Here is a 487587-nt window from a genome sequence, read left to right on the forward strand (position 1 = left end):
TATTGTTTCTATGAAATCATTGCCAAGACCAATGTCATGAAGCTTTTCTGCTATTCTTCCATTTTTTTCTAGTAGTTTTGCAGTTTCAAGGCTTACGTTTATATCTTTCATCCATTTTCAGTAGATTTTTGTGTATGGAGTAAGAGTCCAATTTCATTCTTTTGCATGTGAACACCCAGTTTTTAAAACAACATTCATGGAATAGACTATTCTTTCTCCACTGTGTGTTCTTGGCACCCTTATTGAAAACCAGTTTACTGTATATGTGGGTTTATTTGGGGGCTCTCTTTTCTGTCCCATTGGTCTATATGTTTGTCTTTATGCCAGTACCATACTGTTGTGATGATAATACCTTTGTAATATATTTTGAAATCAAGAAGTCTGATGCCTCCAGCTTTATTTTTCCTCAAAATTGATTTGGCTGTTTGTGGTCTTTTGTGGTTCCATGTGAATTATAAATCTTTTTTTCTAATTTTGTAAAGAATGCTGTTGGGATTTTAACAGGAACTTCACTGAATCTGTAGATCACTTTGCATAGTATGAACATTTTAACAATATTGTCTTCTGAGCCATAAACACAGGATGTCTTTTGTTTTGTTTATGTTTTCCTTAATGTCTTTAATTAGTGTTTTGTAGTTTTCAGTATACAAATCTTTCAGTTCCTTAGTTGAATTTATTCATTAATATTTTATTCTTTTTGGTGCTTTATATATGAGATTGTTTTCCTAATTTCCTTTTCAGATAGTTTGTTGTTAGTGTATTAAAGTGCATCTGATTTTTCTATGTTGATTTCGTATCGGGCAACTTTACTTAATTAGGTTATTGGTTCTAATCATTTTTGTTTATGGGGTCTTGGGGTTTTCGCTCCTTCTCTTTCTCTATGTATATAAAATATTATGTAGTCTGCAAGCAGGGACAATTTTACTTCTTTCTTTCCAATTTGGATGCCTTTTATTTCTTTTTCTTGTCTGATTGCTCTGGCTAGGACTTCAAGGACTATGTTGAAAAGAAGTAGGCCAAGTGCAGTGGCTCGTGCCTGTAATCCCAGCACTTTGGGAGGCTGCAGTGAGCTGATCACTAGCGGTCAGGAGTTCAAGACCAGCCTGGCCAACAAGGTGAAACCCTGTCTCTACTAAAAATACTAAAATTAGCCAGGCATGGCAGTGCTACTTGGGGATCTGAGGCAGGAGAATTGCTCGACTCTGGGAGGCAGAGGTTGCAGTGAGCCAAGATTGTGCCATTGCATTCCAGCCTGGGCAACAGAGCGAGACTCCATCTCAATAAAAAAATAAAAAATAATAATAAATTTAAAAAATAGAAAAAAGAAAAGAACTAGGCCAACTGCAGTGGCTCATGCCTAAAATCCCAGCACTTTGGGAGGCTGAGGAGGGCAGATGGCTTGAGCCCAGAAGTTCAAGACCAGCCTGGGAAACCTGGTGAAACCTTGCCTCTACAAAAAATACAAAAATTAGCTGGATGTGGTGGCATGCACCTGTAGTCCCAGCTACTCAGGAGGCTGTGGTGGGAAAACTGCTTGAGCCTGGGAGGTGGAGGTTACAGTGAGCCATGATTGTGCCACTGCACTCCAGCCTGAGTGACAGAGTGATACCCTGTCTCAAAAAAAAGAAAAAAAAGAAACAGAAAAAGAAAGAAAAGAAGTGATAAGAACAGGCATCCTTGTTTTGCTCTCGATCTTAGAGGAAAAGATCTTAGCTTTCACCATTGAGATAATCTTAGCTGTGGGCTTTTAATTCATGGCCTTCATTATGTTCAGACACTTTCCTTCTATTCCTAGTTTGTTAAGAGTTTTGATCATGAAAGAGTGCTTAATTTTGTCAAATGATCTTTGTGCATCTATTGAGATACTCATGGAATTTTTATCCTTTACTCTGTTCATGTGGTATATCACTGTATTAGTCCATTTTCACTCATGCTTCTGATAAAGACATACCCGAGACTGGGCAATTTACAAAAGAAAGAGGTTTAATGGACTCACAGTTCTACGTGGCTGGGGAGGCCTCACATTATGGCGGAAGGCAAAAGACACATCTCACATAGCGGCAGACAAGAGAACAAGAGCCGAGCGAAAGGGGTTTCCCCTTATAAAACCATCAGATCTCATGAGACTTATTCACTACCATGACAACAGTATGGGGGAAACCACCCCCATGATTCAGTTATTTGTCACTGGGTGTTCTCACAACATGAGGGAATTATGGGAGCTACAATTCAAGATGAGATTTGGGTGGGGACATAGCCAACCATATCAATCACATTAATTTATTTTTGTGTGTTAAACCATCCTTTCATCCCAGGCATAAATCCCACTTGGTCATGGCATATGATACCTTGAATGTACTGTTGGAGCTGGTTTGCTATTTTGTTGAAAATTTTTGCATTTCTGTTTATCAAGGATATTGGCCTGTACTTTCCCTGTATTGTCTTGTCTGGCTTTAGTATTGGGCTTTGTTTTATGGCCTCATGAAACAAGTTTTAAAGTGTTTCCTCTTATTCAATTTTTTGTAAGAATTTAAGAAGGATTGCCCTTAATGCTTCCTTAAATATTTGGTATTTAAATATTTGGTATCAGTTAAGCCATCTGTTCTCTCTCTGTCTGTCTCTCTCTATCTCTCTCTCACCATATATATATGTATATATACACACACACTTATATAGATATGTATAAGAATATATATGTATAAGAATATATATAAATAAATTAATGTGATTGATATGGTTGGCTATGTCCCTACCCAAATCTCATCTTGAATTGTAGCTCCCACAATTCCCTCATGTTGTGAGAACACCCAGTGACACACACACACACACATATATATATATATATGAGTATATATATATGAGTATATATATATTCTTTAAATATTTGGTATCAGTTAAGTCATCTGTTCCTGGTTGGGGGAGGTTTTTGATTATTGATTCAATTTTCATACTAGTTATATATCTGTTCAGATTTTCTGCGTCTTTTTATGTCTTCTAGTCTTTCTCTGTCTTTCTATATCTTCTAGTTTTAGTAGGTTATATGTTTCCGTAAATTTATCTGTTTCCTCTAGGTTATTCAGTTTGTTGGTACATAATTGTTCATAGTAGTCTCTTACGATCCTTTTTATTTCTGTGGTATCAATTGTAATGTCTACTCTTTCATTTCTGATTTACTTGAGTCTCCTCTCCTTTTTTCTTAATTGGTCTAGCTAAGGGTTTGTCAATTTTGTTTATCTTTTCAAAAACCAACTCAGCGGTTTTGTAGATTTTTTGGTTTTTGTTTTTCCAATTTTCAATTCCGGCCAGGCACGGTGGGTCACAGCTGTAATCCCAACACTTTGGGAGGGCGAGGCAGGCAGATCACCTGAGGTCAGGAGTTCGAGACCAGTCTGGCCAACATGGTGAAACCCCATCTCTGCCAAAAATACAAAAATTAGCCAGGCGTGGTAATGCATGGCTGTAATCCCAGCTACTTGGGAGGCTGAGGCAGGAGAATTGCTTGAACCTGGGTGCTGGATGTTGTAGTGAGTGAGATAGCACCATTGCACTCCAGCCTGGGTGACAGAGCAAGGCTCTGTCTCAAAAAAAAAAAAAATTCAATTATATTTAATTCTGCCCTAATCTTTGCTGTGTTCTTCTTTCTGCTAACTTTGGGCTTGGTTTATTCATTTTCTAACTCCCTGAGTTGTAAAAATTGGTCTTTTATTTGACATCTTTATTTGAGATCTTTCTTCTTTTTAATGTAGGCATTTACCACAATAAACTTTGCTCTTAGTATTGCTTTCACTGTATCCCATAAGTTTTGGTATGTTGTGTTTTCATTTTCACTTATCTTAAGGTATTTTCTAATTTCCTTTTGGATTTCTTCTTTGACCCTGTGGTTATTTAAGAGTATATTGTTTAATTTCCACATATTAGTAAATTTTTCAGTTTTCCTCCTGTTACTGATTTCTAGTTTCATACTATTGTGGTCACAAAAGATATTTTATATCTCAGTCTTCCTAAGTTTGTGAAGACATTTTTTGTAACCTAATGTGATCTTTCCTGGAGGAAATTCCTTGTGCACTTGAGAAGAATGTACATTCTGTTGCTGTTGGATGGAATGTTCTATACAGGTCTGTTAGGCCCCTTTGGTCTATAACGTTGTTCAAGTTCTCTGTTTCCTTAATGATCTTCTATCTGGATGTCCTATCCATTACTGTAAATAAAGTATTAAGGTCTCCTACTATTATTAATATGTTGTCTATCTCTCCTTTCAGTTCTGTCAATATTTGCTTTACATATTTAGGTATTCTGATGTTGGGTGTACATGTATTTATTTATTTACTTATTTATTTATTTATTTGTTTTGAGACAGAGTCTCGCTCCGTCACCCAGGCTGGAGTGCAGTGGCGCGATCTCGGCTCACTGCAAGCTCCGCCTCCCGGGTTCATGCCATTCTCCTGCCTCAGCCCCCCATGTAGCTGGGACTACAGGCACCTGCCACCATGCCCGGCTATATTTTTAAAAATATTTTTAGTAGAGACGGGGTTTCACCATGTTAGCCAGGATGGTCTCGATCTCCTGACTTTGTGATCCACCGGCCTCGGCCTCCCAAAGTGCTGGGATTATAGGCGTAAGCCACCGCGCCCAGCTGGGGGTACATGTATTTATATTATTTATATCTTGCTGGTGGACCGATCCTTTTATCATTATATAATGTCCTTCTTTGTCTCTTGTGACAGAATTTGATTTAGCCTATTTTGTCTAAGTATAGCCACCTGCTCTCTATTTGTTACAATTTACGTGGAATATCTTTTTCTGTCCCTTCACTTTACTTTCTGCTTATATGTATCCTGAAATCCAAAGTGAGTTCCTTGTAGATAGCATAGAGTTGGGTATTTTTTTTTTAAATCCATTCAGCCACTTTATGTCTTTTGATTGGAAAGTTATTCCATTGACATTTAAAGTAGTCATTGACAGGGAAAGATTTACTATTGTCATTTGGTTAATTGTTTCCTGTTAGTCTTGTAGTTTTTTTTTGTCTGTCTTTTCCTCTCTTGCTGTCATCCTTTTGTATTTTGTTGATTTTTTGTATCGATATGCTTTCATTCCTTTCTCTTTTTCTCTTGTGTTACTTTTATAGATATGTTTTTGGGGATTAACTTGGGATTTGCATAAAATATCTTATAGTTATAACAGTCTAATTTAAGCTGACAACAACTTAAGTTGAATTGCACACAAAAACTTTAACTTCTCCTCCCTGCTACCCTCAATACCTTGTGTTACTGTTGTCTGCATTTCCTTTAGAATTTTATTTTATTTTTAAAGACATGCTCTCACTCTGTTGCCCAGGCTGGAGTGCAGTGGCAAGATCATCGCTCACTGCAGCCTCTAACTTCTGGGCTCAGTGATCCTCTTGCCTCAGCCTGCTGAGTAGCAAGGACTACAGGCATGAGCCACCATGTCTCACTAATTTTTTAAAAAATTTATTTATTTGAGGGGCTGGGTCTTGCTATGTTGTCCAGGCTGGTCTCGTTCTCCTAGGCTCAAACAATCCTTCTGCCTTGGCCTCCCAAAGTGCTGGGGTTATAGATGTGACCCACAATGTCCAGCCTCCTTTAGAATTTTGGAATTGACTTGTCAACTTCTATAAAAACTGCTGCTGAGATTTTAATTGAGATTGCTTTGAATCTATAGGTCAAATTCGGGAGAATTAATGTCTTTTCAATATTGACTTTTGATCCATGAGTGTGGTATATCTCTCCACTTATTTTTTTCTTTATCTTACAACATTCTGTAATTTGCAGATTTATTCTTATGCATTTTATATTTTTGATGCTATTGTAAGTAATATTTTCATTTATTTCCATTTCCAATTGTCTTTTCTTTTTCTTTTTCTTTTTTTTTTTTGAGATGGAGTCTCGCTCTGTCACCCAGTCTAGAGTGCAGTGGCATGATCTCAGCTCACTGCAAGCTCCGCCTCCCGGGTTCATGCCATTCTCCTGCTTCAGCCTCCCGAGTAGCTGGGACAACAGGCGCCCACCACCACGCCTGGCTAATTTTTTGTATTTTTAGTAGAGACAGGGTTTCTCCATGTTAGCCAGGATGGTCTGGATCTCCTGACCTCATGATCTGCCTGCCTTGGCCTCCCAAAGTGCTAGGATTACAGGCATGAGCCACTATGCCCAGTCTACATTTCTGATTTTCAATGCTAGTGTATAGAAGTATAATTTTTATGTACTAATCTCACATCCTGCAATCTTCATTGCTTATTTTATACATATTAAGATGATCATATTGTTTTTCTTTTGTCTGTTGTTATGGTCAGTAACATTGATTGAATTTGAATGTTAAATATACCCTGCATTCATAATAATAGACAATAATTATCATTTCTCAATGGTAGATGTCTGAAGTGTGTTTTTTCAGAACATTAGCTCTGTGACATGTTAATGGATATTATGCAAACAGAGCAAATAAAATTAGTTTGGCAAATAGTAGGTTAATTATGTTTCTTTTTTTTTTTTTTTTTTTTTTTTTTTTGAGACAGTCTAGCTCTGTCACCCAGGCTGGAGTGCAATAGCACAATCTCGACTCACTGCAACCTCCACCTCCCGGGTTCAAGCAATTCTCCTGCCTCAGCCTCCTGAGTAGCTGGGATTACAGGTGCGCACCACTATGCCCAGCTAATTTTTATATTTGTAGTAGAGATGCGGTTTCACCATGTTGGTCAGGCTGGTCTCAAACTCCTGACCTTGAGATCCGCCAGCCTCAGCCTCCCAAAGTGCTGGGATTATAGGCATGAGCCACCACGCCCAGCCCAGAATGAACATTTCTATCACTGCAAAACGTTTTTTTGGGCACCATTTGTCCAGAGCACAGGAAATAAAACCCACAACCTTTCAATAATTAAAAAATAATTCAAGGTTGTTTTGTAAACCCAATACCCACACTGCTTTTCAGAGGGTATTTTAGCAAGTCAGTTTCTAGCTTCATGTAAAACCCAGGTGCTAAAGCTAGTTTCAGAAAAACAATAAAAAGCCCAAGCACTATGTTTATAGAACATTGAACCAAGTTGACTGTGAGACGACTTTAAATTATCCCATAATCTGACAACTAAGTGTCATTAAAGGTACCCATCCATATCTTTGTTGCTAATGTCTACAATTTGAACCCCCATCGATTTACTTAAGAAACATTTTCCAAATTCTGTGGTTCCTTAATGTGCCTGACATATAGAAGATACTTAAATACATGTTGGTTGAATGAAGAGCTTCTTTGGGAAACTATCTTAACTCTTACATCCAGATATCCCTTGAATTTAACTCTGTGAGATGAATCCACATATCACAAACCGGTTTCACAGATGTAATATGCAAGAATTTAGGTAACTGAAAATTTTGTTTATTAAAGAGAATAAATAAAAAATCTAAGGTACATGGTTATTTAAAAATTTGAGGCTGGGCACGGTGGCTCATGCCTGTAATCCCAGCACTTTGGGAGGCCGAGGTGGGCGGATCACCTGAAGTCAGGAATTTGAGACCAGCCTGGCCAACGCGGTGAAACCCTGCCTCTACTTAAAACACAAAAAATTAGCTGGGTGTGGTGGTACCCACCTGTAATCCCAGCTACTCAGGAGGCTGAGGCAGGAGAATCTCTTGAGCCCGGGAGGCAGATGTTGCAGCGAGCCAAGATCGTGCCACTGCACTCCAGTCTGGGGGACAAGAGCGAGACTTCATCTCAAAAAAAAAAAATCGATTAAGCTTTATCAAACCCTAGTATTTCGGTTTGATTAAAGTATACCATATTTTTTTCTTATGGCATTCAGTAAATAGTTACCAGAAATTTTGATCTCTATAGTAACTAATTTGCAAAATAATCATCAAAAAAATCATTTAAAAATATTTTACAATTCGAGTTTCATTATTCATGACTGCAACCACAAATTCAATTCCACACACCTATTATGCTAAGTATGTATTGTCTTTCTTTTTTATTTGAGATGGAATTTCACTCTTGTTGCCCAGGCTGGAGTGCAGTGGCGCAATCTCGGCTCACTGCAACCCCCACCTCCCAGGTTCAAATGATTCTCCTGCCTCAGCCTCCCAAGTAGCTGGGATTACAGCTGTTTGCTACTATGCCTGGCTAATTTTTGTATTTTTAGTAGAGATGGGGTTTCACCATGTTGGCCAGGCTGGTCTTGAACTCCTGACCTCAGGTGATCCACCCGCCTCGGCCTCCCAAAGTGCTGGGATTACAGGCATGAGCCACTGTGCCCAGGCTATTTTTTAATAGTTTATTTCTTTTAACCTTTACTTAAGATTCAGAGGTACACGTGGAAAGTCTGTTATGCAGATATACTCGTGTCATGGGGATTTGATATACAGATTATTTTATCACCCAGTAATAAACATAGTACCCAATAAGTATTCTTCCTGATTCTTTCTCTCCTCCCACCCTCTCCCCTGAAGTAGCCCCCAGTATCTGTTGTTTCCCTCTTTGTGTTCATAGTTCTTATCATTTAACTCCCTCTTGTAAGTGAGAACATGTGGTAATTGGTTTTCTGTTCCCATGTTAGTTTGCTAAGGATAATGGCCTTCAGCTCCATCTATGTTGCTGCAAAGGACATGTTCTTATTCTTTTTCATGGCTGCATAGTATTCCACAGTATATATGTATCACTTTTTTTTAATCCAGTCTATTGTTGACAGCCATTTCAGTTGAATCAATGTCTTTGCTATTGTGAATAGTGCTGCAATGAGCGTACATGTGCACGTGTCTTTATGGCAGAACGATTTATATTCCTTTGGGTATATACCCAACAATGGAATTGCTAGGTTGAATGTTAGCTTTGTTTTCAGTTATTTGAGGTATTGCCACACTGCTTTCCACAATGGTTGAACTAATTTGCATTCCCACTAGCAGTGTATAAGCATTCTTTTACCTCCCACCTTGTCAGCATCAGTTATGGTTTCACTTTTTAATAAAAGCAATTTTGGAGTGAGATGGTATCTCATTGTGGTTTTGATTTACATTTCTCTAATGATTAGTGATGTCGAGCCTTTTTTTATACGCTTGTTGGTAGCATATATGTCTTCTTTTGAAAAGTGTCATGTCTTTTGCCCACTTTTTAATGGGGCTGTTTGTTTTTTTCTTGTAAATTTGTTTGTGTTCCTTACAGATGCTGGATATCTGACCTTTGTCAGGTGCATAGTTTGCAAATATTTTCTCCTCTTCTGTAGGTTGCCTATTTTTTATTGAGATGGTTTCTTTGTCATTTATTGTTTTCCAAATATAAAAGCAAATATAAACACAAGGGATACTTATGCTATATATGAATATAGAAATGGTAACATTTTGCCTTTACGTAGCGTCTATCGACCACATTACAGGTTTAGAAGTCTTTAGAAGACCAATATCATTGCCTGTTTCTTCGGATTTCCATAAACCTCAGACATTTTTGCCATTCAGGTTCCAAACCAGTTTCTTATTGTTTTGAACTTCCCAACTCAGACCAGCTCCTAAAGTCTAAAGTGTTATGTGAAACCTTGCAGGAAGGGCATGCTGAAAACTTATAAAATGTGTTCTGCCGTATGTTGCTTCCCACTAAACTGCAGTGAGAAATGATGGGAGACACCTCTATGAAGGAATTCTCTGAAGATCCTGGTCAGTGTCCATTTTGAGAGAAGCAGGGCATCTGAAAGGAGGAGCACTGTGGATGTTCAGAAAGCTTGGATATATCTTCTCTGGAGTTGAAAGGCATGGATAGGTATTTGACTTTTACAGGCGAGTTCTAATGATGTCTGATTGAGTTGAGCTTCTGCATTGGTCTCACTGGGAGCTGCAGACCGGAGCTGTTCCTGTTTGGCCATCTTGGCCCCTCCTCTCATGCTCATCTCTTATTTTTCACTAAAGAGCTAATTCTTTTCTTTTCTTTCTTTTTCTTGTTCTTTTCTTTCTTTTTTTCTTTTTTCTTTTCTTTTTTTTTTTTTTGAGATGGGGTCTTGTTCTGTTGTCCAGGCTTGAGTAGTGCAGTGATGCAATCATAGCTCACTGCAGCCTCAACCTCCTGGGCTCAAGTGATCCTCCCACCTCAGCCTCCCAAGTAGCTAGGACAGGCGCAGGCCACCATGCTTGACTAATTTTTTTATTTTTCATTTTGTAGAGATGGAGTCTCACCGTGTTGCCCAGGCTATTCTCTAGATCCTAGGCTCAAGCAATTCTCCTGCCTTGGCCTCCCAAAGTGCTGGAATTACAGATATGAGCCACCATGCCTGGTCTCTTTTGATTTTTTTGGTAAAGATTTTATTGATATATAATGTACACACAGAAAAGTGTACAAATCATAAGTCAATAGCTTGATTTTTAAAAAATAAATTGAACACATCTATATTATAACCATGAAGATCAGTCACACAGCCCTCCAGAGGCTTCCTTTAATTTTCCTCTTTGTCATTACTTTAAAGGTCATCATTATTCTGACATAGCACCATAGATTAATTTCATCTGCTTTCATATATCATATAATAGAATCTGTGTAGTCTTTTATATCACTAACTAGACTGGAAATTATTTAAGACAGAGTCTGTGTCATATTTGTTGTTATATCTCAAAGTTTTGACTACAGTCTTGTTTAGGGTGAGAATTAGATATTTATTGAGTCAAATTGCCTACGATGTGGCATAGCAAGTTATGAGAAGGAAAGAATCAGGCTGGGTGTGGTGGTTCATGACTGTAAGCCCAGCATTTTTGGAGGCCCAGGCCCGGGGATTGCTTGAGCCCAGGAGTTCAAGACCAGCCTGGGCAACATGGCGAAACTCACATCTACAAAAAATACAACAATTAGCCAGCTGTGGTGCCGCGGGCCGGTAGTCCCAGCTACTTGGGAGGCTGAGGCAGTAGGATTGCTTGCACCCAGGAGGTGGAGGATGCAGTGAACTGAGAGCACGCCACTGCTTTCCAGCCTGGGTGACAGAGAGGGACGCTGTCTCAAAAAAAGGGAAGAATTAATATAGAGTAATAGCCAAATGAAGGCAGCAGTGAGGATTAAGCCAAACCATAAGCAGGGAAGGCCTCTCAGGTAAGAAAAACGGCACTGTTGACAATAGTGAACAAAGGACAGAAATGGATTGGCTCTTATTTCTTTCAAACATGCTGTTTGTTGAGCTCCTTCCATGTGCCAGTGCTTACCTAAGTGATTTCACTTGATCCCAATATAGCAACACTGAAAGTAGGGAATATTATTTCTCTCATTTTGAAGAAACTAAGGTTTAGAGAGGTTAAATAACTGGCTGTGGCTGGGCGCGGTGGCTCACGCCTGTAATTCCAGCTCCAAGGTAGGTGGATCACTTGAGCCCATGAGTTCAAGATTAGTCTGGACATATGGGGGAGAACTCGTTTCCACACACACATGTGCACACACACAAAATTAGCAGAGTGTGGTGGCTCTCCTATGTAGTGTCAGCTACTAGGGAAGTTGAGGTATGAGGATAACTTGAACCCAGGAGGTTGAGACTGCAGTGAGCTGTGAAGGTGCCACTGCACTTCAGCCTGGGTGACAGAGTTAGACACTGTCTCAAAGCAAAAAAACAACCAAAAAAAAGAAAAAGAAAGAAAGAAAAAGCAGGAAAGAAACAGAAAGAGAGAAAGAGAGAAAAGAAAGGAAAGAAAGGAAAGAAAAGAAAGAAAGAAAGAAAGAGAGAGAGAGAGAGAGAGAGAGAAAGAAAGAAAGAAAGAAAGAAAGAAAGAAAGAAAGAAAGAAAGAAAGAAAGAAGAAAGAAAGACAGAAAACGAAACTGGCCTTCTCAATGTTCTTGGGAATAAATGCAGAATTACTGACTGCTTGAGACTAGTAGTCTACTCTCTTGTATGTGTGCACATTTCTGCTTCTACCAATTAAATTCAAATTCTCCATAAGTCATTGTGTTTATTATTTTTGTTGTTGTTATTGTTATGAACAAATTAAAGGAATGAAGGATGGCTACTCCATAGGCAGAGCAGCCAATTGTGTTTATTCTTAAAACTGTTTATGCCCCTTGTACTTGTTATTATAATTAGTTCATTTAATTAAAGAGATGAAAATGCATGCAAACTTATAAAAAATAGCTTGAACTGCTTTAGAAAAACTCAGAAAAGGGCCAGGCACAGTGGCTCACGCCTGTAATCTCAGCACTTTGGGAGGCCAAGGCAGGCGGATCACTTGGGGTCAGGAGTTCGAGACCAGCCTGGCCAACATCTTGAAACCCCGACTTTACTAAAAATACAAAAATTAGCCAGGCGTGGTGGCAGGTGCCTGTAATCCGGGGCAGACACAGAGTGGGGACTGGAAATCATAAGGGACAAAGGAAAGGAGAAATCTGTCATTTGAAAGGAAAAAAGAATAAAGAACAGAAAGAAAACTCCTGAAATTCCAAGTTTTTAGGTTTAAAGAGACAATGTGACATGCACAGCTGTAAGAAAAGCTGCTTCATGTCCCACATTTCTGGTCACACACAGTTGCCGGTTCAGTCCTGCTGACTGTTTCTCTTTGTCTCACTTTTCTTTGCTAACGCTTTTCTTTGTAACATGCTGCAGTGAACAACTGGTAGAGTGACCTCCGTCCCGGTACCAAACAGGTGACTAAAACAAGCCTAGAGAACCAAATTATTGTCTTTGGACTAAAACACTCATTTAGTTCATTGAGGCTTCTGACTTCCTTTTGGATCACTATCTTGAGATGCCCACATGTGGCCTCCAAAGCTCTTTCTTGAATAAGCTTATTTTTCAAAAGTGATATATGCTATATGTTCAAGTGTTTAATAACAGTTCTTTTTCTTGGCTGCAAGCTAGGGGATGAATAGAAGTGCAGCATAGGAAAATACGATAAAGAACACACTTAGTTGCATCTCTTGAGGAATTGAAGTTGCTTTAAAACATGTGCTAAGAATTCCTTGCCTGATCTTTGGGAGGAGTAGTTTGAAAGTTTCAGTGTTGTTGTCACCATTTTTCAGATATGGAAAGGAAGCAGACTAATTAAGCAAGCCTGGCATGTGATGTAAAAATGTATCAGGGTCCAAGGAAATGTTTTTAACCATTCCTGACCCTTCAACTTTTTCATGAAGTTCTCACTTAAAGTTCATAGTTATTATCTTTGCCGCATCCCACTGTATTAGGCTAAGAATTACAGCACCTAAGCCTCCCCAAGAATATAAAAGCCATCTAAGGTCCAGCTGCATCAGTTATTATTTTGATTAAAAGAGGCAGAAATACATTTCAAATTGGCTTAAGCAAAAAGAAGAAATTATTGGTTCATATAACTAAAGCCAAGGAATATATCTAGCTTCAGGCATGGCTGGATCAAGATGCTTATATGATAATGCATGGAATCTGCCTTTTTCTCCAAGTCACAAATCTGCTTTCCTTTATGTTGGCCTCATTTTCTGATGTGGTGGCAAGATGATTATTAGCAGCCCCAGGTTTGGTAATACTAGTAGAAAGAGATTCAATTTCTTTGTAATCCTTTTGGCAATTTTAGGCAAGGCTCTCATTGGCCTGACTTAGGTCCTATGCCCATTCTCAAACCAGCCACAGTGTCAAGGGCTTGAAATATGTTTAACTGGCCCTCATGGGAGCCAAAGATGGATCCAACCTCACTCAAACCACAAAGACAGTTTGAACAGTTGCAAAGTTGCCCAAAAGACAGTCATTACTGATACCAAAATGGTAATGGATGTTTGTAGTAGGCACTGTTGGCCGCCTATCTAAAATCTACTTTCCTCCTCTTCCTTGCTAACTGAACCCTGACTATGTTTAATTATCTACTCTCCTCCATGTGGCTATGGGCTTAGATAAGGGATAAGAGAGGAGAATGGCAGCCAGGTACAAAGTGTCAGAGCCTAAGTAGGATGTCAGGGGGCATCCTGTTCACAGGACAACACTGACAGCATGTCGCAGCTCAAGTGTATTGAGCGCAGAGGGCATCCATGCAAAGAAGGGGCTCGTGATGGCCTGTGAGAGGATGATTACCTTCAGAGCAATGCTCAAAGACCTAATACATTACAAACCAGGCACGATGGCTCACCCCTGTAATCCCAGTACTTTGGGAGGCTGAGGCGGGTGATCACTTGAGGTCAGGAGTTCAAGACCTGCCTGGACAACATGGTGAAAACCTGTGTCTACTAAAAATACAAAAATTAGCCAGGCATAGTGGTGAGCACCTGTAATTTCAGCTACTCAGGAGGTTGAGGCAGGAGAATCACCTGAACCCGGGAGGTGGAGGTTTCAGTGAGCTGAGAACATACCACTGCACTTCAGCCTGGTGACACAGCAAGCCTCCGTCTCAAAAAAAAAAAAAAAAGGAATATATCACAAATAACAGGATCCAAGTTTATTATTGCTGAAGAGAGCTATAGATATGGAAAAGGAGAAAACTAGTGAACCCTATGGTGTTGATTGGAATTGAAAGCGTTGTGAATTCATGGTTTTCCACTTACATAGAAATATAGAGAAATAAATATAGATATAAATATGAGTGTGTGTGTGCATATACATACATACATGCATACATATGCACATATGCTATCTGGATCTGTTCACAGAAAGGTTCTAGGAACAGTAATACCTCATGGTAATGAGCACACCTACTGTTCAATGGTTGTCTTCTAAGTGCCATTCTCTATCAAATGGAACTGGTGTTCTTTATCAATGGCTGATTCCAGGTCTGGGCAAAGAAAATACAAGATGAGCCTAGAATAACATGTAGTGTCAGAAACTAAGGAAGTGCTCTTGGATAAGGGCATCTTGAAGGGACACATGAACCAACTTTAAGGGGCCCCAAATGGCTAATCTGGAACGATTTGAGCAACAAAATATATAATCTTAGGAATGATTTACAACTCATTGAATAAAGTAAGAATTTGAGTTCAAACTATTATAAATAAACAAATGAGGAAGAAGCAAAAGTTCTCCCTTACAACATAATTTTAACTAATAAATGTAGAAGGAATGGTAAAAATAGAAAATGACCATTTGGCAAACACTGCAGTAATAATTGTTTCAGGCAAGACTCATCAACAGATGCTAAAATTAGAGGACAAAAGTATAGTAAGCCATTTGCCTATCTCTCCACAAATCAGTTACTCCAAGAAAGACACAACAGCACTCCTGCAGTTTTTCAGCCCAAAATACATAACTTCAATCTAATCATGAGAAAATTCACACAAACCCAAATTAAGAGATATCTACAAAATAATTGAGCAAGACTCTTAAGAAATGTCAAGGTCAGGAAAATCAAAGACCGATAAATGGTTCCAGGCTAAAGGAAACTCTAGTCTGGTAGTCTGGATCTTGGACCAGAGAAAATTAATTGGTGGGACAATTGGTGACATTTGAATAAGATCCATAGATTATTTGGACTATATTAGGTTAAGAATAATCTATTAAAATTAACTTTACCTGTTTTTTTAAAAACCTTTAAACAAGGTTACTAGAAAATTTTAAATTACAGTAGTCCCCCTTATCCAAGGGAATACATTCCAAGACCCACAGTGACTGCCCGAAACCACACGTAGTACCAAACCTGAGTGCCATCAAACGGAACGTGTTTCTGTTCCTGTCCTCCACCCATAAATTTAATGAATTTTATATCTTAACTAAGCTCTTGTCATACACTGTGGCTGTAACTTTTGCAGTTTGAGATGTGACAGCAAAACTAGCACAAATTTATTTTTCCTTCTTCACAATTCATGGATAAAAGATTCATTCTAACTGCAGATCTTAGCAACTTCAGCATATGAATTTTTTTTCTTTTTTTCTTTTTTTATTATGAGACAGAGTCTCATGCTGTTGCCCAGCCTGGAGTGCAGTGGCATGATCTCGGCTCACTTGCAACCTCCACCTCCTGAGTTCAAGTGATCCTCCTGCTCAGCCTCCCAAGTAGCTGAGATTACAGGCGCCTGCCACCACGCCTGGTTAATATTTGTATTTTTATTAGAGATGGGGTTTCCTATGTTGGCCAGGCTGGTCTCAAACTCCTGACCTCAAGTGATCTGCCCACCTTGGCCTCCCAAAGTGCTGGGATTACAGGCATGAGCCACTGCACTGGCTGATTTCTTTTCTTTTCTTTTCTTTATTTATTTTTGAGATGGAGTTTCACTCTTGTTGCCCAGGCTGGAATGCAATGGCACAATCTTGGCTCACTGCAACCTCCACCTCTCGGGTTCCAGCAATTGTCCTGCCTCAGCCTCCTGAGTAGCTGGGATTACAGGTGCTCGCCACCATGCCCGGCTAATTTTTGTATTTTTAATAGAGAAGGTGTTTTACCATGTTGGCCAGGCTGGTCTCGAACTCCTGACCTCAGGTAATCCACACGCCCCAGCCTCCCAAATTGCTGGGATTACAGGTGCTCGCCACCACGCCTGGCTAATTTTTGTATTTTTAGTAGAGAAGGGGTTTTACCATGTTGGCCAGGCTGGTCTTCAACTCCTGACCTCAGGTGATCCACACACCTCAGCCTCCCAAATTGCTGGGATTACAGGTATGAGCCACCCTGTGCAGCCAATTTTTTTTCTTAAGTAAAGAACTTTCACCTTTTCACTGAAAGGAAGCCCTTTGTGAATTCTCTTGGGCTTTTCTGAGTTACCAGGATCACTTCTCTTGAGCTTTAGGGCCACTATTAAGTAAATTAAAGGTTTCTTGAACACAAGCACTGGATACCAGGACTGCCAACATCACAACCAAGATGACTACCAAGTGACTAACAGTCTGGGAGTGTGGACAGCTTGGAGACACTGGACAAAGGGATAATTCATATTCTGGGTAGGACAGAGCAGGACAGCATGAGATTTCATCGCTACTCCGAACAGTGCACAACTTAAAGTTTATGAATTGTTTCTGAAATTTACCATTTAATATTTTCAGACCACAGTTACCTGTGGGTAACTGAAATCACAGAAACCGTGGATAAGGGGGACCACTGTGCATATGTGACTTGCATTTCTATTGGACAGCATAAATCTAGATCTTTAATGTCTTTCTAGGACTCTGGGTCATTCAGTCTGAACAGCCTCCTAGTTAACCTACTAACTGCAATTGCCTAGAATACACTGTGCAGGGGGTGGGGTGGGGGGGTTTGCGGGGATGGGCTTTACAGTGAGGGAGTCCTGAGCAAGATCAACAGGCTGGTATTTGTCAGAGGAATGAATCTCAGTAGCCCTTGAAGTAATATATACTTTTTGTAAATGGTGATGCTTGTTGTTCATCTAGAAGGAGGATAAAATATCAGTGGGACTGATAGAGATGCCACACTCCACAATTGTAGCCAGAGGGCCAGGACTTCTCCTCACTCATCTGATCCATTTGCCCCAGACGGTACTACCATAGCGGGGGAAGGAGACTTGAAGAATTAAAGAGTTTCTGTTGCCGGCTGCGGTGGCTCACACCTCTAATCCTAGCACTTTGGGAGGCCGAGGTGGGCACATTGCCTGAGCTCAGGAGTTTGAGACCAGCCTGGCCAACATGGTGAAACCCCTTCTCTACTAAAAATACAAAAATTAGCAGGGCATGGTGGCGCATGCCTGTAATCCCAGCTACTAGGGAGGCTGAGGCAGGAGATTTGCTTGAACCCGGGAGGCAGAGGTTGCAGTGAGCTGAGAGCACACCACTGAACTCCAGCCTGGGCGACAGAGTGAGACTCCATCTCAAAAAAAAAAAAAAAAAAAAAAAAAAAAAAAAAAAAAAAAAAAATTCTGCAGCAGGGCCTCAGAAGCATAAGTTCCTCAGAGATGGTAGGGGCAGCGTGTGGTTCAGGCTGTTTTCTCCAGAAAAGGAAAACATTGCTAGCTTACTTCAAATAATGTGCCAGCACTCACTAAAACATTTATTTTTGTGCCTTTGGAGAATACACTCTCCGTGATATGTCCGAAAGCCAAATTGTTGTGATCGTCAAGAGAAATGAAAGCTTTCTAGATTTTATCATTTTGAAAGGTGAAGCACATCTGTTAGAATCAACATTTTTTTTAGGATGTTAGTCTCACCACTTGGTTTCAGAAACATGTCTCTCTTTTCTTTGACTTTATTTATTAGAGTTTTAATGTCAGTTTGTTGAACAAAGGTTCTGGTGATGCCTGTGTTATGCTATGGAATTCTTATAGGAAGAGAGAGTTTTGGAGGCAAAATAATAATAATAATAATAACACTGGTCCAGCTGCTTAGCTGCCAACACTTCCAGAAAATTTCTTTGTGCTATATTTATGTAAACTTTGTATTCAGAATTAAAGGAACAACTAAAGTGTACTCCTTGTATTGCTAATTATGTCCTACATTATAGGCATTCATACAGATCAATTAAATGGTATGTACTACAATACGATTGCAGTATTTCTGTATAATATTGCACAACATAATAAAAAGTAAGAACCCCAAAGTTGGAATATTTGTGAAAGACCTCAGTTTGCCAGAGATCTTTCTCCCTCTCCCTCTCTTTTCCCTTCCTTCCCTCCCTCCCCTTCCTCCCTCCCTCTCTCTTTCTTTTTCTTTCCCTTTCTTTCTTTTTTCTTTCTTTCTTTCTTTCTTTCTTTCTTTCTTTCTTTCTTTCTTTCTTTCTTTCTTTCTTTCTTTCTTTCTCCCTTTCTCCCTTTTTTTCTTTCCCCTTCTTCCCTCTACTTTCTTTTTTGGAGACAGGATCTCACTCTTGCTCTGTTGCTCAGGATGGGGTGTGCAGTGATACGATCGTAGCTCACTGCGAGCTTGAATTCCTGGGCTCAAGCAATCCTCTCGCCTCAGTTTCTCAACGTGCTGGGATTATAGCCGTGAGCCACTACACCTGGCTGCAAATTTTTTGTGTTCAGCAGTAACAGTGATTCAACACACCAGGGCATTAAGAGTTAAACCAAGGTTCAACTTTCCTTTCTTGAGTTTCTCAATTGGTGTAGGGATACAGAATGTGGGTGGAAAGAGCTGATAAACTCAGCCATGCATAAAGACCAGACCAATAAATTACAAAAGAAAATGGGGGTCCAGGTTTAGAAAATGCCAGCCTAGATTTAGAAAAGATTTGGCAATTCTTTTGCTGTGTACATCATTAACCCTGGGGAATTCCAATTTTATTATCAAAAAGTATTCATGAATGCTCTTTGAGTTTATGGTCCTATTCAAATTTACTCCAACACCTAATGGCGCTTTGAATCGTGTGTTTCAAGTGTTTGATGAGCTTAATTTAAACAAACAATCAGTGGGAGTAGTGGCTCACACCTGTAATCTCAGCAATTTGGGAGGCCAAAGCAGACGGATCACTTGCGGTCAGGAGTTCGAGACCAGCCTGGCCAACATTGTGAAACCCCATCTCTACTAAAAAAAAAAAAAACAAAAAATTAGCCTGTAGTTCCAGCTATTTGGGAGGCTGAGGCAGGATAATCGCTTGAACCCAGGAGGTGGAGGTTGCAGTGAGTCAAGATTGTGCCACTGCACTCCACCTTGGGTGACAGAGGGAGACTCCATCTCAAAAAACAAAACAAAAAACAAACAATCAATCACAAACTAGAGAGTTTCTCTGGTTACAGTCTCCAGATATGTTATCTTCGTTGTGTTTCTGTGTATCTGAATATCATGATTGAGATAGATGACCCTGTGCTCAATATGATCATTTAATCTGGTCATTTGATGAAAGGCTTTGGGCTGTTTTAAAATATTTTGCCATGGGCCACACATATCAAACTTCTTACACCTGGAACTCTTCCGGATAGAGGAAAAATCCATTCACGATTTTCATTTGGAAATTTTCAGAAATCAAACTATAGGGATTTTTAACTAATGATGACCAGCTAAAGGTGTAGTCTTGGAATCCATTAGACATTTAAGTACTTTTCTACTTTCACCTGAATCCAGACCATGCATTCCTGTTGGTCAAAAACCTGAGCAAAAATGCCCCAGGGAAATTGCTCCCATTTTGTCCTGAGAGGAAAAACTATTCATTTCATAAGGTCACTGCCACTTCAAAAGAAAAGCTGTGTGTGATCTTTTTCCTATCGAAATCTTTGAGAGCCTCCCATCTGCTTATTCATCCTGCTCCTGCCTTCCTGTCCTTTCGTCCTTGGCGCGGTGGGCACAGAATTCCCTAGACCTATGCCTGCCAGACCACCCTAGGATCCTGGAGTGAGTCGCTGGCTGGGTTCAACAGTAAGCTCTCAGTGAAGCAAAGTCACAGGGCAAGGGCTCCTCAGACAATTTGTAGGACCCAGGGCCATTGTCTAAATATAATCTCATTTTGGCCCAAAAACTATGGGGTAGATTGGTATCTTTTTTGTGTGCTTTTCTGTAAGATCTGTATCTTCTGACAAAATCCAAAGAGAAAATTTTGCCTTATGGGATTTCTTTTCTGTTTTGTTTGCTGGGAGATGTGCCAGACTGAAGTCCTCTCTTCCAGAGTGGACTCAGTGCAGGCAGCAGCAAGCTGACCTTTCCCACCCTTTTCATTCACACAGTTCTAAGGAGAGAACCTACTTTTGTTCTTGGTGCCTATTCAACGCTTAGCCTCTCTGCTGAGCCTGCCAATTAGTGTTCGTAATTGTGGCCAGGGTTTAAGGTCTGGACCCAGGAACACAACTGAGAAGATGGATTCATTTCAGGAACTAGACTACTAAGAAGGCATCTGCTAGAACATGGAGGAAGCAATTTGCAAGACTAAATACTCAGGGGGTTAGAGCTTCACGGTTGGAAGCTATCGAAGCCTTTTCATGTTACATGCATCAACTCATTCGATTTGCCCCAAATCTTACTTGCAACAACTGAAATAGCATAACAAAGTTAGAATTTGTTTATAAGTTTTCAACTAATTGATAGGTTTATCTTAAGATATTAAAAAATACTCGCAGACAGTTAAAATTATATATTGAATCAGGGTAAAAACTTTGAGAAACTCAAGGTCCATTTCATTTGTTCTCATCCTACTACTGGAATGGGTTTAGTAAATAGCTATAAATCAATCCTCTTTTAAAGAGGGAGACTGGAAGGCCCAGAGGGTTAAGGGAGCAGTAGGATCACTAGGACTAGAATGCTATTGGGTATCACATGCTCAGGCTGGAGGGAGGGAGGCGGAGTGACTGTATGCCTGACCTTTAGCACCAGCCTTGTCTGCATTCAAGTCTCAGCTGGCTGACCTTAGACAACCTGCTTAACTTCGCTATGCCTCAATCCCCCCAACCCCAACCGACAATATGGGAATAATAGTAGTTTCTAACTTACAGATTTGCTATGAGGGCTAGATGAGCTCATCTATTTCAAGTTCCTAGAACAATATCTGATCGGTACTATGTAAGTGTTTATTAAACATAAAATACAACGGGATGGCAAATATCTTATGTTTTGCTCCTTATCTGCTCACATGATCTTTTAAAAGTGTTTCTCAGAAACTAATTTGCACAACATTCCTGGGATGTTGGGTAACTACAGTAGACCCAGGGTTGGGTCTGGCTGCTTGTCAGACAGTGCTGAGGTGGTGTTATGACTTGTAAAGCCCATTGCATAGTTCTCTGTGCCCACCACCAGAACTTATTGCGCACCATAATTACAACATGTTTTTCATTTGTCGGTGTTAATGAGTATCTTATTGCATGCTTTGATCAGTGTTTTCGCTTCTAGAGATGGATTAGTATTTTTGAAATTTTAATTCAAAAGGAAAAGAAGCCCTTTGTCTATTCAGCACATATATTATGTAGATGTGACAATTATAGAGCTATAAAGAGGCACGCATACATGTTTAATGTGCAAATTACATGTAAGAAGTAGCTCAAAGGCAACACACAGTGGTCCAAACCTCCAGTCTCAAACCTCATAACAGAAACCAATGAAATATCTATGTCAGGAAAGCACAGGCAACACATTTACATATGCATATTCTGCCATGAACAGGCAATTTACATACATATTCATGCACACACCTATTCATATATCTAGATAAAAACATATGAAACTTACTCCTACTTCATTTGTACTATACAATAACAAATAGTTCTTCAAATGAAACATGATGGGAAGAAAACTGTGAATTACTAGGTCATAGTGAAGGGTCTCATCAGACTCTGGATCATCTCCCTAAATTTAAAGCTGTGTTTACCCTTATCGTTCTACCTCGCTTATGTAGATGTGGTTTTATTTGGTAATTACAATGGTATTTTTGAAACAGTATAAAAAAAGATTCAGAGATAGGTGAGCGTACTTATGGCATGCCTAATTCAGGATGTCTGGCATGCCGCCACAGGCCAACAGCCCTCCTGGCAATGACAGGCATGAATGTTGGGAATTTCAGAGTGCCGTATGCTTCTTCCCTAACATCCCTGGGCAGAGAGATGTCCTAGGACTCAATAGAGAAAAACATATATTTACCTCTCCTCATGTTTTCCATGAAGGGATGAGTAGAAGAGGATCGCTTTCAGCCTCCTTCCACTCCTCACTTAACTCTACCCCATGAGAGAAATGACTTGTCTGATTGGGTGAATTTTGAAGGACATGTTTGGCCAGGCTTGGCTCACCTCTTCTGGGATCTTTTGAGGAGCCAGCCTGGACACATGACTCTGTCATTCCAGTTTGTTCTCCAAGAGGTGATAACCTTAGCAGGAAGTTTTCTGCAGTAGGAAGTTCAATTTCTGGGGAAAAAGCCAGAAGGTTGTTTATAATCTCTTTCAGCCACAAATCTAAAACTATGGGTGTAAATTAGTAATGAAGTTAACTTCTCAATCCTCATCTTCTTATCTCTGTGCCTTCATTTTTACATGATTCAAACTCGGCAATCTTAGTTTAGACCCCTAAAATGCCCAGCATCACAGAATGATGAGTTAGGATCAACAAAATTGCACATTTGCTGCCTCTCAGGGCCCCAATAATTCTCACTCATTGCACCTCTTTAAAGAGATCTTGAGTTAAGCAGTGAAGTATATATAGAGTCAAGAGAGGAATCCCCAGGAAACAGAGGCTGCTTGTTCAAGCTGGGGAACTGAAAGATAAATCTGAATGTGTCTTTGAGTGATGCCACCAAATTCCCTTTGACCTGGAGGAATTGAATAAAATACAGATAAAATTATTCTAAGATTTTTGAGGAAACTAAACTACACTTTTGGGAATCAAATAAAACATCTGTAACACTGATACAGAAGGAAGACTCCTCCAAGTAAATCACAGGACTGTCACACCTCAAGGAGAAGCAGTAAGACTGACATCATTCAAATAGCAAGGTCAGACCTCAGCAATAATATCAAGGTCATATTCTGAGATAACAGAAGAAGCGGTTGCTAAATAAAGTTAACAGATGGCAGAAAACAGCATTAACATTTGAAGCAGAAAAACTTGGAACATATTCTGGAAACCAGCCAAAGGATGGGAGAGAACTTGAAAAGCTACTTCTATTAGCATTAGAAGTCTTAGTCATATCCTTGCCTTTTCCCTTCAGCTGAGGTGGCCTGAGGGAAAACAGTTATAGGTCTAGACTGTGTGGTAGCTATTGGCTAAAAATGGTCTCTATCTTAGTCTTTTTACTGAGGTTGTAACAGAATATCACAGGCTGGGTAATTTATAAACAATAGAGGTTTATTTGGCTCACAGTTCCAGAGGCTGGGAAGTCTAAGAGCATGGTACCAGCATCTGGCAAGGGTCATCCCAGGGCAAAAGACAAAAGGCAGAAGTGTGAGCACTAGCAAGAGCAGAGATTGACCCCAACTTACCCTTATATCAGGAGCCCACTCCCCTCAATAATGAACCCACCTTTGCAATAATGACATTAATCCATTCATAGGGCAGAGCCTTCATGATATAATCACCTCTTAAAGGTTCCACCTTTCAACACAGCTGCACTGGGGATTAAATTTCTAACACATAGACTTGGGGGGCCATATTCAAACCATAGCAGTTTCCTAATGAACCATGCCTCCCAGTATTCATTCCCCTTTGTAGTCCATTCTCTTAAAATCCATTAGTTATCACAGGATCAACAGAATGCAGTGAAAGTGATTGTGCATGGTTCCAATGCAGGGTCAGAAGAAGCCTTGCAGTTTTCACCTTGGTCTCTTGGAATGTTCATTCCAGGGAAAGACAGCTACTATATATGGACTCTCACTACCCTGAAATTTCCATGCTGTAAGGAAACCCAAGCTAGCCACATGGAGAGGCCACATGGAGAGATATGCCCAGGCTGCCCCCAGCTATTCAAGCCATCTCAGACCAGGTACAAGACATGAGTGAAGAACCTCTCTTGTACTGCCAATTGTGTTCCTGGATGACTCCAGCCTCAGACAACATCTAATAAGAACTGCATAACAGACTCCAAGTTAGAATTGCCCAGCTGAACCCCTAAAATCCACAAAATTGAAGATACAAGAATAAAGTATTTTTTAAGTCATTGACTGTTTAGGTAGTTATCTATAGTGGCAAATAATTAGAACAGGCTTCATCACATAGGATATGAAATTGTTTATAATAATATCCCAGAATTTCTATAGCCAGGTGTCTTAGTCTGTTTGGGCTGCTATAACAAAAGACCACAGACTAGATAGCTTATAAACAATAGAAATTTACTTCTCAGAGTTCTGGAGGTTTGGAAAGCCCAGATCAGAGTGCCAACATGGACGGGTTCTGGTGAGGATTCACCTTCTCATAGATGGCACATTCTCCCTGTGTCCTCACATACTGGAAGGGACTAGCTGGTTCTCTGTAGTCTCTTTTATAAGGGCCCTAACCCAATCATGAAGGCTGTGCTTTCACAATGTAATCACCTCCCAGAGTTCCCTACCTCCTAATACCATCACTTTGGGGGCTGGGATGTCAACGAATGAATTTTGGGGGAACACCAACATTCAGACCATAGCACTAGGTCTATGGAACACCTAGGAAGATTCCAAATGGGATTGCAGTAAAGTGGTATCAATATTTTACCCAATGGGGGATCCATTTTCAGCTTAGATTTCAATCATGAACTTACTTTTCCCTGCAGAAGGAACAAAAACAAACTCCAGTTCCATCAGCAATATAAACAGAATGAAAATGCTGTTGGCCAGAAAACACAGGGCCCTCATTATTGATAGGCAAACGGAGGTAATTACTGAGAAGGTAAGTGATTTGTGAGAGATATTTTAGGAAAACCTGGAAATTGAAACAAACAGAAATTGAAAAAAAAAAAAAACCCTGCAAAAAGTAGTAAGAGTCTGATATACCTTAGCACAGACCACACTGCGATAGAAAGCAAGCAAAAGAGAGATGCAGGCAGAACGTTGAGTTCAAGAGCTTAGCCTTTGCAATTACAGATCTGGGTTTGAATCTTGTCACTGCCACTTACTAAGCTTGGCTCTTGATATTCAAAATTTTGTTTTTGAATTAAAAACAATCCACAAAACAACACTTCTTTTTCTCTGATTCTCTTTCATGCAACTAAAAAATGCTTTGGCTTTTAGACTATTGTTTCTATTATGTATTTATAATAACTTCTTAAAAGCTGAAAACCAGGAATTCCACTAATTGCTGTGTCACCTCAATCTAGAGAAGAGTCCATATAGACATAGGGTGTTCTTTTTTTTTTTTTTTTAGACAGGTTCTTATTCTGTTGCCCAGGCTAGGGTACAGTGGCGTGATCATGGCTCACTACAGCCTCAATCTCCTGGGCTCAAGTGATCTTCCCCCCACCTCAGCCTCCCAAGTAGCTGGGACTACAGGTATGAGTCACCACATCCTACTAATTTTTTTTTTTTTCCAGTAGAGACAAAGTCTCACTATGGTGCCCAGGCTGGTTTCAGACTCCTGGCCTCAAGCGATCCTCCCACCTTGTCCTCCCAAAATGCTGGGATTACAGGCCTGAGCCACTGCACTCAGCCTTATAGAGTGTTCTTGATACTATTAATACTTGGATGATACGGAAAGAGCAGGGGTAAATGAGATTTTCCAAATACATGATTTAATATTAAAATATTTTTCTCTAATTGAAAAGAATGAACTGATGTAAGTTGGAACTGTCCTAGAAAATCCAATTGTGTAGTTGCCATAGGTTGCATTGTATATATGTAAATATTGAGGGAATTTACTATTTGGGAAAGATCACCAGTAGCCAGAGAAAGCTATGTGATTAGGCACCTAGTTAGGTATCCTGTGCCAATGGACAGATGGGCCTTTGTGCTTTCTTTAAATTTCATAAGCAATGTGTCTGCATGCGTTATCCAATTAATGTCAAATCAATGGTTCTTAAATATAGTGCTCGAAAGAATCAGCCTGAGAACTTGTCTAAAAAGGTATCTTGGGCCAGGTGCAGTGGCTCAGGCCTGTAATCCCAGCACTTTGGGAGGCCAAGGCGGGCAGATCACAAGGTCAGGAGTTTGAGACCAGCCTGGCCAACATAGTGAAACACTGTCTCTTCTAAAAATACAAAAAAAATTGGCCAGGTGCAGTGGCTTACACCTGTAATCCCAGAGCTTTGGGAGTCCGAGGCGGGCGGATCACCTGAGGGCAGGAGTTTGAGACCAGCCTGACCAACATGGAGAAATCCTGTCTGTACTGAAAATACAAAACCTTAAGCAGGGCATGGTGGCGCATGCCTGTAATCCCAGCTACTCGGGAGGCTGAGGCAGGAGAATTGCTTGAACCCGGGAGGCAGAGGTTGCGGTGAGCTGAGATCGCGCCATTGCACTCCAGTCTGGGCAACAAGAGCAAAACTCTGTCTCAAAACAAAACAAAACAAACAAAACAGACAAAGGAAAAAAAAACAAAAACAAAAAACTTAGCTGGGTGTGGTGGCAGTTGCCTGTAATCCCAGCTACTCCGGAGGCTGAGGCAGGAGAATCACTTGAAACTGAGAGGCAGAGGTTGCAGTGGAGATGGCACCACTGCACTCCAGTCCAGGCGACAGCGCGAGACTCCGTCTCAAAAAAAAGTGTGTCTTGGCCGTGCACGGTGGCTCACGCTTGTAATCCCAGCACTTTGGGAGGCCGAGGTGGGTGGATCGCTTGAGTCCAGGAGTTTGAGACCAGCCTGGACAACATAATGAAACCCCCTCTCTACAAAAATTTAAAAATTAGCCAAGCATGGGGGCATGTGCCTGTAGTCCCAGCTACTCCAGGGGCTGAGGCAGGAGAATCACTTGAGCCCGGGAGGTCCAGGCTGCAGTGAGCCAAGATCACAACACTGCACTCCAACCTGGGTGACAGCGTGAGACCCTGTCTCAAAAAAAAAAAAGCATCCAGACTCCTGAACTGTATCTGTAAAAATTGATTGATTAAGTCAGAAATAGGACCGGACTCACCTAGCAATTTTAATAGGCACCCAGATTATAACAATTCAGGTGGTCCATAGACCACACCTTGAGAAGCATTAATGTCAGATCAGGGAAGGAAAGTGTCCCTTCACTCAATTGCCTTGTTCCTTACCCAAGGATCCCCTAACTCAGCATCATCTATCACCACCCACACATGGATAGCAATGACTCTATGGGTTGCCAGGGTTCACTTAGAGAGCCTACCTGCTGTGGAAGGTGGGTGCTCACCCACAATCTCCCATGCATAATCAGCATCTCAACACCACCTGTGCTTTAAGGATTTGCTTGGCATTTTGGCCATCTGGACACAAATACACACAGCAGGTAGTGATAGGACTGCCAACTAAACTGCCTATACAGCAGCCAGCTTTTGTTCAGCAATTGGCTAGATTTTTGCCTTGACAATGAGTTCTCGTATTTAGAGATCTGATTTTTTTTCCTTGCAGGAAAATATTATTTATCAATTCCCTCTTTAAAAATTAGCTATATGTGAAATATTCTTGTTGCTACTAAGATACACTGAAAATTACACTGGCTCCATTTGAATAGAAAGCCTAATAGGAAGATTATATTTGTCTTCATCAACAAAAGCAAGACAGCTGGCCGGGTGTGGTGGCTCACGCCTATAATCCAAGCACTCTGGGAGGCCGAGGCGGGCAGATCACTTGAGGTCGGGAATTTGAGACCAGCATGGACAACATGGTGAAACTGTGTCTCTACTAAAAATATAAAAATTAGCTGGGCATGGTGGCACATGCCTGTAGTGCCAGCTACTCAGAAGGCCGAGGCATGAGAATCGCTTGAACCCTGCAGTGAGCTGAGATTGTACCACTGCACTCCAAAAAAAAAAAAAAAAAAAAAAAAAGACAGCCAAGCCAATTAATTTCTAGGCGCATGTTTAAAAAATTTTTGTTGTTGTTGCCATTGTTGTTATTGCTGTTGGCGTTTTTTAAAGAGTCAAAATTCACTAGAACTCTCCCATTTCTGAACATGCATTAAAACATGTTAAATACAGATGTTTCTCCTCATTTACAACACCAATAATTCCAAAGATATTCAAAGGGCTTTTTATTATCTTCTAAAGGTGAGACATTTACAAACATTCATCTAGGTAGAACAGACAATGAGGGCTGAAGTATGTTATGCTGACTCAAATTGGTTGTAATAATTGGAACCAGGAGAGATTGTACGTAAAATATGGAACTGGAACACAATAGAAAATCTTACTGAGCTTTGTCAAAATACAATAGTGCTTATTTCAAAGTGCCATGCTGGGAGAGGAATTATTTACTATCATGAGTTACAAGTAATGAGGTGAAACAAAATGCGAAAATGTAGGGAGGCTATCTGACTTCCTAGTAGTGAGACTTATTTAATAGTAAGGTATCTTCTGCCAGGGAAAAGAAATCCATATTAAATGAAGCATTGAAAACCAGCCTGGACAATGCACTAGAAACTGTACACTGAAATATCCCCCAAACAATGGGGAAATGAAAGGACTAACCAAACTTCATACACCCTCAGTACTCGAGGGCCCCATTTTACTCCTTTTCAGCACTCACCCCATTTCAGAATTCTAGGACTGAATGTTCCTAAGGAGATCATTTCTTCATATATATAGCTCAGCACGAGAAACTGTTACATCCAGCAAAAGTTAATTATAAAATTGCTCCAGTCCATAGTGAAGGCAGAGGTGATAGAAAACATTGGGGCAGACTGTGATGAATCTCCAGGCTTGGCCAGTTAGACTCCACCTCATTTCTCTCTGCCTTCATCCCTCAGCTTTCTGTAGCTTGGTCCACAATTTGCTTAGGCCTTGTCTCAGTTCTTAAGCAAATTAAAAAAAAAAAAATCCTGCCCCCCTCTACTTCTTCCCTGCCCCCAGTCTGTTAGGACTTAATATTATTAAGTTCATTACCAGCCTGGGTTCTAGAGACTCAATTACTACTGTTGCAGCTCTGGGTTCCTTGCCCAGCATCTGAGATCTCTATTTCTTATGACCATAAGTACAACCATGATTGTGCATGCCTTATGCCCAAGTCCCCAGCAATGACTACCTTTGCTGACATCTCCTACTGTCATCACCCATGGCCCTACAGCTTTGTACTCATGGGCTAAGATGCTAAAAACAGAACCCTTCCCCCAATGTCTCCCAGGTCTCTTCTTAAAAGAGAATGTACTATTTCTTTGCAAGAACACCACCTTATTCAAGAGTGAGGGTCTACTAGGGTACATTTATGAATATCTAGGTCCAAGTTTGTCCAAATGGGCAAGATCTTAGTGGTCCTTGGTATTAGATTTACTTGCCCAATTTCCTCAATCCAAGCTTTTCAGATCTGGGTTCTATATTGTCTTACTGACCAACAAATCTACTTTCTCTTTCTAATTCCATCTTATGTCTGTGTTCTACATTCTCCTGGCCACTGAAGAAATAAGGGCGCTACAAAGTTCTTAAGGTGCTATCAAGATCTCCGGAACACTTCGCTCAAGATCTTTTATACCATCAGATCCTACCTTGGCTCCAGTCTTACAGGACTCTGCTCATTCCTAACTCTGACTCATTCCTTTCTCTATTCTCCTTTTAATTTGTTGCATCCTTCTCATTTGGATGCCCAGAACCCACCTGTCTTTCACTGGCACCTAACCTCTCCTAGCTGTGTAGAGCACAACTGCCAAAGTAGCATATAGTTTACAGCACAGAAATTTCCAAACAAGGAGTATTCAGTATGTCACATGCAAACTGGAGAGTTAGATAGGAAGAAAGCATTCCCCAAATAAACACAATAAATTTAGGCCTAAAATGTCTGGTATGAACCTGAGCTAATATAATTAAACTTGTCCAAAATGTAGGTGCTCAAGAAGAAAAAATGCAAATGACAATTTACTAAAGTGGTGAAATCAAACAGAATGCCAATGTACAGGACTGGTGGGGTGAGAGGAAATGAGTGCTTTCATAAATGATTAATGGAAATGTAAAGCAGTACACATTTGGGAGAAAGTAATTTGGCAATCTCTTTTGAAATTTAAAAGGTACATATCTTTGACCTAACAATCCCACTTTAACAAATACTTATCAAGTTAAAAACCAGAAAAACCATATTGAGCGAGGAGATTAGTCCAGACCCTCATGGAGCAAGTTTTCATGAAGGAGATAGAAAAATGAATCAAATCACCAAAGAGATTGATGTTACTAAACTACAACTGTGATGTATTTTATGAAGGAAAACGCATAATACATGCACATGAGGGGACTGATCAAGTCTTCAGAGTCAGGAAACAATTCCCTGTGGAAGTAAGATCAAAGAATGAGTAGGAATAAGCAGAGCAAAAGGGAAAAGTGTAGGAGTAAAGTGGGTGAAAAGGAGGGGAAACATACATTCCAGACAGAAAGAACAGCATATAGAAGCATTTCCTCGATCTCACCACATCCACCTATTACACAGGTCCAGCAAGCCAAGCTTATTCCCATATGAGAGTCTTTGCATTTTCTGTTCCCTTTGTCTGAATGCTCTTCCCCATCATCTCTGCATGGCTAGCTACTTTTTCATAAGGTATTATAAGAAATTATAAGAAACCGGCAGGGTGCGGTGGATCAAGCCTGTAATCCTAGCACTTTGGGAGGCCGAGGTGGGCGGATCACGAGGTCAGGAGTTCGAGACCATCCTGGCCAACATAGTGAAACCCTGTCTCTACTAAAAATACAAAAAAATTAGCAGGGCGTGGTGGCGGGCGCCTGTAGTCCCAGGTACTCGGGAGGCTGAGGCAGGAGAATGGCGTGAACCCGGGAGGTGGAGCTTGCAGTGAGCCGAGATGGTGCCACTGCACTCCAGCCTGGGGGACAGAGCCAGACTCTGTCTCAAAAAAAAAAAGAAATTATAAGAAATCCCACCTCTGCCAACTTAATAAGGAGGAGCCAGTTAATCATTTTCCCTTTTTTTTTTTTTTTTTGAGACATAGTCTCTCTCTGTCACCCAGGTTTGAGGGCGGTGGCGCGATCTCGGCTCACTGCAAGCTCCGCCTCCCGGGTTCACACCATTCTCCTGCCTCAGCCTCCCGAGTAGCTGGGATTACAGGTGCCTGCCACCATGCCTGGCTAATTTTTTGTAGAGACAGGGTTTCACCATGTTAGCCAGGATGGTCTCGATCTCCTGACCTCGTGATCCGCCAGCATCGGCCTCCCAAAGTCCTGGGATTACTGGCGTGAGCCACCGCGCCCGGCCAATCATTTTCTCTTATATCAGCTTCAATATATTCTCAGCATAGTAATTTACAGTGATCAGTATCTGATACTTGTCTTGCATATTTATTTTTGTGTTTGTCTTTCGTATGTCTTCTCCTGCTCCACTAGAATGAAAGCACCATTCAGAACAGAAGCCTTGCCTCATTTTCATTGATATTACTTGAACCTTGAAGTAAACAATGATGTTCTGCAGATGGAGGGAGCGTGGGAGGACATTGGAGGAATTGAAAGAAAGCTGGTGTGGCTGAAAAGCCGAAAGTAAGGTGGGAAAGTCAATCTGGTTGTAGATGGAAACTCTATTAGAGTAGATAAGAATGAGTGACAGAGCTCAATTAGGGAGATATTACAATGGTGAGTGATGGTAACAGCATGACTTAGTTGGGTAGCAGTGTAGATGGGGAAAGTGGATGGACCAAAGAAATATTTAGGGGTGCCGGGCGTGGTGGCTCACGCCTGTAATCCCAGCACTTTGGGAGGCCGAGGTGGGCGGATCAGGAGGTCAGGAGATCAAGACCATCCTGGCTAACAGGGTGAAACCCTGTCTCTACTAAAAATACAAAAAAAAAAAATTAGCCGGGCATGGTGGCAGGCGCCTGTAGTCCCAGCTACTCGGGAGGATGAGGCAGGAGAATGGCATGAACCTGGGAGGTGGAGCTTGCAGTGAGCCGAGATCATGTCACTGCACTCAAGCCTGGGCAACAGAGCAAGACTCCATCTCAAAAAAAAAAAAAAAGAAAAGAAAAAAAAAAGAAACATTTAGGGAGTAAAACTATGCTGGGTGATTAATTTTATAAGGGTATTTATTTCTGCTTGTACAACTGTTTGAATGGCAGTACCACTCACTAAGATAGAAATACTGGGGAGGACTGGGTTTGATGGAATTATGAGTTTAGTTTTAGATATAATGAGTTTGTGGCAGGAGGATTTATGGGTCAGGGGTCATAAAGAGAGGTATGGAGTAGAAAAATGAATCAAAACTAATTTTAAAAGTTAACAGATGTGTTTCACTCTTTATGGTTGTGGAATCCAGAGTCTTGGTGTATGTATTAGTCTGTTCTCATGCTGCTAATAAAGACATACCTGAGACTGGGTAATTTATAAAGAAAAAGAGGTTTTATGGACTCACATTTCCACATGGCTAAGAAGGCCTCACAATCATGGCAGAAGGTGAAGGAGAAGCAAAGGCACATCTTCCATGGCGGTGGGCAAGACAGCATGTGTAGGAGAACTGCCCTTCATAAAACCATCAGATCTCGTGAGACTTATTCACTAGCATGAGAACAACATGGGAAAAACTCACCCCCACAATTCAATTACCTCCCATGAGGTCCCTCTCATGGCACATGCAGATTATGGGAGCTACAATTCAAGATGAGATTTGGGTAGGGACACAACCAAAGCATATCAGTCTAGGATGAAGATATAAATATATGTGCCATTCTAGTTTACGTGGTAACTGAAGCCTCAGGCATTGATGAGGTTGTCTAGAGTTAGAATATAATATGCAAAGAGAAGAATGCTGAGGCAAAACTGGAGGAAGTTGCATTGTGGAAGAGGTGGGAGCAAAGTAGACTGAGAAGAAGCAGCAAAAATGGTATGAGGAAAAGCAGAGGATTCCAAGGAACAGAGAGGATGGTCAAGTATGTGTTAAAGATAAGAAATGTCCCATTGGCTTTAACATGCTGATCATGGTGACCTTAGCAAGAACTTGTCTCTGGAGGAATCTGTCTTATATAAATGTTACCACGAACACATAAAGCCACATAATGCTCCCTCAAACAGTGTTGTCAGTAGTGTGAAAGAAAAAAAAATTTAAAAGGCCGGGTGTGGTGGCTCACAACTGTAATCCCAGCATTTTGGGGGGCTGAGGCAGAAGGATTGCTTAAGCCCAGGAGTTCCAGACCAGCTGGGCAATGTGGTGAAACCCCATCTCTTTAAAAAATACAAAATTAGCTGCGCATGGTAGTGCATGCCTGTAGTCCCAGCTACTAAGGAGGCTGAGGTGGGAGAATCGCTTGAGCCTGGGAAGTTGAGGCTGCAGTGAGCTGTGATTGTGCCACTGCACTCCAGCTTGGGTGACAGAGCAAGACCGTGTCCAAAAAAAAAAGAAAAAGGAAAAAGAAAAAATAAATCTACCTAAAACGATTTAAATATCAATGGAGGATGCCTGCATAAATTGCAATACAGCCACATAGTGGGATGCAATGCAGTCATTGAAAGTGAGGAAATCTATGTATGATGATATAGAAAGATGTTCAGATGTATAAGGGGGAAAAGCATGTCACAGATCAGTATGGATAGCCTGATCCATTTTTGTAAAAACTGTATATATAGATTGATTAGCTGTGTAAATGGAGAAAATGGAAAAGAATTTGTATGCACCAAATTTTTTAACAGTGGGTTCTTCTTGAGAATACTGCTAAATGATGAGAGGAGGACAGAGAGGGGTGAAACCTAAATGGTGAGATTATAGACACTAAATTTCTTTGTGCCTCAAATTAAGAAACAAAGACCGGTCATGAGCTAAATGTCCCTTTTATTTTGTGGAGCAAAAACAGTGTATAAGAACCTAGCCCAATGTAATAGCTGAATGAATAAAATAACTGCTTTCAGAAAGATGTCAGGCAAATGGATAATGTCACAACAGGCCAAGAAAGTTCAACTGGCACATTCACTAATTGGAATTCTTTTGATATACAAAATAATTATTTTATGATTTTAAGTCAAATGCTAGACCTACTCAAAGTGGTATAGCCTTCCTTAATAAATACTTTTACATCTAGTTTGAATTCCCACATTTTATACATAGTTAACAGGGATTTATGCTCACTGAGCACTTCTTGGATTAATAGTTTTGTTTTAATTGTTTAATTGATGAATGAGTTCTATTTTAAAGCAAGCATTGTTGAAAAATAGTCCAGGATTCACGGGCCTATTAATTTTTCTTTACTTTGGCAGATTTGTGGTGTGTGTATCTGTATGTTTTGGGGAAGATGAATATACATACAAATATATACTATATATTGACATTTTGTATATACATATATAAAAATAATATTTACTCTTCTCTGTCGGGGACTGTAGTATGTCAACATCATGTGCAAACTGAGACTGTTTTTAAAAAATCTTTATACACATATATCTACATAGTTATATATGGAATTATAAATTGATTAGTATATATATTATCACACCGAATTCTCAACATTTGCTTACTCATACAAAAATAGAATCACCTCATCTATTTTAATATTTTTAGCCACTAAAGTTCTTACCATTTTCTAAATATGTTATCAAATACACACTACAAAATTTTAGGAGATATGACATACAAGATATCTTAAGAAGTATTTTTTTTTTTTTTTGTTACCCAGGCTGGAGTGCAATGGCACGATCTTGGCTCACTGCAACCTCCGCTTCTCAGGTTCAAGTGATTCTCCTGCCTCAGCCTCCTGAGTAGCTGGGATTACAGGTGCCTGGCACCACAACTGGCTAATTTTTGTATATTTAGTAGGGAGACGGGGTTTCACCATATTGGCCAAGCTGGTCTCGAACTCCTGACCTCAGGTGATCTGCCCACCTCGGCCTCCCAAAGTGCTGGGATGCAGGCATGAGCCACCATGCCTGGCCTAAGAAGTTTCTTTTAACACTTAATCACCTTACATTTAATTTTAATAGATAGCAATAAGTCACTAATTGTATATTGTTGTTTGCCATTTTAATTAATTTGATTCAAAAAATCAGGACAAAGCTTGGCTCAATGGTGCACTCCTGTAGCCCCTGTTACTTGGGAGGCTAAGATGGGAGGATGAGTTGAGCACAGGTATTTAAGACCAGCCTGGGTAACAAAGCAAGAACCCACCTCAAAAAAAAAAAAAAAAAAAAAAAAAAAACCTGCACCAGACTGAGTGAATTACAGAATATTCTTAAAGTTATAGGAAGGCATTTAACATATGTAAAAAATATGTTTTCCATAATAAGTTGTTTTTAGTCTCATACGTGGATCAAGTTTATAAAATGTATAAAACAACCTTGATCAAAGTCTGCTAAATTTGCATACTTTGTAATTTAAGAGTGACTTATTAACTTGAGTCTCTTTCCATAGGTAAATTAAAGCATCTACAACCTGAAACAAATGAATGTAAGAAAGAACTTTAAGGGCAAAGAAATTTAAGAATATTTTTCCTTATTTATGTATAATTCATTAAGATTCCATCTTTCTCTGGCATATGACACTCATACTTTAGAAATAAATTATATTTATAATCCTAAAACACATAAAAAACACACAGGGTAATTGGATTTTTAAAAAGACACAAAAGGAAATCTTGATTTCTAATAAGAATCATCTTGAATGTACAAATATACTTGTTTTATTAAGTGTTCTTACACTGTAGCTCTTGCACACCAAACTACTAATTCAAGTACAAAATTTGAAAGACACTTTTGTGAAACTGTAGAATGTTTGGGAACTCAATACTAAAGCCTCATTTTAAACTAGGAACTCAATACTAAAGCCTCATTTTAAACACAAGCATTGCGTTTATCTATGTGAGTTGCTGGGCGGAGGTACTTAAACACTGTTTTGGTCGGTCATTCTGCTTATAGACGGTGTCTATTTAACCATCTCAAAGGCCTTGGATGCTACTTTATTTTTAAATATTTCAGTTATGTTGATTTCACAACCTTCCTTGTGACCCATTCCAGTATTTAAAAATTCCTTTTTTTTTTTTTTTTTTTAGAAAGGCTTTCTCTAGGGTAACCCAGGAAGAAACAGTAAAAAGGGACTAAAAGACTTTGAAATATTCATTCCTCTGTTTGAAAAGACAGATATTCTCTTAAGGAATTTCACTGTCCTAAGTCAATTAAAAGAGTGGTGGCTTAAATATGAAGATCAAAATCTTATAGGACTGCACCTCGGGGATAGCACTTTCCTTTGTGAATGCAGACTTATGTTCACAGTTGCTCCCAAGCTGGGCAAACACCCCAAAGAGCTCTCCTGGACAGAATCCCAAGGAAAGGTTTCTTCAAATTTTCACTGTGTCTCCTTGGCCAGGCTCAAGCCCTCCCCTCTCAGAGACTCTTCCTGCCTCTTTCTGTCTCCCCTAGCCTCATTACGTCATCACTATAAGAACAAGCAAGGGAAAACAATCTGAAACGGTAAAGTATTATAGAACTATATTGTCTTTTTTATTACCATCCACAGATATGCCCCCAAACTTTCACCTTTTTTCTTTTTCTTTTTTTTCTTGAGACGGAGTCTCTCTCTGCCACCCAGGCTGGAGTGCAGTGGCATGATCTCGACTCATTGCAACCTCCATCTCCCAGGTTCAAGCAATTCTCCTGTCTAGCATCATGAGTAGCTGGAAGTACAGGTGCCCACCACCATGCCCAGGTAATTTTTGTATGTTTTGTAGAGACAGGGTTTCACCATGTTGGCCAGGCTGGTCTTGAACTCCTGGGCTCAAGTGATCCACCCACCTGGGCCTCCCAAAGTGCTGGTATTACAGGCGTGAGCCACCTGGCCCAGCCTCACCTGATATTTCTTAATGCAGATTCTTATTCAGTAGCTCTGGTGTGGGTGGAGCGGGGGTGTGGGGGAGTGCCTGAGGTCCCGCGTTTCTAACAAACATGTCATGATGAAGCTGGTCCTCAGACCACACTTACAGCAGCAAGTTCTTAAGACATCTAACTCATATGTGTTTTACTTAAGATATTAGTACTTCACTTTTGAAACAAACCCAGTGCGAAAATTCAACTTTGCAAAACAGATCAAATAAGAAATAATTTACGTTTCTTGATGATTCTTTGCTTTATAAGAGATATCAGGATGACATTTCTGCAGTTATTGAGATACTCTAGTATACTTAAGATGATTCAGTATTTCAAAATTACATTAGTACATGGCTTCTCACAAGCACAAATACCATATAAAGCTCTGTATGCTAGCAATTTACTATGCACTTAAGTGATCTTGGATTCTATTTAATACGTAGATGATCATTCCGTTTCTGCCTATCCGAGCTAAAGTCTTAATTGAACTCAATTCAAAGAACTAATTTAACTGTTTTTCCCCACTGAGTGAAAGAGTCGCAGCTGCAGCACTTTGTGTAAGTAAAAAGCACGCATTTATGATTGGACTGAAAGAATTAACACTAGACTGGGCATGGTGGCTCATGTCTGTAATCCCAACACTTTGGTAGGCCACGGCGAGCATATCGCTTGAGCTCTGGAGTTTGAAACCAGCCTGGGAAACATGGCGAAACCCTGTCTCTACTAAAAATAGAGAAATTAGCTGGGGATGGTGGCATGCACCTGTAATCCCAGCTACTCAAGAAGCTGAGGCACAAGAATCGTTTGAACCCAGGAATAGGAGGTTGCAGTGAGCTGAGATCACACCACTGCACTCCAGCATGAGCAATGAAGCAAGACTCTGTCTCAAATAATAATAATAATAATAATTTTTAAAAAGAAAAAAGAATTTACACTACCCAGAGCAGCGAATTGTACTATACTAGAAATAATGGAGTCTATTATTTTAGAAAAGTAGAAAGGTCTTAGTGACTCATAAAGGCAATCCTCTTTGTCGGTTTGCAAAATTTCTCTTTATCATTTTTAAGCCTGCATCTACTCCAAGTCAGAATTTACTCAGAGTTATTTAAAAGAAATTGTTCTAAAGTAGCGAATCACATGAAGCCAAAATCTTTAGACTGATGAAGACAATAGGAAAGAGAACACTGAATATGTGTGTGTGCATATATGTGTGTTAATGTGACGACTGGTTTTGGCCAACCACTGTAGTTCTTGCAAATGTACATTGAGCCAATGAACCTAAGAATGGGAGCAGTACACAGATAATTTAAGACGGATAAGCAAAGAAACTGGAATAGAATCACAGATGTCTTAGATATTCAGCAGCAGGAATTGGCATGAAGCTTTATCTGAAAATTATATCAACGTTTAGAGTGATTTTGCAATAGGGCTGCTGGACACAACAACAAAAATAATGTGGAAAAAACAGTTTTTATTATATTATTACATATTGAAGAAGAGAAATGATCCCCACCATTGCAATTCAAAGAAGAAAAATATTTACATCTTTGTTACTCTAACTGATCTGAATAGCCTGGCACTTTTAGCCCTACTTTTCTTCCCAGTAAGTAATTGATCAGTTGGAAAGATTTTGTAAAACATGGTCTTTTCTCTTTCTGATGTTAATGGTTCCTTAAGTGACTGAATGTGACATTGACTATAAAGACTTTTGTCAGACTTTAGTTTTATACTTATATGGTTACAGGAACACAGCAAGGATTAGGAGATACTCTATATACTTTCTCAATTTATTGAGTAGTAAAACTAGAAACAAAGACATAAGTGAAGTCAGAGATTAGACGACAGTGTAGTGGTCTTGACTGAATCCAGCTCAGGAAGATGGTTAACTGCTTCCAAAAGTACTTATAAGCATTCTGGCCATAAACTATATTTGAGCGATATTTGACTAGATATTAAAAACAGTTTGATGTACACACAAGTTCACAGCAGTACTATTCACAATAGCAAAAAGTGGAAATAGCCAGATGTCTTATCAATAGAAGAATGGATAAACAGATTGTAATATAGACATATCATGGAATATTATTTAGCCATAAAAACGAAGAAAGTTACTGAAACATGCTACAATATGGATGACTCTCAAAACATTGTGTTAAGTGAAAGAAGAAAGACAAAAAAGGTCACATATCATATGGATCCATATACATGAAATATCCATAACAGGTAAACCCACAGAGACAGAAAGCATATTTGTGGTTAGCAAGGGGCAAAGAGAGGGGAGAATGGGAATTGATGGCTTAGCAAGTATGGGATTTCCTTTTAGAGTGGTGAAAATGTTTTGGAACCAGATAGAGGTGGTGTTAGCCAGTTAGCCAAACATGACGGCATACGGCTGTAGTCCCAGCTATTCAGGAGGCTGAGGATAGAGGATCATTTGAGCCCAGGAGGCAAAGGTTGCAGTGAGCCAAGATCACGCCACTGCACTCCCGCCTGGGTAATCGAGTGAGACTCCATCGCAAGAAAAAATAAAATATCAGCTGGGTGCAGTGGCTCATGCCTGTAATCTCGGAACTTTGGGAGGCCGAGGCGGGGAGATCACAAGGTCAGCAATTCAAGACCAGCCTGGCCAATATGGTGAAACTCTGTCTCTACTAAAAATACAAAGATTAGCCAGGCATGGTGTCAGTCACCTGTAATCCCAACTACTCGGGAGGCTGAGGCAGGAGAATCGCTTTAACCCTGGAGGTGGAGGTTGCAGTGAGCCGAGATTGCACCACTACACTCCAGCCTGGGTGACAGAGTAAGACTCCATCTAAAAAAAAAAAAATTTAAAATATTAAAAACTAAAAACAGATAGAGGTGGGTATGTACAACATTGTGAATGTACAAAACACACTGAATTGTTTACTTCAAAATGGTAATTTTATGTATATGAATTTTACCTCAATAAAAATAACAGTTTGAGAATGAACAACAGTTAAGTGCAGTTAACACCCAATGCCTAGTTAGCATAGTGCCAGGAGGACAGTCGGTGTTCAACAAACATTTGTTGAATAATGAGTTAATTACAGAGGCCTCTTGCTACATAGTCTCTGTTCAGAAGCATCTTTCAGATTTTTGGACTATTTCCCCCCTCTTCTAGAAACAGTGGAACTAGAAAGCAGTATTAAAATCACTGAATTTAGAAAGGGAAGACATGTTAGATAATAAGTAGTCTAACCTCATGATTCTGTGGCTGAGAAAGCTGAGGCCCACAGATGCAACCAAGCTTAATTGGAAAACACAGCCAGTCAGTCTCATCAGTAGACTAAAATCTGAGGCTCCGGATTTCCAGCACTCTTTTTACTATTCCTCACTGCTTCAGCCATGACCCAGGGTCCCTGGAAAGGAAAGAGCCTGGTGGAGGAGGAAAGAGTTGGCCAGACAACAGCCGTAATGAAGTTAGTTTATTCTTGTGAATCAGGACTTAGGCCATATTTGGGTGTGGAGGGAACACAGCTGTATTAAGAGGAGGAAAAACAAAGTGGGTGGTAAATAAAGTATCAAAAGTATAAAATGCAAATATCCCAACTGTGGATGCAATTCTGTTCCCAAGAGACAAATATCTAGAATCATATCTCTTTTTCATTAAGGAGGTTATTTAGCTTGAAAGAAGAAAGATGAAGGTAGGTCCCATTTAAAGCCAAGGCAAATAAGTACATGTACCCCTTGTATAAATTTATTAAAATTATTTTAAATTTTATAGAATTTTAAGATAAAGGTCTATTTCAGAAGAAATTTGGCTGACAGTAGTGCTTATAGTCTCAAATTCTGTAGTAATACAGTTTGCTTGAAAGTGAGTTGTTTTTTGATCTCTCACAAAGATACTACTTTAAAATTTCCATTTTTAAAAAATCCATCATAAGAAGGCTTTTCCTATAAGATATCTCAGTGGTAAGAGATCATTAAAAGAAATACTGAGGACTTCTTCTCTTTTTTTAATGCAAAAAAATTGTGAACTGAACTTTTGAATTGCCTGTGTATGTGTGTGTGCGCGCGTGTGTGTTTTAAAGTTCAGTGCTGATGGAAATGTGCCAAGGACTGTAATACTAAGAACTGGATGACGGCCGAGTGCCTTTGGTTTTGGAGAAGGCAAGTAGGAGCCAGAGAATGCTCTCAGTATTGGTGGGAGGTTATTTGAAGTTGAGGGGGGTCAGCATATTCGATGCCCAGGAGCAGAAAGAAACAATGGTTCTCTGATAATTAGGATAGTAATCCCAGCAGGGGAGCCCATCATCTTTGTTTCTGGCAGACAGAAGTGTCTCCCGGCTATGGCTTAATCTTTCAAGGACTTTAACTTTGAGAAATCATGATATCTTTGTTAGTATGCTCCAAGCAGACCCTGCATGCTTACTTAGCAAACTCTTTCTTCCATAAACAGACATTATAGAAGGTGAAATTCCAGGATATGATCATTGTTCAAGGCATCTTGTAAATCACAGCAGCCAAAGCACTGCAAAATCACTAAGAATGTACACTTCTCATCAGTATACTTATGTCTGTTTAAATCTCTTTTTTTGTCCTTTCTCTCTTCATATCTTTCTTTTTTTGTTATTTACTCATTTATTTAATTTGAGACAGGATCTCACCCTATTGCCTAGGCTGGAATGCAGTAGTGTGATCACGGTCACTGCAGCCTCCAGCTCAAGTAATCCTCCCACCTCAGCTTTCCAAGTAGCTGGGACTACAGGTACATGCCGCCATGCCTGGCTAATTAAAAAAAAAAAAAAAAATTTACAGACAAAGTCTCACTATGTTTCCCAGGCTGGTCTCAAACTCCTGGGCTCAAGTGATGCTCCCACCTTGGCCTCCCAAAGTGCTGGAATTACAGGCATGAACTACTGTACGCAGCCTTTCTCTTTTTATATACTGTCCATTGATTCTGTTTTCTATTTCCTCAAACCCTTTTATCTTCTCCATTGTCACTATTAGAACACTTTTGTGACCTAATCCTTCAAATGTATATACAATATTTCTTATCCTGGCACTTTCGAAAGTCTCACCTTTGGAATTCTTCTTTTTTTTTTTTTTTTTAATCCCCTACATGCTCATAGGACAGATTTGGCCTTTTCCTAGACCTAATGCCTATGGTGCTTTTTTCTTTATTTCTTTTATTTACAGTGCTGTTGCAGTGACCTTTATTGACCTGGCCCTCTCTTTTTCATCGAGAAAAATTCAACAGCTTTTACTATTAAAAATTCTTTTGACAGTGACTATAAAACTCAAATTTTAATGATTTACATATATTCCTAATCTAGTGGTATTACTTGAATTAATCTATTTTTAGCATTTAGTTTACTTCTTGGTTCTGCAAGTTTCACTCTTGTGCAGAGCCTGACTCCTTGATTGCGCAGGTAGAAGTCACCTAAGTCTTTGGACATAATAAAATATACATTGATGTCGTTTAGCAACTACTCATATCTAGGCTTTGCTCATTCCAGAATTTCCTTGGCACTTCAGCTCTTGGCCTGAAGTTTCTAGTGGGATCAACTAAGTTCTCTATTGTAGATGCTTTTCTGACTCACAATAAACAAAACGTTGCGTGGAAAGATGCCATGACGGCAGAAAGAAATGTTAGCAGGGAATGCTGGAAAAGCAGCCTCTTACAGACACGCTCAGGAAACAATGAACAATAAGATGACAAACTTCACAGGCTCACTCAACTATTTTGAGAGGCTGCTGGGCTCTGCATATGCTTTATGTTGAGGCCTCAATTTGTGGGGAGGCTCTTGATATGCTCAGGAAAACACTTGGGCTCTTTTTCAGCCACTAAACTTTTAGATATGAGTATTCCAATGAAGAAGAAGAAGAATACTTTGGATTCGCCAAAATCCTTTTCAACAAGAGACCAAATTACTCATTATAGGCAAGGACAATTTGCAAAGAGGAAAACTAAAAAGCCTAGAGAAGTAAATCGAGTTGACAAAAGCAAGTCAAACTGAAATCAAGATCAAACTGAAATTTAGGTCTACTTATTTCAGAGAGTTGACAATTATTTGGTGAATGTATGCAGTCTAGACTATCAGTAAAATGTCCCATTTCCCTCAGATCATCCTAGCTAATGATTGAGGCCTCCAACTATATGCATAAAATTAACTGGCTAGACACAGATTCAGAACAAATGAAAATAACCAAGCTGTGTTATGTGTCAACTTGACTGGGTTAAGTGATATCCAGATAGCTGATAAAACATTATTCTGTGGCCAGGCATGGTGGCTCCTGCCTGTAATCCCAGCACTTTGGGAGGCCAAGGCAGGCGGATCATCTAAGGTCAGGAGTTTGAGACCAGCCTGGCCAACATGGCGAAAACTCATCTCTACTAAATATACCAAAAAAATTAGTCGGGCGTGGTGGCATGCGCCTGTAATCCCAGCTGAGGCTGGGAGGCTCAGGCCTGTAATCGGGAGGCTGAGGCAAAAGAATCGCTTGAACCTGGGAGGCAGAGGTTGCAGTGAGCTGAGATCACACCACTGCACTCCAGTCTGGGTGATAGAGACTCTGTCTCAAAAAAACAACATTATTATTTATTTCTAGATGGGTCTGTGAGGGTGTTTCCAGAATTTGAATCTATAGACTGAATAAGGAAGATCTACGTTTCCCGGTGTGGTGAGGTATTATCCAAACCACCTAGGGCCAAGTGGAACACAACGGTGGAGGAAGGACACATTTGCTCTCTCTTCTTTTTTTTTTTTTTTTTTTTCTGAGACGGAGTCTTTCTCTGTCCCCCAGGCTGGAGTGCAGTGGTGCGATCTCAGCTCACCGCAACCTCCACCTCCTGGGTTCACGCCATTCTCCTGCCTCAGCCTCCCGAGTAGCTGGGACTACAGGCGCCCGCCAACACACCTGGCTAATTTTTTGTATTTTTAGTAGAAATGGGGTTTCACCGTGTTAGCCAGGATGGTCTCGATCTCCTGACCTCGTGATCCACCCGCCTCGGCCTCCCAAAGTGCTGGGATTACAGGCTTGAGCCACCGCGCCCGGCCTGCTCTCCCTTCTTGAGCTGGGACATCCATCGTCTCTCGGAGCTCCTGGTTCTCATTTAAACTCAGATGGTATTACACCACTGGCTTTCCTGGTTCTCCAGCTTGCACATGGCAGATTGTGGGGCTTCTCTGCCTCCATAATTGCATGAGCCAATTCCCCAAATAAATCTCCTCTAATACAGGTTAAGCATCCCTAATCTGAAAATCCTAAATCCTAAATGTTCCAAAATCTGAGTTTTTTGAGTGTTCACATGACACTACAAGTGGAAAATTCACACCTGACCTCATGTGAAAAGTCACAGTCAAAACACAGTCAAAATATTACACAAAATTATTTAAAATATTGTAGAAAATTACATTTAGGTGATGTGTATAAGGTCTTTATGAAACATAAATGAATTTTATGTTTAGACTTGGGTTTCATCCCCAAGATATCACATTATGTATATGTAAATGTTCCAAAATCAGAAAAAATCTGAGACACTTGTGTTCCCAAGCATTTCAAGTAAGGGATATTCAACCTCTATATCTACCTTTCAATCTATATATATCCTGTTGGTTCTGTTTCTTTGGAAAACACTGATTAATACACAAGTCAATGTTTACTCTCTGCCATATAGGGAAAAAAGAATGCAACATACTTCACAGATATTTTACTATTAAGATTACTATTCCAGCCTGGGCAACATGGTGAAACCCCATCTGTACTAAAAAAACAAAAAATTAGCCAGGGATAGTGGCACCCCCTTGTACTCCCAGCTACTCAGAAGGCTGAGGTGGGAGGATAACTTAAGCCCAGGAGGCAGAGGTTGCAGTGAGCCAAGACTGCGCCATTGTATTCCAGCCTGGGTGACAAAGTGATGCCCTGTCAAAAAAAAAAAAAAAAAATGTATTAAGAAGATTTTATAAAAACAGAATTACATTAAAAAGATATAGGCCGGGCACGGTGGCTTACGCCTGTAATCCCAGCACTTTGGGAGGCCAAGGCGGGCAGATCACGAGGTTAGGAGATCGAGACCATCCTGGCTAACACGGTGAAACCCTGTCTCTACTAAAAATACAAAAAGTTAGCCGGGCATGGTGGTGGGCGCCTGTAGTCCCAGCTACTTGGGAGGCTGAGGCAGGAGAATGGCATGAATCCGGGAGGCGGAGCTTGCAGTGAGACGAGATTGCACCACTGCACTCCAGCCTGGGCAACAGAGCAAGACTCTGACTAAAAATAAAAACAAAAAAAATAAAAATAAAAATAAAAAGATATAAAACTTTAGAAAGCATAACAGCCTATTTATATTTTTAAACTAAATATATCACAGTGGTTGTCTAATCTTTAATATATACAGTCTGCCCTCCATGTCTCTGGGTTCTGAATGTGTGAATTCAACCAACTGTGGATGGAAATTTTTATTTTAATTGCATCTGTGCTGACCATGTACAGACTTTATTTCTTGTCATTATTTCCTAAACAACATAGTATAACAACCATTTACATGGTGTTTACATTGAATTAGGTATTATAAGTAACCTAGAGATGATTTAAAGTATATGAGAGGATGTGCATGGGTTATTCCAAATACTACACCATTTTACATAAGGGACTTGAGTATCAGCAGATTTTGGTATCTGTGGGAGGTCCTGGAACCCATTCCCCATGAATACCGAAGGATGACTGTAATTTTATGCAGAATATCACACATATTGTTGAAGCCAGGGGAATCCTATGTGTTTTTAGTACTTATTTAATTTTTAAGTTGAATATTCTCCCAACTACAATGCCAGCAAATGTATAATGAAAATGACGTTAGATGGATTACTCTAAGAGGCTAATAGTGGAAAAAATGAAAACTTAAGATAATAATAACATTTACAAAGAAGAATGAGATATTTATGTCATTATGTAAATGTATAACATAAAATAATCTTTCTTTAATTAACATAAATTGCAGACTGTTTGAACAAATTAGTAATTCAGTGTAAATGAGCTGGCTGCATAACTGGTTACTTGGCATTCAGTTACTTTGCACATGTTTAATTCCATTTTATTTCTGGTTGCAAATAAAATGCATGAAGTTATATATTTTTAAACAAATCTTTTGGGAAACAATTGACTTCTCAGAAATTATAATGAAAAGGTGAAATAGCCATAAATGAAAAGTAGAATGCTAAATAAGTGCCAGTTATTCAAGATTTTGATTACCTAAAATGAGTTCGTGTCTTCTGAAATATGTATTTTTCAGTAAATTTCTCTTGCTTAATCATATGTCTAGTTATTAGATAAACCTAATCTCCCTATTCTTGACCCATGATTAACTAAAGAAGTATTTGCTATTTTATTATGTTTTTAGTGGTTACCATAATTATTATAACAGGCATTTGTGATTTAACAAAATCTGATGTTTATTAATATGTTTACCCTTTTTCCAGAAAGTGTTAGAACCTTTGAACACTTTAACAATATTTATCTTTCTCCTAATATACTATTGTTCTGTATTTTTCCATAAAGACTGAATGTCATTATTATTACTGTTTCTGCAGGAAATACTCATTTAGATTTATCCAAATGTTTTAATTTTACTGCTTTCACTCCAATTGGGATCATTCTTTTTCTACCTACAGAATATTCTGGGACAGGCACAGTGGCTCATGCCTTTGGTAATTCCAGCAGTTTGGGAGGCAAGGCAGGAGAATCACTTGGGGCCAGGGGTCTGAGACCAGCCTGGGCAACATAGTAAGATTCTGTCTCTACAAAAAACTTAAAAATCAGTCAGGCTCAGTGGTGAGTGCCTGTAGTCCCAGCTGCAAAGGAAGCTGAGGCAGGAGGATTACTTGAGCCGAGGAGCTGGAAGCTGCAGTGAGCTATGATCACACAACTGCACTCCAGCCTGGAAGACACAGTGAGATCCTCTCTTAAAACAACAACAACAACAAAAAACCTCTGTGGTATTCCCTTTAATGTAGATGTGCAAGTTACTAATTCTCCCAGTTTTTATTTGTCTGAAAATGTCTTTATTTCCCCTTCATTATTGAAGAATACTTTGACTGCATACAGATTTCTACTTGGTCATTATTATTTTTTTAACTGCCTTCATTACCATTGTCTTCAGGCTACTGTTTCTGTTGGGAGGTTAGTTGTTGGCTCTTAGTGTAATTATTGCTCCTTTGAAGGTAATCTATTTTCCCCCTCTAGCTGCTTCTCCTCATCCCACTTGATTTTTAATATTTTCTACTTATATGTTTATAAATTTTACTGTGATGGGCCTGAGGGTAGATTTTTTTTAGTTTATTCTGTTTAGAGCTTTTAGAGATTCTTGAATTTTTAACTTATTTTTCATCAGTTTTGGGACAATTCTCAGCTATTATCTATTCAGATACTAACCCTCAGTCTCTCTCCTCTTCTTCTGGGACTTCATCTATACCTATGTTATCCTTTATCACTCTTAACCATTTGCCCTATATTTTCCATCCTTTTGTCTTTTTGTGCTTCATTCTCAATAGTTTCTTTTCCATAATATGTCTAATCTAAGTTTTAATCTTAATTATTCACTTTTCATTTGTAGGATTATATTTGGTAAGATTTTCAAGTCTTTTATTTTCTATAGCTCCCAAAGCTACCAATCGTGTCTTTTTACCTTCTTGAGCATGGTAAACATACTTATTCTAAAGTCCACTTCTGGCACGGCATTGTGGCTCATGACTGTAATCCCAGCACTTTGGGAGGCCAAGGCAGGCGGATCACTTGAGGCCAGGAGTTAGAGATCAGCCTGGCCAACATGGCAAAACCCCATCTCTACTAAAAATATGAAAATTAGCCAGGCATGGTGGTGCACACCTGTAATCCCAGTTATTTGGGAAGCTGAGGCACAAGAATCACTTGAGCCTGGGAGGTGGACGTTGTAGTAAACCAAGCAAGACTCTGTCTCAAAAAATAAAAAATTAAAAATGTCTATTTCTAATAACTCTAATGAACCTTGAGAGTCTGTTTTTGTTGTTTATTGTTTCTGCTGGTTCTCAATTGTATTGTCATGTCTCCTTGGGTACCTGGTTATCTTTTATTGTATACTGGACATTGTATCTGAAAATGTTTATAAAAATAATTTGATGGCTAGGATGATACCACCATACTGTGGCTGGGAGCGGTGGCTCAGGCCTGTAATCCCAGCACTTTGGGAGGCTGAGGCAGGCGGATCACTTGAGGTCAGGAGTTGGAGACCAGCCTGGCCAACACGGCGAAACCCCAGCTCTACCAAAAATACAAAAATTAGCTGGGCATGGTGGCATGCGAGTAATCCCAGCTACTTGGGAAGCTGAGGCAGGAGAATCACTTGAACCCAGGGGCTGGAGGTTGCAGTGAGCCAAGATTGCATCACTGCACTCCAGCCCGGGCAACAGAACACGACTCCGTCTCAAAAAAAAAAAAAAAAAATCACCTTACTACATAGTGTATTTATTTACCTTCAGGCAAGCTGTGAGACACTAGCAATTATGAATAAACAATCACACTGTGCACATTGGGACTATGTAAACCTAGTTCCTGTGAGAACGAATCTATTTCCTGTTCACCAGTGTTTCCATGGCTCAGCCCGTTGGGGTTCATAGGTTTACCATAGCTACTCTGCTACTTGCAGGTCTTAGACTTCAACTTTTACTATCGTAACTCCATGAGGTTATTGAAAGTACTGATCAGACTATTGGCTTCTCTTCTCTAATTAGCAAATATCTCTGGGGGAAAAGTCACTGTAAAAAGAGACAAGCTGGCCGGGTGCGGTGGCTCAAGCCTGTAATCCCAGCACTTTGGGAGGCCAATGCGGGCAGATCACGAGGTGAGGAGATCGAGACCATCCTGGCTAACACGTCTCTACTAAAAATCCAAAACATTAGCCGGGCATGGTGGCAGGCGCCTGTAGTCCCAGCTACTTGGGAGGCTGAGGCAGGAGAATGGCGTGAACCCGGGAAGTGAGCTTGCAGTGAGCCGAGAACGCGCCACTGCACTCCAGGCTGGGCGACACAGCAAGACTTCGTCTCAAAAAAAAAAAAAGAGACAAGCTTACCTTTCTGGATTTTCCACTTCTCTCAAATATTGCCCTAAAAGTCTTATTTTATTTGATCTTTGATGTCTTCAAGCAAAATTTTTAAAGTCTGGTTTGGTTTGGGCATTTGTCCAGCCTTTCAGGTTGTCCTCAGAAGAGCTGGTCCAAATTACTTGGTTCCTAATTACTGGATGTAGAAGTTGATCTGGTAGTTAGGCATTTTAGATGTTGTCAGCTAAAGATAAATACAGAAGTTTTGGAGATTGCTAACCATCACCGTATCCTCAATCTAATACTTTTTTCTGGAAACTCCCAATTATTCAGGAATGTAAGCCAACTGAGGGTCAATCAGGGACTTTGATTCTGCTCTAGAATGAATAAATTGGAAGTAGAATGTCAGTTCTCATGATCACTGTGAAATTGGGTATTCTGCAGTGTCTCTATATGTTTGATAGGCATCCTTTAGGCTGAAATTGGCCTCTAGCAATGGATAGACTCTACCTAGGTGTTTGGCTTATAAAATTAAAGCCTAAATTGATTCTTGATTTGCACATTGTAATTATACCACAATCAGTGGAAGGAAGTTTCTCTTTAAAGAAATATTCAAGTTAATATATGACAAAGGAATGATAAACCTAATATATCACCATTTACATCCATCATGAACTAACAGAAGAAGCCTAGCCAAAAAATATAGAACCTCAATCTGATCAAACCTCCAATACAGCTACTATTTTACAGGAAATAAGAATGACACTGTTCAAGTTAACAATCTTAGAGAAAACTCTTTGTTTTCTGAAAAAGTATACATTTAATCACAGAGAAGTGTTCTTAGCCTTGCTTGTGTCCTATACCTATCACTTGGACCAAACTATCATATGTGCATCCCTACATCCAGTCCTGGTGGTGGCAAAATGATTGGCAGCTACACCAGAATTTGGTGGAAAATGAAGGAGCAGTTCCTTAAAGGAAATAAGGAAGAAAACATCAGATATGTACCACCAACAATATGATGGAGACACACACCTTGTTACATATACTTTATTACATGATGAAAGAGGGAAAAGGAAGAATTATCTGGGATAGTTGCTTAGCAATTTGATAAAAAAATTCATTACTTTTGACAAAACATTAAAATGAATTCTGGGGATCAGAGTTAATGGTGAAAATAATTGGCCAGGCATGGTGGCTCATACCTGTAATCCTAGCACTTTGGGAGGCTGAGGGGAGAATCAATTGAGCCCAGGAATTTGAGGCTGCCATGAGCTAGGATTGTGTTACTGCTCTCCAGCCTGCATGACAGAGTGAGACCCTGTCTCTTTAAAATAAAAAAGGTGGAAATAATTAAATCATAGTAATCTAAAAGAAAATATATCTGAATATTTTTCTGAATTCTCAGTAGGAAATTCAGAGAAAACCACAAAACATTAAACAGGTTCTTTTCTTCTAAATTCTTCACCTAACAGATTTAAAAGCAATTATATAGTTGTGCCCATATACATACGTAAAATGCATAAATACATATTTAATTGTATGTATATATGTAAAGTGTATGTATAAAATATGTCATTGGGCCTATACATATAAATTATAATATACTTTCCAATATCCCTTATAAATATAGAGAAAAAAATCTTCAGTAGAAACTAGAAAACTGTATTTAGCAGCATATAAAAAGGATTATATACCACGGCCAAGTGGAATTTATCCCAGGAATACAAGGTTGGTTCAACATATGAAAATTAGTCAATGTAATATACCATATAAATAGAATAAAGAGGAAAAAAATTATCATCTCAATAAATACAGAAATAATATTTATCAAATTCAACACCATGATTTAAAAAAAAAACAACCTAATAAACTGGGAATAGAAGAAAACCTTTTTTTTTTTTTTTTTGAGATGGGGTCTCACTGTGTCACCCAAGCTGGAGTGCAGTGGCACAATCATAACTCACTGCAGCCTTGACTGCTTGGGCTCAAGCAATCCTCCTGCCTCAGCCTCCTGAGTAGCTGGGACCATAGGCACATGCCACCATGCCCGGCTAACTTTTGTATTATTTGTAGAGACAAGGTCCACTTTGTTGCCCAGGTTGGTCTCAAACTCCTGGGCTCAAGCAATCTTTTTACCTTGGCCTCCCAAAGTGCTAGGATTACAAGCGTGAGCCACTGCACCAAGCCAGAGGGAACTTCCTTAACCTCACAAAGGGCATCAGTGAAAAATCCACAGCTGGCTGGGGGCAATGGCTCATGCCTGTAATCCCAGCACTTTAGGAGGTGGAGGCAGGTGGATCACATGAGGTCAGGAGTTCAAGACCATCCTGGACAACACGGCAAAACCCTGTCTCTACAAAAAATACAAAAAAATTAGCCAGATGTGGTGGCCCCCACCCTGTAATCCCAGCTACTTGGGAGCCTGAGGCATAAGAATAGCTTGAAACTGGGAGGCAGAGGTTGCAGTGAGCCAAGATGGTGCCACTGCACTCCAACCTGGGCCACAGAGCAAGACTCTGCCTCAAAAAAAAAAAAAAAAGAAAAGAAATATCCACAGCTAGTATTGTATTTAATGGTAAAAGACTAGATGATTTTACCATAAGATTAGCAACAAGGCAGGATATCCACTCTTGCCACTTTTATTCAACATTGTACTAGAGATTCTAGTCGGGGCAGACTGGAAAAGAAGTAAAACTAAATCTATTCTCAGATAACAAGATATTGTATATAGAAAGTCCTAAAAATTTCACTAAAAAACTATTGGACCTAATAAATGAGTTCAGCAAGTTTGCACGATGTAAGATCAATATACAAAAATCAACTGTATTTCTTTTAACTTGCAGTAAGCAATCTGAAAATGAAATTAAGAAAACAATCCCATCATAATAGCATTGAAAATAATAACATACGTAGGAATGAATTTAATGAAAGAAGTGAAAAACTTAAATTCTGAAACCTACAAAACTGTTGAAATTAATTTAAAAAGATTTAAGTAAGTGGAAAGACAACCCATATTCATGGATCAGGAGATTTAATATTGTTAAGATGGTGCTATGGTTTGGATGTGGCAATCCTGATAAAACTCAAGTTTAAATTTGATTTCCAGTGTGGCAGTAGAGACGAGGTCTCCACTTGGCAGGCAAGACCTAGTAGAGGTGTTTGGGTCACAGGGGAAGATCCCTCATGAATAGATTAATGCCCTCCCATAAGAATGATTGAATTCTCACTCTCCCAGGAATGGAATGGTTCCTAGGAGAGCAGGTTGTTAAAAAGAGTCTGGCTTCCTCCATTTATCTCTTGCTTCGTCTCTTACCACGTGATCTCTTTGCACATACCTATGCCCCTTCTGTTTTCTGCCATGAGTTGAAGCAGCATGAGGCCCTCACCAGATGCAGTTGCCAAATCTTGAACTTTTCACCCACCAGAATCATAAGCCAAATAAACCTCTTTTCAAGTTACCCAGCATTCAGTGATAGCAACACTAAACAGGACTAAGAAAAATGGCAATAATCTCCAAACCGATCTACAGATTTAATGCAATTACTCTCAGCATCCAAGCTGGCATCTTTGTAGAAATTAACAAACTGACCCTAAAATTTATATGGAAACTCAAGGGACCCAGAATAGCTGGAACAATCTTTTAAGAAGAACAAAGTTGGGGGACTTCCCAATTTCAAAACTTACTACAAAGCAACAGTAATCAAGACAGCATGCGGCCAGGCATGGTAGCTCACGCCTATAACCCTAACAATTTGGGAGACTGAGGGGGGTGGATCACTTGAGGTCAGGAGTTTGTGACCAGCCTGGCCAACATGGTGAAACCCCCTCTCTACCAAAAAATACAAAAATTAGGTGGTCATGGTGGTGTGCACCCGTAGTCCTAGCTATTCAGGAGGCTGAGGTGGGAGAATTGCTTGAACCCAGGAGATGGAGGTTGCAGTCAGCTGAGATTACACCACTGCACTCCAGCCTGGGTGACACAGTAAGACCCTATCTCCAAAAAAAAAAAGTGTGATGCTGGCATAAGGACAGACATAGAGATCAATGGAATAGAACTGAGAATTTACTCTAAACCCTCACATTTACAGTTATTAGCTGCCTGCAAGGATCCCAAAACAATTTAATGGAGAAAAATAGTCTTTTCAACAAACAACAATGGGACAACTGTATAGCCACAGGCAAAAGAATTATTTTGGACTCCTACCTCATACTATACAAAACTTAACTAAAAATGGATCAAACACCTAAACATTAATGTTAAAATTATAAAATGTAAGAGCTAAAATCTTCTCTTTTTTTGAGACAGAGTTTTGCTCTTGTTGCCCAGGCTGGAGTGCAATGGCACGATCTCCGCTCACCACAACCTCCGCCTCCTGGGTTCAAGCAATTCTTCTGCCTCAGCCTCCCGAGTAGCTGGGATTACAGGCATGCACCACCACACCCAGCTAATTTTGTATTTTTAGTAGAGATGGCATTTCACCATGTTGGTCAGGCTGGTCTTGAACTCCCGACCTCAGGTGATCCGACCACCTCGGCCTCCCAAAGTGCTGGGGTTATAGGCATGAGCCACTAGGCCAGGCCTAAGAGCTAAAATCTTCTAATCTTAGAGGAGAAGATAGGAGTAAATCTTCATGACCTTGGATTCTGCAACATTTTCTTAGATACGACACTAAAGGCATGAGCAAGAAAAATAACAAAAATAGATAAATTGAGCTTCGTCAAAATTAAATACATTGGTGTGTCAAAGGATACTGTCAAGAAAGTGAGCCAAGGGCAGTGATTCATACCTCTAATCCTAGCACTTTTGGAGACCATGGCAGGAGGATCGTTTGGGCCCAGGAGTTCAAGACCAGCCCAGGCAGCATAGTGAGATCCCAGCTCTAAAAAAAAAAAATTAATTGGGCTTGGTGGTGTGTGCCTGTAATCCCAGCTGCTTGGGAGGCTAAGGTGGGAGGATCACTTGAGCCCAGGAGATCAAGGCTGCAGTCAGCTGTGATTGTGCCACTGAACTCCAGCCTGGGTGACAGTAAGACCCTGTCTCAAAAAAAAGTGCAAAGACAACTCACGGAATGGGAGAAAATACTAGGAATTCATACATTGGACAAGGGCTTGTATCTAGAATATATAAAGTACTCCCACAATTAAATAATAAAAAGATAAGTAATCCAATTTAAAAATGGACAAAGGATCTTAAGACAATTCTCCAAAGAGGATATACAAACGACCAATAAACACTTGAAAAAATGTTCGACATCATTAGTTGGCAAAACCACAATGACATACCACTTCATACTCACTAGAATGATTACCATCAAAACGACAGATAAATACAAGTTTTGGTGAGGATGTAGGGAAATCAGAACCCTCATACACTGCTGGTGAGAATATGATTGTTCTGTTACTTTGAAAAACAGCCTGGTTCAAAAGCTACCATGGAGCAGTTCCACTCCTAGGTATACAATGAATGGAAATAAAAACATATGTCCACACAAAAACTTGTACCTGAATGTTTATAGCAGCAATTTTCATAATGGCCAAAAGGTAGAAACAACCCAAATGTCCAACAACTAATGAATGAATAAACAAAACATGATGTATCCACACAATGCAATATTATTTGGCCATAAAAAAGAATACTGATACACATGACAACATAGATGAACCTTGAAAATATTATGCTGGCTGGGCACAGTGGCTCAGGCCTGTAATTCCAGCACTCTGGGAAGCCCGAGGGGGATGATTGTTTGAGGCCTAGAGTTTGAGACCAGCGCCTGGGCAACATAGCAAGACTCCTCTTCAAAAAAATATTAAAAATTAGCCAGGCATGGCGGCATGAGCCTGTAGTCCCAGCTACTCAGGAGGCTGAGGCAGGAGCATCACTTGCACCTGGGAGGTTGAGGCTGCAGTAAGTATGATTGTGCCACTGCACTCCAGCCTGGGTAACAGAGCAACACCTTGTCTTAAAAAAAAGAGAGAGAGAGAGAGAGAGAAAGAAAACATTATGTCAAGTGAAAGAAGCCAGTCACAAAAGACCACATATTATATGATTCCATTTATATGAAATATCCAGAATAGGCAAATCTATAGAGATAGAGAGTAGATTAGTAGTTATCTATTGTGGGAGCAAGGAGTGGGAAGATTGAGGGGTAAAAGCTAAAGGGTACAGGGTCTTCTTAGGGTGATAAAAATGTTCAAAAGTTGATTGTGGTGATAGTTGGATATATCTGTGATATATCCAGCTGTATGCTGTAGGTTTAAAAACCATTTAATTGTATACTTTAAGTAGGTAGATTGTATGTGATTATATCTTAATAAAGATTTACCAAAAGCACTTAAATGTTAAAAAGTGAGCCCTTTTTGTAAAAATGTCAGATCAATAACATTAGTGCAGAAAGTGATAATGGCAAATGTAATCTTGAAAGTCTAAATAAAGCAAAATCTGGGGAGAAGGTGAAGGAGTCTGAACTTACTTGGGGATGCACTTAAGGAAAGGGGAATACATGTAATTTCAGTTAAAAAAGAAAAGCTTTAACTTACTTTATTGCCTTAATACTTAGTGATAGAAAATGAGTTGGTGATTTTGCTACTTACTTACAAGTTAGTTTAGCTGAACGTATCATGAGAACCTGAATCCAGAAAATAAGATATTCCCAGAAGTTTGGAAAAATATTATGTGTCTCTGATAACTAGGGTCAGAATCAGCCTGTGGTAGGTATGGACATTGAGAGATATTCCCCTGTTAAGGCATTCGGACTTTGTTCCAAGCTAGCTATGAAGCTAGCATGAAATAATGAAACTTATGTTTTCAATATTATGACTTGCTGTGGATAGGTCAAATTGTAAGCTTTGTATTTTGTTTTGAATGCAATATAAAAATGGATGTGAACCCTTTTTTGAAAATGACAGATGGTTTAACTTTGATTCATCGGTGTATATTATGAAATAAATATGGAACCCCAGGATTACTTTTGATGATATACGATCCCGGTCTGATTCTTAATATCCAGCTGTGTGCTGTAGGCTTGATATTTTAAAATAAAATTGCAAAATGAAAACCAACTCACTTACTATTTGCAGAAAACTGGTATATATGCAAGAAAGCAACTTGCTTTGAGAGTCAGAACAAAAGACCAGGGTGTACAGGGACTTAGAGTCTATAATCAGGATACCTTGCTCTATCAGGAATAATCTCTTCTGAGCAACCTGACCTAAGGTTCTGTTTCAAAGTCTTAATGTATCATCATGTGCACATGCCACTACAATTATGATGTAACATCAGGAAGAGGTTTCTCCATAGAAGAGAGTTTGGCTAATGAAGACTAGGGATTGTTCTCATTGAGAAAACTGGTGTGCTACATGACTAAACACAAAATATTATCCAAAAGTTTGCAAAACAATAATGCCTGGAGATTCCAGCATCCTCCCCCAAGAAGAAGTCATATCCTGGCAACCTACCTCTATTTTCCCAAATAAAATTAACACTTAAATGTCTTTTAACTTATTTCATCTGTAATATTTTCATAGTGATTATTAGAAGAGACAATACAATGCATCACCTGACCATAGGACTCAACAGTAGGGCTAAGCAAATGGTGAAGCTTGTGCTCTGCTGTGCTTCCCACACTTGCTTCTTGATTCTCTTTCCCCTGTTTTACTACCCACACCTCCTTTACCTCGATTCCATTTCAGACTTTACGCTGCCACACTTTGTTTGGGAAGAGAATTGCTTAATAAGCGAATTCAAATTAAGATGCCAGAGACCTGAAGTTGTCCCTCTATGAAACTTTGTTTTATTTATTTGTTTATTTATTTATTTATTATTTATTTATTTATTTATTTTGAGATGGAGTCTCCCTCTGTCACCCAGGCTGGAGTACAGTGGCGCGATCTCAGCTCACTGCAACCTCCGCCTCCCGGGTTCAAGCGATTCTCCTGCCTCAGCCTCCCCGGTAGCTGGGATTACAGGCACCCGCCACCATGCTCAGCTAGTTTTTTTGTATTCTTAGTAGAAATGGGTTTCACCATGTTGGCCAGGCTGGTCTCAAACACCTGACCTCAAGTTATCTGCCCTCCTTGGCTTCCTAAAGTGCTGGGATTCACGTGGTCAGGTTAGTCTCCTAAAACTCCAGTTGAAATTTGATTTCCAATGTGGTTAGTCTCCCAGTGTATTAGAAAAAATTATAAATAAGCAATAAACCTAACTTTATTAGGTGCTTATTGTTAATATAGCTGTAAGTGCTTAAATAAGAAAATGATATCAACATAGAAATAAGTGCGGTGCAAAGATATGGCTGAAAAGTAGAAAGAAAACAGGCCGGGCACCCTGGCTCGTGTCCTGTAATTCCAGCACTTTGGGAAGCCAAGGCAGGCGGATCACCTGAGGTCAGGAGTTCGAGACTAGACCGGCCAATGTGCTAAAACCCCGTCTCTACTAAAAATACAAAAATTAGCCGGGCGTGGTGGCACATGCCTGTAATCCCAGCTACCTGGGAGGCTGAGGCAGGAGAGTCACTTGAAGCCGGGAGATGGAGGCTTCAGTGCGTCGAGATGGTGCCACTGCACTCCAGCCTGGGCAACAGAGCCAGGCTCTGTGTGGAAAAAAAAAAAAAAAAAAAAAGTAGAAAGAAAAGTCATCATGGTGCATTGGCCACATTTTTTCCATTTAGCAATCAAGAACAGCTATAAACAGGGAAGGCAGCAAGAATCATTCTATGAAGTGAATTTCTTCCCACCTATATATGAGGAAGGGAATCAAAGACAATGTTGAATTTTTAACGAAAATCAAAGCAGTTGCATCACAAGGAATGAATGTGGGGAGGAAATATATTTGGTTAGTGATTTTGTTTTTTGATCTGGTTTGTGAAATGGTTTCATAATGCTTTTATTTTAAACGTCCATGATGATATCCGAAAGATTAAACACTTTTCATAGGTTTATGGGCCATTTCTGTTTCGGTTTGGTGAAATTTTTGGTCATTTCTTTTGACCATCTTTCTATTGGAGTGTTTGTATTTTTCTTATTAAAATCACAGGAATTCAGCCAGCCACGGTGCCTCACGTCTGTAATCCCAGCACTTTGGAACGCCAAGGTGGGCAGGTCACTGAGGTCAGGAGTTTGAGACCAGCCTGGCCAACATGGTGAAACCCCCTCTCTACTAAAAATACAAAAAATGGCCTGTAATTCCAGCTACTTGGGAGGCTGAGGCAGGAGAATCGCTTGAAGCGGGAGGCAGAGGCTGCAGTGAGCCAAGATTGTGCCACTGCACTACAGCCTGGGAGACAGAACAAAACTCTGTCTCAAAAATAAAAATTAAAAATAAATAAATAAATTTTAAAAATCACAAAAATTCTCTACACATTTTGGACTAATCCTTTATTGGTTATCCATGCTGCAATTATCTTCTCCCAGTTTATGGTTTGTCTTTTCACTCTCTTCATGGTGTCCTTTGAGGAATAAAAGTTCTAAACTTAAATGTAGTTGATTCACCATTTTCCCCTTATTTTTTACACTTCTCTGTTTTAAGAAATCTTTCCCCATTATGATGTTATAAAGATAACCAATTTTGCCTTCTGAAAACTCAATTGTATTGTTATTCCATTAGGTCTCTAATCTGTCTTTCTTGTGTGTATGGTATGAAGGGGTGCAATTTCTTTTTTTTTTCCGTATGTTTATCCATTTGTTGCAAGACCACTCTTTCCTTGTTCATTTGCAAGATAATCTCATTCACGTATCAAATATCCGTATTTGCAAGAGTCTATTTCTGGACTCTCAATTCTGCCCCTTAGTCTTTTTTTCCTGTCACTGTACAAACACCACATAATTTTTTTTTTTTTTTTTTGAGACCAAGTCTCACTTTGTTGCCCAAGCTGGAGTGCAGTGGCATGATCTCGGCTCACTGCAACCTCCGCCTCCCAAGTTCAAGTGATTCTCCTGTCTCAGCCTCCTGAGCAGCTGGGATTACAGGTGCCCACCAGCACCCCTGGCTAATTTTTGTATTTTAACTAAAGACAGGGTTTCATCATGTTGTCCAGGCTGGTCTAGAACTCCTGATCTCAGGTGATCTGCCCGCCTCAGACTCCCAAAATGCTGGGATTACAGGCACGAGCCACCACGCCCAGCCAACACCACACCATTTTAATTGCTACGACTTTATAAAATAATTTTATAACTGGTAGGTTAAGTATGCTCCTCCTTATTTATTTTCTTTAAGAGGGTGTTGGTTATTACTGGCCTTTGCTCTTCCATATAAAGTTTAGGATTAGTATGTTCAAATTTAACAAAGTAAATACCCTGGGATATTGATTGGAATTATATAAAACCTATAGAGCAATTTGGGGAGAAATGGCATCTTTACAATATTGAGTCTTTCAACCATGAACATGGCATCTCTCCATTACTTTAGTTGTTTTTTTGTTTGTTTGTTTGTTTGTTTTTAACCAGGCTCACGGCTTCAAGGTCTTTTAAAAATGTCTTTAAATTAAATTGTATTATTTAATTTCATTTTTACATATGTATTTACTTATTTATTTATTTATTTTTAAGAGATGGGGTCTTGCTCTGTAGCACTTTGGGAGGCTGAGGTGGGAGGATCTCTTTGAGCCTAGGAGTTCAAGACCAGCCTGGCCAACATGGTGGGGTCCTTTCTCTAAAAAAGGTTTTTTAAAATTAGCTAGGCATGGTGGTGTGTGCCTGTAGTCCCAGCTACATGGTAGGACAAAGTGGGAAGATCATTTGAGGCCACAGTGTGCTGTGTTCTCACCACTGCATTCAGACTGGGTGACAGGGTGAGAGCCTGTCTTAAAAAAAAAAAAAGATTTTATAACTCTCTTCTTATATTTATTCCTAAGTATTTAATATCTTTAATGCTGTTATAAATATTATTTTACATTTTTTTATTTTTGAAGCATTTGTTGATGGTTTACAAAAATGCAATATATACATTTTTTTTTCAACTAACACTTTGCTCATGGAAACAATGAATAAATATTGATGTGGCTAGCAACCTTGCTTAATTTTTAAAGGTAATTCCAATAAGTAATCCATAGATTACTTTGGGTTTTTTATGTGGACAATCATATCACCTGCAAAATAGTGGGCTTTCTGTTTCTTCCTTTTAATCTCGATTCCTTTTCTTTCTGCCTTTCTGCTTTGCCTAGGACGGCCAGTACATTGCTGAATAGCAATAACTACTGTGGCTAACCTTGTCATTTTCCTGATCTAGAAGGTGTACTTTCATTGTTTCACAAATAACATTTGATGTCTTATTTTATATATAACCCTTGTCAAATTTAGAAAGTTCTCTTCTCTTCCTAGTTTTCTAAGAGTTTTATCATAAATGTTATTAGCAAATACATTTTCTGCATTTATGAAGATAATCATATATCTCCATTAAGTTGTTAAAAATATAAATTAAATATTATATTTCGTTAAACCCAATTTTGTAAGGAGACATCCACTGTCTCTCTTTTTTTCTTTTTTAACCAAGTTCCCAAGAGCTAAAAAAGGATACGTCCTCTTTTTTAGCTGGACTTAATTTGCTAATAGTTTGTTTAGGGTTTTTGCATTTCAATTCATGAATGATATTGCCTTATAAATTTCCCTTTTTATACTGTCCTCTTACGCTTTTCTTTCCTTCTTTTTTTTTTTTTTTTTTTGAGACGGAGTCTTGCTCTATCACCCAGGCTGGAGTGCAATGCAATGGCAAGATCTCAGCTCACTGCACCCTCCACCTCCTGGGCTCAAGCGATTCTCCTGCCTCAGCCTCCCAAGTAGCTGGGATTACAGGTGTCCACCAACATGCCAGGCTAATTTTTGTACTTTTAGTAGAGACGGGGTTTTACCATGTTGGCCAGGCTGGTTTTGAACTTCTGACCTCAGGTGATCTGCCTGCCTCGGCCTTCCAAAGTGCTGGGATTACAAGTGTGAGCCACCGCGCCCTGCCTTTCTGAGATTTCTGTCTCACTCTCTGGAAGTCTTTGATACCCCAGGTTCTGTCCCCTGATTGCTCATGCCAGAAGACGGTTGACTTTCTGTCAGTCTTGGCTGCTTTGTCTGCAGTCTAGGCTTGAAGCCATACCGCAAGAAAACAGGAAATTCACCCCATGCTGGTCACATCTTCCAAGTTTTAATTTCCCTCCAAAATGTGCTGCCTTTTGTTCACTCTTCAGAACTCTCAGGTAGTTAGTTGGTTTTTATGTTTTTATCTGAGGGAGTTTCAGTCTGTTAGGAGCTTATGCCACTATGCTAAAAGAGGAACTTTTCCATGTCTTCAGTTTCAATTTCATATTTAAGAAGCAATGTTAGCTGAATAGATGCTTAAAATTTATTGACAGTTGACATAAATAAAGTATGCCCTGGCACGCCATTACACGTTTATTGGTGAGACAGTGAAAGAGCTTTCTCCCATTATTATAGCCATGCCGTAGCCGGACTAACCTACTCGCAGCCGTTTTAGGGTTGTTCCTAAAGGCAAGAAGGGCTGTGAATAAGCTGGGGATGATTCTGTCATAAGCCTTTTGGATGTCCCTTATAGCATAGTCCCCTGTAAATCGCTGATTTTCAGCATGAAGAACTAGCCCCTTTGAGACTGTTCAGAACCTCTTGCTTTTTCACGGTCACCAATCACTAATGGATTTACAATGTTGTGGCAACAATTTCCCAGAGCAGACGTCACTTTAATAGTGCTTTCTAGATGGCAGAGGTCATTTACCTCAGAGACACTTCAAAAGTGTTCATTACTGTATCAAAGAAAAAAAAAAAAAAAGGATGGAAGGTGAATTGCCTGAAGGCTGTACAAATCACTATGGTTAATGTATGGTGGGATAACCGAGGTCCCTAGGAGTCCTAATAGCATGTTAGAAGGCGACTAATGATAGATCGTATAGGATGTTGGACATATACTTATATGCCAACTCGTCGTAAACATTATGTTTTTCATTGTTCCCATGTTTACTAACAAAGTAATCTCAATAAAATTTGGCAAGTTTGAAAATGTTCTAAGATCCTTACATTGGCCTGTAATTCTGGTAATAATAGTTATAGGTAGGAGATGGTGAGAGAAGACTATGCCCTTTAGATCTCAAATCTTCTTGTTGTGTTGTTTGAAATAGGTATCTCAAGTCATGTTTAAGTATATTTTATAACAATGTGTTATATATAGTTTTGATGCCACAAAAGAAATAGCAGTCGAATATAAAATTTTCTTTTTAATTCTCAGCAAGGCAAGGTACTTCTATAGAAGAGTGCACCCTTACAGATGGAGCAATGGTGAGCACACACTTGGACAAGGGAGGGGAAGGGGTTCTTATCCCTGACGCACGTGGGCCCTGCTGCTGTGTTGTTCCCCTATTGGCTAGGGTTAGACTGCACAGGGTAAACTAATTCTGAGTGGCTAATTTAAAGAGCATGACAGGGTGAGTGCTTTGGCGGGAGTCAAGGCAGAGCAGGTAGCAGGTAATCAGAATGAGTTAGGGTGGAGCAGGTGATCGGAATGAATTAGGGTGGAGCAGGTGATTGAAAAAGGTTGCTTTACGAGGAAGTTAAGTTTAAAAGTAGAAGGCAAAGAAGTGAACATACTGACATATTAATTCTTTGAAAAGAAATTTAGAATTCATATCTAACAACTGTTTCTCAAAATGTGGCCCAATTATTTTAATGCATTAAAATCTCCTGTGGTGTTGCTAAAAATGCACATTCCTAACCTTACCTCAGCCCTGCAATATCAAGACCCCAAATAGAAGGGGTAGAAGGGATGGGACCTTTCTACTTGAGTTTTGTCACGTTCTTCTAGGTGAGTCTCACCCACATGAAGGAAAATAATTAGATTCTCAGAAAGATTTCTTCAGTATCAAGATCATACAAGAAAGAAATGTCAAGCCATGAAAAAGACACAGCCAATCTCAGAAGGCTGTACATACTGCATGATTCCAATTATATGATATTCTGGAAAAGGTTAAACTGTAGAGGCAGCAAAAAGATCAGTGGTTGTTGGCTGGGTGCAGTGGCTCATGCCTGTAATCCCAGCACTTTGGGAGGCTGAGGCGGGCAGATCATGAGGTCAGGAGATCGAGACCATCCTGGCTAACACGGTGAAACTCCGTCTCTACTAAAAAGACAAAAAATTAGCTGGGCATGGTGGCAGGCGCCTGTAGTCCCAGCTACTTGGGAGGCTGAGGCAGGAGAATGGCATGAACCCGGGAGGCGGAGCTTGCAGTGAGCCGAGATCACGCCACTGCACTCCAGCCTGGGCGACAGAGTGAGACTCCGTCTCAAAAAAAAAAAAAAAGATCAGTGGTTGTCAGGGGTTGGTGGAGGAAGGGATGAATCGGTGGAATACGGAAGATTTTTACAGCCATGAAAACATTTTATATGATACTACACAGAGTACACTACATGGTGGATCCATGTCATTATACATTTGTCCAAACCCACAGTGTGCAACACCAAGAGTGCACCGTAATGTCAACTATGGACTTTGGATTATAATGATGTGTTCATGTAAGTTCATCAATTGTAAAAAATGTATCACTCTGGTGGGAGATTTTGATAGCTGGGAGTTTGTGTGTGTGATGGCAGGAGGTATATGGGAAATCTCTGATCTTCTGTTCAATTTTGCCATGAACCTAAAACTAGTCTAAAAAATGTCTTTTAAAAAAATCATGGTAAAATGATTTAGTAAGTTCTGAAGGTTGTTTTCTTTTTATTTAATACATTTACTATATACCTCCAAAGTTCAGAACATTATGCTAGGTGCTGAGGAAATAAAAAGATGACTAATATGGAGGTTTCTGTACTCAAAGTGATTCTGTTCTGCTAAGGAAAGAGTAGAGTGCCCAGAATGGCTTGATTAAGAAAAAAAAAATAAAGTACTCAAGGTTCTAACTGCAGTTATGACTTGCAATGAATTTAAAACCCCCACCTCATATCTAATGAGTTTCTCAAGAGATCTAGATTCCAAAAATGTTAATGAGTGACCACATTATAGATCCATCTCAGAGATAGCTATAAAAACTGAGACCAAAAAAAGGAATTCTGAAAGATATTTTAAAACAGAATTTTCATTTCTTAGTTGGGTTCCTAGAAGCGGAGCTTAGACAGGAGTTCATGTGCAATTGATTTACTGAGAGAGTGCTTTCATGAGACACTGTAAGGGAGTGAGGGAAGGGGAAGAAGCGAGTCAAAGGTGTGGTTTCAGGAGATGTCTAGGCTCAGCTTCAGCCTGCATGGGTACAGGGAGCGCCGGAGCATGGAGCAAGTAGAGCACTTCACACAGAGGTTTTCCTGCCTGGAGGCAAGAGGGCTGGGCTAGTATACACTCGCACAGTGACTCATTGGCCATGGGCCACCACCAGCCGCCTTCCAGGCTTTCTAATCATATCCTGTCAGCCAAGGGCAACGCCCCTCACCCCCTCAAAGGGTGCAGCTGTGAGTCAGGAGCAGCCAGTACTCACAGTGGCTGGAGTTGGGTGCACCGCCCAGTAAGGGGATCAGGGAGGACACTGAAGGCATCTGTCACATAAAGAAATGAACTGTCACATAAAGTTCAATGAAAAGGTTCTTAATTGCCTTTCCAGTTTTAACTGTTCTTACTCCTTTTTATCAGCTGTTTTCATAATTTTAGTCTCAGGAATTATCTTCATTTCTAAGAATTATTGAGGCCCCCAAACAGCTTTCTTTTATGTAGATTTCATCTGTTGATATTTACCATAATTGAAATTAAAACTGAGAAACACTGAAAAGATTGATTCATTTAAAAATCAGTGGTGTCTGAAATGATTCATCCTCTATGCTGGACACTCTTCTGTCCAGGCTCTGCAGTCAGGCCGTGTGGCTTCAAATCTTAGTTTCATCCCTTACTTGCTATCTTCCATTAGCATCTTTGTGCTTTAGTATCTTCATCTTTAAAATGCACTTTGTAAAAGTTAACTATTAGATTGTTGAGAAGATAACGAGATAATCCACACCAAGTGCCTGAGACATAGTAAGCACGTCACAAATTTTAGCAAATACTAGCTAATATTTTCATTCCCTCACTATACCCTTCATTAAGACCTCAATTACCTTGTGTCTACAGAGTTCCATCAGTTTCCTGCCTGGCTTCTCCAGTTTCTCACCATGTCTCCCTCCATCAAAACATAGTAAACAGACTCATACGCATACTTTTTCAAATGATTCCACACATATATACATATATACTAGAGTTTTTGTCCTAAAAAATTTTTTTCATCATATTATCTCTCTGCTCAAAGTCATTATTTCCATGATTTAAAACAAAAAATCCCTATTTTAGCTTGCAATTCAAGTGGTTTCAGAGCTTGGCTCTTCCTAGTCTTTCCAGTTGTGACTGTTGTTATTCCTTTGTATCAACTGTTCTCATAATTTTGCTCTCAGAACTTCTCTGTTTGTAAGAATTACTGAGGCCCCCAAAGGGCTTTCTTTTATGTTGATTATATCTATTGATATTTACCATATTTGAAATTAAAACTGAGAAACATTGAAAAGATTGATTCATTTAAAAATAAACATGTTACATATTATCATGAACACCATAGGTTTTATTAAAAAATAAAGATGTTTTCTAAATTAAACAAATTTCATGAAAAAAGCATCACTTTCACATTTGCAAATCTCTTTAATATCTGGCTTAATAAAATACAGCTGCATTCTCATATCTGCTTCTGCATTCAATATGTTACAAATATGTTGTTTTGGTTCAAGTATATGAAGAAAATCTGGCCTCTCACAGATAAGTAGTTGGAAGAGGGAGAGAAGTAGTTTAAATCTTTATGGTTAGCTATAGATATTTTTCTGATACAACACTAATATTCAAAAAATGGTAGTTTCTCAAAGGTTAGCTGCAATGCGGAATCTGTAACTGTATCAATGGTCTTTCCATGCTCTGTTATATTAAAATCCATTTGGCTATTTTGCATTCTGTAAGGATACTTGTGCATGACTTTGATCTTACAGACTCCCTGACGGGTCTCAGGCATCCCAGGGTTCCTCAGACTGCATTTCAAGAACCACTGCTCTATACGAACTCTCTGTATTTCTTGTTCTAAAATGTACCTGGGATTTTGTTTTTATTCAGGTATGGTGAGGTCAACAGGTCAGGCAGGAGACAATTGTTGCTGAAAAAGGTAATTTGTTATTCACAGCTCTCAAGAGAAGGGGGCACTCCATTCCATGCAGAGCCACATGGGGAAGCCACCAGGGTCAGTTAGGCAGCAGAAGATGCAAGGAGGAGGCATGGGCAAAAGCCTTTATTGTGGTTTTCATGTGAAGGAATGCACAAGGCAGGATAAGGAGCTGGGCAGGCTTAGGATTGGATAGCTTGAATAATTTTGGCGGGCTCTGGACTATAGGGGTGGTCTCTAGTTGTCCAGTACCTGGCCCTAGGGTGGCTGAGGTCAGGAGGACACTGCAGGAGTCCGATGGAAGGAGGAGCTGGGGGTGTGGTTGGTTTGTATATCAAAGGCATTCTCAAAGCCAAGTTGTTTGCTATCTCTAGGAATTCGCTATCCCTGAGAGGGGCAGTCCCTCCCTGAATCCACAAAACCCCAATATGTCAAAACCTCACAAAATATAGAAAATGAAAGACATGATTAATACACCTCTCATGTTCATTTAATTACTTTCCCATAATATATCAGATATATATTTTTTTCACTTTTTAAAAAATTATACTTTAAGTTCTGGGATACATGTGCAGAATGTGCAGGTTTGATATATAGGTATACACATCCCATGGTGGTTTGCTGCACCCATCAACCCGTCATCTACATTAGGTATTTCTCCTAATGCTATCCCTTCCCTAGACCCCCACCCCACAACATGCCCCAGTGTGTTATTTTACCCTCCCTGTGTCCATGTATTCTCATTGTTCAACTCCCGCTTATGAGTAAGAACATGCAGTGTTTGGTTTTCTGTTCCTGTGTTAGTTTGCTGAAAATGATGGTCTCCAGCTTCATCCAGGTCCCTGCAAAGGACATGAACTCATCCTTTTTCGTGGCTGCATAGTATTTCATGGTGTATGTGTGCCACATTTTCTTTATCCAGTCTATGATTGATGGGCATTTGGATTGGTTCCAAGTCTTTGCTATTGTGAACAGTGCTGCAATAAACATACGTGTGCATGTGTCTTTATAGAATGACTTATAATCCTTTGGGTATATACCCAGTAATGGGATTGCTGGGTCAAATGCTTTTTGTGGTTCTAGGTCCTTGAGGAATTGCCATACTGTCTCCCACAATGGTTGAACTAATTTACACTCCCACCAACAGTGTAAAAGCATTCCTATTTCTCCACATCCTCTCCAACATCTGTTGTTTCCTGACTTTTTAATGATGGACATTCTAACTGGCATGAGATGGTATCTCACTGTGGTTTTGTTTGCATTTCTCTAATGACCAGTGATGATGAGTTTTTTATGATTCATATGTTTGTTGGCTGCATAAATGTCTTCTTTTGAGAAGTATCTGTTCATATCCTTTGCCCACTTTTTGATGGGGTTGTTGGTTTTTTTCTTGTAAATTTGTTTAAGTTCTTTGTAGATTCTGGATATTAGCCCTTTGTCAGATGAATAGATTGCAAAAATTTTCTCTCATTCAGTAGGTTGCCTGTTCACTCTGATGACAGTTTCTTTTGCTGTGCAAAAGCTCCTTAGTTTAATTAGATCCCATTTGTCAATTTCGGTTTTTGTTGCTATTGCTTTTGGTGTTTCAATCATGAAATCTTTGCCCATGTCTATGTCCTGAATGGTATTGTCTAGGTTTTCTTCTAGGATTTTTATGTTTTTAGGTCTTATATTTAAGTCTTTAATCCATCTTGAGTTAAGTTTTGTATAAAGTGTAAGGAAGGGGTCCAGTTTCAGTTTTCTGCATATGGCTAGCCAGTTTTCCCAACACCATTTATTAAATAGGGAATCCTTTCCCCATTGCTTGTTTTTGTAAGGTTTGTTTAAGATCAGATGGTTGTAGATGTGTGGCATTATTTCTGAGGCCTCTGTTCTGTTCCATTGGTTCATATATGTTTTGGTACCAGTACCATGCTGTTTTGGTTTCTGCAGCCTTGTAGTAGAGTTTGAAGTCAGGTAGCGTGATGCCTCCAGCTTTGGTCTTTTTGCTTAGGATTCTCTTGGCTATATGGGTTCTTTTTTGGTTCCATATGAAATTTAAAGTAGTTTTTTCTAATTCTGTGAAGAAATTCAGTGGTAGCTTGATGAGGATAGCACTGAATCTATAAATTACTTTGGGCAGTATGGCCATTTTCACAATATTGATTCTTCTTATCCATGAGCATGGAATGTTTTTCCATTTGTTTGTGTCCTCTCTTATTTCCTTGAGCAGTGGTTTGTAGTTCTCCTTGAAAAGATCCTTCATATCCCTTGCAAGTTATATTCCTAGGTATTTTATTCTCTTTTTAGCAATTATGAATCGGAGTTCACTCATGATTTGGCTCTGTTTGTCGATTACTGGTGATAGGAATGCTTGTGATTTTTGCACATTGATTTTGTATCCTGAGACTTTGCTGAAGTTGCTTATCAGCTTAAGGAGTTTTTGGGCTGAGATGATGGGGTTTTCTAAATGTACAATCATGTCATCTGCAAACAGAGACAATTTGACTTCCTCTCTTCCTATTTGAATACCCTTTATTTCTTTCTCTCACCCGAATGCCCTGGCCAGAACTTCCAATACTATGTTGAATAGAAGCAGTGAGAGAGGGCATCCTTGTCTTGTGCCGGTTTTCAAAGGGAACGCTTCTAGCTTTTGCTCATTCAGTATGATATTGGCTGTGGGTTTGTCATAAATAGCTCTTATTATTTTGAGATACGTTCCATCAATACCTAGTTTATAGAGAGTTTTTAGCATGAAGTGCTGTTGAATTTTGTCGAAGGCCTTTTCTGCATCTATTGAGATAATCATGTGGTTTTTGTCATTGATTCTGTTTATATGATGGATTATGCTTATTGATTTGCATATGTTGAACCAACCTTGCATCCCAGAGATGAAGTTGACTTGATCGTGGTGGATAAGATTTTTGATGTGCTGCTGGATTCGGTTTACCAGTATTTTATTGAGGATTTTTGCATTGATGTTCATCAGGGATATTGGCCTGAAATTTTCTTTTTTTTGTTGTGTCTCTGACAGGTTTTGGTATCAGGATAATGCTGGCCTCATAAAATGAGTTAGGGAGGAGTCACTCTTTTGCTATTGTTTGGAACAGTTTCAGAAGGAATAGTACCAGCTCCTTCCTCTTTGTACCTCTGGTAGAATTTGGCTGTGAATCCGTCTGGTCCTGGGCTTTTTTTGGCTGGTAGGCTATTAATTACTGCCTCAATTCCAGAACTTGTTATTGATCTATTCATGGATTCGACTTCTTCCTGGTTTAGTCTTGGGAGGGTGTATGTGTCCAGGAATTTATCCATTTCTTCTAGATTTTCTAGTTTATTTGGATAGAGGTGTTTATAGTATTCTCTGATGGTTGTTTGTATTTCTGTGGGATCAGTGGTGATATCCCCTTTATCATTTTTTATTGTGTCTATTTGATTCTTCTCTCTTTTCTTCTTTATTATTCTGGCTAGTGGTCTATCTATTTTGTTAATCTTTTCAAAAACCCAGCTCCTGGATTCATTGATTTTTTGAAGGTTTTTTTTTTTTTTTTTTTTTTTTGTCTCTATCTCCTTCAGTTCTGCTCTGATCTTAGTTATTTCTTGTCTTCTGCTAGCTTTTGAATTTGTTTGCTCTTGCTTCTCTATTTCTTTTAATTATGATGTTAGGGTGTCAATTTTAGAACTTTTCCACTTTCTCCTGTGGGCATTTAGTGCTATAAATTTCCCTCTAAACACTGCTTTAGCTTTGTCCTCGAGATTCTGGTATGTTGTGTCTTTGTTCTCATTGGTTTCAAAAACTTGTTTCTGCTTTAATTTCTTTAGTTACCCAGTAGACATTCAGGAGCAGGTTGTTCAGTTTCCATGTAGTTGTGAGGTTTTGAGTGAGTTTCTTAATCTTGAGTTCTAATTTGATTGCGCTGTGGTCTGAGAGACTGTTATGATTTCAGTTCTTCTGCATTTGCTGAGGAGTGTTTTCCTTCCAATTGTGTGGTCAATTTTAGAATAAGTGCAGTGTGGTGCTGAGAAGAATGTATATTCTGTTGATTTGGGGTGGAGAGTTCTGTAGATGTCTATTAGGTCTGCTTGGTCCAGAGCTGAGTTCAATTTCTGAATATCTTTGTTAACTTTCTATCTCAGTCTGTCTAATATTGACAGTGGGTGTTAAAGTCTCCCACTATTATTGTGTGGCAGTCTAAGTCTCTTTGTAGGTCTCCAATAACTCACTTTATGAATCTGGGTGCTCCTGTATTGGGTGCATATATATTTAGGATAGTTAGCTCTTCTTGTTGCGTTGATCCCTTTACCATTATATAATTCCCTTCTTTGTCTTTTTTGATCTTTGTTGGTTTAAGGTCTGTTTTATCAGAGACTAGGATTGCAACCTCTGCTTTTTTTTACTTTCCATTTGCTTGGTAAATATTCCTCCATCCTTTATTTTGAGCCTATGTGTGTCTTTGCACATGAGATGGGTCTCCTGAATACAGCATACCAGTTGGTCTTGACTCTATCTAGTTTGCCAGTCCATGTCTTTTAACTGGGGCATGAAGCCCATTTACATTTAAGGTTAATATTGTTATGTATGAATTTGATCCTGTCATTATGATGCTAGCTGGTTATTTTGCCCGTTAGTTGATGCAGTTTCTTCATAGTTTTGATGGTCTTTACAATTTGGTATGTTTTTGTAGTGGCTGGTACCAGTTTTTCCTTTCCATATTTAGTGCTTCCATCAGAGCTCTTGTAAGGTTGGCCTGGTGGTGACAAAATCTCTCAGCATTTGCTTGTAAAGGATTTTATTTCTCCTTCGCTTATGAAGCTTAGTCTGGCTGGATATGAAATTCTGGGTTGAAAATTCTTTTCTTTAAGAATGTTGAGGCTGAGCGTGGTGGCTCACACCTGTAATCCCAGCACTTTGGGAGGCTGAGGCAGGTGGATCATGAAGTCAGGAGCTAGAGACCAGCCTAGCAAATATGGTGAAACCCCGTCTCTACTAAAAATAGAAAAATTAGCCAGGCAGGGTGTTGTGTGCCTGTAGTCCCAGCTACTCGGGAGGCTGAGGCAGAAGAATCACTTGAACCCAGAAGGTGGAGGTTCAGTGAGCTGAGATCACGCCACTGCACTACAGCCTGGGTGACATGGTGAGGCTCTGCCTCAAAAAAAAAAAAAAAAAAAGAAGGTTGAATATTGGCCCCCACTCTCTTCTGGCTTGTAGGGTTTCTGCTAAGAGATCCACTGTTAGTTTGACAGGCTTCCCTTTGTGGGTAACCCGACCTTTCTCTCTGGCTGCCCTTCACATTTTTTCCTCCATTTCAACCTTGGCAAATCTGACGATTGTGTGTCTTGGGGGTTGCTCTTCTCGAGGAGTATCTTTGTGGTGTTCTCTGTATTTCCTGAATTTGAATGTTGGCCTGTCTTGCTAGGTTGGGGAAGTTCTCCTGGATAATATCCTGAACAGTGTTTTCCAACTTGGTTCCATTCTTCCCATCACCTAGGTTAGGTCTTTTCACATAGTCCCATATTTCTTGGAGGCTTTGTTCATTCCTTTTCATTCTTTTTTTTCTAATCTTGTCTTCATGCTTTATTTCATTAAGTTGATCTTATACCAGATATATTTCAAACCCCTTCCTTTTATTAACTCTGTTAATCTCCATATTTGTTTTACCTCTTTGAACTCTTCTCATTCATCAAAGACTGAACTCAAAGCTCCTCTCTACTTTGAAGCCTTCCCTGACTAATAATTTGGTATTTAACTAATCATACAAGGTTTTGCAACATCACTTGAATTATTGTTCGGTGTTATTTCCCTTTCCATTGGTGTAAACCCTGTCTCTCCAACTATAGTGTCCATTTCTTAAGATCAGCAACCTCATTTTATACTGTTTGATGCTATTCTTATCTTCCAGAGTGTCTGTCTTTACTCTCTGCAGGTGTATAAACCTGCAGCATCCCTCTGGAAAAAGCCTCTAGTTTCTTCCCCTGTCTTGTCTCATACTAGTTTGCCAGCCTGCTCTTTGTCTCCTTGCTCTTGACTTGTTGACCAGTCTTCTTTCTGTATTCTTTCCCTCTGGACTAGACAGATGCCTACTTTTGCTTCTTTGGTGCTGCCCTTGCCTCTACTTCTCAGCAAGAGTCTGCACTTGTTCCTCACATCACATTTGCTACTGGCTCCTGCACATCTCTGAGATCTTTCCTCAACTTTCCTTTGAGTTGTGGGAAGGGTAAAACAGACACAAGGCTCTGATTATTGTAGACCTTGTATACATGTCTGTAAAATTATAGCTTCAAAGTCCTTTGAGTCATATTGTTTCCAGTGATTTGAAATCATTTATACTTGATTGTGTTGCTTAAAAAATCAGGCCGGGCACACACCTGTAATCCCAGGACTTTGGCAGACCAAGGCAGGAGGATCACTTGAGCCTAGGAGTTCCAAAACCAGCCTGAGCAACATAGTGAGAACCTATCTCCACAAAAAAAAAAAAAAAAAAAAGTTTAAAATTAATTGACCAGCCATGGTGGCACATGCCAACTAGTCCCAGATACACAGGAAGCTGAGGCGGGAGGACTGCTTGAGCCCACGAGGTTGAGGCTGCAGTGACCCACGATCGTGTCACTGCACTCTAGTCCTGGTGACAGAGCAAGAGCCTGTCTCAAAAAAAAAAAAAAAGTTAAATGCTCTAAAGAGCCTCTTCTGTGTTCCCCTCTCTTTGCATGTCTTAAGAACATTAAGATAATTTGTGAAAAATATCTAAACACTTTGTTTTCATTGTCTTGCATGTCATGCAAATCTTTGCATAAAAAAACCTGAAAAGCCATCTCAATGTTGTTTGATTTGGCTAAATGAGTGGTATTGGAGAGATTATTATGAAACAGATATTAACACCTCATGTCGTCATAACTAAAAAGTGTCAACTACAGATTATGTTGGAGTACTTTAAAACTATCCTTTTCTTAGCTCTGGCCCAATATCACAGCCTGATTTGTACTATAGTTAGATTAGATGTAGTCAAAAGGCTTTTTAAAAAGGCATTTGGGAACTAGCTAAAGCAGAGATATATTTTTCATTTGTCTTGTTTGTTTGTTTTGTTCCGTTTTGTTTTCAAGACAGAGTCTTGCTCTGACACCCAGGCTGGAGTGCAGTGGCATGATCTTGGCTCACTACAACCTCCTGGGTTCAAGCGATTCTTACGCTTCAGCCAACCCAGTAGCTGGGACTTTTAACAGGTGCATACCATCCCACCTGGCTAATTTTTATATTTTTAGTAGAGATGGGTTTTCACCATGTTGGCTAGGCTGGTCTCGAACTCCTGGCCTCAAATGATCCTCCCAAAGTGCTGGGATTACAGGCGTTAGCCATTGTGCAGGGCCCATTTTTCTTTTTTTTAAGCCTCCAGATCCCTTTATGAATACAAAAATCATGAACGTTTTATTTTCTAACTGAAGTCAGAACAGGGAATACACGTGTTGAGTATTTGTGTGGTAGTCATTCATTTATTACACTTAGGGTTTCATTTTGCCATTTCTCTAACCAGGGATAGGCCTGGATTCTACTAAGGTGCTAATGAATTTACAAAGCAATGGTTGTTCTCATTTTGAGTAAGTGGAATAAGGAAGATGGAATATGGAATCTTATGACTGAAGGTTAGTCCTAATGTAGTAATTTTGTTGTGTATTAAGATTCGCAAACAGGATATTTAGGTGAATACAGCAATGTACTTAATTCCATGTGACATCTGCTTTCAGCATCTAAGGTTTGGCTCTACCACAGACCATGGAGATGCTTTGTTGAAAAACACTGTCCTCTATTTTTTCCTAGCAACTCATTACGTATATATCATCTATACATTGATCTTAATATTCTTTGAAATTAGCTGGATGCAGTGGCTCACACCTGTAATCCCAACACTTTGGGAGGTCAAGACAGGAGGACTGCTGGAGCCCAGGAGTTTCAGACCAGCCTGGACAACATAGTGAGATGTTGTCTCTACCAAAAAATTTAAAAATTGTCTATTTAGTATATAAGACATTTTAAAAGAAGCTTTAGGCCAGGCGCGGTGGCTCACGCCTGTAATCCCAGCACTTTGGGAGGCCGAGGTGGGCAGATCATGAGGTCAGGAGTTCGAGACCAGCCTGGCTGACATGGTGAAACTCTGTCTCTACTAAAAATACAAAAATTAGCCAGACGTGATGACATGTGCCTGTAATTCCAGCTACTCCAAAGGCTGAGGCAGGAGAATCGCTTGAACTTGGGAGGTGGAGGTTGCAGTGAGCTGAGACAGCGCCACTGCACTCCAGCCTGGGCGACAGAGCAAGACTCCATCTCAAAAAAAAAAAAGAGGTAAATGTTAGGATAACTAAAATTTACTACTCTATAGCATATATTGCCTTAAAGTGATGTTTTAAATTTCAACTTATGTTGTGCAATTTGGATTATATCTGTCTTTAGTGCACCACCCAGATAACTGCTTTTCTCTGCACATGTGCAGAAGTTAAGTTCTTGTCATAGAAGACATAATAAACATTTGCTGAATGACCAGCACACATGAAATTAAGTGGAAATAAATACCTACCTTTACATTAAACTATAAAGGAGATAATTTATTATATTATGATCATAAAGATTCAGTGAATATTAATTTTTAAGATAGCACATCCTGGTTTATTGACATTCACTGGCAAAATGAATTATTCAACATTTGAATTTTTACTAAACACTGAATGTAGAATATTTAGCAATTTGGCACATAATTGGCATATTATAATGGCATATTACTGACATGACCTTATAAGGCAATGCTTTTATTTTTGGCCATATTAGGATCCTGAAATTTGTTTCAATGTTTGCCTCTGTTTTGTACTTCTAGGCTGTTCAGTCGATTCTGGGAGTGAAGCAGTGTTGCCACCTACTGTGCAGAGTGCGGTAATGATGATGACAAAGGAAAATGAACGGAGAGTAATAATAGAGTTTTAAATAAATTATGAAGTAAAAATTAAGCGGATCCATCCATACAAGTTACAGTACTCTTGAACTGAATTGCCAGTAAAAACAGTTACTGAATAGAATGAACCAGGTCCGCTAGGAGTCCTGTGAAGCCAGGCCTTTGGAGCTGTGGGAATTTTTTTTTTTTTTAATAGATGGGGTCTTACTGTGTAGCCCAGGCCAGGCTCAAACTCTTGGGCTCAGTGATCCTCCCCTGTAGCTGAGACTACAAGAATGCACCACCATTCCTGGCTAAGGATCTATGGGCTTTTAAGATAGCCTTCCTTGAAGTTTTTGATTTAGGGGTTTTTTTTTTTTTTTTTGAGACAGGGTCTCGCTGTATGGCCCATGCTGGAGTGCAGTTGCGTGATCACAGTTCACTGCAGACTTGACCTCCTGCAGGCGATCCTCCCATCTCAGCCTCCCGAATAGCTAGGACCACAGGTATAGGTTACCATGCCTAGCTGAAGGTTTTTGGGTTTTTTAAAACACACACATGTGTACACACAATTTCCTGAATTTGTACATTTTACCCTTCAACTCTTTTCACCTAATCAATCAATTTTATTATCATTTCTGCTTATGTTTTGCTTTCCCATATTACCTTTTTCATAAGCTGATTTCCAAAATGACTTTTTTCTAGATGGTCTATACATAGCTTCTCTCTCTCTCTTTTTTTTCTTTCTAAAGATTCAAACTCCAATTTGTAACAATTTAGTTTGGGATAACAGTTCTCAATTACAATCAGAAGTATTCCCAACATCAAATTTGTTGGACTAACTACCCTCAACTAGGCACTAAAATATAATTTCCAGTGGGTACAAAGCAAAATACTATTACTCCACACTTGGCCTCCACATGGAATTCCCCCTTATTCCTATGTATTCTCTTCCATTAACTACTTTTATAAATCATTTTCTCCTCACCTGAATATGAGTCATTGAGGGCAGTGATTATGTTATTTTCATGCCTCCCCTCTCATCAACCCTTGTCCCCACTGCTAGTATTTTGGACATGGTAGGTACCCAATATTTACTAAATAAAGTGTGAAAAGTGTAATGCCTCTGAAAAAAATGATTTTATTGATCATGCAGCAGTGAGAGAGATAAAGTAACACAATGTAGGAAATAAAAAGGTAATAAATGTTATTAGATAACTGATCAGGTGCTCTTTGTTCCTTTCAGCCAACTTCTAGAGAATGGTAGTGGGAATTGGAAGGCAAGAGGAATGGATCAGAGAAGTAAAGGACAGGTAATCACTCAAACATTGGGTTATTCAGTGTGTTTTAGTCAGGTTAGGCTGCTATAACAAAGTACCACAGACTGGGTGTCTTATAAATAACAGCAATTTATTTCTCAGTTCTGGAGGCTGGAAGTCACAGATTGCTGTGCCAGCCTGGTCAAATTCTAGAGAGGACACTCTTTTGGTTGCAAACTGCTGACTTCTCATTGTGTCCTAATATGAAGTAAAGAGAGCAAGAGAGGTTTCTGGCCTCTTCTTATAAGGGCACTAATTCTATTCATGAGGATTCCACTCTCATGACCTAATTACCTCCCCCAAATCCCGCTTTCAAATACTATCTTATTGGGAATTGGATTTCAACATATGAGTGTTGGGGAGATACAAATTAGTGTTTAAGTATTCTAAGTAATGGGCTAATTGGTCTTGAAAGGGAGGACGCAGAATTAAAAGCCACAAAGATCCTGATACTGTGCTCTTGGGAAGTTCCAACAATCACACAAGATAGGTTAGAAGAATATTAAGTGCTAACCAGTGCAATGTTGACCCATGTTCAGCAAAAGTTTCAGAAACATGAAAAACATGTAGATTGGGATCAACTGAGGAATACTTCTGGAGAAGATGGGCTGTTGAATGGATTCTTAAATTTCCAGATGTGAAAAATGAAAAGAGATAAAAGATGAAGATAGGTGAAAGAAGTAAGCATGCATTTTCGGAAAGTGAAATATCATAAAGCATAATAACAGAGATGGAAGACACTCCTATTTCTCCCTGAACTGATTTTCAAGTACAGTGTAGAGCACTCTATTACACTAGCTACTAGGCAGCCACATGTGGGTATTTGCATTTAAAATGAAATAAAATTAAAAATTCAGTTCCTCAGTTGCACTAGTTACATTTCAAGAGATCAACAGTCACATGTGCCTATTGGTATTTGTATTGAGCAATGCAAATATAAAACATATCCGGCCGGGCACGGTGGCTCATGCCTGTAATCCCAGCACTTTGGGAGGCCGAGGTGGGTGGATCCCAAGGCCAAGAGATTGAGACCATCCTGGCCAACCTGGTGAAAGCCCATCTCTACTAAAAATACAAAAAATTAGCTGGGCATGGTGGCACACACCTGTAGTGCTAGCTACTCGGGAGGCTGAGACAGGAGAAATGCTTGAATCTGGGAGGAGGAGGTTGCAGTGAACTGAGATCGCACCACTGCACTCCAGCCTGGCAACAGAGCAAGACTCTTTCTCAAAAAAAAAAAAAAAAAAAAAAAAGAAAAGAACAAAAAACACATCTATCATCGCAAAAAAGTTCTACTGTACTATAGTGAGTGCTATTGAGTATTTACTATACAAAAAGCTCTCATAATCCCATTTCATTTTCACAGCAACCTTATAAAGTATATAGTAGTCAGGTGTGGTGGCTCATGCCTGTAATCCCAGCACTTTGGGAGGTTAAGGTGGGCAGATTGCTTGAGCCCAGGAATGTAAGACCAGCTGGACGACATAGTGAGACCCCATCTCTACAAAAAATACAAAAATTAGCCAGGCATGGTGGCATGTGCCTGTAGTCCCAGCTACTTGGAGGTCTGAGGTGGGGGGATCACTTAAGCCCTGGAGGTCAAAGCTGCAGTGAGCTGAGATCACACCACTGCACTCCAGCCTGGGTGACAGAATAAGACTGTCTCAAAATATAAATAAATAAATAAAGTATTTTTAAATTTAATATATTTTATTTATATTAAATGTTTTATATTTTGAGACTGTCTCCAAATGCAAAATAAATAAATAAATAATAAAGTATATAGTTAAAGGGCCAGGCGTGGTGGCTCACGCCTGTAATCCCAGTACTTTAGAAGGCCAAGGCAGGTGGATCAACTGAGGTCAGGAGTTCAAGACCAGCCTGGCCAACATGGTGAAACCCTGTCTCTACTAAAAATACAAAAAGGTAGCTGGGCGTGGTGGCGGGCGCCTGTAATCCCAACTACTCAGGAGGCTAAGGCAGGAGAATTGCTTGAACCCGGGAGGCAGAAGTTGCAGTGAGCTGAGATCGCGCCATTGCACTCCAGCCTAGGTGACGAGTGAAACTCTGTCAGAAGAAAAGAAAAGAAAGAAAACTGAAGTCCCTAAAACTTAAGTATTTGTTCAAAGTTACATAGTCAGTAGCACAGCTGTGATTTGAAATTTTATGTGACTCCAAAAACTGATGCTTTAAGCTATAGAAAATAAGCCTGTTAGATAGGGAAAAATTAGTCATTTACCAGAGACAGTGACACCCCAGCTTGACCTTTTTATGGCAGGCAAAATCCAGTAGACTCTCAAGGAAGAGAACAAAATCACAAAAGTGGTATTTCAGGATATTAAGTAGACTGTTGTGTGCAGGGGTAGGCTAGCCCACATGATTTCTTTCGATGACTAGAAAAAAAGCCTCCCTCTCTAGGAAGGATGCAGCCTTATGGGTATTTAACTTGGTTAACAGAGCACGAAGTAAACTCCAGCCTCTTCTCACCCCCAACTTTGGGCACTCTCTTTCAAAAGGAAGAAATTGGAAGGCATGGAGGAAATGGAAGCCTGTGCTATAATGGAGGCAATGCCAAAAGAAAGAGAAAAAATAGCAAAAACAAAATTTGAAAAAAGAAATCTAAAAAATTAAAAATTTAATTTAAAAAATTAAAAAAATGGAAAAATCAGAGCAAAGTCAGAGTTTATTCCAAGGTTTCCAGTATGCTGGTCTAACACACTGTGGCACTTATAATAGAAAAGTGATAGAAAGGGCTGGGTGTGGTAGTGCATGCCTGCAGTCCTAGCACTTTGGGAGGCCAAGGGGGGCAGATCACTTGAGTCTAGGAGCTCAAGACCAGCCTGGCCAACATGGTGAAGCCCTGTCTTTACTAGAAATAGAAAAATTAGCTGGGCGTGATGGCACATGCCAGTAGTCCCAGCTACTTGGGAGGCTGAGGCAGGAGGATCACTTGAGCCAGGGAGGCAGAGGTTGCAGTGAACCAAGATCATGCCACTGCACTCCAGCCTGGGCAACAGAGCAAGACTCCATCTCAAAGAAAAACAAAAAACAAATTAAACCACACACACAAAAATTAGCTGGGCATGGTGGTGCATGCCTGTAGTGCCAGCTACTCAGGAGGCTGAGGTAGGAGGATCTCTTGAACTCGGGAGGTTGAGATTGTGGCGAGCTGAGATTGTGCCACACTGCACTCCAGCCTGGGTGACAGAGTGAGATCCTGTCTTAAAAAAAAAAAAAAGAGAGAGAAAGAGATAGAAGAAAGGGAGCTGATTTCTGGGTTCTAATCAGGCATGGAAGCTTAGAAGTCACCACTCCTATCCACACAAGGAAAACAACTGAACAAAGTAAAAATCAACTCTTTTTAGATCCATCAGAGAGTATAAGATACAATAACTCTTTCTGAGTTTCTCTTCAAAGGGTTTAGCCTGTTAACTTTCTTATCCTTTGTTCTCAAACTCAACTTTCTTGTTCTTCCTTGCCCCTAGTTACCGTAAACAGCCTATCCACTTCCCGTCAGCTCTAATCAATAGCTCACATCTGTTCCCTTGTTACCTGTACCAATTGTTCCCCCAAAACTGCACATCCCACACGATCCACCTCTGTACCTCACACCCCCCTCCCCTTCTATATTCAGGAAAATATGTACAAGTAGCCAATCGGGTCAGCTCAGATTGTGCAGTCTGACCCCAGCCCATGGAGGAGTGACACAGAGATAGGGACTGCATTAAGGATAAAAACCCCCTGGTCTTCTTTGTTCTCTGTGCTCTTGTGATCTTGATTGACCCAAGTGGCACCCTTCTGCAGAAGTAAATTGCCTTGCTGAGAGAATTAAACTTTTGCCTGAGTGCTGGTTTTACTTCACGGCACCAAGCATTTATTCCTGGAGTATTTTATACCCAACAGAGAGCTAAGGTCACAGGGCAAACTACTGCCCTCAAAATTGGAGAGACAGACAGATAGATACAGAGGATCACAACTTATTGGAGGAAACCCACGAGCAGAAACATCCTTGGGGACCAGTGGCTGGGGTAGGAAAACCTGAACTGCCATTGACAAATTGCTGGAGGCTCAGTGTGGACAAGTCTGAGAGTTAAAAACTCCAGGGGGGCCTAGTTATTGGAGGGTCCCCACACTTTTGTGAGTTTTACCTCCAGGAATTCAATCTGGTTCACAGTAAGAGAAATCACTGTGTGTTTCTGGAAGGGGGAGAGGAAAAGAAATTATTCTGAATTATCCCACAGAATTATGTTCTTAAAGAACATCCTCAAGAGAAACTATTTGACCCCAGCCTAAACAATTAGGGTTTTACCAGAGCCTAACTAGCCGGTGGAAGGGAAATTCTCAACTCCAGCTTCCCCTAAGCCTTCTTGTCTCACTGAAACTGGAGACTGAGGATGGGGAGGTAGGTAGGGGGAGAGGGACAGAAAGCACCTGTGTTTTTGTTGTGGTAATGGTGGTTGTTTTGTTTTAGATACGGTCTCACTGTGTCGCTCAGGCTGGAGTGTAGGTGGTGCGATCATGGCTCTAGTGAGATCACTACAGCCCTCATCTCCATGGCCCAAGCGGTCATCACACCTCAGCTTCCCAAGTAGCTAGGACTGCAGGTGTGCACCACCATACCCAGCTTTTTTTTTTAATTTATTGTAGAGACAGGGTCTTGCTGTGTTGCCCAGGCTGGTCTTGAACTCTTGAGCTCAAGTGATCCTCCCACCTCAGTCTCCCAAAATGCTGAGATTACAGGCATGAGTCACCACACATGGCCAGAAAGCACTTGTGAAGTTCATAGCAGAGGCACAGGCTCACTAAAGAATTGAGACCTACTCTCAGACCTTATTTAAGTCTCAAGAACCCAAAGACAACAGAGGAGACAAAAACAAGGAAATCAGCCTTTGACACTTAATGCTATAGCAAGCAGTAAACACAGCCTAATCCCTAGCCAGATAAACATAAAACCTCATACTAAAGGCCTGTTTACTTCAGTTCCTTTTACCCAGTAAATGTTGTCCAGTTTTCACAAAAAGGCAACACTTAACGAAAGACAAAAAACACTGTTTGAAAAGACAGAGCAAACATCAGAATCAGAATCAGGTATAGCAAGAATGTTATTAGAATATGTATAATAGAATTATCATACAAGGAATTTAAATTAACTATGATTGATATGTTAAGGGCTGTTATGGAAAAAAATCAACATTATGCAAGAACAGATGGGTAGTGTAAGCAGAATGATAGAAACTCTAAGAAAGAATCAAAAGGAAATGCTAGAGATAAAAAACACTAACAGAAAGGAAGAATGTCTTTGATGGGCTCCATCAATAAACTTCAGAGACAAAGAATCTGAGCTTGAAAAAATGTCAATAGAAACTTCTAAAACTGAAAAAAAAAAAAAACTTCTAAAACTGAAATGCACAGAGAAAAAAAGAAAAAATCAGATATCCAAAAATGGCAGGAGAATTACAAAAGATGTAACATATACATAACAGAAATACCAGACGGAGAAGAAAAGAAGAAAATTTGAAGCAATAATGACTGAGAATTTCCCCAAATTAACGAAGGATACAAAACCACAGATCCAGGAAGCTCAGAGTACACTAAGCAGTATAAATACCAAAAAATCTGCACCTAACCATAATCATGTTCAATCTGTAGAAAATTGAAGAAGAAAATCTTGAAAAAAGCAAAAAGGAGGAAAAAAAACCACATTTTGCCTACAGAGGAGTAAGGATAAGAATTACATTAGACTTCTCTTTAGAAATTGTGCAAGCAAGAGGAGAGAAAAGTGAAATATTTAAGGTATTGAAAGAAAAAAAAACCACTCACCTAGAATTCTGTATCCAGTGAAATTATCCTTCAACAGTGAGGGAGAAAGACTTTCTCAGGCAAACAAAATTTGAGGGAATTTGTCACCAGTAGACTTGTCTTGCAAGGAATTTTAGAAGTCCTTGAGAGAGAAAGAATATGATGCAGGTCTGAAACTTGGATCAACATTTTAAAAATGAAGAGCATTAGAGAAGGAATCAATAAAGGTAAACAGCCTGGGCAACATATTGAGACCCTGTCTCTATAAAAAAAAAAAAAAAATGAGCTAGGGTTGATGGTGCATACCTGTAGTCCCAACTACTTTGGAGGTTGAGGCAGGAAGACTGCTTGAGCTCAGGAGTTTCAGGCTGCAATGAGGTATAATTGTGCCACTGCACTCCAGCCCAGGTGACAGAGAGAGAGAACTTGTCTCCAAAAAAAAAAAAAAAAAAAAAGATAAATAAAGGTGAATAAAATATTTTATTTTTAATTTTCTTTTCTTTTTTTTTTTTTTTTTTGCTTCTTTTTGAGACAGGGTCTCCCTCTGTCATCCAGGCTGGGGTGCAGTGACATGATCACGGCTCACTGCAGCCTTGACCGCCCTAGCTCAAGCAATCCTTCTGCCTCATCCTCCAAAGTAGCTGATGCTACAGATGCACGCCACCAAGCTTCTAGATTTTTTTTTTTTTTTTTGTAAACTGGTTTTCAAATTCTTTGCATACCACAATTTTTAGACTGCCACTGAAATATTTTTTAATTGCCCAATTACTTCCTAAGATGAAGCAACAGTGAACAATTTTTGTATCCTCTTGTTTCTAACACAGGGTCTGCTCCCAGTAACTATTAAAAATGTTGTTAATTACAAAAGATTAAAAAAAACTTTGTTAATTAGAAGAACTCACTGAGGAACTGACTGAGTATATACATAGAAAAAAAATACCTATAGATCCTTGAGTATACTTGCCTTTAAAGAGGAGGAATTAAAAGAGTCTTTTTAAAACATGAATGTGGCTGGGAGCAGTGGTTCATGCCTGTAATCCCCAGCACTTTCAGATGCCGAGGTGGATAGATCACTTTGTGGTCAGTAGTTTGAGACCAGCCTGGACAACATGGTGAAACTCCATCTCTACTAAATATAGAAAAATTAGACAGGCATGGTGGCCCGCGCCTGTAGTCCCAGTTACATGGGAAGCTGAGGCAGGAGAATTGCTTGAACTTGGGAGGCAGAGGGTGCAGTGAGCCGAGATTGTGCCACTGCACTCCAGCCTGGGTGACAGAGCAAGAACTTGTCTAAATAATAATAACAATAATAAATAAAAATGAATGCTTTCCAAAGGCAAATCCTCAGCTTTCTGCTCTTTATAAAAAATTATCTTTTTTTTTTTTTTTGCGACAGGGTCTCATTCTTTCACCCAGGCTGCAGTGCAGTGGCACAATCATAGCTCACTGTAACCTTGAAATCCTGGGCTCAGGTGATCTTCCCACCTCTGTTGGGAACAGGCCCCCCAAAATCCAGCCATAAACTGGCCCCAAAACTGGCCATAAACAAAATCTCTGCAGCACTGTGACGTGTTCATGATGGCCAAAATGCCCATGCTGGAAGGTTGTGGGTTTACCAGAATGAGGGCAACAACTGGCCCACCCAGGGTGGAAAACCACGTAATGGCATTCTTAAGCCACAAACAATAGCATGAGCGATCTGTGCCTTAAGTACATGCTCCTGCTGCAGTTAACTAGCCCAACCTATTCCTTTAATTTGGCCCATCCCTTCGTTTCCCATAAGGGATACTTTTAGTTAATTTAATATCTATAGAAACAATGCTAATGACTGGCTTGCTGTTAATAAATACATGGGTGAATCTCTGTTTGGGGCTCTCAGCTCTGAAGTATGTGAGACCCCTGATTTCCCACTTTACACCTCTATATTTCTATGTGTGTGTCTTTAATTCCTCTAGCGCCACGGGGTTAGGGTCTCCCTGACCGAGCTGGTCTCAGCAAGTGGCGTCCATCGTTGGGGCTCAAATCCAGGTCAAAGGGTCACCAGAGTGACGGTTGGAGAACATGGAACTCGCTGGAGGACACCCGAGTACTCTTAAAGCAATCCCCGTGGTGAGTAAGAAGGGGAGCGCGGAAGTGTCAGGATAACAATGGGACAAGTGTGGGGTCTGGTTCGTTCCACTTTGGAACTTTTTCACACTGATGATGAGGAGGAAAGAGAGTATAACGAAGTAACAGAAGAGGTTACAGAGCAGGTTTCTTTGCCAGCTAAAGCTAAAGCAGCAAAGCAGGGAGAGGTTCATCCCCACCCTTCTGCACCCCCTCCCTATTATTTTGAAGAAAATGACCCTCCAGATCTTTCTTTTCTGGAAGACACTGGGCGAAAAGTAGTTGCCCCAGTGACTGTTCAAAAAGCGCCTTGAGCGACTGCTCTCAGTTCTATTCAGGCAGGAATTCAGCAAGCTACACAAGAAATTGATTTAGAGGCTTGGCAGTTCCCTGTTAGAATACACCCCCCAGATCAACAGGGAAATATTATAGCTACATTTGAGCCTTTTCCTTTTAAATTACTCAAAAAATTTAAACAAGCTATTCATACTAAAAAAGGATACAGAAATAATCAGCAAGTCAGGCTGCCAGATAGGGGATTCCAGAATGGCTCAGGCCATTCCCTCACCCCTGTACAATGTCTGTCCCGTCACAGCCGGTAGTGCCGCAGTAGATTTATGCGGCACGAAAGCTGTGAGCCTTCTGCCTGGGGAATCCCCTCAAAAGGTCCCAACAGGAGTCTGTGGATCCTTGCCAACGGGGACAATAGGATTACTTTTAGGAAGGTCTAGTTTAAGTTTAAAAGGGGTACAAAATCATACAGGAGTCATTGATTCAGATTACAATGGGGAAATTCAAATTGTTATATTTACTTCTGTTCCCTGGAAAGCAGAGCCAGGAGAGCGCATAGCACAGCTCCTGATGGTGCCATATGTGGGAATGGGGAAAAGTGAAATTAAACGAACAGGAGGATTTGGAAGCACAAATAAACAAGGCAAAGCAGCTTATTGGGTAAATCAAATTACTGATAAACATCCTACCTGTGAAATAACTATTCAGGGAAATAAATTTAAAGGTTTGGTAGATACAGGAGTGGACATTTCAATCATTTCTCTACAGCACTGGCCATCTGTTTGGCCAATTCAACCCGCTCAATTTAACATAGTTGGAGTTGGTAAAGCCCCTGAAGTATATCAAAGTAGCTATATTTTACATTGTGAAGGGCCTGATGGACAACCTGGGACTATTCAACCAATTATAACTTCTGCACCTATAAATTTATGGGGAAGAGATTTATTACAACAATGGGGAGCACAAGTTCTAATTCCAGAACAATTATATAGCCCTCGAAGTCAACATATGATGCATGAAATGGGGTATGTCCCTGGTATGAGACTAGAAAAAAAAATTTGCAAGCTTTGCAAGAACTGCTTCAAGCAGCAAGTCAAAGTTCCTGCCAAAGATGAGGATACCATTTTTGATGGTGGCCATTGTTAAGCCTCCAGAACCTATATCTTTAAAATGGTTAACAGATAAGCCAGTTTGGATAGAACAACGGCCGCTAAGTAAAGAGAAACTGGAGGCTTTAGAGAAATTAGCTACTAAACAATTAGAAAATGGGCACATACCTCCAACATTTTCCCCTTGTAATTCTCCAGTTTTTGTAATTAAGAAAAAATCAGGTAAATGGAGAATGTTAACTGACTTAAGGGCCATCAATTCAGTTATACAACCTAAGGGAGCATTATAGCCAGGACTGCCTTCTCCCGCTATAATTCTAAAAAATTGGCCTTTAATAGTCATAGATTTAAAAGACTATTTCTTTACTATCCCTTTAGCTGAGCAAGACTGTGAACGGTTTGCATTTACAATTCCTGCAGTAAATAACCTGCGGCCTGCTAAGTGTTTTCATTGTTTCACAGATGGGTCTAGCAATGGTAAAGCTTCTAATTCTGGATCAAAAGGTAAAGTTTTCCAGACGCCCTATACTTCAGCTCAAAAAGCGGAGCTTGTAGCTGTAATTGAGGTATGGACTGCTTTTAATATGCCTATTAATGTGATTTCTGATTCTTCATACGTGGTTCATTCCACACAATTAATTAAAAATGCTCAGTTACTATTTCATACAGATAAACAACTAATGACAAAAACAAAAAAGGGGGAGAAATAGGGATTATGGGACAGCCCCTACACAATTGAATCTAGCATTATTAACTTTAAATGTTTTGAGCCTGCCCAAAGAAGGCCAGATGTTAGCAGCTGAACAGCATCTACAGAAACCAGATGCAAAGACAGAAGCAAACAACTGATTTGGTGGAGAGATCCGGTAACAAAAAGTTGGGAGATAGGTAAAATAATAACTTGGGGTAGAGGTTATGCTTGTATTTCTCCAGGTCAAAATCAACAACCGATTTGGATACCATCAAGACACCTGAAACCTTATCATGAGCCAGATGCCAAGCAAGAGATTCGGGGAGGATCCCGAGGACCCCCCGGTTTCAGCCATGTTGAGACTGACGCTGAGGAGGACCCCAACTGTCACGAGCAACACCCGTCGAACACAGCCACCCACCTGGGGACAGATCAAGAAGCTGTCACAGACGGCAGAAGAAAACCTGAGGAAAGCAGGACAACCAATCACAACGAGTAATTTAATGGTAGCTATGATAGCAGTGATCACCACTGCCATAAGTATTCCTTCAACAAGGACTGCCGAGACCAGCTCAGTCCGGGAGAGCCTAACCTAGCGGCACTAGAGGAATTAAAGACACACACACAGAAATATACAGGTGTGAAGTGGGAAATCAGGGGTCTCACAGCCTTCAGAGCTGAGAGCCCCGAACAGAGATTTCCCCACATATCTATTAACAGCAAACCAGTCATTAGCATTTTCTATACATATTAAATTAACTAAAAGTATCCCTTATGGGAAACGAAGGGATGGGCCGAATTAAAGGAATAGGTTGGGCTACTTAACTGCAGCAGGAGCATGTCCTTAAGGCACAGATCACTCATGCTGTTTGTGGCTTAAGAATGCCTTTAAGCGGTTTTCCGCTTCCTTGCCCTCATTTGGGTAAACCCACAACCTTCCAGCGTGGGCATTATGGCCATAATGAACATGTCACAGTGCTGCACAGATTTTGTTTATGGCCAGTATTGGCCATTCTCCTGAGGCAGGAGGCGGAGCTTGCAGTGAGCCCAAATTGCGCCACTGCACTCCAGCCTGGGTGACAGAGTGAGACTCCATCTCAAAAAAAAATTTTTTTACTATTCTGCTACTCAATATCCTTAAATAACTATTGAGTACCTTAATCAAAATAAAAAATTCCCAGCTTGCCCTTTAAAATTCTTCTCAATCTGTTTCCTCTTACACCTAGTTAGCCTTGTTTTCCATTCCAACACTAAGGCTTAGACAAAAAGTCTTTATCTGTCCAAAAAATCTGTTTTGTTTTTTTTTTGAGACAGAGTCTTGCTCTGTTGCCCAGGCTGGAGTGCAGTTGCATGATCTTGGCTCACTGTAACCTCTGCTTCCTGGGCTCAAGTGATTCTCGTGCCTCAGCCTCCCAAGAAGTTGGCATTACATGCCTGGTTAATTTTTGTATTTTTAGTAGAGGTGGGTTTTCGCCATGTTAGTCAGGCTGGTCTTGAACTCCTGGCCTCAAGCAGTCTGCCCGCCTCAGCCTCCCAAAGTGCTGGGATTACATGCGTGAGCCACCGTGCCCGGCCTCCCAATTTATCTTGAACATCCTAGGTTCAACGTTCTACGAAAAACAGCCCCTTCTGCACGATTCCTTCTCATTTGTGCCCCTAGCTTTATAAAATGCAACCACGTTTCTGAATGTGTATAAGCTCTCTCTTTATAGCATCAGGTCTTTATACTAGAGTTTGTAAAATGGTTTTGATTAATCCATTATTTAAAATGTTGGAGTAATTCTCAACATTTAAAAATCATTGAAAAATTGCAAACTCTAGTAGGACCCACATTTCAACAAATGGCTGCAATTTACCAGTAGTTGACATCTTTAGATATGCACTGTTCAGTTAGAAAGTTACAGCTTCATTCGAAAAGTATTGAGCATCTATTACTTGGGACACTGTTTTAGACGCTGGGGATATAGTAGTGACCAAAACTCATCAGGGAGTTTATAATCTAATAAGGAGGAGAGAGACGGCAACATAATCATTACTACAGTTTTCCAAGAGGAACAGAGAATATGTGGGTGGGAAGGGTGCTTGGGCTTTTGCATTCATTTAAATACCTGGCCGGATCCTATGGGAATTTGGGTTTATGACTCGTACTACTATCCGAATCGTCACACACCATCATGTACGTTATGCACTGCCCCTATAAAACTCCCAGCAAGTCTAAGGCAGGGAAGTGTGCCTCCTTTGCCTTTGGATTCCGGGGGCGCAGCAGTGTTTTTATGGAGGGGACACGATGGAAAGCGAAAAGTTAGGCGTAGTTACTTCGACCACCGCTGTCCCGGGTGGTTATTCCGACTGGGTTTGGATTGGGCGCGGGGGAGGGTGCAACACAGTTAAGTGTCGGAGAGCACTCAGGTCTTTCGCAGAACCTCAAAGCCACCTCCGCGCCGGCGGCTCCGTTTCTAGGGAAACAGGACTGTAACGTGTACGCATCGTGGGTCCTCGTTCTCTAGCTACGAGTTCTGCCGCTCTGGAACGAACTAAATTCGTGACAAGAACTTGGCCCTAAGAGCCCGTCGTCCAACGCGAAAAACCACGGGTAACCGCGCCCCCTGCCGCGCTGCCGCTGGCACTGCAGCTTCCGGGGTCATCCAGTTCCAGGGGGACTACTTCCGGCTCCGAAGGTCCCCGGCTTCGTGGCTCGCCGGGGTCCTAGCGCTGGAAAGGTGGCCGTAGCGGCCGCCTGACCCCTACAAAAGTCTGGGACTGGGGCAGCCACAAAGGCCTTGGGAGGACGCCAATGGTCGGAGGGATCTCGCCCCGGGAGAAAAGTTGGGACAGGAGCGCGGGATCGAAGGGTGGACTCCGAGCCGGCCTGTCAGGCAGGAGCCGGGCAGGTGCGGTGGCGGAAGTGCGGGGACGGAGGCCGAAGCGGAGCGGTCTGGGGAGTCGCGGCCGCGGGTCACCCGGCGGGGAGCAGTTGCCCAGTGTTAGCTAGACAGCAGCGACTAGGGCTCGGGCGCTGGCGAGATGCCTTTGTTCACCGCCAACCCCTTCGAGCAAGACGTGGGTGAGTGCTGTGCCCAGTCCTGGACTGCTGTGTGCCTGGCCCTGGAGTGCTGTTTGTCCGGCTAGAAAGTGGGCGGTAGCGACTCCAGGGACTAGGAAGCCAAGCGAAGGGAGGGGAGGGGCGGTGCCGCCCGCTTCTTCGACGTTGGGATTTTTCTGGGGGCAACCTCGGCGCGTCGCTAGCGGTCTGGGGAGTGCTTCCTGCCGCCTGAGTTTGGGGACCCTCAAGGGCCGTTCTCCTTGCCAAGCGTAAGATTTGGGAAGAGCCTAGGGCTCGCTGGAGACTGGACTGATTAAGTAATTGTGGAGTTGGTGATTCAAAACTTGCTGCTCGTTCGACAGCTGGTTATCTCCGTCTCTGCCCCATCGTTTTCTGAAGATGATGCAGCAGTGGAGACCCTGCTGTCTAGAGAAGCCCAACACTAGACACTTGACACCTACACAACCGCATTGAATAGAAAGAACTTACTTCCCCATTATTTTTATTACTCATGCATTCAATCCCTGATAGGGTAGCTTTAAGATTTATTACAATTGTAAAGGTGTTGCCCTTCGTCCCCGGATTGCAGAGATTGCGCGGGTGCTAGGAGATGTTCTGTTTTAGAGTATGAAAAGGAAATCTCGAGTCTCAAAACACTGCAGAACAACAAGTATTTTACTTGTTGCAGTCATAAAGCGCTGGACTCTCAGTGACTATAGAATGATAAAAACATGGATAAGATATATACGAAATTATTTTGGAAATTTGAGTAACACCAAAACAAACTGAGAAATATATGTATGTATTCTCGAGAGTCTGGGTCTCACTATGTTGCCCAGGTACGACAAGAATTCCTCCCACCTCAGCCTCCACCTTTGTTTCCCCTTCCCGAGTAGCTGGGACTACAGGTTTGTTTTTTGTTTCTTTTTGTAGCAGTAGTTAACAGAACCTTAGGTAAATTTTTAGAACTTGGAAATGGGGTTGGGGCGGGGGGACTCAGAAGAATACTGCACATCTTAGCAGTAATTCCCCTGTTTCATAGTTAACATTTGGTTATTAGGAGACTGTAGAAAGTGCCCTATTCTGGTACATTGTGTAATCCCCTAAGCCATTTAAAAAAACATGTTTGAGTCAAATAATATATGTAAATAGTACAAATATGTATGTTCCTTAATTCATTAAACTTTTTTTTTGGTGGATGAATACAGGTGACTGGCATAAATCTGGGAAACATCACTCTAAGGCTCAGTGTTTCCTTTTGGAACACCTCATTGCAGTATTTCTTCTTTGGTTTGAATCATACAACCTTTGTGCAACCTGTACTTTTAAAAAATTGCTATTATGAACACTTTGATTCTGTTCTAATGAAATAAAACAGAAGGCGCAAAATAGAATTAGACAAATGATTTTAAAACTTAAAAACCGTGAACTCTTTTCTTCAATATAAATCTTTCTTGGAAGTTCATTGTTTTCTGATGGAAAAATTCTCTGGTCCAAGTAGGCAGAGCTGCTCTGCCTTTTCTGTTCTAAACCTTTCCCTGCCTGGCTCCCGAGGCCCCAGCATGGTTTAGTGGATCACAGTTTAGTCCCACAGTTGTAAAGGAGGCACTGCTGTTGAGATTTAAAAAAAAAAAAAAAAAAAAAAAAACCGTGTCTATAGATTATTTTATGGCCAGTGCCATAAGCCAGAACTTCAAGTAGTTACATATTAAGCATGACTGAATTCAGTACCCCAAAGGCATTTTAAGGGTGAAAGAATGAATTTGAGGCCCTCCTGTTAACTTCTAGACAAGAGAATGGAATTAGAAAAAGTAGAATGAAATACTAAGGAGCTCAAATTGGACTTGCACGTATATCATAGAAGAAAAATGATATATTACGTTTTTCATATCTTAAAACTTTTCATTTCAAATCGTTAATACAAAGCAAGGGCCAGGCTTAGCAGCTCACGCCTGTAATCCCAGCACTTTGGGAGGCCGAGGCGGGCGGATCACCTGAGGTCAGGAGTTTGAGACCAGCCTGACCAACATGGTGAAACCCTGTTTCTACCAAAATACAAGAAATTGGCCAGGCATGGTGGCACATGCCTGTAGTCCCTGCCACTTGGGAGGCTGAGGCAGGAGAATCGCTTGAACCTGGGAGGCGGAGGTTGCAGTGAGCCGACATTTCGCCACTGCACTCCAGCCTGGTGACAGAGCAAGACTCCCTCTCAAAAAAAAAAAAAAAAAAAAAAATATATACACACACACACACACACACACACACACACACACACACACAGAGCAAGTCGTTATTTGACTTGAGATGTCAACAGGAGTTACTTTACATTGTCATTGTCTTTTTCACTTGTTCTCCTTGATTCAGTCAGATTTTTGTTCCTTTTTTTTTTGGTCATTCCTTTGTTCACTCTTCATTCAGCAGACATACACTGAATAATTACTGTGTGTCAAGCCTTGTGTTAATCTGTGGACACAAAATGAATAAATAGACTGTGAGTTCCTGCCTTCAAGGAACTCTCAATCTAATGGAGGAAACATACAGACCTAAGAATTGTAATTTAGTACAATAAGTATAGTGCTAGGAATATACAAGAAGCTTTACATCATCTTTTTTTAAAACAGTCATAGTCCCTGAAGAAAAGACAAGGACCTTCAGATAGGAGCTTTCTCTGTAAAGGTGTTGACACTATCCTCTCCTTCCCACCTTTTCTTTTTTCTTTTTCTTTTTCTTTTTTTTTTCTGAGACGAGTCTGTCTCTCAGGCTGCAATGCAGTGGCGTGATCTTGGCTCACTGCAACCCCGCCTCCCGGGTTCAAGCGTTTCTCCTGCCTCAGCCTCCCGAGTAGCTGGGACTACAGGTGCGTACCACCACACCTGGCTAATTTTTTGTATTTTTAATAGAGATGGGGGTTTCAACATGTTGGCCAGGCTGGTCTTGAACTCCTGCCCTCAAGTGATCTGCCCGCCTTGGCCTCCCAAAGTGTTGAGATTACAGGCGTGAGCCACTGTGCCCAGCCTCCTTCCCCCCTTCTCTGATAGCACTTTTCCCAACAGGAAGTAACCATCTTTTGCTAGTGTATGATATGGTCATTTTATGATTAAAGGCCTTTAAAGATTAATCTCTTTTGGTAGGTAAAGAGTCTTGTTGGAGGGTGAGCAGTCTTTTTGACAGTCATATGAGAAAAGGATGGGTAAAGGTGTCTTAGGAAGGTACTCATGAATTGATAATGATATGTGACTTATCAAATGGAAGCAGGCCAAAGGCTAGGAAGTAGGGAACTCTGGCAAATTCGTATGTTTTCTTGGCATCAGAACTTACAAGCCCTGAAGGATATGCTAGATTTGGTAGTATTAGATCTCTTTAAACGTTTTACCTAGATTCATTTTTTTGTTTTGTTTAGTAAGATTTCTTTGATGTATTCTGAGGGGAAAAAAGAAAATATCCTTATGTCCCACCTCTTCTCCCCAACTGGGCCTCAGGTGTTAGAGGGGTACAGGGACCTTGAGGTGGAGCCTGGTTGGAGTAGCCATTCTCGTAGAATTCCAAGGGGAAAGTGAAACATGGAGGACGGGGCCACAGTGGTTAGTGTTAACAGAGAAGATGTCATTTCCTTATTCATTGATTTCCAAGTCGTGACTTGTCTATTCTAAACCTTAACTCCGGTTCTTATTTGCGTATCTTTTTTCCCTTTACTCAAGCCAGGCAATCTTTCTTGCCAGTTTTCTGCCCCTGTGCTATTTACCGTTCATTGCTAAATGTTTGCTCTTTTCAACCTTGGTATTTCCTTTAAAGATACGCTTGTGTCCCACAAAGCTGAGCTCAAATTCTACCTCTACAAAACTCTGTGGACACAGCGGTTTGAATTGTTAGCTTTTGAGAGAATACATTTCCAAGTGACATTTTAATGTGTGTATTGCTGTGTTTTTGCCTTTGCTGTGTTAGAAGTTGACCAGGAAATAGCTTGGGACTTTCTCCAGTGAAATGCAGTCATGCAGTCCTTTTCTCCAGTGAAATTTTATAAGAAATCCCAATATAAAAATAGATACTGATAGCATAAGAATAATACAAATTCATAACATACACACAAATTTATAACATTTACTTAACTAGGCCACTCTTTGTACAATAAGTTAAAATCTTTGTAAAAAAGTAAAATTTAAAAAAAAAGTTTTTTGGTTTTGAATAAGACTAGTAGATTTAACAGCCAATTTTTTCTAATATATTTTGTAGCTTTTTAAACTATGAAATATTTTCAGCATAAAATACAAAATATGAACTCCCATTCCTGCCAGGCAATTATGTCAAGTGCTAATATTTTGATATACTTGATTCTTTTTTTTAAGAAAGGAACATTCAAGATGTAGTGAAATACTTTAGTATTTTTAGCAGCTACCTGATCCCATTCTTCCTCCTTTCTCAGAGTTGAACACTCTACAAATAGATAGAAATTATCTTTAATAGTATATATACCATACTTACAAATATACCATATATTGTTTGGATGTATTTAAACTTCTTAAAAATAGTGTCTTTTTGTCATTCCGCAACTTTTGTCATTCAGCATTTCTTTTTTTTTTTTGAGACGGAGTCTTGCTCTGTCGCCCAGGCTGGAGTGCAGTGGTGTGATCTCAGCGCACTGCAAGCTCTGCTTCCCAGGTTCAAACAATTCTTGTGCCTCAGTCTCCCGAGTAGCTGGGGTTACAGGTGTGCACCACCATGCCCGGCTAGTTTTGCATTTTTTAGAAGAGATGGGATTTCGCCATGTTGGCCAGGCCGGTCTCGAACTCCTGACCTCAGGTGATCTGCCTGCCTTGGCCTCCCAAAGTGCTGGGATTACAGGCGTGAGCCACCCTGCCTGGCCCACTCAGCATTTCTTCGTGAGAATTATTCATGTTGATGTTTGTAGCTCTAGTTTTGTAGATGTTTGTAGCTCTAATTTTAATGGCTGTGTGATACTATACTACTATATGAATATGCGTTATCTGTTGTCCTATGGACGAACATGACTTTGTTTTCAATTTCTTGCACCTACAGACAGCTCTGTATTGAAAGCTTTTATCTATGTTTTCTTGTGTTTATGGATGCAAGATTCTTTTTTTTTTTTTTTTTTTTTTGAGACAGAGTCTTGCCCTGTCACCCAGGCTGGAGTGCAATGGCGCGATCTCAGCTCACTGCACCTTCCATCTCCCAGGTTCAAATGATTTTCCTGCCTCAGCCTCCCCAGTAGCTGGGATTACAGATGCCTGCTACCATGCCCAGGTAATTTTTTTTTGTATTTTTAGTAGAGACAGGGTTTCACATGTTGGCCAGGCTGGTCTCGAACTCCTGACCTCGTGATCCGCCCGCCTTGGCCTCCCAAAGTGCTGGGATTACAGATATGAGCCACTGTGCCTGGTGGAGTGCAAAATTCTTAAAGGTTGTCGCCTTGAAGGGGAATTCTTCGGTAGAAGTGTGGCTCTTGGCCTGGTGTGGTGGCTCATGCCTGTAATCCCAGCACTTTGGGAGGCTGAGGTGGGCAGATCTCCTGAGGTCAGGAGTTTGAGACCAGCCTGGCCAACATGATGAAATCTGTCTCTACTGAAAATACAACAATTAGCTGAGTGTGGTGGTGAATGCCTGTCATCTCAGCTACTCGGGAGGCTGAGGTAGAAGAATCACTTGAACCTGGAAGGCGGAGATTGTGCCACTGCACTCCAGCCAGGGCAACAGAGTGAGACTCCATCTCAAAAAAAAAAAAAAGTGTAGCTCTTGCAAAGTTGCCCTTCCAAGTGTTTGTTGATTTCCCTCCTGTCAGCAGTGAAATTCCAGTTGTTCCACATCCTCACTAATGCTGAACATTGTCAGATTTTCTAATTTATGCCTATCTAATGAATATGAAGTAAGACATTGTTTTCATTTCATTTTCAGTTTCTACTTCATTGCCAGTGAAGATGAGCATTTTTTCATATGTTTCTTCATCATTCTGTTTTCTTTTTCTATAAATTGCCTGCTCATTACTTTTATGATTCTGTTGGGTTACTTTTTAAAAATTAATGGCAGGATGCAGTGGCTCACACCTGTAATCCAAACACTTGGTGGATTGCTTGATCTCAGGAGTTCGAGATTAGTCAGGGCAACATGATGAAACCCGATCTCTACAAAAAATACAAAAATTAGCTGAGCATGGTGGCCCGTACCTGTAGTCCGAGCTACTTGGAAGATTGAGATGGGAGGATGGCTTGAGCTAGGGAGGTTGAGGCTACAGTGAGCCATGATTGTGCCACTGCACTCCAGCCTGGGTGACAGAGCCAGATCCTGTCTCCCAAACAAAACAAAACAAAACAAAAAAACGAAACCAAAAACCAACACCAAAAAATAAAACAAAATTGATTTTTAGAGTTCCAGATACATTTCTTACTAATCTTTAGTTGAGTGTGTATGTTACAAATCTGTATTCTAGTTCTTTTTGTTTCTGGTGTCTTTTATTGTAAAGAAAATGTGGGTTTTCACTTAGTGATATTTGTCATTCTCCCTTTATTTTTCTTAAGAAAGGCTTCAGGGCTGAGTGTGGTGGCTCACACCTGTAGTAAAGAAAAGAAACCCTTCTCCACCCTGAGGTTATACAGATATTTTCATATTTTCTTCTGCAAGTTTTACTAAACTTTTGATTTTCACATTTAGGTCTTTGATCCACCAGGAATTAATTTTTGTATAAGGTCTGCGGAGGAATTGAATTGGATAACCAGTTGACAATAGACAATAATCAATTGTCTAATCACTATGGATTGAATTTGTCTGTTCTTTCCCCACTGTTTTATAATTGTCTTAGCTATTTTGGGCATTTCAAATGGATTATATGACATTGGTTAAAATCATTATACAAGGGAATTTCTTGTAGGTTTTTAGGATGTAAGAGAAAAGACATTATAATTTTATTTTTGTTTCACATCAGCTGATATTGATAGTTTAAAATATATTTTTATCCTTAACAACATTTAATGATAAGCTTATGTATAATTTGTAAGTAAGTCAAGAAGAGAATGATTTTCTGCCAGTGAATATACAACGTAATACTATAGCAGTGTAGTTAGGTGGATGTGTCTCTAGCATGCCTTTTGTTTAAATAAAGGACCTCAGAGGTGTTGCGTGTAATAGGCTTTGTGGCTGGGCACGGTGGCTCACGCCTATAATCCCAGCACTTTGGGAGGCTGAGGTGGGCAGATCACAAAGTCAGGAGTTCAAGACCAGCCTGGTGAAACCCCATCTCTACTAAAAATACAAAAATTAGCCAGACATGGTGGTGCATGCCTGTAATCCCAGCTACTCGGGCAGCTGAGGCAGGAGAATCACTTGAACCCAGGAAGCGGAGGTTGCAGTGAGCCGAGATCGTGCCACTGCACTCCAGCCTGGATGACAGAGCAAGACTCCATCTCAAAAGAAAAAAAAAATAGGCCTTGTATATAAGTATGTAGGGTAGGATATCAAACTCTGGTTACTTGACAAGTGATGGTTCTAACCATCTATTACCCAGGTATCAAAATGAAACTTAAGGATATATAATTTCTTTATCTCTTGTTATTTTTTTCCTCCTTGGTTGTCTTTTGTCCTTTAATCTGACCACTTTTCTTCTCCCCCTTCCTTGCTTTTTCATTTTGTCTAAGTTAAAAAGTTTTTATTTTATTTTTTCTTCTTTTTTGAGGTACAGCCTCACTCAGTCGCCCAGGCTGAAGTGCAGTGGTGCAATCTCAGCTCACTGCAGCCTCTGTCTCCTGGGTTCAAGCAATTCTCCTATCTCAGCCTCCTGAGTAGCTGGAATTACAGGCGCCCACCACCATGCCTGGCTAATTTTTTTTTTTTTTTTTTTTTTTTGTATTTTTTCTAGAAATGAGGTTTCACCATGTTGTCCAGGTTGGTCTCGGACTCCTGACCTCAAGTGATTCACCTGCCTCGGCCTCCCAAAGTGCTGGGATTATAAGAGTGAGCTACCATGCCCAGCCTAAGTTACAAAGTTTTTAAAAGTGTTTTTGCTTACAGTCTTTTTCTTGTTATAAAAATATCAGCTAATTGGCAATATTTGTCCAACACCATGGGTGAGAAGGATATTAGTTCCTGAGGCATTTTGGTATTGTTGGAACATTCTTTTCCCTCATCCTTTGTTTTTTAGGATTAAGTTTCACATTGACTTATTGGCATCTGCTGTCTTTTTTGGTGTAATAAGTGTTGCTCCCAGCTTTTAGACTTCCTTTAGCGTTATTTTCTTAATGGGTCTGTGGCTGCTATGCTTAAAGGACAAGCACCTCTCTGTCCCTGTAGAACCTTGTGTAACATTTGCAGTTCTTCACCACGGAGACCTGTTATGGCGATCTCTGTTCCATTCAGGGAGGCCTTTCTTTAGTTGCCTCCAGTTAAGGAATGTTGAAAATGAAGTGTCTTGTGAAGTAGTTCCAGTTCTTACTGACTTTTAATGCAAGCTCAGAACCGTGTTTAATCTCGTATTTAAAAAAAGCATGAAGGGAAATGGTGAAGGATTTAAAAATTTTTATTATGTACAGTCTCCCTCATATTTAGTATAATTTTTAAATGATAGCATTTGGATGAAAAATCTGTTATTCAGTGAAATTGTTATTGTATCTGAAAACTCGCAAACTATTTTCTTGGTCGGTAAACATACCCTTAGTAAGCACTTGCTTATTTTCATTTGCAATATGAGAATTGTAGTGACTCAGAATTTTACTTCTCATTTGTACTAAAAGTTTTTTTTATTCTTATCTGGAGCAGCAGCTTTTACTTTCATTTGTCATGGGATGAATTATCTTAACCTTCTCTTCTAAAAAAAGATCTGCTTAAAGAAATCTAGCATGTGCAGTGTTTTGGTTTGTCCCCAGCAGTACTAAGTCCTTGAGGTGGAGGGTTGAAGGGGAAGAACTTTTTTTTTTCAAACATTAATACCTTATTAGGTTCTGTTAAGTTACCTGATAATGAATAAACCTTTATATTTAATGTAGAGATTGAACCTAAGAAGGTCATTGTGGCAGATATCTGGGAATGGCCATTGTCCCCTGAAAATTATTGACATTCTGAAGTGGCCATCTGCTTATAGGTGTTAAGAATAGGCTGTGTATATATGCATGTAGGGTAGGATATCAAACTCTGGTTACTTGATAACTGTCAGTTCTAACCATCTATCACCCAGATATCAAAATAAAACTTAAGGATATATCATTTCTTTATCTCTTGTTATTTTTTTCTCCTTGGTTGTTTTTTGTCTGTGAATCTGACCACTTCTCTTCTTCCCCTACCTTGATTTTTCATTTTGTCATATTATTCCAATTTTATGTCAGAAATTTGTCAGTACATGATGATGTAGTTTTAAAATTTTTAGCCATTCTAGTGGGTATCTCATTGTGGGCTTTGTCGTTGTTGTTGTTGTTTTTGAGACAGAGTCTTGCTCTGTCCCCCAGGCTGGAATGCAGTAGCGTGATCTGGGCTCACTGCACCCTCCACCTCCCGGGTTCAATCTGGGACTACAGATGTGCACCACCATGCCTGGCTAGTTTTTGTATTTTCAGTAGACACAGGGTTTCGCTGTCTTGGCCAGGCTGGTCTCCAACTCCTGGCCTTATGTGATCCACCTGCCTTGACCTCCCGAAGTGCTGGAGTTACAGGCGTGAGCCACCGTGCCCGGCCTTCATTGTAGTTTTAATATGCATTTACTTGATAACTCTTGGTGTTGGGCACCTTTAAATATATTTATTTGCTAAATGAATATTCTCTTTTTCAAAGTACTACTTGTTTAAATATTTTGTCCATTTTTCTTTTCACTTAATTTTCACAACTCCTCTTTTAAGCACGGCAGCTGTTTTAATCTCCATTTGACAAATGAGAACATGGATTTGGGTTTGAGTCAGAATGGAAGTGAACTACTCCAAAGCTTATAAGCTAGTAAGAAAGCTTCAGAGATGGATGTAGGCAAGGCAGGTCCTCGTTGTTTAATTGGTGATGTATATCCCACCCCTGAAGCCTGACAGTACTCCACAGGTGCATACAGAGTGTGCATAATGGTTTTCTCAGTCTGCAGAGGTAATGTAATCATCTGTCTGGCCTGTTTGCTTTTGATTCTCTATCTGTAACTTTTTGGCATGTTAGTGGCTACCTTGGAGACTCTTTTTTTTTTTTGAGACAGAGTCTTGTTCTGTTGCCCTGGTTGGAGTGCAGTGGTGCTATCTCGGATCACTGCAACCTCTGCCTCCCAGGTTCAAGTAATTCTCCTGCCACAGCCTCCTGAGGAGTTGGGACTACAGGCGCATGCCACCATGCCCAGATAATTTTTTGTATTTTTTTTTTTAATAGAGGCGGGGTTTCACTGTGTTAGCCAGGCTCGTCTTGATCTCCTGACCTCGTGATCTGCCCGCCTCGGCCTCCCAAAGTGCTGGGATTACAGGCATGAGCCACCGCACCTGGCCGACTCATTTTTCCTTTATCCCAGCCACTAGAAAATGTCTGGCACATTATGCTTCCTAATTACAATGGAAATTGTAACATGTATGCTTCTTCCCTGTCTCCTGAGTAAGGGTGTGTGTAAATGAGTGTGCTCATTTTGTGGAGTTAGGGGGACATAGTTCTCACCTAACGGGATTACAGAGGGTATTTTGGAAATATCAGCCAAGAAGAAAGTGAACTTGTAGGAAAATAAAATCTGGCCCTAGGACTTTTGCCTTTTTAATAGATGGTTTAAAATATTAAAAGACAGTAAAAGGTAATTTTTATGTGTTTTTCCCCCTTCTTTTCGTCCTGGCTCCCCTTATGCTCAATTCTCTCAACTCCTCCTAGTCGCCCCAAAACTATTGGTGGCGACATGAGAAATGAATAGAATGGCAATGACTGATCTGTATTCCATCAGAGGAAGCAGCTCTTAAGTATATCGTATTATTATATGGTTTAGTAAATGGAATTAATCAGCTGGGCACAGTGGCTCACGCTTTTAATCCCAGCAGTTTGGGAGGCCGAGGTGGGCAGATCACCTGAGGTCGGGAATTTGAGACCAGCCTGACCAACGTGGAAAAACCCCATCCCTACTGAAAATACAAAATTAGCTCGGCATGGTGGTGCATGCCTGTAATCCCAGCTACTCGAGAGGCTGAGGCAGGAGAGTCGCTTGAACTCAGGAGGCAGAGGTTTGCATTGAGCCAAGATCGTGCCATTGCACTCCAGCCTGGGCAACAAGAGTGAAACTGCATCTCAAAAAAAAAAAAAAGAAAAAGAAAGTTAATCCTGGCATTCTGCCTGTTTCTTTGCTTACAAACGAGAGTTGAATTTGCATGTTTCCTATTCAGTGTGTTTAAGATATGTATTATCAGGGGAACCCACCCCCAATATTTCAACATAGGTTCTATTTTCCCTAAGTGTTGGCCAGTCTGAGAAATAAAGAGAAAGAGTACAAAGAGAAGAATTTTACAGCTGGGCTGCCAGGTCATTACGGGCCGTAGGTCCGTAATGCCCCACCTGAGCCACAAAATCAGCAAGTTTTTATTAAGGATTTCAAAAGGGGAGGGGGTGTACGAACAGGGAGTAGGTCACAAAGATCACATGCTTCTGAGGCCAATAAAGATCCCAAGGCAAAGGGCAGAATTAGAATTACTGATGAGGGTCTGTGTTCAGCTGTGCACATATTGTCTTGATAAACATCTTAACAGAAAACAGGGTTCAGGAGCAGAGAACTGGTCTGATCAAAATTTACCAGGCTGGAGTTTCCCAATCCTAGTAAGCCTGAGGGTACTGCAGGAGACCAGGGCATATTTCAGTCCTTATCTCAACTGCATAAGACAGACACTCCCAGAGCGGCCATTTATAGACCTCCCCGCAGGAATGCAATTCTTTTCCTAGGATCTTAATATTTAATATTCCTTGCTAGAAGAAGATTTTAGCAATATCTCTCCTACTTGCACGTCTGTTTATAGACTCTCTGCAAGAAGAAAAATATGGCTCTTTTTGCCCGACCCCGCAGGCAGTCAGACCTTATGGTTATCTTCCCTTGTTCCCTAAAATCGCTGTTATTCTGTTCTTTTTTAAGGTACATCGATTTCATATTGTTCAAACACACGTTTTACAATCAGATTTCATATTATTCAAACACATGTTTACAGTCAATTTGTACAGTTAACGCAATCATCACAGGGTCCTGAGTTGACATACATTCTCAGCTTATGAAGATAACAGGATTAAGAGATTAAAGACAGGCATAAGAAATTGTAAGAGTATTATTTGGGAACTGATAAATGTCCATGAAATCTTCACAATTTATGTTCAGAGATTGCAGTAAAGACAGGCATAAGAAATGATAAAAGTATTAATTTTGGGAACTGATAAATGTCCATGAAATCTTCACAATTTATGTTCCTCTGCCGCAGCTCCAGCCAGTCCCTCCATTCGTTCTGGGTCCCTGACTTCCTGCAACAATGTGTATACATAGGGAAACAGAAAAACTATGTTAATTTGGCAATTTTGAACAAAAATTGCTCTTAAGAGGCAGTTTAATATAGTGATTTGAACCTGGAGCACACACCCTGAGCCAGATGGCACAAATAGAAATCTCTACTTTGTGCTCGCTTTGGCAGCACATATACTAAAATTGGAACGATACAGAGAAGATTAGCATGGCCCCTGCGCAAGGATGACACGCAAATTCGTGAAGCGTTCCATATTTTTATCTAGAACTAGAAATACCATTTGACCCAGCCATCCCATTACTGGGTATATACCCAAAGGACTATAAATCATGGTGCTATAAAGACACATGCACACATGTTTATTGCGGCACTATTCACAATAGCAAAGAATTGGAACCAACCCAAATGTCCAACGATAGACTGGATTAAGAAAATGTGGCACATATACACCATGGAATACTATGCAGCCATAAAAAACGATGAGTTCATGTCCTTTGTAGGGACATGGATGAAACTGGAAAACATCATTCTCAGTAAACTATCGCAAGGACAAAAAACCAAACACCGCATGTTCTCACTCATAGGTGGGAATTGAACAATGAGAACTCATGGACAAGGTAAGGGGAACATCATACTCCGGGGACTGTTATGGGGTGGGGGGAGGGGGAGGGACAGCATTAGGAGATATACCTAATGCTAAATGACGAGTTAATGGGTGCCACAAAACAACATGGCACATGGATACATACGTAACAAACCTGCACATTGTGCACATGTACCCTAAAACCTAAAGTATAATAATAAAAAAAAAAGGAAAAAAAAGAAATCTCTATTTTATTACTTACTAGCTGTATAACCTTGTGCTAGTTATTTAATAATTTTCTGGACCAGGCGCAGTGGCTCATGCCTGTAATTCCAGTACTTTGGGAGGCTGAGGCGGGCAGATCACCTGAGGTCAGGAGGAGTTCAAAACCAGCCTGACCAACATGGCGAAACCTTGTCTCTACTAAAAATACAAAAATTACCCAGGCATGGTGGCATGCGCCTATATCCCAGTTACTTGGGAGGCTGAGGCGGGAGAATCGCTTGAACCCGGGAGGCATAGGTTGCAGTGAGCTGAGATCACACCACTATACTCCAACCTGGGTGACAGAGTGAGACTGTATCTCAAATTATAATAATAATAATAATTTTCTGTATCTGCCATATAAATGGCTTCCCCATTTATATATTTTTTATTTTTATTTATTTATTTTACATGCAAGGTTGTAAAATAACCCAGCCCAGGCTGGAGTACAGTGGCACAATCATAGCTCACTGTAACCTCAAACTCCTGGGCTCATGCACTCTCCTGCCTCAGCCTTCTGAGTAGCTAGAACTACAGGTGCGCATCACCATACCAGACTACTTTTTCAATTTTTTTTTTTTTTTTTTTTGAGGTGAGGGATCTCACTATGTTGCCCAGGCTGGTCTTGAACTCCTGGACTCTCAAGTGATCCTCCTGCCTTGGCCTCCCAGAGTGCTGGGATTACAGCTGTGAGCCACCAGGCCCAGTCCCCACTTATGGGGATCCTTCATTTGATTGAGGAGCAAGTGATTTAGCATATGTAAAATGCTCAGGAGTTATTGCTTAATTGCTATTATTGTTTTTAATTAAATTGCTATCTGTCATTCAGTACTCAGAGCTGTAAGTAGGTTTTCATTTTAGAAGGCATGCAGAATGGGCTGGGCACGGTGGTTCACACCTGTAATCCCAGCACTTTGGGAGGCCAAGATGGGTGGATCACCTGAGATCAGGAGTTCTACCCCAGCCTGGCCAACATGGTGAAACCCCATCTCTACTAAGAATACAGAATTAGCTGGGTGTGGTGGCACATGCCTGTAATCCCAGCAACTCCAGAGGCTGAGGCAGGAGAGTCGTTTGAACCCAGGAGGCAGAGGTTGCAGTGAGCCGAGATCGTGCCACTTCACTCCAGCCTGGGCAGCAAGAGTGAAACTCTGTCTCAAAAAAAAAAAAGAAAAAAAATGGTATGCAGAATGTATTTTTAAGAACTATGTGTATTGCTGCTTTCCCCAGAGTAAAGATTTGCCTCAATAAACATTAACCCAAATAGAACATTAAATGGGGTGGAAAATTAAGTGAGAAAATTTATGTTAAACCTAAGTTTAACTATAAAATGCTAAATAGAGTCATTGTCATTTAAGGGAGAGAAGGAGTAGAATTATTTACAGTCTATCAGATTGAGTTATTGGGCATTTAAATTTTTTTTTTTTTTTTTTTTGAGACAGAGTCTTGCTCTGTCGCCCAGGCTGGAGTGCAGTGGCGCAATCTCGGCTCACTGCAAGCTCCGCCTCCCGGGTTCACGCCATTCTTCTGCCTCAGCCTCTCCGAGTAGCTGGGACTACAGGCGCCTGCCACCACGCCCGGCTAATTTTTTGTATTTTTAGTAGAGACGAGGTTTCACCGTGGCTCGATCTCCTGACCTCGTGATCCGCCTGCCTTGGCCTCCCAAAGTGCTGGGATTACGAGCGTGAGCCACTGCTCCCGGCCCATTTAAATATTTTAATCTAAATTTCACTACACAAGAATTGTGCAGTCTGGAAACCTAGTAAGTATGTATAATGATTTTAATAGTCTAAACATATACAATTTATTCATAGACTAGAAAAAAATGGCTTTTCTACATTTTTGAAGAATTCAGTTTTTTAATGAATTAGTCCAAAGAAAGAATGTTTCTATCTTTAGTAAAAGCTATCATTGTGGTTTCCTGCAATTATGAAAATTAATTCTACTCATTTACTTGTTTTTCATTTTCTAGTTTTTTCTTTTTTCTTTTCTTTTCTTGTTTTGTTTTAGAGACAAGTGTTTCACCCTGTCACCCAGGGTGTGGGTGGAGTATAGTGGCTTGATCATAGCTTACTGCAGCTTTAAACTCCTGGGCACAAGGAATCCTCCCACCCCAGCCTCTCAAGTAGTAGAGACTACAGGTGTGCACCACCATGCCCAGCTTCTTGTTTCTGCTTTAAAAAAAAAAATTATATATATGTGTGTTTATATATATATATATATATATATATATTTTTTTTTTTTTTTTTTGGCTAGCTTTTCTTGGTTCTTATGCTGCAATTTTAAGGTATAGAAACAATTGAGGTTTTTTTTCCCTCCTATTAATAGATAAAAGGCAATTTTTTTTCCTAAGATTGCTATGGTCAGAATGTGTCCCCCAAAATTTGTGTGTTGGAGACAGTCCCCAATGCAACAGTGTTGGGGGATGGGGCCTTTTGGGAAGTATTTAGGTCATGAGAGTACCTCCTTCGTGAATGGATTAATGCTGCAATAAAAAGGGCTTACAGGGGTGGGTTCACTCTCCCTTGTCCTTCTACCTTCTGCCATGTGAGGACACAGTAAGAAGGCGCTGACCAGATGCCAGTGCTTTGATCTTCGACTTTCCAGCCTCCAGAACTGTGAGAAATAAATTTCTGTTCTTTAAGAACTACCCAGTTTCAGGTATTCTGTTAAATAGCAGTGTAAAACAGACTAAGACAAAGTTCTAAATTGCTTTAGTCATGTCCAAAGGTATTAATATGTAACATCTTAATCATAATACATTTTTATGTTGCCTTCTGTTATACTCTAAATTACCCACATGTCCTGATTGTTAAGTTTCCACGTGATCGGGTATTAACAATTATTATTATTATTTTTTTGAGATTGAGTCTCGCTCTGTCGCCCCGGTTGGAGTGTAGTGATGTAATCGTGGCTCACTGCAACCTCCGCTTCCCAGGTTCAAGTGATTCTGCTGCCTCAGCCTCCTGAGTAGCTGGGACTACAGGTGCCCACCACCACACCCGGCTAATGTTTTGTATTTTTAGTAGAAACGGGGCTTCACCATGTTGGCCAGGATGGTCGCGGATCTCTTGACCTCGTGATCCACCCCCTTTGGCTTCCCAAAGTGCTGGGATTACAGGTATAAGCCACCACGCCCAGCCCATTTAATGACTTTTCTAATTGAGATATTGTACTTTTCAGTTCAGACATTCCATTTTTATAGTTTTCATTTCTCTGCTGAGCATTCACCAATCTTTGCATTCTTGAAAATATGATAATGTCTCTAAAGTTCTTTCTTGCTAAATCTAACATTTGAGTTATGCTAATATCTGTTTTTATTGACTAATCTTGATTTTGGGACACTTGTTTGCTTATTTAGTAATCTTTTATATTATGGTGGACATTGTGATTATTCTTTGTAGGGAGGCTGAATTACGTTGTCTTCCTCTAAATGGTGTTGAGTTTTGTTCTGTCAGGTTGTAATATTATTAGGGGGATCTTTTAGGTTTTGACAGGCTTGGTTTTATTCTTTGTGAGGGAGGCCTATTTTGGTTTTGAACTAAATTCTAGAGGGCTTTTCCACCTAAGGTGTGCCCTTTTTGGATTTTCAACTAAATGCATGAAGTGTTCTCTTGCTTTGTTTGGGCAGTGTTAATGAGCCTGCTTGGGCTGCCATAACAATACCATAGACTAGGTAGCTTATGCAACAGAAATTTATTTTCTCACAGTTCTGGGGCCTGCAAGTCCAAGATCAAAGTGCCAGCAGAGGTGCTGTCTGGTGAGAGCTCACCCCTTGGGTTATATACAGCCCCCTTACTGCTGTGCCCTTGTATGGCTTTTCCTTGCTGTGTGTACACAAAGAGAGTGCTAGCTCTCTGGTGTATCTTCTTAAAAGGACACTAATCCTATTGGACCAGGGTCCCATCCTTTTGGCCTCGTTTAACAATAATTACTTCCTTAGAGGCCCCATCTGCAAATACAGCCACACTGGGGATTACGGCTTCAACATAAGAATTTTGGGAGGAACACAAACATTCCATGCATAATAGGGAGGATGACTCCCAGTGCTGCTTGACCTTTCAGCCCCATAGCAGGTAATCTCTGCTAGACCGCATAGAGACTCATCTCAAGTGTGTTTGTGTAGCCCAGCCTTTGACCAAGGGCCTCTGGTTAATCACTGCGCTTAGAAACCTGGTCTCCGTCTCTCAGCTGCTCTTCTTGGGCTAGTCCTTCTCTACTTGGGCTAGTCCTCCTTGTGCTGGACAGGGAAGTATTCCAAGGCAGAAAGCTGAGGCCATCGTGAGGCTCACTACATATTTCCCTTCCCTCAAAGATCTGGGACCTGCTCTGCCTGCTATTCATTCCCTGAAAACAGTTGCCTCATTGATTTTGGCCTGTTTTATAATTGTTTTTGATAGGATAGATATTCTGTCATGTTTGGAAGCAGAAGACTACTCATGAATTTTTATTTGCAAACATAATAGGAGGAGCTTTAAAGCTTTCTTACAAGCATTCTTATTTTATGTAGTTAAGTTTTTTATTACTGATAGAGCCTATTTTATTAAAAGTTTTATGGGTAGAGATAGATTCTTTTTAAAGCTGTACTTTGAACATAATGACTGTAAGGGGGGGAGCCTTTTTGTTCCTTGTAGGTAGATATTGATGGAATTATTCTTTATCATATTGTTAGAATCTTTCTAAGCTATTTCACATTGTATTTGAGGCTCTTTTTATACAGTAATCAAAGCCTGGTGATGAATTGTTATGACTTACACCCACCAAATGCTGGCGATTTAGCATTTAGGCCCCAGGAGGGCTCTTTTAACTTTCTACCTCTCTATGCGTTTGACACAGAATAATGTGATATAGGGCCCCAACATTGGGCAAAGTGACATGCTATAAAAGAATGGTTTCTTAATTATAATATTTAAAATTTTCCAGGGGTTTAAAGTACTGCTAAGTGCGTAATTTAAATGTTATTTAGCTCCCTTGAAAAACGAAGTCCTTTTTGGCAGGCCATTATGAAGTCTTCAGATTCTATATTTTTTAAAAAGAGTAATTGTGAGTCCTATATTTGTAGAGACTAAACTATGCTTGATAGAGTATTCAAATCAGGAATTTTCCATTTTCTATGGAAATTAAATAATAGTCTAATTAGATATTTTAAAAATTGTTGGGAGGCTTTAGAAGGCATCAGATAGGCTTCATATTTAATGTATTACATGACCAGAATTGGAAAAATATCATGAAAAGTTGAGTTCTAGCTGGACTAGGTAGGTTATTAGATGGTCTAAAATCAGATTCACCTGATTATGTGTGTGTGTTTGTACTCATACATATCCATACTCATAAAATTTGATAATTGATGATACTGGCTTCTCAGATCAGTGAGGAAAGGATAGATTCTTAAATAGTAGAACTGACAAAAAATTCGTAAAAATATTTTTCTGTTCCTTCCTCACACCATGTGTGAGGTTCCAGATATACCAAATGGAGTTCTAAATACACTAAAGATTTACATGTGAAAGGGGAATAATATACAGAAAAGAATGTGGGTGGATATTTAATCTTCAGGTAATTCAAACAGTATGCTAAATGACACTATAAAAAGAAAAAATGGTAGATTCTGTTATAGCAAAAACTGCATCATAGACAAATAGGAAAGATTAGCATGAAGCTGTAATCTATATTATTTGCTTTTCAGACTCAGTATATAAAGTTAGTTACCTATCTAAGAAGCTTTTGAAGCATTGCCTTCCCCGCTTACCTTGTCTCCTTGTTGAGACTCCCAAACGTAGAGTTACTTCTCTTCAGTAAACAAGAGGAGAACTAGAACTTCATAAGCTCACTAGTCCTGTTACCTTTTGTTGCCATGTGGTGTTGCTATTGAAGTTTGATCTTATGTAGCCAGTTGAATATTTGTCTGCTCAGCAGCAAAGCTTTGGTTGGTCCAGAACTTTGCACACATCAGCCAAACCATGTCCACAGATGGGCATCAGAGTTAAAGCCCTTTTAGTTCGTGTACTCAAAAGCTCTGCTGTTGTTTCCCACCTTACACATTGTACCAGGCTAATGGGATGTGGAGGAACAACCAACATCATTTCATTCACTCATGAAACAAATATTTATGGAGCACCTACTTCGTGCCCTACATACTGTTTATGTACTAAGAATAATAATAGTGAACAAAACAAACAAAAATTCGTGCCATGTTGGTTACATTCATTCTGGGGGTGGAATGTGGTGAAAGGTTGTGGCAAAGACAGATGCTAAACAAAAAAATGCTATGAAACATCTTTAGAAAGGACTATGCACAAAATCCTGCCTTCCTAATTTATATTTAGTCTATGTGAGTCACCAATACGAAAGATACCAGTAAGTATAACAAAGAAGACAGATTGAGTACCTAATGGATTTACAACCAGTTTGCTGATAACTTCTCTCTAGCTTGTTTTGGGACTTTGTGGCCACTCTGTATATAATGGTACATTATGCAGCTACTAAAAATACTGGTATAGACGTATATTTCTGCATGTGGACAGATGTTTATGAGTAGAAATGCATGTTAAGAACTGATACATTTAGTATGATCGCAGTGTTAGTGGGGAATATTTTTTCTCTACCCCGTGGTTTCATTTGTGAGAAGGGAGTTCCATTAGTGTCACCGTGAGCCTGCCGTTTGTTTTGTTTTGTTTTGTAGAGACAGGGACTCACTCTGTTGTCCACGTTGGAGTGCAGTGGTACGATCTTGTCTCACTGCAACCTCGACCTCCCAGACTCAAGCCATCCTCCTATCTCAGCCTCCCAAGTAGCTGGGACTACAGGCACGTGCCATCATGCCCAGCTAACTTTTTTGTGTTTTTTGTAGAGACAGGGTTTTACCATGTTGCCCAGGCTGGTCTTGAACTCCTGACTCAACTGATCTGCCCACCTTGTCCTCTCAAGTGCTGGGATGATAGGTGTGTGCCACCTCACCTGGTTTGCCCTTGCTTTTTTATTTACTTCGTCTCTGGTGTGATGACACCTGATTGGTAAGTTTGAGATTAACTGGTCTTACATATGCCCTTCTTTGTAGGACTGGCTAGTCTTTCCACCACCACTGAGTGATTTTTCATTTGCTTCTCCATGGAATAAGTCATGCAGAGGCTTACCCCTGCAGGGAGAGGCCTTCCCCTCTCCAGTGCTAAGGCATGCCCACTTCTGGGGTTCACTATTAACAAATTCATTTGGCTAGTATATCTAAAGCTTCTGTTAATAACGAAAGTGTTATTTTATTCTCTTTTGTTTCTCATCTTGTTCATAGCTTAACCAAGGAAGGAGTTGTCTGTTTTTGGGTGCTGCCTTTGTACACCTTATACTATTTTATTTAATTTTGCATTAACTTTTATTATTTTTGCGTGTGTGTGTGTGTATGTATATATAATGTCTGGAAGGATATGCATCATAGTTTTAAAAAGGATTGGAAAAAAGATTGGTAGAATTAGGAGGTTTTTCCTTGTCTTTACTTCTGAATTCATGGAATTTATTAGATATGTAATTCAGAAATAGTTAAGCCTTTTAAGCCTCTAAAACAGTATAGTCTGCTCTGACTTTCCAAAGCAATAGTTTTTTTGGCACAAGGGAAGAAGGTGAAAACCTGAGTAGGTATGTTTTGCCTGCGTAGCATTTGGTGCCTGGATCTAGAACTTTCAGTAGGCAAAAATGTATTACTTTTCTAAAACCCCTGGTTTGTCATTTCATCACATGTCAAAACAATTGCTTTCATCCATAAGTAGTAGGCAATTTGCATGGCTTTTTAAAGCGAGTTCCAGTATTTAACTGAGGTTAACTGCATTGATGTGTTTTTCTTTACTCACGAAGTATAGTTGTTTGCTAAGCCTGTTCATTTTTTGGCTTCTTTTGATTATTCCTTGCTATTAAAAAAAAAAAAGAAATTACTCTGGATTCCTACCATCTTTCTTGACGATCACTGTGATATTACTTGTCGTGTGTGTGTGTGTGTGTATATACTCATATATATATGTTTTGCCAGATTATTCTATATTTGAAATTATAAGGTATATATAATAAAGAGGAAAAGGCATAAAATGATACAATGTTTCTAAAGTGGTACTTTTTATATCTCCACCTCTCCTTACTAGCAGAAAAAATTGTATTCCTTGATATTGAAATTTTTGTAAAAGTTAGTAAAGTAAAAATGCTCTGTAACTCAATCATTATATTCTGATCATGCTTTTTAACAATTTACCTTTAATTAATTTATTTTATTTCTCACAATGCAGGTTAATTACTTGTCAGTTTTTACTTTGATCATGTAATATTTCAGACCACAAAAAAGATATTGAAAATATTTTCTAGATACATACTATACAACTTAATAAACCTTTATAAATACAATGAAGCCTGTGTCTTCTTTTGAACTCCCCTCAAATTTGATGTTTATTATTCTCCTGCATGCTAATATTTTTACTACCTGTGTATATATCCCTAAAGAATATAGTGTATTTTTTGGATGTTGTGAAACTTCAGGTGAAACATTCACATATTGCTGGTGGGAATGTACCATAGTATAGTTCCTTTGGGAAACTGCCCATTCCTAAAAAAATTAAACTTAGAGTTACTATATGACACAGCATTTCTACTCCTAGATATATACCAAAGGAAAATGAAGACATAGTGTCCACACAGAGACTTGTACATGAATGTTCATCATATCAGTGCATTATTTATATTAGCCAAAAAGTTTTTTTTTTTTTTTTTTTTTTTGAGACGGGGTCTCACTCTGTTGCCCAGGCTGGAGTGCAGTGGCGCGATCTTGGCTCACTGCAAGCTCCGCCTCCTGGATTCACGCCATTCTCCTGCCTCAGCCTTCCGAGTAGCTGGGACTACAGGCGCCTGCCACCACGCCCGGCTAATTTTTTGTATTTTTAGTAGTAACGGGGTTTCACCGTGTTAGCCAGGATGGTCTCACTCTCCTAACCTCGTGATCCGCCCGCCTCGGCCTCCCAAAGTGCTGGATTACAGGCGTGAGCCACCTCTCCTGGCCCAAAAACATTTTTAAAAATCCAAATGTTGACTGGGCATGGTGGCTCAAACATGTAATCTCAGCACTTTGGGAGGCTGAGGCGGGCAGATCACGTGAGCCCAGCAGTTTGAGACCAACCTGGGCAACGTGGCAAAACCCCATCTCCACAAAAAATACAAAACTTAGTTGGGCGTGATGGTGCATACCTGTAGTCCTAGCTACGCGGGAAGCCAAGGTGGGAGGATCACATGAGCCCCGGGAGATCAAGGCTGCAGTGAGTCGTGATCACACCACTGCACACTAGCCTGGGCAACAGAGTGAGACCCTGTCTCAGTAAGCCAACCAACCAAGCAACCAACCAGCCAACCCAGATGTTCATGAACTGGTGAATGGATAAATGTGGTATATCTATACAATGGAATATTATTTAGCCATAAGAAGAAATGAAGTACTGATACATGCTACAACGTGGATGACCCGTGCAAACATTATGCCGAATAACAGAAGCCAGTCAGAAAAGAACATATATTATATGGTTCTATTTATATGAAAAATCCGGAATAGGTAAATCTTAGGAGACAGAAAGTAGACAAGTGGTTGCCTAGGGCTGGGAATATGTGGGGAGAATGAACAGTGACTGCCAGTGGGTATGGATTTCTTTTGGAAGTGATTAAATGTTCTCAAATTAGATACTGGTGTTAGTTGTACAACTCTATGAATATAGTCAAAACATTGAATTGTACATTTTAAATGTGTAAATTGTATTGATACATGAATTATAGCAATAAAGCTGTCTTAAAAAACTCATGTAGCTGGGTGCGGTGGCTCACGCCTGTAATCAATCCCAGCACTTTGGGAGGACGAGGTGGGCAGATCACAAGGTCAGGAGTTTGAGACCAGCCTGACCAATATGGTGAAACCCTGTCTCTACTACAAATACAAAAATTAGCCGAGTGTGGTGCCGGGCGCCTGTAGTCCCAGCTACTCAGGTGGCTGAGGCAGGAGAATCGCTTGAACCTGGGAGGTGGAGGTTGCAGTGAGCTGAGATTGTGCCACTGCCCTCCAGCCAGCCTGGGCAACAGAGCAAGACTCTGTCGGAAAAAAAAAAAAAAAAAACCTCATGTAAATATTATAAATTCTTCTGCTGTTAGCTTTTTTGACTCAGTGTTATAAGCCCAAGCAAATCATATTTTGAGATTCATAAATTTTTGTTCATTTAATTTGGTATTCGTCATTTCATATTCCATTGTATGAATTTACTATATTAATCAATTTTCCTTTTTGCTATTGAAAACAGTGCTTCAGGCTGGGTGCAGTGGCCTGTAATCCCAACATTTGGGAGCCAAGGAGGAGGATTCCTTGAGCCCAGGAGTTCAAGACCAGCCTGGGCAACACAGTGAGACCCCTTCTCTATTAAAAAAATTTACAAAATCAGTGCTTTATTGGACAGTTTAGTGCATATTTACTTGTATGATATACTTTCTAATTTTTTTAAGACATAGAGTCTCACCCTGTCATCCAGGCTGGAGTGCAGTAGCGTGATAATAGCTCACTGCAGCCTTGAGGTCATAGGCTCAAGCAGTCCTCCCACTTCAGCCTCCCAAGTAGCTAAGATTACAGGCATTTGCCACCATGCCTGGCTAATTTTTAAAATTTATTTTTCATAGAGACAGGGTCTATCTATATTGCCCAGGCTGGTCTTGAACTCCCGGCCTCAAACAGTCCTCCTGCCTTGGCCTCCCATGCCTGGGATTACAGACATGAGCCACCATGACCAGCCCTGATGATACATTTTTAAAATTTTCTTCCAAATTAGAATTTGATGGGATTATTGATACTTAGTAATTTGTTTATTTAGAAGGCATTTTATTGCTTTACCTCAATATATTTAGTTCATTTAATTATACAATTAAAAATTGAAGTTAGTAGAAGTACTTTTGTCTTCTGAAGGTCATCCGTAATATCTTCGGCAATAGAAAAGGTAGGATTTCTTAACTGTTGGGCCTTTACTGGTATTTTAGTGTTATATGAGATGTGTCCTCATTGTTGTATATGCCAATATATTTTATAGATAAAGCCACGAATGAGTACAACACTACAGAAGATTGGAGTCTTATTATGGACATATGTGACAAAGTTGGAAGTACTCCTAATGGGTAAGATGTCCAGTCATGCTCAGTGAATGTCTAGGAACTTGATAACCAGTGTCTCTTTTTGTGATGTAACTTTGAGAGGAAAATTAGACTTTATCACAGTTGACCCTTGAACAACAAAGATTTAAACTGCGAGGGTCCACTTATACATAGGTTTTCTTCCACCTCTGCCACCTCTAAGACAGCAAGACCAACCCCTCTACCTCCAACTCATGTTTTACTTAACAACATTTTTTTTTCTCTAGCTTACCTTATCGTAAGAATACAGTATATTATGTATATACAAAATATATGTCCATCTACTGTTTACGGTATTGGTGAGGCTTCTGGTCAAGAGTAGGCTGTTAGTTGGCTGGGCGCAGTGGCTCACACCTGTAATCCCAGCACTTTGAGAGGCCAAGGCGAGCAGATCACTTGAGGTCAGGAGTTCGAAACCAGCCTGGCCAACATGGTGAAACCCCGTCTCTACTAAAAATATAAAACTTAGCTGGAAATAATGGTGTGTGCCTGTAATCCCAGCTACTTGAGAGGCTGAGACAGGAAAATCGCTTGAACCCAGGAGGCGTAGCTTGCAGTGAGCCGAGATGGCACCACTGCACTCCAGCTTGGGTGGCAGAGCTAGACTCTGTCTCAAAAAAAAAAAAAAAAAAAGTAGGCTATTAATAGTTAAGTTTTTGGGGAATCAAAAGTTATACACAGATTTTCGGCTGCCTGGGGTGTTGGTGCCCCTAAATTTCATGTAGTTAAAGGGTCAGTTTCATGTAGTTAAAGGGTCAGTTGTTTTACTTTTGGGACATAAAAAAGCCTGAATGCTGGATTTATGGGATTAACTTAAATGAAAAAGAGTTCAACTGTAAATCTGCTATAGTAACACACATAATTAAAGCCTTGACACAATAGGATGCATGATAACAATGTATAGGTGAGTTATTTAAGGAATTCCTCTGGGACTTCTATATGTATAGGAACTTTTAAATAATGAAGTAGATAACACAGTAGATAATATAACAAAAGTCTTCAAATAATATACATATAAATATAATAGATTAACAAAATGAAAAAAGTGAATATAAAAAAGTGCTTTTGGGGAGATGTGGCAATTAGCTGAACTATATGTTAAGAAATTTAGAAGAGTGATGAAAGCATTTGTTTTAATATTAAAGCTTTTCATAGTACATTCACATGTTTGTACTTGAACCTCTTAAAATTATATATCATGTTAGATTTTTTTCAAGATAAGATTTTGCTGTTTGAAAGCTAGATCTGTCTTGAAGAAATGGAAAGATCTGGTATACGTCTCTTGTGTTGACAGACCTTTTGTGAAATGGTTTGTCTCTTGATTTTGGAATGTATAACATTTGCAACGTGCTTTTTTTTTTTAAAGTTCTATGAGCCTGTAAACAAAATATTGTGTAAATTATTTTATAGATTTATTCCTTTAACGTGAAATTTCCAGGATTTTAGTTTAGTTTATTTTTATTTTATACTTACTTTATTTTATTTGGAGACACGGTCTCGCTCTGTCATCCAGGCTGGAGTATAGTGGCATGACACAGCTCACAGCAGCTTCCTGGGCTCAAGCAATCCTCTTGCCTCAGCCTCCTGAGTAGCTAGGAGTACAGACACACGCCACCATGCCCAGCTAATTTTTAAGTTTTTTATAGAGATGAGATCTTACTTTGTTGTCCAGGCTGGTCTCAAATTCATGGGCTCAAGTGATCCTCCCGCCTTGGCTTCCCAAAGTGTTGGAATTACAGGCATGAGCCATTAAATATGAAATTATTTGGTAATAGAGTAATACCTTAATGTTTGAATTAAATTTATCAATAAATACTTAACTGTCTGTCTCTCTCTCTCTCTTTTTTTTTAGAGCGAAAGATTGCCTAAAAGCCATAATGAAAAGGGTAAATCATAAGGTTCCACATGTTGCTCTGCAGGCACTAACTGTGAGTACAAGTCGTGTTATTATTTGATGCAAATTTTAAATGTGTTTTTAATTACAGTAAGTTAATATTTCAATATTTGTATATTTTTATTTCAATTAATAGCTTCTTGGGGCTTGTGTGGCAAACTGTGGAAAGATATTTCAGTTAGAAGTATGTTCCCGTGATTTTGCAACAGAAGTACGTGCTGTGATTAAAAATAAGGTAAATTTTAAAAACAGAAGAACTTTTAAGTCATTAAAAAATATGTAGATTGTGTGTCATTATAATTATGTGGCTTTACTAAAGTATTATAAATGAAGTCATTTTTAGATACATTGAAATGAAATAAACTGTTCTGAAATTTGATTTTTTAATTTGTAGCACCAAAAACTATTTTCCCCAAAGTATATATACTGTAAATAATAGCAAATCCTTTTTGAGGGCTAGTAAGTAGTCATTACTTTAAGCATTTTACATATACTGTCTTGCTGAATGCTCTTAACTACCCTTGGAGCATTAGATTCTTAGAAGTTAGATTCCCTTATCATTCTTATTTTATAAATGCAAAAACTGAGACTTAGAAGTGACTTGTCCAAGGTCATGTAGCTAGTAAGTGGAATAGCCAAGATTTACATCCAGGTTTCTCTGGCTCCATTCTCCGAAACATGGAGGAAATAATCTCTGAATATAAAAGATTTGTGGTCATTATAGTAAGACTTAGGAATTGGTATTAAAAACAGTCATTTTGTATGAAACAACTGTATCACAACATGTAAATAGGCATCTATCAATTACTCAACTAAGCTAGAAATTTCAGGACTTTTGTTGATGTTCATATAATTAAAGAGAATTTTGATGGTAATTCTCCTTGTTAAATAATGTAAGTACTTATTTTAACCGTAGATTTTTGTTTATTTTCCTTTTCCTTAAAAGGCACATCCTAAAGTATGTGAAAAACTGAAATCTTTAATGGTGGAGTGGTCAGAAGAATTTCAGAAGGACCCTCAGTTTAGTCTAATATCTGCAACTATTAAATCTATGAAAGAAGAAGGAATTACTTTTCCTCCAGCAGGTTCTCAGGTGAGAGATTCATTCAGATCCATGGTTGACCCTATAATATTTTGAAGGTATGTATGTTATGTAAAGACTAGGCAAGGTATGTCTAGATTATCATTTTCCACCTTTACTTCCCAAATGACTCTCTAGCATAGTGCCTTCCTTACATTTAGTAGACATTCTAGTTTTTATGTGTATTTCTTCCACATATCAGAACCTTGAGGAGTTAATCAGACATAGTGTATTTAATGTTCGTCTAAGTCTACAGTCATGCAAAAGGCATAGGTGTATGACATAGCCCTTATATTCAAGAAATTTGTAGCAAGTTTGAATGATAGCTTTATACATGTGAAAAATAACTAATTTAGATTATAAGTGACAAATACAGGATGAGGGGAATAGACTGTATACTGTCTATCTTAATACCAAAGAGAGAAAGAGGTGACTACAGATTGGAATGGTGAAGAAGGTAAAGAGGTAGAATTTTGGGACTTGAATGTATTAATATTTTGTTAGAGAGAAGTGAAGAAGTCATATCAGGAGGTAAGTGAAATGAACAAATTCATGGAATTGAGAGGCTCAAGACTTGTTTGTTGAAGAGTGAATATGCCTAGAGTGAATACTTTACATACAAGATGGATGGAAATGTAAGACTAGAAATTTATTTGCTAGGAGAGGGAATAGCTTTAGTAGAACTGGGGTATGGAGGCAGGGATGTTGACTCATGGAGTGGGCTGGTTTTTTTTAGGTCTGGGGAGAAAAATACTATTCCTTGGGTTTTGCTCTCAGTACCTTATTCCTTCCCATTAATATTAGGATATGGGCTAGGGAAAGAGACTATGAGAAGTGCTATATTTTCTTTTATTTTAGATCATAGATTAAAGAGAAAAAAAGATTTTTTTTTTTTTTTTTTGAGACGGAGTTTTGCTCTTGTTGCCCAGGCTGGAGTGCAATGGCGCAACCTCGGCTCGCTGCAATCTCCGTCTCCTAGGTTCGAGCAATTCTCCTGTCTCAGCCTCTAGAGTAGCTGGGACTGCAGGTGCCTACCACCATGCCCGGCTAATTTTTTGTATTTTTAGTAGAGACGGGGTTTCACCATGTTGGCCAGGCTGGTCTCAAACTTCTGACCTCAGGTGATCCACCTGCCTTGACCTCCCAAAGTGCTGGCATTACAGGCGTGAGCCACTACGCCAGCTGAAAAAAGATTCTGACCAGACCTAAGAGTACAAGGTAGAGTTTTGAGACGAATCTTATAAGTAATAAAAAGGAAACATTTTCCTGTTCTGTCCTTTCTGCATGTTTTTCTGAAAAATCTGTGTAAAGAACCGGTTGATGGATCAGAGTCCTGGATACCTGTCTTACATGCTGTTTATTAAATTCAAGCATGACCTTCCTTACTTCTCTGCTATGCCTGGCAGACCACTGCCACCCAGCCACAATAACTAGTAAAAGGACTTCACATGTATTCCTAGAACTGCACCTCTTGTCTCTGTCCCCACTCCTCTCTCTTCAGTGATGATCATCACTTCTTGCTGGCACTCCTCGTGTAGCTATACTCCTATAGCAGTAGAGCTCCTCTCACTAAGAGACCTTGGACAATTGAGATCAGGAATACAATCAGAGAAGAGTCTTTTTTAAATTCTATTAATATTTAAGTACTTTCTGTATGCCAAGTTCTGTGTTACATTTATGCAAAATCTAAGCCAGTTTGAGCCCTGTGTGAGTTTATAAAGTTTTTTCGAAAAATCTGATGTTTTATTTTAGTATTTGAAAACAATTACTTAAAATTATTATAAAGAACTTCACTTTTAGACCAGTGATGGTGGCTCATGCCTGTAATGTTAGCACTTTGGTAGGCTGAGACAGGAGAATCACTTGAGGCTAAGAGTTGCAGATCAGCCCAGGAAACATAGTGAGACCCTGTCTCTACAAAAAATAAAAATTAGCTGGGTGTGGATGCATACACCTGTAGTTCCGGCTTCCCAGGAGGATGAGGCGAGAGGATCACTTGAGCCCAGGAGTTGGAGGTTACAGTGAGTTATGACTGTGCCATGCACTCCAACCTGGCTGACAGAGTGAGACCCTGTCTCAAAAAAGAACTTCACTTTTAAATGAAACTCAGTTATATCAGTATTTTTTAAAATTTACCATCCGCAAGTAATTACAGAGCTTGTGTTTTGTTTGAAAAGATAGTTGTGTTCATTTTACTCATACATTTACAGACTGTCTCAGCTGCTGCCAAGAATGGTACGTCATCGAACAAAAACAAAGAGGAAGAAGACATAGCTAAAGGTAAATGATCAACCACGTGTAATTTAGTGTTGCTTAAAATATCTTTGCCAGGGCTGGGCGCGGTGGCTCACACCTGTAATCCCAGCACTTTGGGAGGCCGAGGTGGGCAGATCACAAGGTCAAGAGATCGAGACCAGCCTGACCAACAAGGTGAAACCCCATCTCTACTAAAAATACAAAAATTAGCTGGGTGTGGTGGCGGGCGCCTGTAGTCCCAACTACTCGGGAGGCTGAGGCAGGAGAATCGCTTGAACCCAGGAGGCGGAGGTTGCAGTGAGCCGAGAAGGCACCACTATGCTCCAGCCTGGCAATAGAGTGAGACTCCATCTCAAAAAATACATACATGTATTTGCCAGAACATTTTTTTGAAATAAAAATGATAATAAAACTAGTATACTTTTATTTCTACCTCAAATCTAAAAACTAGTAGCATCCAAAAAGTAAGGAAAATAAATGACATGCTATCAAATGAATTTAATTCATTAGCTTTTTTCAATAGTATGTATTTGATGTGCTACCTTTGGAGAGATTACATTTCACCTTTTTTTAATGCCAAAGTTATGAGTCAAGCACAGAAATATGTTCATGGCTTATCCTATATGGAAAGCTACCCATATTATAATGTCACAATCTGTTTGCTATAAAAATAATTGCTGCTGTATATGACAGACCGTGATAATAAAGAATGAGCAAAAACTTTATTTTAAAAATGTCATGGTTCCCTGCCCTGCCCCGCCCTCCCGAAAGTTAACTGTAGCATGTAATTAGACAAATAAAATGCTTGATTTATTCTTATTAAATTTTACATTGTCATCTAATGTTTATTTTATCAAGATTAATTCCAGTTTCTTTGCATTTTAATTTTTGAAACTAGCTATCGAATTATCTCTGCAAGAACAGAAACAGCAACACACAGAAACAAAATCCTTATATCCATCTTCAGAAATTCAGTTAAATAATAAGGTTGCACGGAAAGTGAGAGCTTTATATGATTTTGAAGCTGTTGAGGACAATGAACTCACCTTTAAACATGGTGAAATAATTATTGTTTTGGATGACAGGTATGTTTTAAATCTTTATGGGAAGTTTTAAAGTGTAATGCCCTTAATTTAGAATCCAAAGTATTGAGTTCTTTGATTTTTAGTGTATTTAAATCATAATAGAACCTTTTCATACCTTGTTTTCTCTAAAATAAAAGTTAGGCAGATAATGTGAGCCTCTTCTCCTTATATTTGATAATTTATGTTTGTTATATTTGATAATTTATATCTTGGATGAAAGACATATTAAATAATATTGTTGATGACCACAATTGGGAAACATGTAAATACTCAGTTACTTGAATATGTTTATGTTGGCAGTTGTGTGTACTGAAATTACTGGCAGAAAAACTTTAGGAAGAAATATAGCGATATACCCTTGATCAGAGCACCAAAAGCTATACTTGGCTCCTCCCCAATTCTTAATCTACTACTATACTCTCCTCAGAATTTCTCTACCATTTAAAGCTGTCATAAAAAATAGATCAATCTCTGTAGAGCTTAATACTGTTCTGTACTTTTAAAAGAAATTCACGAAATTTAGCAAGAGTGAGAAGTAAGCTTGTTGCTGTGAACAGAGATTGCAGATGTATTTGGTATCCATTATAAATAACTTAGTTATTTATAACACACTAGTCTAATGTATTTCTAGTATATATATATATTTCCTTTTTTTTTTTGGAGACGGAGTCTCGCTCTGTCGCCCAGGCTGGAGTGCAGTGGCGCAATGTCGGCTCACTGCAAGCTCCGCCTCCCGGGTTCACGCCATTCTCCTGCCTCAGCCTCTCCAAGTAGCTAGGACTACAGGCGCCCGCCACCACGCCCGGCTAATTTTTTGTATTTTTAGTAGAGACGGAGTTTCACCGTGGTCTCGATCTCCTGACCTCGTGATCCGCCCGCCTCGGCCTCCTGAAGTGCTGGGATTACAAGCGTGAGCCACCGTGCCCGGCCTCTAGTATATTTTTAAATAAAGGGTAGATAAGTAATGGTTTTACTTTACTGTGGTAAATATTTATTGAGAAAATGTTATATAATCGACTATTTATAATTAATAACAAATGAGGACACAATTCTGTCTTCATAAAACCTAGAATAAAATAAGGGAGTTAAAATTACCATATAGACAATTGTATGGAAGGCAGAATGTGGTGAATACCATAAAAGAGGTGCTGTTGGAGCCCAGATAGCAGATTTACACTTGGTGCAAGCATCTGGCAAAGAAGGCTTATCCTGGTGTGTATCTTGATTGGTTTTGGTAAGATAAAAAATTTTGCAAGAAATTGAGGATGGGAAAAGGAAGGCCTCTTAGGCAATCAAGATAGTACCAACTTCACTCAGAAAATTTTTTTTCCATAAAGAAAAATTTTTTAAATAATCATTTGGTGTGGAACACCATGATCCCTGAGGAGAATAGATAGAAATACAGATGTTTCTCAACTTATATTAGCCTACAGTTGGGCAAAATCATCTAACACAAACCTATTTATTATAATAAAGTATTGAATATCTCGTAACTTATTGAATACTGTACTGAAAGTAAAAACCAGAATGGCTTATGGGTACCTGAGTGTGTATCACTTTTGCACTATCGTAAGTCATGCCATCATGAGTTTGACACTGTCTGTAAAGGTGGAGAGATAGTGTGGGCTCTGAACACTGACAGTCTGAAATGTCAGACTTATGAGTGTCTTTTAGTTAGAGTACTTACAAAAGAACTTAGGTTTACCGTTTTGATACTCTTATACAGCTATGAAGTTAAAGATATGTATAAAATAAAAACAAAATGAGTGGTTTTATCTAAGATTTTAATTTAGAGCATTACTTTAATAACAAAATTTTCTAAAATAAATTGCTGCTCACAAAACAATTTTCAGTTAAGATTTATCACCTCAAAAAAACTTTTTTATTTGTAACTGCTAAGAGAATTCAACATGAATATGATGGAATATGTAGGCCAATTGCTGTCATTTTGATGATAGGACACCCTACTTTTATAGTTGCTGTAAGCATGCTTATGGGTAAAATATTGTCATTCTAGGTGATTGGTAATCGCTGGTAGACAAATGCAAACTTTCATGCTAAAGTTAAATGACAAGTCTTCGGTTAAAAGGAAGTCATCCAAAAATGACTCTACTCATTGTTTTTATACTTTTGTGGAATTTGAAGCATAAAATTTTCACACACAGAAGTCCCTTGAAGTCCCTTGAAAATATATCATTCTTGGATCTCCGTTTAAGAACCATTGAGCTGGCAGGGCGTGGTGGCTCACACCTGTAATCCCAGCACTTTGGGAGGCTGAGGTGGGCGGATCACAAGGTCAGGAGTTCGAGACCACCCTGGTCAATATGGTGAAACCCCATCTCTACTAAAAATACAAAAATTAGCCATGCATGGTGACACACGCTTGTAGTCCCAGCTACTTGGGAGGCTGAGGCAGGAGAATCGCTGGAACTCGGGAGGCGGAGGTTGCAGTGAGCCGAGATCGCACCATCGCACTCCAGCCTGGGCGACGGAGTGAGACTCTGTCTCAAAAAAAACAAACAAAAAAACATTGAGCTGATAGAAAAGGTACACATTTCTTATTTATTTATTTGAGACAGAGTCTCGCTCTGTCACCCAGGCTGGAGTGCAGTGGTGCCATCTCAGCTCACTGCAACCCCCCGCCCCCTGTATTCAAGTGATTCTCCTGCCTCAGCCTCCCCAGTAGCTGGGATTACAGGCATGCGCCACCATGCCTGGCTAATTTTTGTATTTTTAGTAGAGACAGCGTTTCGCCATGTTGGCCAGGCTGGTCTCAAACTCCTGACCTCAGGTGATCTGCCCACCTCGGCCTCCCAAAGTGCTGGGATTACAGGCATGAGCCACTGTGCCAGCCCAAAGGCGCGCATTTTTTATTAATGGAGTATATCAAGAAAAGCGTTTTACTTTCTACACTTTTAGCTTTATCTTACCACTCCGTGTTTCTTTTCTTTTCTTTTTTTTTTTTTTTTTTTTTTTTGAGACGGAGTCTTGCTCTTTCGCCCAGGCTGGAGTGCAGTGGCGCGATCTCGGCTCACTGCAAGCTCCGCCTCCCGGGTTCACGCCATTCTCCTGCCTCAGCCTCTCCGAGTAGCTGGGACTACAGGCGCCCGCCACCATGCCCGGCTAATTTTTTGTATTTTTTTAGTAGAGACGGGGTTTCACCGTGGTCTCGATCTCCTGACCTCGTGATCCGCCCGCCTCGGCCTCCCAAAGTGCTGGGATTACAAGCGTGAGCCACCGCGCCCGGCTTCTTTTCTTTTTTTTTCTTTCTTTCTTTTTTTTTTTTTTTTTTTTTTTGAGACAGGGTCTCACTCTGTCGCCCAGGCTGGAGTGCAATGGCGTGATCTTGGCTCACTGCAACCTCCACCTCCCAGGTTCAAGCGATTCTCCCACCTCAACCTCCTGAGTAGCTGGGAATACAGGCGTGCACCACCATGCCCCAGCTAATTTTTTGTATTTTTAGGGGTAGAGACAGGGTTTAGTCATGTTGGCCAGGCTGGTCTCAAACTCCTGGCCTCAAGTGATCCACCCGTCTCAGCCTCCCAAAGTGCCGGGATTACAGGCGTAAGCCACTGTGCCTGGCCCACTCCATGTTTGTTTTCTGTGTACCATTTCAAATAATCAAGTGGAATTCTTGCAGTTCCAAAAATGTCATTTTCTGCTTAGTCCTCTGTAGCATTGTACCTTTGGTTCTGTCTGCCTGGAAAGCCCTGCTGAAGGAGGTAAAAGCATTTAGAAAAGGAAAAGAACTTTACTTTCAAGGACAGTTTGCAAGGGAGTCCAGGCTTTAGAAAAGTTGCCTCCCCATATTAAAACATAAAACAGGTATTTTAAGGAAAAGACCCCCACAAGGTTACCAGGTTTTTCCAAGTTTACTATTTATATGTTCATGGTAGAAATAGCAGTTTTCTCACGTGATTATTATATCCATAAAGGACATCACTACCTTCAGTCATTGTCCTTGCAAGTTAGCAGGTGAGTACTTTTTGCTAAGAAATCAGTAGTTAAAAGGAAAGGCTTAAGTTTTTATGTACTTTGAGACCTAAAACTAAATATGGTAACATTTTTTGTTTTATCTCAGAGTGCAGAGTTTTTTGTTTGTTTGTGCCTTGTTTTCTTGCTTATCAATAATGGCAGGAGGGCAAAATGTCATTTTTATTTCCACAGACTTAATTTTCTTTTCCTCCTGGCAAGTGCCTACTTAACCTCCAAAACCTGTGTCAAATTTTGTATCCTCTGAGAAGCCTTTCAACCTTTCTCTGCTTTTAGTTCCCAGTGGAGTTGAGTTCCCTTCTTTGAGCTATAGCTCTCTGAACATATATAACAGCATTTCTCGTACTGTATTTTAAATAGTCATTTCTCAGTTCCTTAGAGAGTTGGTTCCAGAACCCCTGTTGATACTAAAATCCACAGATGCAAGTCTTCGATATAAAATGCCATCATATTTGCATATAACTTACACACATCTTCCTGTATACTTTAAATTATCTCTCGATAACTTACAGTACCCGATACAATGTAAATGCTATGCAAATCATTATATTGTATTTTTAAATACAATATGTTGTATTAAATTTTTTTGTTCTATTGTTATTTTTGTTTATCTTTCATGAATACTTTTGATTTAGGGTTTGTTGAGTCGACGGATATAGCACTTGCCAGATACAGAGGGCAAACTGCACTTCTTTACATATGTCTCTCTACTAAATCAGTTGATTCTGAAGAGGCTTATCACTTCCTTGGGTGGGAGGAAGGGGAAAGGAGAAAAATTCTGAAGGTAAAGCAAGATAACATGTTTTTAGTCAGTTCTGTAGGAGAGGTTGTAAAACACTGCTAGATTTTTTTTTTCTTGTTTTTATAGATAGGGTATGACTGGGTTGCTGAGGCTGGAGTGCAGTGGTTATTCACAGGTGGGAGCATAGCACACTACAGCCTGGACTCCTGGGCTCAAGCAGGCCTCCTCCCTCAGCCTCCTGGGTAGCTGGGACTATAGCTTTGTGCTAGATTTTAAACTTCTTGAGGGTACAAATGGTGTCTTAATTATCTTTGTAACTTCAGTGCTTAGCCTGAAGGTACTGTTTTCTCCATGGTAGGTTTTCATAAATGTTAGCTGAATAATGTTTGTTGAAGGTGAGGTTTATGTTCTTTACACTTGTATCATTTTTTGTTTTTCACTCAGTTGTGATTTATTCTTTTTTAATATAAAAAGCTCTAAATATAAATGCTACACTAAAATTTTCTTTAATTATTAAATGGTTTGTGTAAAATTAGAGTGCCAGTTTCTTAGTTTGGGAATTTAAACTTGAACAATGTTTTTTTGCCATCAACATTCCGTAGAATCAACTTGTAGTCAGTGGAGAGAATATAGAGCTGGATTAGGGCTGGGAAAGAGTTGTCAGTTTGGTTGCTTTGCCTACTTTTATGCTTCATCAAAGAGTTTGTAGTAGTGGCTGGGAGGAAAATTATCCTATATTGGTAGGACCACTAAGGAAGTGTACACATACAGTTGTTGATAGGTTCGTATAAAATGTGCATCCATTTCACAGGTTTGGGTTTTCTCGTTTTATACAAAAATTTCTCAAGTTCAGCTCTCCTTTTCAAAATGAAAAGTTAACTTAAAAATATGTTTGTAAGAGAAAGAAAATTTTTCCTATCTTCCATAGATATTTGCAGATATGATATCTTAGAACTGTCAGTACATCAATACATCAGTTATTTTCTGGCTTTGAGAATTTGAATGATATATAACTCTTTCATCTCTTTCTAGTGCTCATAAACGAAATGATGTTTCATAATCATAGACATTAATTCATCCATAAGACTCATACTTAAGAATGTCTATTCAATAAGTCAGATTTTTGGAAAGGAATAGATAAAATTATCATTATTTCCAGATACTATGATTTTCCATATAGAAAGTTCAAGACTCTAATGGACAAACTATTACAAGTGGTAGGAGTTCATAAAGGTTGTTGGATACAAGCTCAACATACAAAACTCGGTAGTATGCTTTAATCACAACTTTTTAGAAAATGTAAAAAAAAAAAGTCATTCTCAGTAGTAACAAAAATTATATAAATGATCTAGAAATGAATAAGCCTAACAAAGATATGTAAGGTCTTTATGGATTAAATTATAAAATTATTTGAAAGCTATAAAAGAATATAAATATATATTTACATACTACGTTTTATATAAATGTAAATGGAGAAGGATACCATGTTCATAGGGAAGAAACCTTAATATTACAAAGATTTCTTTTTTCTTATATTATTGCATAATTTCGACGCATTTCCAGTTCAGATCCCAACCGGACTTTTTCCCCAGAGAACTTGAAAAGTAATTTAATATTAATGTAGAAATTTGAAAGTGTGCAATAAATGAGAAAGAGTAACATAGAAAGGGTTTTTTCCCTGGCAGATATTAAGGTACGTTAACAAGATGTGTAAACAGATATATGGACTATTGCAACAGAATGGAATCTAGAAATAGGCTCATGAACAGATTACTGTTTGAAAGGTAGGGTATTATAAATTAGTAGAAAAAATGATGGACTATTTAATAAATTTTGCTGTGATGAATGGCTCTTTTTATACTGTAGATAAAATTTTGATCAGTTTCACATAGTACGTTAAAATTTCATTCCAAGTGAATTAAAGACCTAAACATGGGAGAGGGAAAAAAATCAAAAAACTAAAACTACAGTTAATTATATAGGAGAGTAGATTTAGGAGTTTAAGGGTAGAAAAAGGTAAAAGTATAAGCCATGAAAGAAAAGATTGCCAAATTTGATTGCATAGGGGAAAAAACCACTGTACAGTTAAACGATAAACATATGCTAAAAAGACAGCGACAGCCTAGAAGAAGGTCTCTGCATAATTCAGACAAACAACTACTGTCCAAAATATGTAAAGAACTTCTACAGATCCATGAAAAAAGTCAAATGATCCAGTAGAATAAGAAAAGTGGGCAAAAATACGAACAGGCAGTTTACAGAAAAGGCAATCTGAATAGCTAGCAAGCACAAGTAGATGCTTGGGAAATGCAAGTGCATACAATGAAATACGATTTCTCTCCTGTCTGATTATCAAGTGTTAGTTGGGAAAATTATCACATATAACGGAAGATGACATTGTTACATGCAACCGGGGGAAGGAGAAAGGTGAATTTTCACAGCCATTCTAGGGAACATTTGGCAATATCTAGTAAAATGAAATGCTTATGGCCGGGTGCAGTGGCTCACACCTGTAATCCCAGCACTTTGGGAGGCTGAGGCAGGCAGATCACTTAAGATAAAGTTTGAGACCAGCCTGGCCAACATGACAAAACCCCATCTCTACTAAAAATACAAAAATAAGTCAGGTGTGGTGGTGCATACCTGTAGTCCCAGCTACTTGGGAGACTATGACAGGAGAATTTCTTGAATCTGGGAGGGAGAGGTTGCAGTGAGCCAAGATCGCGCCACTGCACTCCAGCTTGGGTGACACAGCAAGACCCCATCTCAAAAAAAAAAAAAAAAAAAGAAAAGAAATGTTTATATTCTTAAATCCCAGCAAGTTCACGTCTGTGAATAAGCACAGAGAAATTGTTGCATGTGTGTCCTCAAGTCTAGGATGATCATTACCTTATCTTTATAATGGTGAAAGACTAGAATCAGCCTAAATGTCCATCTATACAGGAATGGATAAATATGGCCTATTCGTGTGATGGAATTTTAATTTAAAAGGAATAAGCAAAAATTGAAAGTATTAATATATAAAATTAAAAAGATCTGTATGGATTAGCATCTATGTCTGTCTGTTTCTATATGGACTTGGCTATAGATACGTGTAAAAGAACAAAAAACAGACTGACAAGAAGGCTACCAACTTTATTGTGGCAGTGTGTTAAGATAGATGTGGCACTGGGATTTGGGGTCATTACTAAAGGGCACTTTTGTTTCCTGTTTGCTTTTTAATTTTTTTATTTTATTTATTTTTTTGAGACAGAGTCTCACTCTATCCCTCAGGCTGGAGTGCAGTGACGTGATCTCAGCTTACTGCAACCTCTGCCTTCTGGGTTCAAGCGATTCTCCTGCCTCAGCCTCCCAAGTTGCTGGGATTACAAGCACCTGCCACCACACCCGGCTAATTTTTGTATTTTTAGTAGACACGGGGTTTTGCCATGTTGACCAGGCTAGTCTCGAACTCCTGACCTCAGGTGATCCACCCGCCTCGGCCTCCCAAAGTGCTAGGATTACAGGCATGACCTACTGCATCCGGCCTTACTTTTTTAAAGTCCAGAATAAAAAATGATTAATTGCTAATTGGTTCTAATTTTTTTTTTTTTTTTGAGCCGAGTCTTGCTGTGTCACCCAGGCTGGAGTGCAGTGGCGCCATCTTGGCTCACTGCAACTTCCTCCTCCCGGGTTTAAGCGATTCTTCTGCCTTAGCCTCCCAAGTAGCTGGGACTACAGGTGTGCACCACCATGCCCAGCTAATTTTTGTATTTTTAGTAGAGACGAGGTTTCACCATGTTGGCTAGGCTGGTCTCAAACTCCTGACCTCAGGTGATCTGTCCACCTTGGCTTCCCAAAGTGTTGAGATTATAGGCGTGAGCCACTGCGCCTGGCCTGGTTCTAAGTTTAGATATAGGGATGTGGATATTTGTTTTATTTGTACTTTTTAATATCATTTATTAAATTTAAGAAAAATGACTTAATTACAGCTGCATGTAAACGGATATATTCAAAGGAGGCTAAATTTAATTTTTAATTCCTCTTTGCTGTTGTATTAAAATGTGGGGGAACAAATGATATTTTTTGCACTGTATTTTTAGTGATGCCAATTGGTGGAAAGGAGAAAATCACAGAGGAATAGGACTTTTCCCATCCAATTTTGTAACAACTAATTTAAACATAGAGACTGAGGCAGGTAAGTTAAATCTTAGAGAACATTAGATCTATTTAAGTTTTTTTCAGTTAAATTTTATGATTCAGTTTTGGATGTAAAGTAGATTGGCATTTAACTTTTGTTTTAAATCATTTCTTTATAGGCACGACAATCTAACCTACTTTGTAACCAAATTAAGGGGTTAGTTTATCCTGTGTCAATCCCAAGAATTATTTCCTCTTATTTTACATCCTCTGAGAGTTAGCATACATAGTTAAATATCAGGCATAAAATCTTATGTGACCATGCAGGTATTTAAATCAACCTAATTATGTAGTGTAAGAGGCAGTTCATATCTGTTCTGTACAAAGAGTGTTTTGATTCATCAGTGAACCACAGAGGCAAAGCGGGTGTGGTGTGGGGAGGTTGTGGTTGGCAAGTGCCGAATATGATTACTGGGGTTCGGAGTACTGCTAAATTTTAGACCTTTCCTCACCTTGATTTGTTCCTAGGGAGCTTGAAACAGTAACAAAGTAATGTAATCAAGCCACTAAGCTTCCTGTTTCAGATCTGCTGAACTTTAGTCAGTCTGCAGCCACAGACAGTTCTATTTTAGCCACTTTAGCCATTGTCAACCATGCTGAGAAAGCATTCCATTTGTTATTCAGGTAGAGAGGTGGGGGGATCTGAGTGTAAAGGAACAGCTTGTGATAATACTAATGATGGTAATCAGAAATAGTTACTGGTTTTTGAGCACTCATTATTTGTCAGGCATTGTGCTAAGTCATCTGTACTATTGCATTTCAATCTCACAGTTCTGTGAGATAGCTACTTTTGTTGCCCTGTCTTACAGATAAGGACACTGAGGCTGAGGGATTATGTGTCTGGTAAGTGATTGAGCCAGGATTCTAAAGTCAGTCAGTCTGACCTTAACACTGACTCACTGAGGGATATATCAGTGCTAATCCTTGCCAGTTCAGGAGAAAGAACTTCAAATGAAAGCATTATGCATCATGTGTAACATCGTCTTTGTATGTGTAGAGTGATACACTCAGAAAAATGAAGTCGTGAGAGGTTGATACTCACTGATTTGAATATAGAGTACTTTGCCATTATTTATAATTTTATTCCTCTTATCTGACTCTCTAAGTAGATAGGAATATTGGAGATACCTTTAAAAAATAACTTTATAGATCATGCTCAGGGGATTCTATATAGCAATTTCTCCTTGACATAGGCTGGAGAGTATTAAGAGGAAAAAATATTGTGGGTTTTCAATTTATCGTTGTGTTATGCTGACTTCTGTTCTTTGAAAGCCAAATATTTGAAATAAATGACTAACAGTTGGGATTTAAAATTGTTTGGCTACATAGGTTTTTATTGTAGTTTTATTTTTACCAAAATTTACTTTATTAAAATATGGTACATTCTAGCAATACTCCAGGGAACATTTAAATAGTTTTCTGGGTTTATGTATTTGTAAGTTTTTTTTTCAACCTTCTTTTCATGAAAAACTTTTGTGTTTAGTGTTGTTTTAACTATTATCGAAGTTAGCTTAAAATAAGTTTTATTTTTTGTTCATATAGGAAATCTTTTTTTAATAGAAGGGAAGAGTGTAGAAGGAACTTGTAGATGTAACTATGAAATTAGCTAGTTAATAATCTGCTAGATAATAATCTGCTGTCATATATTTATTCACCCCAGTGGTACCACTCAGTTTTCAGGAAAATGCCTAAAATGTCAGCTGCTGTTTATATTGTACACTTGTTCCACTAAAATTTTAAGTTCCAAGAGGTTAGGGATTCTTGTCTGTTTTATTCACCGGTGTATGTATAAATGCCTAGAACAATGCCTGGCACATAATGAGTACTAAATAAATGTTTGTGAAATAAATGACCAAATGTATGTAATAAACGTATGTAATATTGATTATAAAATGTGGTGAATATTTGAAGGACTTCTATTTTTTTTTCTTATGGACAATCATAGGCCACTTATAAATTAATGACTAAAATTACTGAAGTAAATGCTGAGGAACTTAAAATTTACTTTGTTTCTATAGTGGCTGTGGACAAATTGAATGTAATTGATGATGATGTGGAGGAAATTAAGAAATCAGAGCCTGAGCCTGTTTATATAGATGAGGTAGGGTCCCTCTTTTGTTTAGTAGTTAAACTATCAAGACATTTAAATGGACTATCTTTGAGAATGCTTGGAAAGAGTAATTTCATATTTACTGAAGTTAAAACTCTTGAGATTTTAAAAAGTGTCCTGTTACTTTTTTAGGATAAGATGGATAGAGCCCTGCAGGTACTTCAGAATATAGATCCAACAGATTCAAAACCAGACTCCCAAGACCTTTTGGATTTAGAAGGTACTTAGTGAATATTATATATTATTTTAATATTATTTAATATTTTAGCTATTCATGATGTCTTCAGTTTCTTCTGCCTTGTATTTGCCTCTAGAGGTTAGAAATCTCTGGTGGGGAACAGACTAGTACAGTAAAATAGTAAAAGTGTTACTTGGAAGGCATTGTCATAAACCTGCAAATCCTTTTCATAAAGGAAGTATTTGTATTTCTTTAAGCCCACTAGTGAAATTGGCTGAAGATTTTTGCAGTCCAAAAAAGGACAGAATTAAAAATAACAGCACATCAAATTGAGTCAAAATGTTTAAAATGCTTATTCCTGTTTAATGTTCTTGTATTATGAATTTAAAGGACAAAATTATACATGATAATTGTTAACTTCATAACATAGTCAATTGATGCATGTTGATGTGTCTTTTAGTCTCTAAGAAATGTGAGAACAATTAAAACGTGTTTTTTATGTTTTAAAAAAAAATCCTTTGGGATAAGAATCTCTGGTAAATAAATAATTCTTCTTAAATCTTTTTATAGAAGAAACATCTGGTTATGAATATAGAATACAGCATTGTGCTCTTTATTGTATCAGTGTTCACACTGGGAAATACACAGTATGTTTAATCTTGAAATGTCTTAAGTAAATGAAAAATCTTCATATCTGATGGGCAAAGGTTACATAGTTTATATACTGTGGCTTAAGTTTGTTTTAGTTAACTAATCATAGTTTTCTAGATGTCTTTAAGACTTTGGGATAACTCCAGATTTCACAGTCTGTCAACTTAGTTAATATTTTCAAGAAAACATAATGAGGTTTTTATTTTAAAGTTTACCTTGCTTTTAGTCCCATGATAGTAATATGTAGTAGTAGTGCTGAATAGTAGTCTTTCTCTAGCATAAGCTTAATCTCTGTGTATTATGCATAGTGTTGTATATTGGTGCTGTATTGTTAAAAGTTGTTCAAATTGGCTTAAACTGGATTAAGTTTCTATATTTGTAAGTATTTTTGTATTTACAGATACCTGCCAACAGATGGGTCCAATGATAGATGAAAAACTTGAGGAAATTGATAGGTGAGATTTTTCGTGCAAGGAATAAAAAGTATAGTTTTGGGGGGTTCACTTGTTTTTTGGCAAACAGTAAAGTAGGGAAAGTTTTTGTGGAACTGTACAATTCATGAAAATTGTTTTTCAGTTTCCCAAGCTCTTACAAATTTATAGCAAGATGGTGCTTTTTATTTTGTTTTTGTTTTTCTAAAAAACACGCTCTGACAAGTTTTATTAAATAAAAATTTTGCATGGGTTACTTTTCACCAGTCTGTTCTAGCATGCTTCTAGTGATATTAGAACTGCCTGGATCAGTGATAGCCAGTGTGCATCCTCTCTAGTATTTTCTGCATGCTGTGCCCATCATTGCCGCTGTAGTGATGGACAGCAGTTTTGGCCAACATTGTATAGCACTCTATTTCATATTTCCTCAAAGCTGGACAGTTTTAGTGAGGATGACCAATTTTGCTTTGCCTTTTCTGATCATCTTCAGAGTCTACTTTTACCCCAGCACATACTTTCCACTTTTCATAAGTTGGAGCCTAGAGTTGATCAACTCCACTGACTTTTTCCTCTTTGAGACCATCCTGCCTTAAGTCCAGGAGGGTCCCCAACTAAGAGCAGCTGCCAAGATGGCTGGGGAGCCTGGTGTTTTTTATTTAGGTAACAGTTTTCTGGGGTTTTTTTTGGAGATGGACTTTTGCTCTGATGCCCAGGTTGGAGTGCAGTGGCGTGACCTTGGCTCACTGCAACCTCTGCCTCCCGGGTTCAAGCAGTTCTCCCGCCTCAGCCTCCTGAGTAGCTAGGATTACAAGCGTGCACCACCACACCCAGCTAATTTTTGTATTTTCGGTAGAGATGGGGTTTCATCATGTTGGCCAGGCTAGTCTCGAACTCCTGACCTTGTGATCTGCCCAACTTGGCCTCCCAAAGTGCTGGAATTACAGGCATGAACCACCGTGCCTGGCCAAGAATTGAATTCTTATGAGAAGTGGTACTTACAAAAATTTTAAATGAAATTTCTCTAGTGTTTGAAGCTGAATCACACCTTCTCTTTTCATTTCTTGTCCTTGTATTTGTTTCTATTGCTCTTTTAATTTTATCCTACATAGTTTTGTTTTTCTTATTTTTCTTTTTTTTTTTTTTTTTTTTGAGATGGAGTCTTGCCCTGTCACCCAGGCTGGAGTGCAGTGGTGCGATCTCGGCTCACTGCAACCTCCACCTCCTGGGTTCAAGCCATTCTCTGCCTCATCCTCCTAAGTAGCTAGGATTACGGGTGCCCGCCACCATGCTCGGCTAATTTTTGTATTTTTAGTAGAGATGGGCTTTCACCATATTAGCCAGGCTGGTCTCGAACTCCTGACCTCGTGATCCGCTCACCTCAGCCTCCCAAAGTGCTGGGATTACAGGTGTGAGCCACTGCACCTGGCCTCATGGCCAGCTTTTTTTTTTAAAAGACAGGGTCTTACTGTGCTGCCCAGGCTGGTCTCAAACTCTTGGCCTCAAGTGATCTTCCTGCCTCAGCTTCCCAAAGTGCTGGGATTATAGGCATGAGCCACTGTGCCTGGCCGTTATTGTCCTTTAAAAATAGGAGCAGCCGGGTGCAGTGGCTCAAGCCTGTAATCCCAGCACTTTGAGAGGCCGAGGCGGGTGGATCATGAGGTCAGGAGATTGAGACCATCCTGGCTAACACGGTGAAACCCCGTCCCTACTAAAAATACAAAAAATTAGCCAGGCGTGGTGGCGGTGGCCTGTAGTCCCAGCTACTTGGGAGGCTGAGGCAGGAGAATGGCGTGAACCGGGAGGCGGAGCTTGCAGTGAGCCGAGATCTCACCACTGCACTCCAGCCTGGGCGAAAGAGCAAGACACGGTCTCAAAAATAAAAATAAAAATAAAATAGGAGCAACACTGAAGGGGGTAGACTTTCAGGGTTTTGAGCTTTTGACTTGGTTCTGCCCCCTTATTTCTCAGCTCTCTATCTGAAGTCAGAGGGAGAACCTGTAGTGAAAGGAAAACAAGGGATAGGGCTTAGTATTCCATCATCATCCCTTTCTAGTGGTATTTATTGAATTAATATATAAACAGCACAAGAAGAAAAGATTAGATAGGGCCAAAATAAGAAGGAGAATAGAAACTACTTCTTTTCTGCCTCTGCCAGAGAAGTGCAGTAGCAGCAGGACTTTTCCTAGTCACCAGAGATTGTCGTCTTTGTTCCAGGGGACATTTTAAAAATAAATTTGTTGTGTTTTCTAAAGAAATGAAAAATCTATGTGGCAATTGACAGTAGTTTTGCCATATTTTAGAGAAAGCATTAAATATCTCCTTACACATCTACTTTGTTTCAATGCAGCATGTTAATGGTTAGTGAATAATCAAACTGGAAAAGTTTAAAAAGTATTATCATAGATGTAGCTGTATGTTTAGTTCAGACACAATTTTTTTTAATTTTTTGTATTTTCAATTTGAAGTTGGTTGAGTGCACGGATGCAGAACCCATGAACATGGAGGGCTGAGTGTATGTCCACACATTCTACAATGAAAATCATTGTCCTTGATAATTATCCCTTGATATGAGCAGATATTATATAATGAAAAAAGGCAGAAGCTATGACGATTTAATCTTATTTTTGGTTCATAAAAAGAATTTTGTTAAAGGAAAAGATCTAGAAGAATTAGAAGTCAGAGTGAGGCCGGTGTGGGGGCTCACACCTATAATCCCAGCATTTCAGGGGGCTGAAGTGGGAGAATCATCTGAGCCCAGGAATTTGAGACCAACTTGGGTAATACAGTGAGACCCCATCTCTACAAAAAATTTTTTTAAGAATTAGCTGGGCTTGGTGGTGTGCGCTTGTAGTCCCAGCTCCTCAAGAAGCTGAGGTGGGAAGATCACTTGAGCCTGGGAGATCAAGGAGGCTGCAATGAGCCACGATTGCACCACTGCACTCCAGTCTGGGTGACACAGTGAGATCCTCTCTCAAAAGAAAAAAAAATCAAAGTGACCATTCTGATATTAGTTAATTTTTTGAGTGAGAACTCAACCATTAACCAGCTTTCTTACCAGTTTCAGTTTTTGAATAGGCCAACTGGCATTTTTTCTTGTTCTATGGCCACAGCTGCAGATGCAGCTCCTGTTCTGGGAAATATTTCCTGTTCTTCAACAAATTCTTATTGACTATTATTTACCCTTGTCAAGTATTCAAAGATGAATAAAATATCATTTTTTTCCCTTGAATGGATCATCATGTTTGTTATTCCCACTAAGAAAAACAACTCTACTGTTAGAAAGTTAAATTGTACATTTCATTTTTGTCATTGTACAGAATGAAATTTGGTAGCATTTTATCACCCTAAGAAATTATATTGAGTAAACATGTAAATTGAGTACAAAAAAGTTTAGGTAGATTTGTTGAAGAGAGATTCATAGTCTGGACTTAACTATGTTCCAGACTATTCTAATCTTATTTCCTCCTGTCCGCCAAAGGTAATTTTCTACCACCTGATCAAGTTGCTCTTTTGCCTTATTACTCTGGGATTGTGTCTCAAATCTTTAAGGGGATTTCAAACACAATGATCATGTCTTTCTACTGCATTTTCCTGGTGTTTCATCAGCATACTGGGTTTTGTGGATCAAATTCCTACAGTTACATTTTAGTTACGCATTTGTTAGCATGGCACTAATTTCTGTAGCTTTCTGGGTGACTTGTAACTGATTTTTTTTTTTTTTTGAGACAGAGTCTCGCTCTGTTGCCCAGGCTGGAGTGCAGTGGCAGGATCTCAGCTTACTGCAAGCTCCGCCTCCCGGGTTCACACCATTCTCTTGCCTCAGCCTCCCGACTAGCTGGGACTACAGGTGCCCGCCAACACACCCAGCTAATTTTTTGTGTTTTTAGTAGAGATGGGGTTTCACCGTGTTAGCCAGGATGATCTCAATCTCCTGACCTCATGATCCACCCGCCTCGGCCTCCCAAAGTGCTGGGATTACAGGCATGAGCCACTGCGCCCGGCCTGATATTTTTGATAATAGAGTTTGACCTGCTTAATGCAGTCATTCCTACTAGAGAGAGAACAAACTGCGTTGTTGTGGTTCAGACATAACAGACTCTAGTAGAAGAAAAGTAACGAATCTTGATAGGACTCAGTCCAGGCTGTTTACTTGGTAGTCCTGTGTCTGTCTGTGTGCGTCTGCTTGTTGCCTGTCTGTGTTTATGTAGAAAGAACCACATTCAATAAAAAGGCTTGTGGATGTTTCAGGCCAGATGAAAAGTGGTTGCTTAACTTTTATAAATTTGACAGTGCAAAGAGAGTTCTTTATTACTCTCAGGGGAACTATCAAGTAGGAAGAGTTTGCTGTGAAGCTTCTTGGGCAAATTTGAAAATGCTTTTATTTGGGTTTGTTGTTATTACATAATAAAGCATTGGTTTACTTACTTTCTCAAAATCAACCAACAAACGAGCTGTAGAGATGAGTCTTACACATTGTTTTTACTTGGATTTTCAAAGATAATTATTTAAGTAGGTTTTTTTCTTTTCAGTTGATACTTTCATGGATGTAAACAAATGAAAATGTGTGTGTGTGTGTTTTTTTTTAACAAGTGTTTTTAAATTTCCATCATATTGTACTTCATAGAGGTTCTGGGCCTTGCCTGGGTACTTTCTTTTATTGAGATATATAATTAAGGCCCAGATTCTTACCCAAATTGAGAATTTTCTTTTTAATAATTGAATTCTCAACAAAAGCCTGGAATGTGTGAAAGTAAATTCTCTCAGCACCAAAATTATGAATTGATTGCATTTTATGAGGTATGGAAGGACTTTTCCCTAATATTATAAAGTCATATTGTCACTGGTAGAGGATTGTGACTGCAAGTTGTCTATGTTCTTAGCATTTTGAACAAAGAATTGGACAAAATGCCCAGCAAAGCAAAGAAAGATCGAAGCAACAAAAGAACTAAGCAGGGTTTTATTGAAAACGGAAGTACACCCCACAGTGTGGGAGTGGGCCTGAGCAGCAGCTCAAGGGCCAGGATACAGAATCTTCTTGGGTCCAAGTACCCCCTAGAAGTTTCCCATTGGCCTTTTCGTGCTCACCTCATGTAAATGAAGTGGAAGCTCACAATCAGTCTGATTGATTGCAGAAAGCAGTCAACCAGAGGCTGAAATGAAGTTACAAAGGTAACACTGCTGTGCAAACATCTGATTGGTTGCAAAAAACAACCAGTCAGAGGCTAGGGTGAAGTTACAAAGTTACATTTCTGTGCAAATGAAGACTCCGCCCACAGTCAGTCTGATTGGTTGCGGACAGCAATCATTCAGAGGCTGAAGTTACAAAGTTGCAAACGAAGACTGGACCTGTAATCAGTCTGCTTTTTTTCCGGACACCCAATTTCCCATCTGCTGCACAGAAAACGTGGGGGGTTTGCAAAGGAAGTAGCCTCTGGTCCTTTTGTTACTTAGGTATGGAAAGTTAGGGTTGGTTTTCCTTTCAATTTAGTTATAAGAAGTCAGCTTGAAAAACAGCCTTAGATTCTCTGCCTCCAGACCCTATTCATTTTCCTGCCTCAATATCAGCCTAGCTATTACAAGGATTAAGCAGTTCTTCCTCTCAGTTTCCCTTTGTGAATATTCTTTCATTAAATATAAAAGAGCCTTTTAATATATGAATAGAAATTGTGCTAAATTAAAAAAATAATTTATATTACTAAATACATGCTAAAAACTAGAAGGGTATTATAATACTTTTCTTCTACATCAGGAAGCATTCAGAATTGTCTGAATTGAATGTAAAAGTCCTGGAAGCTCTGGAACTATATAACAAATTGGTGAATGAAGCACCAGTGTACTCAGTCTATTCAAAGCTCCACCCTCCAGCACATTACCCACCTGCATCATCTGGGGTTCCAATGCAGGTGAGAATGTTTTTTGAGAACATTTTCTAAATTATAAACAAGTTTTAAAAGTAAATGTTTTATAGCATAATATTAAGATTTCTTTTGTCTGTGAATAAAATTATAAAATTTATCTTTGATTGTTTCAGTAAATATTGGCTAAACAATTAACATTCACCAGAGCAAATTAGACAAATACTGATATTTCATAAATACATTTTAGTTCAGTTTTAACATGGATGAAAAGACCATTATATATGTGAGGATAGTTCTGGTTCTTCATATGCTTTTGTAAGTATAAAGCATAAATCTTTTATGTAAATATAAATCCTTTTTGTAAATGTGGAGTATAAATCTATTTAGGACAGTACCTGACATATCAGAAGTTCCCCAGGTGAGGTACTAACGCTTTCCTGCTGCTCAACAAGATTTAACATTTCTTTACAAATTTCCATAAAGATTTATTTGACTTAACATGATTATTAACAGGCACAATGAACTTCTAGAGTATGCTTTATACTTCCTTTACTTAGCTGCATGACTTACATTGTTAAAAATCTGTGCATAGCAAAGATATGATACACGTCTAGGAGATACAGACTCCGTAAGCCATCCATGAACATCCATAAGCCATCTTTTTCCAGTACTTTTCACCTTTTTTGTGTGCTTGGCATATGAAGTGAATACTTATATTTGTCAATATCCTCATTTGGAAGCGTTTTTTGAAATTTCAGCCAATTAGCCAATTGAATTCAGAATGAGCTTGGATGAGCAAAATTCATGTTGATTTATGAAAACTAGTATGTAAAGGTGCATGTGAAGGAGACACCAAGGAGAAAGGGTAGAATGTGGGTGCATAATTTAGATGACTTGACACAACATAATTGTTAAGTAAAAAAAGAATAGTCACTATGGTAACTGTCACGTCAGACAAGATACATTTATCAAATATGTCATGCCTTGATCTTTTTGAGAATTAGGAGGGTAGGAAAGATTTTTCTGGCTGCAAAAGACATTTGGGATTTATTCAGTTTGCTTCTGCTTTCAGAGTTGTTCGCTGCTGCTGTGAAAGTGGAACAAAACAGCAGTGTCTGCATCATTGTATGATAAAACTTTGTTTGCTTTTTTGTGTGTCTGTAAAGGGTTGTTTGCCATTCTGTGCTAGGTTTTGGTGTTTAGTTGCATTCTACTTACAAACTGCGTTTTGCAAAGCACAACTCATGTCTCTAAAAAGTTAACTTTCTTTCTGTTTGATTCCTCACATAATGTGTATCTACACTGTTCACTCAAGAGCATTTGAAATATTCAAAAGTTTCTATTCTAATTTGACAAAAATATATCTCTACTAGAAGCAGTTGGGGTAACACATTAGTTGTATCATGTAGGCTACTCAGGAACCCTAAACTGCAGAAGAAGCTGATTCTCACAGTCTCAGCCTGTTGTCAGTAGATTGTTACATGTCTACTAAGGAGGTAATGTGATTGTACTTAATATAGCTTATTTGGCATTTCTAGCATTCTAAATTTTCAGATGGTCTTTGCTTTAAAAATAGCTTAATTTAAAACTGGATTGATGATCATTATGGTATGATATGATATTAAATGTGTGCATTGTTTTGATGCTATATTTAGTAGACAGGTGGTAGACCCTGTCCTTAAGGAGCTGTTGTCCTGAAAATAAGTAGGGCACATATAAATGTCCAAAGAGACCTAAACCATTTTTGCTGTTTCTTGAGGATACATGTCTTTTGCCCATAACTCTTCTATACTTTGTCCTGTTTGTCTTAAAGGTAGGAAATAAAGTAGACAATGCCAGGGAAGCCCTGGCACCCTTATACCATTTCTTTTTCAGCTTTTTCTCTCAAGTTTCATTCTTAGGAAGGAGTTGGATGAGTCATCCTGGGATGAGGGTAAAGAAGGTTATCATTCTTATAGTGACTTTAAGTGATGGTGGGCTTCCCTTCAAGGGAGTGTGTACTTTTCTGTGGCTCTACAGCAAGACATGTTTACTGAGTAATAGGCAACCTGGATAGATTGCAATCCACTACTTAAAAGTACACCACCTGTCTTTCTCCCAGCTCTCTGTAAAAATAAAAGAACAGCCAAACAAATCAAATTTCCATAGATTTGGCACTGTGATTTGACAGCTCTCCACTTTTAGTTCAAAGATGGATAGATTGGTAGAATCAGATTGCTTCCCAAAGAAATACAGTTTCTTTAAGTCTTTTAACATTTTAAATATATTATTAGGCACATGTTTGGGAGACTAGTGAATCAACTTTTTCTTTCTGATTAATAGACATACCCAGTTCAACCACATGGTGGAAACTATATGGGTCAGAGCATTCACCAAGTAACTGTTGCCCAAAGCTATAGCCTAGGACCCGATCAAATTGGTCCACTGAGATCTCTGCCTCCAAATGTGAATTCCTCAGTGACAACACAGCCTGCTCAAACTTCATATTTAAGGTAAGTTTTGGGAGCTGTGTTAATTTTATAATTATATGTGTTAATTTTCCTAGATTTTCAGAATGAGAATATATAGACCTTTATTAAGATGAAGTTACAGAACTGTTTATTCATAATTCTGTGAAGTGAAATGGTGTTACCTTAGCTTTGCTACCCATACTGAGATTATTGCCCTTACTTAAGCTTACAGTCTGCATCCCTGGGACAAAATAAAGCTAATTGTCCTTTATGAGACTAAGCCCATGATGTGCTTAGCACTGTGCTATAATCAGCCTGTGAAGTAGTCCCAGACTTATTTATCTGCATGCACTCCTAAAAATTAGAAAACTGTTGTTACTTTGACCCTTAAGAAGGGCATTTGAACTGTGGAATTTGTAGTTCAGGTTTTTTTGTTTTGTTTTTTTGAGACAGAGTCTCCCTCTGTCACCCAGGCTAGAGTGCAGTGGCTAGATCTCTGCTTACTGCAACCTCCATCTTCCAGGTTCAAGCGATTTTCCTGCCTCAGCCCCCTGAGTAGCTGGGATTACAGGCACGCGCCACCATGCCCAGCTAATTTTTTTGTATTTTTAATAGAGACGGGGTTTCAGCATGTTGGTCAGCTGGTCTCGAACTCCTGACCTTGTGATGTTCCACCCGCCTTGGCCTCCCAAAGTACTGGGATTATAGGTGTGAGCCACCACGCCTGGCCAAGTTTTTTTTTTTTTTTTTTTAAGACAAGGTCTCACTCAGTCACCCATGATAGAGTGCAGTGGCATGATCTCAGCTCACTACAGTCTTGACCTCCCGGTCTCAAGCTATCCACCCTCATCAGCCTCTCCAGTAGCTGGGACTACAGGCGAGCACCACCTCTGCTAATTTTTGTATTTTTTTGTCGAGGTGGGGTTTCGCCATGTTGCCCAGGCTGGTCTCAAACTCCTGAGCGCAAGGGATCCGCCTGCTGTGGCTGCTCAAAGTGCTAGGATTACAGGCATGCACCACCGCACCCAGCCCTGTAGTTCTTTTTTAAAATAAAAACACTTTTACTCTAAGAGTTGTATTTAAATCTATCTTTCTATTCATTTTCCTCAACCATACAAAATGTTCATTCAATATAATCATATGTAGATGATCTATAAGGTCTCTTCTCACCCTCAAACTCCATGAGTATGAATTTTAGATATTATATGAATATTAAATAAATCTGTTCATATTAGTGTTCAGTTAGAATAAAATATAAAATTTTGCTATGTTTGGTAACACTAGGAATTATGGAGAAAAAACTGGTGTAGTTTTGAAACTAATTCTCTTTTATTGCAAGCAGTATATTTGGTGGAATTTAAAATTACATAATTTTTTTTATTGAAACTTTCTTTATAGATGGGGTTTTATCACCCAGGCTGGAGTACAGTGGTGTGATCATAGTTCACTGCAGCCTCCAACTCCCAGGCTTAAGGGATCTTCCAACTTCTGCCTCCTGAGTAGCTGAGACCACAGGCGCATACTACACCCAGCTAATGTTATTAATTTTTTGTAGAGATGGGTATTGCCATGTTTCCTGGGCTGGTCTCAAACCAGGCTGACCTCAAGCAATCCTCTCACCTTGGCCTCCCAAAATGCTGGGATTAGAGCCATGAGCCTCCGAGCTCAGCCCTAAAACCGCTGGGCATGGTGTGTGTGTGTGTGTGTGTATATATATATATATACACACACACACACACACACACGCACACATATATACACATGTGTGTGTGTGTGTGTGTGTGTGTGTATATATATATTTTTTTTTGAGACGGAGTCTCGCTGTGTCGCCCAGGCTGAAGTGCAGTAGCATGATCTTGGCTCACTGCAAGCTCCGCCTCCCGGGTTCACGCCATTCTCTCACCTCAGCCTCCTGAGTAGCTGGGACTACAGGCGCATGCCACCACACCCAGCTAATTTTGTTTTTGTATTTGTAGTAGAGATGGAGTTTCACTGTGTTAGCCAGGATGGTCTCGATCTCCTGACCTCGTGATCCGCCCTCCTCGGCCTCCCAAAGTGCTAGGATTACAGGTGTGAAACACCACGTCCAGCCAAAATTATATATATTTTAAGAGAAACGTATGCCATAGTAGTTGTAGGAACAAACAAGTCTTGCGATTTGGTGTGATTTTGCAGCTTAGTTTGTGAAGTGTCAATAAAGAAACTATAGTTTCAGACTATCCTGAGGGTCGATTTTGGGCCCTATGCAGACTACACTGTTTCCCTTTTAAAAGTAGAAAGTCCTTAGTGAAGGAAGGCTTGAAGGATGTTTACAGAGAAGAGATGGACTTCTTTGTGCTGGATTGGGAGATGGGGAAGGGAGAATATGAGCTGAAAGTGGCATCTTGAGCCAGGGCTCCATTCTCATTGCAAATGTAGCCAAGGGTACTTCTGTCAGGAACAGTTTGCATCTCTTCAGATGGTTTCTGAATGTTTTTAGTTAGAGATTTTAGAGAAGGGAAGTTAAATTGGCCTTAGAATCTTACATTTTGTTTGTTTTCAAGTACCTCTCTCTTTTTACCAAATATAAAAATGACATTAACAAGCTCGGCATGGTGGCTCATGCCTGTAATCCCAATGCTTTGAGAGGCCAAGGCTAGAGGATCACTTGAGCCCAGGAGTTTGAGACCATCCTGGGCAACATAACAAGACCCAGTCTCCACAAAAAAAAAATTTTTTTTTAATTAGTTGGGACTAATTTAAATTTTTAAAAATAGTCCCAGCTACTCAGCAGGCTTAAGGCAGGAGGATTGCTTGAGCCCAGGAGATTGAGAATGCAGTGAGCTATGATCTGCACCCCAGCCTGGGCAGCAGAGCAAGATCCCATCTCAAAAATGAAAAAGAAGAAGAAAATTTGATAAACAGTATTCAGTGGCTGAAACGATTAAATTGTAATCAGAACAGCAGAGCTACATAAGCTTAAAAAGAAGATGGAAAAGGCATTTTTGTCATGATGATTGATCTCTAACTGTAACCTTAGATATTGCAAAGTAAATATGGTTTTCTTTTTAAAATTTTGTTTGTAGCACTGGACAAGACACTGTTTCCAATCCTACTTATATGAACCAGAACACTAACCTACAGTCAGCTACTGGTACAACTGCTTACACACAGCAAATGGGGATGTCTGTGGATATGTCATCTTATCAGAACACTACTTCCAATTTGCCTCAACTGGCAGGCTTTCCGGTGAAAGTTCCAGCTCATCCAGTTGCACAGCAGCACACAAATTACCATCAGCAGCCTCTCCTTTAGAAACAAAGCAAGCATTTTCTTGAAAGCCTTCATAAGTGTATTATTCAGTCCTTGTGATACCAACCTGAAAATATTAAAACTTTTTTTCCTCTCAACTCAAAAGGACCATGAATAAATAAAGCACAAAAACCTCTCTCATTCTACAAGGCCATAAAAGAGTTTTTTTTTTCAGACCAGTTTGTTTGAAGTCAATCTTTTGATCAGAGGCAGCTTAAAGATGCTTTCAGTTAGTTTTGTCTTACTTTCAGATTTCTCTACATAAATCTAGATACTCATTAAGTAGCCTTATGACAAACAGTATGAGATACTTATGACAAACTCGCTCTGTCACCCAGGCTGGAGTGCAGTAGCATGATCGACAGAGTGAGTTTGTCATAAGTATCTCATACTTATAAACAGTATGAGATAGGAGGATTAAAATATTATTTTAAAGAAACCACTGTTTCCCCCTAAAATGTCATAAGAGCACTGAAGAACTTGAAATATTTTTTTCAGAGTTTCTCACACACTGTTATTTTAAAAGCCTAACTTTTTTGTGTGTAAGCATTTAGCTTGCCAGCATATTTCTTTTTGGCTCCTTAAATTGCAGTTGTGTTTGCAGTATTGTCACTTTTGCTCTCACTGTTATGTTGAGTAATAATTAGCATATAATTGCCTACAGAAGCAAGAGCAATCTGGAAGGAACAAAAATGTTTTCTGTGATTAACAGTGAGGACCTTGTAAATGCAGATGTGTGATAAGCATTTAGTCAGTCCCCCAAACAGTCATGCCAACTGTGAAGGAATGTCCCACAAAACATTTCCATTCCCTGAGGAAAAACATTTTCTTTCCTACATGTATCTCTGGTATTTAGAATTGTCACTAATAACCTTTTCAAGTGACTTTGGCTATTCTCTAATGAAGATATGGTCCATTTGTTTTTCTTCCTGCAATGTGGTGTGCAGAGATGCTGCATATCCTTTTTATGGGATTGCGTGTGAATTTGAGCCATGAGACATTCCTAATAATTTGTTGTGAGATACACCAAGCATGGATGATAAGTGTGTTTTTAGTGATGTGTTGTTTTTTTAAAGAGGTGATTCAAGTACCGTTGCTAAGCTGTCAACATACCAAGCTGTTGAAAAAATTGACCATTTCTTTCAGAAGTAATTCTCAGCCTGTGGAATAATAGCAGGTGATGACTTCATAGAAGGTGACAGATTAATAGGGAGGTATTGAAGCAGTTTTTTTGAAGCCTGCATTTTGAGTTATAGTGCTAATAGATTCTATATAACTGTGAGAGTTTGGTAGTAAACCAATAGGGATTGTTTTCTCTCCTAAAAATTTGCACACTACTTCATTGTCTACCAACTTTTTACATATTGCAAAACAGAAATTGCAAATACATACATGTATGGAAACATATCCAGACTGGGAAAAACAATGGACATTAGTTTTTAAAAAGTTACATGGAAGCAAGATTTCTATATTTGTTTTTTTTAAAGAAAGCAGTCATTCTTACTACTAAATCCATTTCAAGCTAGTTCTCTGAAAATTTTGCCATTTATCTACAGAAATTTGATTATAAATATATTCCTTTTTCAAAGAAACTTTATTCTAGAACAAAATAGGCTATATGGTACTTGATCTACATTTAAGTGGAAAAATTAGCAGTATTTGAAAGCTCAGTTTATATCATTGTCTTAACTTCAGATACAAATAACTGAACAAAGTTTTAACCTTTAATATCTCATGTTCTGTTTTTTATTCAGTATTTTCCTTTATGTTAATTCAATTATATACTTCTGAATGACACCTTACTTTTTGGAAACAAATCTTCTGTTCTTTACAAGATAATAATTTTAAAAAAACATTTAAAAAAATCCAAAGCTGCTCTTGATAATAGTCAACATTTACATATATATGGAATTTCTTACATTTTTTCTCCCAAACTCTATTTAATAAACTTATTTTAATGTTTGTGTATTTCATGTATAATTGTGATCTCAATTATAAAAGCTTAATTCAGCATGTCTTTGAGCCAGTATAATTACTGCACACCCACTAAATTGGGATCAGCCATTATAAATAATGTAGTTTTAAAATAATAAAACATGACATATATATATATATATATATATATATAGTATATATTGGCACTTATCGGTGAAAGTTTATACATGCAGAAGTTTTTTTCTTTCTCCTAAATTAAAAATTATTTTTTGCCATATGTAATAAATTTTTTGTTGCAGGCTGTCGAAAGATAAAAATAATTTTAAATCTGTGTACCGATGATTCTTTCAGTGTTAAGAAACACAGGGTTGTGTACTTTCCTTTTTATGAGCTTATGGATTCTATTTATACTAAGACCTGTTTATAATTGTTTTCTGCCAAAGGAATTGTCTAACTTCAGATTTCTACATTGGGTTCATACTTACTGTTTCATATCGGAAATAAAAAAATAGCTTCTGCTTTTTCATATGAAATCTTGGTACATCAGAAAGAATTCCTGAAAATTTATAATAGAATGAATTTTATTAATGTAGAAAAATACCCCAGGGTGTTAAAATATATGAAGTGTGGGATATGTTCTTATAGTTTGTAAAATGTAGTCAACCAATACTGTCTTCTCATTTGGTAATTTATTTATAACATTACTTAAACATTAGGTAATTATATTTGTTAGGATTTGAAATTATTTGTAGTTAAATTGTCATGCTATTTGAAATAATTGATACTTGACTACGTAATACATTTTACTGTATGTTTTGAAGATGGTTATAATTTCACTTTCAAAATTTAACAATTTTAAATGTTTTAAAAACATATAGCTTAGGGATTTTTTAAAAAAAGGTTTTCTTAGTAAAAACATAAATTTAAAAGCTCCTGAGTTCTAGGAGAGGGCTTATTGAATTGTTATAAGAAAGCTGAAGTTACTTTAATAAGTAATAAATTATAAATAGCACTGATCTATAATGCTTTATTTCTATCAGAAGGTACTTTTTCTTCTTTCATCATCAGTTTTAGCCAATAAATAAATGGGAATACTCAGTTTTAGGGATTTGATTTTTGTTTGGTTTAATTTTCTTTCAAAAATTAAAAGCATATTTCTAAAAGTTTTCCCCAGAGACCAGATACAGTGGCTCATGCCTATAATCCCAGCACTTTGGGAGCCTGAGATAGGAGGATTGCTTGAGGCTAGGAGTTTGAGACCAACCTGGCAACATGGCAAGACCCTATCTCTACAAAAATTTTAAAACTTAGCCAGGTGTGGTGGTGCACCTATAGTCCCAGCTAGTCAGTAGGCTCAGGTTGGGAGTATTGCTTGAGGCTGCAGTGAGGTGTGATCACGCCACTGCACTCCGGCCTGACACAGTGAGTTCCTGTCTCAAAAAGAAACTTCCTCAGAAGAATTCTAATTTTATCAAGCTGAATTAAAATTTGAGAGTCTTTTTTTTTAAATCTTACTGTGTCAAAAGAGGCATTATGTTGCTTGTGTGATATAGTGAATAGTATCCCTCCAAATTTCATGTACACCTGGAATGTCACAATGTGACTTTACAGCAGCCACCCCCCACCCCCACCCTTATCTGTGGTGGATACATTTGCAAGATCCCCAGTGGATGCCTGAAACCACAGATAGTACTGAACCTTATAGTACTGAACCTTATATATACTGTTTGTTTTCCTATGCATACATATCCCTATGATAAAGTTGGTGAATTTGGCACTCAACAGCAGAACTAATAAGATGAAAGAGTTGTAACAGTATACTCTAATAAAAGTTACTTAAAATGTATGAATTGTTATCTATAATTTTGCATTTAATATTTTTGGACCGTGGTTTAATCTGGGTTACTGAAAACACAGAAAGTGAAATCATGGGCCGGGCGCAGTGGCTCACGCCTGTAATCCCAGTACTTTGGGAGGCCAAGGCGTGTGGATCACCTGAGGTCAGGAGTTTGAGACCAGCCTGGCCAACATAGTGAAACCCTGTCTCTACTAAAAATACAAAATTAGCTGTGTGTGGTGGCACATAACTGATCACAGCTACTTGGGAAGCTGAGGCAGGAGAATAGCTTGAACCTGGGAGGCAGAGGTTGCAGTGAGCCAAGATCACGCCATTGCACTCCAGCCTGGGCAACAAGAACGAAACTCCATCTCAAAAAAAAAAAAAAAAGTGATATCATGGTTAAGGGCGGACTACTGTATTTGAAAATAGGGTCTTTGCAGATATAATTATTTAAGGATCTTGAGGCGAATTTATCCTGTATTTAGGGTGGGCCCTAAATCCAATGCCTACTGTCCTTATAAGAAGAGGAGAAGACATACACAAATGAAAAGAGGCCATGTGAAGATGGCAGTGAAAGTTGCAGTTATGCTGCCAGAGGGCAAGGACTACCTGGGATCACCAGAAGTTGGAAGAGGCAAAGGATTCTTCCATAGATCCTGCAGAGGGAGCATGGCCTTGCTAACACCTTGATTTCAGACTCCAGAAATGTGAGAGAACAAATTTCTGTTGTTTGTTACAGCAGTCCTGGGGAACTCAGACATGGGTAAAAGTGTACAGTGAAATCTGACTACCAAGCACTCAAGACGTTGATAAGATTGCTTAAAATTGACGGAGGAATTCTGAGAAAGACGTCTGTAGTCGAGTGGCAGTCTTTTTATCTTTGCTAAACTATAATGATATTGCGTGGATAGATGAAACTAAGACCTCTATTAATCCCATAATCCTATTTCTTGATTTTTAAATACCACATCTATATTTCAATAATTGATTTCATTATGCCAGAGGTGTTTACAGTTAGCAAGATTATAACTGATTTGCATTTTTATCTACTCCTCTGCTCATCTTGAGCAGTAGTTATTGAATGACAGGAGAAATGTTCAAAGCCAAGCAGAGATGAAGAAGAAAAAAAAAACTGGATGGATATTCCCCCTCAAAAGCTACTCAAGAATGGAGGTTTGGTTTTGTTCTTAGCTTTATACCATTTAATATCCTAATAAAGGCTTTCCAGTTGGCTGGGCATGGGGGCTTACACTTGTAATCCCAGCACTTTGGGAGGCTGACATGGAAGGATTGCTTGAGGTCTGGAGTTCAAGGTCTGCCTGGTCAACATAGCGAGACCCCATCTCTTTAAAAAAAAAAAAAAAAAAAAAGGTTTTCCAGTACCTTTACACTAAGTCAGTGACATACTGATTATATTTTGGTCTCAGGAGCTGGCTACTTCTTTAAAAAAAATTGGGTGAGATTCACGTAAAATTAACCAGTTTAAAGTGAACAGGTCAGTGGCATTTTGCCATTAAAAGTAATGGCAAAAACTGCAATTGCTTTTGCACCAACCTAATAATACATTGACAGTGTTGGGCAGGCGCAACTGCCTTTTTTTTTTTTTTTTTAATGTTTTGCAGTTTTTTGTGTGTCTGGCTTCTTTAATGTTTTTGCAGTTCATTTTTATTGTAGCATATATCAATACTTCATTTCTTTTTATGACTGGATAATACGCCATTGTATATATCACAATTTGTTTATTCATCTTTTGGTGAATACTTGTGCTATTTTTACTTTTTTTTTTTTTGAGACGGAGTCTCTCTCTCACCCAGGCTGGGGTGCAGTGGCATCATCTCAGCTCACTGCAACCTCTGCCTCCTGGATTCAAGTGATTCCCCTGCCTCAGCCTCCCGAATAGCTGGGATTACAGATGCGTGCCACGACGCCCAGCTAATTTTTGTATTTTTAGTAGAGATGGGGTTTTGCCATGTTGGCCAGGCTGGTCTGGAACTCCTGACCTCAGGTGATCTGCCTCCCTCAGCCTCCTGAAGTGCTAGGATTACAGGCATGAGCCACCGCACCCGGCCTATTTTCACTTTTTGTTGTAAATGCTGCTATGAACGTGTGTGTACATGTATATGAATACCAGTTTCCAATTCTTTTAGATACATAAGAGTAGAAGTACTGGGTCATATGATAATTCTACATTTAACTTTTTGAGGAACTACCAAACTTTTCCACAGCGGAACCATTTTACATTTCCACCAGCAATGCACAAGTCTTCCAATTTCTCCACGTCCTCAATGACATTTGTTAATTTCCTTTTTTTTTTTTTTAATTATAGCCACGCTACTGGATGTGAAGTTGTTGATACCTCATTGTGGCTTTTATTTGCGTTTTCCTAATGACCAGTGATGTTGAGCATCTTTTCATACGTTATTAGCCACTTAGATATCGTTTTTTTTTTTTTTTTTTTTTTGAGATGGTGTCTCGCTCTGTCACGCAGGCTGGAGTGCAGTGGTGTGATCTCGGCTCACTGCAAGTTCCATCTCCCGGGTTCACACCATTCTCCTGCCTCAGCCTCCCGAGTAGCTGGGACTATAAGCACCTGCCACCATGCCCGGCTAATTTTTTTTTTTTTTGGTAGTTTTAGTAGAGGCAGGGTTTCACTGTGTTAGCCAGGTTGGTCTCAATCTCCTGACCTCGTGATTCGCCCACCTCAGCCTCCCAAAGTGCTGGGATTACAGGCGTGAGCCACCGCACCTGGTCCCATACCTTCTTTAGAGAAATGTCTAAGTCCTTTGCCCATTGTTTTTGTTGTGTTTTGAAGTGGAGTCTTGCTGTGTTGCCCAGCCTGGCCTCATCTCCTGGTCTAAAGTGATCCTTCTGCCTCAGCCTCCCCAGGAGCTGCCTTTGCTCATTTTTTAATCACATTTTTTGTCTCTGTTGTTGAGTTGTTTTGATAATGTTCTTTGACACACCAAAGCTTGAAATTTTGGTTAGGTCTAATTTATTGCCTCTTTTATTGTTCTTTTTTTTTCTTTTTTTATTGCTCTTGCTTTTGGTGTTATATCTAAGAGTCCATTGCCAAATCTAAGGCCATGAAGATTTCCTCCTTTGTTTTCTTCTAAGACTATTATGGTTTTAGCTCTTATAATTAGGTTGTGGATATACTTTTTGTACGTGGTATGAGGTATAGGGTTCAACTTCATTTTTTGCATATTGGTATCCAGTTGTCCCAGCATCATTTGTTGAAGAGACTATTGTTTTACCAGCTACTTTTTGACACTGCTATAACATTTTAGGACCTAGGTTGTCCAGCTGTGATGCGTCAAACCCATAGCTGTATAATTTGCACTTCTAAGAGAGGACAGCTTGGTCCTAATCTGATTACTTCTATCATATACCTAAAGGGGAGACAATGCTATCTTGTTAGGACATAGTTTTCTGTGGTGTCTAGGAACAGATATCTTAGGTGTCAGTGTAGAGACAGTTCTTAATTGTCACATAGATTTGTTCTCCAAGTAACTTCAGACATGTACTGTATTGTGAAAAGTGCATTGTCTAAATAGAAAAAAGAGACTTAGACTTTGTGCCCTAGCCAAAAATAATCTTCATCATACTTCTGTCCTGGGAAACCCTCTCCAGAGATTTTCATCTACATGTTATTAGTCAGAACTGTATGAAAGGACTACACTTAGCTGCACATGCCTTTGGGAAGGTGAGAATTTTGCTTTCCATCCTGTATATAGAGAAGGCAAAGGAGATGATGATTGGGGAAATGTAGAGTGAAACAATTGTTGATAGTAATCTGCCACAGAGACAGACCTGTTGAAATGTGTTTATACCATGGTGTTACTATTTTGTGTGACTGGTAAATAAATTTGAAGTTGCATTGGTTGTTTCAATTCCATGACCAAATAAACTCTTGTTAAGATTCTCTAATAAAAGCATACCATACCATAGTTTTTAGTCAGTGGAGGCTAGAAATAACGTATTTACATCTGACCTCATATAACCGGGACTTTTTTTTAAAACACTTTCTTGGGATACACGGAGAAAGCCTTGGAAGTGAAGAGGGAGATAAAAGCTTCAAACTGCCCCTGTCTCTCTATTTTGAAACAGATGGAAAAGTTAAAGATTTATTAGCATTCATTAATTTATTCAATAACATAATTATTGTACGCTGGGGATGCTAAGAATTTGCATTTCCGGCCAGGCGCGGTGGCTTATGCCTGTAATCCCAGCACTTTGGGAGGCCGAGGTGGGCGGATCAAGACCATCCTGGCTAACACAGTGAAACCCCATCTCTACTAAAAAATACAAAAAATTAGCCAGGCGTAGTGGCGGGCGCCTGTAGTCCCAGCTACTCGAGAGGCTGAGGCAGGAGAATGGCGTGAACCCAGGAGGCGGAGCTTGCAGTGAGCCGAGACCGCGCTACTGCACCCCAGCCTGGGGGACAGAGTGAGACTCCGTCTCAAAAAAAAAAAAAAAAAGAATTTACATTTCCAAGCCAAAGTTACATTTGTGGTCTCACCATGCACTAACTAGTTGCATAACATCAGACATTGCTCTTTGATTTTAAAACTACTTTCATATACATTATCTTTGAGTTCTCATAGTTCCTGTTGGGTAGAAAAGTAGGTGAGGAAGTTAAATAGCTTTCACGTGGTCCCATGCAGCGACAAAGTGGGAATTACAACCTAGGCTCTATTTGATGCTAAGAATGTGTCCTCACTGTACTAATGTGACTGTTAACCAGAAATAATTTCTTTATTAAGGTTGTCAGAATCTTTCAGCTCCCTTTCCCACAGCTCACTAAGATGGATGGAGCTGCAGAGGGCTCATATAGGTATAAAATGCCTTCAGATATGAGAATGCTAATGCAAGGAAGAGCATTAGAGTAGATGGATCTATTTAATGTGTACATTGTAGTACAGTTAGCTCTGTCACAGATGGCTGATGAGACCAAAGCTTGATGCAGACAGACTGACCGAGAATCTGTGTGGATCTGTCATACAGGATGGGTCCAACATCTGGCAAATGGGCAAAGGTTTCAGAGTACTGTTTTCTGAACAGAAGAGAGCTAAATTCAAGGAGTTGCTGTGAGGAAAAAGCAGGTGACTACTTGAGGCTAATTTGGTTGTGAGGACAGCAGTTCTAAGTTGAAGCCCACACACATGGCCTGGTTTCTCCAAGAACCAAGAACGAAGATTGCTGAGAAAACAATTCTAGCCTTCGCCAGGGTTCTGTTATATTCTGGATGATGGCTAAACTCTAGAATCACATGTTCGGGTCTTCAGGAGCTCCTGTTGGCAGCTTTTCTAACCTCTTCTTCACTCTCACATACTCTCTAGACTCTAGCCACCAAACCCAAATTCCACAGGTGACAATTTGGCTTTTTTTGTGCCTGTTTGGCCCTGTTATTTTTTTTCTGCCTGGAGTACTTTTGTCCACCTAATAAATTATCCTTTCAAGTGTCAGCCCAAATTTCACTGATCCCAAAACCATGCTGTGATTCTGAAGTATCTTGTAGTAGTGTTATAGTGGTTGCCCTGTCGCATTGGAATATAGTTTGGCTCACTCAGCATGCATTTCCAACCATCCCCTTACTTAGATTCCTCTGCAAGGAAGTCAGTAGGCAAGATAATAGCACTTGCCTTCCCAGACTCTTGCAGCCAAGAGTGGCCACATAACATGGTTGTGGCCAATGAGATTTAGCTCAAGAGTTCCTGGGGAGGGCTCCCTAGGATGAAAGAAAAAACTTTTAAAGAAAAGGCTCTTTCCACTTCTGGATTAGAAAGCAGGTGTAATCCCAGGAGATATAGCAACCATGTGACTATGAGAAAAAAAGTTATGATGACTCAGAAACACTGAAGGTGTCTGGCTCCTTAATGACATCCTTGAGTGGCTATTCCGTTCTAGATTGTCTTCCTCTGGACTTCTTCATATGTGACAAGGGGAAAAAAGCCCCTATCATCTGTTACCCTTATTGGTCTAAACTATGGTTGGTACAGTTTTGCTATTTGTATCTGAAAGCATTTCTACCCCCGCTAGGTCTAAAAAAGCCTTCAGAATTTTACTCATTGTAGTTCCTGGGCCTAGCATGGATACATAAAACATTTGTGGAATAAAGAATGAAAATAGATTTAGCAACTCACAGTGCCTGCTATTTAGTAAATTTGAGTTTTCTTTGACCTTATCCTTGTGCTTATCATCATTCTATTTTAACATTGCTGAAATCAAGATTTGGCTGGGTGTGGTGGCTCACGCCTGTAACCCAGCACTTTGGGAGGCCGAGACAGGCAGATCACCTGAGGGCAGGAGTTCGAGACCAGCCTGGCCAACATGGCAAAACCCCAACAAAAATTAGTTGGGCCTGGTGGTGGGCACCTGTAATCCTAGCTACTCAGGAGGCTGAGGCAGGAGAATCGCTTGAACCTAGGAGGCAGAGATTGCAGTGAGCCAAGATCATGCCACTGTACTCCAGCCTGGGCAACAAGAGCAAAACTTCGTCTCAAAAAAGAAAAAAGAAAAATCAAGATTTATTTTACAGTGGGTAAGCATGTTTTACAGGATTTCATTTTATTCTCTTAAAGCCATTTCATTGATACATCTGAAAATCCATGGTCTTTTAGAATCAAAGGAATATGGCATTACTTTAACTATCAAGAAACAAAGTGGGGCCCGGGTGTGGTGGCTTACACCTGTAATTCCAGCACTTTGGGAACTGAAGTGGGTGGATCACTTGAGGTCAGGAGTTCAAGACCAGCCTGGCCAACATGGCAAAACCGCATATCTACTAAAAATACAAAAATTAGCTGGGCCTAGTGGCTCACGCCTGTAATCCCAGCTACTTGCGGGGAGGCTGAGACACGAAAATCGCTTGAATCTTGGAGGCAGTGAGCTGAGATCATACCACTGTCCTCCAGCCTGGGTGACAGAGTGAGACTCTGTCTCAACAAGAAAAGAAACAAAGGGGGTTAGGGTCCAGTCTAAGGGTCAGGAAACCCAATGGCTTTGTTTTGTTTTGTTTTTTAAATATCTTAGGTGTTGTAGTGCACAACTATAATCCCAGCACTTTGAGAAGCCAAGGAAGATCTCTTGAGCCCAGGAGTTCGAGACCAGCCTAGGCAATATAGGGATATTAAAAAAAAAAAAAAAAAAGCCAGGTCTGGTGGCACAACTTTAGTCCCAGGTACTTGGGAGGATGAAGGATCACTTGAGTCTGAGAGGTTAAGGCTGCAGTGAACCATGATCCTGCCACTGCACTCCAGCCTGGACAAGACTCTGTCTCAAAAAATAAAAATAAATATCGTGTCTCTAGTGCTCATCAAATAATGCTCCTTTCTCCATTCTGAGTCCAGAGATTGCAGCAGAGGCAGAAGCACGGTGAACATTTCTTTCTGACGTGTGACAGAAAACTATTATCATGGCAAAATAGGACAAGAATTTTAATATTTGGAACCTACATATTTCAGCACCTTAATTTGAACCTTTCGAAGAATACTTCCTTTAAGCTTTATGGAAAACTGCATAATTTATGACAACCACCCAAAATGGCAGAATGAAGATGAAAGACAGAGGTGATTATATTTTATAGTTGTCTGTTTTAAGCAAGTTATCCTTTGGGTGGAAGATTGTATTGTTGTTTGCAGTTTTTTACTCTCCCATTTTTCTGTAAGAGGACTGTGTATTTTCCCATGCACTTGACTTCTGGAGTATTATGTCCTCATTCAGTGATTTTGGAATTGGTTGTATGTCTATGTCATACGTTGGCCAAAGGGATATGAACAGATGCAACAGATGCCTACATCTAAGCAGAAGCTTAAGAGGCATCATGAACTTCCTGTAGCTCTCTAGCTTCTGCTCTCTTCAGAGCCAGTATGTTCCAGATTGTGGCTGCTTCTTCAACCTAGGAAATGGAAGACAAGGGGAACAGAGCTACAGTGTGGACCAGAGCAACAGCCTATATATGGTGGTGTAATCCACTGAGATTTTAGAGTTGTTACCATAGCAAAGATGGCAAAAATGCCTGGTAAAATAAATGTAGGTTTTAAAATGTAAATTAAATTTAAATTAGCTAGTAGGTAGCATCTTAATATAATTCACCACTTAAAAGATGTGTATGATTCATCTTTACAGTGACCATACTTACAACTTAGGCTTTGGATTTTATTTCCATTACCAATCTGAATCATTTGTACCTTTCAAAGTTGTACAGCTGGTTGTGGTGGCTCACATCTCCAGTCTTTGGGAGGCCGAGGCAGGAGGATCACTTGAGGCTAGGAGTTCGAGACCAGCTTGGGCAACACAGTGAGACCTATCTCTACAAAAAATTTAAAAATTAGCTAGGTGTGGTGGTGCACACGTGTAGTCCCAGCTACTTAGAAGGCTGAGGTGGGAAGATGGTTTGAGTCCAGGAAATTGAGGCTGCAGCGAGCCGTGATTGCACCACTGCACTCTTGCATGGGTGACAGAGTGAGACTCTGTCTAAACAACAACAACAACAACAACAAATTATACCAAGAGAATAGAATTTTCACTTTTTTTGTTGTTGTTCGTTTTCTGTTTTTGTTTTTGTTTTTTTTAAAGACCAGGTCTCACTCTGTCACCCAGGCTGGAGTGCAGTAGCACAACCATAGCTCATTGCAGCCTTGAACACCTGGGTTCAAGAGATCCTCCCACTTCAGCCTCTCGAGTAGCTACAGGCACACACCACCATGCCAAGGATTCACTGGGTTTTATAGCATGCAAATTTTTTAGGGTTAGGAAAGTAAACATTTTAAATCCAATTCTTGAAAACTTAACCTTTAATATCCTGAAAGTACATGGCTTATGTGCCTTTTGAACAGATTTTCAGTTTGGACCAGAACACTGGGGAAGGGGGAGAGGTAATTCTGGAGAAATTCTTTAGAACAAGAGAAAATAGATCCCGTAAGATGAAAACTCTGAAACTTGATGCCATGGTTAGTTGGACATAAATGTAAGAGGTTAATTACATAAATCTATAATAGGTAACTAAGCACATGTGCCACTATTGTGATTTTTGTATGCTCCTAGATTAAAAATACAACACTCTAGATATGCATGGACCCTAGACAAAATGTGTTTTAACTTAAATTTTTTTTTTTTTTTTTTTTTGAGACAGAGTTTCCCTCTGTTGCCCAGGCTGGAGTGCAGTGGCGCCATCTTGGCTCACTGCAACCTCCACCTTCTGGGTTCAAGCGATTCTCCGGCCTTATCCTCTTGAGTAGCTGGGATTACAGACACCAGCCACCACGCCTGGTTAATTTTTTGTATTTTTGGTAGAGACGGGGTTTCGCCATGTTGGCCAGGCTGGTCTCGAACTCCTGCCCTCAGGTGATCCACCTGCCTTGGCCTCCCAAAGTGCCGGGATTACAGGCATGAGCCACCGCGTCCAGCCGATTTAATTTTTAATTAAGAAACACATTGTCATCTTATATTCCTGAGCTCTGTGAGTTCTGCAAATCATTTTTTTAAACGGCTCTTTGGACAAGACTTTGACTTTAGGAAGCACTTAACAGAAGTATTTATTAAGTGACAATAAAGTTTATGAAGAGAGAATCTGTAGCTGACAAAGTGATTCCGCCGTGTTGAATGTTTTAGGAAGGAAGCAGAGTCTAATAGCAGTCACTTGCTCTTGAACAGTTCATTCTCTTGAGCTCAGCCTCTTAATTTGCTAAATGTGGAGTTTGTTCTAAACAGTTACTAAATTCCTTTCCAGCTCTAAAATTTTAGAATTTTTAAAAATAAATTTTTATTTTGGAATAGTTTTAGATTTATTCACAAACAATTGCTAAGTTAGTACAGAGAATTCTACACCTAGTTTCCTTGATTATTAACACCTTCTCCTGGTAAATTTGTCACAATTAATGGGCCAGTATTATACGTTATTATTGATTAAATTTCATACCGTATTCAGGTTTCTGTAGCTTTTACCTAATGTCCTTTTTCTGTTCCAGGATCCCATCCAGGGTATACATCACATTTAGTCATATCCCCTTAGGCTCCTTTTGGCTCTGACAGTTTCTCAGACTTTCCTTGTTTTTGATGACCTTGACAATTTTGAGGAGTACGAGTCATATATTTTGTAGAATGTTCTCAATTGGGATTTGTCTGACATTTTCCTCATGATTAGACTGAGGTTGTGGGTTTTCACCCCAGAAGTGCCATTCTCGTTGCATTCTATCAAGGGCACATACTATCACCCCGACGTTGCTGTTGATGTTGATCTTGATCACCTGGCTCAGGCAGCGTTTGTGGAGTTTCTGCACTCCCCCCTTTCCTGCTGTACTCTTGGGAACGAAGTCACTATATGCGGCCCACACTTCACAGGGTGAGAAGTTATTCTCTTTCTTGAGGGTAGAGTTTCTACATAAATTATGTGGAATTTTCCACATGGGAGGTTTGTCTCTTTTCTCCCACGTATTTATTTGTTTGATCATTTATTTTTATCACTATGAACTCATGGGTATTTCTTTTATACTTTGAGTTTTAATTCAATACTACTTTTATTACTCAAATTATTCCAGCTTTGGCCATTAGGAGCTCTTTCAGTTTGCTCCTATTGCCCTTTGACATACCCATCATTGTGGTTTTGATTTTGGGGTTCTTTTTTAAAGCACTTACCTTACTTTCTGGCACTATTAAGATGCTCCAGACTCCTCTTGTATATTTCCTGCCCCAGTCCTAGAATTAGCCATTTGTCCAAAGTTGCCTTGATTTCTTCTATTAAAGGATAGTATTAGAAACAAATGTCTTGGTACTAGATGTGTTTGTTGCTACTAAGGGGTCATTGCTTCTAGGCCCTCAGCTGAAAGCAAGAGAATATATATGTACGCTAACTCATGTATATACCGCTATCTATAAATATTTCCTTTTTTTTTTTTTTTTTTTTGATACGGAGTCTTGCTCTGTCGCCCAGGCTGGAGTGCCGTGGCGCAATCTCAGCTCACTGCAAGCTCCGCCTCCCAGGTTCACGCCATTCTCCCACCTCAGTCTCCCAAGTAGCTGGGACTACAGGCGCCTGCCACCACGCCCGGCTCATTTTTTGTATTTTTAGTAGAGACGGGGTTTCACCATGTTAGCCAGGATGGTCTCGATCTCCTGACCTTGTGATCTGCCCACCTCGGCCTCCCAAAGTGCTGCGATTACAGGCTTGAGCCACCGTGCCGGGCCTTTTTTTTTTTTTTTTTTTTTTTGAGACAGAGTCTTACTCTGTCACCCAGGCTTGAGTGCAGTGGCATGATCTTGACTCACTGCAACCTCTGCCTCCTGGGTTCAGGTGATTCTTGTGCCTCAGCCTCTTGAATAGCTGTGATTACAGGCATGAGCCACCACGCCCAGCTAATTTTTGTATTTTCAGTAGAGACATGGTTTCGCCATGTTGGCCAGGCTGGTCTCCAACTGCTGACCTTAGGTGATCCACCCGCCTCAGCCTCCCAAAGTGCTAGGATTACAGGCATGAGCCACCGTGCCTGGCAAATATTTCTTTTTAAAAAGTTAATTTTTTTTTTTTTGAGACAGGGTCTCACTCTGTTGCCCAGGCTGGAGGGCAGTGGCACAATCACAGCTCACTGCGGCCTCAACCTCCCAGGCTCTAGTGATCTTCTCACCTCAGCCTCCCAATTTGCTGGGACTACAGGCACACACCACCATGCCCTGGTAATTTAGAAAAAAAGCTTTTTGTAGGGATGGGTCTCACGATGTTGCCCAGGCTGGCCTTGAATTCCTGGGCTCAATTGATCCTCCTGCCTCAGCCTCCCAAAGTGCTGGGATTACAGGCATGACCCTTGGCATGGGGCCTTATAAATATTTTTGTATATAAGGCCAGGCGCGGTGGCTCACGCTTGTAATCCCAGCACTTTGGGAGGCCGAGGTGGGCGGATCACGAGGTCAGGAGATCGAGACCACGGTGAAACCCCGTCTCTACTAAAAATACAAAAAAAATTAGCCGGGCGTGGTGGCGGGCGCCTGTAGTCCCAGCTACTTGGAGAGGCTGAGGCAGGAGAATGGCGTGAACCCGCGAGGTGGAGCTTGCAGTGAGCCGAGATAGTGCCACTGCACTCCAGCCTGGGTGACAGAGCGAGACTCCGTCTCAAAAAAAAAAAAAAAATTTTGTATGTAACCATCTGTATCTATTAAGTTACCCTCAAGTTCATGCAGATTCTCTGACTCCAGTCCATTACCACATGGATCATTTTAGTCTCCTCCCCTTGCTTCTATGTAACCTTCCACTCCAACAGTGGGAAACCTGGCCCCCATCATTTGCCATCTATGTAATGAATTGTTCAGTTCCAGTGTATACATATAGTGATTTCAGAATAGTTAACCCACACTCCTCAGAAACAATATATCAACTGTAGTACAATGCTTATGCACAGTTCCTTTTAGTCTTACAGGCGCCACTCATTTCCAGGGTTACTTAGGCCAGCATCCCTTTCCTCCACATTCTTCAGTGACATTGTTTAATATATTTGTAATAGTTATATTCTTTTGTCACATTCTGCATTCCATCTTGATCTCTCAACACCTTCAATGATTTTCTTTTTAATTCACCCACATTAAGGCTTACTTTATGCTGTGAAGTTCTATAGGTTTTGACAGATCCACGTTAGGTATCCATCATTACAGTATCATACAGAACAGTTTCATCACTCTTAAAAACCCCCCACGCTCCACCTATTCAACCTGCCGTCTTCATCACCCCCTCCAGAACCACTGATCTGTTTATTGTCTTTATAGCTTTGCCTTTTCTAGAATCCCAAATAGTATATAGCCTCAGACTGGCTTTTTTCATTTACCAATATGCATTTAAGGTTTATCCATTTTTTTGTGACTTGATAGCTGAATAGTATTTTATCATTTTATCATATGATTAGACCATGCTTTGTTTATTCATTTACCCATTAATGGAAACCTTGGTTGCTTCCAGTGTTGGGTTATTGTGAATAAACCTATTAAACATTTGCATGGTCTTTGTGTGGATGCCAATTTTCAGATCAGTTGCATAAATACTTAGGTTCTCGATTGCTGGATTGTATAAGATGGTTTAGCTTGTTAAGAAACTGCCAAGAAACTGCTGAATATGTTCCTAAGTGGCTGTAGCATTTAGCATTACCATCAGCAATGAATGAGAATTCCTGTTGCTCCCTATCCTTACTAGCCATTGCTATTATCATTTTTATGTTTAGTCATCCTTATAGGTGTATAGTGGCATTGCATTTTTGTTTTAATCTGCATTTCTCCTAAAGTAAATGGTGTTGAGCATCTTGTCATGTGCCTATTGCTATCTATGTGTCTTCTTTGGTAAAGTATCCATTCGAATATTTTGTTTATTTAAATAAATTTTTTTTTCAAATTGTAGTGATGGGTCTCCTGTGTCTCAGGCTGGATACAGTAGTGAGATGATGGCTCCCAGCAGCCTCAAACTCCTGGGCTCAAGGGATCCTGCCACCTCAGCCTCCCAAACAGCTAGGGTTACAGGCACATGCCACCCACTGCACGTGGCTGATTTTTTTTTTATTTTTTGTAGAGATGAAGTCCTGCTTTGTTGCTCAGAATGGTCTTCATCTCCCGGCTTCTTGGGCAATTCTCTCCTCAGCCTCTCAAAGTGCTAGGGTTACAGGCGTGAGCCACAACCCCCTGATACTTTTATCCATTTTTTATTTGAGTTGTTTATTACAGTTGAATTTTTTTTTTTTTTTGAGATGGAGTCTCGCTCTGTCGCCCAGGCTGGAGTGCAGTGACGTGATCTCGGCTCACTGCAAGCTTCACCTTCCAGCTTCATGCTATTCTCCTGCCTCAGCCTCCCGAGTAGCTGGGACTACAGGCGCCTGCCACCACGCCCGCCTACTTTTTTGTATTTTTAGTAGTGACGGGGTTTCACCATGTTAGCCAGGATGGTTTCAATCTCCTGACCTTGTGATCCACCCACCTCGGCCTCCCAAAGTGCTGGGATTACAGGCGTGAGCCGCCATGCCTGGCCTATTATAGTTGAGTTTTAAGAGTTATTTATATATTTTGTTTACAAGTTCTTTGTCTTTTTATCTTAACAGAGTTTTTCACAGAGCAGAAATTTTTAATTTTAATTAAGCCCAGAACATCAAGTTTTATTTTCTTGCATCATGTTTTTGGTGGTGGTGTAAAATCTCAACACCAAACTCAAACTCACAGAGATTTTCTCTTCTGTTTTCCCCTAGAAGTTTCATAGTTTTGCATTTACACTTAGGTCTGTAATCCATTTTGAGTTAATTTTTCTGTAAGACCTGAAGATTAAAAAAAGATAACTTTATTGACATATAATTCACATACCATACAATTCACCCACTCAAAGTATACAATTTGGCAGGGTGCAGTGGCTCGCAGCTGTAATCCTAGCACTTTGGGTGGCCAAGGTGGGAGGATGGCTTGAGCCCAGGAGTTCAAGACCAGCCTGGACAACACAGGGAGACTCCAATTCTATAAAAAATAAAAAATTAGCTAGGCGTGGTAGTGCCCACCTGTGGTCTCAGCTACTCAGAAGACTGAGGTATTGCTTGAGCCAGAGATGGAGTCTCGCTGTGGTGTCCGGGCTGGAGTACAGTGGCGTGATCACAGCTCACTGCAGCCTCGACCTCCTGGGCTTAAATGATCTTCCCACCTCAGCCTCTTGGTTAGCTGGGACTACAGACACGCACCACCATGCCTGTCTAACATTTTTTTCTTTTCCTACTCGTGCTTTTGGTGTCATGTCTAAGAATTTATTGCCAAATCTAAAGTCATGAAGATTTACCCTTATCTTCTAATAGTTTTATATTTTTAACTCTTTTAAGTCTTTGATTAATTTTGAGTTAATTTTTGTATATGATGTAAGGCAGCAATCTCCAACCTTTTTGGCACTAGGGATTGGTTTCACGGAAGATAAATTTTCCATGGGATGGGGATGGAGGATGGTTTGGGGATGATTCAAGCACATTACATTTATTGTGCACTTTATTTCTATTATTATTACATACTCACCATAATGTAGAATCAGTGGGAGCCTTGAGCTTGTTTTCCTGTAACTAGATGGTCTCATCTAGGGGTGATGGGAGATAGTGACAGATCATCAGGCATTAGATTTTCATAAGAAGCCCACAACCTAGATCCCGTGCATGTGCAGCTCACAATAGAGTTTGCACTCCTATGAGAATGTAATGCCGCCCCTGATCTGACAGGAGGCAGAGCTCGGACCATAATGCTCACTCGCCCCACCGCTCACCCCCTGCTGTGTGGCCCAGTTCCTAACAGGCCACAGACTGGTACTAGTCTGTGGCCTGGGGGTTGGGGATCCTTGATGTAAGGTCAGGGTTCAACATCATTTTTCCCACTCTGGTGTTGGAGGCAGGGACAATGATTCACCTCTCTGTGTGACATCACCACATTAGATGCTGAGTGTTTCTGGTAGAAGCACTCAAAGCAGTCCCATGTTTCCTGACCTCCTTCTCAATGAGCCGGGAGCAAAGGTGATCAAGGCCCAAGTACACTCAGTGCTGCTGTGGCCAAGGTACAGCCTCCAGGTACAGCTGGGCAGAAGAAGGGAGCCCCCACCTCTGCCATACTTGCTTAGAACTTAGTCTCAATAACAGGTAGCCGGGGGGAGGATGACAAATGCTGATGTTTTGTCCCTCCTAGGAAGCTGACCCTCCAACTGGGAGCTGAAGGGCGAGGGAGCCCTGTGTTCTTGGCTGCACCAGTATAGCGTGGAGTTTCCCTCTCTGAGTTGGAAGCAGGAAGAGAGTGAGTAGGTCTTGGTTCAAATACCTCAAGCTCACTTTTCCTACTGGGTTTCAGTAGGTTTTCTTGAATAAATGTTCCTTCATTTGTTGTGCACCTTTAGGACCATTTTTAGAAATTTAAATGGTTGTGTATATATGTTTTTATAATTTTCACCAGTTTTGCATTGAGCTGGGTGTACAGGGCTTCTCATGTTGTTATGCCTCTGTGGGTTCTGTTTCAATAACTCAAAGTCAGAATTTGGACAGTGGAAAACCACACAATTCAAAGTCCAGTGCTCACATAGTAATTTAATATGCACACACATGTATCAACTATGAAAATGGCTCAGAACTAAATACGGATTGGGTTGACAGTAACTAAAGTAGGGAGTCCTGCATGGTTAGACCTACCATTCCCCATAAACTCATGGAGTATCTACTGTATGGAAGGTATAGGAATAGAAGATAAACCGCTAAAAATCTGTTCTGAAAATTAGGAGATTTTCACAAAAACAGAACTAACAAACTAATAAACTAAGGCAGCCTATTGTAAGTGCCCAGAGAATACATGCTCCAATTTTTCAGAAGCACAAGAATTATGTGGGACTGGAGTGGTCAGAGAGGATTTCTGTGGAGGAAGCGTGAGCTGAGTCCCATTTAGAGGAAAGGTAGGATTCAGCCGGGTGTGTAGGTTGTTGGGAGGGCATATTCCAAGGAGGCATGCCAAAGCAGAGGTGCTCAAATGTGATTGTATTTGGAATACTTGGGTAATGATGACTAGACCTGCCTGCTTGCTGGAATGTTTGTATAGAGAGATCAAGATGGAGAAATGAGATGGAGAGTGATCAGAAATGCAGGAGAGGCTGAGTTGTTGGACCACGCAGTTTGGACTTTATCTGAGAGAAGAGTGACTTGGGCAAGATATTTTAGGAAAATGGTTTTGCCTGTAGTGTGTAGATGGGATGAAATCTCTGCGTGTGTATGTGTGCATGTGCATATGTGCACATGTACCAGGAAGCCTGGAGGCAAGGACATTAGTTATAAGATTGTTACAGAGGTTTGGATTAAGTGAAGGGATTAGGAATGGAAAGGAAGTGTCTAGTGGATGGTAAGATATAACCAAGACCTCAGTAAAGCCAAGCAATTGTTAAAACAAGCATGGTAGTTGTGTCCATAAACATAAAGTCCTAGAATGCAAGCTGATTTAGCGATTTGAGATAGTAAGTATATTTTAATTTAAACGGAGTCTGTTTATTTTTGAATTTGCATATACTTTTCTTCCCTCTTCTTATTCCTCTGTCAATACCTCGCACTTATTCTTCCTCTCCGCAATCCCTCTCTTTTAATTTGATCACAAATTAATCTCTTGTATGTATTTACAGGAGGAAACCAATGGCAAACGTTGTGTATGGTTGCAAGGATGAGTTTCTCCCCCTTGAAAACATCCATCCGCATAGAAATGGAAGGCACAGTGACCAACTCTTGCTTCTTAACAGGTCTAACATGACCTTCAAAACTCCTTAGGACATACTGTTGTTCTTTGGCGGAGCAGCATCTCCCGTCAGACTCAGGCTGGCTGGGTTTCCCACGGCTGCCTGGATATATGTGACTCGCAGCTCTAAGGATGGAATTGCCAAAGCAATACAAAAACACGGACGAAAAGCAAGCCACAAAACCCCATGCCTTACACAGTAGGCTGATGAGTGAAGTCGCGGAAGGTGGCTCTGCTCTTGCCCTTTTAAAATTCCAGTGCAGCAAACACACACACACCCGCTCCGTTCTTCCCACTCCCGCCACACTGCACCAGCTTCCGTCCCCAAGTCCTGATTCATGAACCGTGCCACCTTTGTCTCATTTTAAACTGTGCAGACTATTTTAATCTTGCCACCCCCATCCCAGATTTCCCCCTCCCTTCATCCTCTGGAAGCTCTGATGTAAAGCGCTTGCTAGGTGGGAGAGCGCTTCTCCCAATCCGCTCGGGTAGGCGAGTTTCCGAGAAGCCCCCTCCCCGGGACCCCGCCGCGAGCGCGGGGGAAGCGCCTCGGTCCCTTTAAGGTGCCGCGCTCTCCGAAGTGCGGGCAGGGAGCCTGGGCGCCGGCGCGGGTCCTGGAGCCGGGTGGGGAAGTCCTGCGCCCTCCCCCTCCGCTCGCAGCCCAGCCTCGGGGGCCAGCCCCCTCCGCCCACCGCACACGGGCTGGCCATGCGGCGGCTCTGAACGATGTCCTCCTCCTCCTACGCCAAGAACGGGACCGCGGACGGGCCGCACTCCCCCACCTCGCAGGTACCGCCCCCTCCTCCCCCTCCTACCCCTCCTCCTCTTCCTCCTCTTCCTTCCTCACACCTCCTCCGCCGCCCTAGCGCGCCCCGCCTTCGTGCCGGGCGTGCGGGGCCCCAGTCCCGGGAGTCGGCGGCCCCGCTCCCCCCACCCCTCCTCCACGTCCCTTTCGCCTCCCGCTCCTCCTCTTTCTCCTCCTTCTCTTCCTCCTCCTCCTCACCCTCCTTCGGGTCTCTGCGCTCCCGCTCCGGAGCCCGCAGCCTCCCCCAGCGGATGCCGGGGACTCGGACCCCGCACCCTGAGAGTCTTTGTTAATGGATGTGGTGGGTGCTTGCGGGCTGCTCTTCTCGAGCATCTTTTCAGCCGTCGAGGCTTGCAGTGGGTGGGTGGGGGTGGGGGCTGTATTTGGGAGTCGCGGAGGAGACTTGGGTGCGGGCTCTGGGGGACCCCAGGGAGCGGGTCCGGAGGCGGACTCCAGCCGGGGGTGGTCGCCCCGCTCTGCGCTGCGGTCCTCACTGGCTTCTCTCTGGCCCCGTGTGTCGAGTCCAGGTGGCCCGAGGCACCACAACCCGGAGGAGCAGGTTGAAAAGATCCGATGGCAGCACCACTTCGACCAGCTTCATCCTCAGACAGGTACGAGAAGGAGGCGGGAGACCAGGTTGGGGAGGAGGCCGAGCGCGCGGCGCGGGGGTCCTGGAGCCGGCCGTGGCCCCTACGTGTGGGAGCTGCGGGTCGAGCCCGCGCGCGTCTCTTCCCGGCCTCGGCCGATGCTCGGGCTCGGTCCCTCTCCCTCTAGCCTGGGCTCTTGAAGTCTTCGCGTCCCGGCGTCTCCGCACCGCCCCGGGAAGTTAAGTTTGTGCATGTGTGTGGACAGTTCGGTGGGGACCTGGCTTAAGTCAGGGACGTTGAATTTAAGAGCTGGAAATATGTCTGGTTGCACCTTTGGTGCGTGGAGAAATGTCTTTAAGTCGTATAACTCGACCTAGAGTAACCAGACCCCTCGGGGCCGGGGACCTGGTTTGATTCGAGTTGAGAGTTAGTGGTTTCTTCTGTTTTGTCCTAATTTGAATACTCTTATCTGTCTGGATCTTGGGAGAGATCGTCAAGCTCCAGTCAAAAGAAAGACACTGAGCAGAAAGTTTACTCTCACTTTAGGACTGCTTCTTGGATTCGCTTAATTAGGGAAAGACAGCCGTATCTGGTTAAATAGGAATTAACGAAGGCCAGCACTCAGCTCCCGGTCTAGGTGCGCCTTCACTTCGTGTTTGTTTTCTTAGTGCTTGCTTTCTCCCGCGTGGTTCTAGTGCGAGTTGTCTGTGCTCGGGATCTCCAGATCGCTGGTAATGCTCAGTGCTTAGGTGCCTTTCACCTTGGCACAGGAAATTGGTCCTCAGTTTTCCAACTGTCCATGTGCTGTTAATGAAACCACCCCTGGCTGCTGGGTGCTAGAGAGATCATGCAACAGTGAGTCACCTTGATCTTTCTTTGGAATAGAAATTGTCGGGGTGTGTCCTAGGTTTCGGGTGACCTAGGAAGACATTGGTCATCGCACCAAGAGGCTTTTATCCCAGGTCTTCCTGTGAGCTGCTAGAGTGACCTTGAGAAGTTCTTTTCTCTCTAGGTTACTCAGTATTGTGTAATGTGTTTTCTAACCTATGATGGCAGCTCTGGTGTTTCTTTAGTGATTATCATCAATTTAAACATATCAACGAGGAATGGGCTTTAGCCTCAAAATTGAACTCAGACCTCTCCTAAAAGGGTCTATAAAGCATATTTAGATGATATTTATTATGCAGAACTTCACTTTCTGCAGAAGCGGAAATTTTGACTACCCTTTAATTCAGTGAGCACTAAGCATGTACATTATGGAAATAAATGCATTTTGGATTCCGAATTCATTCTAAAAGTGCATTCTATCCCCTTTGCAGTACTTAGATTATGTATTTGATAAGGCAAACACATTGTTTATCTTAAAAACATTTTTCTGTTATGCAACTGTTTGAGGTCTTGCTGGTGTTTATTTTGTAGGTGCCTATTTTTTAGTGGTATTTCATTGTTGCAAATTCTTGGAAATACTAATTACACAGCAGTTCTTTCCATAAGCTGTTTGACTAAAACTTTTGAGTTCATCTACATAACTGCACTAATGTTTTATTCTTTCTTCCAAGCACAAACAAAATAATATTCTAATATTCTTATTCTTTTCTCAATTTATGCCCATAACTGATTGAGATGATGTATATATAAGTTCTTGTAAAGCGTGCTGCTATGTGCTGGCTTAAGAAATGTTAAAAGTATTGCATGCTAAATAATTTTGGGAATAATTTAAAGCAAAGTAGATTTTTTTGAATAAATATATTTCATCTGTGAAATGGTAATTCATTGGTTTGATTAAATGATCTAATTTAAATTCAGGAGTTAATTGTTAATTGTATTATATAGACAATCTTATTTTTCAGCACAAAAATAGTACTTAATTTTTTTTTTTTTTTTTCCAGACGGAGTCTCGCTCTGTTGCCCAGGCTGGAGTGCAGTGACGCAGTCTTGGCTCACTGCAAGCTCTGCCTCCTGGGTTCACTCCATTCTCCTGCCTCAGCCTCCCGAGTAGCTGGGACTACAGGCACCCGCCACCACGCCCAGCTAACTTTTTTGTATTTTTAGTGGAGACACAGTTTCACCATGTCAGCCAGGATGGTCTTGATCTCCTGACCTCGTGATCCGCCCGCCCGCCTCAGCCTCCCAAAGTGCTGGGATTACAGGCGTGAGCCACCGCGCCCGGGCTGCTTAATTTTTATGAGCACTTTACAACTCACTAAGTATCCTACACATGATCTCATTCAAATGACATCATACAGACTTCTGTATTGGCTATAATAAAAATAACTGAGGGATTTACATTTCTTTGATGAGAAAAAGAAAATGATTACAAATGCAGCTTAACAATAACTTTCGGATAAAATGGAAATCACCCAAATGCCAAAAAATATTTTTTATGAAAGTGTAACAGCTGCTTATGTCAACAGAGCCTTGGGCTGGTCACAGTGGCTCACGCCTGTAATCCCAGCACTTTGGGAGGCTGAGGTGGGCAGATCACTTGAGGTCAGGAGTTTCAAACCAGCCTGGTAACATGGTGAAACCCCGACTCTACTAAAAATACAAAGAAATTTGCCAAGCATGGTGGTGTGTGCTTGTAATCCCAGCTACTCGGGAGGCTGAGGCAGGAGAATTTTTTGAACCTAGGCGGTGGAGGTTGCAGTGAGCCAGTATTGCTCCACATTACTCCAGCCGGGCGACAGAGCAGGATTCCATCAAAAAAAAAAAAAAAAAAACAAACAAAAAACAAACAAAAACAGAGTCTCATTATTTGTAGAATGACCAGTGATTTATTGATATTTGAATTCTTGATACATTGGAGTGATGAAATTTCTTGGTGCTGTTTCACAGTCTGTGTGATGCTTTTGAAGAAGATCGTGGAATATAAAAAAAAATTGCTAATTTCTTTGTCGTATTATTTACAAAAATATGGAGAAAAGCTTTCACGAAAAAAAAAAATTGATGTGTTACATTGGATGGGGAAGACTGGGCTGTTGGTGAAGCAGAGAAGGCAGTTGGCAAACTCACGCAATAAGACAATATTTGTTCTTTGAGCTTGTTAAAAAGTTTCAGTGTTTGTGAGAATATATATGCACATATGTGTGCACGCACACACATGAACATTTGAATTGGCTGGAAAACAAGCAGACTGAGAAAGAGAGCCTGCTTCCACTCTGAGGACTGCTCATGAAGCCCCTCAGGAATCCTTGACCTTGTTTCTGGCCAACAAGATTGCTGGCCTCCACCATTTAGGAGGGATGGAGGTTTTGGAATGAATTCAGGGAGCAACTAAATGGCTTCTTTGAGGAAAGGTGAGAAGATGAAGTACTTTGCCACTGAAAGGAAAGAAAGCTAGGAGTGACCCAGAAATGATCTTCAAAGTATACACAAAGGCTTTCTTTGGAAATGTGATGAAGTGTTCTCACTCTTCATTGGGGATGAAACTCAAGAATTGGCCCAAATTAGAAAGGAATGATGTTTTACAGCAAGACCTTCCTAAGAGTGTTGCCATCATTGGAGTGGCTTTGCAAATGAGGCTGTAGAATTTTCTTTCAGGAGAGCCCTTCTTACAGGCTATTTATGAATGGATTATCTAGTCATGTTTTAAAGTTTTAGGAAACACTTAAGTATTTGCTATGTGCCTAGCACTGTGTTAGATATTGTAGGGGAGGAATGAAAAGATGGATGAGACACAGCCCCCGTACGCAAAGATTTTTATAATCTGGCAATGGAGACAGAGATGTCTACAAACAGTACAGTGACATGTAACAAGGAACGAGAGGGCGGGCTCAATGACCATGTACCCCGAGTATCTATTATATACCCATAAGTATATCTACCCATGGGTGTCACTACACATACAGTTTATATGGCTGAGTACTCCAAGTTAGTACTCTTCCCACTGGGGTTTGAAGAGAAAATCTGATCAGAGTGGGAGTAGTTTGTTGACTTTTCCTTGTTAAGTCTGCTCTTATGAGGCCAGCAAAGTCATACCTGGCCTGGCCCCTACCTGCTTCCAGCCTCATCTTGAGTCATGATCCCTTAGCTCTGGACACAGAGCTTGAACACACTATTGTCCCTCTTGCCATTGGTCCTTTGCATATGCTGAGCCCTCTGTGTGGCAGGTTCTTGCCCTTCCTTCTGCCTAGTTAACTTTTAATCTTCCCTGAGATCTGGGAGTTTAGTCTTCACTTCCTCTTCTAACCTTCCTGATAAAGTCAGTTCCCCAACTAGCGGCTCCCAGAGGGCCTTGTGCCAGTTTTCAGTAGCACCACCACTTTTGTTTAACATGTACTTAGATTTCTCTGTTACATTCTGTCTCCCCATCCATATGAGTTCCACAAGGACAGGGACATGTCTGCATTTGATCTTTGTGTCCTCAGCATCTAGCATACTATATGTTCAATAAACACACACTTGAATGAATGAAGCAGTAGATGGATGGAGGACTAACTTGATATATTTTAGGCATGAGGTTCTGCTCCAACATTAAATGCTTTGTTTAGTGGGGAGAAATTGCCTCCTAACCTCCCCCAAAACTCTGTGGCTTGAAACAACAATATTTTTTTATTTCTGTGTACTAACCAGACAGTTCTACATTGTATGATGTTATATGGGCACTGGGATGGCCGGAAGGTCCAGAGTAGCCTCACATATGTGGTTGGCAGTTGGTGCTGGCTGCTGGCTGAGAACTCAACTAGAGCTTTTGGCAGGGGCTCAGTTTTTCTCCACCTGGGCCTCTCAACATAGTTGCTTGAGCTTCCTGATAATATGGTGGCTAGGTTCCAAGAAGTGAAGGCTGAAGCCACAGCTCTCCTAAGACCCAGTTTTGAAAGCTACACTGTATCACTTCTCTTGCAACCTCAAGTCAAAACAGGTCCAAGAGCCTGCCCAGTTGCAATGAAAGAGAAAACAGACTATCTTTTGATGGGGTGCAACAAGGTCACATTATAAAAGAGCATATGGGTAAAAACACACACACAAACGCACGCACGCACAAACACACACACCGAAAAACAGCAAGTCAAATTCAGTGCCAATAGTATAAACAGGAATTTAAAGATTATTCAATTTATATAACAAATTAAACAAAAATATATGTTGATTTCAGTAGGTGCCAAAAAAGTATTTGATAAATTTTGTAAGTTAAGAATGGAGCATATCTAGAGGCACATGATTTTAAAAAAAGAAGAGAAGGCAGCTCCCTAAATCTAATAAAAATTATCTACTAAAATCCACAGCAAACATCACATTGAGCAGAGAAACTAGAAACAATATATGTATGCAGCAGTCAGTAAATGAGCAAATAATGTACATTGGGGCCCTCTTATCCATATTTTTGCATTCCCTGGTTTCAGTTACCTGTGGTCAACTGATGTCTGAATGTAGGTGAGTACAGTACAGCAGATATTTTGAGAGTGAGAAAGAGACTACATTTCATATAACTTTTATTATGGCATATTGTTAACGTTGTTCTATTTTATTATTAGTTGTTATTGACCTCTTACTGTGCCTAATTTACAAGTTAGACTTCATCTTAGGTATATATGTATAGGAAAAAAATTACATAGATATATATGTATATATATGTAAATGTATATATGGTTTGTCACTATCTGTAGTTCCAGGCATCCACTGGGGTCTTGGAGTGTATCCCCCACGATTAAGGGTGGACTACTATATATTATACTACAGAGTACTATTCAGCCATTAAAGAAAAAAATGAAGCCACCCTGCATGTAATGATATGGAAATGCATTTAAGACATTCATTTGAAATGCATTCAAGTGAAAAAATTAAGTTACAGAATAATGTATAATAATATTTCATTAAAAAAAGAGCATGTGGAATGGAAGATATGGTTGCAGCCATTGTTGGAACCATCTACCTTGGAGCAAGGAACCTCGTATTTTTTAAGGTATGCTAATCAGATGATTGTTACAATAATTCAATGAACTGCACTGTATTTAGAGATCTAAAACATTCAGATTTTTAGGTTGATACTAGAATAAAACAAGTTGGCAAACAAATTCTTTGGGTTATAATTTGAGCACCAGTTATAGATATGTTTTTCTGATGAAATGCAAATTCATCAACAGAAGGTATATGCTTTGCGCATAGCTCTAAGAATAATCATATGCCTACAGGCATGTATATATGCAAAATTTATCCATAAACTTAGAATCACAGAATTTTAGAACAGGAAGAGATTGCAGAAAGAAAATACTTCAGTCTCTTTTCTCAGATGAATGAAACATAGGCCCAAGGACATAGAGGTCATACGAATAGATAATGGTAGAACAGACGCAAGGGATCCTGGCTCAGACTCTACTGTTTTTTTTTTTCACCACAATCCACTTTATCCCTGAATAAACAAGCCAAACACACAAACTCACATAGGTGTGGATACATGCAAGGACATATGGAGCTTATTCCTCTCAGATCCTGGAAACGTTCTGAATCTGCATGGTTGCTGTGAAGAACCATAGCATCAGTTGAAGAATTTAGAGACTGTGGTTTCTTCCCAATTCTATCATGGATGGAATTTTTGCTTGCTTGGTTAGCTTCTTGTAGGATTATTCCTTCCACCCTCCAGTCTTCTACCAGTTCCTCCCGTTGGCTGAACCTCTCTGGAAGCCCACTGACCTGGGATTCTGGGAAACAAGTTGCAGGCTGTGGCCCCCTGAGATAGAAAGTAGAGCAGCGGAGCGGGAGGAGTGGATCTGAGGGAAACAGCCAAGGAGGGGCACAACCAGTTATGTTTATGTTTATTTTTGTTTGAGAAGGAGTCTCACTCTGTTGCTCAGGCTGGAGTGCAGTGGTACAATCTCGGCTCACTGCAAGCTCTGCCTCCTGGGTTCTTGGGAGGCTGGTCCTGCCTCAGCCTCCCAGGTAGCTGGGACTACAGGTGCATGCCACCGCATCTGGCTAATTTTTGTATTTTTGGTAGAGACCGGGTTTCACCATGTTGGCTAAGCTGGGGCACAATCATTTTTATATTTTAGCTGCATGGAAGACAGTAGTGAATCATTTTCATCTGCAAAGTTGGAAGTTTTTACCTGCTCTGTAAGTAGACCTTCCTTGCTAAATGGTGTAATCCAGTTACTTTAAAAAGTTCACACTTATTTCCTTTGTGAGTTTTTTGTGCAATGAATCTTCCCTTGCTCTGACAAAGCAAGAAAGAACTCTGTTCCTCTTGGCAAACTGTGCTTCTTCTTGTTTTGGGGCTTAAATAAATTGAACTGAGCTTACGAAGAAAGAAATCTAATTACTGGGCAGCTAACCCGTTAACCAGTCATTTTTACTTATGTCTGAGTCTCTGTTCTTGATGGATAGAATTGCCTAAATTTCATTTCACTTTTTTTTTTTTTTTTTTTGGGATGGAGTCACACTCTGTTGCTCAGGCTGGAGTGCAGTGGTGTGATCTCAGCTCACTGAAATCTCTCCCTCCCAGGTTCAAGCAGTTCTCCTGCCTCAGCCTCCCGAGTAGCTGGGATAACAGGCGACCGCCAACATGCCTGGCTAACTTTTGTATTTTTAATAGAGATGGGGCTTCACCATGTTGGCCAGGCTGGTCTTGAACACGTGACTTCAAGTGATCCACCTGCCTCAGCCACCCAAAGTGCTAGGATTACAGGCATGAGCCATCACTCCCAGCCCTAAATTTCATTAATGTAGAATAAATATTTATCCTTTAGTTTAGAATGGTACAATTTTATTGAAACTTAGGTAAGTTCTGATTCAAGTTTTAATCTTTCTTTTTTTCTTTTTTTTTGAGATGGAGTTTTGCTGTTGTTGCCCAGGCTGGAGTGCAGTGGCGCAATCTCGGCTCACTGCAATCTCCGCCTCCCAGGTTCAGGCGATTCTCCTGCCTCAGCCTCCTGAGTAGCTGGGATTACAGGCATGTGTCACCATGCCCGGCTAATTTTGTATTTTTAGTAGAGACGGGGTTTCTCCATGTTGGTCAGGCTGGTCTCGAACTCCTAAGCTCAGGTGATCCGCCCGCCTCGGCCTCCCAAAGTGCTGGGATTATAGGCATGAGCCAACGCGCCCAGCTTCAAGTTTTAATTTTTCTAGAAAATTATAGGAAGGTGTGTGGAAATGTAAGCTGAAAATGATTTTGGCTTTGGCCCTCTCCCCTTTTTTTTTTTTCCTCTATTCCTCTATTTTATTTTTTTATTTTTTTATTTTTTTATTATACTTTAGGGTTTTAGGGTACGTGTGCACAATGTGCAGGTTTGTTACATATGTATCCATGTGCCATGTTGATTTCCTGCACCCATTAACTCGTCATTTAGCATTAGGTGTATCTCCTAATGCTGTCCCTCCCCCCTCCCCCCACACCACAACAGTCCCCGGAGCGTGATGTTCCCCTTCCTGTGTCCATGAGTTCTCATTGTTCAATTCCCACCTATGAGTGAGAACATGCGGTGGCCCTCTCCCCTTAATCGCTCCACCTGCTGCCCCAGACAGGGTCAACCCTGGATATTAAGGAAGCAGAGACTGCCCTTTCAAACAAGGTTTAAACAAAAGGCAATGCTATTTAATGGGCTTCCTTTGGCCACTCAAATCTGGATCTGACCCATCTTTCCTGGGTGTGGTCTTGGCATTGTCCATACTCATCTTCCTCAAAGCTTGGCCCATTTTTGGTCTCATTTCTGAAGCTCTGACTCAGAATAAAGCATCAATCTTTACCAGGGTGAGCAGCTTGCGACTCACTCACATTCATGAAGACTCTACAGACATGTGGAGAGTGGGGCATGCAGGTCCCATTCTGCTCAGTAGCCCTCTGTGTTTGGCCTCTGCTTTCTGTTTTTCTTTTTTTCTTTTTGAGACAGGGTCGTCTTCCCTGCAGCCTCGATCTCCTGTGCTCACGGGATCCTCCCACCTCAGCCTACAAGTAGGTGGGACTGCAGGTGTGCACTACCAAGCCTGGCTTTTTTTTTCTTTTTTTTTTTAATACTTTTAGTAGAGATGGGGTCTCACCATATTGCCCAGGCTGGTCTCAAACTCCTGGGCTCAAGCACTCCTTTCACCTCAGCCTCCCAAAGTGTTGGGATTACAGGCATGAGCCACTGCACTTGGCTCTGCATGCTTTTAAAGCCATATTTTGGAGGAGAGAGCTTCCTAGACAGTGCCATCTCTCTTTTTGCTGTCCCTTTGCTGGAGCTTTCTTCCCTGCAGAGTGTGTGGGCCGAGAATGGGTGACAGGCCTCAAAACATGTATCCTCTGAGATGATCCTTCAGTGGGGTGAGCCTGGTGTAGGCTGAGCTTCTGGACTGTTTTTCACTTCCACTGAATCCAGTGTGTTGCACAATTATTTCCTTTGGGGGCCATGGCAAGACAAAGCTTGCAAAGCACTCTTTGACCACCCCCGGGAACACACTCTGCTATACCTCTGCATCTTAGAATACATCAATGGGTAAGTCTCAAGAATAGCTGGGCTGTTATCCCCAACAAACCCTAATCCAAACACACTCTGGTCGAAGCAGTCAGTATTGTCCTGCTTTTGCACAGTTGCCCTTGTACTTCATGAACCAGGAAAACAATGAGGTGAATCCAGTGCTCTTCATTCTATAAGAGTGTCAGTTCTGAACTCGACTACATGGACACATCAGGAATTTCACATGGATTTAACCATGTGTACTGTGAGGAGAGAGGAGGGCACTCAGGGAGGTAGGACTGGAAGTAGAAGCCCGAATTCATGAAAAAGCTGAATTATAGATTCAGTTTTAAGGGAATACTGTAGCTTTACTGCTTTCAAGTAACAATAACGACAAGCTGTGTGCTAGGGCACCCTGCCTTCAGAAATAGATGAGGCTGATTAATTATCATCTGGCTTGAATATAAACAGTGCTTTGGAATTCCCTAAAGATAGTTCTCATTTCGAGTAGTAAACATGTGCCTTTGTAAAGTTCCTTATTTTCTTTAACGTGTCTTTTCTTATTACACACATAAATAGAGCAGAGGTAATTACTTGAATCTGAAGGGATGGCATTCATGATCTGAAAGCATTAGTTAGGTAAGGGCTGTAAAACTTACTCGATGGCTACTGAATTTTTCTGATCATCTCACTGTAATCATTTGGATGGCAAATCGTGTCTATTTCATTTCTCATTTTCTGTTCTGTGTTGATGGATGTATCTTTCTCTAAGGTTGCAGTTTAATTGCTGTTGTAGTATTTGTTTTGGGAGTAAATATTTTGTAAACCTAAACTTGAAAAGAATATGCATTTCTGGGTTGTAAGATCACTAGAGGTGGTTACCTTTTATAGTGCTCACTATGTCCACATATTATGATGAGATTTTAAAATTCCTTATGGGAAATTTTTTTAGCAGTTTCATTGATAACATATGGAAAATCTAGCAGTAATGGAAATGCATAGTAACTTATGCAGATAAATATATCATCTTCCTTTTTTTCTTCTTAAATGGCCCAATGCTATTGCTAACAATTCAATGCTGATTAGTGTTTAGAATTGAACAGGTGGGTAAAATGATCACTGTTACCAGTAGAATGTTCCTTAGTCACTGCTTTTTAATTTGCCGTGTGTGTGTGTGTGTGTGTGTGTGTGTGTGTGTGTGTGTGTTAAGTGGGGAAGGCATTCTTTTTTTCAGGCATGTCATAAACTAGTATTTTCATGACCTGGAGAAGAAACCTATCCCTGTTAGCAGTCATTCTGCATCCTCTTCCCCACCTCCCAGCCCTAGGCATCCACTATTCTATTCTGTCTTTATGGATTTGCCCACTCTGGACATTTTATATAAATGGGACCATAAAATAACATGTGGTCTTTTGTGACTGGCTTCAGATTTTTTCTTTTTCTCTCTCTCTTTTCTTAGACAGGGTCTCGCTCTTCACCTGGGCTGGAGTGCAGTGGCACAATCACAACTCACTGCAGCCTCAAACTCCTGGGCCCAAGAAGCTGGGCCCAAGCTGCCTCAGTCTCCCAACTAGCTGGGACTGCAGACGTGCGCCATCATGCCTGGCTATTTTTCTTATTTTTTTGTAGAGATGGGGTCTTGCTATGTTGCCAAGGCTCAAATTTTTTCATTAACTAATTGTTCACACCAGCCTGAGAAGTTTCAGTTATAGCCCCTGGTCTAAATGTGTAGATGTTGGCATGAGGATAGAAATGGACTTGCCTTTCCTTAAGTCAGTGTCAGAGATGGCTTTTCAAGTCACAGCGTTGAATAGGATGGATCATATTCTTATTTATTTTGGAGCTTCAGTTTCAGCTCATAAAGCTGAATGTGTTTTTTTGGCAAAGTTCTTTTTTTTTTTTTTTTTTTGAGATGGAGTCCCACTCTGTTGCCCAGGCTGGAGTGCAGTTGTGCAATCTCAGCTCACTGCAACCTCCGCCTCCCAGGTTCAAGTGATTCTCCTGCCTCAGCCTGCCAAGTAGCTGAGATTACAGGTGTGTGCCATCATGCCTGGCTAATTTTTGTATTTTTAGTAGAGAAGGGGTTTCACCATGTTGGTGAAACCACCAGGCTGGTCTTGAATTCCTAGGTGATCAGGCCTTGGCCTCCCAAAGTGCTGGGATTATAGGCGTGAGCCACCATGCCTAGCCTTTTTTTTTTTTTTTCAGTTAGAGTCTTGCTCTTGTTGCCGAGGCTGAAGTGCAATGGTGCGATCTTGGCTCACTGCAACCTCTATCTCCCCAGTTCAAGCAATTCTCCTGCCTCAGCCTCCCGAGTAGCTGGGATTACAGGCATGTGCCACCATGCCTGGCTAATTTTGTATTTTTAGTAGAGACGGGGGTTTCTGCATGTTGGTCAGGCTGATCTCGAACTCCCGACCTCAGGTGATCCGCCCACCTCAGCCTCCTAAAGTGTTGGGATTACAGGCGTGAGCCACCGCGCCCGGCCACAAAACTCTTTAACCTGCATGGAAATCAAACCCCTGACCCTGGACTTCTTGTCTTCCTGGAGTGGCTCCCATCTATAGAGGGGGGTGGTTTTTATAATAGGATGTGATCGACAGGATTAAAGAAAAGTATATGAACAATATAAATGGTTATTGTCATCATTTTCAATAATTTCTAGTAATAGAAATATCTTGGGTACTTACAATTCAAAATGCTTCCTTTAGTTTATCTAGATGTTCATAGTAACTCCGCTTTGGTAATTATAACATTTCTTCCTTGAGAAATACAATTAAGGAGAAAGCAGAGTGCTTGAGTTCCAAGCTAAATACAATATTTAAGGGAATTATTAGGTATATAAAACTGTACTCTTTGTGTGGCAGGTGCTTCTCAATTATATTTGAGTACTTCCCTGGGGGACAAAAGTCAATTACCAACACAGTCATGTGGGAGAGAAATAGGTCAGCTGCAAACATTCTTTGCTAATTTCAGAAAGCTTGAGGGTTGATTTAGTTTGAGGATGTGTTTTATTCTTTCTGTCTCAGGACTCTGATAGGGAAGGCTCTGTTTTTCACGTAGTAGTGATTGTCGTATTCATTTACTTTATTACAATATACATATTTCTCTTGATCATGTAAAATGAAAATTAAACTGTATCTAATATCTTTTTAAAAACTGTCAAATCTATATTGTAAGAGAAATGTGTACCATGGATATTACTGTTATGACTATTTGTACATTAGTAGAGACACTGAGGGTGTAAACCAACCCAATCAAAGGTAAATGTCATATTTACAAGAATTTTATTTATTTCCCCTCTTTAGTAAGAAGACACCAAAGAGTGCTAATTGTTGAATAAAAAACAAGGACCTTGGTATGTTTTCTAACAATTATGTTTTATTCATTTATTTTTTATTGTGGTATAATAAATGTAATATAAAATTTGCCATTTTAACCATTTTAAAGTATAGGTGCAGTAGCACTCAGTATATCCACTGCTGTTTTTTTTTTTTTTTTTTTTTTAATGGCTGCAGCAGGTTATCAAAAAGACAGTGCAGGCAGGCAAAACGTATGTCCAACATATACATATGTTAAAAACATCCGCCATTATTGTGGCCTCCCTCCACAACTGTGGTCTTATTTAAAGCAACAACAGCAACACAAAGCCAGACCTTGGAGTGCCACACCCAAGTGTGAGTTTGGAAGTTGAGAAGGGAACAAGCTGAAAGGAAGCCAGAAGAACTATGGAGACTCGCCTGGACCCTCACAGTGGGGATGGGAAGGTAGAAGTGGGAGGATGAGGCCGCCCAGGGGTAGTTCTGCCCCCAGATACTTGTTTTCACACTGCCTGACTGCTTTTCTTTTTCCTCCACTGTCTGAAGTTCAGAGAGTTCCAAGATGATTTGGGTTAACGAGCAGCCTATTTTAAAAAGATAAATGTTCCCAGCAGTCTTTGGAGGCTCTATTCATTCATACATTATGGTAATTTGACTTATTGCTTACAAGTATGCTAATTTTACCATCTTAACAAAGCCTACCCCAACAAAGCAGCCACGCTCCCATCTCCCCGGATCTGTTTGCCCTTTCATGCCAGCGTGTTCCCCTTCCCTCCCCTCTGCCTGTACTTGCATGGCAGCCGCAGGTACCTAGACTTGGCGGTAACCCCTGCTTTCATCCCTCCACTCCCTTGATCATGCCATTCCTTCACCTTAAAGTGCTTTCCCCATTTCCACTTGATAATCTTCCTACTTGTCAAAATCCTTCTTGAATCTTCTCTGTGAAGCTCTTTAATGTGGCGCTAGGTCTCCTTCTCTGTCATGGCCCTGATACCGTGTTTTGGCTGTTCACTTATTAAATTCTCCTTTGTATAATCTAAATGTCCCTATGTCCCACTAGCCTGTGGGTATACGCTGACATTATGTCCGGGATCACGCTTGTAATCCCAGCAGTTTGGGAAGCTGAGGAAGGAGGATTGTTTGTGCCCAGGAGTTTGAGACCAGCTTGGGCAACATATCAAGATCCTGTCTCTACAAAACAAAACAAAAACAAAGCAAATAATAATAATAAAAAACCATTAGCCAGGCATGGTGGCGTGCACCTGTGGTCCCAGATACTCTGGAGGCTGAGGCAGGTGGATTGCTTGAGCCTAGGAGGTTGAGGCTGCAGTGAGCTATGATTGTGCCACTGCACTCCAGCCTGGTTGACACAGTGAGACCCTGTCCAAAAAACAAAAAACAAAGGAAGCAGGAGCAGCATCAGAAGTTGTCATGTATCCACATTAATAGTCCATATATTGCTTGCTCACATTTCTCACCTGGAGACATAGGACCTTAACACCTTCCCCCAACCTGTTGCCCATGTTTTCTGAGTCCGGCAAGTGTCTTAACGTGTGCTCACAGCAACTCCGCTCATTGATGTCTACTGCCACCAGCCTTTGAAGAGGCTTCTGCTGCAGGGGCTGTGCCTTCCTCAGTGAGAACACAGCTTCTTCCTTCTAAGGTGCTATTTTTCAGTACTGTACTTTTCAGCCTCCCTGGACAACCTGTGTTCCAGACTTTCGCAACTCTGGGTCACACTGTGTCCCCTGGGCCCTCGAGTGACTCTTCTTGTGCCCAGTGTTTCCCAGATTCTCTTGTAAAGCCAGCTTCTGCAGCATGACCTGCATCTCTCTGTGGGGAACAGACATCATTCAGCCTCTGTCCCGAACTGCACCTAAAACCTGCTTCTAGCAGTGACTTTCGTACCCATTCATGTCAACCCGCATGAACTGATGTAGACACGAACTCTTCGTCCTCTTTTAGGCTCAGTTACAACATACTCATAGTAATTTATATATTTTAAATATTTTCGTTTTATGCATTTGTGCTTGTGGTGGAGGTGGAGCAGGGAGTAAAAGAAGAAGGAGGAAAGGAGAAGGTGATGTCAGGGCCTGAAGCATTTTCAAAGTTAGTGCAGGCCTGAGTAGGCTGTCGGAATGGGATCCTTGGGACAGAGGAGGGCACTGGTGCCTGGGCAGAAAAAGAGTGACTGGTGGAAGATGCTTTCAGAAAGGGAAGTGGATGAGGATCAAACTTGATATATTTCAAACTTTATTCTTGAAGTGTATCTGATAAGAATCTTTTCATTGCAAGTAAACAGAAAGCCAGCACAAATTGGCTACAGCAAAATATGGAATTATTGACTCATGCAAGTAAAAGCTCAGAGGTAAACTTTATATTTCAGATATTGTATGTTTCAAAGTTCATGGCTTCAGCAGCAGCTCTACTCTTTCTGTGCAGTTCTTTTAACACTGTGTGTTCTTCTGTGTGCTGGTTTAGGCCTCAGTTTAGCACCCATTATGGTGGCAGCAGTGGCCACAGTGATTCAGGATCTCCCATTTATCCATGATCCTGTCCAGTTAGGCTTCCTTATAACAGTTCCAGCAGAATAAAAAAGGAGAGATGCCTTCTTTCCTCCCTCCTTCCCTCCCTCCCTTCCTTCCTTGCTTTCCTTGCTTGATTTCTTTTTGCAGCTAATGGGGCTTTAAATACCCTCCCTGGCAGCACACACACACATGTGTACACATGCTTATGTGCATATGCACACACATACGCATACACACACATACATATACACATTTCTTGAATCTCATTGAACTGAAATGGCTCATAAACCAACATTGTGGCCAGGGGGACTGTCTTAAGGCAGCAGCTGGCTACCTAGAGATGAGATTGAGGTCAGCCCCACAGCGGCTGAGATTGGGGAGGGCAGTTTCCTAAGGGAATTTTGGACCCAGGCAGGATCGTGGGAACTTCTTCCTCCTGCTCCCCCTTCCTCTGGTACCACAACTTTCAGTCACTTCAGAGTTAGATATTGTTTTAAGTGCGGTAAAATAAATATAACAGAAAATTTACCATCTTTACCATTTTTTAGTGTACAGTTCAGTGACATTTAAGTACATTCACATGGTTGTGCCTACCAACATCACCACCATCTATCCTAAATAGGATTTTGTGGACTAATCTGGGAGCCTAGCTTTCTGGTGTAACAATGTATTTTAATGGGAAAATATGTAGCAAGTTTCAAATAACTGACTAAACAGTGAAATTCAGAACCACATAACTGTTGATACAGGGGAGACTGCCTGAATGAATACTTCTTAAGGCCTCTGTTTTCCTTGTTGCAAAATGGGGGTGAGAGTGGGGAGGACTAGGTAACCTCTAAGATTCCATCAAGTTCTAATATTATAGGACTTTATGGCTGTGTCCACAGATGTATGTGGTCAACTCATTCATTTTGGTAGAATATACTGTACAGTTAGCTCTCAGGTCTGAGGGTTCTGCAGGCTGACTGCGGGACTCAAGCATCAAGGACTTTGGTATCTATGGAGGGTCCTGGATCCAATTCCCTACTGATTCTGAGGAATGACTATATTTTGCAGTTTTGGCAGAAACCCTTTGTCACTTAACTGCTGAGATGAACTCATACAACATACGGCCATTCAGTATCAAATATTGGAAACTTCAGATAAGGACATTCTTTTATAACGTAGCAAAGAGATGATGTGGGGTTTACAGGAGGAAAGATAATTTGGGATAGAGCTGGAATTTATAATTCTTTCAAGTATATGCATGCAGCATGAAAGGATGTGCAAAGAATAGAGTGGGCTGTCAAGGATGAAGTATTTGTGAAATATGGTGAGATGGTTCTCAGATAAGCATCCTGGAAGCTATTAAGAGGAAGTCTGCTGAGGAATAGTATAGCTCCTGCTATTATAATTATTATAGCCACCAGGAAGAACAAATAGCTAATGGGGCTTTAAATCTATAATAAAGAATAACGCAAGTTGCCATATTGGAACTTTGCTGAAGGTGAGTGGAACCACAAGGTTGATTCTCATCATTTGAAAACACTGCATTAGGGGCTTTTAATACTGACTTTCCTGCTTACTCCATGTTTGCCACAGGCCTGATATTTGCACATATAGTTCAGCAAAGTTGCCTTTATTACAAAGATGAGGTAGGAATTTCTGTTTTTAAGTAACATTAACTATTTAATAAGTAGATTCTGGTGGATATATTTTTTTAAACCATATGTTGAGGCACTAACCAATGTGATAGTATTTGGAGGTGCGGCTTTTGGGAGGTAATTAGGTTTAGATGAGGTTTTGAGGGTAGGGCCCCTATGAGGGAATTAGTGCTCTTGTAAGAAGAAGAAGAGGGACCAGAGCTCTCTCTGTCTCCACAATGTGAGAATATAGCTAGAGGGTGGCTGTCTGCAAGCCAGGAAAAGGCCCTTACTAAGAACCAAATCTGTCAGGATCTTTTTTGTTGACAGGGTCTTGTTATGTTGCCCAGGCTGAACTTGAACTCCTGGCTCAAGTAATCCTCCTACCTCAGCCTCCAAAGTAGCTAGGATTACAGGCATGCACACTGAGCCCAGCTCTCTGTCAGTATCTTGATCTTGGACTTCCTAGCCTCTGGAACTGTGAGAAATAAACTCACATTGTTTAAGTTACCCATTGTGTGGTATTTTGTTACAGCAGCTCAAGCCGACTAATTCACTTGGTAAGCTGGTGCACTTGACTATTTTCCTTCTCGTCCTTCTAGTCAGTAGCACATGCTCCTTATTCATTATGTAAATATTATATTTATATCCTGCTTTATTCTGGAAATGACTTAAGTTAGCTTGTGAATGATATCACAAGAGTGTTAGACTGTTGGCATTGCTATAAAAGAATACCTGAGACTGGGTAACTTATAAAGAAAATAGGTTTATTTTGGCTCACATATTTCGGCTTGCAGTTCTGCAAGCTGTCCAGGAAGCATGGTGCCCACATCTGCTCCTGGTGAGGGCCTCAGCAAGCTTCCAGTCATGGTGGAAGGTGAAGGGGCAGCAGACATATCACATGGCGAGATTGGGAGCAAGAGGGTGAAGGTGCCACACTCTTTTAAAAAACCAGATCTCGCATGAACTCAAAGCATGAAATCACTTATTACCCCGAGCAGGGCACCAAGAGGGATATGCCCCATGACCCAAGCACCTCCTACTAGGTAAGCCCTGCCTGTGACATTGGGGATCACATTTCAACATGAGATTTGGAGGGGACAAAACATACAAACCAGTAGATGAATACAATGAACTAAGGAAAAAATACAGGTAAGACAGAGTACACAAAATATATGCCACTGATCTTATTCACTGATTTGAGTCTGAACTTTCTAGAAACTACCTAGAGAGGAAAGCAAGGTCATTTATGAGATTTTTCAATGTCCAAGGGTAAAAGTAAACTTGTTTAAGAAAACTACACATATTTCCCACTCTGAAACTAGAGAGAAACTTCTTCCATGTTCTCATAGAGTTGACACTGTATAAGACAGTAAGTTGGCCGGGCGCGGTGGCTCACACCTGTGATCCCAGCACTTTGGGAGGTCAAGGCAGGGGGATCATGAGGTCAGGAGTTCAAGACCATCCTGACTAACATAGTGAAACCCTGTCTCTACTAAAAATGCAAAAAATTAGCCGGGTGTGGTGGTGTGCGCCTGTAATCCCAGCTAGTCAGGAGGCTGAGGCAGGAGAATCACTTGAACCCAGGAGGCAGAGGTTGCAGTGAACCAAGATTGTGCCACTGCACTCCAGCCTGGGCCACAGACCGAGACTCCGTCTCAAAAAAAAAAAAAAAAAGGCAGTAAATTAAACCCTGCATAATTAAACCTTATAATTCTAGAGTTGTTTCTTATCATATACTTCAATATATAGATTATACTTCTCATCATGCTGGAGTACAATTCAATAAAAGCAATTATGTAGGAGCTATTGCTGTATGGTTCAGGAATGTCTGTGATTCTCAACCTTGGCTGTACATTAGAATCCCCATGTCCAAGCCACATCCCAGCCTAATGATATCTGGATTTCTTAGGGGTGGGACTCAGACATCAGCCTTTTTCAGAACTCTAGGTGATGGATGTACTTTTCTGGTCTGATGTAATTCAGGGGGAGATTTTACTTTTATTTGTTTATTTTTTTGAGACAGGATCTCACTCTGTTACCCAGGCTGGAGCACAGTGGCACCATCACCGCCCATTGCGGCCTTAACCTCCTGGGCTCAAGCGATCCTTCCACTTTGGTTTCCAAGGTACCTGGGACTATAGGCACACACCACTGTGCCTAGCTAATTTTACAATATTTTGTAGAGACAGGGTTTCACTATGTTGCCCAGGCTGGTCTCAAACTCCTGGACTCAAGTGATCCTGCTGCCTTGGCCTCTTAAAGTGCTGGGATTACAGGTGTGTGCCACCATGCCCAGCCAAGCAGGGAGATTTTAGAGCAGCTCTTTTCAGCCAGGATTTATCAGTCAGGATACATTAGGTGATGTTGCAATAATAAATACTTCTCTAAAACAATAATAACAACAACAACACGGCCGGGCGCGGTGGCTCACGCCTGTAATCCCAGCACTTTGGGAGGCTGAGGCAGGCAGATCATGAGGTCAGGAGATTGAGACCATCCTGGCTAACACAGTGAAACCCCATCTCTACTAAAAATACAAAAAATCAGCTGGGCGTGGTGGCGGGCGCCTGTAGTCTCAGCTACTCGGGAGGTTGAGGCAGGAGAATGACGTGAACCCGGGAGGCAGAGCTTGCAGTGAGCTTAGATTGCGCCACTGCACTCCAGCCTGGGCGACAGAGTGAGACTCTGTCTCAAAACAACAACAACAGCAACAACAACAACAACACAACACAGGTTTATTTTTATTTTTCACTCACTCTGCACTGCCTCTCGGTGGGTTAGCTGGGGTTTACTCACTGTTCTTTCTCCAGTAGAGCAGGTACCATGTAGAACATTACTGTTTGTTGCAGAAGAGGGTATGAGAGACATGGTGGACCACACACTGGCTTGTGAAACTCTGCCTGGGTCTATGCTAAGCTGCTGTAATACTGAAACCAAAAGATCAATATATATTTCTTTGTCCCTTAACAGTCTGCAGGAAGGTGGGCAGTTCAGCGTGGGTGGTTGGCTGTATTCCAAGAGATCAGTGGTCCAAGGACCTAGGCTTTTGGGTGGCTTTGCCATTTTCAACATTTAGATTCCATCTTTGGATCCAGTGTGACCCCTACAGTCATTACCATTTTCTAGGTAGCTCAAAAGGGAAAAAGGAGGATAAGCAGCTCCCTTTTTAAAGGGATGACCCAGAAGTTAAACAGATTTCTTCAGCTCACAATCCATTGGCCTGAACTTTGTCATGAGGCGACATCTAGCTTCAAAGGAGGCTGAGAAATGCAGTCTCTAGCAGAGCTGCCATGTGAAGGCTAAAAATTGGGACAGCTCTATTTCTGGAAGGAAGGAGAGAATGGATGTTGGAGCCAGTTATGCAGACTATGCCTCATCGCGATAATAGTTTCAAAGTTTGGTTTTCACATAGAAGCATTTCCTTCAAATGAAATTGCGGATGTTGTCTTTGGTAATCGACATATTTGGAGATGCTTTGATGAGGTGAGGGGATCTGTGTGGACCGCCCTCCCAGTTTCCTCCTCATACTCTCTGCAGCAGTTCTAGAGGCATCTCTGAGGACCCTGAGGGCTCTATGAAAATCATGGATGCAGATGAAGTGATGATTTACATATGCAGCAGAACATCCTCCCAGAATATTGTTCCTCACAGAAGGACTTTGGATTGATATTGAAAATGGAACTGCATCCTTCTAGTCAGTTCTATCGCAAAAAGGCATCCCAAGCCCAGCCACCTCCCTCCATCACTCCTCGTGCTGCCCTAGTTCTCAGCTTGCACCACCGCCGTCTCTCTTCTGACCTACTGAAAGAATCTCCCTCTGTCCATATGCCAGCAGGTCCATTCTCCACGCAGCTGCCAGAGTTATCTTTTTAAAAAGGAAATCAGATCAGGCCATTTTTCTGTTTTAAAACCCTCTAATGGATTTCAGCTGGGTTTAAAATACAATCTAAATTCGTTATTGTGGCCTCCAAAGCTCTGCAGTGATATAACTCCTGTCAGACTCTCTTACTTCATCTTCGTTTTTCAGCTTACTCACCCTTCTCCTCTCAGTCTTGGGTTTTCTTTATGTTCTTTTTTTGAGAGGGAGTGTCCCTCTGTCGCCCAGGCTGGAATGCAATGGCACGATCTTGGCTCACTGCAATCTCCGCGTCTCAGGTTCAGGCGTTTCTCCTGCCTCCAGCCTCCCGAGTAGCTGGGACTATAGGTGTGCACCACCACGTGTGACTCATTTTTGTATTTTTTTGTTTGTTTGTTTAAAAACAAGAGTCTTGCTGTGTCGCCCAGGCTGGAGTGCAGTGGCACGATCTTGGCTCTCTGCAACCTCTGCCTCCTAGGTTCAAGTGATTCTCCTGCCTCAGCCTTCCAAGTAGCTGGGATTACAGGCACGTGCCACCACACCCAGCTAATTTTTGTATTTTTATTAGAGACGGGATTTCACCATGTTGTTCAGGCTGGTCTTGAACTCTTGACCTCGTGATCCACGTGCCTCGGCCTCCTAAAGTGTTGTGATTACAGGCGTGAGCCACCGTGCCTGGCCAGTTTTTGTATTTTTAGTAGAGACAAGGTTTCGCCATGTTGGCCAGGCTGGTCTCGCACTCCTAACCTCAGGTGATCCACCCACCTCGGCCTCCCAAAGTGCTGGGATTACAGGCATGGCCACTGTGCTCGGCTCTTTATGTTCTTTTAATAAGCCAAGATTAGTCCTGCCTCCAGGCCTTTGCACTACTGCTCTCCTTCTGGAATGCTCCTTCCCCAGCTCTCTAGATGTCTGGCTGTTTCATTCCCCAACCCAAACATCACCTTTTTAGAGAGACCTCCCCTGGCTGCCCAATCCATGGTGGCCAGCCCCCCTCCCTGCACTCTCTGTCACATTCCATTACTATCAGAATTTACCTTCTGTAGTTTTCTTTTCACTTACTCATTTCTGTCAATTCTCACTGGAATGTAAGCTCCAAAGAGACAAAGAACTGGTATATCTTTGTCATTGCACTTTCCGGGTTGACAGAATAGGCATCAGGAACGCCATATAAGTTTAGTAAATACTAACTGCCAATTGAATGGAATGACAGTGACTTTTGAGATTCAGTATCTGGGTAGGTTCTAGTCTTTGTTATCAGCTGAGTGAGGTATTACACAAGGATTGACAGGATGTCTTCCTTTAAGAATTAAGATATCTTTTAATAACATGTGCCTGAAGAGAAGGCTTAGAGATGATTCAAGGGCTGAGGGTCTTCTCAGAAAGTAGTTTGGAGTTTACCTGAAACGATGTAAAGAGATGTCCATGGACCCAAAGTTTTGAGCCCAAACACTTAACTACAGTGACTTTTTGCATGGACGAAAATGAAAAGCGGCTGGGCGCAGTGGCTCATGCCTGTAATCCCAGCACTTTGGGAGGCCGAGGTGGGTGGATCACGAGGTCAGGAGTTCAAGACCAGCCTGGCCAACATGGTGAAACCCCATCTCTACAAAAAATACAAAAAAAAAAAAAAAAAAAAAAAAAAAAAAAAAAAAAAAAACCAAAAAATTAGCCAGGTGTGGTGGCAGGTAATCTCAGCTACTCGGGAGGCTGAGGCAGAGAATTGCTTGTACCCGGGAGGCAGAGGTTGCAGTGAGCCGAGATCGTACCACTGCACTCCAGCCTGGGCGACAGAGCAAGACTCTGTCTCAAAAAAAAAAAAGAAAAGAGGTTGTAATCACATGTCCTCCTTATTAGCTCCTGCCAAGGCCTACTAGCTTTCAGCAAGTTCCTTCCTAATCTACTTTCCAAAAAGACCTTATGACAAAATGCATACCCCATGCACTGAGTTAGGTGACAGGATTTCAGGGATATTAGCTACAGTTTGGTGAAATGCAGGTGAGCAAATATTTTACTCTCGTTTTGTTTGGATGCCTCATCCTTGACCTGCTTTAGGACAGTTTCCACCCTAATAGAGAGCATCCAGGAAGCCTGTGGGCAGCACTGACTTTGGTCTCAGCTCTTAATCTGCTGGTGGCTGATGCTTTGGTCTGGGGCCCAATATTCAATGCCTGAGTTCCTGTAGATGAGATCTTTTAGTCCCAGACCTCCTCAGGAGGCAGCAAGACTTATTGGGCTCTGGAATTTGAGCTGGAGGCAGGGCAAGGCTAGGCTTAGCAGGAGTCTGTGTGTGTGGCTGAGGGGTGTATGGCTCAGCTGACGAGACCTGAGGCTCTCAGGCCAAGTCAAACGTGGGAAAGTCAGCAGAGCCAGCAGCAGTGAGTCCACGCTGCCCGTGTCCTTTGGGTTGGCTGGTCTCCACCTGGAATGCTCTCCCTTCTGTTGCTTTTTCTGGTGACTCTTACTCCTTTTTTTCATGATTACATATATGTCACAGCCTCTGTACAGCCTCGTCCGACACTCCTGGGCAGGATTTGTTTCTTCCTCCCTTAATATGCTCAGAGTAACTCTCACACTGTTTTGCAGTGATGTGTTTACAGGTCTTCTCCCATTGACAGTGAACCTCCCAAGGACTTGGTTGTGACTTAATTTTCTTCAGAAGCAGCACCAGCAGAGCTGTTGATGGAATCAGTTGTGGCATCAGGTGAATGGACTGAGTCCATGTTCTATCACTTTCTATTTGTGTGACCTTAGGCAAGTAATAATGTGAAATAAGGATGTTAATGCCTGCCTTGCAGGATGGTGTCAGAATTTTGAAAAATGAAATAATATATGTAGATATTGGATGCAAATTATTTTATTTAAAAGCATGTCTCACTGTAGCTCTTCTTTTCAAGCAGGGTGGTGGCCATAATTTGTATCAGTATTTGCCTTCCACTTTCAGAGACTGGTGGGAAGTCTGACATTTTAAAGCCTCTGCCCGTTTCTCTGTTTGTGGGGGGAACATCCTAGAGTGATGATGGTAATACTGGTGATGGCAGTGAGGATGGTTGTGGTGATGGTGATATTAGTGGTTATGATGGTGCTGTTGATGGTACTGGGTGTCAGGGTAGGGGTGGTGATGATGAAGATGGGGCAATAGTGGTGACTATAGGATGGTGATGGTGCTTGGTAAGGGTTGTGTAGAGGTGGAGGTGATGGTGATGATAGAGGTGGTAATGGTGAGGGGGTGATGGTGATGGTGGAACGGAGGGTGGGGACAGTAGTAGTGGTAGTAGTGATTATGCTATGGTGACAGTGGTGACGGTTGTGGCGGTGCTTCTGGCGGTGATGATGGTGGCAGTAGTGGTAATGGTGATGATGGCAGAGAGGAGGGTGGGGACAGTAGTAGTGATAGTAGTAATAGTAGTGATTATGTCATGATGGCTTGGTGATGGTTATGGTGGTGCTGCTGCTGGTGGTGATGATGGTGATGTTGGTGATGGCAGAGAGGAGGGTGGGAATGGTAGTAGTGATTATGCCATGATGGTAGTGATGAGGGTGCTGGTGGCGGCGATGGTGGTAAAGCAGTGATGGTGGTGATATTGGTAATGGTGATGGTGGTATTGGTATAAATGGGGGGGTGCTGATGGTAGCTGTGGTGGAGATGGCAATGATGGTGGTGGTGATGGTGGTAGTGTTGGTGGTTCTTACCCTGGGTTCCTCACCTCTGTTGCTCAGCCTGCCTGTTGGGATTGATAGCCTCCTGGAGTGATGACTGCATAGCATTGTTTTCTTTTGTTTTGCCGTTCCTCCCCTGCCTGCCTGCCTTATTCTGAACTCAGTTCCCTTCACATGGGCTTACCTAGGACTCTTTAGCTGATTCTCAGCCTTTGACCCTGGACAATAGCTTTGGATCCAGCACAGCATCCTATCCTGCCTGCCCCTATCCCCTGCCTCATACAGTCCTGCCTCTTCTGGTCCTGCATCACTGCTTTTCACCTGGAAGCTAGGGACATTTCCTCATTAGATGAGGCCGTTGTGTTGTCAAATAAGAGCCTTTAATGCTAGAGGATTGCATTTGTTATTGAAGGGAATGCTCCAAGTTCTGAGAGCCCCGTTCTTGGAGAACACAGCTGGCAATGGAGAATGGACTTTCTTTTAAGAGTGAAAGCAGATTGACAAATCTGCCCACCATTATCTCTTTTGTTCCATTTTTAAAATGTATTTTTAATTATTTTTGTAGATTGTTTTCATTATCCTGCACTGTTTTCCAATCCCTTAACATTACTTAACCTGTTTATTTAAATACTTAGCAATCTCCGCTTGTTCCAAATTCATAATCATCCCATTCTTATGCTAACTTATGCCAGCCTTGGTGATGGCACTAGAATCTGGGGGTGGTGGCTAAATTCTCATGTAAACATAGCAAAGCACGATTGCCAGTTTACTACACAGGCGAATGGCATTGAGCTAAAGCATTCACTTCAAAGAGGAGGATGCTTCTAGGTATATTGAATTTGGCATGGGGTGATGGGTGAGGGTCGGAGAGAGAGATGTGTTTAGACCTTGGATGACAAGGAAGATGGTCTTTCCTTCTTGACTGGCTCCCTTCATTAAGGAAATCATTATGCTGCACTTGAGATGTTTCAGTTTGCTGATAGCTGACTTCCGTCTGCTCTCCTGGACCTTATTCTCTCTGCCAACGGCGCAAATAAATCTATATAGATTTCTTCCTGATGCCATTTGTGATATATTGTTCCCTGAAAGCATTTTCCTGATATTTTATGAAAATCCTTGAATTGGCCCTAAATTCTGGTAGTAGAAAGAACATGATATTTTCAGCAAAAGCCTAAGTTCAAGGTCTAGCTTAACCATATACTAGACCAAGCCACTGAACTGGAATTTTAGTTTCCAACCCTATAAAAGAGGTAATTGGCCAGGCGCGGTGGCTCACGCCTGTAATCCCAGCACTTTGGGAGGCCGAGGTGGGCTGATCATGAGGTCAGGAGATCGAGACCATCCTGGCTAACACGGTGAAACTCCATCTCTACTAAAAATACAAAAAAAAAAAAAAAATTAGCTGGGCCTGGTGACAGGCGCCTATAATCCCAGCTACTCGGGAGACTGAGGCAGGAGAATGGTGTGAACCCGGGAGGCAGAGCTTGCAGTGAGCCGAGACCGTGCCACTGCACTCCAGCCTGGGCGACAGAATAAGACTCTGGCTCAAAAAAAAAAAAAAAAAAAGAAAAAAAAAATGGAGGTAATCAACTGCTGTGCCTCATCATAAGGTTTTTGTAAGCCTTGTTTGAGATATTACCTGCGAAAAAGGTTTATAATGTTAAAAGATTACTATAACTGTTACTAAATTTGACTTATGATAGTATCTTGAGGCATGAATGCTCTTTAACTAGGAATTTTGTTGTTTAGGAAAAGTAAGTATTACAGATCTTTGTGAAAATAATTATACTCTTAAATTGCTTTTCATACACATATTTCCCTAAAATTTAATATTCATTAAGCTCCCCTAGCCACGTTGGATCTCTCAAGTTGTCTTGGAGCCAGCTCCATGATGGACATTCCCCCAGATCTGTGCCTCCACACTGTGCTCCCTTGGTCTGGAATGATGGTCCCCATTCTTGGCTGGTGTCCTACTGCTCATCTCTCAAGCCCTAGCTCAAAAGTCACTTCTCTGGAATCTTGAACTAACTGCTCCTGGCAAAAGGGTGGTTCTGACATCTTACAGCTCCTTGTTCTTATCTCTAAACTGCCCCTCTCAATTATTGTCATCTAACTGTAAATTAAACCTGATTGCAAGCTTCGGGAATGCGAGAATTTTTGTTGCATTTCATCACTGCAATTCCCAATGCCTAGAACTGTGTCTGGCACATAGTGGGTGCTCAGTGTAAAAACCCTTGTGGAATAAATGAATGAATGGATGAATGGATGAATGAATGAAATTAAATCACCTCTACCAGTTCCTAAATGGCAGGAGTGGTTTACACTGACGTTTCTTACACATTCATCTTGGTCAAGGCCTGGCTCTGGTATATTTGCACTATGTTTGTTGAATGAATAAATTTCTGGATTAGGAAATATTAGATACCTTTAGAAAATAGAAGGAAAAGGCTAAATATTAAAAGTACTAAAGATGCCATTGTACTTCCACACTACAATTGCTTACATTGCATAATTCTAATTTTGTTTTCGGGTTACTATAGGCCCAATTGCTATTTTTATAAAAACCTGCAATAAACATCTGGAGCAGTTTTTAAAAACCAAACCAAGCAAATCTTAGGTTTCCCTTGACTAGTTTTTAATGTAAATTCTTAAATTTTTTCCCTAAAAATTGGCATAACCATCATTAACATAGAACATGCCAAGAGGTTTCATGTCTTTAGCAGCCTAATATGTAGATATTAAAAGCTTCCCCTTAATAAGAATTACTGCAAATTCATATTTAGTATCAAAATAATGATAGCCCCAAATTTTGCAAATGGCTGTTTGCCAGATTTTCTGTAACTCTCTCACCCCTGCTATGTTTGAGGAAGTGTTTCTCATAGTAAGGTTTTAAAAATTCTACTTACAAAATTTTATATCCTCTTCAGCAGATGGGCTGACCGGCTTACAGTCTCCATGGTAACAAGGTTTCTGTATTTTCCCCCCCTTTTTAAAATAGCCTAAAGTCACAGAAGAGAACTTAGATATTAATAGCCTAAGAAGTTTCAGTGTGAACAACAGTTATTAAGTATACAGCCTTTGATTACTTGTTTCTTCATCCAGCATCATTTGTGATATATAGCAACTGTGATTAAATGTGTATGAATATAAGTTGGCCGGGTGCAGTGGCTCACGCCTGTAATCTCAGCACTCTGGGAAGCCAAGGCAGGCAGATGCTTGAGGTCAGGAGTTTGAGACCAGCCAGGCCAACATGGCGAATCCCTGTTTCTACAAAAATACAAAAATTAGCCTGGTGTGATGGTGTGTGCCTGTAGTCCCAGCTACTCAGGAGGCTGAGGCAGGAGACTCGCTTGAACTCGGGAGGCAGAGGTTGCAGTGAGCCAAGAGTGTGCCACTGCACTCCAGCCTGGGCAACAGAGTGATACTCTGCCTCAAAATAAAAAAGCATGTATGAATATAATTTTAATATTCATGCAGATGAGGATGTGCCAGTTGGTTTGCTGAAATGATTTTTTTTTTTTTTTTGAGACGGAGTCTCGCTCTGTCGCCCAGGCTGGAGTGCAGTGGCGCAATCTTGGCTCACTGCAAGCTCCACCTCCCGGGTTCACGCCATTCTCCTGCCTCAGCCTCTCCGAGTAGCTGGGACTACAGGCGCCCGCCACCACGCCCGGCTAATTTTTTGTATTTTTAGTAGAGACGGGGTTTCACCATGGTCTCGATCTCCTGACCTCGTGATCTGCCCGCCTCGGCCTCCCAAAGTGCTGGGATTACAAGCGTGAGCCACCGCGCCCGGCCTGAAATGATTAACTATTGGATACCTGTTTCAATTAGCCTCTCTTTCCCAACTTCCTTTTTGCTAGCCAAATCAGATTATGTACTACACTTCACTTAGGAGTCAACAGCATAGTAATAGTGCATTGCATTATTTCATTATCGATGTGAAAGACAAAACCAAGCCTGTCTTCTTCTTGTGTGGTTTCCATGAACACCCACTTTTGTGTTAAGTGTAGTGTTTTTGCCAACTATAAAAAAAGCATGTATGATTTCATGGGGCCACAGCCCATGTTGACTTGATTGGGTTCTAGTATGTTTGATTGATATGCATAAAGAATTACAACCCCAAACCCAGCTAATACATAAATGATTCTCTAAGGCAAGTACACTAACAAAGCATGAAAAGATATTTTAAAGAGAGGGGTCTGTTTGGTTTGCTAAAATTCTTGCATTTTCCTAAGAAGTGCCCTGTTCTTGATACAGTGTGGTTGTACCTCCCACAGAAAAATCAATTCTTATTTTTAGATTGACTTTTAAATGTTTATTTTTGTGAAGTCATGACATATTCTTGCTTGTTTAGCTGTAAATATTGATGAAGTTGGCCAGGCGCGGTGGCTCATGCCTGTAATCCCAGCACTTTGGGAGGCCGAGACAGGCGGATCACGAGGTCAGGAGATCGAGACCATCCTGGCTAACACGGTGAAACCCTGTCTCTACTAAAAATACAAAAAAATTAGCCAGGTGTAGTGGCGGGCGCCTGTAGTCCCAGCTACTCAGGAGGCTAAGGCAGGAGAATGGTGTGAACTCGGGAGGCAGAGCTTGCAGTGAGCCAAGATCGCATCACTGCACTCCAGCCTGGGCCACTGAGCGAGACTCCGTCTCCAAAAAAAAAAAAAAAAAAATTGATGAAGTTGTTGTTCTATCAAAAGATCTAGAATAAAGGAGAATATTTTCTGTCCAACAGCAGAAAATTAAGAAAATTAAGCAGACCTGGAGTTCCTGGCCCTGCAATGGGCTCTTTTTAATATGTGATTGGAGCTGAAATCCTATGACAAGATCACCTGAGAGTTTCATTTATATATCTGTTAAAACTTTTTCACCTCATTTTCCACTGTCGTGTGTCTATATTTACTTACTTTGCTGTCAGCTGATCAGGTTGAGCTGTAAAAGACCCAGTGTGGAGGGTATGTGTGAAGGAAGAATTTGATTCTACTGAAAAAGAAAAAAAAAAGGTGTGTTGTTTATGTGCTTGTAATGAGATTCAGTGGGAGGTTGGTTGGGGGTGAGTATCTGGTGATGATGCTCTTATCACTGCCACTTCTGCTGCAAGACCAATTTCCTAGGAGGCTTTGAGGTCTTGACCCATATAAAAATACTCCTCCCCTGCCCTCCAAACTATTGGGCTTTGTTTTATCCCATGTTCCTGTGATAGCATGTGTGCAGGTATTTATTTGGGAAGTGATTCCATGGAGTGGGATTGGAGCGGGTGAAGAGCTAATATCAGAATATATTAACAAGTTGGTCAGTGCTGGGAGCAATTAGTGATTGGTGATACCATGCCTCTCTGTGAAGCCCCATGAAATGTGAATCAGAACTGTCCACCCTGGACAGTGGTAAGGGGAAGCATTTATTCACCGGCATCTGTTCCCCATTGACCAAGAGTAGCCTCACAGGGGTTAGCTCCCTCATACTACCTAGTTGCACATGCGTGAGTGCCAAGCATCCCGCACCTCGTTGTGGCCAGAAAGCCAAAGGTCACCGCCCCAGTGTGAAGCTGGTCAAAGCCTGTGTGGGCCTGATTATTGCCAGTGGCTAGAGGGGTAGGGCCTAGAGGACATGACGTGGTTCCTAAAGGGTCCAACTGTGCATCTCAAAGATATCAACATCTCTTTCATCAGTTCATTTCTTTATAGCCTCTGTGAAAGGAGAATTCTCCTTTCCATCCTTCCAGAAAACATAGGTATGGATTCTTCGGTCTCATATAATAAATCCATACTAATGATCTCACCACCCTGACCCCTCTAATCACCTCCTCAGTTCCAGCATCTCCACCTCATTAACAGGAAACCATCTTCCTGTCCAGGCTTCTTGGAGCCATTCCAGCTGGGTGTTAGGACTGGTTTCAGGTGTCCTTGTCAGGAGTCATGGAAGAGTACCCCCATATCAATATATTATTCTTTATCCAGCTTAGCATTTTGTAGCCCCTGGTCTAAAACCACTCCCGATGATCTTCCTCTGGTTCCCACTGATATATATTCCTTTGATGAATAAGCAGTTTACTTCTGCAGCAGGAACTATATTTCCCTGCTTGGGCTGTGCCGGGACCTGACTCTAGTTACTGGCTCAGAGGCAAAGAGATTAACTGGCAGCAGATCTTAAAAAGGACAAGAATTTCCTTGTTAGGCAGCTACCTCGTGTGAAGACTTTGCAGGGTCTCTAGGCAAGGGGATATTGCTCTCCTCTAGCAAGAGGAAGGGAGAGTTGCTAATGGTTTGGAGAATTCAAAGGAACCTGAGGATTAAAGATTCTTAGGTGTCTGCCCAGATACCCTGATTCCAGGTCTTGGAATCCTCTCTTTTCCTATGAGGGCTCTGACTTTGACATGAGAGACATATTGAGACTGTGCCTTCATTTTCCTTTGCAGGTCTTCCAGCTTTATAGTTAGTTCCTGAGCCTGATTTTCAGCCCCATGGCTACAGGCAATGAGTCAACCTAAACACTGTCAAGGAGGCCTTTCACAATCCTCTTTGAGTTAATAGTTAATGCACCTAAACATATAATTTTAATATTACCTCTTCAAGGCTTCCAAAGCAGCTAATAAAAGCCATACAACTCCATGATTCTTATAATTACCATTGACCCTATGTCATTCAAGTACCACAACTACCACTTAATTCAGTGTCTCCCATCCCATATGTACCTCATCCCCGTTCACCACAGGTAAGAGTTTTAGTAGATGTGATGCTACCGTATGCCTGTGATGATTACTATCGTACTTACCACCAGCAATAGGGTGGGTGATCTAGCTCCATGATCCAGAGGGGCCGCTTTCTAAGGCCACTTGCTTATCATCTTTATAGCTCAAGTCCCTGCAAAAACAGAGCCTGAGATAATTGCTTGCATTCAGGTAGTTTATTTGGGATGAGATCCCAATTGGACTAAAGGACCTAGGAAGAGAAAAGGGAAGGAAAGAAAGCCAGTACAAGAATACATTATCAGGCCGGGCACATTGGCTCATACCTGTAATCCCAGCTGAGGTGGGAAGCTGAGGTGGGAGGATTGCTTGAGTCCAGGAGTTCAAGACCAGCCTAGGCAACACAGTGAGAGGTACCCCCCCCCCCGCCACACACACATCTCTATAAAAAACAAGAAAGAATACATTATCAAATTGACCACTGCTGAGAATACTGGGTACTTGATCTCAGACCATATAAAATATTGAGGAGCCATATAAAATATATCTCAAAACTGTCTGCCTTGGTGCTGACATGCAGAAGCATGTGTCCATTTGCTTCTGTCCCCATTGGTCAAGAGTGGCCCACAGGCATTTATTCCCCTGCACTTCTGGGTTGCAAATGCATGAGTGTGGAGCTGCTCCTAAGCCTTAGTTGGCATTAGAAAGCTCTGGAGCAGGAGGTGAAAGGTATGTGGAAGGGGGAGAGGGAGGCAGAGGCAAGGTGCTGTCTGATTATACCTGTTTGAATCTGGTTGAGGTCTGCACGTACATGGCCACGTCAGCAGAGGCTGGAGTAAGATGTGGGGCTAAGAGGTTGTGAAGTACTTGAAGGGCGTCCTGTATAGGCTTTATTCCACTTGATTGATTTAAGATGCATTCATTTATTATGCTCACTAAATGTATCCACTTTTCTTTGTTTTCTATTATTTCTGATATAAATATATTTAACTTTTGTAACCAAGAATAGTGTTACTTTAAAAATATTATACCCCCTTAGGCCAGATGTGGTAGCATGCATCTGTAGTCCCAGCTACTTGGGAGTCTGAGACAGGAGGATCGTTTAAGCCCAGGAATTGGAGGTTGCAGTGATTGCGCCGGTGCACTCCAGCCTGAGCGACAGAGTGATACCCCATCTTAAAAAAATTACCCCCTTACATAAAGATTTTAGGCTTAACATGAGGACATACAGGACAACCTGAGGAAAGGACAAGTGGGGAGTGTAGAAGAGAGAGAATCAGTTATGTAAGTAAATTTCTGCTTGCTGTTACTTTCCAAGTAGAATGTAGGAAAGTTAAACACTATAGCCAAGAGCCTGAATTTGTGCTGTGTGAAGTCCTTCAAGACCTAGTCAAAGCAGCACATTGCTAAAAAGTTTTTTTCCCAGCACTCTTTCTTTCCCTCATACTTTGGGGGGCGGGGGTGATCCGTGTGACTTTGGCAGATCTAACCAAGCCCTAAGTGAAGTTCCCTGGGGAAAAAGCATATAACTTCTCTCTCTCTCTCTCTCTCTCTTTTTTTTCTTTAGAGATGGAGTCTTGCTGTGCCACCCAGGTTGGAGTGCAGTGGCACAATCTTGGCTCACTGCAACCTCTGGCTCCAGGTTCAAGTGATTCTCCTGCCTCAGCCTCCTGAGGAGTTGGGATTGTAGGTGTGCATCACCACACCCAGCTAATTTTTGGTATTGTTAGTAGAGACAGGGTTTTACCATGTTACCTAGGCTGGTATCGAACTCCTGACCTCAAATGATCTGCCCACCTTGGCCTCCCAAAGTGCTAACTTCTCTTAAATTTGGAACTATTCTGGGTTTGGGTTGGGGGACAGACATGCAAGTAAATCACATTTACCACACAAGCAAGAGTATGCATGGAGAGGTGAATAAGAGTCAGTCCTTGCCCTAAAGAGCCGTTCCTTCTGCTGGTCTTGAAGTTTCACAGGAGTGCTGCTGTGTAGCCGCTGATTGTGGACTCAAGCTTCTCTGGATTTAATATTGGGGGTCTAGTTTCTCTCTATGACAGGTAGAGAAGATTTCTTGGATTTTATGACAATCTAGACAGAATTTCTTAGATTTTATGGTCTAGTTTCTTTGCCTGGATATATTTTGATACCAGTTTTGGGTAACTGTCTTAGCTGATAATTATGAAAAAGTCTGTTTTCTTTCTTATGTGTATTTATTATTTGAAGAATATATGTGTGTACTACTTTAAAGTACATTACAGGGCTGGGCGTGGTGGCTCATGCCTGTAATCCCAGCACTTTGGGAGGCCAAGGTGGGCGGGTCACCTGAGGTCAGGAGTTTGAGACCAGCCTGGCCAACATGGTGAAACCCTGTCTCTACTAAAAATACAAAAATTAGCTGGGCATGGTGTGGCATGCCTGTAATCTCAGCTACTTGGGAGGCTGAGGCAGGAGAATCGCTTGAACCTGGGAGGCAGAGGTTGCAGTGAGCTGAGATCGGACCACTGCACTCCAGCCTGTGCCAAAGAGCGAGACTCCGTCTCAAAAATAAGTAAAGTACATTATAAACATTCTGGTGCATATACAAAAATGAAATATTAAAGAATAAAATATAGATTTGAATATGGAAATAGAGACTTGAATGTTTTCTTCCTGCACTCCAGCAAATGTTTTTGCCTTCTCCCTGGGCTGCGTCCATGGCTCCGTTCATGCACTTCAACAATGTGAATTTTAAGAGATGTTTGGACCCATGTGCTCACCATTAGACATAGCTAGACCTAAACTAACCTTTGTGTGTAGTTATATATTGAAGACTGTCTTCCTAACATTTCAGAACTTCTATTAATTTCCAGTACTCTATCATTCACAAGACTGTTATTACATTGTCTGCTGAGAATTACAATGAATTTAGAACAGGGGTGTCAGCCTGTGTTGGCAGATAGGTTTTGTTTGGCTCATCATTCAGAAAAAAATAATTTTGAATGACTGCCAAGATTTGAAAGTTGGGGGATTTTGTACATGAGTCTGAATTTTCAACTTTTCTGGAAAAATTGTGAGGAATGGCAAAACTGGCTTTTCATTCTTCTAGGAAGACATTTGGAGATGATGGGTGGCTGCCTCTTTTAGGTAGGCATCTGCCCTCTTGGTCTTCATTAACCCCGCTTCCCACCTCACAGCCAGGGTGCTTCACTCACTTATATTACTTATGTGCCTTCTGTAGAATTTAAGTTGTTTGCTTTGGTCTAAATTTTGCAAGTGTTAATATTAACACAGGCTTCTTGAAATTACGTAATGTGCAGAAAACTCTTCAAGCCTCAATCTGTGAGGAGTGCTGTTTACCTGGGTTATTTGCTCAGAGCTCCAGGAGCTTGATTGCATGCACAGGCTGGAGCTGGCTTGGTGCAGTGTGATTTTCCAAACAGCCTCTAGAGCAAGATTGCCTGGGTTCAGGTTCTGACTCTGCTGTTTTCTAACTGTGGGACCCTGGGCACATTAACCACTCTCTGCCTCAGTTTCTTTATCTGCATAATGGAGATAATAAATGAATAGATGTAAAATAACAGGCTAATAACATTGCTTGGCACATAGTAAGCATTTAATATGTGTTGACTGTTATATTATCTTTAGTTTACCAATTCCTATAATTGGGTATTTTGTAATGATTTTGAACAGATTTGGAACTGTTAGAGGCTATCTAAACTGGTTGAGAATAACTAAATCTACACTGTAGAATCATCTATGTACAGTTCACTGAACAGTTAACCGATTACCAATATATGTGCAATAAACTCCCCCTGACATTGTGATATGTCTGGAATGGAATCTAATCCCTTTTCACTAAGAGGTTAGTGAATTCCTTAGTATGGAGCAGCTGAGGGAATTGTCTCTGTCCAAGTCCATCTGGATGCTTCTGACTCATCTGCTGATCCTCCTCTGCGTGGATGTCTGGCCCACACCCTAAAGCTAATCTGAGTCCCAAGGGGCATTTTCTTGTCCAGAAGTTGATATGCTAATTTCAGAGAAGTGCTAGCCTTTCTGTCTAAAATTGCTCACAGTTCACACCTCACGTCTTGTCTTCTGCTCTGTTTCCTTCCTAATTTGGCGTTACCCAGGTCTGTGCAAAGCCAGACTTTAAGGAAGTTCCCTCTCCTCCCATGTCCTCCGCCAAATGCTTCCCGTCTGTCATTGGCAAAGGCTCTCTCTTGCCATGATGGGAGAGGCCAGGAGCTGCTCCAAAGCTGGTGGAAAGAGAGCCGCTCCACGTTCAGTGCTCTGTGAAGAGCTGCTTCCACTTTTGAGATGGGGAGGTGATTGGGTCTAGGTGGTTTCCAGTTTGGCTTAGCCACAGAGATCTTGCCCATTCTGTGTATGTACCCCCTTGGCTTGCTTTAGGAATGCATGTATCTGTCAGAAGTGCTGTTTTTCTGGAAATGTCTTTGTTCTGGTGGTTTAAAGCAACTATCCTTATGCAACTGACACAGCACATAGACTGGATCAAAAATGAAATAAAATGATTTAGAAGAGTGGTCAGTGAAGTGTTGGTCTCAACTCAATGGTGGTGTCAACTCAGTGGTGTGATTGGACTGGCCTCTGGCTGAGGGGATGTTCACTGTCTTTGCTGCCTGAATACTGTTTTTCCTAAACTCTCTGGCTAGTTTTTTTTCTATCTATCTGTTGTAATGCATTAGCAATTCCATGTATTAGCCTGTGTTTATTCATTGAATTAATGAATAGTTAACCAAAAATTAGGGGAAATTTTCACAATAAGGTACATGGAAAGTGAATTTATCTAGTAATCTTAAGTATTTGCTGAAAAAGAATTACTCAGGGTATCAGGAAATCCAGAAAGCATTCCTAATCATTATTATGATTATTATTATTATTTTGAGATGGAATCTCACTCTTTCACGCAGGCTGGAGTACAGTAGTGCAATCTCAGCTGACTGCAACCTCTGCCTCCTGGGTTCAAGTGATTCTCCTCTCTCAGCCTCCCGAGTAGCTGGGATTACAGGTGTGTGCCACCACACCCAGCTAATTTTTGTATTTTTAGTAGAGACAGGGTTTTACCATGTTGGCCAGACAGGTCTCGGACTCCTGACTCTGGTGATCCGCCTGCCTCCGCCTCCCAAAGTGCTGGGATTACAGGTGTGAGCCACTGTGCCTGGCCCCTAATCATTATTTACATGATCATTCTTTATTCTACTGTTTGAGATGACAGCCACATTTGGAAACATTCATAACATTTTTTTTTTTTTTTTGCTTTGAGAAGCAGAAATCACAGTGGCTAGATTTGGATTTTTGAATTTACATGGTTTATGACTTGAGCAAGTCATTTAAGATCTATAAAATTGACTTAATAAGCTCTTTTTACTTCACATAGTTTTGGGAGGCTCAAATAAGTCTACTTACTTAAAGCTGTTTTTTTTTTTATTTTTTTTTATTATACTTTAGGGTTTTAGGGTACATGTGCACAATGTGCAGGTTTGTTACATATGTATCCATGTGCCATGTTGATTTCCTGCACCCATTAACTCGTCATTTAGCATTAGGTGTATCTCCTAATGCTGTCCCTCCCCCCTCCCCCCACCCCACAACAGTCCCCGGAGCGTGATGTTCCCCTTCCTGTGTCCATGAGTTCTCATTGTTCAATTCCCACCTATGAGTGAGAACATGCGGTGTTTGGTTTTTTGTCCTTGCGATAGTTTACTGAGAATGATGTTTTCCAGTTTCATCCATGTCCCTACAAAGGACACGAACTCATCATTTTTTATGGCTGCATAGTATTCCATGGTGTATATGTGCTACATTTTCTTAATCCAGTCTATCGTTGTTGGACATTTGGGTTGGTTCCAACTCTTTGCTATTGTGAATAGTGCCGCAATAAACATACGTGTGCATGTGTCTTTATAGCAGCATGATTTATAGTCCTTTGGGTATATACCCAGTAATGGGATGGCTGGGTCAAATGGTATTTCTAGTTCGAGATCCCTGAGGAATCGCCACACTGACTTCCACAATGGTTGAACTAGTTTACAGTCCCACCAACAGTGTAAAAGTGTTCCTATTTCTCCACATCCTCTCCAGCACCTGTTGTTTCCTGATTTTTTAATGATGGCCATTCTAACTGGTGTGAGATGGTATCTCACTGTGGTTTTGATTTGCATTTCTCTGATGGCCAGTGATGAGGAGCATTTCTTCATGTGTTTTTTGGCTGCATAAATGTCTTCTTTTGAGAAGTGTCTGTTCATGTCCTCTGCCCACTTTTTGATGGGGTTGTTTGTTTTTTTCTTGTAAATTTGTTTGAGTTCATTGTAGATTCTGGATATTAGCCCTTTGTCAGATGAGTAGGTTGCAAAAATTTTCTCCCATTGTGTAGGTTGCCTGTTCACTCTGATGATAGTTTCTTTTGCTGTGCAGAAGCTCTTTAGTTTAATGAGATCCCATTTGTCGATTTTGGCTTTTGTTGCCATTGCTTTTGGTGTTTTAGACATGAAGTCCTTGCCCACGCCTATGTCCTGAATGGTATTGCCTAGGTTTTCTTGTAGGATTTTAATGGTTTTAGGTCTAACATATAAGTCTTTAATCCATCTTGAATTAATTTTTGTATAAGGTGTAAGGAAGGGATCCAGTTGCAGCTTTCTACATATGGCTAGCCAGTTTTCCCAGCACCATTTATTAAATAGGGAATCCTTTCCCCATTTCTTGTTTTTGTCAGGTTTGTCAAAGATCACATAGTTGTAGCTATGCGGCATCATTTCTGAGGGCTCTGTTCTGTTCCATTGATCTATGTCTCTGTTGTGGTACCAGTACCATGCTGTTTTGGTTACTGTAGCCTTGTAGTACAGTTTAAAGTCAGGTAGCGTGATGCCTCCAGCTTTGTTCTTTTGGCTTAGGATTGACTTGGCGATGCGGGCTCTTTTTTGGTTCCATATGAACTTTAAAGTAGTTTTTTCCAATTCTGTGAAGAAAGTCATTGGTAGCTTGATGGGGATGGCATTGAATCTATAAATTACCTTGGGCAGTATGGCCATTTTCACGATATTGATTCTTCCAACCCATGAACATGGAATGTTCTTCCATTTGTTTGTATCCTCTTTTATTTCATTGAGCAGTGGTTTGTAGTTCTCCTTGAAGAGGTCCTTCACATCCCTTGTAAGTTAGATTCCTAGGTATTTTATTCTCTTTGAAGCAATTGTGAATGGGAGTTCACTCATGATTTGGCTCTCTGTTTGTCTGTGATTGGTGTACAAGAATGCTTGTGATTTTTGTACATTAATTTTGTATCCTGAGACTTTGCTGAAGTTGCTAATCAGCTTAAGGAGATTTTGGGCTGAGACAATGGGGTTTTCTAGATATACAATCATGTCATCTGCAAACAGGGACAATTTGACTTCCTCTTTTCCTAATTGAATACCCTTTATTTCCTTCTCCTGCCTGATTGCTCTGGCCAGAACTTCCAGCACTATGTTGAATAGGAGCGGTGAGAGAGGGCATCCCTGTCTTGTGCCAGTTTTCAGAGGGAATGCTTCCAGTTTTTGCCCATTCAGTATGATATTGGCTGTGGGTTTGTCGTAGATAGCTCTTATTATTTTGAGATACGTCCCATCAATACCTAATTTATTGAGAGTTTTTAGCATGAAGGGTTGTTGAATTTTGTCAAAGGCCTTTTCTGCATCTATTGAGATAATCATGTGGTTTTTGTCTTTGGTTCTGTTTATATGCTGGATTACATTTATTGATTTGCGTATGTTGAACCAGCCTTGCATCCCAGGGATGAAGCCCACTTGATCATGGTGGATAAGCTTTTTGATGTGCTGCTGGATTCGGTTTGCCAGTATTTTATTGAGGATTTTTGCATCAATGTTCATCAAGGATATTGGTCTGAAATTCTCTTTTTTGGTTATGTCTCTGCCAGGTTTTGGTATCAGGACGATGCTGGCTTCATAAAATGTGTTAGGGAGGATTCCCTCTTTTTCTATCGATTGGAATAGTTTCAGAAGGAATGGTACCAGTTCCTCCTTGTACCTCTGGTAGAATTCAGCTGTGAATCCATCAGGACCTGGACTCTTTTTGGTTGGTAAGCTATTGATTATTGCCACAATTTCAGAACCTGTTATTGGTCTATTCAGAGATTCAACTTCTTCCTGGTTTAGTCTTGGGAGGGTGTATTTGTCGAGGAATTTATCCATTTCTTCTAGATTTTCTAGTTTATTTGCATAGAGGTGTTTGTAGTATTCTCTGATGGTAGATTGTATTTCTGTGGGATCGGTGGTGATATCCCCTTTTTCGTTTTTTATTGCATCTATTTGATTCTTCTCTCTTTTCTTCTTTATTAGTCTTGCTAGCGGTCCATCAATTTTGTTGATCTTTTCAAAAAACCAGCTCCTGGATTCATTAATTTTTTGAAGGGTTTTTTGTGTCTCTATTTCCTTCAGTTCTGCTCTGATTTTAGTTATTTCTAGCCTTCTGCTAGCTTTTGAATGTGTTTGCTCTTGCTTTTCTAGTTCTTTTAATTGTGATGTTAGGGTGTCAATTTTGCATCTTTCCTGCTTTCTCTTGTGGGCATTTAGTGCTATAAATTTCCCTCTACACACTGCTTTGAACGTGTCCCAGAGATTCTGGTATGTTGTGTCTTTGTTCTCGTTGGTTTCAAAGAACATCTTTATTTCTGCCTTCATTTCATTATGTACCCAATAGTCATTCAGGAGCAGGTTGTTCAGTTTCCATGTAGTTGAGCGGTTTTGACTGAGTTTCTTAATCCTGAGTTCTAGTTTGATTGCACTGTGGTCTGAGAGACAGTTTGTTATAATCTCTGTTCTTTTACATTTGCTGAGAAGAGCTTTACTTCCAACTATGTGGTCAATTTTGGAATAGGTGTGGTGTGGTGCTGAAAAAAATGTATATTCTGTTGATTTGGGGTGGAGAGTTCTGTAGATGTCTATTAGGTCCACTTTATGTAGAGCTGAGTTCAATTCCTGGATATCCTTGTTAACTTTCTGTCTCGTTGATCTGTCTAATGCTGACAGTGGGGTGTTAAAATCTCCCATTATTATTGTGTGGGAGTTTAAGTCCCTTTGTAGGTCACTGAGGACTTGCTTTATGAATCTGGGTGCTCCTGTGTTGGGTGCATATATATTTGGGATAGTTAGCTCTTCTTGTTGAATTGATCCCTTTACCATTATGTAATGGCCTTCTTTGTCTCTTTTGATCTTTGTTGGTTTAAAGTCTATTTTATCAGAGACTAGGATTGCAACCCCTGCCTTTTTTTGTTTTCCAGTTGCTTGATAGATCTTCCTCCATCCCTTTATTTTGAGTCTATGTGTGTCTCTGCACGTGAGATGGGTTTGCTGAATACAGCACACTGATGGGTCCTGACTCCTTATCCAGTTTGCCAGTCTGTGTCTTTTGATTGGAGCATTTAGCCCATTTACATTTAACGTGAATATTGTTATGTGTGAATCTGATCCTGTCATTATGATGTTAGTTGGTTATTTTGCTCGTTAGTTGCTATAGTTTCTTCCTAGCCTCGATGGTCTTTACAATTTGGCATGTTTTTGCAGGGGCTGGTACCGGTTGTTCCTTTCCATGTTTAGTGCTTCCTTCAGGAGCTCTTTTAGGGCAGGCCTGGTGGTGACAAAATCACTCAGCGTTTGCTTGTCTGTAAAGTATTTTATTTCTCCTTCACTTATGAAGCTTAGTTTGGCGGGATAGGAAATTCTGGGTTGAAAATTCTTTTCTTTAAGAATGTTGAATATCGGCCCCCACTCTCTTCTGGCTTGTAGAGTTTCTGCTGAGAGATCAGCTGTTAGTCTGATGGGCTTCCCTTTGTGGGTAACCTGACCTTTCTCTCTGGCTGCCCTTAACATTTTTTCCTTCATTTCAGCTTTGGTGAATCTGACAATTATGTGTCTTGGAGTTGCCCTTCTCGAGGAGTATCTTTGTGGCGTTCTCTGTATTTCCTGAATCTGAATGCTGGCCTGCCTTGCTAGATTGGGGAAGTTCTCCTGGATAATATCTTGCAGAGTGTTTTCCAACTTGGTTCCATTCTCCCCATCATTTTCAGGTACACCAATCAGACGTAGGTTTGGTCTTTTCACATAGTCCCAAATTTCTTGGAGGCTTTGTTCATTTCTTTTTATTCTTTTTTCTCTAAACTTCCCTTCTCTCTTCATTTCATTCATTTCATCTTCTATCAGCGATACCCTTTCTTCCAGTTGATCGCATCTGCTACTGAGGCTTCTGCATTCTTCGCGTAGTTCTCGAAACTTGGCTTTCAGCTCCATCATCTCCTTTAAGCCCTTCTCTCCATTGGTTATTCTAGTTATCCATTCTTCTAATTTTTTTTCAAAGTTTTTAACTTCTTTGCTATTGCTTTGAATTTCCTCTCGTAGCTCAGAGTAGTTTGATCGTCTGAAGCCTTCTTCTCTCAACTCATCAAAGTCATCCTCCATCCAGCTTTGTTCCGTTGCTGGTGAGGAACTGCGTTCCTTTGGAGGAGGAGAGGTGCTCTGTTTTTTAGAGTTTCCAGTTTTTTTGGTCTGTTTTTTCCCCATCTTTGTGGTTTTGTCTACTTTTTGTCTTCGATGATGGTGATGTACAGATGGGTTTTTGGTGTGGATGTCCTTTCTGTTTGTTAATTTTCCTTCTACCAGACAAGACCCTCAGCTGCAGGTCTGTTGGAGTTTACTAGAGGTCCACTCCAGACCCTGTTTGCCTGGGTGTCAGCACCGGTGGCTGCAGAACAGCGGATTTTCGTGAGACCACAAATTCAGCTGTCTGATAGTTCCTCTGAAAGTTTTGTCTCAGAGGAGTACCCGGTTGAATGAGGTGTCAGTCTGTCCCTACTGAGGGGGTGCCTCCCAGTTAGGTTGCTCAGGGGTGAGGGACCCACTTTAGGAGGCAGTCTGTCCTTTCTCAGATCTCCAGCTGCGTGCTGGGAGAACCACTACTCTCTTCAAAGCTGTCAGTCAGACAGGGACATTTAAGGCTGTGGAGGTTCTGGCTGAGTTTTTGGTTGTCTGTGCCCTGCCCCCAGAGGTGGAGCCTACAGAGGCAGGCAGGCCTCCTTGAGCTGTGGTGGGCTCCACCCAGTTCGAGCTTCCTGGCTGCTTTGTTTACCTAAGCAAGCCTGGGCAATGGCGGGCGCCCCTCCCCCGGCCTCGTTGCCGCCTTGCAGCGTGATCTCAGACTGCTGTGCTAGCAATCAGCAAGACTCTGTGGGCATAGGACCCTCCGAGCCAGGTGCGGGACACAATCTCCTAGTGTGCCGTTTTCCAGGCCCGTTGGAAAAGCGCAGTATTAGGACGGGACTGACCCGATATTCCAGGTGCCGTCTGTTTCCCCTTTCTTTGACTAGGAAAGGGAACTCCCTGACCCCTTGCGCTTCCCGAGTGAGGCAATGCCTCGCCCTGCTTCGGCTCGCGCACAGTGCGCTTCACCGACTGTCCTGCACCCACTGTTAGGCACTCCCTAGTGAGATGAAACCGGTACCTCAAGCAGAAATGCAGAAATCACCCGTCTTCTGTGTCACTGGGGCTGGGAGCTGGAGACCGGAGCTGTTCCTATTCGGCCATCTTGGCTCCACCCCCCTTAAAGCTGTTTTTAAAAGTAAAATGTGATAGATTATATGAGTTATTTTTACAGTCTAGATATTACTACAGTAAATATTCAATTAGTAATCATTTGCTAAATTTGGACAATACTAATTACCTCTTTTCTCTATTTTAAAAATTTCAGATATTTAAAAAAACTAAATTAATTTTTTTTTAGAGGCAGGATCTTGCTCTGTCACCCAAGCTGGAGTTCAGTGGCACGATCATAGCTCACAGCAACCTCCAACCCCTGGGCTCAAGCAGTCCTTCTACCTTAGCCTCCCGAGTAGCTGGGAGGCTACAGGCATGTGCCACCGTGCCTAGATAATTGACAAAAAATTTTTGTAGAGACGGGATCTCCTTATGTTGACCAGGCTGCTCTCAAACTCCTGGCCTCAAGAGATCCCCCCACCTGAGCCTCCCAAAACGTTGGGATTATAGGCATGAACTATCTTGCCCAGCCAGTTTTAAATATTTTTGATTAAAAAGAAATATATGTTCATCGCAAAACATCTGTGAAACACAGAAAAGTATAAAGATCACCTATAATATGGCAACTGCTATATATTAACATTTTGTTACATCTTTTCATATTTTCTATGTATATGTACACATAGATGTAGACAATGCTTTTTTTTACAAAAATTTATGTATTGTTTTGTTATTTGCTGTTTTCATATAAGACTGTATTGTAGACATCTTTTCCAGTTAATAAGATCTAGTTCATCACTGTTAATCCGATGTGTAGATGTACCATGATGTATTTAACTTGCCCCTGCTGCTGGATATCTGGTTTTCCAATTTCTTATATTTTCTTGATGCTGATGTTTTATTTTCTTATGATAAATGTATACAGTTGGAGTTCCTGGGCAGTTGTTTTCTAAGTTGAAAATCTAACATACCCTGCTCCCTCACCCTTTGCCATGAGTTGTAGAATAGCTAATAATGTAGATTGTATGCTTTTTTACAGTCCTTGATACATTTTGAGCCTCATAGCATGCTATAACATTGGATTTATCAGAGCAGTAGTTTTTCTTGAACCTATTCAAAGGAGGTATGCTTAATTTAAAAAATCTGAAGACCTCATTATAGCATAGTTTTACTTGTAGCTCAGCAGTGGTTCTGTGAATTAATAATGCATTAATAATTAATTTTAAATCTTTTAGTGTAATGGTATGAAATGAATCAACATTCAGCAAACATTTACTGAATCCAACTTTTTACCACACACCAAGGGCTATAAAGATGAGTAAAACTCAAGTCATTTTCCTTGAAAAACAGTCTAGTGTGGGAGATAGACATGTAAGCAATTAATTATATAACATTGTATTAGTCCATTTTCACACTGCTATAAAGAAACACCCAAGACTGGGTAATTTATAAAGGAAAGAGGTTTAATTGACTCACAGTTCCGTATGTCTTGGGAGGCCTCAGGAAACTTACAAACATGGCAGAAGGTGAAGGGGAAGCGAGGACTTTCTTCACATAGTGGCAGGAGAGAAAAGAGTGAGGAGTGAAGAGGGAAGAGCCCCTTATAAAACCATCAGATCTTGTGAGAACTCACTCACTATCATGAGAACAGCATGGGGAAACCACCCCCATGATCGAATCACCTCCCTCCTGGTCACTCCCTAGACACGTGTGGATTACAATTCACAATGAGATTTGGTTAGAGACACAGAGCCAAACCATATCATTCTGCCCCTGGCCTCTCCCAAATTTCTTTTTTTTTTTTTTTTTTTTTGAGACGGAGTCTCACTCTGTCACCCAGGCTGGAGTGCTGGAGTGCAGTGGCGCAATCTCAGCTCACTGCAAGCTCCACTTCCCGGGTTCACGCCATTCTCCTGCCTCAGCCTCTCCAAGTAGCTGGGATTACAGGCGCCCGCCACCACGCCCGGCTAATTTTTTATATTTTTAGTAGAGATGGGGTTTCACCGTGGTCTCGATCTCCTGACCTCGTGATCCGCCCGCCTCGGCCTCCCAAAGTGCTGGGATTACAAGCGTGAGCCACCGCACCCAGCCTGGCCTCTCCCAAATTTCGTGTCCTCACATTTCAAAACACAATCATGCCTTTCTAGCAGTCCCCCAAAGCCTTAATTCATTTCAGTATTAACCCAGCAGTCCAAAGTCCAGTCTCATCTGAGACAATGCAAGTCCCTTCTGCCTATGAGCCTGTAAAATCAAAAGCAAGTTAGTTCCTTCGAAGATACAATATGGATACAGGTGTTGGATAAATGTTCCCATTTCGAATGGGAGAAATTGGCCAAAACAGGGGCTACAAGCCCCATGCAAATCCAAAATCCAACAGGGCAGTCATTAAATCTTAAAGCTCCGAAATGATCTCCTTTGACTTCATGTTTCATATCCAGGTGATATTATTGCAAGAAGTGGGCTCCCACAGTCTTGGGCAGCTCCACCCCTGTGGCTTTACAGGGTACAGCCCCCCTGCCCTGGCTGCTTTCACGGCTGGCGTTGAGTGTCTGCAGCTTTTCCAGGCACACACACAGTGCAGGCTGTCAGTGGATCTATCATTCTGGGGTCTGGAGAATGGTGGTCCTCTTCTCCCAGCTCTACTATACAGTGCCCCAGTCGGGGACTCTGTGTGGGGGCTCCAACCCCGCATTTCCCTTCCGCACTGCCCTAGTAGAGGTTCTCCATGAGAGCTCCACTCCTGCAGCACACATCTGCCTGGACATCCAGGCATTTCCAGATATCCAGGCATTTCCATACATCCTCTGAAATCTAGGCAGAAGTTTCCAAACCTCAGTTCCTGTCTTCTGCACTCCCACAGGACAAACACCAGGTGGAAGCTGCCAAGGTTTGGGACTTGCACCCTCTGAAGCAATGGCCCAAGCTGTACCTTCCCTTTTAGCCACAGCTAGAGTGACTGGGACAAAAGGCACCAAGAGGCTGCACACAGCAGGGGGGCCCTGGGCATGGCCCATGAAACCGTTTTTCCCTCCTAGGCCTCTGGGTCTGTGATGGGAGGGGCCACTGTGAAGGTCCCTGGAGACATTTTCCACATTCTCTTGATATTAACACTGGACTCCTGGTTACTTATGCCAATTTCTGCAGCCAGCTTGAATTTCTCCCCAGAAAATGGGTTTTTCTTCTCTACCACATCATTAGGCTGCAAATTTTCCAAACTTTTATGCTCTGCTTCCCTTTTAAACATAAGTTCCAATTTCAGATTATCTCTCTGAAGTTCAAAATTCCTCAGATCTCTAGGGCAGGGGCAAAATGTTGCCAGTCTCTTTGCTAAAGCACAGCAAGAGTTACCTTTGCTCTAGTTCCCAATAAGTTCTTCATCTTCATATGAGACCACCTCAGCCTGTACTTCATTGCACATATCACTATCAGCATTTTGTCAAAACCATTCAACAAGTTTCTAGGAAGTTCCAAACCTTTCCACATCTTCCTGTCTTCTTCGGAGCCCTCCAAACTATTCCAGCCTCTGCCCATTACCCAGTTCCAAAGTTGCTTCCATAGTTTTGGGTGTCTTTACAGCAGTACCCCCCTCTTTGCGGTACCAATTTACTGTATTAGTCTGTTTTCATACTGCTATAAAGAAATACTTGAGACTGGGTAATTTATAAAGGAAAGAGGTTTAATTGACTCACAGTTCTGCATGGCTGAGGAGGCCTCAGGAAACTTTACAGTCATGGAGGAAGGCAAAGGGGAAGCGAGGACCTTTTTTACATGGTGGCAGGAGAGAGAAGAGTGAGGAGCAAAGTGGGAAGAGCCCCTTATAAAACCATCAGACCTTGTGAGAACTCACTTATTATCATGAGAACAGCATGGGGGAAACTGCCTGCATGATCTAATCACCTCCTACCAGCTCCCTCCCATGAGACATGGGGATTATGCAGATTATGATTCAAGATGAGATTTGGGTGGGGACAGAGCCAAACCATATCAAACATCATGGTAAGTTGTATTATACTATGTCCTTGGAAAAAAAAAGTTTCCTTCCCTCTGTCTGCCATAGGCAGAGACTAGAGAGAAGAATGGGGCTTTGTCAGTGTACCTCATTAGGACCTTTCAGGGGTCAGTTCAATTCGAAGTCTCTGTTGAAGATCTGTGCATGTGCACATGCCTCTGTGTGTGCGTGTGTGTATGTATATACATATTTTAAAAGCTGGAATGGGTGTCATGGAAGAGAAGGGGAGTGAGAGGGAGAGTGAGTAATATAATCTAGTGGCCAAAGGATTCTCACAGACTAAATGTCCGGTATTCAGTTTTGTGCTTTAAGGATTTTTGTAATGTAAAGCCTCCCTGTCTCCCTAGCCCATGAATAAAGTCTTCTGTATACACAGAAGTCACAAGTGAAGGGGCAGTTTGTTTATTTTTAGGTTTTTGTATTCCTTAATTATTGTTGCATGAATAACACACATTTGTTTTCTCCTAATTTTTGTGGCTTAGGAATCTAAGCATGGCTTAGCTGTGTCCTCTGTATCACCTGTAGTCACAAGGCTGCAATGAGGGTGTCAGCTAGACCTGGGGTCTCATCCGAGGATTTGTGGGAAGGATCTGCTTCTCAGCTCATTTGCATGGATTTTGACAGCATTCAGTTCCTTAAGTGTTGGACTAAGGGTCTCAGTTCCTTGCTGGCTGTTGACAGGAGACCACCCGAAGTTCCTTACTATTAATACATGGACCTCCAGCCAGTGAGAGAATCTGCTATTAATAGCAAGATGACAATCACTATCTTTTGTATTGATTAGGGGAGTGACATCCCTCAATGTTGCCATATTCTGTTGGTTACTCATGAGAAGAGGATTGTACATGACTAGGAATACTGGGAGGTGGAGATCTTTGGGGGCCATCTTAGAGGCTTGCTATCAGAGCTTTCAGTGGAAATCAGCATAAGGAGTTGAGGTCTATGTTTGTAGAAGTAAGGGATAGTCACAAGACACATAGAAGAGAACAAGAAGTCAATGAGGGCAGAAAGTTGGAGGTAACAGTATCCATAGGATAATCACCACTCTCGCCTTATTGTCTAGGGATTTCAGACATCTTGAACGGGTACTAAATTTTCCACAGGATGTAGAATTGTGGTGCAAGCCAGTGGTAACTGGAGCATAAAGGGCAGCATGATTCCAATTGCCATCTGGGTTATAATAATAATAGAACTATGAAGAAAATGCCAAGGGCATCACACACAGGTAGAGTCTATTAATTGCCTAGCAAAGCTGGGAAGACCTCTCTAGGAGGTGACATGTCTAGGTCTTCCCGTGTGAGCAGGAGAAGGAAGGTACCTTCCAGAGCAAAGGAGTTTCTAGTGGTGCAGTGGTTTTGGTAAACCTGGAGAAAGTTGGTGAGGCTTGGGTGCTTGAAACGTGGGAGATAATTGTAGCAGATAAACTGATGAAGCATTTGGGGACAGATATTTCTGAAAATTTCTAATTTCTTTTTTTTTTCTTTTGTGACAGAGTCTCACTCTGTCACCCAGGCTGGAGTGCAGTGGCGTGATCTCAGCTCACTGCAAGCTCTGCCTCCTGGGTTCACGCCATTCTCCTGCCTCAGCCTCCCAAGTAGCTGAGACTACAGGCCCTGCCGCCACACCCGGCTAATTTTTTGTATTCTTAGTAGAGATGGGGTTTCACCTTGTTAGCCAGGATGGTCTCAATCTCCTGACCTTGCGATCCGCCCGCCTCGGCCTCCCAAAGTGCCGGGATTACAGGCATGAGCCACCGTGCCCAGCCGAAAATTTCTAATTTCTAAAAAATCTTGCAGGTATTGATGAACCAATTGGTATAACCAGATTTTTAAATATGGTCCTTCTGGCTTCAGTGTGGTGGGTAGTCACAGGGCATGGTGGTGAGTAGAAACCATGTGAGGAGGTGATGATAGTAACAGGCGAGTGAGGATATAAACATACTGAGCTTTGGTCGCCACACACTTGCTGTGCCTCGACTGCTCTTTGTCACACTTTGCCCAGTTTCTGTCTCCTTCCTGCTTAGTAGTCAAAGTTTGAAAATTTCAGAGGTTAGAGTTCCTCCGAATAAAGTTATTTGTCTTGGCAATAACTTCTTAATTATCTTCTTAGAATCAGGGGGAAAATCAGCCTTCAAAGCTATTTTAAGGATTAATTAACAATTCTGAAAGGCTCCAGAAGCTTAAAAGCCTTATCTAGACTTTGGAGTGTTCAGTAATAATCAAAGTGATAATCAGAGCACAGCAGGACTCAGTGGGGTGTGCAAACCCATTCATGTCTTGCATTGCCTGTGGGCTGTGTGGTCTGCCATGTCTCCATAAGTGAGTGAGTCAGGGTAAGGAGAGGCCTGCTGCTAAAGTGGGAAAGGAATCAATGCCTACAACTGACAATACAAGCTGAAAAAAGCTTGTTTAAAGTTGACTTAAGATATGGCACCGAAGCACAAGTAACCAAAGAAAAAAATGGATAATTTGGAGCTCATCAAAATTAAAAACTTCTGTACTTCAAAGGTTGCTATCAAGAAAGTAAGAAGAGGGCCAGGCATGGTGGCTCACGCCTGTAATCCCAGCACTTTGGGAGGCCAAGGCAGGCTGGTCACTTGAGGTCAGGAGTTCCAGACCAGCCTGGCCAACATGGTGAAACCCTGTCTCTACTAAAAATACAAAAATTAGCCAAGTGTGGTGGTGTGTGCCTGTAGTCCCAGCTACTTGGGAGGCTGAGGCATGAGAATCCCTTGAACCTGGGAGGCAGCGGTTACAGTGAGCTGAGATCATGCCACTGCACTGCAGCTTGGGTGACAGAGCAAGGCTCTGTCTTAAAACAAAAAAAAAGCCAAGCCACAGAATGGGAGGAAATATTTGCAAATCTTATATCTGATAAGGGACTTGTGTCTAGGATATATAAAGAACTCTTAGATTCAGTAAAAAAGACATTTCAAAAATAGGCAATGGATAGGAATAGACATTTGTCCAAAGAAGACATACCAGTGGCCAATAATCACATTAAAAAAAAGTGCTCTGTATCATTAGTCATCAGGGGGAAATGCAATTCAAAACCACGATGAGATGCCACTTTACACCCACTAGGATGGCTATAATAAAAAAGACAGATAATTTTTGGCAAGAATATGGGGAAATTGGAATCCTCATACACTGCTGGTAGGAATGTAAAATGGTGCAACTACCGTGGAAAAGTTTGGCAGTTTCTGAAAAGGTTAAACATAGAGTTATCTTATGACCCAGCAAGTCCACTACTAGGTGCATATGCAAGATAAATGAAGGCATGTGTCCACACAAAAGCCTATAGAAGAATGTTTATTGCAGCATTATTCGTAATAGACAAAAAAGGAAACAACCCAAATGGTCATCAGTTGATGAGTGGATAAGTAAAATATGGTCTGAAGAAAAAATAAACAACTTTTCTCCTCTACTCTCATACAGTCACTCAACACAGTACTTCTAAAGTGTGGAGGGTTTTTTCCACACACCAAACAATTCTCCAGCAGATGCAAACTGGGTATCCTATAATTTTACTCAATTCTGACACTAACTACTTGAAGACAGAATCAGATCCCACACGTTGAGGGCTCAGTCAGCACCACTCCCTCAGTTTCAGATGCCAATCGCAAGTAATAGATTGTTACTTATACTTCTAACTGAGGGATTCCCATGACCCTCTTTTTGGGTTCAGTTAATTTGCTGGAGCAGGGCCAGGTGTGGTGGCTCATGCCTGTAATCCCAGCACTTTTGGGAGGCTGAGGCAGGAGGATTGCTTGAGCCCGGGAGGTGGAGACAGGCCTGGGCAACATAGTGAGACTCTATCTCTACAAAAAATTGGAAAATGAGCTGAGCATTGTGGCATGTGCCTGTAGTGCCACGTAGTCTGGAGGCTGAGGTGGGAGGATCTCGAGCTCAGGAGGTCGAGGCTGCAGTGAGCTGTGATCACACCACTACACTCTAGCCTGGGTGACAGAGCAAGACCTTGTTTCAAAAAAAAAAAAAATTCCTAGAGCAGATCACAGAACCCAGGGAAACACTTACCTTTACTGGTTAATTATAAAGAATATTTTAAGGATACAGTCGAACAGCTAGTTGGATGGGTGGGGAACATGGGGCTTCCATGCCCTCTCCAGGCATGTCACCCTCCAGGCACAAATTCAGCAATCCACAAGCTCTCCAAACCCTGCCCTTTGGTTTTTTATGGAGCTTCATTAAGTAGGTATGATTGATTACATCACTGTCCTTTAGTGATCAACTCAACTTACAGCTCCTGTTCCCTTCCTAGAGGTTGAGGGTGAGGTTGAAAGTTACAGGCCTCTAGACATGTCCTGGTCTTTCGTGACCAGCCCCCTTCTTGAAGCTACCTAGGGGTTCTCAGCCATCAGATATTCACTTTTGAATATCTTTTTTATACTCAAAACTATAGACCCAGAGTTCTAGAGATTCTAAGGGCTTTAGGAACTATGTGCCAGGAATTAGAGGCAGAGACAAAATGTATGTCTCTTATTATATCTCACTATCACATATGATATTTCTTTTTTTTTTAAGCAGAGTCTTGCTGTATCACCGAAGCTGGAGTGCAGTGGCGCGATCTTGGCTCACTGCAACCTCTACCTCCTGGGTTCAAGCGATTCTCCTGCCTCAGCCTCCCAAGTAGCTGAGACTACAGGTGCCTGCCACCACACCCAGCTAATTTTTTTTTTTTTTTTTTGTATTTTTAGTAGAGATGGGGTTTCACTATATTGGCCAGGGTAGTCTTGAATTCCAGACCTTGGGATCCACCTGCCTCAGCCCCCCAAAGTGCTGGGATTACAGGCGTGAGCCACTGCTCCTGGCCCACATATGGTATTTCTATACAATAGAATATTATTTGGCAATAACAAGGAATGAAGTACAAAGGGTCCTTGACTTAAGACGGTTTAACTTTAAGATGGTATGAACAGCTAGGCGCGGTGGCTCATGCATGTAATCCCAGCACTTTGGAAGTCCGAGGCGGGCGGATCACCTGAGGTCAGGAGTTCAAGATCAGCCTGGCCAACATGGCAAAACCCTGTCTCTACTTAGAATACAAAAATTAGTCAGGCGTGGTGAGCCTGTAGTCCCAGCTACTTAGGAGGCTGTGGCACGAGAATTGCTTGAACCCGGGAGGTGGAGGTTACAGTGAGCTGAGATCTCGCCACTCTACTCCAGCCTAGGTGACAGAGTGAGACTCTGTCACAAAAAACAAAAAGACATAATGTGAATGATCTGATTTTCACTTTTAGTACAGTATTCAATGAATTACATGAGACATTCAATACTTTATTATAAAATAGGCTTTGTGTTAAAATGATTTTGCCCAACTGTAGGCTAACATATGTATTCTGAGCACATTTAAGGTAGGCTAGACTAAGCTATGATGTTCAGTAGGCTGGATGTGTTAAATGCATTTTCAATTTATGATATTTTCAATGGGATGTAACCCCGCCATAAGTGGAGGAGCATCTGTACTGATAATGTGCTACAATATGTGTGAACCTTGAAAATATTATGCTAACGCTATGTCTGAAAGAAGCCAGATACAAGAGGGCTTCATATTATGAAAAACTACATATTATATGTACTTTAATGTTACATAAACTACAAAAACTACATATTATATGTTACCATTTATAGGAAAAGTCCAGTATAGGCACATTTATAGAGACAGAACGGTTAGTGATTGCCAAGGTAGGGGGAGTGGAGGGATTGGGGAGTGACTGCTAAAGGGAACAGAGTTGTTTTAGTTTGCTCTGGCTGCCATGACAGATTACCATAGATGGGTGGCTTAAACAACAGAAAGTTACTTTTCAAAGTTCTGGAGGCTGAAAGTCCATGATACTGGTACCAGCATGGTTGGGTTCTTGTTGAAAGCCCTCTTTCAGTTTGCAGACAACTGTCTTCTTGTACTTTCACATCCTCACATGGCCGAGAGCAGAGAGAGAGGAAGCAAGCCCTCTACTGTCTCTTCTTAGAAGGACACTAACCCCATCAGGAGGGCTTCACCCTCATGACCTGATCACCTCCTGAGTGCTCCATCTCCAAATGCCATCACACTGGGGATTAGGGCTTAACGTATGAATTTTGTGGAGACATATTCAGTCCATACCAAGTATTTCTCTTTGGGGTAATTAAAATAATCTAAAACTGGTCGTGGTGATAGTTGCAGCACAACTCTGAATATACTAAACCGTGCACTTTAAATGGGTGAATTGAATGGTATGTGAATTATATTTCAATAATACTGTTAAAAAAAAAAAGTTGATAGTAAAAAGCCAAAGGGAAAGCTGGGCTGCTGGGTAGGGATGGGGGGCGGTAAAGGAAAAGGATCTCCCTGGGTACATTTCTTCACCAGTCACCTGTCTCTCCATAAGGTCATTGTATGTGGTTTTTGAGGGTTTTTTTCTGTTGTTGGTGGTGGTGTTTTAGAAAAAGTGGATGTGGGCTGGGCCCAGCGGCTCACACCTGTAATCCCAGCACTTGGGAGGCTGAGGTGAGCAGATCATTAAGCTCAGGAGTTCAAGACCAGCCTGGGCAACATGGTGAAACCCTGTGTCAATAAAAAAAATTAGCTGGATGTGGTGATGTGCACCTGTAGTCCCAGCTACCTGGGGACCTGAGGCAGAAGGATCACTTGAACCTGGTAGATCGAGGCTGCAGTGAGCCAAGATTGTGTCACTTCACTCCAGCCTGGGTGACAAAGTGAGACCCTGTCTCAAAACAAACAAACAAACAAACAAACAAACAGAAAAATCCCCACAAGTGGATATACCTGCATTTAAAAAAAAAATTTTTTTTAGAGACAGGGTCTTGCTCTGTCACACAGGCTGGAGTGCAATGGCACAATCATGGCTCACTGCAGCCTCAAGCTTCAGGGGTTAAGTGAGCCTCCTACCTCGGCTTCCCAAAGAGCTGGGATTGCAAGTGTGAGCCACTGCACTGGTCTTGCATTTTCCTTTCCTCTACCAAACCTGGCTGCATTTGCTTGTTAAAAAAGCAGTGAGCATTAGTGGAATGTTAATGGTCTGAACGACTTTAACTTCCCATCTGGCTGTTACTCTCTAGGAAGTCTCTTTTCATTTGATTGCAACTGATTAGAGGTTCTTGTTCATGTTCCATTTGATGTGGCTCATTTAGAGTAAATCTAGTGGGTGATTTGCCCTCCTCTTATGTCCAGCATTCCAAAGAGCTCTCTTTTAGAGGCTGTGTCTGCTTCATCAACAGCAAATGATCACATTTCTGACCAGCCAGTGTGCCAAAAGGGTGGAAGGCAAAGTGAGGGCTGAATTGGGTGTGGGAGAACCTGGAAACTTTCTTTCCTCATCTTTACATGCCAAGCAGTGGGCCCAGCACAGTATGTCACTTTGGAAAGTCATCTGTCCGGGGCAGCTGTGATAATGGTATTTCACAAAAAAACTGTGGCTTTCACCTAACTTCCTAGATGCCAGCTTGGCCAAGATACATCCACTCAGCAGACTGGCCCATGCTGGGATTCTGCAGACCAGATTAAAACATTTGGGTGTCCCATCTCCATACTGTGGCCTGGTTGGTTGAGATGCAGTTGCCTTGCAGACAAGTCGACACATTTGGCCCTCAGTAGAAGTTCCTCACCATAGGTTAATGACAGTCACCAGTCAAACCAACATGGTCTTAACTTGAACCCTCTAAAAGGAATAAAATGGTTCCTTTCATTGGTTTATCAATTCATAGCCTAAAAGAGGAAGTTAGCTTGTCACCTGGGCACCTGTGTAAGCCCTTGCTGCTCTATGTGGAAGATTCATCCTTTAGAACACAGCCTTTCTTTCTTTCTGTAGATTCAGATATTACAGGGAGACAGAATCTAGGGCTGTGGCTGGTGACCTACTTCCTTCTTATGGTGAAGAAGGTCAGGGAGAGAGAGAAAATGAGGGAGGGAGAAGAAAAAAAGGAAAGAAGGAAAGAGAGTGAGTGAGCAAGAGAGCCACAGAAAAATAATCATTATAACGAATGAGAAGAAATAAAGGGATCTGAAAAAAGAATAAGGAGAAGAAGGAGAAATATGGTTGTGAAACAAGAGGGAAAGAGAATGCAGGCCGGGTGCAGTGGCTCACGCCTGTAATCCCAGCTCTTCGGGAGGCTGAGGCAGGCAGATCACTTGAGGTCAGGAGTTCCAACATGGCAAAACCCCATCTCTACTGAAAATAAAAAAATTAGCTGGTACTGGTGGCATGCACCTGTAATCCCAGCTACCTGGGTGGCTGAGGCCAGAGAATCACTTGAACCTGGGAGGTGGAGGTTGCAGTGAGCCGAGATTGTGCCACTGCACTCCAGCCTGGGCAACAGAGTGAGACTCCAAACAAAAAAAAGTAAAAAAAAAAAAAAAAAAAAAAAGAGAATGCAAATGGAGGACAGAATGATATCAAGGTATGAACAGGAAAACAAGTTATGATGGGTTCTCTGAGGTTGCTTCTAGCTCTAAAGTACTATATTTTAGGGACCAACTGTTGGGGAGGGTAAAAGAAAGGGAGTGCTGAAAAACATACAAGGCTACCACTTATGAATTCTTCCTTCTTTATCCTAGAAATTGCAATTGATTTTTACCAACGGCCTGGAGCTTGCGGACTTCTCTTAAAAACCTAGCTCATGCCCTCTCTTGTGCACACCATACAGTCACCTGAGAGTATTCTAGTGCTTTCTTTGGTTCTTCTGCCTCCATCTGCTCTCTTCTTTCTTTTACCCTCCCCAACAGTTGGTCCCTAAAATAGTAGTACTTTAGATCTAGAAGCAACCTCAGAGAAGGGCTAAGATTTGGCTCTTTCACTTTACAGCTGAAGAAAAAGAAATCCAGCAAAATTAAATGACTTGCCCAAGGTCCTATATATAACCAGCGGATTGCAAGGCTGGACTAGAGGGCAGAGTTTCCATCCCATGGGTGCAGGCCAGGTCCTGAGAGACACACTTCTCTCTGTAGAGAGCTGTCTCTCCTGCTCACATGCTGGGTAAATCCTCATTGGCAAAGAAGAAGGTGGGAGAGAAGGTGGCCAACAAAGTGCTAGCTCTGCCAACTTCTTTCATTGTCAGGACACAGGTGTTGCAGGTAGTTTTTATTCTCTCCCTTTTAGTGTGGGGATGAAGTGGAGGCCAGCTGGTTTCCTATTGGACAGATTCTCTTTCTCCCTTGGATTCTGCCTGGCCGTCTGCTGATGGCCCCTTCTGGATCTAACACATGTTATCTGGAATAGTGCAGGTGGGGATGGGTGAAGAGCATTCAGACAGAAGTTTCTGATGGCAGTGGGCAGCAGGGTGGAATCTCACTTTAACCCACTGGTTCTCAGCTGGGGTGATTTTGCCCCCCAGGGAACTTTTGGTAATGTCTAGAGGCATTTTTTGTTGTTACATCTAGGGGGTGCTACTAGCATCTAGTGAGTAGAGACCAGGGATGCTGTCAGACATTCTTCAATGCACAGACAGCCCCCCATAACAAAGAGTCATCTGGTCCACGATGTCAGCAGTGTTACCCAACTGAACTTGAGTCCTCTCGCCCGGCATGCACAAAAATCCAAACACTGATACTGGGATTTGCAGGGAGAGAAAGTTAGGCGTTTGTGGCAGGGTGCCAAACAGAGAATTGAGCAGCGAATGCTTAAGACCCGAACTCTCCAATCGCTTACAAGCAAGAGATGTTTTGTTTTGTTTTTGAAACAGAGTCTTGCCTTGTCACCCAGGCTGGAGTGGAGTGGCTCAATCTCAGCTCACTGCAACCTCCACTTCCCAGGTTCAAGCAATTCACCTGCCTCAGACTCCCAAGTAGCTGAGATTACAGGTGCCTGCCACCATGCCCAGCTAATTTTTGTATTTTTAGTAGAGATAGGGTTTTACTATGTTGGTCAGGCTGGTCTCAAACTCCTGACCTCAAGTGATCAGACTTCCTTGGCCTCTCAAAGTGCTGGGATTAGAGGCGTGAGCCACTGCACCCGGCTACAGCTGAGGGGTTTTAAAGGCAGGGGTTCATTTCAAGAAAGCAGAAGTTACAAGTATAATCGTAAATCAGTACATGGGGATTATACACTGGTTTGGCCCAAAAAGATGGGGTATCTTGAAGTGAAGGTTACAGGTCTTATGTGGATTCAAAGGTTTTTTGATTTGCAATTGGTTAAGGAAGTAAGAATTCATCTGAAAACTTGGGGTCAGCAGGAAGGAATGTCAAGGTTTGGCCTGTGGGCATGACTCTCTCTAGGCCCCTCAGGAAGAAATTTACAACAAAGAACTGTCCTCAGGGTTCAGTCTTCATTTCCCCCTTATTTGAGGTCTGTGTGACAGCGGTTGACATTTTCCATCTGGTAAGGGCTTGGGTTTCTGAAAAATGACTCAGGGACATATGTCAAGATGTTGTTTTTAGTTTCTATAGGGAACCAAACATCTTGTGACTCTAATGTACTTGGGTGACTATTGTTAAGCTATTTTTACCTTCTTGCTTAGCAGGTTATTTATTCATTTCCTTAGTTGCTGGCTGCATGGCTAGCTAGGTACCCAGAATTTCCCTTGAAATTTTTCTTTATTCTTAGCAGAAGTTCAGTGCTCATGGCCCAGGATAGTCAGAGACCCTTTTTCCTAACTGGGTGGTAGCTCCTGGGGACAGTTTAGTGCAGATACTTGAGCTTGGACAAGCTGCCTGAGATGATAACCCAGAATTTCAGGGTTAATTAATTTAAAAAGTCAAGGTTTGCTGAAAACCAGGCAGAATTCTCATCTCCTTTCCCGTGGCTACAGCCCAACAGGCAGAGCTTACTTGCTTCTCCTCTGCTTAGGGCGACATCTTAAAAGGGCAGAAATAAGGACTCTCTTAGGTGTAGACTTCCAGTGGTCAAAGTGTAGTGCTGAATAGATAGAACTCTGTGAGTAGTCACGGTGGAGAATTAAACCAGAAAGGAAATGAGTGTGAGATGGAAGGAGGAGAGACAGATTTTATAAAAGGCAAAATAGATTCTCCTGTTTGCAGCAGTCAAGTTGAAACCAGCCATAGCTGTAGGGAAGAAATTATAGAGAGATTATCATCTTAGTGACTGTTCTGTAAAATTGCTCTAGGCCAAAGGTGCTACTTTCACATTTTTGTAATTTAATCTCCTTTTACCTTCCTGAGCCACAGTGTGCATTTGTGTTTCTAATAAGCTGTCTTTTTCCAGGAAGGAATTTTGGTGATGTTTCTGCCTGTGCTCACATATGAGAAAAGGGGTGCTGCGTGTTCTGGACCATTCTAGCCTCCCCGAATGGACAATCCATACGATATAAAAATATACTGTTATATAATCAGAGTTCCCAGGTAAAATAATTGCCACTTCCGTCTTAATAACTCATTTTTGTTCTAGTTTATTTAAAAAGCTAACTAATGTTGATTTTATTTCTATGTGGTCAATTTATTTTTTCTCCTATTATAATAGAGGTTGTTATGAAAGAAAAAGTTTTCCATCCTTCCATCGATTCTCAGTTACTCTAAAGACCAAGACTTGTTGATTTCCAATCTGTCTAAATTCTAGCTCATTTATCAGAACTTTTTATCCCCTCTATTTCAAGCTATGTTCTAAAAAAAAATCTTTCCAACTGTTCATTACTTGTGTTTTTTTCCTTTTCAATGAATCTGCAAATGTTTAATGAATCCCTGCTAGCTGCAAGTCACTGTATTTAGAGCTGTGGGATGCACAGCTATGCATAAGGTACCATCTGAACTCTCTTGGAACTGCAGGACTGGGAATTCCAGTCTGTGCTCTTGGAGGCTGTGTGAAGGAGAGGCAGAAGAGGCTACTTATAAGACTTTGAGGGTGTACTTTGATCCACCTTTTCAATCTTTATCTTTTTTGAAAAAATGTGGTAAAATATACATAACATTTACCATTTTCACCATTTTAAAGTATACAATTCAATGGCATTAAGTACATTAGATGCAGAATTTTTGCTCCTTCTCCCAGCTCCTGGTGACCACTCTTCTACTTTCTGTCTCCGTGAATTTGACTACTGTAGGTAGCTCATATAAATGGAATCACACAATATTTGTCCTTTTGTGACTGCTTATTTCACTTAGCATCGTATCCTCAAGGTTCATCCATGTCATAGCATGAGACAGGATTTCCTTCCTTTTTAAGGCTGGATAATATTCTGTTGTATGTATATACCACATTTTCTTTAGCTACTCCTCTGTTGATGGACACTTGGACTGTTTCTACCTTTTGGCTACTGTGACTAATGCTGCTGTAAACACTGGTGTATTCCCAGTCCTTATGTTTAAAAGCATATCTGCGTGTGAAAGCACTGAAAAAAAATTGGCAAATGATGCCTCTCCATATCCATACATATATACGTGTATTTATCTAGTTATATGTGCTAGGCATAGTTATGTGATGGCAATCATTTTTTTTCTGGCTTGAAATTGTAAGCCAGAACAGTATCATCTCTTGCCCTTGCTTCACATCCTCCTTTCTCTCCACTAAATCTCTCTCCTCTGCCCTGCCAACCCCCCACCGTCTCTTCCCCATCTTCTCTTTCCCCTGCTTCAGTTCAGTTTAGCACACTTTTATTATTGTTAACTTTTTGGGTGCAAAGTGCTCTGGAAATTTTGAAGAATAAAACTGGCCTTGGGTTTTTCATGGTCTCTTATTGGAGACGAGACCCACGGTAGCAAGTTGAGTGAGTCAGGCTGTGGACCTGCCATGGTGGCCAGGCTCATGAAAGGATGGCAAAGATGAGGGAAAACTCATTGCAGCCAGAGAAAATGACCCAAACAAAGGGTGTGGGATGGAAAATGTTGGACATGTCTCATTTTAAGTTGTTTTTATTTGTATGTGGCCTTTAAATGTTTTTAATTATTAGGATGTGCTTGATAAATTCCCTACCTGGGAGTAATAGTGATTTCTCCACCCTGGGTTGTAGATTTTACATGGAAAATTTCCCTTTAATAATTTGCTTTAAGGCCGGGCGCGGTGGCTCATGTCTGTAATCCCAGCACTTTGGGAGGCTGAGGCAGGCGGATCACAAGGTCAGGAGTTCCAGACCAGCCTGACCAACATGATGAAACCCCATCTCTACTAAAAATACAAAAATTAGCCATGCATGGTGGTGCGCACCTGTAATCCCAGCTACTCAGGAGACTGAGGCAGGAGAATCGCTTGAACCTGGGAGGCAGAGGTTGCAGTGAGCCAAGATTGTGCCACTGCACTCCAGCCTGGGCAACAGAGCAAGACTCCGTCTCAAAAAAATAAAATAAAAATAAAAATAAATAAAATTTGTTTTAAAAGAAGTGCATTTGTGTTTGATGTAATCTTAGATATTCTCCATGCTTCAGAGAAAGAAGCACGTTTTGTTTTTAGTATATTTTATATCAGTAATTTAGTTTGATTTTTTTCTTATAATTCTATTGGTTTTTGAAAGATTTTGAAAAAAATTTTTAAGAGACAGTGTCTTTCTGAGTTGCCCAGGCCAGCCTTGAACTCCTTGCCCCAAGCGATCCTCTCACCTTAGTCTCCTGAGTAACTGTGACTATAGGTATGTGCCATCAAGCCCGGCTCTTTTGGTTTTTTTAATTAACTGAAATCTGATTTAATCAAATGTTTGTAAAGCCTGGAAAAGAAGCCCTCTCAATTTAACAATTTAACATTTGAAGAATGATGTTGCTCAACTGAACAATTTAATACTTGAAAAGTGGTTTCTATCAGTCAATTTATTTAACAAAAGAAATAAGTGAATTTGAGACATCTTGCCACAAATATGTTACAAAACCCAAGTAGGTGTACATATGTGTATGTATGTATGTATGTATGTATACGTGTGTACACGCACATAGTCCCTCTCACTTTTAGTTCTAAGTGTGAAGGTAAAAAAAATTGGGACAAGCACGGTGGCTCACACATGTAATCCCAGCACTTTGGTAGGTTGAGGCAGGAGGATCATTTGAGCCCAGGAGTTTGAGACCAGCCTGGAGATGGCAAGACCTCATCTCTACAAAAAATTTTGAAAATTATGCAGGTATGGTGGTGTGTGCCTGTAGTCTAGCCGTTCCGGAGGCTGAGGTGGGAGGATCCCTGAGCCCAGGAATTTGAGGTGGCAGTGAGCTATGATCATGCCACTGCATTCCAGCCTGGATAACAAAGTGAGACGTCGTTGTTATTGGAAAGGGGTCCCAATGCAGACCCCAAGAGAACGTTCTTGGATCTTGCACAAGAAATAATTAGAAGCGAATCCATAAAGTGAAAGCAAGTTTATTAAGAAAGTAAAGTAATCAAAGAATGTCTACTCCATAGGTGAGCAGTGGCACAGGCTGCTCAGCTGCTTATACTTACTGTTACTTCTTGATTACATGCTGAACAAGGGGTGGATTATTCATGAGTTTTCTGGGAAAGGAGTGGGCAATTCCCTTGAAATGAAGGTTCCTCCTTTTTTTTGACCATACAGGGTAACTTCCTGACATTGCCATGGCATCTGTAAACTGTCGTGGTGCTGGTGGGTGTGTCTTTTAGCACGCTAATGCATTGTAATTAGCATATAATGAGCTGTGAGACCGAGCAGAGGTCACGCTCCTCTCCATCTTGGTTTTGGTGGGTTTTAGCTGGCTTCGTTACTGTATGCTGTTTTATCAGCAAGGTCTTTGTGACCTGTATCTTGTGCCGACTTCCTGTCTTACCCTGTAACTAAGAATGCCTTCCCTCCTGGGAATGCAGCCCAGTAGGTCTCAGCCTTATTTTACGCAGCGCCTATTCAAGATGGACTCGCTCTGGTTCAAACGCTTCTGAAAACATCTCTAAAAAAATAAAAATAAATAAAATTAACAACACTTTCAGCCAGAAGGGGGAACATAAGATATAAAAATGCCATTTTTCTTTTTTTGGTCTTTTTTTTAATGATTATCTGCTATCAGCAGATGGCCGCACAATATGAGCAGTAAATAATGTAGTAAATTTAGCTGGTGATTTGGGTCAATGGCACTGCTAGTCTAGCTGCTTTGACTTCAATCTGACTTCTAAGAGTAACTTGCCAGGTCTGTAGGACTCACTCAGGGATCCTCAGAGGCCCGAGAGGTCCAGACCTTTGTTAAGTAGGAGCCTGAAGAAGTAGAGGCTCCAAGAAATATGGTCCAACCCCCTGGCAAGCTACAACGTATAAGAACCAGGCCTGGGGAGGGAGCAGATGGATGAAAGGAAATGGAATTGGAAAGCATTCCTAGGGTTACGCGGGAAGAGGAGCAAGATGCTGTTTGAGGCCTTGCTGGTGACCCTAGATTAGTTAGTAGGGGGACCTAAAAAATGGCATTATGGCTTTCTCACCATGCTTAGTAGCAATCAGTTTGGAAGCTTCTGGGACTTAGTCCCTTACAGAGTCATTGACCTGGCCCTGGGCATTGGGGAGATACAGTATTGCTTCCCAGCATGGCCCATTCTGGCTCTGCATTTAGGGTGAGGTTTGGCTAGAAGTGTGGCAGACTGAACAGATCACATAGTTCGCTCTTTCACTCCTTCAACTATTTATTGAACACCTCCTGTGTGCTGGGCATTATTCCAAGTGCTGGGAATGATGGCGTGAGCAGGACAGAGGCTCTGCCCTGTTTGGGTTTGTGCTCTGGTGGAAGTAACAGGGGAATTAGTGCTCACGCAGGGTCTTCTGACTTCTACGTGGATGTTACTTGCAATAGTGCTAGACAGAACACTAAATATCTCCCTTTTTGATGGTTTTGGAAGAAGAAAGAGAAGTCATACCCAAAGCCATTTTTTTGATTCAGTTTTCCTTAGAAAATCAGAGGACTTCTGAAGATGTCTCCAGCAATATAATCTCCAGGTCTTTTGGTGATGGACTGATGTGTCCAGATGCTTCTTTCTTCCTGCAGTTTCTGTGCCCCAGTCTCCTACCCAAAACTCAGACCTTTCATGGTAATGATTTTAGTAAACTCTCAAAACCAGCAATAATGTCCCTTCAGCCCCTGGCCTGGCCAACTGCCTACCTTCATGTTTCTTCCCACTGTCACATTATTATTATTTTAACTGGGTTTAATAACTCATGGCAAATTTAAACAGAAATTTATAGCCCCCATTACAGATTGCCCTTTACCTTCTTCCAGAAATGTTTCCCATAAGTACTGAGCTTATGCAACTAAAACATGATGATGACTTCTAAATTCATGGTGTATTAAACAGATTCTTGAGCCTAAGAACACAGACCTCTCTATACACACAGGATTCTGTAGTGAAAAGTTCCAAAGGGGAATGAAGTAATACTTTGGGATTAGCAAATAGGAGAGAGAAAAACCATTTGTCTTTCTTAGTGTCTTACAATCGTTATGTTGAGTGCCAAAAGTTTGTGGGGAGAAACAGGAGGAAGAGCTTTATCCAAGGTTGAAATCCTAATGGCCTAATGGTGTTTCTCCCATAGAGTGTGGGGAGTCTGCTCCCAAAGGGCCCAAAAGGCTGAGGTCAGGGGTTGCAGTCGTGGCTGTTTTGCCATGGTCTTTGAGGGCTTTGCCAAGGTGACCAACATGGGGATTTGATCAAAATTCAATTTTGTTTATGTGGACATTTTCTCACTAGGAAATTGTCATGAAAATACCAATTTATTTCACAGAAAATATCAGCCAGGGGTTAATCACCATCATTTGGCACCGGCAGCATATGCATTTAGATGTGAACAAAGGACTAGATTTTTAGATGAGTTCTAAAGGTTTTGCTAATCTTGAAAACTTCTTTTTAAATTTAATTAGCTGGCTGGAAACGGTGGCTCATGCCTATAATCCTAGCACTTTGGGAGCCGGAGGCAAGGGGATCACCTGAGGTCAGGAGTTCGAGACCAGCCTGGTCAACATGGTGAAACCTTGTCTCTGCTAAAAATACAAAAATTAGCTGGGCATGGTGGTGTGCGCCTGTAATTCCAGTTACTCAGGAAGCTGAGGCAGTAGAATCACTTGAACCCAGGGGGTGGAGGTTGCAGTGAGCCGAGAATGTGCCGCTGCACTCCAGCCTGGGCGACAGAGCAAGACTGTGTCTCAAAAAAATAAATGAATAAATAAAATAAAATAAAATAATACAAATAAATAAATAAAATTAATTAGCTGAAGAAAGTATCAGTGAAATGTGAGGGCGTGAATAGACATGGCATTATATGCTTTGGTTCAATTATTATCTGAGCCAGATTTAATGATAGGTGTTTATAAATTTAAAGATTCTAGATGTCATTGAATTCTTTATAAAATGTAGGAGTTAAATACCATGAGATAGGAAAATCATGAGCCTTCAGATTCAGCAGATGTATAAAATTCTACTTTTTAGCTAGTATATGGGTTAGACCTCTTGGTATTTTTGATACTTAAAAAAACTCCCAGCTAATTTATTCAGAATAGCCCATAAATGAAACATTCCCATTTAGCCGCAATGAAAACAGGGGGCCATCACTTATCAGCCAGTACAATTTTTGGAGAAATAGAAGGTGGAATTAAAATTCTTATTCTTTTTGGATATAAAGTATATTCATTGCCTTAAGAGCATTAAGCGACTTTAATCTTTGTCAACAAATTATGTCTTCGGTGTACACAAGACACATTGCCATAAACGTCTTCTTTTGTTCTGCATTCTCTATTTTAAATTCTTTTGAAAAATAGATGTTATTTTCCATATGGTCTGCTTCAGTGCTTACTTCATGCCTTCGACTATGTTTCTGAGGACTTACGTAGTTTTCTCCGAGCTTCGCTCTGCTTGTCCAGGGTTGGAAGGAATACCTGCATTTCTGTGATCAGTGTTTGTTCCCACCCTACTCCCTTGCCCTGCCTGCCTGCCATGCACAGAATGATCAATCATGTTTTATCAGATGTTTTCATTAAGACATAGAGCATATAACAAGCCTCTTATCCTCATAGAGCAAATAATGTAGTTGGAAATGTAAGATAAAACCTATGTGAAAACAAGAATATTCTAGGGCTCCATATGCTGCTTGGCAAGTGAACAGAGTAGGAAAAGTGTAGGCTTCCTCCAAAAGACTGGTCAGGGGAAGGTTTAGGTTCAGCATTGAGGGAATAATAAGATTCTTTTTTTTTTTTTTTTTTGAGACGGAGTCTCGTTCTGTCGCCCAGGCTGGAGTGCAGTGTCGAGATCTCAGCTCACTGCAACCTCCGCATCCTGGGTTCAAGCAGTTCTCTGCCTCAGCCTCCCGAGTAGCTAGGATTACAGGCACCCACCACCACACCTGGCTAATTTTGTATTTTTAGTAGAGATGGGGTTTCACCATCTTGGCCAGTCTGGTCTTGAACTCCTGACCTTGTGATCCACCTGCCTCGGCCTCCCAAAGTGCTGGGATTACAGGTGTGAGCCACTGCGCTCGGCCCAATAATAAGATTCTCAAGTAGAGACCTCAGAAAACTATGTTTCTTGCTTTTTTTTAAATACAAGGAAATGTTTGCTTATACAGCTAAACCATTTTCTTTAAATGCTGTTTAATTATCCCCATATTAACTAAGCAAGCAATGACCTCAGTTCTGGGTTAGTTTATTATCTTTCCTGTATATCAGTCCAGAGCTCTAGCCAATGGGCCGGCAGGGAACATGAGGAAGTGTCGCATCCTCTTGGGGTGGGGACATACAGGGCTGGGAAGAGAGGGGGAGGTTTCCTGTCCAGAGTGTCCTGGGCTGGGAGGTGGAAGGCCTGAGGGAACTGTCCCTCTCCACCACTAATGTGTGTAACTACAGCCAAGTGCTAGCACCAGTCAGGGCCTCTGTCCCCATCTGTGTGGCCACAGCTGGTCACCCTCCTCCCAATCTCACATGCCATGAGTCTTTGAAAATGGCTGAGTTTGCAGCCTGTCCTGTTTTATTGCCATGTCTTTTGTGGAAACAGGAAAAGGAAGTCTCAGCCTCTGCTGTTAATGAGCTGTTATATGAGCCAGCGGGCTACAGCAGAGTAGTGGGCCTTTCCTCTTCTGTGCCTCCAGCTGCTCCCGCACACCTATCCTCTTCCATCTCCCAGCCAGACTCGGTGCTGAGGTAGAAGCCTGTGTCCCAAGGGCTCATCATCTCTGCTGAACGCACTCATCATCTGCAATCAAGCTGCATTCCAGCTTCTTGCCAAACCCTTGTCTGTCAGTAGAAGCTGCATTGGGGATATGCAGTCTGAATTCGGCTCATTAGGCCAAAGGCAAGCAGCAGAATTTGGAAAAGGCCGGGAAGGGCTGTTGCGTGGTTCTCAGCAACTTGTGCACACTCTGGTGTGAGAGTTACCAAACCCCAGAATTACAAGCTCACCAACCCCTTACTTTACAAGACTTTTTGTTCTGCATTCCCATCGCAGGACAGCATCCTTGATGCTTTGAAGAATTTAGGAACTTTGCCATTGGCAGGATTTATGAAAGCAACCTCCACCTCCTGCTTCCAGATACAACATGGTAGTTCCCAGTAGGTTCCTGACATGCATTTCTTTGGGGGCCCTCTGATCCTCCCCAGTTTTCCTGGCCAGATGAATGCTGAAGATTCCCTGGGCCCTACGTTTTGTCACGGCCTCCTTGGGGGTGGTTCCCTTCTGCATCCAGCTGTTGCAGCCTGGCTCTGTGTTCACTGCAGGCTGGGGCCCGGCCAGCTCCCTGCTGTAGCAGTTGATGAGCAGATCCAAGGATGAGGGGGGAGCAGCAGTGCTGCAGGCCTGCTGAGGTCTTGGCTCACGGTGGTTCCCCTGGCTGACTTCCGACCAAATGGGGGAAGAAAAATCTTCCCTCCTCCCTTTAGGTCTCAGAGGGAGGCCATGTCTTCCTAGAGCATTTCTTTCTCTCCCTCCCATCCTTAGGGAAAGAAGAGTGTCATCCTAAATGCTGTGCCTTCACCTGGGAGGGGATATGTGCTTTTGGTCTAAGCAAGAAAATGAGAAAAATTTAGACTCACTGGGAGTCAGAAGGTCACATTATTCAGTTGTTCATGGAATACTTCAAAATGTGTGAGCATTTATTTCTTGCCTCTCTTTTGGCTTTGAAATACCTTAAAACAAGTCAGATACGTAAGCATTTACAGAAGCAGCGTGTAAGTAGATTTAAGAATGGCACGATTCCTCTGTAATGTCCACAGACATATTTCTTTAGCAAAGATTGACATTTGGGCCAAAGCAGGATTTATTTATTCTTGCAATCATTCAGTTTGTAAATTGACGGGATATAGATTGCCACAGAAGCACTTCTCTGATTCATATTCAAAGGAGAGTCTTGTTATATTATTAGGTATAGCAAGTGTGTTATTGTAATATCCACCTTTGAGTACTTGTTCAAAGGAGGTAAGCAGGATATTATATTATTTCTGCCCAAACCAAGCTTCTCAGACATGACTCACTGAGAAGGTAACAAAACAGAAGCCCAGGGAGGAAGATCCTACATAAGCGCTTGGGAACCTATGCCCCCGCGAGAATCAACTGGCCTGAGCCGCAAGTGTGGAAATGGTCTACATGCGCCATCTTGTGGCTAAGGCCATCAAGAACGTTTTGAGATAGAAACACCCACATAAGGGTTCTGCTCAGGTTCACAGCCTTTTTGAAGCTGAAGTTCATGATAGCTGCTTTCTAGCTGCTTTCTAGCATCTAGTGCACTTCCTGACATTCTGAATTAATATTTGTCAGGTGAAACTTTTCGAAGGAATCTCACGTCATGGCAGAGTGTACTTGTTCTATGTTATACTAGAAGGCATAGCCAAGACTGACATGTCTTTCAGCCATGGTCCAAGGCCATTGTGTCCAAAATAAGACAGAATACTCTAAACATGGTCGGAGTAGCCTAAAGTACTCCCAAAATATTACTTCCAAGACTCTGGAAACTCAGCTTCTAGAGGTCGACATCCTCACTGAAATCTACCTTTCACCACACTCAACACTTTAAAAAAATTAATGTGGTAAAAAACATGTAACATAAAATTTACTGCAGGCGCAGTGGTTCATGCCTATAATCCCAGCACTTTGGAAGTCTAGGAGAGCAGATCACCTAAGGTCAGGAGTTCGAGACCAGCCTGGCCAACATGGCGAAACCCCGTCTCTACTTAAAGTACAAAAATTAGCCAGGCATGGTGGTGCGCGCCTGTAGTCTCAGCTACTTGGGAGGCTGAGGCAAGAGGATTGCTTGAACCTGGAAAGCAGAGGTTGCGGTGAGCTAAGATTCTGCCACTGCCCTCCTGCCTGGGAGACAGAGTGAGACTCTCAAAACAAAACAAAACATAAAATTTAGCATCTTTCTTAACCATTTTTAAGTGTACAGTACAGCAGTGTTAACTGTATGCAGTCTGTTATGCAACAGATCCCTAGAACTTTTTCATCTTGCAAAACTGAAATTCTATATCCATTGAATAACAACTACCTGTTACCGCCTCCTCCCGCCGCTTGGCAACCACATTATATTTTCTACTTCTAAGAGTTTTACTGCTTTGGATACCCCATATAAGTGGAATCATGCAGTATCTTTTTTGTGACTGGGTTATTTCACGTAACGTCTTCAAGTTTCATCCACGTTACATATGGCAGGATTTCCTCCTTTTTTAAGGCTGAATAATATTGTCTGTATACGCCACATTTTGTTTATCCATTCAGGCATAGATGGACATTTAGGTTGCTTCCACATCTTGGGTATTGTTAATAATGCTGCGGTGAACACTGTGTGCACACTTAACAGTTTTATTCTTGATGATATGATGGAGTTTAAAAATCTTATGGAGAATTTAATTTATTCTTGAAGTTTTAAACTCAAATGCTTGAGGGGTAAAAGCTTGAGAAATGTCTGTTGGTTAATTGGAGCTATTCTTGCAGTTTGTCTAACAAGGACAATCTTAATCCATATCAAGTGCATCTTAATACATACGTATATATATTACATATATATATATATATATATATATATATATATATATATATATATAGAGAGAGAGAGAGAGAGAGAGAGAGAGAGAGAGAGAGAGATGGAGTTTCGCTCTTTTGCCCAGGCTGGAGTGCAATGGCACGATCTCAGCTCACCGCAACCTCTGCCTCCCGGGTTCAAACGATTCTCCTGCCTCAGTCTCCCGAGTAGTTGGGATTACAGGCGTGTGCCACCAAGTCTGGCTAATTTTGTATTTTTAGTAGAGATAGGGTTTCTCCATGTTGGTCAGGTTGTTCTTGAACTCCCGACCTCAGGTGATCTGCCTGCCTTGGCCTCCCAAAGTGCTGGGATTACAGGCATGAGCCACTGCTCCCGGCCTGCGAATATATTTTTTAAAGTTGCCTTGAATCATTTTTGGAGCAAGACAACGAATAAATATACAAAAGAAAATCATCCGTTTAAGAAAGTGCTTGCTTTCTGTGAAGCATCTGGATATTGCTTGTAACATGGTGGAGTCAACGTCAGACCTTATGTCTCTCACTGAACGTCACTTTCCTTCTCCTGCTCGGAGGTTTGGGATTTTGAAGGGCATTGGATTATAAAGTGCACTTGCCAATTTGTGGTTAGGTCCGGAAATGGGGAATTTGTTCATTTAACAACAGGTGCCACTTGATCAACCACTGCCAATACTTTTGCCGCGGACTTCCCAGGACTCCAGCTATACTCACGGTTCCTTTGGTCAACTGTTCTGCCTCAAGCCTGCTGTAGATGCCACTGAGAATAGAAAGTTGAAACCAGTTGATCCCAGTGAAGCAGCACCACATAGTACTTATTAGAGAATAAGAAGCTAGGGAACACTTTTCCTCATAACTGTTTTTCCTTACCCCAGGGGTTAGTGTGTTTAAAAGAGCACTGTGGGGGTGCTGTTGTAGAAAACAGCAACTCTGTGTCGGATGCCATCCCCTGGTGTTTTAAAGGCAGGACTACAAACATCTAGAAAGGAAAACAAAAAACAAAAACAAAACCCACATTCTCTAATTCATATACGGATCGTTAAGTGAAAATGGACATTTATGCGATGCTTTTCATGATGGGGGATTTTCTGCAAGGGAAGCCGCCTGCCCATTTTGTGGTAACGGCTTGAGATAAAGGAGAGGCCGGAGCAGGCAGCAAGGTTAGCTTGCTCTTGCAGGATAAGCGTTGTCCTTGCTCTCAGTTCCCCTGCTGTGTGGCCTCGTCCCTTCCTTGTTATCACCCTTCACCGGAGCCCTGTGTGAGGGCCCTTATGGAGACCTCAAGAGCTTTTAGTTCACTAGGTACTGCCACCTGCATCCACTCTCTGCTTTTCCTTCCCCTGCAGATCTCATCTGCCCAGCATAGAAGTATTTTTAAGACCTACTTTGCAAGACGTGACTTCTGTTGGGATTTTAATTTGAAATGAAATTTAAATGTATCAACCCTGGGCATTCCGATCATTTAATAGCCCTGTTGGGAGACAAGTAATGAGGAGAAAGCCACTCCGAGTCCATCTTGCTCGTAAGCCTGACAGGTTTTATTTGGAAGTGCTGCCTGTTAGTGAGGGAGAAATGCTCAATTCTTTTTTTTCCTGTGTAAGGAATTGTTGAACTTAATTTTTCCCCCCAGGTGTTAGGAGACAGGAATTAAAAATAGTATGTGACCCAGACACACCAAGCAATACAAAGTTCTTGCTTCTATTATGTTGCTAACTACCTGCATCTTGTTAATAAGGAAGGGAAATGTCTGTTACCTACAAACTGAAGGAGTGAATAATTTGATTCAGGGAAATGAAATATCACGAGAATTAGAGAAGTCCTCACAAAAGGGCAAAAGCTTACATTTTTCATTTTTCTCTTTATTTCATGTGACTTTTGCCTTAAAGTCCTCCTTCCCACTTTCTCACACCCCTACTAGCTGAATGTTGTGTCAGATTATTTAGAACTTTCTAAATAGGGGAGAAAATTTTTTTTCCCCAAGTTTGGCTCCTACGTCCTTTGAGACTATACCGTCTGTGCAGGAGAATTTATAAAAAGATGGGAGGTTTGGGTGCCGGTTTCGTTTTTGGAAATGGTATTTACCCAGATCACAGTGAATCTGCCTCTCGCCTTAAATGGCAGAGGATGATACGGTAGAATCTTCACGTGCTAGAAAGGCAGCTGGAAGCCATGTAGAGACCTCAGGAGACCTGAACTACAAGGGTATCCAAGCAACTGTGGCTGCTGGAGTTGGAGGAGGGAGTCTGAAGTTGCTCTTCTAGGATGCTGGTCGCATCCCCTCAGTCCCCTCCCTGTTGTTTTCAGTCACTTCAGAGAGGTGGTGGTGGCAGCCCATCTATACCACCAAGCGGGGATTTAATGGGAGCATTTCATTTGCTTCAGCAAGTCAAAAGCTGCCGTTTTGTAAAAACGTGTAAGCATGCATCTTCATCCTCATTCCTCCACCTCGCTACTCCTTGTTCATTATTCAACCAGCTGCCTGGGTCTTCTTTCTGCTCTCAAGCATGCCAGTCCCTTCCCCGCCTGGGGACCTTGGCCCTGTCTGTTCCTCTTGTTTGGCATGCTGTTCTCCAGGGCCTTGCCTGGCTGCCACTGCCTCACTCAGGCCTGAAGCAGAACATCTGCAGGGGAACCTGTCTACACCAAACTAGTTCATTTTTCTACCTCTTTTTTTTTTTTTTTTTTAAGAGACAGGGTCTTGCTCTCTTGCCCAGGCTGGAGTGCAGTGGCATAATCATAGCTCACTGCAACCTTGAACTCCAGGGCTTAATTCTCCTGCCTCAGTCTCCTGAGTAGTTGGGACTATAGGCATATGCCAACATACCCAGCTAATTTTTTGTTTTCGTAGAGATGGGGGGTCTTGCCATATTGCCCTGAGTGGTCTTGAAGTAATCTTCCTGCCTCAACCTCCCAAAGTGCTGAGATTATAGGCATGAGCTACCACACCCTGCCTAAAAAATCTTTTTAAGATGGAAACATATAAAGTATATTGAGACTTTCTTTGGAGAGAGAAAATGCATTAAGCAAAAAAGCATTTAGATTTTTTTGAATTCCCTATTATTAAAAATAAAGTTGTTTTAAAATGTCTCGGTAATATATGGTTAAACCATAGTCTCTATTTGTGTTTTTTAAGGAATTTGTAATTAATTGTGGCTTTCTTAAAATCATGACCCACTGAGTTAGATGTGCCACCATCAATAGTTGATAGCTAAAATTAATAGCAAGTTAACAATTTACTTGTTCATTTCCATGGGCTGCTAAGTAGGTTTTGGTCCAGTGTATTTTAGGGGAAAAAATGTTACACTGAGAGTCAGGAGACATGGCTGTTGCCCCTTCCTGGCTGTGTGGCCTGGGTCAGTCCCTTCCCTTCTGAGGCCAATTTCTTATCTGTGGAGCAAGGATAATGGACGGGGGAAGGGGATTCCTTCCAGCTCTCCACAGTCTCTGGTTCTATATTTTGAAACCATCTGTGGGGCAGTTTTAACAGAAGGTCTGAGAAAATCAGACTTGCTCATGCACCTCCTATTCCTTTTCTCTCTCTCCCTATTTGCCACATCCTTTCCCCACCCTAGAAGGATCCAGACACCCGAATCATCGAGGCTCTGTTGCTCTCCGCTCTTGCCTGAAGACGAAATGAGGGAGTTTGCTGTCCCCTGATGGAGCCTTCGTTCAAGCAAGCCACGGGCTGTGAGGCTTTCACCCTTGGCTTGGCAAGACCGTCAGCACGGTGCTTACCTTTTAGTGAGCCTCATGCCAACAGAAAGGGCAATTTTCTAGTAATGGAGGAAAATATCAGTTCTCAAAACTATGGATAATTTTTAAAACCTCCTCTTTTTCCTGTTGTCTAGTTCTCTACCATTAACTCCAGGTCTCTCTTCAAGGTCTAGCAGAGACCCCGCTGACTGTCCTCTCACTCCCTAGAGGCCATCAGGACTCTGAAATCCGAGGATGAGTGGCTGCCAGGAGAGGCTGATGGGCAGGGGAGAAAGCCTAGGATTAAGGATGAGGAGACCTGAGCTCCATCTGTGGATCCTCCTCTGCCCGGTCCCAGGCCTTTGAGCAAGCTCCTGGCTGTGTCTGACCTGCCTTCCTCGCTCAGGTTGTGCTGCAGAGGGGCCACAGTACAGATAACACAGCACCCGTCCACAGTGGGATATTAGGAGGAGAAGAAGTCTCCGCTCACCTGCGTGTGCTCTCTCATCCTCAGAGTCCCATGTTTCCAGTTTCTGGAAGGTCCTCCTACCAGCCTGAACTACATACATTGTATAACACGTAACTGCAATTTAAATCTTGATTCACCCTCAGAGTCTTATTCTGTCATTAGGTCATCATCATAATATCTTGTACCTGTTACTTGTTCAGATTTAATAATTTGTGAAGTGTCCTTTGTGGGGTGACCAACAGTCCTGGGGACTGAGAGGTTTCCCAGGATGTACAATATTAGGTGCTAAAACTGAAAGAGTTCTGGGCACACCGGGATGATGGTCATTCTTCTCTTGGGTCCTCTTTTTCTTTCTGGAAGGAAGTTTCTCTGTAAATTGTTATTTCTTCATCTGTAAAATATCTTGCTAGTCCCGTGGCAATACCGCCTGTCTACCCCAAATACCCTTTCCCCGACTGCTTGCACCCACTTCCCTGTTACTGCCGTGTTTTCTGCCCAGGGCCAGGCTGTGCAGTGAATGAATCATCTTTCCCCAACCTTGCTTGACATCAGTATCAATTTTGGAAGGTGAGAGTGCCACATTTTCTTAATCCAGTCTATCATTGATGGACATTTGGGTTGGTTCCAACTGGATTAAGAAAATGTGGCACATATACACCATGGAATACTATGCAGCCATAAAAAAGGATGAGTTCACGTCCTTTGTAGGGACATGGAGGAAGCTGGAAACCATCATTCTCAGCAAACTATCGCAGGGACAAAAAACCAAACACCACATGTTCTCACTCATAGGTGGGAATTGAACAATGAGAACACTTGGACACAGGAAGGGGAACATCACACACCGGGGCCTGTTGAGTGGGGAGGGATAGCATTAGGAGATATACCTAATGTAAATGACGAGTTAATGGATGCAGCACACCAACGTGGCACATGTATACATATGTAACAAACCTGCACGTTGTGCACATGTACCCTAGAACTTAAAGTATAATAAAAATAAATAAATAAATAAAATTCTTTTCAATAACAATGGAAACAAAATTTTCTAAAATTTTGAGATCATATCTGTAAAAATTAATGATTATCTTGTGTAAAATTTCATCTATACATAGTGAATTATACTATTAATATTGATGAAAAAAATTTAAACATAAATCTAGTGTCTTATAAGCATGAAAAATGCCCAAGTATTTTCAATGTTGTGTTTCTTTTGTCTTAACAAACATGTCCTACAGTGTTACTTGACTATGTGTGAATTTTATTTTTTCAAGATTGTGTTAATATAATCCTCAAACTATTTTAGAAGCAACTAAATAGTGAATAAAATGAAGAGTAGAAATATAATTAGAAAAAAAAAAGAAGGTAAGAGTGCTCACAATTGCCTCAAAAAGAAAATGAGTCTTCTTGAACTTGCGCTTCAGCATTCTCTACTCAGTGAACCTTTTTGTCTAATTTGCTCTTTTTTTTTTTTTTTTTTTTTTTGAGACAGAGTCTCGCTCTGTCACCCAGGCTGGAGTAAAGTGGCGCAATCTCGGCTCACTGCAAGCTCCGCCTCCTGGGTTCACGCCATTCTCCTGCCTCAGCCTCTCCGAGTAGCTGGGACTACAGGCGCCCGCCACCACGCCCGGCTAATTTTTTGTATTTTTAGTAGAGACAGGGTTTCACCGTGGTCTCGATCTCCTGACCTCGTGATCCACCCACCTCGGCCTCGCAAAGTGCTGGGACTACAAGCGTGAGCCACCGCGCCCGGCCGTAATTTGCTCTTTACTTGTTATCATGATGCATGACTGTATTAGTCAGCTCAGGATGCCATAACAAAATACCATAAACCAGGTGGCTTAAACAACAGGAATTTATTTCTCACAGTTCTAGAGGCTGGGAAGTCCAAGATCAAGGTGTTGGTAGATTCGGTGTCTGGCAAATGCCAATGTTCTGGTTCATGGATGGTGCCTTCTCACTGTGTCTTCAAATGGTAGAAGGGGCAAGGGGTCAATCCAGGGCCTCTTTCACATAAAGGCACTAATCACTTTCATGAGGCTCTGCCCTCATGACCTAAGCACCTCCTAAAGCCTCCACCTCCTAATACCATCACCGTGGGGGTTAGGATTTCAATCTGTGAATTTTGAGGGGACACAAACATTCAGACCATAGCAGACCCTCTTCCTAGTCTGCAGGTGGTTGTCTTCCTGCTGTGTCTTCATGTGGCAGAGAGAGCAAACTCTGGGCTCTTTCTTTTCTTTTCTTTTTTTTTTTTTGAGATCGAGTCTCACTCTGTTGCCCAGGCTGGAGTGCAGTAGCATAGTCTTGGCTCACTGCAACCTCTGCCTCCTGGGTTCAAGTGATTCTCCTGCCTCAGCCTCCTGAGTAGCTGGGATTACAGGTGCACAACACCACACCTGGCTAATTTTTTGTACTTTTAGTAGAGATGGGGCTTCACCATGTTGGCCAGGCTGGTCTCAAACTCCTGACCTCGTGATCCACCCGCCTCAGCCCCCCAAAGTGCTGGGATTATAGGCGTGAGCCACTGTGCCCGGCCCTGGGCTCTTTCTTTTCTTATAAGAACCCTAATCTCATCATGGGATTAGTGTCCTTATAAGACCCTCATGACCTCATCTAAATCTAATTACCTCCCAGATACATTCAAATACCATCATATTGGAGGTTAGGGCTTTAACATATGAATTTGTCAGGGGACACAGTTCAGTCCATAACAATGCCTTTGCTTCCATGTCACCAACACACTCTATCTTCTTGGCCTTAATCCATTTCTCCTGGATAGAATGTCTTTTCCCAAGCTACTTGGATTTTTCTTCTTCAAAGCTACTCAGAAGTGCCATCCTTTATGAAGCTTTCTTGGACAAATACTTTCTTTAGTTTTCCATCCCTAGCGCTTGTACACAACAAAAATAACTGGAGCATTTGTATATATTTGTCATGTTTTGGCTAATACTCACTTGTGTGAACTCGTTGTTGCTTATTAGATTTTAAACACTGTATGCAAGGATCTGCTCCTCCTTTCCTTGTGACTCTCCCAAATCTCACTGCAAGCTGTTCACCACGTGGTTATACATGAAATGTTTTTGACCAACAGATTGCTCATTTGGTCTCAGCCTTGGTCAGATTCCAAGGAAAACAAATTAAAATAATACTCCCTTCTTCTTTCGCAGAAAGACAAATATAAATGATATGGTTATATATATCATTGTGATAACACGATTACATGATTATATCATTATCTAGAAATCATATAGGTTAAGTATTGAAAGGTGCAGTTATGGAGAGATTTGTCCACAGGCTACAGTAGAAATAGTTAGGCTTGTGCTGTTCTGTGTTACACACAAAGATATCAGTGGGTGTCGGGAGAATTGATGTTGACTCATTCGGGGCACATATAAATCTGGGCCCCGATGAAGTACTTGTTCATGTTCCATTTCCATATTTTAGGTATTTTAAATTTTGTAGTGCAGCTTTTCCCAGTTGTGTCCTTTGCTGGTCTGGAGGTGGCAGTAATCATGAGCAAATCCACAACCCTTTGGTTCAGCATCCATCATCCGAATTCCTGGGGTTTCCAGTCCTAAATTGTTGCTTTGAGTTTAAAGGGTATTGTGGCTTATGCCCTCTTTGCTCTTCCCTCATCCCCTCATTTGATTAGGTTTCTGCTCAGGTGATCCTTGTCCTGTGATCGCCCTTGTAGAAGGGAGGATGTGTCAACCTCTGACATAAAATGTGGTTCTGATATTGAGACTGAGGGTGCCACCTGTGCACTAAGAAGGTGTAAAAAGATGTTACTCACAAATTGAAGCTCTCTGGGGAGAGCTGGGCAGGCTCTCAGGCAGGTTAGAAAATGGCTTGAGAGCCTCAAGGGCAACTGGCTTTGGCTTTTTTTTTTTTTTTTTGAGACGGAGTCTCACTCTGTCGCCCAGGCTGGAGTGCAGTGGCAACGATCTTGGCTCACTGCAAGCTCCGCCACCCGGGTTCAAGCGATTCTCCTGCCTCAGCCTCCCGAGTAGCTGGAATTATAGGCATGTGCCACCAAGCCCAGCTAATTTTTGTATTTTTAGTAGAGACTGGGTTTCACCATGTTGGTCAGGCTGGTCTCAAACTCCTGAGCGTGTGATCCGCCCATCTCGGCTTTGGCTTTTATGGTGGTCAGGAGTTTGGGCTGGGGCCAAAGCTTGTGTGGTTTGAGCTTCCCACTGGAGCCAAAGAGGTAGCACATGGCTTTCCTGTCACTTCCCTTGGTATGAGTCAGGAGGGGAGGTGGCAGGGGAGGAGCTTGAAAGGTCAGGGAAGCTTTCCTGACCATTGCTTGTCAATACCTGATTTTATATTTAAAATGTATCTAATTACGGTTTCTTCTGCTAGATTGTAAGCTCTTTGATTTGTTCAGCATCCAATTTCCACAGCTGAGAACTGCACTAGGCAGTGAGAGGCTCCCAGTAGATATTTGCTGAAACAATACTGTGGTGTGAATGTCCACTTGACCAGCACGTCCCTGACCCTCCTCTTTGTGGCATTCTTCTCTAGTTCAGCACATCTGTGGCTCCCAAGTCACTGAGTGGACACTCATTTCTTACCATGAGCTCATTTACGTCATTGTCAGAGTGACATTTGTTTCCCAAAAGATTTAGGGACAGGATTAATCTTCGGGATTAGCAACCAGTCTCAGTATTTTCTAGTTGTTAAGAGTCTACAGTTCAGAATGGGATATGTATGGACTTATATTAGGCTGCTTAATAATTGCATAACTTTGGCAATTTATACATCAATTCTCTTCTGCGTCAATTCTATTATTATCTCCATGTCATGTATGAAAAATGTATGCATACGTACAAATGCATACATTTTTCATACATGACATGGAGATAATTGAACTTACCTCTTAAGCTGATTGTGAAGTTTAAATGAGTGCTTAATAGTGCCTGACATATGGAAAATAATAAATATTCATTTTGGTTATAATTATTGGTCCTCTCATTTATTCATTCAGCTTCCATTTATCGAGTGCCTATTATATGCATAAGATAAATAAGAAAAATACACACAATGTTAGAGTGTGGTAAGTGCCAAGGAGAGAAAGCAAATTCAGAAAAGAGCTGCAGGTCAGGTATGGTCGCTTATTCCTGTAATCCCAGCAGTTTGGAAGGCTGAGGCAGGAGGATCACTTGAAGCCAGGAGTTCAAGACCAGCCTGGGCAACATAGAGAGACCCCTATCTCTACAAAAAATAAAATTAGCTGGGCATGGTGGCATGTGCCTGTAGTCCCAGCTACTCAGGAGGCTGAGTGGGGAGAATGGCTGAAGTCTGAGAGGTTGAGACTGCAGTGAGCTGTGATCAGGTTGTGCTGCTGTACTCCAGCCTGGGCAACAGAGTGAGACCCTGTCTTAAAAAAAAAAAAAGCTGCAATTTTAAATAGGGTTGGCAGGAAAAGGAGATGATGAGGGAGGCAAGTGATTAAATGGGAAAAGAATATTTCAAGCAGAGGTTACAGCAAGTGCAAAGGCCCCAAGGCAGAATCATGCCTAGTATATTTAAGGAGCAAAAAGGGCAAGTAGTAGCTGTGATCTAAGAAGTCACAAGGGGCTAAGTCATGTTGTTCCCTGACTTTTATTTTGGGTGAGAAGTCTTTGGGGAGTCTGGAGCAGGGTAGTAAAATTCTCTCCCTTCCCTTTTAACAGGATCACTCTGACTGCTGAGCTGAGAGTGGTTTTAAGAGAAAAAGAGAGGGCAGAAGCAGAGTCTAGTAAGGAAGCTAGAGCAATAATTCAGGCAAGAGATGATGATGGCTTAGACCAGGGTGGTGGAGGTGGTGAGAACTGTCAGATTCTGGATGTATTTTGAAGGTAGAGTCAATAGGCTTTGCTGATGGATAGAACGTGGTGAGTGGGAAAAGGTAAGGAATCAAGGATGACTTTAAAGGTTTTTGGCCTGAGCAAGAAAGAATGGGTTGCCGTTGTTTGAAGATAATGAGAGGAGCAGGTTTGGTGGGGGAAGACAGTAGATCAGGAACTTTGTTTAGGGCATGTTAAGTTTGGGATGCCTACTAAATATTTAAGTTGGATATGTGAGTCTGCAGTTCAGGGGAAAGGTTGGGGCTGGGCATATACATTTTGGAAGCATCAGATGTGGCACATAACTCTGGTGCCAGTCGGCCCACTTTTGATGTCTGTCATAGCTGTCCTGGACCAGTTGCTGTGAGTGAGCTCAGACTCATTTCAGGTGCACACTGCATATCTTTTTACCTTCTGCTGACTGGTCTTTTCTGAAGCTCACTGCAGCCTAGATGTGCAAGGGAGTTAATGCCTCCTGCAAAACCAGCCACCAATGGGAGATGAAGCCACCAGATAAATGCCACTGGGTAAAAAGGTATGCATTTTTCAGAAGGCCCAGCAGAACTGAGCCCCGGTTGGCCGTAGCCATGACCCTGAAAACACACATTTACACTGGCTTTTTTCCGTCTTCTCTCCTTCTCTCCCACTTTCTCACTCCTAATGAATGAGATCACTTTCCAGATAAACTCCCTGCACCCAAATCCTTTTCACAGGCTCTGCTTTCAGGTGAACTGAAACCAAGACAACTTGTAAAAGGCATTTAAAGCCATGAGACTTAATGAGATCTTCCAGAGAGTGCATGTAGACGGTAAAAGAAGAGGTCTGGGAACTCAGCCATGGGGCATCCCAGCATTTAGAACAGTGACCCTCATCCTGGGTGAACATCAAAATCACCTAGGGTCCTTCCTGGATGAGTTAAATCAGAATCACTGAGAGTGGTAGGCTCTGGCATCACTATCTTTTAAAAGCTCCCTGGGTGAGGGCCAGGTGCGGTGGCTCATGCCTGTAATCCCAGCACTTTGGGAGGGCAAGGCGGGAGGATCACTTGAGCCCTGGAGTTCAAGACCAGCCTGGGCAACATAGTGAGACCTCATCTCTACAAAAAATTAGCCAGCTGTGATGGTGCACACCTGTAATCCCAGCTACTCTGGAGGCCGAGGTGGGAAGATTGCTTGAGCCCTGGAGGTTGAGGCTGGAGTGTTATAATGGCACCACTGCACTCCACCTGGAAAACAGAGGAAGACTCTCTCTCTCTCCCTCCACCCCACCTCTGTCTCTCTCTATCACACACACACACAAGCTTTCTCTCTCTCTCCCCCACCCTACCTCTGTCTCTCTCTAACACACACACACACACACACACACATATACACACACAAGCTTTCTGGGTGATTCTAATACACAGCCAGGGTTGAGAACCACTGGTTTAGTGTTTGGAGAGATGTGGATCCAGCAAAGGAGATGAAGGAGTGGCCAGAAAAATGGGAGGAGGTGCCTGAAAGCCAATAGAAGAAATGATTCTAAGAAAGGAGGAATGTGGCTGGGAGCCCTGGCTCGCGCCTGTAATCTCAACGCTTTGGGAGGCCGATGTGGGCGGATCACCTGAGGTCAGGAGTTTGAAACCAGCCTGGCCAAAGTGGACCCTGTCTCTACTAAAAATATGAAAATTAGCCAGGCATGGTGATGTGTGCCTGTAATCCTAGCTACTCAGGAGGCTGGGGTAGGAGAATCGCTTGAACCCAGGAGGTGGAGGTTGCAGTGAGCTAATATTACACCACTGCACTCTAGCCTGGGTAACAGAGACTCCGTATCAAAAAGAAAGAAAGAAAGATAATTGTGTCAAATGCTGTCAATGGGTCAAATTAGATGAACCCAAGATTCCCCAATGGACTTAACAATATGGACACCGTTGGTGACCTCAGTAAGACCAGTTTTGGTGGAGTAGTGAGCAGAAAAGCCTTATTGGAATGGGTTCAAGAGAGAATGGAAAGATTGAAGGTAGAGTCAGTTAATATGGACAATTCTTCTAAGTATTATAGCAGTAAAAGGGAGTGGAGGCCAAGTGCAGTGGCTCACAGCTGTAATCTCAGCACTTTGGGAGGCCGAGGCAGGCAGATCACCTGAGGTCAGGAGTTCAAGCCTGGCCAACGTGGAGAAACCTCATCTCTGCTAAAAATACAAAAATTAGCTGCGTGTGGTGGCGTGCACCTGTAATCCCAGCTATTCAGGAGGCTGAGGCATGAGCATCGCTTGAGCCCAGGAGGCAGAGGTTGCAGTGAGCAGAGATGGCACCACTGCACTCCAGCCTGGGTGACAGAGCGAGAACCTGTCTCAAAGAAAAAAAAAAAAAGGGACTAGAGAAGTGGGGCCCAGAGAGGGTTTTTATTAGTCTGATAGCATGTTTATATGTTGACTCTGATGGAAACAGTCCAGTGGAAAGGAAGACACTGAAGATTCAGGAGGGAAGGAGGAAAATTGCTGGGGCCCTGTACTGGAGTAATATCCAGTGCTCGAGTGGAAGGGCCGGTCTGTAAGGGATTTGGTCAGTTTGTTCACAACAACAAGAGAAAAAGCAGAGCGTGTGAACCCACTGCAGGTAAGAGGGGAGATGTGGTTCATTTCTGGTAGCTCCTAGGAAGCTCTGTGGACACTCATGCCAAGTGACTTGTGGTGGCCTCGGCCCTGCGCCCTCCAGAGGTGTCGGCCGCATCAGCACCTGCAGGGGGCGCCCTGTGCACGTCCTGTCCTCACATCCTCTTTACTAAACAGGGAGATAGATGGAGCAACTCTCCCACTGCAAACACAGCTCTTTACAGCTCTGACGTTTTTCTACTATACTGCAAACACATCTGTAATCACATTTAAAAATAAATCCACACAAGAAAAATTCACTGTTTGTAGTAGTATAACAAGTGTGACTTTGAGACAACGCTGAACATTTTCTGAAATCTTGTCAAAAACCACACGGGGGCACTATTCCTTTAAAACACACAGTACTGTATGTCCAATTTTGATGACTGAAACAGTGGCATCTTCGAAGTTCAATTTCCTGAAGTTTATTTTCCTTTTAGAAGAGAAGCTGTTGTGTCACAATAACAAAATATTTTCTGTGCTTCGTAGGTGATTTGAGATATTCCAAACTCCTAGATTTTTAATTTAATCTGGCCCCTGGGCAATCATTCTTTTAGTGTTACAGCCACTTCCTTTGCATTTAAGGCACAATGCATATTTGTCTCATTTCTGCTCTTTCTTATGCTTACAATAGAGGCTGTGAGCTGGCAGCGAGTCCAGTTTGTGTTCATATCTGGAATAAGGTTGTCTGAAGTAGACAATTCGAGAGAAAATACCCTTGTCTTTCTTGGTTCTCATTCCACCATTCCCCAGCTCTCACCTCTGAAGCTTGAGCTGTTATACTTTTTATGACAGGAAAGAAAAAATTAAGTCTTTTGAACAATTTCCTGTTTTCAGGAAAGCTGTCAAACTTAATTTACACATACGAAAGAAGAGGTTTCAGAGGTAGTGTAGGATTAGGAGAATAGAATTTGCTCACTAGCAATAGATAAGCTAGTATTTGCAAATAATTTAGCCAAAATGACAAATTAGTTGAAAGTTAATATTGGGCCTCAGATTTCTGGTTTTGCAAAATTTATTTATTTATTATTTTTATTTTTTTGAGACAGAGTCTCACTCTGTTGCCCAGGCTGGAGTACAGTGGTGTGATCTCGGCTCGCTGCAACCTCCGCCTCCCAGGTTCAAGTGATTCTCCTGCCTCAGCCTCCCGAGTACCTGGGATTACAGGCATGTGCCACCACGCCTGGCTAATTTTTGTATTTTTAGTAGAGATGGGGTTTCGCCGTGTTGGCCAGGCTGGTGTTGAACTCCTGACCTCAGGTGATCTGCCTGCCTTGGCTTCCCAAAGTGCTGGGATTACAGGTGTGAGCCACCACGCCTGGCCCTGGTTTTGCAATATTTAACTGTGTGATGCCCACCATATTGTTTCAAACAATGGCAAGTCCCTAAGGGTGTAGCAGCCTTCAATTGTGTAGTGATTTGCTTGTGGGGAAAGATGCAATGATGCTGTGGATCCCTATCGTAGTTGGTATGCTATGTTAGTAAGCAACTATTGGGGCAATTATTTCTTACTTCTTTGTTTCACAGTTCAAAGCCAAAGTAATACATAATCTTTTAGTGCCATTTTTAAGGCTATCCAATAAGAAAATTACATTGTTGTCTATGCAAAGGCTTTATGGAAGCTACTTAAACATAAAAGAAACAGACAAACAGAAATGATCAAAAGTAGCCATCATCAGCTAAATAATTACAGAATCAATGTCTGCATATATTCATTTTCTAACCACTTTGTATTTTGCTCAATTTACCTTGAACTGGTAAACAATTAGTTCTTTTTTTGAGACAGCTCTGTTGCCCAGGCACACAGGTACAGTGGCACGCATTCATAGCTCACTGCAACCTTAAACTCCTGGGCTCAGTCTGTCCTTCCATCTCAGCCTCCTGAGTAGCTAGGACTACAGGCACGTGACACCATACTTGGCTAATTTTTATTTGTATTTTTTTGTAGAGACAGGTCTCATTATATTACCCAGGCTGGTCTTGACCTCCTGGCCTCAAGCAATCCTCCTTCTTCAGCCTCCCAAAGTGTTGGGCTTACAGGCGTGAGCCACTGTGCCCAGCCAACACTGGTTCTTAAACTAAACATGTTAGGGTGCTCCTGATATTTTAAGTACTCCTACCACAATCCATTCATTGTGCTTCTTCATCTTAAATATAAATTATCACCATGGTAAACAGATATGTGCCTCCAGGACATGGTTCTAATTGATCTGTGCTTTTAGAATTTCTTGTTTTGACTTTGTGATAACATAAATGTTTTCAATTCATTGAGTTGTACACTTAAGTTGTTGTTTTCACACATTGCTTTGGTGGAGGAAAGCTATTTAAAATGTAATCCCAGAAATTCATATTAAATGCTATTACTGGCTATTACTGGCTCATGCCTGTAATCCCAGCACTTTGGGAGGCTGAGGCAGGCGGATAACCTGAGGTCAGGAGTTGGAGACCAGCCTGGCCAACATGGTGAAACCCCGTCTCTACTTAAAATACAAAAATTAGCTGGGCATGGTGGCAGGCGCCTGTAATCCCAGCTACTTGGGAGGCTGAGGCAGGAGAATTGCTTGAACCTAGTAGGCAGAGGTTGCAGTGAGCTGAGATCGCGCCATTGCATTCCAGCCTGGGGGACAAGAGTGAGACTTCGTCTGACCAAAAAAAAAAAAAAAAAAAAATCCTCTCACTTTTACAGTGGCCTTTATCCAGAGCCCATTCTCTTTGTCCAAACTTATTTCAGTTTTATTTTTCTTGGGCCTCCTTGATATGGTTTGGCTCTGTGTCCCCACCCAAATCTCACTCGAATTGTAATCCCCATAATCCCCACGTGTTGAGGGCAGGGCCTGGTGGGAGGTGATTGGATCATGGGGGCAGTATCCCCCATGCTGTTCTCCTGATAGTGAGTTCTCACGAGATCTGATGGTTTTATAAGGGGCTCTTCCCCGTTCACTTTTTCGTGCTCGCTCATGCTCTCTCTCTTCCCCCTTCCTTTCTCTCACCCCCTCCTGGACCCCCTGCACCTGTCACCATGTAAGACATGTCTCTTCCCCTTCCACCATGATTGTAAGTTTCCTGAGGTTTTCCCAGTCTTGCAGAACTGTGAGTCAATGACACCTCTTTTCTTTATAAATTACCCAGTCTTGGGTATGTCTTCGTAGCAGTGTGAAAACAGATTAATATGTTCCTTAACTTTTCCAAGTGTAAATGTTGTCAAACAACCTCAAAACAACCCTAAATTCCTTTGCCCTGATCATCTGGGCCTTAATGATTACAGTTTTGAGTCCTGTACATGATCTAGTAGGAGAGTTGTGGCAACAACATTGTAGGTGATGGGGGTGCTGTGGATCCCAGTAGAATATTATGCTTTCTATGATTCTTTGCTTTATGTTATTTCATTAAGGAAAAATCATACCAAGAGTCGAAGTGTAGGAGGTAAACGTGTATTGCATGGAGGACTGAAACAAATGTAGAGATGGCAGGTCATTAAAATAAAGCCCATGCTTTCATATATGCAAATCAAGCATATTTTAAAAATAGAGATCTATGACATGCTGGTATCTCTGAAAAGGAATATTGCACTTCTTGTCCAACTTAAAACCAGGGAATTTTAGAAAAATTGTAGCAGTAGGGATTATTCTTGATTACTGCTCATGTTTTTATATTGTGTTCGGACTAAATTAGTTGCTTTTTGCAAAGCACTCTGAAGCACTTTGCTTTTATATCATTTGAGACATGGATTGTGTCCTTTGTGAAATAGTTATTGGTTTCACATTCCCTCCACCACTTCTCCTTGATGGCTATGGGCTGCGTATGATTCATCTCTGTCCTTCACTCACAGTATAACGAATGGTGAACAGTAAACAAACAGGGCTTATTTGTAGGAGTGAAATTAAGGGTAGCAGTTTGAGTGGTGTATATTTGGTTGAAGATGATGCAGAGGTGGTTGAAGGGGAGAGATGCAAGTAATAGGCAACAAGCTGATTGCCAAAGAGAGGAGGAGAGAGGTTCTTTGTTTCCCCAAGACTTACTTGATGAGCTCATGTGCAGTCACTACAACTGTGAAGGAACTTATCTGTAAATGTGCTTTTTAATACAACTTTGGATGCTGGATCAAAATGACATGTTTAAAGATTAGGCGCTTATACTTCTTGAATGTATATAGCCTTGACTTTAAATACCTATTCTAGTAGAGAAAATCTTTTCAAGAAGAAGATAAAACGTAAAAAGCCAATGTTCAGCAAGATAAAAGAATAAGCTGTATCCTTTAAGAGTTAGATGTGAGAATTGAATTAAGAAAGAAAAAAAGAAACATCAAATTACTTTTAGTTTTCAGTGTTCTTCCTTTCGTGTTTAAGATTCAGTGTCTAGTTCCTTGTGAGTTGTCTCCAATTCTGTGAAGTCTAAATCTAATGGTATTTTTATCCTTGAAAAGGGATCATTGATTTACACACGTATGAGAAGGGGAAAAAGAGACATTGTTTTATTATTTAGAATGAATGTCAAATATTTATGCAAGTTTTGACAGTATTTTCAAAAGCAAAATATTTTCATATGAAGAGATTTTTCACCATGTTTTCACCAATAGTCTACTGAAATTTTGAGGCAAATCAAATGTTAAGAGATTATGGGTTGATGCAGTGAATATGCCTGTTTTTATTAAGTCGAACTTTGGCTGCCAGAGGGGTAACATTACTCCTTATTTGAAGTTTTAACCCTTTGAGTATCTGACCTATAATTTTTTTAATTTGAAATCATTCTAAAATGGATTATGTGTTTTTCTGCTTGCTTAAATATAGGATAGAGAATATAGTTTGAAAAAAAATTGTTTTAATGTTTCAGAGTTATCTATTTATTTATTTTGAGATGGAGTCTTGCTGTGTCACCAGGCTGGAGCACAGTTGCAATCTCTGCTCACTGCAACCTCTGCCTCCCAGGTTCAAGCGATTCCCCTGCCTCGGCCTCCAGAGTAGCTGGGACTACAGGCACTCGCCACCACACCTGGTGTGGTGTATTTTAGTAGAGACAGGGTTTCACCACGTTGGCCAGGATGGTCTCGATCTCCTGACCTCATGATCCACCCGCCTCAGCCTGCCAAAGTGCTGGGATTACAGGCGTGAGCCACTGCGCCCAGCTAGAGTTATTTTTTTCTTCAGTCTCTGTGCTAGTAGTTTCCAAGTTATTTTAAACATTGATTTTGGGGATGAGCCTCGAATACAAGTGGAGGATATTAAATATTTACATTTATGTAAACCACAATTTAGGTGCCCGAGGTTAGGTGTTTGCCTGCTTCCAGTAGTGTTTCAGACAAGGGAAATGCCTTGTGCTTTCCTTTCCCCAGCTTCCTCCTCTGGGTGTGCTCTCAATTCTAACCCCGTTACCAGCACCGCCACCTGTTAATTATCACTGTTGGTTATGCTCTTCAACTTCAATCTTTCGCTGTCCTCTGAGAACTTCTCCTTTGGCTTCATGGCACCAAAGTACATCCCATTCTGAAATCAAAAGAATAGTAAACACAAAAACCTACTAAGTCCCCACAGTTTCCTTCTCAAACTACTGCTGGATCTTTCTTTTCTTTCTTCATCATTAGACATCACAAAAGAGCAATCTTTTACCCACTGCCTTTATTTCCTCACGTCCAATTCACTTCTCAGACAGGAGCACTTGGCTTCTTGCCCCCTCACCCTATACTGAAATGCTCTCTGAAGCGTCATCACGACTTCATTGCCAAATTGGAAGCCTTTAGAGAATGGCACTTATCCAGTTCTTACCCAGGAGCCATTAATGGGAGAAATCCTGGAAGAATAGGAGAAGAATGCCACCCAGCATCTTGATCCCATCAAAACCCAGATGGACATAGAAATGCATGACAGCCTCTTTCAATTAAACTGTCATGGCCCCAGCATCTCAAATCGATGCTGTTGGGTACTTCTTAGTCTGCGAAGGCTCTCCTTTCCTTAAAGGGTAGAGCCCACAATAAACAGGACTGGACCAGGATCTCTAAGTTCCAGAGACACTGATTTGGGAATGTACACATAGGCTGCAGGGTGAAAATCCTGGAAGTGGAGGCATAGAAACACAGTGGTTTTTCCTTGAGTTTTTAAGAGCTTCATCTGCTTCTGGGCCTTCTTTGCCCTCTCACTCTCATTCTGACTACCTGTCAATCTAAAGATTCCTCTTGCTCTTTTGGCCAGCCATAGGTACAGCTGACTTGCCCATATATCCACTGTACAGTCCCCATGCCTGTCTCAGCTGTGGGAGTTGTTTGACATTTCCAGAATAATTAATAAAAGAAAGAGAAAACTAATTTCATTGAGGAGCACTTCTGTCCCTGAGCCTTTGTATAAATGTATATACACAATTATGTGTATGCACACACACATTTGGTGGTCATCTTAACTCTGTTCAATCCACTTGCCATTTAACCTCTTTTAACCTTTATTTCCATCTTTTGGGGCGATATCATCTTTCTTGTTATCAGAAAACAATTATATTCACTTATTTTTTCCATTAGTCTTTCCAGTCATCCACCTGTTCATGTATCCACTCATCCATCCATCCACCGTCCACCCACTCATTCATCCATCTGCCCACTCACCCATCCACCCATCATTCACCAATTAAACATGTACTGAGTAGCTATGATGTGCCATTACTGCTAGATACAGGGAGCTCAAAATTTGAGAATAATTTCCCTTCATTTTGCTATCTCATCTATCTTACACTCATATACCTCTAACTTTTTGAATTAGTGCTAACTGACCATCAAAAGTAGAAGTGGGATTGAAAAGATGCTTATATATAAGATCATATTCCTGAGGCATAGAGGTAATCAGAAATGATCTGAAATAACTTCTGTCATCCAATTTTACTGAAGGAAAAGAAGTGTGGTTGAAAATTACCATCTGGATAACTGTCCTGAAAGGCCTGTGCTCAAGTCAAAAATACTCTCAGGTGCAAGCACTAATGCAATACTGGTGTTTGTTCAACATGAAAGCCTGGTCACTGTGCCATTGTGAATGCAACCTACATTTTCCAAGCAGCAGAGGACAAAACACACTGTGATGTGTGAATTCCCCTCTCCTGGCCCCCAGATGCTAATCACTAACCAAACCTTTCCCCCTTGGCTTCACCCACCCCCATCAATAAATTTCTTAGCATCTCTCTTGCCCAAGAGAGAATGACCTCATACCAGCTTTTCAGCACTCCAGTTTTTGTAGTATCAATTATTTAAATGGAAAGTTTCCTCAAATATTTGATACCTTTGTGGTTTGTGTGTGTGTGTGTGTGTGTGTGTGTGTTTTGAGACAGGGTCTTACTATGTTGCCTAGGTTGGAGTGCAGTGGTACAATTATGGGTCACTGCAGACTGGATCTCCCAAGCTCAAAGTGATTCTCCTATCTCAGCCTCCAGAGTAGCTAGGACTACAGGTGCTTGCCACCACGCTCAGCTAATTTTTGTATTTTTTGTAGCAATGGGGGTTTCACTGTGTTGCCAGGGCTGGTCTTGAACTCTTGGGCTCAAGTAATTCTCCTGCCTCAGCTTCCCAAAGTGCCGGGACTGCAGGCATGAACCACTGTGCTTGACCTTTTTATTTGTCTTTTGAAAATACTATGCAAAATATAATAAATATTTGACTACCCCTTCTTTTTGTTTTTGGGTGGTACAACATCAGGAATATTATTATTATTATTTTTTACCACATTATGAGAAATATTCCTTCTTTTTAGGTGTGTAGAGGGCTCAGGGTCTCAACCCTGATGCTCCCAGGTCTTAGGGCTTCTTTGAATGCTGGTATTTTTAAACTTTCTTCTCTTGCCTCCTCCTTCCCTTTTCTACCTGCTTTCATTCATTGCTGGCTGTGTTTCTGCCTGAGGTCCCTAATTCCTCCAGCCCATTTCACCTTTTACTTATTTTTGCTTCTAATCTTCTGTGATTTTGAAAACTAAATAGCTTCTTAGAATTGTGTGTAAAAAAGGCCGGGCGTGGTGGCTCACACTTGTAATCCCAGCACTTTGGGAGGCTGAAGCGAGTGGATCACCTGAGGTCAGGAGTTCGAGACCAGCCTGGCCAACAAGGTGAAACCCCATCTCTACTAAAATTACAAAAATTTGCTGGGCGTGGTGGTGAGCACCTGTAATCCCGGCTACTCCGGAGGCCGAGGCAGGAGAATCGCTTGAACCCAGGAGCCAGAGGTTGCAGTGAGCCAAGACCATGCCATTGCACTCCAGCCTGGGCAACAAGAGTGAAATTCCGTCAAAAAAAAAGAATTGTGTGTAAAATTAGAAGAAACAGTCTTTGATCAAAGGTCTGAGGAAATTCTAAGGAATACAGTATATGAGAGCTTTATTGTTTTAGGACTTTTATTTTCTGCTTTTCTCTTTTTTTTTTTTTTTTTGAGATGGAGTCTCACTCTGTCGCCCAGGCTGGAGTGCAGTGGCATGATCTCGGCTCACTGCAACCTCTGCCTCCTGGGTTCAAGTGATTCACCTGCCTCAGCCTCCTGAGTAGCTGGGACTACAGGCACCCGCCACCATGCCCGGCTGATTTTTTGTATTTTTAGTAGAGATAGGGTTTCACCGTGTTAGCCAGGATGGTCTCAATCTCCTGACCTGGTGATACACCTGCCTCAGCCTCCCAAAGTGCTGGGATTACAGGCATGAGCCTCCACGCCCAGCCCATCTCATTTTTTTAAGGCTCCCTTCTGTTTCTCAGCTTTTCTCTGGATAGGTGAAGTTGATTTATCTATCTGCAATGACTCATTAGCTGAGTTTGAATAAATTGTTATTTTTCAAATGTGGTCTGCAGAACTACTTGTGTCAGAACCACTAGGGGTGCTGTTAAAATGCAGGCGCACAGGTCCCTTCTCAGATACGTTGAATCAGAATATCTGGATGGAAGACCCAGGAATATACATTTTCATTAAACAGCCTTAGTTATATGTATACCCTAGAGCTTGATAACTATTGGAGTGGGTGCTGTGCCTGTGTTCTTAATCTGGGCTAAGCTTGTCTCATATTTGTAGTTGTAAATTAAGATGAAATGCCTGGAGAAGGAAGCCTAGTGGTTAAAAGTGCAAATTCTAAAGAGTGACACCTGGGTTAAACTTGCAGTTCTACTTTTAACAACTAAATGATATTGGGCAATCTATGAAAACTCTTTTTGCCTCGTTTCCCCTGTGTATAAAAGGAAGATGATAATAAAGACTGATTCATAGGGCTGTTGCATTAATATAGAAAAATAATTTAAAACAGTAAGCACACAATGAATGGCAGCTATTATTACTATTAATATTATATTTTTGTATAGTGGCTGTATCATACATTTTGTGGCTTATCCGAAGCACAGTTATTGTGGCTCTACATGAAGATATCCTGCTAGCCACATTTGTGCCTGAGCGTGCAAACATAGACATGCATGCCTGGAACGGTGAGTGATGTATCATGACCTGGCTTCAAATAGCGTGACTCTGGGTCATGGTCATGTCAACATTGCTCCTATCTCTTGGAAAGCAAAATGTCTAAATTCAAAGGAATATCACTGTCATGAGTCTTAATTTTTTTTAATAGATTGGTTTAGCCTCAAACGATGAGACTCATCAAATGATTCAAACCAGAGTAGTGGCTTTGTTTTGAGACAGTGAGACAGGGTCCTTCTGTGTGCATCAAATTATGCAGTAATTTCGATGGAATCCCATACAGAAGTCTACTGGTTTCTATGGCAACCTGAATTCAAAATAGGATGTTAGAAGCCTCTTCAGAGTAGAAAAAGCAAGTTTCATTATTTCTGTAGTTATGGAACATATAGTTTGTACAAAGTATTTTCTAAATGGAACTTTTTGTCTTTTTAGTTTCTTACCATTAATAATTTTAACAATTTTGTAGTACTACATTCCTACATTCTTTCTGTATCTCTGAATGAGAATCTCAGGCCACCCTAAAGTGCTTGTTTTGCTATGAATAGCTGATGTTTCACTTTGTCGTTTATAGCAGATGCACTATTTAGTTTTTACTTTTCTAATACTATAGCAATTGGTAATAGGAGAGAAAACCTGTTACAGAATTCCTAGGTTAGCAAGTCAGCCTATTTTTAGTGGCAACTACAAAAAAAAGCTTTTGCGTAAATAGCTAATTTTTGTAAACGATGTATTTTAGCACATATCTGTCTGGAAATATTTTAAAATTGGATCTCGTAATCCTGAAGACAAAGTCTGTTGCAGATATTGACTAACTGGGTGGGCAGTTCCAAGTATAAAGGCTATGTTGGGCTGTGGTAACAAACACAGTGGAAAGTCTCAGTGGCTTATGACAACCAGAGTTTATTTCTCATTTGTTGCTCCTGCCCGTGCCGGTTTACTGTAGTTGCTCTCTCTGTCATCTTTGCTCTGGGACCTGGGCTGACAGAACAGCCCCTATCTGGAACACTGCCCAGCAAAGGAAGAAGAGTGCAATGAAGCAACTACTGACTCTTAAAGCTTCCATCCAGAAGTAACATACATTTTTGCTCACAATTCATTTTCCAGAGCAAATCCCATGTCTTGCCTGAATCCGTTGGTTAGGTAAATAGACTCCCTCTACAAGGCAGTGACTGTTGTCCCCAGTTGTGCTAAGAAGATGTGCCATAGAGGGACACTAGAACTTACAGATAATATATTTTTAGTTAAAAAAAAAAAATGGTTTTGGCTGGGCACGGTGGCTCACGCCTGTAATCCCAGCACTTTGGGAAGCCGAGGTGGGTGGATCACGAGGTCAGGAGTTCGAGACCAGCCTGGCCAACATAGTGAAACCCCGTCTCTACTAAAAATCCAAAAATTACCTGGGCATGGTAGCGGGTGCCTGTAATCCCAGCTACTCAGGAGGCTGAGGCAGGAGAATCGCTTGAACCCTGGAGGCAGAGGTTGCAGTGAGCCGAGATCGTGCCACTGCACTCCAGCCTGGGCAACAGAGTGAGACTCCATTTCAAAAAAAAAGAAATTGTTTTAGAGGTGCTGGTTGGGGGGAGTAATGGTGAAATCACAGAATTTTAGAGCTGAAGGAAATGGTTCATGAAGGTTTTGGAGCTTACATTCTTTTCTTTCTAGAATTAGGAAGCTTGGTTTCATGGTTTTGACAAATGAGCCCTTTATACAAGAGAGCACATTTAGCCTTGGTTTACAGCACCTTGCCTTCCATTTGTTTTTGTCCTTCTGATTAACATTCTTTTGGATAATTAAGTTAAACATTTAAATTTCTAATAGTGGAGCACAGTGATCGCATAAATGTTTTTATAATTGGTTCTCTGAGGCACAAAACTTATAAGAAATGAAAATAGCCAACAAGACTTTTTTTTTAAGACAGTTTTTCCATATTGATTTAAAATTATGATTTTTTTTTTTTGAGACAGAGTTGCACTCTGTCACCCAGGCTGGAGTGCAGTGGTGCAATCTCAGCTCACTGCAACCTCTGCTTCCTGGGTTCAAGAGATTCTCCTGCCTCAGCCTCCTGAGTAGCTGGGATTACAGGTGCCTGCCACCACACCCAGCTAATTTTTGTATTTTTAGTAGAGATGGGGTTTCGCCATGTTGGCCAGGCTGGTCTCAAACTCCTGGCCTCAAGTGATGTGCCCACCTCGGCCTCCCAAAGTGCTAGGATTACAGGTGAGAGCCACCATGCCCGGCCAAAAATTATGATTCTTTAGATTGTACCCAAATTATCTGTAAGAAGAAAGCTTTAGAAAGAGGCCTGTACTGGACCAAGAAAGACTATTTTGTTTTTGTTTTTGTTTTTGAGATGGAGTCTCGCTTTGTCGCCCAGGCTGGAGTGCAGTGGTGTGATCTTGGCTCACTACAATCTTTGTCCCCTGGTTTCGAGTGATACTCGTGTCTCAGCCTCTGGAGTAGCTGGGATTACAGGCGTCTGTCACCATGCCCAGCTAATTTTTGTAATTTTAGTAGAGATGGGGTTTTACCATGTTGGCCAGGCTGGTTTCAAACTCCTGAGCTCAAGTAAGTGATCCTCCTGCCTCGGTCTCCCAAAGTGCTGGGATTGCAGGCGTGAGCCACCGCATCAGGCTAAGAAGGACTCTTTTGGACTATGGAGTGTTGCTCACCACATCCCATCATGTAACAGGGTAGTGTCATTGTTTTCCCTGCCAGCTAGGAAAGGCGTCACTTGCTTAACCAGTGAACTGACCTGCAGAACAGATGAAACCGCTAAGTGGAAGAGCCGTGTTGGCTCTGGAGACCTAGAAGCATTTCATCCATATGGAGCAAAGCTGGGAGGTCTGTAAAAGGTATGCTGGGAAGATTACATTCTTCAGAAGGAAGGCACCATCCCATCCCATAATGAGTAGTAGCAGAGGGAGCTTCCTTACCAGAGTTACCAGGGCTTTGCGATTATAACACAACAGCTCTCACATTCTTGCTGATTCCTTGGTAATGGTTGCATGAAGAGGTTCAAAGAGGACCTCTCTATATGCTGGGGGAAGGGTCCTTTGCACGGGGCATGCTTTTGTGCAGGACCTCGTGCTCAATTTGGTCCCCTCCCTGTCCCCTCTGCAGAGCCTCTCTGCTATGTGAACCCCAGGATTCCATCATGGGACTCACAAGGACACATGCTAATGGGCTCCAGCAGGTCTAAAGGCACCTCTCCTGCCCTTATTCCGAGCAACCTAGTACTCTCTTTCATGGGCATTTCTGTGTACCTACTGCTTGATGGCATTCCATATTCATAATGATATTCTTGAAGTGCTGACAAAGACTTCTGTATGTTTGGTGTGAATTAGACATGTTTATAATTTGCTCTCTTGAAAATGTGTAATCCTCATATGGCCTGTGTATATTCTGTGTAAATGAGTTATGTGATAAAACCCTGTACAGTCATGTACCACTTAATGATGGGGAGACATTCTGAAAAACACATCATTATAGGTGATTTGGTCATTGTGTGAACATCACAAAGTGCACTTACACAAACCTAGATGGTGTAGCCTACCACACGCCTAGGCTATGTGGTATAGCCTGTTGCTCCCAGCTACAAACCTGTGCAGCGTGTGAGCTACTGGATACTGTAGCCAATAGTAACACAATAGTAAGTGTTTGTGTATCTAAATGTATCTACACATAGAAGAGGTATGGTAAAAGTGTGGTGTAAGAGATAAAAATGGTACACTTGTCTAGGGCACTTATTGCAAATGGAGCTTGCAGGATTGGAAGTTGCTCCGGGTGAGTCAGTGAGTGAGTCCTGAGTGAATGTGAATGCCAGGGACATTACTGTCCACTACTGTAGACTTTATCCCTGTAATAATTAGGCTACACTACAGTTTTTTTTTGTTTTTTTTGTTTTTTTTTGAGACGGAGTCTCGCTCTGTTGCCCAGGCTGGAGTGCAGTGGCACGATCTTGGCTCACTGCAAGCTCCGCCTCCCGGGTTCACACCATTCTCCTGCCTCAGCCTCCGGAGTAGCTGGGACTACAGGCGCCCGCCACCGCGCCCGGCTAATTTTTTGTATTCTTAGTAGAGACGGGGTTTCACCGTGGTCTCGATCTCCTGACCTTGTGATCCACCCGCCTCGGCCTCCCAAAGTGCTGGGATTACAGGCATGAGCCACCATGCCCGGCCAGGCTACACTACATTTTTAAGAATTTTTTCTTCAGTAATAAATCAACCTTAGCTTAGTATAACTTTTTTACTTTATAAACTTTAACTTCTTTTTAACTTTTTGACTGTTTTGGAATATCATTTAGCTTAAAACGCAAACATATTGTACTTCTGTACAAATATATTTTCTATTTATCCTTATATGAACTTTTTTATTTTACTTTTACACTTTTTTTTTTTTCGAGACAGAGTGTCGCTCTGTCTCCCAGGCTGCAGTGCAGTGGCACGATCTCGGCTCACTGCAACCCCCGCCTCCCGGGTTCATGCCATTCTCTTGCCTCAGCCTCCTGAGTAGCTGGGACTACAGGTGCCCGCCACCATGCCCAGCTAATTTTTGTATTTTTAGTACAGACTGGGTTTTACCATATTGGTCAGGCTGGTCTGGAACTCCTGACCTCAGGCGCTCCACCTGCCTCAGCCTCCCAAAGTGCTGGGATTACAGGCGTGAGCCACCACGCCTTCTAATTAAAAACTAACACACAAGCATGCACATTAGCCTAGGTCTCCACAGGGTGAGGATCATCAGTCTTGCTGTCTTCCATCTCCACATCTTTTCCCACTGGAAGGATCTCAGGGGCAGTAACCCACATGGAGCTGTCATCTGCTATGACAACGATGGCTTCTTCTGGGATACCTCCAGAAGGACCAGCCTGAGGCTGTTTTACAGTTAACTTTTTTTTTTTTTAATAAATAGGAGGAGTATACTCTAAAATAAAAATAAAATGCCTAGTTTAGTAAATATATAAACCGGAAGCACAGTTGTTTGTCAATATGATGTACTGTACATAGCTATCTGTGCTGTACTTTCATATGACTGACAGTACAGTAGGTTTGTTTACACCAGCATCGCCACAAAAACCTGAGTAATGCCTCGTGCTATGAAGTTAGGACAGCTACAGAGTCACTAGGTGATAGGAATTCTTCAGCCCCATTACAGTCTTTTTTTTTTTTTTTTTTTTTGAGACGGAGTCTCACTCTGTCGCCCAGGCTGGAGTGCAGTGGCGCAATCTCGGCTCACTGCAAGCTCTGCCTCCCGGGTTCACGCCATTCTCCTGCCTCAGCCTCTCCAAGTAGCTGGGACTACAGGCGCCCGCCACCACGCCCGGCTAATTTTTTGTATTTTTTAGTAGAGACGGGGTTTCACCGTGGTCTTGATCTCCTGACCTCGTGATCCGCCCGCCTCGGCCTCCCAAAGTGCTGGGATTACAAGCGTGAGCCACCGCGCCCGGCCCCCATTAAGTCTTATGGGACCACTGTCACATATGTGGATCGTGGTTGACCAAAATGTTGAAACATCATTATGTGGTGCATGACCGTATTAGGATGTTCTGTCCACTGAACCTGCCCTGGAGTCACCCCAAAAGTGGCAGCAGGGGAATTCCTGCAAGGGACTGTCTCAGACCAGAGATGGGACCGTTTTGGATTCCAAAGAAAGAAGCATCAAACACCAGGGTGATCAGTCAAAAACATTTATTAGGGGGAGCTTAGGGAGCTTTAGCATCTTTGTGACAGACAGTGAGATAAGAGATTCTACCCAGGTGTGTTGCTACTGGGACGGTAGGGTTCTATGAGGGTTCAAAGAATTTGGCTCGGGGTCAGGGGCAGTTTCTGTGTTTAGCAACATAGTTGATTTCTCTGTGCTTCAAGCAATAACCTCAACAACTTTATCAGTGCCTGGGAATGTTCAAGACCCCAGCTTGGGTTCAAGCCCGGAGTGGGAAACATGCAGGTGTCCAGGTCACAGAGTGATCAAGGCACCGTGTTTCTTGGTCAGGACCTCAAAGAAAGAAGGTGGAGGGACCTGGGGGTTACTGGGGGTTCTACACCAGATAACCGAGCCTGGAGTTTCAGTTAGAAGGGAGCTGAAAGTTTATCTTGAATTCTAGATGACCTCATCTCAATGATAGGTGGGCTCTCACCTGTACGGATGCAGACCTTGCCACCTCATGAGACAGTGACTCTTCTGGAATAATTGTTCTGTGTTCTTCATTGTATTGAACCTACCTCTGTCTCCCTCTAGTTTTGGTTTTTCTCGACCCTATTTCTGTTTTCTTTGATCACCCGAGGGTGTCTGTTCCTTTTTCTACCTTGGGAGCTCTTAAATATGAGGGGAGCAGTCACATCTCCCTGTAAGATCTTCTCTCTGGGCCACATTTTCTCCCTCACCATCTCTTACAGGAAATCGTTTTAGTTTTGCCTCCCTCCTGGTTGCTGTCCTTGAGGTGTGTTCCCACAGATCCCCAGCCTCCACCCTATACAGTGCTGGGCTGGGAACAGATGCGGGACCCCAGTGCCAAACACCTCTGGGCCATCATTGAACCTGCCTGGGCAGGGCGGCCCTCATGGAAGGCGCCCAAGCTTTGCCCTCAGATGCACCTGGGCTCAAGATCCAGCTCTGCCACTTGCTAGCAGAGTGACCTATGCGCCGTTTATCTGTTCTTCGAATCTCAAGTTTATTCATCTTGTAGAGAGGAAACAGTAATTCCTCCACTTAAGGGGTGCTATACACAATAAGACAATGACATGTGTGAAGTCTCTAACATCGGAGTATGGCAAGTAATCTTTTCTCAGTAAATGTTTGCCTTCCCATTGCCCTAGTCATTGTATTTTTATTAGTTCAGTATAATATTGTGTCAGCTTTTTGGTTAGCCGTATCTCCCCTGTGCCACAACGAACTTGTAACGATCTCAAGTCCCAAAGCCTTCCACGGTAAACCTGTCTCTTCTATCCTGCCAGTGTAGCAAGTATTCCATGGAGATAATAACACGCTTGCCACGTCTAGAACATAGTACAAAGAAGAAATGCTAGCTGTAAAACTTTATTATGACTACCCGTTTTCGTGCAGATTGATTTTAATGGTGCTTACTTCCCTAACATCTATATTTTGATATCAACAAAGTGTGTCATATTCAATGAAGAAGCTTATTGGAGAAATTAAGAGAGAAAGAAGTCACCCCAGTTAGAATGAGCTTAGTTAAAGGTTAGCGCAACATCTGGAGGAAGGTAGTGGCCTCCCAATAAAACTTAGCTCCCTATGGCCCTTGACTTTGGTTGTGACTCAATCTTAATGTTTTCTTTTAAGAACAGATATAACTTAAATGTTAATCTCAAGAAAGTACATTTCAACACAGGAAAGGCAGAGAAGAGAGTGCTGGAAGATTTCTTACTGTTGCTGTGTCCCCAGCCCCAGTTTCCTGATGCCTTTTTAGCAGGTGGCTCCCTCCTCTAGGGAAAAAGGTGAGGAGCCAGTTAGAAAGCAGAGGCCCGTCCCATGCCCCGCAGAGGGAGGCCAAACTGACCTCAGATTCAGAGACAGCCAGCTGTGGACCGTCTTTCCTCAGACCTACAAATGTGTCATTTTGATTCCATAGGGTCCTGGAGGCGCCCGTGCATTGCACTGCAGAAAATTAATGGCACAAAGGTTACTTCCTACACATTTGCTGCTGAGGGTCATCTTGATACCTGCCTCTTCTCTGTCTCCCCTTCTTAAATAAACTTTGTATTTCAGAGTTGTTTTAGATATACAACCAACTGTGACAGTGGTACAGAGAGTTCCTCTATGCCCTGCACCGAGTTTCCCCTGTTAGTAACATCATACTTTACTATGGTACATTTGTCACCATCAGTAAACTGACATTGATATGTTCTTATGAAATAAGTCCATTCTTTATTCAGATTTCCCTACCTTTTACCTAATGACCTTTTTTCTGTCCCATGATCTCATCCAGGATACCACACGACAGTGTCACCCAGGATACCACACGACAATGTCACCCAGGATACCACACGACAGTGTCACCCAGGATACCACACGACAGTGTCACCCAGGATACCACACGACAGTGTCACCCAGGATGCCACACGACAGTGTCACCCAGGATACCACACGACAGTGTCACCCAGGATACCACACGACAGTGTCACCCAGGATACCACCTGACAGTCTCACCCAGGATACCACATGACATTTTGTCATTATGTCTCCTTAGGCTCCTCTTGACTGTGACAGTTTTCTGTGCCCTATTTTTCAATTTTTCAACCTGCTTTGAGCTACTTTGCAAGAGATGCTTTTTCCTTTTTTCTTTTTTTTTTTTTTTGAGACAGGGTCTCACTGTTTCCCAGGCTAGAGTGCAGGGGCACAAACACAGCTAACTGCAGCCTTGACCTCCTGGGCTCAAGCGATCCTCCCACCTCAGCCTCCCAAAGTGCTGGGATTAAAGGTGTGAGCCACCATGGCTGGTCCTTTTTCACATTTTTGATAAAGGCCTGATGGTGCTGGTTAACAGGCTGTTCATTTTCTTCATTAATCCTCCAGATAGCAAACATTTGCAGAGTACTTACCAGATGAGGTCACTGAACCTAATGACAGATCCAAGGGAAGTTGCCTTTCCCCATGCTAGTGCTGCCCAGCGCTTCACTGGAGATCTTGTTAAAATGCAGATTCTTGTTCAGTAGTTCCAGGACAGGGCATGAGACTTTGCATTCCCAGCAAGCTCCCCGCTGCACCCAGGCTGCAAGAGATCATGCTTGGAGGATCAAGACCCTAGACTTGGGCCAAACTCCATATTAAGTGGCAGTGAGAGCAAGGGGGCCAGGTGGGAGATGAGAGAAGAGTTAGATAAATTATATATCACAGTTTCTGCCTTCAGGAAGTTCGTAGTTCTATCAGAAAAATAAAGAAGACTGACTGGGCATGTTGGCTCACGCTTGTAATCCCGGCTCTTTGGGAGGCCAAGGTGGGTGAATCACTTGAGACCAGCAGTTCAAGACCAGCCTGGCCAACATTATTTAGTAGAGACAGTGAAACCCTGTCTCTAATAAAAATACAAAAATTAGCTGGGCGTGGTGGTGCATGACTGCAGTTTTAGCTACTTGGGAGGCTGAGGCAGGAGAATCACTTGAACCTGGGAGGCGGAGGTTGCAGTGAGCTGAGATTGCACCACTGCACTCCAGCCTGGGCGACAGAGTGAGACTCCATCTCAAGAAAAAGAAAGAAGACTGAACAAAGCAAGGGAGTAAAAGTAAATTGCAAAATGGAGATGAAGACAATAGATAGTAGACAGTTCACACCACTGTGATGGCTTAAAAAAAAAATAACAAGTGTTAGAAAGGATATGGAGAAATGGGAACTCTTATGCATTGCTTGTGGAAATGTAAAATGGTGTGGCCACTGTGGAAAAGAGTACAGCAGTTCCTCAAAAAATTATGTAGAATTGGCAGGGCGTGGTGGCTGGCACCTAATCCCAGCACTTTGGGAGGCTGAGGTGGGCAGATCACTTGAGGCCAGGAGTTCAAGACCAGCTTGGCCAACATGGTGAAACCCTGTCTCTACTAAAAATACAAAAATTAGCTGGGCGTGGTGGCAGGTGCCTGTAATCCTAGCTGCTCAGGAGACTGAAGCAGGAGAACCACTTGAACCCGGGAGGTGGAGGTTGCAGTGAGCCAAGATGGTACCACTGCACTCCAGCCTGGGTGACAGAGCGAGACTCCATCTCAAAAAAAAAATTATGTAGAATTACCATATGATCCAGCAATTCCACTTCTGAATATATGCCCATAAGGACTGAAAGCAGGAATTTGAACAGATATCTGTACAACTATGTTCACAGCAGCATTCTTCACAATAGCCAAAATGTGGAAGTAACCCAAGTATCCATCCACAGACAGACGGCTAAAGAAAATGGATACACATACAACAGAATACTATTCAGCCTTGAAAATGAGGGAAAAGTTTGACACATGCTGCAACATAGGTGAACCTTGAAGACATTATGCTAAGTGAAATAAGCCAGGCCCCAAAGGAAGAATGTTGTATGGTTCCACTTATATGAAATATCTACAGTAGTCAACTTCAGAGACACAAAGTATAAGAGTGGTTGCCAGGGTTTAGGTGAGGACAGAATGGGGAGTTAGTGTTAAATGGGTACAGAGTTTCTTTTTTTTTTTTTTGCTGACTTTAAAATGTTTATTCTTTAAAAAATTAGTTGCTTTTTATACAGCTATACAAAGTTCTTAATGTTTCTTTGGCAATGGAATATAATGGAATTTTACAACTATATAAAAAAGTTACCTTTGCCTAAGAAACAGTATTTACTGTGCGTACATAGTTGACTGACAAAATTCTCTACCATCCAGCACCCTAATTAATTGACGAAATAAGCTACCTCATATTACAGGATTCCCCAAAAGAAAGGAGGAAAAAGATACACACACACACACCACACACACACACGCGTGCACACATACACAACCTTCTGTGGCTCAAAACAGAGTATCATGGCCCTATCTGCAGGCACCTTGCAATTGCCAGATACAATTTAGTGATAAAAAAAAAAAAAACCTTTCAGTGATGAAAAAATACTTGTAAGTCCCATTGAAGTACTGCTTTAGTTTAACTATACATAAGAAATTACTTAACCTTCTGCTATTCCAAATATATTTAATGCTCATGTTTTAAGATGAGCCTTCCACCCCAAAAGTAACTGCATTTTATCTTTGAAATTAAGTGGAAAAATCGCTTCTCGGCCTTTTGGCTAAGATCAAGTGTGAAATTAAGTGGAAAGACAAACAAAAAACAAAAACCCAGTGCTGGTGACAAACGCACAGCGAATTCACTTCTTCATTCTTCACAAAGACTGAAATCAATGTTCAGGACCATGAAGAGCTAGAAATTCACCTATTTTCAGAGACTTGTTTGTAGACTATGCAGCAACTTTGTTGTCTTTCCTGTATTCAAAATCTGCAAACTCCCGGCCCCCACGACCTCCTCTGAATCCACCGCGAAATCCTCGAGGGGCAGTGAAGGTACCACCTCTGCCACCACCACGCCCTCTGCCACCATGGAAACCAAGACCTCCTCTGCCTCTGTATCCCCCACGGCCATGGTTTGGACGAAGTGGGATTCCAAATGTTTCAGCATTTAATCTTCTTTCTTCAGCCCAGGTTGTCTCCATTCTCTATTGTCATCACAAGAAATATTATCAAAGAAGGATTTAGTTTTGTCATAATAGCAATTAGGTCCAAGTGGATCTTCTTCATCAGCATTTCCTTCACTCTTTTGGGTATCAACTCCTGAGTCTCCTTTATCTTCACCATTTACAGGCTTCTTCTGTTTCTCAAGTTTATCTTCTACTTGTCTCTTGTTATCATTTCTGAGTTGCTCATTTTCTGGCCTTGAAACTTTGTGTACTTCAGCTCGCCTGTGCTCCTGATTCTCTCCTGCCTTTTGGCTGGTAGATGGCAAAGGCCTGGTTGATACAGGACTCCTTTTCCCAATAGCTGCTGGAGCAGGTAAGTGGGCCGAGGCGGTCTGCACTGCTTGTTCTATGGTTAGGCTTTTTCTCAAAGGGTCTAACTGAGGGCTTGAGCGACCTTGAGATAACTGTGATTTTAGAGATCTTGTATCCTGTGTAAAGGCAGAACCAACCGCACTACTTTGGGGTAAGGTACCACTGTTTGATGTTTCTGTTCCAAAGGACGTCAAAGAGCTTCCAGCAACACCAACAGCACCAAACCGCTGCCCAACTAAGGAACTTGGACTGAACTGACTGTATGTGGGCATCCTGCCGAAAGGCCCATAAGAACCCATGGACTGGAATGAAGAAGTCGATGAGCCTAGTGAGGACTGAACAATAGCTGGGTGTTGAGGCAAAGAACACTGTGGTTTTGGTGGCTCACAAACAGTAAGGTCTTTAATGTCACTCCCACGGAATATAATGTATTCAAAGACTTCATCTCGAGGTGGTATTGGACGATCTGTCGGTCTGTCTTCTGTACCAAAGGATCAAACTTTGGCAAGGGCTACGGTGGAGTTTTCGGTGTCGATGGTGTAGAGGATGCCCTCGTAGCGGATCTCCGCCTTGGAGATGAGGCTGATCTTGCTGCCGATGTAAGGGGTGCCCCCGCTCATGGCGCCGCCGCCGCCGCTCCCAGCTGCTCGCAGAGAGGCAGATCCCACCGCTGTCGCCCACTCGGCACGCCCGCTCGCTCCGGCGGCGCCTACAGCAGCCGCTTCAGACCCAACATAGCGGTGGCGCCGTCTCCGCTACCCTCCCCCGGCCTCCCGCCCTCAAGCCGCGGCGCGGCGGCGGCGGCCAAATGGGTACAGAGTTTCTTTTTGAAAAGTTGAAATGGAAGATGGAAAAGTTCTAGAGATGGATAGTGATGATGGTTGCACATCAATTCGAATGTAATTAGTATCACTGAACTGCACACTTACAGATGGTTAAAATGGTACATTTTGTTATGCATATTTTCCCATGATTTGAAAAATGGTTAAAAAAAGACATATACATAAAAATACAATAGGTGGTAGAGTTGTCAGCGGAGAGGGATAAAATGGTAACAGTAAGGCCTTATTTACAGACCAGGTGTGACTTGCCGGCACAAAGTACTTATTAACTCATCTAGCCTCCAGCAACCCTCTGAAACAGGTACTTATTAGCTCTGCCTTATAGATGACACAACTGAGAAAGGGAAGATTACTTAAGGTTCTACTAGTCAATGAGAAGTTTCTAAGGTAGCCGCGGAATTAAAGGTGGACCTTGGAGGAGAGGCAGGATTGGGGTGGAAAGAGGATAGGAGGTATTCTAGATAGATAGGAGCTGGCTAAGGAAAGATCCAGAAACTGGTGGGAACTTAAATATTCAGCTGCCATGACGATGGCTGGTATGTAGGGTTCGTATGAGTGAAACGTGACTACCAGGGCAGATAATGAAAGGCTTTCAATCCCAGAGTAAGAGATATAGGGCCAGGCGTGGTGGCTCATGCCTGTAATCCCAGCACTTTGGGAGGTCAAGGAAGGTGGATCACCTGAGGTCAGGAGTTTGAGACCCGCCTGGCCAACATGTCAAAACCCTACTAAAAAGTACAAAAATTAGCCAGATGTGGTGGCTCACACCTGTAGTCCCAGCTACTTGGGAGGCTGAGGCACGAATCGCTTGAACCCAGGAGGCGGAGGTTTCAGTGAGCTGAGACTGCGTCACTGCACTCCAGCCTGGACAACAGAGTGAGACTCCATCTCAAAAAAAAAAAAAAAGAAAGAAAAGAAAAAAGAGAGATATGGAACAGGGGGCATCAAACTCAAACTGAAGTGTTTTCAGAGGCCAGCAGGTAACAAATGTGAGAGAAGTGGCTTAGTACAGGTGACAGGGAGTAGTATGGACTGTGGCAAGCTGAATAGAGCACATCCCACCTGAGACATTCAGATCTCAAACATAAATCCTGGGCAATGTGGGCCACTGATGGGCTTGGATGACATTGAACTTCTGATGGTGAGGTTGCTGTGCCTGTTGAAGGCATGCAGAGTGGTGTTGAAGGCATATGCAAGACCACATGGTATACGAGGCATATCTTCCTGGCTGTGTCAATAGCACTAGAAGATCATGGGTAAAAATTGATGCACTTTCACTAAGTACTTAAAAATGATTTTTATGGTATGACAAAGACAGGTGGAGTAGAATACTAACGATAGCGAACATAATTAAATGCTCACTATGTGTCAGGCACCATTCTGAGCACTTTGCATATATTATCTCCTTCAATCCTCCAAACAGCCCATGTACTTGGTTCTGTTGTTATCCCTATTTACAAATAAGGAAATGGAGGTGCAGAAAGGGGAAGTAACTTTCCCAAAATAGTTGTGACAGAAATCTGGGATACAGTGGTGGTTGCACTTGCACTTAGAATCTAACTCTGAGTTTCCTGAAAGCTATTTTTCATTTATTTTGTCATGGCACTGTAGTCCGAGAGTAATTTAAGACATTTTTCCCTTTTTATTTTAGATTTAGAAATACATGTGCAGGTTTGTTCCAAGGACGAGGTTGTGTGGTGCTGAGGTTTGGGTTTCTATTGATCCCTTCACCCAGATCATGAACATAGTATCCAATAGGAAGTTTTTCAGCCCCCCTCACTCCCTCCTTTTGAAGTCTCCATTGTCTCTTGTTTCCATCTTTATGTCTGTGTGAGCCCAAGATTTAGCTCTCACTTATAAGTGAGAACATTCAATTCTTGATTTTCCATTTCTGCATTAGTTCTCTTAGGATGACAGCCTCCAGTTGCATCCACATTGCTGCAAAGAACCTGATTTTGTTCTTTTTATGACTGCCTAGTATTCCCTGATGTATATGTCCCACGTTTTCTTTGTCTAATCCACCGTTGATGGGCACGTAGGTTGAGTCCATGTCTTTGCTATTGTGAATAGTACTGTGATGAACATACACATGCATATGTCTTTATGGTAGAAAGATTCATTTTCCTTTGAGTAGATACCCAGTAATGGAACTGCTGGGTTGAATGGTAGTTCTATTTTTAGTTCTTCGCAAAATTTCCAAAGTGCGTTCCACAGGGCTGAACTAATTTGCATTCCCACCAACAGTTTATAAGTATTTCTTTTTTGCCACGACCTCACCAGCATCTGTTATTTTTTGACTTTTTAATAATAGCAATTCTGACTGGTGTGAGATGGTGTCTAATTGTGGTTTTGATTTGCATCCAAGAGTAATTTAAATAGGGACCACTAGATGTCACTACCCAGTGCTCCTTAAGAAAGAGAAACAGACAAGAAACGCCGCTGTAGCTCTGCCTTGAAGAAACAGAAAAACTGCTTAACCACTGATATTTATGGTCTTCCTATTGGAGAATGCTGATGTGACCTGGTTGCCACAGTGCCTCTGACTCCTCCCCTATCCCCATTGTCCAGCCCAGCTAAGTGGTGCTGTGGGAGCCCTATTCTGCTGGTAGATTTTGTAATTTCAGAAAAACTAGAAGGGACTCTGCCATTTCATAAGTCAACTCCTTCCTGCATCAGCTGCCCACTCCACTGAAGGCAGGAGGGGCAGGATTGACCGAAGGAGGTTTTGGTTGTTAGCGTGTGTGTGTGTGTGTGTGTGTGTGTGTGTAAAGTAGGGGGGACACGGGGGTTGTTTCCAGTTTTGAATAACTCAGGACCTGCTCTTGCACATTGGTCTAGTGCTTTCAACTAAGACCTTCATTAACATGGGGCTTGCACAGGGCAGAAGTGTGACCAATATATGCTAAATTAAGTTGCACAGAAGGGCAGGAATGGGGCTTCTGCACAGAGCGTCGAAAAGGAGAGGAGGATCTTGGAAGGGACTAGGTAGTGCCTGAACCTCTCAGGGCAGTGGGTAGGTAGAGGAGAGTGTGCCAGGGGCTCATTCAGAGGGAAATAAAGGAAGGGGCATGGTGCCCTCTTCACAGGTACTTGACTTACTTATTCAGGATATAGCTATGGAATGTACATGTTCTTCAGGTATCTACCAAGATTTGTCAAAGTTGAGCAAATCAGCCAGGCATGGTGGCTCACGCCTGTAGTCCCAGTGCTTTTGGAGGCTGAGGCAGGAGGATCACTTGAGCCCAGGAGTTCAAGACCAGCCTGGGTAACAACGAGATCCTGTCACCAGACATGGTGGCATGTACCTGTGGTCCGAGTACTTGGGAGGCAGATGTGAGAGGATTGCTTGACCCCAGAAGTTTAAGGCTGCAGTGAGCCTTAATGGAACCATTGCACTCCAGCCTGGGTGACAGAGACCATGTTTGTTTGTTTGTTTTTTAAAGTAAGGTATGTTTTTTTCTTTTTTAAATTTCTGTTTAAAAAAATTCCTTTTCCTCCATCCCAGCATCCTCAACTAATTTAAAAATCTTCCTTCTTTACTGTAAATATTTCAAGAGTTCTGTATATCTAAATATAGTCAATACAATGATGAATTACATTTTTATCCAGTTACCTTGAGGCTGGAAAACGAAGAGAAGTTTCTCTAGAACACGGTGAAAGGTAACCCATACCAAAATAGAGCAGAGAAGTGGGAAGAGGGAACTGCTGCAGAAAAACCTTAAAGCTTTTACTGAAATGTGTCTCCTTTCTTTTGGAGAGGAGGTCAAAATATAATAGGCGCATCAAGAGCTGTTTTGAAAAATGGGGCTGTGTAAGTTATGAGAACAGCTGCAGAGATTTTTTTTTTTTTTTAGATAGAGTCTTGCTCTGTTGCCCAGGCTGGAATGCAGTGGCACAATCTTGGCCCACTGCAACCTCCACCTCCCTGGTTGAAGCAATTCCCCTGCCTCAGCCTCTCAAGTAGCTGGGATTACAGGTGCATGCCATCATGTCCGGCTAATTTTTTTTGTATTTTTAGTAGAGACAGGGTTTCACCATGTTGGCCAGACTGGTCTTGAACTCCTGACCTCAGGCAATCTGCCCGCCTCAGCCTCCCAAAGTGCTGGGATTACAGGTGTGAGGCACCGTGCCCGGCCGAGATATTTTTTAAAAATCTGGATAATAAAGCAAATAGTATAGATGAATGTCTTTAAATTACAGGAAGAAAATGGCATCAGGCAGAACTTTATATTTTCCATGGGCCTTGGAGATGGAACTTCATCTGCATGGGAGTGGAAAGCATGCTTTGCATGATGTTCATTGATGGAATGTATTTTAAAAATGCGGAACCTAATTGGGGCTCTCAAATTTTCTACCCTTATTAATTCAAGTGGAGACTTTCTGCTAAACTCAAAAATGCAAATACTAAGTTATTTCAAATAGGAATCCTGCTAACACTAGTACCTCTTTATTGCACGTAACCACAGATGCTTCCTTTTGAGTCCTTGGTCATCACTAACACCACACAGAATGGTATCAAGCTCATTTTGATGCTGCTGTATCTATGTGGTGTGAATGATAATAGCCATACCACACATTTGAATCACACTATCACATGTGGTTACATTGAATTCTTACAGCAACTCTGTGTGGTATAAGGTACACGTTGTTAAATATATTTGATAGATGATAGATGATAGAATCAAGTCTCAGAGAGGTCAATTAACTTGACAAAGGCAACAATTAGTTGGATAAGTTGCATATTTGATCTCAGAGGAATTCTTATTAAAATGAATAGATTCCATTAATAAACATTTTGCTTTGGGGAAGTATCTGCAAAATCTTCCACTGCAGATATTTAAGCCATGGTCTCTGTATAACCTCGGCAATATTTGCTGTATATATGAACAGAGAAAGACCCACACAGATACATCTTTGATTTATGTCAGCTCCACATGATTTGGTATTAAAAAAATTGTCTTTCTAAAAAAAAAACATATTCCCAATTCATTGAATCAAGAAGTGCCATCACGTGTGTGTGAATATGTATGTGTGTGTGTGTTTCAAGTAAGAGGAAGAAAGAGGAGAGAGGAACAAAAAAAGCCTCTTCTCTTTAAAAATGTTGCTGTACTGCAAGTCAGCCACTGCTGAAACTCTGAGATGGCTTTTGTTTTAAAATCTCCTGGGACTTGCAGATCGTGGAGGTGCAGCATTGCTGTTCACATCCATGATCATGCCTGAAGCACACACGGAAAGGTTGTGAGCAGTCCCTCTTGTAGGGGTGTGTGGCATGTGAAGACTTTGGTGTGCTGTGGACCACTTCCTGGAGAAATGCTCATTGTTAGCATGGTTAGGTTTTTGCTGGCAGAATGGCAGAAGCCAGCTTTCTAAAACGACTACCTCTCCCGCACCTCCCTGCTATCTTTGCGTTGGCATCCTCCTGATGAGGATAGCTCTCGCTGACCATTTACACTTATTTACATTCTATTCCAAAGCCCATAAGAGCCAGCTTTCCTAAGCTTCTTCCCTGACATCCCAGCCTCATGTAAACATCATCCTCCAGAAGCAATTGTTACCCGTAAAACTCATTCTTTTTTTTTTTTTTCTTTCGAGACAGGTTTTGCTCTTCTTGCCCAGGCTGAAGTGCAGTGGCACGATCTCGGCTCACTGCAACCTCCGCCTCCCAGGTTCAAGTGATTCTCCTGCCTCAGCCTCCTGAATAGCTGGGATTATAGCCATGTGCCACCATGCCCGGCTAATTTTGTATTTTTTTTTTTTTTAGTAGAGATGGGGTTTCGCCATGTTGGTCAGGCTGGTCTCGAACTCCTGACCTCAAGTGATCTACCTGTCTTGGCCTCCCAAAGTGCTGGGATTACAGGCATGCGCCACCGCGCCTGGCCGACTCGTTCTTTAACTGATGGACGCTACCTCGCCAGATGGTGGTTTTATTCAGGTACATACACATTTTATCTCCCTGCCTTTAGTGTGAATTTCCAGAGGGCAGGGCTTGAGTCTCAGGCCCCATTCTTGCTACCCTCTCCTTCCACCACCCCTTGGCACTCAGCCTTTGGCCAGGCCCAGTTTGTTGAGAGGCGAGAGGCAGGAGGCTGTGGTTAAGGCCATGTGCTCTGATCCCGACCTCCTAGGTTTGAATCCTGACTGCTACTTACTGACCGTGACCTTTGGTAGCTCAGCCTCTTAATCTGTAAAATGGAAATCCTAATGGTACCTGCCTCGTAGGGTTGTTGAAAAGATTCAGTGAGATTTGATGTGAAAACTGCTTAGCATGGTGTCTGGTATGCAGTAGGCACGATAAAAGCCATAGCTATTGTTATGCTTCAGGATGAATCTGCTGGAGGTGGGAGGCTGGAGGCCCATGAGGAGGCCTCTGGGGCGGTGACGGTGGAAGAGCCACATCTGCGCTGGCTCAAGAGCCCGCGCGCTTTTCTGCACATCCTCCGCCCAGGCCATGAGCATCAGTCCTCGCTGCAGCCTTGTCCCAGCCCAAGAGGTCGGGCGTGTGAGTGCTGGGAGGGGAGAGTAGGTACAGAGTGCTGTCACTGGGAGGGAGGATTTGGTGGCTGATTGGATATATGAAAAGTAAATGGGGAGTTAAGGATTCCTTTCATGTTTCCAGCTTGGACAACTGGGTTGACATGGATGCTATTAACTGAGAAAGGAACCAAGAGTTGGAACAGGTTTAAAGGGGCTGGTAATGAATTCGGTTACAGACACCTTGGGTTTGCAGGATCCAGGATGCATCTAGATGGAGCCATCCAGTTGTAACGACAACAGAGAACACGTATGGAATATCATGTTCCAGTGTCTGTTCCAAGCCCTTCACAGGTTTGAATCCACTTATTCTCACCACAACCTTATGAAGGAGGTACAATTCTTATTCCCATTTTACAGATGAGAAGACTAGATGCAGAGTGCTTAAGTCACTTGTGTAAGGTCACACTGCTAACAAGAGATGGTGCAGAGATTGGGACCCAGGTAGTCTGGTCCCAGAGCCCCCACATTTTGCTGCTACTCTGCACAGACCCTGCATCTCGTTTCGGGAAGGATAGGTCTGGACATGTAGGTGTGGTGAAGCCTTGGCAGGGAAGACGTAGCTCGAAAGCCCCTGCAGAGTGAGGTGGGTGGTGGCGGAAAGAAACTCAATTTGCTGATGCAAATGAGCATCACTGTTGAAAATTCAGGATCAATAAAAGGTATGACTGGGAGGAAAGGTCAAGTCGGAGGATGATACTCTTGTTAATATCTCTAAGTAAAAGCTATAGGATTGATAACACAATGCTTTGATACAATACTTATGTGCCCATTTCAGTCAACAAAGTTTGCTCAGATGGCTTTCAAATTCCTTCGATTAACACTGTCGTGAGGTAAGTAGGTGGGAAGTGTTATTACTGAGGGTACACAGGAAGAAATGAATTTGGGAATAGAATCCTAGCCAGACACTCCCCGCCAAGAGTTTTATTTAACAAAGCACACACTGATAGAGGGTATAGATTGCAAAGTACTAGTTATGTCCTGGAGTTGGGTTAGTAATTTTCAATTAACTTTTAGGGTGGCATAGCCTGGTACCTAAACAAAATGAAGTGGCTGCTAATGATTTATTTTTACTCTACAAGCTGCCTTAATCATACCAAGAAGAGGATTAACACAGTGGCTCTCGGCTCTGGCTGTGCGTCAGAATCTCCCAAGGGGCTTTAAGAAACTGCATTCTTAGGCCCTACCTCTGCAAATTTTGGTTGGGTACATTGGGGTAGAGGTAAAGGAATGGACTGGGGCTGTTGTTGTGCATTTTAAAAATAGGTGCTCCTTTGTCAAGATGCTGGAATGACATAAGTATTTATTTCCTTTTCATCCCACAATCTCACTGAGATGATTCCCCCAAAGGGTATAAGAAAAAAAAACCCGTAACAGAGCTGGCAGACAGAATAAGGTACCATCAACTGGAAAGAAATTCTGAGGATTGTCCTGAAGATACCAGGAGATGGGACTGGGGACTGGATTTTAAAAGATAGAGCAAAAAACCCAGAAGGAGCGGACACGAACTGTCCGAGGGGAGCACTGTTCTGGGCGCTGGAGCTGGGAAGAAGCACCACCAGCGCCATCTAGTGGAGGTCATGAGTGGGCCATGGAGTGAGTGAGTGATTATTTGGATAATTAATTAAAAGACACCCTGTTACCACTGATTCCTTATGCCAAGCAGCTGACAGCAGCATTTGTTCTCAGGCTAAAGCTGCAAGAACTGTTCTCCAAACAAAATTCAGGCTCGACCCCGGGGTATGAGTCCCTACATTGGCACCAAGGTGACAGAGAAGCAGAAGGTACTTTTGCATCTTCATGCGAGTGAAGCTCACCAAGCTCCAGGGGAAAGCTTTTCACACTTTGGTGGAGAGGTGGGTCACCCTCTTGCTCACTGCTCAGACATCCATTGGGAGACCTGGCTGCCCACCGATGTCCCTGTTCTCATAGACTAGGGTAGACAGTCCTCAAATGCAGGGGAGACCCACTGTGAAAATAGATTTTCTTGGGGGGTGTGCTGAATACAACATTCCAATGATGCAGATGTGGGATGAGCAGCCCATTATTGGCTGTATCCATCACCAGTCCTCCTAGATGGACGTAGTACCCCCGTGGAGGGGAGACAGAATACTGAGAGGAAGGATAATAAGCACCATGGATTTCTGTACAGGCCTTTTATTTCCACATCTTTCATCTGAGTCTCATAACAATCTTGTGAGGCAAATGGCACTTATATTTTCATTTTACCAATAAGACAGCTGAGGTTCTGAGAAGTAAAGGAAGTTCAGGGACTTGTTCAACTTCATTCAGGTAACATGTAGCAGAGTAAGGAATCAAAACTGGGTTTTGCAACTTCAGATGATGTTCTCTTTCTACTTACCACATAGTTTCCAGTTTACTTAATTTACTTAATTTCGACTTTTTTTTTTTTTGGAGATGGAGTTGCCCAGGCTGGATTGCAGTGGCGCCATCTCCACTCACCACAACCTACGCCTCCCAGGTTCAAGCGATTCTCTTGTCTCAGCCTCCTGAGTAGCTGGGACTACAGGTGTGCGCCACCATGCCCGGCTAATTTTTTTATATTTTTAGTAGAGACAGGAGTTCACCATGTTGGCCAGGCTGGTCTTGAACTCCTGACCTCAGGCGATCCCCCCACCTTGGTCTCCCAAAGTGCTGGGATTACAGACATGAGCCACTGTGCCCAGCCTATTTCAACTTTTTGATAAACATTCATTTCTGGAAGATAGAGTAGACTTCAGGATCTGTAGATAAATTTGTGCCAATGTAATAGACCAATGAGGCTGAAAAACATTGAGAAATATTCTCAAATGATGGCTCCCATGAGTATCATGTATTAAAAAGGGATTAATTTAGGAATTTGACTGTGGTTGGGTTTAGGACGTACTTGTTTCCTGAGGTTGCTGCAATAAAGTACTACAAAGCCGGTAGTGTAAAATAGCACACATTTATTTTCGCACAGTTCTAGGGGTCAGAAGTTGGAAATCAAGGTGTCTGCAGGGTTGCCTTCCTCGGAAGGCTCTGGGGGAGAATTTCGTTCCTTGACCTTCCAGTGTCTGGTGGCCGTTAGCGTTCTGTGACTTCTTGGCTCATGGTTACATTGCTCCAATCTCAGCATTCATCTTCACGTCACCTTGTCCTCTGTGTCTTCTCCCCTTTGTCTCTCTCTCTCTCTCTTTTTTTTTTTTTTTTTGAGACGGAGTCTTACTCTGTCGCCCAGGCTGGAGTGCAGTGGCACAATCTTGGCTCACTGCAACTTCTGCCTCCCGGGTTCACGCCAGTCTCCTGCCTCAGCCTCCTGAGTACCTGGGACTACAGGTGCCCGCCACCACGCCTGGCTAATTTTTTTGTATTTTTAGTAGAGACGGGGTTTCACCATGTTGGCCAGGATGGTCTCGATCTCCTGACCTCGTGATCCGCCCGCCTCGGCCTCCCAAAGTGCTGGGATTATAGGCGTGAGCTACCGCGCCCAGCCCCCTTTGTCTTTTATAAGGACACTTGCCATTGGCTTTAGGACCCATTCGAGTAATCCAGAATGATCTCGTTGCAACTTAAATTTGCAAATACCCTTTTTCCAAATGAGGTCACATTTAGAGGTTCCCGGGATTTGAATGCAGGTGTATCTTTTGGTGCGGGGTCATCACTCAGCTCACTACAGGGTGTATTTGTTTTATTTACTTACTTTTTCATAGTGAAATGAAAAAACCCCTTGGCCCTTATACCCTGTGGTGTATATTTATACAACCATTGGAACACCTCATCCCTAGGGACTAGGTTTGTGTTATTTTTTTTCTTAAACACCAACAGGTAACAGCTGCCAGTTTGAAAGCAGGAGCTTCTCTTGAGCCTTTCCTGTGTCTGTCTGTGATGACATTTCCTGTGACTCCATCTCTCCCTCCTTTTCTTTAGTTTCCTGGGCAAGACACTTGGATTTTAGAAACTGGTATTCAAAAGGGAGGAAATCAAGTGACAGAAAATAAGAAAAATATTCTGAGGTTTCTGCCTTCTTTAGTCATGGAAAGGAATGGCAGGTTTACTCAGCCCAGATTGGAAAGAAAGGTAAAAACCTTGGGACAGGAGTGGATATTGGGCTATTTATTTTTGAGTCACTCACATTCTTCAGTTTGAAAATGGAAAAAACTGAAAGCCAGAAGGATTATGTAAGGTCACTTGGCAAGTCGTGGGCTGACCCAGCATTAACACTAAGAGCTTCTGAGTTCTCTATTCTTTTTTTTTTTTTTTAAGAGACAGGGTCTTGCTCTGTTGCCCAGGCTGGAGTGCAGCAGCGCGATCGCAGCTCACTGCAGCCCTGATGAGTTGTCTGTTCTGAGCTTCTGAATCACAGTGACTCTCGAGGGGGTCTCACTCTATTACTCTTTGGTTGTCTAAGTAGTATATGAGGGTCTTGACACTCACAGCCAAATGAGCACACAGGAGAGGTTAAGCCTTGACTTTGCTGTGTTTGATCTTCATTCAGTAAATGAGTAAAAGAAATGAATGCTGTGGTTGTATTCAACTTGTTTCCAAGCTAGCCAGTGGTGAGAAGTCTGTAAGCAAATGGATTTTTAAAATTTCATACTACTATCTATTACAGGCAATACCGTTCTTGAATCCAAGTGAATTGTCTGAAGGATTACCATGTCTGGAGTTGGTGTTTGTAGACCTATATGGGAAAAATAACAACAAACAGAAGCTAGCCTTTCTTCTTCATAAGGACTTGCTCGACCATTCATCTAAAAGTAGATTTTCTCTTTGCAGACTTTGAACTGCTTTGAACTTGTTTGCAAGGTTAGCCCTCCACTAGTTCAGAAGAAGGAAAGCTATTTGGAGAGCTGGAGTAAATATTGAAGTAAACCAGCCCAAAGAGCAATTTGCCTTGTCTCAGAAGTTGATAGCTTTACCAGGTACTGGTAGGTAGTCTCCCGTAAGGCCCAACTGCCAGGCAATGTTGGTAGGCTCTGCAGACTTCTAAATGACAGACTTTATTTTATTTTATTTTTTGAGATGGAGTCTCGCTCTGTCACCCAGGCTGGGGTGCAGTGGCATGATCTTGGCTCACTGCAAGCTCCGCCTCCCGGGTTCATGCCGTTCTCCTGCCTCAGCCTCCCGAGTAGCTGGGACTACATGCGCCCACCACCACGCCCGGCTAATTGTTTTTGCATTTTTAGTAGAGACGGGGTTTCACCGTGTTAGCCAGGATAGTACAGACTTTAATAAAGCATGTCTGTTAGTGATATTATGCTTTGAATCATTTTATGTATAAACTTAGTTCCTTACTTTTTTGGCTAATGCCTATTAAATCTAATGTATTCTGCTTCCTTTTGTGCTAAGCACTTGACTGAAAGGCTATGAGCCGTAAATCTTACACTCAAAAAATTCACATGATGTTTTCTCATTTTACCTTGTAATGACTTTGGCCTTGTGGTTTATTGTTATGGTTTGGGAGGGTTTTTGAGGTACATTTTTACTTTTGTCATATAAAGTATCCAAAACACTCCTGGTGTGTGTCTAAGGGATAGCCTTGGTGGGGCGGGGGGCGGGCAGTTACTTTGGCATTTATGCTTGCAACCTTTTTGGCACTTATATTTGCCAACTGAGTAGGCCAGTAATAATTTGAAATATGTCTTGTTGAGTATAAACTTCTGAGAGATGTAAAAACCAAAGTTTCTGCAAATTTATTTAATTCCTTGTTTGATCAGCATCAAACTGGACCTCAAGTTTAAATTTATTTTCTATTTTCACTTGGGCACAAAAATTATTACAAGAATTGACAAGGCAGCTAGATATGGTGGCTCACGCCTGTAATCTCAGTGCTTTGGGAGGCTGAGGCAGAAGGATCCCCACTTGAGGCCAGGAGTTCAAGACCAGCATAGGCAAGACTGTCTCTAAAAAAAAAAAGAAAGAAAGAAAAGAAAAATGCATTTGCAAGGCTAATAGAAATCAGGAGGCTAAAAGGAAAACCTTGCCTAAATGATGTATCTCCTAGATGGAGGTGGGGCAGGCAGTCATATTTGCTTAAGGAGCCTATGAGGCAGCCTGTAGAAAAGGGACAGGTGCCTCTAATCCCAGCTACTCGGGAAGCCGAGGCACGAGAATCGCCTGAACCCAGGAGGTGGAGGTTGCAGTGAGCCAAGATTGCACCACTACACCCTAGCCTGGGTGACAGAGTGAGACTGTGCCTCAAAAAAAAGGGGGACCCTTTTGGCTGGGTATGATGGCTCACGCCTGTAATCTCAGCACTTTGGGAGGCCAAGGCAGGCAGATCACTTGAGGCCAGGAGTTTGAGACCAGCCCGGCAACATGCTGAAACCCCGTCTCTACTAAAAATACAAAATTAGCTGGGTGTGGTGGTGCACACCTTTAATCCCAGCTACTTGGGAGGCTGAGGCAGGAGAATTGCTTTGTAAGCCATGATCATGCCACTGCACTCCAGCCTTGGAGACAGAGTGAGACTGTGTCTGAAAAAAAAAAAAAAAAGAGAAGGGATCCTTTTTTTCTGGATTCCAGACAGGAAAATTTAATCCTCGGTCGTGTTTTTTTTTTTTTTTTTAAGAAACAGGGTCTTTCTCTGTTACTTAGGCTGGAGTGTAGTGATTCCAGCATAGCTCACTGCAGCCTCAAACTCCTGGGCTAAAGCAATTCTCCTGCCTCAGCCTCCCAAGTAGCTGAGACTACAGGCACACACCACCATACTCAGCTAATTTTTAAATTTTTTGTAGAGATGGGGTCTTGCCATGTTATCCAGGCTGGTCTCAAACTCCTGGGCTCAAGCAATCCTCCTGCCTTGACCTCCCAAAGTGCTGGGATTACAGGCATGAGCCACTGTGCCTGGCCACTTTTGCAACTTTAAAAGTGGTCCCCGGCTGGGCACAATGGCTCACGCCTGTAATCCCAGCACTTTGGGAGACCGAGGTGGGCGGATCACAAAGTCAGTAGTTCGAGACCCTACTGACCAACATGGTGAAACCCCGTCTCTACTAAAAATACAAAAATTAGCCCAGCGTGGTGGCACACACCTGTAATCCCAGCTACTCGGGAGGCTGAGGCAGGAGAATTGCTTGAACCTGGGAGGCAGAGGTTGCAGTGAGCCAAGATTGTGCCACTGCGCTCCAGCCTGGGTGACAGAGCGAGACTTCGTCTCAAAAAAAAAAAAAAAAATATGATCCCCAACCTATGCCTCCTTGTTCAGAGAAGTAGTCTCTGGCACTATCCTGTTTTTCTGGTTCCTTACCTGGCCCCTGGCCCCTCTTGTAATTTGTGTGCCTCATCTGGCCTACGAATTCTCACTGCTGTGTGTTTCATCCTTGCTTTGGCAGTTTGCCCTGTATATCTTCTCATCCAATTCCACTTTCATTGGCTACCATGAATATCATTTCTCCTGGGCTCCAGGCTCCTATTTCCTGTCCCTGAAAGTAGGTCTGGGCTTCTTGGGTCAAACAAAAATGGTATCTACAAATTACTTTGTCTCAAGGAGTGTTTCTAGATATAGTTAGTGATCAAAAATGTGCTTCCAAACAAGGAGGAAAGCTTGTGGGTAAAAGCCTTGATAGTAAAAAAGATGTTTAAAAAAAAAAAAAAAGCATGGCTTACTGTCTCTGACTCTGACCTTATTCAAGATGTTTTCTTGTCCCTTCTTCCCACAACTACCAAAAAAGACACCAGAGCTGAGAACCTTGTGAGATCCACTCAGTTTCAGTCCTTTTCGTGGGTGTGAGGAAGACAATCATTACCAGATTTGGAAGCTGATGAAGGTGTCATTTTGACAGTCCTGAGAACTTAAATGTTCTGTTTGCATTGCTTGCAGAACTATTTGCAATTTAGGAAGCAGAATATTTCCAAAGCATCTTTAGTGATATGGCTTAACCTTGACTTTGGAGGAGTAAGAGTCAGTCAAAGGATGTGAGATACTCAGCTTACATTGGCTAAGTGCTCATAGGATCAACTTTCTCTAGGGGTGACTGAATGGGTCCCAGTTGGAATGAGGTGAGAAATGGGACTAAGCATTGCTTTCTGATTGCAATGGTGGCTAGCTTGTAGCTTTCCCAGAAACTTAAATTTGCTCTGCTCCCCCGGGTGCTGGTTTATATTCACACATCTCAGTAACTGTCATAATGACACGTGCAACAGCCATGCTGTTACAGAAAAAGCTAGAACTTTGTGTTGGTAAGTAAAAGCCCTCCAGCGTAGGTATACACTTAGTTGTTCCTTCCAGTGGTTATCATACTTCTTTTCTCGCCATAGTTACATGCTAACAACGTCCCAAAGCTATAGTTGCTCTTGCATTTCATTCTTAATTCCTGTAAGATAAACTAATAATACAGGGAGTAAATGTGCACCGTTTATTAATTAAAATCCCCAGGACACGGGATAAACTGAAGGAAATCGTGCTTTTTGAAAAGTAGGTGTAGCTTGCCATGCTGCATAGTCTTATACCCACACATAACTCTAGCTGGCACTTTTTGGGCGCCAGGCTGCATGCATCTCCTTGGCCCACTGTAGACTTCAGCTGCAGCTGCGGTGGACAGTGCTTATGCATCCAGCCTGTTTGCCTTCTCTCTTCTGCCTCAGGGTTCTCCCTTGAAGGAGTTTACTCCATCCAGGCCTGTCTCCAAATAGAGGAAACTTAATGCCCTCTCCACCAATGGTGAAGGGGGGTCGAGGATTAAGTACTCTAGCTCATTGTCCTTCAAGGGGGGCATTCTGAGGAGCATTTTACTCTCGCTTAGAAGTTCTCAGTGGGACTGAGTCCCAGTTACCTCTCTGCAATCGGAAATCAGTTATATATTCTTCATTGACTTTTCCTCCTTCCTGGATTCGCTCTTTTGTTTCCCTCATTCCTGCTTCCTAAGATCCACTCCGAAAGTTGTTATCTTAGGTTCTGCTTTGAGGGAGGCCAAATTAAGACAATTGCCGTTACAGAATGATAAAGAAATCACTAGAAGCATCTCTTTTAGCATCTCCTTTTGACTCCCTGTAGAGAAAGATAGTTTTTCAAGATTTTTTTTTAAAAATGGAAGCCAGAAAAATGGACAGATGAAGAAAAGGATTGTTTGTTTCTTATTGTCATGTTAAGAAAAAGAAGACATTCAGAAGCCCTGCATTCCTATGGTTATGCTTTAGAAAGCAAGAAGCACATTCTTCACACCCCATTTTTCAGTTTTTGGCATGTCATTTAGCCCATTTTCAGAATTCGTCACCTAATGGCTACTCCCAGTTCAGAACCACATGTGGAAAATTATAAGAAGAGACAATGAAAAGTCATCTGGTTCAGTGCTCCATCTTCAGGTGAGAGGAGGACTCAGAGAATAACATGTAAAGAGATTTCACAGTGAGCTTAGCAGAACTGTGCAGACCAGCTTCTGGGAAAACTGGTTCTTCAGGATGGGTTCCCGAATTTGGATTTTGGATTAAGTGTTATTAACTCTTATTGGATCTCCAAAATGGAACTACTATACTTAGAGTCCTAAGGCTAGTCTGGAGCCAAACTCTGAGTTAGAAGGTGATGAGCCGCTCACCTCCAGTGTTCAGAGTCCGAGCCCTCTCTCTAAAGAGAGTTCATCACTGCTAGCTTGATGGGAGCATGCTAGAGAGAATCTGAGTTTTATCAGGAACAGGCTCCTCTGAGATATTTTCGAATGTAACCAAAGGTCTAAGATAAATAGGACTTAGACATGCAGTTTTTGTTGAAAGAAATTTAGTATAATTTGTATTCCATATGTAACACACTGCAAATTTGTTCCTGCTGGGTAATGCCATTTTATATAGCCGCGCAATTGACCATCTCCCAATCAGAAGACAACATTTTAAAATGACCTTTCAAAGAGATATTAGCAAGATTTTCAATGAGCTTATCTTATTAAACTAATTTTTGAATTCTCTAATTCCTTGGGAGAGTCTCTGCCTACACACACCTCTTTCTTTCCAAGGTAATTAACTGACTGCTTCCTTGTCCTATCTGCTCGCTCAGTTGAAATTGTGGCTTCTGGTCAGAGTTGTGCCCATGGTGTATTAGATAGAATCAGAAGGTGAAAGGGATCAGAATGTGTTCACTGATCATGAGGTTAATCCCAGAATTTGCAGAACTCTTTATTACAAGACTGGGGGGCACTTTCTATGTCACAGGCACTATGGTAATTGTTAAGGAAGCAACAGTGCACAAGACCCAGTCTCTGTTCCTCCTGGAGCTCACATTGTTGCCTGAGTGAGGAGGGTGCAGCGTGGGAAATGCTGTGATGTGGTGGCACCCGAGAGACCCCACAGCAGGGATGTGTAATCTCTAACTGGAGAGGGTTGTGCTTTTGGCAGGGAAGTGAGATGTCTGGGCTGACTTTTGAATGACCAGTAGGAGAAAGTTAGGCACGGGGAATTAGGTGGTGAAATAGTTTTTGAGGAACAAGGTTCAATGTGCTCAGAAGCCTAGGACAAGAAGTGCAAGAATTTGATACAATGAGATATGGCTGGAGCATGTGTGAGGAAATTATGGTAAGAGATGAGGCTGGGCACACCAGAAGTGGCTTGTACTTTATTCCTGAAAGAATTCAAATTTTATCTTAAAGAAAGAGAGGTGTCATGGAGGTTGTGTCAACAGAGTCATCTGACTGGACTTGTAGAACATTTTGGTATTCAAATGGAAAAATATGTGGGACTTGAGAGGTGGGCACAGTTGGATGCAGGAAGACTGGTAAGGAGGCTGTCGCGGGGAACAAATTGGGAGAGCCTCAACTGTAGAGACTGAAAAAAGAGGAGAGGTTCAAAAGGTGTTAGGATTGGGGGAATACCAACAGAACATCAAGTCAGTGGAGAGGGGGAAGGGAAGAGTCAAGGATGATTCCTAGATTTCCAAATTGGACAACCAGGTGGGTAGTCACTCTGTTTTAGAATATAAGGACTTGATTTCAAAGGAGATGGAGGTGAGTTCACTATTGGACATGTTGATTCTAATATATGTGGACCATGGGACGTCTGAGGAGAGGTATCTGGTAGGCAGTTGAATATGTGGTTCTAGAACTTCAGACCTGTATTTGAACTGGATGTATTTGTTTATGAATCATCAGAAGATGGAATATAGTTGAAGCTAAGGGAGAGGAGATGAAACTGAAATTTGAGAGGTGGCCAGAGGGTGAAGAACCCATGAAGGAAATCAAGAAAGAATGACCAGAGAAGTAGAAGAGAAACCATGGAGAGCCATACCATAGAAACCAAGGAGCAGGAGAGTTTCCAATGGGAGAAAGGTCAGTAGTGTCAGAGGTCACATAAGATAAGGTTCTATTAGAAATTGCAACAAAGAGGTCACTGGCAACCTTGGCAAATACAGTTTGAGTCAGAGATAGAGATAAAGGCCAGATTATTGAAATATGAATAATGGAGAAGAAATGAAGACAGAGTGTAACAGTACTCTTTGGATGTTGGCTATGAAGGACAGATAGAAGTAAGTTGATAGCTGGAAGAGGCAAGGCCAGGGAAGCGTTGTTATTCTTTGAAGTGTTTGTGTGTTAAGGCTAACAGCTCAAAGAGGGGTGTGGGTTGAAGTTGTAGTCAAGAGAGCATATGGAACTAGATTCATGTTGAGGCCAGAGAAATTGGGATTCCAAACACAGGTGAGAAGATCAATCTTAGAAGAAGAAGGGATACTTCTTCCACCGAAATGGAATGAAAAGAGGTATTTGTGGGGTGGAACAGGATATTGAGGAATTGTCAGTTGCTCTATTCACCTCTGCTAATGGTAAAAGAAGAGAGATGAGGTAGGAGTCTTGAGGCGATTGGTGAAGACTTTTGTGGATTGAGGGAAAAACCTCATAATAGATATGGAAGGGGTGCTGGGCAGTTGCTATCAACTACATGTCTATGCCTCCCTCTCCCCAGTTCATAGGTTGAAATCTTAGTGCCCAAAGTGATGGTAGTGGGAGGTGGGGCCTTTGGGAGGTGATTGGGCCAGGAAGGTGGAGCCCCCATGATGGGATTAGTGTCCTTATAGAAGAAGAGGAGAAACCAGCGCCTCCTCTCTCTACCACTCAAGGATATGGCAGGGAGGTGGCCTTCTGCAAACCAGGAACTGAGCCCTCCCCAGACCCTGACTCTACTACCTTAGTCTTGGACTTCTTAGCCTCCAAAATTCAGAGAAATAAATCTTTGTTGTTTAAGCCACCCAGTGCTTGATTTTTTTTAATAGCAGCTCGAGCTAACTAAAACAGCAGTATTGAGAGACTAGTAGAGGCCCAAGGTTATGAGGCTGCACTGCAAGATTTTATTATATATATTTATTATTTGATTACCTACTGTCATGTAGGGTGGGGAAGGTTTTTAGAATCCACCAGGATGTGGGTGAAGTAAGCACAGGAAAGGCAGATGTATTAGGTAAAATTGGAGGCATTTAGGGCCTAGAGAGCTCAGTGGGTCCAGAATGTAAGTGAATATGAATAATTGAGAGAGAAATTTAGAGGGATTAGTAGTGGAAGTCACGTCCTTGGGTAGGGAGACTGGTTTGTCTAACCCTTTGCCGCAACCGTTGTCCACTTTGACTTTTCTTTAGCAAAAAAAAAAAAAAGTACAGTAGCAGTAATTTACAGCTAATCACTTGTAACAACTTCCTATTAGGATTTTAATTTACTTGGATTTCTAGATCATTTTAACAATGTGTTTTCATCTTAAGCTTCAGATCTTAAAAAAGTATTTCTGTTGGTGATAAATTACTTGGTAAGAAAATGGGAGTATAAAAATTATTTAATGGAATCATTTTCAAAAGGAAAGTTACAGTTTCTAATGAATATATTTAGAGATTTTTCAGGCAAATTCATGCAGATGCATAAATCCTCAAGAATGACCACCAGAAAATGATACATGGTGATGGAGATATTGTCATTGGAAATGGAAATATACAAAAGGGAGACATTTAAATTGGTGGGTCGCATTCAAACTGTGATTCATTCTCCCTGTGCCTAGGTACTAAGTTATCTGAGTTAGCAGCATTTGTAATGACTCTAAATTTAGAAAAATAAAATAAAATGAAGAGGAGGGAAAGTGCTGGCATGGCGATTTACAGTGACACACAGCTAATGCTGAGATGTGAATGTGTGACCTTGTGATTACACTTTTGGATATATGTCCTGTTTTGCTAATTCCAATCACCAAGTTTGGTACACTTGTTAATTCTTTTTCCTTTGACTTAATTCAAAACATCAACAAAGTGCCTTTCTTTTGGGTCCATCATCCCGATTTATTATGCTCAGGAATGTCCAGGCTTTTCTGTCCTGAGGCTTTTTTGAGGATGATGTCTGCGGTAGAGACCATCCAAAGGCAGGCAAAATAGCCCATGGAGAGAGAGAGAAACAGAATAGAACAGAGTGTTCTCTGAACTCAACCAAGTCCAGAGATTGTAGTGCTGCCCCCCACTGAGCTACGTGAGTATACCATAAAGAATATCATTGCCATATTAAGACTTAATTTTTGAAGTTCAGGTAGCCTATCCATCATTGTCAATTAATTTATACCAAGAGCTCAAGGTGGTTGGTGTGGTAGTGCTGATATGTTACGGAGGTTATCTGCAGAGCAAATGCAATAATTCATTTGGATTCACACTTTACCTAATTTTGAAAATCCATCCCTTACTTTTCTTGTTGGAAAATTGGAATGAGTTTCCCACTAATGGATTTGTTGAGGAATTCAGTTTCCTCTTTGCATTTGACCCAACAGCGTATTGGTTGTCAGCACTTGGTGTTCTTCCATCTCTTCCTTCCAGAAGGGTCTCTTTATGGTGGTAGGAGATGACCACTTTGAGCACCTGAGAGGGAAAGAAACAATCTCTGAAGCAACTCCTGCTGAACTTCTTGTACCGATGATTTGTAATAATTCAATGTGTGACTCCCCCCAACCCCAGTAAGGGATTAGTCTGGAGGTGGCACTCAGTCCAATCAATGCTAGGAGAATCAGACTGGGCCAGGCTGCTCTTATGCTAGCATATCCCCGTCAGATGGCATTGTACCAAAGTCTGATATGAAGGGAACTTTTCTCTCTAATACCAGGCCTTTGTTTTTCTCTATATATTTTTTCTTCATTAGAATGTTAACTAATCTAGCTCTGAAAGTGAGTCAAGGGTACTTCCTAAGTCCAGGTTATATGAGGTTGATGAGTATGCTAAGTGTGACCCCAATGTCAATAGCTATAGATGATTCTAGTACGGTGCTTAATAATATGGAGTGGAATAATTGGTGGCTTAGAGATGGGAGTGGGATTGGGAGTGGGTTGAAGGGTTAGCTGAGATTTCACATCTTGGTAAACCTCATCATAAATCGCTAAATAATATGAACACTTATCACTGACCCATAAAATACAGACCGAGGCTCTCCTTGAGTTGGAAGGAGCCATTTTGGAAATTCAAACCAGATGCTTATTCTGTGTACTGTAAAAATATTTCCACCAGGTGCTGGGTATATAAGTAAAAGGCATATCAGTGTTTAGATTACTCTCTTTTCATATGAAACAAGAGCATTCTTAGAAATGAGACTAACAGCAATGGGCACTGTTGTGCCACCTTGTGAAAGTAGATCACACAAGGTAAATAAGTGCTTTATTGGATGTAAGGTCAGTACCATAGAACAAGATGATAGTTTAGGGAATAATGCTCTTCTTCATATGCCTAAGGAAGAGCATGTAGTAGCTTTTTCATCCACCAGATATGATACCTAACTAGGGTAGTCTTAGCTCAGTCATCTCATTCATTTGCCTAATAGAACGACTTTGGAATTTTTAGAAAATGTAGATACTAGAATCTTTACTGAGCTTGAGTTTCTGGAGTGTAAATGGATTTTTCAAAAGCTCCGCAGATGATTCAGATTTTCTGCCGTTGTCAAGAGCCATTACCTTAGGTGCCAATGTCATAAGACTTTCCAAAAAGAGATTAGAGACATGAACACCACAGTCTTTGTTATTTAGATGTGGATGGACATTCCTCACTCAGAGACAGTAGGTTAAATATACTTATGAAAAAATGTAGCGTTATATATATTCACATTCTTATTCATTGGCAAAAAAAAAGAAAAAGAAAATACTCATCAACCTCATATAACCTGGACTTAGGAAGTACCCTTGACTCACTTTCAGAGCTAGGTTAGTTAACATTCTAATGAAGAAAAAATATATAGAGAAAAACAAAGGCCTGGTATTAGAGAGAAAAGTTCCCTTCATATCAGACTTTGGTACAATGCCATCTGACGGGGATATGCTAGCATAAGAGCAGCCTGGCCCAGTCTGATTCTCCTAGCATTGCTTGGACTGAGTGCCACCTCCAGACTAATCCCTTACTGGGGTTGGGGGGAGTCACACATTGAATTATTACAAAAAAGAAAATTAAGGCAGCGGTGGATTTCTACTATTGGGCATATCAAATTAACAGATTAAAAAATTAGACCCTTAGGTCCCTGTTTATCGTATTGTTGGTGATAAAGCTAAGAGTTGATACTTCACATTGAGTTAATAGGTATGTAAATTGGCAGAGTTTTTCTGTACAGCCTTTGGCAATGTGATCAAGAGGCTTAAAAGCATTCATATACTTTGACCGAAGAATATATGGGAATCTAGCCCAAGAAAATAATCTGAATTGCAGACTAATAGAATTCCAGCATTATTTATATGAGCAAAACAATGAGAACTGCATAGTACATCTATATGGTGCAAAAATTATGTTTTGAGGAGTTTTTAGTAATGTGGGGAACACTTATGTTGTTACTGCTAGGAGAATGTAAAAGTTTACATATAGCATATTCTAGATGTAAAACAAATGCCTACAAAGATAGAAAAAGACCAAAGTATTAACAGTAATCATATTTTAGTAGTAAGGCTACAAATTTTAGTTCTTGTCTTTGTACTCTTTTGAATTTTCCAAGTTTTCTGCAATACCACTTTTTAAAAAACATGTTTTACTTTTATAATCAGCAAAAAAATACACTCATGGGAAATGCTTTAAAGGCAAATATTTTATGGAAGAACTGGTTGTGGAAGATCTCATAAATTGGGGAATCGATCTGTGAAGGGAAGAGATTTGAGGAAAAATTTCAGTAGACCAGAAAAATGCTTAAGTTGTTTTCCAGCATAAGAAGAAACAGGAAGCTGGATCATAAGCATGTGTTTTGAGGAAAGTATAATGAGTGGCTGAAATATGAAATATGAGAAGTATGTTGTAGAGATGGCAGGAGGCAAGTTGATGCAGGGTGGATATAATGAAAGATATATTTCATTCTCTTCTTTTATGTCTTCAGAGTTGTGTGATGTTAGGAAACTTTCCTAACCCTTTGGATCTTCATGATTTGTTTATGTTCATCGAGTGTATGGTTAAATGAAGTAAACACAACCGTCAAAGGCTGAATGTGAAAGGAAATGGATGACTCGACTGGTTCTGAAATGACTTTCTTCTTCTAGGCCTTTTGTTCTTCTCCCCAAACTTTTAGAAGTTGATGGCTTGGTTGGGGATAGGATAATGATTCCCAAAGTTGCTGTTTGGTTAATATGTTAGTATTCTAGAAGATATCTCCTTCAAAAGTGAACCTGTATTAGTTGAGGCTCACAGACCATCTGTCTGACGTTGTCTTTTTTAGTCAATACTTTATGGAAAGCTCTAAAGGTACCTGGTTGAGAAAAGCTCATAATTTCTCATTAAGTTAGGTAAATCTGATCATTTACTGACAATAGCCCTTTTCCTAAAGCCTACTAAGAGCCATAACAATGTATTTATGAATTTCTCCTGGGTTTTTGGAATGGACTATTTGTGTTTGTTAGTATTTCTTTCGTTGCATGTCAACATTTCCAAAGCATGTTAAAACAATTGCTCCATGTTCAAGCAATTCATAGGTTTAAATAGCTGGTTAGAGGAGCATTATGATTCGATAGAGCTTCTGGACCGACTAGTTATTACTTTACTATCTTGTGGTATTGCACATTTATTTAAAGCGAATTTGATATTAAAAGAGTAACTTACGATAGTTTACTGAGAATGAAATCAACATGGCACATGGATACATATGTAACAAACCTGCACATTGTGCACATGTACCCTAAAACCCTAAAGTATAATAAAAAAAAAAAAAAAAGAAAAATTTAATTAAAAACATAACAAGAAAAAAAAAAAAAAAAAGAGTAACTTAAAGGAGCTGTTAGAAATAATTTTTTTTAAACTGATGTTTTTGAAAATTGTGATACTATTGCCTTAGTTTAAAAGAGAATGGATTTCTGAGGTACACAAGACCAAAGGGTCAGGTAGTATTTATAGCTTACTCTCCCACGCAAAGTTCAGAAATCCAGTGACTACAGGGGTGCCGTGAGATACATGGCTGTGAAAGATTTATTTGGATCTTGCTATTTTAAATTTTTCAATCTATCTTAAAAATTTGAGAGTTCATTTTCTGTTATGAAGAAAAATGCATTACTAAATAACTTGCAAAGCCCTGTGGGGTGTGTGTGTGTGTGTGTGACCAAAGTTTATGGCTTTTTTATACTTTTGGACTTACGAGACATACCTACAAATATAAGAGATCCTTGATTTTTTTTACATTCTCCTCTACTTTCTATCAGTACCAATGTACATTATTTTTATTATTTGGCTCCAAATTTTTACTGTTTTCTATGTAGGTGAATGTTATTTTCCTTGAATATTTGATGCAAGAATCACTTCTGAGAATTGGCATTTAGATCAGGTAATTCAGTTTGTTTCCATTTGTGCTTCTTGGGGAAAGGCTTTGGACTTAGTGCTCCAACTAATTTTCCATCCAATACTGCAAAGGAAATGACCAGACTGAGAACTAAGAGAAATTATATCAAAAATCCAAATCTTCATGAGGAATTACTTATGGACTTGGCTAAAAGGTGGTGGATATTTTTCTCTTTGTAATGATCTACTTAAGCTCAAAAACTCAGTAGAGTTGAAGATTTTTCTTTGAATTCATTTGGGCTTTGAAAAAGCTGTGTAAAATTGGCAATTTATCTGTGTATGTGTTTTTAGCTCACAAACATTTTGTTTTGGCCCATAGTCGTTGGTTTCAGAAAGTAAACAGGCTAACATGTGCATAGCACTGTTCTGTTTTTAATGGGGATGATGGGTTTAAGTGGAGATTTGCAGTCACTGACTACCATCTTGGGCTTGTCAGCATTTCATGAAAGGAGAATTAGAAGAAACAATATAACCTAGTGAGGTCTTTTTTTCTGAGTCCAGTTCTTACCTTCTGTATGTATTTTTCTGGTTGTCTTTATTCCTATTCTACTGACCTCAATATTTTTACTTTTGCAGCTGGAATTAGTCAGGTTGAGCCACTGCAACAAGAGACCCCTAAATAAAGTTGCCTAAATAAGATGGAAATGCTTTCTCTTTCATCTAACAATGCAGAAGCTTCTTATCCTATTAACTTTTCTTCCCTAAGGTGAGGTCCTCATCTGTACGCTGGAAGTTGTTTCATCAGCACCATATCCAAAGGAATGGGAAGGCAGTCAGTATCTTTTTTTTTTTTTTTGAGACGGAGTCTCGCTCTGTCGTCCAGGCTGGAGTGCAGTGGTGCAATCTCAGCTCACTGCAAGCTCCGCCTCTGGGTTCAGGCCATTCTCCTGCCTCAGCCTCCTGAGTATCTGGGACTACAGGCGCCAGCCACCACGCCCAGCTAATTTTTTTGTATTTTTAGTAGAGATGGGGTTTCACTGTGTTAGCCAGGATGGTCTCGATCTCGTGACCTCGTGATCTGCCCGCCTTGGCTTCCCAAAATGCTGGGATTACAGGTGTGAGCCACTGTGCCCGGCTGGCAGTCAGTATCTTTTTAAGGGTGCATTGTGAAGGTTGGACACATGACTTTCACTCCTGTTGTATTGGCAAGAACACAGTCACATCTACTTGCAAGGGAGGCTGTGAGGTATAGTTTCTAGTTGAAGAGGCTTGCTAAAATTGAAGGTGGAATGGCTTAATAGTAAATGGGGGAAATGGAGAAAGAATACTGGAGCTTTTAGTCATCTCTGCCACCTAGAATAAAAGAGAGGTCAAAGTTCAGCAGTGTGCACCCAAACCTCCATTTTCTCCATACCTGACACCATGTTGCAGAAACTGAAAGCTTGCGACCTGAGGGCTAAGACTAATCCATTGCTTGAGATAATTCTATCCATGTCTAGCAGTACTTTAAAAGCTTTAGATCTGCTTGCAGGAGGGATTTAGAATGAGTGTCGCTACTCTAAGCTCAGTATTTTAGAGTCAGCTAGATTTTTCTACTCTGTTGCTGAGGTTCTAGCACTCTTGGTGCCTGGTGCTTTAGACATGTGGTTCCTTCAGTGAATGCTCTACTGTGAAGATTATCTATATTATACCAGCTTAGTTGGCTTTTTGCAATGTAGTTATTAAACTTTAACTATTTTTAAGTTGTAATAGGCACTGTATCAAAGAGGGGTATATCAACAAGATGAGTAAAACATAGTTCCAGCCTTTAAGGGATACATGCTCTGGCACACTTTTTTGAAGGTAAATAAGTGTTTCTCCAAAAATATGTTCTGAGGAAAATACCCCAGGACCTTATTGCTACCATCTATCCATTATCTACCAATATCCCCTCTTCCCATAGATTCCACCCAAGAAGAGCCCCTACCACCGACAGGAGTTCTGCTCAGATCTGAATTCCTGACGTCAGTTTCCATTTTGTATTTGTTTTCTAAATCTGCAGCAGCTCTGAAATTGACCTCACAGATTCCTTGGCTCATTGACTGACTTTAAGACCTCAAATATCTACTAGACTAGGCTGCATGCATTATGATGGAGGCAACGACATCAAGGCTCACAGTGTGTGTTTTGTTTTCATGTTTGCTGTTCAGTTCCTGTAACCAATATTTGTTGAGGATCTTCTATGGAATGAAGCATGTGGGGTGTGAAGCTGAGTAAGACATGGTTCTTGCTCTTGAGCTGTTCATCTTGTAATGAAAGAATTACACTACTATGTGATTCGCCCACTGGTAGAGGTGTGGGAGATAGAGTGTTATGGAAGTATAGGAGAAGGACTGGCTAATGTCCGAGGGGGTTGGAGAAGTTAGTGACATTTACATTTGACCTTAAAGAAGGAATGAGTTCACCAAATAGAAGCAGTCAGGGGTAGGGGACAGAGTGAAGGTGGCCTCCCTGACAGAGGGGACATCTTGTGCAAAGGGTGAAGTGTGAAAGATCATGGGTTCTTGTCTTCAACAATAAAAAACCAAGAACCAAAACCAAAAACTCCATCAATGCATTGTAAATGATGTTTCCCTTGAAATAAAGACTCTGTTAAAACAACTCTATGTCACACCTAGATTATTTGGTTTGTAAGAATCTGAATCTGAACAGGACCATTGTGTCCCAATCAGCACATGAAGACAGTTTAGTAAGGACCCTTTAGGGATGCTCATGTTCTGGGTTTTCTTAGCTCTAAAAATACCCATATTTCACTTTGTGAGCTCTTTTGCCAGTCACTGCACTGTTTTGTCAACCAAAGTGCAAAGGTAGCCAAGGAGCTCAGGGCCATCATTAACTATTCACGTATTTGTGGAAAGCCTATGTGCTAGGCAGTGGGGATATAATGGTGTGTAAAAAGATATCCTGGTCTGTCTTCCCACAGAACTCACATTTAAAAGACAGCTATTAATTCACCAATTGCACTAATGCAAACTAATGGGGGTGGATTGAGAGGAGGTGTGGGGTTCTAGGCAAAGGGCTCAGAAGCAACAAAGCCCAGTGGTGGGAAGGGGTGTGATGTGTCCAAGAAGGCCAACTTGGAGAGAGTGAAGGGGAAAGGCGTGCAAAATGAGGGCTGTGAAAAGAGAAGTGTTGGGACCACACTACACACTAGACCTTGTTAAGGATTTGGGTTTTTCGATGGGAAGCCACTGAAAGATTTTGAAATGGAGCTGACTGATTTTTGTTTAGAGGAAATATTAGGTGCTAAACAAGCATTTATGGATGCTTATTATTAATCGTGTTATCAAATCAAAGAGAAAAACTCCTGGGAGGCAAAAACATAAATTGTTACCTAAAAGCAGTAACAAAATAGAAAATAAAGTTTTACTAATTTTACGTTAAACAGTTTGTTTACTCTTTATAGCAAATCTGGAATCATGGAACTGAAGGAGTCCCACCTTTTAGGGAGGTGGTTTGCGCAAGGCTGAGTAGTAAGTTGGTGGCTGATTCATTTCTGCCCTGCTCCATGAGTGACACTGTTCCTTTCCTTCCCCCTTTCCTGCCTCCCACTCCTGCTGAAGCTTTGCAGATAAGGAATCAAATTACTCTCTGGCTCTCATCAGAGCTTCTCAAAATGTGAGAGATTTGATTGCAACCATCTTCTTGGTTCAATTTCTGTCTTCAGGATCTTCACTGTTGCTGCCACACCATCCCTGTCTGTCCCCAGGGAGATGCCGTCATTTCTCGTTGATCTTCACATTCCAGTCTCTCCAGTAGCGTGGACCAGTCAACAATTCAAAGTTGTAATTGGTAGATTAGCACTGATAATAATATCAGCTAAACGATATATAGGCAATAGGAAGGTGACCAGCTGAACTAGTCTCCTAGATTCATTTTGGAGAATAGTGAAAAGTAAAGTTGTGTAGCATTCATGAAAATTGTGACATTATGGAATGTATTTTCTAAGAGATTGGCTCTTTTTTTTTTTTAAACTGAAATTTTAGAAAGTGAGAGCTTTCTGAGTAATACGTCAATTGCAGAGAGAGATCTGTCATTTTCTGGCAAGTTGAATAGGCCATGGGAATTTTTTTTACCTTGCCTACACTCACTCTTATGAATTATGAAGTATTGTTTTTCCTGAAGCCATCAAGAATGGCAGGGAGGAGGGGAGCCAGTCCATATATTCACTTTCCCTCTGCACGTCTCTAGGGTTTTCTGTCTCTGCCTCTTTATCCCTGTCTCTGCTTGTTTCTCTCTGCTGTTCTTCCTCTTCTCTTGCCTCTTTGGCATGAACCAGCAGTAGCATTTGTTACAGGATTTTCATGAGGACGGTCTTCTGGGCAGTGTTTTGTGACAGGGTGGGGTGGTCCAGGAGTGGCTGGTGGGGATGATGGAGCAAGAGGCCAGACAATTGAGGAGGGCAGTGGGAGAGCGCTGCGTACACCCAGGTACAGAGGAAAGACACGGCGTTCAGTGGGGCGGCTGAGGACGGGGGTGCTGTCAGTAGGTGGAGGAGGTCTGGGCAAGCACGACAGCGTTGGCACGAGGAGCAGTCAGCCTGGCCAGATAGAGCAGGTAGGCTGCCGGCAGGAGCTGGCATGAAGGTAGGAGGGCAGCAGGAGGCAGGAGGCTGGGCTCAGCTCTGGCAGCTGAGACCTGAGACTCAGGTGGGATTGAGAGGACCAGGCTGGCATCAGGGGCAAGGGTTAGGAGTCTCACCCCAGAGGCAAGGGCACCAGGGCTTCAGGCCAGAACCCAGGCGGAAAAGGATGAGAATTACCACAGCAGCCCAGTGCTTGCTTGTGGAGCACTGTTGGTGCCAGGTACCCATCTGAACATTTTATTAGACCAAGGCTTTTAATCCGCACAATCTTCTTGATAGAATCCTCATTTTGTAAGTAAGGAAGTGGAGGCACAGGAAGGTAGAGTAGCTTGCCTTGTGTTACCCTGCTGGGAAGTGGCACAGCTGGGATATGCGGGCAGTCTGGCTCCAGGGTCCCTGCTCATAACCACCTTACTTCATGGTATTCCTGTTACATATCACAGGGAGGACCATTCACGTGGGGTGCAGGGGCCCTTGGAGCTGGGCAGTGTGGGCTGCCCTGATTCCATACTACTTCCCTTAAAAAAATTAAAAAGGCTGATTCTTCCACGATGCCTCCTATGTATCTTTCATATCTTAACTCGTTAATTTCAAAATTATTATCTCCATGGTCTTCATGGGGCCTGGAGAGACTCTGGACATGCCTGCCTAGGTGGTAAGGTCTGAGTTCCGCCTCGGAGAACTACAGCAGAGGACTAATAGAAGTGGAATCTATTGTCTGTAGTTTTTTTGTTTGTTTGTTTTGTTTTCATTCCTTTGTCTGCCCTGTTGCTACCACCTATCTGATGGGCTCCAGGGAGGAAACAGGGGTATGATATTCATTCTTGCAATGCCACACAGATTTGTAGAGGCAAAGGAGTGGAGTACTATTACTTGCAGAGCAGAAGATGAGAAAATTCATCTAGCACACTATAGTCACTTAGTAAAATTTAAACAAAAACAAAGAACAAAATAATTCCCAAGGCTGAATTGGCGAACAGAGACCTTGGGCTTGTGTTCTAGCCCATGGAGCCAACAGGAGGGCTAGCCTTGGCTGAGTCCCAACATTATTCCTTTGTCTCTTCTCTGAGTTCTTGCACTTCTGCTATAGAACACATACTACACTGGCTTTGAAAAGTTAAATTCCCAAGAAATTCAGGTGGAAAATTAGAATTCCTTTTTGCTTCTAAATCTGCACCAGTTTGTCTTCATCATGCTGTTTAAATCTCATAGCTAATCTTCTCACTTTGGCTTTTCTCCCTTTCTTCTCTCTGTCCAAACAAGTGGAAAACAGAAATACCTGTCCTTTGTACTCTACTGTCAATTTCATGGGTTCACTCTATGACAAAGCCTAGCACTGGGTAAGGAAAAGGAACTTAATATCCCTAAGTTCGAAGCCCATGAAAAAGAACTGAAAGTAAAGTTTCCTTGTGATACAAAATAGAGCTGTCCTAATTTGTTGAGGGCCGTGCCATTTCCTCCACTGAATTTAGCTCAGTGGAGGCATTTGTCAAATTGCAAGGATACTTTCCCCATCATGAATCACGTGGCATTTATAAACAGAATCATAGGGCTTTTTTTGACTTTGAACTGTTGATCATAATGAGAGATAACTGGAAAAGAGTTGAGTCAGAAACACATTCAACAAGGCATTCTCAGAATCAGAGGCAGCCTCCTTGAGGCTGTGTAGTTTTGGAGGCTACTCAGTAATGAGAGGTAGGTGGGTTCCTGGGAAGCACCAGCACAAGATGAGCCCCAAGGTTTTCAAACTTGTTCTCACTGTAACCTCAGGTAGGAGAAGTAGGCCAGAAATGGGGTGGTTTCTCTTTCATCTTCTTGACTATCATTAAACTGGAGAACTATTAAAGTCAAAACCAAGAAGGTGCCAGTGTCCTGGTTGCTTTTCACCACCTGCTGCAGTGAAGTGTGAAATTTGGCCCTAGGAACTTGAACTTGCTGGAATCCATAGACCCTTTTACTAAATGCCAGGGACTGGAGCTGATCTGAAACAGGCCTGGGAAGCTCCCAGGGACCTCTCACTACTTCTCAGCCTGGTCTCAGTTTAGAGAATCTTGGGACAGAGATAGTCAGTTCTAAGATCTTTCTAGAGTTCTGAGCTCACTTTTCACGAACTCCTTAGAGTTCCTCTGGGGAGGTTCAGAGCTGAGTGTCCCACTGGGGTTCCTCTGGAACTCTGGGATCAGCCTGAGTATTGGGTTGAAACTCTTAGGTGACTCACAGGTGTGGTGCTGATTCTGTGTAGATCCAGACCCTAGGGGAAGACTCCCGAACCTGTGATCTGATTTTTAGTTATCAGCTGTGGGTGAACAAAATGACTTTTGATGGGATAATTTTTTAGAATGGAAGGCGTGGGAAAAATAGGAATTTCCCCAACAAAGTGACTTCTCTGTATTTCACCAAATTCCTCTTGGGAACACGCCTACTGCCCCTCATCTTGAAAACTCTATCAAGGAGGAAGTGGGGGAAGGAACACTCCGGTATAGAACATATGGCTTTGAATAAAGTAATTGAACCTTTGTAGGCACTAAAAGGGCCAGATAAGGCGACTCCTGGTGTTTTCCCACCTCTTACAGTTTATGATTCTGAGTCCAGTACGTTCCTGACTTCCTGGAAAGCAGGTAGAGCCAGGCTGCCCCTGCTTCACATCTATTCTTAGTTAGAGGGGTTGGGTGCAGGAGCAACCACAGGCTGCTGTATGTGATCCAGTGCCTCCCTGCTAACATTCCGCCCCGGTCAGACTCGCTGACTGCATGCATTAGGGTACCGTAAAGTGTACCCCTGCTCTTTAAAACTTCCTTTAGGCCCTCACATTGGCTATAGGGAGCGCTCCACGGCAGCCATCCACAGAAGAGCCGAGCTATGTACAGTTTATCCAGTTGGGAACAATTTGTCTCATCTTGGTGAATTGTGAAAGTAGGCTGCCTCTGTCTTCTCCCCTTAATTTAGATGTCCATTTTAACACAACCAGGGAATATCTATACTTGCAATTGAGGTGGTAAAGTTGGGAAATGATCTGGAGAATTTAAGAGAAAAAAAGACCCTCTTGTCTCAGTTTTCTGTTGATTCTGACTGAAATACCGTATGGCTGTAATTAGAGAGTTAATAATTAAAATAAGAGTCTGACACATGAATTTGAGCACAGCAGCCCTTTGATCCTGTCCTCTTGGTGTATGGGGGAGGGAACCGAGGTTCCACCTGGCCAGGGATTTTCTCCAACATGCATCCTTGTCGACAGGTAGAGCCAGGCCTGGGTTTCTCTCTATGGAATCCCATTGACTGCATTCATCCCCTGCTGCTGTCCTCCCTCCATGGGGGCACAACCTCAGAGGTGACAATCTGTTCAAACCCTACCATTTTAGGATTCTGAAGGACAGCAATGTCTTCTTGCTATCATTTACATTTGACAGTGGACTAGGTATTGATGCCGCTCCCAAGATGTGCAACTGTGATTGAAAGACGTGAACGGGTCAGCACAGTCCTGGAAGAACTATGCTCTGCTCAGCTGTTGTAGCCCTTGTGTTGTTTATTATTTTGACTCAGGTTTGTTCCTTTAAGAGTTACGCTTTTCAGAGATACTGACTGGAAGGACAGGCCTCCTTTCCTAGGTCCAGGGCCAACCAGTTACTCCTGTGCTGAGCTCCCATGAACTGCAGCCAATGCCTTCCGGCTGACAAAGCAGCTTCTCAATAGTAAGTGTTTATGTTGCACTTTAGATTTGCAGAGTTCTTTCCCTAAGTTATTTCTTACCTCATTTTGGCGGGTGAAGAAACCAGAGCCCATCGAGGTGGTGACTGACTGGTCCAGAGTCATCTGACCAATTAGTGGCAAAGCTGTTACAGGGGACTTAGAGCCTCTGAGTTTCTGGGTCATTACTTACCCAGTCAGTCACGCAGCTTCTCTAAAATATGTTCTGTGCTCCTCACCAGCTTCTTTGTCCTCCTGAATTTAGCTGGCTTCTTTTAGAGTGGGCCATAAAGCTCTCCTGTTTCAAAGCTGCAGCTTTTTTTTTTTTTTGGTTGACTAGAAAGTTCTAAGTACCTAGAGAAACTCCATCCCAGGCTGCTGCAATGTGGGACCTCTCCTAGGTCAACCTGAGTTGTGGTGTGGCAGCAGCAGGTGGAGGGAGTCTGATGTTTTTATTTGGGTTTTGGGGAAAAGACCAATGCCACTTCAGGATTATTAAAGATTTATGCATGGGAAGGGGATGAAGAATTTATGTGAAGACATTGGCTGTTACTTAAAGTTGATTTAAAAACATTCAACTAAAGAGCATTAAACATTTCGCATCTAAAAGTTGAGAGGTTTTTGGCTTCCTTTTCAAACTTCACCAGTTGGGACACAGAGCTCTTTTCTTGCCAGTGAGGCAGAGAGACTTCAATGAGAATATTGAAAACTTTTACTGTAGAAATTCCCACAAGAAATCTTACCATCTGTTTATTCTAGTCATTTTTTTCTTCACCTTGAGTGTAAAGATTTTTTTTATGACTCATTGCCCTTTTGACTTAAACACATCTGTTAAGTACAGATGTTGGATGAGATTAGTATCTGTTTACCTGTCTTTACATGATATTCTCTGAAAATAAAATCTTTCCTTTGCTCCCTTCTCCAATTGTGAATTTAATTAAGAAGATGAGCAGTTGTGTTTGGAGTATTCAATAGTTTGCCTTTTCAAACATTTCACGCAGCCTTTTGGATATTGATAAGTGTTTATTGTAGAACTAACAATACAGGCGAAACAGGAAGCAGCTCTTTGCTGGGTAGGATGCTCCGAGGCGCCCTCCACTCTCTGAGGGAACGCTCTTCAGCTGACTGAAGCAGGGAAGCCGAGCCAATCAGAGGCCGCTTTCCTAGCTCAGTCACCAGTCTGTGGTTGAGGAAGGGTTTTGCTTTTTGTGCTCTGTATTGGGAAGGCAGATAAAATGCCAGGTCTGGACTGCCTCTGGGGATAACCTCACCCTGTGGGATGTGAATGAATAGCATCTTGCCTGGTAAATCCACAGGAATTGATAAGGCAGGCGCAGTTCTCCCAAACAGGCCTTTTCTCTTTAAGCTCTGGCTGTGGTTTCTGCAGCAATTTTGTTTTTACCTTGAAAGAGGTGCTCTGGATTATCAGACCTCCATGTATGACAATTTGTACCTGCATGGAATTGAAGACTCGGAGGCTGTAAGTATTTTCATAGATAGCTAATTCCCTCTCCCCTCCTCTTCCTCCTCCCACTATCCCCTCCACCTCCCCCCCACCCCCCTTCTTATTTCTTAGGCAACGCAGGGAACATGGAGCAGAAAGCTAATATCATTCTGGGGCTTGCTGGCTGCTGTGTAAATGTTCTCCGTGTAGTTTATAGGTAACTGAAATTATTTATTGTCAAGCAAAAAAGAAATGAGGGTGATGGCAAAGCATCTAAGAGTGTAGGCTGTTTGAATTTATACGTTATCGTGTCCACGTTTGATCTCACCAGGGGTAACTGCTCCTTGCAGACTGGTTTAAACTATGCAGAAAGTGCCTATGTTTTCCACAAGCAGGGTTCATAGAAAAGCCTCATTCATTATATAATACACATTGTTTGTTGAACTAGCATGAATGGAAGTTCCTAAGCTATAGCTGTATTATTATGTGCTTTCTGGCCAAACAAGCAGTGCAAATCTACTGCTTCTTTGTTAAAGAAATCAGATGCTAGGCTTGTGGCCATACAGCACCCCAGTGCAGAGGCAGTGGGCAGTGTTCCTATACTCTACCTTGGAAGAGCGAAGTAGACTCACGTGTGTTTTGGGTTAGAGAACTGGACTCCTTCTCCCCCCTAGGTCAGGCTCATGCAATCTGTTAAAATCAGGATGAAATAATTTCCTGAAATCCCTGAAATCATACCACAGAATGCTAGCTTTTGAATATAAGGTAAAGCTGATGATTAAATCTTTCTTTTGACTCTTGCTGGTGGTAGTTCCTATTTTCTTCATCAATACACAGAAACCTCACAAGGTAGAATGGTTGGGGGTGGTTAATGGGAAGTGCTGTGGGGAGTCTGAATTTTATGTGAGTGCAGTGCCATACATGTTGCTACATTTGAAACAGGAGTGTGTTATATAAGATTCTCTGGCTAAACCACCAAATAAACAGGTTATAACAACAACAAAAAAAACCCCTATGGTGTACGTCAATGCAGATGTAAATGTCTAATGATGTGCTATCCATGAAAGATAGAAATCCTCAGTTCTGTGAAGGCATTCCATTTTTCCTTCCTGTCTGTGTGTTTGCTCTAACTCTAACTCTGTTTCCGCAAAGTCTCTCTGCATGTTGCCCAACGTGCTCATAAATGATCAGACTGTCAGTGTATTGCAAGGGACTGTAGTCTAAAACATTGGTGGCTGAAATCAAGAAGGTCCACACTTGCAGGTGGGGTGGGGGAATGGCAAAGGCAATTATAGGAGTTCAGTAAGCCAGCTTCCCGGGCTGGGTTCTTTAGAAGGCCTGATCGCTTCTTCTACCCCTTCTCTGCTCACTCAGTTATGAAACCTATGATGCCTTGTGAATTGTAAGTTTTATTTTCGGCCACTGATTTTAAACTTGGGCAGGCAGTGAATTGCACCGAAGTGGACTGGAGTCATTTTAGAAATGCCTGTAGAAACTGGCTGCTGTGAAGAGTTGGCTAGGAACTAATAAATCCAGCTCCTTGTTCTCCAGAACTGTATACATTTCAGATGCACTGGTTCAGAGGGGAGCCATTATAAGTGTGAAAACTTTTTTTTTTTTTTTTTTTTGCCTTTGGGTCCAGTGTCACAGGACAGCTGAGTTTTTCTGTAAGATGGGAAGTGAAGAGTGCAGTGACTTGACTCGGTGGCGGTAGTTGATGGCGGGTAGTGCTAGGTACTGCAGTGCTGTACTCCTGGTGACTCAGTGGTGGCCAGCAGGCTGAGATCCTCCGGGCTGTGCACATCCGTGGAGGTGAGGAAGGTGGGAAACGTGAGGAGTGGAGTTGGGCATCTGGCCAATCCTCAGTCGAGAGTATGGGAGGCTTTCAGGTGGGCGGGATTGAAACCGAGTCACATAAATCAGAGGGGAAGACAGAGATGTTCGGAGGAGTGAACTGACTCTGAATGCTCATTTGAGTTTATTTGTTTTTGTAAGGAAGAATAATGTGATGTGTTACCCAAGATGGTGTGAACAGAGCTTCAAGCCAATGGAGAAGACTAGGCCTAAATAGCTGACCTGGTGAAGTGACACATAAAGCCACACCTGGAGTGCCACCTCCTCAGCAGTCTTTCTCAGTGCCAATGCATTTATGGCTGTAAGTGTGGGGGGTTGTCCAGATGGAAGCAGAGTTCTCGGAACAGGTCTGGTGGATAGGCGTGGAAAGGCTTTTCTCAGATGGCCAGCTGCAGTCCGAGAATATGCAGGCACTAAAAGCTGAGTACGGCACTTCGGTTGGGGGTGGGGGTTGGGGAACCATCCGCATATGTCCTACCGCTCTGTGCCGTTGAAAATGTCTTTGTGGGGTGTGTGGGGGTTAACCTGTGATAAGTGATTCTTTTCAATGTTTTCACACAGTAAGCTTGTAATAAGATCATCTTGCCTAGGGACTATTTTATTCCGAATAAGAATAAAACATTATTATACACTGTTAGCACCTCACATCCCCACAGTAGGAGAGAGATGTTGGTACTGTGATGCAAGGCCTTTCTTAAGAGTTTGGTCCAAAAGTAGATGTTATGCTCCCAGTGCCCTAGATTTTAGTTTGTAACCTCCATGTTTCACATACTCTATATATGAAGAGAGAGGAAAAAGAAACATGCCGAAACACACTTGAGTCAGGCATTTTAGATTCTTGAGTCCTGTGGAGCCTTTTTGGGCAAGTCCATTAACTTCTGCTTTGGTGTCCAGGAGGGTAGTTAAGAATCTGGATTACAAGGAAGTGCAAAAGATCATTCAGTGCCCCACAGCAGGGCCCTGCTTCCGAATAGGAGATTTCACACAGAACATCACCTTACTTCTTGTATTACCTTGACATAGATGATGGAGTGTGTGCTTCCAGATGAACCCATACCTAGCCCAGGCTGGTTCCAGTGGATCATGCACATCAACTCTTCCTACATTAGCTGCTATGTAAGAGCTGCCTATTCTACCTTCACTGTCCCCACTGTATGTTAATACAAGTTCTAGTGGCCAAGATTTTTTCATGGACTGAGCCCCCCCATGTACACTATACTATGTGTTTTCATCTGATTTGCAGTAGATTTCATTAGACCTGCTCTTTAGTGTGTACACCTATTTCATAAATGGATTCATTGTGTATTTTGATGTTTGTGGAATTATTCTGGAAATAGATTTATTTTTTCATTCATCAGGTTTATTACACAAACCAAGGGATGTTCTTATGGGGATCCATGGATGCGGCAGAGAAAGTTACCAAAAACCTACCACCCAGAAATAGTCACTGTTAATATATTGCTACACACCCTTTCAGATGATCAATCCACATATATGTAAATAGGTCAGTCTCAACCTGCTACTGTGTGTTGCATCCTATTCTGTTAAATGTTGTTCTCACTTGAGTAAATGTTGAGCATCCTAGGACTAGAACTGGCCTGCACAGGGACGCTTTGCAAAATTTAAAGCTCCTACATGGACCTTCTGGAATTGTGAGTAGCTTGAAATACAGATTCTTAGGATATATTGTAAAGTGATGCCGGGGTTAGTTGCACATAGGATTAATAGTTCATTTCTCTGACACAATTGCTTCCATTTCCAAATGCTTAAATTCTAAAGCATTTACAAAGAGAGACCTGACCTTTTCCTGTGAAGAAGATGATCAGATCATCATTCAGGGCAATTTCCAGAGAGGAAAATTTAGTCTTTAAGTGTTTTCAGTCATAGAAAGGAATCATAATATATTGATTAATACTGTTAGAAATTTTGTGTATGTAAAAGTTACAGCAAAGGTAAATTTTACAAACTTAATATGTATGTATAACAATATCTGAGTGTATATATAAAAGCACATATTTAAATTTACATGTACGTACACATTATTATAAGAATAGCTTTGTGTTAAACTATTTATTTTCTATAAGCTGTGGAACTATGTATGTTTGTCTCAATGTCTGTGCACCTCTGCATGCATGCGTACTGTTCACCCTCGTACCTTCACCTACATTCGTATACAGATATGTTCCACGCATTGCTAATTGATGGTTAATGCTAAGTGGGAGATTTCTACTGTGGAGCTTTTGGAGACGGAAAATTAGCTGCTTTTGATGTGAACAAAGATACCCAAGAGAGTTGAAAGGCAAAGCAGCCACAAGAGAATAAAGGATTGCTCCTTTCAAAGATATAGTAAAGTTATTTTAAATATGAAGACATATCCTTGTGCTTGCTAGGGAGGCGGATAAACTTCAGACAGAAGGATTTATATGTTTAGGGGCCTTCAGAAGACACTTCAGAGATTTAAGGATTAGATTTCTTTTGGAAACAAGAAGGCCAGAGGTCTCTGTGGTTTGGTGGATCAGAGCATCTCTTCTGGAGTCAAAAAGTCTTTCTGGCCTATTTATAGAGAATGAGGACTGATCTGTAAGAGAATCCAAGGACTGGATGTTGGCATCTCTGACCACAGAAGAAAACCAAATGTTGCTCCTGGTTTGTGTAAGGAATTTGACTGAGAAAAATCAAGTTGTTTTACTCAGCTGAGCTATGTTGGTGTTTGGCTAGGGTGTGTTAAGTAAATGACAAACAGGGCTTTCTCTTCAACAGCAATGATGGTTTTCTAAAATATAGACTGAAATTATTTCTAGATATAATTGGCATGGAGCCAAAGAGAGAAATTCCTTGAATCGATCAGATCCCATGAATTTGCTGTTCCAGCTTGTCAATCTTGCTGCTTTCTTGTTAATTTTCTATTTTTGAGTCACAGAGGCAAGAATTCGAATCAATCCTCGCCAGGTACTTCCGTGTCTCCTTTTCTGCTGCTGTTATTATTATTATTAGATTATGATGAGTCAATCCAGGATTTTAGAATATGGCCCTGTGACTCCCTTTGTATGTACTCAATGGACATTCCATTATTCTGTGGTGCAAGACATTCTGTATAAGGGTCAGCAATAACCGTGAAAAACCATTATTTTAGGGTGAAGGTGGGGAGGCTTCCCATTGCCTTAGCTCTTCTCTTTCTATGGGGTTCAGCTTGGACCTTATTTCTATGTCAACAGTTCTCCCATTCTGGTCACTATCTCCCCTTTACTATCTCTTACCCAGGTGAACAAGGCCACCTAAGGAGGACAAGAGGATATAACTGGACTGGTTATCATTGTTCATTCTCTTCTCTTCCCTCTCCCACTAGTCCTTTAAAATAATCATGAAGCCGTGAACTCAGATATCCATGATGTTAAGTTAAAAATTGTACCAAGGAAGCGCTATAGATACAGGCTCTGTGTTCTCATCTACATCGGCTGATTTAGGGGCCTTTCATGTGTTTGCATCAGGCTCTGGCAGCTGTGAAAGCAGCAACAGCTGTAACCTGCCACGCTAGAAAAAATACATTCATTGGGTGGATCCCTGAGTTCTCACAGGAGGCTGGGGCACTGCTGTGTAAAGCTAGCACCCCGTCCTCAGAACAACTTAGTGTGTAAAACCTAAGGGAGCTTACAGTTCATATAAAATAATGACAACTTTGAGCTTTTTAAGACTTTGAAGGGCGTGAGTCTAAGACAAAACTGTGTGGCTATTTTTACAGCACGTATTGGTATGCCAAAAGAAGGTAGCCCAGATAGCTCACGTGACAATTTTTGAGATCTAAATAGACCAATACTTGCTCTTGCTCTACATTTTATATTCTTTTATAACACAACTGTATAGTTTTAGTTATAAATATTTTCCTCTCTTTTTAAATGGTGCCACATTATCAGTACTTCCTGTGTCCTTTTTTTTCTTTTGTGTCTGTCATGAGAAATATTGAAAAGTCTTATATTTAAAACAGGATGTTTTGAATTTGCTTTTAGCCTTTTCATTCAGAGGAGTTGATCCAAGGGATCCACTCGGACACGGATATTGGCAACTGTCAATTACTCAGGAGCTTGTCTGTGTAGTTTGTGGAAAAAAAAAAAAAAAGTTCTCTTATTTTGACTTTCTTATGCCTGTTATTCCTTAATCTCTCTTTTCTTTTTAGCCTGAGCATCATATAGGAAAAAGATTCTGACCTTCAATGTTATTACTCTATTGGCCGCTTTGTTGAAAAGTTTGGTGAGTGATAAGGTTGTAGTTGAAATTGTTTCTAGATCTTTTTAAATCTCCATAAAACTTAAAAAATTTGGCCTTCTATTGGGCATATCTATCAGCCGGGAAAATTTCTGGTTTACTTTTTGTACTTTGTATTATGAAAAAATGTTTTAGTATAATAGTGTCATGATTAAAAGTGGAGACAGACCAGGCGCGGTGGCTCACATCTGTAATCTCAGCACTTTAGGAGGCACAGATGGGCAGATTGCTTGAGCTCAGGAGCTTGAGACCAGTCTGGGCAATATGGCAAAACCCCACCTTTACAAAAAAATAAAAATAAAAGAAATTAGTGGGGCATGGTGGCGTGTACCTGTAGTCCTAGCTACTCAGGAAGCTGAGGCAGGAGGATCGCTTGAGCCCAGGAGGTTGAGGCTTCAGTGAGGCGTGATCATGCCACTGCACTTCAGGCTTGGTGACAGAATGAGACCCTGTCTCAAAAAAAAAAAAAAAAAAAAAAAAAAAATTGTGGAGACAGCGCCATATTGCCAGGGATTGAATCCTGACTTTCCCTTTCCTACTTCGTGGCCATGGGCATATTTCTTAAACTTTCTGTGCCTTGGTTTCCTCATCCCTGTCAATAATAATAGAACTTGCCTTTTGGGTGGTTTTGAAGATTAAGTTAGTTAATGTGTATAAAGCCCTTAAAATCAGATACATATTATTGTTATACATATAATGAATATACTTAAAGTTTCAGTAACTAAATATGCTCCTTCCTCTATAGGTTCTGATAGTATCACCAAGTTTTTTGGTTTATTTTCAGAGCCCTTGCATGGTTTTGGACCGTGATTTCCAACAATCTTATAGTGGTTGACAGGTAAAAGAATTCAGTAATCCCCAAAGGCCTTATGATTAGTTCATTGTATTTTGTTTTAGAAAAGCAGGTGGTAAAGTGTAATTGAAAGAATGCTGGGAGGCCGGGCGCAGTGGCTCACACCTGTAATCCCAGCACTTTGGGAGGCTGAGGTGGGTGGATCATGAGGTCAGGAGTTCGAGACCAGCCTGGCCAAGATGGTGAAACCCCATCTCTACTAAAAATATAAAAATTAGTTGGGCGTGGTGGTGCGTGCCTGCAATCCCAGGTACCCGGGAGGCTGAGGCAGGAGAATCACTTGAACCCCGGGAGGCAGAGGTTGCAGTGAGCCAAGATCACGCCATTACACTCCAGCCTGGGCGACAAAAGCAAAACTCCATCTTAAAAAATAAATAAAAGAAAAAAGAAAGAAAGAACGCTGGGAGTTGGAAATCTTGGTCTTTGCCACTTCTTAACGGTGACCGTGGGCAAGTAACTTAATCTCTGACTCTGTAATCCTCAGTTTTTCCCTCGTATAAAATGAAGATGTTTGAGTAGATCATTTTCTAAGGTTTCTTCACATGCAAAATTTTGTACTTTTTGCTGATAAGCAGTTTCTTCAGTTAAGATAAAAATGTCACCATATGCCATTTGCTTTTTAAAATGATCAATTACCACAGTGTTTTGTACATACTGAGTAAGGTATTGGTGTTCGGACCCTGAGTCTGGATGTTTGGCCTTTTCAGAATCTTTGAAGGAAGCAGGTATGTGTGGTACATATCTTTAAGTAGAGTAGATGTTTGAAAAGGAAAATGTTTTATTTAAGACTTTTAATTCTAGAAGCCAAAAGGAATGCTTTGTCTATTGCTCGTTCGCTTGCCAATACCCACGGTGCACTTCCAGCCCACAGTGATTTGAGCTTGAATCTCATCTCTAAGAAAAAAAAATCAAAAGCAAAAGATTTCTGAGAAGTAAATTTCTCCTAACTCTTACTAATGATTGAGGAAAGGTAATTCTGCTTTAAATTATTTTTCCTTCTTGGCTAAGGTATCTGAGCTCTACACTACCAGGGTATTGATATAAAAATATTTTAAATTATTGTTTTGTGATTATCCTGCCTAATCATCAAGAATATTTGTTGTTCAGTGTTTTCTTGCTTTACAGAATTTTCTTCAGCTCATTATTATTATCCTTTGGGATGTCCTGAAACCAATAATTCATCAATTGAAAAACTCCAGGAATACAATCAATTCTAGGGGACAGTCATTAATTTTAAAAGTCATTCATTACTTTTAAAAGGAATAATTGTGCCTCAACTGGTTAAGTTCCCTCTATGATAAGGTGAAAGGATGCAAAGATGAGAGAGAAAAAGTCAGTCCTGACTTGAGCCCAATCTCTCAAACATCCCTTTGAATAATGTTTGCATGAAGTAGGGGTTGGAGGCAAGTATTTGTCAAGCTAGAAAACTATGGCGAATGTCATGCTCAAATGGTTAGTGCATAAACAGATTAGTTCCCTATCTTATTTCCAAAGAGTTATTATTGATAGCTTAATATCATCTAATTTCAAATGATGTCCTGGAGATTAATGTCTTGGGGTTTACTTGATTCAATGGTTCTATTGATCCAAGTGATAGAATTAAGAGCCTATTTATCAAATTTTCAAATCATCTCACTTGATGATGTTGTTAGCGCTTCGAATATAGGAATGGAACCAAGGTGAAGCTGATAAGGTAGGGGAGCACAGAAAATTTAATTTTGATGCACAGGGCCGCTTGTGAAGTGCTAGGATATTGCAGAGCAGGGTAAGGCATGAAAGCACACAGATCAAGGAAGGCTGGGTAGACATTAGATTTCAAAAAGAAAAGACCACATGATAGTCACATTTCATATTTAGTTAACTAAAGCCCAAAAAATTTGGTACGTAAAACATAATGCATATTCCTAGAGTGCCGATGGCAGTATTTTTCTGTATTGTAAAAATCCCTAAAGTCATATTTTGTGCTTTATTGATCCAAAAGCACACTTTTCCTCCCATATTTAACATGTCTAACACAGGGCTACATCTTAAAACTAATGTTGTCTTGCAGTTTTATTGGCAGCTTTTTCCCCTTAGTGGTACATAATCTAATGTTGAATCTTAAAAATATTGATATCTCAAATTCAGTGAAATGGGAGTATTTGGGGAAAAATCTTTAAACAATACAAAACCATAGAGTGTAAAAAATTAGTCTTCCTTGATGACATCCTAATCTGCTGTCCTCCCCACTGGTAGCCATTCTTAACAATTCAGTGGATATCCATTTCTATGCATTGACAAACAGGAATATTTAGAAAAATGTACTACAAGCAAACATGTCATATTTGTAATCTTTAAAAATGCAAATAAGATCATAATAAATATGATTATTCTGACTTGCTTTCTTTACCTGAAAATGTACTGTGGATTTTTTCATATCAATTGATTCTTCTTAATAAAAAGTGACATAATTGCTGTGCAGTGTGGTTCAGCCATGATGAATTTTTCCCACTGATAGAAATTTAGACTATTTCTCATTTTTCAGTCCTACAGTTAAATGCTACAGTTAACATTCTTTTTTTTTTCTTTTTTTCTGTGAGACAGAGTCTTGCTCTGTTGGCCAGGTTGGAGTGCAGTGGCACGATCTTGGCTCACTGCAACCTCCGTCTCCCGGGCTCAAGCAATTCTCCTGCCTCAGCCTCCTGAGTAGCTGGGATTACAGGCATGTGCCACCATGCCCAGCTAATTTCTGTATTTTTAGTAGAGATGGGGGTTTCACCATGTTGGCCAGGCTGGTCTTGAACTCCTGATCGCAGGTAATCCACCTGCCTCGGCCTCCCAAAGTGCTGGGATTACAGGCGTAAACCACTGCTCCTGGCCCACCATTCTTTTACATGAATCTTTGTGTACACATGGAGCATTTCTCCAAAACAGCTTCTTGAAAGCAAAATTACTGGATCAAAGGATTAACACATTTTAAGATGTATATATGTTGGTGAGCATTGTAAAACATTTTTACATTATACATTCTTTTTTGGTTCAGAAAAAAACTGATTTAGTTCAGCCTTTTTAACTTGAAATATAAGACTTCAAAGAAGTTTCTTGATTGTGGAGAGCAACTTTATATCTGGAGGGTATGACCTCCAGATTCTATAGGAAGAATTTATTTACTCTCTGTTGTAATAATTTGGTTTAAAAATAACACACAAAAACTTGGGAAGTTTCTTATGCCCTCATCATATCAAAGATGAAACAGTTGAGGCCCAGAGAGATTAGGCCACTTGTTTAGAATGACACAATCTGTAGTAGAGGTGGACCTAGAGCCTTCCTCACATTTTTTTTTTGAGACGGTGTCTCGCTCTGTCCCCCAGGCTGGAGTGCAGCGGTGCAATCTCGGCTCACTACAAGCTCCGCCTCCCGGGTTCACGCCATTCTCCTGCCTCAGCCTCCCGGGTAGCTGGGACTACAGGTGCCTGCCACCATGCCCGGCTAATTTTTTGTATTTTTAGTAGAGACGGGGTTTCACTGTGTTAGCCAGGATGGCCTCGATCTCCTGACCTTGTGATCTGCCCGCATTGGCCTCCCAAAGTGCTGGGATTACAGACGTGAGCCACCGCGCCCGGCCCACATTTCTTTCTAGAGCAATATTCTTTTTATGATGCCAAATTCCAAGGGTTAGTACTATAAAAAAAAGGAATAAACCTGAAGAGTTGTATAATTGTATAATTTGTATGGTGCTTGACAGCTTACAAAACAGTTGGGAGAATCTCCAAAACAGAGATCGGATTGCTCTCTGACCCAAATGGTGAGAACTTTATCTACTTGGAGACCAGATTTGCTTCCCAATTTCTTTCAAGCGTTTGTTTGATGTTGCTTTATGATATGGTTTGAAGTCCCAAGTCGTTGATGGATTAGAATGATAATACACCCATAAAACTTAAATGAACATAAAATTTCAATGCTAGAGAATGTCACAAAGATGTTTTGTGTTTTAGGGAAATGTTGGTGTTCTCATGATTTGTATGCAGGTCTTGATGACAGTTGCAAGTTACTGCTACATTTGGCCTTAGCCATGAGCATCCGAATTACATTTTTATTCTCTGCCTTTCTCATTTACGAATCATCTCCATGAGCTTCCAATTCAAAGAAACATTTGCATGATTCAGTAGCAATATTTTTTAAAAGGTAAAAAGAACTGCAGTATTTGTAAAAGGTACGAGGAACTGTAAGTTCTGGGGGTGGGGGTGGAGAGTGTCCCTGACAACATGCTCAAATTACGATAAATTGAGAGGGTTTAATAAAATGAAATGTTTTGGTAGGGTGCAAGGAAACCACAAGGGATAGTGCTGTACCCCCATGGCTAGTAAGTGCACTCCTAGAAAGGGCGTGGTTATAGGAACCTGGGAGGACTGAGTTGCATCCAGAAAGCTACCTTGGGAAGGATGCAGCTTTCCCTGTGGATGGATACAGCCAGCTTTGAAGCATCCCACAAGGAGGAAGCCAGAGAATAAATACCCTAGTCTTATTCTCCCTTACTCTGATCCCTGCTAGGGCGCCTTTTGGCCAAACTCAACCAGAAGCCAAAGAGCAGAGCTTACAGGTTAGCCATGCAGTGCAACAGCAGAGTGGGGAAGGATGAAGGGTGGTTTAGAGAGGCGATTTGGTTCCATCTGTATTACTGTATTGTCTGAGTGTATATTCACATAAGTTGATGAAAGCATGCAATTGGGAGACATTTTTTTTTACTTTTTTTTGAGGCAGGGTCTTCCTCTGTTGCCCAGTCTAGAGTGCAGTGACGCAATCATGGCTCACTGCAGCCTGGGACCTCCTGGGCTGAAGTGATCCTCCCACCTCATTCTCTTGAGTAGCTGGAACTACAGGTGCATGCCATCATGCCTGGCTAATTTTTTATTTTTTTGTAGAGGTAGGGTCTCACTGTGTTGCCCAGGCTAATCTCATACTCCTGTGCTCAAGCAATCCTCCTGCCTCGGCTTCCCAAAGTGCTAAGATTACAGCCATGAGCCACTGCGCTCAGCCTGAAGCCATTCTTAAAGCACACCTCTGAAGATGCTGGTGAAGCTCTGAAGGAGCTGTTGTTGTTGGTCATCTTCCATTGGAGATGTGTGTTGGCTTTCATATGTGGGAATAGTTTCACTGCAATCAATCTCCTGGATGTTAATTCCTGTACTGTTGCTTTGATGAAGACCTTGAGCACTTCAACAAAATGTCTAGCAATAGGAGCAAATAAAAGATTTAAATGTTAGTTTTGTGGAGAAAGCTTGAGAAGCTAAGCTAAGAGGGCTTCCCTGATTGCCTTCAAATACCCAGAGGTCTCTGTGGAGAATGAGAAGATAAAGGAAAGTGCGAATGAGACCACCTTGTGGCTTAGATGTGCTCCATTGTCATGGCCAGGCCAGAATAATTTTCAGGATCTCTCCAAATGTCATCACGTTGTGATTCCCACCACATATAATAGTGAGAGGAGTGGTGGGAACAGGGATTAGCAATGTGAGATTTTTACAGTTCTGATGACAGCCTCCTTATTAAAAGATATATTGACGGGGCAGGGGTGGGAAGGCTAAGAGGAGCATTTCCTTTACATGGATGATAGTAGCTTGGAGGCCAAGTCTTGCCATTTTTAGTCAAGCTAAAACAGACCCCATGTGTCTGTATTTAAAAATCAACTTTGGCTACTGGTTTTATGGTGTGTAAAATATGTGAAAATCCATTGATGTACATGTATGATATGTGCACATTTCTATACATGTGTTATACTTTAATTAGAAATTTTGGGAGTGTCTTTTGGGGAAACAAGTGAAACTAATGGAATTCTGAAAGCTGTGATCAGGATTAGGATGGATATAATGAAGGCCCTTACTTTCCATTGCTAAGACTTACAAAATGTGGAAGGGAGTAGATTCATGCCCTCACTAGATGCTGGAATCCTGAGTGCAGAAAGAGCACTAACCCTTGAATGGTGGACCAGTTGGCCAAGGATTGGGACATGTGACCCATCGCTGGGATATGGTAAGAGCATGCCCCTCCAGTCTCTGGAACAGAAGGTGCTCTCACTGGTGATGTTCATGGTGGCCTTTTGCTTCACTGCCCTCCCTGGGACCGATCGTGATAGTGGTGGTCATGTGCCCAAGCCAGCAGATACCTCACCTCTCTGAATAGCCATGATTCTTAAGGTAAGGTGAACTCGGGGGAAGTAGATTTTCTCCTTGCTTCTAGCAGTGTCTGCAGGGTCAAAGCCAGGCTGTTCTCAGTGGTGAGAGCTGGTCCTTATGCTTACAGAACTGTGCCAGTGGCCACAGGAGAGAGTCAATTCCAGCAATAAGGAATAAAATGATTGCCATGAGTCTCAGTTGTGGTTTACTTTGATAGGATTCTAAGGTTCAGATGTTTCCTCCTGGAAAGGTGTGTGCCTGGCATGTGGTATACAGAGACACTCACTAGAGAGGTACTGCATGAGTCTTTAAATATACATAAGGGGCTTTCTGAAAGCTAAGCTAGCATACATATTATATGAAGACTGCTTGGATTGTTTCATTTTCACAGCTTAAAGACATAATAATCTACTTAAAATTGATTTCTAATTTTTATAACTCAAATTCTTAAATTATTACTAGTGTAGAGTACAGTGTTATAAGAACGGTGAGGCAGATCTTATAACTGAAGTACACTGTTACCATTTGTTATGGGTGCTTTTCATCAGTTCAGCTGTAATATTTTGAATAAATGTGTGTGTGTGAAACTCCTTGAATCAGAGCTACAATATAAAGAACTATGCAAATTATGCAAGATATTATAACAGGACTATTAAGATTGAATAGTATGTTGATAAATAGGATATTGTTCTGCTTTGGTTTTGAAATTACACAGGTATAAAAGTAGCTAAAAAAAGTTGTTCCTCCCACATTCCAAATATAAAGCAGGTAAATTTACCCCCAAAATTTAAGAGCAAGAAAAAAAAAGAGTCAGATACAAATAAGATAGGAAAAGGATTGGAAATGCATAATCTAGATTCTATGAATGTTTTGATTTATATTGCTTTTAACTAAAATATGTTCTGGCTGTAAGATGTACAACTAGTTGTTACATTTTTCATTTGAGTGCTGCATTTACATAGAGAAGCTGGCTTTCAAAATGCCAGCCAGCAGCCAATTCAAATGTGGAACATTTGAGTCTAACTTAGTGACTAGTTTTGTAAGATGCCTTGAGGAGGTTGGGGGAAGGGTACGCATGGGACACCTTGTTCTGGAAACTCAGCCAGAATTTTGTCAGCTGTGATTCATCTGATTCTTAGGGTATTTGAATTTCCAGTTCCTAATTTAGAGCTTGCAAAGATACTGTGAACCGAAAGCCTCACCTCCATATATTTAATGGAAGATATATAGTTTTGAAATTCCAGATTGCCTTCCGGCAGAAAATGAGGACATTCAGCAGGCTCTGGCTATAAACTGTATCATTTCTTTAGAAGTATAAAAAGTGTCCATTATCCTATCAGCATTTGTGTTAAATGACTTCTGAGATTCTCTAATCAAGGATGTTGATAGACTTTGGAAGCATTTCCCAGTTTACTGATTGGGCCTTCCTCGAGGTCCTTAGATTCCAAGGAATTATTAGACCTGTCTGCTATACTGGGAACAGATCAGACGCTGATAGGTAGTTCTTATCATTGTACCTACACTTAAAAATAGCTAACCTCCCATTTGAAAGGAACCCTTTTTCTGTGATCACACACTGTATTGATGTTTCGCAGAACATACTGTGAGAGAAATTATTTGCAGTAGGTAATTGGGCGCCGTTGACAGATTTTTAAACTGGAAAGTGGTTTGATCAACTGTGCATTGGTCAGGGTAGAAGATGGATTTGAGGAGAGGAAGAATTCAGGCAGGGAGTCCAAATAGAAAGCTGTGGAAATAGTACAGGTGTGAGCTGATGGAAGCCTGAACTAGGGCAGCAGTAGTGGGGATAGAGAGGAGGAGGTGAACTGAAAAAATATTTAAGTCACAAATGCAGCAGGTTTAATGGCTAATTAGCTTAGGAAGGAAGAGGAACTCCCACTTTTGGCTTAGGTGACTGACTGGTTGGCCAGTGATGCCACTGAGATTGGGAAACTAGGCCATTTCTTCTGATATCTTTTCCACTGACCCTGGGGATCTCGGGTTAGAAGCCAGGGCCAGGATTGAAGGCCTCAACCCTTTAGCCATTGGTTTCTGGCTAAGAAAGTTACTGACTTCATCCCAAGATCATGAAATAGTTTTGTTCTAGACAGCTGGGACTCCCGGTGACCAGGAACTTGCTGCCGAATAATCGGGTTACGGCTCTATCTGTTCTGGGCCTGTACCTATCCTTATATACCCTATTATGCCATGTTTGGAAACTATTATAGAGGAAGCTTGCCATATATTATCCTTTTATATTAAATGTTTCTTTTTCTATTTAGAAGTAGATTGTAACATTTTCCAGAGTCTCTCATACTTCTTATAGGTGGTAGATGAGTTTCTAGCCATTAATTTATGTGCCTGGTGATACATGTGAAAAAAACAGTTCCCTAGTCAAATAAGCTTGATAATCACCATACTCGGTCCCTTTCTCAAAAGATTCACAGCACTCAGTAGCCCACTAATATCTCTTGGCATTCCACAATAAATAAACCAATTAAATTTTATTTAACCCAAAGATATTCCAAACTTACTTGATCTCAGAATCCATTTTTTTCCCTAAAGAATACCTATTAAGTACTTGAATAACTAGTATACTACAGAATACAATTAGGGAAATGTTGGTTTGGTTATTTACACCAGGCCTCATAATCACTGCAAACCATCTCAGTGTTGTAGACTGGAAGGATTTTGTGGGACAGAGTGAAGTTAACGTTAAATAGATATAGTATATATATTTCTGGGGCCTCCCTCTTAGGAGACTTTGATTCAGTTAGTTTGGAGTAAGGCTTAGGATTCATATTTTTGGCAGACGCTCCCCAAATCACTTTCATGTAAATTCTTTGAGAAATACTGGGTCAAATTATTGTCTTGGTCAGAGTTTGTGACAGTGCACAGCACTTAGTTTCCCTGTTCTTTTAGCTTCTTGTCCACTTATTTGGGGTGGTAAGCACTTTGAAGTATGAATGTCTTTCTTTAAATAAAATGGGTTTATTCATCTCCCTATCCTTACCCTACACTTGCTCGCCTCAAGACAGGCACTCAATAAATTGTTGTTGGAATGAATTGAAATTCAATAACTTTAATTCCTCCAGGAATCAAGAGGAATCTAGGGAATGGTCAGAAATGATTGAACACAATATATTTATCAGGGATTCCCAAGGGACACACACACACACACACACACACCCAGCCACTCTACTTTTTTTTCTTTGAAAAAATCGAAGTGAATTTAAAATTGGGGGTTAGCAGGTTTAGGAAATTAAAAGGCCTATATTCTTTTTTTTTTTTTTTTTTTTTTGAGATAGAGTCTGACTCTGTTGCCCAGGCTGGAGTGCAGTGGCACAATCTCGGCTCACTGCAACCTCCATCTCCTAGGTTCAAGTGATTCTCCTGCCTCAGCCTCCCAAGTAGCTGGGATTACAAGCATGCGTCACCACGCCCGGCTAATGGCTAATTTTTGTATTTTTAGTAGAGACTGGGTTTCACCTTGTTGGTCAGGCTGGTCTTGAACTCCTGACCTCAGGTGATCCATCGCCTTGGTCTCCCAAAGTGCTAGGATTACAGGCATGAGCCGCTGTGCCCAGCTGGAAATTAAAAGGCCTATATTCTTAAAAGAGCCAGAATATGATGAGACACTCAGCTATATTGATTGTAAAAATAATTGGTGGTAGTGTTAGTCTCCCTCCTCACCTGCAGGCCTAGACCCTATTCCCTAGAGTAAACACTTGATAGTTTGTTTCTTTAATAACAGCTTCACTGCATATAATTCACATACCAAGGAATTCAGCCATTTAAAGTGTACAGTTCAGGGGTTTTACTGTATTCAGAGTGGTACAACTACAATCATCACCACGACCAATTTAGAACGTTTTAATCACCCCAAAAAGAAAACTCATACCTATTAGCAGCCACTCCCCATTTCCTTCCAACTCTCTCAGCCCTAGGGTGTGTCTGTGCATTTGCCTCTTCTGGATATTTCGTACATAGGGAACCACACAGTAGCCTTTTGTAGGCTTCTTTCACTTAGCATAATGTTTTCAGGATCCATCCATGTTGCAGCTTGTATCAGCATTTCATTTCTTTGTATTGCCAAATATTATTCCATTACATGGATATATCACATTTTATCTATTCATTCATCCATTGATGGACATTTGGGCTGTTTCCACTTTGTGGCTGTTATGAATAATGCTGCTGTGAACATTCATGCACAAGTTCTTGGGTATGTGTGGATCATAAGTTTCTTCACCAGTCACATCAAAATGCGTCATCTTTAATAATTTGATGTATACTAAAAGCGTATCGAAGATTCAAGGTGTTTTAGAATCCCACTCCACTGGCCTGAATGGCCATATCTCAGCTATTTCCATATAATCCTGCTCTTGTCAGTTTGTACGAGTAAGCAATGCCCAGTCTCAAGTACAAAAATTGTGGACACTACTCCCTCCTTTTGAGAATCTCTTCTCCCACATCCTCTTTATAGACTTTATAGACTTTGAATTGCTCAAAGTCTAATTCTTTTTTTTTTCTATTTTTTATTTTTGAGACTGTGCCTTGCTCTGTTGGCCCAGGATGGAGGGCAGTAGTGCAATCATGGCTCACTGCAGCCTTGACTTCTTGGGCTCAAGCAGTCCTCCTACATTAGCTTCCTGGGTAGCTGAGACTGCAGGCGTGTACCACCACACTTGGCTAATTTTTTATTTTGTGGAGATGGGGTCTCACTATGTTGCCGAGGCTGGTTCAAACTCTTGGGCTCAAGCAAGCCTCCCGCCTCAGTCTCCCACCTCAGCCTCCTGCCTTGGCCTCTCAAAGTGCTGGGATTACAGGTGTGAGCCACTGCACCCAATCAAAGTCCAACTCTTATTCCACTTCTTCTATGAGGTTCCTGAGCTTTTCCAGCCTCTTCTGAATTCCCATAGCAGCATCTGCCCCATTCACTTGGGCATTAGCCACCTGCAGCCTTGGATGACTTCTTCACCATTTCATGTGTCTGCATCTTACTTCTGCAAACATAGGACTCTAGAGGGCAAGGATCAAGTCTTACCATTCTTTTCTGCCTTCCTTCCCTCAACTCCAACTATGCAAGGGTAGAGAATGAATTAAAAAAGATATAGCGCAATGATACACAATAAGTTAATATCGAATGAGTGAATGAGCTATAGCTCTATGATACTGATGTTCTCAGTTCATAGTAAGATGGGAATGGTTTGCACCAACCAGTGAGGAAATGACGAGTGTAATTAGTTAAACCAGGTGCAGCTCTGAAATTGTGAGGTGCTTATTTAAAAGTTGCTGACTTGTTGGCCGGGCACGGTGGCTCACGCCTGTAATCCCAGCACTTTGGGAGGCCGAGGTGGGCAGATCACAAGGTCAGGAGATCGAGACCATCCTGGCTAACACAGTGAAACCCTGTCTCTACTAAAAATACAAAAAAATTAGCTGGGCGTGGTGGCTGGTGCCTGTAGTCCCAGCTACTCGGGAGGCTGTGGCAGGAGAATGGTATGAACCTGGGAGGCGGAGCTTGCAGTGAGCCGAGATCGCGCTACTGCACTCCAGCCCAGACGACAGAGCGAGACTCCGTCTCAAAAAAAATAAATAAATAAAGGTGCTGACTTGTCACAGTAAATGCTGAAAGGCATTCTATTTAGAAATAATCTTGTCTGTGTATCATACAGTTTCTTTTTTTCTTCTTGTTCTCATTTGCAAGGACATATTCAGATATATTGTCTTGAAAATAGGATTCTTTCAACTTCTTCTCTTTTATTGCCTAGTTCAGATCATAATTTAGCAACTCTATTATTATCAGAGTTATTATGTCTGTGATGGCCATATCCGAAATCTCTGTGACTTTTCAGGCAAGGTTAGTTATTTGAATGAACCCCATAAACTAGCCTTCTCATGTTAATCTCTAAAGCCAAATGGAAACAAACAAACAACAAATTTCAGGAAATCAGACACATGAAGGTACAATAATTTGAAACAGAACAAAGATATTTTAGTTTTTCCCACTCTTGACAATGAAAATTTCTCTATAAAATCTGCTCTTCAGACATTTCCCCATGGATGACAGAATTAGGCAAATCATCCCAGTTTGTTCTTTATGAGCTGCTTATGAAACGTTCCTTGGAAATAATTCTGCCTAAATAAAATTACTCTATTAATTCATAGCCTTAATTTTTGTGTGATGTTGAAAAGAACTAAGGAATAGGACAGTCTCTGTTGGTAGTAATAAACCATTCCACCCTGGTTTAGAAGGAGGGGCTTGCTGAAGGTTGTAAAGGCAGTGTACATTATAGTGAAGCTGTGGGTGTTGCTTCAGGGCCACACTGATAACCCTGGTCACAGTTGCAAGAGGCAGATGGCAGATCCCTTCCACAGGAATGTGTCCTTGTATCCCCATGGTCATTCGTGTTAAGATGGGAGGCATCTGGGTGACTTCCTTAAGTTCTTACTGTGAAAATATATTGACATATTTGTTCAACAGACAGAATTTGTTGTAAAGACATCTGAGCTTTGTAAATTAATCCTGGCTATATCTATTGATGGCCTTCATATGGGGTGAACACATTTGTCAGTGTGTTACCAAAGGACTGTTTACAGATGCATTCTTTCCTGAGCATCTAAATGAAAAGTTCACAAGTACCTATGGAATTTCCAACACTGTGCTAGAGATGATAGCTCTTAAAAGAGTCATAGAAATAGAAGATATTCCTAGTAGAAAAATTCTTAGAGTGAAATCAGGAGGAGATCTGTGCATTTGAAACCACCAGGAGGGAGCGTAGAGTAAGAGGATGGACTTTATGTTTGCGAAATGAACTGGATTTACAATGCTTTCCGTTTACTAACTGTTTGGATTTGGACAATTGTGCTCCACACAAATTCTTTCCCTTAATTTTCACAATGACCTTATGATGTAGATATTTTCGTCATACATTTTCTAGGCATAAAAAAATGTCAAGTGATTTGTCCAGGGTCATGCAGCTAGGAGACGAGCCAGGATTTGAACCCAAGTGTCCTACTCTAGACTCTCTTCCTAAAACAGGGAAGGGAGGAGTTGGAGGGCTCGACAGGAGAGCATGGCAGGCTGAATGAGGAAACAGAACAAGAGAAGGAGTAAACGAGGTACTGGCACACGAGTAAGGATGGGGACCTGCTGGTGTTGGACATGACCATGGGACCCACACCAGCAGGTATTGGACAGATCCTATAGGCAGGAGGGAGCTTCTTTTGCACTGGAAGAATCCTGAGAACATGTTGGTCTCACATTACTGCCTCCATTTCCTTTTTGAATTCCTACTGATGATGACTGAGCCACTTCATATTCATTTTCTGTGTCAGGATAAAATCGCTCATCTCAGCTCAGTCATCCCTAATTTTCTTAGGTTTATGACAGAAATTGTACTCCTAATACCCCACCTAGTATTCAGTTTCCTCTCCGTAAACATATACCCAGTCTTCTTTTCTCCACAAGCCATTCTTTGACTTCTTCATCTATTCATTCAGCCCAGTCTGAATGCTTGAAGACCGTGCTAGCAAAACAATGAGCAAAGAAAGCTAGAAACCAGGTTTCATCCTTCTCACACAATTCCCTGAAATTCACCCCTCTTCCCAGGAATATAAATGTTTCAAATGTTTTTGAGTAACAGTGCCAGAATGTAAATCAATTACATCATAAAACAGGCTTTTAGTTCAGCTGACATTTTTTTGCCTGTCGCAATCCTTTCTCAATGAAGGAATCAGGGCGTTGATTTGCATTCTGGTGCATTCGCTCCTGTTTCCTTCTGGGGCAGCCCATTAAGTTCTGGACTAGCTGCTTCTCGGGTCCCGTTATTTGGAGCCTGTAGCATTCTAAGGCATATTATTAGTTTTAAATATACCTCAGTCATATTTACATTTTCTTTGTACATTCCCTTTAACCATCTGGGAAACAGGATCCATTCTGCCACTCTTCCTGGAGATGACCTCTCTGCAGAGGCGGAGTATGGTAAAGCGACAGAGAAAGAGGAGACCCCCAGTAAGAGGGACCTTCGGAGTCTTTTCTAGACTGTGCATGGCTCTGTCTGTCTGTCTTAGAGCTATCAAAGAGTAGTCTGTATTTTGCAAAAATAATAACCCTCAGAATCCTGTTTCTAGCTGTCTCTTCAAAATCATTACTCCCCATTGTAGGCTTTCTATGAGCCATGGACTGTTTCAGGGCTGCTTTGTATGTTATTTATACATCTCATAGGTAGGACGTGACTGATTCCATTCTGAGTGGATGGTTTAGATCATTGTTTACTCTGATTAGTTGATATTTGTATCACAGTAGTTATTAAATAATGTGAATAGTGCCCTTCACTATTCTGAATACCCTAGATGGCATATATACGTATATCATTTAATTCTCAAAAGAGCAGTTGAGGTAGCTGTTATTATCCCTATTTTACAGTTGAGGAAACTGAGGCACAGAGAAGGTAAATGACACACAGTCTGTGGCAGAATTGATGTTCATACCCAGAGCTTCCAGGCTGTTCGATTATGCCTTGCTACTTTCCAAGCCCTACAAAGCGCTTTTTCAGTTCTCAGTATGCCTAAGAATTTTTTTGCAGCTTTGTTTACTAGACAAGTTCTCTCAGAAAGCCTCCTTCTCAAAGACCAGAGGAAGGAGGTTTAATCAGCTTCCTTGTGCAGAGGACTCCAGCTTCCTCATTAGTCTTTTATGTTAGGAAGAAACAGAGGTGCATCCGTAGCAGAAGCCAACTGCTGCAGTCTGCAGGCATCTTTCAAGCTCCTTTCCTTGAAGCCTGTGGGCCGGCCTCTGCGGTGGGAGCTAAGCTTTCTTCCCATGTCTCCCCTTGCCTGGACCTCATCTTATTGCCCTGACTTATGATATATCTCATTCTCTTGAACTATCAGGTTCCATCACTCAAAGGAGCACACCCAAACCTATTCTCACTGACCTTTCTGATGCCGCTGGCTCCTTTAAATTCTTAGCATCCTTAAGAGAAATTGGAAAATGTGGTCATCTGGGGCTGTGTGCCAGCTCTGGAGGGCTTCCTCAGTCAGTGCCAGCCATCTAGCACTTCAGTCATCAGAGATCGACTAGAGGGGGAATTGGGTAGGGGAAAGAAAAGGGTGACATTTGGTTATTAGTTTTTTTTTTTTAATTTTTAGAAATTGAGGTGAGATTCACAAACCATGCAGTTAACCATTTTAAAATGAACAGTTCAGGCAGGATGCAGTGGCCCATGCTTGTAATCCTAGCACTTTGGGAGGCTGAGGTAGGAGGATCACTTGAGGTCAGTAGTTCAAGACCAGTCTGGCCAACATGGTGAAACCGCATCTCTACTGAAAATACAAAAATTAGCCTGTAGTCCCAGCTACTCAGGAGGCTGAGGCAGGATAATTGCTTGAACCCAGGTGATGGAGGCTGCAGGGAGGTGAAATTGTGCCACTGCACTCCAGCCTCCAGCCAGGGTGACAGAGCAAGACTCTATCTCAAAAAAATAAATAAATAAATGAACAATTCAGTGGCATTTAGTACATTTAGAATATTGTCTGACCACCACCTCTATCTAGTTCTGAAGCATTTTCGTCACTCCAAAATAAAACCCTGTGCCCATTAAGCAGTTACTGCCCACTCCCTTCTCTTTCTACTCTTGGCAATCACCAATCTGCTTTCTGTTTCTGTAGATTTACTTATTTTGGATATTTCACATAAATGAAATCATACAGTATGTGACCTTTTAGTCAGACATTCATGTAGCGTAGTGTTTCAAGGTTCATCCGTGTCATAGTATGTATTAGTACTTCATTCCTTCTTTATGACTGAATACTATTCCATTTACAGATGGATAGCCCACATTGATCTGCTGATGTGCATCTAGGTTTGTTCAACCTTTTGGTGATTGTGAATAGTGCTGCTGGGAACATTCATGGACAAGTATTCGTTTGAGTTCCTGTTTTCAGTTGTTTTGGGGATATACCTAGGAGTCAAGTGGCTGGGTCATATGGTTATTCTCTGTTTAACTTTTTGTGAAACTGACAAAAGACTTTCCATAGGGCCTGAAGCATGGGCCATTAGTTTTGATAGAGATCTTTAGAGCAGGCTTCAGTGAAGTCAGGAAAGGACATATGACTATCTCTATAGAAACTCTCTGCATCTTGGAACAAGGCTAAAAATGTACATTAGGATGCCTTTATTGAGAAATGAAAATATGGCTCTGTATGTATAGGGGCAGAGGTTTTTTTAATGTCTCCCCAGGTCCATCTCCTACTAGGATGATGGAAATAACCTCTTCTTTTATCCCTATCTCTCTGGCCTTGTCCCTTTCTTTCCAGTCCTTCTCTTGGGGTGGTTTCCTCTCAGAAGACTATTTTCTATTTTTATTTTATTTTATTTTTTATTTATTTATTTTTTGAGATGGAGTCTTGCTCTGTTGCCCAGGCTGGAGTGCCATCTCAGCTCACTGCAACCTCCTCCTCCCGGTTTCAAGTGATTCTCTTGCCTCAGCCTCCCAAGTAGCTGGGGCTACAGGCATGTACCACCAAGCCCAGCTAATTTTTGTATTTTTAGTAGAGACAGGGTTTCTCCATGTTGGCCATGCTGGTCTCGAACTCCTGACCTCAAGTGATCCACCACCTCAGCCTCCCAAAGTGCCAGGATTACAGGTGTGAGCTACCGCGCCTGGCCAGAATACTGTCTCTTTAAAATGCAAATCTGATCATGTCATTTACCCATATGAAACCCTTCAGTAGTCCTCCATGGCCTTCAGAACCCATTGCAGATGCCTTTTCTTGGCACATCAGGACCTTGACATCATGGCCCTTGCTGGGACCTTAGCCTCGGCTTCTCCTGCTTTCTCATAGCCATCCTTGCATGTCAGCCACATCACCCACTTGGTAGGTCCCTGAATGGACCATGCTCTTTTATACCTTCTTGCCTTTGCATATGTGTCCTCTTTTGCCTACAGAACTAACTGTTCCATCTCCTTCAAGGCTTGACTCAACATCACATCCTGCCAGAAGCCTCTCATAATTCCTAGTCTGAACTTTTGGTACTTTCCTCTGCATTTTAACTCCTTGTTTGCTTCTCTGTATCTTTTACTAGGCTCCGTAAGGGTAGGGATGCTTACTCTGTTTAGTCCATCAAGTGTCTGAAATACCTGTAGCCTTGCTTGGCAAAAAGAAGCTCACAAAGTAGTTGTTGACAGAATTGAGTGTCAGTCCTCTTAGGTCAGGATGGCACTTTTTTGTTGTTATTGTTACCTATTTATTTTGATACCTATTTGAAAGCAATAGGTATCATAGGTGTTAATTGAATTAAAGTATGGAAGGAAAGAGGAAGGGACAAAGAAGGAGGAAGGCAGGGAGAAAAGGTAGGAGGAGAAGAAGAGGAAAGAAGAAAGCAGGTCAGGCAAAGAAAAAGACCAAAAACCAAAAAAGAGAGCAAGCAGAAAGAGGTAGGGGAATGAATGAAGCCAGGAAAGACAGGAAGTAGATACCAATGACACCTACCTTTAAACAAATGTACTATCATTCCCTTTATTCTCTAGATCTCATAATTATTACATTAAACTGTGTGCTTGCAGAGTAGAAGGGTGGAGGAGAGAAGCTGGAGAAGTGGAGGGCTTAAATCCCGGGAATGAATGCCTCCCAGTCCCACCTTATTCCACTTACACTCTGTACTGTAGCCAGGGGCAGGGGAACTAGTAGTTTCAAAATCCCCAAGGGTACAGGGCACTTGGCAGGAATTGCTGCTTCCATTATATCTGTCATTTTAGACTTTTTTTTTTTTTTTTTTTTTGACAGGATCTCACTCTGTTGCCCAGGCTGGAGTGCAGTAGCACGATCTTGGCTTGTTGCAGCCTCAACTTGCTAGGCTCAGATGATTCTCCCACCTCAGCTTCCTGAGTAGCTGGGACTACAGGCATGCATCACTATGCCTGGCTAATTTTTGTATTTTTTATAGAGACAGGAGTCTCCCTGTGTTGCCCAGGCTGGTCTCAAACTCCTGGGCTCAACTGATCCACCCTCTTTGGCCTCCAAAGTATTGGGATTACAGGCATGAACCACTGTGCCTGGTCTGGACTGTTTTTAGGACCTTCAGGTCAGAGCACAGAAAGGGACATTCAAGACTGAAGTGGGAGTGACTGTCTTCTGCCTTTTGCTTACCTGTTCCGGGTTATATAATTTGCACCTTTGCTAGTGATGCCATTCACTGCCTTTTGACTGCAGCTAAACTTCAAGGCTCACTTAGGAAATGCTGGCTTTGGGGTAGGAAAGCTTTTTAAATGTAGATCTCGAAGAAAAAAATGACACCCGGTTTGTTCCTAGTTTCTCATGAGAGATTTTAAGGCAACCAATCCAAATGCAATAAATACACTAATGACACTATCATCCATACCCACATTGCCTTATGCATGCCAAAAACTGAAAGCCCAAGAAAGTCGCCAAGTGAGTCATCGGCCTCTTGAAGGCCTGAGCTCCTCAGTGGAGCACCAGAATGCCCTCACCTACCTCCGGCAGCCTCAGCCAAGACTCCTCAGTATGCCATTTCTGCACTCTGGTTTGCCTTTTCTTCCCTTTTTAAGCTACTGCTGCTTGTTTTTTATAAACCAGGGACTTATCAGCCAACAAATAGACATTCTCATAATAGTGAAATCTGATCTTATCTGTCTCTCTGCTGGACTCCGAGGCAGGTGCCTGTAGGAAGTGCTGGGTGAGCTCGGAAGAGGCAAGTTGAACTGGCAGTGTCCATTCCCAAATAGAAGCCTTGCTGCCAGACACAGAAGACCTCGCAGCTTTTTGCAAATGAAAGAACCTTTTCCCTACCAAGGGAGCCCTGCAGTAAACGTTTCCAGCAGCACTTTTGAAAAGTGCATAGGCATTCTCAGGCCACTTGGGACCTGTTTCTGAAGTTACTTAGTCTATGTGTGATGCGGAATTCCTATAGCAGCGACTCTTAAAGTGTGGTCCACAGGCCACTCTGCAGTAGAATCCCGCCCCCGCCACTCCCCCCGCCCAGGGAAACTGGTTAGGAATGCAGTTTCTAGAACTCCACTCAGAATCCACTAGGGGCAGCAGGGAGCAGTATCTTTAATAAGTACCCCACCTGATTCTTCTTTGCCCTCTAAGTTCCAGAACCGCTGTTTTGCAGGTTTACAGAACAGCAGATCTTGAAAGGCAAGCAAGCCCTGGACATCTTCTGTTTCCATCTTCTGTTCCCTTTGTAGCCCCACCCCTGTTGTTTCACCTGGGTGACCCTGTGTTACAGGATGACACTACCAACCATGAAGTGCCTTCTGCAGGCTGTGGAGGGCTCTCCTTCCGGAGATCCAGTTTAATCCCTTCTTTTCATGGGGTTGCTTTTTCTGAGGACTGCTCTTTTTTTTCACGTTGACCATACACAGAATGTTTTTCATCCGGTGTCTCTCCTTAGGGGATTGGACTGAAATCAAATTTCAGGCTGTGAGCACATGTCACACCAGGATTTATGGCACAGGACACCAGAATTTGCTCAGATTTTGTTTTCTAAAGGACTCAGAATCGCCATCCTTCCGAGTCATGATATTCCTTCCATAAGGATCTATTGAAGAGACTGATGAAATTGTATTGATGAAATTTCATCACTGAAATTTGTGTGAAATTTGATGAAATTGTAAGAGAGAAACAGCTTATATCTCTGGGACAGTGTTTTCTTTTTTCTCTCTCTCCTCCCCATGGGACATGCTGGCCCTGCTTTCCACCCCATTCTGCCAGATGCCTCGTGCCCTGCTGGAGCCCTGGGGTGCTCAGGACACACCCTGAAGCTCTGATCTTTCTCTGCTGGTTGTCCATCAGAATGTATCTGTCATGTGGCTCACGTTCTCAGAATTTTGCTAAATTGATGATCTCATTATATACTGTTAAGGAATGCTAATGGTTTAAAGTGCATCCAACAGCCTTCTGATAACATTTGCATCTCAGTAACAACCTTTAGTGGAGTGAGTAATGTAGGATTTTGAGGCCCCTTAGGGTGACTAGCTGTCAGGGTTTGCCTGGGACTGTCCTGTGTCCTCGGAAACACTGAAGTCCCAGGCAAACCATGAAGGTTGGTCACTGAACCCTCATTGGGAGGCTTTTTTTTTTTCTGAGACAGAGTTTTACTCTTGTCGTCCAGGCTGGAGTGCAATGGCACAATCTTGGCCCACTGCAACCTCCACCTCCCGGGTTCAAGTGATTCTCCTGCCTCAGCCTCCTGAGTAGCTGGGATTACAGCCACCCACCACCATGCCCGGCTAATTTTTGTATTTTTAGTAGAGACAGGGTTTCACCATGTTGGCCAAGCTGGTCTTGAACTCCTGACCTCATGTGATCTACCCACCTTGGCCTCCCAAAGTGCTGGGATTACAGCCGTGAGCCACCACACCTGGCCTTGGGAGCCATTTTATTATAATAATAATGATAACAACAATAGCAGCAGCAGCAATAGTAATAATAATAGCTAACATTTATGTAGTGCTTTGTGCCAGTGCTGTTCTAACTTCTTTGTATACACACACAGGCACACACACACATGTAATTCTTTTTTTTTTTTTTTTTTTAAAGACAGGGTCATCTTGCTCCATCACACAGGCTGAAGTGCAATAATCTTAGCTCCACTGCAGCCTTGAACTCCTGGGCTCAGCTCCCGCCTCCTAAGTAGCTATGACTACAGGCATGTACTATTGCTACTTTACATATATTAACTCATTTGTTCCTCTCAACAACCCTATGGGCTATGTACTAACATTATCGCCATTTTAAATTTAAATTTATTTATTTGAAACAGGGTCTCACTCTGTTGCCTAGGCTGGAGTGCAGTGGTGCAATCACAGCTCACTGGAGCCTCTACTTCCGGGGACCAGGTGATCCTCCCGCCTCAGCCTCCTGAGTAGCTATGACTATGGCACACACCACCACACCCAGCTAATCTTTATAATTTTTGTAGAGACAAGGTTTCACCACCTTGAACTCCTGGGCTCAAGCAGTCCTCCCGCCTCAGCCTCTCAAAGTGCTGGGATTACAGGCATGAGCCATCATGCCCAGCTTATCTCCATTGTTGAGATGAGGAAACAGAGATAGAGACAACCCTGGGCAAGTGAAGGCAAGAGATTAGGATTTCTGGAATTTCTAAAGTTGGCACGAGTCTGCCTGTTCCACCTGTGTGTAAGGCTGCTGTGCAAGAGGTAGTCCTGGGATAAAACCATCTTCAAAACCCGAATATTTTCCACTATCCCAGTTAGCTTTCCTTTTGATGAACTTTTTGTTTGTTTGGAAATCATTTTAACAAACAAATACATTGAGACACCCAGTGTCTCAGTCACTTATTGGGACTAAGTTCAATATTTACTGGAAGTTCTACTGAGAACAGAGAAACCCAGACTGCAAGCGAAGCTTACACCCCTACCCCATCTCCTGTGAATAGCTAATGAGGAAATCCTGACATCTTATGTTATGTTATGTATTATGCCATTTTCTTCCTATTCCTATTAATATTGACCCAATCTAGACCCTATTGTCTCACAACTGGATTACTGCCACAGCCTCATTTTTGGCTTCCTGGGTTCTAGTCCTTCTCCTTCTCTTCTTTCCAAGAAGACAGTTTCTGCTACAACTTGTCTTCAGTTGTAACTTTTTTTGTTGTTGAAACAGAGTCTTGCTCTGTCACCCAGCCTGGAGTGCAGTGGCAGGATCTCAGCTCACTGCAACCTCCGCGTCCTGGGTTCAAGCGATTCTTCTGCCTCACCCTCCTCCTGAGTATCTGGGATTATAGGTGCATGCCACCACACCTGGCTAATTTTTATATTTTAAGTTGAGATGTAGTTTCGCCATGTTGGCCAGGCTGGTCTCGAACTCCTGACCTCAGGTGATTTCTGCCTGCCTTGGCCTCCTCAAGTGCTGGGATTATAGGTGTAAGCCACCATGCCTGGCCTTCAGTTGTTACTTTTATCATGTCTCTCTCCTGTTTAATACCTATACTCTCTTTTTCTTCCAGATCAGACCCAAATAACTCAAGACTAATTTTTTTCTGTCTACTATATTCTCCTGTATTTCTCATCATAGGAGCTCAGCACTGAAAAGGAACTTAGAAAGTACAATCCCAGGCCGGACGTGGTGGCTTATGCCTGTAATCCCAGTGCTTTGGGAGGCTGAGGTGGGAGGATCACTTGAGGCCAGGAATTTGAGACAAGCCTGGGCAACAAAGTGAAACTCCATCTCTACAAAAAAAGTTAAAAACAAAATTAGCCAGGCATGATGGCACAAGCTTGTTGTCTCATCTCAGCTACTTGGGAGACTGAGGCAGGAGGATAACTTGAGTCCAGGTGTTCGAAGGTGTAGTGAGCTATGGTCACTCCATTGCGCTCCAGCCTGGGCAACAGAACAAGACCCTTTCTCTAAAAAAAAAAAGTAAGAAAGAAAGTATAATCCTGTATCTGATAATCAGCGTTTCACATAAACTATCATTCAGGGGCAATTTTTAACACCTCCAATGACAGGCGACTTATGGAAACACGTTTCATTTACACATTTTGTCAGAAAGTTCTTTCTTGAATGTAGGTAAAATTGGAGTCTCTATAATAATTGTTCATCAGCCTTTGTTCTGTCCTTTTTTCATCTGCCAGCCTCTGAATATTTGCACATGGCTATCATATGTTGTCTTCTCCAAATGATGCATAATCAGTTTCTTCAAATGATCATCAAAAATCCTTTACCCTCCTGGCTATTTTCTGGAGGCTTTCCAAGTTGATGGGGCTCTTCCTAATAGGAGGTACCCAGAACTGGATGAACCCCTTATTAGCCTTTGGAAGTGGGATGACGTGATTAATATTAGTCAATTAAAACCACATTCCCTTTCAATGAATATTTGTACTGCTTTTAATCCATGCCTTTCATGAGTGTACTTGGATAGTTTTTTTTTTCTTCCGGAAAGAAGTGCATTAATCTGTACTTACTCCATCTTATCCAATCTGGCCAACGTTTTAGCCAGAAGACCTCTTTATAGATTTTCCATCTGTCATCTTATGTGTGAGTGTTCTCTTCCAGTGTCATGGTCAACCCTAAATTTGATCGTGGATTCCATTTATGTTTTCAGCAAAGCTTGTGATAATGACAATTTGGGCAGGACACATTTCAGAACCAGCAGCATTATTGGGGGAAACTTCCCCCAATATTTCAATGTAGGTTCTTTCTATTTTCCATAAGTGTTGGCCAGCTGAGAAATAAAGAGAAAGAGTACAAAGAGAGGAATTTTACAGCTGGGCCGCCAGAGGTGACATCACATATCAGTAGGACCGTGATGCCCACCTGAGCCTCAAACCAGCAAGTTTTTTATTAAGGGTTTCAAAAGGGGAGGGGGTGTAATAACAGAAAGTAGGTACAAAGATCACATGCTTCAAAGGGCAAAAAGCAGAACAAAGATCACATGCTTCTGAGGGAACAGGACAAAGGGCAAAAGCAGAACTACTGATAAGGGTCCAACAAAGATCACAAGGCAAAGGGAAAAAGCAGAACTACTGATAAGTGTCTATATTCAGCGGTGCACATATTGTCTTGATAAACATCTTAAACAACAGAAAACAGGGTTCGAGAGCAGAGAACCGGTCTGACCACAAATTTACCAGGGCAGAGTTTTCCCCACCCTAATAAGCCTGAGAGTACTGCAGGAGATCAGGGCGTATCTCAGTCCTTATCTCAACCGCATAGGACAGACATTCCCAGAGCGGCTGTTTATAGACCTCCCCCGAGGAATGCATTCCTTTCCGAGGGTATTAATATTAATATTCCTTGCTAGGAAAAGAATTTGGCCATATCTTCCCTACTTGCACGTCCATTTATAGGCTCTCTGCAAGAAGAAAAATATGGCTCTTTTTGCTGGACTCTGCAGGCAGTCAGACCTTATGGTTGTCTTCCTCCTTCCCTAAAAGTCGCTGTTATTCTGTTCTTTTTCAAGGTGCACTGATTTCATATTGTTCAAACACATATGTTTTACAATCAATTTGTACAGTTAACACAATTGTCACAGTGGTCCTGAGGTGACGTACATCCTCAGCTTACGAAGATAACAGGATTAGGAGATTAAAGTAAGACAGACATAAGAAGTTATAAAAGTATTATCTGGGAACTGGTAAGTGTCCATATTAAAATGAAATCTTCACAATTTATGTTCCTCTGCCGCGGCTCCAGCCAGTCCCTCCATTTGGGGTCCCTGACTTCCCGCAACACAGCACGGTTCTAGATAACTATGGATCTAGATCTATTTAGATCCGCCCAGATAGCCTGGTATTTGTTACAGTGGTAGGCATCCTGTGATTGTTCGGGCACAGGAGAATCTATCTGTTCACACAGTTTGTGTTTTACCATCTTGCAAATGACTCTGTTAAATGTCTTGATGAGTTCTAGATAGCATTTCTTATGGCTGACTTAGAGAAGAAGAGCATTGAAATCATGGTGGAATCCTTGCTGTCTTGCCTCCACTCCATGTTAGGGTCACTTTGGGGCCTTTTTTCATCCTTTCTGTCTAAAGGCTCTCTTTTTTCATTTTTTATTTACAATCATAGTATTCTCTTCCATGGCCAGAACAGCTGTATCTCCTTCAAGAAGCCAGCACTCACTCCTTTCCATTAATTCTAGGCATTAATTTTTGGTACATAACACAATTTAGCATATAACCTTAAGGTGCTTTGCATTGTTTGTATGTTACTTGGTATTATGTGTATGTCCAGGATGAAATGCACACTTGGTAAATACCTGTTGGATGAATGAAGGTAAGTCTTGGCATCTTGATCAGACCATAGCAATAAGATTCTTGAGGGGAGATGCTAGTCTTACAATTCTTTTTTTTTTTTTTTTTCCCTTTTTAAAAGTTGAGACAAAGTTGAGCATGGTGGCTCATGCCTGTAATCCCAGCACTTTGGGAGGCTGAGGTGGGCGGATCACCTGAGGTCAGGAGTTCAAGACCAGCCTAGTCAACATGGTGAAACCCTGTCTCTACTAAAAATACAAAAATTAGCCAGGCATGGTGGCAGGCACCTGTAATCCCAGCTACTTGGGATGCTGAGGCAGGAGAATTGCTTGAACCCAGAAGGCTGAAGTTGCAGTAAGCCAAGATCACGCCACTACATTTCAGCCTGGGCGACAGAGCGAGACTCCAGCTAAAAAAAAAAATAAATAAAAAAAAAATAACCATTTTAAACTGAACAATTCAATGCTTACAATTTAAACTTTTACACAATGCATGACAACTGGACATACAGAAGATGCTCAAATAGGCATTTGCTAACAATTACCTGATGGTTCCTCCATAGCATGCTGTGACTAATTAGTAACTAATAACTAATTACCCAGATCCTTTGAAATGGATTTATAAGCATAGCCAGTTTTTTACTTTTAGAAACTCTAAGTTGTAGACTCTAGGAAGCCTTATTCTGAAAGTATTAGACACTCCCATGCCATAGAGACAGAGACTTCTTCTGGATGAGAAAGTAGCACTTAGAAGGTACATTCCCATTAACTACCTGCAAAGAAATGTCAAAAATGAACCCAGCCAGACCAGGACTGAATTGGACAAGAGATACTCTGTTTCGGCTGTTTTCCTAGTCTATTTGGACTGCCTAAAAGAAGAGCATTATAGCCCTGGTGACAATATATTCATGCATCTCTATTCCAAGATCCTTTATATTCATACCACCATTTGGCAAAGGTATTTTTGCCCACCATAGACAGTTAATATCACAAAACCCTCCCTTGTATTCCTTAATGCCTTATAGTTGACAAAAGATCTTCACTTCAAAGATTACCCCCATTTTATACATGAAGAAATTGAAGTTCTGATAGGACAAATTTCTTGCTTGGAGCCCAGCTGTTAGTATATGTTGAATCTGAGACTTAAATTCAATCCTGAACCTCCCAAGTCTTTGGATGTCCTGATGAAACTACTAGCACTCAGATGTGCCCAGGCCATAAGGGGTCAGAAATATGGCTTCCTACTCCAGAATACTATTTTGGAGAAGCAGTTTTAGCAACAATTTTCTATTTTCTCAACACTTAACCCTTTCCTGCCTTTTTACCTTTGCTCATGTCATTTCTGTCTTCTGGTACCACTTACCCATTTTCTGTATAAATCCTACTGAAGTTCAGAGGTTCCTCTTTGGGGGAGAGTCTAGAAATTCAAGAAGGCTCCTGTGTCATGCTGTGTGGTTAGAAGTTAGTGCCTTGTACCTCATGTCTCCAGTATATAGAGTAAGGACTCAGAACATGATCTGTTTATAAATGTCACATTAACTAGAAAGAGCCATACCTCTTAGGAAAACTTGATTCCATTATTATTAATCTGCTTTTTGCTTGTGCACATATATTTATGTTAACACTTGCCAATCATGTAGATAAACTAATAATCATTATTTGGGCAAATTTTATTAGGCTGGAACAATTTTTTTTTGATTTCAAAACTAACAAGTAAAATTTAGAAATTAGACAGATTTTTGGATATAAAATTTTATATACTTCTCAGCCAGGCTCTTATAAAAGCCAAAGAGGCTAGGCTTTTTTTTCTTTAAGAAATATGAAATAATTTTTTTTCCATATTTGTTTCTTAATTCCTTCCATTTGTATAGCTTTTGTTTTTGCTTTCCCAAGAACTTGCGTAACAGGGTGAATTTCTCCATTGTCTAGACTCATCAGTTTTTTGGGTAGTGTGAGGTGCTAGTAAATAAGTGCCTTGGGTCACTGCAAAGAGAGGGGTATTCACATGGAGCAGTTTGGAAGGCACTCAGCAAATTTTTGGGTCATGGGTAGTCACTTTGGTGGGCTCATTCCAGCACGCAGTGCGCGTAACTATGGATGCAAGTTCGTCACCTGCCAGAGAGAAGAGCACAGCTCAGAGACACAGGGAGATCACAGAAATGGTCACGGGTGATGCCTTGTCTGGAGACTTTGTCATTTGTTCAAGGAAAGTGTTTGGCCATTTTCATTTATTTCGCATGGACCCTCAGGTCTGATCCCCCTTGTCTGGGGCCTCCTGCACATCTCCTCCAAGGTCAGGCCTTGTTTCACCTCTACTCCCCCTGACCCTCAACGGTAGGTGACCATCCTCTGCTTTGCTCTTTGAACATCTTCCTGTTGATTCTCAAGGGCACTTTCTTCTCTCAACCAAACCCACTGCTTTAAAACACACATTTTGGCTTTCAAAGCTGTTGTTCATGGTGAACAAAAACACATGGTGTATAAAAACAGGCCGGGCACGGTGGCTCACGCTTGTAATCCCAGCACTTTGGGAGGCCGAGGCGGGCGGATCACGAGGTCAGGAGATCGAGACCATGGTGAAACCCCATCTCTACTAAAAATAAAAAAAATTAGCCGGGCATGGTGGCGGGCGCCTGTAGTCCCAGCTACTCGGAGAGGCTGAGGCAGGAGAATGGCGTGAACCCAGGAGGCAGAGCGTGCAGTGAGCCGAGATTGCGCCACTGCACTCCAGCCTGGGCGACAGAGCGAGACTCCGTCTCAAAAAAAAAAAAAAAAAAAAAAAAAAAACAATCATTTTGGAAGTCAAAACTGAGGGTAGACTCTTTTCTTCTCCCTGCCTTCCTGCTTTTTGGATGCCAGTCATAATTCCTCTTGAGGCACTGTGGGTGCTGCCGACTGAGGAGGAGCGTCTCCAACAAGGAAGGGCAAAAAAGAAAAGCCAAAAGATTAATATCTTGCAACAATATCCACTAGCTTTTTTTGATTCTCATAGGAGTACACAGGGAAGGTATTATATCTACAGATGGAGAAAGGAGTTGTGAGATCTGACAAAGGTCCCAGGGCCAACATGGCAGAGCTGATAGAACTTAAATTCCCTGATTCCCAATCCAGCTCTCCTTTCAACAGAAATCCATGCCAGTTCTAATCCTTGAAGCTTTCCATTGTATTTACCACAAAATCAGACATCTGATGCTGTGCTTGCAACTATGATACCATCCCGTCCCCTCCATGCTCCAAAGGCAAGAGAATTCCTGATTATTCTTATTTTTGTGTATTGGAGGTAGGAGGGTCGGTGAGGAGATGAAGAATAGCAGTTCAGCCTTTCTCATATTTCAAATGACTCATTTGGTTTTTTTAAAAAATCTTTTATTCTCGCTGACATTCTGACATCAAGGTAAAACTTTGAAATGACACGAAAGGTCTTACTTACAGAAATCCAACCTAGGTGAAAGTAGAAATAAATGAATTTCCAAGCACCAATGATATCCTGTGCTCATCTGTGTGCGAGTGGAGCAGGGTCCATTCCTTCCGGGCACCACCTCTACACCCAGATACAGCACTACTCTGGAAGGACACAGATGGGCAATGGAAACTTTGATTGGGGAGGGTGTCATATAACTTGTCAGAGGCTAAGTAAGTAGGTCCAAGATTTCACAATGTTCTATTTCATATTCATTCTAAATAGCAGATATAAATAGCTAGAACAGAAGAAATAAGTCATTCAGAATGGTTTTAATAGCCTCTTCAAACTTTTCAGATAGACAGGTACATTCTATATATGCCCATGTCACTGGACAAAGTTGACATGGTTGGCCGGGCAGCTGTATTAGCACATTACACTTTGAAAGAAGACCTCTGGCAAGATTTTTACTCTCCTTATTAACTAACAGTTGCTGAGAATGTGCTACAGTTTCTTTAAGTTAAAAGCAGTGTGTTTAGTGTTCACCATTTCTGGTACATGAAAGACTCAGGGGACATGATAGCTGTCTTCAGCTCTTTGAATAATTGTCTTGTGTAAAGGGTGTCTAGCTTATTATGTAGGAACTCAAGATATTGGGTTAGGACCAATGGATATAAGTCTTAGGGAGGCAGATTTTTGTAAAATATAAGAATACAGTTTCAGAACTTCCTGAAAATGGAATGGGTGAGTTCCCCAGCCCTGCAGATGTTCCAGAAAAAGCTGGAAGACCACTTGGCATTTATTATGTAGATGGAATTCAGTCCTTTAATTGGCAGATGAACTAGATGCTCTCTGAAGTGCCCTCTAACCTTGAAATTAGTGATCATGTGTGTCAATTAGAAGTCAGACTTTGGAATTTGACTATTATATTGGTGGCCATTTAGCAGCCATCAAATACGGCACCATGAGATTTCATTGTTCCATTGCAAATTCCGCAAGTCACCACTTATCCGCTGTCTACAGAAAAGAGGAGCATGAATGACCCCCGGCAAGACCTCCAGACTGTAGATGCAGATATGATACATGGGTTCCTTAGAAACCTTGCCAGTTTTTTTCTCTGATTTCTGAGCTGGTACCATTCCAGAATATCCTGTTTATCCATAATATGCAAAAGCACATGTCAAATATAAATAAACTGAGAAGGGTTTCCTTCTTTTTGGGAGGCCTTGGCATCTCAGATCCCTCCCTTTATCTGCAGGTAGCCAGGAAGTAATCTCTGAGTTAATAGCTGAAAAAAAAATAGCTTAATATAATGCCTCTCCCAGAGTTCTTTGCATTTTCATAGTGTAAGGCAGCATTAAATGAAACCCTAACACTTAAAAAGAATACTTCACCAATGGTAGAGCTTGACCCTGGGATTGGCAGAAAGAGATTTGATGGAGAGGGGGATTGGGAAGGAGAAGAGCCTTCCTGGCCTATAGATAGTTATTACACCCAGCCACTTACAAGACCTGCTCGGATAAGAATTCATTGAAATGTGTTCATTTCAGTGGTTTCCGATGAGAAAACAATGAATATGGAGTGGTACTTATTTGTTGCTGAAACTGGGTTGAAAGGTAATTTGTGCCTTTTCCATGACTACTGAATGTCTCCTCTGAGAAGGCCTCTCTGAGTCCTACAAAGAAAACATTTAATGAGACGTATAAAGATACCAAATACATTCTCGTGTAATGGCCACCATAAATCAACTAAAGCATCTTCAATGATTTATGCTTTGAGAGCCCAGAGAGCATTTATAATCTTGAAACATAGGAGGGTTTTTCGAAGTTTGTAGTGGCAGTTCTGGTTCATATTAGACAGAATCATAGTGGTCTGCAGGGAGAGAATCTCATTTTTGCTGATGATGTAATAGGCATTTTGTTTTCCTAATGAGAGGTGGTCCAGGCCCTAGGGCATTCCCAACCACACATTACTGGGAGAGAAAGATGAGGAGGAGGCTTTCACCTTTGCAGACCTGCTCCCTGCAAGGCTGCCTTTTTTCCCTGAAGGAAGCAGATGATACGCAAATGACCAAGGAATTAAATACCACAGGACATCCGAGGCACAGAACACGTTCATACACAGAGCTGAAATTAAACAGCATGATTCATTTTCAGCAATCATTTTCACAACATGACACAGCCTTTTACTATTCTTTGTAGGGTGGGAACCATTTAAGCAAAATTATTTGTACAAAACGTCTTTGGAGGTCTGACTACCATTTCATGCTTCTTTGGCCAAGGTCTTTGACTGAGATTCCCTAAAGAAGTGGCAAAGAAGCAGAATGTGCTATGATCTCTGAATGTTCCTGGGAGCCTAAACATGACTTGCCCTTGCAAGAAAGTCACAGTTCTCTGTGTAATAAACAGAGTTGGCTGCTTCCCAGATTTCTCCAGTCAAGGATTACTATCTGCGAGCTGTTTGAACTTCTGCTCCTTGGGAAATTAAGGTGGGCTTTCTGGCACTCTGCATTCTGCAAAAGCTGTTTACATTTCTGTTTCAAACAGCATAGAAAAATCCATGAATTGCACTTTACAACTTAAATTTGTTATAGACTGAGTTGCTTAGTTGACCAAATCTTGAGAATCTTAAAGTTGATATAGTTTTGTTTGTTAGTTTTGTTTTTGACAGCTGGTTTAAGACTTCCTTCATTCACCAGCATCTGAAAACTAAATCTATACTAGTTTGGGAATTTGAAAACTGGGTAGATTCAGTTATAAGGAAAATTATAACAAAAGGATTTAGTCTTTCAGAAAGCAATCCAGATCTCCTTTGTCTAGGCATTTCATATTCCTTGAAGGGAAAGCTTTTTGAAAAGTTGATACTTCAGTTGAATAAAAGAACACATCCTATCTTGAAGAATATCTAATAGCCTTATCAATGCTATCTCTTCAAATGTTATCAGAAGTCTCATGTTTATATTGACATCGCATGTTTTGATAATTTGTAGTAGAATGTAAACACAGAATAAATTGAGTTTTCTTGAGTGAGTTCAGCATCTGCATTCAAGTAAAGTGGATTTCCATCCGCATATGGATTTGTCTGTAACTACTGTAATGACTGTTTCTAAGAAAGTTTAGTTATAGTAATACAGCGTGCTTCGCTAGGTTCAGATAACCAGGTTGTATTTAGGCTGTTCTTGTGTTAAAAATAGGAAAGACTACACAGGCTAAAAATCAAAGCCTAAATTTCACATATTCAGAGACAACATGATAATTTCCATTAATTCAGCCTCATGCTAAGGGCTTTGATGCATTGTCTCACTTTTACTCAAGAAATCCTTTGTGGTATATAAGTGTAATAGGAGTTGCCTTGTTACGAATGAAGAAGCTGAGGCTTAGAAAATTAGTCAGATATTCAAAGGCAAAGTTAATAAGTAGCAGTCAAGGATTTAAATCAAGGTCTCTGATTCCAAAACCTGTCACTCTTCAGTTTAAGAAGCTTCCTTCCATCTGCACAAGAAAGCCTTGTTTCAAGCTATATAATACTATGCAAATGAGTCATTATTTTGAAGTACTAATGGTTCTAAGAGTTCTACCTTAGTTAATCAGCCAATCAACAGACATTTATTTTTCACTCACTTGTGATGTTCCAGGTGAGTTCTAGGAAGGTACACAGATCTCTGTATTAACTATACAAAGGAGAGCATCACTGCTACCTTTGCTTGGAAAGCGTGGAGCAAATATGTGTGGCATATTCATAGTGGATGTGTGTGTTTAGTCATAACATGAATTAAACAACAGTTAATCAATGCATATTATTGAATTTCTATATGGAATGTGGATCACAGAAATGGCAAATAAGGATTTTTTCTTTTTTTTTGAGACGGAGTCTCGCTCTGTTGCCAGGCTGGAGTGCAGTGGCGTGATCTCGGCTCACTGCAAGCTCTGCCTCCCGGGTTCAAGCAGTTCTCCTGCCTCAGCCTCCCAAGTAGCTGGGACTACAGGTGTGCACCACCATGCCCAGCTAATTTGTGTATTTTTAGTAGAGACGGGGTTTCACCATGTTGGCCAAGATGGTCTCCATCTCTTGATCTCGTGATCTGCCCACCTCAGCCTCCCAAAGTGCCGGGATTACAGGCATGAGCCACCATGCCCAGCTGTAAATAAGAATTTTAACTGAATCTCACATCTGTCATTCTTCAGTTCTGGACTTTAGCTGAGTTACTTATGTCTTTGAACCTTTGTAAAGTGGAATGAGACAAATGAGACAATGCTGTTAAGTACCTAGAACGGTATGTGGTTGGCTGAAAAATAAAGCACTCTGCCATACTTTGCCCACTTCACCTGTGTATCCAACTGGATGTGTATCTGTCTGTAGGCATAGCCTCCCCTGAACTCTCAGTGGCCTCTAAATCTGACCAAGCGGCGACATTCACTTCCTTGGACATTTTTACATTTCCCAAGTTTACAAAGTTTACATGACATAGGAAGAGAGCAGAATAGTCTTGGTTTCACACAGGTAACACTCCCTTTCCCTTTTGTACCCTGTGATCACACTGGTGGAGACAGTGACCTCAAGTTCTTATTATTCAACCTACAAAGCAGCTAGCTGGTCTTTCCCTCAGGGCCAGAAAACTTTTCTGTCTGCATTTTGCAAACTTTATATAGTTCAGCTATTCCTTCCTTCTCAGGCACCTTATAACTCTCTTCAGAGTAGGACAGGAGTGTTGTCAGGGTGTTGTCCTCCTCAGGCTTCTGATTCTATAGCCATGAGACTGCAGCTTTCATATTCCATAGCAGCTCCTGCTTTAATGAGTTTGATCACTGAAATTTTATATATTGAGTTGCTATGTCTTAGGAATAACTGCCTTAGAAAACCTTATCCATCATTTCAAACATTGCTTCAATAGTTGCTTTAATGTGACCCTACAATTTTTTTTAAACCCTCGAAATATATAGAATTTTATTTCAAGTGCCAGTACAACTTGATTAAAGAATGAAAATATTGCAAAACTATGCTTTACTGACCATGGCACCACCTTTTGGGCCTGTGAGGGGGATCCTGAGTAGAAGCAGTAGGGTCTGGCGGTTCACACAGAAGACTTGATGTTGCTCAGACCCAGCTTTGAGTCCAGGTGTCTAGTTGTGTGATCTTGAGTACATTGCTTGGTCTTTTTGAGCCACAGTTTTTCTATCTGTCACAAGAGGGATGACAGTTACAATAAAACCAACACCCTCGAGGGTTGTGGTGAGGCGTATATAAAATAATGCATGTACAGCTCAATGTTGACTATTTAGTAAGTAATCAAAATACTAGCTCATTATAAAGTGAGACATGGTCAAGATGCCTTACTGTCTTTTGAAGAGATAGCATGTGTCCACAGAACAAGCAGAGAATATCCTGTTAATAACATGCTAAATTATGTAAAATATCTAATAAGGCCAACATCGAGACACTGAGATTTCTAGTTTACCTTATTGGATACTATTAGGTTGGTGCAAAAGTAATTATGGTTTTGTTTTTTTTTTTTTTTTTTTTTTGAGATGGGGTCTCGCTCGTCGCCCAGGCTGGAGTGCAGTGGCACAATCTTGGCTCACTGCAAGCTCCGCCTCCCGGGTTCACGCCATTCTCCGGCCTCAGCCTCCCAAGTAGCTGGGACTACAGGCGCCCACTACCACGCCAGGCTAATTTTTTGTTTTTAGTAGAAACGGGGTTTCACTGTGTTAGCCAGGATGGTCTAGATCTCCTGACCTCGTGATCCGCCCACCTCAGCCTCCCAAAGTGCTGGGATTACAGGCATGAGCCACTGCGCCCGGCCAAGTAATTATGGTTTTTGCCTTAAAAAAAAAAAAAAAAAAAAAAAAAAAAAAAAAAAGGCAAAAACCACAATTACTTTTGCACCAACCTAATATATCAGTTTCTTGGAGCTGCCATAACAAAGTACCACCAACTGAGTGGTTTTGAAAACAGAAATTTATTGTCTCACAGTTCTGAAAGCTACAAGTCCAAAATCAAGGTGTTGGCAGGGCCACGTTCCTTCTAAAGCCTGCAAGGGAAGGAGCCTGCCTTTGTTCTTAGAGCTGCTCATAGCCCAGGTGTTTTTGGCTTGTGGCAGCATAATGGTGTTCTTTCTGTGCCTCTTTACATTCTCTTCCCTCTAGTGTCTGTCCCTGTGTCCAAATTCCCCGACCCCCCCCACCTTTTTTTTTTTTTTTTTTTTAGATCCAGTCTCTGTTGCCCAGGCTGGAGTGCAATGGCACAATCTCAGCTCACTGCAACCTCCACCTCCCAGGTTCAAGCGATTCTTGTGCCTCAGCCTCCCAAGTAGCTGAAATTACAGTTGCATGCCACCACGCTAATTTTTGTATTTTTAGTAGAGACAGTTCTGTCATGTTGGCCAGGCAGGTCAAATTTCCCCTTTTAATAGACACCAATACTGGTTTAAAGCCCACCCCAATGACTGCATTTCAACACTGATTATCTTTATAGGGACGCTGTTTCCAAATCAGATCACATCTGAGATACTGGAGGTTAGGACTTCAACATATCTTTTTCAGGGGACATAATTCAACTCATATCAGATATGTGTTCTCTAGCATTGTCTATAACCTTGAGCTCCACTGGTGAAGTTCCTTCCCTCTTGTGGGGTATATCGACTGCTATTAACTGGATATTTCAGAGTTTATGGGTCATGTTTCATCTGTAGCCTTCAGATCTGGTAAAAATTTGTCACCCTGGCACAGATTCTTTCTTCCAAGATGTGTTACTTTCTCAGTGGCCCATTTTACTGAGTTCCCCCACTCTTATTTTATAATTTTTAATTTTAGTTATATTTTAAAATATATATTTTTATTACAATTTATAAAAATTATTTAAAATGTTTTTATATTTTATGTGCTTATTGTAACTACTCAATGATATATAAAAGCAAAAATTAGCCATCTCTCCCTAGCTTCCTTCCATTTTTATCTTCTCCAATATTAAAGTCAACATTAACAGCCTGGTGTCTCTCCTGTATGTTTCTTCATGCTCAGTCATGTGCAAATACCTCTTGTCATATTTTTGGTTGTTTATTTTTACAGAAAATGGTATTGTGTCATATTCATACTTCGCTTGCTTCCACATCAGTAGAGGGAGAGTTATATCTCTTTTTAATAGTTGCATAATATACTGGTATACTATAGTTTTTTAGTCGTTCACTTACTAACGGAAATTTAGATTGCCATTTTTCCATTTTGAGCTGTATGAAATGTTGAGAAGAGGTAGAACTCATCTTTTTTGTTTGCCTACTGTGCAACTTGAACAATATTATTTTTAAAGAAAAAAAACCCTGAAATGTCAGTTCTTAACAGTTACAGGAATATCTAGGATTTCTTAGAGCAATGAAAGAGGTCACCCCCCCACCCCCCATTGCCACTTGGTTGCCTTACGCCTTCATAAAAATGACAGAGAGTTCCTGGGACCAAGGGGGAGCTTCCAAATGTGCTTTGGGAGCTTCTTTGAGCCTGTAATTTAATGATGTCTGAATTTCATGAATTTGGTGTTGCCATGTTCCTTTTGTGAGCCTGAAAGTAAGCCTTTATGTGTCACATACTACACATGTTGTTGCCAACTAGACTGGACAAGCAGGCTATTCAGGAAAAATAATTAGAACACAGCGAATAGAACCTGGATTTTAAAGCTAAGCTTAACTGAATGTTACTTGCCATTTTAGGGCAACTTCGGGGCTTAGTTTGTCTATAGAAATATCAGTAATAGGCTTCCAGATACTGTATTCCAGTCACTAGTTAGCATTACTCATATAAACTAGTTCTGTTTTTGGAGCAAGCATAGGACAGATTCCTTAGCAATTCTTGATCAGTAGCCAGCTGGTATACTGCAGTGACCTGGGATAACCTGAGAATTCAACCACAGGAAATGGGTTTATAGGTTGATATATTTTAACTGATGAAACAGAAAATAGGGGAAGAGGGAGTATGCCTTACTTAGATATGGTACTGGCATGTTTTGTATTTTCTACTTTTTAAAAGATCATGATAAAAACAAACTTCAAATAGTATAGAAGGATATGAACTATCAAGTAAAGATCTAGAGTCCCATAATTCTAATTCCCATAAGTAGTTGATAACAACCACTTCCTATCTTTATGATGTATTAAGTGGGCAAATGTATGTTGTAGAATATTATAGAGAGTATTATGCTACATATATTACATAATGAACTGTATGTAAACATTACATATGTACTGTATGTAAATATATGCATGTACATATACATATATAGGTACAAATAAATGGGCTTAAAAAATAAAGGAGTACAGAGTGTTCTGGAACTTTTCCTTTTCACTAAACAATATTACCTTTAACCCATTTCCACATCAGTACTTCTAGATCTACCCCATTCTTATCAATTTCTGCCTAGCAATCCTCTGCTGGGTTGTGTCATAATATTTGTTTTGCCAGTCCCCTACTAATGAGCACGTATGCAGTTCTCAGTGCTTTGCAATTCCAACCAATATTGCGGATAACATCCTTACACAACTATCTTTGTGCAGTCATGTGTATTACATTTTATGTTGACAAATTCATTCATGATTTTTATGACTTCAAGGATTTGGATCATGCTTTAATACTCCCCATATCAAAAAAATTTAAAGTTTTATATACTTTATTCTGACACTATTTTAGTTTAATTTTCTTACCCTTTAAGTCTTTAGGAGAATAACAAAGTAGGAATCCACCCTAACTTTTTCGCCCCAAAAGCCAGCCAGCTTTTGCAACATCTATCATTAATCTGTCATCTCATTATCCCACTCCAGTTTTGAAGAGCTTCATTTACCATATTCAAACACCCATATATGACATGTAGAACTTTCTCTGAACTCTGTTTAGGGTTATTTTGTCTGTTTCTGGGTTAGTATTAAACTGTTTCAATTACTGTAGCTTTATAATACATGTTGATATTTGGCAGGGTTAGTTTTCCCATTCACTTGTTTTTTCCTGACAGTTTTCCTGGTCTTTATCATGAATTTATTTTTCTGTATAAATCTGTATATGATTTTGTGAAAATTTTCCCCAAATCTTGTTTGTATTTTGATTATGATTATATTAAATTTAATATGGGAAAGATTATATCTTTATTATACTGAGTCTTCTCACCCTAGAACAAAGCATGACCTTCTATTCAATTATTTTATGATTATCGGGGAGATTTGTTTTTCTTCATATAGAGCCTGGAAATTTCTCCCCAAGTATTCTACCTATTTTATTTTTATCCTAAATGGTTGCTGTTTTTTTCTCTTTGTCCTCTGTCAGGTTATTAGTTGGATAAAGGGAAACTATTAGTTTTAACATATTAATGTAGTAATCAATTTACCCAATTCTTAATCAGTTTTTTTAGTTGATGCTCTTGGAATTCCCAGATATACAGTCATATTATCTGCAAATAATGGTAATTGTTGCCCCTTCCTTTCCACAATGGAGATTTATTTTCCATGCTGATAAATTTTGTATGCTATTGCAGAACAAAGACAATGGTATCTTTTGCTTTCTAATTCACATAGGCTAAGGAGTTCAAACCGCAGGTTATAACCCATTTGTGGGTCATTAAAGCCTTCTAGTATATTATGACCAGAGTTTTTTAAAAATGAAGTAAAAGTAGAATAGAAAAATAACAGAGAATGTTACATATAGTAAGGGTTATGAGTCTTAATTTTTAGTTTTATGTATGTGCGTGCATTTACTGGGTCATATGGTAAAAGTTCTTTTTTTTTTTTTTTTTTTTTTTTCTGAGACAGAGTCTCGCTCTGTCGGTGGTAGTAAAAATATGTTTGAAATGTACTCATATAAGTGATTTTTTTTTTGGAAGTTACAGATACTTTTCCCGATCTTCTGGAAGTTAGAGGATACTGTCTCCTCTTGGTTCCATCTTTCCTTGCTTCCTCCTGAGTAGTAGGGGGACTGAGTAGAATTATGTAAGCACTGTGATGGTTTTTCAGCCTTAGATAGAATGACAGTAGGTAGCCAAAGTCGGGGTTGGAATGCAATATCTTCAGCAGAATCTCCAGGAGTTAGACCAGAGCCAGCTTGCTGAAAAGAGGCAGAAAGTGAAGAACTATTTGTTGAGTTCAGACAGTATAGTGAGTGAGTCCATTTGCATTACGTTTTTTTTTTCTTTTTTTCTTTTTGAGACAGGGTCTCACTCTGTCACTCAGGCTGGAGCGCAGTAGCACAATCTCAGCTCATTGCAACCTCTGCCTCCCAGGTTCAAGCGATTCTCCAGCCTCAGCTGGGACTACAGGCACATACCACCATGCCCTGCTAATTTTTGTATTTTTGTAGAGACAGGGTTTCACCATGTTGCCCAGGCTGGTCTCAAACTCCTGAGCTCAAAGTGATGCGCCTACCTTGGCCTCTCAAAGTGCTAGAATTACAAGCATGAGTCACTGCACCCAGGCTTTTTGTTTGTTTGTTTGTTTGGAACTATTTACCAAACGAAGCACAGAGATTGCATATCCACAGCTTGATTTTGCAATTACCTTTCTGACCACTTGGGCAACTCAATTTCTCAAGGAGGTAGAAATGGGTGAGATATAATCAGGGTGTAACCCCTTGAGAGTTATCACACCTGTCCCTTTGTGGACTGCCAACCAAACACAAAGGGATGTCCTAGGAGGCACAGGAATAAATGAGGCATGCTCCTTGCCTTCATGGGGCTGCTTTTGGTTCTGTTACATTAGAGTTATTCAGACACTTCTATTTAGTATTCAAGTATCTACAATTTAACACAAAATGTAGAAAGTGCTGTAAAAGGGAGCATCAAACTGGTCAAAAGCTCCTGTTTGTAAGTCGATAGTCATTCAGTAATAGAAAGGTGTTCTTTTAAAATTAGGCAATACATGGCTATCATTTGCCTTTATACTCTTTAATAGAAACAGATAGCTGTTCATACTTAGAGTTTAAAGCAGCCCGAGGAACCAGGTTCTCTGCCATGCCCTGAGCAGCCGGAGCTGATGGAGCTTCTCTCTGATGTGCAGCCCTTCACATGACCAAGTCTGCTGCTGCTTCTGCTGCTTCATACCCAGCTCCAGCTTGGGCTTACTCACAGCCCACTCCTGCCTCTCCATTCTGTGGCTTTCAGTTTCTGCTGCTGTCTGCCCAAAGATTTTCCTTTTTCTTATGTTTGACTCTCAAGAAAGAAGGAGTGAGGGGAAAAGCAGAAAGCAGAAATAAATCTGTTTGGTCAAGCTCACCGCTACTGTGCCAGAGCTTTTTATTTTCCAGCCCATCAGCCGCTCTTTGCAGTCTTGCTGTTCCCTTGCATTGTCTTCACTTGCACAACCCTGATTATATCCAACCCTCCGCCTACTCAGCACCTGCATTGCTGCAGCTGGATAAGACTTGGGTGAAGCATACAATTGCGCTGACTCACCTGCAGTTCGTGATCATTGATCTTAAGTTACCCCTCACCAGTCCATTCACTGTCCTACTTTTCTAGACAACCAATTCATTCATACCTTCTTCTCTTTCCCCAAACTCCAGCACCTCTTCCCCCATCCTCACTCTCAGCTGATGACCTTGCTTCTTATTTTAATGAAAAGATGGGAGCAATCGGAATAGAGCCCACATAGGGTCTTTCCATCACATCTTCCCAGCGAGTGGCTCTGCCCATATTCTCTGCCTTCTCTCCTATAACTGCACGAGTGGCCCACATACCTATCTTAGCCCAGCCTCTCCCCTTGTGTGTTAGATTCATCTCCTTGTGCCTACTCAAGAGCATTGCTTTGGCAGTTTTCCCTATTCCTGCATCACCAATTTCCCCTCTCTCTACTGAATCATTCTCATCTGCAATACAAATATTCATTTATTTCTCCCATGTTAGAAAATCCTCTGTGGATGTTTCTTTCTCCTTCTCCTATCCGTTTCTGCCTTACATTTTCAGAAACATTTCCAAAAAAATTCCTAACTTTTTTGTGCCATAAAGACCTTTAATGGTCTGGTGAAGCCATGGACTCCTTCTCAGAATAATGTTTTAAAGTGCTTAAAGTGAAACATAAGACTAAAAAAGAAATACAGGATAGTGGAATATACTGATCAAAATAACTTTCCAGTGTTGTGATGTGGTAGCATGTTACAAATGAAGAAACTGAGGCTTAGAGAATTAGACACCCAAAGGCAAAGTTAGTAAGTAGCAGTCAAGGATTTAAATCAAGGTTTCTGATTCCAAAACCTGTCACTCTTCAGTATAAGAAGTTTCCTTCCATCGGACTACTTGTAGAGCAGAAGAGCATGGTCACATGAGACCTAGTGATGGGTACAGTAATTACTGTAAATTTGAAATAGTAACGAGCATGATGTTTTGAGATATTTGTAACAACTATAATATAATATGAAAATATAGAAATAACAATTTCTGTAGGCTACGAAGTAACAGATGCTGCTATTATATTATTAGTTGAAGAAAATGCTACATTAGGGAGGAGTCAAAATAAAGATGTAATTTTTTTCCATCAAAATCCCTGAGCTCTCTGAATTCTATCCATAGATTCTCTGGGGACCCTCATTTAAGAGACTCTGCTTTTTATAGCGAAATTCCATTTCAGAGTTTTTCTATTCCCTGCCTTCTACTTCTCTTCACCCTTTATTGAGTCCACTCTGATCAGGCTTTTGCCCCCATAATCTAGTGAAACTGTTCTTATCAGGGTTGCCAATGACTTCCATATTGCTGTGGCCCATGATCTTGCTTGCCTTATGAGCAGTATTTGAGACAACAGATCATTCTTCTTTACTTTTCTTCACTTGTCTTCGAGGATACACACTCTCTTGGTTTTCCTCTGGCTTTTTTGGCAACTAGTTCTCAGATACCTATACTGATTTCTCATCTTCTGACTGCTAGATTTTGGAGACCCAGCACTCAATCCTTCAATGTCTTCTCTTTCTATCTATATACATTCTTTTATTTATCTCATCCATCCTTGAGGCTTTAAATAGCCAATGTATTCTAATGTTCCTCCCAAAATTATAACTTTGGCCCTAACCTATCTCCTGAGTTCCAACTGCCTACTCAGTATTTCCATTTGGTTGCTTAATAGGCAAACAAATTAATCATGTCCAGATCTGGGTTCACCTGCTTTTCCTGTGGTCTTTCACATCCCAGCAAGTGGTATGTCGATTCTTCTAGTTGCTTGGGTCAAACACCTTGGACTCAGGTTTAACTCTCCTTCTCACATCCTGCATCCAATCCATCAGCAAGTCCTGTCAGTTCCGTCTTCACAGTATATTCTGAATGTTACCCTTCTCGACCACCTTGCTGTTGCCCCCTACACCAGCCTCTAAGGCCCCTCCCCTGGAATTTCACCCTAGCCTCCCCACCCCCTCCCTGCTCCTCTTTTCTATCCTTAAATTTGGATGTTTGCAAATCCTACAAACAAACTATCCACTCTGCTCCTTTGAATTCAGAAGAAATATGCACAGTTGCCAAACAAACTTGAAAACTCTTCCAGGTACCAGGGATTGCTAATGTACATGATTCCAAAATGATAGATGCTTTCCTATAAGTGACTTATGGAACTCATTCAGCAGCAAAAACATTAACTTGATAGGATTTTAAATGCAGCTCTGTAGGTTTGGTACCCATAGAAAGACAGTTTCAAAAGTATGGTACTTCAACCTTAGGACCTTACTTTTAAAGGATGCTCAGAAATTGTTTCACGTGTTCAAATGAAATTGGGACATACATCCTCCAAATATAAAGGAATTATTTCTGATATGTGACTACCAAATAATACAAAATGTGTTAGCTAATAGCTGTATTCTTCTACTGCTTATTCTCTGTTATAAAATCAGAAAATAATAGAAATGCCTCAAGTAGCTTAGAGTGCAGGTGACTTTCCTTAACAATTAATTAAGTCATTTGTTCACTAACCACTGTTGAATGGCTTTTGTGTGCCAGGTACTCCACTGGGTGCTGGGGATACAAAGAAGAATAAAATCCAATGGATATTCTTAAAGAGATCACAGATAAGTGGGAGAGGCAGAGGAGTAAACAACTAAGTACAATACAAATGTGATCCATATCATAATAGAGGTGATAAGAATGGAATTATCAGCTCTGTTTAAATAGGTCAGAAAGTTTCACCCAGAAGCATTGTGTGGGATTCCTTGAAAAAACGATAGAATCATTGTCACAATGTTTAAAGGGTACCTATCCTTACCACACCTCAACTGTGTTACAAAAAGGAGTTGGCTTGGAATTCTAAAGGATGAAAAACAGATATCATATGTGTTATAAACACCTTGTGTTGAAAAAAGTAGAATCTGTTCTGAAACTTCCTAAAACTTTCTAAGGTAAATATATTCCAGACCTTCTCTTATTCATCCAGGGATTGAGAATGCTTCTTAGGGATTCCTAATATAAGTAATTCATCTCCATCATGTTACAACTTTTCTCTGTGGTGGTGTAATATATACATATTTTATGATGTAATTATATATATATACTACAGCAGCCATGATGGCACACACCTATAGTCCCAGCTTCTCAGTATGCAGAGGTAAGAAGATCCTTCCATATATTATTATATGTATATAATACAAATTACATAGTAGCAATATAAATTATATTGTATAGTAGTAATAGCTGCAATCTAAGAGATTTCACAATCAATTTTCTATAATCTACTTTAAGAGATTTCAGAATAAACTTTGGGAGGCCGAGGCGGGCAGATCACAAGGTCAGGAGATCAAGACCATCCTGGCTAACACGGTGAAACTCCGTCTCTACTAAAAATACAAATAATTAGCCGGGCTTGGTAGTGGGCACCTGTAGTCCCAGCTACTCGGGAGACTGAGGCAGGAGAATGGCATGAACCCAGGAGGTGGAGCTTGCAGTGAGCCAAGATCATGCCACTGCATTCCAGCCTGGGCGACAGAGCGAGACTCTGTCTCAAAAAAAAAAAAGAGATTTCAGAATAGATTACACACGTGTATGTATGTATGCATGTATCTATGTATGTATATAATGTATCATAGAGTCACATTTAAAAACCAGTCCCTCTGAATGGAGATGAGATGGAAACTCATGGAGAATTACTAGAAATTACCGAATTATACTGCCTGAGTATGTAAAAGTATTACCTTGCTTTAATTTTACTTTACTTAGTGTTGGGTCCATGAAATCAGGAAACAATTTCCCAGTCTTCCACATTTTACTTGTGAGGAAACCGATCAATTTTTTACAGGTGAGGAACTTTCCTAGGGTTACCCAGCCAATCTGCAAGAGGGTTAGGAATAGAATCCAGTTTCCTTAGTCTTATGGTTCTTCTTCTATAAGTTGCCATAGTCTTAGGGTTCTTCTTCCATTTTGTAAATGAGCTTTTATTGGCTGATGCTTAGCAAAAACGTTTCCCATTAGAATTCTGTAGGCCAGTCTGAAATTATCTGGCCAAGACTGATATTTTGTACTTGAAGAATGGAATGTCAGCTAGATGCCATCCAGGCCTCCAACCAGACTTCCTCCGGCTCCCTGCACCTAGTTGCTACAACAGCAAGTCATGTGCTTAGCAAGGGGCTACACGGGGTCATGGGCCTGCTGCCAAGACTGGGGAGCAAAGCACAGAAGTTCAGGTCTAGACAGCAATATGTTGAAAGCCAAGCTAGCAGGTGAGAGATCCAGTACATAAATAAAGATGAAGATGAGACGGCAGAGTCTTTAAGGACAGCCTGCGCTATGGAATTGAAAGGGCAAATGAGGTGAGGTCTAAAAGCAAAGTAGTGGAGTCCTCTGGAGTTTAGGTGTTGGAGCCAGTTTCAGAATAGAAGCAATAGCTAGGAGGAGGAGCCACCACATAGCCTGGAGGCTAACTCTGACCTGCAGTTGCTTTTGTTTGGTTGAGCATAGTTGTTATTATTTCTTAAAATAATGCGTACCTGAATACTTTGATGTGCTCTCCGTTTCACCATGGTTCCACCTGTTGTCTCACACCCATTCAGACAGGTCTGCAATGAGCCCAGCCTTGCTGTTTCTTCAGAGTTCTGAGTATTGCACAGCTAGGCAGGGAGTGAGCACAGTTCCTTCAGACAAGCTGGCAATCCTCATAGACTCACAAATATGAATGTGGAGAGATTCCAACTTGAGGTTCTTTTGCAGTAGGCAAAATCAACAAACCCTCGGTATTGACTACATTTGATCTTTTAGGAATCAACTCAATGTTTTATGAAACTGACTTGAAAAATTCAAAAGGTCTAAAAAATAATAGAATGAAAACAGGATTCGTGAGTTTTACCAGCTGCTGGAGTCCACAGACTACAACTGTCTTGGTAAATATCTTTTGGAAAGTTCTGATTGTCAGAAAACTCCAGACTATACATGCCAAAGATCTGATACTGGAAATGTCATGAATCATATAAGCCCCTGCCTCACACAGGGCAAATTTCATCTAAACTCCTCATGCTGGGCAGAACAATGGCTGCCCAAAGATGTCCACATACTAATCCCTGGAATCTGTGAATATGTTGGGTTTCATGAGAAAAGGGAGTTAAAGTTGCTTATTAACTGGGTATCATAGTTCACGCTTTTAATCCCAGCACTTTGGGAGGTGGAGCCAGCAGGATTGCTTGAGGCCAGGAGTTCGAGACCAGCCTGGGCAACACAGCAAGACTCCATCCCTACAAAAAATTATAAAATTAGCCAGCCATGGCAGCACACATCTGTAGTCCCAGCTACTCAGGATGCAGAGGTGAGAAGATCCCTTGAGCCCAGGAGGATGAGGCTGCAGTGAGCTATGATCATGTCATTGACTCCAACCTGGGCAATAGAGGGAGACCTCCATCTCAAAAATAAAATAAATAAAAGGTAAAGTTACTTATCAGCTGACCTTGAGATGGGAAGATTGTACAGGATTATCCCTGTGAGTCTTATGTAATCACTTGGGTTCTTGTGAGTGGAAGAGCGAGGCAGAAGAGAGAGAACAAGAGAGATGGCATTGTGAGGATGACTCAGTCTGACATTACTTTTTTGAATATTGTATTAGTCCATTCTCACACTGCTATAAAGAACTACCTGAGACTGGGTAGTTTATGAAGAAAAGAGGTTTGACTCACAGTTCTGAAGGCCGTACAGGAAGCATGGCTGGGAGGCCTCAGGAAACTTAGAATCATGGTGGAAGGTGAAGGGGAAGGGGAGGCAGGCACATCTTAACCATGGCGGAGCAGGAGAGAGAGAGAAAAGGGCAAAGTGCCACACACTTTTAAACAACCAGATCTCGTGAGAACTTACTGTCACCAGAACAGCAAGGGAAAAATCAGCCCCATAATCCAATCACCCTCCACCAGAACCCTCCCCCAACACTGGGAATAATAATTCAACATGAAATTTGGGTAGGGAAACAGAGCCAAACCATATCAAATATGGAGGAAGGGACCTGTGAGCCAAGGGAGGTGGCTGGCTTTAGAAGCTGGAAAAGGCCAGGAAACAGATCCTCCCTTAGAGCCCTCCAGAAGGAACATAGTCCTGCTGACACCTTGGTTTTAGGCCAGTGAGATCCATTTTGGACTTCTGACATCCAGAACTACAAAATATTAAACTTGTGTTGGCTTAAGCCATTAAGTTTGTGGTCATTCTTACAGCAGCAATAGGTAAGTAATAAACTCTTAGATGAAGAAAGGTCAGTGAGGCATGACTAGATTAGTGTGGCTCATCTGCTATCGTTCATGTTGTTTTAAACCAAGATTCACCATTTGATATTCATTATTTGGTATTTGCAGCTGTCATCATTTTTTAGATGATGAAACTATGGCTTGTTTTCATGGGATAATGTTTGTGAAGCTCTCAAATTCCTAAACCAATCAAGTAAGGTGTTTTTTTGTTTAACTTATTTATTTATTTATTTATTTATTTATTTATTTATTTATTTTTGAGATGGAGTCTTGCTCTGTTGCTCAGGCTGGAGTGCAGTGGCACGATCTTGGCTCACTGCAAGCTCCGCCTCCCGGGTTCATGCCATTCTCCTGCATCAGCCTCCCGAGTAGAGTAGCTGGGACTACAGCTGCCCACCACCATGCCCAGCTAATTTCTTTTTGTATTTTTAGTGGAGATGGGGTTTCACTGTGTTAGCCAGTATGGTCTCGATCTCCTGACCTCGTGATCCGTCCACCTCGGCCTCCCAAAGTGCTAGGATTACAGGCGTGAGTCACCGTGCCCAGCCTCAAGTAAGTTTTAAGATGGCAAAAGCTAAGGATTCTAAGGCAGCTCTCAAAATCCTGAAGATGCATTATAACCTTGCCACTTAGCACTGTCTTACTTGTCAATTATGATCCTGATCACAAAATATGGTTGCATGTTTAGATGGAAATTCTTCTTTGGTAAAGAGGGAACCAAATTACAAAGTACAATAGACTGATACATGCTGAGGTTACTACAAAGACTCTAGACTGGGCCTGGCATGGTGGTCATGCCTGTAACCCCAGCACTTTGGGAGGACAAGGTGGGAGGATTGCTTGAGGCCAGGTCTAGCCAGGGAAACATAGCCAGACCCTGTCTCTACAAAAAAAAAAAAAAAAAAAAAAAGATACAAAAATTAACCAGGTGTGGTGGCACGTGCCTGTAGTCCCAGCTACTCAAAAGGCTGAGGCGGGAGGATCACTTGAGCCCAAGAGGTCGAGGCTGCAGTGAGCCAACATTGTGCCACTGTACCTCCGTTGTGGACAACAGAGCAAGACCCTGTCTCAAAAAAAAAAAAAAAAAAAAAAAAAAAGAAGAAGAAGAAGAAGAAAAGACGCTAGACTGGTAAAGTAAAAAATAAACATAAATGAAATCATTTTACTATTGTTCTATTTCTATTACAATAGAAATAGAAATTGTTCTATTTCTATTTACAAAGGAAAAACACATTCTGACACCTAATAATTTCTAAATTGGTGTGACGCTTATTGGGTTGCCATAATAGGATTAACAAACATATAGGAGGAGCTAATTGCAAGGCATTTAACTTGGAAATCACAACCATTGCCAAATGGCTTTATAGCTGGCTTTTGTGGTTGTCATGGACAGGAAGAAAAATGAGCTATTTAGGAATTGAGTCTTGTCTGAACTTTCCAAGATATATTCTAGTTTTTGTGTGAGGAAATAATTCAGGTTTTTTGTTGTTGTTTGTTTGTTTTCCAAACTTGCACTTAAGTCATACCTCTTTTAAGGTGGATCTGGTCTTAATGATTTCTTTTGACATGGCTAGATCCTGGTTATTAAAAGTGTACATGGAGGAATGATGTACAAATTAAGGGGGGCGTCAAGGTGGGAGGGGGGAAAAAAGGGAGAGGTGAACAGGGCTGGGAGTATGGTGAGGCAGTGAGGAGCCTAAGTAGACATTTGAGGAGGCGCTCTCTCTCTGGGCTATCACAAGCCACCCCTGTACTTGCAGAACCCTGAGGGGGAGTGCCCCCTTAAGAGTGAGGTAGGAGTGCCCTCTTACATTTTGCATCTTAGACCTCTCTTGCCTCAATCTCACCCTGGAGGTGACAGCATGGCTGGTGATGGCTGTAATGAGGGATATAAGCCTGCCTATAGCTTGGGAAGCATGTTTTGTCCTCAGAATCCTCATACAGGCTGGGCACGGTGGCTCACATCTCTAATCCCAACACTTTGGGAGGCCAAGGCAGGAGGATCACTTGAGCCCAGGAGTGTGAGGCTGCAGTGAGCTATGATTGTGCCACAGTACTCCAGCCTGGATGAATGAGTGAGACCTTGTCTCACTCAAAGAAAAGAAAAGTAAAAAGAGAAGAGAAGACAATCCTCATGCATTTCAGACCATCCCTCTTTGGCAAAACCTGGACCGTTAGAGAGAATTCCCAGAAGGCCCAACTTAGTATGGCCCCAGATCAATGTAGAACTGAACATGATCTCTCCTTTGAAACAACCCTCCTGAGGCTACCCTGGTCAAGGTTCAAGGCTCACCCCTAAAGAGAACTTGCCCCTGTGGTTGGCTCTGGGCGAAATCACACCTTCCATATATTACAGAACTTCAGAGAACAGGGATTCATTCAGCCCTCCTACATACCTTTTGATTTAGGAAGTCTTTCAGTGAATGATTATCCAAATTTGTACTATACAAATGGAAACATTTAAAATTTTATAAAATCTGTATGAAGTCGGAATGTTGATATGGTGAACATGATATTTGCATCTCTGGACGTGCTGCCTTTGTCAGTTCTGCCTATGTGCAAGGGGTTGCTTGCATGCAGTGCTAATGCTACACAATGCAGATATAATATAGGTTTGATTTGGAGGAGAATTCATAAGCAGCCATGTAGCAGTGCGCACACAATCCCTTGAACTCTCAACCTGCATCCTAGGCTAGGCATGGATATCTGTATGCACCATAGCCACAGCTCTGGTAGATAATGCTCTACTATTTATAGGATCAGTAGGCAGGGAGCATCTATGTGCTTGTGTGACAGTGGAGGCTCTCTGATCAGGGAAGCGCCCTTATTGGAGAAGGAAAGCCCCTGGAGCCCAGTGGTTGGTATCAGCCTATTTTTTTGTTCATTTGTTTAGCTGAGCCAGCTTTCTGCTAAGCTAGCAAAAGAGGGAAGGAAATGAGTCTCCGGAGCCACACAGATTTGTCTCTTGCTAACCACAGATTAACTGTTCTCTTTACCTGATTGTAAGCAATTTGGGAGGAAAGACAAAATTGTATAGATCTTTGCAACTCCCATGGTGTCCTACCTGTAGTTGAATGCTTAGTACATACTTGTTGACTGAGCAAATGATATAATAGACTTAAATCAATGCTGAATGTACTGTAATAAAAAATAAATATTAATATATGCTTTGTGGCAACTTGAAAGCATGGGCAATGCCTTCATAATGGCCAACTACATATTTTGGCAGATAACAAACCAGTACATATGGTTGAGGGTGGCTGTTGTATCTTAATGTGGAACTCAGTAGCACCCTTTTTCCCCCCAGCCCTTTTCACTTTTGTTTCAAAACATTTGTTTCTGCCATATTGAGAGGGGGAGTTAAGATAAAAGACCTCCTTTAGTTGTCAGTGCATTGGGGTTTCCAGCCAACTTTCTCCTTAATGCCTTTCTAGTAGTGCATAGCCAAAGCATATGGAGGGGAGAAGTTTAGGGGTAAACTACAGTGTTCATTTCAGAAATGTTCTTTTTTTTTTTTTTTTTGAGACAGTGTCTCACTTTGTCGCCTAGGCTGGAGTGCAGTGATGCGATCTCAGCTCACTGCACTTCCACCTCCTGGGTTCAAGCGATTCTCCTGCCTCAGCCTCCCAAGTAGTTGGGATTACAGGCACCTGCCACCATGCCTTGCTAATTTTGTATTTTTAGTAGAGATGGGGTTTCACCATGTTGGCCAGGCTGGTCTTGAACTCCTGACCTCAGGTGATCCACCTGCCTCAGCCTCCCAAAGTGCTGAGATTACAGGCATGAGCCACTGCACCTGGCCAGAAATCTTCTTGTGTATGTCTGGTATTCATCATCATCCTCACTGTAGCAAATATATTTTTGAACATTTACTGGGTCTGCCCTGTGCTGAGTTCTTTATGTGGATTGCCTTACTTAGTCCACAATCCTGTGTGGCAGTACGCTTTATTAACCCACATGTCTAGACCTGAGCTCACCTCGGGAAGAGTCCTTCCAGGTGTTTGTTTTATATTCCTTATACTCCAGAACCTGTCTTATATAGGGATTATAATAAGAGCCAAACAGGTTTTGCTTGAGTTTTCCCAATGCCTTCCAAATTGGCAGTTATCTTTTCATCCATTATGATTTCATTCTTTCATAGCAGGGATATGATATTCAAGCGGCATATGACCCAAACTCAGCTTATACATATTGTTTAACATGGTATTAATACCCCCACATCCTAGCTGCCTTCTTATTGAAGCATTTGTTTTAAGGGAAAGCTATATTTGTTTGGTTGGTAAATAGGTTCTTGTTAATGAGAAAAACACAAACATGTTTCTAAATATATCCATTTAATTTTGAAAAAGCAAACTGCATATTAAGGAGACCTAGTGGTTTTATACCAGAGTGTCTGAACTTTGGCACCACTGAGATTTCCGACCAGATAATGATTGGTCGGGGAGACCTGTCCTGTGCATTGTAGGATGTTTCGTACCATTCCTGGCTTCTGCCCACCAGATGTCAGTACCAACTCCTCCTCCCAATTGTGAGAATGAAAAATGTCTCTGGACATTGTGAAATGTCCCTTGGGGGAAGAAAATTGCCTCCAGCTGGGAACCACTGTTCTAAACACATAGTTTAAAAAGCTTTGCTTTGCACCAGAATAGTAGTCTGATGTTTCCTCTTGTGGCTCTGCAGTCAGGTATTGTACGTAGTTTCAATATTTTGGCTTTCTGTACGGGTGATCATTAAGTACTTCACAGTCCTTATATCAATATAAATATGCATAATTCCTTCCCTTCAACAATTTGTAATCAAGATAAGATTTAACATTTTTTAGTCGACTATTTTAAAACTGGTGATACTTTATTCCACTATAAGACATTCTCTCTTTTTTTTCATAAATGGAAACCTTTTAAAATAGGCATGAATAATTTTATGCCTCAAGCACTTTCATTCTTCCAAGTGTTTACATAAATACAGAGTAAACTGGTTCAATTTATATCTTTTTTGATATCTCATGTATTTATTTGTTTTCTCTATAACAAAGAGAGAGGGGTTTTATCAGGAAATCACACACAAGAGGACCATAAGTCTCTAATTTTATGCTTAAAAAAGGAGATAAGAGAATATAATCATTTAAAGAGGCCTGAAAAACCTTAAGAAAGGATCCAGGAATAGGGATGGGGCCAAGATAGCTGACTAGAAGCAGCGGCTTTTGGAGGCTTCCATGGAAAAAACCCATAATAAGCATGTGAATCCTTCACTGGCAACCAGGTATCCGGGTTCTCTCATCAAAGTTGACTAGAGGGCTGGCCTGACCCACGGAGAGAAGGAAGAACAGTGTGTGGTACCGCAGCCCAGCTGAGAGCCACACGGGGCAGGGGAACCCCCTCCCCGCAGCCAAGGGAGGTGGTGGGCGAGCCCACTATCCCCCCAGAGAAAACTGTGCTTTTCCACTCACGAACCCAAGCCACCCACCAGGGCCTAGCGTCCCAACCCCAGAATGTGAACATTCATTTTTTTTTTTTTTTTTTGAGATGGAGCTTCGCTCTTGTTGCCCAAGCTGGAGTGCTATGGTGCAATCTCAGCTCACTGCAACCTTTGCCTCCCAGGTTCAAACGATTCTCCTGCCTCAGTTTCCTGAGTAGCTGGGATTACAGGCACCTGCCACCATGCCCAGCTAATTTTTTTGTATTTTTTAGTAGAGATGGGGTTTCACTATGTTGGCCAGGCTGGTCTCGAACTCCTGACCTCAGGCGATCCACCCGCCTCGGCCTCCCAAAGTGCTGGGATTATAGGCATCAGCCACCGCGCCCGGCCACGTGCACACTCTTACAGCCTCTCAGCTGGAGTCAGCTTAAGCCTACGGAACCCCTGCAGGGGTGGGGCAGCCAGCACTGGCTGTGGCTGCCTGCTGTCTAAGCTGTTTGAGCTCCTTGCGGGAGGGACAGCAGCCTGCATTGGGATTCGCACTGCCTAACACGCTGAGCTCCCTGGGCGGGGGAAGGGTGGCACCCATTTCTATACCTCCAGGCTGTACTTTTTCCCTGCTGGAGCCAGGGAGGCTGGACAGCTTGGTCCCAAGACTTGTCCCCACAGCCCAACAGACCGGCTGTGTTAGTTTGTGGCCAGTGTCCCTTCAGGCCTGACCCTGACCCATCCTTACTCATTGGGTGAGGCTTCCCTGCAGGAACTCCAATAACTTCAGCCAGAGGCTTAGGGACAGAATCCGGATCTCCCTGGGCCTGAGCCCCTAGGGGTGTGGCCACAGTCTCTGTGGACCAGCAGACTTAGCCTCTCCTCTTGGTAGTTCTGAGGAATCTGGGTAGCCCAGATGAGTGGGTTTCCCCCAGCAAAGCACACCCCCTCCACCAAGGGACAAGGTGCTTTGTTAAATGGGTCCTGCTCCCCATGCCACTCAACTGGGTGAGACCCTCCAACAGGTTGTCAGACACCCTATACAGGAGGGATCCCGCTGGCATCAGGTTGGTGCCTCTTGAGGTCAGAGGTCCCAGAAGAAGGACCAGGCATCCATCTTTGCTATTCTCCAGCCTCCTTGAGTGACATCTCCAGGCACCGGAGTGAATCCGATGAACAGGGCCTGAAGTGAACCCCCGCAACTGCAGCAGCCCTGCAGAAGAGGGACCTGACTATTGAAAGAAAAACAAGCAGCCACAATAACGCATCATCAACAACAACAAAAGGCCCCCACAAAAAACCCATCCAAGGGTCAGCAGCCTCAAAGACTGAAACTAGACAAACTCACAAAGATGAGAAAGAATCAATGAAAAATGCTGAAAACCCAAAAGGCAAGAGTGCCTCTTCTCTTCCAAATGATCACACCATCTCTTTATCAAGGGCACAGAACCGGACAGAGGGTCAGATAGATGAATTGACAGAAGTAGGCTTCAGAAGATGGGTAATAAAAAACTACACTGAGCTAAAGGAGCATGTTCTAACCCAATGCAAAGAAGCTAAGAACCTTGAAAAAAGGTAAGAGGAACTGCTAACTAGGATAACCAGTTTAGAGGAACATAAATTACCTGATGGAGCTGAAAAACACAGCACAAGAACTTGGTGAAACATACACAAGTATCAACAGCTGAATCGACCAAGCGGAAAAAAGGATATCAGAATTTGAAGACCACCTTACTGAAATAAGACATGCAGACAAGAATAGAAAGAATGAAAAGGAATGAACAAAGCCTCCAAGAAATATGGGAATTCATAAAACGACCAAACCTACGATTGCTTGGGATACCAGAAGGAGACGGAGAGAATGGAAACAAGCTGGAAAACACTCTTCGGCATATTATCCAGGAGAACTTCCCCAACCTACCAAGACAGGCCAACGTGCAAATTCAGGAAATACAGAGAACACCATTAAGATACTCCACGATAAGATCAACCCCAAGACACATAATCATCAGATTCTCCAAGGTTGAAATGAAGGAAAAACTGTTAAGGGGAGCCAGAGAGTAAGGCCAGGTCACCTGCAAAGGGAAGCCCATCAGACTAACATGGATCTCTCAGCAGAAACTCTATAAGCCAGAAGAGACTGGGGGCCAATATTCAATATTCTCTTTTTTTTTTTTTTTTTTTCTGAGATGGAGTCTTGCTCTGTCACCCAGGCTGGCGTGCAGTGGCACGATCTCGGCTCACTGCAAGCTCCGCCTCCTGGGTTCATGCCATTCGCCTGCATCAGCCTCCCGAGTAGCTGGGACTACAGGTACCCACCACCACCCCCGGCGAATTTTTTGTATTTTTTAGTAGAGACGGGTTTTTACCATGTCAGCCAGGATGGTCTTGATCTCCTAACCTCATGATCCACCCTCCTTGGCCTCCCAAAGTGCTGGGATTACAGGCGTGAGCCACCATGCCCAGCCCAACCCAGAATTTCATATCCAGCCAAACTAAGCTTCATAAGCGAAGGAGAAATAAAATCCTTTTCAGACAAGCAAATGCTGAGGGATTTTGTTACCCCCAGGCCTGCCCTGTAAGAGTTCCTGAAAGAAGCACTAAATATGGAAAGGAAAAACCAGTACCAGGCACTGCAAAAACACACCAAAATATAAAGACCAATGACATTATGAAGAAACTGCATCAACTATTGTGCAAAATAACCAAATAGATCATGATGCCAGGATCAGATTCACACATAGCAATACTAACCTTAAATGTAAATGGGTTAATGCCCCAATTAAAAGACACAGTCTGGCAAATTGTATAGAGTCAAGACCCATTGGTGTGCTGTATTCAGGAGATCCATCTTACATGCAAAGACATGTAAAGCTCAAAATAAAAGGATGAAGAAAAATTTACCAATCAAATGGAAAGCAAAAAAAAAAAAAAAAAAAAAAAGCAGAGGTTGCAATTCTAGTCTCTGACAAAACAGACTTTAAACCAACAAAGATCAGAAAAGACAAAGAAGGGCACTATATAATGGTAAAGGCAACAATTCAACAAGAAGAGATGACTATTCTAAATATATATGCACCCAGTACAGGAGCACCCAGATTCATAAAACAAGTTCTTAGAGACCTACAAAGAGGCTTAGACTCCCACACAATAATAGTGGGAGACTTTAACACCCCACTGTCAGCATTAGACAGATCAACGAGACAGAAGATTAACAAGGATATTCAGGACTTGAACTCAGCTCTGGATCAAGTGGACCTAGTAGACTTCTACAGAACTCTCTACCCCAAATCAACAGAATATATATTCTCCTCAGTGCCACCTGGCACTTATTCTAAAATTGACCACATAATTGGAAGTAAAACACTTCAGCAAATGCAAAAGAACTGAAATCATAAGAAACAGTCTCTCAGACCACAGTGCAATCAAATTAGAACTCAGGATTAAGAAACTCACTCAAAACCACACAATTACATGGAAATTGAGCAACCTGCTCCTGAATGACTCCTGGGTAAATAATGAAATTAAGGCAGAAATCAAGAAGTTCTTTGAAACCAATGAGAACAAAGAGACAACATACCAGAATCTCTGGGACACAGCTAAAGCAGTGTTAAGAGGTAAATGTATAGCACTAAATGCCCACATCAGAAAGCTAGAAAGATCTCACATCAACACCCTAACATCACAATTAAAAGAGCTAGAGAGGCAAGAGCAAGCTAATCCAAAAGCTAGTAGAAGACAAGAAATAACTAAGATCAGAGAAGAGCTGAAGGAGATAGAGGCACAAAAAACCCTCCAAAAAATCACCGAATCCAGGAGCTGGTTTTTTGAAAAAATTAACATATTGATTGCTAGCTAGACTAATAAAGAAGAAGAGAGAGAAGAACCAAATAGACACAATAAAAAATGACAAAGGGCATATCCCCACTGACCCCAAGAAATACAAATTACCATCAGAGAATACTATAAACACATCTACGCAAATAAACTAGAAAATCTAGAAGAAATGGACGAATTCCTGTATGCATACACCCTACCAAGATTAAACCAGGAAGAGGTCAAATCCCTGAATAGACCAATAACAAGCTCTGAAATTGGGTAATTAATAGCCTACCAAAAAAGCCCAGGACCAGACGGATTCACAGCTGAATTCTACTAGAAATACAAGGGGGAGCTGGTACCACTTCTTCTGAAACTATTCCAAACAGTTGAAAAAGCGGGACTCTTCCCTAACTCATTTTATGAAGCCATCATTATCCTGATACCAAAACCAGGAAGAGGTCTAACAAAAAAAGAAAACTTCAGGCCAATATCCCTGATGAACATCAATGCGAAAATCCTCAATAAAATACTGGCAAACCGAATCCAGCAGCATATCAAAAAACTTATCCACCATGATCAAGACAGCTTCATCCCTGGGATGCAAGGCTGGTTCAACATACACAAGTCATTGACAGAACACATCTCAAAATAATAAGAGCTATTTATAACAAACCCACAGCCAATATCACACTGAATGAACAAAAGCTGGAAGTATTCCCTTTGAAAACTGGTACAAGACAAGGTTTCCCCCTCTTACCACTCTTATTCAACATAGTATTTGAAGTTCTGGCCAAGGCAATCAGGCAAGAGAAAGAAAGAAAGGGTATTCAAATAGGAAGAGGGGAAGTCAAGTTGTGTCTGTTCACAGACGGCATGATTTAAAAATATATAGAAAGCCCCATCACCTCAGTCCCAAAACTCCTTGAACTGATAAGCAACTTCAGCAAAGTCTCAGGACACAAAATCAATGTGCAAAAATCACAAGCATTCCTTTACACCAACAGTAGGCAAGCGGAGAGCCAAATCATGAATGAACTCCCATTCACAATCACTGAAAAGAGAATAAAATACCTAGGAATACAGCTGACAAGGGATGTGAAGAATCTCTTCAAGGAGAACAACAAACTACTGCTTAAGGAAATAAGACAGAACACAAACAAATGGAAAAACATTCCATCCTCATGGATAGGAAGAATCAATATTGTGAAAATGGCCATACTGTCCAAAGTAATTTATAGATTCAATGCTAGTCCCATCAAACTACCACTGACATTCATCACAGAATTAGAAAAAAACTATTTAAAATTTCATATGGAATCAAAGAAGACCCCGTATAGCCAAGACAATCTTAAGCAAAAAGAACAAAGCTGGAGGCATCATGCTACCTGACTTCAAACTATACTACAAGGCTACAGTAACCAAAACAGCATGGTACTGATACCAAAACAGACACATAGACTAATGGAACAAGAACCTCAGAAATAACACCATACATCTACAACCATCTGATCTTCAACAAACCTGACAAAAACAAGCAATGGGGAAAGGATCTCCTATTCAGTAAGTGGTGCTGGGAAAACTAGCTAGCCATATGCAGAAAACTGACACTGGACCCCTTCCTTATGCCTTACACAAAAATTAACTCAAGATGGATTAAAGACTTAAATGCAAAACCCAAAACCATAAAAACCCTAGAAGAAAACCTAGGCAATTCCATTCAGGACATAGGCATAGGTAATTAAAGAGCTTCTGTACAGCAAAATAAACTATCATCAGAGTGAACAGGCAACCTACAGAATGGGAGAAAATTGTTGCAATCTACACATCTGACAAAGGTCTAATTCCAGAATTTACAAGGAACTTAAACGTATTTACAAGAAAAAACCCCATGAAAAAGCGGGCAAAGGATATGAACAGACACTTCTCAAAAGGACATTTACGCCGCCAACAAACATATGAAAAAAAAAAACACAACATCACTGATCATCAGAGAGATGCAAATCAAAACCACAATGAGACACCATCTCAGGCCAGTCAGAATGGCGATTATTAAAAAGTCAGGAAACAATAGATGCTGGCGAGGCTGTGGAGAAATAGGAATGCTTTTACACTGTTGGTGGGAATGTAAATTAGTTCAACCATTGTGGAAGACAGTATGGCGATTCCTCAAGGATCTAGAACCAGAAATACCATTTGACATACCCCCCCAAAATAAACAAATCATTCTATTATAAAGACACATGCACATGTATGTTTATTGTAGCACTATTTACAATAGCAGAGACATGGAACCAACCCAAATGCCCATCAATCATAGACTGGATAAAGAAAATGTGGTACATATCCACCATGGAATACTATGCAGCCTTAAAAAGGAATGAGATCATATCCTTTGCAGGGACATGGATGAAGCTAGAAGCCACCATCCTCAGCAAACTAACACAAGAACAGAATACCAAACACCACATGTTTTCACTCACAAGTGGGAGTTGAACATTGAGAATACATGGACACAGAAGGGGGAATGGGAACAGCACCCACAGGGCCTGCTGGGGGTTGGGGAGTGAGGGGAGGGAACTTAGAGGGTGGGTCAGTAGGTGCAGCAAACCGCCATGGCACACGTATACCTGTGTAACAAACCTGCATGATCTGCACTTGTATCCCGTTTTTTGTTTTTTAGTTTTTTTGTTTTTTTCCTCCCTGAGATAGAGTCTCGCTGTGTCGCCCAGGCTGGAGTGCAGTGGCATGATCTCGGCTCACTGCAACTTCCACCTCCCGGGTTCAAGCAATTCTTCCTGCCTCAGCCTCCCGAGTAACTGGGATTACAGGTGCCCACCACCATGCCCGGCTGATTTTTTTTTTGTATTTTTAATAGAGACAGGGTTTTACCACATTGGCCAGGGTGGTCTTGAACTCCTGACCCCAGGTCATCCGCCTGCCCTTGGCCTCCCAAAGTGCTGGGAATACAGGCGTGAGCCACTGTGCCCAGCTCCCGCTTTTTTTAAGAAGAAATTTTATATACATATATATATAAAGGATCCAGGGATAATAGTCAATGGTAAAAACTTACCTAAAGTTTTTTTTTCTTTCTAAATTTATCCAATTAACATTTTTCAAGCATAACACCTGTTCCCTTTCTTAAAAAAAAAAATCTTAAATCCTTTGTCACCTTTGCACCTCAAAGAAAATGGGGAAATATCTAAAATACCAGCTTACTTCCATTTAAATATGCCCCCAAATGAAGGGAATTTGAGAAAACACTTAGGGCATGGGATTTTATAACCTGCTTCAGAAACCTAGTCCTGTGCCTGATAACCTTTACTGTCTTGGTCAGAAAATGTATTCCTATGTCTGACTTAAATCTCTCAGGCTGCAGTAGGGCATGTTTTCTTTCACTGTGCCCTCACTGCAGAATGGCTGTCTCCCAGCCCTGGAGTTGGAGCCTTTCAAATTCTTAAAGCGTGTTATCTAAAGTCTTCCCTTGGCTTTTTATCTACAGATGAGTTGGTCCAGATTTTTTGCCATGACTTTCATAACTCTTTCATCATCTGCAACTTCCCCCATGCTTCTTTCAGGATCTTCTTCACTTTTCTTTGAGTGCAGGTTTCTAAAACCAAGCAGGGTTGACAATGCAAGGAAGGTATCTTAGCTAAGGGCCTACACTCACAGTGCCTGTTCAGGTACCCTGATTGGCCTTAAGTGACTGTTCTAACTGGAATAAAATCCTCTCTTTATCATCAAGCAAAATGGTCAGCTTTTCTTTGCCTTCAAAATAGTGTCTGCATGGTGTCTGCTTTCAATCTTTCCAAAGTGCTTAGTTTACCACCTCTCCCTAAATATACCACTCTCTATCTTATAAGGCCTGGGAACACAGAAATTAGCAGCAAATGATCTCCTGATTTTCTGTTTTTAATGCCTGTGCACCTTAACAGGTTCTTTGGCTGCAATCAGATTCCCTCCTGGCGTCTTTGTTCCTTTTCCCTGGGCCCTGCCTCTCTGACTGGGCTTTGACAGCAGCAGAGACTCTTTCCATCCTCATGGTCTCCTCCTGCAGCTCTTTTTTTCTAACCCCTGGCAGCAAGCTAGGCTTCAGGACAAAAGCCTCTTGGAGAATATTTGAGAACTTTCAGTCCACCTGTGACCCTTTTGAAACACCAACTAAGGATGCTTTTTATTGCTGGTTGTTATCTTTGCAATGATCTCTACTCTACCTCAGTTTCTTTTCTATAGAAACTGTGTGCTGACCTGATTGAAATATTCTCAGCCCACATGAGGGAACAGCTATGACAGCCAGTGAAGAGGACTTTCCTTGCTGTGCTCTTCCTGGCTGAGACCAGGACAGGAGGGCCGGCCCATCCATCACATGTCAGAGGAAGAAAACGGGAAGAATGTCCGAGATGTTTAGTCACTTTTTGAAGACGTTTTTCTTATTCAAAATCAAGTCAATATTTGATTTTAAAAACCACACACTAAATACAATATGGTATTCTGAATTGCAATGCTCCTGGAACAGAAAAAGGACATTAGTGGAAAACCAGTGAAATCTGATAAAGACTGGTATTTTATCAATAATAATGTGCCAATGTTACTTTCTTATTTATGACAAATGCACCTTGGTTATGTAAGGTGTTAACATTAGGGGAAACTGGGTGAAGGGTATATGGGAACTCTCTGTACTATCTTTGCAACTTTTCTGTAAATCTAAAATTATTCCAAAATAAGTTTGTTTTAAAAGATAGCCTATATTTTTTCTGTCCAGTAATTTGGGTTATTCACCTCTATTTCTTTACTGGTTAGTATATTAAGGACCTGATTCAGGAAAAAATATGAACATCAACTAAAGTTTTCGTATGTGGAAAAGAATGGTTAAGTCTATAGCTAGCTCATCTAGGTCCCTAAATGAAAATACCTGATCATATATTAGGGTCCTTGCTTGTTCTGTTTTCCCTACCTCTGTTCTCTGATTACCTATAAATTATTTACTCATTTCCATGTTTTCTCATTCAGTAAACATTTAAAAAGCTAGGTACTGAGTTTAACTCAAGGAAAAAAAAGAGATGGATAAAATGTGGTTTTCACCTCAGAGTACACAGCTAGTGGGGAATAAACATACAGAGATAACTGCTGAATAATATAAGTGCAATGATAACAAATGTACACAGTAATTTTAATGGGAACTAAGCAAGCCTGAAAAGGGTTATCAGAAAAAAACATCCTAAAGGTGACACGCCTCCGCCTTCAGGACGAGTAGGAGTTAGGATGAATGTACCGAACAGACACGTCAGGGTAGCAATCTACATGATGCGTTCAGGGAGCTAGGGAGTGACAAGCTTTTCAGCATAGCATGAGGGAAGACTGATAGGGTGGAGGGAGATGAAGCTGGACAAAGAGACAAGAGCCTGACTTAGGGCCATCAGAATTAGGAAGGCCTTCTGTTGCTGGACAAGACTGTAGTTTCACCCTTTAAATCATAAGCAGATGAAAGTAGGACAGCAGAAGATAAAGACCAGAGAGTTTCATCTCACCTTTATTGTCCATCAGTTACAGTGGCTCAGGCATTTTCTGAAAATATGGCTAACCCCAAAAGAGCTATTCTTGCCATGAAGGAAGTTAGTGGCTTCATAGATAGAGTAACTGCTCTTAGGATCTTACCCTCTTCCCTAGCAGTGGGGAACAGTGGTTTATTTTTAAAGTTTATATAGGTACTAATGCTCAATGCTTGCTACTTAAAAATAATGCATAAGACAGTGATTTTCACCTCCTGCAAAAGAAATGTTTTGCTTTTACTCATAGGGCAACCAGTGGCTTCAACTGCTTTCTATTTTTGAAAACTCATGTGATGAAACATGAGAAGTTCTTATTTAAAGGGGTTGGTGAGTTGCTTCTTTTAAATGCTCTCACACTGTTGATCATGCTTGAATTGGGGCTAAGAATAAAAATTCAACTGAGTAATTTCTGTTGATGTAGCATCCCTCAACTTTTTGGAGAAAAATGTCAAGTTTTACATTCTGGTTTCATTGCAGTTCCTGGAGGCTACTGAGTAGGAAGATGATAGCATGATGTGCGTGCATGTGCTCATGTCTAGAAAGACAGGATGAGGTAGCTGCTTATACAGAGCTAGAAGGAACTCTAGCCAACTTAGAGTTTTGACTAAACACTTTTTACTTACAGGTAATCTGGCTATATCAGGGTTTACTCCCATTGAGTTGAATATGAACTTGATAGACAAAGTGGAGAATTCTTTCAGTTTTGTGAACAGTTTAATTATGAAATTATTTTAGATAGTAAATGACACATTCCCATTTCTTGTCAGTGAATATTTATTGAAATCTAGCCCTTCTTGCCTTGCCTTTCTGGTTGATTTCTTTAGCTGTCAAGCCCACTGGTCATCTTTCCCTTGCTGGGCCTTACATGTTATGTTTTCTTGAGTTGTGAAGAATAACCATTTGTTAGCTAAAGACCTTTCTCTGATCTAATGCAACTGATACTTGAAAGAGTAAATAAACGGAACCTGATCCCTACTTTATATTGCCAAGTACAAAATACATTTGTGGCTATTCTATCATATTATTTTTTTAGGTCTCTGAATTAAAGAGAGCAAGGCTTCTACCCAAGACTTGCAAACACTTGGTTTTTATAATCAAATTATCTCGTTCTTAAGTTTATGAATCATTGTCTTCTGCTGCAGAGAGAATTGGATTTTTAGTTTGAAAGATGAGTGCACATCGGGAAGATGTGTTTTAGGGGGAAGCAATATGTATTTTGCATTTTCTGTACGATGTGAGAAACTGTAAATTGATAATACGATATGTTAGTAAATGAAATGGCAATGAGTAGCAAGCAATGGGCTGGAGAGAACTCCAGGTTGGGGGTAGAAAATGATTATTATAGGCATCCTAGGCATAGTGGCTGAACTTCCTGTTTTCTCCTTCCTTGGGAAATGGGTTGAATATTTTAGGTTCATCTGCAGGCCTATGCTACATTTAAGAGTACAGTATCCTGGTACGCACTTGAACCATACTGAGAGGCTGACAGCCAAAGTGAGCTGGACCTTGTTCTCACTTTATTTGATTGCAGGCGATGAGGGGAAATGATACCATTCTAGTTCTTCTTTTTGAAAAAGTATGCATTACATTTCAGAGTGTTTCACTGCCTGATAGTGCATAGTTTTCAAGTGTAGTTCCTCTCTTACCACACAGCTAAATAATCCTGGAAGCCAAATAAATGGACTGTATTTATTTCAAATTCAGTTGTTAAAAGATAGCCGGGCACGGTAGCTCCTGCCTGTAATCCCAGCACTTCGGGAGGCCGAGGCAGGCAGATCACCTGAGGTCAGGAGTTTGAGACCAGCCTGGACAACGTGGTGAAACCCCGTCTCTACTAAAAATACATAAATTAGCTGGGTGTGGTGGTATGCGCCTGTAGTCCCAGCTACTTAAGAGGCTGAGGCAGGAGAATTGCTTGAACCCGGGAGGTAGAGGTTGCAGTGAGCCGAGGTCACGCCACTGCACACTCCAGCCTGGGCGACAGTGAGGCTCCATCTCAAAAAAAAAAAAAAAAAAAAGATACCTCTAATTGTTACTGTCTTTATGTTGAGTATGTTAGGGTTCACTAATTTATGGATAAATTGCATTTTTTCCCACCTGGTTAGTGGAATAAAATAGGAAGTTGAATAACATTGCATTTATTATGATAGTAACCAACAGGGCATCTGGAGTTAGCATACTTGTAGCTTTTGTAAATTACTAAATTGTCACTCAATAACGGGACAGTTATTTACTTGATTGTGATTGGCCGAGGAATAATAGTGGCTCCATTTCAGCAGATAAATAGTGAGGATTTGAATCTTTAGTAAAATTAATGACAGCTGGAGGAATTCCCAGCTGCACATGTAACTAGAAGTGCTTAACTACCCAATTAATCATGAATGGATGGATTCAGTGAAACACAAAATTCAATCTGCTTTTGCAGCGGTGGTTTTGAAAAATTGGAGGCAAGCATTTTTTTTCTCTATTGAATGCAACTCTGAGTGTCTAGGAAAATGCCATACATTTTTTAGGATGAATGCAAAGAAATATGAGTCCCTTCTTCCTTCTTTTTTGCCCTTCCTCCCTCCTTTCTTTCCTATACATACTTATTATATACCTACCATATGCCAAGCCCACAATGGGGACACAAAGATGAAAAAGATACACTACCTGCCCTTGAGGAGTTATTGTCAGAAAGGTAAAATAGCCACACATAGAGTTGTAACACAATGGATGGATGAAATGGAGTTTGCCAGATGGGCAAGGAGAAAAGGGGCTTTTTAATTAAGAGTCAGTCTCCTGTGCAAGAGCAGGGAGCTTTCAGAGCATGTACCCACCATATACAACAAGTATTTTACCTGGGTACCTACTATGTGCCACACAGTGTGGATGAAATATGTTTGGAAAGGTGTGAGAAGCATGTTATTGGCCAGAGCATGCTGGAGGAGAAAGATAAAAGATGGGCCTGGAGGTTGACAGGGACAATTTAAAATGTCACTTTAATAGTGTCATTCCCAGTTTTATTCTTCTTTTCAAAGTAAATGAATTTTTTTTTTTTAAGACAGTCTCTCTCTGCTGCTCAGGCTGGAGTGCTGTGGCACGGTCTCGGCTCACTGCAGCCTCCACCTCTTGGGTTCAAGTGATTCTTCTGCCTTAGCCTCCCGTGTAGCTGGGATTACAGGTGTGCACCACCACACCCGGCTAATTTTTTTTTTTTTTTTTGTATTTTTAGTAGAGATGCAGTTTTGCTGTGTTGGCCAAGCTGGTCTGGAACTCCAGCCCTCCAGTTATCCACCCGCCTCAGCCCCCCAAAGTGCTGGGATTACAGGCGTGAGCCACTATGCCCAGCTTCAAAGTAAATGTTTTCTTATTTTTGTTCTAGCTTAATGTTGATGAAATAAAAGGTAGTCAGAACAAAGATTTTGAGTAGATTTAGTATTAATACATATTTATACCTAATCTTAGTAAATATACAAACATACCAAATGAATCACAAACTCAGCATTCAAGAGCAGAGCTAGGCTGACACATAGCACAGTAAAGTACTTAAATTCTTATCTGGAAACTTCCAAATTGCTAGGAGAAATTGGCTAGCAATCCTTCAAAAGAGAGATTGAAAAATTCCTGTCTGAAAACAGAAACTATTAGCAATTATTTTAACCCGATAGTAGGAACCCAGGGTTCAAAAGAATTCTGTATAGACATCTGTATAATGGAGGAAATTTTCATTCATTGCACACAATAGGGTACAATTTGATGAAAACTAGGTGGATTATTTTTAAAATTTCTACCCTCAGCTAATTCCACAAGTTTTTCAGGCAGCTTAGAAGACTATATGAAGCCACAAAAAAGCTAGTAACCAGCAAAATATCAGGATCAGAGAAAATATAAATTAAGACAGAAAATTTTATACCAAGAAGAAAGCTAGAACTGAGCTCTGATCTTCCTGCTGGCTGATGTAAAAACCAAAATATAATTAATCATAGGCTCCTGATTGTTCATAGAGAATATGTCAAGACAGATATGATTTAATTTTTATTATCCATAATGAAAGATTCTAATAATTGTGAAGAGCGCTTTTTCATTTAGTCGTTAAGGTATAAGTAGACTCAGCCTTCTGTGTTTTGAGGAACATTTTCACTAGGGGACTTTGCCAGTGGGTTAATAAAGTGCTTCCAGTGTCTTTCCTGTACAAGGCATTTTGCTATAGAGTTCTCATGCAGGCATTCCATCAAAAGATGGGTGAAGGCTGAGTGCACTGGCTCATTCCTATAATCCCAATACTTTGCGATGCTGAATGGGGAGGATCACTTGAGTCCAGGAGTTTGAGACCAGCCTCAGCCACATAGGGAGACCCTGTCTCTACAAAAAATAATAAGTTAGTCATGCATGGTGGCATGCGCCTGTGGTCCCAGCTTGAAAAATTTAGGTGGGAGGATCACTTGAGCCAGGGAGGTCAAAGCTGCAATGAACTATGATCGTGCCACTGCACTCCAGCCTGGGTGACAGAGCAAGATCCTGTCAGAAAAAAAAAAAAAAAAAGGTTATGATGTGTTACCCACTAAGAAGAACGTTGCCAACTTCAGCTGCACCTACTTATTCTCACAAGGACTGTTCTTCTTTGACAATAATTCAAAACGACTTATTTTTCTGGTAGTTTGTTCTGCAAAGTGATAGATTCCACTGTATTCCGATTTTGTAATGAAGTAATAGAATTTGCAGTAAAACCAAGTTCTCTGGAATTCTTTGGTAAAACAATGATTGCTTAAAATGGGAAAGGCTTGTTTTTCAAATTCTTATTCTCAATATAAGCCTCAACCTCTACCCAGGGAGGCATTGTGCTTGCCCATCATTGTCAATTTTTATGTTCTTTGGTTATAAATAACTTCTGGAACAAGCACCAGACCACATTTCGATAGCAATTTTCAAAACGGAATGCACATTTTTAAAAACTCCTTCGTGATCTTTTCTAGTAAGGAGTTTTTTTTTGGGGGGGGGTTTCTAATTGTAATTTTGTAGTATTGTAAATGGTATTGTATTATCTTGGACCTGCATAGCTAAAATTGGTGAAGAACCTTTCCACAAAATATTAGGGTTACTAATGATTTCTTGGACTTTTCAGTAAATAACTCAATATATTTAAAAACCTCCCCACTTCTACTACATTTTATTTTTCAGCTCTGATACTAGTTTCTCCTTGTCTCAGCTGAACATCAGAAGATAGACAAACTGCTGATGGTTTGTTGATAAATTTAACACGGTTACCAAAAAAAATCATGAAAAGGCCAGGCATGGTGGCTCACACCTGTAATTCTAACACTGCAAGGCTGAGGTGGGCGGATCGCTTGAGCTTAGGAGTTCGGGACCAGCCTGGGCAACATGGCAAAACCCTGTATCTACAAAAATTACAAAAATTAGCCAGGTGTGGTGGCACACACCTGTAGTTCCATCTACTTGGGAGGCTGAAGTGAGAGGATTGCTTGAGCCCAGGAGGTCAAGGCTGCAATGAGTGGTGATTGCACCACTGCATTCTGGCCTAGACAACAGAATGAGACCTTGTCTCAAAAAAAAAAAAAGAAAAGAAAAGAAAATCATGAAAAATACCAAAGTCTTCAAGTTGAAAATGGTTAAATTAAAAGATGTTTTTTCCCTTTTAGTCAATGTCTAATGCTGCGCTTAGTGTCTGTTAAGCAGTAGGTAAATTGTGTATATCCCCTATATCCTGTTGATCCTTTTTAGACCTTTTTGGAATCGATTTCTGGTTTACTTCTTGCTCTGTTTTCCCACTGTCACTATCCCATCAGTCTCCCAGTCAGTCTCTCTGACTGCAGTTTTTCACACTTTCAGACAGATCTTCCCAGTGCATCCTTTTCGATCTGAAACTCTCATTCACTTACTTTAGTGCAGTATCCATCTACTCACAACCATATGGCTGCAAACACTTCCTCCCGGCTTTCCCAATTTGCTGTGATCTGCATTTATTCTACTCTACAATTTTATTTCCAGCTACTCCTCAACATGAACCTCTGAACTTCTCATTCCCCAATGCATAAGGCGAGGCACCACTTTCATGCCTTTGTTCATGCTGCCCCCACCTTTTGTTGAAATACCTTCGCAACATTTTCTCTGCCCCCCTGCAGATCGTGATGATGCTTATGGCGCAGTTCCAGCGCTGACTTCTCCACGCACCTTTCTTGGCCTCATCACCTCAGACTGACCTCTGCCTTTTTGCAACTCCAAAGTCAGTAACCTTCATTTCTTTTTTTAAATGACATAGTTCAGCACTGAACTGCCTTGTTTCATGAGCACAGATCTTATTTCTCCAATGGGTTTGAAAGCTCTTTAAAAGCAAGAAACATGCCTTTTACATTTTTAGTATCCACTGCAACTCCTACCCCCATACTGACTACAGAGTTGTCCAAATTTATCACTCTCCAGACATTGCCTTTATTTTCCTGCCCTTTAGCTTTGCTGTCTGCCATTCCTGATAATTCTGCTTAAGCCTCCCTCACCTTCTCTCTGAAGTCTTCTATTCCCCCAAAACAGAATTAATCTGTCCTCTTGTAGTCACTGATTGGATTTGTATTTTTGTTTTATGGTACTTTTTGTACTCTCCTTCATAATGTGGTTATTTACATAACTGTCAGCCCTATTAGGTTATAAACCCTTAGTAGGCAAGGACCATGTCTTATTTATCTTTTTGCCTGCTATTATACTTAGTACAGGCCTCATACATACTAATTTTTCAACAAGCGTTTGTCAATTGGAATTGCATATTAGATAGTAGATAATCAGACATGACGTAGTGTTGTTAGGGCACCGAGTATGGTTGGTATATGGAAGTCCACTTACCTGCTCTGTCCTCTTGGGGTACCTAGTACCTAGCGATAGTTCACCTGGTTCACATATGATCACCTGAAGGGATTCTTTTATTTAGAACTTAATAAAGACAATAAAATGCTTGGTAAAAATGACTAAAGCTATACTGTGAAGTTAAAACTAAACAATTAAGCATAGTTTCTCTACTATGTGTACAGAAAGCTGCAAAGATTCTGCAAGAATGTTGAGTACTAACTTGTAGTCCCTTGTCTTTGGGAGTTGGTAGCATATTTGCCCTGGGGAAGTTATATAAGGGAAGTATCTCTGAGGCCCCTTTATTCCAGGGACCTTACTTCTGCAGTACTGGATAGTTCACAGATCCGGTACCATTTTATTTCTCATGCCACCTCTGCCGGAATGTTTCTTCCTCATCTAAGACCATTTTATTCAAGAGCAGAGAGTTCTTGGTCTTTGTGTCTGCATTTTCCCCTAAACTCTCCGTTAAAGTACTGAGTGTGAATTTCTTGAACTTGTCTCTCTTGTTCCCACTAGCCAGTGCATAGGTGCATGCAACACCAGCTAGAAGAAGGGCCTCCTCTCTCCTCCACTTCAACCTGCTGAATGCTACCTGTCATCCTCAGGACTGTCCTCTTCTGCACTGTGGGTCTCTCTGACCTTTGCTGTGCAGCATTGAAGGAGTTTGATCAATATTGGTGGGAGAAGAAGAGCTTTCAGGATGATTCTGGGAGGAAAAAATTTTCCCACTGAATGGACATACTGCCTGCCTCTTGTGTTTTGCTCTGAACCCTTTACCTCTGTCTTCAGGCCCTTGCCTTCATCTGGACTTGGATTTCACTCTATGCCCATCATCACACCCAGCCATACACAGTATAGGTCTATGTTACTCAAACATTTGTTAATGTATTTCAAATCCAGCCATTTGGATAATATATGCATACGGTTTGTGAATTTATCTATAATGATGTAGCATGAGAATGATAACAAAAGACCTATTTTTAATAAATTTGTCTTAGCTTTAAAATAGGAATCATTCCTTTTAAAGCATGCATTTCATAGAAAAGCAAAGATAATGAGAAAATAGAATTTTAAAAAAATAGCTAAGTAAAAGGAATAGCTGCCTTATTTTCCTCGTTGAAACAACAAAAGGGCATCCTTTGGCCAGAGAGCTCATATTCCGCTTTTGGGAGAGAATAGAGTGTTTTGTCTCTGAGAGGTGACTTTTCACACCTGTTTAGGATTCTAAAAGTTTGTGGTGGGTTGGCTTGTTTTGTTGAGAGTGCCGGCCTTGAATTTTGATATGTGGGTAGGCTAGCAGAAGTTGCGACAGTGCTCTGTGATGGGTGACCGTCCCTAGCCCTGGCCGTCTTGAAGTGGGTACTAGGTCATAAGGAGGAGGGGCAACCCACAGCCGTCCCAGCTGATGCGAGTTCAGAGCCACGCAGCCCGGAGGAGACAGCAGGTCAGGAGTGTCAGCCTCATATGCAAAGGACAGCAGTCTTATTCATGCTGCTGTCTGACCAAGAAAACCAGAACTGACTCTCTTCTTGTTATTCCCAAACAAGGTGATGCCTCTGAGTAAACACACTTCTTGCGGGCAGAAGAAATATGGAGGAATACAACCAACATGATTCCTATATTTCATTTTAGCCAATACCTTTAATTGTCCCAAAGTTCTTACTAGAACATTTAATTCCTACTCACTTGAATTAATTAAGTTTTATATCTCTATCCCTTTTTTAAGAGAGGGATTACAACAGCAAATTGGCCTCACCCAAGAAACAAAGGGCCAGGACAATTCCATATACTGAAGTGTTCTCGTTAGCCTGCATTGCGTGATTCCTTGGCTGAGTGCTTGCACATTCTGAATGCATAATCTTCATGGCAGCTCCATGAGTTAGGTTATTATCCTCATTTTCAGAAAGGAAACTGAGCCCAGAAATAATAAGTATTGTGCTTGAAAGCAAATGTCTAGTAAGGAGCAGCCCTAGAATTCCAGCCCAGGTAGTCAAGCTTCATGGCACCACGCGGAACTGCTTATTGTATGCCAGCTCTCGTATGAGTAACCACCTCCTCTCCTTATATTCCCTAATGAAAAATAAAGGTGATGATCAGAATAAATTAACTTATAGCTTCTCTGTCAGACTTATTTAAATCAAGGTTTCATCTCATTACTTTTTTTTCTATTTGTTTGGTCCAAAAAAGTTTCCAACAAATTGATGAGCAGATGTGGCTTTCCTCTTTGACCACTTTGGACCTACTGATGAGCTAATTCACTGGAGGAAGGGAAGAGAAAATCCAAGGTTTGGTAGTCATTGCTTTAATAATAGTTGATTGTATGTGTTTTGATGTCAATTCAAATGACCAATTCCATCAGCAAGCACTTGAAGACCTAATTCCTGGCACTAGGCTGACATCTTTAACAACAGACCTCAGAGGAATCTTAGAGATCATCCAAGAGATATTCTTGCCTGAAATGCAAGTCTCAGCTTCTCCAGTGGATCATGGCCCAGTGACTTTGAGCATGTGGCCTGACTTCTCTTATAAGACCTCAAAAGAGCTTTGGAGAGAAATCAAGATAATGTGCTGAAGAGAATCTAGCATTCTCAGTAATTTTTAGTTCGATCTAAATGCAGAGACAGAGAGATTCTTTTTTTAATGTCTTCAGCCTCAGTGATCTGCTCATCCAATAGTGCCTACCAACACTTCTGCTGGGCATGATTATTAGTTAATTAGCAAGGGCTTTAGAGCCAGTCCGATCAGGATTTACCACACCTTACCAGCTGCATGACCTTGGGCATCTTACTTAGTGTCTCTAAGCCTTGTTTACTTCGGTGCAGATAATGAAATCTACCTCTTCAGTTTTTATCGTGACTAAATTAGATAACATCAGTAAAATGCTGTTTTATACCAATCAAAACCCTATTTCCTAGTTCCAAAGGTTAAACTAAGAATAAGTTCTTTTCCTCTGCCATAATGACCTCTAACACACAGAACACAGAATTCATAGATAGGAATAAAAAAAGCAAGCCTTGCTGTCATCTCCTGCCCTGTGAACTGATTGGAGAGGAAAGGCACTACCCCAGGAAAGAGGATGGGCCTGTACCACTCCAAACTCCGAATAGGGTTGGTCCATGCTGATGGGAGGGGTGGGTATCGTGTGTTCACCATCAAGGCCACAAAAGTCAAAGGAGGAAAGCAGTGCTGTAAGGAGTAGCACAGCCTAGGGTGCGTTTCTTGTGACAATAAGCTTCTTCTGTGGAGGAAGCTGGGGTAGGCATAGCTCTTACCTAGAGCCCTGGGTGTTTGCTGGTGAGGCAGCATGTGCACAAGGGGCTCACCATACCTTCAGAAACTCCCAACCGTTCGTCATCTTCTAATTCAAAAACAGCATTTGTACCTAAAGTTAAATTACTGCACAAGGTGATATCACCTAGAATGCCTACAGGCTTCACAAATTTAGGAGACTGGTGACCAAAGAGAAAAACTCATACTAATATAGTCTCTGTTGGGCCCCCTGGGCCTCTCACAGGAAATATTCTTTTTGAAAAAACACAGTTGGCTGGGCGTGGTGTCTCACCCCTGAAATCATTTTGGGAGGCCAAGGCAGGCAGATCACCTGAGGTCAGGAGTTCAGAGCAGCCCGGCCAACGTGGTGAAACCCCGTCTCTACAAAAAATACAAAAAATTAGCTGGATATCATGGCATGCGCCTGTAATTCCAGCTACTGGGGAGGCTGAGGCAGGAGAATTGCTTGAACCCAGGAGGCAGAGGAGCATGTGAGCTGGGATTGCACCATTTGCACTCCAGCCTGGACGACAAGAGCGAAACTCCATCTAAAAAAAAAAAAAAGTACACAATAAAAGTACTTAACACTAATCATGGGTCATAGTAAGTGCTCAATAAATAATAGTGGTTATTATTGTTTTTGATAGTGATTATTAATATTTAATGTCACCTATCAAATCATTATTTTAGGGTTAATGCAGGTAATCTTAACCTGTATAACTGTAAAAATAAGCATTTTTTATATATTTATGTACAAATGTATATAGGTATATAGAGATGTATAATGTTTTTGTTTTTAAAAATTCTGAAGGTAAAAATTCAAACTCTATGGTAGGGTTTAAAGTGAACTGTAAATCTGTTTCCTTCCTCTAGTATATTTAGGTATATTGATGCATAATAGATTCTCAGTAAATTTAACACAATTTCAAATAACATACTAGATTATTTTACAGTGTGATCTTCTGACTTAATGATTTCATATTTTATTAGTTGGAGGTCTGTGCCATGCTCCTGGGCTCAAGAAATTCTCTTGTCTCAGACTCCAGAGTAGCAGAGACTATAGGCATGTGCCATGGTGCCTGGCTACATGCTCTTCTATTTTACAAATCAGGCATGCTTTTTGAAAACATGTCTTCTGTGGATAACATGTATCTGTTTTTATACCAATACCATGCTGTTTTAGGTACTGTAGCTTTGTAGTATATTTTAAAGTCAGGTTATGTGACGCCTCCAGCTTTGTTCATTTTGCTCAGGATTTGTGTGTGTGTGTGTGTGTGTGTGTGTGTGTGTGTGTGGCTATTTGAGGTCTGGTTCCATATGAATTTTAGATTTTTTTTTCTATTTCTTTGAAGAATGTTATTGGTATTTTGACAGGGATTACAGTGAATCTGGAGATTGCTTTGGGTAATATGGTCATTTTAATGATATTAATTCTTCTGATCCATGAACATGGGATGTCTTTCCATTTGTGTTTTCTTCTATTTCTTTCATCGGTGTTTTGTAGTTTTTGTTGTAAAGGTCTTTCACCTCCTTGTTTAAAAGTATTCATATATATTTTATTGTTATTATTATCTTGTAACTATTATAAATGGGATTGCTTTCTTGATTCCTTTTTCAGCTAGTCTATTATTGGTGTATAGAAACACTACTGATTTTGTATTCTTATTTTGTATCCTGCAACATTACTGAATTTGTTTATCAGTTCTAAGCGTTTTTTGGTGGAGTCCTTTAGGTTTCTATATATTTAAGATCATGTCATCTGTAAAGAGGGACAATTTGACTTTCTGATTTCCATCTGGATGCCTTTTATTTCTTTCTCTTGCCTGATGGTTGTGGCTAAATCTTTCAGTATATGTTGAATAACAGTAGTGAAAGTGGGCATCTTTGTTCCAGTTCTTAGAGGATTCAGTATGATGTTAGCTGTGGGTTTGTTATACATGGGCTTTATTACATTGATGTATGTTCCTTTTATCCCTAATTTGTTGAGAGTTTCTATCATGAAGGGTGTTGAATTTTGTCAAATGAGTCTTCTGCATCTGTTGAAATGATCATATGGCTTTTGTCTTTCAGTCTGTTGATGTGATGTGTCATGTTTATTGACTGGCATATGTTGAATCATCCTTGCATCCCTGGGATAAATCCCACTTGATAAATGCCATGTGATATTTGATATGTTGGATTCCATTTGCTAGTATTTTGTTGAGATTTTAAAATTATTTTTATCTTTTTTAGAGACAGAGTTTTGATCTGTTGCCCAAGCTGGAGTGCAGTGGCATGATCATAGCTCACTGCAGCCTTGACCTCCTAAGCTGAGGTAATTCTCCTGCCTCAGCCTCCCTAAGTGCTGGGATTACAGGCATGTACCACCACACTTAGCCTTGTTGAGGATTTTTGTGTCTTATTCATCAGCGATATTGGCATTGGCCTGTAGTTTTCTTTTTTTGCTTTGTCCTTGTTTCTATTTTTACTCCTTTCTCATATTAATGAGTGAAGAGATAGGTTGTTCATCTTTTTCTTATTAACTTGTTAGAGTTCTTTGGATATGAAGGATATTAAACCCAAGTCACTTATGTGACAATGTTTTCTTTTTGTCATTTTCATTTTGACTGATTATTGTATTTTTTTCCCAGACAAATGTTTAAGATTTTTATGTAGTCAGATTGATCAATCTTTTCTTTTCATGGCTTCTGAACTTTTTGGCATGCTATTTTAAGATTTTAGCATAGTTTCTGTTAGTGGTAGTGGAGGTGTGTTTATATACATATATATTTTAAAATATGTATGTGTTATGTATATAATATTGCCTTTAAATCTCTTCATCTATATTTTTATATAAGCTATAAGACTGAGTGTGATGGCTCATGCACTTTGGGAGGCTGAGGTGGGTAAATTGCTTGAGTTCAGGAGTTCGAGACCAGCCTGATCAGTGTGGCAAAACCCCATCTTTATGAAAAATACAAAAATTAGCTGGGCATGATGGCATATGCCTATAGTCCCAGCTATTAAGGAGGCTGAGGCACGAGAATTGCTTGAGCCTGGGAGGCAGATGTTGCAGTGAGCCAAGATATCCTACCTCTGCACTCCAGCCTGGGCAACAGAACAAGCCTCTGTCTCAAAAAAAAAAAAAAGATATAAAATAGGGATCTGGTTTTTTTCCAGTTGGCTAGCTCAGTTTCCCAACACTATCAATTGAATAATCATTCTTTTCCCATTGATTTGCAGTGTTTCCCATATCATGCATTAATCTCCCATACAGAGCTCAGTTTGTGGTCTCCTTGTAATTTCATTGATCTGCGCCAGTACCACACATGTTTAACTTTCGTAGTTTTATATGTTTTCATATCTATTAAAAAGGCTAATTCTCTTTTATTCTTCTTTTAACATTTTTTTCTAAACAGTTTCTGGATTTTAATTTTTCCAGTCAACTTGCCTATCATTCTGTCAAGTTAAAATTGATTTTATTCTTCACTGGTCTTTCCTACATGATTTCCAGCAACCTCTGGAGGCAGGAAGAGTGTACACCCTTTGGGTGAAGTCTGGGCAGTATTGGGGTCTCCATTTAAGGTTCTCTCTTTCCCCTTGAAGCCATCTCATTGATTCTTTCATTCAGCAAATAGTTTTGAGCTCCTATGAAGCTTCGTGCTAGGAACTCTGAGGACCACAAAACTGATGAGACATGACTCCTGCCTGAAAAGAAGTAGATGCTTTACTGTGGTTTCCATTGTGTCTTCAGCCACCTCTGGGGGATCTCCTTCTGTTTTTGATGGCATACCTGGATTCAGTTAGCCATGCATACACATTCTCTTAATGAGAAGCTTTAGCCAGTTTTTTAAAAAAATCATTCCAAAGAGTTATTTAAAGATATTTTTTCATCACACAGTTCCTGGGACTACAGAAATGACATGGGCGAGGCTCAAGTCCGTTTCCCTGCTTTCTTCCTGTCTTCTAAACCAAGCTATATTATTCTTTTTTATGTGACAGAAGGAAGTCTTTTCTTTTTTTTTTAAGACACAAGTGATTGCCTGAAGCTACTTTTAGGGGAAACATATATATTGTTGTCATATCTCTAATCTGACTCTCAAGAAAACAGACCACAATGTAAAAGTAGTGTTGGATGTGCTGCTTTGTAAACCAGTCTGGGGGCCACATGAGAAGAAAGCGTCTCTCAGTCAATCACTTTTCCAGAAAAGTCACAGAAGTCCGTGTTTTCAAGCAACTATCAGCGCCTCATCAGTATGCAGCATTGCTTCTACCAGCAGCGTATTCAGGATTTCCTGAACAAATACTGCGATTTCCTTTTTAACGTCTCTGCTGAAACTAGATTAGTGCAGCTTGAGCAGCCACCCTGGAATGAAGACCTTGTGCCGGGTCTAATGCTGCCAAGTGCCACTGCCGGGATCAGCCAGCGGGAGCCACCGTGTCACACACCTGTCATGTAGGTTGATCAGAAGCTCTCATGAAGTTTTGACTAGGCAGGGTGGGTTTCTAGAGCAGCTGCTCAGTGTCCCATGATGTTATTCTGTGACCTGTATATAGTAAAGCTTGGTTGCTGGAGGCCACCTTCTCCCAGTAGGTGATCACTTTCGCTTTCCCAGAAGGAAAGTGAGCTCCACAATCTCACTGTCCCTACTGTTACAATAAAGTTCTTATTGGATGCAAAAATGATCTTGGGTGTTTTCAACTTCTGTTACTCCTTAGTCAAGCAGAAGGTTTTTGATTTATTGCTAATTGTGCTTATTGATATAGCACTTCTTACATACATGTAAAATATTATGTGCTGATTATTGCAGCAGTTTTTGCCCAAAAGCATCCATATCAAGTAATCTTTGTTTTTTGTTCTTTCCCCAATGTATATGTTGAACCACATGAAATTACAGTTGCAATGTTTGCAATTTGATGATTCAACCTAATATAAAAGGAATCTACCCTCTTGCTACCACCATTACCATCGGTTTAACTTGCAAATCTGCTTATAGCTCATATCTCAGTTTCTCCTTTCTCAGAAGTGCCTAAATGGCCATGGCTGGTACAGATTTCCTTTCTATCTCTATCTGGGCCTTTTTGTCACCTCTCTCCTTGTGGGGTCAATTAAAATTCTTCTGCTGTTATCTCCATTCATGGGTCTCCTCAGACTAGCAATTAAAAGAAACCTGTCTGAAATCAGGGCAATTATAGCAAAAACTAGCCAGCACAACAGGAAGGGTAAGATTGGCCAACTTTTATAAATTAATATTACTTCCTGTTAAATCAGTTATGTAAAATAGTTGTAATAGAACCCATTAATTTGTATTCCATTTATGAGATTATTCAGACAAAGCCTGTGCTTTAGTTTGAACTATACTGTATATTTATATATAGTTATAATTTAATTACAAGAAATAATCTGTAAATAAGTGGTGTGAACATAATCAGAGGCATTATCATTTTAGAGAAAAAGAAAACTCTCAGTGGTACCTTAGAATCACCTACCAAGAACTAAAATGCTGAAGAAAAATTTTGTGATTACAGTAGAAACTCAAAGAAATTCACAAACCAAAACCTTGGTAGCCTACAGACACCATGTGAATGCAGAAATAGTGAACATGTCTTTTGAAAAGCAGTCTGCCATTCACTTCCCATGATCTCAGATTGGCATTTTTAAAAATACGTCTATCATTGTAAATTAGTGAGATTCTGGTGTTTGATTAATATTAACAAAATACTGAGGAAGTTATTTTGTTTTACTGAAGGCAGCTAAAATGTTTGATGTTTTAATGTAAGTTTTTGCACCAGATTTTATAGGGGAAATTTTAAAAAATGAATCTACCACACCCTTGCTCCCCATGTAGTGACCTATAAGAGTGTGTGGAATGGGAGGATGCTCTTGTTGCCTGTCTGAGCCTCAGAGGCCTCATTCGTATGGTGTGGATAATCATAACTTACTTCTTAGGGTTGATGTGATAATAATATCTATAAGTCAGTAAGGGATGAGCAAACATTCATTCTCTTCCGCTTCCCTTTAACAGCCTTTTATGAACATGCTCCTTTGCTACCCTTGACGGCTCTTTGAAACCTAAAAAGGAGCCTTAGTCAGATTAACAGCTGGGGCTGAATTTTAGGTCTTCCATCCAGTAAGAGTGAGCTGCTGTGACTGTAAGCAGAACTTGCCTTATTTTTTCAACCAACATTTTTGAAAACCTATTTATGAGAATCCACGCAAGGTACCTTAGAGAAAAGTTATCTCGGCGATATAATTTCAAGAGTTCCTCATTCCATCCACATGCTGGGAATGTATACTTACCCAGCGCTCTGGATTAAGGTATTGAAGACTGTAATTAAAAAAAGAACAAAACAAAACAAAACAAAAAACTCATGAGGGTGAGGTTGCTAACAATTAGCATCACACCAAGTAAACACAACAACCTTGGTTAATTAACCACCCGAGAAGACTTAAAATCATGGAACAAAGAAGAGAGAGATTCTGATGGGAGTGACTGTGTCTTTCTTTGAACAAACTCGAGGTCCTGCCATGCCAGGCACTGTAGGGCTTACGTACTTCGAGACACAGCCTGGACCCTGCTAGGCTGGGTGCCCTAGCGAAGAGCTCTGGGCATGTTTGATAAAGGGGGTGAAGGAAAAGGAAGTGCATTTGCAAGAAGGGGAGGGGCCAGCCTGTCAAGATAAAGATAGCCTAATGGCAACCTTGTGAGTGAGTTATATTCACTCATCTACCCAGGGAAATCTGGGAAAGTCACCAAGAATGGGCTGTGTTCCTTCTGCAATATGGAAAAATGCATTGTCAAGTCATTACAAACTTAACAGAGAAAAACGGGCACAAACCCATTGGGAGTGATATATTTCTCTGAATATTCCAGGATCGCTTAGTCCACTTAATGCAACTTTTTTTTTTTTTTTTGAGACAGAGTCTTGCTCTGTTGCCCAGGCTAGAGTGCAGTGGCACAATCTCGGCTCACTGCAACCTCCTTCTCCTGGGTTCAAACAATTCTCCTGTCTCAGCCTCCCAAGTAGCTGAGATTACAGGCATCTGCCACCACACCTGGCTAATTTTTGTATTTTTGTAGAGACGGTTTCACCACGTTGGCCAGGCCGGTCTTGAACTCCTGACCTCAGGTGATCCGTCTGCCTCGGCCTCCCAAAGTGCTGGGATTACAGGCATGAGCCACCACACCTGCCCCAATGCAACTCTTAAAATGCCAAATTTACACCAAGATTAGTGTTCGTTTATCTGATCCAGAAGGGAAACTGACATTTTGAATGTCTACTACCGCACAGCCCAATATGGTAGCCACTAGCTACAGGTAGAATTTAAATTTAAAATAATTTAAAGGCAGTAACACTTTAAAATTCTAAAAATTAAATTAAAAATTCAGCATAGTAGTCTCTCTAGTCACATTTCAAGTGCTCAATAACCACATGTGGCTTGTGGCTGCCGTATTAGACAGCATCCGTGTCCATCATTACAGTAAAAGTTCCGTTGGACAGCACTGGTTTAGTAGTATCAGAATTACTCTTGTACACTATGTTGTACGTGTGTTATCTTATTGATTCCCAAATCTATCCCAAAGAAGGACTTCATTCTTATTTTGCAGATGAGGCAAGAATCCCCAGAAAAATAAGCAGTTCTCTTTCATGTAGTGGCCACTCCAGTATCTGACTGATGGTCAGCGTTCTGTGAATGGACAGCTAAGCTAGGTTGTGAGAGACTGGGATTGTTGGACTAGGAAGCCCAGCACTTCCAACAGTGGCAAGATTCTGTTCCAGTATGATCACATTTTATTTTATTTATTTGTTTTTTTGAGACAGGGTCTTGTTCTGTGTTTCAGGCAGAGTGCTGTGGCATGATCATGGTTCACTGGAGCCTCGACCTCCCGGGCTCAAGCAATCCTCCCACCTCAGCCTCCCAAGTAGTGGGGCTATAAGTACACACTATCATGCCTAATTTTTTTTTTAAATTTATTTTTTGTAGATATGGGGCCTTACAATGTGACCTAGGCTGGTCTCAAACTCCTGGGCTCAAGCAATTCTCCTGCCTCAGTCTCCCAAAGTGCTGGGATTTCAGGCATGAGCTACCATGCCCGCGCTGGTTGCATTTTAAAATCAAACCTTTGTAGACCCTTGCTTCTCCTTGCTATAATTTAACAATTTGCCTGAATACTAAAATTACTCATACAATGAGAAAGTCTATTTTAGTTTTGAAAGGACAGGATAAGTAAGTAGATGCCTAGCCCTTCTGGGAATGGAGAATGGCTGCAAATAGGCACAAGGTTTCTTTTGAGGTGTTAGAAATGTTCTATTAGATTGTGGTATAAATTGTGTTGTGTAAATTTATTAAAAATCATTGAATTGTCACTTAAAATATGTGAATTTTACATATGTAAGTTATACCTCAATAAAGCTATTTTTTAAAAAAGAACAAGATATAAATCCTAAAACTCTAGGGCAGCCAAAAATTTAATGTGAAAAAGCTGCCAAACCTTTAATTAGTGGGTCAAAGTTTAATTGCTGGTATTTTCTGAATTTCCCCCATGATGTTGAAAAAGAAATGATGTTTCATCTGGAGCCAAGCACCAGGAAACTCTATAAGGTATACATTATTATCTACATTTTCTAATGGAGGAAATTAGGACTCAGAAGGTTAAATAACTTGCTTGAGATTCACAGCCAACTAGAACTGGTGACAGTGTCAAACCCAGTACTGTCTGGATCCAACAGCCATGGCTGCTGTCCTGTTGGTATCATGTTCCCTCTTTCTGTGTGAATGAGAAGAAGCCCTTACACTGTTTTGCTTGAGATCACCTTCCTTCTCTCAGAAGACCACAGCTAGCTGATTTTCCAGTGTTACTATCTGCATTTTGCATTTTGTACTCGAGAAGATTCCCTAAAGGGAAAAAAGAGTCTAGACCAAAATATCTTTTTTTTTTTTTTTGAGACAGTCTGGCTCTGTCACCCGGGCTGGAGTGCAGTGGTGTGACCTTGGCTCACTGCAATATGACTTTATCACTACATGGTATGACTTACAGAGGTGTCTGCATAAGAGCTTTTGAGGGACTAGTCACTGTCATGTTTCTTGCACGTGGGTTAACAGCTCAGTTTTAGATCACTTGATAAGTTGGGTAGCTTGCTCCTACCTGTTTTATGAAATAGACTGCTAGAAAATTATAAGCTGATGGGGCTTCCATCAGGTCTTTTCAGCTTTGGCCAGGCCTAGTAACCTTTATGTCTTCAGTTATGTTCTCTTAGCATCTAACGTTCTTTCCTTCTTGCCATCTCTGTGTCTTTTTGATCATTAACTATTTAGCCAGATATCTGGGTGGCATCTCTCCAACCTGTCCTGGTCTTACTAAGCCTCGCATGGCCACCTGCCCTTCCTGGATACTTCCAGTGGTCAGGCCCAGGCAGTTTCCTTCTGGCCTCTCTAGCTCACTTGCTCTTCTCTCTGTGCCTTTGTAAATAACACAGATCCTTTCCTTTATCTTTTCTTTCCTTTTTTTCTGGGATATGTTCATACTCCCTTTCAACTAGTTGAAACAAAATAAACCAAACCAAACCAAAAATAAATAAAAACAAGAAACCAAGCCAGTACCAAGCCAGCAGAACATGTCTATGTGCTACATTTGGGCTCTTGAATGTTGGACTTCTGCTTTTTCATATACAAAGCAATGTAGATGACATTAAAAAAAACAAAGTAAATGTTGTAATGATATAAACTAATTATGAAAATGGGCATCACAGTGCTTTATTTTTCCCTCTACCGACATCCTTAGAAACAGGGAGTAAACAGGAACTTCTGCTTCTACATATTTGGCCATGGTGGAGTTTATTAGATTTGAGATTCTTACAATGTCGTTCACATTTCAACATAAAGTTCATTTGTAGGAGTCCCTGAGTCACTTCTTGTGTACTCAGAGATAATGAATCCCAGGATTTGAAAAGTTGTTAAGGTAGTTTCAGGAAATCAGCTGTCTTCTAGTGGCAGTAGTGGAGTGTGTATTCAGCTGCTTGACTCACTACCTCAGCAGGCAGCTTGCTTTTTTTGTGAACTGTAGGCACTAACCATCCCCAGGACATGTTTTCAAAACCAGGCAAGTGCCTTCTTCCTGACTTACGTACCACAGTCTCACTTGGGGTCCCGATGTCTTCACAGCAGCCAGTTCAGCTCCCTTAGAATGGTCCATCACACATCACATTTCCAGCAAAGCATTGCCTAGAACTAACTCCAAACTGTATTCATAGATATTTTAGAAACACTGGGTCAGGCACAGCGGTTCACGCCTATAATCCCAGCACTTTGGGAGGCCGAGGCAGGAAGATCACCTGAGCCTAGGAATTTGATATCAGCCTGGGCAACATGACAAGGCCCTATCTCTACAAAAAAAAGAAAAAATAAATAAAAATTGAAACATTGTTTTTTTTTTTTTTCTCTCTTACTCTGGATTTTATGCAGGTATACCTAAATTCAGACAAAAGATGTGTTCTGAGAGAACTCTCTGCTTTAAAGGACTTCAAGATACCTGTCTTTGTAGGCAATGAATACGTCTATGAAACAGTTACCCCGCACTTATTCGTTTTGTAGGTCCAAAGTTTTTCCCTAGTAGATTTGCACAGAGGAATTTGATTATAATTTGATTAACAAATATGTTTCCTCTATAAAGGGCAGTTTCAGAAGCACTATATAAAGTACATGGATTTGGACACATTGCAGTTATCAGGTTTATAGTACATTTTCTATGCAGTAAATACAGTAAGAAAAATGGCTACATTTCAAGATGGGTTATTGTGCATATATAATCATTGAGAAATTAATTCTTTTTGTTTTTATCAATGTGAAAATGTCAGCCCTAGGAAATGAGAATGAAAAGTTGATTTATTGTGTGCCTATTATGTGCCAGGTCCGGGAGTAGGTATTTTAATGTTAAATGCAGCTCAGTGTGGGATGTGAATCTGCTGGCTCTAAGGCTGAACTACCTGAGTTTGAATCTCAGCCTTCCCACTGCTGCAAGGATTCAGTGAGATAAAGTGTCCAAAACATCTAGCCTATGCTGATGTGATAGCAAGAAATCAGTAAATATTACTGCTCATTATATCTTGTTCCATTTAATCCTGTGAAGTAGGCAGTGTCCCTCTTTAATAGACAAGAAGACTGTCTCAGAGTGGTCCAGTAACTTCTATAAAGTTTTCTGCAGTATGTTGCAGAGGCAAAATTTAGAACCAGGACTTGACTGGGCACTCTGATAAAACCGCTAACCAGGAGTTCTTGTTCTAGGCTGCCGGGAAAATCTGTGCTACCCTTGCTAGAATGATGGCCTCTACTAAGAGACAAAGTTGCCCTTAAAGGCAACAAATTCACAAGTAAACATTTCTACATGTAGAAAAGCTTTCAAAGGACCAGATTCAGCAGTCGACTATTTCTTAAAGATTTTTCCCCCCCGGTGGACAGCAGATTCTCAACTATATGGATAGGTCTATGTTTTTCAAAACCTGTGCATGATTTATGAAACATAATCAAATACACCATCCCTCCCAATACCTCTGCTGTGTAAATGTTACCATCTATGCAAATATCAACTTTTAATGCCAGCTTAAGTAAACTGTAAGGATGATGTTCCTGTAGCAGCCATAAGACAAACCTCCAGGGTTTTTTGCGGCGGGGGAGGCAAGGAAGGGGTTGACTTTTTAACTTGGCCACATCAGTCAAACTGGATTTCAGTGCCTTTTTTTTTTTTTTTTTGAGACAGAGTCTCGCTCTGTCGCCCGGGTTGGAGTGCAGTGGTGCAATCTCAGCTCACTGCAAGCTCTGCCTCCCGGGTTCATGCCATTCTCCTGCCTCAGCCTCCCAAGTAGCTGGGACTATAGGTGCCCACCACCACGCCCGGCTAATTTTTTTTTTTTTTTGTATTTTTAGTAGAGACGGGGTTTCACCATGTTAGCCAGGCTGGTCTCAAACTCCTGACCTTGTGATCCGCCCACCTTGGCCTCCTAAAGTGCTGAGATCACAGGTGTGAGCCACCGCTCCCGGCCTTTTTTTTTTTTTTTTTTTTTTTTTTTTTTATTGATTTTTTTTGCATACAAAAACAATAAACATTTTCTAAAAATACATACAAACAAAAAGATGCGTATCAAACATATTAGGAAGGTTGCACATGGGAAGTCGGGGAATAGAAATGGGGGTGGGAGTTAAAATAAATGAGAGAGGGACTTTATATGGATCAGTGATAATAACTCAATCCTCTATTTGACAAAGAAGAGGGAGAAGGAAGAGGAAGAAAAAGAAAGTGGGATAAAGGATCATAAAGGGAGGAAAATAGAAAAAATTAGAGTATGACTCCAGGGTAGACCTGTTTTGTTGTCATTGAGTTGGTTGGTTGGTTTGTCTGTTGTATTCTTCATGTTTCGACAAGTTGGCCAGACTGGTCTCGAACTCCTAGCCCGAAGTGATCAACCCGCCTCGCCCCCCAGAGTGCCGGGACCACAGGCGTGAGCCACCACGTCCAGCCCCCACATTGCTTCTGGCCTCCGTGGTAGACCTCCCAGACGGAGCGGCCAGGCAGAGGAGCTCCTCACTTCTACCCAGACACGGGGCGGCCGGGCAGAGGGGCTCCTCACTTCCCAGACGGGGCGGCCAGGCAGAGACGCTCCTCACTTCTTCCCAGACGATAGGTGGCCGGGCAGAGGCGCTCCTCACTTCCCAGACGATGGGTGGTCGGGCAGAGGCGCTCCCCACTTCCCAGACGATGGGTGGCCGGGCAGAGGCGCTCCTCACTTCCCAGACGATGGGCGGCCGGGCAGAGGCACTCCTCACTTCCCAGATGGGGCAGCCTGGCAGAGGCGCTCCTCACTTTCCAGACGATGGGTGGCCGGACAGAGGCGCTCCTCACCTCCCAGACGATGGGTGGCCAGGCAGAGGCGCTCCTCACTTCCCAGACGATGGGTGGCCGGGCAGAGGCGCTCCTCACCTCCCAGACGGGGCGGCCGGGCAGAGGCGCTCCTCACTTCTTCCCGGACGGGGCGGCCGGGCAGAGGCGCTCCTCACTTCTTCCCGGACGGGGCGGCTGGGCAGAGGCGCTCCTCACTTCTTCCCGGACGGGGCGGCCGGGCAGAGGCGCTCCTCACTTCCCAGACGGTGGGTGGCCGGGCAGAGGCGCTCCTCACTTCCCAGACGGTGGGTGGCCGGGCAGAGGCGCTCCTCACTTCCCAGACGGTGGGTGGCCGGGCAGAGGCGCTCCTCACTTCTTCCCGGATGGGGCGGCCGGGCAGAGGCGCTCCTCACTTCTACCCAGATGGGGCGCCCGGGCAGAGGCGCTCCTCATTTCTTCCCGGACGGGGTGGCCGGGCAGAGGCGCTCCTCACTTCCCAGACGGGGCGGCCGGGCAGAGGCGCTCCTCACTTCTTCCCGGACGGGGCGGCCGGGCAGAGGCGCTCCTCACTTCTTCCCGGACGGGGCGGCCGGGCAGAGGCGCTCCTCACTTCTTCCCGGACGGGGCGGCCGGGCAGAGGCGCTCCTCACTTCCTCCCGGACGGGGTGGCCGGGCAGAGGCGCTCCTCACCTCCCAGACGATGGGAGGCCGGGCAGAGGCGCTCCTCACTTCCCAGACGATGGGTGGCCGGGCAGAGGCGCTCCTCACTTCCCAGACGGGGCGGCCGGGCAGAGGCGCTCCTCACTTCCCAGACAGGGTGGCCGGGCAGAGGCGCTCCTCACTTCCCAGACGATGGGTGGCCGGGCAGAGGCGCTCCTCACTTCCCAGACGGGGTGGCCGGGCAGAGGCGCTCCTCACTTCCCAGACGATGGGTGGCCGGGCAGAGGCGCTCCTCACTTCTTCCCGGATGGGGCGGCCGGGCAGAGGCGCTCCTCACTTCTTCCCGGATGGGGCGCCCGGGCAGAGGCGCTCCTCATTTCTTCCCGGACGGGGCGGCCGGGCAGAGGCGCTCCTCACTTCCCAGACGATGGGAGGCCGGGCAGAGGCGCTCCTCACTTCTTCCCGGATGGGGCGGCCGGGCAGAGGCGCTCCTCACTTCTTCCCGGACGGGGCGGCCGGGCAGAGGCGCTCCTCACTTCCTCCCGGACGGGGCGGCCGGGCAGAGGCGCTCCTCACCTCCCAGACGGTGGGCGGCCGGGCAGAGGCCCTCCTCACCTCCCAGACGGTGGGCGGCCGGGCAGAGGCGCTCCTCACCTCCCAGACGGTGGGCGGCCGGGCAGAGGCGCTCCTCACCTCCCAGACGGTGGGCGGCCGGGCAGAGGCGCTCCTCACCTCCCAGACGGTGGGCGGCCGGGCAGAGGCGCTCCTCACCTCCCAGACGGTGGGCGGCCGGGCAGAGGCGCTCCTCACCTCCCAGACGGTGGGCGGCCGGGCAGAGGCGCTCCTCACCTCCCAGACGGTGGGCGGCCGGGCAGAGGCGCTCCTCACCTCCCAGACGGGGCGGCCGGGCAGAGGCGCTCCTCACTTCTTCCCGACGGGGCGGCCGGGCCGAGGCGCTCCTCACTTCTTCCCGGACGGGGCGGCCGGGCAGAGGCGCTCCTCACTTCCCGGACGGGGCGGCCGGGCAGAGGCGCTCCTCACTTCTTCCCGGACGGGGCGGCCGGGCAGAGGCGCTCCTCACTTCTTCCCGGACGGGGCGGCCGGGCAGAGGCGCTCCTCACTTCTTCCCGGACGGGGCGGCCGGGCAGAGGCGCTCCTCACTTCTTCCCGGACGGGGCGGCCGGGCAGAGGCGCTCCTCACTTCTTCCCGGACGGGGCGGCCGGGCAGAGGCGCTCCTCACTTCCTCCCGGACGGGGCGGCTGGGCAGAGGCGCTCCTCACCTCCCAGACGATGGGAGGCCGGGCAGAGGCGCTCCTCACTTCCCAGACGATGGGTGACCAGGCAGAGGCGCTCCTCACTTCTTCCCGGATGGGGTGGCCGGGCAGAGGCGCTCCTCACTTCTTCCCGGACGGGGCGCCCGGGCAGAGGCGCTCCTCATTTCTTCCCGGACGGGGCGGCCGGGCAGAGGCGCTCCTCACTTCCCAGACGGGGCGGCCGGGCAGAGGCGCTCCTCACTTCTTCCCGGACGGGGCGGCCGGGCAGAGGCGCTCCTCACTTCCTCCCGGACGGGACGGCCGGGCAGAGGCGCTCCTCACTTCTTCCCGGACGGGGCGGCCGGGCAGAGGCGCTCCTCACTTCTTCCCGGTCGGGGCGGCCGGGCAGAGGCGCTCCTCACTTCCTCCCGGACGGGGCGGCCGGGCAGAGGTGCTCCTCACCTCCCAGACGATGGGAGGCCGGGCAGAGGCGCTCCTCACTTCCCAGACGGGGCGGCCGGGCAGAGGCGCTCCTCACCTCCCAGACGATGGGTGGCCGGGCAGAGGCGCTCCTCACTTCCCAGACGAGGCGGCCGGGCAGAGGCGCTCCTCACTTCCCAGACGGTGGGTGGCCGGGCAGAGGCGCTCCTCACTTCCCAGACGGTGGGTGGCCGGGCAGAGGCGCTCCTCACTTCCCAGACGGTGGGTGGCCGGGCAGAGGCGCTCCTCACTTCCCAGATGGTGGGTGGCCGGGCAGAGGCGCTCCTCACTTCCCAGACGGGGCGGTCGGGCAGAGGCGCTCCTCACTTCCCATACGGGGTGGCCAGGCAGAGGTGCTCCTCACCTCCCAGCCGGGGCGGCCGGGCAGAGGCGCTCCCCACCTTCCAGATGTGGCGGCGGCCGGGCAGGGGCTGCAATCCCAGCACCCTGGCAGGCCAAGGCAGGCGGCCGGGGGGTAGAGGCTGCCGCGAGGCCAGACCACGCCACCGCACTCCAGCCCGGGCAACACCGAGCACTGGGTGAGCGAGACTCCGTCTGTAGTCCCAGTACCTCGGGAGGCTGAGGCGGGCAGAGCACTCGGCGTCAGGAGCTGGCGACCAGCGTGGCCAAGATGGCGAACGCGTGCCTGCATCCAAAGGAGAAAAGGCAGGCAGCGGTGGCGCGCGCCGGCAGTCCCAGGCAGTCGGCGGCGCGGGCAGCAGCAAGCCGAGTAGATTGTAGCCTGTGCCAGAGAGGGGAAAGAAAGAAAGGAAGGAAGGAAGGAAGGAAGGAAGGAAGGAAGGAAGGAAGGAAGGAAGGAAGGAAGGAAGGAAGGCTTTTTTTTTTTTTTTTTTTTTTTGAGATGGAGTCTTGCTGTGTCATCCAGGCTGGAGTGCAGTGGCGCCATCTCAGCTCACTGCAACCTCTGCCTCCCGGGTTCAAGCGATTCTCCTGCCTCAACCTCTCGAGTAGCTGGGATTACAGGGACCCGCCACCAGGCCCGGCTAATTTTTGTATTTTTAGTAGAGAAGGGGTTTCACCATGTTAGCCAGGCTGGTCTCAAACTCCTGACCTGGTGATCCACCCACCTTGGCCTCCCAAAGTGCTGGGATTACAGGCATGAGCCACAGTGCCCAGCCTTCAGTGCTGTTTAAATAGCTCTTCTAGTGTGGGCTTCAACTGGGAACATCCTTGTTTTCATCCTCTAGGTTGTTCTTCTGCTCAGTGTTGTTGTTGACCACGTCTGGGCTGCTGCAGGACAATGATTGAAGTTTTAGTAGTGAAAGAGTTTAATAGTATTGACATTGAAACTGGAAAATCATTTTACTAATGTAAGATGATGCTTTACTATATTGAAATCTTAGACAAATAGATGACCCATAGCCCAAATACAGGTAGGATTTATCTTTTATAATAAGCTGAGTCTCTTTTTCCTTTAGATGCATATGCAAAAGAGAAGATGGATGAAAACTAACGTTTCACAAGTGATATGGGCTTAATATAGCACAAAACAAGAAGAATTGGTGCTGAGTATTGCATAATTTTCATTGCAGTTTACTTCCTAGCACTTAATCTAGTCAAAATATTTTTCTTCACAACATTGCTACTTTCCGAATAACTCAGACGCTTAACTGTATTCTGCCATCTAAATTTATATCTGCAATAAGGCATGGAGTATGTGCATCAAATTTTAGGCAAATGAAAAGAACTCACCCCAGGATACTGTTATGGATGTGACAATTTAAGAAGCTACACATCATCTCAAACTATTCTGTTTTCTTTGCCAGGGCTCAGCGGATTCCTACACAAGCAGGCCGTCTGACTCCGATGTCTCTTTGGAAGAGGACCGGGAAGCAATTCGACAGGAGAGAGAACAGCAAGCAGCCATCCAGCTTGAGAGGGCAAAGGTGACTCTCTTTCCCTCTCTTTGGCTCAAAAGTAGATCATTGCTCAGTGGCCACCAGCTGCTCTTCCCTTACCTCAGACATTTCTGCAATAATCATTTTGTGATTATTCTAACAAGGCTCCAGATTGGGAAGCTCTCTGATTCTTTCACCTCTAAGTGAGATTAGTAACATCTCCAAAGAGGGATTCCTCAGAACCTTCACCTTCTTGTGTTTGGTTTGGTGGTGAATTATTGGTCATCTTCCAACTTAGCAATATCAAGCCTCCCATGCCCAGTGTTGGCAGAGAGCCCCCCCAGGTACCAGCTTGCCCTGCCTATTCCTGGCCCCTCCTCATCCATTACTTCAGCCTTTATTACAGGCCACACTTGTGCTGTTGCTCTGCGGATCACCCTGTTTGTTTCTCTACTCTTCTGTCTCGCTTTCAGTATCACACCTCAAGTTCAGTGTGAAGTTCAGGACTTTGAACAACTCTGAGAAGTGTAGCAAAGATGAGCAATAAAGGCCATTGCCAAAATAGACCTTCAGATATTCCACAAGAAGAGGCCTCCATAGAAATCGCTGCATCCACAGGAAGCAGCAAGGAACCAATTGCATGGTTGAAAGTTAGAACCAAAACAGTCACTAGGGATCTCCCATTCCATGTGCTTCCGACTTCATTTTGTTTGTTTGTTTTTTGATTTTTTGAAGCACTACCCCTTTAGTCCAATGAAATTTTATGCACAATAGCAAAATACAAGACAAGGTCATGGCCGGTCTGTCCTCTTTGCCCTACATGACAGACTCCTAAATATTGATTCAGTCTTTCTGATTTTTAGGAGAAGAAAAAACAGAAGCCCAAATAAAGTGAATTCCTTCCCTTTTCTATTTTTATTGTAAAATATTTAGAGGTGAGAGGCTGTGCATGGTGGCTCACACCTGTAATTCTAGCTACTTGGGAGGCTAAGGTGGGAGGATCACCTCAGCCCAGGAAATAAAGGCTGCAGTGAGCTGAGATCACACCACTGCACTCCAGCCTGGGCAACAGAGCAAAACCCTACCAAAAAAAAAAAGGGGGGGGGGACGGTTGCGGTGGCTTACGCCTGTAATCCCAACACTTGGGGAGGCTGAGGAGGGCAGATCATTAAGTCAGGAGTTAGAGACCAGCCTGGCCAACATGGTGAAACCCCATCTCTACTAAATATACAAGAAATAGCCGGGCATGGTGGTGTGCACCTGTAATCCCAGCTACTCGGGAGGCTAGGCAAGAGAATCACTTGAACGTTCCCAGGAGGCAGAAGTTGCAGTGAGCCGAGATCACGCCATTGCACTCCAGCCTGGGCAACAGGGCGAAACTTCGTCTCAAAAAAAAAAAAAAAAAGAGGTGGGAGGAGAATGATGCAGTCAAATTAGGCGTCTTCATTTGCCTCAACACCTATGATGTCTGTGCTCTGTTGGTGGAAGGGGCTTTTCTTGCAGTACATGTGAAGGGACATCAGTGAGGTTCCAGCCTCAACTGCTGTTCCCCAGTCAGATTCCCAGCAGAAATACATAAGTTGGTAACAAAGCAGCTCAGAATATCAGGAATCTTGTGTCTCGCTGTGGCTAATTTTTGTTATAAAATTTTCTTTCAGAATCTGTTTTGTGGCCATTGTGGTCACCCAAATGTGGGTGGCAGCACCGTTTGCTTAGGCTGGTGGTTTATGTGTCCCCACAGGGCTGTGCCAGCCTGAGAGCACTTTGCTGAGAGGCATTTGTGTAAAAAGAGTTCCAAAACCAGCTTTGTTAGCTAGAGAGAAGATGATCTGTGAAGAGCCCTGCCCATCAGCTTTGACGCTGACTAACCCTTCTTTTCCCTGGCAGGACCAGATATTCTGTTGTGTAGAATCCCATAGGTTTTCAGATCTGGACTATTTCAAAAATACTATTTTACCCTCTTCCCACCTTTTTTTTTTCTTTTTAAAAAGACCTTGCACACGTTTCCTGTATTCCAAGGTAAGAAGGTATTTGTTATCATTTAAAATAAACACAGATTTTAAGATTAGAGAAGAGACTGTCCTCCCCCACCTTTGTCTATCCCTCTTAATACTTTAGAGCACATTTTAAAATTTGGAATATTGGAAAGTATTGCAGGAAAGGAAAAATGGTTGGGCTGATAGGACCAAATCATTTTCAGAGTCGTCTCTGCAGGTTTCTTGATATTGCCTGAGAATGTAAAACTCATTTGAGATCCCTCTTTGGAAAGTTATTTCTCTTACTACCTGGTACTATCAGAGTTTCAATATGAAAAATGCTCCTCTCTCCTCCCTTCCTCATTCCTTATTCCATGGTTCTGTCCTTAGTCCAAACCTGTAGCATTTGCCGTGAAGACAAATGTGAGCTACTGTGGCGCCCTGGACGAGGATGTGCCTGTTCCAAGCACAGCTATCTCCTTTGATGCTAAGGACTTTCTACACATTAAAGAGGTAAATGTAGAACATACTGCATCCCTTCACCTGCCAAAAAGCTGAAGCCAGGAATCAGCTCTGAGCCAAACTAGCCAGAGAGGAGACCCGAGGAGCTGCCAGTGCAGTACCTCATTTAATTTGCTGAGCCTTCCAAATCTAGTCATTCTCATTAAGATTGAGAAGTCTGAGATCGTTGCTTGCATTATCACACATTTACAACATTAAATCACAGTCAACTTTAAAATTATAGCATGGATTTCCGACAGACCTCTATGGTCCTCTGGGCACTTTTAAATCCCCTTCTGTGACTGCAGAGCCATAAATGTATGGATCCAACTTAGGAAAATGTAAGTTTGGTGGCATGGCACCTACCCAGAAGGGACTGTTTGCAGGGGATGTTGTAATTATAGACATGTAGACTATAGTCCTGTGCACCTTGACCACGGAACCAACACTAGAGTGTATAATCATTCAAAGAAAGATTTACAGCTAAGAAAAGGGCAGAGGACTCTGGGAAACAGAAGGACAAATGGGTAAAGTGTTTGAGTAGCCAAGAAGGGTGGGATCCAAGACCCCTAGTGGAGAAACAGACCTTTGATACAAAGAAGAATGCTAATTCATTGTGACATGCAGGGAAAAGATGAGTGCAGGCATAGACACTTTAGGGCCTTGGGAATAGGAAACTGAGGACCCATCAACTTCAACCATGGCCTCTACTTTCTTGATGGTACATGAGGTGAGGATGTCTACATTTGTCTAGAAGACAAGAACTCTTGACCTGAAACATGTGCCCTAGCATCTGAATGGTTAAGTTGATTATGTCTCACAATTTCCATCAAAAATGCCCAAGCCATATTCATTAGTTGCTAACACCCACTGTGTCCAGGGAGAAGCAGCACTTGAAAAGGTAAGAGACGTTCTTACATGTGACATGCACACTCACTCACACCAACATTCCAACCTTGTATTTGATTGCTTTCCTGCATTGTATCAATATTTCAATTTGTCCTGGCTGCCGTTTGAGCTATGTGCTTGTTGATCAGTGATTTTCTCTTCAGTCTGGCAGTTTGATGTGACATTGAGCTGGTAATCTTATGTGGACCAGAGCCGCCTGTTTTCATGTCTTGAAATTATCAGATAAGAAAACATCTTTGAAATAGAAAGTGCTAATCATCTTAGGGAAATCCAAATAGAGAAGGGTTGGAACAACACTGAGGTGACCTCTGTAGAGAGCTGGCACAAGCTCCCAGAACATCAACACAAATGAACACATTTCTATAATCAAGTTATAGCCTTTCCTCTCATCCATCACTTAGAAGGCCATCTATTATGCACCATGTTAAGTACTTTCTCAGTAATAAAAAAAAAGCTTAAATGCAGAGAAAAGCTACAACTATGCTTGTCACATAAGCCAAATGATGATCAAATTAAGCTCTTGATTTTACATAGTGACTTTCTCCCAAGTAACTCAAAAAACTCATTCCCCCTGAGTCAGATTCTCACTGTGCTTTCGCTGTTTCCTAGAACTAAGTTAAAACATTTTGGGAAGTTGAATTAACCATTTCAGCAAGCCCTTTGGGTGCCATTTAACAAATGAGTGTTCCAGTGGGCTATGCCACTTCATTTCAGGAAGTAACCTAAGCCCTAGGAAACTATGACTCATGGTCTGTTTTGTCCTCAACACAGTAAAATTTAAATTCCAGACCTATGCACCCAAGATTCTAAAAGGGTCCCTTTGCCCTTTGTTAATTCCAAAATAAACAGACCTATTATTTTAGGCCTGTTATACTAAAAGACAGGAAAGTGGGGAAAAACAACTAAGACCTAGATTGTTCAAGGTTTTATATCAGGTCAATTCAGATTTTTTTCTTTTCTTTTTTATTTTTTTGGAGGCAGGGTCTTGCTCTGTTTTTCAGGCTGGATGGAGTGCAGTGATGCAATCGCAGCTCACTGCAGTCTTGAACTCTTGGGCTCAAGTGATCCTCCCATCTCAGCCTCAGCCTCCCAAGTAGCTAGGACTACAGGTGCACTACTACACCCAGCTAATTGTGTAGTCTAGTATAATGCACTACACTAGCTAATTGTGTAGTACACTAGGTAATTAGTAGTACACTACTATACTGGCTAATTGTGTAGTACACTACACTAGCTAATTGTATAGCTAGCTAATGGTGTAGTACACTACACTAGCTAATTGTGTAGTACACTAGGACTACAAGTGCACTACTATACCCAGCTATTTGTGTGTGTGTGTGTGTGTGTGTGTGTGTGTGTGTGTGTGTGTGTGTAGACGGGGTCTTGCTATGTTACCCTGGCTGATTTCAAACTCCTGGCCTCAACTGATCCTCTTACCTCAGCCTCCAAAAGTGCTGGGAATACAGGAATGTGCCACCATGCCCAGCCCTCAATTTACATTTATTTCAATGCAATCTCAGACTATATGCCACTCATATAGTATGCATGGAGAAGCTGTGGGCATAACAAAGGCCAAATTCTTACCAGACCATATTTCTCATGAGTATGAAGCTGTTACTCAGAATAATTTAAAGTTTACCCAGAACTTCATGGTGGTGTGATTATTCAATGAAACCTTCCATTCCTCCTTCATAATGTATCAGAATCATATATATATATATATATATATATATATATATATACACAGACATATGTAAATTTCACTTTTCTATGAGCTCAGCAAAATATACTACGTATCATTATTACATTTTGAAAAATAATATATGTTTATAAATGTATATATTTTGGGTCAAAATAGGAGAGAATTATCTTGCCCAACACTGATAAAAGCAGTAAAGGGAGTTTTTAGAATCATCTCCAGAGAGCTTAAACAATAGAGCCGATACCTATTTTGTAGAAGTGACCTAGCTGAAACCTTCCCTTGAGGCAGGGAGCTTGAACTAAATTGCTTTCTGCTGTATAATTCAGCAAATGTATAGTTAGAAATGCAATTTTGCCAATCCACCAAATAAGCCCACATTGACAGACTCTCACCCCACACTGGTTGAAGCCTTCTCATAGACTTGGGTCTTGAGTTTACGTGTCATGGAACTTAACTTAAATGGAAATTCTGGAGTTCCTCTTGGGCTTCAGAGTGTTTGGAAGTTACTTGCAAAATTTCACCTACAAATATATAATGTGCTCAGACTTTGTAAGAGTAGGCATCTTTTTCTTCAAGTAGTAAGATGGACCTTAATTTGCAAATCTATATTTGAAAGATCATGACTCTTCCCCAGTGAGATTAGACTACAGATAGTATCATGGAATTTTTAACTGAAAGCTTTTGACAAATTCTGGACTATTAAATGTAGTTCATCTCAGACATACCCGTCTTGCCTTCCAGAGTTCCAGTTACATTGGTGCATATTTATCCTTGTAAAATATGTTCCTTAAGAATTGGTTAGAGCTTCTTGACAAAGACCAAAAGAATCCAAAGGTTAGGACCAGACATTAGTCCAGGGGTTCACAAACTATAGCCCACAGGTCCAGTCTGACCCACTGCCTTTTTTGTAAAGAAAAGTTTTATTGAAACACAGCCGTGCTCACTTGTTGACGTTTGTCTGTGGCTGCTTTCACACAAGGACAGCAGATTCAACTAATTGTAACAGAGACCACATGGTCTGCAAAGCCTGAAGTATTTACTACTTGGACCTTTACAGAAAAAGTTTGCAGAACCCTGCTTTAGTCTATGAATCTACCTCAGATATATACGTATATATATATAGATATATATACACACATATATACATATATAATATACTTTATATAATATATAGTATAGGTATATATACACATATATACATATACAATATAGTTTACATAAAATATAGTAGAGATATATAGATACATACACACATATATACATATACAATATAGTTTATATAAAATATAGTATAGTTTATATAAAATATAGTATATAGTGTAGTACATAAAATATAGTATACACACATATACATATAAAATATAGTTTATATAAAATATAGTATATAATATCATGTATATAGCATTTTATTCTTCTTGTCCCCTAAAATTAATAAACAACATGTGAAGATAAGTGAATTACTATTGATAGCAATTTTATTTCTGAATTCCAGAAATATAACAATGATTGGTGGATAGGAAGGCTGGTGAAAGAGGGCTGTGAAATTGGCTTCATTCCAAGTCCACTCAGATTGGAGAACATACGGATTCAGCAAGAACAAAAAAGAGGACGTTTTCACGGAGGGTACGTTCCCATCTTTTCTATGCGCTTTTTTTTGGTCAGAAAATTGGGTGATATTTTCAAGGGTGTATGCTTTCAAAGTAGAAGATACTTTTCTGTGTGCAAGGTGTTTCTGAAATTGACAGAGAAGAGTTTCAGATAGTTCTCTATCCTCAGTGCATGCTGAAGCCTAACACCACTGGAGACCATATGAATTCCATGGCAGAGACTGTTTTCTGTGGCCTCAGCAAGCCCTCCTTGGAACCCAAGCTTTCCTCTAGGAGAGTCACTTCGGGCATTCTTTCTCCACACAGTGAGTGGGAGCTGACCTGAACCAGCATTATGGCTCCTCTTGGTTCACTTACAGAGACTCTTCCTTAAGTGGGCACAAAATGTGATGGTATGTGCAGGTCCCGGCACTGATAGTACCTTCTCCACCCCAGGCTTTTTGTGGCATCTCTTGTCTCCTGGTATTTGGGTGAAGACAGCTTCAGGTGAATCAACCTCTAGTGAGCTACTGAAGTAGGCATGTAGATCTCAGAGTGCAGGTATTTAAAGGTCCCAGGAACACAAGCACAGCTTGACAGAAGAGAAACCAAATCATCCTGAGTCTGCATGTATTGTGTCGTAGCCTGCACTGAAGCATTGATTTGATATGTGTTACAATTTTTTGAAAGTTCTAAAATAGAAGCAGCTCTTTCTCTTGACCCTCAACCTCTGTTTTCTGTTGAATGCTTTTCTATTTCAAAAAACTCCTGTGTTCTTTAGGCGCCTACCTTTGTCATAATAAGAACCGCTCCAACAGTAATAGGAGATCACAAAAGTATAGTTACCCCACTTTTAATTATCAATCTTTTTTAGCATATAACTTGCCAATACTATTATTAATATTAATCCCTCTTGTCCCTTGTATTAGTCTGTTCTCATACTTCTTTTTTTTTTCTTAGAGTCTTGCTCTGTCGCCCAGGCTGGAGTGCAGTGGCGCAATTTTGGCTCACTGCAACCTCCGCCTCCCAGGTTCAAGTGATTCTCCTGACTCAGCCTCCTGAGTAGCTGGGGTTACAGGCACGCGCCACTGCGCCTGGCTAATTTTTGTATTTTTGGTAGAGGTGGGGTTTCATCATATTGGTCAGGCTGGTCTCGAACTCTTGACCTCGTGATTTGCCTGCCTTGGCCTCCCAAAGTGTTGGGATTACAGGTGTCAGCCACCGCGCCCGGCCTGTTCTCACACTTCTATAAAACTGGATAACTTATGAAGAAAAGAGCTTTAATTGTCACGGTTCTGTAGACTGTACAGGAAGCATGGCAGCATCTGCTTCTGGGGAGGTCTCAGGGAGCTTTCACTGGTAGCAGAAGGCAAAGCAGGAGCAGATGTCTTACATGCCTGGAGCAGGAGGAAGAGATGGGGAGGTGCCACACACTTTTAAACAATCAGATCTCACTATAACACACTCATTGTCACAGGAACAGCACGAGGAGATGGTGCCAAACCATTCATGAGGGACCGCCCCCATGGTCCAGTCACCTCTCACCAGTCCCCACCTCCATCACTGGGGATTACCTCTCAACATGAGATTTGCTGGGGACACAGATCCAAACCATATTATCCCTTTTTTTCTAAAATTTTGTCTTCCATGCTCCTTTTTAGACACATGGGGAGCATGTGTTCCTGTCTTGGGGTCTTTGCATTTGCTGTTTTTTCTTACTGGGACCTTTTTCTTCACACTTACACCAGGCCACTCTATCTGCTTTATATCTTTGTTAGGTATCACCCTTTCAGTGACCCCTTTCCTGCCAACTGTATTTAAAATTGTACCCACTCCCCTTCCCTGTACTTCCCATCCCTTCTCTGACTTAGTTTTCTCTGTTGCACTTATTACTCTCAGAAATATTATATATTTACCTATTTATCTTGTTTAGTATAAGCTGAGCATCCATAATCTGAAAAGCTGAAACACAGAATCCTCCAAAATTTGAAACTTTTTGAGGACTGACATGATGCTCGAAGGAGATGCTCATTAGAGCATTTTCAATTTGAGACATTTGGATTAGGGCTGTTCAACTAGTAAGTATATAGTGCAAATTTCCGAAATCTGAAAACAATGGAAATCCAAAACATTTCTGCTCCCAACCATTTTGGATAAGGGATATTCAACCTGTACTGATATGTCCTACTAGTATATGACTCAATAAGGGAAAGGATTTTGTCTCCCCAATGCCACTGTCATATTTCTACTTTCTAAAACAGGGACGTACGATCAATATTTGTTGAATAAAATAACTGAATTATCATTTTCAAAGTTTTATTGTTATTAGTATTTCTTAATTGTTACAGTCATGGGCCATATAACATTTTTGTCAAAGACAAAAAGTGGGAAGGTGGCAGCTCCCGATGGCATTTGTGGGCTTCAGGGAAGCTTCCAGAGCACACCTGAGGAGACCGGAGTTGAGGATCTTCCATTCAAATAAAGAATATTTTTCGTGACCAATTCCCTACGATCAGTTCTTAACTCTGATGCCCACATAATCATCTTGTAGGAAGAAATGGTTTCTCCGGGTCTTACTGCCTGTTTTGAGCAGTGTTTGACATCTGACTGGCACATTGGTGCCTGGTGTTAGGTTAACAAGCAGTTCATAAGACCATTCCTGTCAGTGACGGTTTTGCCTGATTTCCGCACTGAGTAACTAGAAGAGATGCTTTTGCAAAGTATTCCAGGTCTCGGCTAGTTCTCCACATTCTCTTAGAAATGAGGTCAAAGAAAACATTTGGACAGATTCTTGAAGTTCTTTATAGCAGAATTTGGTGTGTTTTGAATTATTTAATAGGATGAGGGCCAAAGAAAGCTTTGTACTCTCAAGTTCTATTTTCAAAGAATCTGGGGAGTGAGTCTTTAGTTCCTTTTCTTTATCCTAGGAAATCAAGTGGAAATTCTTCTTCAAGTCTTGGAGAAATGGTATCTGGGACATTTCGAGCAACTCCCACATCAGCAGGTGAGGGTTGTAGTTAAACTCTTTTTCATAGACTGTATTCCTTTTAAAAATATTTGAACACACATGCAAGTATTTTTGCTAATTTGGAAACAATTTGAAGGCTTAATTTAAAGATTTCTCTAATTAATATTTCATTTCTCATTTGTTTTCTATGGTAATTTGATTTCATTTAAAATGGTAATAAAAATTCACATCATTAGAATATAATTTTGAAAAACCTTATTTACCCCCCAGAGTTAATAACTGTCCATTGTGTAAATTGATATTCAAAAAATTCATTATTTTACCTAAGAAACGGACAGAGTTGAAGATGGTGAGGGCCAATAAAAAAAGGAAAAAAATGATGCAGACTCTCAAGAAAATGCTCTGTTTTCAGGCTCCATGTGGAACTTCAGGATGTATTAGTACAGCCTGAGCTGGGAGGGTTGAAGCAGAGAGTAAGGCAGGGCCCAAATGAGGGAGGGTGTCATTTACATTTGGACAGCAGACAGCCAAGCCCTGGAGTTAATGGTAATGAAGAGATAGTGGTGGCCTAATAGGGAGTTGTGGTGCATTTGGAAACTCTGGAGGTATTCATGTAGGAATTTTTCTTCTACCACATTCTCTGATTCCTATAGGCTAATTTCATTCTGGCCTAGAACTGCTGTTGCATTAGGGCATCCAGTGCCCTAGTTACCAATTCCAATTGTATTATCAATTTGGAATGGCAAGTCCAAGGCCCTATTCTGGCCTACCAAAACTGGAGGCAACTGGATTGGTTCTGGAATGGTTCTAAATGTCTGGGTCCTTGTTCATGTGAAGCCCTCTGATCTACAGGACACTGAACCAAACCAAGTTTCTGAGTTATACCCAACTAGACTGGAGCTGCTTGGATGTCCACAGAATCGCTTTAAATCAGTTAATGAGTATATTTTGCTTCGTTCCCATTTGTTGGACATTCAGGACATTGAACACTTTAGCTATTACAAACAGGAAAGAACAGCAATAACTGGTTATAAATTTATCTGAGGAATAACTGGTTATAAATGTATTTGAAATTTAAAAGCAAGATAGTAGGAAAAATGTGCCAATATTCTAGAAAATGGGCAAAAATGCCCAAGGGACTGCAGAATTATGAGTTAACAAATATAAAAATAACTAGTGATTGAGGTGATAGTCATTTTTGCCCGAGTGGTTGTTCTGTTTCCTTTTATGAAATTGCATTTGTCTACCTTGTTCCCAGCAACACTGTGCTATGTCCAGCACGGGAACAACCCATGGTGAATGGCTGGCCCGGAACTTCCAGTGTTGCTCTCAACTCCTGTACCCAACTCCCACCCAGTGAGAAATCAGGATATAAGGTCCTTTGTACCAGGGAGGAAGCTGTCTGTTTTTCATACATCTTCAAAATTGACATGTCCAGAATGAAATCATAAGGCAGGTTCTCCAAAGTGGGCGATAGGAAAGTAGTGAAGATAATTACAGGGACAAATGAGTACATTCTTCCATCTTTTAAACTCATGTACTGTCATTTGCAGAGATTACATATTTTGATATGGCTCTCGTTATTGTCTTTTAGCAAAACAGAAGCAAAAAGTGGTAAGTTGTGTTTCCTTTTTAAATCTACTGTTAAGGTTCCTATACATACATGCCTGCAATGTTCCATTTCAGTGACCCAAGTGGCTATAAAATAAGGGAAGAGCCTCCTCGGTGGGGACTTTGATAATCATTTGTCATTCAACCTGAGAATTATGAATGTTGTGGCTGTGGAGAGGCATGCTCAACCTCACCTTGTCACGCATGTCGAATCATCTCTTTCAGACGGAGCACATTCCTCCTTACGATGTTGTGCCGTCAATGCGTCCGGTGGTGTTAGTGGGGCCGTCACTGAAAGGTTACGAGGTACAAATATCATCTGTTACTCTTCAGTTCTTGATCGAGCACCCAGGAGACAGTCCTGTTGACATGTGCTCCTCAAGGGTCTGTTTCCACATGGGTCCTGATGGAAGCCAGTGCTCAGCATGGGAAGGCAGGGGGTACCGTGTGGGGCTCATGAGGCCCTCTGCCCTTTCTTTCCTCTCTTGCACACTTCTCATCTTTTATGTATTACATTGTTTAGAAATACCTCCCCCAAAATATTTACAATGGGAAGATCTGGTCAAAGATTTGCTGTACATTAAATGCAAAGAAAAGGACTTTATCTGTCTTGACCATTCTCATTATTATTAGAAGTAATAGAGAATGAACAGCACAAGAGGACAAACAATCAATCTTCCAGCAAACCCAAACCTTTAAAGCCCAAACAGAGTTCACCCTGCTGGGTTTTTAAGATGATGGCATATACCACCAAATCCTTCTCTGCTTATTTATTGTAAAGGGCACATGTTTTAAAAGACCACTAAAAACATTAGTGAACTTTGGAGATTTAACAAAACCATGTGACAAGGAAAAGAGTAGAGACTTCATTTCAGATGTTTGTTTTGACTTTGTGCTAGCATGGATTAAAAAATAGGTAGATGTGACATTAAACTCTGAAGGTGAGCAGCCTCCAGGGCACCATTCCCATCGAGCTAGGACAATGTGTGGCACATAGTAGGCACTCAGTACACATTTGCTGAATGAACTGATGAATCTCTTTCAGGCAGATCTAAGAATCCTTGCTCTATCGCCCTCTCTTTCTGTCTTGTCTTTCTCAGAGTTGCAAATGTCAGAGGGATGAGCAGGAGAGTGGTCTACAAAAATCCAGCCATGGGCATGGAGAATTTCCGCCAACATACACAAACTAGCAGGAAGGCTGAGTCCAGTGCTGGCCTCAGTTCTCTAGCTGCTCCTCACTGGAGGCAGGCACAACTCAGGCGTGCCAAGGATACCCGGCACCTGTGTACAAAGCCAGCCTGTTGTCTCCTGGCAGCAGTTCTATCCCCTAACAAGGGAAGAGGGAAGAGGGAAGAGGGTCTGGTGAACACTGCTGGTTTATTCCTCAACACCCTGGAGGAGAACCAAGGGGGGTGGAAATTAGCAATTGCACATGGTTAAGCATGAAAAACACCTTCCATGGTAACCTCCCCCTAGGAGACGAATGGCTGCAATAAGGTCTTGGCTCATAGTGCCCTTCCCTCCCTCCTCTCTCACTTTTGACTTCTCTCTCTGCGTGTGTTTGCCTCATTCTTTTTTTCTCACCTCTGCAAAGGTAACAGACATGATGCAGAAAGCCCTCTTTGATTTCCTGAAGCACAGGTTTGATGGGAGGTGAGAAATATAGATGTTTTTGTATTTTTATTTTCCTTTAACCAAACTTGTGTGATAAATTGAATTGTAGATCTATGTTTCCAGGGATTTCAGAAGTTCTCTAGTTAAAAGTTAACTCAGTATTCTTGGGAAGAATATAATAAAAGAACTCTGAAAATATGAAGTATAACATTGAGTCCCCAATGAAGAAAGGACCATGAGAAGAAAAATAAGCCATTTATTTTATTTAAATGTATATATCTTTATTTTCTCAGTTATTAATAATTTCATACTAAAATGTTTATTATGAAAAAATATTAATTAAAATATATAATATTTCTGATGAGTATAGTGGCTTGCTGGTCAAGCTAGGCAGTATTTGGGAATTGTGTGTGTGTGTGTGTGTGTTAGGAAAGTATAAATATCAAGTACTGAATTTCCTCAAAAGAAGAGAGTGAGAATTCTTTTAATCATAAGCCTCCCAAAGTGATCATTTTGTAGGCAATAGTACTTATTTGGATATTTATTATAGTTGTGGGTTTGTTTTTATTAGAAATGTCCTTGTTATTTTATTGATCTATTTTTTAATGTATTTTACTATGATCCATCAACAATATGGCTCAGGCATTAGCCATTAAATAATTTTGTCATTTAAGTTTTGTGAAAAATTCTAGAGAAAGTTTCTCTGTTTTGCAGAGAAATGGTAAAAAGCCTGTATTGACTCAATTCTAAATATTAAGCTCTTTCACAATGCAGAATACAGTCCACGTAAAAATAACCACATGAAAAAACCTGAAGATTTATCAGAAATGTAGAAAATTTAAATAGGGTGCATCAAAAAGTATGGGTAAATGCATCCAATTTATTACTGTAGGATTGAAGAAGAACATCACATTCCTTATTTTTGAAGGCAGTAATTAAGCCGCTCACTTTCTCTTTGCTAAATTATGAGAATCCGCTAAATGCATGAAATAATTTTAAAATGTAAAAAAAAACTTCAGATATATTTTAATAAATTGGTATAATAAGAATAAAAACAAACATGGTATTGCTTTAAATATAAATTGTATTATTTGTTAAAATAAAAGCTTTCTGGATAATTGAGTTAAATATTCATTAGTTTCTAGAACTATATAGAAAGAAATTAAACTGAGATTTTAGTTTAAGAAATAAGAATGCTTCTAAGTACATTAGTATATAGGTCAGGCTGCCTTAATCAATAGACCCCAAAATGTGTAGTGATTCAAACACAATGGAAGCTTATTATTGCTCACTTAACAGTCTGAGGCAGGTGTTCCTTGGCTGAGAGGGAGGATAGAGTTGGGGGAGGGGAGAATTGGGCAGAAAGTTTGTTCCCCCTGTCATTTGGGGCCCTTAGCCCAGGTATGATGTCTGTAGTCAGCTTGCCGGGCCTGGAGATAGCGCACGTTATTACTCACCTTTCACTAGTTAGAACTTGGTTATGTGGTCATACTTAATTGCAGCGGAGGCACTCTTGCAGTCCAGGAGGAGGAGGAGATAGAATTTGTTGAACCGGTAATAGCCTTCGTCACATTCATCTACTGGACAAAGGCTTAATAAGAAATATGTATTTATTCCATTTCACTCTCTTTAAAAAAGAAATAGGCAGATAATGCAGTAGCTTCAAAGAAACTAAGTTAAAAGCCCTGAATCCTAGAGCATGGGAGTTGGAAGGATACGTAAAATGTGTTTTAGACTAATCTCGTTTCTCCAACAAGCACAATCAGATAGACAACCTGCTTCTGTTTGAAAATTTTGGCTATTGGGATTTCACTTTCTAAAAAAGCATTGCAAAGAAACAGCTGAACTCTGACTTTGTAACTTAATAGGGCTGATCTTGGTCCTGCTGTCCGATGCTCTGGCCTTAACCCTAACCCTCATGCAGGTCCCTGTGGATTGAAGGCAGCCAGCATGTCCTGGTTGCACGTGCACAGTTCCTTCAGATATGCATGGAGTCACATGGTTTTAACCTGTGGAGCTGTTACCTAAGGCAGTTCTGAGCAGTGCTGAATCCACTGGCCCCATAACAGCCCTATCTGAACAAATCCCATCCCATAAGACAGCTTACGTTTGTGTTAGATTGTTTTGGTCTGTAACATACTTATACACAACAGTGCTTTCAAAGGTTTGACTTCAAGAATGAAGAATCTGATGTTCTTCCTCAATCCTGAGGCCCAGGAAAAGGGAATTTATTTAATTGTAACAGCAGAGATTTGTCTCGAATCAAGTAGGATTGTCTGCATCCGTTACTGTACACATACTACTGACGTTGGTTTTAATAGAAATTGAATGCAAATTTCAATCTCAAGTATTCATGGGGTCTGATGACATGGCAGAGGGTCTGGAGGAAGAGCTCAGCAGTAGCAAAAGTAATAGCTGAAGAGAGAGACTTAGCCCTGGAGAAATCTGATGTATTTCTCCAGCAGGAGAAAGATAGGTAGATATTAAAGGGATGAGGGGTGAGAGAATGGACTTGATTTCAAATATTAAGAGGCCGGGCAGCAGAATGAACAATAAGGAGTTCCTTGGTTGAGTGTATGTGTAGACTTTGATAAGAAAGAAATTCACTGGTAGCGTCACACTGACTCTGACATGTCTTCTTCATGGGGAATATCATTAGGTTTTGAGCTATAACATCATGCTGCATTATGTTTTACCAATTGATACAAGGAGAGAAAAAAAACAAATAGTCTTTAATTGAAACCAGCCAAGAGAACAATGACAAGGAAGGCTTTAGCACAGTGACACGGCATAAACAATATGTTCTAATGTAAACCTACTCTGTGTTTCATGGGCTATGAATGCAGTACGTTAGACAAAATAGGAGAAATTCCTATTATTTTTCAGAAAGTACAAAGAAGGGATCGGTTGGCTATGAGGCTCTCTTCTTTAATCTGCTTTTCAGATCTTAGTAGAAAATAATTCAACGAATTGGATGAAAGTCCAACAGTTTGACTATTGCAGAATCATAAACTTGGGATATTTTTGATACCTTAGAAATTATTTGAGTCAGTTTAGAGCTACTTATTATACAATTTTATTGCTATAGCTGCTATTGTGGGGCCTAACTGTAATACATGTAAGAAAAACACAATACTAGGCCGGGCGCAGTGGCTCATGCCTGTAATCCCAGCACTTTGGGAGGCCGAGGTGGGCGAATCACCTGAGGTCGGGAGTTCGAGACCACCCTGACCAACATGGAGAAACCTCATCTCTAATAAAAATACAAAATTAGCCGGGCGTGGTGGCACATGCCTGTAATTCCAGCCGCTCGGGAGGCTGAGGCAGGAAAATCGCTTGAACCTGGGAGGCAGAGGTTGCAGTGAGCCAAGATCATGCCATTGCACTCCAGCCTGGGCAACGGGAGCCAAAATCTGTCTCAATTAAAAAAAAAAAAGAAAGAAAGAAAAAGAAAAACACAATACTAAATAGTTCCTGAGCGCCCTCTGTATTTTTGAATATCCACATGAAGCAATGATTCCTGTGCTGACGAGGACACAGTGGATACACAGCGGGCATGCAGCTTCTCTCTTCATTTTACACCACAGATATTAATTGGGGATTACCCGTTTGGATGAGGTTTGTTCAGCTGGCTGAATCTACCATTCACAGGCTGAACAGCCAGCAGTCAAACCCGTTGCAGTTTGTTGACCTATGCCAATCATTTCAAATCCCGCAAAAAAAGTTGTTACTTTAGGCTTTTGACAACTGGATCAGATCAACTCTATGACATTTATTGGACAATTTGTAATTGATAATGATGATGGCCAAAAATCTGAGATGAACATCATATAACCTACACAGATAAGATCTCAAACTAAAGGACGCTTTTAGCCAAAGAACAGATAAAGGGAAAAAAAGGACTTGAGAAAGAATTTGAAAGAAAAGAAGCTAAACATACAACTTAGGGAGACTCAAAGAGATAGTATTTATTAATAAAAAGAAATGGGAACAATTGGTGCTATCACAAGGCAACCAAGCCACATAAGAATGAAGATAATTTCTAATTGCAGTCAACAAATGGAAAAAGAACAGCAGCAACTTCTGTTTCGTAATCAATTTCATTCTCCTATGCATTCTTCCTACTGTTGTCTATTCAAATGCAGACTCATAAACAGCCACTCAAACACCAGTAATAATTAATTGAACACTTGAGTGTCAAACTTGAATATTTAAATTAGTAGGTTTTGAGTACAATGTATCTGACCTGATTCTCTCACCCACATTTCACGGACTCTGGGAATGAGAGAGTTCGTGGTAGACTGCCCACTTTTGAGAGTAGGACATAAGGAAACTATCTCCTTCAAGTCTTTAAATCTCCAATAATTGTTTGCCTTGTGTACATTATATGTGTGTTTATTAACAGAGGACACTATGAATAATTATTTAAGAATGCACTTTTATATATAACCTTATTTGCTCTTAATGGCAATCCCATGAGATAGTTATGGCAAAGCTACTATTACCATTTTATTGATTAGGATACTGAGGTCAAAAGATGGAATGACTCATGCAACTACCAAGAGAAAGATCCAGGAAGATACTCGGGTCTTCCTGTGCCTTTCCATTCTGAAAGTGCACTGTTCCATTCTTTGGAACACTTTTCCCTACTAATACTAGAAGTTTTCCAAAATTATTATACTGTCTGGGCTGCATATTGGATGTAGCAAGGATAGAATATAGACAGATCTTACAGCTGTTACATTACCAGCGTGGAAATACAAATTATTTTTTAATGAATCTGTCATAATGGAGAGTAATACCTTTCCACAGAAAATCACAGAAAACTAATACTCACAACTCATGATGGATTGCAGCAGTTAGGATGAATTCTAAAGTGGAAGTAAGCAACAATTGGGGTTCAGATTTACTGTATTTAGGGAATGATGTTTGCTAGTTTTCAGGAACATTTGCTGCTGCATCCAGTCTCCTGGGGAACTAAACTCCTATTAGTCTATTACCTACTGGCCAGCAAGTCACAGAAAGTTTTCCAAGGGAACTTTTTAGAGATGTATACCAAACAAGGTACATGGGAATGCTGAAACTAGGCGGGCTAGCTGAGACTAGGGGGTCTCAGCATAGCAAGAAAAGAAGTAGAAAGGATACCATTTTAAGTTAAAAAAAAAAAAAGTATATAAGCTAGATAGTATTTAGTTGTGAATGTGATTGCTTTTCTGGAGAGCCTTTTATTTAAAAAAAGAATTTTGGGTTTTGTGTCTGGTTTTGATAATAGTAAGCATCTTTGCCCAGAAAAGGGAAACTCCTATTTTGTCTTACCGAAGGTTTCCTAGGGCTGTGCCTGTCTTCTTCTGAGCTCTGTTTTATGCATGTGTGTTTTTATTAATCAATAACTTGTATTAGCAAATTAACTTGTATTAGCAAATAAAATGAGAAAAACGTGCCCTTTATTGTCTGCATCTTTCCCTGTATTTTGGAACATATGAAGCAGTTTTTTTCTGAATTTTTTCAAACTTTGGTCGTGTTTGAAAATAGCTTTGTAAAAGTGCTTTTATAACTCAGAAAAAAATAAGTGTGGATCTGATGATAATCCCTTCAGATTTGAAGAACCAAGAGTCTCTTGTTTGTATAGAACTAGAAAATTTGATTTTCACTTAAGCAGACTAGAATTCAACTTTCTGGGTTGTTGGGCCCTCCAAACAACATTAGTCCAAAAATCATTAGTCTAGAAAGTTGAATTCTGTCCCTAAACCCACCCACTTTTCTCTCGTCATATATTTGGATTGCTCTGAAACATGCCTGTATGTTTCTATCCAGCAGCTCCATTCTTAAATAAACCAGAAACCCAACAACACAAAAATAAACACACATTGCCGGACATGGTGGCTCACGCCTGTAATCCCAGCACCTTGGAAGGCTGAGGTGGATAGATCACCTGAGGTCCGGAGTTTGAGACCAGCCTGGCCAATGTGGCGAAACCTCGTCTCTAGTAAAAATACAAAAATTAGCTGTGTGTGGTGGCACATGCTTGTAATCCCAGCTACTTGGGAGGCTGAGGTGGGAGGATCGCTTGAACCTGGGAGGTGGAGGTTGCAGTGAGCTAAGATTGTACCACTGCACTCCAGCCTGGGTGACAGAGCAAGACTCCGACTCAAAAAAATCAAATTAAAAAAATAAAACCACACAAACCCTATTCTGGAAAGGGAAGGAGCTGCCTATGAGACTTCATGGCTGAAAGCTGCAGTGGCCAACTGGAGTAATAGAAAGTCAGGTGTGGGTTTACTCTACCTCAACTTGGTTTAAATTCTCACTATCTCAGAGCAAGGCAAAGACTTGACTGTGCATCTGTGCTTGACCACTTGACTCACAGCTGGAGATTTGGGCTTGTAGAACACTGAACTGTAAGAGAATGGTGGAGTCAGGTGACTTGGCACTGGCCCGATGCCCAGGGGCTGGTTTAGACCTGAGCTGTAACTAACCATGTGCAGCTTTCTGTGTGTGTCTCAGTTTCCCTCTTGGTAAGATGAAAAAGTTGTTACACCAATGTTTTCCAGTGTCTTTTAGCAGTTGAACAGCTTTTTATAGCGAAATCATATATAAAGCCCCAATGCAGAAAACAGAAATGCAGACATGTTTACCTGGCACTGAGGATAGTGAAGCTGGAGCCCACTGAACCTGCCTTTAGTCCTCAGAACAATCCCTGAGGTGTATCTGCAAAAACTCTTGGTTTCTGTGGGAGACAATTTTGAAGATGCATCAAATAATGAAAAGGGTCTAACAGTTCTAAAAATTTAAGAATTGAAAACTTCCTGACAACCCACAGCATATAAACATAATGACACAGGCAAGCAGTGCTTTGCTTAAAATGGCACCAGAATTTTTGCACAGACTGTTGTTTTAAAGAATGATTTCCAACCATCTGAGGAAAGGACTATTTTAAATTCTCCCCAAGGCTTTAGGTCACTGAAATCAGGTACAGTCTCCTGACAGTGCTGGCAGTGTTGTCTCCAGACAGGTATGAGATGACATATGATTCAGTAATTGTTGATAATTCTACCCTCCTTCCTGCTTCAATCCCCAAAGAGTTTGAAAACAGAAGAGAATGGGTGTACTAACTGAGTATAAAAAGGGAGGGGTGCTACTTTCCTTGTCTCCTTTCTGGGGACCAAGCTGTGAAGATGAGAATGGAGAAAGGCCCATGGTGACAGTAAGTGGCTTAAAGAGGCAAGCTTTGAATTCTACTGGTAGATAATTGGAAGTTGAGAAATCTCAGTTTAAAATAGTCTTTAAATTGTAAGTTGCAGATGTTCTCATTTGATAAATCATATGCAAATAGATGCCCCTCTGCATTTATTTGCGATGTCTTTGCTTTATTCTTCACTTTTTTTTTTTTTTTTTTTTTTGAGACAGGGTCTCACCCTGTCTCCCAGGCTGGAGTGCAGTGGTGTGATCTCGGCTCACTGCAGCCTCTGCCCCCTGGGCTCAGATGACCTCCCCCACCTCAGCCTCCCAACTAGCTGGGACTACAGGCATGTGCCACTGTGCCTGGCTAGTTTTTGTATATTTGTAGAGACGGAGTTTCACCTTGTTGGCCAGGCTGGTCTTGAACTCCTGACCTCAAATGATACACCCATGTTGGCCTCCCAAAGTGCTGGGATTACAGGCATGAGCCACCGTGCCAGGCCCTGGTTTATTCTCTCGCATGACCGAAGGATACTTTCTAACTTAGCAAATCCTGGCACAATACTCACATTGCCCCCAACTAGAGTGCCTTATGACTGCCCACCGTATGCATTCAAAGTCATATGCAAATATGCTGAAGAATCCTATGCATGCAGAAAAAATAAAACCATTTTTTCACATTCTTACAAATGAAGTATCCCTTTGGGCCTGTGACGAATCACGTGTGTATCACAAAAGAATGCAACTTAGCCACAGACTGGTAGATTGTCTTTGATAATCAAAATGAAGAGGGTTTCCCAGCTTTCCGGCATCATTAAATGCCAGAGCAAAGCATTTGTAGTTCCTGAAGGTCTTGTTCAAGAGCAAATCAACTATGAACTGTGGCAAATTGTATTGCCGCTTCCTAGAAAGAGCATGGTTTATTTATATGTTTTGATTCCTTCTTGGTATGGTGTGTATTATAAAGGGAATTCAGCAAGGCAGGCCGTAATGGAGGAAGAACATTTTTACTGGAGTAGGTTTTTTTGTATGTGAAACAGTTTAAACCTTCCTCCATTCTGCTCTGCTTGCATTCTGATACTAGCCAGAGCCTGTTTAAAATACTTGTGGCCAATGTTTATTATACTGTGGTTCCCCTGTAGTATGTAAATTGGTTATTAAGTACTGTGGTTATAAATCACTTGGAGAGCCCCATAACGTTTTTACTGGCTTGTTCTGTTCTGTGTTCCTATTCATAGGATATCAATAACGAGAGTGACAGCTGACATTTCTCTTGCTAAGAGGTCTGTCCTAAATAATCCCAGCAAGAGAGCAATAATTGAACGTTCGAACACCCGGTCCAGCTTAGGTAAGATGTTCAAATGTGGTACTTCTTCAAGCTGTGCTTACAGACCGGGCTGACACATGGTGCATTTGTGAATGTCTTTTTCAATTTGTTCCCCATTCTGAATGGGGGAGCACTGAGTACCTAAAGAGAATGCTAGCTATGGACAAGAAGGCAGCAGAGTCTTGCAGTAGCCAGAGCCTGCTGTCTCTCAGCTTTAGTCAATTAGCTAATTAGTAGTCTGGTGGAAAGAGTCCTCAATGGGCTCTCCTAGTCTTTTCCTGCCTAACTACGTGAAACCAGTCATCTCCGCTTTGCTCAGCTTCTCAATGAGGCTAATGATATCTGTCATACGTGAGTCACAGCTGACATGAAAGGAAACGAGGTATTCAGCCTTCTGAGATCTTTAGAAGAAAAGCTAGATAACGGTGTTCTTGGTGTTGCGAATGGCAATGACCATTCGTAACATGCAGCGACTTTAAACATGTCTTTCCTGGGATACCAGTTGGAAAGCATCCTAAAATTCCCCATGATGGAGAAGAATAAAAGGCTGTGAGTAGCTCCATCAAGCCATAGGTGAGCAGGGCTGTGGACGATGGAATCACCACCCACAGAAGCGAGTCCATAGTGCTGGTGAATTACATCGTTCATCTGGAAAGTCTGTTCATGGTCTCCACGATTGCCAAGGGTGGTGTAGTCCACTCATGACTTCCTAAGATTCTCTTTACATTCATATTCTGAGGGCAACTTGTTTTAACTAGGAAGGATACATAGGGGTCTTCCGTGCCTTATATTTTTTAAACTGTTGAAATTAGCTCTATAGATGATAGAAAACTAAACAAAATTAAGATTTTCAAGACAAGACTGCATGCCCTAACATCACATTAAGAACCCACTGACCTTGAGCCAAAGATTGTGCAATTTGTAAAGAAGGTACAAAGTATTCCTGACATGGGATTGGCACATGATAAGTGCTAATAACTGTTTGTTGGATAGCTGCTTTGTGAAAGAATACTAAACATACCAAATAGAATAGTGGTCAGTGCTTGTGAAGGGAAGATCCCAGCGATTAGTGGTCCCTTCTTTAGTCTTGTATTTAGAGCCTTCCACATGCAGAGGGAAACATGCTCAAGGGCACAGTATTTTGACCTTGAAGAGGTACAACGGCAGTGTTGATGGTGAATCCTATTAGGTAATGACTAAAGTTAAATATCATGGGTGACAAGGACATTAAGTTAGGTTGAAGATTTCTCAAACAAGCCTCAATTCTCTGCTCTCCTGTTTTCTACCTATTTTGTAACTCCTTATAGTGTCTTTGGCTTTTAACTACTCCTAATGTATGGTGAGTAGGTTAAGGCTAAAAGATAATTAAAAGCTTAAGCCAGGTTGTCTGACTCCTTTAACAATTGACACCTGCCAAGGGCTTCACGCATATTCACTGAAGTCATGCCTTACAATCCAGTCACCTGCTGTCAGAGTCAGTGGGGTGGATGGGGGGCAAGTTAGTGTAAACAAGAAGAAACAAAGTATATCTCAGCTCCTGGTTTTTACCTTTACTCTGTAAAGTCATAAACCTATAACCATTGGAGTTAATTTCATGGCAATCTATTAATTTTATAATAACCACAATGTGATCCATTTGTGTGCTTGTTAATGCACATTTGTAGATTCCTTCATCAAATGTTTATTGAACACTTGTTATGTGCCATGCATTATGCTAGACTTAGGAAATACAGACATAACCCACACACAGTATCTTACCCATGGGCAAAGAGACAGAAGGGACAGATGGTTAGAATACCTGTGACAGTGGAATTATGAACAAAGAGCTAGGGGTATAAAGAAGAGTAGGGGTTAAGAGATGTGTGAGAAGACTTCTCAGAAGTTACATTTGAGCTGGTTCTTCAAGGCAGGCAGGAATATACAAAGACAGTGACATGTAAATGAAAATGTGTTGTTGAGAAACAAGTAGATTTGTGTATAGAATGCTTAGAACGGGGAAGTTGGGGGTGTGATTTGAGAGGAACAGAAGAGATTGAAAAAGATTGAGGCCAGCGTGTTGGGGTTCTAATGTGCCTTGCTAAAGAGATCTCCAAAACAGATCCCATGCAATGTTAATTTTACAACATAGTAGTAGTTGTTACATTCAGAATGTTTTCCATTGTCAAATAAATTTGGAAATGATGAATTAAACTGACGGGTTTCTTCTCTGCAAGACTTCTTAGAGCCTTGAAGATATGAAGGGTAATGCATGTTTGAAATTCTAAAGAGAAGCTATTATAGTATGCAATATATCCCTTGCACAAAACCCCCTTCTTCCCATAGGATATCTTATGAGATTATTGTTCCAGAGTACTCACTTTGGGAAATGTTGCTTTGGACCCTGGGGAGCCATTGAAGTGTTTTAAGCATGGGAGAAATATGAACAGGTTTGGGTATAAGGGATATAATTTGTGACAGAGATCCTGGAGAGAGGTGGGCCCAAATCGTCATGGTCAGTTTATAGAAGTGTTCATCGAGGTCCTCCAACATCATAGTCCATGACTCCCCAGGGCTCCATTTGACTGGAATAGGATTATGCGGAAAACTTCTTTGGAACCCCTCTGAGAATCAGTCCGGGTAGCCAAGGTTTTTTTATTCAGCTGAGATCTTTTTCTTTAAAAAAAAAAAAAAATGAGCTATATAGGTAAATATGCCTCACAGATAAAATGTATTTATTACATTCTGTATACATATTATCCAAACATTGGGCTCACCCCAGTATTTAATGTGGCCTTCTCCAGCATCCCTGCTGGCTCGTTCTGCCCAAGCACCTCTCTTCCTCTGCCCAAGTGCCTGTTGCCTAAGAGTTTTGTGTTGGTTAAGCATTAGGTATGGCTGCCCTTGCTCCTGGCAGAAACCACACTTAACCTCATTGCTGGTGCAGAGTAAATAAGGCCCAGGTATTTCTGAGTCATTTACACAGAAACTCAGAGTGCCTTGAGGGTTATTTGTACCAGGGCAGTCCAGTTCGCGTCAATGTCTTTTTGCTGCTTCCAAAAATACTGTATTCATATTTGAAGCTTAAGAAAACATAGGCTTGCTCACATGTAGTCCTGGCCAGGAGCTCCCATAAGCCAGTGACAGTTTAATGAAAACAGCAAATGGAAAACATACCCTGACATCCTGAGGCTGAAATTTACTACAGTAAAAATTGAGTTTATTTTCCAAACTTCCTTCTGAAGAAACATTTCTTTTAAAACTGTTTCTGACATGTGGGGAAAAAAGGGGATAAATATGCTACATTACTAACAAATGTAGAATATGATTTCAGAAGAATTTGACAAATAAGCCTGCTTTGTTTTCATTAATATCCTGAAAGCTAGTCACCTTTCCAACCAATGTGAAGTCTTTCAGGCCATTGGTATTAGATAACATGAAAAGTGATATGTTGACTCTTCAAATTTATCTCTTCAATGAGGATAGAGCAACATTACCTTTTCCCTAGGCCATCTTTAGCATCGTTTAAGGCCGGGTACAGTGGCTGACACCTGTGATGTCAGCACTTCAGGAGGCCAAGGCAGGAGGATTGCTTGGACTTCAGAGTTCAAGACCAGCCTGGGAAACTTAGTGAGACCCTGTCTCTACAAAAAATAAAAAATTTAGCCAGGCACTTGTAGTCCCAGATACTCGGCAAGCTGAGGTGGGAGGATCGCTTGAGCCCAGGAGGTTGAGGCTGCAGTGAGCCGTGATTGCACCACTGCACTCCAGCATGGTCCACAGAGTAAGACCCTGTCTCTAAAAATTAATAATAATAATTTAAATTAGATAGTTTTGTGTCCTGTATGTACTTTGGACCAGATTACAGCATTGTTTGGTCACACCTATAGCCAAAAAATAAAAATAAAAAACAAATCAGCTGGGCACAGTGGCTCATGCCTGTAGTCCCAGCACTTTGGGACACCAAGGTGGGCACATCACTTGAGGTCAAGAGTTCGAGAGTTCAAGATCGGCCTGGCCAACATGGCTAAACCTAGCCTCTAGAAATAATACAAAAGTTAGCTGGGCATGGTGGCGTGTGCCTGTAATCCCAGATATGTGGGAGGCTGAGGTACAAGAATTGCTTGAACCCGGGAGGTAGAGGTTACAGTGAGCCAAGATCACGCCACTGCACTCCAGCCAAGGCAACAGAGTGAAACTGTATCTCAGAAACAAAAACAAATTAATTTCTCTGAAAATCAAATAGTATAATTCAGACTTTGGGCATGATCCAATAAGTCAGGTAATTTATAAAATATATATATTAAACTTTTTTATATTTCAGAAAGCCATGTTCTATGTTGATTATCTGTTTTCCTTAAAAAAAAAAAAAAACTGGATTGCTTCAGACATTTGAAAAGAGTAGATTTTTCATTTGACTAGACTCATACACAGATTTGGGTCACTTGGCTATTACAGCCAGCCAGATAGATTTGCATCTAGATGCATTGCAGCGTTTTAATATAATTGGCCTTACTTTTTTTTTTTTTAATACTGAAGCTAATTATGCCTTAGAACAAGTACATTGGCTCTCATACTTTACTCTAACTAGACTTAGTAATATGATTAGTTTTAAGGGTAGACTCAGAACAATTAACCAGTGGTACAAAAATGTGCATATCAGTCAAAACAGATGAGTTGTGGGTTTTTTTTTTTAAAAAAAGCATGTCTACAAAATATTAGTATATACTTTGTTGATAGAAATATTTCAGTGTAATTTGCTTTCCATGTGATGTTGCTTTGCACATATATTTCAGTTGTTTTCTAAATGTGCTTTCAGCTTCTATGGCTAACATTAAAGTTCTTTAGAAAAAAAACAGTCAAAAACAACATAAAATAATTATTGTAGGTATATAAACAGCTAAATATTATGTTGACTAGAAGAAGCAAATTAAGAGAGCCATCTGAAAATTTTCTACCAACTGGTTGTATGCAAAACTCAACCCATCTCTGTCTATATTTAGAAAAGGTCTTAAATTAGACAGGACTATGAAAATTTTAAATGTTTTATTTTGTAATGTAGACCAACATATCTGAAAATATACTATATCTTTCTAATGTAAGAACTAATTCATAACAATAACCAGGATCTATTTATTATTTTTCGTTTTAGCGGAAGTACAAAGTGAAATTGAAAGAATCTTTGAGTTGGCAAGATCTTTGCAACTGGTCGTTCTTGATGCAGACACCATCAATCACCCAGCGCAACTTATAAAGACTTCCTTAGCACCAATTATTGTTCATGTAAAAGTCTCATCTCCAAAGGTAATTAGCTCCTTTCTGTCTTAAAGGTTAGAAGTGCGTCTTTTAAAAATGTGCTTTGCTCTGTGTTTTTTTGTTAGTGGACAAAGGAGAACGTCTTGCCGATTATTAATAAGCACATTTAAAATCTTTCCACAGTGTATAGATTCTATGAATTTTCAGATAGTGAAGAATATAATAGTTCATTTCTTCTAAAATCTACTGTTGTAGATCCCAAAGCAGACAGTTATGCAAGTGTATAATAGAAACAAAACATTAAGACAGATGTGGAAAAGTAGACTCTGGCTTGTCATAGACTATGAATTCTATATTGGTAAATTTCTTGGATCCTGTTGATTCCTGTGTCACCCATACTCTGTACCTAGTTGAGAGAGTACATCTATATTGATCAAAAAAGGCATCTATGTTGATCATATATAAAATAGAATATCACTGTTTAAACATCTCCTATGGAAGCATTGTAGACCCTGACATTTGTGCTTAGGTTGAATTCTTGAAAGAATGTGGTTATTCCATGATAAGCACAATGGGAAATTTGCTTCGTATCTTTATGCTATTGTGGGAAGTAAAAATAAAAGTGAAATAGCCCCAAATTGGTTTCCTTTGATTTGGGTGTTCTTTCATTTTTAAAAAAGGATGTTGTTCTTAAAAAGTTAATGTGAAATGGATACCCTTGGGAAGTACTGTCTTAATAATCAGTTTCTTCTCTGTGCCTCCTAGTGTATTTTGGTGCCTAAATACAAATTCAACTGCCAACCAGTATGGTAGTCTCTTCTCATGGGTGGAGAATGTCTAAAGAAGCTGTACTCTCCTCCAAATGTTCTGAGATCCTAGCCTTCCATCTATCTCTGCAGACACTGCTTTGGTGCAGTGGACTTGGGAACCCTGAACAAACTAGGGCCTTTTGAGAATCAGTAGAATGGATTGAAAGAGCTGCTGGGGGTTCAAGCACTTCACTGCAGTGCAGGACAGTTCAGCCTTCCCACTGTAGTGTCCTTAAGTGCAAGAACAGGGGTTCCCAGACACCTATGTCCTGGGGTATTATAGAGCTCATAGATTAGCACTGTTTGCAGGGGAAGGGCCACGGGAGATGGCAGTATATGGCCAAATGCAGTTACAGCAGTGGCCAAAAGACATAGATATATCACAGGTTTACATGTAGCAGTATACTAATACAAATGTTTTGCCTGGGTCTCCAATCACAGAATAGTCTGATTAATTTAAAATTAAACTGAAATGTCCCATTAATAATTGGTGACAAAAATAACCAAAAAATGACTCAGACATTTATCTGACATGGAGATAGTGAGCTAAAACATTATTCAGGTGAATAATGTTAAAGTATTACTTAACATAAATGACCTGGTACAGTCCACTCCCTCCATTTTTACAGGTCTGTCTTTGAAATCTCTGGGGAAAATCTAAGGTGGGAACTCAGGCTCCTTCTGAGACTGCACACAGAGTTAGAATAGGATGAACATATCAAATCCATGGAACTGAGAGCCAATATAAGCAGATGACATCATTACAGGTTTAAATATATGATTTCTCACACTGCATTTCCTCTCTGATAATACTCAGGGCCAAGCAGACCATTAAAAAGATCCTGGCTTGTTTGATTTTCTTTCAACTCATCTGCAATACCTCAGGTTGATGTCTTCTTCTATCAGGTTTTACAGCGGTTGATTAAATCTAGAGGAAAGTCACAAAGTAAACACTTGAATGTTCAACTGGTGGCAGCCGATAAACTTGCACAATGCCCCCCAGTAAGTATGATCATTTTTTATCTTCATCATTCTTGACTAATTAGAAGAGGGTGGGTTTTTTTTTCTTCATATTGTCATTTTCATTCTAAAATGATGGTGATGATGGTATGTTGTCATCTAAAAGATTTCTTGGAACAACCTGCTGCTGTTATGTTGCTTGTATTCAGGCATCCAGATGTGGATGGTGTTTGCCTTGTAATAAGAAATGAACTTAAGTGTCCGGGGTCTGCTCTTCTCACTGCTACCTTGTTTGCTTTGCAAACATGCAGCAAACCACTTAGCATTCAGCCTCCAGTCACGTGGATACGCTTAAGAAAAGAATGAAAGAAAACATACCAGTTTGATCTTCCTTTAACTTTTCTGCAAGAAAATTCCAGCAGGCATAAAAGATTATGACACTGAAGGTCAAGAATTGATTTGAACTAGAGAGGCCCTGTGGTTATAGTAGATGAAAGAGTCAGGGCTGAGTCAGATGAAAAACGAAATTATAGCAACTCTTCTTCCAGTGCCATTGCCAGAAAACAGCTGCTGGGTTAGAGGGTGAGCAATGGAGGGATGGGGTGGGAGATGGAACTGCTATCACATGGCACTGGGTCCCCAGTGGCCAGTCTCTCCACTTTTTCCACTGACTTACTATTTCTGTGCCTATGCTTCTGTAAAGGAAATAACTGTCCTTCTTACTCAATGGATTCACTAGATTGTTTTATACAGTTGTGTAGGATTGTTTAAGCTCTATATAAGCATGAAATCTGATTCAAATGTTTAGAGAGGGCAACACAGTATAACCTATAAAAGCACAGACTCTGGAGCCAGATATTTGGGTTTTGGATCCACACTGACTATGTAATCTTGGGCAAGTACCTATCTCATGGGATTGGTGTAAGGATTGAGTGAGTGAATATGTGATAAAGCTGTTAGAACAGTGCCAGGCACATAAGAAGCACCGTCTGAGTTTTCTTATTATAATTACTGGATACACTTTGCGTGATGTCATGTCTGGTCCAGTAGACTCTGTAAGAACCTGTGCCTCTCTGGCTCACTGTTGTATGCCAGTTCCCTATCATAGTAGACCCATGATATATATTTGTGGAATGAGTGAATGAATGAAAGAATGTTCAGACGATAAGAGTAATAATGCATCCTTTCATTAGATGCTTACAGTGGGCCACACAGTGTGCTAGATGCTTTACATAGATTATCTCTAATTTTCACAGTTACCTGGTGAGATAGGCCATATTATCCCCATTTTATAGGTTAGGCAACTGAAAACAGAGAGATTAAACGATTTCCTTAAGGTGACATAGCAAATTAGGATTCAATCTGTTCTAGATCTATCTGGCTCCAAAGACAATTTCCTACCCCCTAACCCATCCACCCATACACACAAGTACCTGGTTACCGATGCTGAAGATGATTTGATAGCTTGGAGCATGGCGTGCTCTGTTAAGTTTAACTTCACACTGCCTGCTAGTGAAGCCCAATTACACAGTGGAATGTATGATTAAAGCACTCAACAGATACAGAAGAATGTATTGCCCAGCCCTGACCTTCTAATGTTTCACAGTTGAAGGAAGATAATCTTTGTTGTCTAGCTATCAAAAGCCAGGAACTATGTTACTATTTCCAATTTTTGGAACAATCTTGTAAGGATAGTTATATCAGTTTGGTCTTCTGGGAAGCAGACACCTAAATGGAATTACAAATGCAAGAGATTTATTGGAGAAATTTTATTTTTATGAAATAAAACATTTTATTAACATTTATTCTAATCATTACTAGAGAAAATTCTTGTATCCTATTAAATTTGAGGGATTTTAGCTGCTGAGAGGGTTGATCATTGAGTAGTTGTACATATAATATGGTTTGTTACATCTGAAATAGCTGGAATCAAGAAAAGATATTTGCATCTGTAAAAGCAAGTAATATAATGAGCTACCTTAGGACTTGTACCCAGGTGAGAGATTTCAAACAGCTCCATGACTGGAAAGACAGCCTTGCCTTACCATTATCTCAGTAGGATAAACACTTTATCTTTTTATATAATTGGTAAGATAACCTGGAATTTTAAACAGGCAGTCTGGATGGATAAGGTTACCTTGTACTTAACATTTTCTAAACACTGTTTACTTTATTAAACATGTTTAATTGATACTGCACAGATAGTAGTAATGCTGAGAAGGAATAGTAGCCTCTATTTTGGCATATGCGAATAAATCTTTGGATTATAAAAACCAGTGGTAACCTTAAAATGTGTCCGCATTTGCCCCTGCTTTACTTCAAGACCATAATTGTAATTGTCATCCAAAGATTGGTGATCACTGGGTCATTTTAATTCCTTTAGGAGAATTTGCGACTTACTTAATTGGCCACCATATCTCCAGTCTGAAAAGTCAGCAAATTACACTGGCAGAGTATCACATTGCTAAGAAATGAAAGGCAACAGTTTTTGGAAAGGGAAGTCTATAAGAGCTCTGAAAAAAGTTAATGCTGTAGCCAGGAGAATTAATCCTAGATCCAGGGACTATTGAAGCAAAAGGGGACTTTAAAGAGCACCCAATATAGTATTTCCTAGACTATATTATTTATAATGTGGGTCCTATGTGATATCAGTAAGTGTTATGGGAAAATAATCCTGATACCAAAAATGTTTGAGAAAACACTTAGGTGAACAAAAGTAGTCTGGTTTCTTTACTACAGAACCCTGAATATGCCAATGTGTATTTTATATCTCCAATAGGACAAATAGTATGCAGAGCTTCCCCTAAAATTGTGACTGCAGATCTGCTTTTCCATTGAGCATCCTATGGGTCCAGTGGAACATGTCTAGGGAAAGACTGACTTAGTCCAATCTCCTCATTTTACAAATGATGGAACTGAGACCAAAAGAACTGGCTTTTCAAAGGTTATATGCCTGGGCCAAAGTCAGCTTAAGATCTCTTTCTCCTAGTCTAGCAAGACTAGATGATGAATGGCAACAGGTCAGTTATATATTCTCCTGGAAAGAAAATATGGGTTTTGGCCGGGTGCAGTGGCTCATGCCTGTAATCCCAGCACTTTGGGAGGCCAAGGCGGGTGGATCATGAGGTCAGGAGTTTGAGACCAGCATGACCAACATGGTGAAACCCCGTCTCTACTAAAAATACAAAAATTAGCCAGGTGTGTTGGCGTGCACCTGTAATCCCAGCTACTCAGGAGGTTGAGGCAGAATTGCTTGAACCTGGGAGGTGGAGGCTGCAGTGAGCTGAGACCATACCACTGCACTCCAGCCTGGGTGACAGAGCAAGACTCTGTCTCAAAAAAAGGAAAGAAAAGAAAAAGAAAAGATACGTATGTATTTCATGGGTAAGGATTTTTCTAGGAGAGAGATCGGTGAACTTTTTAAGGTAGTAATATCTTAGGCTTTGTGGGCTATACAGACCCCTTTGCAAAACTACTCATCTCTGCTCTCGAGCAGGAAAGCAAACATAGACAGTGTGTAAACAAATGGGTGTAGCTGTGTTCCAATCAAACTTAGTAGAGGCATGGGACAGGCCTGATTTAGCTGGCAAACTGAAGTTGCCCCCTTGTTCTGGGACCAAGCTATGGTTATCTATTACTATGCAATAAAATAACCCCCAAAACTTAGTGACTTCAAACAATGGCCACTTGTAGTATTCAGCTGGCGGCTGACCTGGTACCTTAGCAGGAATGGCTGAAGGCTGGACTCAGCCAGCTCTTTTTGAATACAGGCTTCTTACATGGCAGCTCCCAGGCTCCATGAGCAAAGATTCCAATCTTTTACAGCCTGGGCATAGATACCAGACCACGTCATTTCCACAGCATTTTATCAAAATAGTCACAAATTGCTGGGTGCATGGTGAGTGCCTGTAGTCCCAGCTACTCAGGAGGTTGAAGCAGGAGGATGGCTTGAGCCCAGGAGTTCAAGGCTGCACTGAGCTGTGATTGTGCCACTTTCCTTTAACCTGGGAGACATACTGAGACCTTGTCTCTAAAGGGAAATTTTAAAAAATTAGCTGGGCATAGCCCTAGCTACTTGGTAGGCTGAGGTGGGAGAATTGCTTGAACCCAGGAGTTTGGAGCTGCAGTGAGCCAAGATTATGCCACTGCATTCTACCTGACAGAGTGAGACATTGTCTCTTAAAGAAAAAAATCACAGAGGCTGCCTAAATTCAAGGAGAGGGGATATAACTCTTCATCTCCATGAGGGAATGTCAAGGAATTTGTGACCATTTAAAATCTGTCATAGACAGTAAGATGAGTGGGGAAAATGGGCTACTGGATAGTTCTACTTTGGAAGAGGAAGGACTTACCTCTCGTTGCCCATTCGGAATTCACAGAAGAAAAGATGGGATGCAGACAAAAGGGGACCTATGGGAATAGGACCTGCAAACCCATCTCATTTTTTTTTTTAATATGACCAGCCTGATTCTGTATTGCCATTATACATCTATAGACTACATTTTTTAAATTTCTTTTTGCTTCTACCAAGTATTGGTATTCTTTTTCTCTTCAGGTAAGTTAAAAATAGTATGTTTTTTTAAGAATGCCAAGTGTAAACTTCCCCAGTACTATGGTAATCAGAAGAAAAGCTGAGAGACAGACAATTGAACATATAAATGAAATGTAATCCTTTAATCCTACTTAGTTATGATCTGGCTTGTGTTACCCAAAGCTGGCCCTGCGGCTGTTTGAGCTGTGTAATGTTTTTGTGTGTGTAAAATGACATTGATCGCTCTTTCTGGGAGAAGGGAACTCATCTCCTCAGTAGAGTCTTGCAAACCTCTAATGTTACAGTAACCATGGTCGCTCTCTTCTGTTGCCCTTTATTTTCCACTGCTGAATGGACTCAGATTTATCCTATGAAACACAAGAATTCTGGAGCGAATGATAGTGCCCAGTTATCCTTGATCATATTGCTCTCACAGTAGTAATTTTCCACTGCCCTCTTCCAGTCATTTTATTTGAATTATTTAGAATCGTGTGGATTTACCTGTCTATTTGAAGGGCTCTCCTCATTCATGCATTCATTATTCACAGCCCCTGGATGTCCACAGTTTAAGTCCTAACACTGCTTTTGAAAAGGGGAGTAATCAATTTCAGATGTTTGCTTCATGAAGTAAGACCACATGGGATCCAGTTTCTCTCAGCCCAAAGGGGACTACAACTTTTCCAGGGATTTCAGCCACTGGACTTGGGTATATCGAGTTAAGGGTAGTTCATTCCCACCAATGCTATGATCTAACACATCCACTTAATCTGACTTTAACAGAAACATGGGATGCCTTTTCTGTAGGCACTAATGTTGGTAGATGGTATTATCTTTGAAGAATACGAATGGACAGATGGAGGGGTGTGGGGAGGAAAATATGTTTGGGTTCACATCAAGTGTCACAAATTATCAAGAGAGAGGAAGTCAAAAGAATCAAGGTTTTATATTTTTTGCCCTCATTTTACCCTCACCAATTACTGACAAGAACTATGATTATCTTTCCTGTTTAGCTCATTAAAGTGGAAACTACCTGGAACTAACTGCTAGAGCCCAGTAATATTGTCACCTCGGTGGGAGTGCAGTGGCGTGATGGGAGCTCACTGCAGCCTCCGCCTTCTGGGTTCAAGCGATTCTCCTGCCTCAGCCTCCCAAGTAGCTGGGACTACAGGCATGTGCCACCATGCCCAGCTAATTTTTGTATTTTTTAAAAGAGATTTTTGTATTTTTTAAAAGAGATAGTCTCAAACTCCTGACCTCAGGTGACCTGCCCACCTTGTTCTCCCAAAGTGCTGGGATTACAGGTGTGAACCACCGCACCCATCATAGATCTTTTAAAAGCCCTTCAACTTAGAGTCTAATTTCCCATCATTAGTTGACCAGTGAGTTAAATACTCAGAATCTCAAAAGCTTTAATAATGTAAAGAATGGAGTTTTGACATGAAAGAAACATTGCGTTGATTATTTTTATAATTAGCATTACATGTTGTACCATTCAGCTGTTTTATTTTACTGAACAGTACTTGCCAGTCTTTTTTGTGTGTGTGGTTTGTTTTGTTTTGTTTTCTTGAGACAGGGTCTTGCTCTGTTGTTCAGGCTGGAGTGTAGTGGTGCAATCATGACCTCCCCAGCTCAAGAAATCCTTCCACTTCATCCTCCCCAGTAGCTGGGTCCATAGGAATATACCACTAAGCCCAGCTCATTTTTTTAATTTTTTTGTAGAGACAGGGTTTTGCCATGTTGCCTAGGCTGGTCTTGAACCTCTGGGCTCAACTGATCCTCCCGCCTTGGCCTCCCAAAGTGCTGCCCCAATCTTTTTTTTTTTTTTTTTTTTGGTGTCAGTTTCAGGGTCTCTGTATTTTCCAATAGCAAGGAAATAAAAGTATGCTTACCTATATTATTTCTTTTTACCACTTAGAAATAAGAAAAACGCCCAACATGCAGTTTTATCTATGTACAGCAAATAAATGTAAAGCAATGCATATAATTATAATTATTATTATATGCATGGGAGAGTTTTGGTACATTTAATCCCCTGTCTAGCTAATATTCAGTAATGAGCCAACTTTAAAAAGTTAAGTTCAGGCACAGTGGCTCATGCCTGTAATCCCAGCACTTTGGGAGGCTGAGGCAGGTGGATCACTTGAGCCCAGTAGTTCAATATTAGCCTGGGCAACATGGGGAAAACCCATCCCTACCAAAAACTACAAAAAATTAGCTGGGTGTGGTGGTGCATATCTGTAGTCCCAGTTACTCAGGAGGCTGAGGTGGGAGAATCACCCGAGCCCCAGAGATTGAGGCTGCAGTGATCGGAGATTACGCCACTGGATTCCAGCCTGGACGTCAGAGTGAGACCCTATCTCCAAAAAAAAAAAAAAACCCAAAAAACAAAAGTTAAAATTAAACTGCAAAATTAGTTTCTACATTTTATAAACTTTTTATTAAAAATATTTGATAGCAGCTTCCTAGATTAAAAAAACAGACAATATACGTTAGTTTTAATGAGATTCTCCCCTCCATGCTAGAAAATATGTATTTTATAGTCATTAAGGAAGACTTACCCAGTGTCTTTATATATCTTCCCTCCAAAAAGAATTGAAAAGAAATAAATGGAATATGCTTCATTTCCTCTAGGTAGGACCCGGAGAGCACTGTATCTTCTGTAAAAAGTAGGGTGACCCACCATTTGCTCAAGATTTTCAAGGTTTAGCAGTGATAGTCTCATGTCTCCAGAAACACTAAGATCCCCAGCAACCACAATCATTGGTCACCCTAATTCAGGTGGCTTCCCTAGTAAAGAGCGTTACATCTTACTCTGTGAATGGGGAACCAAACAGATGGTTAAATACTTTTTTTTTTAAGACCTTGCAAGTATTCATTTCCATTTTATTCAGTTTCAGTCTTTCTTCCCCTTTCTTTCTTCCCTGCCGTTTTAGCTCTCATACCCACGAAATAAGCTAGAGGCATGTTTTTCACTCTTGGTTATTTACAATGCTTTTATTTTTAATTTTCTTGAAGGAGCTTATCCAGAAAGGGGGTCTAATGTGCCTGATTTTTTTGATGGTATGTTTTGATTCCCCTATTCACTACTTATTTACTTTGGCAGGCACACCATTCTGCCTACCTCAGCTGAAGAGAATATCCCATCATACAAGGGCAGAGGTGTTCCCTGTGGCCATGCTTTGAAAACAGCTCAGCGTTGCCCTTCTCTTGGGCTGCACCAAGGGCATGGTATCACTGAGTGGGTAACTGTTCGCTGCCCGGGACTTCTGCTGATTAGGAGCTCTCTGCATCCATAGCCCATGCTGCAGGCCACATATTGCATAGTAAGGAGCTGACTACACTTGAACCTTTAAATTTATGAAAAATTGGCAAAGCTGGTTTGCATAATTCATTGGGTTGCTTCTCTTTGCATTTCTTGTATGATTTTTAAAAACTGTTTTCCCCCGATACTGAGTTTCTATCACTCTGGTCTACTCAGCTGTGTTATTTCCTAAACAGCTAAAGAGAAAAATTGTCACAGATATACAGGCTGTGAAATTCTTCCTAGTTGAAAATAAGCCACATATGTCAGTATTCATTCAGAAGCAGAAATTTGCTTTTCTCTGTGTTTTTTGAAAGCCTAAAAGCAGTTTCAAGTCATCTTCCAACCTATATCTGTCTTTTAGCAGTGCAAAAGCAGTTTCCTAGAAATGACTGAGACTTAAGCACACAGCCATGTGCTGATATATACAAATTCTATCCATTCATTGGCAAAGAGAAGTGCTTTATTAAACTTACGGTAATTAAATGTGCCACTAATTATGTCTACAACAGTGACAATGTAACGAGTAGAACGGCCAAGTAGATATAAACCTCATTCAAATAACATTCTGCTATAGGTGCTGCTTACCCTCCTTGGGCTTTGCAATCCTGGCTGTGGATGTCAGGACCCATCCAGCTCAGGTATCCTTGGAAGGTTTTTCAGTTTGGCACTTTAAGAAACAGCAAGAAAATGACTTGTTGAGACTAATCAAACCTATAATATAGAATGAGACCTATGTAATCAAATTTTATGGTTCACATAAATAAAATGATATAAACAACCAACTCCAAGTCACATAAAGTGTAGAACTTGCAGCACACTATAACCTGGAATGGCCGAGAGACTGGTCCTTTGTTCTGGTGCTGCCTGGTTTCCTCTTTCTTCCTCCTGTGCCATCTGAGTCTGCGGATGTTCTTTGGGGTGTAGCTGTCCTTGTCTCACTCAAGTCAGCAGCTCTATGCCTCTATTTATGTCAAAGCATCATGGACAGTTCTGATATTCTATATTTGTAACTGTTGAACTTTTACATGAGTGGGGGAGGGGCTTTTGATTGCAAGAGACAAGGAATTCCCCTGGGTTACTTTAGTGGAAAGGGAGATTTATTGTAAGCATATATGTTGACAGAAACTCTAGGCATAGCTGCTTTCCTTGGCCCTCATGGCCATATGATCTCTTTCTTCCATTGTGCCTCTGCTTCTCTTTTTTTGTTTTATTCTCGTCCCTCTACAGATAACATTCTTTGGCTTACTTGTAACTTCCCCTTCCTCGTAAGTTCAGTTTTCACACATCTCTCCAAGCCTCCTTCTAAATCCAGAACTTTATGCTGCAGCTCCAAACATTAACCGGCTCAGTCTCTTTATTTGTCTGAATTAAAGTCCCAGTGTGACATAGATTATTATGGATTTTAATACTTATCTCTCCCACCACACTTTGTGCTTCTTGAGCATAAGATGTTGTCTGTTTTCCTTGCCACTGTATACCCACAGTGCCCGGAAGAAAATAGGGACTGAGTAAATATTTTATGAATGAATAAAATTTGCAAAATAATCTGAAATCTACTAATAACTGTTCTTGGTTGGGGGGAATTTTCTACATCAGTTGAACTGGCTGAGTCTTCTCAAACATGAATCCATTTGGACTGAAGTCATCTTATTCTTTTCCTAGTCTTGTTCTAAGAACCCCAAATGGCTTTCCAATTTAAGGCCAAAATTTTCCATAATAATTGATGTGATGAAACATTTAAATAGTAAATGTTGATTGTTTCCATGGTGACTTCTGCTTCAGGAGGCCTTGTTCCAGGCACAGAAGAGAATGACTGAGCTGAGACACCACTAACTTCACATCATCCAGTTGCCATTAATCTAAATTCAGCCAGCTTTATCAGTGCCGATGGCAGTACCCTGTCTTTGATTCATTCCTGGGAGGTTCTTATTTTGGTAAAATGAGTTCATAAAAGCAGATGAAGGTGGTGGGAAAGGTATTTCAATCCTACTATTGAAAGTTGAGATGTGAGCCGGGTGTGGTGACTCATGTCTGTAATCCCAGCACTTTGGGAGGCCAAGGCAGGAGGATCGCTGGAGCCCAGGAGTTTGAGACCAGCCTGGGCAACATGGTGAGATCTCGTCTCTACAAAAAGTTAAAAAAATTAGCCAGGCGCAGTAGTGCATGCCTGTGGTCCCAGCTACTCAGGAAGCTGAGGTGGGAGGATCGCTAGAGCCCAGGTGTTCCAGGCTGCAGTGAGTTGTGTTTGCTCCAGTGCACTCCGGCCTGGGCCACAGTGCAACACTGTCTTAAAGAAAAAGAAGGAAAGAAAGAAAGTTGAGATGTGCTAACACTTACCTCTGGAATGACTTTTCTCTTTGTGTGGTGCCAAAGTTTTCTGATTTCCCTCCGAAGAGTATATGTCTGGGATATATCCTGTCTGTGTTCCCAGCCACACTGCAATGACAGGGGGGCCACCCTGCTCCTCTGGAGCAGAACAACTTCCTGAGTACAGACCAGATGTTGAACAATGGCCTTACTGTCCGAAACATGGACACCAGATACTTCTTTTGTGACCCCCTGCTTTCCCCAATTAAACACCCCTTGTTCTTTCTTAACCATTTCACAAAATGATCTTGTGGTAGCAGAAACCACCGCCATGTGGTTTTCTGTTATTAATGCTAAACTTTCTTTCCTTATTGTTTTATCATATGACAGATAATGTTATTTTCACGAGCATTCTGAAAATTATCTAAGTAAATGTTATTCCCTTCAACATAGTTACCTTAGGAGAAAAAATGTTTATTCCATTGATGTGGTCATTGCCCAAAACATGTCTAGAACTCCCTTCTCAGTGCCACAAACTTGCTTCTCTCATATTCTGAAGCACGTAGAGTGCAGCTCTATAGGAATATATGGCTAAAGATGTGAATACACGTGGGTTTTCATTATATTTTACCTATAACACATTTACACTTACTTCATCTTTTTCTTTCTTTTTTTTTTGAGACAGTCTCGCTCTGTCGCCCAGGCTGGAGTGCAGTGGTGCAATCTTGGCTCACTGCAAGCTCGGCCTCGCGGGTTCACGCCATTCTCCTGCCTCGGCCTCTCCGCGTAGCTGGGACTACAGGTGCCCACCACTACGCCCGGCTAATATTTTGTATTTTTTAGTAGAGACGGGGTTTCACCGTAGTCTCGATCTCCTGACCTCATGATCCACCCGCCTTGGCCTCCCAAAGTGCTGGGATTACAAGCGTGAGCCACCGCGCCCGGCCTACTTCATCTTTTTCTTTCTAAATAATGAAAAATCCTGCTGGGCGCTGTGGCTCATGCCTATAATCCCAGCACTTTAGGAGGCCGAGGTGGGTGGATCACGAGGTCAGGAGTTCAAGACCAGCCTGGCCAAGATGGTGAAACCCCATCTCTACTAAAAAAAATACAAAAAAAATTAGCTGGACACAGTGGCAGGTGCCTGTAATCCTAGCTACTTGGGAGACTGAGGCAGGAGAATCGCTTGAACCCAGTGGACAGAGGTTGCATTGAGCCGAGATCGTGCCACTGCGCTTCAGCCTGGGCAACAGAATGAGACTCTGTCTGAAAAAAAAAAAAAAATCCAAATATTGAATGAACACTTTGGTTTTTATATTAATATCCACATTTGTTCATGGATAACTGTGTAACTCTTCACTTGACCCTAACTTTAGAAACTGCCCATATAGCACCTCAAATTTGACATTAGCTAATAGCTATTAAAAATGCTATTATCTTGTGTTAAGTGGAATTTTAGGTTTCATTGCCTAAAACCTAAAATGGAAGTAAAGTGGATTTTCTTGTCATCTACAGGAAATGTTTGATGTTATATTGGATGAAAATCAGCTGGAGGACGCGTGTGAACATCTAGGGGAGTACCTGGAGGCGTACTGGCGTGCCACCCACACAACCAGTAGCACACCCATGACCCCGCTACTGGGAAGGAATTTGGGCTCCACGGCACTCTCACCATATCCCACAGCAATTTCTGGGTTACAGGTATTGTCACTTTTTCACTCATGCTTTTTACAACCTTACATGTAAAATTCTATGGGAACTTGATTAGGATGGAGGCTGGAGTCATCCTTAATCTGAAGAGGAAACACTATGTGTACATTATATTTAAAAATCTTAAATATTATCTAATTATGATCTATCCTAGAGAAAACTACCCAGAGGCTGACAATTTCCTGAGAACTATGCTCTCTGTGAATTTATAGTGGATTTTACTTAGGTAAATTAACTCCTCCTATGTCTAAACTCTGCCGGCAAACTTAATGCCTACTCAATGCACCTGCCCATTACTTTTTTTGGAGACATAGTCTCACTCTGTTGTTCGGGCTGGAATGCAGTGATATGATCATAGCTCACTGCAGCCTCAAATTCCTGGACTCATGGGCTCATGCAATCCTACTGCCTCAGCCTCCCAAATAGCTGGGGCTACAGGCACATACCACACACATGGATAATTAAAAAAAAAAAAAAAATTGTAGAGACAGTGTCAGTGTCTCACTTTGTTGCCCAGGATGGTCTCAAACTCCTGGCTTCAAGCAATCTTCTGGCCTTGGCCTTCCACAATGTTGAAATTACCATCATGAGCCACCACTCCTGGCCCCTCCATTACTTATTAATGCCACTTCTTAAGGATTACACAATAGCTAAGTAAGGTATATAGGTGCAGATAAGCCTTTTGGCTGCCCTTAGCTAATCCTACCCCACCCAGGTTGCTAGGCCTGCTCTCTACCTTGCACAAGACAATGTGGATATAAGTAGAGCTGCTCTGTTCAGAAACAGTAACTGATCCCTGAGTTTTCTTGGGGCTGTGCAGGTGCCCACCTTTGTAAGTGGCTGTGGCACGTGTCCTTTAGGGAAGCTGGGGATGAACACAGGATCAAGAGGTTCTCTCTTCTGCTGTTCTGGTGCTGCACTCAGAGGTAGAGATAGGGAGCCAGAGACCTTATGCTACAGAAAGAGCCTGCCTTTCTACATCAATTATTATTTACCATTCATCAAGTAGCTGCTGGAATGTGGCCAAACCCACAGCAAACTGAGGAACTTGTAGTCAATTGAGCCCTCTTGTATCATGACAAGTTTTGTTTTAATGGATTATAATGATAGTCTTGTCGATCATACAGAGTTAACTCTGAGATAAATGGCACTCTCTGAAATGCTATTATAGCTGTATTACTCTGTTACAAAATTGCATCTTTGTAAGCAGAAAAACTCATGCAAATGAATAGCTTTTAAAAATAGAAATGAACATGAAAAATGTACTGTGGTAATGTACAGCACATACGCATGCATTAGGACTATTTCATGCCTTGTTTCACTCCCCATGGGCTGATCTGAGTGTACATTACCATTGACTAGTTTGGATTGGCTCTGAATTGTACATTACAGAATGAGAAATAGATGCATGAAGCAATACACTTCTGTAATGTAGGTAGAAATGCAATGTTGCACTTTTGTATTGAATACAACAATCTTGACTCATCACTGCTAAGACATCCACCTAGAGTGGTTCTCCCTGTTTCACTAATGAGTTAATGTGTTGCCCTTTATTCTGTGGCCTATTTCTTCTCCCAGTAACAATTGACACTTCATTGTGAGGCACCTGACTGAGGTTAAAGGCACAGTCTGTGACCTGTCAAATGAATTTCCTTCTGCCTGAATCTGAGTGTACTTCAGATGAGATGTGTCTGGGCCCATGGTTTCACCAGGATCCTCTGCCTTAACTGATGTGACTTACCTAAACCGGTAGACACAAGTAGATATATGTTTTCTCATAGTGGAGAAAAATGTTGAATAACATTTTCTGAGACTTCAAATAAGTATCTTAAGATACTAATTTCAATTAATGGTATTAGAGGAATTTAGTTTATATTGGAAGTTATTTTGCGGGACAATTTAGTTGAGGAAGCAAGATTTATAAATGTATCAATTAGCTGGCTTCATAATTATTGTACACACCCTTGGAAAGATTATTACATTTATGTAGGATGCAGAAACACTTTATTTTATGAACAGCACAAATAATAATTTTATTAAAATGTTTTTAAAAGGTATAAGGAATATTCAGTTAGATCAAGGTGAGGTGTGTTACTTTAGAAGGAGAAAGATTATATCAATTCAAGAGAGAAATAATAAATGCTATTCTGAACTTTATTTCCCAATAGTAAAATAATTTTCATTTTTGCAATAGAAATGGATTAGACCTTCCTAAATATATTAAGTTCCATTTAACAGTTAGCTTTCAATTCTACATTTGTAATAGGAAGCATAATCATTCAGCACTGTGGAATTAAACTCATAAACTATCAACACTCTGGCATCTTTTCATGTTGTGTCCCAAATAAATAAGACCAGATATTCTGAGCAGACCATTGGTGCATCAGAATGCCTTATTAAGTCAGATATTTAGCATCTTATTGTACAGATCCTATGATTTTACATACATGTTTAGATGAATGAAGCTGACATTATTTAATCAATGAACTATCTGATATTTTTAGAGTCAGCGAATGAGGCACAGCAACCACTCCACAGAGAACTCTCCAATTGAAAGACGAAGTCTAATGACCTCTGATGAAAATTATCACAATGAAAGGGCTCGGAAGAGTAGGAACCGCTTGTCTTCCAGTTCTCAGCATAGCCGAGATCATTACCCTCTTGTGGAAGAAGATTACCCTGACTCATACCAGGACACTTACAAACCCCATAGGAACCGAGGATCACCTGGGGGATATAGCCATGACTCCCGACATAGGCTTTGAGTCTAATGAAACAAAAAATATTCATCTGTTGACAATTTGCCATAGCAGTGCTAGGATAAACCAATCATCTTAACTTGGCTAACATAGCACAGTATTTACTGTGCTAATGGGCTGCTGTCATTTTATGCTAAGTAAGGGGCAAAAAAAAATTACATTATGCCCTTGAGTCTAGATGGATATTAGATGCCCGATCATATAGATATTTTTAAGTGCAACATTTACATGATAACAGTACATTTTGTTTTCTTCATAGATTTAGACACATCAATTTGTAATTTAGGGTACTTACAAGGCACATATAAAATAATTTCCCATGCCGGAAATTCCAAATGACCAGTTCCAGTTGGAACCAATTTATAAACCAATTCCTGTTGGAATTTGGGTGAATTGACTAGAAAGTCTACTTGAGCATGTTGTAATCAATTGAAAAATCTGGGAAAAAAAAACTAATAAGAAAATCGAAATACCAATAGAAGCCAAATCCAGCTTTGGTATTTATTTGCTGGAAGCTAAATTTACACTTAAAGTTGGAGTGTATAAACATTTTAATATATGTTAATGTTGCCAGAATGACTTTTCAAACTTACCAAATGTATTGATAGTGCCAAAAGAATCTCAGAAATCTTAATGCAGAAATTATATAGTCTCCTCAGATTTTAATATTTTTATTTCTTTCCTGGCACAGCTGTTGTATTCAAAGTGTTTTGCTTTTTGTTTAGTCAGTACTGTTAGCTCATTTGAAGTTGGCAAAAACAAATACAAACAAGCAAAAAAACCTCAAATTTTTTTCAGCAGTGAGAGAGAATAGTAAAGAGAGGCCCAAGCATAGCTGGTTATGTGAAATATAAAATGGGGTGTTGTTCTCCCTTTAATCAATCTGAGCACAACTACATACATCCAGGAATCTGAAGTCAGATAGTAAGGATGTGGTACCAATCCTCCCGAGTGCAATGCTAAACACTTCCAGGTGGAATTCATCTATTTCACTTAACACAAACGCAGGGTCAGTATTTCCTGCCCACAGGATTGAGTATCTTTCCATTGCTTCTCTCAGTCTCTGTCTTTGAATATCTGAATGTTCTGGCCCTTCAACAAATTATTTAAATCATGCTAAGGAATTTCGTTTTATGTGGACACATTCAACTTTGATATTCAGGAGGTGTTTTTACAAAATGACTAATTGAAAAAAGTTGAAACAAATGATTTTAAAAGCTTGCAGTAAAAAATAAACTCATAGATTCAGCAAATATTTGTTGACTAAAATTATAGCATTTTTAATGCAGAAAATTAAAAGAATTTGGAGATTGAGCTGCCTTATTTCTAATGAACACTCCCCTTCATCTTATTAAGTCTTCACAGTTTTTCCAGTGGCTTTAATTATGGAATTGGTGACCTATGTTTTATATTATCAAGGAAGCCTTAGATTCACTGTGATCCAAGAAATTATTGAAATTGACCCTTTTTACACAAATGTCTTAAAAAAAAAAACTTGTTTCTAAATGTCCACAGTGCATGCATTTTCTAAAGCCCCAATAAGTCCAGCCATAAAAGTCCTTTTCTGCTAGTACATGTCATGAAGCCTATTTTTGAAAATAATGATAATTAATTTTATAGTATCTTCTTTTCTCCCCAAGCCTTTCAATATTTAGGCACTCAAAGCATGCACCAGTTCAGTAATCTTCTTGACCATGGAAATAAGTTCCACATTACTGATGAGTTATATATATATCTTGAACCCCATTACAACCTCACCATATCCCCCCTGCCTTTATGTTCACTGTTTGTACCCCATTATGAACCTGTTTGGCTGATAATGAGGATACCTATAATTCTGTAAGTCATTTCAAATATTTGATACAATTAAAAAATATGGGCTTAGTAAATTTTAAAAGTTAACATGTGATACTGGCTTATGAGATTCTTCTGTCATCTAGTGAAGCTTATAAAACTTTCAGTTAAGACATTTTAAAAGAGTTATATCCATTAGGCATTTTAATAAACATATAACCTGCCATTACTGAATACTTTGTTAGAACACAGAAGAGCATCTTCCAGCAAACAAAAATATATTTATTACATGTACAGCACATACTTGCATGAGAAAGAAAACATTAGCCAAAACATTTTTCTATATGCTTTACTGGTTTCTTGTTTGTGTGCATTAAAGTATTTAATTGCAAAGAGTGCACCAAGGTGTACAAATTTAGACTAGACAGCTGTTCAGCTTTTTCTGTAGTAGCATTAGCAATTTGGTCATTTAACTACTTTAAGATACTTACATTTTATGGCAGGTAGCTGTAACAGCATTTAAATATATTTCCTAGTCATCAAGATTACCATCTTCTTTCAACTTTTTAAAAGTCACTTGTTTTTTAAGGTTTCTCAAAGCCTTGTTTTTAGTCTTCCATGTCATGCCGATAAAGGAAGGCTCATTCACTATCTGTGCACAAAACCAGTCTATCATTTACCTTCAGATGTCCATACCTGTTTTGCTTTGCATTCTTATTCAAAAGCTGACAATCTTGGAAAGGGTATAATGTATGTTTTATTGATGGATATATTTAAATGTTTTACTTTAATTTGGCATATTCTTTCCCCTTCCTTCTGTAATAAGTTTGTCTTCCTCAAATAAGGGGATATACATCTTATTTTTTTTAAAGACTTAAGAGTTTATTGTGTAAATGATACTTAAAATCTAGATATATACTAAATGAAAAGTTTTATTTTTGCCAAGCACACCAAGCACCTTTGAAAAATACATATTCCATAAATACTTTGTTTTTAATTAATTCCATTTAAAGACAGCAAATGATTATAAGCAAGAGAAACAAGTCTTTTACTGTTTTGAGGCTGTTTTAACTTACAGTATAAGCCACATACTAGAATTCTATAATTTCAGTCACAGACATATAATAATGTGGACTCATGTAACTGTGGAAATGTAGTTCTGGAAAAAAAGGAATGCAATTTGTCAATCCTGATGTTAATTCTCAAGGGTATAATGTGACTCTAATATTATAATCAACAACATTATCTTGTTTAATATTTAAAGCAACACTTAGAAATGTTTATAAATGACGATTCTCTCTTATCTTTATACAGTTCTATTGGAGAGAAGGTTGAAATTGTTCACAATTTAGACGATGGTCTTTCCTAATAAGAGTCTTAATTTTGTGACTATATAAGTCATTGCAGTTAGTCTTCAATGAAATGAATTAATGTAAAACAAATTCTGAGGCAATTATTTGTTTCCTTTAAATAATTTGCTATTTAATTATTATTGTCGTTGTTTGCAAAATGTATTTTTGGAATGTTAACCTCTTTTCATACCTGCATACTTGAACTTGTCTTTTGTGTGGGGGCCTTAAAGTTCATAATAGGAAGTGGAGGCAGTGAAAGGAAGTAAGAAAAGGAAATTATGCTAAAAGATGGTTTGCAAATTTAAACTCTTTAAATGAACATATCACAAAATGTTGTTAAGACCCAGGATGTCCGTTAAGAATGTGTCTTGGCAACCTTAATTTGCATGTTAGTATATATTTTCTTAGTTACACAGTTTTATTTTGGTATTTGCTTAAAAAATGTAATACCATTATAGAAATTACCCTATGCTGATACATTTACTACCTCTTCTCTAGAGAAGACAATCTGTCTTTAAAGGGAAAAACACTGGTCAATAAGTAGTGATCAAAATTATCACTATTCTGGCTAACCTTGCTGCAAAGCTAAATGCATAGATTGTTAAAATATGCCTTCCCTTTAGATTTTAAACTGTTTCCAAAATGCTCTTTGGCACCCTTTCATTTCTTCCACGTTAGTGAAGTTTTCTTTGAATTGGTTCACAGTTTATCATGAGGCAAGGTTAATTTAACAAATAAGTCATCATAGGGAACAAAACAAACTGCAAGGGAATTGCCTTTGTGTGCAACTTGTTACAATATCTAGTTCTAAGTCTAAAAGAGTAAAAGTCCAGAGACTTTATGTTTAAGAGCAGCTGGTTTGCAAATTCACATTTTGTTGGTCCTTGACTTCCACAGAGCATGACTTAGCCATTTACTGGGTAAGGATATGCATTATCTTGGACTCCCATGTAATTGGAATAAACTTCATATCAATGTTTCAAATAAATGCTATGTACCCCTTATTCCTTTTATATTTCTGCCTTTGTCTTTTATGACAATGTTGCATGTTGTGTTTTTTTAATTATATAAAACTCATCCTTGAATGACTATATGAATGAAAACTTTATAGGAAATTATGTAATAAAATCTGTTTTATTAGTTTCTCATACCTTTAAATACTGTCAATACTATAACTGTTAGTAAGTTACTTACTCAAGCTGTGTCTATGGGGCAGAGAACAGTCCTCTTCTTTAAAATGATAATCATGATCAAACCAGTCAAGTCAATCCAATTAGCTGTTAGACAGACAATAAGGATAACCTTCTTTTTGACTTAAGCAGTCAAGTTAGTCAAAATAGTAAAATTGGCTTATATGGGCACCCAGAACAACAGCATTCAAAAATTACTTTTAAAGGTTTCTTCTTTTATTAAAATGGACTTTCTTAAATAAAATACATCCTCTGATAGCAGCTATCTCTTTTTACTTGTAGATGATTAATTCTAAATGCTTCATGTAATTGAGGGACATTATGAGAAGACTAGAAAGTATCTCATCAGATAATCCTAAGGGCTGTAACTTCTACTTGCCATAAACAAAGTATAATTAAGAGTGAGTAGCAATTGGTTTGGGGAGTCGTAGTTATATACGAAACTTTCTTTTGTTTCTCATGATGTACGTAAAATGTTTGCAGAAGGATGGTAGAAAATGTTACTAATGAATTTAGAGTGGTTTGGGAGAATACACTGATACTTCCTCATTTGAAAATTATAAGGAGTTAAAAGGGGAACTAAGAACCAGTAGTGGCTGGCCTCTAGCTTTTCAATACTTCTAAGTGTTCTTGGTTATGTTTTGAACACTTAAATTTCTCAACAAATGGCTATGTCTATATTTATGTAGGGGCCACCCTTGCCCTACTTGCATGCCACTTTCACACACTTTTAACTGAAATCAGTGTGAATTCTATATGCATAAGGGATGTAATAAAGAGGCGGGATCATTAACGCTATATCGTTGCATACTATTTTTCATATGCCTTACAATATTTTCTGGGACGTTATTAAAATGAAAGCATTTTATTGCCAAAATAAATCTATGTTGTTACTTATAATCTGCATTAGCAGTAGAAAAATAATGTAGCAAAAACATATTGTACAGTACAAAATTATAAAATATATATTTTGCCAATAATATAAAAATAGATTGAGGAGAAAGAAGCACATTTGTTATAGCACAAACTTATAACAAAATCCACTGTTAAATTTGGCAGTCATATTTTTTAAAAGTATGTCGATTTAGTTCTAAGTTTTATCAGATTTACTTCATCTACCATCTTTTTAACTTGCTGCTTGATACTTTTCCAGCAATTTATTTCATAGCCTTGCAATCTGTGGATGTAATTTCTTTTGTTTTATTCCCTTCCATAAAATTTATTAAATTTTATTTTGTGATAACACTCATACTATATTTTCTCTTCTCATTTCTTCTCTTTCAATAACAACAACAAAGTCACAGCAAGTGAGCTCATAGGGCTTCTCTGAATTTTGGACATGTTTGAAATTTTCGTATTTTTCACAGCCTCGAGTCAGAATGATCAATAAAGATGTCCCAATCACAAAAAATTATGTTAGTTAGGGATTCTTTAATTTGTTTTGTACTGAATACTACTTTGAAACATAAGTTAAAGCCATTAGCTGTGTTTTTGTAGGGATGGTGGGAGGGAATAAAAAATAAATGTATTAACATAAAACATACTAAAACAGAAATATGGCAAAATGATGTAAAAAGATTTTTCCTACTATTCTGAGGGCTGTTGAAATCCCAGGCTATTGCTATATCTCCATTGACGAAGTGGGATAAAAAATGCCTTTGTCAAATAGTTTTTTTTCTTTCTTTAAATTTTATTTATTTTAATAAGTTGTCCCCTTTTATTTTTCTTATCTAGGTATGTGTAGCATTCTACAAGGCATGCTGGGTAAAATATACTATGCAAATGTGTACAGTGCTGCATGTTTTGTTCTCCCTCTGCTTTAGTGGCTTTAAAGAAAAAAACGTGGTGTTATTTTTGTGAATAAAAACATTAACAAAGAAAATGCAGAGTGCATGCATAGAGTATCCTCATTTCTATGGATTTGTTTTATGGAATTTAAATGTGTACAAAACAACTGCATTACTTTTTTTCTTTTATATAATAAATGAAAAAAACACTGAAACCAGCGTTATACCTCTCCTTTATATTATTCTAGAAATATATTGAAGAATACTGGAAATCAATAGGTACTCTTTTATGAAAAAAAAGAAAAAGTCTAAACATTTATCCTAAAAAGGGATTCAATCAAATGACTATTTTCTGAATACTCTGCCAGGTGCTATGAGTGATAACAAAATAAGTACTGTATTAGGAAAGAGTTTATAAGTTAAATACACACACGTGTGAAATAAAATATATTAGAACACATGTGCAAAATAGGATTGGATATAGAAAAATATACTAGATGAAGTATTATATTGTTCAGAAGTCATCCACTCCAAAATGATTAATATTGCAGTTATCAGACATTTCCAAAGCTATCTTGTACCTGTAAGAATTCCATAGTTTGTATTCGGGGTCAATTGTCTATGTTAAGACTTGATTGGAATTTGACTTTTTTGTCATTGCACTGTATAGGAGATTCCAAAGAAATATGGACTCTGTTGATTTTTATCACTGCATTAGGATTATACAGTGATTTATTAGAGTCAAGTTATTTCACAATTATCACATTTAATTCATCTGATCACCCAGGAAAGTTAGGCAGGGCATGGATTATGAGATACAAATACAAATGAGGAAACCAAAGTTCATTGAAACTTCTCTCTCAAAAGAATTTTTCTTTTTTTTTTTTTTTGAGATGGAGTTTCACTCTTGTTGCCCAGGCTGGAGTGCATTGGTATGATCTCGGCTCACGGCAAGCTCCGCCTCCTGGGTTCAAGCGATTCTCCTGCCTCACCCTCCCGAGTAGCTGGGATTACAGGCATGTGCCACCACGCCCGGCTAATTTTGTATTTTTAGTAGAGATGAGGTTTCTCCATGTTGGTCAGGCTGGTCTCGAACCCCCGACCTCAGGTGATCTGCCCACCTCAGCCTCCCAAAGTGCTGGGATTACAGGCATGAGCCACCACGCCCGGCTATGAGTACGTATTTTTAAAGAAACATTCTTGGCTGGGCGCAGTGGCTCACGCCTGTAATTCCAGTACTTTGGGAGGCCGAGGCGGGCGGATCACCTGAGGTCGGGAGTTTGAGACCAGTCTGACCAACATGGAGAAACCCCGTCTCTACTAAAAGTACAAAATTAGCCGGGCGTGATGGCGCATGCCTGTAATCCCAGCTACTCGGGAGGCTGAGGCAGGAGAATCACTTGAACCCAGGAGGCAGAGCTTGCCGTGAGCCGAGATCACCCCAATGCACTCCAGTCTGGGCAATAAGAGTGAAAGTCCATCCCCCATCGCTGAAAAAAAAAACAGAAAAAAAAAAGTACTCATATGTTACCTTTTAGGTAGGTAATCATCTGAAGCATACAAAACAATGCCTGGAAAACAATAAATGTTGACTGAACAGTACCTCAGTTATTGGAGAGCTATTATATAAGGCTGTCTCAACTATCAAAGTATTTCAGCCAACAATCTGAAACTCATCCACCAGCCATATGACTGAAGCTACTTCGCCTGTCATCAGCACATTTCCAATAATAAAATGGACTAGGGAGAGAAACATCTCATTTGTACTTTCATACAACATGCAGATTAGCACAGTGGTTTGAGTGTGGATCTGACCTTTATCTGGGTTCAAAGCCCAGATCCAGCAATAACTAGCCATGAACTTGGGGCAATCACTTAATGTCCCCATGCCTGGGTATTTCTGTACAGTGATTTTCTTTTGGTTATGGATCACATTTTCCTGTTTCCTTGCATGTCTGGTGATTTTTTATTGGACTTAGGACAATGTAAAGTTTACATTGTTGATGACTTGATCTCATATTCCTTTAAAGAATGTTATACTTGTTTTGGCAGGCAATTGTGAATTAGTTTGGCCCCTTCAAGGTTTGGTTTTAAGCTCCTTTAGGATTGGTCTTGTGTAGGGCTTATTCTTAGGCCAGTTAGCTCCTCTTCTAAGGTCTCTGGGGGTGTCCACTCGACTATATCGAGTTTATCCAACCCACAGCCTGTGGGCTGCATGCAGCCCAGGATGGCTTTTTAAAAATTAATTATTAATTTCTTTTTGAGACAGTCTTGTTCTGTCACCCAGGCTGGAGTGCAGTGGTTCGATCTTGGCTCAGTGCAATCTCCACCTCCTGGGTTCAAGCGATTCTTCTGCCTCAGCCTCCAGAGTAGCTGGGATTACAGGTGTGCGCCACCATGCCCAGAGAATTTTTGTACTTTTTGGTAGAGACAGGGTTTCATCGTGTTGGCCAGGCTGGTCTCAAACTCGTGGCCTAAAGAGATCTGCCCACCTTGGCCTCCCAAAGTGTTGGGATTACAGGTGTGAGCCACTGCACCTGGTCCTAGGATGGTTTTGAATGTGGCCCAATACAACTTCGTAAACTTTCTTAAAACATTATGAGTATTTTTGTGATTTTATTTTTTAGCTCATCAGCTATCAATAGTGTTAGCTTATGTTATGTGTGACCCAAGACAATTCTTCTTCCAGTGTGGCCCAGGGAAGCTAAATGATTGGACACCCCTGTCCTATATATTCAGTTCTCTTCACTCTGGCTGAAGGGAACTCAAATGATTCCTGACCCATTGTAATCTCTGGGGATCATTTGCATTACAGTTTCCTGGTACTTATTTTTCCTCAGGAATTGTGATGGGCCAGCCTCTTGGGGGTTCATACTGCATGAGCACAAATTGATATGCAGCCAAAGACTCAATGGCCCCTTAACAGGTTTCTAGAGCTTTTCTCTGTGTAGCTCCCTCATTCCAGTTACTCTGCTTCACAAATTCTAGTCACCTTGATCTCTGGGAATGCTGATCTGCGTCTTCAGTTCTAGGAGGTTCCCAGATTCTCATTTGGGTTCCCACTTCGTCCGTAGTTGACTGGGAATTGATTTTAGGGATAAAGTCCAGGAAATGGTAAGACTCCACTTGTTTCTTTCTCTTTTGCAAAGAATCACAGTACTGTGATGTGTTTTTGAATATCTGAAATGTCGTTGCCTGTACTTTGTGCAGTTTTCTATTTGCTAACGGTAGGAGGATATATTCAAACCATCCTACTCTCTCATGCCTGAAGTCAGAAGTCTCTCCGGTGACATTTTGCACTTCTCTGTAATCATAGATAAATTGGTCTTTAAACTCTCTTTCTCTCTCTCTCTCTTCTTTCTTCACTCGGAAAATAACCTGGGAGACCATTTCCTTGGGTGGATTGTAAAATGTGAAGCTCCGCCATCACATAATGTGTATATGACATCCATTTCATAAGTTGACATCTGTGTGGGAGTCTGAAATCAAAGTCTTAGAGCTACCAAAGCATTACCTACGGTGCGCAAGAATGGAAATATTAAAGAGTTAATGCAAATTGGTTATACAAACTACATTGTTCTTCTAAACAGCATACAGAATATTAAGTAAATCCAGACATGATAATCCATAAATTAATATGGATTACTATGATTTTCCTTCCCTTCATGTATGGCTCCTCTAAACTTTGACTTTTTAACCATAAAGCCCCAAAAGAAGTCAACGAAATTACTTTTCTACATTTTGAGGTAAAATAGTGTGTAGTTAGGAGAAGTGAGTTGGGAAGGTGCGGTTTATTGCTGATTTTGCCTAATTTCATTCAGCTGTTGGGGATGGGCGTGCAAAGCAGTTCAAATGGCTCCTACAAGTCTCCAAGTTTTTCTTTCTTTTCCTTTTTACTAAGGTTAAGGAGAACAGAAAGGGATGGAGCTTTAGTGGCCACTAAAGGTTTTTAAACAGGGGAGTGACTTGATCAAAATCGTTGTTTTGGGCAATACTGACCTGAGAGTTAAGAGATTGGAGAGAAAAGAGCCCTGAAGTGAAAAAATCGCTTTAAGGCGACTATCTAGGTAAGGCCACTGACTCCAGCTGAGTGTCAGAGGGCGGCAGGCTTTTCCCTCAAAGACCCACGGGAGACACCATGTCTTAAAGGGTCATGACGTGTAACTTTTAGTGCAGTGCATGTGAAAGGTTGGGGATGGACATGGGGTACTCAATTATATGTTAACATTATGGCCCAATGGAGAAGATTCGAAGGAAATATAAATACTCGGGGACGCAACAGCAAGCAGTCGGAAGCCATCTGCCCCAACTTGCGGTCTTCACAGCCTCCGTCCCAGGGGAAAGTCCCGCGCCTTCAGCAGTCTTGGTTATGCAAATAAGCGAGGACGGCGCGGGCGCCCTTTCCTAGGCTCCGCCCCCTGGCCGCGCGCCTGCGCACTCATGTCCCGCCAGGCCCGCCCCCTCACTTCCCCCGCCCGCGTGGTCGTCGCCACCGCAGCCGCCCGAGGAGCTGGGGGAGGACGGTGGCCCGCGAGGCTCGTCGCAGACAACGCGGCGGCGATGTCCGCGAGCCAGGCGAGTGCCGCGGCGGCAGCGGCGGGGCCTTGCGCGCGGCAGGGCGGCCTGGGCTTCGGCCTCCCTCCGGTTCTCTGGAAGCGGGCCCGCGACCAGCGCGGGAGCAGCAGCAGAGGCGGAGGCTCCAGCGCGTCTCTCTCCTCCCCCTCAGCCTGAGCCAGGGGAAGCCAGGCGGCCCGGGTGTCTGGAGGGGGGGGGTCCGCTGCCCGAGAATGGGAATTCTCTTCACCAGAATATGGAGAATGTTCAATCACCAGGGTGAGGAGCTCGGTCCGCGGGCGTACGGGTTGGGGAGAGGGTCAGCTCGGGCCGGCTACTTGGGGGTCTCCGAATACTTCCGGAATGTGGGTGGCTCGGTCGGGCGCTGGCTCAGCGCGGGGTGCAGGCTGCTTGGATACGGGCCCAGGACCGTTCGGTCCCGGCTCCCGAGCTTGGGGATGGTTCCTGACTCGCAGCCCTTTGTCTTAGGAGTCCTTCCTAAGAAGTCTTTTCCGTAATACACCCATTGCTCCGATTTCTAATGAGAGTGGAAAAGGTTTCTTGCCCTAGGTCCGACGTCCCAGAGTAGCACGGCCTGGCCTGTCTTTCAGCCCTTTCTTTGCTCACCGGTTGTGTTTGGACACCACATAGAAATGCTGGGGTCTTCTGGAATGAAGGTTATAGATTGCGGCCCTAACCGCACCACTGAGCGACCGAGGGTTGCAGAATGAGGAAAACGGGAGGAATCGCTCGACTTGTCCGTTACACCTCTGGTTTATGAGCCTGCCCTCCACTGCCACCCGTCTTTGTGTGTGTTGGGGGCGGGGGGGTTTCTTCTGCCTCCTGAATAGGGATGGACTTCTCTCCATTTGTTTTACTTATTATATCTGTGTTTAAGGTTAAGCTTAAGGTCATTTTTCTACTCGTGTGGGTTATTAGACACAGTTTTTGTTTTGCTGGGTTACAAATGTTAAAATGTTTCACTGAAAGTTTTAAAAACATACCATATGAAACATTTGTTAACCATAGGTAACTAGCAAGTTACTAAGTGTAAAGTGTGTTATATAGGGATGCTTAAGTTCAGCCAACCTCAGACATGGCCATGAAATACCTATCAGGCTTGTTAAAATTTGTTACAAAATGACTAAAACTGGGGAAAGAGAATACAATTTTAACCCAAAGACTGGATACTTACTAAGATATAGTGGTGTACTTTTGTTTCTTTTTAACTCAAGTTGGGTGGTTCATCATTCCGCTGTCAGTAACTTAGTTTGTGTTTTTCTCTTGTGTAAGCTGGTGGTGGTGTCACGTCCCAGTTTTCGAATAAAGACTTAACGTGAATGGTGGCATGTATTATGTACACCTACTACTACCACCTCCTTCTTCATGATCCAGCTGCTCTTTTAAGAAGCTTAGGGGAAGCAAGCAGAACTAGAAATTGTGATCCCTAATATATCTTTTACACATACACACACACACACACACACACACAAATGTGTAGGTCACCTGATACCGAAAGAAGGGGCAGTATCAAACAATTATTCTGATAAGAGGATTTTTCATAAAGTAGAGAAAATCAGTTCTAATCAGCACTGTCTCTGACTGGACTGGCTGTTTGTGTTGGGAGCAAGAGAGTGGGAACCAGTCACTTGAACTCTCTGGTTTTCTGGTCTAAGTTTTCTTACCTAGAACACCAGGGATCTGTGGAGCCTGCAAATCTTGTAAACTTTATTTCTACATTGCAAATATTAAAACTTACATTGCTGTAAGACTGGTGGTACTTATAGTAGATAAGATCTATTCTAGTTTTAACATCCATCATTTTGTATTATTTTTAGCAAAGCTAGTGTTTCATCTGCTGTGAGATTTAGAAAGACTGTTAATTGAGCTCTAGTGCTGCCAGAAAAATAGTTATCACCACTTTCTATTTTGAGTCAATGATAAAATTATTTGTTTCTGTAAGTTAAGAATAAATGAGAACTTTGCCAACAGCTCCTTGGAGTAGTAAATAATAAGGGTCTGTGCTCTGGTGTCACTACAAATTGGTAATAGTAGTGTTTTTATAACCTGTATTTTGTGGTAATTTTTGACGGGACATTTATGGCAGTTTGGCGGAAATTAATAGTGGAATTAATGAAGTTCTAGAAAATTAGATGTGAATATTGTGAAAGTATGAATAAATTATTTCTCTTCTGCTAAATAGTGTGGCTGTCTTATCAATAGGGTCACTTTTCAGAATATCCACCATTTAATCTAATGCCAGATATTTGTTGGGTTTTGTTTTTGTTTTTGTTTTTTTGAGACGGAGTCTTGCTCTGTCACCAGGCTGGAGTGCAGTGGCGTGATCTTGGCCCACTGCAACCTCTGCCTCCCGGGTTCAAGCGATTCTCCTGCCTCAGCCTCCCGAGTGGCTGGACTACAGGTGCATGCCACCACACCCAGCTAATTTTTGTATTTTTAGTAGAGATGGGATTTCACCATGTTGGCCAGGATGGTCGCCTTCTCTTGACCTCGTGATCCGCCGGCCTCGGCCTCCCAAAGTGCTGGGATTACAGGCCTGAGCCACGGTGCCCAGCAGGATCTTTTTTTTTTTTTTTTTTTTCTGTATAGGACATATATAAGTTAGCTATGTCTTGGATGCTCTTGTTTTACCTTCAGTGGATTCAGAATACAATCTTATATTCTTTTCATAGAAACTCTTGGAAAGTATGTTTCGGGAGATTACAGAATTTGCCATCTGATGAAAGTTAAACTATGCAGTATCTCCTGTTTCTGAAACCCCTTGAGAACAGCTTTTTCAGTTAAAGCTCAGATTGAGTGCACAGTGAAAGCTATTTGTATACTGCTCGAACTAGAAAAACCGGAGGTCACATTTAGATGATACTGAGATTCAGTAGAGTACAAACTTTATCCTAGATAATGTCATTTAAATCATTTTATTTTATTTTATGTTTTAATAATCTTTTGAAGTAGTTATTTCCCCTGAAAAGGGAAAACTGAGGCTTAAGTGGAATGATTTTTTTTCCCCAGGCCATGCAACTGGTATATGCCAGAGCCAGGCAAGTTAAAACCCTGAAGGAATCTCTTAAAGAAGAGATTGACATCATTTTTTTCCTCCCTTCTCCTCCCCCCATTAACTTTTTCAGTTGCTAAACTCTAAGTTGTCTTTAGAACTTGGAAAAGTTGCCATTAGTAACTTTTTTTTTTATAGAAGAGCTTGTGATCAGTGGTTTACTTGTTTAACACCTATTTAGTCCAGGAACTGTTCTACGTGGTGGGATAAGGGAACAAAACAGACAAATTCCACTGCCTTTATGGAGCTTTCATGTAGTGTTGGGAGACAGGAAATTAACTCACTTTGTCTCTACAAGTAAAATAATAGTGGTTAACACTTGTGCAAGGTTCACACAGGTTGTTTGATTTAATATTCACTTAGTTGATTTACTCTTTAAAACAACCCTACAAGGTAGATATTATTCCCCTTATTTTACAGGGGTAAGGAAACAGGTAACTTGCTTAAAGCACTATAGGTAAAAGTGATAGAACTGGATTTTAACCATGATTATGTAGTGCCAGAGCTATTTCTCCTATACACACACACACGCACACACACCTGGATTTTAACCAAGATTATATAGTGCCAGAGTTAGTTCTACACACACACACGCACATTTGCACACAACTTCGTGTAAGAAGGACTTTGTATAAGAAGGACTCAGATAAAAAGAACTGACTCTGATGTGAACTATAAAAGAAGTTGTGGAATTTCCTCATTAATAGCCTTGTATTGCTCTCTTGATTGGTTGCTAGAAAAGGAATTATAAGTATGAATGGGTGCAGGAGAAGCTGCCTGTGCTTCAGGAACCTGATGCTGAGGAAGCCATCTGTTTCTGGCTTATTATTATTATTATTAGGGAGTTCAAATGTGTAGAGAAGAGTACATATGGAAGCTGAGTAGCCAAGGGGTAGACTGTGCCTCTTAGCTTCTAATACAGATGCTTCTTAATTTGTGATAGAATTACATCCTGGTAAACCCACTGTAAATTGAAAATACAGTAAGTAAAAAATGAGTTTAATATGCCAGACTTACTGAAAATCATGGCTTTAGCCTAGCTTGCTTTATACGTGCTCAGAACATTTATGTTAGTTTACAGCTTGGCAAAATCTAACCCAAAGCCTATTTTATAATAAAGGTTGAATATCTCGTGTAATTTATTGAATACTGTACTGAAAGTGAAAAACAGAATCTTTGCATGGGTACTTGAAGTATGGTTTCTACTGAATGTGTATTGCTTTTACAACATCACAAGTCAGAGACCATTTGTAAACTCTTTTTGCATGCTCTGTGGAAGTGAAGCTGGATCCTTTAAACGTTTTTCTTTTGCCACTGGGCAAAATGTTAAGTTTTGTCAGTAGGCTGCACTGGAGGGGCATTGTGGAGGAAAGGGTGTTTGTACTTAAGTTATAGTGTGCTTTTTTGACGGGCTCTGCTTGTAGCATGAACACCTTCTCCAAGGCCTGGCTCTTGTACTGCATAGTGGTCAGCAGAAGCCAACAGCTTCCCCTGGTACCCGTCTTAGTTGGTTTCATAATGGAAGGTCTCCAGTGAAATACCTCTCAATAAACAGTTTTCCTCAGCACCAAAGAGGGAGGATTTTTGGGCGGGTCCCACTGGCACCTCACCACAGCTACTTCTCTGCCATTCAGTGAGCCACTGTCTGTGCCCTCCAACGAGGTCTGCATCTAAGTCTGGAGGGAGTGGGAGGACCTTTATCTCAACCCTAGGGATAGTGAGTGCTTCTTATATTTGTCATTCCCATAATCTTTTAGCCAATCTCTCATTACTCCAGTCCCCTGTAACTTTTTTTGATGTTGAACTTTCCAAGTTCAAATTATTGTGTGATTTCTGCCTCCTGATTGGATCTCTGATTTTGCCATGTATAATCATTACTTTTTTTTTTCAGCAACCTCATAGTGCAAAAGAAAATTTGGTTATTCCCCTCAAACTTCATTTGCCATTACTGTAATAGCAAGTTTATTTTCAAACTTTCTTTTTATTGATAAGACTTTTAAATTTTAAAAATTGAACTTTTAATACAAAACGACTTAAGCAGATATCTCTCTCCTAACCTTTATATTTTCCAGATCTGATTTATTTATTCATGAAAAATATTAAGCTCATGCTTTATTCCAGGAGCTGTCCTATGGACTGAGAGAACTATAGTGAACATGACAAATGGAATTTTTTGCTCTGAGAGACAGAATTGATAGGGCTTAGTGATAGTTCAGATATGAGGTAAGAATGATGAATCAAAAGGACTCTCCATTTATTTGCCCTGGTGTTTTTGTGTTTTCCGATGTTGTATGATTCACAGAGATAGTAATGCTCTACAATAACAATTATTATTATGCTTAATTTATTGACTGATGAGTTGGGGGGAATATGTATTAACTTTTAAAAACTGGCAATGAATGAAACTGGTAGACTGCCTGAGTGTGTCAAAAGGAAATGAAGGAGAAGGGAAACGAAGCAATTTTCATGACAAAACAGTAAAATATTGATTGGTATGTTAAAGCCTAATTGATAACTCACAGTTCCATCAAAGCATTAGAACAGTGCTGTTGTTGTGGCTTATTTGACTAAATACAGGAATGCTGTGACATAGTCTAAAGGAAAAATCATACTAACTAAGCAGTAAACTTCTGATGATTCGCGTGCATCAAAGAGTTGGAATGGCTGAAAGTTTTATTACATTTGCCCACAATAACATTCTTGTAGTAGGCATATTGGGATTCTATGAAGTCTTTATTTTGAAGTGCATTATAGCACTTTTTGGCTACAAATTTACATTTTGTATAGATGCTTTTCCATCTTGCCAATGAAAGGAACGGGCTGTGGTGGTGAGAGTAAAGATGTTCAGAGGAAATTGATCTACTATTAAAAACTTTGTGACTAATCTGACCCTGTTATTGAGATGACATGTTTGTCTTTGAGCCCATTGCACAGTTTGTTCTTAATTTTATAGTTCTCATTGTGACCTACATGCTATGTCTTAGATTTAGGAAGCTATTAAAAATGGTCGTTGGTGGCCGGGATGCAGTGGCTCATGCCTGTAATCCCAGTACTTTGGGAGGCCAAGGCAGATGGATCACCTGAGGTGAGGAGTTCAAGACCAGCTTGGCCAACATGACAAAACCCCTATCTCTACTAAAAATACAGAAATTAGGCTGGGCACGGTAAACTTCTGATGATTCACATACAGGTGGCTCACACCTGTAATCTCAGCACTTTGGGAGGCCAAGGCAGGTGGATCACGAGGTCAGGAGTTCAAGACCAGCCTGGCCAATATGGTGAAATCTCGTCTCTACTAAAAATACAAAAATTAGCTGGGCGTGGTGGTGTGCACCTGTAGTTCCAGCTACTCGGGAGGCTGAGGCAGGAGAATCCCTTGAACCTGGGAGGCGGAGGTTGCAGTAAGCCGAGATCATGCCATTGCACTCCAGCCCGGTCGACAGGCGGAGACTCCATCTCAAAATAAATAAATAAATATAAATTAACAAATTAGCCGGCCATAGTGGCACCTGCCTGTAGTCCCAGCTGCTTGAGAGGCTGAGGCAGGAGGAGAATCGTTTGAACCTGGGAGGTGGAGGTTTCATTGAGCCAAGATCACACCACTGCACTCTAGCCTGGGCAACAGCGAGACTGCATCTCAAAAAAGTCATTGGCGCTTTATTGTAAAAATACAAAAAAACTCAAATAGAGCTACGTCTTGGGAGGGGGCAACTAGAACTTGGTAATGCATGTAGTTTGTAGGTGTTTGGGTGGAGTAAGGAGGTAAAGATCCTCTGGATCATGGATTCTTCATTGGAATGGCCCTCCAGAGATCTCAGACTACATGTGGTTTTTTTGGATATTTTCCAGGTTCTGCTTATGTTTGATTGGAGTTTCTTTCCTCCTTTTTGTTTTTCAAGTATTTTAACCATTTGGTAAGAATATGATATGTTCAAATATATTGGTTTGGTTTCCCTTGATTGACTTTAGAAATCTGCTTAGGTCTTAAGAGTTTGGGGGCATGGTTGCATGTTTATGCATTTGTAAGTATATAGGAATTCGTTGAATTTGTAAAATAGGTAGGCAGAAGAGTAAGATTGTAGTGTGGAGAATGGCATGAGCAAAGTTAAATGATTGGAAAGTTTATGACACATTCTAGGGACTGAGTAGAGCAGCTTTTCTAAGTTTTAGTACGTAGGTCAAGAAGAGTTAGGGGAAGATTTGGGCTAAGGCTTAGCTTTCTTTGTCACACTCATCCTTTTTCATCATGTTTATCTAATGATCTTACCTGGATTTACTTATTCACTTTCAGGTGCAGTCAGAAGGTTATGGGTCCTCCTAAGCTTCAGACCTTGGCTAATTTCTCTCCTCTTGTTCATAGCCATTTTACCTTTCATCTTTCCTTCTACCCTAACAATAACCTAACCTTTCACCTACTAGGACTTCTGGACATTCCTAACCTTGAAGGGCAGGACTGGATTTCTTTCCCTGCCCAAATTCCATGGCTAGCTGCTTCATTTCTTTCTTATCACTGTCTGTGGCACACTTTTCTCTATTAACATTTTCCACTATGCCAGACAAGTGGATTGTTTTGTTTTTTTTTTTTTTTGGAGACAGGGTCTCACTCTGTCACCCAGGCTGGAGTGCAGTGACACAGTCTTGGCTCACTGCAACCTCTGCCTCCCAGGTTCAACTGATTCTCATGCCTCAGCCTCCCAAGTAGCTGGGACCACAAGTGTGTGCCACCACACCCAGCTAATTTTTGGATTTTTAGTAGAGACGGGGTTTTGCCATGTTGGCCAAGCTGGTCTTGGACTTCTGACCTCAAGTGATCCATCCGCCTCAGCCTCCCAAAGTGCTGGGATTACAGGCGTGAGGCACTGTGCCTGGCCCAGACATGTGGATTCCTACCCTGTATCATCTACTATACCTTCTCTCTCTAGTGTGCTTTCTTTATTTCTAGGCACTGTTAAAGAAAGATTTAAAGCAGTTTAAATCCTAATCCACCACAGGATAGGTTATCTAATTTCAGCTTATTGATACTCTAGTTCATTCCATACAGTGATTGTAAAAGATGATGCATCTTGAAACTGTTAACCTTTTCCTTTCCTCAGTAGGCAACTAACTTGTGTTATAAGATGAAATCCTGGAATGAGTAATTTCCGCCATCTGCTTTATCTTAGACTTGTCTGTGTGTTATTGCACATGGTTTTGTTCAGAGCAATTTTACCTTGGTGATCATGTTCAGCTAGTGGCCAGGTATGATAAAGAATTTTACCTCCGCCTCCCAGGTTCAAGCAATTCATCTACCTTAGCCTCCCAAGTAGCTGGGACTATAGGCTCACGCCACCATGCCAGGCTAATTTTTTTGTATTTTTAGTAGAGATGGGGTTTCACCATCTTGGCCAGGCTGGTCTTGAACTCCTGACTTTGTGATCCACCTGCCTCGGCCTCCCAAAGTGCTGGGATTATAGGCGTAAGCCACTATGCCCGGCCTGAAAGTCTTTTTTTTTTTTTTTTTCCAGTAGTTTTTGCCTAGCTAGTTTTTCCTAACAACTGTTAGAAAAGCACCAGGTTTGGAATTAGGACATAATAACCAAGTCCTAGGGACATGCCTGAAGTAAGGAGACCACTTAAAAAAAATACCTGTACTAAAGCCAGATGAAGTTTTACTTTAAAGCTATCATTTTAGGAGGCTATATAGTTTTTCCACTGATATGTCCTACTATTATTCAATCTATTCTTTGAAACTCAGAAGTTCTTTGGAAACAAATTTTTAAATAATTCTTCATATTTCACTTAACAACAAAAAATAGCACTCATTTTAGATACCTTTTACCTTATGACCAAGATGATACCAGGTGGCTCATCTCCCACTTTAAAATCAAGTTCATCTTCAGAGTTTAAAAGATTTGCCACCATTAGGTGGCAATATTCAAAATGGTGTACCTCAGGCTCTGAAAGCAATTATAAAAGAACCGTAGCAAACTATTTTGAAAAAATGGTAACATGGTTGGAATAATAAGTGTTTAACCTCCTTAACTGATTAAGGACCTTTTAAGAAACTAAGAGAGTACTGTTTTTTACTTCGTTCTCTCTGTGTACATTATTTATACATATACACATTTTTTAGTCATTCTTTATTGTTATATATTATAGATTCTTGCCTATATTTTTGTTTCCTTTTGGACTTTTCCTGCTAATTTTGTACTATTTTTAGGGTACCGTTTCTTTCATTGGTCAGAGTAATTGTATTTTCTTCCTGAGTATTGAGAAGCCCATCTAAATTCTGGCCTGTAGCTAATACATTGGGGGAATGGGGTGGAGGCGGGGGCGGGATATATTCCCGGAACTTAAAAATAAGCTGACGTTTTGAGAATGCTATGATGAAAAATCAGTATTCACCTGGGAAGCTAAAAACTGTTATCCAAGTCAGAGATCAGAGTATAGCCTGATAATGAATTCTAGTTGTGTTAAAAATGTTTATGAGTGCATGTATTAATAAAACTGAAGAGGAGTTATGTCATCAAAAAGGGAATGCTTAATTTTGGGACATAGAAAAATGGAGTTAGGCAGAATTGCCATGCCATTTAAAAACTTTCTAGGTGCAAAGGTACCTTGTCCCAAGGACTCGATTACCTGGCCTTCATGCAGGCATAGCCTTGCTCCAAAGATGAATTCAGACCAGGTACAGTGGCTCGCACCTGTAATCCTAGCACTTTTTGAGGCTGAGGCGGGAGGATTGCTTGAGCCCAGGAGTTTGAGACCAGCCTGGGCAACATAGGGACACCCCATCTCTACAAAAGAAACAAAATATCCAGGCGTGGTGGTGCACACCTGTGGTCCCAGCTATTCCGGAGGCTGAGGTGGGTGGATCGCTTGAGCCTGGGAGGTTGAGGCAACAGTGAGCCATGATTGTGATGTTGCAATCCAGCCTGGGCAGCAAGAGTGAGACCCTGTCTCAAAAAAAAAAAAAAAAGGATTCACATCAGTCATTGCAGCCTGTAACACTCCTTGTGGTTGGGATTCCATGCTCCCCAAGTAATGATCTGATTTTAATTCGGCCACCATGTAACATTTCCTCAGGGATAGACTTGTTACTTGTCACTCATTTTTCAACATTTGGTCTTGTTGTATGTCACTCATTTGCTGTTCTTATTTATGTCTTAGTCACTTCCATGAATTGCCCTCCCTGAGTCCTGTCTATTCTGGGATAGTAGCAGAATTATTTGTGGATCTGGGAGACTAAAGTCCACAGATGGAGTTTTGCTCTTGTTGCCCAGGCTGGAGTGTAATGGCATGATCTTGGCTCACGGCAACTCTCTGCCTCCTGGGTTCAAGCAATTCTTCTGCCTCAGCCTCCCAAGTAGCTGGGATTACAGGTATGTGCCACCACGCCCGGCTAATTTTGTATTTTTAGTAGAGATGGAGTTTCACCATGTTGGTCATGTTGGTCTTGAACTCCTGACCTCAGGTGATCCACCCAACGGCCTCAGCCTCCCAAAGTGCTGGGATTATAGGCATGAGCCACCACACCCGGCCTGGGCCCTAGTTCTTTAAAAAGATTCTTAATAACTCATAAAAGGGGCAGGTGGTCATGTCACTTAAGGACCCTAGTCGTTCTAAGCTGCCTGCTCTTTCTTACAAAGAAATAGATGACTGGATAAAATGGATTGTATTAAAATGTTTTATTTACTTGATCTTCCTATTTTTATATAATAGGAGGTGCCTATAGATCATTAGGAATTTCCTCTGGTAAGTGGCAATTATTTGGAAAACATCTACCATTTGAATTATAAAGATCTTACTCTGAGGTGTTATAATCCTCAACATTTATTACTTATAGAATGAATATTAACATTTATTGAGTACCTACTTTATGCCAGGAATAGTTGTAGTCACTAGAAATGTAAAGATGATTAATATGTATTCTATACAGTTGAAGATGCCTCATTAAGCAGAGATTAGTGCACATGTAAATAATTAGGATAAGTGCTAGAGTAGAGGTAGTGTGGGAAAGCAGGAGAAAATGATTCTACATGGAAAGCTAGACTTTAAAGGATTGGTCTAATTCCCTAAATGGAGAATTCGGATAATTCTGGCATTTGGCGATACCACGAGTAGCTGTAGAGAAATGTTTGCTGTGAACATATGTGCAGCTTGTGTAGGGAGAGTGACTTGGACTTTAGTTTATAGATGCCCTTCAACTTATGATGTAGTTATGTGCCAATAAACTTGTTGTAAGTTGAAAGTAACTTAAGTTAAAACACATTTATTATACCTAACCTACTGAACATCATAGCTTAGCCTAGCCTACCTTAAATGTGCTCAACACACAGACATTAGCCTCCAGTTGGGCAAAACCATCTGATAGCACAAAACCATCTGATAGCAAAACCATCTGATAATATGGACGAAACCATATTATGCAGTATTGGTTGTTTACCCTCGTTATTGCATGGCTGACTGGGAGCTGCAGCTCACTGCTACTGCCCAGTGTCTTGAGAGTGTTGTACTAGATATCACTAGCCTTGGAAAAGATCAAAATTCAAAATTTGAAGTATGGTTTCTAGTAAATTTTTATCTTTTTCTGGGCTAGCAAAACAGGTTAAGAACTCTCTCCTCTTCAGTGCTAGGCACTGCTGTGTGCTATTTTAATTGTTAAACCACCCTGAGTGATAGGTAGTATTTCCCCTATCTTACAATGAAGAAACTTAAGGTCAGAGAAATAATAAAAGTCATTTGCTCAAGGTCATATAATACCATTAATATCTCCTTCAGTTATCTGTTTCTATGTAATAAGCCATTCTTTAATTTTATGACTTAAAGCAATGATTTATTATTTTTCATGTTTCTTACGAGTCGACTAAGCTCAGCTAGGAAGTTCTACCTTGGGGAGTCTCCTTTGGTTGCAGTCAGATAGCAGCTAAAATTAGAGTACTCTGTAGGTTCAACCAGGCTGCATGTCCAAGATGGCTTCTTTATTTGTCTGTCTGTCATCTCAGTTAGAATGGCTGGAAGAGATAGGGGCTGACTGGTCATCCCTTTCAACAGGGTGTCACCACATGATCAACTTGGGCTTACTCATTAAATGACACAGCAGTCTTGGGCTTGCTATATAGTATCTGACTTACCCCAGGAGGACTTGTCCAAGACAACCAGGCAGCAACTGCAATGTTTCTGATGATTTAGGCTCAGAAATCACGTTTGGTCATTTCTGCTGCATCTGTGGGTTAAAAGTAAGTCACAGGGCCAGCCCAGATTCAAGAGGAGGTGGCTACATAAGGGCATGACTATCCAGAGGCCATCCTGGACACTAGCTTCTTCCACATGCTGTGTTGTCTTTGGGAATTGCTTTTGGACAGGCTGGAAATAGATGGGCCTTACAAATGCCTGGCTGAAATGTGAAGAGGGTGCAAGAAAACATCTGGGGAATGTGAATGTGTGAAAGAAGACTCAAGGAAGAGGAGTCATTGATAAAAAATGAATGACTAGAGACAGGAAGAAAACTTGGAGAAAGTGGTGCCACAGAAGCCAAATGGGAGGGAGTCACTGCCACCATAGCCATAGGTTCTTAGATTTGTTTTTCATGTTACAGTGGCCCTGTGGTTTTAAGGTACTCAAAAATTACAATTACCCATTTAAAAAACCCTCCTTTTTCCTTCCCATTCACTCCACTCCACATACACGCACCCAGTTGATGCCTTAAGTTCAGTTAGAACCTCATTGATGTAATCCAATGTGAAACATTTATACTTTAAGTCATTTGTAAATTGTGATTATGTTTGGTCTACTTTACTGAGAGTAGGCTTGCCTACGAATAGAGGAAATGTAGTGCTATGGCTTCCTAGAGAGGTGGTTGGAAAGATGAGGGTTGTCTCTAGAATAATGGTGATGGGGAAGGTGAGTATAATGGCACACTTCTGCTGGTCTTGCTAGGACGTTCTTTTGACTTCCGAGAAAGTATAAAGTGCCATGCACTGAATTATGCCATAGATAGAAGGGTGAAATGCAGAGTACATTTTTTTTCTATAATTAATCTGTTTTTTCCTTTTTTTGAAAAAAAAATCACTTGTGTTTTCTCTATTTCAGAGCACAAAGTTATCATTGTTGGGCTGGATAATGCAGGGAAAACTACCATTCTTTACCAATTGTAAGTAATAACTATCTTAAAAATTATTTTATTTCTAGTTACTTTTTTGGCCTGGGTGATAGTCAATCAATGAATGCAGTAAGAAATTACATGAAACCTAAGTTACCCTGTAAGAAAGCAGGCTGACTATAAACCTGGAGCCAGATCTCAGCAATAATTAGTAGAAAGCAAGAAATTTATATGATATTGAGCATATAGTTGGCATTGAGTTGTCCACTTGTTTTGTGCTAAAGCTCTTTTGTTTGTAGAAAGTAGAAAAATATGGCCGGGTGTGGTGGCTCCTGCCTTTATCCCAACGCTTTGGGTGGCAGAGGTGGGAGGATCGCTTAAAGCCAGGACTTTGAGAAACTGCTTGGGCCACATAGTGAGATGCCGTCTCTTTATAAGATGTATGTGAATGTATATATATATTTTAAAATTAGCTGGACGTAGTGGTGCACACCTGTAGTTCCAGCCACTCAGGAGACTGAGGTGGGTAGATTGCTTCATCCTATTCAGGAGGTCAAGGCTGCAGTGAACCTCATGCCACTGATTGTGTATGATCACACCACTGCACTCCAGCCTGGGTAACATTTAAAAAAAGAAAGTAGAAAACTATAAAGTAGAAACTATAAAGTTTCCTGGAATGATCTAGTATATGCCAGATAGCTTACGACCTAGTTCCAGCCCTGTTTAAACCCTCACTCATGTTGTAAACTAGTGGGAAAAAGATATTTAGGTATAAATTATAAAAGGAGGTCATGCTGATTTGTCCTTGATTAAAAAATTGTTCAAGCAAGTTAGCTTCCTTGCTAATTGTAATGTATATAAACTTTTTTCCCCAGTTCTATGAATGAAGTTGTACATACATCTCCTACAATAGGAAGTAATGTGGAAGAGATAGTGATTAATAATACACGTTTCCTAATGTGGGATATTGGTGGCCAAGAATCTCTTCGTTCTTCCTGGAACACTTACTATACTAACACAGAGGTAACGTTTCTTACAATATTTAAAATTCCTTGAACGGAATGCTGGGAAAACATCTAGATTTGAGTCCTTATAGTTAATCTTTTTGAAATATCACGGTATGTTAATACATAGAGCGTTTAAGCAGAGTAAAATCTTTGATTTTCTATTCCAAGGTCATTGTTCAATATGTCCACTATCATTGAACCTCTATAGGGAGAATTGGTGGTTAATTATCTTCTGATTGTGTATTGATCCCAGAACTTGTCTTTAATAGTTTTTTTTTTAATGACTTCCATCTCATAGTTTGTAATTTCATTTCTCTCTATTTATGTTTGACTGAGTTTAGCTCACCAAATGAGAGGGTTTTGGTGGTTTGAATCCAAGCCAGTTTTACTATTTTCTTTTACAAAACACAATTGCACATTAAATAATTGTTTTTCTTTTGATTATAAGGTATTTTAGACATAATCATATCTTTTTATTTACACATTATTTCCCGAAGGAAATTTCAGACCTTTGACATTTGAGTGCTTCATTGCATAGACCTGTGAATTAAAAGACTGACCATTGTTTTTTGTAGTGTTCATTATTATAAGTTAATAAAGCATGGTTTATATGTATATAAAGCTGACTTTTAAGTCATTAAGAAACCATTAAGTGTATCTAACAACTTGATTTCCCAACACTGCATTAGGCATTTAATCATTTTTTAATACGGGAAGTTATGTGTGATTATAAAGGTATATATGCTACGGTATACATAATGCTATAGGTTTCAAATTCATGCCAACACCCTGAAAATTAACAGTTTTATTAAAATACCTTGGAATAAAATGGGCGTTACAGAGTGATAAAGCCACCTATCAGTAAGCCGTCAAGTGAGAGGAGAGGTAAAGTAGCAATTCTCTCATACATCTGCCTTTTGGTTGATGAAGTCTGAATAATTGAAAAGATCCAGAAAATCCTAATAGTTTATTTAAAAATTAAGATCTAGGTCCAAAAAAATAAATAGTGCATGTTACTAATAGGCAGTCAGAACCAACTTGGGCATCATAAATGCTATCATAAAGTGAGTAAGTTAAATCCCCATCTGTTCCTGCTGATCTCTTGCTTTTGGGTGCTCACGGAGTTGAGGGAAGAGGTGCAGTGGAGCTCAGTCCTGCACAGCAATCACAAGTCTTTCATCGCACCTTCTGATACCAGTCTCATCATCAGTTTATGAAGGGGTTGTGCTTGCAGGTAGGAGGTGATACTTATGTAAGGAAGAGAGCTTGTTTTTAGATAGAGATTTATTCTTTCAGTTGGTTGATTTTTTTTTAATTGATTTCTTTAAACTTGTCACATTACTTTACTCCCATACCCATGCCCTTTTAGGTGTTCAGATTGATATTAATAAATAATATCTACCTGGAAGTAATAAATTCAGGATCATATTGCATGTTTTTCTTGTTTTGTAGTGCAAATAGATAGATATAGGTCCATTAGCATTCAAGATACTAGTTTAGAAAACAGACATGCGTTATATATATTAGTTAGAATGTTAGTATCATATTCTCTTTTCTCTTAAAAATTAGTAAATATATTAAAATCGATCAGACCTTTTGGCTTCACAATGTATAGGTAGCTCTGATTTTCCAACAATACCATAAGATTCCAATTTCTTGATATTAATAGGATGTATATCAAATAAACACATTATAAATTTTACAGATACCGAATTGTATAATCACTAATAATTTTTTTGTAATTATTTTAGTTTGTAATAGTTGTTGTGGACAGTACAGACAGAGAGAGGATTTCTGTAACTAGAGAAGAACTCTATAAAATGTTAGCGCATGAGGTAAGTAAGTAGTCTTTTTACATTAGATATGGGGAAGGGTATGGGAATGGATATTTTGTTTTCTAGTTTCTCATGAGGTTGCTATCAATTTCAAATTTTTAAAAATAATTAGTTATTTGCTGGCCACGCTGCTCAATTACTTTGACATCTCCCAGTTTGGAAGTGTATCCAGAAGCAGCAGAAAGATTATGGAGTAAGTTGCAGAACTTTATTTCACTTATCCTAGATACATTTGGTTTCACAATTTTCCTGGGCAAAAGTAATTTCTGTAAGTGGCTTTCATTTTGCATTTTGCGTAGATTAATTATACAGAAGATTATCATTGGAAATGAGATTTTAAAGTACCTGGGTGCTTAGCAATTCTTGATTGTTACTCAGCAGACTAATATTCAAATGTAATTGCTGTTAGGTTTCTCTGATATTGTCCCTTTGACTAAACAAAACTAGATGACTAGCCACATTTTCTTAGTCCTTGAAAAATACCTGCCAGACGCAGTGGCTCACTCCTGTAATCACAGCACTTTAGGAGACTGAGGTGGGAGGATCGCTTGAGCCCAATAGTTCAAGACCAGCTGAGCAACATGGCAAGACCCCGTCTCTACAAAAAATAAACAAAATTAGCCAGGTGTGGTGGCATGCACCTGTAGTCCCAACTACTCGTGAGACTGAGGCGAGTAGATCTCTTGAGCCCAGGAGGTCAAGGCTACAGTGAGCTGTTCTTGCCACTGCACTTCAGCCTAAGTGACAGAGTGAGACCCTGTCTCAAAAAATAAAATTAAAAATAAATAAGTAGAAATAAAAATAGATTTAAAAATTAAATTTTTTTAAATAGAAAAATACTACGGTAACATAAATTTAAAAAACTGAATAATATGGTCAACTTGATAACTATAATATAGTGTTTATATAGTATTTAGTAAAATTGATTATTTTTGGATATCTTATTGCAGATGCTACTTTCTCAACTCATTTATAGATAGGAATAGAAAAGTTAATATTTAGATATATAGAGTTTATTATTTCAGTGGAATTTTTTGCAAAACTTAGCAAAACAGGGATATCTTTGTAGTGAAGTTTTATGTTAATTTTATTATTGATTTGATGATTTGCTTTTGAGATTTGCTCTAAGAATTTTGTGTACTTCAGGCAACCTTTCAGGGCTTTAGGGAACCTAACCTAGTAGAGTAGTTTTGTAAATTAGGTTACTCATTTCCTTACGACCACCAAGATGCACCTTTTCCTATTTTGGACTCTAATTCTGGCAGCTGTGTTTAAACCTCCTGGAGATTTGCAGAAATACATCTTGCCATTTTGTGTTCATTTGCCAAAGTCATTGCTAGTTGGGATACAAGCAATAAGCCATAAAAGAGGCAGAAGACAAAGTTTTTTTTTTTTTTTTTTTTTTTTCTTTTCAAATTCCTATTTTGCAAAAATGCAGCATTTTTCAGTTTATTCCAAAGGGTGGTTTTATGAAGACTTTGGAAAAAGAAAAACTGATACAAATGTTATTTGTCTCTGGGCTATATCTTTTACTTTGTTAACAGGTAGTCTCTCTATCTGATTTTTGCTCTAACTGGCCAATATGCAGCAGGTTCAGTATATGAAGAGCCCAGTAGTAGGGTTCAAAGTCTTTGATTTTTACTAGCTGGGGGCATTAACTTACATAGGTCACTTAACGTTATCTGTTATGGGTGACTACACTGGGGCCCAGAAAGGTTATGTGACTTGACTAGCTTTTTAAGAGCCAGGTTTTGAACTTGAGTATTCTCATTCAGACTCTTTATTAGCAGAAGAAAAAAGAAGACATAAGTAGGGCCTAGTTGGAAAGTGAAAGGATACTGAATGAGGAGATGACCAGAGAAGAAAGGAATTACAAATGAAGTTGGGAGTTTGAGCAAGCTACTCAGTAGGGTCAAGAAGAGCCAAACAGGCAGAGTTCTGGAGAGAGACAAATGGATCAAAGAGTGAGAATGTGTGAGTGAAAAATAAATGTAGACATGATGTTAGTTGGATGTTTCTTACATACTACATAAATCAACAAAATCTTATTGTCATCACTGATAATGATTCTTTACATTATTACAAAATACAAAACTGTAAAAATTTAAAAATAATTTTCAAAGTTTTATCATAAATGAAGTATACAACTTTAGAACTCATTAATTTTAAAATAGTTCCAAACACCAAAGTCTGAAATTTTATTCAGAATGACTCAACTTCTAGGAGTTACCTTCACAAGTGAAGTTTTTTTGTTGTTGTTGTTTTTTTGATACAGAGTCTCACTCTGTTGCCCAGGCCGGAGTGCAGTGGCACCGTGTCGGCTCACTGCAACCTCCATCTTCTGGGTTCAAGCAATTCTCCTGCCTCAGCCTCCCGAGTAGCTGAGATTACAGGCACCCACCACCACGCCCAGCTAATTTTTTTATATTTTTAGTAGAGACGGGGTTTCACCACGTTGGCCAGGCTGGTCTCGAAATCCTGACCTCAATCTGCTCGCCTCGGCCTCCCAAAGTGCTGGGATTACAGGCGTGAGCGCCCAGTCCCCAAATGAAGTTTTTATTTTATTTTATTTTATTTTATTTTTATTATTATTATTATACTTTAAGTTTTAGGGTACATGTGCACAATGTGCAGGTTTGTTACATATGTATCCATGTGCCATGTTGGTGTGCTGTACCCATTAACTCGTCATTTAGCATTAGGTGTATCTCCTAATGCTGTCCCTCCCCCCTCCCCCCACCCACAACAGTCCCCGGAGTGTGATGTTCCCCTTCCAAATGAAGTTTTAAGAAACAAATTGACAACTATATATGATATATAGAAGATGCTAAGTAAATGTGTCTTGCAATTGCTGTTACTCATCTCCTTGATAAAACTAAAATATATCTTAGACTAGAAATTTGTAGCAGAAGTGATTTTAAAGTGTTTGAAATGGTTTATGTACAAAAGATCACCATTGTTCACCTTATACTTTGACCTCTTGTTAAGTCAAGTTGATGAATAGCCTTAATTTAATATATCTATTTTCCACTGTTCTAATGTATACATATTTGGTTTTGAGGTTATATAATAAAAAGCAAATGAAGATTTTTCTTTTCTTTCTAAATATTTAAAAATTGATAAAATAACTTCTTAAAGGTCAAGAACTCTAAATTACAGTTTGAACCTTTGAGATCTAGACAAACTGATTTAAGGTATTTGGAGACCTTTTATTAAATGGCTTTGTTTTTTGTATTTTTCAATTTTCAGTTTAGGGGCTTCTACAAATAATTTCATCATTAAGAGTGAATACAAATTACTTATAATAATATAAACCGTGTGTCCTAACTTGTGCCAAGTATTTGTCAGAAGGTTGTTCTTTCAACATGTCAACATTAGCAAACTTGACCTATATAAGACTTCAGCACACACTAGCAGACGTACTGAAACTGAGAAGATAGGAAGATAGGAATTAAATCCCATGAAAAGTCCATCTACTTATTGCCTCAGCCACATAACAACTATTGATAATGGTTTCTTTGTGTTTTTTTGAGACAGTGTCTCACTCTGTTGCCCAGGCTGGAGTGCAGTGGCACTGTCTTTGCTCGCTGCAACCTCCACCTCCTGGGTTCAAGCTATTCTCATCCCTCAGCCTCCCGAGTAGCTGAGAGTACAGGTGTGCACCACCACACCTTGCTGATTTTTATATTTTCAGTTGAAAGGGGGTTTCGCCATGTTGGCCAGGCTGGTTTCAAACTCCTGGCTTCAAGAGATCCACCCACCTCGGCCTTCCAAAGTGCTGGGATACAGGTGTGAGCCACTGTGCCTGGCTGATTAATGGTTTCATTTTCTGTTTAGGAGAAAAGAAAAAATATTTACTGTATATCCTTGATAATGACTGTATGTATACAAGTTATACTTTATCTCTTCAAGTTTTTTGCCTTTGATATAGGCAGGTGAACTGAAATATAGGTGAAACTAGTTGAACATGAAATCTTAAAATTGCAAACATCGTAGCAGTATTCCTTTCTGACCATACTTACTCAGATAACTATATAAACTGTGTTAGCATTAATAGCTGCCATTCTGCAGAGGGCACTGTAATTAAAGTCAGTCTTGATTGTTATATAAAATATTTTACATAACTCCTTTAACCAAATAAGAAATACAAATATACTACTAATGTTTGTATTTGCATCAGAAAGAATCATCAAAACTATGTTCTAACAAGAGTCATTTTGTGTCTGCTGAAGATTTTATTTGTTCAAACACATACACACATTATTAAAACCAAAATATCTCAGTAAAATCCCTAAGAAGACAAATGGCCATTCAACAGTTGTGAAAACTTGAAAGTGTGGCACCAAAACCTTAATTTTATATCTCTTAATATATAACAGGCAGAATTTTATGAGGGTTTCATTTGCTAATTGAGTACATCCTTCATGGATTCTTGGCCCAGTATCCATGTAGGGAATTTAGGGTATTTATTAACACCCTTAAATTGTACATAAACTTTAAAAAATTTTGTGTATATGCATATGTGTGTTTTGGGGGGAAAGGTCTGTGATTTTGAACAGATTATCAAGAAAGTCCCTGGCTTTAAAACTGGCAGGTAGAGAGGAGTGGGGCAGGAAGAGACTAAGAACCTTTGGCCTGTTTAGTGAGTAAAGCATTATACCAGTTATTTGGAGTGTGCACAATTACATTTGGAAAAGAGTTAATGCAGTGGGTGTCTTGCTCAGATCAGATACTCAATAAAAGATACGAGGAACAAATTCAGAAAGCTTAAAGAACTTGCCTCTGAGTCATAGCATTGAAGTGATAGAACTTCTAATTGGGGAAACTTGATAAGTTTAATGCCACTCCAAGATGGCCCTATTACATATTCAAATCTAAGAAATCTTCATATACAGTGACAGAAATTAGGGTGAATAGGATTGGTTTAGGATAGAACTTCAACTGAGAATTAAGCCCTAAGCTTTTAAGGCATACATTGTAATGAATTCATTTATTTCCTATGCAGCTAGAAGGTACTAGCTGTGTACATTATTGGGAGATTTGCAATGTAGTCACTCATCGTTTTCTGTGGAGCTTAATTCTCTTGTGGAATCCTGATTGGGAAAGGCTGGTTTAGGAGGTTGGAGGGAAGGAAATACATGCAAGAGAAATGATTTGAACAACATGGAGATGGCAGTGCCCAAAACTGTTTAGAGAGCAGTAGGATAGGTTGCTAATTACAGCAGAGTGCTTATATAGGAGTGATGTGAGGTAAAGCAGAAAAGTATAGGCAAGATAAAATTTTGGAGAGCTCTCAAGTATTAGGCTAAAAGGTAGTTCTTAGCCATTTAAGCCTAATTTTGGATTTAGGGGGTGGGTGGTATATATACTGGAAAACATGACTGTTAAATACAGCACTTAGGACCATAAAAAATTGTAGTCTGAGACTAGAAGAAATATGTAAACACATACAAGTATACAAAATGTGTTATCAGCCTATGCACTGAGATGCTTTTATGTTACATAGTTGAGAAATTCTTGTTTACTAAGATTGTGAAAAAGATTGTTAAGTTGAAAAATATGTGGAAAATGTATTGGCCTTTACAGTTTTATTTGCTTTAATAGGACTTAAGAAAAGCTGGATTGCTGATTTTTGCTAATAAACAAGATGTTAAAGAATGCATGACTGTAGCAGAAATCTCCCAGTTTTTGAAGCTAACTTCTATTAAAGATCACCAGTGGCATATCCAGGCATGCTGTGCTCTAACTGGCGAGGGGTAAGACGTCTTCCTCTTAGATGTTATCGAACATGTATTTTGCTTAGAAACATGTATATCTTCTTTAAACTCCTAAATATTTAAGGCTATTGTGTATAAAACATCGTAAGGGACAGACGTAAGCTGTAGTTCATGTCTATAATCAGAGACTTTTTAGGGTGGTTCTGTAAATAGTAAAACAACATAAACATAATACACATAAACCTACTGAACATGTAAGCACGTAGCTGTTATAATTGCTATAGGAGCTCAGAGAAATGGGAGTATCAGTGAGAGCTGGCGAAGTTAGGAAATACATTTTACGATGATAGTGGAACTGAAGACCTGACACTTGCTGAGCATGTCCTGTGTCTGGAGTGTTTTCCATGTAGTGCTTCATTTAATCCCCATAACAGTCCTACAGAGTAATTGTTTTTAAGTGATATTTTATGCATAAAGAAGCTCAAATCAAAGAGAATTCATGTCTGAGACTACTTTGGGGTTATTTTACTGTTGGAACTGATGCACTTAAACAAAAGAAGGATTGGGGGAATTGGAGAGAGTGTAGCAATGATGGTCCTTGGTTCTGGAATGATAGATGTTGGAAGAGAAGTGTGTGCCTATAGTAGAAATTTGCCCTGTCTAGTGCCCAGAGATGAAAGTATTTCAAGAAGGAAGTGGTGTGGTCAGCACTGTCAAATCTAAGGTCAAGGACCAGGAAGATGGAGAGGATGCCGTTGAATTAACAGCAAATGAGTACATTCAACCAGTTTGTCAGAACAAATTCTGTGCATTGGGAAAGTGGGCATGAGGTAAGTGTAGTTTAAAGAGGAGGTAGATTTTAGGAAGCAAAAATGGCAAGAAGAGGAAGGAGAGATAAAATAGAGGAGGATAAAAAGCTAAAAGGAGGACCAAACTAAAGTACAATTTTTGTTGTTGTTTTTCCAAAATATGGTGGATCTGTATATATAGTCATGCACCCTATAATGATGTTTTGGTCAGTGATAGACCACATATGTGACAGTGGTCCCATAAAATTAAAATACTATATGTTTACAATAACCTGTTCTATTTTTAGATATGTTTCAGTACAAAAGTTCTTTCTATTGGGTTATGGTTACCTACAGAATTTAGTACAGTAACATGCTGTATAGGTGTGTAGCCTGGGAGCAACAGGCTTCATAGCACAGAGCCTAGGTGCATACTAGGCTATACCATCTAGGTTTGTGTAAGTACACTCTATGATGTTCACACAATGATGAAATCACCTGACACATTTCTCAGAATGTATCCCTGTCATTAAGTGATGCATGATTGCATTTAAAAGCAGAGGAAAAAAGAAATAAGCGATGAATTCTAAATAGAGGTCTTAAGTTTGGGGTTGAGGTTCTTGAGGTGTTAGGAAAGGACAAAAGCATGGGGTATAGATGAATTAGCTGAAGTGGGAGAAATTGTTTTCCTTTCAAGACCACGATGAAGGGTGAACCAAATATAATGAATTATTGAAGCCAAATCTTAATAGAAGGCACTATTACCGACATTTGGAAGAGCATAATTAGAACCTTAAACCCCGTCTCTACTAAAAATACAAAAAAAAAATCAGCTGGGCGTGGTGGCAGGCGCCTGTAGTCCCAGCTACTCGGGAGGCTGAGGCAGGAGAATGGTGTGAACCCGGGAGGCGGAGCTTGCAGTGAGCCGAGATCGTGCCACTGCACTCTAGCCTGGGCGGCAGAGCGAGACTCCATCTCAAAAAAAAAAAAAAAAAAAAGGTTTTTTAATTTAAAAAAAAACTGTTCATAAAAAAATTACAGATAATACCAATTATCCTTGTATTCATTTAAGTAAAAATATGTTAAGTATTTCTTTGTCAAATAGTCTAATATATATATCTTTGTCAAACAACAGCATGAATTTATAATATTTGGCAATAAAGACAAGTCATCTAGGATTGACATAAGATTTAATTTATATACTTTGATAATTGTATGGAAAATGTATCATTAGTATAGAGATTAACTCAATTTCATTTTAAAAAGAGGTAAAGCAATTTTGTTTTAAAAATAGGAAAGTAATAGATGAGTTTGGTTTTGAGAGAAATGTTCTGTTTTTCTTTTATAGTTCAGCTACCTTGATCTAAATTATTGGTTTTAGTATTGATTAGCGTTTTGATTCAGTGGATTGGAGATCACAAACTTCGGTGGATGGTTTCATTTGACTCCTCCTTTTCCCATTTGCTAACATCGCCAACCCTGGGTTTCCTCTGTAACATTGGAAGGATTCTGATCTCAGTGTTGTAAAGATTAATTAAGAGAAGTGGATGTTAAGTCAGTTCCTAGTTTGCTATTAGGTAACTACTGTTCATTTATCAGTTTGGAGTTAAACAATCTCTTCATCTATTATTTTTGTGTACTATTTCCTATCAGTAGTTTAAAAGTAACGAATCTAGTCACAGGAGAAAAGTATGGGACAACCACCCCAAAACAACCATTTATTTATCTCATTGCCATCTTTTTTCTATTTGTGTCTTCTTTACGTTATTAGACTCATATGTAACAAAAATCTGAATTGAAAAAAATTTAATATTGTAACATAGTTTTTTATGTCTGCAAAAGCTTGTCAGATAATAGTTAATACTTATAACCGTTCTTCATTTTATTGTAACTTAATGTGTACAACCATTTCTCTCTTGCCCAACTTTTAGTTTCTTTTACCACAGTGAACATCCTTTTCTATATTTTGTGTTATGTTCAATTACCAGTTGTTCAGTGATAACTGATGTTACTGATAAGAAATTTTATTGCCTTCAAGTTTTATATACTTACATTTTATAATATGTATGTAACATATTATGTGTATACTTTGTTTTAATAACTACAATATATATTTTGTTGAATATCCTGCCATTTTTCATTTATATCATGAGCATTTTATCCTATTATAAAATGGTTTTATTTCCACCATTTCCTGGTGATGAGAATTGTGAAATCATTTTTTAAAGGAAAATTTTAAATATTTCATCATACAAATGTCTTGTAATTTATTTTTTCTGTATTTCTAGGCAAAAATTATTTTCCTATTAAAAGTACTTTAATGAACAGTTTTGTATGTAAGTCTATGTTTATGTCTGATTTTCTTTTTTAGGATACATTTCTAGAAGTAGAAAAAAGGATGCAGAGTATTGATATTTTAAATATTTTTGATACGTATTGCCAGATATATTTTTGACATATGTTGCTTTCTGTGGGCACTCATTGCATAATTATAAAGCTTTTTTAAAGTGTCAGCGTTCTGGGCCCTAGAGATACAACCAAACCAAAAGAGCACAGATGTATTAGCTGGGCGTGGTGGCACACGCCTGTAGTCCCTGCTGCTGGGGAGGCTGAGGTGGGGAGATTGCTTGAGCCCAGGAGGTCACGGCTGCCATTGATTGTGCCATTGCGCTCCAGCCTGGGTGACAAAAGAGTGAGACCCTATCTAAAAAAGAGGAAAGACAAAAAAAGCACAGATGTATTGTGTATGAGAATATGGCTTCACTGCAGCAGCCCAAGCACTGAATATTATTGATTTTTAAATCTTTGTTATTTAGCTAAATGAAAAATACTGCCGTTTAGTTTGCTGTTCATAGTTTGCTGTTCATAGCTTCTTAGTTCAGAATTTAATCAAATTATTTTGTTTTCTTTATAGATTGTGCCAGGGACTTGAATGGATGATGTCACGACTTAAGATTAGATGATCTCTACTGACCTCTTCTCATAGATTTTGTATAAATGAAGTGCTGGACTTTACCTGAAAGCTGCAAAAATTAATGGTTTAGATATATTTATAATAAACTGATTTAAACTTTTTCTATAAGAAGAAAAATTAAGACCACTTATTTGAAAACAAAGATGAAGTCTCACCTTCCAGTTTGCTTTCTCATTAGTTTTTTCCAAAGTAAGTTATTAAAGCTGTGATTGACATTTTTCTCATAATGAATCCTCTCAGGACATTGTGTAGCCTGTGGTAAGTACAAAGGGAGAGGAAGACATTTTGAATTTTAAGAGCTTTATTATCAGTTTAACCCTCCCTAGTTGAATGTTATTTTCTTCTTGTTCCATTAAGTCAAAATACAAATCAACACAGATATTCAGTTTCCAATATTTTAAAATGTAATGTTACTTATGAAAAGTATTTTGCTTAAGGTTGTGTGTGTATTGTGTATATACCTCAAGTTCAAGTTAATGGCATTGATTTATGTTCCAGACAAAAATAACACAAATAATAATATCCTTCGTTATAACCATAATGAGATAAGTATTGGCATTGGTGTTCAGTGCCATTTTATACTTTCTATGTTCTCTGTATTGTACTAACCAACCTCCCAAATCATTGAGCTGCTCATTTAAAAAAAAAGGAAAAGGAAAAAGCTTGACATTGTGTAACGATTTTTTGTTGTTGACCAAAATCACACACATGGAAACATGTAGTTCAACAGAGTGGGATAGCTATCAGATTCTTGGCTTAGTATTACTAATGGGCAGGATTGTACAATGAGCAACTATCAGATTATTCCTTTCAGTGGTGCTTGTGGCATCTAAATTTCTGAATAAATTATTCCATTAATCAGTGAATCAAATTATGATTAAAATTATCAAATGAATGCTCAGCATTAATTGAAAACTGTTTTGTGAAACATGTCTACCCAGAAAAGTAACATTCTATAAATACTATTAAACAACTTAGCTATGTTATTTTTAAGTATTAAATTATATGTCAAGCAGTTAAAGTGAATTTCAGAGTAAAAGTAAGGCATGTTTCTGAGCAACATTGATAATTTCTTAATTTGCAAATTTCTTCTTTCTTATTTTAGTACTTGGAATATAGTGTGAGATTTTTTATTTCTAAATTTTGTTGTATCTTCTATTACATAAATGCATTGACAATTATAAAATGCAAGTGTTTTTTGAATGATTTTAAGAATTTGGCTTAAAAATTGATTGATACAATGTATTATTTGTACTAAGAAGTAACTTGACCCAGAGCACCTTTTATGTTTGCTTAGGGTATTTTTTTCAATGTCTGAAAGTCAAAGGTATTCCTGTCACAACTGTAAACAAACTTATCCTAAATGTGTTAAAACATATTCTTGGGTACTCTATTTATGTATCTTTCATGCCTTGAAAATCTGAAGGTTAATCCAAACTCACATGTTTTAGCATATTTGAGAAAAAAAAAAAAACTACCTTCAATATCAGCCTTTTAAATTTCATGAAGATTTTGGTGAGGAATAATAGTATATACTTTAAGTATTGACAAAACTTTGGAAGTTTCTTTCTTTAAAATGGGAAATACTCAATATCTAAATCCAGGTCAGGCATGGGAGATCAGTATTTAACATTGGATGTTTTGTGTTTTATATTTATAATGTTCAAAATGCAAGCATAACATTTAATATTTGTCCACATGGTTTTACAAAAGTAGATCTTAAATTACTAAGCTTTTCCCATATGTTCTCATACTTTCTCAGATCACTATAAAGAATTACTTGTTATCTATTAAAAATCCCCTTTACTCAAATCTGTATTATGTTTTCGCCAGACAAATATTATGTGATGTAGCCCAGAAAATCCACACCTTTTGTCCTTTTTATTTTTTAATTTGAATAATTATGTGCTTAGTCCCTTGGATTACTGCCACATCAGTTTAACACGATATCAGCACATTCCCTTGTCATCATCAAGGTGTTGGCTCAGATTTATTCTTAATTGGATGTTTAAAGCATGTTTAAACCTTGTTACAGTTGGTTTAGTGTAGTGGATTATTGACATGACATCATGAGAAGATGTGTAATTTTATACCACATTTATAAAACATGATTTTGTTTTCTACCCTTCAAGGTAAACATTAAAAATAAGGTGATACTTGTGTACTTGTACATAAAACCAAAATTATAGTTGGGAAAAAAAATAAATTTATATATGAAAATGTCAAAATCATTTTAACAGTATTATTTTCAAATAAGATGGAGAAGCTGGTGAAAAGTCATATTGGCAATTTGTATGTAGTTTAAGTGGAATTAAGCAGAGGGAGATGCTTTTGGGTTTTTAATATGCCACTTCTGAGTGAAAACGTCTCATGGAGTCATTGTGTTCAGCTCTGAGAAGAACAAAGATTCATACTTCTGTACATGTGGCTGGATTTAAATATCCTGTTTTTGATACTAAATTTGAAAGTCATGTAACTTCTTTTGATATCTGGGCAAAAGTAACCATATGCTATAAGCATTTGAATATGTTTAATTTTGTCATAATAGCATCTGTAAAAGTACATCTTAAACATTATATAGAGGGTTCTTGTTTGAAATTTTCAGTTCTTTTTATCTTCCTGGTACATCTTGGTCCTTATAATGGGCAAAGGATACAACGAAGGCAGGTGGCTTAGGGGTTATAGTGGGGAAGTGGATAGGGGATTTATTTTCTTATATGACATTTTGCCTTAAGAATATAAAAGTGCTTTAGCACTGATGGCTGGCGTTTTTAATATAGGTAGTGAAAGTGACTTTAGAAGCATGGGATGAAATAGAGGGAAGAAGAGTTTTTATTTTCTGGCCTTTAAAAAGTGCCTAGTAGGTCATTTGAGACCCAGAGAAGTGCACAGAGCCTGAGCAAAGGCATGAAGTCCCTGACATTCTTTTCCTTTTTGTCTCAGCATTCAGTATTAAGATGCCTAGAAATAGGACTCTATTGTCCCCTCTTGTATAGGCACTTTACATTTCTTGCTGTCACTACAGCAACCACATATAGTACAGACAACCTCAAAACCTGTTTATATTAGTGTAAATAGAAAAACTATAGACAACTTTCTAGTTTTCTCTGGAGGCATTTTTGGGAATGTACGTGCGATAGGCTCTGCTTTGTATACAGGAGATAATACCACGTCATCGGTTATCTCCAAACTCCAGTCTTCTCTCAACTGCCCAGTTGTATCTTGTCATCAATCCCTTTTTCAAGGCTGGGTAGAGACAAGTTTCTCCTCGTAACTTTGACCTCTCCCACTCCAAATGTAATCTGGACCTCCTTGCTTTCAAGGTCAGCTTCCGCATAGCTCAGGTATCCCTTGCTCTCCTGTATCATCATTTACTATTAGTGAAGAGATCTCTGTCCTGGAGGTTATTCTAAACTTTCTTTGTAACTATTGTTATAGACAATGGTTTCCAAACCAGTAGTTTCTATGTAGCTTTTCTAGTTCCTTGCTATCTTCTCACCACTGGCTTGAGGTAGTGATTTGGACTTTGCTCATTAGAGAGCATTATCAGAGATGTGGAGTCCATCAGAAGACCAGCTTGCAGCGTGTATAGCATATAGATGCCAATATTAGAATTCTTTAAATTATATTTAACATTTTCATGCTTCTTAATTTAATTTCACATGTTGGGAAGTGGATTCAGAAAGATAGGAGAAATACCTAGACTCTGCCACTTCCGTGAGCTACTAGTTAGGCATGGGCAGGATTAAGTTTTATGTGTGTTATATTCCCACTACCAAGAATGGTTATGTTTCACAGAATACCAGTTCAGTTTGAGTTGGAAAAAGATGCCAAACCAAATTTATATGTAGTCTATAACCTAAGGGCATTCTTGAAACTGTTACCCACATCCCATTTTTTTCTTCATGTTTACTTACAAAACAGAGATAAACATTAGATGTCTAAAGGAGTTAGTAATGAAAAGCCTATCCTTAAAAAATAAACCCGTTGAAATGGGCTTTAAAGACACCAAAATAATCACTTGTCATGCATTGACTGTAAATGCAGATAGAGAAATATGTCTTTAAAGCTCCACTTACACAAAAATAAAACTCGTATATCAAACTCCCTCAAAGAATGTATGATAGATTATTTTAAGACCATGATAATAGAGTAAAAAGGAAAGAAAGCCAGAAATTAGAATTTTGGATGCTAAAAAGTAACTTTCTAGTTAACCCCAAAGTCCCGTCAAATTGTGAAGAAATGTTCCAGGATACGCTTGGATTAGTTATGCAGTATTTCTTATCAATGTCTAGCCCTTGCGTATTGTTCTGAAAACTAAAGTTTAAATCTTTATGCTGTTGCCTGCTAGATATCCCATTCTTTGGTAGAAAATTCCCATAGTCTGTACTCAAGAAGTGCCTAAAAATGGATTTGTGTTGATTTTAAGCCCATCTAATACATTATATGTATTTTCTATGGTATCGTATGGCTTGTCTTAACTGATGACACAGCCTAGAGGGTTTCTGTCACAATTTGTGCTTTATTTGAATAAAAAGTCTTTTTTTTTTTTTTTTTTTTTTTTTTTTAGACAGAGTCTCACTTTGTCGCCCAGGCTGGAGTGCAGTGGCGCGATCTCGGCTCACTGCAACCTCTGCCTCCTGGGTTCACGCCGTTGTCCTGCCTCAGACTCCCAATAGCTGGGACTGCAGGCGCCTGCCACCACACCCAGCTAATTTTTTGTATTTTTAGTAGAGGTGGGGTTTCACCGTGTTAGCCAGGATGGTCTCAATCTCTTGACCTCGTAATCCGCCCGCCTCGGCCTCCTGAAGTGCTGGGATTACAGGTGTGAGCCACCGCGCCTGGCTTGAATAAAAAGTCTTGAAATTGAAGATATTCACCTAACCCTCAACAAACCATGATGTAATGAAGCACGAGTCACACCATTTTGTCTCTTTCCTAATACAAATAGGTCCCTGGCATTAGTTCCTGCCGAGACTAGAAAACTGAACCCTACTACTGTTTTTTAAAACAATTTTAACAGAAAATTAAACTGTGTTTGAAATCATAAGTTTGTTGCTTGCATAAGAGTAGCCTCTTGATTCTCATAGTGGTAATTTTGTGTCATATCATTTAGATGTTGAGTCATTTCATTTGTGCAAGTGTGTATGTGCCCAAATTCCTCCTCTTTGTTTAGCTTCTGCTTACAAATCAAACTAATAGAATCTGAATACATGTATCATACATTCTTCCAGGGTTTTTCTTAACTGACTATGGAGTGTGGCTGTAAGTTCTGGGGCAAAGCTTGATTGTATTTTCAGTGATGTATAGTTACATTGTTTCATGTTAAAATCATCGTGCATGGAAAGTGAAATGTGCATATGATTTTAAATTATTGTAATATGTACTATACCCTTCCCCTAAACTTCTTTCATTGATGATACACAGAATTCGTCTATTTTTGCTTGAAAATAGTCCTTTAGATTGGAGTAGCCTTTTCTTACATCCCTCTATGGTTCCATGAGATGAGGTGATACCTGCAAAGCACTTTTAAAGATGTTTTTTTAGGCTAATGTCCAAGATACAGCATTGAGGAGGCAGCTATGTCTAATGAGGGCTCTCTTGGTTGCTAGAGATGAGAGAAATGTATACTAATCATTTTAATTTGAACTTAAAATACATTTTACTAATCATATTGATTTTAAATATGACAAATTCTTCTTGTAGATATTAATCTTTCTTGTTTATCATATTGTCCTAGAGAAGCCTAGGTAAAAATGGGTTCCACCTAGTCTGTTTGTATAACACCTTCCCCCCTCCCCTCTCCATCCCTGCCAATTGGACTCTACGCATATTGACAAGCAAATAAGAAAACCTTAGGTTTCTTGTATTTGAATTTCCAAAACAATAAAAGGTTTTGACTCAAGATTTGCATTCAAGAAGAGGCAGAAGTTTTGTCTCATCTTTTTATTTTGTGAACTTGTGTTTCTGTGTATGCTAAGAAAATTTTACACACAAGGAATGTTTGAAAAAGAGAATTTTAAAGTGCTTGGGTGGTTTTTATTTGGTCAGTGCTGATGTGTTAGGTGTTTAGGGAAATAATGCTTCAGGACCTTTTTGACAACACAGCTTCATGAATGACTGGGGGATATTTATGTTTGTGCTGAGAAAAGGGAGGGAGTGGGCAGGTTGGAGTGGGGACCTTTCCACTGAAAGCAGTGCAGTCAGCTGTTTTGTAGATGTGTTTTTTCATTATACTTGTAACAATGTTCTTGTGTCCATAATTGACTGAAATGTCAAGCTCCAGGAGTGCAAGGCGTTTATTAGGTGACCAGAAGTAGAACCTTGTTGATTATGAAATGGAAGAATAATGTCAAGGTAGTTGGGGTAAAATGACAAACAAGATTTTACTGGTGAATTTCCATGCTTAATATGTACATTAACCTCTTTAAGTTGCATGTTAATCTGGTATAATGTATTGTCTCTGGTTTATGCTTTGAGTAAAAAGGAAAAAAAAAAGACTTGAGTTACAATTGTTACTCTGTTATGTACTATTACATATACCTTTTCTTTTAGAAAGGGTTAATTATAATTACTATTCACACCTCTGTGTTGTCAGTGTTTTTATTCTGGTTTATTCTCTTAAACGTGCAGATTCAGTGTCGGAAAGACTGGGATCCACATGGTAATTGAAAAGGTATGACAGCTGCATTGTACAAATGACAGAAAGATTGTCCTGATCTTCTCTAGGAAACTTTTCTGGCACTTGGTCAATTTATAGAGAGCTCTCTATCTTGTATTTCTGAATGTTAGAATTGGAAATGAGCCTGACAAATAATGATCAGTTTGCATAGTTGATTTCTTCTAAAATCTGAGAAAAGTTCAGTCATTTAAAATGAATATTATTAAAGTGAGCATTCATGAGCATAGTTGATAGTAAACAGAAGAAAAAAGGGAAAAAAGCAGTGAGAGAGGAGTCAGCCCCAGTGACATGCTGACTTGAATGTTGTGTTTCTCCCCTCTGCTAGAATGTAAGCCCCAGGATGGCAATTATATCTCTCTGCTGAACACAGTGCCTGGTATGTAACAGGTGTTCAATTTATATGTGTTGACGAATAAATGGACTACTAATGTTTTTGTTGTTTTTTTCTACCTCTTTTGTTCTCATAGGTAGGTTTTTTTTTTTTGACCTATGTGATTGCAGCATACTGCCTCGTTTAATTCGTATTTAACACTTACCTCAATTCTCATTTAATTCTGCCTAACTTCAAAAGGCTTTTTAGGTGACTGTATGTTTTTCTCGTTCATTCTTTCAGTAGAAATAGCACTTATTTCTTTAAAAATGGTCTCAAAGCATCATGCAGTGGCAGATATATACAAATTTTATGTATTTGAAATCTGTGTGGGCCTACATCAAGGAATGTAAGTAACATACCAGAGTTTGTTGTCAGCATCTGCAGATACTGAAATAGTAAATGGTATACCAGCTTTTTTGGAAAAACAGCTGTGTCATCTTATTCATCTTTTATGCTTGTTCTTCCTTCATTTTTAAATATCTGGAATATCCCCTTTTTGCTAGTAAATAACTTTTGTCCCATGAAATTGATGAGATTTTCACAACATTAGAATAACCTCTAACAGTCCTTTTGAATGTGTTCCTTATGATTGATTACCACCTTTTTGGGATTCCATGAGTTGGGATGCCTAGGTGACCCATTATTCTCATCATTACATACTTTGCATTCTAGCCAATTATTCTATACCAAAATAGATGTTTACCTAAAAAATCTTTTTGAAACAGTTCCAGTATATTTAGATCCCCAAATTATATTCTACTGTATTTCCTATATTACTACAAATAACATTGCAATGGCCATCTACTTAGTGTGTTTTTTCATATTTAAAATTATTTCTTCTGGCTATAATCTGAGGTGAAACTACTGGATTAAGTGGTAGGATGGGATTTGAGGGTGCCTATTTCAAATTTTCACTAATATGTTAAACAACAAAACCCTTTCCCATTTAATAGAGGGATAAGTATATTGTTATATTTTGCACCTATTTAGTTATTGAGACTATTTTTATTTGCTGTTTTAATTCCCTCTGAATTGTTCTTTTGCTTTATTCATTTATTATAATCTTGGTGTTCTTGTGAATAAATTAAATTCTTAAAAGAGTAAATATAAGTACCATGTGCTAACCAATTTCGCCACTGGAGCTCTGTTTAAATAGTGAATATATTATCTTTTGTCATGTTTTTGCAGATGTGTGTGCAAAACACATCCTAGTATACTGCTTAAATTTTTATAATTATCTTTTCAGCATATAAAGTGGTGTGTTTTTTGAGACAGAGTCTCACTCTTATCACCCAGGCTGGCGTGCAGTAGTGTGATCTTGGCTCACTGCAACCTCCACCTCCCAAGTTCAGGCAATTCTCCTGCCTCAGCCTCCCGAGTAGCTGGGATTACAGGCATGCATCACCATGCCTGGCTAATTTTTTTGTATTTTTGGTAGAGACAGAGTTTTGCCTTCTTGGCCAGGCTGGTCTCGAACTCCTGGTCTGAAGTGATCTGTTCGTCTCAGCCTCCCAAAGTGCTGGGATTACAGTTGTGAGTCACTGCACCTGGCCTGAAGTGTTTGTTAATGTAAAAAGTTACAGCCAGGCGTGGTGATTCACACCTGTAATCCCAGCACTTTCGGAGGCTGAGGTGGGCGGATCGCTTGAGGTCAAGAGTTTGAGACCAGCCTGTCCAATACGGTGAAACCCCCTCTCTACTAAAAATACAAAAAATTAGCTGGTTATGGTGGTGCACGCCTGTAATTCTAGCTACTTTGGAGGCTGAGGCATAAGAATCTCTTGAACCTGGGAGGCAGAGGTTGCAGTGAGCCAAGATCATGCCACTGCACTCCAGCCTGGATGATACGGTGAGACTCTGTCTCAAAAAAAAAAAAAAAAAAAAATTAGCTGTGTGCGGTGGCTCACACCTGTAATCCCAGCACTTTGGGAGGCCGAGGCGGGTGGATCACCTGAGGTCAGGGGTTCAAGACCAGCCTGGGCAACATGGTGAAACCTCGTCTCTACTAAAAATACAAAAATTAGCTGGGTGGCCAGGTGCAGTGGCTCACGCTTGTAATCCCAGCACTTTGGGAGGCCGAGGCGGGTGGATCACGAGGTCAGGAGATCGAGACCACGGTGAAACCCCGTCTCTACTAAAAAATACAAAAAATTAGCCAGGCGTGGTGGCGGGCGCCTGTAGTCCCAGCTACTCAGAGAGGCTGAGGCAGGAGAATGGCGTGAACCCGGGAGGCGAAGCTTGCAGTGAGCCGAGATTGCGCCACTGCACTCCAGCCTGGGTGACAGAGCGAGACTCCGTCTAAAAAAAAAAAAAAAAAAAAAAAAAATTTAGCTGGGCACAGTGGCACGTGCCTGTAATCCCAGCTGCTCAGGAGGCTGAAGCAGGAGAACTGCTTGAGTCCAGGAGGTGGAGGTTGCAGCAAGCCAAAACTGTGCCATTGCACTCCAGCCTGAGCAACAGAGCGAGACTCCATCTCAAAAAAATAAATAAATAAAAATTTTTTAAAATTACATAAGATATACATGACTCTTTTGAGTGAAAATCAGAAAAGAGACATAAGTCAAATTGAGATAACCGTTATTGACACTTTGGGACATATAGCAAAGTTTCAGTTAGCAGTGGATGACATACACGGTAGTGATCCTGTAAGATTGTAATGGAGCTTAAAAATTCCTATGACTTAGGGATGTTGTAACTGTTGTAACATTGTAGCACAGTTGGTTTTAAAAATAAATTTAGCCTAAGCATAGGGTGTTTATTATAAAGTCTACAGTACTGTACAGTAACGTCCTAGGCCTTTACTTTCAGTCACCACTGACTCACCCAGAGCAACTTCCAGTCCTGCAAGCTCCAGTCACATTAAGTGCCTTATACAGGTATACCATTTTTTTAATCTTTTAAAGAATTTTTTTATAAATTTATGGGGTACAAGTACAATTTTGTTACATCTATAGGTTGCATAGTGGTGAAGTCAGAGCTTTTAGTGTATTCATCACCCAAGTAACGTACCTACGTTATGTTTAGATACACAAATACATAACCATTGTGTTAGAATTGCCTACAGTGTTCAGTACAGTAACGGGCTGTACAGCTTTGTAGCCTAGGAACAATAGGCTATACCATGTAGCTATACCATCTAGGTTTGCATACATACACTCTATAATCACACAATGATGAAATCACCTGCAATGCATTTCTTAGAACAAATCCCCATCATTATGCAACAAATGAGTATACATTTCTTAGTTTGTTTTGAATACAGAATTCCAAAAACTTCTTTATTTTTCTATGATATACTG

General features: G+C 40.9%; 3 protein-coding genes, 2 long non-coding RNA genes, 1 other non-coding gene and 2 pseudogenes across 21 annotated transcripts; 4 read left to right on the plus strand and 4 right to left on the minus strand.

Moving 5' to 3' along the window:
* Window positions 1-22483: 22483 nt before the first annotated feature.
* On the minus strand, window positions 22484-88933 carry LOC134737497 (uncharacterized). Of its 2 annotated transcripts, none has more exons than XR_010122468.1 (3): window positions 88517-88933; window positions 82233-82353; window positions 22484-22597 (listed from the first exon to the last, which is right to left on the minus strand). It is a non-coding gene; the product is annotated as an uncharacterized lncRNA (long non-coding RNA). The 2 variants fall into 2 exon arrangements; XR_010122469.1 differs by lacking the exon at window positions 88517-88933 and adding an exon at window positions 82518-82600.
* A 132-nt stretch (window positions 88934-89065) lies between these two features.
* STAM2 (signal transducing adaptor molecule 2) lies at window positions 89066-144246 on the plus strand. Its single transcript, XM_055292133.2, has 14 exons — window positions 89066-89472; window positions 113802-113886; window positions 115754-115829; window positions 115932-116030; window positions 116742-116888; window positions 119087-119156; window positions 120031-120217; window positions 129035-129129; window positions 131150-131232; window positions 131374-131461; window positions 132471-132525; window positions 138251-138404; window positions 140682-140851; window positions 143875-144246. Exons 1-14 carry the CDS (start codon window positions 89433-89435, stop codon window positions 144101-144103), a joined length of 1578 nt encoding a protein of 525 aa, XP_055148108.1. The 5' UTR covers window positions 89066-89432; the 3' UTR covers window positions 144104-144246.
* Window positions 102029-102135, plus strand: LOC129490962 (U6 spliceosomal RNA). Its single transcript, XR_008660412.1, has one exon. It is a non-coding gene; the product is annotated as a U6 spliceosomal RNA (small nuclear RNA).
* LOC129489483 (large ribosomal subunit protein eL30-like) lies at window positions 132755-133084 on the minus strand (annotated as a pseudogene).
* Window positions 144247-161958: 17712 nt separating the features above from the next.
* Window positions 161959-166159, minus strand: LOC134737496 (uncharacterized). Its single transcript, XR_010122467.1, has 3 exons — window positions 166114-166159; window positions 162882-162939; window positions 161959-162148 (listed from the first exon to the last, which is right to left on the minus strand). It is a non-coding gene; the product is annotated as an uncharacterized lncRNA (long non-coding RNA).
* CACNB4 (calcium voltage-gated channel auxiliary subunit beta 4) lies at window positions 165680-447419 on the plus strand. Of its 10 annotated transcripts, none has more exons than XM_055292122.2 (14): window positions 165704-165899; window positions 166443-166526; window positions 398025-398144; window positions 400463-400585; window positions 404677-404807; window positions 407698-407774; window positions 409333-409352; window positions 409575-409655; window positions 410944-411002; window positions 419381-419490; window positions 424598-424749; window positions 426417-426512; window positions 438128-438313; window positions 440827-447419. In XM_055292122.2, exons 1-14 carry the CDS (start codon window positions 165837-165839, stop codon window positions 441085-441087), a joined length of 1563 nt encoding a protein of 520 aa, XP_055148097.1. In that variant the 5' UTR covers window positions 165704-165836; the 3' UTR covers window positions 441088-447419. The 10 variants fall into 10 exon arrangements, with proteins under 10 accessions (XP_055148104.1, XP_055148097.1, XP_055148100.1 ...); XM_055292125.2 differs by lacking the exon at window positions 165704-165899 and adding an exon at window positions 165975-166216; XM_055292123.2 differs by lacking the exons at window positions 165704-165899; window positions 166443-166526 and adding exons at window positions 303159-305367; window positions 306090-306182.
* LOC129489482 (protein LSM14 homolog A-like) lies at window positions 266448-269146 on the minus strand (annotated as a pseudogene).
* Window positions 447420-451488: 4069 nt separating the features above from the next.
* ARL5A (ADP ribosylation factor like GTPase 5A) lies at window positions 451489-479461 on the plus strand. 6 transcript variants are annotated; one of them, XM_055292137.2, is made up of 6 exons: window positions 451489-452037; window positions 464903-464963; window positions 465788-465935; window positions 467671-467754; window positions 473359-473510; window positions 477174-479461. In XM_055292137.2, the coding sequence occupies exons 1-6, from the start codon at window positions 451992-451994 to the stop codon at window positions 477220-477222; spliced, it is 540 nt and encodes a 179-aa protein (XP_055148112.1). In that variant the 5' UTR covers window positions 451489-451991; the 3' UTR covers window positions 477223-479461. The 6 variants fall into 6 exon arrangements, with proteins under 6 accessions (XP_055148112.1, XP_055148111.1, XP_063502112.1 ...); XM_055292136.2 differs by having other exon boundaries at window positions 451643-451779; XM_063646042.1 differs by lacking the exon at window positions 477174-479461 and adding an exon at window positions 475608-475831 and having other exon boundaries at window positions 451674-452037.
* Window positions 479462-487587: the final 8126 nt, after the last annotated feature.

Source organism: Symphalangus syndactylus, chromosome 9 (genome assembly GCF_028878055.3).
Source record: "Symphalangus syndactylus isolate Jambi chromosome 9, NHGRI_mSymSyn1-v2.1_pri, whole genome shotgun sequence".
Taxonomy (NCBI): domain Eukaryota; kingdom Metazoa; phylum Chordata; class Mammalia; order Primates; family Hylobatidae; genus Symphalangus; species Symphalangus syndactylus.

What these genes read in the sequence shown, in the direction of transcription:
- ARL5A (XM_055292137.2), top strand. Translation starts at nt 451,992, where the DNA reads ATGGGAATTCTCTTCACCAGAATATGGAGAATGTTCAATCACCAGG. An exon ending in ATAAAATGTTAGCGCATGAG is followed by an intron (nt 467,755 to 473,358) that starts GTAAGTAAGTAG and finishes TTGCTTTAATAG; the next exon opens with GACTTAAGAAAAGCTGGATT. An exon ending in TGTGCTCTAACTGGCGAGGG is followed by an intron (nt 473,511 to 477,173) that starts GTAAGACGTCTT and finishes TTTTCTTTATAG; the next exon opens with ATTGTGCCAGGGACTTGAAT.
- STAM2 (XM_055292133.2), top strand. Translation starts at nt 89,433, where the DNA reads ATGCCTTTGTTCACCGCCAACCCCTTCGAGCAAGACGTGG. An exon ending in CCCCTTCGAGCAAGACGTGG is followed by an intron (nt 89,473 to 113,801) that starts GTGAGTGCTGTG and finishes TATATTTTATAG; the next exon opens with ATAAAGCCACGAATGAGTAC. An exon ending in AAACATAGAGACTGAGGCAG is followed by an intron (nt 129,130 to 131,149) that starts GTAAGTTAAATC and finishes TTGTTTCTATAG; the next exon opens with TGGCTGTGGACAAATTGAAT.
- CACNB4 (XM_055292121.2), top strand. Translation starts at nt 303,054, where the DNA reads ATGAATAGCATCTTGCCTGGTAAATCCACAGGAATTGATAAGGCAGGC. An exon ending in AAGCACAGGTTTGATGGGAG is followed by an intron (nt 411,003 to 419,380) that starts GTGAGAAATATA and finishes TCCTATTCATAG; the next exon opens with GATATCAATAACGAGAGTGA. An exon ending in CAGCAATTTCTGGGTTACAG is followed by an intron (nt 438,314 to 440,826) that starts GTATTGTCACTT and finishes TGATATTTTTAG; the next exon opens with AGTCAGCGAATGAGGCACAG.